At 37.1% G+C, this 491729-nt stretch overlaps 6 protein-coding genes and 1 long non-coding RNA gene across 31 annotated transcripts; 3 read left to right on the top strand and 4 right to left on the bottom strand.

The window, feature by feature from the left end:
- The first annotated feature begins 1965 nt into the window (after positions 1-1965).
- Positions 1966-4306, top strand: lim2.2 (lens intrinsic membrane protein 2.2). The gene is made up of 5 exons (XM_028028459.1): positions 1966-2048; positions 2840-3025; positions 3240-3380; positions 3623-3757; positions 4138-4306. Exons 2-5 carry the CDS (start codon positions 2848-2850, stop codon positions 4206-4208), a joined length of 525 nt encoding a protein of 174 aa, XP_027884260.1. The 5' UTR covers positions 1966-2048; positions 2840-2847; the 3' UTR covers positions 4209-4306.
- A 1548-nt stretch (positions 4307-5854) lies between these two features.
- Positions 5855-20713, bottom strand: LOC114151167 (GRAM domain-containing protein 2B). 6 transcript variants are annotated; one of them, XM_028028201.1, is made up of 13 exons: positions 20452-20713; positions 11783-11953; positions 10843-10906; positions 10678-10750; positions 10486-10589; positions 10298-10396; positions 10020-10091; positions 9591-9659; positions 9389-9476; positions 9115-9195; positions 8890-8989; positions 8461-8568; positions 5855-7974 (listed from the first exon to the last, which is right to left on the bottom strand). In XM_028028201.1, the coding sequence occupies exons 1-13, from the start codon at positions 20541-20543 to the stop codon at positions 7956-7958; spliced, it is 1140 nt and encodes a 379-aa protein (XP_027884002.1). In that variant the 5' UTR covers positions 20544-20713; the 3' UTR covers positions 5855-7955. The 6 variants fall into 6 exon arrangements, with proteins under 6 accessions (XP_027884002.1, XP_027884001.1, XP_027884000.1 ...); XM_028028200.1 differs by having other exon boundaries at positions 9115-9198; positions 11783-11950; positions 20452-20712; XM_028028199.1 differs by having other exon boundaries at positions 9115-9198; positions 20452-20710.
- A 3256-nt stretch (positions 20714-23969) lies between these two features.
- Positions 23970-38957, top strand: gipc3 (GIPC PDZ domain containing family, member 3). 2 transcript variants are annotated; one of them, XM_028028452.1, is made up of 7 exons: positions 23970-24123; positions 27591-27918; positions 31431-31616; positions 31827-32007; positions 36114-36223; positions 36851-36929; positions 38363-38957. In XM_028028452.1, the coding sequence occupies exons 2-7, from the start codon at positions 27631-27633 to the stop codon at positions 38512-38514; spliced, it is 996 nt and encodes a 331-aa protein (XP_027884253.1). In that variant the 5' UTR covers positions 23970-24123; positions 27591-27630; the 3' UTR covers positions 38515-38957. The 2 variants fall into 2 exon arrangements, with proteins under 2 accessions (XP_027884253.1, XP_027884252.1); XM_028028451.1 differs by having other exon boundaries at positions 23973-24123; positions 36848-36929.
- A 1935-nt stretch (positions 38958-40892) lies between these two features.
- Positions 40893-60272, bottom strand: tbxa2r (thromboxane A2 receptor). 4 transcript variants are annotated; one of them, XM_028028448.1, is made up of 4 exons: positions 60116-60272; positions 52183-52256; positions 44517-45375; positions 40893-42103 (listed from the first exon to the last, which is right to left on the bottom strand). In XM_028028448.1, exons 3-4 carry the CDS (start codon positions 45306-45308, stop codon positions 41762-41764), a joined length of 1134 nt encoding a protein of 377 aa, XP_027884249.1. In that variant the 5' UTR covers positions 45309-45375; positions 52183-52256; positions 60116-60272; the 3' UTR covers positions 40893-41761. The 4 variants fall into 4 exon arrangements, with proteins under 4 accessions (XP_027884249.1, XP_027884250.1, XP_027884248.1 ...); XM_028028449.1 differs by lacking the exon at positions 52183-52256; XM_028028447.1 differs by lacking the exon at positions 60116-60272 and having other exon boundaries at positions 52183-52700.
- Positions 60273-70069: 9797 nt separating this feature from the next.
- On the bottom strand, positions 70070-324814 carry ptprsa (protein tyrosine phosphatase receptor type Sa). 16 transcript variants are annotated; one of them, XM_028028092.1, is made up of 39 exons: positions 324485-324814; positions 275527-275608; positions 205506-205734; positions 188677-188822; positions 184855-184996; positions 169908-170096; positions 168087-168095; positions 162115-162132; positions 153210-153320; positions 150446-150457; positions 142881-143150; positions 142126-142707; positions 141816-141952; positions 141569-141713; positions 133072-133392; positions 131114-131307; positions 129723-129749; positions 128020-128137; positions 120923-121516; positions 119803-119897; positions 119337-119587; positions 119071-119158; positions 117650-117862; positions 117171-117334; positions 115643-115654; positions 115118-115233; positions 108377-108424; positions 103909-104006; positions 100727-100850; positions 97078-97253; positions 94963-95082; positions 91686-91840; positions 90612-90897; positions 86992-87170; positions 86782-86908; positions 86564-86689; positions 80348-80502; positions 74180-74315; positions 70070-74081 (listed from the first exon to the last, which is right to left on the bottom strand). In XM_028028092.1, the coding sequence occupies exons 3-39, from the start codon at positions 205600-205602 to the stop codon at positions 74013-74015; spliced, it is 5850 nt and encodes a 1949-aa protein (XP_027883893.1). In that variant the 5' UTR covers positions 205603-205734; positions 275527-275608; positions 324485-324814; the 3' UTR covers positions 70070-74012. The 16 variants fall into 16 exon arrangements, with proteins under 16 accessions (XP_027883893.1, XP_027883894.1, XP_027883892.1 ...); XM_028028093.1 differs by lacking the exons at positions 275527-275608; positions 324485-324814 and adding exons at positions 262775-263064; positions 263174-263406; XM_028028091.1 differs by lacking the exons at positions 275527-275608; positions 324485-324814 and adding an exon at positions 262775-263406.
- LOC114150998 (muscle M-line assembly protein unc-89-like) lies at positions 242107-253982 on the top strand. Its single transcript, XM_028027874.1, has 2 exons — positions 242107-243708; positions 253965-253982. The coding sequence occupies exons 1-2, from the start codon at positions 242110-242112 to the stop codon at positions 253980-253982; spliced, it is 1617 nt and encodes a 538-aa protein (XP_027883675.1). The 5' UTR covers positions 242107-242109.
- A 40355-nt stretch (positions 324815-365169) lies between the features above and the next one.
- LOC114151157 (uncharacterized) lies at positions 365170-365569 on the bottom strand. The gene is made up of 2 exons (XR_003596890.1): positions 365437-365569; positions 365170-365230 (listed from the first exon to the last, which is right to left on the bottom strand). It is a non-coding gene; the product is annotated as an uncharacterized LOC114151157 (long non-coding RNA).
- Positions 365570-491729: the final 126160 nt, after the last annotated feature.

Genomic DNA, 491729 nt, shown 5'->3' with positions numbered 1-491729 from the left:
TATTGAGAAATCTTGAGCATAACGTTACCTGTATAAATGAACTTTGTTTGGCATTGTTTCAGTTCCATACGTGGTGTATTTAGCTGAGGCCTAATGTTGACTGTATCAGGCTACCTAGACTCCTCTGTTCAAGGGGGGACGGAAGCCATAGCGATAGCAATTTAGACTCAATTTAACGAATATAGGAAAGGCATGCAAGTTCAAAACCATTAACATGTGCTACTCTTTAAAACTGGAACAATCTATTAGCAGGTTTAATTTTGCCTGCACTTGGTTGTTGTACATTATTTTAAGTGTATTTGACAAGTTTACCAAAATATAAAAAATGTCATTCAAACGGCATTTGCCTTGTTTTACTTTTTACTTGTACTTTTCATTACATTACTTGAGTACATCCATTTTTACAGTAATTTCCATACTTAAGTACAAGAAGTTTCAGATACTTTAAGACTTTAACTCAAGTAACATTTCAGTCAGTGACTTGGACTTTTACCAAAGTCATATTTTGGAGAGGTACCTATACTTTTACTTGACTCTGAGATTTCAGTACTTTATACAACACTGATTAGGACATGAAGACTGAAAATATGACTTATCCTGTTTTATTTCGGTTGTCAATAAAATGTAAAGTAAATGTGTTTCAGGCCAAATTTTTTCATTGAGACAGCAACATCACTGAACTATAGGCTTTTATTCATCCCACAGGGATTTTATAAGCTGATGCTGTAAGACTTGAAGATCATTTTTGAATACTGGTGATAAGAAAACTAACAGTGGGATGCAAAGAGAAAAAGCGCAACCCATGTACTGGAGTTCTGGCCTGATGACCCCCACTGCAGGTCTTTCCTCTCTCTCACAACCTGCTTTCCTGTCTGGCAACTGTTAAATAAAAACCACTAGACCAGTCAAACCTACGTAACAAAAAAAACCCAACTAACTTGCTTTCAACAACGAAGAAAAATATCACAACTGTTGGGGTTGTTTGTGACTTGGTCAACTTGTATTTTCTGTACACTGATCCAATAATGACTTAGGTCAAAATACTTCACCAGGGGCGTGCCGTGGTGGCGTAGGGGTTAGCGCGACCCATATTTGGAGGCCTTCAGTCCTCGACGCGGCCGTCGCGGGTTCGACTCCCCTACCTGACGACATTTGCTACATGTCTTCCCCCCTCTCCTTCCCTGTTTCCTGTCAGCCCACTGTCATATAAGGGACACTAGAGCCCACAAAAGACCCCCTGGAGGGGTAAAAAAACTTCACCAGTGTGTCAGAACTTCTAATCAAATGTTGCGTTGTTCATATTTTAATTTTTAAGAAGCAGTATTTATATCACCGCTGCACACATTTCAGAATAAAGTATAATGCAGCCAGAAAAGCAAACTGAAAACTTTGATTCATAAAGATAATTCACAACTTTAGGTCATTTTGCCAACATAAACATACGTGATTTTTGCAGCATGAAGTTCAGTACGACTAATATATAGCAAGTCAAGAACAGAAGCATCCCAGCAATGGGAAAATAAGCTTCATTGATGTGAATACTTTGTTTTGTTTTTTTTAGGTTGGGTATGCATTTTAATTGTGTTCATCCTCTAGTGACACAAGTAAAGGAACAACAAAAGTGAAATAAGATTAAATTGTCACTGTCTCACACATGTTGCATGTGGATAAATTAAAACTTCGGAAAAGAGTTGGGTGAACTAATCATATAAAAGCAGCATTTGTATTGTGTCTTTTCCTGTACCGTGTATGACACGTATTCATTTTCCAGTGCATCATTTTCTTCCCTTTTTTATTTAATTATTACAAAGTCAGTCCTGCAATAGAAGGATCAAGCATGGCACAGTATGGACAGTGGGCTGATGGAGTGATGAAGGTTAAAGGGTAGAGAGGAGGGCCAGAGAGGGATTTACTCTCACACACATGCTGCACTCGATGATTCACTCTTTTGTGAGATGGACAATGAGGGCCTGAGGTCCAGGGCTTAAAAAGGATAGGCACACCGTTTAACAGCCAGCGACTCAGGACACAGACTGGCCAAACTAAAGGTAAAACCTGGAATCATACATAATTATACACATTTATGATACAACCAGAAAGGATTAGAAACTTAAAGAGCAAAATCAGAGAAGCTGAGAACTACAAAGACACAGAGGAGATGGTGTTTGAAGAAGTTCATTTTCTATAATTGAAAAAAAAGTATCATTACAAACTTTACTGCATGTTTCAGTTTGCGTTAATATTAGGAACTTTGCACACATTTTTGAATTAGGTATGCTTGCCCGTTTTGGACATAATCAGAGCATTTTGGCCACTTTAAAAAGATGCATTAAGGGGGAGTGTATAAAAATAACTTGTTTTCAGGCTTTGTCGCAGTGCTGACAGTTCAGTTGCTGTGTACTAGAAAATTATTTTGTGGTGTGTGGAGGGGAATTAGAGAGGAACAATAGCTTGGAACTGCCTGATAGGCAAGCCTATTGTCTGACAGCCATTTGAGTCAAGTGCTTTTTCTGGCTCCAACCAATTTCACCACGCTCTGAAGGATCACTCTGATGTGTGTGTCATGTGGATTTGCTTTCTTTTTTTTTTTGGAAAGTCCTAAAATTTAACTCATAAAAATGCGTTCTTTCTAACATCACTGCAATGCATGTAAGTGTCTACATGCATGTAACAGAGTCCAAGAAAGCCTAACAGAGCAAGCGTAATCGATATAGATGACAGACTTGAAGAGATGCCCTTAATAAAAACATTTTTTTACTAGTAAAAAGCTAATAAAACTTCATAAATAATCTCCCATCTTCCCTCTCCTCTCCTCTCTGAACTACTGCTGGAAGTTTAGGCTTCACAATGCTGTACAGTTTAGCAGGAGGAGGCACCCTGTGCGGTGTAGCCGCCCTGGTGCTTCTCATTGTTTCTACAGCAACAGATTTCTGGATGCAGTACCGCTACTCGGGCAGCTCAGCAAATCAGGGGCTTTGGAGGTTCTGCATTAACCACAAATGCCACGCTCACACCATAACCGTAGGTATGTGCCTCAATAAATGTTTACAAATGAGCGAGCTTCCCAGAGGTTTCATTTACATAGTTTTCAGTTCAAGTTATATATATATATATATATATATTTTTTTTTTACAGAAGCTAAAATTAATGGAGATAACTTAGTTACTTGACTGAAAAAGTTTTATTTGCATTTTTGTGCCCTTTTTTTCAAAGACTGATTGTTGCCTTTGCTTTATCAGCCTTCTGGGACGCCACCCGGGCCTTCATGCTTCTGGCCGTGCTGAGCTGTTTTGCTGGTACTGTGCTCGGCCTTAGCGCCTTCACTAATGGCACCAAGAACAGGAGGGTCCGGACCGGAGGCATCGCTCTGGTCCTGTCAGGTACTATCAAGACTTTTACTGCTGGAAAATAATTAGCTGGAAAATAGGTTAGAACTAAACATCTTACCTAAACAGAGGACTTTGCTCTCTCAGCCAATCACAAAGTGAAAAGACAAATCTTTTTAAGAGGCTTGAAAGAGCCACTCTTCTAGCATCACTAATATTCAAAACAATGAAGCAACTCTAAAATTCCAACAAAGGCTATAGTCTACATTTTCTCTCTTTTTTCTTCTCTGTTGAAGGTTTTCTTGCTCTTCTGGCTTTAGCTGTTTACACAGGAGTGACCGTCACCTTCTTTGGCAAACGCTTCCTGGACTGGCGCTTTTCCTGGTCCTACATTATTGGCTGGGTGGCTGTGATTTTGGCTTTCGCAGCAGGTTTTCACTTCTTATAGTTTTTGACTCAAGAAGAATATATGTGTTCTCAAATGTCTATGTGTTTGCTAATTTCAAGTTTGAACTTCATAGTGCAGAGTTGCTTTACAGTATTTTTTGCATGAGAAACCAGTTTCCATTTGAATAAAACAAAAATGGCTCACCGTCTAGAAGGTTTTCTCGGAAATAAGATATGAATTTTAAAAGTAAAACCAACGAACATTATTTACATGACATGTTCACACATTAACAGTGACTAAACAAAATTCTTTGGAAACATTTCCTGTAATCCTAAAATATACAAAGTTGGATAGGACTTTTACATGCCAAACTTTAATGATATACTGTGATTATTAATAGATGGTGCCTCTCATTTGTTCTAGGTGTGTTTCAGCTCTGTGCATACCGCCAGACCTCTGAAGAGCCTGCTCCTTCCAATAACCCGGACAGCTGAACAGGATAAACGCACAAATGGTCCTTCAGACTGTTGGACTGAACATCATTGCGGAATTTGCTTCTGAAATATGAAATAAAATGAATACATCATAGAATAGTCCATTCTCTGCAGCTAGATGTAGTTGAGCCACAAACTGTTGACCAAACATGCCAGAAGTCAGACAGCTATAAATGCAGCATTAGTCTGACATTTTTCCTGTGTTCCATAAGAACGTGGTTTTGAAACTAAATTGTTCAAAATCAGATGCAACATTCAAGCCTTCTTACAAGTATAAATTAGGCTTTAACATTTTTTGGTTTCAGTAAATGCTAGAATTTACAATGCTCTGCAAACAATTTTCACATATCACTGTAAAAACCACACAGTTCATCGTATTTCATTAGGCTTTTACCTGACAGAAGATAGTTAATACCTAAAAACATATGTGAAAGGTTTGATGCAATTAATCCTTCTATTCCAATACTTTTCCAAAAGCCTTTGCTGGAAAAAATAATTGCTTAAGAAGCCCTCTAGTTTGACAGGACAAAATTGCTTAAGAAGCCCTGTAAAGTGGCAACATCATGCTGTGGAAATGCTTTTCTACATCAGGACAAGGAGTCTGGTCCATGTTGATGGATAGATTGATGAATTTAAATACAGAACAAAGCTGGGGAGAGGAGTGGGACAACGGTAAGAGGTTTTGAGAGACCTGAACCAGAAGTTGACCTTTAAGCAGGAGAGTTACAAGGGAGTGTGTTAGGTCAGGGGTGTCCAATGCATGGGAATTATTTTGTGTGTGCCCAAAATGGCACAACTTTGGTGCACTGCAGGTGCTATGGTGGCACAGGGGTCCCGGCCTGGTGACCTTTGTTGCATGTCTTCCCCTTCTTTCCTGTCAGTTCACTATAAGATGGAGGCCAATAAAACCTTTTTTTTTTTAAAAAAAAAACAAAAAAAACAACAACTTTTGAGCACTGCTATATGAAGTTTATGGAGATAAACTCGTTAAAAAGAAAAAAAAAAGGGTATTTCAGAAAACATGCTGGCAAACTAGAAGCTTCCTACAGTATAGTGGACAGTAAAATTTTTGTACAATTAGTAAGCTTGTTTTATGCCTTCACTTTATCATATAATTAAAAAGTACATTAATTTACCAAACAGCAGGTAAACTCCAAAAAATGAAAAAAGAAAAACTCATTTTGTGGCAGTGGCTTGACAGTTTTGGTTCTTGTGGCAAAAGGTTCAGCGACTCTGATGTATATATATATAAATCATGTTCAAATCTTCAACTGGCCCAGTTACCGTCTGTCCACACTAAAGTACCAATGAGAATCTGTGACGAGACTTAAAAAGAGTTCTGCTTAAAACACATAGAGATTATGCCATTTTGCAACATTTCCAGTCTCTCTACATGTTCAAAGCAGGTAAAAACAGCACAAAAGCCTTGCACCTGTATCTGTACCATGTTTTTTTGGGGGTTTTTTTAAAGTGTCTAATTGACAAAATGGTATAAAGTTGCAGTAATGAGTACCGTACATCTAAAATATCAAGTCCTAGGTTGAATGCGATGTTTACATTTCTTTTCACAAATTTACCCGTTTCCCCCAACATTGTTCAGGGACAATGTTCACACACTTTCAACATTAAAACACGTATACACCAAATTTTACTTCCAAATATTTATTTTTAACAGTACAAAGCAATCTCACAGAGACTACTTTAAATTACACATAATGCAAATAAATATATAGAGAGAGCCAAAGTAGAATTAAGGACATTAACATTTGGTACAAAATTATTTACAACACTCTGAATAGTGCAAAAATCACACAAAAACCACCCCAGAGTCTTGAAATGGATAATTTGAGGACAGTGGTTGTGCATACTGCCCCCTGGTGAGGGAATACAATAACTGACAGTAATGGATATGGCATGACAACAACAAAACAAGAACATCTGCTGAACATTTAGAGGACTCTCCATGAGGATGCAGCAAACGTTGAAGAGTTCACCGCTCCTACAAAGAAAGAGGCTCCAAAAGAATGGTGATGTTAAAATGTGGTACTGATAATGATTTAAGTAAAAAACAAGAAATTTGAGAAAGGAAAGACAAACATTATGAGTTGAACGCCAGATTTCTCAGTTAAAAATCAAGTGAGATCAATTTATTATTAAAGGGTTACTGAAGAGCTGAAGACGTGCAAACTGTGAAACCCATTATGAGCACTACATAATGAAATGTCGAGCTGTAGCGACTAAAACCACATGGCAGGAAGAGCCCCACCAACCCTGAGTGAAATCAATTTAAAATAATTCTTAGCACCATCAAACATCGCAGAACGCCAGCTTTGCCATTTCAGTCCAACCAAGGTGTCTGAGGGTTGCGACAGGCACAATGTATGTTTGTCGTTTTTAAAGTGCGCTTGCTTACTTATCCGCTCCTCTCACTTCTTACTTTTCCGTTATTGGACTGTTTTTTTCCCCCCCACAAACACAATTCTTCACTTAAAAACTTCACACAAACATAAGTTACATTTTTCCCATGCATATTAATTTGTTGAAATTTCCTTTCTGGACCACATTTCTTTTGCATTTGAAAACTCGGACCTTACAGTGTTATGTGGTTATTATGCGTCCCTCTGGTGACCAGAGGAAGAATGCAAATACAGTAATCAGTCAAGTGTCAATAACTGCAGACACATGCATTAGAAATACATTACTGGCTATTGGTCTTCAAGAAGCACGTCGCTTAGAACAAAAAGCTAGTTTTGCATGAAGAGGCTACAACAATTAAACGTCTGAACCAGAGATTTGAATCTGCTCTCCAAGACCAAAATCTACGCCTTTTGGACAACTTCTTCGTGTCCCCTTGTGCTGAGTATTTGTGCATTGAAGATGCATTCATCCAGTACTTATTTTACTGGAAGGAAAATAAGTTCTGAGCATTGATCATTAAACATATTTAAATCATGTCAAAAACGAAGAAAGTAAAACTGCAATCACGGCAGATTGAGAGAAAGGATAGGACCATCAGGAAATTATTATGCCTCTGTGGGCTGATCTGCGTTAAAGATTTTTCTAAAAGAAAAAAAAAAGAATCATCATTTCAACCCACAGCCAATGAGAAAGAACAATTTAAAGTACCCAAAAACTTGCTGAATGTAGAAACAAACAGGACTGAATTTACAGCTGATGAAAGAGATAGAAAAGTTTTCTCTGTGCACTCATGCAAAAGATGTGCATTTTGTGCATCTTTGGCTATGCATAGCACTACGTCTCCAGTGTTGAAGTGCAGCAAAAAGCACTACAGCAGGCTAATGCTGATCAGTATAGCCCTATTCAGATTGCATGCTCAGAGAGAACAGGGCAATGAGTGACAGATTCACACATGTTGAAAAGTTTCTGAAAGCAAAGTGCCATCTGACTTGGCTAGTGTGGCACTTTGCTGAGTTTGAGCCATTGTGGCTTTGGTTTTTAAACAACTGGAACACTGCAACCAGGCAGCGCGAGTATTTATTTGGCTTGGCTCTGTGAAATGAGGCTGCAACACGCCCGTTTATTTACTGCACTTGGAGGAAGAAGAGCTGTTCAAGTTAGCGACTCTGAAATTGCACGAGGTTGCTGCTCTTCCTATACGTAACAGCGCCGGCCATGTTGGGAGCAGAGTCTGAGTACGTTAAAGTTGGCCCTTCAGGTTCAGCTGCAGAGAGGCTGAAGTCATCTTCCAATCACAAGTCCGCCCGTCTCTCCTCCCGTCGCTGAGGATTATGTGTTTTTGTTATACCTGTCAAGACAAAAAGAGACAGTTAAAGACAGAAAACAAATGACAAACTTCTCAAAGAATCTGTTGAGTTATGAACTATTTATAGTAAACAGAATAAAAACTTTTACTATTGTTTTATGATGCATTTCCTACTTCCTTGTTTGTAGGGCGTGTTCATTTAGTTGTGAATTTGGCACTTAATCATGGATTTACGATATCTGAAAACTGATTATAAGACTTTGCATTGTTGAGACAATAGGGTAAAAACCACAAACTTGTGTAAAAGAAAAAAAAAAGAAACTAACAAAAACAGAAACTCCCCACTAGGTGGCAGTATTACATCTAATATAGAAATGTACCTAGAGGAATGTGATGACTTGAGAATTTTTGTTGTTGAGAATTTCGCTTTAGTATCCAAGTGTTTGTGTGGCATTATTGTTTAAACTGGATATCAGTTACTTGCTTCTCACACTGAAATAAAGACGGAGATGAAAAGAGACATCCTACCCGCTCTGTAAGGTGAACTCTGGCAGAGCACCGAGGGACGTAAGCTGTTCTTCTAGAGCCACGATACGGAGACCGATGTAACCCGAAGACAGCAGCAGCAGTACCACCCTGCAACACACACACACACACACACACACACAGATTTACACTAGTTCTTCAATGTTTAGACCCACTAACATCAATAAACAAGTAATGACCTAAGCTGTTTTAAAGACTACATAAACATTATTTCCATAAACGTCACAGGATGAGGCGACAGGTTTTTCTATTTAAATTATTTGAGATAATCAGGTTTATCAGCACGAGACAACGGATAGTCTCATGCTTTCCTTTGTGGAACACAACTTCAGCACCAGTAGATAAGAGATTAGCAAACAGGAAAATAGGACGGGGTGGGGAGACATTCTAAAGAAGAAAGGTGTCACTTACAAAATCAAGTAAATAAAGAGAAGCGTGTTGAGGGTGCTGAACTCTCTCTGAACCAGCAGAGACTTGGCTTTTTCAGTTACATTCCACATCCACGATCCACCTAAAAATACAAGTCAACAGCTTAAATATTACAGCTCACTTTAACTTTCTAATTCTGGTTTTTCCTATGCTCATTACTGAACTTGCTTTTTTTTTTGAATACTTGTGACACCTTGTGTCTATTACCTGACTCAGAGAGCTCCTCTGAGGATGAGCTGTCAGTCTGCTGACTGCTGAAACCTGAACCGTTTCCATGAGGCACTGCTTCTACTGGAAAGACAGATAAGAGATGGAATTGCTGTTAAAACTACTAGCAGACCTTGAACTTTGCACGTCTAGAACATGATAACTGTAGCACAGCAAGTTTTGTTTATAATGAACTCTAATTTAGGGAACAAAAGACTTGAACTACTTTAATAATACTTAATATAGTCATAATGTGTTAAGTCAAACATCCTACCTCGGTGAGCTCTCTGTAGAGGCTGGTTCTGTAAGGACTGAGTTTCAGAACCATCCAAGCTGTCATCCAAGCTGGACTGGCTGGAGTTCTGCACATAAAGAACCAGGACTTCAGAAACAAGTGGCATTGCACATTAAAGAGCACTTATTTTAAAGATTCTAGTGTCAGACTTAACAAACCAAACTGATTAGAGTTTTCTTACCACGTGTTTGATTTTATCAAAGCTGTTTTCGCCTGAGGAAAAGAGAGGGCTACTGTTGGTGCTGCCATCCTGTAAAGGAAGTTGCAGAGATGACTTGAAATGATTCCCAGAAACTATGAGCCTCCAACATTTTATGAAAAGTAAACAAAGACAGCTCAAACAGTAAAGCTGACACCTGCTTTAGTTTGTAACACTGTACTTTTATAAAACCCCTTTCCCGACATTTAGACTTTGTAACAAGAGAAAGTCCAATACATTGCCACACTTTCACCATAACAGTGAAGCACTTCAAAGTGTTTCTCAATAGCCTGACACAATTTGACTGTAATGCCATCAGTCTTTCTAGAGTGACCCTAACCGTGGTTCCACATTTCACTCCCTGCTGCTGCAATTCTGGGTTTCTTTTCTAGTTTGACCCGAGTCACTCACCTCTATCTGAGGGCAGACGGAGCGAAGTAGCTGGTAACACGATTCCCTGTTCCTCAGTGACACAAAGACGTACTAAACAATAAGAAAAACACAAAGGAGGGAGGATTATTAGCCGCTGGCTTGATGGTAAAAATCCAATAGTGAAACACACCCTGTTGACTTAACTTTTAAAGCAATATTAATGTTGCTAGACAACATCTCATTTCATTCCAAACATGATAAACTCCATTTGCATCATGAATGCTACAATTGCAGAGAGTTAAAGATGTTAGACGGACCTTCTCTCCTTCTGAGGTACGAAGAGACAAGGCGTTGGGTACCAGCAGAGCTGTTTTCTGTTTCTTCACCGTGTGGATGGAGGAAACCGGAATGACAACCTGCAAGAAAAACAATAAAACCCAAGACGTCAGTCAAGTCAAACATTGCTTTTAACAGAGCGACATGCCGGGCTGGCATAGAGGTCTACCTTAGTGTCCTTCAGCAGAACAGAGGAATAGAAACAGGCGTGGGTGTCTGTGATGTAGAGGCGACCATGATATGGCACTTCTCTCTGCAGAGCACAGATGTATGCTGGGAGGAAAAGTGGAGAACAGTTTTTCAGTTTTACACATTTATTTGTTTTCATTTGATGTTTTCTTATCATTTTCCCTGTACCTACCATGTATCAAGTCTTCTCCCTCAGGAATGTCTGGAAACAACTTGTGGAATGTTTTGTTGTGCTTTGTGAAACTCTGAAAATGAGAAAAGATTCGTCTTTGACATTTTAAGCATAGAATGCATTTTCTTTCCAACAGGAAGATGGAGTACATCAACATGGACTTACACTTTGCGTGCCGGTGCCTTCTGTTCTCTCGAAGCCTTTGTTGTCACCATCAAATGTCTCCGATCTGAAGAGAAGGGAGAAGAAAAAAAAATCTGTTTGAGAGATGATGTTAAGATAATAAATGCAAAACATAACTTTCATCCCAATGAACCAGGGATTAGTTGTTGCTGCACACTGCTGGTCAACTGTCTGAAGGAAAAGTTCCTATGCTTTCTCTTTGCATACAAGGCAAATTGAGCAGTTGAGAATGTTCTGGTTGCAAAAATAAATCAGTGTGTGGAAACTAAAGAAGTGGAGGATTAGTTATCAATCTAACCAAAGGTTAGGTCAACTCTCTAGCATGCCAGCTGCAGTCTTCTAACTAAAATAGGTACTTGGTGATACTTTAGCACAGATGAGAATCAAAGCAAAAAAAAAAAAAAAAAAACGATATAAAAAAAGTTACTCTGAAGTCTAGTGTGCAAAGATGTAAATAAGTGTTACAAATGGCATCATTTTTACTGCAATAATTATCTTAATTTTAAATAAAATTGTTTAGATCATATTTTACATTTTGTTTGTAAATATTGTATTTTTACTCAAGGTCAGTTTAATCCGGGCCGCGTCTGCTTGAGACGGCTGTGCAGTCACGCGTGTTGCACGACTGAACAGCAGCTGAGAGTCAGCTCATGTCTTGTGACGCATGGTATGAGTAGCGGAACAGCTCCTCTTATAATCAGGATGGAAAAGTTACTTATTGGTTGTCAAATTAAGAAGAATTTAACGGCTTTAAAATATTAAAATCAGATTTATGCCTCCAAGAATCAACTTAAAGCACTTTTATAAGTGAAATTAAGGTGATTTGTTCATATACAATAGCAGACACTTTCATAAAATAGTCATTAAAAATATATTTTTTAAGAGTTTCTATAAATGCAGTGGGTTTCTTGATCAATCCTACCTGACGGCGATGTGTCTGCTGAGGGTTTTGTGCTGCTGCTGGAGCTCGAGCTGAGCAGTTTCTAAACTCAAGGCTTTCTTCGCCTCAGTCTTCTTGATGGCGCCATTGCTCTGGCTGTTCCGGCTTTTCTTGGCTTTGGCTGGCAGCCCGCCACTCTCCACTGGATAGCTGCTGGATATGGGAAAAAGCACAGATCAGTATATACATGTATATACTGCACATATCTTCATAGAAATAAGAAGAGCACAGAAGTGTCTATGGGAGAGTTACTGTGAGGACAGGCATGCCACAGCATGATAACTTGCATGTTCACAACCCTGCGACGCACAAGTCGGAACACGGGTCTAATATCATTACGCCCTTTTGCAAAGAAGAAAATATTTTCTTTTTTATTATTATTTAAAATGAAAACCACCACCTAAAAATTTAAGCCACAAACACCAACATTTTTTTTCCCTTTTTCAACAACCACGTCAGTCTCATAACCAACTCTGGTCTGATTTTGCTTTACAGTCAACAAGCTTATTAAGCCCATCCACCTCACTCTCAACACAGGGGAGCCATAACTCCTGTTTGACAGATGACAGAATTATCTTTACGATGAGATGGAAATGGTCATCCTTTCTCTTAATGAAATATTTTATAGACACACATTGAGTCAGCGCTCAAACGGACCTACTGGCTGCTTTCCAAGCTGTAAAGTTGGAAAAACTTGAAGTGAAAAAAAAGTGCTATAAAAGCAAGGCTGCCGGATTTACAAAAGTCAATAAATTTTTTAAGGCCATGGCCTGTCCTTGACCAGGAACCCACAAAGTAGAAATACAGCACGACTATGTGGTCAGCTGACTGACAATGTATTGAATTTATAAAACTGCCTTTAAGCTACGATGAAAGTAAAACCATAACATTATCAAAATAAAAATATATAAAAGGAAGAATTTATGACAAAGATGGAAACAAGAGAAAATGTAAGTTCAATGCTACAAAATCCGACTTACCTGCTAACTTTCAATCGCTTTGATGAACGGAAACTCATATACCTACCAACAGTAGGCATTTCCTGTTCTTCCAGATGGTTAGAAAAGAAACCTCTCCTACCAACTGTTAACGCCAGCAAATGTAAGCTAAACTATAAGATGAAAAGACAGATTTTAAGCCCTTTGTGTAACAAAGTTACAAAACCAATTATCTCCTACGCCACGTCCTGCCAGAAACCCCTACAGCTGTGTTGTGCTAGTTCAAAGGCAGCCACTTTGTGTTGAGGGTGGTGTGACACTCCGTAGCTGGCCGACGTCAAACCCAGACACTCCCCCAAAGCTAAAGGAAGCGTGAAAAACACCAGCCAATAAACAGAACCCAAAGTGCCGTCTCCCCTCCCTTTCTTACACAAGGACATGCAATGAATGCAGAGAAGGCATTGACATATGAGAGGTTTAGAGAAACCCACCTACAGGCACATTTCCTACCTCAAGTAGTCTCTTGCTCTAAGCAGGATGAGAACTATCTCTGTAAACGAGCAAGTGAACTACTCAAAGACTTTAAAGACAAAAGAGATGAATTATCCTCATCTTATCAGTGAATCCAAATTCAAATATGTTCCTTCAACCGACTGTAGCTAAAATCTTGTTAAATAAGCCTGATCAACTACTAAAAGTTGCATTTATTTATTTTTAACATTAAAAATGTAACAGTAAAAACATTTTCCACCAGTTTCAATAGCCACAATCCTGCTTGACGACTCTTGTGCCTCTGTCACTTAAATAATAATAATCATTAAAAAAAAAACGGAAACAAATTCAGTGCTCAAAATATTGTAAGGCATTCAGTGAAACTTGTTTCACAGGTCTTAAATGGAAAATATGTCACAAAGCATGAGGAAGGAGGCTCATGTCACTTTTGCTAAAGCTCTATCCAGTAAACTAGTTGTGAGAAACAATCAAATGAGCTTTAAAGAATATTTCAGATGCTTCTGGCTACATCTCATTTCCAAACAGCCACTGTGAGCAATCCTCCCCTTTCCCCTTCAGTGTCAGTAAGCTACTGTCAGTCAAGTTCCAACAAAAACAACACACTAAATAATTAAGTAATCAGTGTTTAACTGTTAGCTAGTTGTATGAGATTGAATATTATCACCTGACCCATTTCTGTTAAACAGAGGAGCTTGAAGCACAGAAGCTCTTGGACTGTACTCCAATAAGCTGTGTAATAATTTTCTCTTTGTCATAACTAACATATGTTTCTTGATTCAAGTAAATAACGTGCCTTTTTCCAAGATGCTCTATAATTGTGGGTTAATGTGTCAAAGTCATGTGTTGGTGTTACAATTTCTAATGGCATTTTTCATCTCTAGAGTTCAATATTAAAACTCCTTGAATAAAAAACTAGTAAAAAACAATATAGTTAAGCTTGCTACATTATACACCGCATAATAATAATGAAACCACCTTCTTTGAGAGCGTATGGACAAATATTCAAGCAATCAAATTTTACATATTTAAAGATCGTTTCTGATTTCAGTTTTTCTTCAAGGGATTCTAATTTTGACACATTCACTTCCAACTAAAAAAAAAAGTACTTTAAGTTTATTCTGCTGGTTTATGAGGCCAAAGAGTGGAAATGAGGAGAGTTATTAATTTTTATACATTTAATAAAAAGGAAAAATAATAATAATGATTTCAAAATGTTTAACCTGTTGATCAGAGACGATCAAAGTGAAACGGATTCTAATTTCTTGCTGGTTGACTGGAGCGTCGCTAAATGTGTGTGTTTAACAACTGCATGAATGTGACTTTAATTCCAAACAGTAAGGAGCTGGTACACCAAACCATATATTTACGGCGAACGTTAAAATCTACAAACGCCGAGTAATTGATTTTGAAGCCAGATACTGCTAGCTGCTACAATGAGAATGTAAAAACCACATCCTGCAACATTCAGCTACTTCACAATGTGTTACATGATTTTGTGCTCTACATTTATAAATATAAAGTTTGATATAAAGATTATCAATCTATGACAACTAATGAGGTTTTAATAAATGCTGCTTCTGTCACTTTGATGAACTCAAAGAAATGTGGGGAAAGAATTAAAGTTACCCAATCAGAAAATGTTTGTACATTTTGTAACAAGGAAGAAGTTACAGAAGCTATTCATAACTTGGTTGTGTGTCAGCAATCAAAAAAAAACAACCCAAAAAAACACATATGTGGTAGTCAGAAGCATGAAACAACTCATGTTATCCATAAGGCTGGTGTCACTTAATTACCACTTTACATTTACAAAGCAGGAAGAGACCAGACCCATAGGGGGCGAGTCTGCTTCCTGCTGGGAAATTACCCTTTGACCTACTTCCCTAAAGTACTAATTCCGCTGCCTAATTTAAAAAAATACATTAACAATCCAGACTTGTTTTATTTCCACTTCAAAATAATAAAAAAGTACTGATAAAAAAAAGCTGAAAATTACAATTGAGATAGAACTGCATATATACAAAAAGTACAATTTATCTTGTGTTGAACACAAAATCCTGACATCATGTTGTGTTCTCAGATTATCACTAAAAGAACACATTAGTTGGGTTCATTTATCTGCATTTATTCTGGTAACATCTTAGGAAACAAAACAAGGCTACAACAGATAGTTAATATTATTATTCACCAGAGCTTATCTACAAAACAAGATTATTAAAGTAAAAACAAAAAAAGACAGAAAGAAAAGAAAAACAGTCTTCTGTTCCCTTCAATGTTCTCAGACATCAAAAAGCCCTCAAGACATGTCAGCTGTTCATTCTGATAGCTGCAAATGTTAGTCATAGACCAATAAGTATAAGGGTTTGACTTACCCACTTAAATCTCCAGGACAGTTAGAATCATCCAAAGTGCTTTGTTCACTTAGCAAATCTTTTCTTTTCTCCATACCTAAATTTCCACCTTTACTTCCACGATCGTAAAAGTCTGCTGCCTCGTTCGGCCTCAAGCAACTCAATGACAGTATCCCAGCACCTCTGTAGCTATATCCTCGATATCTATCTCAAAGGAGAGTAAAGGTCTGGTTTATTGCGACCTTTGAAAGGAAGTGGAAACTAAGCATGAAGATAAAGGAAAAGACGTCAGAACAACACCTTAATAAAAAGAGAATTATTCTGTTTCAAACCTCAAAAATACACTCTCAGCCACGGTCTTTGTCGAATTAAGCCATGTTGTCGTGGAAACGCTCAGTGTGAGAGAGTTGGTGGAAATGTGGGGGTTGAAAGCAACATTGCAGGGTTGTCTTCAGGTTGGAATACTAAACTACACGATTCAATACCCTTTGCTCATTAGCAACATGATGGGGGCCCAGCTGCGGCAAGGGCAATATGCACAACAATAGCTAACTTAGTCACAGTTCTATTAGTGAATAGGGCCATGGAGAACTATTAGAGGCCATAGAGCACAAGGGCCTTAAGTTTAACAAAAAAAGGAAAAACTCCAAAGAATAACACCCATGTCCAGGAAATGCAGTTAACTGCATCATCTCAATATATAAAAATTAGCTCCTCTTTTACGGCTTTTTTCCATGAATGTGACATAATCAAAAGTCTTAAGATAGTGTAACTGCACTCGTCACATCAGTCTACTTTAGTCATCATATATCAATTACTTCACTCATCCTGTCTCAACATTACGTGCCACATTTCTAGTGCAAACATGTGACAATCACCTACAGGATTAGCACCATCAAAGTCAGAAATAGATTTGAACACAATAAAAACATTGTCAGAAATGCTCCTGATCATATTCCTGAGGCCTTTCAAAGCATGCACCATCTGTTCAACATACAAAGATTGCAACACCAGTCTAGGGTTACATGCCATCTATTTAAACAAATGAAAAAAGGACAATGTTTTATCTTTTAATCATCCTATATAAAGGCCTCAATAGATGAAACATTATGCATTCGTGCAATCTGAAAGGCATTCAAAAGTAAACAAATGTTAAATGAGGGATCAGTTGTCCTGAGAGGGTAAATATGTGCGTCAATGTTGGACAAAGGGTCATGCTTAAATTTTCCTGAAGAGCCCAACAGTGGGCTATGACGACAGACTGCATCACTTCCTTCTCTTGGTAAATTAGACTGCATAGAACAGTGTATACCAATAAAACATGTTTGCAATGTGGGCTCGTACTGCTTATTCAAACACTTTTAAAGTATTTGCCAGTTATTAAAAGACAATCCAGCCCCTAAAGGTTTTTACAACATGATTAGAAATTCACATCTCTCACTAATTTATACAGCAGAGAAAATTCAAGTGATCAGGAGGAATCCCTGAGGTATGGAGATCTGTTGCTTTAATTCTCTGTCCCGAGTTGAGACAGATGATCCCAGATGCCCTCCCACAGACACCAGCCTCGTCAGCTGGTTTGCCACGCTAGCACCCTGAAGACATTTCCCCCCGCCTCCAAGTAGAGAGCTCTCCCATGACCAATACCGCTGCTGTAACAACACGGGTCTCAGGTTCACGTCTGAGCATAAATAGCAGACTTGACACCCATGAAATGTTTAAAAATAAACAGAAACCAAGTGTGACAGCACCATTTTGTGGGCAGCTGAGGACAATTCTTTTTAAAATGATTAATTTCCCTTCATGTAGCAAGAATCTGCTTAGTCACAGCATGCATATTATCATTCTGACCCAATTATAAGGCCTCTGTCGCTTTTTTTTTTTTTTTTGGAGGGGCGCAGGGGTTACAAAAACACAGAAATTTGTTTATTCCATAGACTCAACATTTGGCCAATTCCCTAAAAACTAAATACTTCAAAGCAAACAAAGAAATGTAACACAAACTAAAATATTTTTCTGGTTGTGACTAAGACAAGATATATATATATATATAATTAAATAAAAATAAGAGGTAATCAGGTAAAGTAAGCATGCATGAGCTCCAGCACAGTACTCATTAAGGGCAAGGAAAGGATCCAGTTTTCATTGCCACATTCAGCAGCAGCCTCCCAAGTGTAACAGGGATTGTTTATGTGTGTGTTGCTGAATAAGTGTAGCTGTGTGTTTTAGAGTTGGAAGTCACGTGGACTAGAGCCAGAAATGAGTCCCTGTACTTCCTCCATGAAAACTGGGTCCAGAAACAGAGAGTGTCTTTCTTTATGGTGACTGTACTGTCAGCCGTACGAACAGGGAAAATGCACAGTAACATAGTAAGAAGGGTTGGAAAAAACTCACAAGGCTATTGATTGTTTCTAATCTTTGAATGCAGAGGGTTTATTTTCAGTTTTGAAGTCAAAAATAAAAGCTTCAAAATGAGCCACCACTAAATTAAGTCAAATACTGATTAAAACACGCTAAATTCATTATACTGCCTGCTGAATGATAGCAAAATGATTCATCTGTAAATCCTAGAGGGCATACATAAAGCAGTAGCAATATCAGCTGAATGAGTATAACAGCTCCTTTCTGTTGATTAAATAACTTTACTTTTATGATATAATCATAACTTTTAAAAACTAAAAGCTATTAGACTCAGTTACTTCTGTTGGTGTAGAAAAAAATAGACATTGTTCTAATGGTTTTACTGGAAGAAAAGATGAATTACTCTCTGGCTCTTTGAAACATAACCACAACAATGAGATATGAGATATTTCAGGAAGTCTATGAGGATTAAAAAAAAAAAAAAACCTCAATTGAAACTGATGCCAAGGTATTGAAATGTTTTTCCAACGAAACACCCAAATCTCCTTCTTCAAATTTCACATACTTGACTTTATTCTGACACCCCTCTCCTTTTACCTTTGTCCCTCCCACTAAGAATGAGAGCAGAGGAGTTGAGCGTAGAGTAGGTAAACAAACTGACTTCCCTGCTTATTCTTAAGCTTGTGTCTACTAAATATAATTTGTAGCATTGTCTGACCACCTCCATATTGCGATACTATAGGATTTTGCATGTGTTTTAGTGACAGTGGATAAAATTCTCACGCAGGCTCAGAAGGTGAAGCAGCTAAGGAGAACATTGCCGGTTTCCTGGCTGTGCGACAAGAGCGTTGGAGCAGCCAGTCATTAACGGCAGTCAGAAAGGCTACCCAGAACTTCAACCGTGAACAGTTCGGTACTCTGCAACTGGTTATTAAGTGATAAACAGTTCTACAGTTGTGGTTTTCATTTTTGACATAGATTTACCCTCTCTGCCTGGCACATATATGATTAAGACCCACAGAGACTTTGCAGCCCACAGCTCCGCCGTGTGTCCTGGGAGCATCTTCCTGGAGCCTGCAAAGCTGCCACACCCAGTCTATTCCAGAATTCTGCAATTGCATGCATTGCAGCTGTGCCCGCTCCCTTTGCTATTACCAGGGCAATTCATAATTTTCTGACAGTGTGCTGTGCAGGTCTGCATACAAAGCATCTTAGAAAGAGCCAGCTAGCCAATGTGCACAATTAAAGCTTCCTTTGTATTCACTTCCATCAAGTACTGTGCATTTTACAAAACAACCCTGCTGTGTGTGTGCGTGCGTGTGTATATAAAGAAATAGATAGCATGGAATGTTTTATGGCATCCGTGTGCCATAAAAACCTTTTATAGCACAGGAATGCATGTTTTGTTCACACGGACTATCAACCACCATGCCACACTACACACGCAGCACATTACTGATAACTAGCAGGCCACTTCTGATTGGAAGGGGCTGTCAGACACCTCCAAATGGCTATCTATGGGGCAGAATGTCAGCGGAATAACTCATATGACATGGGGGGAGCATTTATATAACATAGTGTACCACCTGTGCTTTACTCATGTGGGCTAAAAATAGATTTTCTACGAAAATACAAACTGTCTCATTTGATATGCAACTGTTGATTGAGGGCAGGGAGAAGGCACACAATCCCCCTCCTATAGGGAGACTTTTAGAAGGAGGTTGTTTAGTAAATGTTAGGTTGTGTAAATCCACCTGTGCAGGGCTAGACACTTGTTAAGCCATAATCAGCAATGATGGGAAAACAAATGATGACGATAATCTGGCCCACACAGGCAGGCTTCTGATGTCATGGTTTCTGAGCAGCAGGTAAAGGCGAGATTAGTAACCTACCAAATCTGGACCAGCTTTTGTTTATGCACATTTTCCAACTGCAATGATGCTTATTTAAACTGACCAGATTACACAGGTACTCCTGTGGATAAAAATAACACAATAACAAAGCCAATCTGGGTCAGCCACTGTTGTGTTTGTGAACTATCGTGAAAAAGGGAAGTCGAATGGTGATCAACCATGACAGTTACTTCTAGAATATTATCGTGTATACTTTCAAATAAATATTAGATGGAGATAGGGAAATCTGACAACAGTAACCAAAACTTAAAAACTAATAAATAAAACCATCTTTTATTTGACTTTACCCGATAATGACGAGGCAGGTTATCTCAAGTTTATTTAAATACCACCACATCCTCAGCCAGGCGGATGGCTAGCATGCTAGCAGTTTGTGCCACTTAGTAAGGCGTCCGTTTCTGTCGTAAAATAGATTTAATGGGCCTCAATACAAGTGCACATTACATTGGACACCAGAGTCAAACTATTAATATTCACTATTGCCAGCAAATAACCGTTAAACAACGGCATCCAATAGCCAGGGTGATGCTCACCCGGCAGATAGCGGATCAGCTAGCAACATTCATTCCGCTTACCTCTCCTTCATGAAGTGCTTTAGTCTGACAATGGCCTTCTCGTCGATCTTCCTGAGGAAGGTTTTCAATCTATCTCTCTTGTTTTCAAGCATTCTTCCCTCAGCCAGTGGTGGTGGTCCGTCGGTTCGCGTAGAAACGACTCTCCACGCCAAACTCCACCGATCTTGTTTGGTTTCTGCTTTTTTTTTTCAACCCCCACCACCTCCTCACTTCATCCACGGCTGATTAGGATAATGACCTTAAATCGGACCAAGTCAGAAGACCAATCAGAAGCGGTGAAGCCAGAGGAAAAAAAGGTCATGTCAGACCAGTCATCCAATCAGAATGAAGAGGCTGGATTCTCACAGACCGCCCATTGCCTTATATGGTAATGCTGGGCTGTCCACGTCTAACTGTCTAGAGATGCAGAAAAAAAAAGAGCATCCGGACTTGATATTATTACAGGTGAGGTAGCTTCATTCAGTATATTTTAAGAAAAAAATAGACAACAAAGAGATTGTGTTAATCCTGTTTAAAATATCATATCATCACAATATACCCTGGCAAAGAACTGTAGTCTCGGGTGGGGCACTGCAATCTGGTACTTACTACTCATTACATCTACAGTATATCAATACTTGTTAAACTTTAATATAATTTTTCAAATTTCTTCTATGAATATAAATAATATAACAACTATTATTATTATTGTTATTATTATTAGTATTGTTATTATTATTATTATTAGTAGTAGTAGCAGTAGTAGTAGAAATAGTTGTAGTGGTAGTAGTAGTAGTATTGAATCCAACTTATTTTTCTATTTCTTTCATTATTATTATTTTATTTCATGTTTTTACTAGTCAGTTGATATTTGACATTTGGCTGTCAGTTGAATTAAACTGTAATCATAACGTGAGTGTTTGCTTGTCACGAGTGTTCACTGTTCAAATATTAAACTTTCCAGGTGCATTTTGTCAGCTGACTTTACACCTATATTGCAGTTGAAGCTTGCTCACAGTATCTAATAAAAGTAACCTTGATGGAGTTGTTGAAGAGTTTTCAGGAGTTGACCCTGAACCTTAACCTCTGCCTTGAAGGTGTGACAAGCGGTTCCAATAAAAGTAAAACTCACAGAATGTGAGGCTTGAAAATGTACCATAAAATAGTAACTTTCAAAAGCTATCACACTCTTTGAACTTTTTCACGACTTCTCAAACTTGAACAAAGAAATGATGTGCTTTGGTCAGATAATACCAATGTTGAACTTTTTTGGCTTACATGCAATATGCAATGTGTTGCAAAATTTGACAATCCACAATTCCGGTGAAGTTAGCGTTCACACAGTGAGTCATGGCTATGGTAGTATTATTTACTACAGGAGGAACAGGGAAGATAGTCACAGTTAATGTGAAGGTGTGAAACTGAATACAGGCAGTACCTGGAGACAACCGGTACTGATACTTTACAAGACCTGAGGCTGGGTAGCAGCATGAGTTGAATGATAACCCATACAAAACCAAAGGAACGATTTAGATCAAAGCATGTTCATGTAATAGAATGGCTACAATCAACACCTAACTCCAAATAAGAATCTTGAAAACTGATGTTTACCTATGCTTGCCATCCAACCTGGCTAATCTTAAATATTTTGTGAGGAGTGGGTAAAAAATTTCAGGAATCATTCTGAAGGACAGTCATTTGTAACTATTAATTTCATGGACCCAGTGGACAGAATAAATGTATTTATTTATTTAAATTTTTGTTCTCCTTCACAGTTATGCACTACATTTTGCTGGTCCATCACAATAAATCCATATACTGAAGTTAGGAATTATAACATGAGAAAATGTGAAAAATTTAATGTGATCACAATATAGCTTGGAAAATTATCTTTAAACATCTACTAAAATGTTTTATCATATCCCCATCTAATTTTAAAGTTCCAATGATGTTCTGAACTTTATGTTCATACTGATTAAAACACAACTTTGTTTAGTGTATTTCAGCACACTGGGACAAGACCTTGAACACATAAAAGATATTTATCAAATAGAGGTTCAACAAAAGTTGAGCTAATATTAGCAATGAAAGCTTCTTTTAGTTTCCTCTCAGACATCTCAGGCACTACCAGGAACAGAAGAGGCAGTGTCCAGCCTCATGACAAAGCAGACACACCACCCTCACACAATCTGGCTCACATAGGCAGATGACGGTTTTCCCTGCCGTCCCCACTGCCACGAGACAAGGCACATACAGAAAAGGAAATCACAGTTCTCGAGGAAGTGTGTAATAGGGTTGCGTGGATTCAGTGTAGGAGTCAGCAGGCTATTCTGTGCTAAATCATCAGTGTGATGGATAAATTATTAATTGGGCAAAACAGACAACCTCCCTTGGATCCATGACACAATATCCCACTTTCATATGTGTCAGTTGGTTTAATAGGATTTGATTATTCATAGTTTTGAAGATGAGCCTTACATCTTCTGTCAGTAATCAAGAGGGTGTGCTTTACAAAACATCAATGTATTCTTGAGAAAGATAATCTTTACCTAAATTTCCACAGAAGCTACCACCCTAATGATATCAATGTAGTTGAGATGGCACATTGATAACTAACTGGAAAAATCCAGGAAAGGTCCGACTGATAAGTTTTATTAGATAACTATTAGGTATGATGATTAAATTTAAAGGAAAGACCATATAGTTTTACTGTTTATTACTCAATGCATGCAACAGTTTCCTAACTGTTTCCCCTCAGCTTATCAGCTGAGAGGAAATGATTAGATGAGCTCATCAGGACAGCCAGCTCTTTGGTTGCACAGCTGTTTCCAGTGTAGGGGTAGGAGACAAAAGAACTCTGGCTAAAATAACATTACTGATGAACAATGTGGGGTGGGAGACATTGGGAAAGCCAACAGTGGTCTTCAATACAGGCACACCACGGGGCTGTGTGCTTAGTCTGGTTCTTTTTACTCTGCTCACCCATGACTGCATACCCATCTACTCATCTAAGAGTTCTAAAGTTTGATGTTACTACCGTAGTGGGTCTGATAACAAACAATGATGAGATCCTGTGCAGAGAAGAAAGCAGTACCTGACCAAGTGGTGTTGACTAAGCAACCTGGTTCTCAACACCAGCGAGACCAAGGAGGTCATAATGGACTACAGGAAGTACAGGAGGACAGTGCATACACCTATTACAATTTAAGGGGAGGTAGTGGAGCATGTGGACATCAGATTCCTGGGCATCCACATCACCTCGTGTAACATAGCTAATCGAGGTGTACTTGCATTACTTCCAAGTTTGGGTTCATGTGTAATGGGTGAAACAGCACCCCCTCCTGGTGGTTGGCAGTGTCAAATATACTGAACACAGACATCTCGTTGACAGTTCATGAGAGATGAGCGCGAGGTAGGTTCACTGAGTTCAATACTCTTGTTACAGGCCCAGCCTCTCCCTAGGGGGGCGGTAGAGAGCAATCAGTAGTAGCACGGAGAAGAAGAAGAAGAAGAGGAAGGGTGTTAGCTGTTAGAGGCTCGAGCGGTGGAGTGGTTGTAGTTGTCTCGTTTTTGCCAAGAAGAGAAAAAAGTTCGACAAGTTCTTCATCTGCCTCCTCCTTGTTTTGCCGCCAGCAGAGCTTGTTACCAGCAAACGAGCCGAAATAGACACCAGTCTGTTCTGGACTTACCAAGGTAACACTCTGGTAAAATGTTACGTTAGCTTGATGCTAACATGAAATGCTATTCCTCGTAAGGTGCTGTACCCGCTGTGATGAACCTGATTCCTGATCAGTCGTTATTCTGTTCCATACAGATAAAAATCATTTCATCTCATCCTGTCTCCTGGCCCTTATTCACACAACGCAGAATTGAGTTGAACTAAGCTAGAACCAGATCACGATTATCGAGGTTACACTCGGACCCCTGATCTGAAGGCCAAACAAAAGCTCTTCTTCCTCGGAAAAGTGAAAAGGGTTGGACTCTCTGCTCCATTGCTCAATAACTTCTAAACTCTAGAAGTTATTGAGAATCTAGAGCCATGATTGAGAGCATCCTCTCAGTATTACTGTGCATTATGGCAACTGCACAGTCCAGGACAAAAAGGACATGGCCAGAGTGGTGAAAACTGCCCTGTGGATGGTGATGAGTCACTTACTGAACCTGGACCTAATTTATACTGGCAGACTGCAAAGAAAGGTCAGTTGTATTGCCACTGACCCCACCTATTCAGGACACAAACTGTTTGCAATACTACTGTCTGGGAAATGGTACAGATACATAAAGAGCACAACCACGTGGCTTTTTCTCAAAAGCTGTGAAATCAATCTATCCACCTTAATCGTATATTATTCTTAATTTCTTAATTTATTTATTGCTTGTTTTTATTTATTTAATAATTTATTTATTTATTTTTTACCAAAGCTGCTGTTATACCAGAATTTCCCCACTGCAATACATAATTGTGAGACATTTCTATTCTGTTCTTCTACTCAACTTTCAGGAGGAATCTTATTTCAGCACATACTAATCTTAATCAGCTGTGATCTGGAAGTAAAGAATACTAATAATTTGCTAAACTAAATACCAGCAGTAAATTGTCAGACTTCAAAACAACTCCTGCTTTCTGCAGGACTTGCAAAGTCATCACAGTTATGTCCTGTAGGACTACACTTTTCACTAATATTTGCAGACTAAGTTGTTAGACCTGTCTTGTTAATATTTGCAAAAAGACTAAAACAAAACAAAGCAATCTGTCTAGAGCCAATGAGCAGACCGTTTAAAAAAGAGGAAATATTTAATGTGTACCTATTCAAACATGACATCCTTTTACTTTGTATATTGTATATATTGTCGATTCGTTTCTGTTTAAAACTGCAATGAACGGCTTTTGTTTACGTTTGCTGCTTACATTTTTAAAATGATAAAATATACTTCAAGTTTTTAATAAAATAAGATCTGTGGATATTTTTCACTGGCTATAAAAGAAAAGGAAACCCTTTGAAAACAGTGACACCTTGATGTGACTTACAGGTTTCAAGGTATACCTAAAAAGCTGTTTTAAAAACAACAAAATTGTCTGTCATATAATTTTTTGTCTTTAATAAGAGGCCACTGTAAGAGCCAGGGTAAATAAAGATGTATAAAGATGTGTTGACCCCCCACCTGTTGCTCTTGGGCTACTTGGGTTACTATACGTTTTTCATTACTTTAAAAACAGACAAATTCTGCAGTTTGAATATAAACAGGATAAACAAAAAAAAGATGGATAGTGTGGAAACTAAAGGAGCACCACCCACCACTTTTATTAAGGTAATGTGTTTTCTAAGTTTGCAAACTGCAAGAGGCAGGTCTGTTAAGCAGCTGACTATAGCCTATACCAGATCGATAATCTTACTTACTGACCAGCAAATACCAGCTTCTTATACCATCAGTGTTTCTGCACTCCAAAAGATTAAACTTTAAAAGTCTTAGAAAAAGCCACTAATTATTTGTATGCTTTGTAATAATAAAACTAAACTTCATAAGCATTATAGCAATGAGATCCTTACGGTACTTTAAATTTATGAACAGCTTTCTTATGTTTCCACTGGTATCTTGATGATGATGATTCTGTTTTGAAAAAGAATACACTTAAAATGTGTGTAAATACTATAAAAATGTATTTTTTTCTGAATATCATCAGACCTTTGGAATCTAATACCAGTCCTGAACGTCTCTAGTAATACTCAAACTAATCATCTGTTTTTGCATGTTCCATTAATGGTCATACATGAACATTGGGCAGAGAGCAGCTTATTTCAGTCTGATGTTCCATCTGATTACGACTCTAAGCAAATAAAATAAAAGCTGCTTTGCTACCAGCTTCTCATCTTACAAACAAACATCCTTTGATGACCTTTGTAATAGTTGTAAGGCCTTGGTGGATGGGCAACACCTTGGCCTGGAAAACCAAGGCTGTGACGCACCTCCAACTGCAGCTGTAGACTTTATATCACAGGTGCATCAACATGCTTATGGTGCAAGTTGGAAAGGAGAAAGTCAGTTTGTTTAGGGGTATATTTCTGCAATATCACTGTTGTTTCAGGTCAATACACAGACTAATTTCATGATATTGCATTTTATTCATTAATTTATAATGAATAAAATGAAATAATTTAACAAAAAACTACTAAACAACAAAGTACACAAGATATTATAACGTAGTAAATACACTTACTGTATTTACATACAGAAAATGTGTTATTTCGCTGTGTGTGTACACGAGGGGATCTGAGTTTGAAATAATGCAAATGACACATCCTCAGCTGACAAGAAAATCTGGAATTTTTGTGGAATTTCCAAATTCGAGGCAGAAAAATTGTTGTCCTCATAGGACAATCTCCCAATTCAAAGTGGTTCTGCATCACATGAGAGAGTAGAATATGACATTAAGGGCAGGAGGTCACCATGAAAGAGTGAAACAAGAAGCAAAACGTGACTGTTGTGACTTTTCATGACAAATTTAGATCAGTTGTTTTCCCACTGAAAATGGAAATTCCCTTGACAAGGGAATTTTAAACTATCAAACCCTGATAGCTTAAAATTGTAATAGATGAGAAACATTTGTCTTACTCACTCGTTTTGTTTCTGTGGGCTGGGTCATAAAGGTCAGCACATCACCAAGAATTTGCCCTGTCAACAACCTCTTTCATTCAGTTAGGCCAGTGGGCAGGAACACCTTACTGCCTATCCAGATATCATCTTACCAGGAACACTGGGGCATTGTCTTTGTTGGCCTGTGTGGGAGTCATTTTACTCATACCTAGACATTTTCATACTTCAGATCATATGTGAAGGGTCATGTCTGTGGCATGTTAGGCAGCTTTTAATAAATGGAGTGTCAAAGGTTATTCCTTGAAGAAGATTTTATTTGTTGTCTTTTATTGTTGTTTTGTGTGTGTGAGCTCAAATAGGTTCAAGTGTAACAGACAATCCTAAATTCAGAGGGTGTTGGGTTTCTCCCAGGCAGGGTCTGGCTGTCCTCTTTCATATAATGTTACCAGGTTACTCTCATCACTTATTTATCTGCTTTCCTCACCACCATTACCTTGGGTGGTTGGTTGATTGTGGTGTTTGGGCAACTAAGTGTAGGCAAGCACAGTTTTTCCTTTTTATCATAGCTGCTAACTAGCAGGGTGGATCAAACCCAAGCTGGGACCGATGCAGAACGGGGAGGTTATGAGCCCGCAGGACTCCAAGGCATTGGGGGATGAGGCCATGAAGGACCACAAGGCCCCTTGCCAGAATCAGGGATGCATGGAGCCCACAGCTCCTCCACTTCCTCCCCCATCACCGCCATCAGCAGGGCCACCAGAGTACCCGAGACCCAGACTTATCTTCCACACCCAGCTGGCTCATGGGAGCCCAACAGGGCGCATTCATGGATTCACCAATGTCAAGGAACTGTATGCCAAGATTGCAGAGGTGTTCAACATCTCTCCGTCAGAGGTAAAATGATTAACCTGGAAGAAATTTCATAAAGTTATCTGATTGCTGTCTTGCATTTCTCCTCTGTCTGGCCAGTTGTAAAAAGGTGTTAGGTTTCCATTCTAGGGCTTTTTTTCCATGATCTAGTTTTACTGATCATTTCCACTCTCCAATACCGGACTTTGTACTAATATGAGCTGCCAAAGTTCAATAGTGGAAACAAAGAACTAGATAAAGTGTATTTAATCAGTAAACACTCACTCAGACATTTATGTATGTCAAGAATTTACATGTCGGATTTCAAACTAAAACATAACCAGGTCATGATTCATATGTATTATACCATGGGAAATGATGTTAACTGTTTAAATACAGGTGAGGTGAAGACTCTAGCAAGACGTGTAATAAGAAACAACTTTATTTCCAGACCAACATGATTTAGCTTTTGGTCTTCATCTTAAGCTCAAACACATATCTCAATCTGCACAAAATACCTTCATTCTTTAAACTTTTTCATTATTTGCAATTTAACCTTAGCACAAATAAAACTTTTCTGTGGTGGCCTCAGATGCGGTTAATTCAATAATGATAATGAAGACCAAGGAACACACCAGCCAAAAGGCCTGGGGTAACTCTAAAGGAGCTACAGGGACCCCATATTTCAGGCATTGTCCACAAACCCTAAACTTTATGGAACAGTTGTAGCAGACATGTAAGAAAATACTGGCCTATGTGTGGCACAAAATCAACACTGCACAGTAGCTGTAGAAGATGTCCTAAACATTGACCTAAGCACATTGAATTTCTGAAAGAAAACCTGGTAGATAATGCAAACACACTTAAGACTGGGCCAGAGGTTCACCTTTCAGCAAGACAACAACCCTAAAGATACAATCAGAGATACAATTTAATAGTTTAGATAAATCATGGGTTGCAATAGTCCAGTGAAATTTCATAGTTAAATCGAACTGATAATTTGTAGTAAGGCTTCAATTACTGTTCTTGTTCCATACAATCTGATTAGCTTTACCCATTTTACAAAGGCAATGAAAGAACAAAGGTACATGTCCAAAGCTGGTCAAATACAATCAAAGACAATTGAAAAGTCATGTAACATTTTCCTACAAAAGTCCTCAATGTTATGTTATGTATCCCAATGATTTTCATTTAATTGTGTTATAGCATGACAACATGTGAAAAAGTTTATAGCAACAGATATATTTGCAAGCCACAGCATGTGTGATATCAGGTGATGAAAAACATCTACATGAATATAATAGCTTTTTATATACTGCAATAAAGTAGTAGCAATACAGCAGCAGGAACACCAAAGAATCAGTCTGGGACAATTTATAAGCAATGTTCTAAGTAATATTTAGGCCACTGAAAATGCTTTGCTAAAAAATAAACATGATAAGCAATGCAAGACAATATTGACTCTACATAAAACGAATAGTTAGCATTGTTTCTGAATTTGTGCACGTCACGTTCACACAGTCATAAAATCCTTTCTGAGCCAGACTGTCCTTATATAGAATACTTATCAGTTTTGAAGGCCATCATGAAGGCTTTGCTATCTTAATGTGTGTTGGGTATAAAAGATAACAGTTTTTCTTGTGAGGCAATCAACAACAGTCTCTGCTTCTACATTGGTTATATTTACCTTGCTTTACTGTGTAAAGTTCAACCAATACACAGCAAAATGGAAATGAAAGTAAAATAAAAATGTCAAACTTAGAAATTGTGTTGTTATATGAGACAAATTTGAGTAAATTCTTAAACCTAATAATTTGACATTACTTATCAGCCAATAATAACCCACAGTTATCATTTTGCTTGATTAATTTTTGAAACATGTATATTAACTTAATTTTGTTCTTATAGCAACAAGTTATTGTAATAGGGATGGTAACGAGCAATATTTCTGCAGAACCTATAGAACTACATGCGGACTTCTACATTCAAGATTCCACCATAGATTTATGGCAATCTACATTTGATTCTATAAAATGCATCAATTTCCCTGACCCGAATTACTGGAGAGTCTGATTGGACTGACAACCTTGAACTCCAACCCCACAGTCTTACATGCAGAGACAGATCTTTTGATCAGCAACTGCAAGATAACACTTTGTTCAATTATCTTGAATTTTCTTTATGGACTTTCGAACAAAACTTGACCTTGAAGTTGAAATCTGATGTAATTCTTGTTGTTTGTTTGTTCTAAAAACATGAAAATACGAGTAAGGGAACACACTTCTTTAAAAGAGCAAAAACCTGGTACGAGAGTACAACAAGTTATGAGATCAATTGTGCAAAGTTTACTGATTCAGATTCTCCTCACATCATTGCCAGATTTACACATAACTGAACAATAAATTACAATATAATCAAAAGTTTATTTAGGTAATTTGCTTCCAAAATCTAAAACTTTAATACTTTGAGAATGACAATGTGATTTATTTAAAATAGAATGTAAAATAAGACAAAATGTAATCAATTTTAATTTTAATATGCTTATTTAGATTTAGTCTTCACTACATTCCTATTTAATATTATAAAGCACTGTTATCAACTGTGATCTTTTTAATATGTTAAAAACAACCAAAGCAGATGCAGCTCTTTGGAAAAACTGACATTAGCAATAAAATAATTTTATGCTGGAAATGTGCAAATAATTCTTGATTTGAGGTTCCTTTTGCATGATTTGTTGGTTTTTTCCTTCCTTTTGATTTTTCATTAATTCAAATTCAACACTCTGTAAGCAGCCAACATATTAAATAACGACCATATAAGGCATGCCCTGAAGGTATCAGTGGCTGCTGGTCAACTATGTTGCAATCTGCCACATGACTGTTCATGTAGTGGAGGCAAAAACATACTATTTCTGAACTACCGTTTTATTTGAATGGGCTTATGGAATAATACGTTTTTTTCTGTGTAAGCAAATTTCGAGTTCTCATCAGATTAATTCTTGAAATAGAATAATAAATTCTATTTTATTATTCTATTAATAAATTAATAGAATTATATTCTATTTTATTTAATTCATATACACAGAATTAGCTAATGTGATTGTGCTTTGGTGAACATTAGGTGTAATTAAACCACTTCTTCATTTATTTATCATGTTTATAATTAATGATAAACGTGTTTTTATTTTCAGTGACATGTTTTATTTTTTGTACTAACCTTGTGATAGTAAAAATCCTTTTAGTTCAAATCATGACTCGCTGCTGCTCTCTGCTGTTTAAAATCTATACTACACTTCAAAAAATCCAAAGAGCTGCATCTGCTTTGGTTGTAAAATTGGAACACCGTCCAGTTTCATGCAAAGTAGATGCTATCAGAGATGAGCCCATCTGTGTTGATAAAGGTATTTTGTATTTTACAATATGAAAATAAACATGCTTGGTAATGCAAGTGCACTATGCAGTGATGTGCAATCTCTAAGAAAATATAGTTTTATGAAAGTTTATGCTGAATTCAGGGAACCTCCAAAAGCATTTGTTTTCTTCATATCCTGCCCTCAGATCCTTTTCTGTACCCTAAACTCTCATAAAGTGGACATGCAGAAACTTCTTGGAGGACAAATTGGACTGGAGGATTTCATCTTTGCTCATGTCAGAGGGGAAACAAAAGAAGTGGAGGTGACAAAGACCGAGGATGCATTAGGTCTCACTATCACAGACAATGGAGCTGGATATGCTTTTATCAAGGTGAATGAGAGGAAAAGTAAATAAAAAACCTGTGTTTCCTAATGGCTGTTTGCTAAAGTCATTAGGAAACACACTGTACTAAAAGGTTGTACTAAAAGTCAAATCTTTTGGTATAGTTAAAGTAATTACAAACAATTTCCCATGTTCTGGATCATGCATATGAAAACTTTCACTTGGAGCTACGAGCGTAACCATTTCTTTTCTCTCTAGAGAATAAAAGAGGGCAGCACCATTGACCGACTGAAGGCTGTTTGTGTCGGTGACCACATCGAAGCCATTAATGACCAGAGCATTGTAGGATGTCGACACTATGAGGTCGCCAAGATGCTAAAGGAGCAACCAAGAGGCCTCCCTTTCACTCTTCGCCTTGTGGAGCCCAAGAAAGCCTTTGGTGAGTAAAAAACACTAATTATTGAGACAAATATACCAGCCTAAAGTTATTCATAATTTTATATTAATTGACAGTGGTGTACTGTGTGCTCTTCTATAAAGCCCCATCAAACATCCCAAATGTTTGGATTACATAGACAATTTTTTCTGAGGTAAAACTTAGCTTGGACTGAATCAGGAAGTGAAAGCCAACATGGGTCTGGGTGCTGGGAACCTGAACATACTTCCTAATATTCATCAGCCAAGTAGGAAGAGAACCAGTTAAAAGTTTACTGGCAGTCTGCCAAATATTCATCTGTGAAACTCATTGCCATCAGTTACTATAAATTATCTGAAATTATGTTGGTTTTATTAAAAAAACAAACAAAAAAACAATGATACAATGAAACAATGATTAAATGATAATTAATTATGATTTAATGGAAGATTCTCACAACATAAAAGCTAAAACAGAAGACAATATTATTGTAGGTTTAAAGAGATTTTACTCAAACCTAATCTGAAATAAATGTGCAATTCTTGGAGTTACGTTAAGGCAAAATGATACAGATTTGGACTTAATTTTTGTAATAATGTCAGTGGAAACATAAACACTCTAAAAAGTAAATTCTGCTCTGTTAAATACTATTTATTTCTTGCAGATAGTCTCCAAAACAATGCGCATTGAAAGTCATAAGTAATGCAAAAAAAAAAACCAGAAACAAAAAAACACTTTGGACATGCACTACTGAACAATAAGAGTTGCATTAAGAATACTTAAGATATAGCAAGCAACTTATAGTGTTTGTTTTGCTGCTTTTTGTTACACTAAAATGACAAGATCCAAATTAAGGATACTGAGGGGTACTGGTGCTTCCAAACTTCTGTTGATGCTGTTAAAAAAATGATCAAATTTAATTTCAAACTAAACCTATAAGTTCTTTATTAGATATACTTGTAGTTTGCCCCCCAAACTACAAGTCTAAGCTAGATAGTTTAACTGGTACCATCATTAAATACAATTTCTTTTTGGACAAGAAGTCTTCCAATGTTTCTTTTTGCATCATGTCTTTCACTATTTAGATTAACAAATGGCCACTGAGACAAATACACATGGTGAAACAGAGAAATAGAATGCAAAGTACTTCATTTTTAGAACTTGTTTACTAAGTCAGCGTTCAGGAACCAATAAATATTTAATCCAAATCATGTTGCTTGCAGTGGAATACAGCTTGAAAGCATGTGTTATATTTTCAGCCTTTTTTTATACTAGTTTATGAAAGCATGAAAAACGTTCATAAACTGCTTGTATAAGGTGTGTACTAAACCACTCTATTAACGTTTTGATTCTAAAATTTAAAATAAGCAAATGTCAAAAAAAATATCCTAGAAAGAAAGCAACACTTCTTTTTACTGAATGGAAGAGCTGGTTTGAGACCAAGAAAACTGCAGAAATTTTCTAGCAATGTATGTTGAAAAAGATTTCAAATAAGTTATGGTAATTATATTTTTTGGTTTCCAAAAATATTGACATTTTAAAATGTTTATGTACATTTTAAAGTCCTCAAATTTAGAATGTTGTCATGTAGATGTTTCCATAAAATATTACAACCACTTTGATGTTTATGTGTAGCTTATCAGTCAGTCCATTGCGGTTTGTCTGTGCAGTCCCTTCTGCCACCACCCTTTGTTCACCACAAAAACACTAGCTCATTACCTGTCAGAAGATTAATAGATGCTTAATTTGTTTTGACATGTTCAAAACATTCAAAGCATTGAGAAGTTTCCTTTTCTCATTGAACCAGTTGCTTGTCAAACAGGAAAGTAAATCCATAGTGTATTGTCTGACTTCCTGAAACTGATTTGAATCTTTAGTCACCTCTTGCTTAAGTGAGACTCCAGTTGCAATCAAGTTCATTGTTCATGAAAGTATCTGTGGACAGTAAACAGGAATGACCGTGTCCCTGCTGAACAAAAACAAAAAAACAACCAACAGTAGCAGACTAAATGTCCAGGAGTCATAACTGAACATAATGTTCTCACCTTAGCAGAAAATAAAAACAAATAATTATATGACAAAAAAGAAAATTTAAGCAATTCACTGTCAGTTTTTTTTTTTCAGAATATATAGGTCTGGAGTTTACATTCTGTACAAATGGGACTAAGCTGGGATTTTTTAAAAACCTGATCTGTGGGAACTGATCCTGTTTAGTTGTCCAGGAATTCCAAGTACAGCAAATGACCACAAGTAACATGGAGATTAAGGATTGAATGACAGCTATGTACACAATTGTCTTATCCTCTCTTGTCCTTGCTTGTAGGCTAAAATACAGGTTTTAGTCTTTGGTCTTCTGTTAGTTTGTATGTGAGGTGTCACAAGGCATTGGTCACTTTACAACCGCCAGTAATTTCTGTTCTCCAAATAGCAACACAAAAAGCATATTAACACCTGTATGTTACATGAAGACTCTTCTTGGTATGATGCTTGAGTACGATTGTTTAGAGTTGTTTAGAGAAGAGGAAATTGCAACGATAGGAATGATAAATCTCTTGGGAGAACACTGAACGTGCAAAGCCTCCACTCCCCCACATACAGTTAAGCAAACAAACATTCCTGTTTTGAAACCCGTCATTTGTTTCTAGCCTCATTGATTAGTTAAACTCGGCTGGCCTAATGAGTTTATTTCTGTGTCACAGATATATTGTACAGATGAAGATACATTTTCTGACCTCAACAGAAAAAAATGTAAAGTCTGTAGATTAGAATAAGTGCTTCAATGAGACTGATCAGAAAAAAGTACATTTTGAAAATAATAATCTTTATGCTGATATTGAACGTACTTTTGATACCAAAAGTCTACATTTTGGTATGAAAAAAATCATTTTTTTTGGTCTAATGTAATACTCTCATCTTAAATGTACTCTCTTCTTAAGCTATAAGTGGAAAATTATAATTAGCAAAAAGAAAGCCTTGAACATATCAGTATGTGTGAAATTAAATCTATTTTAAAAGTTTCACTTATTGTGTAAAATGCTACATGGTTTTCAAACATTTTTAGGATAATTATTTGGACAAATGTAGCACACATGTGAATTTTATCCCCAGATTAATGGTCTACAACTACAACTGAAATTGTTTTGGGTATGTCTCAAACAATTTGCTCAACTGGTTTGCATAAACTGTTTTTTCATGTAAGTAAAAAATTCAATTTTAGAACAATGTGACTAAGGTACATGCTCTATTTTGAATTAACATAATTTTAAATGAATGCAACTCCCAACCCCCCAAAAAACAACAACAATAAAACAAGGTACCATTATTCAACATATCTGCTCTGCTAAGAAAAAGGGTATGAAATTTGCACATATTTAGCAATACCATTTGTTGCTATGTCATAATTAACAAATATATATATAAATATCTTAAGTCCATGCAAACATTTAACAATATAATCACAATTCAAGACAACACAGTACAAATTATATCCAGCACACTTTGGGTTTAACATATCAGTAGTGAAAAAGCTGTGCTTGTATTTGTTTAAAATTGAGATTAAACTTTTTTTGTTTCACATTTCAGCAACAAGACAATACAAAGTGTTGTTTTATATGATAAAACATGAAAGATTACATTGCAGTGACATAAGAAAAGAAAATGAAGCAATTCAGAATGTACAACACAAATAAATACAGGCATCATGTCATCTGAATGCTGCTCAAGCCTCCTTTGCATGGTTGTTCTTTTCCTGTGTCAAAACATTTTGATGTCTGCAAAATACTTCCTTACCGTTCCCAAGCGAAATGTCTCACCGCTTCTTGAAAACATCTCAAAAACTGTGGACATCCAAATATGGAAGTAGGTGTAATGATGTCCAGCTTTGCTCTCACAAGAATGTTTTCTTCATAAATTATGAGAACAGAACCCAAAGTAGACAGCAAAACAACCATTACACCAATTTTGTGGTAAAATAATAGCAATTTTTTTTTAATGATGTTTTTAGATAAAAGATGATGACTAAGTTAGAGAAGTTAGTGGATGATTGTGCAGAATTCTTTTTTTATTTGTAAACATAAACAGCAGAAATAATCAGATTGCATTGATGACAGTCTCTCTGTTTATGTGATTAGACATGATTGGAATGAGAACTAAAGCGCCAAAATCTAATGAGGGAAAGCTGGTGAACGGGAGAGAGACTCTTCGGCTTCGGTCTAAGGGGGCGGCTACAGTTCAGGAAGTGGTGAGTTTCACATGAACCGTCAGACAATGACTGCTGAGGCGTCCTGAAGTACAGTGAACCCTCTCTACAACGCGGTTCACCTTTCACGGCTTCGCCTATCACGGGTTCTTTTCGGAACGCAACCCCTGCGAAAAATGAGGGTTCGCTGTAGTCAGAAGGCACTAAATATATATCTATAAATAGACATATAAATTACAGACTTTACTTTTTCTGTCTTAATGTGCATGTTTATGCTGAAAATTAGAACAACAGTGCAATGATCTGAGGGAGCATAAACTGGAAACAATTTTTCATCACAGAAGTACAGAGGTTCAGCATAATCTAAAGCTGTTTTGTAGTCCAAATATATTATTGTTTTAATGAAGGTTGAAAAGCTTCATCAGTCTTTTTCAACAATGTGGATATTCAACTATTCGCTGTGCACTCTTAACACTGCCTCAGCATGTCTACACATATAGTGCAGTCCTCTACAAACATGGAAATATTTATATTACTTGAAGTCAAACATAACTGCAAAACCTTTCTGGGCCTCATCTGGTTTGGCAAGAGAATTTATAGCAGTTTCTAAAGACCTTTGCCACCATATTTCAGCAGATGCCTCTATTTTTCCATATATTTCCCTAGCAGAGTGAATTTGAAGAACAGGCCACAAGGAAAGTGGACGATCTCTTGGAGAGCTATATGGGGATCAGAGACCTGGAGCTGGGTAAGACTAAACAGATAAAACTGATGTCTCTTCGTGTAAACTTTATCCTCATGTTGACATTTAAATCCTTGGAAGGGGATGAGCTCAGAATAGATATTAAAACATAAACCAAGAAATCCTGGTTCGTATGGTTAATGTAATGTGCTTTGACAAGTTTTTAAGATGCTATTTAAAGAAGTAGAACCACACTTCGTATTTGTATGCAAGTGTGTCCACTGGGAGCAGTTAATTAATTAATTAATTTATTTTTTGCCAAAGTATGTTAGGACTTTCTTGTTCATTTACATTGCTTTCACATTTTTAACCTTGAATTTGACATATTGTGAAAGCTGTTCACACAATAAAAAGGACATGACATATTAGCATTGCATGTTGAAGTACAAACAGTAAAGCAGCTTCATATCAAGTTTGTGTTTAGTTTGGGTCATCAGTTAACAGTATCAAAGTGCACAAACAAGAATGTTATACAAGAAAAAAAAGACACATTACTTTTTTTCCTCACTGTCTGAAGTTAAATCAGACTGAACGTCTCTTGTTTGAAGTCAGTTAGAATTAGAAAAATTATTTACAATTGCTAAATATTGCAATCACACGAGAAAGAATATGTCAGAGATTTATTCATTAATGTCTTCAAAATCATTTTCTCTCTATGAGGTAGCATTGTATTTGCTACACGACTCTGGTCAAACATTTTCAGTTAGCTTCCACAAACTTCTCACAATAGTTTCCTGGAATTGTAGCAAATTGCTATTTTTTTTATTTAGAAAAAATCAAGATAAAATCAAAACATGTTTCTATGCACATAAACCTCTTTTGCAATAATACATACTTTATGTATACATAAAATACATCACAATGCACATTTGCAAATGAACTCTGTAATCAGAGTTCATTTGCAAATACATCAGAGTTCTGAAGTTCAAACTGAGTTCACTTTCACTGTGAGTCAGGTAATTTTTTAAGATGATGCAAGCAGAATATAGGGCAACCATTTTAAGGCTGGTGATTATCCATGAAAACCAATCAATCAATAGGACAACAAAAGTATTAACAACAGTTAAAGTTCTTAAGATGATCGTTGTCCCTGTTGCTGCTTGCATTCAAGTCCAATCCTGACTCAAACACATAAAGCTGAACCTCATGAAACTCAAATGAAAGTCAGATGCTTGGAAATCTATGTCGAAATCTGTCCTCATACTGTAGAAAACAATGCTGACTGACCTGTTTAATTCTTGTGTCTCTTGTGATGTCACTGATCCAAAGGGCACAAAGCAAAATTAGCTTCTTAAATACATTGCATTTTACAAAATCCTGCAGTGAAAATCCGTGGTTCATTACTCAGCTGCATGTTTTATTGTCAATGTGCATTTGTTGGTGAACCATATATACACCACTTGATGTTAGCTTTAACCTCTCACAACATTTCTCTGCAGCAACCACCATAGTGGAAGCAGGCAAGAACAAGAAGAACCCTGATGACTTTGCTGAGGCCCTGGATTCTGTTCTGGGAGATTTTGCTTTTCCTGATGTGTTTTTGTTTGATGTTTGGGGAGCCATTGGAGATGTTAAAAATGGCAGAATTTAGATATTAACACCATTGAGAGTATTATATCTGTTTATTGGTAAATCCGGTTGCACAAAAAAGAACATAGTTGTTTTAGTCCTTGGTTGATTTTTTTGTCACTTTCCAACATAATCACAAGGATCATCATAAATTCAACAATCTTCCTTTGGGCTTTTGAGTGTGCCCCCAGAGGATCATCACTGTAACACTATAACACAAAATAAATGCAACACAGAAAACTCAGAAGTACTTTGAAATTCCTTTCTACTTCATGTGCATTCACATTTTTATGTTTAAATCAAAACTTACAAAAGGTTTAGGCCCCTCCCTCTAACACTTATGGACCATCATAAAAACACTTAAAATTAGATAGTAGACATCTACAAACAATCTAGGAATCTAAGAAGTTAAAAAATACCAGTAAACTAAAATTTCCCAGTAGAAACCTGCAGGGCACAACAAAACACAAATGTTTTTGAGTAACTTCAAAGGTAGGCAGTGATGTGTTTAAGGACAATGAGGAAAGGTTACACATTTTCCGTTTCCCAAATTGTAACTAAACTATTCTGAGAGGAAAGAAAATGGGTAATGTGCTAGGTCTTTGGTTTCTTGTAGCATGGACTAGACAGCTGTATTGTTTTCAGCACATGTGTGCCATGTGCTTGGCAAAATAGAAAAAAAAGAGCTGAAGAAAAAAAGATTTATTTACAAATTATTTTCTTTCTACAAATGCTATACCTCTTTGGACGTATACCATTCCTGTAGCACGTGACTAAAAAGATCTTGAAAATAAAGTATCTGCTCAGACATTAATCCAATTTATGGGAAAAATATAATACCAGTGGGAATATTCCCAGCTAAATGACCCTGCTCTGTGAAACAGATTATCTGTCATGATCAACCAAACAGGAACTCAACCCTTACTTCCCTTGACAAAATGAGGAGATCAAAGGAGTTTGTGTATCCATTTGATCTTCTGCGCTTGTAAAAGATTTTGCACTGTTTGTATATGGACTGAAAAATGAGAACATTCATGTCTACTCCTATTAAAAGAACATGTATTAACATGGTCTCTTGAATTTGCCTATTTATGTACTTTTTATACACAGAATACAAATACACCACTATTGTTTGTTGCAGAGACTATATTATACTGTGTCATGGTTCACATCACTGGTCAGTTTTCACTGAGTAAATAGAACCATCAGAGCAAGTATTTGTAATCCAGGGAGAATAAAGCTCTATTTAACTAAAATGCCTTGATGACTCACAATCAGACATCTATTAACTTGATAAGTATCGGTGCAGTTTGTCAACTTTTAAATAATATTAAAAACAGCATCACAAACCTTGAAATGTTAAAGTCTAAAAGTTACCCTGAATTTAGTATTTTTATTTTTACAAAACAGATTTGTGCATATTGTAGATTTTGTTTTTATCTGACATAGCCTTGCACTCTTGAGGCAACCAAAAGAATTATTAAAGTCAAAAATGGGTGCAGAAGCATTTGATAAACAACAACAAAAAACCTAACATGCACAAACTAAATTGTAAATTCACAACAATAAACATTACATTTTGTTTCATTTATTTATTTAGCTTGACAACTGTGTAAGTGCTTTTCAAAGTTTAATTATGTGGCAAAACACTAAACATGACCAATCTTTCAGAGCCCCTGCTCTGTACTTTTGTGACATTTTAGGAATCTACAGTTTATGTAGGGGCTGTATTTGTTGATAAAAAATTGCTTATATTGGCCTTGAACTATGCAATGTTAAATATACATGTAATTTATTTTCCAGTAATAAAGGTTTACCTTTGGAGATTTCATTTGACAGTATCATTAATAAATAACTTAATATTTAAGATCTGAAAACTGAAAATTGGTGGCAGTTGTAAATGTTTTTTCCCTGTATCCAATCCTTGATTAAAAAAAAGAAAAAAGAAGAACTAAATCCCCCAACCTTTTTTTTTATCCAGTTTGTTCTATGAGTTTGTAAGTCTAATTACCATATTCTAAGCCACTATTTCAGCCTTGGCATTAAGCTGAATCAAATTTCTTTTACATACTTTTAATGAAACTGATAAATGAAAATTCCAATACGGTTATTGATTCAACAAGATCCAAATATTTTGCCAAAATCTAGAATTTGAGGCCTTTAGTCAAAGTCATTCAAAACTAAAAATTCGTGCAAATGTAATTATTTGTAAAAAGCTATTATTCATGTAGCAATGTAATTGTTAGCATAACAAATGTGTCCCTCATAGTATTTTTATCTGAAAGATACAATTCTTTATACTTTGATCAGAACTGCACACCAATACCGAGAAGTAGAAGTTAAGGCAAAAATAATGTATTTTTAAGGCAGAATGACAACATTGACGAACAAAAGACAAACCAAATTTTTAAAGATGTTTAATATTTCCTGCAATGAATAAAAAGCACATTACTATCACATTGTTAAATTACACATCACTGATGAAGACAAGAAATTGAAGTATTTCTTCTTTCACTTTCACTAAAAGCACAAAGCAGAAGGTAATACTGTCAATCATGTTGGCTCATTTTTATAAACATATTCAATGTATTGGTGGTCTCTGCTTTGTGTCCTATAATTGTTTTTTTTTTCATACTAAAATGTATGTACAGTACCTCACCTCTCGCCAAATGACAGCCCAACCATCATCATCCTCTCTATGACCCTGCAATCAGAGGATGTGGATGGATGGATGGATGGATGGATAGATAGATAAAAAACAGGAGAAAATATCAAGGAAGTTGATTTTGTTTATCTGTAAAGATCAGAAAAGCTTGCTTAATGACCACTCTCATGTTTTGATATTTAAACATGTAATTCTCAAACTGTATAAAATCCTTTTTATGCATAATATAAAAACTTATAATATAAAAAGCAATATGTTGCTTACTCTGTCATAATAACCAACATATTAGCTGTTTATAAAATATACCAAATCTACAAGGATAAACTGAAAAATGCCAGTTTACACATTTTATTCTTAGCTTTACATATGGTGCCAGTTGAAGTATATTTTTGAATATAGGTTATATCTCTGTACACAAGTCTTTGCATTAAGCTCATATAGTGAAAGAATAATGATATCAGACATCTTAAATACAAACAGAGCCATAAGGAGATAGTTTCATGTTTGTGCAACCATGCAAGTTAATTTCATCACATTCGTCATGAAAAACAACAGCAGAGCAGACCACATTTACAGGTACACTTATGTGACTTTACTGTAATTATCACTCAGATCCAATCAAACATGGAGAAGGTGAGGATGGTGTTATTGGAGAGGGGGGCATCACATTTGATTTTTCAGGATCCTCTGGGCCATCCGTGCGCAGGTTGCTTCCCAGTGAAGACCGCGCGAATCGATGGACATTGTCACGTATAGTTGAAGACGAAGAAATGATGGAGGTACGGGACCAGTCAGAACGAGGGTTCACTCTCCTCAAAACTGACCGGCGAAACAGGATGTATACCCATGGATCTAGGATTTGGTTCCAGGTTGCAAACCGTATACAGAGAAGCAGATATTTCACTTCAAAACCAGTTCTGGCAAAAGCTGTCTGGGCAATGAAGACCTAAAAGTTGTAGAATAGTTGGTTGGGTATAACATTGAAAAGAAAGGTCAACAGATGGATGAAGGAAAATAAGATTAATTAGAAGAGATTAAGACAAAAAATAAAGAATAAAAATTAAAAATGAGTAAGAGTTGGAAAAGTTGAAAAAAGGAAAAAAGATGGAATTGATTAATATTACAAATACACTCAAATCCTGAAAAATAATTATATGTGAGTTACATGCTAACTGTGTCATGTTCCCTGTGGGGTAGGAATAACAGGGAGAACATGCAAACTCCATGCAGAAAGACCCTGGGCTGGGAATTTAACCCAGGACCTTCTTGCTGCAAGGCAACAGTGCTGCCAACTGCACCACTGTGCAGCCCCCTGATGATGATGACCTAATAAAGCTAATTTAATTCATTAAAACTAAAAGCATGTTATGCAATCTATAAAACAGCATTTTGTGCCCAAAGCCAGAGAAGTTAAAAATGTTTTCAGATTGTTTATTTCATATTATATTGTCAGGACATAGTTTTAACAAATATGTGAAAACATTAATAAAAAAAACACGCTGTTTATAAAAGTTACATACTGCACCTTTATCTGAGTGGGACAGAATGGAGAGTCAACTGCAATAAAATTATGATGGGACATGAGATGATGAGACTATAACATGTTGTGAGTTACATGATAATGACATGGATGGTGGTTTGGGATTATTATCACAGCTGAGATGATGAGACTATAACATGTTGTGAGTTACATGATAATGACATGGATGGTGGTTTGGGATTATTATCACAGCTGAGATGATGAGACTATAACATGTTGTGAGTTACATGATAATGACATGGATGGTGGTTTGGGATTATTATCACAGCACTGTGCAAATGTACATCCATGGGTTTTAATTACAAATGGCACTGACATGCTGGTGTAACAGGCATGCTATAGCTCACAGTTAGGACATGAGGGGGTGAACAGTGACTGTTTAAGCTGTGCCATGACATTTTTGATAAATGCAATTTGTTACTCGCCTTAACTTGCACACTTTATCATGATGTAAATCCAGGGGTCAAGTATCTGATTCCATGTGGCAATTCGAATGAAGAACAAAAGCATGCCATCACTTGCAGGGAGAGTCAGTGAACGCATCAGAATATATATCTGTGTGGGATGTTACATAACTAAGGTTAGACATGACTGCCTAACAGTACATGCTCTATTAATTAATTACCCAACACACAAGGAATTTAAATAAAGGGAATTTGGACATTTTCACATAATGTCTTGGAAAATTACTAAAAGCCGATGAAATGAGTAACCTTTGCAAGCAGATTGACAAATAGTTTAAAAATATGTATATATTCATCCATTGTCTACACAGGACCCCAGTCCATCAGCAACCTATCCAGACCACCGCAGTATTGTATATGTTCATTATTAATATTCTCAATATGATCTAGACAATTAGTAGTGAGCTGATTTTGGTCAAAACGTGGTGCTGTTTCACAATGTGGTTGTTATTTTATAGTTTTAGTGACATTTTTGTCACAGTAGAGTCTAAAGGATTGTGAAGTGGGATGAGTTGCCCCACTGACCATACAGTATGCTGTAATGGTTCACATAGTGTGCATTTCCTTTAAAGGCTTGGTCTCGTTCCTTCTGAAAACCTGGAAAGTGCTAGTCAAATTAGGGATTAAAGGAACCTGTGATGCAAGATAAAACCAAATTGCTCTCAGATTCACTTGTCAAGGGGCTGCATTGTGACAAGCAAATGAAGCATAGAAAAGAATGCTAAGAAAAGAGTGTGGCTCTTTGTGAGGCCTTATTAGGGTTTAAACATCTGTAGTACTGAGTTGGAAAAAGAGGACTGAAGACTTAAAGTTTAAGTCAAATCCTCTTATTTGTTTGTAGAAGCAACCTTATACTAAAATAAATTTGCAGCCATTTTATTTTACGTTCAATACCTCATTATTAAGGAAGAAAAAGGAAAAGAGAAGCAAAAGAGATGGAAAATAGTCTTCTTATTAATGTTTGTTAATAAGAAGAACTGTTCAGATGTTTTCCATCTGAACAGTTTGATTCCTTCATACAACAGATGTATGTATACTTACATAATTGGACTCTATATATCAATGAGGGGACAGATAAGTTGGACTGGGCTTTATATAGGGATATCAGAGTGAAATGGGACTGAATACAAATGCCTGAATGGGGTTTGTACATTTTATATGTACAAAGTTTAAAAACCATGTTTTCTTTTCCTTCCAAGTTGTCAATAATACATAGAGAAAGGCCTCCATATTTGTTCAGGAAATAAAGAATTTGAAATTGAAATAAATTGAACCAGAATCTCTTATGCAAAGACTTTGTAAATATTGAATTAGGGTCATTCTAAAAGAAAGGAGGAAAAAAGAAAACATCTTACCAGCAAGGGGCACCAGCAAACCGTCGCAATAGTCATGATTAGTATAAGCTGCAGCATCATTTCTGCTTCATGGTCTCTGCTACGCTGTCTCCTCTCTGCTCCACAGTAAACCTTGAGCAGGGTCACCACACTCACAGTGTTCAGCAAAATTGACGTTGCAATGCTGATCAGTCCAACCAGGGAGAAAAGCAGAGCGAAACCCCAGTCACTTGTCTTGGGGGTCATGTTGAGGAAACACCAGGATCCAGGAGTCTGAATGTGGTAGCTACCAAAGCCTATTAGTGGCAGCAACGATATGCTTCCAGCGACAAACCACACCATGAGCATCATGGAAGTAGTCCTTCTCTTGGTCATTTTGGAGGAACTTGCAAATGGATGGTTGATGCCAATAAAGCGCTGGGTGGCCATGGTGGCACCAAGTAGCAGAGGGGACAATCCATAGAACACCATGGACATACCCATGAAGTTGCAAAAGTGGCAGGCAGGGTCCGACTTGCTCCAGTCAACACGTGTAACGTAAAATGAAATCACGAAGGAGCCAGTTACCAGCAGACCCATGAAGTCAGTGACTACAAGACCACCCAGGAAGATGAGGAAGAAAGAGCGCGAATGATTTTTTGTCTGCTTGAAGGATTTGATGAGGACAATAAAGGCAATTAGATTAGAGATGAGACCCAAAGTGCTGAAGGTAGCTGAGTAGTCAACTTTGTTAATGCCAGGAGAATAACTATATGGAGTGCTGGTGTTGGCGTAGCAGGATGCGGTGTGGTTTGAGTCAGTCATGATGCTCATCCGATGAAAATTCAGATCACTCAGAGATGTAGAGATGGTACAGGCTTGCAGGAATCACTTCATTCACCTAAACAAATGAAAATGAAAGTTTTAATTCAAGACTTTACTTAAATTTTGGTTGATAAATAATTAACACAAAAGTCACAACCACTCTACAAACAAACTTTTTGGTAGGATATTTGTTGCTCTTTTTGTACAAACAAACCCCTTGTTCTACCTTTGGCTCCATACAAAGAGTCTGGACTCTGTTGAAGTTTTACATTTTACCTAATCGCTAAGATTTTGGTGGGACATGTAATGTGCCATTTGATGACACTTACCCAGAATTGTATGTGCAGTAAACATCCCCATGGGGTGTAGGGCCATGACATGTCAGATTTTCGAATAATAAAATGCTTATACATTACTCTTGTTCTGATTTCAACTGCACAATATTTGGAAGGGTGTCCAACATGGATTGAATGATTTTTTTCATTTCCTTAGGTGCCGTTGCAAAACTACAACCCTATAGGCAGATTGCAATTCCAGAACAGTGCAGAAAAGAACAAATAATTATTAAAAAAATAATAGCAAAAAAAACATCCAAAGCAGCTGGTCCATTTGAAAAAGTCCTTAGTTACAACAATAGCCATCAAGAAAATAATTATTGGCAATGAGTCTTGATATGAAGGTGAAGTGTTTTTTTTCCACTCTTCTCTGCAGAATGCAGACGCGTTTGAGAGTTTCGGGGTGGTGTGCTTAATGCTGTGTCTCATCATGTCTTGAAAACTGGACTTAGACAAGGCCATTCCAAACCTGTGTTTTTATTTTTTGTGAAGGTGTTGTTCGCAATTGAACTTGCTGATGGTGCATGGTGAAGAGCTAGAGGAGGTGTGTCAAATATGGAGGCAATTAGTTTTCAATGCAGTCATCCAGGGTTTGATTCTCAACCTTGGAACTTTTGCTGCATGTCTTCTCCACTTCCCTCTCTGCCCATTTTCTGTCTGAAAGCTGCAAATAAAGGCCATCGGTGCCATAAAAGCTTTTAAAAAGATTCATTTGCCGGTGTGCTTCAGATCTTTCTCCTGCTAAATATGCCAAATTTACTTAGACATTAAGGCAGCAAACTAATGTCCAGACAATCTCTGTCCAGGATTTTCTGGTAGAGAACAGAATTCAACAACAAGTCGTACATTCATGATGTAAATCAATGTAACAAAAAGCATAGATTTACCAGCAACTTGTTTGAATGTTGGTCGTCAATGTGCTCTTGAAGTGACTACTTGACCAATCATTCCTGTGAAGGTTCACCACTGTTTCATGTTTTCTCTATTGGAAAATGTGGATAATGGCTCACTGTAGTTTTCTAGAGTATCAAAGCCTTAAAAATGACTTTGTAAAAATTTCTATGCTAATATTTTAGGCTATTTCATGCTGTCAGACATATTCTATTTAATTTATTTTGTGTTTACAAGCTTTGGTGTTGCTAATTAAAATTAGCCGTCCAAAATGTAATGTATTCCAGTTAATGAATGATTTAAGGAGGTGGATTGCATTTTCACACAGGGCCAGGTTGATTTGGACTGCTTTTCTCCCCACAATAAGTAAAATTTTCACTTGAAAGGTAGGGTAGCATTTTCTACTGACTCAGACAATGTTTTTCTAAAAATATTTGTTGGATTATCTGAAACATTCAAGTGTTGAGGAAACGCAAAAACAAAAACTGGAGTCTGTAGAATAGAATAGATTAGAATGGAATCAAATAGAAATATACTTTATTGTCCCATAATGGGAACATTTCTGTGCAACAGCAGCTAAATGACAGGCACTCACAGCAAACAGACTCACAAAAAGATAAAAACTAAAATAATGTACAGCAAAGGGAAAAAATTTGACATAAATACTGTGTAGTTATTAAAAAAAAACTCCACTCCAGAGGAATGTGCATCTGAGATGATTCACTAAGAACTGCACAAAATGTGCAGGTCTGAGCAATAGACAGACTATTTACAATTAGTGACAACAAATAAGTGTGCAACAGTAAAGTTGTACACTTATTGATTTGGGAGCAGTGATGGCTATAAAATCTAACAGGGGGAGGAAAGATTTGCAGTTTCGCTCCTTAATCCACGTTGATTGGTGCTGCTGCTGCTGCTTCAGCTTCTGTAACTTTTGCAAAGTTTCAAGAAAATGCAATAAATGAAGTTCAGCCAAATTGTTTACCTTTTTCAACCATCCATTTGGAAAATATGCTTAATTCACCTTTGTTTAAGTTTAGAGTGTGATCTATGTTAGTGTTTCCAAAAAATGATTTGAAAAGAATTGTCCATCACAGTTCATAAATTGTAAGGCTGCTCCCTGGTAAATAATTTATACATTTCCACATAAGGCTGATTCAGGGTAAATAATTTATGCACTTCCTCATCCCCCCCCCAAAACATCATCTATACATAACAGCTCTCTTGTATTGCAAAGATAAAATCGTCTGGTGCAGGAGGAAGGAATTAATCAGATGATGAAACAGGCTTTGAACTAGTTGACAGAATAGGCACACTAAACAAATTTATCTAAACAAATTTATCTGAAATGCAAATGTTGTAACAGTTGTAGCAGTGTTTCTTTTTATGTCAGACCTGGACCTGCAATCTGAAAACATGAATAACTATTTTTTTACTTAGAACTGGCATTGGGGTAAACATTGTTTCAGGAATTTTAGAGTTAGCAAACTGGGACAGCATCTTACACATAGCTTGTATAACATAGAACAGTAACATGTAACAGTAGCAGAAGGGGTCAGAAATGAGGAAGGTGACAGCTTAACTAAAATACAGTGGGAAAGATACCATATCCTGACGAGAAATATATTTCTGATGGTTGGGAAACAGAAAAACAGGAAATTTATACAGAGACACATAATTTGCCTAAAATGTTGTCCCAAGTGACCCGGCATGAGCTTTCTCATTGTGTCCTTCAAGAGACTGTCTTCAAGAAAATTTTAGCTTTAAGCAAATATTATTCTTCAGGGTAAATGCACATAAATAAAGAAGTAAGGTTATTTGCTCTGTCCAAAGTATTTGTTTTTCATGGATTTTGAGGACATTGATAACTAAAATAGAGAGGGAAAGATCCCACATCCTGAAAGGAAATACATCTCTGATGGTTGGGAGACAGAGACAGGAAATTTATACAGAGACACATAATTTGCCTAAAATGTTGTCCGAAGTGACCCGGCATGAACTTTCTCATTGTGTCCTTAAAGAGACTGTTTTCAAGAAAATTTTAGCTTTAAGCAAATATTATTCTTCAGGGTAAATGCACATAAATAAAGAAGTAAGGTTATTTGCTCTGTGCAAACTATTTCTTTTTCATGCATTTTGAGGATATTGATAACACAAAAATAAACATGAAAAGGAAATTTTTAAAATAAAAAAATCTCACTATTTAATAATAGCATTTAGCATTGCACCAACATAAAATGCAGTAGTACAATGAAGCTCGTCTAGTGACCGATGCAAGTGCCATAGAGAAAGAAGTGAATAAATGTCATAAATCAGAGAAAAATACAAATTGCAATTTATGTATCACTAAACATTACACGATTTAATGAAACTGAGACCTATTGCATTATTGTAAAAAAAAAAAAAAAAAAAAAAAAAAAAAACAGTCCCTGAGACTGATAGTGCATGACTTTAGTCCAGTGAGTCTGATCCAGGACGACAGCTCAAACACTCATTATCCCGGGTGTGTACAGTCTGTCAGAATGCTGAAAACCCACTATAAACACTTCGTCAGGTTACTAATGGCCAAACCAAAAGTGGACAGGTCCATCTATACGTGGGATTTCAAATTAGTCTTCAAACCTATTTTAGATACACATTTAAAGTAAATATATTATCATTATTTCTTTACACAATGCTTTTTAAAGCAAGATAAATTGTTAGAGGTCCAGGACCGTGCATCACTAAATGTGACACACACATGAAAAGGCAAAATGTGATAAAACCAAGAAAAAGGCTAATGCAACCAAGAGCAATGAATCTTGAACTGTGACGAATTAATGCATAACTATTGATGAAAATGTTTGACAATTATTTCTGTAAGTGTCCAGAAATTGTCCATGAAAATACTGCTCTAAAAACACAAAGACAAAAAACATTTACAAATGTATAGCTAAAATGGGTGCATAGGAGTAAGACAAACTTTTCCCAGGAGCTAAAAGACATTTTTTTTCAAAATTTGCAGCAATTATATGAACGTTTTTGTGAAAAGACTACCTTGCAAACAAATTCCTCTAACGCAACACTGTCTTAAACAGGAAGTCCCTTTAAGTGTCTAACAAATTACAAAGGCTGTGATCAATGAATGGTCAAATAATTTGAAAAACATCCTATTTATGAGAGTTTCTAATCACTGGAATGCATTTGTGTGATACCAAATTGTTTTTTTTTTGGTTTTTTGTGTTTGTTTTTTTCTTCCAAGTCTGTCAATTTTGTCTGTTAGTTTCCAAGAACATGCAGCAGAAACATTTGTCTTAACCTCATTTACTTTCCCGAAAGCTGTTGTTCAGCTTGCATACTTGAAAGTGGGACAAGTTCAACCACAGAGGAAACTCATCTTGTATTGTTGAGGGATAAACAAACACAAATCAGCACTTTTAGGGTCAGTTGTATCTTAATCAAGGAGGATGTAACTGTTATATGTAGAGAGTTTGATAGTATTAAATGTGTTGGTATGAATACTACTTGGGTTGCAGTGTTTTGCAGAAATATTCGCCCTGGCCACCATGAACGCAAACGTATTTTAAGTATTAATTTTGATTTTATGTGTCAGGCCAAATCAAATAAGTACATGTGAACTAGAGATCTGCATCATAGTCCACATATATGTAATTTGATCTTAGAATAAATACAGTTGTTCTATAAACACCTCAGAGGTTTGTAAAAGATCAGCCATAAACAAGCAGCATCATGAAAACCAAGGAACACAACAGACAGTTCAGGGACTTCTTTACTCCTAAAAACTTGAAAGATCCCAATGCTTACAAAGTTAAAATTCAATATTTTTTGTGATTTGTAAAATAACATCAAAACCACATAAACTATGATTCACATTTTCATCTTTGTATGTTCTATAGTATCAAGTATCAAACTACAGGGACTTAAAGTGTGCGTCTGACAAAAGGTTGCATACCAAACTGTTAGATAGCAAAATTCTGTTGGTTTCCAACAGTTTGACTTCAGTCATGAACAACATTCAAAGCATATGAAAGTAACAATATGGTTATTTGCATTGTATAAATGTTTAATCCATCTAGAAAAATTAAAACTCCTCAAGTTGAGCTTAGGATCTTTTCACAAAGTCAAGCTTTCCCTCGTAGAAGAAGAAGCGCATGGTGCATGCTGAGTTTTGTGTAAAGACCCCAAAATGGCTCCTATTAAGAGACACGCTTACGACGCAGAGTTTAAGTTCAAGGCGATCAGTCATGCAGTAGAACACGGGAATAGAGCAGCAGTGAGAGAATTTAACATGAACGAATCAATGGTTATAGCGGAAGTGGATATATATTGTGATTTGCACTAACGTTTGATTTACCGTAACAGTATCAGACTGTTTTTTATGTGTTTATTGAATCGAGGAAAAGTTCCCCCCACTATATGTTATACCTTGCTGTTGTTAAAAGATAAACTGTGTCACAAAAATACCACCTCACTTACTTTACCTTGGGGAAAATAATAAAACAGCTGTTTATTCATTTTGGGAATGAACTGAGTTTTCAGAACGCTGGTTTGTAATCTATTAATAAAGTTTGACTGACCTATCTGACTATTTTGTTGACATTCCCTTTAGCGCAGTTCCATCTAATGGATGCATAACGTAACCCCAGCCTCTACTGTAGTGTCTATTCTTTGTGCCTTATAATGCGGTGCGCCTTATATATGAAAAAAGTTTTAAAATGTGCCATTCATTGAAGGTGCGCCTTATAATCTGGAAAATACGGTAATCATCAAACATATTGTGTTTCAGGTCATACGAGAATCATGAATGGTTTCCAACCACAGACAATACATATTTTCTCACAATGTCTTTATTTATTTCATTAATTTTCCACACTTTGCAAAATAACAAAACATAACATAATATAGCAAATAACAAAACAAAACATAGTCAGTAAAATGAGAATAGGAATAAACAAATTCTCAAGACATCCTTTCTGCCCATTATGCATTAGTTCCTTACCCAAAAGGGACAAGGGTACAGGTGAACACTTAAATATCTTATCACTCTCCCTATAATATAATTTTTCATATTCACTCTATCAGACAAGGCTATAAACGGCAGTTTGACATTTTTTTGTTTGTTTTTTAAACTTCAGCGTGAAAATCTGTGTTTGTGTCTGCACAATTATTTGCTTTAAATTACAGGATTGATTTTCCATGGTAGCCTCTTTCACTTTGTGTTGTTAAGCATAATCAGTGATACATCAACAAAAGTCTACATGACTAACCCCTCAGAAGATTTCAGACATTTTCCTTGTGATGGCATGCATGAAATGTCTGAGAATGTACAGATTATGTTAGGCGGTGTTCTTGTTTGATCTGCTGCTTGCTTTAATACTAAAATATCATATGAATCTAACTAACAACAAACTATAGAAAGAGGAAGAGCACAGGTTTGTTATTCCGATATACAGTCAAATGTGTTCAGTGCTTTTTTCACATTTCCTCTACCCCTGGTTACCGACAACAACAAAACAAAAGTAAATGATAAAATATGACTGAACACACCTTGGTATAAGCATGCATACTCAAATGAAAATTCAAATAATTTAGGGTTCTATTCTGTTGAAGAGCACATAAACAAATATATTAAGTGCTAGAAAAAGAGAAAGACTTACCATAACAGAAGAGCTCTCCAGAATGTTCAGGGAAGTTTTTACTCCGCTACCCAAATCATTCCGCTCTTCTATGACTAGTTACAGAAATACAAACAGTGCACACAGAAAAGTGTCAAATGGTGTGTAAGCTTGTGAAAAGTCTCAGGTGATGGCTAATCTGAAAATGCAACAAAACTGCAGGGCATCAGCAGTTACTCAGAATCATCTTCACTTCCTTTTCCTGGATGTGTTCGCTCCTGAGGCAGCTCAGATACTCATCTGTCTCATTCTGGCCACATTTCCTTTAACTTGCATCACTCCTCCCCGGAAAACAAAGGGGAAGGGCTCTGGCATTATACACAGGAAAGTTCATGTAGGGGGGAAAACATTTATCACATGCCTTTGTTAAAATGCCTAGTTCTCTACATGTGCCAGTGTTTATAAAAGGGAACATTTTATTATCTCGGCAAAGAAAACCTACAGAATATTTAGCAGTGAATGAGAAATGGGAGGCAGTAACTGTCGAATGGGGTAAAAAAAAAAAAAAATTCCTTTCGTCTTTATTTGAAAAGCTAGTCAAGGAATGCCAAGAATCACAACAACAAAAAAAAAGTTAAGTCACCATTTCCTTCCCAACAATGCATAAAATGTACCTAAAAACAGAGGAGTGAAACCAGTTTGACTGGCATGACACCAAGTGTCTGCAGTCCTTCCTGATAAGGGCATAGAAATAATGCAGGCAGTGGAACAACACAGACCATAAAAAAGTCTAGTCTGGGTTTTACCTAGTGGAGTTAACATGTAAGGTTGGGAACAACAAAAGTGCAAACAAGACTTACTTTAACATTATTCCAGAACTCTTGTTAATAGTTCTTGCTTTGCTTTCTTGATATAGTCCAACAGAATAGGATAGTAGAGATGCAAATTGTGGTTATGATAACTATGTAAATTAGATCATGCTACACAGCACTTTTCAGTTTGTCCTCCAAATGTTGATGTGTTACAGCTCAACTCCAAACCTATCAAAGAATGACATCATACCAAAGTTAACACGCTAGGAGAAGAGAATTGATTGGAGAACTAGTCCAGTCTGAACTGGGAGGAAAAGCAGCAGGATCAAAGTCATTGTTGAATGAAGCAGTTTGCCTCTCGCCGTGTAGAGGACACTGCAACCTTGTGGAAGAGGGTGGTCTAGCCAGATCATGCAACAAAAAAAACAACCTTTTTCGCCTACATACAAAACGGTATGTCTGATGATAAAACTATCACTCAGTCTGGAGATGCTTTTCTTTGGTAGGGAATGCAAAAGGTGTTTTAGCATCACAGGAGCTTGGAGGGGTGACTACAAATCCAAGCCACACTTTCATCACAGGAAATTCTAATAAAATTCATTAAAGTCTGTAAATATTTTTTTTAATATCATTATTTTCTTTATTTCTCTTATCTATGTCTGTGCTTCTTCTATTATCATCAATAGCGATCTATTTATTTGCTTCATTCAAGAGAAAATGGGCAATAAAAAAAGTTAAGATCATGAACTCAGAAAAAAAAACTGCCCTCAAGCAGGTTTTTACTATCAGTATATGTAAATCAGAAAAACGTTCATAAGGACAAAGCGAAAGCAGGGTACAGATCTGTAAATACAGCATGGGAGTACAACAGTGGATGTATTAACTGTATTGAGCGACTTTAAGCCCTCGTCCCCTTTTCTCCTGCCTGAGTGACTGATAAAAGCTTGTTGGATGTTGAATGAAATGTGGGTGCCCAGATCGCTGCACTTTATCACACTTAAGTAAACCTTAAGACTTCATCCTCTTGGTATGTGATTAATGCTTTTTAGGGGGGAGGGAGAAAAAAACAGATGGCCTGCTGAGTGAAGCTTAGATTAAAAACAACATTTGAAGCATCTAGAAGGCCAGATACGAGTGGGTTTTCTGCTGCTGTCACATACCATGGTACAAATGGATATCATTATCAGCTTATAATGGTACTTAGAATGCATTTAGTTTCAACTGCAATCTTCAACTGAAATGTTGTACCTACTATGTGTTTTGACCTTCTTTCCATAGTGCCAACTATTAAGTATGCATTTTAAATTGTATAGTTTTGCTATAATTTGTGACCATTTTTATTTTCTAAATCCAGAGCACAATCAATTTAATACAATACAGCCTGATTTTTTAATTATCAAATACAGAGAATTTGAGAAAAATGTTGGTGAAATAACAGCCAAAATAAACAACAACAAAAACCTACAGATATTGTGACACACAGACGTGTTCCATGCTTGCTCAACATTTTAACACATGGACACATTTTATTTTGTATTTTGGTATCACGTTTCAACATTTTCATGAAATATTCTCACAAACAAAAATGGATGGCAGAGCTGGCACTATGCAAATAGAGAGCTGTTTTGTTATGTCTATGTTGTAAAAACGCATACATGAAACCTGAGAATGTTTTTCTGAACCTATGCAAATTGTGGTTATGATAACTATGTAAATTAAAATCATACAATCGCATGCCTATGTAGAGTTAGAATTCATCTCTGCAAAAGTCCCTCTTTGGTTTCCCCTATCAATTTATAAAGCAAGATGTTTTTAAAAAGCCACCCTTACAAGGTATTAAAGTGATGATTTGGATTTTTAAAGTGGGATTCTGTAAAGAGTCAGTATCAAGAGTCAACATATTATTTGCATAAGATAGATGTATGAAGGAATTCAATTTGGAGAAAAAGAAGAAACAGTAAGAAGAACCAAACCCACTGGATAATTAAAACAGGAGCAGTTCGAGGTAGTCTTAGTTTTAAAAATGAATAGTGCTATCGTTTACAATATATATCTTTACATTGATGTAAGTTTTTATATCTACAACAACATGTGGGTTTGTGGGTGAACAGTTGTAATTGTTGTGTAACCTTTGCTGCCTCTTGGTCAAGATGTCCTTAAAAATGTTTTTAATTTCAAAGGCACTTTTCTGGTTGAATAAGGGTAAAATAAAATAAAACAATTCAAATAGAAGTGTTGTCTTCTTTGCTGAAGACAACACAAAAATTACCTCTGAACTCGTGAACCTTTAGGATCATTGTTTTGTCCCAGTCTTTACACACAATTAATGTCAAACCTCCCTTCAGTATCTACTGCCTGGCTTTTGCTTTTGGCTTCTGACAAAGGTTTTTCACATACTTTTAGTAAACCTTTACTAGTTTTTATTTTTGCTTCATTGGTGCCAAGAAAAAAGATAATTGACTGAAACTTATGGAAGTTTTTCATGAGTAAAGTTATGCGCTCCATGGCCATTTTAGAACATTCAAGTTCCAGTTGTTAGTTTGAGGTGGGAATGTAATTGCAATAGTCTGATTTCTTTGATTTTAATGATAGAAGTTGACACATCTGGCCTTGGATCAAATTTCATAAGAACATCTTCTCATTGTTGTTTAGGTTTGTCTCATTACCAAGCTTTCTGATAAAAGTTCATTTACAGAGACAAAATGGTTATCAGCTGACATTAGTCAAAAATGCCCAGAACAATACCATTCTTGGCATGATGAGGTTCTGGATTTGAGTATTCTGGCTGACGTCCCACCATGTGCATGCCACTGTTTCTGTCTGAACATACTTTCTTCTGTGTGCTTATGATGATAATAAGGAAGATGTTTTGAAAATTCAAAGCATTAAGCTAAACTCACCAGAATACTGTGAATTAACCCGTCTTCTGCCATGTCACCCTGACTGTTATCTCATCAGCAAATTTCAATACTGTCCTTGTCATTGTTGAAAATTGTATCTATTGCTCAACCACAGACTAGTCTGAAACTTCTATTAACTTCACAGCAAAATTGCAAACATCAGTTTAAGTTCTTTTGTATAGTTTGGATATTAATTATGCAAACTATTTAATATGGACTCACTCCTGTGACCTCATGGTAATTCTAGAAGGTTAAATTATAGTATTAGTGAACTCAGACTAACCCTTTGAAAACATTTAGGGAGATTTTCTCAGCTTTTCTCATGTTCAGGTTTTAGTAATTGCAGGACTTTAAGGCTGGAATCATTTATCACATTTTACATTTTAAACTTACCTCTCTTCTTCATGCCTTAATAATTTATACACTTACTAGTAACTGTGAGTTGCTAATCTGGTTCGCATATAGGTATATCAATAATGATGATGATATTAATGCATTTCATTTGCTAGTGCCTCTTGAGACACCCAATAACATTTGGCAAGAAAAAAAACAACTAAACAAGAGTACACTAAAACACAGCAACATTTTAAATTGGATTCTGTACACATAGGCGTAAATCCCGGGGGGTCGGAGGGGTCCGGACCTCCCAATCTTGGAAAAGTCTAGAATTGTCCCTCCCAAGAAAAATCATTGAAGAAACATTTGAATTTATATAATATCAATAAGAAAAGGCAAAAGAAACAAAGAACGAAATAAATCTACCATTTATCTCAGAAAAAAATAAAAATACATTTTTAAATCCCCCCCTCCCATTGTTAGAACAATGGTTCAGTCTAAAGTGTAGGAGGAGCAACAGCAACACTGAACAGCACAGGCCTGCAGAGCCGCTGAAGGGAGGAGTTAGCTGTTAGCTGTGGCTCTGCAGCACAAACATAAAACCCCTCAGTAAGTAAATACTTAAAGCAAAAGACATGTAACACCTTTTATTTACTTTCACTGCTCAATAAGAAGAAACACATTAACAATAAAGATCAGACTGCAGTTTGTTATTTTCTTACTTTGGCTGAATCATGATGAGCTGAATCTTTAGCAAAACTGCTACACTGCTTTCATAGACTTAAGCTTTTTTTTGTTAAATGTAGCAAACATCTCATTCATATGTAACTCTTTAACTTTTAGTTAATTAGAAGGGTTTGAAACATTTTTGATCCTGCAGCTTGAATGCAGGATCATTCAAGCTGCAATGTGAAATGCAACCACATTTTACGTTGCATTTCACAGTAACTTTGCCAACCCCCCCCAAACTTGGTCTTAAGAAATTCTCCTGTTTATGATCCCCCCAATAATGAGATGGGATTTACGCCCTTGTCTGTATGTGACCAGAAGCCAGTGAAGTTGTTGTAGAACTGGGGTGATGTTTGAAAATAAGAGGATTTTAGTAATGCTATGGGCAGCTGAATTCTGGGCAATTTGAGGTTCTCGAAGGATTAGTGAGAGAGACCAAAGAGACTTACAATTAACAATTCAAGAAATTGCAAGACTGTGGACCAGGAAAGAGAAAATGGGGAAAGGGAACAATGTAGTTGGTTGATGTTACAATGAAAGAAGTATGCAGCTCTGATTATCATGATGACACCCACTCTTAACCTGAGGGCAGGGAGGAACCAATGAGCTGTCATTATACAAATTGAAATTGTTGACTTTGGATAGGGTGGATTTTGTGCCATATGCAGTGCCCTTATCACTGCTAAGGTTAAGTAAGTTTGATGCAAACCAGGGAAGAGTGGGGTCAGAAGGATTTCGGTTGGATGAACTGAGAATGGCCTGAAAGATATGATTGAAACCAGTCAAAGGGTGTGTGGTTAATGCCAATGGATAAAAGCCTATGAAAAAGAATACTGTGGGAGACAATGTAAAAATCTGCACTCAAATCAAGTAGAATGAGAAACCAGACCAGAATCTATGGCCATGGGAAGAACATTAGTAAATCTCAGGCGAGCAGATTCTATGCTATAAGCAGGGCAGAAACCAGAAAAGAATTGTTGTAGGAGACTCTTATCAGTTAAATGCAGAAAGAGTCGTGACGCAACGGTTTTTTTCAAGGATTTTGGAGACAAATGGAAGGTTGTAAATGGGACAGATAATTGAAATTGAATTATATCCATGTTTTTTTAATATTAGTGTTTTGAAAATAGCTTGAACAATTCCAGCTGAAAGAGAGAAATAATGACAGAAGTAACCAAAAGAAGAGCTAAAATGTAGTACTTTACAAGAGGTCTTGGAATATGATGTAATGAATATGTGGAGGGCTTGGATTGCTGGATGATGTTTTGTATTAATTTATCAAACAGCATTTATCCATAGCATTTATTATGAGCATACAACATGGACATCTTTTTATCACTGCAATGGAGTTTCATAAGAATGTATTTAAATATTTATACCTTTTCAGCTGCAATGTGACTCATAGTAAATCACTTTCTGGCAAAGCAACAGCCATATCAGCAAATCTCACAAATTCACTACTTTGTCAACACAGACACATGGTATTCACTGTGCTATTTCATTAATGTGGCCATGTTTGATACTTTCATGTTTAATGCAGTCAGCAAAATGAATGCAGAGTTTATATTGTCATGTGAATTTAAACCATAGGACAACAAAAAAAATTAATTGAACTGTAATGTAATTTTATTCCATTATATTCAATTCAAAGTTGCTGTAATTCATGCAATTTTATAAAATAAAAATTATTTTTTTGTGGAAAATCATTGTTAGTGCAAGTTCATGAAAAAAAAAAACATTTATCACTCCACAAGCTATTGTAGAGTCTTAAAGGTTTTTTGTTAGACCGTTGTTTTCTATACCTCTCCAGACATGCCTGACATGTTTCGATGGAATTCTACCGTCTTCATCACAGGAGTTACACTCCTTAAGCTGTTTCAGTGAGAAAGATACAGTCACTGACTCATTTAAGCAGGCAACACTGGATTTTTATGCAGAATAAAGCAGCACCACCTATAATTATGTGACTACCTCAAGTTTATGATCTGAACTCACAGAGCAAGTTTCGGTAAACATTCGCAGCACTTTTGAACCAGAAAAGCAGTGGTTATCTGTTGCAATTTGAGATAAAGCACTTAAACCTATCAAAAAAATAAAAATTGCACACCATTGCCTTCCTGCGCTAATCTGGGGCGTTGTTCCCTTCACTTGGATTCCCCCATAGATTTTCTACCAGCAAATCAGTGAACAGAAGAAGATGTGAACAATGACATCTATTTTGTGCGCTGTTTGAGAATTGTAGTCTGCTTGTAGTTTTAGCAATGGCAGTGGAGGAAGTGAACTAAGCCGTTCAGACTGTGTTGGTTAAATATTGAATTAATATTAACAGCCACCTAGTTCGGCTCAACCATCACAGTGCAGGATGGTTGTCCACAGCACAAGCAATTTTTGGTAAGCTTCATGTATGAATGATGCATTACATATGTCAAGGGCAAACATTAGCAATTGGATTAAATTTAAAACCTCAACACAGTTCAGGAAGCAATAGTTTCTCAACATCAGGCTACCAATCCTCTCAACTAGCCAAACAAACAAAGAAAAGGGAGCAACTCAATTTATTCAATAGCATAGCTTATGTTTCGATTCTACTTATTTATCTGGATGTTTCTGATAACATTCAACATGTATTCAGTTTTGCATTTGTAATTCTTAACTTCACATTAAAATGTTGTGTAATGTGACCACTTTAATTCAATCAGACCTGAGAAAATGAATCAAACTCTGATCTAATGCCATTTTTATTGTTTAATTTCTGCACTGTCATTCACCGTCAGACCGCATTATTTGACTCAGGAGTGTTGAAGAAGAGACACATCTAAAAGTTGCGGGACACCAGCTCTGGAGTGACGGATTTCAGGACTCCTGCCTTAGACCATCTCAAAAAATTTAAATTACTGGAATATATATTTATATAAAGACTCATATCAATATTGTTCAAGTTACAGGGTTCAGCTTCAAACAGATGTCGCATATAGAAAACAAATTTATTCTGGTGTATATCAACATATTATGTACAAAGTTAATGGGTATACTTTGCCCATTAAAAATGAGCAAAGTACACATAGAAACAAATGCACACAGTATAATGCCTTTTGACGACATGAACAGACCTGTCAAGTAACATGATCGGTATCTCTGCTGTTTTGTGCGTGTGCCGATGATTTGAGAAGGAAAGCTTGTGGTTGATATGAAACTTACCAAACTGCTGCGATTGAAAATATCTTCCTGGATGGAGAACTAAAAATTAGTCCGTTATACACAGATAAAAGATAAAAATATGATAGCACAAAAAACGACCAGAGGAGTTGCCACTGACTTCTTTTCCAGCACACCTAGAAACACAACTGAAAGAAAAAATGTGCTCCTACGTCATTCTCAAACATCTGTGAAGACATGCTGAAGCAGGAATTGTAAGTTACTTACATTTAGACAGGCAGCTTCTTCTGGTGTCTTCTCTCAGTGAGTCAGTAGACGTCACACACCAAGAGCAGCAAGTAATAGTAAAGCAGCAACTATTGATGAAGACTATGTATTTTAGATTTGTTTTTATTTGCTGTTTTAGTCAATAAACATGACATGTAAAATAAATGTGTCAGAATCAATTGGCACATGTATAATTGTTCCTGATGTCTCCAGGTTTTTTGACTGAAGAACGAGCAGAGTAATGTCCAATATATAAAGCTTTACCATTTCAAATATTATATTTATTTTTTACATAAATATGCTAAGTAGATAAGGTGAGTGAAAAAATGTACCTAAAACGTATGCAACCTGTTTTGAAAAAGTGTTTTCTTAAAGCCATAGTGTGTAACTTCTTTACAGAATGATTTCTACATATTTGTTCAAGCTGTCACCATCTCTGAAAATATCTCAGATGATCTCCTCCACCTCCTCCCCGAACAATTATTGCCTTTTGAAGAAATGCACCAATCAGTCAGAGCCAGGTGAAAGGTCTTAATGCCATTGCTCAATCTCATGTACTCGCTGCTAAATATGATAGTGGGGAGAAACAACTTACCATTACAGGAAAACTACTAATCTGCTGTCAACGGTTGTGTTAACAAGAGATGAACAAAGCCACAACAGATTGCGATTGACAGTGCTAAGACCCGCCTCCTTACTTTGATTGGTTGTTTCTAGTTTGCCCTGCAAGAAGGCAAAGGAGCTAGATTTTTTTCACAGATTATCTATTTCATACCATACTGTCATGACATAGTGACAGTTTCAACAAATGTGTAAACATTTTTTTTTTAGAAAAGTTACTTACTGCAGCTTTATTGCTACATCTTGAATAAAAAAACATTATGGAAAAAAATATATAGGTTCAGAGCATGTACTTTTAAATGACAACATTAAAAGTACATGACAGCTAAAAGGCTCAGATAACTAAAAGTAGCTGTCATTGTTATTTCAGTGGCACAGAGATAGCAATAAGTAATAGCACTGTCTCTCCTACAGTGCCTTTACTTTGCTATGTGATTATATAATTAAAGCATATCAACAAACATAAATAAGCAAACATAAACCAGACAGCTTAAAGTCTAATTCTCATTAATCTGAAACTGGATTCGGAGAGTCACAATTAAATGGACCCTCAGACCCTCAGTGACTGGTGGATGTCATCTATCCATCCACCAGTCACTGGTAGCCAATGACTGGTAGCGAGCCAGTGACTTGACACCAAATGATTTTAAATATTCACTATTTCCCCTCTTCTTATATGTGCTGGTGTTTTGAAAACATATTACTTATGGTTTAAAAGTGAAGAAGTAAAGGGGATTTTGTTCAACATCAAATCCTGTCATACTGTGGAGGTATGACAGGAAAGTTCATCAAGAAAAAAAGTCTTGATGAACTTTTTTTATTATGTTAGGATATGTTTTTAAAACTAAAAGGAAGCAAATAGTTTGTCGTTTTCAATGTGTCTTCTTTCTCAATATATTATTTACTGGGATTAGTGGTGTAAAATTCAGTGTTCTGCTTCATCGTGATTGGCTATGTTACTTTTTCATCCATCTTGTTAAATTGTGTTTTTCAAAATAAAGCATCAACTTACCATCAGATAATGAAATTTAAATGTTCTTTGAGCACTCCAACTTAGTTAGACAGTAAGTGACAATATCTGTTTCAATTTAATATCCCGGCACCTGCATTCATAAGTACCAAAGTATAAAATATAGTACAAGACATACTTGAAGTCCAAAAAAGGAGATTTCAAAGTGGATAGCTCACTGATTATGAAATAGAAACACTGTCTGAGGCATGACTAGACCCATTTTTTATGTCACTCTTATTTACATAACCTGGCTTCTCCTAACAAGGCTAGAAGACTTCTAAACATCTAGTCAGCTTTTTGATTAAGGCCAAAATATTTATGTTTGGCTGATGGGGACTTCTTAGCTTAGGACTCCTGAATTTTGTCCATAACAAAGACCACAAATTTTGTGGAGCTCTAATATAGACAAGAATAATGATACAACTTTTATGATGATCAAAAAAGTTGCATCATCAGCTTGTTTAATGTGCTTAGTTGTCGATAATAAAAGGTTGAGCACACAATGTTTTTCTTTTGACATTCCAAAAGTTATAAAACTAAGCTCTGTAGAATGGTACATTACTACACAATGTAATGTAGCATAAGTCAGTGTCTTCAGCAGAAGCATAAGAAGACTCCACTAAAGCTGTAATGACTGTCTGGGACGTGCAGACTGAAATCCCTAATTGGTGAATTTAAATTAATGCTGCTGGTCAGCTAAAACATCGGTTTTTTGGACCTCTTATTACCATATTGAGACAGAATGATGAGAAATTGTGTAATGTCCACATTTCAGAGTGTAAGTAATGCTGAATACATGCAGCTCCCTGTAGGGGGGCTGGCCTGAACTGGTTGAACTAGAATTATAACCCATTATCACCATTTTTCAGCCCAAACTCAATTTCTCAGCTTCTAACTCTGCTGGATGTGATATCATTGTGTTCAAATGTACAAGAGTACAAGAAGGCTTTAGTGGTTCCCATGCAGATGGTTTCATGTATCCTTAATTATTACTGTAAAATTCGCTTGAGAGCACAAAAAGAACAGATAGAATTGTGGGGGTTGATTCACTGCCATAATTCTCACATGTTTCCCATTACGGAAACATTATCTGGATACTACTGGGCATGTTACACTAATGAACACAGTGGTTCCACAGGATATCTGAGACCAAAGTCCGAATGAGCTTTCAGAGGCAGCTATAAAGTTGTTTTTCTCCTAACATGAAAAGCATTTTAAGACTTTTCTGTTGGACTTTCACGGTTGGAAAGCGAGAACCTTTTCTAATCAGAGCCAAGGCATTATATAACAGTCGTTTATACCAGTGACATTCCTTGTCCTTTTATGGGAATTGGTAGTGACAAAAACCTAGGATGAGATTTGTGCTTTCTTCACAGCCACTGTGTCAAACCTACTTTCATCTGTATACACATGCTGTGTTAGAGTAATCTGTGAGGGAACCTTGTGTGCTGCATTCCCATGTTATAATTCCCTAAATAATCTAGAAATCAAACTTCAAGGTTTTGATGGATGAACAGATACAAAATCTAAAACAAAAGAAAAAATTATTGTAACAGAACAAGGTGACGAAGTAATAAACTAAACCAACTAAACATGTTAAAGTACCTTGTAAAAGTATTCATCCCTCTTAAAGTTTTTCACATTTTTTCTCCCCACTACCTCAAATTTAAATGTATTGTAATGGTATATTATTTGAGGCTAACACAAAATAATGAATATTTGTGAGAGAAAAAGTAAAGTATGCAGGTTATTAATTTATTTTGGTGAGCATACTGTCTGTACTTACCCCCCTTTACCTTTACCTTGGTTCACCTAAATAAAATGTTGTGCTAGATTAACAGTGTTAGATTAATTTATCTCCTTGGGGCGTGCTGGGGTGGCGCAGGGGGTTAGCACGCCCCACATTTGGAGGCCTTAGACCCGCGGACGTCGCGGGTTCGACACCCGGTCCCGATGACCTTTGCCTTCAAAAATGGCGCTGGCTGCCTGCCTGTCGTGTGTGTGTTAATCTGTGTATAAAGAATTCTTGCTGTAACTGCGAAATAATTTCCCTGCTGAAGAATAAAGTAATTCTTCTTCTTTTTCTTCTAGTACAGTGGTGAGTATCCCCGCCTGTCACGCGGGAGACCAGGGTTCGATTCCCCGACGGGGAGTGAAGTTTGTTTCAGGTCCCGCTTGAAAATGAGATCTAGATCTCAACGGGGTTTACCTGATTAAATAAAGGAATATTATTATTATTATTATTATAACAGCTATTTGGCTCAACAATTGATTACACTAAATTACAAAATTACTAAATAGAGTCCAAAGATGAAATGAATCTCTGTATAAATACATCTGTTTGTGAAGGTCTTAGAGGTTTGGTAGAGAACATTAGTGGACAGACCATATCAATGAATACAATAAACACATCATAGATAAAGTTGTGGAGAAGTTTAAAATAAGGTAAATCAGAAACAAGATCCCAAGCTTTGAACATGTACCACTTAGGTAGGAGAATAAGTCAACAAGACAACTATTAACTGTGCACTCCACAAAACTGCCCCATAGTGGTATTTATGGGCTTATTGCACAACTATGTGCTTTGCAAAAAACTAACACTACACATCTCACCCTAAATATATAATTTCCACAGTAAACCACAGTAACCTTTAAAGTTATGCTAGCTTTAAAGGCTTGTGTTTATTCTGTGTTTTGCCTCGAAAAGAACAGCTGTGACTGCACACAGAGGCGGCAAAGCAGAAACAGAGAACATAAGACAGACAACAGGATGTAACAAACCACAAATGCTGAAACTACGTCTTATCAGTTTCCAGGTTCCCCCATGTACTGCTTCCATGTGACAGCAGGTAACTGGCTTCTCTTCAATCCTCATTAAGCTTTTGTAAAATTATATTTCCTTTATCATAGTCAAAATTACATTTATTTTTAGGACCTAGAATGCATACATTGGTACTGATGTAGCATATCACTATAGATTTTCTTGAAAAGGTATAATTAACATAGTGAACACAAAAGCCTCTGGAGAAGACAAAGCTTTTTAATAATTTCTATATTAATCTTCGAATTACTTGAATGCAAACAACTGCTTAGGCACAATGATGAAATGTGACACCTTTTCCTGCAGATGGCAGCAAAGTCCTTTGGCATTTTTGTTTTTGTTAAGAGCAAAAACAAAAATGCCAAATCTTTGTATTGCAATTTTACCAGCTGAGCTGTTGTATGTTTGAACAGTTTATAAACCATCCATCCTCCCTTCTTTGTCCATCAGAATGTCATCCTGGTTCTCGGTTATGAATAGTGGCATACAGTGACAGTGATTTGACGGATTAATGGAGCAGATCCATCGCTCATGCTTTGAACACAAGTACAAGAGACACAAGGAGTTAGAAGATCTTCTACTCTCTCTGCATTTTATTTATTGGAGCTCCATGGCTGCTCATGTACATCATCCATACTGAGCTGCGCTCTGCGCGGCAAATCAGTAAACATGTAGCACTGCGGCCCGCCTGACACGTTTATGATTCTGGCTGCAGTTCAAATGTCGGTAAATCTTCTCATATAAATGGCAGTCATAAACATCTAATGGGCTGCCATGAATATTTTAGAGCCCTGAATATCATACCGAAATGACCTCTGGATAGCTACACCCTTAACAAGACGCATTCCTCAGATGGACAACCTCCCCAGTCGGTGCAACACAAGGCGCCTTTTCTGGTTCTCTGGGTTTTTTTTTTTTCTTTCATAGCGTGATTGGATTGATTTGTCATTTGCAAAAGGAAAGAGCTTGGCCACGGGGCTGTGGATAATCCAATTTATCGCTTTGCCATTTATTACAAATTTCTGTGGCTTTTGGGTCCACTGTCACATCGATTCGTTGATTGCTTGCTTAGCTGGGTCCTAATGAGCTGCTGTCTGAATCACTGCATAATCGCTGCCCTAATTCACTTCCTCGCCTACCCTCATACTCGGTCTGTTGGCTTGCCACTGTTACAACAGAAAGGACTCGAATATCTCTCAGAACGGACAATTAGGAACATCTTTCTTGAAATAAGAGGTGCCATTGTGTGTATATTACCCTTTGAAAAATGACAACACTTTTCTACTTTGCCGAATGTTTTCACAGCTTGCAGTGAGAGTTTATAATCTGGGTTTAACATGTATATTTTCATCTAATCTATATGTAAGCAACAACAGAATGAATATTCATAAAATATCAATTTTGAGGATACACATTCAGTTAAGGTTATATAATTTAAACTGATTTTTTTGATGTACAGTTTCACATTTTGTCACTAGATGAAAGGATCGATGGCACAAGGGGATATAAAGTGGGTCACACATTTTGTCTCAGCAGAGACTTTGTTAAACATAGTCTATAAATATCTTTCTAATTTTATTTCTCAAGGTCAATATTTACTAACCTAAAAATGTCAAAAGGATTCAGTTTGCTCAAATTTATATATTTTAATGTACACTACAAAGAAGGTGAGAGAAGAATAAGCAATTTTAAGTTACTCCAGGATGACAGAATTACACCAGAGAGGCATTACTGTATGACCTAACAGGTGAGGTAATACTTTTCATCATTGCATCGACTATTAGTTGGGGCACATTTGGCAGAAAGTGAACATTTTGTCCCCTGAGTTGATGTGATAGTAGAAGAAAAAATGGGCAAAAATAAAGATATGAGTGAACTTGACAAGGGCCACACAGGTATGGCTGCACAACTGGGTCAGAGAATCTCTGATCTGCAAGGGTCACGGGTATTTATCAGTCATGGAAAGAAGGAACAGAGGGAAATCCACAATAGGGATATGAGACCAAGCTTCAAAGACAACCAATGTGGTCCAAGCAAAAAAGCAACAGAAGCTCTACTCTTAGAGTACCTTGTACATGTTTGTATGTAAGCTGTGGATAGCTTGTTGCCTTTGGTTTCCCATAACAACCTCCTCTGGTCTACCAACCAGGCAGGGACATGTCATTGAGATAATTCTACATTCTGAAAGTCTGCTGACCTGATGGCTCAACAATTTTTCAGGGACATATTTAAAAATGAAGAGGTAGTAGTTCTTATTCACAAAGGATACATATTTTTGTCATTACAATATATATATTTTAAAGGCACAATAACCACTTTAATTTTTAGTTTGAAGCATAATATATTATATTTGCCAATACTTTTGATTAGTGTCATAATAATAGATTAAGATATTTTCACTTTAAGATATTTTACCATTACAACCATTTTAATCTATATTTTTAAATTTACCATGATATTTTGCTTAATAATATTTGATACTTGGAGTCTTAAACTCCAGGCCAAACTTTTAATTTATTTTTCTGTGGTAGTTATAAAAAGTACTCCTTCCTTATATACAAATCACACGATATTAGAAATCTAGTAGTTTAGAACAATAGTGAAATGCAAAACTTTTGGTCTCAACTCAATCAAACCTAATATTTTTTACTTTAAGGTTAGCAGTTATTTGAAGACCTTCTCCTGAGACAGACGAGAGAGCAAATACCACTAGGTGAGGGGTTTACCTCTGCACCAATATCAGATTGGCTGGTTGGCATTTATCAAGCTTCAAGAGGGGCTTAAGGACACACCAGGATGTTTGTGAAGAGGCTGGTGGATAAATATAGGCGGGAGCTAATCAAGTCATCTATCAACAAAAGGATGCACCATCTGTTTGCTTCGTCACTTGTCCTGCGGCTCACATATTTATTTATTTTAGGATGCAGGTTCCAGTCTGCCGAGCTACAAAGCAAGTGTTGATGCAATTAGACTAGTATGGCTTAACAACAGTAATTTCTATATTAACAGATGGAAAAAGACAAAAAAATTAATGTAATTATATTTACTAATTCAGTAATTCTATTCAAATATTTATTTGAACATTTTTGAAAACATCTTGATTATGTTAATACATCTTTTAAAAATAATTCCTAATTCAGAAATTAAACACAGATAAAAATATTACTAGCAGGTTGCCACGCAGAATCCAAAGATTTGCGTGAGAATAAATATTGAGTTGCCAAGGCATCAGGCTGCATACTGTGATTGTTAGACATGAAAGCAAAGCTCAATAGAAGCTTCACACAGAGGTACTGACGTATTTTTCAAAACCAGAGATGAAAACAAAACAACTCTATTGGCACTAACAAAGTTATAGAGTACAAGTGAAATATGAAAATATAAGACAGCTGAAAGCTATTAATGTTCAAGCTAGAATTAGCCATTTAGCATATTGTAGGAAATTGAAAATTAGCAGATTAGAATTACCATTGGCTACTGTTTTAAAAGAAAAGTAATTGAAAATAAAGTCCTAATTGGTTCATGAATGACTATCAGTACAATCTTTGATAAGTGTACATATTGATCTTGCTGTATTATATTATTTTAACAATGTTGAATAACCATCACCGTGATGAAAGTTCCTTTGACTTTGAATGATATGTTGCAGGTTTTTGCGGGCTAGGTTATCAACTATATTGTTTAAGCCAGATCATCCTGCTTGAACATATTTTTCAGAAGACTTCTCAAACTTTTATCCCTTTCAGGCAGAAAAACTGCCATTGTTCGTGCTGGGTTGACTCAGCAGTAGTCCTTTAAAGACCACCCTTGTCTAGAGTGTGCTCCATGCCTTGCTCCATGGCACGTGAGGGACGATCCACAACCTGCGACTCCACACAGGATTGATTGGTGATAGAGGTGGGGGGGATGAGCTGACAATTTGATGCCAAAAACACAGTTTAAAGAAAATGGGTCAAGAAACAAGAGACTCAACAAGTCATGAAAACATGAGTGAAACATCCTGCTGAATGAGGAAACAATGAATATGTGACCCTATAACACGGCAGACTGTACTGTAAACCCCTCAAGACAGAAATTTACACGTACAATGACATAGCATGAGTGTATGAACAATATCAACATGTGTGCCAAGAGAGCAACTGTGACTGTAGCCTAATGGCAAATATCTTAAACGCTTTCATATGTTTTTACATGACACTTTAACTTGTTACTATTGAAATCAGATTTGTGAAGGCACTGTAAAAGAGACATTAACGCTTCTCTGTCTTGTACTGAATGAAAATACACATTTACTGTTATAGGTCAGTTTCCGTTAGGAAAATTACTTCTATTTGCTGAATACCAGAATAATAAGATTTTTACTTTTTTTGTGACACACCATGTCTTCTACATTTAGAGGGAAAATGGGGAAGCTCGACAGCAATAAAACACAACCCCAACAACATTATGGGTTAATATAAATTAATGTTGGCTAGCACAAAGTACTAATGCCAGTCCTGCAGAGTACTTTAGGTCATATTTAATTAGTTACACCACTTAGCAGGAATGAACTGAAACTCCAGCAAAGAGTGAGAGAAATGTCTGAAAAATCCCCCAAATTTCTGACTTAACTCATAAAAACATTAAAAGTTTTATCTAAAAGTATGTTTCACTATTCTGCCATCTAGCAAAAAAGAAATACGCAAGTTTGGTAATATAAACTGATATAAAGCACTACAAGGTTAGTCAGATGTAATGCAAGACAATGAGTAAAAAAATTATTTCTTTTACAACACTGTATGTACTGCGACAGACTGGCGACCTGTCCAGGGTGTACCCCGCCTCTCGCCCGGAACGTAGCTGGAGATGGGCACCAGCAACCCTCCCGACCCCATTAGGGACAAGGGTGACCAGAAAATGGATGGATGGATGGAACACTGTATGTAAATATTGGGTTTCAACTGTACTTATTGCCACTGTATAATGTTGCTGTTAAGCACACATTGCCCCACCCAATACATATATATTCACACCCTGCATGCCCAACCCTCATTCAAATACATTGCCCCATTCCACAGGACTTTAATTGCACAGACTTAACTACCTCCATGCTCATTTGGGCCTTGTTAATTTATAATTTATATTGCAGTTTCCTTTCATTTCCTTATTTTATCTTGTATTTATTTTTAAGAATACTCCATGTGCCTCCTTTTAACTGCTCCCCAGGGGATAAATAAAGTCTTTTGAATACAATATCAGGATAAATGTTTTGGAAGACAGAAAAAAAACATGTAAAACGGTTTTCAGACAACATTTCTTTAATACAAAGTCAACATATCTACATACACAGTGGCTTTTAACCAATTATTGTTTCAGTTAGAAGTAACAGTTTGAAAGTGGTAGCACTTGGCCCTCGTATAAAGGAAAAATGGTTTGCTGAGTTTCGGTTCTTTTGTCGATATGTACTATATAAGCTTAGTTCTTTTTAATGAGTTTTTTATGGTCACTGTTACTCCTTAACCTTTCCACAATATTTAGCAACATATTCCAGATAATTTTGTGGTTGTTTTCAAGAGTTAGCATCTTTACTTGAACTCTTTACTTGAAACCAAAAGAATAACACATTGCACAAGCTTTAAGACGCTTCCACCGCTTCAAATTTTGGCGTTGGCCCTTTAACCAGTCTCTATAAATTCTGACAGGTTAGAGTTCATCGTGAAACCTTACACGTGAATTTGCAGCATGTTTTTGGTAGTTTCAGTCCGTCCTTGGTTGCATCCCACTACTGTGTTTCATCTGAGTTCTGATTTCTTTCTGCATCCCATCATGAACAATGGTTAAACAAAAAACAACATGATTTTATACAAGGCAACAGGGAGAAAAATAATTTTAAATGTTGCAACTGAAGCGTGTATGACCTTTTTTTTTTTTTTCATTCTCGCTAATCATACATAATGGATTAACACCTTGTGATTGCAGGTAGTTAGACATTTGGCATTCCTGCAGAGATCTGTGAAATACCTCTGAGAAAAGTAGTACTTCCAGGAATCTATGCCCTTGTAGTTTTTTCTTATGAGGCTCCTTTAGTAAATGTTTTCTATGCTGAAAATGATTAATGATTCTTGTGGTTAGTTGGTAGAGTGAACCAACATATTGGTCTAATCCAACTCGCGGATCACCGATCCGCATTTATGTTCCCCTCATTCAGGCAATGGGTGTGGGAACATAGGCTGGCACGTTTCCCAGTTTGACTGCTAGCAGGGGAAATTAAAGGCAGAAAAGAGAGAGGTAATTAAAGACCAGGGAGCAGAGCTGGAGAAAGAAGGCTTGAGAAAACAGGTTTCACAAACACCAAGAAGCTGGAAATGAGCAGAACTTTGATCTGTGCATTAGTGTTCCCCGCTAAAAGTATGAGATCTTTAGGGTCAAATGATACATATATTCTATATATATTTGTTTATTTACACATATACTCTAGATCATAGTGGATGTCTAATAAAATCAATGGTAACATTATGTCTGAAAATATAAGTAAAAAAAAGAACTTTAAGAGGATTTTTCTTCAGATTGTGAGGGTTACGGTCTGTACAGAATCATACAAGGTACAGTACATCATTGGCCTGATATAGACATTAAAAATGCTGAGTGATGAAACCCCGACAGTTGTAGAACAGATTACAAGAATCAACCAAACATAACAGTTTAGTGATGATGAAGGACAATGTTTCAAAATAGTGCCCCTATGGGTACAAGTTAATTCCAATGGACAAAAGCAAAAAACAAGATCAGACACAAAGATGGCATCCCCTCAGGTTTCTTGAAGAGACATTCAGGGTCTCCAGAATTACACAATAATAATAATAATAATAACAATAATAATAAAAAAACAAACATATTTTTAAAGACTAAAGATAACAGGTATAAAACAAATTGAATGAAAAGAAAATGTTATTTCACACTAATTGTTTGGATATATCTTCTGATTCTGCATTTAAATATATATGCATGCGTAAGTAGGCATTTATCAATCTCTCTATATAGATATAGCTTTATATCTATATATAGAAATACATGTACCCCTACACTGTCATGTTATACTTAGGATTTCTACGGTGAAAAAATAGAATGTCTTTTAACACAATATGAACATATAAGCATTTCTCTTTTTTTCTGCTAATTAAAAAAAATGTGACAAACACATCTCTGTTAGAAAAAAAACTAAACCAGAAGCAGAAAATAAAAGCTAACTATGTCATGTAAAATAAGTCATCATAATACAACATTAATGTTTTCATAGTGTTACAATAACAATAAGGCTTTTTTGGAAATCAGAAAAGATCACACACAGTTCTGTCCATAGCTTTGTGGTATTTTTTGTGCACATCTGCCAGAAAGCCCTCACAGAATCCATTTGCTCATGTGTACCAAAGCGACGTCTTTGACATAAAAACTTGGTGATTTTAGTTTTTATTTTCTCTTTTTTTGCAGTTGAATTGGGGTGTTTGTTTCAAGCTTTTTCTCTGTTTTGCCCTGGGGATGTGCAAGTAACAAGAGAAATTTTGCATTGGGATCCGACGTGGCTACTTGCTCTGGCTGTGTCACCCACTGGGTCATCGTCTATAAAATAGAGGGGGAAAACATCAAAGCGTCTTGTTTTGTTTGTCGACCAGTTACCAACCACACATACAGTGAAACTCGGGGCCAATTCATCAACAACGTTAATGTACAACTTTGCAATTGCAGGCGGTCTTTGCCGCTCTTGAGTTTCTTGTACAATGATAGAGCTGAATATAGAGGAGGTTGGGGAAAAATGAAAACTGGATAAAAAAGCAGCGGTGGACAATGACGTTGTGTGGATGCGTTTCTGTCATGCCCACCTGGGCGCAAGGAGTTGGCAGAGCTGGCATTTTTTTTGTTCATCAGTTTTCTCTTTATCCAAAAAGTCACACGCTCAGCATACACAAGATAAGCAGCATGTTTGGTTTTTAACAGAAGAGAGAACTTAAAGAGAGAAAAGAAAAATAGATTTTTGTCCTCAAAAGACAAAAAAGTTCCAAACAATGATGATGACTGTTGGTCACTGTACACAAAGAAAGGCCCAAATTTGGCAGCGTTTCTTTGTTTGGTTGTTCCAAAGCTTTTTCTCCTCACTGGACTGAAGGTGGATGTTTTCTGCATCAGCCCCTTGGCGCCATGGTTCAAGAGAGAGACAAGATTGTTAAAAAACATGGGACAAGGTTACTGTTTGCATCATCCACATGAGAGGCAAAGTCAAAAATTCTTACAACTGACATGGTTTTCCCTTAATCTTTGCCATTTTTTCTGGAGGAAGTTTTTCCTGGAAATATCCTGGTGAGATTTTAACTCTACTAGGGTCACCTGGCTTAGGAAGCAGGCTTTACACATTAATACAATGGAACAAATTTACGATATGTGCTGCTGCTTTCTTTTTGACAACCACTGGGAGTGTGCTTTCTTAAAGCTCTTTGTGCTTACAGGCAGTTTGGTGACATTTTCTTAAATTGAAGAGGACGTTTTCTGCACAACTATTCATAATGTAATTGTATGTAGAATTGTGTAGAAACTCAAGGTTTCCTTTTAATGGCCGGTTTTCTTGTTCTGTTTCAGTTGATGACCAAATGACCAAAGTTTGGGAAACCTAGGAATCGCAGCGGTTTGGCCATTTCTCAGAATAAAACTCAAAAACAGTCAATAGAAACACTTAAACCCTTTTTTTTTTACATCCAAAACAGGCATATGTCCCAGTCTTGGCTACATCCACCTGCTTCTCTTTGATTTTCACTCCATTTTTCCTTCGATTGCGGTTGTTTGTTGCCGCTGCATCATAAAGATATTTTTTAGAAGAGAAATGTCCACGAATGTTTACAACTTCCTCCACTGAAACACTTGAGGTAAGGTAAGCAGTCCGACACTTTGATTGATACCCATCCCACAGCGTGAGCCACAGCCTCTGGTTGCTTGTTGCTGAAAATTGTCTGAGGTTGAAATCATGGGCAATTTTCCTCTCTGCCTTGAGTCTGAATTGGAATTTCTCTTTTTCTGGTCGTATCGGGTATTATTTTCTAAAAATTTACAGGATCCTGTTTGGTGTTTCTGAACAAGAAGTGGTAAAATGATCAACCGCTGTCATTTCAAATTTGAAACGTTTCTATGGCTCAGGAAACCGTTGAGTTGGGAGAGGAGGGGGCAACAGGATTCTGAGGGGAGGAGATGGCTTTTTACGTTGCATAGTGATCAAAGCTTCCTAAGTACTCCAGAGCTGCGTGATAGCAAAATTGGTATTCGTCCTGTAGAAAAAAAAAAAAAAAAAAGCATCAGTAACTGTTTTGCATTTACACCAACAAGAAAGTGTTCAACTTTTTGTCGGTCTTGGAAAATTTCTCACCTCAGTCTGGACCATAGCTGGCCTCTGCGTCCGGAGCATCTTCACTGTTTGGAAGATATCTACCACTCCCTCATAACGCATTCTCTCCAGGACGATGCTGAGGGTTATGAAGACTCCAGTTCTTCCCACTCCAGCACTAGATTTAAGAATCATGCAAGAGAAACAAAAAAGATGAAGAATTGTGCTCATTGCAGACACATACAAAAAAAAAAAACACCTGTCCTGGAACGAGTGTGGGTCCATATCAATAAATTATGAATGAAAAGTGACTTTATTTCAATCATTCTGTTTTTCAGAAAAGTCAAGACCTTTGAAAAAAGCATTGAAAATGATGCCCAGGCGCTATACAATATGTGCACTGAATACATGACTAATACTCCCTTTACATGCAAGAAGGCGATCAGCCAAAGCTGCTTTAACAATAACCTTGAGCACATGTACATTGCTGTCTGGTGTATCTCATCGTCTTCCACCAGATCATCTTTTGGTTTTAGGGCAGAGAAGTTTGCTGGTCAATTAAACAGTGATCCCATGGTCATTAAACCAAATATTAATACTTTAGGAAGTGTGGGTAGGTGTCAAGTTCTGTTGGAAAAATGAAATCAGCATCTCCATGAAGCTCTTCAGTAGAGGAAAGTGTGAAGTGCTATAAATCCTGCTGTTAGACGGCTGTCTGTGTTTTTAATACCAGACTCTGGGATCTTAATGTTCCAATTGAAATGGAAAATTTACTTTCTTCACTTTAATCCAAAAAGTGGATTTTGCACCAGTCAATAACCAGAGACATTGTGTCTGGTTCAGCAGTAGCTTAACTCAAGAAATGTAACACTTGTAACCCATGTCTTGAACGGGTGTGTGTGTGTGTCTGACGAGCTTTGATGTGCTCCAACCACAGTCTTCATACTACGGATCTCTTCCAAACACTTCAACATCTTTGTTTCACACATCTTTTAAGGCTGTGTCTATCACTGTTGTTTGTAAACCTTTTCTCAGCTGCGGTTTTTTTCTTCCACTTAGCTTTCCATTTATATCCTTGAGAATAGCAAGATATTTTAGCAATGACCCTCCTGAAACCCTTCTCAAAAGAGTTAATAACCTTTTGCGCAGCGGTCAACTCAGCATTCTTGCCCATACTGAACACTGAATTTCTGCTTTTCATGTAAATGTTTGCCTAAACTTTCTCCCTTTAAATACATATTTTTAAATTTATTTCTATGTACATTTTTGTTTAAATTTTATGAGGAACATAATTTTTGAGAATCATTATCCTTTAAGCCATTATCATGAAAACCTAAATGAAAAAAATATATATAATTTTGTGTTTAATAAATCTGTCAAATATCTGAATTTCACTTTTTGAATGAATTACTGAAGTGAATTAACTGTTTGATGATATTCTGCTTTATTTGGGTCAAGTTGGTCTATGTTTCCCTTGTGTCCTTATCATTCCTTCTGCATTCAAATTACACCTGAAAGGTAAGTTCAAATTTTATAAAATTCAAACTTTTCATAAAATACACCTCATGACAAACACAAACATTATCAAGGAACAGAAGGATATCAACATGCAGAGTTGTAAAAACTCTGCATGTTGATAGCTCTGACTTCCTAGAAAACAACAAAAATCCACAGCAAGTAATGATGCTCAAGGTAACAAGAACAATGGCAGCAAGGAGACAATTTGCATGCAAGAACCCTGCGAATCCACTTATACATGTGCCTCCATTCTTGTCCTCAAGGACACATGCACACATTGCAAATCACACACATACACACAAACAACATTTAGTCTCATTAAGCGCCTCTTTCCATGTGTTGGAAGGGAAAAAAAATCTAGCCTGCTGCTGGTTCCCAGAAATACAGCTCAAGTTTTAACTGAAATACTTGAGAGTTGGCCCTGTAAGCTGCTTTGCTGCGAAATGACTTCCACATCACCAATGGAACAATAATTGATATGACAACAGATTTATTTGAGCTTCTTGCCTTTGATGCCACTTTGTAGGATGAGGAGTGAAAATGATGGTTGCAGACACTGTAGCTGACAACTGGGTGTGTGTGTTGGTCGACAAATGCTGCTCATATTATTTCACCAAATCTAAACAATAGCAAACACAGCGCTCTAATCACGCAGTGCAATCGCCCCTCCATCAGGTGCAAAATCCTAGCTCACCCAAAGATGCTTCCTGGGACTTCTCCTTCAACCTCCTCCTTTCCAGATCCAAATCTTAAAGAGCGGTGAGCCACCGCAGACTGAGAGGATTTGGTGTCCCCCCATTCACAGGACGTATTCATGCAATTAATAACAAAAAGCATGTGGTGCTATTAGATAGAGGGAGCGTAAAGGAGGGGAAGAGGCAGAGCTAGAGGAAAAAGATCCAAGAGAATGGCTGGATGGGAAAGAAGAGCGAGCGAGAGGATTAAGGAATAGGCAGATGACAGACTGGGAAGTCTGGTGATGGAAAGCGCAAGAGTAAGAGAAAAGGGAGACATAAGCTCTTCTCGTGAAGATAAGAAAGCCCAGAAGAGGAGGGGAAAAGAAAAAAAGAGAAAGGTGGCTGCTATACTGCAAAATAAAAACAAAAATCCATTCCCCCCAAAAATATGTTTTCAAAATAAGAACTCTTCAACACAACAGCAGTCTGACAACCATATTATTTGACTGATTTTCTGGATTTTGTCTATTTACTATTATTTTAGTCTTCTCTATTCAAAAACTCTCATATGACAGATGTCCAGATTTTTCTTCCTAGACCTCAATATCCTAGATCCTGAATAACAAAATACATATGAATATCAGACATAAAAATATAAAAATAGCAACTAAACCTGTGCAATTACTTGGCTTTTGTATTCTGAGGTATTTAACACATAGTAGCTTGTGAAACTATTCATCCCTTTCACATTTTTCCATTGACTTGAAAGTGTTTGTGGACACACAAACACATCTTTATTTGGGGATTATCTACACAAAGATGTGGAGAAATAAGAGATGGATTTCAAAGCTTTCTGCAAATAAAAACCTACTTGCAAAAAGTCAAATGAAGGTCGGTCCTAAAAAATTTAATGCCTTAAATGTCAACTGCAAATCTACCAAGTAATTACCATGTATCCAAGCTGACAAACTGGGCAAGGAAAGGATTTTTCATATGGACAGAAAGCCCATTTTCAGTTTTCCAAAAGGCATAACACAGCCAAACTTGTATAAGATGAGACCTTAATGTAACTTTTTGGAAACTAGCAAAGTGCAAAAGTTACCACTGCACATCACCCTGAACAAACCATTTCCACTTTGAAGTATAGTGCTTGCAGCATCATGCTGTAGCGATTACTTTGCTTTTTTAAGATACTGAAAATGGTTAAAGTTGCAGGCGAGATTAAAGGCAGTAAACACATGGCAATTCAGAAAGTAAAGCTATTAGAGCAGCGTTTCCCAATTCCGGTCCTCAGGCCTCCCTGCTCTGCATGTTTTAGATGTGCCTCTATTCCAGAGCAGCTGATTCAAATGATTGCATGACCATCAAGTGCTGCAGAAACCTGTTGATCACCCATATATTCAATCCAGGTGTGTAGCAGAAGGGAAACACCTAAAACATGCAGGGCAGGGAGGCCTGAGGACCGGAATTGGGAAACGCCGTATTAGAGCATCTAAAAGACTTTAAACTGTAGCAAGTATTAACTTTCAGCAGGATAGGTCTCCTCAAACATGTCCACACTTACAAATGAATGGTTTTAGTCAAGAGATATATGTTAGATCTGGTCAAACTCCAGACCTAAATCCAACATAGAAATTGTGGCAAGACTTTGATGTTGACACTGCCCATCTAATCTGACAGTTGGCAAAAATGTGTGTCTCAACACATATAAAGCTTGGAAAGGCACATGACAAAACACTTTAGAGCTTTAATTACAGCGAAACCTGGCTTGACAACGTACTGAATCAGGGGGTGAACATTTGTATATGCTGCATTTTTCAGTTTTGCATTTGTAAAACATTTTCTAAACATATCCTTCTATTTCAGCTTTTCAATTATATGATTATTATGGGTTAGTCTATCACATAATATCCCTTTAAAACACATTCAAGGTAGAGGTTGAGTCATAACAACCTTAAAAAGGTTACCACTGCACAGAAATGGATTTGCAAAGCATCGTAATTTACATAAAGACATTGCTTATAGTTATTTTGTATATTGTGTGTTGGAGCATGCGTGTCAAACTCAAGGCACAGGGGTCAAATCTGGGCCATGGAAGCTTTTTATGTGGCCCTCCAGACTCGTTTTTCACAATTTTGCAATCGTGGAAATTCACACAAAATCAACAAGTCCTCAAACTTTTTCACGCTAATCCATAATTATAAAATTATTGAACATTTTCAACAAAAAATCTGAAAAACAATTGCAACACCATTTAGGGACTGATCAATGTGAAAAGGTGTTCAATATTGTTTAAATCTCAGAGTACTTATCGGATGCAGAGACAGCTGTTTATTAATATTCTTGAAGTTTGTTCATGGATTTTAGTAATAGATTCTGGCATAGCCAGCCCTTGAGAACATGCAAGATCTTGATTTGACGCAAAATTAAAATGACTTTGACACTTCTTGCTCAGAGTGCAGTAATGTTTGCAGTAAACTGACATTAGTTAATTCAAAAAACGTTTAGGATTTTTAATGTGATCATTAAAAGGAGCGGGTATGCGAATCTTGGATTTGATAGGCGGAGTGCCTTTTTTTTTACAGCCGTGCTGCAATACCTACACCAAACACAGTAAGAAATCCTTCCCCTTTTCAACAGTCTCACAGAAGGGTAAAATGTTTTGGAGCCTCCGTTACACATATTACAACCTCCAGAGGATCATTTTCAAGTGGGTGACATCATTTTTGATTTTAACACAAGGAAGCTGATGTCATGCTTCATGATGTAATGGTGCTTATGTGATAGTAATGTAAAGCAGAAATGACTACCTGGCTCAATAGTCAAATGTCTTTATGAAAAAAGAAATAATTCTGTCAACACACCATGCATTTATTTTTTAACCCCATTGGTACAACAAAAACATGTATCAAAGTTCACACTGCTTTTCTTTTTTCTAGCCTTGTAGCTCATGCTAAACCAGAGACGAACACAAAATTTATTGTAAATCAACAGGAAGTCAGAACCTTTGAGATGGGTCTTCTTCAAGGTCTAACAATGAATATACATAATCTGACTTTCTACCCTAATCCAGCTGGCCAAATTAATGATGTAAGTCTCCTTGGAAGCATAAGCATAAAAATAAGAAATGCAACATGAAATGGTCACAAAAACCACAAGAAGGGCTCTCATTTTATCATCTCCACTTTTTCAAATACTAAGCCTCGTCTGAGACTTTTCAATTATGTAGAAGAACCCGTTCAGGAGCAGAGGTTGCGTTCCACAGTGGCAAAAAGTTGAGGAGGAATCATGGAGTTAGAACTCCACTGCAAAAGGAGCAGTCCAAAGAAACAAAAATTATCTACAGGGGTTATCTGACCCTGATTATGTCTTTGGAGTTCAACTCAGGGTTAAAATGAAATGTTAACTAAACCACAATTTACTATTCACTTTTTAGTAATCTCTTTAAGGACTGATATTTTAAAGAAATGTAATGAAATGTTTTTGAAAAGGGTGTGGGAGGTAAAATATTTTAAGGCTTATGTTTTAGGAGAATCCATCTATGTATTAGGTGCCATAATGTAAGAATTTTAAGAAATATAAAAACAATATACAAATGAGGCTTATAAATACACGTTGCTACCAGGATGCCAACAATGAAAATATTGAATTTTATTACTGCCATATACCTCATAAAATGCTCACACTATAGAACTATTTGTGCACTGTACAGTGCTACGTAGACCAAAGCTTATCTTTTGTTAGAACAATTTTGTTCTCCGAGTCCATCAACATGAGCATTTGTTGAAATACAATACAGCAAAAACATGCTTAAAAATAAAAGTTGGTAAAGCGTAGTAATGTTTGGAGAAAACTGGCTGAAAAAACTAAAGATAAATAAAAATAACTGCATGTTAATTTTCTATTATGTTTCAACATATTTATTTGGGATACTTGCTTTAAAACTAGAAAATGGCTAATTACACAGTGACTTGTTTGCAACCCTTTGTGCATGAAATAACATATGACACATTACCTGCAATGTACAGAGATGGGTCCATCTTGTCCAAACTGCTCCTTGGTTTTATGAACCTGGCCAATAAAATCGATGAATCCCTCTCCGGATTTGGGTACACCTTGTTCTGGCCAATCAGTAAACTGGAACTGCCTTACTGTCCTGGACTGGCCATCCTGCAAAATAAAATGAAGATAAAGTGGACAATAAGAATAAGCTTTATTTGGCAAGTTTGTCCATGCAAACAAGGAATTTGACGACAGTTCCACTTTGCTCTCATTGAAGACATTTAAAATAGAAACACAGGGCGAACAAAAAGAAGTCACCATTTAAAGTAACTAAGAAAGTAGGTCAGATAATTATTGTATAATTATTGCATGAGTGATAAAATTTTACCAGCAAGCAATTTAACCCCCGCTGATGCAATGAATAGTTTCTCATTTCAAAAAGAACTAGGTCGAAAGACACAGCCACGGTTGTGGAAAAAGCGTTTAAGATCTGTTTAAGAAAGGACAAACCATTGGCAGGCATCAAGCAAAGAAAACATCTAAGCTTGCAGAAACTACTAAAACTGTTAAGAACAGTTCAACACATTATTAAAAAGAAAAAGAAAAAGTGGGAAACCATTGTAACCATTAGAGGAAGAAATCTGGTCGAAAAAAATCCAGAATAATCTTGATTGCCAATCACTTATGTGGTAGTTGAAAACAAATCGAAGAAAAACAACAGCAGAACTACAGGTTACGTTTATATGTAAGAACATTTCCACATGCACAATGCAAGGGGAACTTGTTTTCTTTTTTGAAGTGCCTAAAGATGCCACTTGTTGTGAATTGGTACTGTACAAATAAACTGAATTCAAGTTAACTCAAGGGATTGGGACTGAACATCTGCCTAGCCATAAGAAAACTACTTATCAGGAAAGCTAGCTGCTGAAAAAAGGCTTCAATTTACAAGGGAGAATAAAAATTGGACTCTGGAGAGATGGAAGAAGGTCGTGTCTCTCGATGACCCCAGATTTACCCTCTTCCAGAGAGATGGTTACATCAGAGTAAGAAGAGAGTAAGATGAAGTGATGCACCCATCTTGCCTAAAGTCTCCTGTTCAAGTCTATGGGGCCAGTGCTGTGTTCTGAAGTTGGTGCAGATGGTCAGGTTCAAATTTAGCCACATTGAGAAGTCATCTGACCACCTGAACATATTGAATGACTAAGTTATTCTATCAGTTGATTTTTTCTTCACTAATGTCACGAGCGTATTTAAAGATGACAGTGGCAGGATTCACTGGCTCAAATTGTAAATAAGTGGTTCAGGGAGCATGAGATACCATTTTACACACAGATTGGCCACCACAAAGTCCGGATCAAACCCTGTAGAGAATCTCTGGAATGTGCAGGACGAGACTTTGAACACTGGCCTGCCTCTCCCATCATCAATATCAGATATTGGTTAAAAAATAATGGAACCATGCATTGCAGGTAACCAGAAAAATATCTCATATTTACACACACACACACGCCCACGCCCGCACACACACATATATATATAAAACACAACTGTGGAAACTGTTTCCGGCTGCACAGTGGCGCAGTTGGTAGCACTGTTGCCTTGCAGCAAGAAGGTCCTGGGTTCGATTCTTTCTGCATGGAGTTTGCATGTTCTCCCTGTGCATGCGTGGGTTCTCTCCGGGTTCTCCGGCTTCCTCCCACAGTCCAAAAACATGACTGTCAGGTTAATTGGTCTCTCTAAATTCTCCCTAGGTGTGAGTGTGTGTGTGTGCATGGTTGTTTGTCCTGTATGTCTTTGTGTTGCCCTGTGACAGACTGGCAACCTGTCCAGGGTGTACCCCGCCTCTCGCCCGGAACGTAGCTGGAGATAGGCACCAGCAACCCTCCCGACCCCATTAGGGACACAGGGTGAACAGAAAAAGGATGGATGGATGCAAACTGTTCCCAAGTGGATTCAGTTAGTTTTTTCTCCATTTACCCCACACCAGATTGTTCCCACTTCCCCCATGTTTCACAATGTATCTGTGCGTGTCAAAAGTAGGCCCAGGTAAACGAATCAATATTGTATCTGCCATGACAAGCAACTTCTCAGAGACTTCAGTGTGTTGAATAGGATAATCCTGCGATGTGATCAATAAGGCAGCTTGATAGGTTTGCAGAAAGGAGGAGGTGAGAGGCAAGAACAACTCAGGAAGAAAACTTGGACAATAACAACAACAACAACAACAAAACTGAAAAAATAACATTTCTAACAGTTTTACAACAGGACACAGATGGAGCATTGTATGCAAACAAAAACATCTGAACACAATTTGAAATTGAGGCAGGATTGCATGAGGACATAGGGAGTGATCTAGGTTTTTTCGAGAGCTTATTATACAGTATGACAGAGCGCACAGTCAATACGTTTGTCCTTGTGAAGCAAAGTTCTTTTCAAGTTGTCAAAGATAGAACAAATTAGTCAAGAAAGTCAGCAGAGACTAGCAGTTTTATACAGACAGGCTCTCTGCTTGATGCCACCAGTAATTAAGACAACCAGGTGTTCATTTCTCTTGTAGTTTCTCACCTCTATGCACAACAGACTTCAAGGCAGACACGTTGTGCCATTGTTATACAGTCCCACTACATATATTTACACTGAGATGGCAAAGTCGGCAAAATTTCAAAATAGGATGTTCTTTTGTCTTTCAGATAACCTGCTTTTTTATGGAATAAGACTGTTATTAAATAAACGAATAAATCAAAACTTGGCACCATCTGCAAAATAAATTTGGTACCAAAACCATACCTACAGAAGAACATTCCTTAACCACTTTAACAAACCAGTTATAATTTTTCTTTCTATATCCCACTCATGGTCTACTGTAAGGAAATGTAGTTGTCTGCCTCCAAAAAGCTATCTACCCACAAGAGGGTACTCACGCTTGTCTTGATCTGACTTGCTCAAAATCTGTCATATTCTACCAGTCAAGTGGCCCGAATGGCAACATGAACCAAAAATAAACAAAAAAAAAAGTTTTATCAAAGACTCCGAAAAATGAACATACAAATTACACATACAATTTTCTAATTCAATTTATCAATACTGAAGAATATACTGATGCTGTGCTTAGGTATGAAAGATGATTATAGGTATGAAATGGAAGTGGGTGGGCTGATATGACAAGTTGTAGGTACAACGTGAGGGTACGATCTGAACACACTGAGCTTGATCCCATAAATGCTATACAGTTAAAAATTTGCTTCATTTTTACATCAGATGTTTGGAGGTGATTTAAACCCCTTTCACATTTTGTGCTTTGCAGTGTTGGTCTTTCTTCATATTTACATGTTTATAGGTAGTAAAAGAAGCTGGCTGCTGAAATGTGCTATACAAACAAACTTGATTGACTGATTGAAACAATTCAATTTAAATACATGAGAGAATTTAAATAATCTAAAGGCTAAGGATGAATTGATATGAAACCAAAGTATATTTAACCAGGGTAGACTTGGCAAAATCTGTTTTGCACTGTTGTGTTTCAACAGATCGCAGAAGTTGTTCAAAAGCATGCAGTCTTACCAATAAAAATGAAAACAATTTAGTAGTTCTCCAAACTGAAATCACTTGGACTACAATACACTTCAGGTACAATACTGGACATTCATTGTTACTACCTGAAAACCTACACAGTCAAGAAAAAGTTCCAAAAGACTATTGTGCCATGAAGGGGAAAAGCCAGGATTGTTGAAAGAAGAAAACAAGTATTTGGTTTACTTTTTCCATAAGCCATTGATTCCTGTGTATTACAGATGGCGATGGTACGTGCGAAGCTACTGTATGTCAAAGGATATGCATAATTGCTGTCTTGAATCTGACTTCTTGTACTGTTTACTTCTGCACCGCTGCCACCAAGATGCGCTCTCCTACCTTACCGCACTTGACAAACACGGTGATCATAATGAGTTAAGCTCCGTGTTCAGACTCTCTTTGTTTATCGTCTTGTGTTTCGTTGCATGTTTTATGACCCATCACATGTGTTTTTTTTCTTTCGGTGCCTTTGTTTTTCCCCTTAAAACATTTTGTCTCAGCAAAAGGATTAACAATGAAAGGGGGGCAAAGACAATTACACAATAATCCGAGCATGCTGGAGAAAATACAGAAGCAGAAAAAACTAAAAAAGGACAAAAATTTAACACACAACCTGAGGGCCCACATGGCGTGTCAAATTGTGTGATTAAATACGTGACTACCTCTCTAGATGCAAGTGTTGAGGCGTAGAGTCTATGCCATTACAGCATGAAGTCTATGCTCTTGCTGAACAGAGGCATGTGGCAACACATACAGGCATACTTGCGAGCCCAAAAACAAGCAAACCTCTGGTACGGTATGTGCGATTAAATGCAACCTAAAAAACACCTTCACATGTGCATGCATGCATAGTAAAATGGGGCTATCTTCACAAACATACCCACATACACACACAGCTTGGTTCATGCTACTATCATCTTCATCTCTCTGCTTTGTTTCCATAACAGTGATAAGCTCAGACTGTCTCTTGGCTACAGTTGAGCAGTGTGATAATTCCGCCTGCCGCAAGAAACCTCTGAAATGGAAACAGAGGCCAGTCCTTAAGACAATTTGTTTATAAATTATGCTAAAGCAACTGCACGCATGTGAAATGTGTTTGGTTTATAACACGTAAGATGGTGCAGGTATGAATTTATGGTGGAAACACCAAATTGCACTTGGATAGGTATCTGATGAGAAGGTCAGTCCTGTTAGGTGTTATACAAATAGCAGTGCATGATTTTGTAAATGTGTGAGTGCACATCTTGCTGTGTATGTTAAAACAGAGACTAAGCGTAATTTTCTCACATAAGATTTTTCTCTCAATGCGCAAAATGCATGTGATTAGATGTATGACTCATTATCAATGTAAAGACTACTTCTGCAACTACCTACCACATTACCTGCAAAGTCACTGGATAAGTCACCGTGTTTTTGAAGAAAAATATTCCTTGCAACTTTTCTGCTGTCTGATCTAACTGGTACAAAAATCAGAAGGTAGAATTTAAGTGGTGTACAACAGGTTTAAACGTGTCAAAATGAATGACTGTAAGTTGGATCCAGATCTCTTATTATTTTCATAGACGATGTGACATCTTGTTATTTCAGGAAAATCTGACATCAAGTTTTTTTTGTAATATTCCTTTTACAATGTCCTATGAAAAAATTTTATTGAAAATTAATTTTATATGAGAAAGAAAGTATAACTGATTAAAAACAAGGAGACAGACATTGAGATTTTTGCAGCACAATATATTTGTCCTAAAACTGCTTGTAGTGCAGCCAGGTTTTACTGTCTCTATGTTGCACCAACCATTAAACAACATGAAGGTGAAGTTGTTGCTTGATGTGGAAGTGTGATTGACTTTTTTTTGCATTTTGACAAATTCAGTTGTTCAAAAAGGACTGAACTATTCTATGCTAAATACAGCTTATATAAAACAAACACTACTAATTTTTTTTTACCATTACATAACTGAATTGAAGGCATCAAAATTTAGTGCCAATGATCACAGGTCCTATACAAAGTCAGAATTTCAAGTTATATCATGTCCACAAAAGTTGTGACAAAAGATGTTCTTTTTTTTTGTGGAAAAGATCAAATAAATAAAAAAGAAAATAAACTAATTGATAAAAAATTACATTTTTGTTCTTTAGAAAAGAAAATAAGGTATAAAGTCTCTAAATTCAATTATTTTTCAATAGAGTTTTCTTTTTTTGCCAAACTCTTTCAAACTTTTGAAGACTTAATAGCAAAACTGCCAATTCAAAAGTAGTCTTTTCTTGCACCTACAAAACAGTTCAAAGTAAAATAATAATAATAATAAAAAACTTCATAGCTTTGTTTTATTCATGAATATTCACTTAAGTTCAATAGCACTCAACAGTGTTTTTGTTGACCAAACAGCCTCTTTTCAACAACTTTGATTCAACTCAACTTGGAGACAGACATTTGGCTTTGTACAGGGCTGCAATTACAATCATTTGAAAAGGATAGGTATAAGGGATTTTTTCCCACAAACTAATGGTATTAATATAATGACTAACTTTATTATCGTCTTTTCAGCAATGTGAAATATCAGAAGTCTATAAGAAGAAAAAAAGCAATATTTTCTTGAGCCTTCATATACTGTGACCAATAAATCCCATTAAATACATCCTTAAGCAGTGTATTTCTCACCCTGGCATCTGTGACCTTGAACTCCCGAAGGATGTACTGAGGCATGTTGTACTCAGCCATGGGATCTACCACAAAGTACTGATACCTGGCAGAGCGCTCTGCCGGCCAGTATTGGTGACACTTTTCCTGTAGGAACAAATGTGTTTGTCATCAATTGAGTTAAATTTTTTTTACCAAGTTGTTGCTTTATTTTAATTGCAAAATAATATAATGCTTACCCGCCCCATCTCTCTAAGTTTGGTCAACATGACTACTATAGTGGAGTTGTTCTCCCAGAGCATTCTCCAGAAGTCTTCTGTAGTCTCTGCTAGAGGGCCCTGCGTGGCGATGTATGCCCTCTGTTGCCTGTTTATGATAAATCTATGATGAAACCATTTACATTTGTCTTGTCGTGATCTTATCTCATCTGTTTGTTCCAGCTCTCTCACCTGTATCCATCAATGAAGCTAGCGTTGATATAGTCAGACCCTTCCAGGCCTCTGATTGGCTGCAGACAGACACGGGTGGTCTCATAGGGCATGATGTTGACCAGCCGGTTCTTGAACTTGTTGCAGGGAAGGTTGGCACTGATGAACCGTGATGTATGGGCCTTGGAGTTGGCCAAACGCTGGAGGAGGAAGTTGTGGGGACAGTTTAATATGGTAAGGTAAAAATATCTTGCAGAGTGGTTAAAAACAACACACTCAAAAATTAATTTCTGACAGAATAAAAAAATGGGTTGGAAAGAAAACGAGAAAATGAAAGAAGGAAGAGGCCGTAGCCATGCTAGTTAGAAATAAAGGTAAAAAAAATGATACTAAGAGAGAGAAAAGAGGAGGATTGGGAAAAGATTAAATGTAAATAAAAGGAGAGAAAAACAGGTGCCAGGCAGATAAAGAGCCTAAAATATCAAAGAAAGAAGGTAATAAAGCAGAGCCAATCTTAATCGAGTCTTTCACCCATGCTTTAGCGACAATGGCCCAACTTCAAAGGGATATTATTTATTTATAAAACTGAAAGAAATTCAAAAACTTTGTCCCTATTTGCAACTTATAAGGTCCCTCTGGGTCAGATGCAAAGTGAAAATACGCCGCGCATCCTGACTAACAAGCCTCCGCATCAAGTGTGTATGAAACAGAAAACTCCTCTAAAAGTGGGTCACTAGTGCCTTTGATAACACCAGCCTAGTATGTGTGCATAAAAGATGGGGATGTTCAGTAAAGAAACACAAACACACACACATACACACACACACATCACAAAGTGATCAAAACAAAAAGTGGTGCTGCTGCATCAACAGAAGAACCCCAGAGGGACTTTGGGGGTCAGCAATTTCCTATAATCGCCCCCCGCCCCCGATGCGCTTCGATATCTCAACAAAGAGCATTTGTGTCATGCCTGCTTGCTTGTTAGCCAGCAAACCGCATACAGCAATGTCAGTCAGCATAGAGATAGCTTTTAACAAAGAAAAGTATAGCATCGAAGATACAAGCAGTTCAAGGAGAACAAATAAAACAGAACAGGCATGTTGCCCGTACATGTAGACTGAAGCATTTGAACTACAGTGGGTGCTGGTACTTTAAAGCAAACTGACAGGAAGTGGTCAAAGGGGTGGGGGGAAGGCAAAGGTCCCACGTTCGGGGACCCAGGACGGCTTCACCATGGACCGTAGCCTCTATCTGCTCTACTACTGCACTACACAACACCCCACAAATAAGGATTTCAAATATAATTTATTATAGTTCTTAAAAACAAGCCAAAATATGTAAAAAACTGAATTGGCAAATAACTATCCAGAAATGAGGGGTATGTTTCATATTTTTATTTGTGAGCATTGCACTGGCTTTCTGTTCATTTGCTTCTTTAGACTTTCTTTTGTCTTATAGCTTGAACTTTGTCCTGGATTTTTATTACTCCCCTTTCTTGCCTCCACCTCTTTTTACATTTTTTATGAAATGTGTTTTTTACATAACCACCTAAAGGGACTGAAACTATATAGAGTTAGACCCATAAAAATACCAGACCATGCACAGCAATATGACCCAGACCTAGAAGCCAGTAAACCAGAAACATACCTTCTAGTCATGGTTGCCAGCTCTTTTTTTCTATAAAGTTGGCCAGATAAGCTGAATTTGTTCTGCATGCATTAGGGATGTTAAGGCATTTGTCTCAATATTTATTTACTCTTTCAGCAGTTTGAGTGAGTTGTTGGATTACCAATAAGCTGATTTGCTGCCTTCTATGCAACAGCCATGTAGATTCAACCTCTCCACAAAAAGTAAAGCACAATCAAAAAGTTTAAATGGTTTGAGAAATGTAAGGACTGTCATTTTTTTAATCCAGCCCCAAAACCTGACTCCTAAAACCATGCTCCAGCAATCAGCAGCTCAATTAAAAAACAGCCAAAGCAAAATTATAGCAATCGATGCACATGAATCCCATACCACTTTGAAAGTGAACAAACATTTTTAACAGTTCATTTGCTGAGCTTGAAATGTAATTTTAAAAAATGTGCATTCACTTGCATCGTGGAGGTCAAGAAGGGGTCTGCCTGACTTGAAAAACTTTCCAAGAGAAAACTAGTCATACTGCCAGAAAGGGAAATTAAAGCTCTGGCTGACAGCAAAAGACGTTCCGAAAGATTTAACAGACTCTGAAGTGCTGGAGGTGTGCAAAGAACAGTGTGCAGACGGCTGCATGAAAATAACCATCATGAGCACAAAACCAAATTGCAACCTTCAGAATCTCTTTCAAAAACATCTAAAAAGCCAGACAAATTTATTAGAAATAAGTCCTTATTCTAACTATGGAAATGCACAATCCTGGAAAAAATATACTTGTCTTAACTGTAAGAAGCAGAATCTGAATAAAACAGACGTTTTTAGCAATGAGAACATGGAAAAATGTCATAATATAATAAATATTTTAATTATGAGTTTATAATCATACAGAATTCATTAATTATTTCCCACTTCATTGTGGGCTGCTTTTTGTTTTTTGAGTTTTTCATGTAAATTCACTACAAAATTACCAACATCATCACTGATGAAAATAAAAGAGAACCTTTGTCTTCATGTTTGCATCCTGGTTCCAATTAAAACTCAGCTGTTGTATTGAAAAGAATCTTTTCTGTTTAATTAGAGTGAATCTCAATAGCCTATTAGCTCTTTTTCTGTATGTTTTGAAACTTCTGTACTGAATTTTGCTGAATACTTTCAGCAAGCAGATTATGTGCACAGAAAGCTTCATGCTCAGACTTATTAGTTATGCACTTACACCATACAGCAAAGTGATTGCCTGACAGCTCTTCCACCAAAAAATGACTTCTTTCAGAATTATTCTCTTTGCTCAACTTCTGTGAAGTCCTCCAGACTTAGCTTTACTCACAACCAAACTGCATCTAGTGTGAGAGCTAACATGACTTTTTACAAATCCCTATAATGCACCAGGATTTGTAAGCTAAGACCAACTTGAAAAATAAAAGTTTTTCTAAAAATTCCCTGTAGTCCACCTCAATTACTTCAGGCTTTTATCATTTTTTATAACTATCAAATTCTTGTTTTACCAGCGGTAATGTACATGTCATTAAATATCTTAAACCTGTTTTGTTTCATTCAGTAACTGACAGCTGCATATTCTGGCTCGAAGGTTTGGCTCCAGCCACTAGAGTCATTGTCCATTAATGTGAAAGTATTATGTATTTTACAGGCATATAGTGTCATTTTATAGCACAATCAAAGTAATTATGTTACATTCAGTCATTAAGGAAATACTGGCTATATAAAAAGCATCCTAAAAGAAATGCTATGGATCATAGCCGTGATGCCTTGAAATTGGCCTCTGTTTCTTTAAGAACCTCCTTCCATTTCTGTCACTCCCCCTTCAGCACGTCGTCACAACAATGCATCTCCATGCAGTCTATTGATGCAGTTCATAATCTGGATTAGGGTCAGCTGTTTTGGACAGCTGAATTAAAAATAGAGAAACTGCCCACATCTCTTTTACACCAAATGTAAGAGATGTCGTGTTGAAAGCAGGTTAATTAGATGATCATTAAACCATTTAGTACCTTAAATTCCAGCTCCATGCCGGTGACGTGCTCACCGCTTTCCACCTGGGCCAGCTTCTGGATGTAGGAGTACAGGCTGCGAGCAGCCACCTCCGTGTTTCCACAGGCCACCGCCTCCAGCAGCGCGTCGTGGATGAAGCTGTACTGGTCCTCTGTCTGCACCATGTAGTTGCGCTGCGAACGCATCAGCGTCACATGACCATAGATGTCGACCGTCTTCTCATGCTTGATACGCTCGAGCATTGCGTCGATTACTATAAAGCAGCCCGTCCTGCCGACGCCGGCACTAAAGTGGAAGGAAGAATATAAAGACAGATTAATATATTTTGAATCCATGATTTAATACTCTTGTTGAATTGTGGTGTTAAACATAATTCCAATACAGAGAGCTGTTGTAGTTAAAATAATCAAATTAGAGTAAGAAAAAAATTCACTTTTATGATGAAATTTTGTATTCACAAAAGGATAAAAAAAACTAAATATAATACAACATGAGGAAAGTGATGGAGACTCAGCATGGCAAGCTGTCACATTTCAGATTTATTGTGCAGTGCTTTGGACTCACTGAAGGCTTCTTATCTTGACTAAAAGGAAGGTTTCAATTTGAATAAGCCATTAGAGAAATATTGCTGATATAAGGAGGAAGAGCTAAGGAGTGAAAACGGAGAAGTAGAAAAGGCAGGGAAGGATTTCCGTGACACATTTGACAGAAAGAGGAAAAATAAAAACAGGGAAAATAAGAGCATATAAAATGATGCAGTAGAGAAAAATGATGAAACAAATATCAGGAGAGTATAAAAAACAGAGTGTGAGCTTGGATGAAGTCTGTTATGTAATGTATTATAAAATATGTATAGTATGGAGCTCTGCCAATCTGTTTGATGGGTGTATATGAAAGACATAAAAATTAATTAAATGAAAAAGAAAAGGTAGAAGAGAGGCGCATTATTCAGCAAGCGCAAAGGCTACTTTACATTTCTCTTAAATTCCAACCATCTCATTTTGGGATTCCTGTGCAAATTAAAATAATTTGCATTGCAGATCATATTCTAATACTAGAAAATGATTAATGACCTGCAGTGAGCAATGATGGGTCCAGCATCAGGTGGGTTGCACGTCTTCACCCTACGGAGAAAGGCTAGGAAGGGGGTTGGATACTCCGGCACGCCGTGGTCAGGCCACGCTGTAAACTGGAACTGACGAACTTCCCGTTTCTCACTCGAACCATTCTACAAGCAAAAAAAACAAGCAACAGAGGTTAATATTCTTAATACTCTTGTTAATATTTTCTTACTGTGTAAAATAAGAAAATATTTTGTGCTTTTTGTCCTCTTCAATGAGATCTAGATCACTTCTAATGTGACATCCTACTTTAATGATCACTTTCGACTACAGTGATCATAAAATATGGAGGAAAAATTAAAGAGGATTCAGTCCTGATGCAGGACAACACAGAGTTTTACAACCTTCATCCTAATACACACACACTGTACAAAACCAGAATACACAATAGGAGACACGTAATTTTTCAAAAACTTGACTAACTTATTTTTCACAAAATGTGCTTAATTTTTTCCTGCTAACATAAATTAAAGGTGACAGTTTAAATATGCCAAATCATCACACAGTAAGAAACTGTGACGCTAATAAAAAAGAAATGTCCCGACTTGCACTGCTAAATGTTATTCTGACTTATTTAACATAAATAAGCTTCCAATCTAGTGATTTCCTTTGCTGATTTTCGGAAACTTTATTAATCCTCAGGTATTAGTTTGTAGAAATCTCGCCAGACTACAAGTGAACATGCAGCCCACATTTGTTTTATATTTTCTATTTTTACTCACTTATCTGTCAGCTTGCTTCCTAAAATCAACTCTTAAAACAAACACTCAAATTGCTAGACAGGACCTGGAGAAAGGGTATTTTTTTGCTATGAGACTGACAAAAAGAATGAAAAATTAAATATGCTTTAGATTTCCTCTCTCTTTACTCACATAAGATCCTCTAATAGAGGGACTGTTTGCTTTTCACTGCAGCGCTTCTGGTTTTCCTGACAGAGGAAAATTTTACTTGCTGAATAAATGAATAAATGAGTGTGGTAATTAAAAGCAAACTGACCCAGTTCCTTTTACCCCTTATTTTTTTTTTATATTTCCTGATGCATTGCAGTTGAGGTCGGCAACACGAACGTGACCCGTTTCTGGTTTCCTACCTTTTCTTTAAAATTACATTTCTTTTCCAAAGGATTTGTCAGCAGACACAATTCTGTGTCACTGTAGGACACATTTAGACAGATATCCAATAGCTGGCTGTGTGTGTGCACATGGTTGCCTGCCTCTGCTACCTTATATATTATAAAAAAATCCACCAAAGTGGGAACTGCTGAGTGAGATATCACAGCGACGGCTCAATATTGCAGGAAAGGAGAGGACAGATAGGAAAAGGAGTGTACCGGTGAGTTAGATAGCAGCTCAGAGAGGCAGAATTTAAATGGATTTAAAGCTGGCTGCTTGAACTCTAAGGCTACTGATGTTTTGCTCTCTGTGGAGTCCCCTGTCATTCATTGTTCCCCTTGCGATAAGGCCTAAAAGGTCAGTTTGATGCCATGTGGTAAGAGAAAAATTCAGAAATGTTCTAATCTGTCTGCAACAATCTTGGCCTTTCCAGTTTCACTTTAAGCCACCTTGTAATAATAAGTCTTTTTAATGGTTATTTCCTCTCTATTTTTTGTGTGTTAAAGTGGATGTTGTTGTGTGAGTGCCTATGTCTGTGTAAGGGATCAAATTTCAGCTGTGTACAAGTGTGTGCTAGTGTGTGAGGGACATCATGCACGTTTGAGCATGTGTGCGAGTGTAAGAGAGGGTCTTTGTGCACACACAGAGAAGCATGAGAGCTGTCTGCCAATTATGTATATTGAGTTTCTCTCCTGCTCACTTTACCTAAGTGCTCCAATTTGGCAGATGCACATAAACAGATGATCTATTGAGGAGAGACGGAGCTAAACAAGGTAAAAGGGGTGGATTGGGAAGACAGCGTAGACAAAGGGGGGTTTTCTAAAAGAATATTGGCACTGAACAGAAAACAGCCCAGGGTTTATAGGCCTTATTGAGGTTCTCTGTATAAATTTTGTATCTTTGTTTTTATTCATGCTGTGCAGAGAGACCTGTATTCAATATTCAGACTTTGAATTTCATGGATTTCATTCACTTCATTCTGTGTGACAGGGTATATAAGTTTGTTTTTTTTTCATCATCAATGCAGAATATAATGTACTTCATATATTTAGGTTTTTTTTTTGTTTTTTTTAAAAACTTTTTTCAGCAAAAACACATGAAGTAGCAACCCCAATGGCTATTTGTATATTGCTAAATACAAATCTGCAGCTATGTCAATGAAATGTTACTGAATTTATAAATTTTTTAAATTTCAAATCAAAAATGGAAAATTCTATGTTCATCACACTCAAACATTTAGTTTTGTTAATTTTGTGACTTACTGCTATTATTTATGATCAACAATAACATTTTTTACATAAATGTAAAAAAAGCATGAGGTAGACTGATAACTTTAACAGTTGTCATTGATGCACTCCAGTAAGCCACAAATGGTTGTTGTCTAAAGAAGGTCGCTTTTCACATACTGCTGCATCAGATGGAAAGTTAAGTGGAACGAAAAAAGCCTGGTGGAAAAGGGTGCCAAATAGGGTTAACCTTTGAGAGGTTTGTGAAACTTATTCAAGACATTGGAGGAGATTCATAAGGTATGAACTACGACTGAGTCAGTGTTTCTATTGCCTACACACTCCAGTTGAATCTCTTGCATGAAGCCACTAACAAACCACAGGCAACAGAAAAGGTATCGGGATGTTGCTGAATGGCCAAAGTCCTTTATTAGGATGAGAGTTTTGGAAATTAAGTCTGATGAAAGAAGCACAGAATGCATGACATCCACTGTGAAAAGATGGTTAAGAGAGCCGTTTGATCTATCGTTGGTTCAGTGTTTTTTTTTTTTTTATTAAGTCCAAAATAAGCTTCTCTTTTTAAATTGAATGATTGAAATAAATGAACTCATCAGTGATGCTGCAATGTACTGGAAGAAGGAAGTGGGGTCTCTAGGTAGGTACTATATCGATGCTTTAGGGAAAACGCCCCAGAAAAATCCACAATACCTAAAGCACCTAAAGCTGTTAATAAAACTAAAAATAAAAGGGGCAATTGTCACTACAAAAACTAGCGCTGCTAGTTAATATCAATATGACAGACAGAAATAGCTGTCAAAACTAGGATATGTGCAAAGTTGCATCCGCTTAGGCTCCTGCACAGTATCTGTTTGAAAAGAGATATCCTCTTACCTTGTGGAGGGAGAACGTGCGGACACAGAAAGTAGCCAGCTCTATTGTATCCAACAAGGTTACTTGGGTCATGCCATAGGTTTCCGTGCCACGACTTGGCCAGTACTGGTCACACTTAATCTGAGAGAAAGAAAAATGAGGAAAAAACAAAGGTTGATGGACAGATGGAGGTGTCTGCAGCAGTATGTCCAATTCTGTATATATAAAAGTTCATCTTGGGTTGACATCATAGACAAAAATGAGGCAGTGGGAGAGAAAATATAAATTCACTCAAATATAATATGCTAGTGCAGCACTCACAAAGCAAGGCCTCCTGTGGATCAAAAACACCAGGGGGCAGTGACAAACACCAGGGAAACCATCTAATGCACTTCTGAGAAAAAGCGCTAATGTACATGGAAATGACTATGACAATCACAACAGCTCATCTATTCCCAAATCCAAAAAGCATTTAAAATACTAGAGTCTCACCTAAAGCTTAGTAAGCGTGAGGTCTGTTGGAATAGATCCTACTCAGATTTCTTATTATGACGGAAAGCATTAGCTGTATTTTCTTGCCCAGTGGGAGTATCATATATCTGAAACCACTACTGTAGATCCCCACCGACCATCAAGCCACCTAATAAAGATTCATCCAGTTAAGGGGCGCGATGCGTCTGCAAACGTCTGATGAAATGTGACAGCTAGTGAAGGAGATGTGCTGCTCTCCAGCTTTCCCTCCCATTTCCTGCTGGAGCTGACACTCAAGTTCCACTGCCCGCTAATCCTGATCACGTTTGACAGGAGAGGAATGCGCATGTCGGGACGGCGGCTAGGTAAACAACTGAAAAGGGGATGGAGGGAAAGGAGAATGAGCGGAGACACCTGGGTGAGTGAGTTTGATGTTGACACAGGTTTGAGTTGACAGGATGAAACATTGCAGTTGGCTTTTTGACATTTAGCCCAAACCTTCATAGAGTAGGATATTATCACTGTCGATTCAGTAGCAGAACAAGTATTCAAGCCTCTTTTTTTTGAGGGAAAAGTAACAATCCAATGTGGGGAAAATACTTCATTACACAGAGAAGTCTTGCATTGAAAATCATGAGTGAAAGGACAGAGGGGTCAGTAGCAAAATGTACTCATTAAAATGTACTTGTCAGGGAACTGGAAGATATGACATTATTATGCATTACATTAGAGGAACATTATTGCTTATGTCTGGATTTGTTGGCAGAAATTCTATATTAAAGCTTGGTTTTGTGTTCCAAAGCTGAATAAGTGTGTGTACATGTTTGCTATTTTAATGCATGATTATAGACCTACATTTTTTTCATCTTTTAAGTAATGAGAAACCTGTTACATAACTGCTCTGGGCCAAACAAAAATGATAAAAAAAACCTTACTATGATGCATCTAATACATGCCAAGTATCTCTCTATGGTAACTTTTCCTCCAACTTCCACCATTAACAGATGGTGGTGGGAGGTTCCGGTCCTACATTCTGCAAAAGACAGTGGAACACTCTGTTACTTAAAATGAAATTATAACTTCCTGCACTACTCGGTAAGAGTGCAACTACTTGCTAACATTAACCAATGTGCAGTATCGGCTACAAATAAAATTAATCTTTGAGTAGTTTCCTAACATGACTTGGGATTTTCCTCATTTTTGTCCTTGTCAACTAAATTAACTTAGACTAAAATGTGAAGTTCATTGTCATTTAGCCAGATAATGCTAAAAGAAACAAATGTCTTCCATAGCAGAATGGCAGATTCTACTGTCTTCTAAATGTCTTTTCCATTTAAAAGACTGGCTAAGAGAAATTTGGCTTTGTCACGCCATATTTAAACACAGGAATCAGAACTTCATGAATGAAATTCAAAGTCTAAACAGCTCAGAAATGTGGACTGTTAAAAAGTTACACTTATTTTACAGAAATTATTATCTGCGCTGTAGTCATTTCCTAGTGTTTTACACTGAACATGAAAAAAAGTTTAAGCCTTCACCTTGTTCATGGTTGTGGAGGCTGCTGGGTAATAATAACCATGTTCTTTTTAAACCCATTCTCTTGAGACTTTGGCCTGACCAGAAGATGACAGAGCAGCAGGTAAAAACTAAGCTGAACTGATTTACCCGTGACTTCTCTTCCAGCCGAGTCATCATCACAACAGTTGCTGTTCTCTGTTCCCACACCATCCTCCAGAAGTCCCCGAATGTTTCTGGTAACGGACCCTGGGTGGCGATGTAAGCATTCTGCTTCCTGTAGCCATCAATGTAGTTGGCATTGATGTAGTCGCTACCCGTTATGCCTAGATGGAAAAAGAGAAGGCAGAGAGAGATCAAAAAACAGAAAGTGATGCCTAATTTCCAAGCTCAATTTATCAGCCTTGCTTTGCTCCTTATTAGCATCGCTTGTTTTGTGTCATCTGCCACAACAACTCCCAGTTTTCACATTCAGTGACAGCTAGCAAGCCAATTAAACCACATGTGTGAAAGTAAGAAATAACAGACTTGAAGAAGGCAAAACAAACAAAATAGGTTTTTAAAAAAATGCATATAGTAAAATATGTAGAGCCTGTTTCACAACCTCTCGAACCTGAAGATGTGCAAAAAAACCCAAAACAAAACAAAACAAAAAAACTGTTTTTTCATTTTAGCAACCAAAAACAATCAAACAATTATTAACAGATACATGTTTATAATTCCTTTTTCATTTATTTTTTTATGACTGCAGCACTTGTGGATTTAATTAGAAACCTCAGATTTGATCCTCAAGAATAAGACATGATCTGAGCCATAACATCTGGTCTCTAATCAGTGTAGACATAAGAAAACCCCTTCTGCAGAAGATGAGTAATGTTTTAGTAAGTATGACAGTCTGCACATGGTCCTGTCATGTTTAGTAAAAATCCTGTATATAAAGATTGCGTGTCACTAAGCTGAAGGTGTTACCCCAAGCCTTTTTGAGGGATCACAAAAGAATTGTTTATTTAACTTGTAAAATGTTTGAAGCAAGACAAAATAATGTGGTGCAAGTTAGTCTAACTGTGACAATGATAAGACCTAACAACATCAATATTTATTCAGCTAACTTCCACATCGCTTTGCTATGAAACTCTGGCGAGACGGCATCTGTGTCAGAGAGACGCGTCTCTCTGGCTGACGTCTTTGCTCTCAAGCAGCAAACAATAAAACACTCGACTGGGCTAATATAAGAGATGAGACGTGCTGAGGACAAGAACCAGAGGGAGAATGAGTAGAATCCCAAAATAAAAAAGAAAAAATGGATAAAAGTCAACGAGATGAAGGAGGAGGAGAATGTTAGGAAGGCAAAAAAGAAAGAAAGAAAGAGAAATGCAATTAAAAAGGGTACCACGTTGTAAAATTTGACTGTGCAGCCTTGGCTTTAGTCATAGCTAAGCGAACAGAGAATGGTGGCTTGCATGGATTGTTCTGCTGCGACTAATAGCAAAATCACTGCAGTGTAAAATAGAAATTTCAGACTTGATTAATTTATGTATTTATGGATGAGGCATTCTTCTTCTCTCGGTTAATTTTGCTATTCATGCTGTTGCACTGTCAAATTGGCCTGACTACTCCATGATATTGAAATCAAGTCCAAGCAGCTAGCTCAGATGAAAGGAAAAAAAAAAGGACTCCGGAGTTTGGCTTTACTGTGAACATTTCAGCGGTCCCCTAGTGATGCAGAGCCAGAACAACGTCAGCAGTGAAGGGTTAGTACCTCTGACAATGTCCCTTAAGATTTAGGAGTCAGAGGGAAAGATTCTCTGGCTCTCAGATTGGAAGAACTCAATGTCTATGACCAGTTAGAGGGAAGCCATGAGCAGTGGGTTGATCTGATGAGACAAATGGGATGTTGCAAACACTGGTTTAAGTCCGGGATCCCTTTGAGAGTGAGAAGTGAGGGCAGGCCGAAGGGATGAGCTGAAACAAGTCTCTATAATTTGCTTACATAAACTGCTTAGCTGCAACAAAGCAAGTCGAACTAAACCAAATCCTCAGTTTACAGTGTGGTTCCAACAGGGCCCTTAATAATTCAACGCAATACTTGTAAAATAAATCTTATTTTTGTTGTCCTTACGCAGGGTAAATACTTGATATGTTTTACTTTTTTATTAGACAGAGAAAGTCATCTTTGTCTCATCTAGTTTTATACACACAAAACTGAATCTGCCTCTACAGTGCCCTGCTACACTATTCAAACCCTCTTTTCAAATTACAGTCACAAACTTCAAAGGATTTTATTCTGAGTTTATGTAATGGAATGACATAAAATAGCGCATAAATTTTGAAAAGCTCTAGCAGATTTATAAAATGAAAAAAAATGACATTTTGCCTGTTTTTCTTTGAAATATAGCTTAAGCTCAGTCAGACAGATGGAGAATATATGAACATAAATTTTCTCAATTGGGTATAAGCCTGGGCTATAACTGAGCCGTTTTAACACAAACACAGCTTTTAATCTGAGCCATGTGAGTAAAGCTCTGGCTGTATGTACATCTGTTGTCCTGCTGGAAGGTGGTCCTCCACACCATTAAAGTCTTTAACAGAGTTTAAGAGGTTTGCTTCCAGGACTGGTATGCTTTCTAGTCCCATTTATCCTCCATTAACTCTGACACGTTTCCCTGTCCATGCTGAAGGAAAGGATCACCACAGCATAATACTGCCATCACCATATGCCACCAGTGTTTACGTTTTGCTCCTCCATAGCTACCATAACCTATCGCTGCCTCTCTGGTTCATGTTGTCCTTGCCTGATTTGTCTGTTTAAGGGGATAGCTGTGCTTTGGTAGGTTCTTTCCATTTTAGGATGCTGCTTCATAAAATCATTCCACTGAATTTTGTTTAAGGGGATATAAATGCCATATAAATATCATCTAATTTTAGACCCAGGTTTAATTTTTTTTCCAGTTTACAACTATATAGCAATGTGTGTGTCTGTGGTAGTGAAATAAAACAAAACCTGTGATATGACAAAATGTGAAAAAGGTAAAGCTACAATGCCTTGTACCGAAGTACATTGAGCTGACACAACTCAGTATGCAACACTCTCATAGAATTAAGGAATAACAGATTTGATTATCCATTCAGCTTCATTATTGTGGTTTTGTGTGGATACATTTTTAATATTTCTCTATTTCAGTGGTTCCCAAAGTGTGGGGCACAATGCCATTGCAGGGGGGGAGGGCGACGAATGGTGAAAAAAAAAAAACTCTCAGGGAACTGTTCATGTTTTAACCTCATTTTGCACAGAGGCTTTTTTTTAAAAAATGTATTGATGATAGCAAAGTTGAATATTGTTACAAATAAAAAAAAGAAATATGTTTGAAACAACATAGCAACTTTTTTTTATCCTACAGTATAGAATAAAAAAAAAGTTACACAAAAGTGTTTCACTGTAAAGATGGTTTGTAGTTTGTTTCGTTGCAACCTGAAGTGTGAAATAAACTTCAGTGGAGACTGAAAACAAAATATGTGTATAGGTTTATGTCTGGTTGAATGATGTGTGTGCCCAGTTGATTTTCTTTTTCTTTTGTTTGGGGGTTAGGGGAGTGGTATTTTATTGTAATCCATAGGGAGGCAGAGAAGAAAATCTTTGAGAACCACTGGGGGGGCCCAGAAGAAAATCTTTGGGAACCACTGCTCTATTCAATACAGCTGTAGGTCTTCGTGTCATCTAATTTTAGACCCAAAACTTAATCTGCCTGTAGATGTGCTCCTCTCAAAAATGGTGAGTGCAGGGAGTGCTGCCGAGTCTTACCTTCGATGGGAGCCAAGATGACTCGGGAGTGGTCGTAGGCGATGACGTTGGCGTAACGATTTTTAGGCTTGTTCACCTCCAGGTTGGAGTGCTCCCAGGTGAACTGCTGGCCTGGATCAATAGACTGATAGGAGGCAGAGATAGCAGAAACATGCACAAATAAAGAAGTAATCACAGGAGCCGTGAGAGGAGCTGAGCTACAACAATACAGCTTCGGTGATGCAAAGACGAAAGAGACACTGAGGAGGTGATTTCACTTAAAGAAAAACATCCTGCTATGTTGAACATCTGCTTTCTGACTGCTTGAAATACAGCAGCTGCTAAAGTACCAGGTGCACAGTGACAAATAACTGTATTGATCAAGGTAGCATCTCTTCTGCTATGATGAAGGGAACAACGCTGGACCGGATGCCTCTTTGAAATACAAGAATTCGCAATAAATCTTTCTGTGGCTTTTCAGAAAAATTAAGCATCTCGTTACATCTAGTTTGTATGGCATCAAATAAACGTTTGGTGTAGAGATTGAGGGTTAAATTATAATTTCAACAGGGACTGGAAGGATAGAATGAGGCCAAACTGCATATAATTATCATAGTGACAAGATTCTACTGTGTTTGAGTCACAGCTTGTATTTATGCCTGGTTTCTGACCCATATATTCTCTCCACACAGCTTCCTTATCCTAACCTCCTAATTAGGGGTGTAGCAATGTAACAATGTTTCTAGGCAAAATGAAGTATGTCTGAGTCCTGTTGCTGCCAGCATGTGATTTTGTCTGGCAAATATTGCGGCTGTGCTTTAGAGTCTTATTTTATAATAAGAAAGGTGGTACTTATTGAGATGTGTACCACATTGTGGGCACTTGGTAGAAGAAAGAAACAGTGACAGATAAGATTCAACTATTAGCCACTAATGACACTGAAGCTGGCATCTGATTTGTAGCGTCCTTTCGGCACTGTAATAGGCTTCAATAATGATTGAAGCCTATGATCAGTTACAATACTGATTGTACTGGTCATCACATTGGCATAATTTTCAGGAGGCTGACATGTCCGTATTAAAAGTCAGTTTTTTAATGGGTCTTCTGTAACGTCCAAATTGTCTAACAACCTGAAATTTTGGGTTGTCATTAGCTAACAACAACAACCCAATGGCCATTATATTTATAATAATAGGCCATTATTATAAAATTAAAATTAAAATTAACACAAAATTATAACGACTAATATATACGAGTGGTATATATCTTTCTGTGTGAAATAAATCTATAACTTTGTATACTGCTGAAAAAAATCAACTTTTTATGACATTCTAATTTCTTGAGATCAACTTATAATCTACATTACATTAATCTATACTTATAACAAGTTCTTAAAAATAACATTTTGTGAGGCTTTTACTTTACTCAAAACAGATTTTTAGATTTCCAAATAATGTGGCTGAAAATTTTGCCAGGTTTCATTCTAAGGAATGAAATATTGCATGTTATCTTATTATAAGATCTGAATTATAAACTATCTTTACCAAGGTAGTGCATTTTATAAGACTCTTTACGACTTTCATTTTTCTCTTCATGCTCTCCCAGAAATGCAGATATCTCTTCTGTTAAAGCTATTGCTTTACTATTTACTTTTATTTCTGCAATATGTCTATCCTTTGTAAAATATTTTCCGATTACACACAATTTGCCTGAAAACTGTGAGCATATCTATGCTTTATGTGTTTCTATTAAAGAGTCACATAAAGGAAACAAATAGCGTAAATGTTCAAAAACGGTAGGAAATAAAATCCAGTTTGCCCAGTAAAACTATAATTTCCCTGTCTTCTTCCTAATCTGTGATATAGTGCCTATCAGTGGACGGCAGCCCCTGCCGAGAAGAGAAGCCTTGCATTGCATAGCGTAGCTCCTGAGAGTATCCTCAGGATCTGCAGGTGAAAGCGTTGTTGTCTTTTCATCGCTGCTCCTGCATCCGATTATCTCCTCCTTATCTCCATTCCCCTGCTGTGATGCCTTGCTCTGCCTCCGCTCGGTGAATCTTCATCATTAACCAAACCTCTCCACCTCATCTCTCCCTCTCTCTCTCTCTTTTTGCGCTCCAGTTTCCCCCTCTTCTTCTCCCTCCTCTCTTACATACAGCCTGGCTAAAACCCAATCAGTCAAAGCCCCTGCAGAGCTGCGCTTGGCAAGCCAGGGCGCAGGAAAGAACGGTCATTCATCAAGAAAATAACGAAATTAAAATTACACTTCTCTATTTAATTTGGCCATTTATTTTTTCTGGGGGGGCAGTTGTTTGAGGATGGGCGGGCGGACAGTGAGAGAGGGGAAAAAGGACAGAGATGAGCCGCTGTCTGGAGGCTCTTTCTCAAAACAGAGTAATTAGAACTTGTAGCCCTGGCACTATTTCTCTCGTTTTCTACCCCCTCCCCAGCGGAAGGCACAAACTCATCCCATTTGGTATACAGTACAAATGCCGGGCTCTTGAATAATAGATACCCAAGAAATGCTGGACTGCTATGAGAAGTCATTATCCACCAACATCCACCAGCAGGCATGATGACGACAATCTATGCCTCTGTACCGGCTTTTTACTTTAAGCTGGCGGGCAATGAGGCGTCAGGCTCTGTGATTTAGGAATGGTGAGTAGAGAATATTGCTTGTATGCAAACGAGAGCTGATTCAGCGCTCCTGATTTCTAATCAACTCTGGTGTCATTTATAACCGCAGCCGACTCACAGCTCAGACAGCTCAGTTATACACCCTGCACACACTTTACACACAGACACAGGCTCTTAAACACACACCAAGCCTGGCTGTCTTTGCAGAGCTCTGGGTAGGAAAATAGACTATATCTCTATTGTAGAGGAAAGAAAATCTTTAGTCTAAGTTCATTGGCGTGTGTAAATAATGTCAATATTTCTTTTGTGCATGAAGAAATATCTATTTTCCCATTTCCGTAATGTATTGCAGTAGAGATAATGATTCTATTCAGCAAAGAATTTGAAGAAATTGGGTTTGGCAGTTCAGGAACTACAACAACAAACTAAAGCAAATTTTACGTGATTGATCTTGATAATTATCCTGCTTTACTACGTAACAGAAGTGAGTCTTTTGTCCTGTTCCAGTGAAAACACAATAAGGCAGACATCAATACTCTAGGACCTTTAAACCCTGGGCCCGCTCACCTCGTATTCCTGGGAGAGTTTGAGGTTGTCATTAGCTTTGAGAAGTTCGGTGTGCTCAGCCAGCTCCGAGATAGGGATCGGAGGATGATTCATCATACCTGTTCGCCAAGGAAATTGACAGGAATTCCATGTGGGAGAGGAAAAGGAAAAAGGTTCATTAGTATAGCAAAGGGGCCAAAGGTTCAAAAGCTAGAAATTACATGTTTTAACAGGTGAGGATTTATTGGTTGTGCAACAATGAGGGCTAGGTTTTAGTGATGGGGAAGCTTGAGACGAATACACAGTGAACAAACTAATAAACAAACAAAAAAAAAAATAGTGATTTAAGAGTTACCAGGCCAGAGCTCAAAGTTAGAGGTTTTTTAATCTGGGTTGAACCTTTTTATTTTTGATTGAAAGGATCTAGCAACACTAACCTGCACAGCAAATGTAATTTTTTTCCCCACTATTCAAAATGCTGCTGAAAAAACGAGCACAATGGCCTCAACAATCAAAGGCATTGTCAATTTATATTGACTTCAATCCCACAAGAATAAAAGTGCAACATATTTTTGGAAAAATCAAAATCAAAAGACATCTTAAATAATTTTTTATTCTCTCAATAAATGTTAAGAAATCATTTGTACTGCAAAGTAAAGATAAAAAAAGAACAAATTTCATTATAGCTGCTTCAAACAAGAAAACTGCATAATTTAAACAATAAAACCACTCAGGAAAGACTAACGATGTTTTTTTTTCTTCAGAATCCACCAAAAATATTTGGAGTAAGATAAAAAAACTACAATAATGGTGCCTTTTGTGCACTTCCCTCTATCTCTGCACTCTATCTCTACACTGTCACATCTTTCAGAAGCTTACTAGTGGTCTTTATTCTAAGTATTGTTATTATATATGGCTATATAACAAGTTAAAAGTTGATTTAGATAAATCAACCTTTATGTGGAAGATGTTTAAATGAATAGAGCAAAAGATTTTTAAAATCAAAATAAACTTGCTCTGCATTTATTTCCAGATCATAAATCTTGCCAATCTCACTGTCGTGTCTTTGTGCAATGAGAATAAAATAAGTCCAAATCTAAATTTAGTTTACTGAAGGCATTCAAAAAATTCAATGCGGTTTTATAGATTTATTTTTGGGTGTGTCATGCTTAAAAATTTGTCTTCAATTAGGCATAAACTTTTGGACGTATCTAAAGTAAACTGGGGAAAAAATCCATCAAAGTAAAATCTGAAATAAATTTGGACTATTTCGATTACTTTTTTGAAAAACCCACTACCTATCTTTTCCCCTCAACTTCTGTATTTGGTTCGTTGTTTTGTATATTTGAAAAAGAAGTTGTACAAAAGTAAATAAAAACAATTTTCCTGTGTTTTGTCCTATTATCTGGTTTCTGATAGCAAACAAAAATTTCACAAATGTAAAATCTAAAATCTCAATTCCTTACATCTAAAAATGTTCTAATAAATCTAATAAAATTAAAATCTGATTTTATCTAACATACCCTCTGTTATTAATTCAAAATGCCACTGACTTGCTTTGTGGTTAGTCGTATCTTTTAAATGCTTACTTCATCACCGTCTGAATGGAAAACTACAAAAATTGAACTCAAGCCCTGACCTGGGAGTTTGGGGGGTTATGGTGGAGGAGGTGAACGGGGGATCAGGGAGTTTATGAGTGTGAGTGAACCTGAGTGACACAGTGAGCTGCTCTATTGTAGTCTGCAGCAGAATTAGAAAAAAAAAGAAAAGAAAAAGTGTCTTCGTTCATCTGCTAGTTCTCTCAAACCAATGAGTTCAAGATAGATATCCTGACCTTTAAGTAGAACATTCTAAGTTACATTTTCCATCTGCACTTTCTATAAATCCTAACATACACTCTAATGGGTACAACCCTTTCACTTACATAAAGAAATTCTGATTTTTGTTATTTTACAATTTTTTTTTTTAATATTGCTCAGCAATGCTCAGCAAAAGTCAGGCAATGAAACACTGAACTACCATAGATTGTAACAGTGTCGTTGTATGTGGCCTGGCAAGATTTACGTTAGTTAGCACTTTTGTATTTCTAATAAGAGGCCTCTTAGTCTGCTGAGCATTGAGGTCAAAAGCCAACATCATCTTGAAATCTTCATTCAGAAAAGTTAGTCAGGGTTAATTGGGCATGTAAATTGGAATAATCACATTAAGTACCCTTAATTTTCCCTTTCAAACAGTCCCCCAATGTCACAAGGGTCGCTCATGTTTTGGTTGCTTTTGTTGTACTTAAGCGGGGGCTCGACGCTCTTCGCTGACAGTTTTCATTAGTAACGGTACTTTCATTTACATTGAGAGAACAATGAGGCACTAAATTACATGAGGATTACTACGCATATGCAAGACAAATGGAGATGACACTCAAATGAATGTAGTCGCATCCTACAAAAATTAATAGTATACTACAAAAGAACCAGAACACACACACCGAGACGATCAGCTAAGTGAGTAACTCTTTGTATTGAATATTTCTGTGACTCATTGGGAATTTCTGTTTCATTGCAATATTCTGATCACAAAAAAGGTGGGACAAGGAAACATAAAAACTTTTCAAAGTTTTACTCAATTTTCTTGACACAAGCAAATTATACTGGTGAAGGGCTGAGAATGCATTTTATGCCCAAGCAAACTGAAATATGCATCAGGAATATGTGCAAAAAACTGCTAATTAAATTTCCTGCATTTTAGTTAGCTTCAAATTTAGTGACAGAAGGTAAACTACAAGAGAAATAAGTAAATGTAAATGCAAATGAGGAATCCCTACTTCTCCATGAGAAGAGAGATCAAAGAGTGTTGGTGTTGAAGCTGTGCATGTGTGGTTGTGTTTACAGAAGTTCCAGATATAATTAAAATTCAGTTTTTCTCTGTTTATTGCTCAAATTAAAGTCTGCAGATAAGTTACTCCAATGCTTAGAGACACTACACACGGTTTACTACACACTGTTCTTGGGTTTTGTCTTGTTCTTGAGAAAAATGGTTTTAGCCTTTCTACACACACTGTAGAACAGCTGAACTAAGCTTTTCTTCTAAATATCAAATGAGATGCACATCAAAAAACAGCCAGGGGTCAGAATCATACAACAATATTCTTTTGATCAGCTCTGATTATTGATTGACAGGTCAAATCTTTGTCGTTCTTTCATAGTCATTAAGTGTATCAAAACCCACTATTTTCTCTAAACACACCTACTAACATGATTTGATGTTTTAATACTCTGTTGTGAGTTCAGAAGAAATCTGAGAAGGGTTGGAAACATGAATAAAGAGGGTTACTCTTTTAACCCTTTATCTTAATTTTCTCTGTCAAAGAGCCTGCAGCACATTTTTCTTTTTTGTGTTATAATCCTTAAGAACAAAGAAAAGCTAGAATCTGGATTATCAAAAAAAAAAGAATGAAAGAAAAGAAATCAGCATTGGCTAGAAAAATGCTTATTAATCTTCCATTTTCCTAGGTAAATTGTTATTATAGCACGTACCCAAAGATAAGTGACCAAAAGTCACCGTACTCATTTAATTCAAACTTGATTGTACAAAGTATTATAGTAGACAAACTCGACAATGACAAAAATATTATTTTCCCACCCTAGATGTTAAGCTCATATCCCTCACTCAAACAAACAATGACAAACTTGTCTATCCTTGCCCAGAGTAGTTCATTTCATTTTCACTGCAATGTAAATGTGATCAGTGAACACAGAAAGAAAACAAACCAGGTCCCAATTACACATTTCCAATATACAGATTTGCAGCTGATGTGCCAGAGAAATGAAATGATTCCTTAAGATAAGCCGAGCCAAAAACCTATTTATGATGTTGCATATTTCCATATAAAAAGGAAAGAAGTCTGCGGGTAAGCAACTAAAATAAAAAAAGGGAGAAAGTGAGAGGAAACTCTTTCCCTCGGATGATTCTTTTTCAGCAAGAGGGGGGTGATCAAATGTCGAGCCATTGTTTTGCACTGCTTTAATTAATTCTGCTCGTTATCTCATAGTGCAGAAAATACCCCGTTTTGGTGGGGAATGGAAATGGAGCAGTGCTGGTGAAGGAGGAGGAGGCAGAACAACAAGGAGTTGTGAAAGACAAAGAGGAATTACACAGATTGTGCTCCCATTACAAAAACATTTTTAAAGCATCTATACATAAGCAGAAGTGACTGCACAGGTTATTTATGCAAGGTGGATTAATGCACAGCCAACAGCCCTTCAGGGTGACATGATGGGCATCCAATTAAAATAAAAATTGTAATTAAAAGCTCAGTATACTAATAGAAAGCAACATAATAATTGACTCAAATTTGGTGAATTGTGGGAAGAAAATGTGATTTGAAAATTTGTAAACTGAGACAAGCAAAGCTAGAAAACAACACATAAAAAAAGATAAAAAATAAATATTTAAAATAATCTGGTAAAGATATTCTAAAATCATGAAGACTAACTTTCATAGTCAAAATCTGCTTCACTCTGAGGACTGCTTAGACCAGAATCTGTAAAGAACAATAAAAATAGGAGACAGTGGGTTCAACGACCTGCATTGCAACATTAAAGGCAAAATAAACAGGTAAAGTGATAAAATGCCATGAAGGAAAGCACAAAGGCGATATAGCAGGTTTTGTTATTAGAACCATCAGTTTATACTTGAAGAACAGACATTTAACCAGATATAAAAAATAAGGTCAAACTTTGTAGAGCTGACCAGGCTTTTACTATCACCAGCAAACACAGTGCCCTAATAAAAGTATTGGCAAAACCTATCCATCCACATGCTGCAATGTATTTAGTGGACGTACAGGTCAACCCTTCTCACTGTCTAAGCATCTATTCCTGAGAAAGTACAATATCCCATCTTCCTCTACTGTCGAAACCAACTTCAGAATGTCAGGGCTAACTCGGAACTGACATCCGGTCAGTTTATATAAACATATAAACAGTTTATATAAACATATAAACAGTTTATATCCAGTCAGTATATTTATATACTTATATATGTTTATATATTTATAACACAGTAGTGTTTATATCCTCTGTTATTTAATGAAAACCTGGGAAGCACTCTGGGCATTGGTACTTGAGATCATTATAAATACCCAGAACTGTTTAAATGTGTCAAGGGAGAATAAGTGGCATGTAAAGGGGGCTGAAAACTTATGCACACTGCACCGTTCAGATTTTCACCTGTAAAACAATTTAAAAACCATGTGTTGGTCTATCATATAAAATCTCAATAAGACACATTGCAATTTGTGGGTTTCAATTGACAACATTAGAAAATTAAGGGGTATGAATACTTTTGCAAAGTATTGTGGTACTATACCAGTACCACGGCTCTCTTCAATAGAGAGACTATTTTTTTTCACAAGTGTCAGCCTCTGCAACTAAAAGGGAGAGACTCCACATTAACAGTTAAAGATTAACTAAAGAAAGTTGATCTGCAACCGCAAAGCTTTCAGATTTATCATTTGAGAAAACAGAGGACATGACATGAAAGTTGGGGGAACAAGCCCATGTTTTATGGTAAAAACTAACTTTGAATGGTTTCTTTGTCTGTAGCTTCTCACTGAGACCCTGGAAGTAAAAGGTGTGGAAAAAGATCTGCATTCCTGGTTGACAGCTTTGGAGCAACAGATGATGGAAGTCAGAGCTCTTAGGGAATCTTATCTCCTGTAAAAGCAAGGTTCTCTGAGGTCAAGTCAGACCAAGGCTATACTAGGGCTGAATAATATCTATCCAAATAGTCAGAGAAAATTACTATTTTAACCTAAACATACAATTAAAAAAATGTAATTTAGTGGGATGTGTCAAATTTGCCTGTGACTAAATTTAAGTGCTGGCAGACAAGTTCTGGCTACCATAAAATTGACTTGTTCTGTATGATTCGGCACAACAAAGCTTTTTGCTCGTCACACATTGATATAAACTGGCATAACAGCAACAGTGCCAAGCTTTAGGTGAGTTTACCTTGTTTAGACATCTTAGTGCAAAGACATCACACTAGCAGCGTCAAGCGACAGCAAAGGGCTGAAGACACTGAACATCCCTCTCTTCCTAATTGATTTGTGACAATGACTAATTAAGCCTTACGGGTGGTACTCTGATCCCCTGTCTCTGAACGTCATTCATCACAGCAGGGAGGAGGTGCAGGCATGTCTGATTCTGTTTATGTGCGAGTGTGTGCCGTGTCTGTGATTTGACAGCGCTGTGAGGAGGAGGGCACGCTTGTTAAAGTCACTACCGTAATCGGGAGAAACATGTAGGTTGGTGATACCTACAAGTGTACTGGCTGGTGCTGGTGTGATTTTCAATGTATGCAATGACTTTTTCTGCAAGGAAATATTTGATTTGTATGTGCCGATATAATAAAGTGTTTTTTTTTTTTTTCTTCCAGCCAGAATCATGGGGGTGTCAAGTGTTGCACAAGATGCTGAAGTGGTGGGTAAAGTTGAAGAAAAGCAGATATGGAGGCAAAATAAAGAAAGAAAATAACAGAGGTGACAAAAGGTAAATTCAGTTGAGCTGTTCTGTAAAGGGATTTTTATTTATAAAGGGGAAGATATTTCATAAAGATATACAGTACAGACCAAAAGTTTGGACTCACCTTTTAATTCAATGAGTTTCCTTTATTTTCATGACTATTGACATTGTAGATTCACACTGAAGGCATCAAAACTATGAATAACACATGTGGAAATATGCACTAAACAAAAAAGTGTACAACTACTGAAAATACCCCTTATATTCTAGTTTCTTCAAAGTAGTAACCTCTTGCTATGATTACTGCTTTGCACACACTCTGCATTTTCTTGATGAGCTTCAAGAGGTCGTCACCTGAAATGGTTTTCACTTCATAGGTGCCCTGTCAGGTTAATAAGTGGGATTTCTTGCCTTATAAATAGTCATGAAAATAAAGAAAACCCATTGAATTAGAATGTGTGTCCAAACTTTTGGTCTGTACTATATATGAAATAGGTTCGCATATTTGAATATTGGTGTTTAATAATGCTGTTGATTAAATTATAATTTTTTAATCAGTTAAAAAAAAAAAATTTACTGACAGTAGACAAATGAAGAAAAACATTTTTAATTTTTCTGTAGTACCTTTCTGATCCAGAACCTGCACAATATGTATTTTAATTAGTCAAAGTTAAATATGTATTTGCCTGCAAGAGTCAGCTCATTCAGACGAGCCCCAGAGCCAAAAGGTTATGAAAATGCTCTGGCAGCTCCTGGAGGCTGGCGCTAAAACAAAATGAGTGTTTTTAAAAGTTACTGCAAAGCAGAAGCTGAGTGTCAACTAACAGAAGGCAGCTGCAGCCACAAGCAGCAGGGCAGTATTTTTGTGCTTTTAAAAAAAATTAATAAACATACACAACAAAGTGTATCAAAGATTTTCTACTGTAAGCAAATTCTAGCTTCTCTCCACTCATTTAGTTGGATGTAAAAACTTCAGGGGACACTAAATCTAGATGCCATTTTTCACTACACAATCTAGTGCAAAATCTTCTTACAATTCAGCTCTATACAGAAACAATCCTTAGGTAGTCCTAAAATCAAAAAAGGTCTGTTTTGCCAAATGTATCCAATAATACAACAGCCTTAAGCTTATATTAATCTTTTTTTGCTTACCTTTGTGTGTTTGGGATGTTATTTGTTTGCACCTTTTCAGGGTGGACAAGTATAATTCTTTATTTATCTTATTTCCAAACCACACTGTTGTGTAACAAGAGTCAGTCAGTCTCTTATCCCTGTGGTTATGCGGCATTACTTGGCAGATTAAAATATATGGGTTAGCACTTTGGGGAAAAGAAATCCAATCAAATCTCAGTGTTTAATTTTCTAAGAAGCAGCTTATGCATAAAACAAAACAACAAAAAAATAGTTTTTTATTGAGAGAGTGTGTTCTTCTCTTCAACTTTATGTACTTTCACAGCTTTGTTTGGAAATATAAATTGAATTATTGAATTAGTATTATTGCCATTATTGAGTGAACTCTATGAACCATGGATTGGAATACTTTGAACGGTGGAACAAATCCAAAAGACTTTGCTACATTAGTAATAAGCCACTTTCAAAAGACTTTTTAAAAGCTCGGCCTCTGACACCTTCAGGCATTTTTGTCATGATTTATGTAATGTGTGAGGAGGCACAGAGGTTGAGGTTAAATGTTGCACCTTTTAGTGGGAAAGGGAAGTAGTTGCAAAACTTAGTGGGGAAGTAGCTGTGAAGTAGGGAAAGGTAGGACTCCACTTATTGATTCTGAGATCCATGTTTTGTTTCTGTAAGGTCTATGTGCAGTAAAAGTCAAAGTGGCCTGAATAAGACAAGGCTACACTACTGTGGAAATAAGTTTAGTAATATGAACTGGTTGTGCCATCATTTATCAGTTATTAATTTTTTTTTCATATAATACGATGAGAAATTAAATGATGTTTCAAGATATTTACTGTAGACAAGTGCAGAATATTTTATCTCATTTTGTACTTTGGTTTTTATTGGGATATATGTTGCATGTATATCTATTTATTGCATGATAACCAAATGTGATGTTTGCTTTTTATGTCTTTGAAATCAGAAAGGTTACCAATTTCAACAATTTATTTAACCGTTTATGGTTTCAGGGCAACATTTTTTTATTTGAGAGCTACTTCAATTTAAATCATGACTAGTTTTTCTAGCTTTTGACAGTATTATTCACCTAACATCCTTTTTATTTTTGAAGAAAGAAAAGGGAAGACATAGAAAAAAGTGAGAAAATGGCAGAGTATGGTCAGAGATAGACAGCAGATATCAACTTAGTTGTGCTGCTTTAGGCTTTTGGCCATATTTGCTAATTAAATCCCAGGCACAAAGAACAATTGTGACAAAACTAGACATTTTCTGCCCAAAGGAGTTGGAGGATTTCTTTGTGAGGCTGACACATTACCTACAGGCTTCAGAGCACACACACAACCACACACAGTGAACACACTCTTGAATAAGACTTTGCAGATTGGAAACATAATCAAAAACATATTTTATGTTCCTCAGCACTAGAGGTCACTGAGCTCACACAGCCAATGTGGCATATGCTCTGTTGCATTTGAGAGGCCTTGGATAACTGCACTGGGACTATGCCAATTGAACAATGGATGCTATTAGCTGATGGGAATGTTCACAAATGCTCACCGGCCCTCTTAATTGGGCAAAAATGTCCACTCAAATTAAATTTCCTGGGTGTTGAGATAAAGAGAGCAGCCAAGTCTGTGGAACAATTTAAGGGTTGCTAAATGAGAACACTTGCTTTATATAAAGTCTCTGCATATACCAGTACTAGTAAATGTTATGGGAAAATGGAGCATTAGATTGTAACATAAGTTTTTAATCCATCATGAAAAAGAGCTGGAAAATGGAGCAGCAGATGGCAAGCAGTCAAGCAAAGTTTTACAGCGAGGGTGGTCATTGGAAATTGAAATAACCACAAAGAACGTTTCAGAAAAAAATAAACATGGCAAACAGGATGATCCAATGAACTTGACCATTTCTTTGGCTAAGTGGGAATGTGCACCTCCTTTCAATCACACTTTTCTAAAATCTGACACGAAGAAGTGTGTTTAGCCCAAAGAAACAAACTCCAGGCAGCATGTCTGAACTCCCAAAGTAGCTGAAGAGGGATGCTCTATTTTGAAATCTGAGCCTTTTGATGGTGTAGAGGCTGGCCACTGCTGACAGACGGATGACTGAAAGACATCTGGGCTCAGAGACAGAGGCATAAAAGAAAGAAATAAAAAACAACTGAAAAGAAAACAGGCTGCATCAGTTTTTACCCCCAACTCCAAAATATTTCCTCTTTTTTGGTTGTTTACAGAAACAGGTAAGGAAAACCCAATGAGGAATATTTTTTTTTCTAAAAGGTTCCATGTCAAAATAAATATTAAGCAGAAGTCTACATTAAAAACACAGGGCTTCATGTAAAAACTAAATTGTTGTTTTTTGGTGGATTCAGCGCTAACACACCAACATCTGCAATTAGTGTAAAGAAATCACAGTGCATTTTAAAAGTATTCATACCCCTTGAACACTTTTTTCAATTCTAACCAAGAATCTGTGACAATGCATAACATGTAAATAAAGCTCAATGCATTATATATATATGTACATTTTTTTACTTCTCTTAAATTGCCAAGGAAACCAAACCAGCACATTTTACATATTTCCTGAAGGATGTTTAAAATATGTTTAGGAAATTATTTTGCAAGCATGTACTTGAAATGCCAATGTTGTTAGTATAATGCCGATGCTCTACCAGAACACAACTTAAAGCTTATTACTGAGCAGCTGAAGCTAAACAATCCTGATTCACTTATGTCTCAAACAAACAAAACAAACTGTATATTCAACTTTAACCAAATCATGAGAACCACAACTGGAGCAAAACAAGAAATTCCAAAACCACAATAAAAAAAAGGTCTTATGGGAAATGAAGGAAAACATGTCAAATGAACTGTAGAAGCCAAATAGAATGTGTGAAGAATGTAATTTGCTCAGTTACAAACATCAGAGCTTTTAGCTTGGACGAACATCAGAAGAAAAGAAAGACAAAAGTGGAACCATGTAAAACCCCAAAGGACAAAACAGGATTTGTATCCAGTTTAACAATCATAATTTCTTGCAATTTGTTAATCATTATTGGCTAATTGGTACATGGGGATATGGGAAATGTAGAAATATGGCATGTAGTCAGTTAGAGAGGCAAAATAATGAACACAAAAAGGTAGAACATAAGTAAAACTATGTCGGATTTTATGCACAATTTGTCAGTGAACAGTTGGATTTTTTGTTCTGTAAAAGTGAATTAACTGTGCTATCTTTTTAGTCTAAAATAATAGAATGCAAAAAGTAAAAACCTGTAATTTACTGTAACATTCGGCAGTAAATCCCTTTGAAAAATCAATAAATCTGAAGAATCCCTACAATTATTCTATATGGAGGTTGAACAGTGTTTTAGTTCTACGTTAAAGTCATTAAAACACTAACCCTCATTACCCTACCCCTACAACTGGTTCATGCCTCCTATTGGTTTATGCCACTTCATAAAAAAAGACCACAACTCTGCCATAGTTGTAATAAAACATGTAGCACAAATATTCTTATGCAAATAGAGTTTTACAGAGAATAATATCAATAATGTGAATGTGCCTCCCTACCTGGAGTTTGGAAGTTGATGCGTCTCATTTCCACAGGGTCTGTGGGATGGTGGGGTGTAATATCTGCATTGTTAAGCAGACATTTTGTGCGTGGCTCAGACTCTTTTCTTTTCCGACTATGGAGAAAAAAAGAGCAGAGAAGCATAACGATGACAAACCATTGACAAGGGAGGAACATGAAGTCAAAGTGTTGTCCAAAAGAAAATTTTATTGTCAACACCTTTTCCCCCATTTTTTGATGAAAGCCACCACTCAAACCCAGAATGTTAGTTGTCAACAGAAGTATAGTTAAATGCATAATAATTAGCCTTGTTTCTAAATGTATTACCTATTTAGTCAAGAACATTAAACTTTTTAAGGCTTTGACTTTAAGACAAAGCACCTTTTGGAAAAACAAAAACAAAAAAAACGTGCACCTCTGTACAGCAAGAGCTCAAGATCCACTAGTGTTCTTCATATTCTATGAAGGCAGGTTACTCCCTTCTTTTGTAAAATGCACTGAATCTAAGTAAGACTACACCTTACCTGTCTGGTTTGCTGTTTCCAGAGAATGCAACAGGAGCCAAATAAATATATAAAGATGGTAAAAACACAACACACAAGGAGAAAGGGAGAGGGGGAGGCAAGAAGAGATATAAATCAATAGAGAGCAGTTTAAAATTCACAGGGGTCACTGCAGGGGTCGCAAAAAAGCGAGATGAAGTTCATCAGCATCTGAAGGGATGAGTGTGTGTAAACGTGTCTGCAGATGTGTCACAGGGTGAAAATACGTCAGTGCTTTATGGAATGTAGCTAAGCGCATGCATTTGTGAACATACGAGTGTTTTGTGTGGGCGTGTGTTGGCGTGTGTGTGAGGGCACAGATACAGCGAGGAGAGGGGAATGTCAGGGCCAAGGGCAGACCCGGGAAACACTATTCACAAGGGAGAGAAGGGGGAAGCAGGGCGGGAGTAGTGGTGTAAGCATAAGATGAAGAGAAAGAGAATGGAGAAAAAAGAAAGAGATCCAAGGAGAGATGTTACTCTCCCTAACCACCAAGACTGAGGTAAGGCAAGGTCAGACAGCGGGGGGATCATCTGACAGTAGAAGGCTACACTTGTATTGCTCACCCCAGCCCTGGTACCCCTTTCGATAATTCAGGAATCTCCTCATGTGTATAGAAACTAGCTCTCACACTTGAGTTCTAACTTCTAGGATGTGAAGATAAAGGAAACAGATAGCTGTGAAACAAGGGCAGCCTATTGACCTGATCCGTCGCTTTTTGCAGCTCTTTTATCGAGCTTGGATAGAGCAGCTGATAATTACTGCAAGCGTATCACTGAAAGCAATGAAAACCTAACTTAAACTAAACTGAAATTAATCAATTTGGAAGCATTTGTTTTTTTAAATAACCAGAAATAATTTAAATAAATATCTCAGAACATAAAACTGATTCTTCTGAGTTGAGATTTTTGATCTTCTTAAAGAATCTCATCATCTCTTATTTCTCCAATCAGCTCACTTCTCACAGTCATCTTTTATCAAAGCAAAGCTTCTTTCACATTTGCATGCAACAATGTTATTGGGTCTTTGGACATCATGCTGCAATGAATACAAAACACGACCCCGCTTCAGCATGCTTCCTGACATGCAATTATTTCCCAATAACCCAATTCCTCACATAAACTATCAATAACCAGTTCAACATCAAATAATGAGAACACATTGTGATATTGCTAGACATGTGGAAAATTGAATTTTTATAGCACATTTAGTCCAAATAACAAAACATGGCATGGAGTTTGAGATTTAATGAGCATATGCCTGGAGCAGGGACTAAAACTGCAAAGCCTTGTTTCAGCTCAAAATGGCAAGTTTAGAGTAATAATAGTGAGATGATATAATCTTTAACATCCGACAAAAAGCTCATTTAGTGGCAAAATATGGGCAAAGTAAAACTACCTGAAGCCAATCGGCAATTTCCCATTATTTAACGTTGAACAATTTTATTTTTAGAGTGCTGTCTAAATTATATTACGAGATGATTATTCCAATTATTCCAAATCGAACTCACTTTTTCAAAAGGAGAATGGAGATGACAATGCCAATGATGAAGACCACAGCCAAGACGGGGCCGACCACCCATATGAGTCCATCACCAGTCTCTACTGGCAAAGGATCCACCACCAACTCTGGAGTCATCACTGTGTCAGTAAACTGGCTGGTTGCAAACATTTTCTGATAGAGAAAAAAACAAAAACAGAATATAAAATGAGTAACATAGTGACAATTAAAATATATGAGTAAAATTGTCAGCAGGCCAGGTTAGAGTTGCACTGATCAGAGATTTTGTGGTCAGCTTCTAATATTAATTATGACAAGCTTAATACAAACAAAATGTAAATAAAACGAAAGGGGACACTTATAATTGTTATAATATCTCTATCTGCACGCCTGAGGCAAAAGTGAACACCTAAATGAGTTTCTGAAAAGCTAAATTGGCTAAAACAAAGCAACTTAAATGTACTGAACTGAAATGAACCTGAAACTCACCCCCACAGTGGAGTTGAGTTCAGCCAGCAGGAAGAAGACATATTCCTGACCAGGTTCGAGGGGCTTATTCTCGCAGCTGCTCAGGGGGTGGTCATATCCCACTGTGAAGGTGGAGGGCAGCTTCTTGAAGCAGGCTGCGATGTAGGCACTCCGCTGGTCCAGTTGAGCCAGCTGACGCCGCGAACGGCGCTTTGAGATCACATCCCTCAGTAGCTGTTCAAAGTTAAGATGGTATTAGTTCATCTCATTCACATTTTTCTTTCCATATTGCAAATCCTACATATGTCTCAAATTATTTGGATTTATTAAGGGTGTGTTTTCATTCTGGCTTAAAATCTTTCTGAAATTATATATATATATATACAGTATATATATATTTCATGAACCACATACATTTTGAAAATCAAAATGCTAGGCATTACTCATAAGACAATAGGGCCATTTAAAATAAGAACTAAATAAATTTCAATTTAGCTTTTTCTAATTTTATTTTATTTTAAACAATAGTAATTGCATATACCCTTCCAAATAACCAGTGGGAACATCTGTTTTGGTACTGCAACATTCAATTACTGACCGGTTTTTTTGTTTCTTCTGGTATCTTGATGATTTAACATCTGTACTGAGTTGCACATGTTTGAGGTTGTAATGCTTCCTTTCCATTTGCCTAATCTTTGAATCTCTCCACTGATTTAAGTCAGAACTGTGGCAAAGTCACACCAAAATACTGATAATGCTTTCAGTCAGAAGAAACATGTTAGTAAAATTAAAATATAACTTTAAAACTAAATTTTCCAGCGGTATGAATAACCTTAGGCTTAACTGTACATGATATTGTCAGTTAAAGAATGATAAAAAATAAATAATTTTGTAAGATTAATTTTGTTATTCTTCAACAAATTACTTGAGTGTCTTCAGTAGATGAAACTGCTTGTGAATAAAATAAAATGCAATGCCAACTAAAGCTACATGGCATTCGGAAGAAAAGAAAGAAACATTCAACCTTCTGCATTCTTTTTAGACTGCGGGCACAAACCATGGGGAATGTGTGTAATCCCAATTCCAAAAGGAATGGTTGTCGTTGATTTAGCACCAAAGGTGACCCCCAGCTATGGGAAGAATTGGAGAAGACTGCATAATTCTGTCTTCTGCCTGCTATGGGGGATAAATTTGCATTGCTGAGATGTTCTAATGCCTATGCCCACTCTGGTAAATGGTGTTTACAACACTGCTCGCATTTACAACCATTGATTCGACAAACACAGAATCTCTAAGAGAAAACACAAAATTCCTCTGTGGAGAAGAGTTTCTTCCTACCCGGCATACATATCATGTGATTTCTCCAGTGCAACCCTGTGTCCTTCTCTACTGTGGAGGATTTACTACATTTTAAGAAACCTAATATCTTTAAGAGATCTTACCTCTTCTATGTCCATCTCATCAGGATTCTTCAAGTTTTTAACTGTTCCTGATGTTCTTTTAAGAGGCACCACAACCACATAGAAGTTCCTGCAAATGTACCAGGAAAGCAAACATCTGAAGGTGTAAAGTTTTTTCTTTATTACTTAGTTCTAACTAACTGCAAGACTTAAGAATTTTTTACTAATATGTGCACTATCCATAAGAAGGCTGTGATGTAGTGCCTACTGGTATAGTAGGCAATACCAACATATTGTTCTATACTCACTTGACATCCCCACTGTTGAATGATGGAAAAGACATAGTGAGCTTGTTCTCAGCCTCAGCGTAGATATCCAGTTTGGGTTTCTTGATCAGAATGAAGGGTGCCGTACTGGCTGTCACACGATGCCTGGGTTCACCCTCCAGGCCTTCTTGGCATTTCACCCCAAATTTATAGGTAACGCTGTGTCTGAGCCCAGTGATGTATGCCTTCAACTTCCTAGCATCCACGTCCATCTTTTGCCCGTTATACTCAATCTAGATTTCAACATATTAAAATTTTAACTTTTAGAACATAGCCGTATAAACTGGTAAATAAATAGGTAACAGAGAAACTAAGAATTGTGTTCTTAAAATTAGTTGTTTTTTTTTTCAAAATATGAATGACAGTCAAACAATCATATAAAAACATTGTACAGGTTCAAATTTAGTTTATTCCAAGGACTCTACTTGGCATATCTTTTTAAGCTCACCATGCATTTGTATGGTGATCCTCTATCTGAAAACTTCCACCCAAGGACTATTGTTGTCTTGGTGGCCCACTTAACAGTAAAATTCTTTGGGACATCTGTTGACAAGACAAATGTGAGAAAAGAAAAAAACAGATCGAACAATAAATCAAACAAATAGAGACAAAAAGAGGAATAAATGAATAAGTTCGGCTCTAAAACAAAAGCTGCTCCTCCCCTGCAATGTTCCTCTGGGTTAAAGAGTGAATGCAACGGTGATCTGTGATTGGCTGGGAGAAGGGGAATGCCACTGGTTAACACACATAGCACGTAAGACTCATTGACAGCAAATGGAGCACAAGTGTACGCCCTTTGGCTAGCCATCATTGGGAGTGCCAAACCATCTCACCACTGACTTTGAACCATGACCACTTGATTAACAATTGACCCTTGTAAAACACCCAATGCCAACTATCCCTACAATGTTGCAGAGTTTGAGTTGGCACTGCCAATGTGCTGCCACACAGACACTGAGACAGACCCAATACACTGCATGCCAACAGTCCTGAGCAGTGCATCTGTGAGATGCCATGCCACAAGCTATCCTGTTAAGGGACAAAGGAAAGGGAAAAGAGGAAGGGAGCTTTGGGAGAAGAAGGATGTTAAGAAAGAAAAAAAAGTATCTAACCCAAAATTAAAATAAAGTCAAGTTATAGTCATAGTTGTGTAGTCCTGAACACCCCAAACACGCAGTTGCTGTGACTGGATTTGACTGAAGTCCTACCTTTTTTGAAAACTGGGAAGTGAGATGGCATAAGTGGCGTGAATGTGCTCAACAAAAGGCTGCAAGGACCGACAGGAGTGTCTGACCAGTAACACTTACCTTAAAAATTCTAGGCTGCTCTCCACTTTCTCAATATGACTGACTGTAACTTACTGACTTTCATTTTTACCTGGTTTGGGTTAGTGATGTAAGTAATCCAGGGAAAGCTAATTAAATACCAATCATTTTTGGAAGAGCGGTCAAGTTGGTTGAAGAAGTTGGTTGGATATTTTATTTTTTATTTTGGTAAACGTGAACCATATTTTGAGTCAATTTCCAACCCCCTGCATCAGGGTTTGAAAAGAAACAGGCAAGCCCTACCTGTTATATCAATGGCCATGGTCCGATACTGGATGGGTGGGCTGTAGGGCCCTGGACCTATACTGGTGTGGGCACGTATTTTCACATCATATGCGGAGTTCGGTTTGAGACTGTTGAGCTCAAAGCTAGACTGGTGGGGAGGTAAACGGAGTTCTTGTGGCGCTTCTCTTGTTCCGGCTTCTTTATAAGCCAGAGTGTACTCTGTGATGACCCCATTCCTCTCTGCCAGCACTGGTGGAGACCAGGACAGCTGCACTGAGCAACATGTTACCATTGAGCCCTCGTTAATTTGAGGGTATCCCCCAGGGGTATTTTCAGGAACAGCGAGTTCTGCCACAGCCTCTTCCCCAAAGCCCCCTCTGCTTTTGGCGGAGATCTTAAAGAGATAAGTGGCACCCCGGTGAATGTTGCCCACAAAATACTGCCTTTCATGGGGAGCAAACTCCAGTGTGGCCAGAGGGGAGACATCTTTCCGGCCAAACTGAAGACGGTATCCCTGCAGGTCCATTCCATTTATCAGGTCTGGAGGATCCCAGTGAACAACAGCTGAAGTCTTTGAATCTTGAGCTACTGACAGATACGGCGGACCAGGCACTGTGCAAAAAAAGTAATGGAGAAAAATCTTACTCTTCCATTTATACAAGGTTTAATACCATTTGTAGAGATGTTACTAAATTAACTCAACAGACAAAACTTCAAGCGTAATGATTACTAAATAGTTGATATTTTTCATCAATAGGTTTTAAGTCATAGACCAACACAAAACAGAATACTGCGGTAATCAGCTGTCATTAATACACTAACATTTTCAAATGGCATATTTATGCTTTTTGTTTTTAATGCTGCAAAGCAAAGCTAAACTGCATATTTTGCATGATTCATCAAGCATGTTTGTATTATGTTTTCTGCATATGTGATTATAGGAAACACAAGTTCAAACATTCTCAATTATTAATGTTAAAAGATCACAGAGACTAAAGCTACACTCACAGTTATAATTCAAAGTATTTATCAGTTAACACAACTGAGTAAGCTTGTCTAGTATGGTGATGTGGAAGATCCTCAGCAGTGACAAATTTCAAGAGTGATCGCTGTTCCCATTATCATTTAATGTTACATAGATGCTTTAGCTACCAGAATCTCAGAACTACAAACATCACTAAAGATTTAAACAAAGAACAGTTCCTTTTTTAACTGTTGTCATCTTTTTACTTGTAAAATGTCTGCTCTACTCAGGGGCCCAAACTCCATTGCTCAGGGCAGCCCAGTTTTGCTGCTCTTAAGGATGACAACTCATCCAAATCCTGTTTTTAAAGGCCCAATCACTCAGACAGAGGTAGCAGGATTTAAAAGAAGCCTGCAAGTGCTCACCAGCTGTAAAAGTTTTAGGAGAGACAAGTGTGGCTGATTTGTTCTAAAGCCACATCTCAGCGTAAATAGGGGCTACCTTGAATCTATTTTCAATAACTTGCCATTTCTCTGTGTCTTTGAACAGACAGAAGGTAGTGCCAAAACAAGTCATATTAACATTTCGGACACATATGTTTTGCTCTCAGACCTCAGGAATCTTTCCAGACTATTTTGAAAAGGATTTAGGAAAGTGGCAATTGTTGTAGAAGTGAATATTATTATACTTTCTTCCTCTTCTACCACAGAACTGGCCCTCAAACTCCCTGAGGGAAACTGGAGGATAATTATGTGATGGCTGATTCAGAGGACTAAGGCGTAGTATGAATTATAGAAAGCATACAGACAACATTGTAATGCACCATTAAAAAAACCTTGAGAACAGAAAAAATATGTTCTTCTGCATTTTGTACTTTTGGAGATTGCTGTTTTTCTAATGGATACTAAATAAAGTAAGAAGAATTACATGAAAGATGCAGCTATGAAATGGAGATACAAATTGGTTAATGGCTGAATTAAGCAGAAACTGGTGCATTTAAGGAGCTATTGCAAAAGTTTACTTTATCCAATCACGGAAAAGTGAAAAACAGACGAATAATCATCCACAATGAAAGAATTGCAATTATCATTAACCTACAAAACACCAAAAAGTTGTTTTGCTACATTCCCGTCTGCAGCATGAAAGCAGACTGCATTTAAAGACATGCAGTACTTCACAAAGCCAACCCCTAGAGCTGCTGAGTGATTGAGTAACACAGAATAGGCAATAGTTTATTTACTTTATGAAATTTAATTTGATTTGGTGAAGTGATGGCATATTTATTATTCACAAAGCTTGCCAAAAGAATTGATAAAGTAGGTTTGCAGCAATTGTATGAGGTCTTCGTGAATTTATCAAGCTGAATAAGCTAAATAGAACACTAATTTTGATTTAACTACAGTGAAATATTCTCTGCATAGAAAATATTTCATTAGCAGTTTTAGGAGCCCCACCGATGGATGTGACCGTTTTGTTCTCCACTTTACATTGAAGGTAAGTGACATATATAGACTTTTCTCTTTGCATCTTACATGAAATGCATTTGCTGTAATAGTGTATGAACGCTCACATTTTCTGTTTATGTTTTTCCAAGTTGCCACTACCCATTTTTCTGCATCTATGCACGTACAAACACACACACCACATTCTGCTTTTTACAATCCACTTTCTCTTGCCTTATTAGTCGTTTGTGTTTGATAATTGGAGCCTTTCTATAGACGGTTGCTAGAAGGAAATGGGAGTGGGTGGTTAGATGGTGGATTGTCAGCAGAGCTTTTGCCCATAAGGGAAAGGCACGGGTGTTGCATATCGGGTGAAACGAATCCTACTAATACTTCTTGGCTACATGCTACAGATCAGCTTAGTGTCATTTAAAAGCCCACTCTGCCTTCATGCTTGCAGTTAATCAAGAAAATAGAATCAGAGATAATGATCCTGGGATGATATCATGGGTGCATTTTCCATTTTCCTTTTTTTTTGTTGCTTCTCTTTGAAAATCAACAGGCTGTTGTGTGTATCCTTTGGAGCCTTTGTAACCCCAGCGACAGTTTTATTATTTGTACATTCAAAACTGTGGCCTAATGCATTGTAGGGGAGAGGGATCAGGGGCACTGAGCCAGCAGATTGGTGTCGGGAGGGGAGGTGGAAGCCAGGGATTGTTCAAGCTGTGTGTATGTGTGTGGTGCCACAGGGTGATGATAAGAGAGCAAGGGCATGGAGAGGAGAAGAAAAATGAGTGAATGAGGGATGATGAAGGTGACTAGGGACAGGGAGCAATCAGCTGCAAAGAGGACCCACAGGGATATGAGGAGCTTGATATGTTTGTGTGTGAGGGTGAAGGTACATGAGTGATTCTAGGATTTCTGGACACCTTGATTGTCCTTTTCTTCTTTACCCTTTTCTTGCTGCATTTCATCACTTCTTCCCCTAAGCTACCCTTCACCACATTCTTTTATATCCAAACCTCCTGCCCATCTCTCTGTCTTTGTCCATTTCATAACACACCCTGGTTCAATCCCTCCATGTGGAACTCCTGGCACGTTTCTCATCAAACTGCAGAATTAACAGCTTTCTGTTGACGCTCACTAACTGACTGAGAAAGGGGCAACGATGTTTTCTTCTCATCACCTCCTCTCTTATGTCTACCATTCATGCACTTGACAGACAGACAGGCTCTTCCAAGTAACTCAACTGAGTTGTAGCAGCATTTTATGGATTCCGAAAAGCACTACCTTTCAACCAGTATTTTATAGGCCTTTGCTAAGTCAACAGCCTGCAAGCATGTTGCAACCTGAATCCAGTAGCATAAGCACGCATTTCTCAGAAGTAGATATGAGTCAGATTCTTATATCTTCCCTTTAGAATAGAAGAACATGCCAGAATAGAGTCTGATGTCTGGCCAAAACGTGTTAAGCTTTTAACCTAGGTATCCAGATTACCCAATTTGTGCCATAGAGAATAAAAGAGCCTGCATAAAGGCAGTTGAAGGTGATGGTAAAGAATCCAGTACTTGTGGATGTAACTCTTTCAAAACCTAGTGTGGCCCTAGGCAAAAATGTAGAAGTTCTTAAAACTTGCAACAGTAACTGACATTTAATTGTGAAAAAATACTTTAATTTCTAATTAAATCTAGGACACCTGGGATAATATCTGAAAATATACCAATTACCCTTGAATTCACTGTGCCGTCACACTTGCTGTTCCTACACAGCTTAAACTATCAGATGTCTTCTACATCACTAACATTTGCTAAGCTGAAATAAAAGCGAAAAGGTTGAGAGACTGCAGTACATTCAGAGCTCTTTATGATCCAGATGAGACTCCTGCTTTCTGAAAACATAACACTTCTATAATCATTTACTGGCTTCCTGGTAGGGCTAGACTATACGATATCGCTTCACACTCACAAGTGTCTGTATCTTAAATAACTTCTCTCCCCACAAACATAAACTAATTTCTTCACTCAACACAATCCAAACTCCTCCTTCCCCGCATGACAATGCTGTGGCCAGTGGGCAAACAAGTGTTTTGTACTTGTGCACGTAACTTTTTAAACATAGCAAAGCCTATGGCATAGTTGTAGGCTGATTACTGGTTTTAAGATACGCCAAGGTTAGCAACAGTTAAATTTTCAGAACTGCTAAAAGGTTCTATGAGTAGAACACAGAGAAAAACACCAACAGTCATGGTGTTGAAACCAGATAGGTGTCACCCATTGACCTTAAAGCAATGGTGATAGCTGGGAACAACATACAGCAGAATGAAGGCTGGTTATCAAAACAGATAATCTAATTAATTAACCAGCACTGTTCATGTGCAGTTTAATGATAAACATTGTCTTTGGCAGCAACAGAGACCTTTCTCCCATTGGCCCTGGTCAGGTTGACTTTTCAAACAGAACTTAGACTTCATATGCCAGTTCTGGAGGATGAAAAGACATGGCCACTGATGTGAATCAACTTTTTAGCAACACAAAAACCTGCTCTCTTTTTCATGATGTTCCATCTTGATGTAGCCTTTCAGGCCTTTATGTATCCAAAAGAAAGGAAATGGCTTTGACATCATCACTCCTAGAGGCATTTGTGTTCTACAAATGCATGGGTTTATGGGATTTTTTTTAGAAAAAAGAAAAAACTGAACAGGTATTTCTTAACTTGTACAGACGCTTGTGTGATTCAAAATTACACAGCTGTACAATAGGTCATAAACTACCTCATACATTTACATCACATATTAAAGAACTGACTCTTTATGACAGTGAAGAGACGTGTTTGGACGTGTTATTTAAAATTCCTTTTTCTGGTTAAAATTTTACAGCTAGGAATTTAATTCCCAGAGGTTAATTTTAACTACATAATTGTCTCATCCACTGATCAAGCCCAAAGTTATAACAGGTGAAGGGAATAAAACTGATTATCTCTTCAACATGGCACCTGTTGGTGGGTGGAATGTATTAGGCACCAAGTGAACATTTTGTTCTCAAAGTTGAGGTGGGTAAAAAGCAGGAATTATTTGAGGGTGCTTGGCAAGTGCCAAAACTGCTTTTTTGTTGTGCCTGCAGTGGTCGGCTTCTATTCAAAAGGGATCCAAAGAAGAAACAGTTCTGAACAGGTGACAGGGCTATGGGCAAGGAAAGCAAAGTCTGGCCTGTGTAGTCTGATTGAACAGATGAGCTACTGTAGTGAAATGGCTAAGAACACTAAGTCTGATTATTATAGTAAGGTGTCAGACTACACAGTTCATCACAGTTTATTTCATATTGGAGTGCACAGACACAGATCAGTCATAATGTAAAAATGATGACCACTTCCTGCCAATAAAAGCACCATCAACGGACCTATGAGCATCAGAACCGGACCATGAAGCACATCCCCCAAGTTGGACTGAGATCTGGCAAATTCTTATGCTACGTCTAATCAGTATATTTCTTGATATTGTTAAATTTTATCTTGGTACAGCACTAAAATCCCTATAAGTGTGAATAAATTTAGGTTCGTTATTGCTTGAAAAAGGAAAAATATTCAAAATAATTTCTGTAATTATTTTACAATGTTCTCATGAGGGACCACTAATATTTACTAGGTAAGATCTCTTAAAACATGATAAGCCAAAACCAGTTTTTTTTTTCCAAAAAGAAAAAAAAAATCTCTCTGTTCCTCACATTCCCTATTTCTTCACCTTTATCTTTTCTTATAACAAAAAATAATTTCCTTAAACATCAATAATAATTATGAAAAAAGAGTAAAATTGTTCTCAGAAAAAGGACCAGACAACCATGGAAAAAGTAGGATTGAGCATCCTCAAACAAGATCCTTTTCCAGCTTTTAGGAGAGGGATCTACGTATTGAGTGGTCCAATGTCTTACTAAGAAATAGGCCTGGATGAGGTCCGTGTGCTTATGTTGTTTGTACATCTATATGCCTACATGTGTAGCATGTACTAAGTTGCACCAATATAAGGTTGCATCTTCTGCAACCTCAGTCTTAAACCAGATTAAAATACAGCTTCACAATTTAGATTACGTTTATGCTAGCTGAATGAACACATGTGGTTTATACAAACTGTGCACACCAGTGGTTACAAGGGGACAAATTAAGAATACAAGGTTTTGTAGCGCTAATAGATTTGCCTTGCATGTTTTATTCATACGGCAGAAACCAAAGACCCAAGTGGGGTTTTCATGCTGTCATAATCTGTCTGAAGAAATCTCAAAGTATCTTAAACGATGCCCTTGATCTCCTAAAAATTTGCCGACAGTCTTCTGAGCTTGACTGAAATTATAAAAGAAATACTAATACAAGTCAGCGTCTGATGAAACACAGCCATTGAAAGGACTATTGACTCAGACACATGTATGTATTTCTAAAGCTTGAGCTTTAGAAATTTAAAGCTAAAGCTCATAAAATGACGTATCCTTCATAAAGACACATAATCAAGTCCCTCAAATGTCACAATGTGTCTGTTTTTTCCCAGTGCTCCAAATAGTTAAAAAATGTGTCTGATTTTGGCTCTAAATCTGAATTTTTTATGAGCTTAGATAAAGAAAACAAAAACAACTAAATTAAGAGGTAGCTTAAATTGATCAAAAATCTGTTTCTGACAACAGCCTTTAGTCACAGGCTGAATTTATGAATTTTATTTCCGTACTGACCTGCCCCTTTGGTCACCACCACTTTGGGTTTACTCCGTGCTCCATCCCCCTTGGTGGTGTATGCTGCTACCGTGACGGAGTAAGTGGTGTCTGGCTTGAGTCCTCCGATGACCATTTCCTAAGGGGAACACGGGATAGACAGGGAAAAGGAAAATGTCAAAACCTCTTCTGAATTTTTCATGATCTGACCCCACTTTGTAGAGCTCAAAGCACCTTGTGCTGAATGTTAATCCAAGCATCTCCTGGTTCTCTTTATTAATTTTCACGAGGATGCATGCATTATACGCAACGATTCGCTCTGTGTAATGGGAAACCATTACGCAAACCCTCAGAGCCATGGAGGTGGAGAAGAGACATTATGTATGTAAATGCAAAGTAGTTCTCTCTTCTATTCCTTCAGCAATTTTCCGATCAACAACTTAACTTTGATAAATGCCCACTGAATACATCCTGGCCTTTCACTGGCAGTTTTTACCTATGCCATTACGGTTCCTTGAGTCTTCTTCAAAGAGAAGCTTCCGATCAATTCTAATGAATCTTTCAAGGGAGAAGGTTTTTAACGAATGCAGAATGAGGTTTTTAACAGGCTGGTTGGCAGGGAGGATGGGATAAGTCAATAATGGTAAATAAGCTATAAGAACGTTTTATACGTTATAGTATTTTTCTGTACTGCAGCTACTTTTTGTTTAATTAGGGTGAAATTTATCGAATGTGGCAATCCATCTGTAGTAGGTCTACAGCGTTTTCCAAAAGTAATTTTCCACATTTTGTTATGTTTCTGTTTAATTTACTGAGATTTTAAAGTGCAAATCAAAGTTCTCTTCACCTATTTTCAAATTAACTATAACCAGCTTTCCTGAAGAAAGGCAATAACCCACAGCATAATGCTTCCCACTACCATGTTTCTAAGTGTAGATGCAAAACATTTAGCTTGTCTTAGTGAAAAAAAAAAAAAAATCTGCTTACATGTTTCCATTTAATCCTCATGCTTATGTAAGAATGACTTTCTTTTTACTAGTCTTTCTTTAGGACCAGATGTGTTAAATGTACCACTAATATTGTCTTGTTGACAAAGTGTCTCACCTGAGCTGTGTTTCCCCATAGGTCCTCTACAGATATAATGGGCCTCTAGGCTGCTTGTATTTGTAATGTGACAAATATGTAAGGGTTCAAGGAATAACAACTCTTTAATACACCGCATGATAAGAATTTGCAGTAGGAACCAAGAACAGGCATTTAGGAGACTGATCACCATTTTATGAATCTTAAAGTGACACAATAATACAAAGCAACACAAAGTCACCACATCACAAACTACAAATTCTAACAAATTTAATACACACACGCATGAAAAAAAAAGAAAGAAAAGAAAAAATCAAAAGAAACAACTGTTTCTGCACACAGCAAGATACAAGCAGCATTAGCATTCTGAGGAGATTTTCTAGTGGATATTGCATCAGCCAGCGTATAGTGACGGTTAACTCTTAATGGAAGTTTGTCTGTTTTTTGTAAGAGACATATAAGGATAATGTGGAAGAGGTCTGATTGGGCAGCTGATGTGAAACTTGTAAGCCTCTCATTGTTTCCAGTTAGCAAAATAACATAAGAGGGTTGGGCTTGTGCATATTGTGGACCTCACCATGGTTGATGCAATAGCCACTGTTTCATGAACACAAAGCACTTAGGCAAAACTTTGTACTCACATATTCAGCCGTATCGTCCGTTTCCCACTAACCCCCCCCCCGCCAAAGTGAAGAGTGTGCAGGAGAGAGAGAAAAAGAGCATTTTTTTTTTTTAAGGAAAGACGAAAACTAAAGTGGGGGTTTAGGATGGGCAGGCAGCAGAAATAGGTCACTAGTTTTGGGAGGTCAGAAGAAAGAAGCACTCCTTGAAGCTCAAAGGAGACAACCGAAACAAGCCAAGTGGTACAGGTCTGAGAGTATGTTACAGTTAACTGAATTAAATAGAAACATAAGAATGGTTTTTGTATTCCATAGACAGAAATCCCCTCATTTCTGATTTAGCATATGCATAGTTGAAGACCATGTAATTTAGGTTACCAGAGCTCAAGAAATCAACAATTTAATGTGATGCTAGTGTTATTTGGATTGAGCTGCCCATTCTTTTTTTTTATAAAGTGTGATCAATAGTTTCAATTGAATCTGTTTCTAAGTGGAGCTGCATACAATATTTTCCCATCATTATGTCATGACTTTCAGGATGCAGTGTCCACAGTATCTAGATGATTACAACTGGGCATAGGAGACACGATTTACCAGGATTCCTCTACAACCGTGTCAAAGGATTTGCAAAAGGAATAAATGTTTATTGATTCAATTTTTTAAAAACAAAATCAAAATTTTCTTTGGTTTCTTGAAGCAAGTACATGCAATTTTTTTATTTCCACTATTGCTGCAGAGCATTTATTCCTAATAGAAATAGTATTTATTCCCTGCAGAATAGAAAAAGTAGGAAAAGATAAGGGAAGATTTGATTACTGCTCTTGTTGTGGGTTGAGGCGAAAAATAATATATTACAGCAGCATGAAATGTAATCCAAGAGGTAAACATCCCCAATATCGCTCCACACACTCCAGTGACATTTATAAAGCCAAAACTGTTTATAAGAATAGATGTACTGATCAAAGTCTGTTGGGTGATTTCTAATTTCTGCATAGATTTTTATCAGGTATTTTGTCCAATTCTGATTTCTTTCACAACATTTAATTTAAAAATGTCTTTCTAGCCTACCTTCTTATGGTTATAATTAATCACTTAAAAGTCAGAGGAAAGAATCTAATGCCAGGTGTGTGTGTGACAATTCCTTGTAAAACAATATGGTACCAATATCAAATAAATGTAAAACAAATGACAATGTAGTACTGGGTGTTCACATTTTGGTGTGGTAAATATGCATTAGTAAATATACAATGCATATTAATAAATTAATCGTAAATAGTAGTTATTTACAATATATCCATTCAGGTAATATTTGGCCAGTTTCTCTCAGCTGATTTCCAATTTTATCTCTAATTGTACATATACTTTGAGGGAATTTACATTTTAAAGAGAAAACAATGTATTATTGGTTATACCTGGGCATCAGCAAGCATGACATCCTTGATGAGGGGCAGGCCCCGTGACTCGCCATTTTCAACACGTACATAGTGAACTTGGTAGCCACGAATTTGACCATTTTGCTTTCCAGGTGTCACAGAACGCCACATCACTTTCAGAGCTGTGGAGTTGAGAACCTCCACCTCAACCCTCCTTGGTGCAGCTCCAGGAACTAGAAATAAGAAGCAGTTTAAACACAAAAATCAGAATATAAACATGCAATATTTTCTTTGACAAATGTTTTGCACCACTATAAAACAAACAAAAAATAAATCCAAAATACTAATATTACAGACACATTTCAAAACAATATAGATCCAACAAATGACACTGAAAATACAGCCCATATCCCAAATATACCTTCACGACTTACTCCTGTCACCTCCACCCTTTCAATATGTCTCTTTGTGGCGGAAAGCCTTGCCACTTATTCATAATGACCGACCTTTTTGGCAGGCCTTGAATCCAGGCCACTTCAGGTGGCAGGGAATATCATTTTCTGAGATGAATGTGCCATGCATAAAACCCCTCCTCTTAAACTGCTTCCACTTGCTTCTTCACAAACGCTTTTGCACTTCTTCATTCTCTAAATCACAACCCAACTCCATCCTCTATTTTGGTTCCTTCATAACCAGAGTTCTCATTTCTTTAACTGACACTTGTTAAATGTCATTATTAAAGCAGCACCAAAAATAGTTTTGATTTGCCTTTTAATAACTGCCAGAATAATAGTGGTATTTAAAAACACGTATGTCAGACAAACACAGAAAATATCAACATGACAGATATAAAATGGTTTACATAGAGTAGAAGCTAATTCAGGTGAATCTATGTCACAGGTGCTGTGGTAAGATCAATGGATCAACAAAATCCTACCATGTTTTTCTTCTTTCGTCAGATTAACTTATTTTTAGCTTCTTTAAATGCTTGTTTCCATTCCATGTAACCACATTGTGGTGTCAAATTGCGAAAGGCAGGTCTTCAGGGAGCAGGGAAATAATAAAAGTGTATCAAATGATAGGAAGTGAACAGAATCAAAAATCAATTCAGGTGCACAGTAGCTGCCCTTTCTTTCCGGAGACAGTGAAGCGGGTATGTTTTTCCAGTTAAACGGATGGATTAACACACCAAAAACAGTTTGTTTCAGCAGCCTGAGTGGCATATTCAAGATCGTTGCTGGTGTACTTACTAAACATTGTTTATAATTTTCCAGTCCCAAGGTTTTTATGCTATGTTTATGCTTTTTTAACCACCAACCTATAATCTGCCATGGCCATAAACATATAATCTTGCATCATAGATTGCTAAATTTTACAGTATCACAACATAAATACTTAAGTTTGTTAGCTTAATAATATAATACCAATAACATTGTCACCTAACCTACATACAGGTTAGGCAGACTTGTAGAAGAAATAATCAGGCTGGGTTTTTCCATGTCTGGGAGGTGGACATTAGGTAGATGTGTCTGTGTATAACAGTAGCTATTTATAAATTATTGTCAAAAGAAGGTCTAGGAGTATGCTAAATGAAGAACATTTGGAGTTGCAAAGACGCAGCATATTCATTCAACTTTTACTGTTTTTATTTTATTTTTTAATTTTTCTACACAACACTCAAACTGGATTTTGAGGTTTAGGTTGGTGAGGAACCACTCTTCTATGTGCAAACCAATTTTAATTTAAAAATTCTTAAAGTAAAAAATTTTAAGCTTTACTTTAAGACTTAAAGCACTCAACAACCCCTGAACGTCCCAGTTCATTTCCCTGATTTGAAAATTCAGATTCTTGAGTACAAATGGAACATAGTAGTGTATTTAACCCCTACTCTTGTGACTTCAAGTTAGAGGCCAAAGCAGTTTAACCTTATTTTAAGCTAACAGAGAAAGGTTCTGTCTCTTGGTAAGGCCAAGTCTCCACATAAGAGACTCACGTACCATCTTCATCTGTCCGACAGATTAGGGGCTCACTCTCAGGGCCAGGCCCAATCTCAGTTGAGGCGGACACTGTGATTTGGTATTGGGTCCACTTCTCCAGTCTCTGCAGCAACACCCGCTCTTCGGTTGGAGGCACTGGCAGCTCCTCCATGGGGTCTGTGTCGTCGCTGGCCCCTTCTGAAGGGCCCACCGCTTGGTAGCGCACCCTATACCCCGTCAGATCACCATTCTGACTCTTCAAAGGTGGGGGGCGCCAACTTACCAAAAGGCTGGTGGAGCTGGTAGTGCTGCACTTAATTTCTTGAGGGGGAGCTGAGGGTTCTGGTGAGGTGGAAAGGACAGGAAGGAAGGGAGGTACGGGGCGGTAGAGGACGAGGAGGATGGGGAAGGCAGAAGGGTGAAAAACGAAAAAATAAAAAGATGGTAGAGATAAAGAAAATGAAAAAAGGAAAATTTTAAACTCAAATTAAAAACAACAGGAATAATTAAAATGAAACTGATCAACACAAAACACAAATATATGAAAATAAAAACAGGTACCAAGGAGATGCCAAATTAAAAGGTAAAAATGCATACCACCATATGGAAACATAATAATGAATCAAGACAGCTATGCTTACTGGTTTTGGTGAAGATATATGTTAACAGATATATGATATTTTATGAAATATAGGTCAATTGTTTGGTACTTTTTCAAATCTAAAAAGTCTACCAGCTAAAAAGTCATGACAGATTTAATGATTTAGAGTCTTTAGGATGACTAGCACTATTTTAAACAAGAACTCAGAAGTTCACTTTATTTTTGTGATTGTTAGACAAAAATATAAGTAGTTTAAAATGAAAGTTTGAATCATTCCAATTGATCACACATAATTTCATGGTAAACCTTTGTGTCTGAAGTGCTTTTGGAGAACATGTTAAATAAAAAAATGCCCTCTTTTAAAATTCTTAACATTTTTGTTTTTCCTGACCAAATAATATTTATTTTACCCCTTGTATCTTATTCTTTGTGCAATTCTTTCCACCTTGATGTAGCAAATCTAGTTCATTATTACATTTTCTGACAGCAAAGCAATAAAAGCTAAATTAAATATGATTAGAGACAAGGACATACCACACAAAAGTTTAAATAAAAAAAGTAAATGAGGAAATAAATATGTTTTCATCCAAAAATAAAGGACAATAAAGAAATAAGTTATAAAATCAAGGAGTTTAACGTGAAATTAGTTTGAACCAAAGTGACTCAAAAGATTCACAACAAATACTTTCTAAAAATACAAGGTGTGAGTAAACATCAACAAAGGAAAATAAAACCAGATGCGCATAAGAACAAAAAAAACAGTATACCATGGACAGACAAACAAAAGTAAATCGCAAGCATTGTCTGCATCATACGTACCTGACTCCCAAAATAAAATAAAAAAAACTTTCAAGACTTTCTTACCAATAGCACCTGACTCCAGAGTGTGCTTACTCTAGAGTCAGGGAGAAGCAACCCTTTCCCATCCTGAGAATGTTATCAATTTTATGATCAAGTCTTGTTACAGTTACAGTAAACAGCTATTTGTATCCACTGATAGTTGATTTGGACCCGCTTTGGGGAGAGCAAGAGGGAGAGAGTTGGCTCTCTGCTGTAGCCAGTGCTGTTTAATACTGCATTGTTGGGCCAGAGGGTCCACAACACTGAGAGAAGGGAAAGCCAGTGGGGAAAACTCATTATCAAGATTTTCTACGCTTGTGAACTTGGCCAAGCACAGAAACATCCTTCCTTGTTGGCAATTTCCTCAAATAAATCCCATTTCATAGCCCTATGTCTAAGTGTCTCTGAGAAGCCTGCAGCCATTTTGACAGTGCCAAGACACAAGACAATGTCATCAACAACATAAAAAGCTCATATAATGGAATTTATAAAACTTTAATAAAATGTTGTGAGCATAATGTCACTTTAGAAGAAACAGATTTAAAATTGAAAACAAAAAACTAAGAGTTTTATAAAAGAAAAAAAAAACAAATAGAAAAACATTTTCCTTGGTAAGAAAGACACTGTTCCAGTACACAAAAATAAAACAGGGCCACAGCCTTAGTTTTCAAACCTTTTTCTGTGTCCAATGGGCTTATTTACTTAAGGTCTTACTGGATTTTGAGCCATTCAGCTTCTTTCCTTTGCCCGTATTGTATTTGCAAACTCTCCCCCGTCAAGAATGATTGCTCCGTTCTCATTCTTTGTGGCAAAGAAAAGGTTTATAATTCTGACAGGGTGGAGGTTATCACAGTGCACAGGCATCTTTATGCTTGATAACAATTTAAGACTGGATTGGGCACATCCTTAATATTCCACGGAGGCCAGTGGCAGGATTAAAGATACTAGAAGTATGCAACCACAAAATAAGTATTTTGGATAACGCTTCACTTGAAGTGCTTCAAAACTTTCATTTGAAGTTATCAAGACAAGACAAACTGGTCTTGTCTGCAATTACTTCCTCCACTTCAACTTTCAAATATGATGTGGGAGGTTTTTTCACTACAACTTTCAAATTCAAAGTGAAAGAAATTTAGAAGATATTGAATATTCTTAACAAAAAACTACAATGGTTATAACTCAATATTAATGTGAAGTATTAACACAAATTGCAAATGCTATTTCTATCACAGTCTAAGTACCATCTTTGTACTGTATATGGACTCTGTCAGAAACCTCAAATGACATAATGTTCGTTCTTGTAGATCATTACGGAATTAATCCCAGAGATGCCAAATGGCCATGGTGTGGCTCACACAGATATTCCAATACATCTAAAAACCTTCTGCAATTACAGTAAGTGGGGGGAATAAACTGCTTGTTTGGTAAAATACAGAGGATTTAGAATCTGCCACTTTAATTTTAGAGAAGGCTTTTGACTGGCTACTGGCAGGGTCTAGGTATAATCTAAATGTGTAACAAAGCCTGACAATCCAAGGCCTTGGCTCAGAGCTCATCGCAGAGCATGAAATTAATTCTGACTCTATGAAATGGGATTCTTATCTGCCATTCGGGAGCCCTGCAGCCCCTCAACAACCACTCCAGGGTCTATCTCAAGTCTTCTCAGCATGTTTTAAAACTGGCAACAGCTGGAAAAATTACCCTCCAAGGTTTCTGGTTGTGGACCCTCTTTTTACCATGTCTGAACTGTCTCATAAACTGGTTTCAACCTGGTCTGGCAATGGTAGCATACCAAGTGAGGTCTTGCTTCTGAATGGGAGCCATTGTAAGAGAGAACGTCTTGCATATATTAAAACCTGCTGCAATTTTGAAAAGTGAAAATTATTTGGTATCAGCCACATTGAAGTAGTTAAGAGTGCAGACAAATTCCAGAATTATTATGAATCTTTTGCTCGTCAAAGCTCCCATTACAAGCCTCAGGTAATGCTATTTGGACTGAGCATAACCTTCAATGTTTTATAAACAGTTTCTGCATAGAAAATAGAAGAAATACATCTGAAATGTCATATTGTCTGACTGTCTTTCAACTTTGTAGGATAGTGATTCAGTGTGCCAGATGTTGGAGGTCTGAAAGTGGAACTTATACAACATGTTTGGGAAGGAATAACTACTTTACGTGTAAATCTTAAATAGTTTTTGTGTTCTTGAGAAGTTTTTAGTTCTCAGGGATTTATTCCAGCAATCACTCCTTAGATGTCATTAAGTTTCATAACCAACTATTATTATTATTTCAATCAAGCAACATAGTTATTAAAAGGTAGAACTTGATAAGTTTCAGTGCTACTTTCGTGTGTATGTGAAGGATGGCTTTTGGCGAAAAATCTTATTTTCAAATGTTTGTGAGTGTGAAACTACCAAATGACAAAACAAAGGTTTCTTGAACTGTGGCACAAGTACCATTGATTGTACTCAGTAGGTATCAATATTTTCAGGGTAAATGTAAGCAAATTAACTGCCATCTAGAGTTCCTGAGCACCAACAATGAAGAACTAACTTGTTCAAATTGTTCAATAACAGTAATCTTTTATTCTCTCTAAAAGGAGGTGTATTTGAGACATTTTGAGAACTGTTAATATGAACTGAAAAATACAGCTGTAGAGAATGAAAAAGCTCTGGTCATAAGTTAGTTCTGTTCTATTTTATATCTTGGATCTGGGAAAAACATCAACCCCATCTTAGCTGGCTACACACGGCACACTGAATCTCTAAACCACACAATGACTTACCTTTGAGCGTCCAAAAGAAAGTAATTTTTAACAATAAACATTGCATTTGCCCAACTTTGTTTTTGAATATTCTGACTTGGTGCTGAACAACCAATGGGTGTAAGTGACTGCAGCAACTTTACAATGAATCTTCAATGTACAGAAAAATGGCATAAAACATGTAATTAAACATCTCTGAGGCCCAGGATAAAATGATGTCAATAGAATGGATAAAAAAAAAAAAATCATGGCTGCTTGTTTTAGTGTTATGACCAAACTATAGAAAATAGAGGTAAGATCATGTATCTGCATTTTCTATTGTTTCTGTGGACGAACTGGGCCACCACTGTTCAGGGAGACCAAAGAGTGCAGGACAATAAAGAGAACAAAAATGAAGAGTCCTATATTTTAAAAAGTTGGACTTATCTTCCATCATGTTTGCTCAAAATCCCATCCCAAAAGTAAGTATGCATTAGCTTTTGTTGCAGTTATTCAAACCTGTAGTGGACTTGTGTTCATACAAGAAAATGCAACTAGAAGATACATAGAGATACAGCAAATAAATAGTATTTCAAAATTAAGACCCAAGTGAATAGATAATTAAATAAATGGATATAACTCTGTTTACCAATAAATAAATAGATAAATAAATAATCAAACCAAAAAGGAAGAGGGATTTAAGTGAACAAAATGATGTCAAGGCATTCCAAGAACAGTTTTAGTTATAATCCACAAGTTAACATGTGACAAAGAGAAGGACTAGACTGGAAGAGGGTGACGAAGGAAGAGGAAAAGGAGGAGGGGTGTATTCAATACTGCTTGCAGTTTGCAAATGCAAAAACAGGCAAGAATATCACAAACACGCACTATGACAGATGGGGGTACGCACACTGTACTCAAGAAATGCCAAGACAGAAATGGGGATGGAGATATGTGGCTTTTCATGCAGAGGAGTCAAAGTTCATCAGTTCAGAAACAGCTGCTCAACAGCACCCCGAGTGGGCAGTAGTGAGTGTCACATGCAAGTGGAGCTCTTGGCAGTAACACTGCACTTTCTGTGCAGGAACAAAAATAACTGTGAAGTGGTTGTTCCAAAGCCCCCACGCTCACATGTCGAGGCACAGCCAACAAGTTGCACTGGTAGAAACAGAAAATGTGTTATAGGAAGTCTGCTCCCACCACCAATGCTCTCCTATGTCACTGCTGAAGGTACTCTGATTTAACTCTCCCAAAATACACCAAAAATACTGTCAGTATAGTTAAACAAGGCCACCATTCATACACAATACATATTTTCCGGTATACGTTTGATTAAACTACAATTTGTCTTGAATATAGAAATAATATTAGCAATAAGGCATTTCATGTTCATTGCCATATGTGAATAAACAAAAATAGTGTGCCGAACGTACTGTTTAAACCTCAGCGGAGTTAATTAAATACCTTATTACTTCAACAGCATTTATTAAGATTTATTACTGTACTATTGTTTATTAAATTAAATTAAACTGTTCTCATTCAAGTGTTCATAGTGTGTCGATGATTCATTGGTTAGAGCATGGGTATTAAATTCATTTTCATTTTGGGTCACATCAAGTTTATTAATATTCTTAAAGGGCTGGTTGTGCCAGAATGTATTGGTAAAAACTATTAACATGTTAAAATATTAATGAATAGCTGTGTCTGCATTCAATAAGGTACTTCTTAAAATTAAATAATATTGAACATCTTTTCACACTGACCAGCTGCTCCAGGATTTTCTGAATGTTTTTGTAATTTTTTGCAATTGAAATCAATAATTTTGAGGAGCTAATTTAGAAATATTTGAAAGACATTTTTGCAACATTTGCACTAGATGATAAATCCGACTTTTTGGTACTTGCTGTATCAATGATAAACTATCATTTGACATCAATTAAAGGTGGGCCAGAAGTGTAGTAGATGTAAAACACACAGCCCTCTGAAGGTGTGAGGTAGCATCACTTTAATATTTTTTTAAGTGTGCAATAAACTCACGATTATGCATTAGCGCAAAAACGTGTAAGGGTCTGCTGATTTAGCGTGAATTTGCCATTGCAAAAAAACTCAAGGGACTGATGTAATTTGATTGCATAAAAATAAATGCTGCTTTACTTTGATTGATAAAATAATATTTAAGCAAACAATTGCTCTATTTATGTGTCCCAATGGAGTCTAGAGGGCCACATAAGAAGCTCTGATGGGCCAGATTAGTCTCCGTGCCTCGAGTTTGACACATGTAGGTCAAAGGAATCTTCCATCAACTTTCCAAGTTAACGTTGTCTAAATTTGTATCCTCATTTTGCATCCATAATTTAAAATGCTGTCTTTTGTCTTTTCTGCTACTTTATTTGACTATAAGTAGCTATTCTCCAATTCTTTTTATTTTGATGGAAGCACCTGCCACTCAAAATATAATTAAAGATCTATGACTATGATACGCAGAAGACACACTTGTCTTTTTAAATGTCATTACATTCATCATTACTCCATTGTCACATCACTTGTCTCAACTCGAAATTGCTAGAATAAATAATGCTCTATTTTTTTCCCCAACAAGATTTAAGTCTCAAATATGTGTACAGTTCAAACGAGAGCCTTGGTGGTTTTTCAGGAGAACTAGCATTTTTTGTGTCATGTGGGATGTGCACTTGCTGTCTACAAAGGAAAGAAAAACATCAAAAAAAGTTACTACATTTAAAAAAAAACTACTGAAATTATCCATCCACAACAACTTGTGTTTTTCATGGCTGAGTACACATACATTTACGTCTTCCTAAGCACAGAAGTGAGAAAAAAAAGGCAAATAAAGTAAGGATGTGAACTAGAGAGGCATTTTGAGGAACCAAGTTTTTAAATTTTATTTTTCCAATGAGATAGAGGATTATTGCAACCTGGAACTTTAGAATTTTTGAAGAGCCCTATGAAAAGACGAAGATCAGACGAATTAAATGCACTGAAGTGTAAAAAAATCACTAACATGGAGTTTCAGGGTGGAAGAATTGGTTGAAGTACCATAAAAAAGAAAGGAGGGAAGTACTGCATGGAATGTTAATCATACTTGAACGAAACATTTTCCCTTTTCCCATTCTGAATGGATTACAGGGTGACAACAGCAGCAAAAAAAAAAAAAAAAAACAACCTTAATGCTTTATTTGATTTTATTATAAAGGGCTGTTGAATAGAGAAGTGTGTCATCAGTGCCATTTTCATTAACAGAGGGCTATAGACAGGTATTATATATTTCCAGGCACAAAGTGCCAATTTATAGCACAATGAAGTAATTTTTAACTTTGGCTGTTCTACCAATTCTATATATAACAAACATAATTTAAAAGAAATTTGACTTTGCAATTTAATGCTTTAAAATTGGCCTCTGTCTCTTTAAGAAGCTCCTAATCCCTGACACTTCCCCTTCAGCATCTCAAACTGAGTGGGGAGTTTCTGCTCTGTGAAGCAGAAACTTGGCTGGAGACTCCACTCAGACTTCAAGGCGGAGCTTTGGGTAAATAGGCAGCGCACTGTATGAGCAAGCGTTGAAGCCAACCTGAATGGCTGCCATGGTAGAGTCAAGGATTTCTCAACCATGCATAAAAGAATCCAAGCAACACTCAAGGTGATGAGATAATATAACATAATATGTACTTCAAAAAACACAACACATCCCCTCTAATGTTTTATTTAACATTTGTAAACAATTATTTTGGAGTTTGCTAAAACCACCACACCATATATATGTGTGTGGGTGGGGGGATGTGTGGGTGTAGCTGTAGGTTAAAGTTAACCAATATCTTGTTTGAGCGTTTGAAATTAAAGTGTTGAGAAAAAGTCTGTCTAAAAAGTCCCTTGTTTCTGAGTAAAATTCCTGTGGACAAAATGCTATTTAAAATTTCCCCTTAGTCTCTTCAACTGCAGTAGTCCATAAAGTAAACATTCATTAGAATAATACAAGCCTAACAGAGTTTTAAAAAATGTCAAATTACATTTCATACATCTGTAAAATGTATGAAAATATACATATGTTCCCAGCAGACATTTTAAACCACAAATAAGTAGCCTCAGTAAGTTTGAAGTTAAACACATACTGTAACTCAGAGGCTAGAAGGCCATTGACGTTAGAGAAAAACTAGCAAGCTTCAGTCAAAAGAGCAGGAAAAAGAACTAACAAATGAAAATTCTTTTTGTTATGATCCATAAAGAAAACAAGATCATAGTTTAGTTTTGTAAGAGGAGTTTCTTTTGTTAGCAAACCTGAAACAAAAACAGGAGAGAATATCAATAAAAGACTACATACTGGCTTGCAAGGTCCTCTCAGAAATTTCATTTGTGAACGCCCCAATGCCTTTGTTAGAGATGGCCGCCAGAGAGAAGCGGTACTTTGTATTGGGACGGAGACTTTCCACAACATATGATTTTGTGGGTCCAAATGTTTTCGTCATCTGTCAATCAAAATATAAGAATTTAAAATGGTGAACTAAAAAAAACAATTGTTGAAATAAACTTTTAGAGCTTTTGTAGTGACAGAAAATCAGAACACTTACCTGGGTGTCTGAATCGCCTTCCTTATAGCGAAGTTCATAATTTATAATTCCTTCTTTCTCATACGCAGGTTCCCAGGTCAGCTCAATGCTGGTGTCAGACACAGCACCGACTTGGAATTTGGATGGTTGACCTGGAACTAGACACAACAGCAGAGGATATTACAACAATTCAGAGTCAAGACAATAAAAATTTGCAAGGATAAAATCATGATGACCAGTAGGTTGGCTTCTAAACCATTTTATTAAGAGAATCTAGTCCCAACAGCTCCAACAGCACTACTACATTCTTAGTAATTATTCATATACTTACCACCCTGTAATACTTTGACCTGAATTGGGGCTGAAAAAGGTCCATCACCAACAGATGTGAATGCAAGGACTTTGATTGTGTATGTTCCTTGAGGAACTAGGCTCTGAATGGTGGTGATGAGACTGTCCTGGACATTATGGATCTGCCAGAGGCTCATGGGCTGCGAATCGTCCATAGTGTAGTAAACTCGGTATCCCTTGATCTGCCCATTAGGCTCCTCGGGTTCCTCCCACTGCACCATCATGGTATTTTGAGGAAGGATTTGGGCCTTAATGTTTCTTGGTGGACTGGCGGGAGCTTGCTCACCAGTCCGAGTTTCGACTGGCTCACTGGGTGGACCTTGTCCAATTGAATTCACCGCTGAGACACGTATTTCATACTCTGTGTTTGGGTAGAGGCCACCAATGCTGTAACGTGTAGTGGTGATGCTATCCACCGTTTCATACTTGCTGTCTGGGGACCTGGCTCTATACTGTATGATGTAGTATGTCACTGGATCTGGGTTTCCTGAGTCCCACGTAATGGTCACACTAGTGGCTGTGGTTTCGGTAACCACAGGGGTACCTGGAGGCTTGGGGAGAGCTGTTGTAGCAACACAGAAGAAAAGAGAGAAGATATTAATTTGTGATTGCTTAAGAAGTCTGAACAAAAAAACAAAGATCTAGATAGTTTTTTTTAGTAACCTAACAACACAAGAGATTTTAAGCGAAATGTTAGATGAATGCCATAGAACTTCACAAATAGTAATCTCTTACATTTTACGGTGATTTGTGCAACGGCTTCAATGATGCCAAGGCTGCTCATGGCCACGCAGGTATAGTTGGCTGACTCACGGACACTGCTCAGTTCAAGAACATTTCTGCCAACTGGCATCTCGTCGTCTGGTGTCAAGTCCTCAGCATTCAGCATCCACTTGACATAAGGCATGGGCGACCCCACTGCCACGCAAGTTATGTTCACACTGCCACCTGGCATTATTTCTTTACTTTCTGGAAGAATGGAGAAGCGAGGAGGTACCCGCCGGACTGCGAGAAGGCATGAGGAAGGAGAAAGGATGACAAAAGAGGACAAGGAGTCAAAAAGAAAGGTAACAAGAGAGGCAGATGAAAATGGATCCTTCTCAGGTTTTCATGAAACACAAAAGGTTCAACAGGGTAAATGTGAACTCAAACAAAAAATAAAATAAAACTAGACATTTGAAAACATAAAAAAATAACAAATAATGGGAAAGAACTAAACTAATAGAAATGCTTCAACAACAATATAGATTAACAGTTAAGCAACGATTCATAGCAACAAGGTTCCAATGACCAATATTTGACCCATCACAGCACAATTAAAGACACAAAAATCTATTACGAGTTTCTCATCTTTGGGGGCTGAGCTACTGACACGTGGACAACTGAAGCACTACCTGATCGCAAAGTAGAAGAGTAATATAATAGTAAAGGCCATGTGATAATTCTATCACATAAGCCCGACCGGGCAACCTGGAACTTCCTGTCCTCTCAGACACACATGCCAAACAGGAAGTAGGCCATTGCAGGCTTCTCCCACAGCACAGGAAGTGTAGGGTTACTGAACTATTGACCATCTCTGTAAGGTCTAACCAAATTCTAGCACACATTTGCACTTAACACCTTGCTCTACTTTCAGATCATCTTAAAGATGAGAAACTTTAATCAGATTTTTGTGGTTTAGGGTAGATCCACTGGACAAAGCCTTATTAAGATCTGACACGGTTCCATTGATAGATGCAGCTATCAGTTTCACAGACAGCATGCATAAATAGATCGAGGTAAATCAAGGAGTAAATGATAACAAAAGTAGATATAAAACTTGAGATAAAATGCATTGAGGAATATAACTGAAGGGTCGCTAGCATGCCCAGACAAAAGACGATTGGAGAGTAAAGATAGCACAAGATAGAAGAAATAACTTTTGAGGAAAGAGTAGGAGAGAGAACAGTGCAGTAAGGAGTGACAGAGAAAGAAATAGAGGAGGGAGGGGTGGAGGAAGGGTAAAGGGGGGACAGGGAGTAACCTGTTTTACTGCTGTGTAAACTTTGCTTTTCTTCAGCTAATGTGACAAAATGTGATGATGGCACATTGTCACATCGCAGTCCCGGTAACACAAAATAAGTATCAAGGAACAAGGTGTGTGCCTAGGAGTACACAGAAAAAAGAGCTGTAGCCATTGTAGGTAGGAAGCTAACTACTACACAGTGTAGGAGTAAAGAAACAGAACTGGATCAACAGTGAGTAGAAGTTCAGAGAATAGGAAGGAGAGATGGAGGGAAAGAGAAATGAATACCAGCAACGAGAGGAAGACAGGTAGAACCTCTAAAGTTATGGAAAGGGACTGGATTGAAGAGTGAGGATAATAAACCTAAGATTCGGACGAAAGATGTGACAGGTATAGTGTAGTGTGTGTGTGTATCTGTAGGTCTATAGATGCATATACTTTTTGCATTGGCATAGGCATGGATGTGCGTGTGTACAGTATGCAAGAGCTATAGAGTGAAAGAGCATGATTCTGCAAAAAAGAAACTGAGAGAGGCATCCCAGCAAGCATTTGACATTAGGTGACATGGAGGAGTTTGCAGTTACCCTAATGTTTTCTTCAACCATTTTACATATTTGTGTACAATTTCGTAGGAAAGTCAAGATTTTACAAATACACAGCAGACTAAAACAAAGAAAATATTTAGAGTCAATGTCAAAATGTTTGTTGGGATGCAAAGGTCAAAAGAGAGAAGGAAAGTAGTGAAGACACAGAATACAACATGATGAAACATATGTGAAAGATGACTTTAGAGACGCGGAAAACAAAGGAAGAGAGACAAGACGCAAGGCAGAAATAAAAAAAAAACAGACTCAAGCAGCAAAACAACGAACAAGACAAAGGGAAATGGATTGACACGCGGACATACTGTACAATACGCAACAAGGGAAAGGAAGGGATCGGGTTATCAGAAAAGGGGGGGAGAAGGAGAAGGAGGATATAAGTGGGGGATAGAATAAGTAACTGATTGTAAATAAAAAGAACAAGAAAAGATCATGGCTCAAAGTTGGTTTGGAGATCTCACACACTGGGGCTTAAAATCAAGAATCAGGTACATGTTCCTTCATCACCACCTTAAACATTGCTTTTGTGTGCAAGTGGAAGTTAAATGTTTAGGACAGGTGGGCATAAGGAAGGACAAAACAGGGCAATGGGAGTGATTGCGGGAAAAACTGAAAGGGGTCCTTAAAGTAAAATTAGATTTAAAAACAAACCGTGTCGATCCAAATGGGATTCATATGATCGTTGCATGGGAAAAGCTAATTTATCCAGCTAATTTATCCACAAAAAACTAAGGCAGAATTATTATATAAACAAACTCGGAGGGATTTTCTTTTAGCTGAATTGTACATGTAAAATCAGTATAAAACACTGATGGATACTTTCAGTTACAGAGCGAGGGACACTCAAATGGGGAACATGGCTGGTGTTGGGGTTTTGATATGTCTCTAATCTACTCTGTATGCATTCTCTGTTCTATCCACTGCTAATGTCAATTACTTTGTTACTCTGGGCGTAACATGACCTGACCTTGAGGGCAAAAAGTTCATAGCTGGCCTTTGAAAAAGGCTGGTTTGTGCTATGAAAAATTACATGCAGTAAAAATGTACCAAGAAAAATGGACACTTGCAAATCCCCAAAAATATTGTTTTCCAAAAAAAAAAGGTGCTATCAAAACTATGTATTTGGTTGAGATATTTCTTTTTTCATTATTTCTGTCAAAAAAGGCAGAAAATCAACCCCTTAAGGGTGGAGAAAAATAATTCTCTGCATTATAATTTGATAAAGCATACCTAACTAACCAACAAAGGTGATAGGGCAGCCCATTCCTCACACAGACATGCATGGGTGTGGCTATGGCATGAGTGACGTAGAACGGTGCACCCTCATACACTTGGGCAAACACCAGAGAACCAAAACAATCCAAAAAATTGTCACTCAAGCCCATCCAAGCATGCCATTTATGACCGATTATAGCATTGCTCGAGACACACAGACTCACAAAATAAAATCAAATGAAAGGAAACAAACAAAATTGAACAAATCCACAAATAGAACTACATTCGAATAGCATAGGCAGTACCAGAGTGCAGCTGTGTTCACAGAGAGGTTTGCATCAATACTATTAGATGTTTTTAAGATTCTATTTGTCTCAGGAATTTATCTTCCAATTCAAAATGTCTGTGGTAACTAAACATGACAAACATGGGTGTTTTGGGGAAACATTAAATCAGAGTTTATCTCAGGGTGATCTTCTCTCCCTGGGGCTCAGATCAGCCAATGGACCGGGAGCTGAAATGGTTAAGTGAATGAGGTTTCCCCACAGGAAGATATTTCTAGTCCCCTTTAAGAAACTATAATGTCAAGAACCATGTGGAAACTCATCCTAAATCAGCTAATAACTTTAGCAATTAAAGAATCTGACAAGGAAGTTAAAATTTTAAACCGGTTTAAGATTTTTATTTATTTATTATTTTACTTAAGGACAATCTGGTACAAAGAAACAAAAAAAAAAGAGTCATATGCAATTTTTAAACCCAACACGAGGACAAATGGAACTAGAAAGAGTCTACTTGTATAGTAATGTAAAACAATGCATTTACTAGAATACTAAGGTGTCGTATAAATGAGAATGGTGTGAAAACCGCTATTATATAAGTAAGTCATTTTAATATTTTGGCCTTTAGAACAAATAAAAAAAGGCATTTTAGGAATCACAAAGCTATATTGTTTGTTAAAAGTGAAGAAAAAAACCAACAACACAAATATCTAAGTGTCTTTTTGATAAGCAAAAAGAATATAATTTTTCTTTCAAAACAATGTAATCCAACCTCTAACCTCAACCATATAAGTTTATCTGTTTTTGATGTATTTTCTTGGGCCCATTACAGTGCCACGTACAGGGCTGTCATTGTTAGAATATTTTGGGTTTCATTTGGTGTGTTTGTGTGAAAAAAACACATTTCTTGAAGCAACAGTGTTCATAAGGATGTTTTTTAGAAGCTATAGACAAAACAATCATCTTGGAAAACCTTTTGTTGTGTTTTGATAAAGCCCCTGATTAAGAGCACACTATATTTTGCACATCATTATCCGTCATTAGATTTTAAATGAAAATTTACTTTTAAATGTAACGTTTCCTCAATGGCTCATGATAATGAGTCACCATACTTTAAAAGTTCTGAAAGTTATGGGTACATGCTCAGCTGAACTTTACGTCAATATACAGTCTGTTATTTATGTGCAAATGAAACCCTCACCTTTAATACCATTAAAATGCACCGCCATTCCAACAAAAAATAATAACGAAAGAATCCCAATTGCATGGACACGCTCCTCATTCACAGAGACCAGGAGCCCAGCCGGCCCATTTGGAATTGAGAAAAAAGAAAACAAACATCCACGTTTCATGTGGTCTGATAACAATATGTAGTCTTATTTCAAGCCCCAATGTGGAGAGAAAGACAGAAAGCCATACACTGGACGAGGTGAGAAGCAGTCGAGAGAGAATGCCAGAGTATTGCACTAACTAAGTGGGAGGTGTTGTGGAGGGATTTGTGTTGAAAAACAGAGGTCAGAAGGTGGACATTATTGGCTATTTCTGTGAGGCAGATTTTGTTGCCCCAAAATGAAGGGGGAAGCCAAAATAATGTGCAGCCTTTAGTGTCACCTTGAAGCTGAGATTACACCCTCTTACTGCCTGAGGACACAGGCACAGTATGAAGATCCTTTAGTCACACTTGCAGGGTGAGTCCTACAGCATTTACATTTAAGCTGCAGGGGTTGGCCTGTATTAACATACCTTTGCTGCACCACTGCTAAACTCTCCCTATGGGTGGCTCATCAAAATGGAAATGATTACTTAAAGGAAACTAACAAGAATCATGGCATGGGTATCTAATAATAAAAAGGGATTTCAGAGTGTTAACTACTGCTGTTGTCTTACAGGTACATGACAAGCAGCCAAACTATACTGCAAGAACATTCCCCCACGTGTATAATTCCAGTGCATGCCAAGCTAGTTAGTAAGTGAATTAGTGAGTTTATTAGTGAAGAAGGTAATGGGCCATATGTTTTGTGTGGTGAATACAGGCACTTCTATGGCAAATGAGAATTTTTTTGGGCTATGTAAGGCAAACATCTAATAGAGATGGCTAGAATTTGCTTTGGCCAGTGAGAACATAAGGTGTAATCTAGCTTTCTTTCCCAACATTACATACGAATGCAGAGCAGGACATGCAAGCACATTCACAAACAGGCAAATATCATAGTAGAAGGGAAAGCATGCACATGCATAACAGCACAGTCTTTCTGCATCAGTGTTTCTTTGTTGTACTGGGTTTAGAATTCTATAATTAGATTGAGTTAAAAAATATATTGTACTGTTGGCTTCTTTAAAAAGTGACAGGTGTTGATACTAAAGGTACGGAAGTAATGTAAAAGTAAGTGAGAAGTCATAAAAGAAAAGCCAGCTGCTCCAACAGCAAACTAAATGAGAAATCCTGTTTGCTTCCATTTATTCAACCATATGGGAACATAAGACGTCTATAAGCGAAGACAATTCAAGATGGAATTACATTTAGAGAACGTCAGCTACACGTTTTATCTGTGTTTTGGATATTAGGCATGTTTAAATTGTTAAAAGGTACAAAAATGACAGCAAGTTATTTGAAAATATTGTTTTCGAAGTTAGTGCAAAGCCTTTTTGTTTGTCATTGTTTATTATTAGCAACTTTGTCACTCAAAATATCCCATATGAAAATATTCAATATAAGCATACCTTTGAAGTCCAGTCTAGCATATCTTACATAATTTATTTGGGTATCCTCAGTCAAATTTATGGAAAGTAAGCCTTCATGCAGCAGCTGCCTTGTGTTAATGAGGGCTGATTTACCCTGATTCATCAACTGGTTTTCAAAGAAAAGTAAAAAAAAAAAAAAAAGACAAAGTATCAATAGCTAAAACTCTCCTTTCCTTTCCAAAAATGGTATATTATATACTCAGACAAGTTGAGTTGAAAATGTAATAGGTTAACTCGCTACAGCAGGTGATGGGTGGTTCAGTAAAAATCTGATTACATTGTAAAAAGAGGCTGAAGTACACAGTGTTAAACTGTGGGTTTCACTGTGGGCTCACTAATCAATTTACAACAGTGTGCACGTTAAAAATACTGTTTACTTATATGAACTTTAAAAAAATCCTACAAATGACAATATAACTGATTAAAGTGTAATTGTTTGTCCTAACTATGAGAAAGACAGCTGCCAATCAATCAACAGAAACGAATCACATCAACTAAAAAATATAAATACGTACATATGCATCTTTACTCGCTTGTTTGGCAGCACTAAATGCAATGCTGAGGTCATTGTATTGTTATTGATTTGCACAATATTGCAAATGGCATCTTTTAATGGCTCCCTAAAATCAACATGGAACCCAATCAGGCCCAATCAGGTCTAATCTTTTTGGTAATGGATCACTCCAAAGCAGATGACAGGAACACTGGCTGTATACACATTTATAATTTCATTCGGCATTTGCAGTTGCACTCCGAGTATCAAGAAGCCGAGCAATATCAGGTTGGAAAAGGAACAACATTTTTTACAAACTAATGAACCACAAAAAATGACATAGTAAACAAAAAAAACAAAAACAAAACAGAAACAAAACAGAAAACACACACACAACATTGTCATCACAACTCAAAAATTAACAAAAACAAAAGCTAAAAATAGGGTTGTCAGGAACAAAAATTATTTGTAGAAAACCCAAGAAAGACAGGAAAAAACAAAACAAAACAAAGATAATGCAAAAAGAAGAAGAAGAAAAAAAACATTGGGGCCAAAGGGGTTTTTGCACAGGCATGCAAGCGCAGTTACATTCTCCCATCATGCAACAGGTGCTGCTATTTTCATGTGCTGGGTTTCCATAACAACACATGCAAGTAAAGCTTTTAGGTGCAGAAGCAATACCAAAGGATGCAAAACGTGAAAAGGCCCCACAATGCAAACATAAAATTAAATAAACAAGACCCGAGCTAATCGGGGTTTGATTTCATCTTTTATTTGGAAATAAAAAAAATATGGTCTTTTAAAATTATTTAGCAGTTTGGATTAACTGTATGTTGTTGTTTTTTTTTCAGATTAGTATATAATCGAGATCTGCAAAAGGTAAACAGCTAAAATTTGTCAAACATGTTGATTTTTCTTTTCAAATGTGGGTTAAAAAAGTAAAAAAGAAAAAACACACCAACCTTCTCGAAGCTCTGAGGGATGTAAAGGGGTTGATGCAGAACACAATGACATGAGGAGAAGAGAAAAATAGGGGAAACACAGAGAGAGTAAAAAAAGCCACCTCAAGGTGTTTAGCTGCAGCTACATGTCCCTTTCCTTCTTTTATTCCCCTTAACACTGTCCCTGTCATCAGTGACACCCGTCTTCAAAGTACACTTGCCTGCCCTCCCCTTTAAATAAACTTTGAACCAAAACAAACAGATTCACCCCAGTGGTCGCTCTGCTGCCTGCTAAGGAAAAAGGATTGGGGCGCCACTGGAGTCAATTCAAGCGTACCATACTCATAATTCAAAATTTCACAAGCTTCTTATGGCCACAATGAGAGGCTCATGGGGGTGGCCACATTTTATTTAGTAAGAGAAGGAAATGAAATAAAGAGAAAATAAAGAAAACAAAAACAAATGAGAGATTGAAAAGAACAAATAAATTTAAAAAAAGACAATTCGGGGGGAAATTAGCAGCTGCAGTTCAAGGCTGGTAAGAAAAATATTATTCTAAGAAGCCAATCAGCAAACACTGTCATTATGGTTGATGTTTGGGAAGGAGTCCCATTTGCTTTAGTACCCACATGCCTCATTTTCAGGGTTTCTCTCTCGTCCTTACAATTATCCTTCCACACAGCTGCTAATCTCAAGTGCATTTTGCTTCGTGAACAAAACATAGTCAACATCAAGTATCAGAATTGATCGACAAAAGTTAACTGAAAACAAACAAAGGCTGACACCATCACAGCATAACAGGTGTGTTACATAGTGTGAATGCACTGGAGTAATTATGAATCTGAAGTACTTTTGTAAAAGCATGCTCATGGAGAAAGTGTTTGTGATAATATTGGATGTGTTTTTGGAAGTTATTTCGAGGAATGCATGTATGATTTAATGTAAAATAGTTGCAAAATGTTGAAAATCATTCTTTACATAGATATTAATGATTTCTGTTGAGAGCATTTGGGTAAAAAATAAGACGACTAGCTAGTGGGCGGGAATGGCTTTGACATGGGGTTTACCACCAGGGCACTATACGGTCAATGGGGGGCCTGAACTGGTTTTCTGTTGCTTATTATGGTGGCCAATCAAGGAAGATGTAGAAAATATCTCAACAGAAAGAGGCTCACAAATGATGATTTGTTGGAACTCTATTTGAGATTTTTATTTGTTGTTTAATTTAAGGGCTGCTTTACTAATGTTTATTTTAAGGAAATCTAATGACAGATGCTTTACAATAATTTAAATTTTATGACAACAAAAAGAGAGAAGGGGAGTGTCTTTTGTGTTCTCAAAAAGATAGCATAATTCTCTTTGCTCACCTAAAATAATATGTTGCGGGAGGGGCTCGCCCAGAGCGATGATCATGCAAGGACCACCACTGCAGATAGCTAATTGACATTGCTTGCTGAATCACATTTGTACCAGCTCGTGCCTCGGCTAGATGAATGCTGACAGTTTGGAACAACCATTTTCTTTTTACCTTCAGCGCCCTGTAGTAGAATTTCTCCTCTCCACGCTTCTATTTCACTGAGTCTGATGATAGCAATAATAATGAAAAAGCAGCTCCCCGACCCATTTTATAATGTTGGAGTAGTGAATTATTTATTGGGAACAAAGTTATTTGGTACACAGCAGAGGGAACAAACTGAGTAGATACCGGGGCATCTTTATTTAATATGCGCAATATAAATAATACATGCCGAAAATGCATCTGCTTCAATTTATTAAAGCTCCCTCAACAGGGATTCATTGTCATTTAGCATTAGTGGTTGAGGATAGGCTTTTGTCTTTATAGTCTGTTTCCTATGAAACTGTTCCCTCTGAATTATTGTTTTTTTTTTATGTATTTATATCTTCATTTTGCAGGAACATCCCAATCAAAATAAGTACAGACTGTAAAGGCCTTTAAAGATAGTACACAAAAGTAAAAACTGGGAAACCCTATAAGTTTATGCTCCAGTGTAGCATGAGGAAAAAATACAGGAAGTGTAAAATTTATGGTCAGTCTGTCAAATGAACTGTGTGTAAAATACAGTGCTTTTTCACTTTGTTATAACACAAATACTTTTGTTTTCCTCCCCCAAAACTGGAAAAGGCAAGAAGGGGTGAATGATTTTGATTGGTGGGCAACATTACCTAGCCAATCAATCAAAATCAGCACTTACCGTTGTGCTCCAATACCTGTAAAACACTCATCAAATAACAAAAACAAAACAAACAAAACCAAAAAAATATATATATATTTTCAGTATGTTTTAAGGCTTCAACTTGAGACGTAGTGGGGAAACATTTGATTGGGCACACAGTTAACAGGTCAAAGGTCTTTGGCAACTGATAATGTGAAGACATACGGCTTGTTGGGCTATACATTTCCTTCCGAGTGAGTATTGGAGGGCATTGAAAGACAAAATGGAGCATCATAACAGAGAAGAACATTAGTTGGTCAATTATAGATTTACATTCGGAAGTTTCAGTGCATTAAAACAATTATGGGAAGGCATTGATATAAATGGTAGAAGATTTAAATTCCTTTGATATTAATTTTGCAAAACATCTTGTGCATACACTTCTAGATTAAAACGGAGTTTAATGGAAGCAATTATAGTATTTTACGCTCAAGAATACCAATTAAAGATGAGCTGTACTGTGAAGACATTTTATTTAGACAAAGTAGATTTTATTTATTTATTTTTTGTTACGTTTTTTTGCCTGGCTCAGCAGTCTGATTGCTCCCTACCTCGCACATAAAGATTAGCGGGGGACGAGTAGCGTACGCCTTCCTCATTAGACGCCACGCACTCGTACTTCCCCTGGTCCAACTCCTCACTGTTCTCGATCTGCAGGGCACCTGGGGACAGACAACATTCGACAAAGAAAAGATGGGAAGGGGAGAAACATGGAGAAAAGAGAGAAAGAAAGCAGAAAATATTTGATTAGTCTATCTGACAAACAAATCAAACCTCTGGGAATCACTCAAATTTCACATGGACATTTCAAATACAGTCTCTCTGCAGCAACGCTGACACAGGCTAGCATGACTAACTCGACTGCATTCCAGCCTCAGTCACTTGTCGACAAAAAGCTAAATAAATCAAAACGTGAACTGAATCAGTCAGCAATGCAGCAATGTTTAAATCTTTCGTAAAAAGGAGCTACAAAGTAAAAAAAAAAGTGATGAAATGTAAAGAAGACAAGTGTGAAGGTTACCTTGTAAGCTAAGTAATTAAACTGCAGAAGAAATTACTTTATCTTAAATTATAATTTTAAGTAATGACCCAAGGGGGCTTAATACAGATCTATGCCACACTTTGCCAGTTTTTTTTTTTTTTGCTAAAAGTTTTTCAGGTTATGTCTCGTTCCTCTTTGCAAATTTAATGAGTCAAATGTTTTCCCACTTTCCCTCTCTTTTGAAAATAAGTTCAGTTCAAATGAATAAATAGCTTTTTGTTGTTTTTGGATTTCACATTTTGCTACACATATTGAGTTGAATTTAGGTCCAGACTTTCACTGAGTTATTCTAAAACTACATTTGATCATCATTTGATCCAATTATTCTGTTGTGACTCTGGCTTTAGGTTTAGGCTCGTCTTGCAGGAACATGACCTTCAGTCCTAGTCTCTAATCTTTTGCAGTCCTTAACATTTCTTCTAGGATTAGCCAAATTTTAGCTCCATCCATCATACAAACAACTCTGACTAACTTACCAACTCAAAACGCCTCCGAGGAGACTTGTTCCTAGTTTTGTCATGGCCAGTCACATATGGCAAAATTTTGAAAAGCTCAAGGAGTACGAGTGCATTTGAGAGGCAGACTACTACTCAGTTTACTCTTTACTCATTTGGTCATTGTTTATGTTTTATCTCAAAAGATATGAATTATTCTTTAATACAATTAAATTTTTTATGTTTTGGTTGGAGTTAGCTGCATGTGTGCAAGGCAAGACAACCTCAGCACTCGGCTGCAACATGGGGAAAAGGTAGCAGGGAACAAAAGAGGGAGGTACAACACCAGGATCCGTCCTCTGTAGAGTGTTGTTGACGGCACTTCCTGATGATATCATTAGGGCCTCTGGCTGGCTCAGCAGACAGATTGTAGTCTGGGACTCTCTGACAAACACAACACCACCATCGCTCGTTAACGTTTAGCCAAGAAGCATCAATATGCCAGCAGCTGCCCCGAAAGCTTTATAATATACTATAATGCTCTCCATCACATCTGCAAGTAAACACAATGTTGTACAAGGCCACCACTCTGAAACAGTGTTCAAATAACACGTTTCACCTCATCCACAAATTAGACAATCGATCCTGGTTAATTATAAAGATTAGTCACGCTTTCAGTCCGTTCGCCGGCTAATAGAGAAAAGAGTATTTTAGACCTTAAGGCATGAGCAAATATATTTACCAATTTATACAGAGAACAGACCTGAAGGTACAGCAATCGATAGCGTTTCATTTTTAGGTTTTCTTTTACTTTCTCTTCATTTTGCTTTACTGCTCAGATCACCTCATCACTCAGAGGCCTCTGTTCCTGGCATGTACCTCAAGAACCAAATGAAAAAAGAAATCTGCCTGCAGAGTGCAGGTGGTACAGTTTTTTTTTTTTTTTTGCTCTGGCTTTATATGAGCATCTGATTTTGATCTGTTTGATGTGCACTTGGAACAGCAAATGCCAGTGTGGTGGCAGGTGGATTGGAATGTGCTCAGGAGCTGAGACAACAAAGTAAGAAATGTATGAAGTTCAACTCCAGGTGGACAGATCCAGAAACCTCTGCCAGCGGCTTGTCAGACAGGCTTCCTTCAGCTGAATTCTAAATATTTTGTCTGAACTCACCTTTGTTAAATCAAAAAGCACAGCTCTATGTATACCATTTTTGTTAAACTTCAGCTGGCTGATAATGATGTGGCTGCTTAAAAGAAAAATGCAAATAAAAGTGACATATAACGGTAAAAAATAAAAAATCACAAAACAACCTAGTAAAATACAACAGCCAACAGCTAATAAGTAAATTAGCCGCAAAAAAGAGAAAGAACTATGTCTTTGAGAATACCTTGGCAGTTTTATTTGCACTCAGACTTCTGTGAAAGGAGGATTTCACAGCAGGTGGTACAATCTGTGCTTCCAAGTTCTTACTGGGTTTTGTACCGATTTTAGGTGATATTTCAAAATATGGATTTGAAGAACGCATGAAGATTCTCTTTATATATATATATATATATATATATATATATATATATATATGTATATATATATATATATATATGAGTGTGTGTGTGTGTGTTCTTAGTAGTGAATGCCCGTTAGTTTTTTATGCTATACACAACACACTTGCCTCTTGCTTGGATTTCTCAGATATTAGGCCAATTTTGACTTGATCATAAAGGTGGAAAGCAGTTAGTAACAATACTTTGGTAGACAGCAGCCTTTCAGTGATATTCAGGTGGGAACTAATGGTTCAAACAGCCAGGTTTCACGTAAACATGTCTGCCCATTCTCATCTGACATCGGTTGCACTTTTGGTCAACCAGTTGATAAGGTTACAGAATTTTGCCTCTTTTATGGACCATTCTCTATAAACCTGAAAACTAGCTGTGAAAAAAATTCTCAATGTGGTGTAGATGATGGCACATCTAGATATCTAATTGCACTGAGTCACTGCCATTTGCTATGACAGTGACTCACTGCAGTCTATCACAATTTGTGTCCATAACCAATTGCAAACATGTAAAAGTGACTGGTGAGTCTACATTTCTGCCACATTAACACGTTGTCTGATATTGTTCTGTACTCCAAAAGTAACATTGACTAATTTTGATCACTCAAATGCAAATATTACATTTTGCAATTAAACCAAAATACCAAGTTAAACTGTATTCAATACCTACTGACTTCTAAGAAGCAGAATGAAACCTCCCTTCATATTCTGAAGCTCCAGGAACACCAGGGTTTGTTTTTTTTTACTATCATTTCCTTTTGTCTGTCTCTCTTTAAGTGACTGCACTCTGTGTGTTTTGCATAATTGCACTCTGCATCCTCTGCCAGCCCGTGGCTAACCAGAGCGCATGTGGCCAGGGGCATTTTTCTTCTTTTCTTCTTTTATCAAGAAAAGATGGAAGCATAAGGAATGAAGTAAATAGCAAAAATTATCTTCTATGAATGCAATAAATAAAGCCACGCACTGAATCTGCTCGCACCATGAGGGTTTACAGATAAAGACATGCTTGGTGGCAAACGTCCCCCCCCCCCCATAAAATGGCTGTTACTGTGCTTATTAAGCGAGTCCACCAAGAAGCTTGATAAGATGCTGGCCCCTTTTTTCCCTACTGCTTTTAAGTCTTATCATAAACATCAATGGTCGTAACTGCTGCAAACAATTTGGGCTTGCTTCATTTTAGGAGCAATTACAAAAACAGCTGGTATAGATAGTTTGCTTGGAAAAAACATGTTTTGAATAACAATTCTAGTTGTTGTATGACATCATTCGATTCTGACTTCAACTGTAGAGAAAGAAAGAAAAAACTCAGAATATGAATAAAATTCCAGGAGAAAATGTAAATACATAGTTCGATAACTTTGATTTACTTCGATAATTAAAATTTCAATTATAGATCTCTATTTATAAATACAAATATTTTTGCATTTTAAGCAAAAAAAGTATACACCTTGAGTTTTTGACATGAAACAACAAAACCTTTTGCAGATTACAAATAATAATTCAACACAAGTAGTGTAGACTTGTAAAATGGAAGGACATGGTTTTCAATATTTTAAAAAATACAAATATGAAATTTATGGCGAGCATTTATGATATTTCACAGTCCACACTCCCTCTCAGATTAAATTCCTTATTTTTTGCGATCAACTTGGAGGGGTTGACATTGACAGCAATATTATGTCTCTGAGCCACTTTAGAAGTTTGTATCAAACCCTGTAACCACAGTAAAATATATAGGGTGATATGTTAGGGCTGCACTTTTGCCTGGGTTCAAGTCCCGGCCTGGGTTCTTTCTGCATGGAGTTGAAGTTGTAACATCAAAAGATGGAAAACTTCAAGGCGTGTGAATACTTTTGAAAGGAACTTTATAATTAAATTTAACAAATATCGTGTGAGGCATTTTGTCTGCAATGATACTCAAAGCTAAAATAAAATAGACATGACTGCTGATGGAAAGTAATAGTGGGAATTGATGTGATAATGTCCATTTACTCCCTGCACTGATGAAAAGGAAAAAAAAACAGCCGAGTTATATTCAAGGTCAGACTAGAAAACGCTGAAACTTATTTTTTTCATTTACTAATGTACTGTAATTTAAAAAAATATCCAAAATAAACAGGCTACAAGTCATACAAATACTTCCTGAAAATGATAACCTCATCTTCCATCTGGACAAGTTCCTCTTCAATTCAGTCAGAATAATCACCAAACACTTACATCTTTCATCCTCCACTGCTACCCACTCATGGCTGTCTCGCAGCATGTTCACTGTCTTCATCCATTCAATGAAAAAGGCTGTAATAGGCACAGAGTCTATAACAGTTGTCCCAGCCATGGCAGCTGCCCTATTTAACAACACTGCGCAGCTTGATCTGATGAGCAGTGAGGTGCCAAGGGAACTGTCTAGACACGGCCCAACATTTATTTAGAAAATTATTTTCAGACTTATTTTATTTAAAATGTTGGCCAGGGGTCAGCATGGATGACTTTGTCCTTAGGGAATGTTTTCTTGCTTTTAAACATTCTGGCAGGAAGACCCTGTTTTAACATGTTTCTAAAGGTTTATATCTCTTTTGTAAAAAATAAAATAAAATAACCTGCTTGACAACAAAAAAATGACAAGAGAGAAACAGAAAGAGAATAACAGTGAAAGGTGATGGAGGGAAGAGTTGAAATGACAGAAAAGCACATAAACACAGAATGACACAAATGAGAGTAAAAGAAAAGTGAGGAGGGGTCAACATGGATGATTAATTTCCAAAAGTGCCTGAAGCTGTGAACTGCCCACCCCACATGTGTGCATCCCTCTCAACTCCTAGTCCCCTGCCCTCAGTCCCATTTGTGTAATTCAATTAGTGTGCTCCAGCGGACCTTGATTGATTTGTTTAGGCGATCTACAAAATGGCTGGCCAACCCTTAGTCTTTCTTTCCCTCCCTCTTGCTCCTTCTGCATCCCGCTCAGACCTGCTGGTGGCACACTGCTCTCTTCATAATTTTACTTTGCTTTTGCAGTTTCGCAGCTCCCATTAGTCCCTCATTTCTCCTCATCCAAACACTGCTCACTAATACTCTACTATAGTCCAATTAGAGCTCCAAATTAGCAGCTTACTGAATCGGTGGACACATAAAGATAATAACCTTTGCAGTACATGAATTATACCCACTTAAGTGCAGAGACAACTGTGGCATACTTAAAAAATATATTGAAAGCTTTAGTTTTCTGATATGAAGAGGGGGAAAACATTTAAAAAGATACATACGCTTTATGTTTAATAATTGCAGCTTGGCTACACAAATGTTACCTAGGTGGTAGACTTCACATTTTGTAAGAAAGCTACTTCAAATAAAATTCATACAAAGTAACAGTGCTGCACATGAGTCAAACAAATTTGGCTACTATGAATGACAACATCTCAGAAGCAGCAAAATTCAGCTGCATATTCTTGGTTTTAATAGCTGCATGACTGAAGACAGCCAGTGTCACTACATGGCAGCCGCGTCTGAACTTGCTATACTCCCTCTGTCTCGTTCCTACGTCCGCGCCCTCGCTGTCACTCCGGCAATGGTCTGTCACCACCACAAGGTCACTACGCTGCGACCGCGGCAGCATGGGGCTCCACGTGTGATGCCATTGTTGTCAGAGCCCATCTGTTGGTTTTTAATGCTTCTATGGAATCAGTAATGACGCAGGTAGGAAGTTAAGCTGCCTTTTACACCTGTCTCCCACTTCAAGGCCAGCACCTGCATGGTTCCACATCAAAGTGAAATAAATTCTACTTTTGAAATCCAAATTATTTTTTATATGAAAGTGATATGAAAGAGACTTGGTAATGGGGCTGGATTTTACCTCCCTCTAAACACATGATAATCAGGAATAACATGCTATTAGAATAGGCTGGCATGATCACCAAAGTACTTACACAATTATTTTGAATAAAGAAGCATAGCATGATTTAAAAGAGGGATATTATGTATTTTCCAGGCAAAATATACCGTTTTATAGCACAATCTTGCAACCGTTACCTTCAATTGTCAATTCGACGCAAACATCAAGAGATGCCTTCAAGTTTGCCTCTCTGTAATTAGCTATTATTCTTTCTGACACTCCACCTTCAGCACGTCATGACAACTCTCCTATATTAGGCCGTTTACAACTGATCTTAGAAAAGCTGGACTGAGAATTAGTTTGTATAATAAGCTCAGCAGACATACAGTTTCACCAGGTGTTTGATAATTGCTGCTGACCGTAGTCTGGAGGAGCTGAGTGGAGGAGGTGCAAAGGAAGAAGTGATCTGTGAGACGGAAGCTCAGCTGGAGACTAAAAAGCACCAAGAAGGAGCTTTTTGGTTAAGTAGGCGTTTGGTAAGAGCTAGAGCACCCCTGAATGGCTGATATTGGAGATCTGAGGATTTCTCAAACATGCATGAAAGAATCAAGGGAACATTCCAGGTATGTTTTTGATGAGGGAATAAAATTATGATTTAAAGCTCAAAAAAGCTGATTTTATACAAGCTTTCTTTAAAAAAGTAAAATAAAAGTCCAATTTGGCTTTCTTGCGAGCAATGTAATGTGTAGAAGCCTTCTTTCAGCTACCTGGCTATGGGTGAGAATAAAATTGCCTCACTATGATAGAAACAAAGTAACTGATTAAGAAAGTTTGGGTTATTTTCTATAACTTTGTAATTGTGACTCAATTAAATGTAGTGTGCTAACTGTACAATGGCAATGGGTTGGGTTTTCTTGGTTACCAAAAAATTATCATATTTTTTTAGAGTCTAGTTTTTTATAAGCAACCAACTTTGCCTTTGTTGTTGCCTTGGAGATGTAATAGATGAGCAGAGTTACTCTGTGCAACACACTGCTCGAGAAAACCCTGGTTATATCAGCACTTTCTCTTTTTCTTTATTAAACATGGGTTAAAACATGCCACAAACGAGCAAAACACTGGTGATGTTTGAAACCAAGCCTTTTCAAATTACAGTGTAACTTTGTTATCACAAAATAGTCTGTGCTTGCATGTGATATGTAGTCTTGTCTATTTTGATATAGGCCACACATTCCTAAAGGCAAGTCAGCATAGGCAAAGAGTAATGCAGTGGGGGAAAAAAGCCCTAGGCTGCTTATCTAATTATGCAAATACAAAGTTCATAATGTTAGCTTTTGTTCACTGCAATATGATTTATGAGCCTTTCTTAATCAAACAAAGAGATGAAGAGGGAGTTTGGTTATATCTTTAATGAGTGAAGGCTTTAAAAGGTGGCTAAAATCTCATGATGTTAATGTGTGATTAGAAATGCATGACTTTAACCTCAAAGAGAGCTGCATTGAAAAAAATATAAATAATTTCTTTGGCTGTAGCAAAACTGTAAACCAAAAACAATTATTCCATCCTTTCAAATACATGGCCAATCCTGTCAAACTGAGAAATTCACTTACCTGTTCAGGCTGTGGAACAAAGGCATTTTTCAACAAACACACTGAAATCACATTGAGTCACCAGGGAAGAATATGTTTGAGCAATAACACCGGATGGATAATTACAAGTGAAAGTTAAATTGTCGGGGGAAATGAAAAGATAATGAGGGGAGATGAGGAATTTATTGTGCAGTGATTTTGTGTAATTCACAGGAGTTGAGCGTCTTTACATCTATGTCACTGTGGTCTTTCCTTCAAATCCTTCCGTTCATCCTCCGCCTTTATCAAAGCTGCTTTTTGAATGGTGAGAAAACTATGGATGTTGTCAATTCTCAGAAGGCAGCCAGTGCACCCAGAAACACCCCTCTTTAGGTTTGTAGGTACAAGCTGCTGTAGAGCAGAGTGGAGGGAATTAAATCAAAAGTAATTTATGCCAGTTTTTTCCCCTGACATATCTCAAAGTATGAGGGAGGTGCATTTACATACGTGACGTGGCGGTGAACGGAAAGATCAAAGCAGACAAGGAGAGGGAAGAAATGAGGTTACTGAAGTCTTAAACAGTTTCCAGCAGAACATAGTCTGGTCTTATCAACATCCAGGGCCACTGACTCCAAGCTTTTAATTTCCGCTCATTTACAGTTATGTCTTTGATCAAAATGTTTAACTGTTGAGGTACAAAACTACTATTTTCTAATGTCACATTGCTCAGTAGGTTCATGTTAGTGAAGAAAAGAAGAGAAAGGGAAAACACAGAACACACATGTAAGACTAATACATAAACAATGAGATGAGACATGGGACTGAAACACACTGGTCTGAGCGCACAGAAAACATGGTAGACAAACACGAATGGCATAATAATGTTAGTACAATAGAAATTTGATTTTCTTTTTTGTCTCTCACATTTAGTAACTTTGGTTGGATTAGAGGTGGTTATGTTTGTTTATGATTCAGTTAAAATATGTTTATTCTGTTCTTTTATTTGTTTTTTTTTTTACTCTAAACATCTTACCTCGAATCGGGGTACCCTCTGGAGGAGACACAAAAGTGAAGACATAACATCAGTTCAGCTGGGTTAATGTTAGTATAAGTTAGAAAGAATTTGGGATGAAAAGGTCACTGAACTAAGTTATAATATCATTAGAAATTATTTATCAGACGATAAATAAATAAAATGTATTTCTCTGCTGGTATCACAAAAGAAAAAACATGCTTTTATGATTGAGACTTTCTTTAAAATGATTGCCCTAAATATTCTTTGATGAGAAGTGCAATAATTTGATAGAATTAATACCCTGAAGGGTCAGTATTTTATCATACTTGAAAATCATGCATGAAACTGAGCAGAACATGAGAAATTTGATTTGCTAATTTAGTACCAATAAGTATATATTTTTTCCCCAACCATAAGACGTGTGGATATAACAGCAAGAGTATTTGGTACTGGAAACAGAGATTTGCTAGAATTTTATACTATACCTTAAGCCTTAAGGTAACACTTCACCTTTTAAATACAAGTTATTCTTTCTTGTGCAAGACATAAACCTTCTTAACTGTGACAAGGACTCTACCTCCAGGTTCATCATGTCTCTGCAGTCATTCGATCCCCTGGCTGCTTCCATTTTTCTTTTCACTAAGAGCATTGTTTTTTATTTATTGTTTACTTTGAGAAGGCATATTGTTACATACTTGACTGCAAGCCAAGTGCTTCATTAAGGACAATAAAATATTTAGGTTTTTTTTCCAATTCTTGGGTGGTGGGTTTTTAAGATGTCTGTGCTGCAGAGCTTAAATCTGTTTGCACAAAGAAAACAGTTTCAAAATAACTTTTCCATTCATATTATTGCTTTTTTTTCCTGTTTTCTTTTTACTCCCCTTTTGCTTATTTCTATTTTTTGTCTTTCACTCTCTTTATATATGGAGTGTCTTAGTACTTCCCTGCAAATCTATTTTTTCAGAAAACCTGTGCCCTTCCTCATGTTTTGAGAAAGCTAGCAGGGCAAATCAATCCCAGAGAGGAGCCCTATTTCACATTTCCGGCCTGCTGGCCCAATGCTAAGCATCAAAGCTATGTACTGTTCATCAAGTTTATCCATGAAGATCTCAGCCTTCTCATACATTCAAGCTATTTTCAACTGAGTATCAATGTCCAACAATTGCTTGCTTGTAAGTAAGCTATAGTTTTCGTCGTTCACAAATGAAAAGTCCATATTACAATATCTGATCTTACCAAAGATGAGTGACATTATGCTTAGTATTATACACATAACAATTAACCTTTGTCTCCTCTTGGGTTGCCCTTTCAGGAGTTCCCACACCAAATCATCTCTCTGATTGTTATTTGTTGTTATTGTATTTATGCATAAATGATCTTCTTTTGTGATACCAAAAATTAGTACTCATTGAGTTTAAAGTTCTGTCTGGTTTGCAATGAACCTTCATCATTATCTTTTTTAACAATGTGTCCCAGCTGTGCTTGGAAGTTTTACTAAAACTGCATAAAAATGTCAGACCCTAAATACATTTTAAAGCATGTATATAAGGATGCCAATAATATTGTGTAATATTATTGTATAATAATACTTTATTATTATACAACAGTAATAATAATAATAAATATAATGAAGATAATAATAACAGTATATTAACTGATGAGTATATAATGAGTTTCACAGTGCTCTATAAACCAGTACTAAAATAATTGCTGTGTACACACCACAAAATTTATATATGGTCATTAATGAAAACAGAGAGTCATTGAAAAACCAGACAAAACTAAAATGGCATTTTAATATATTTTTTTAAATGATACATATTGTTAGGTAAGTCACAAGGCAAAGGACACGGGACACTGGGAATGTTATGTTGTTAAAGAGTTAGAATTGATTAGAGGCTGCAGGAAGCTGGTTTATTTAGCTTTAGCTGAGATGAATTTTAGTTAGGAGTTAAGAGGTTAGAGGTCAAGTTAGGTTAAGGTTAGAGCAAGGTTAGGGTTAATAGAGCTGATAGGATAGAGCAGGTTTCTACAAGGGAGTTCAATTTACATCAATCACAAAAAGGAAAAGAGTGACAAAAAGGTAAAATAAGGTGAAATAAAATTAGTGAGGTGGGTGAGGGGCTAGTATTTGTAGAATATTTTAATTTTCAAAACTGAAACGCCATAAGCAGACCAGATTAAACTAGGTAAAAAAAAAAAAAACACACACCAAGTTAGTCTGTTAGGCATATCTGGTTTTCAATTACAATACCAAATCCACTGGTATGACACAAAACATTTTGGCCATAAGCTTTCCTTCTAAGCTTCGGTCAACCTGGTATTGAACAGATTAGCGGAACAATGACCTAAATACATCTCCACATCTTCCTCAAACTATCAAATGTAGTATTATTTTATTTCTATAGATCATCCATCTGGTTTGTTCAACAACCCTCTGAATGTGTTAAGAAAGTACCACTAAAGGCTATCCAAAGGCAGTCTGGCCCGAGATGTTGCACATCTGCATGTAAGGCAAACGAAGTTGCGTGATTGGCTGAGTGTCAAAGTCTGACCTCCCTCCAGAGGGCATCTGGCTGACCTTCACTTTGCTCCAAGCCCCCTCCCTCATGAGTCTGGTTGTGTGGTAGCAGCCCAGAAAAAAAGCTCTATTGTTACTACAACTGCAGAGGTCCCAGCCTCTCTTCTCCAGAGAGCCTGTGATGCCAACATGTGTGGCACACAAATTTAAAATTTGAGAGTGAGGATCCATGCAACATAAGGTTAAAGTTTAAGCATTTTTTTTAAAATAAAGGAACCGATAATCTTTATGAATACTCATCCTCTCACTGTCATTGTGGCCCGTAGTGAATCATTCTAGTTGACAAGGCCAGTGAAGGCCTGGGGTCTGCAGCCATGGGAACTGGGGAGAAATGTCAGGCTCCCAACACACCTCTAAAGAAACTCCTTAGGGGACCCTGATGCAAATATCACTGCCCCACCAGCACAGCATGGTTTGGAACATAAGGAACCAGTCTGCCAGCTATTCTACCAGCTAGAGAGCTATCTTGCAAATACCCTTTTCTCCTTTTACAATGGCATTATTATTATTTTTCTGTTTTAAGAGGATTCACAGTAGAACCACATTTTTCTAATAGCCTAAAAAAAATTAAATCTATCTGTCTGTAACTTTGTAGGATTTATTGGAACAAACAATAGATTCTGAAGGTTAAAGTATAACCTTCAGAATCTTTGTATCATCCAAAGTCAACCGTCAGATTTAAGTCCTCTTTGTTTTTAATCATCATGATAATTCTTAAAATTATTCCTAGTTACTAAGTACCAGAGCATGACTTTAGATTTAATTTATCTTAATTCAATCTGAGGTTTGCATGCACTGAGATTAATAAATCTTTAAACAATTTGGGAAAGCCTAGATGATGATGCCATGGCACTAAAACACTCTGAGGAGCCAATGTATAACATTTAAGTTAAATAGAGGCATAACAGGTAAAGAAACTAGGAAAATAAATTTTGGACCTGGCTGATGGCCCCACCTTTTATTGAAACAGTTATGCTCATGTATGAACAAGATACATCTGTCCATCCATCACACAGTTCAGGGAGAGACAAATTATGTGTAAAACATGATCAGCCCCAGACAGAAAGCAAAAGGTTTTGTGAACATGCTGACTGAAGCAGGTAGGAATGTGTTTTTCCTACAGAGAAACAAAACCTGAACTGATACGGTATAAAAAGCCACTCCGTGAGGAGCCATTATTACTCCAAATGCAACATGATGGATTAATAGATAGAGCAATGAATGGATGGATAGATGGATATTCTCTCACTCAATATTCTGATAATATATCAAATCTAAATAATTTTGGCAATCCTAAGTAAAAGATGTGAAGGATTTTCTCCACAAGGAATCCCCACTTCAAACTGTGCTAATGAAGGCAGACCACTCTGCCTTCGCTATCAGTATAACACTTCTTTTCAGTTTCAGTGGGGTCTTTTGCACCAAACTGTTTCCAGTACTTAAGTGAAGGTACTGCTTCCGTTGCATCAGGTCTTTGTGTTTGACAGAACTTTTGTCAGGAAGATAAAGGCAGGTTTATGGGGAAATGAGCTAATCAAATTGTTTTGAACGGTGTTTTGTGGGGGTAGGGATGATCCCTGCGAAAACGCCGTAATTAAACAATAATAACATTTTAAATTGCCATCCACATAGTGACATGTTTTTTAATCTAACCCCAGTAATTTCAAATTTCCCATCACTGAATTTAAGTAGGTCACTGTACTGTTACAGCTTCAGTAGCAGGTGATGATTTTTTTCCTGAGTCAGTTCTTTAACACTGCCTGTCTCACAACATCTTCTAGTGGTGCTAATAAATGTTGTTCTAAAAAGTTATGTTTAACTCCTGACTTCCTTCCACTGGTACACATACATCATTAATAAGCTGCTTGTTGTTTAAAACAGCTTTATGATTCTAAGGTGGTGATATTGGGTACTCTCAAAAGTGTTCAAAATACACTTTTGAAAGTGCACTCAAAGTGTACTTTAGAAGACACTCTAAAAAGTGTATGAAACAATTAAGTTCAATGCTGTGTCTGTATCTTAAGTCTGATGTCATGACACAGGGACAGATTCTGTATCAACCAGGGTGCTGTGCTGGCGCTAGGGTAAAGCACAACTCGCATAAGGAGACCTTAGTCCTTGATGCGGCCGTCGCAGGTTCGATTCCGGCCAGATGACTGTTGCTGCATGTCTTCCCCCTCTGTCATTACTCACGTTCCTGTATAACTACTTTCAAATAAAGGCAGCCTGATTAAAAAAAAAACCCTTTTAAAATAGAGATCTCTTATTAGTTTACTTCTTTATTTGAAGTAAACTAAATTATTTGAGTAAGACTGACTTAAATTCCAACATAATAAATTACATTGGATCTACTTGTTACCAATTGAGGCAATTTAATTGAGGTTGTCGTGAAAAAAAAAAAACTATTTCCAAGCACTGTTCAGGTGAAATCACTCAATCAGGTTTATTCATATATTGTGCACAATGCAGAGAGCTTGTAGGACAATCAGTAATGAAGCAGGTCTGAACGGAAACAACTTAATTGAATTACATGTTACCAATTGAAGCAAATCAATTAAGTTGGTTCTACTACAAGCATTTTTCAGTGTTCAGGGTCTTTGAAAAACTAAAACAACATGTTAAAACATATTTTAAAATAATTTAAATTCTAGCTGTATTTTAAGCACAGTGTGAGTGATAATGTAATTTTGGATATTTTGTTTTTTAGTTTGGAACTAAAGTTAAAAGTTGTTCCAACTTAAATGTTTGAGTTGACTTTCTGTAGAATTAAGTCAGAGATGTGCATTATTTATTAGAAATAAACAAATGATTTGAGTAAGAATCACTTAAATTTGTCATGTTAAACACAATGAATTAATGAATTAAGTTGTAAAAACTTAGTAAATTGAGATGGATAAACTTAATGAATTGAGTTGGATGATCATAGAATATTGAGTTGGATGAACTTAATGAATTGAGTTGGATGATTGTAATATATTGAGTTGTAAAACTTAGTAAACTGAGTTGGTCAGACAAAGGTCACCAAACTGGCATTGAACTCAACTGTTTCAAGTAAAGTCAAAGTAAAAAGATCTTTTAAGTTAATTAACAAAATTTAAGTTAGCTATATTTCTAAATTGAGTTCATTGAACACAAAAAGCAAGTTGTCATCAATAAACCAAATGAATTATGTAAAAAAGTCTTTTAAATGAACTATAGCCAAAAACACTTTTTAGAGTGTAGCAAAAGTTGGGGGGAACCAAAAGAAAATGCTAAGAATGAACAGAGGAAGACCATGGGGAACACATTAAAGAAAGGGAGAAGGTAAGAGTTGGGGAGCGAGAGATGCATGCATTTTGGGAAGTGGTTTAAGTATGCCGTCTGCTTCAAGGAGAGTGAGTTGGTTTTATAGGCTTTGCAAGTCACTTACCAAATCTTTCTGAAAATGACAAAGCAAGAAAAGGTAATTAGAAAGAAAAAATAACAACATAGCATTTTTTATGGATAAAGTTAGGTTAAGATTGCCAAATATCCAAATTAGTTAAAATCTAGTTATTTGTTGCGCTTTTCTAACAATTGTATATTTTAAGTATCAACTTAATTAATAATAATGATTATTATTATTTTCAATGTTTACTTACTTTGTAATAATAATGTTAATACCCGTAGTTTACTCATTAGATTTGTTTCTTATTTGATCATGTTAATGTTGATGTTAAATTGTGCTATGAATCAAAAACAAATACAAGGTGTTTGAAGGCCTTGTGATGTGCTACGACGCACATCTCGGTTTCAGACACCAACAAAGACAAACATTTTAACAGAGAGACAGCAGAACAACTGTTAAACAGCAAACACAAAGAAAGTTCAAGGCATCATGAGACAGACAGACAGATGATACAGAGGTTAGACAACACTGGAAGCTGGATCTCTTTTATCCATAGCAGCTTAAAACTAACAAAGGGACATGGGACAGGTTAAAGATTTTTACAGTTTGACAGGTTAGACAGTTTTTCAGAAGCTGGAGCTCGCCATTTAAATGATCAAAGAACAGGATAGTAAATTGCTGATGGGGAAAACAAATGTAACTGAAAAACAAACATTACAGTCTATAAAATATTGATCTCATTAGGATTAAATTGTATGGCATTCTAGGACACATTCCAACTGTGTACATCAAGGTACACTACATATAATACGCTACAAATGTGAAGGGTTGTAGTTCATCAATACAATTTTGGGAACTATTTTGTTTTTTCTGAAAAGGTGTTATGTCCTGATTGTAATTATTCTCAAGAACATAATGACTGTTTTCTTTCACGTAACAAAGAACCATTTTTACCTATGATAATCAGGTCAGTATCCTGCTTACGCTGTGTTTTTTAGATGTAAAATAGGCCAAACGTTTGTGTAAAAAAATATATTTCACATTGCTGATTATTTTCTGTTGTGCCATCACATATACTTCCAATTAAATCTAATTACGTTTGTGCTTGCTATGTGGTAAAATATTAAAGTTTAACAGGTATAAATACTTTTACACAGTACTGTATTTTTTACAATGGACTCCAGAAATCTGTAACATCACAGGCAATATATGAATCAGACCTTTATTCAAAGATATACCTGTATATTTAACAACTTTTCTCTAGAGGAAAAGTAGAGAAACTACTTTTGTTACAAAAGCATACAAAAATGTACATGTATATTAGTAATTCTGACTGTACAGCCTTCTAGGGGCCTCAATTAGGGCAGAAACTCAATGGTGACAGAATCTTTATTTAGAAGCCTCGTTCCTGATTTACAATTGCAGCAACAAATCAAATGAGAGTCATTGGATTTTTCAAATGGTGACAAATCATCGACCTAAAATATCTACCCCTGTTGCCCAAAGCCACTGCAGGGCCTGCTCTTAATTAGCAATATAATTAGACATTGCGTTACTGGGGCAATCTGTGGGCTTTAATCAATCTGAACAAAAATACATTTCCACATCAGATTTCACTGTGCAGATTGTGGACAATGTTGTCACTGTCCAATGAGACCCTAACCCTATGTTGAAATGTTGAAATGTAATTTACCTTTATTCTAACTGAATTTATTAGGAGTCAATTTGAAAAATCAAATCAAGGAATTCCTGCACATGATTTGTAAAAACAAAATCTTATTGTATCTACTGATATTGGAAGTGCCAGAATCTCCTGCAAAAGAAAGAACACAACAAAAAAATCATAACATAAGCTTTCCTTACCAGAGCGCAGTTGCTTGATCCGTCCATCACTTGTATTTGGATCTATGGGCAGGAAGTCTTTGTACCAGGTGATTTCTGGGTCAGGTTTGCCACTGGCAGAACAAAGCATGGTAGCCGTTCGAGTTCTCTCCACCACTTTAAGCTGAGGACCCATGTCAATGTTAGGGAAGCCTGGTGGCAGAAGGTCCTCTGTGGGGGAAACAGGAAAAGAGGCTAAGTACTGGCTTAGGAAGTCAAAACTTCTCCTAAAAATGGATTTATGAGGAAAATCTCACTCAAACTTGTTTTCTTTTATCTTATGAGTTATTGTCATTTTTTTCACAGCTCCAGCTTAATTTAACCTATCACCAATTCATATCTACAATGTTGTATCAATAGATTATTGCATTCTTACCCGTTTCCACTTTGTACCCCAAACCAACTTATGTTTCTATCCTAGTTGGGATGCAAAAACTTAACCACTGCATCGCAGGTTATTTATATGTAGTAAATAATTTTGATAAATTATGGAGACAAATAACCATAAGTATGTTCAGATCTTAGTTAATATTTTAAATATATAGTGTCTGTTGAAGATTTCACCATATGTATCTGAATGCTGCCCCTAACCCTATCCTAACAACAACTGATTTAACAAAACGTAAATATGAACAATAACTTAATGTACTCACTATAATGTACTCCATCGTTTTTTTTTCTTTTGAGACATGTGATTGGTTAAGACATGTTTTGTTTAATAAATAATGCACACGAGGTACTTCGTTAGACATACAGTATATTCCATTATCATTACTCTTAAACCACTTCAGAAACCACCACACCAGTTGGCCCTTGTTCAAATAGAAACAAAAACCAAGCAATTTTCCTAAAGCTAATAATCATGCATGATTGAACCATCACTTCAGCTTAAGAGATGACAGCTTAGTGCACTCTGTGGTCATTGTTCTCCTCCCTACTGTCTTTGGGCAATTAGTCCCATGGGTCAAATTGCCTGACCTTTTCTTTGGCTGGAGCCAGAAAAGTGATTCATTCTCAGATGACAAGGGAAGTACCCAGAGCTGTAATATGCATCTGAAGCTCAAGGCCACATCCCAAATGGGAGAGATGACCGACTGAGATACTGGCCAGTGGCACAGCAGAGTAGCATTTGGCAAGCCAATGACCTCATGTCCACATTACAGCCATCACAGCGGCCTCTTTGCAACATGATAAGAACTAAATTAAGGAAAATTAGGACAGAAACTTGAATCACAGTTTTAGTTGGAGACCCCTAAATCAGGACATCTGGTGTTCATCAAGGGAAAGGCAGTTCTGGGAATGGAATACAAAAAGACAACTTCCAAATGTGAGGGGAAAAAAACCCCTCCTTGTCTCAAAACTAAATTGAGGCAGGTAGTCTCTGAGGCTGATATGAGACCACAATTAATATTTCAGCGATAGGTTCAAACACTACAGGCATTTTCACTGTTATGTTTCGAGCTGTTTCCTCTTCATCACTTATTTATAGCCATCCCTGTATTAATCCTTTATACCAGTTTATCTGAAGCCCAGAAAAGCTTTAGCCGGCATTTTGCTTTACAAAGTTATACAGCTGGTTCTTACAAACTCCCTTCTTTGAGTGTCATCAATGATCTATGTATAAGATACAATCAAAGGTGCTGCACTTATGTACGCCTCTTGCTAGTCCCATCTGCTAGAAAAGCATATCTACACAGGGAAGCTCTGCCTCACACCACGAGAGTTGCATCTGATGCATTTGATACCACTGGCCCTATCTGCACAACAAATCACTCTAAATTCATGGTAGGAAAACATTAAACCAAGGCCAGTACAGGCCACATTACGGAAGTGTGAGAATACACACCCACTAAGTGGATTTGAAACTAATTTGATTAGGCAGGAGACAGAGGGAATGTGCGCAAAGGAGCAAAATAGGGCAGAAAGGTGGGTGAACAAGCAAACAAGAATGCTTGGATTATGGATTCAGGGATAGATTATACCACCATTACAGCTGCTCTGACCTGATACAGCACCAGCAGCTTTCCTGAACAAATGGCATGTATGTTGTTTGCTCCCTTTCCTGGAAATAGAGTCTGATACAATCTTTCGCCCTGAAGCTTACAGGCTGTGTCGATAAAGGCGGTCATGCAAAAATAAATAGATCGCTCATCGAGGGAGTGGAACTTTAGGGTTAGCCAGCCTGGATATGAAGGCAACTGATATGGACAGAATCGTATCCTAGTGTTCTCAGAGGGCCAGTTCCCATCACAAAAGAGCAAGTGCTTTTCTTTCTGGACTTTGTGATAATGGATCAACTCATGCAAACTATTGATCAATGGCAAAGTTGTGCACAGATTTACTGAGAGTGGATCTCTACAATCAACTGACCAGTGCCAAGCCTTTGATAATGTTGTGGTTAGAAATATCTTGACCAAGTTAAAAAGGTTGGTCCTCCTAACTCTTCTCCTGGCTAATCTCATGTCTCTTAACATATTGTTGACAAACCCATCTCTTGAAGAATTCAGTTGTGTGACATCTGTTTTGCTCCCACCTGCAAATCCATGTATCTATTATATTCAGCCTCTCCAAGGTCAGATTAAAAGGTCCACGAGGGAAACACAAACATGCCTTTTCCAGTAAAACTCACCTGATCATTCAGGGAGATCTTATCCAACAACAACAACAGTTCCAACAACAAATTCTGGGTCTGCCTCCTGGTCTCTTCTGAGTAAGACATATCCAGAAACCTTCCGAATTGAGGCACCCAGTAAGCTCGCTTAATTAGATGCCCAACCCACCTTAGCTGAGACCTTTCAATGCACAGGAGCAGTGGCTGATGGAGCTCCTCAACTCTTCTTTAACTTTACAGAAAAGGCTCATTTTTGCCAGCTACACCCAGGATCTGATCTATATTCTATGACCATGTTATTAAATCATAGACAGACGGGTGAATCGCAAGCTGCACTTTTTGCCTCAGCTTTTTCTTCACCACAACAGATGAGGGCAGTTCCTTCATTAATGCAGAAGAGGATGCCATCTGTCTATCCATCTCATGCTCCATCCTACCATCTCTCATGAACAAGACACAGACCTGGAAGAACCAGCCATCTTTATTCTGTTCACTGTATAATTGCAAAGATTTATTTATTATTATCATGGAAAAAATGCACACGTGGTTATCTTATATAATACTATTTCACATCGCATTAAGAGACTGGAAAAATAAAGGGTCTTGTTTTTTGCTTGTTACATCATACCAAACTCCTAATTATAACTGGTGTTGCATGATGCACTGAGTGACAGAAGTGTCTCTGATTAAAGAAGTCCATTTTGTAATACAGGCACAGGTTCAGCTCTGTGACTACATCCATTGCAAGCTCAGATGTGGAATGAAGGCGTCTCAGTCATGCCTTGAAGGGAACTAATTAAAACAGCTTTAATTAGCACTTTACTCTGGCACATGCATTTCTAGGGCCTTTCTCCACTGACTGACCTGCACAAATCCTGCAAATCTCAAAGTTGCTTAGACCAATTTGTTACAGTATCACACATGACACTTAATCCCTTAGGTGTTAGTGCTCTACCCTATAGCTACCCAAACAAATTAATCCCTAATACCAGAAGGTTCTTGCCGTGCATTGGTCAGGATTTTATGCTGCATATGGGATGTTGACATTACCATACTGCACATCTCATTAATTTTTAAGTGAAGCCAACATCAGTGGCTTTAGAATTACAGGGTTCCGAGCCATCACTGATCTCCCAGAGTGGAGAGAGTCATAACTAATGATGAAGAGGGAGAGGTGAATCCCAGCAGACTGGGACTGCAGCAAAGTGCTATGATGTGCTCCACCGTACCCCGCACCTATTACTCATATTATTATTTTCACTTACAGCAATGATTTAATTTCATCAGCAGCCTAATCAGGTTAACTGATTACCCAGTGCTCCAGCATACAGACACAGGCTTTAAGCAGGTCTGTGCACTAATGCCACAGAGGGACTATAGGGACACAGGCAGAGTGAGAGCACGGGAAGGACATGGAGGTTGACAAACCTAATTTATGGTATACATTACAAAGAAAGGATTTGATAAACATTATGGAAGTAGATGAATAAAACAATGGAAAAATTTATGTTACACACAAAGGGGTACATTGTAGAGATAAAAGTTTGAAGAAAAAAAAACTATTTACTACAACATTTTTCTGTAAGAAAAACTAATATATCAGGAGGTTTATACAAGAAAGTAGGCATAATCCACCACATTGACTCTTATTGTTTGATAATAGTTCAGGTTGTTGACATAAAGTAAAAATAGTTTGTCTTTAATACATTGTAGGCAGCATTTGATGTGATTATCTATGTTTGTTGGTTTCTGTTTTGCATACCATTGTGCCTTGGAGTAAAGCTTTTAAGAACTAATAGTTTTTAAGCATAAAATGTGAAAGCTAATTTGTAATAACAATACTAAAATACATCTATTTTCTCTCCCATTCTCTCTCCTGTTTTGTCAAGTTCCTTGAATAATATTACCAGTAAGAAACCTGTTAAAATGCTTAAGGAAACATGGTGGAGACTGTGGCAAAGAAAAACCCAGGGACAGAGAAGAATAGCAACACAGGAGAAATCTAATCACAGTGTCTCTGGCCCCGGCACCGATAGCCCTCTCCAAGATAGCCATCTCAGCTGAATACGGGTTATTATACAACCAGCACTCAACCTCTACCCTCTACTCCATTCCCAGAAAGACATCTGATGTCCTATTAGTATTCTCAGCACCAAGCACATCTAGCTACCAAGGGCAACATTTACATCAAAATCTTCCAAAAATACAAGCCAGAAAAACGCATTGAATGACCAAATGAGGGAAATTAAGAGGGTCATCATTTTGGATATTGATAGACGGTCCTGTGAACATATAATAAAATGGTATGTGGCTTAATAGGTAATGAATAAAACATCCATTATCTGAGCCTGAAATGTTGTCAGACTAATGTGACCAAAAGCCTATGAGGGACGTCTATATTTTAGTTTTAGATAATGGCAGAGTAAAAAACTTATAAATTCACTTTCCCAAATACAAATGGAGTGTATGAGCACCAGCATCCCTTATGACCCTGCAAGGATAACTGTGTAAGATAATGGATGAATTGATTTGACAACAGTTGACTTAAAAATGTGAAGCAGTGACAGAAAATGATGGTAAATACAACAGGCAAAATTATAAAATAGGAAGCTAAGCTAATTATTGATGAAATGGTGTTACATTTTGTTGGAATTGCTTCAAAACGTCTTTGTGTGAAAAGAAGTTGCATCTTGAACCTCAAACTCTGCAAATCCAGCAACCTTTAAATGCAACTTTAATGTTTTCATTATACCTTTAATTCTAAATGACACAAAATGAGGTCAGGTTCTTGTGAAGAATAATAATAAAAATACATAACCCAAACAATTTTCCTTTTGCAGGGAGGCTGAATGACCGACACATCATAGAAATGAGAATAGATTAAAGTTTAACAATTAAGAAATTAAGAAATATCAATTTAACTCAGAAAGAGGTGTTTTTTGTACACAGATTCTAACCCTTCAGACACAACTAAAAACTAAGGAGTTTGGGGTAAGGTCTACAAACCCCTAGGGACAGAAGGGAAAAAATGGATGTCAATAAGGGAAATGCCTCCCCGTACAGAGATGTCAGCCAGTCACGTCTAGTTTAAAAGGTGGGTGGCTCTGAATGTGCTTTTCTAATGGAGGGGGAGGGTGTGTGTGTGTGTGCGCGTGTGGGTGTGTGTATGCAGGGGTGGGATTGTGTAATGAGGATTAGTGGGCACCTTGAAACTTGACACCAGTTTATGACATAATGTGGAAGGCAGTGCAGCTGCAAAAAAATATTTTTTAAACTTCAAATTTTCACTTAACTGTTACTACAGTTTAGACTTACACAGAATATAAATTTATATGTGCATCATTATTCAAAAAAGATTCTTAAGGCATTTGCTCTAACAACGTAACAAAAATATTTCAATTGATGCATTTTTCAGTACATGTATCACTAACTGTGCACATTTCAATTAAAAATGTGTGCAATATTCTGCTATTGTTGCAAAAATACACACAATTTTACAATTGCAGAGTTTCTGCTAAATAACAAATGCAATGACAAATCACATGTGTTAAATCATTAAAAAAACATGGCAGGATCTTATGAAGGCATTAGAGCAACAAGCGCTTTACTCATATTTTGGAGCTGCTATTTATGTGCTGTTTTTGTAAAATTGTATTGAGTAATTTTACAAAAGAGCTATGGATTAACCACTCTCAAATGACAAACTTAACTTTTAATGTAGTGTGCAATGCCATGGAGCATAAATTAAGTTTAGGCACAGTCTAATTCACAGGTTTAGAAGTGCCTGTTCTGTGATGATACCATTACAGTCAAATACTTGTAGAAAAAAAGAAGGAAAGCAGCCAGAATGGGGGGTAGTAGGGTTTACAATTTGGTCACCTTTTGAGTTTTCACATTTGTGTATTTCAGTTGATGCAGTGTTGATGGCATACTCAAACCAAAAACCTTCAGCAGGGAGTTTAATAATTATGTTTAAATAATATTTATCCATTTCAAAATAACACCTTTTGTCTTGGTGGTAAACTTCAATGGAATATAGGTTGAAAATGAGTTACAAATTTATCATATTCTGTTTTTATGTATGATTTATGTAATGTTCCAACTTAATTGAAATCGGGGTTGTATTAACACATGTATGTGAAATAGCTCTTCGGTTTAAATTTTATGTTTCTTAGATTCCTTTATACATTTTATATGTTTATTGGCTTGCTATGTTTTTTTCTTGAACCACTTTCTCTTAACTGAGGTGTAGTTTACTATTATTCTTTCCTATTAAAGAGGAAAGAATAATATTCTTGTTACTTTGGTCTTCGTTCCAACTTTACCACAATAAGTGTGCACACAGCAGTTCTAAGGCACCTAGGATTTTTAAGTCTATTAAGTGTCAGCCCGGAGGTGCTCACAGCATGACCCCCATGTTGTATAAATTCAGTCACCTGGGTTGTTGGGTGATGTATATGCATGAGGCTAGCAGTTCAGGCCACTTCCCCTCGCTGTTCTTTATGCATGAGCTGGGCCACTCCTTCAGTTTCAACAGGATCTTCCTCCTAATTCTCCTTTGATGTGGTCCAAAGAGTAATTCTCCATTTTAGTCTTTTTTTTCCCAAAAATAAATATGTACAGTTACAAGTGATTAAATCAGTGTTTTGTTTTCAACATTTTTCAGCAACTGCCCCTGTGCAGCTGCATGTATCATGTAACTGGGTAAGTATGATTTTGTTTTTTTTATATGTACACTTTTCACCGCAGTGATTACATAATTGTAGCAAACTCTTTAACATATTCAGTAAGGCAACAATAATTTATTTCTATCCAACTTACAAGCTGAATTTTAATTAAGTAAAAATGAAGAGAGGAGTTCAATCCATATACCTGGTTCTTTCTGTTGAATTCCTTTCTATTGTGACATAGTAACTGGTAATACTGACATGTGATTTTAAAGGATATTTCTCTCATATTCCCTTGAAATGCTGGGAAGTTTCACTGATGCTGTGTTGATAAAATGTGAAATAAGGAAAGTGTTTAATTTGAAGCTGTGGGAAAGTTTACTTGTTCTCGACACTGTCTGTCCAGATTGATTGGATAACTCTGGTTTCCTCATCTAGAAAAAAAAAAAATCTAACTTGTTCAGGCACTTGAGTTTGTGTTTAGATGACTGCTTGTTTTGGAAAACAGCTGAGACAGACTGTGAGTGCATATCTAGGATAAACATAGCTGCTCTGTTTATGCAGGAATCATATAAAACCACATTAAGATACCAAAAGATCAGGAGAGAGCCTTCCCTTTTAAAGACCTCAGGGTAACTTCCTCTACTTCCAACTCAATCACCATCACCCTAATTCTTTCCATATTTTCCTCCCTTATCTTTCATGCAACCACTTAGCTTATGTCTCAGTTCTTCAACCTCCGACCACACCTGATTACAGCACGATAAATTCAGAGGATCAAAGGTTTCAATGGCTATAAACTCTCATCCTAGTGAATTTCTTCAAGATTGAACTTTATTTTAATATAAGAAAGGTAAAGGGCCGACTGCATTCAATCAGGAACTGAAAAATACAGCTATAGAAGTAAAAGTGATGCATGAGAAGGAAAAGGTTAAAGGTAAGTGGTACAGATGGCTTCCGAGAGAGAAAAAAAAAAGAAAGGCAAAGTCACTCAAGGACAGCAAAGGAGACATCTCTGAGAAAACAACACAAAACTTTTTAAGCTTCCAATAAGAGATCAGGGGTATGGGAGCCATTCATGTGGTCAACATCCACCTATTGATTTGCCGTTCGTGCCTCACCTGCCCTTCTCTGCTCACCAATAACAGCACTGGAGTTCCTGCTCAGCAGTGAGTAGCACCTTATAAGCAGCTTAAAAACAGAATTACAGGAGGACCAATAATCAAAACTAGCTAACTCCTTAATACAGTTTGCCAAACAAAGGAAACAAAGTAAATTAAAATGTTCCTGTTAAAAGCACATATGTGTGTGAGCACTTAACCCTTTGCCAACTGGTATTGAACTAAACAGCACTACATTGATTTATAATTTACAGTTGGTGACAACAAGATTTGTTTAAGAACATGAATGGATTTGTTGCCAGGGACAAGTTGGAGATGATGCAAGCGGCAAACAAAGCAAGTGTAGGTCCTTTTGGAGGAACATCAGTGCCAAAGCTATTACATTTCCTACTCAATCAACATCAAGCATCCATGGACAAGTGCTTTTGTGACCAGTCTGATTAATGTCTTTGTTGGTAGTTTAAGACCTATTCAGACATGCAAATCAATGTAGAAACTTACATCTGCATCATGGCCAACAAATTCACTCAATCACTTGAACTTATAAGCACGACTACTGTAGGGTGAGCTGTACATATGCTACTATTTTATTTATTCTTTCTTCAGTCATATTACTCTTGTAACCTTTTAACTTTTCTTATTACTGTTTAGATTTTTTACAACCTTTAGCAGTATGTCATTTTTGCTCTTTCTGGAGCTGTTGGAGACAAGTGGAAGAGGGCAAAGGCCATCTCAAATGCAGGCAGACAGGAAGAGAAGACAGATATGTTGCTGATACTGCCAAGCTTATTCTTCACTGTCTCATTACCGGATGGCCAATGCCTGTCTGCTGGCCCACTCTCTCACTTTTTTTCCCCCCTTGTCTCTATCTCTTAGCTGAACACACATAGACATCAGGCACAAACACCACATAAACCAAACAGTCTGATATTTGGTCTACCTCTGCACACATGTCAGGACAAAAAACTACTTTCTCTCTCACACATGCACACACACACCTGCTCTTGTTTCCTTTTGCTTTTAATTTTTTTTATTTAGTCAGAGCCCTCGACAAAAGTGCCTCTTCAGAGCAAACACAAGGATTTGTATGCAACCTCATTCAACATCAAGGCAGCATGAATTAGTTAAGCAAAGACATAAAGAGAGGACAAAAACCAATACAAAAATAAATCGATACAAAAAAGGCAAAACAAAATAATCTTCAAAAATAATAGAAATAGTTCATGAGTCTTAATGCATCTCTACCATCATATACTTGTGGATCAATGTAAGCAGAACATTACTAGTTAAAATACCACCAAGGGGTTACAAACTAGGAAGTAGAATACTACTTAATTATATGTAAATTTATACTAACTGCATATCTAGATATATATACAGTTGGCATATAACTACTAAAAATCTATATAGTTAGTAAGTTTACATATAATTATAATACACGTGACTGTCACTTTGGATACAAAAGTTGGAATTTACTGTGGATTTTCTCTAATCCACACAAGGTGAAACTCATACAAACACTATTTGTACACACAAACAGTGATTAGGATTTGTTGTCTGTCTCTTAAGTTCCAAAGAGACCACACACTGCTCACCCTCTTTTTGTCATCAATATGATTCCAGCATAATTTTGGATGGACCTAACTCTTAAACATAATCAATAGATTTTTTGATGGGCGTTAAGTGTCCAGGGTATTCTGGAAGGACAATATTGGTCCATTTCATCAATTTTAAACACGTTTTTACGTGTGACTGTTGGAATTGTTTCAATCTTCTGTCCCAAGACGCACACTTAGTTTAAAAACAAAGTGGGTAGGAACTTTTAGAAAAAGATAGGAAACGGCAAGTACCAAGACTGTAATAAACTGGAAGTTGGTCATACTACAGTGTCACTGTTCACTGAGAGGCGAATATAACATAGAATAGAATAAGAGGGTACAGTCAAGACATATCTGACTGCTCCAAAATCAGAGTTATTTATTAGTTATGGCATCATTCATTGAGTTTCTCTGAAAAAGAATCTAATTAAAAATTCACAATAACCCATGTTGTCCTCTCTTGAAAGGGGCCAATGCCTGATCAAACAGTAGGCCTTCATGCCTTACTTATCTCTAGGCAATGATTGGTAGCATAAGCCTGAATGACTTAGTGCTGGATTGTGTGACATGATTTTCTGTTATTATTCAATCAACCAATAAAAGCTATTTTTTATTTTAACATAGTGATTGCATCATAGTTAACCATTTTTTATATTTCAGGTAAAAATAAACTTAAAAAGTGAACAAAAATGAGCAAAACAAATCTAAGGTTATAAAGATCAGTTCAGGGGACTTTTAAAGCTAAGCCTAAAGAAAAAACTGTACAAAATAAGCTTGAACAAAATTAGGGCATTAAGGCATTGAATGTTCAGTTGTATAAAAACAAAACATTCAATGTGATTAAGTATATAAAGTGAGGAAGCTAATTAATAGGAAAGTATTGAAAGATGGGTGTAGAAGCTTCAAAGGTATCAACAAAATGCTTTAACTTTTACAGCATCAATAACTTCCGCAGTAAGAGCTGCTTTGCCAGACGGGGATCTGTTTCAGGGTCATGCAAACACTAGGGAAAATTTTTAAAAAACATTTAAAGACAAACATTTTTCAAGATTTGATCAAGTGTAATAAATCCCAAAGATTTGCCAGGAAGAATCTAATGTCAGCTCCAACAACTTAGCAAAACTCCATCTGAGTAAATGGGTAAATCTTTAAAAAAAAAGATTACTCTCTGTGATCTCACAACATAGGGAGCTGGAAAAAAAAAACATGACAACAAAAACCAACAGCAAGTCATGTCATCTCCTGAGTGCACTTCATTTGGCTGTTGGTCCTCCTCCAAGGACTCCCAGAGGACTCTGTGAACGTCTTAGTGGAGCCAGATGGCCCCCATCTTAGGTATTCAGCTGTGGCAGTGAAGTAACAGCCAAGGAGGTGTCACAGTCAAAGCTAAATGCAACCGCCATTGCCATCAACATATGCGCACACACGCACATACAGAACTGAACAACATAATACAAAGTGAGACTTTGTTATTGTCAGTGCAAAGTAAAAAAAGGTAAGAGAGAAGTTCTGTTTAAAGTTTTAGTGAGTCTGTGTCATGGTATGTTTATTGTCTAAGTACTATGTTTGCGCAAGTACATACTTGGAATGCATTTTTGTATCTCTGTTTGTGTGCATGTCCTTAAAAGTGCTGATGAATGTGTGGGGAGAACAGTGAGCTGTTATTCATTGTATTTAAAACTAAAAAGATATTTTATTTAGTCATAGCAAATCAGTTCTTTCTAGGAATGAGAATGTTAGGAAAGTTCTGTTCTACGCTTGGTCGTAAGGTAAGACAAACACCCACTTCTTTATCCAGAAGAAATGCATGCAATTCCTACTTGTTGGAATATTTATCTCATCAGCTGTTTAAGTATGGATTTCTTTAACTACTACCCCAATAGTTGATCAAAATGTTTCCATGCATTTGCATTTGATAAAAAATCAATGTATGTTTCAATGTGCATGCAGCTGAAAATTCCAATATATGTGCACCGCACATTTCCGACCAAGCCAGCCATCATAGCGACCCATTTTCTGCCTCTCTAAATCCCAGACCACATCCCCTCTGTTTACTGGAAATGCTTCCCTTGTGCCTTGTCCCATATCCTGTAATCCTTTGCCATGTTCCAAGAACCCATGGTCAGCTATTGTCCTCCTCACCTGTTCTACACTGCCAATCATCCACATCACCTTCTGTTGTCTCCCTTCATCTATTGCCAACTTTTCTTGAATTTTAAATCCTTGTATTTTCTGCTGTTCTTCTTCCTCAACTCTAATTGCCTTTCACTCATAATGTTCAGTCTTCTTTACTTTCACCCTTCAAAATCTTCATTTTCCTATTTTTGTATTCTCTTGACAGATATTACATATCGCTAATGTTCTTAGAGTTTTCTTTTCTAGGTTCTATTCTGATCTTGATGGGTTAATTCAGGGAGCCTGAGCACAGTTAAGGCTGGAAAACGGGACATTTCTACTATCCTCCGCAGACATCTGTCAAATTCTCCTCCATCAACACATTTACATGCATATTTCAATGCTTTGTCTTGCCTGCACAGGAGATCTGCCTTCTTCCTCTTGGCCCTGGAGTGGATCTTGATAACTTCACATTTGTTATCTTGTTGTGTGGACTGCTCAGGATTTGTTCTGTGCTCCAACCGAGGGCCCTTGTGTGCATGTTCCCGAGAATTCAGTTTGCATGTTTGTTGTTGTTCAGTTTTTATGCTTGCCCAGGCTTATTTTGCCCAGGACTTTTGAGATTGGAATGCTAAAATCCTCCATAAACAAAATAAGCTTTGAATATGTTGTGCAGAGAAAAAACCTTTTTTTTTTTTTTTTTTTAGATGAAATCAGCTAGTGATTATCTATTCATCCATCCTTACTCTTTTTCATGGTCATGGGGAGCCAGCGGTCATCAGGCGAGATGCAGGATAAAACCTGGATAAATCACCACTCCATCACAGGACAACACAGTGACACAACGGAGATACACACCTGGATGCTAATACCTATAATTAATTTAGCATATTAAATCAACTTAACAGTTATGTTCTTGGACTATGGGAAGAAGCTGGCGTACCCAGATACAACCCATCCATGCATCTGAAGAACATGCAGACTCCATGCAAAGATCTTAGGTTGGGTCTTTCTGGGATTTTAACCCAAGATGTTGTTCTGACTGGTGACTAAAATTTGAGAATTCCAAGACTTATCTGCTCTGATCACCAGGAAATTCAAAAATTACATCTTTTTACCATTTGGCATGTCATTAAGGGGTCCTCTAAGCCTCTTCAAAAATCATATAATTAAAACGCATGTACACATACAAACTGAGACTGGCATTGGCAGATTAAACAGCTATAAAAATCAGACATAAGAGATCAATTACAAAATCATTATCGTTGCATTTCAAACTTCTTGCTGTTGATTTTCTATGCTTCATCATTTGCCAGTCTCAGATTAATTAAAAGGCTGCCCTAACAGTCAAATATCTTAAATGTACTTGGTCAAGAAAAATAAAAAGTGTGGGTAAAGCAATTTAAAGGCAAACATAGCACAGGTAATTTACAAAATGGACAGACAGCAGTCAAATAGCTTACTCCAGGTTAAGTTATTCGTATTTCTACACTAGAGGAACTCGCACCTTTGTCAAAGCATTGCAGATCTGTGTCTAACAATGACTAAGCTATGTTGGGCAAGGTTTGCTATCTCTGGCACAACGTTCCCACCAGACAAATGCTGCCGACACCAGTGCTGGTGTATCTGACGGCCAGAAAGGCCTGGTATTTGTGCTGCCAGCCCGGCAGCATTAGCTCAGCTTCATCCAGGCCTGGAATCAAGGCAGATGGCAGTGGAAGAGAAAAGAAGAAAAATACACTGTGCTGTGTGAGTCTATATATTTGAAGCCATCAGCAAAAGGTGGAATGAAAAAGACAAAATCAGGTAGGTAGCAACATGTTTGTTCACCATAACAACATCATCATGACCTTAAATGTTATTTTGTCAACACTTTATCTAAAATTGCTTTTTATCACGAACTACTGTGTACTATATAGTTATTTTAGTCCTGCTGTATCTGTGGGCACTCTTGTATGGGATGTCCAAGCACATCTGTCAGCTGCTGTGTCCTCTCTGTAGATGCACAATCAATCCAATTCATCGAGGGACTTTAAGGGCTGCCAATGACAGCTATTACTATTACTTGAATAACAGCTGATTAGTCTCATCAAAAAAATATGTGATTAACAACCCTCAACATTTTCAACTGCAAAAGAGTTGGTGGTTGCCATATTTCCTTTTGTTTTAGATACATTAACATGGTTTTGGTACATTAAAAAATGTAACCACAGATTTAACATTTCTTGAACTTGGCAAGTAAAACCTATGCATATGAAGTCTCAGCCTTTAAAATATAATACTGTATGTTTCTACACATAGACAACATTGGATTTAGCAAAAGATTTGTTTTAAATTTGGGCTTATTATTATTATTATTATTTTTTTAGATAAAACGGAGTATAATAATTTCAGGTTCACAAAGAATGATGTGTGCAAAATAAAACTGTTCCTAATAAACTGTCCCAAAGTTGAGCTCAGGACCCCACTGGGAAATCAATAAATTTTGGGTGTTGATGTCCTGTGCAAAAAAACAAAATTCTAACCAACTAGTTTTAATTTGCTATAAATCCTTCAGAAATATTAAATAAAAAACATTAAATAAAAAAATGTAAAAAAAAAATTGTTAATCAATCCTGCTTGTGGTTTAATTTTTTTGCCTGACTATTTGACTTGCTACCTGAAAAGTACTGAAACTGAAAAGTTTCAGTACTTTTTGAGCAGAAAGTCACAGATTGAAATTTCAGACACAAAAAATGCTGCTCTAGTAAATGTACTGCATAAATCCATGATGTTCTAAAGGGGGAAGGGGGGATATTAAAAAGTAGGAGGTTTTACCTCTGATGATGGTGAGCTTGGCGCTGACAGAATTCTCGCCTGCGCTGTTCTCTGCTAGACATTCGTAGATATTCTCATCACGTGGTGCTCGGAGAGGTTGGATTCTGAGGACAGCGCCAGCACCCTCGTCAAACTCAATGGTCTGTGAAATGAAGCATAAGGGGCAAAGTTTGGTAACCTTTATTTGGGATTTCAATTTAAATACCACAACTTTTTAAATTGGCAGCAAAGTGTAAGTAAAGAGTAGATCACCAGAGAAAGCAACTAGCAATGGACAATATGGAGCTGAAATTTATCACAACCTTTTTTGCAATTTTCTTTCAAGTGATTATAAACAATATTACAATTCAATGCAGTCTTCTGGGAAATAATCATTGTTTTACTTTGCTGACTTCTACAGAAAATTTGCTACTTTAATCAACCAATTACATTAGTGTAAGAAGCTAAAGACACACAATGATGAAGAACCATATATCAAGGAATTTATTTATGCTTTATGAAAACTCAATATGAAAAAAAAAACAGTTTGGGCTTCAAAGGTTACAGTCATACTATCAGATTTTATGTTTGTCATTGACTATGTTTATTTATATTGTCAGATGGACATAAGTATGAATATGGTCCCACTGTGATCAGTTAACATGTAGACAAGTGCACCACAAATGTGGTTTATTCTATTCTTCTGAAACCAAACAATACTAAAAAAAAATCCATTAAAGACAGAGTTTCCCTCAACACAGTTTGTGTTTTCATCTTGTTTTACAACTGCAATTATGCCTCTTTCTGCTTTGTTCTTGTGTTTCTTAGGTTTGTTGAAAGTCCTTGGAACAACAAAGATGGATAACATTGTGTTAGGATTGTGGCTGCTAAAACAGTTTAATAGGAATTACATAAATAGTAAGTGTTCAGTTATGTTCTGTTTATATGAAGTTGTAATGTTTGTGAAGGACTCTATTAACATTGCAGACAGATTCTGGCCACCGGGTTGGTATTTGGATAACCTAATCTGATCCGACTGAAAATCAACAGATCAATAGGTAAAAAACTATAATTTTTATGGTGGCAGTTGTGAAATAATCGGCTTGAGCTTTTTGCACAAACCGTTGTCCTCTGACATCTTTTCTTTGGTCTAATTTTGGATAAACCAATCAAAGAAGATGATTAGATTCCAAGCCTGACAGCATAAACTACAGTTCTAGTGTCTACCCCTCTTAAATGGAAGCTTATACCATTTCAAGCTTAAGCAATAAGGTCTTGTTGCTCCAACCATCTGAGCAATGTGTGACTTTGAACCACAAACAGGAGCCTTCAGCAGCTCTGCAGTTTGTGTGACGCACATCCCAGTCTGAGCAGCTAATTAAGCTAAAAACACTGCAGAGCATGCCATTGTGATCAATATCAAAGCAGCTGTCTAGAGGGTAGAGAAGATAAGAACAAAAATAAAACTACAACTTCAAAACACACTTTACCAATTTTTATGCCCAGCTAAATGGGAACCGTCCATTCGGTTGGGCTCCTTCGTGCCCTTGGCTTTGTTTTTCACTTAGCATGCAGAGGAGGAGCAAGCACAAACAGAACTTGTCTTTTTATTTTATCCTCAGTTGGGATTCTGGTCTTCCTGTTGATGCTTCTGTCATTTTTTTTTCTTTTGCTTTTCAGCGCCTTCCCCCACGGTTTCCCTCACGCCGCTACGCATGAATGTGCGGGTTCGGGTGTGTGCATAGATCTGAGTGCTGTCACTGTTGTCACTGTTAAATAAAGCAACTTTTTAATTAAGAGACATTGAGCATCAGTCAAGACTTTTAGAGATGCCATCTGGGATGCCTGCCGAGAAGTGAATAACAAACATCATGAATAACGCACAGGCATAATCATGCAGTCAGGGCTGCTTCAAGAAAAAAAGAAAACAGCTCTGGAAAATGTGACAATAACAGAGTCAGTCAAGTGCAAAAAGGACATAGTTTGTGGAATGTAAGGGATCAGCATTTCAATGCTGGGCAGCTGTAGCTAATGATCAACATGTAAATGTTCAAAGGTTAAAATAAGTAAATCCATGAAAGGTGGGATGTGTTTTCTACACCAATTTATAAAAATGAAGGGAAATATTAAATAATGAGCCTTTTCAAAATTGTTATGATAAACTCTAGCTGAAAACTGCTCGCAAGATGGTTAAACAGAGTAACGACAACTGAAAGTCAAAACAGTTGTCACTGTACAGTGTTTTGCAAAGGTATTCATATGCCTGGACCTTTTCCACATTATGTTATGGTACAGTCACAAACTTGAATGTATTTTTCTCAAAGTTTCATGTTGTAGAGCAATACAAAGAAGCACATAAGTAAGACATTAAGGAAAATGGTACGTGGTATATAGAAGGGATTTGTAAATACAAAAAAATCCTTCCTCCCCCAAGAGATGATTTGGGTAGAGTCATTTTTCACTGCAGTTGCATCTGCAAGTGTTGTTTTTGGGTATGTCTCTACTAGCTTTGCTCATGTACATTTGCAAATGTATCTTTTTGCTCATTCTTCTTTGCTAAATAGCTACAAACTCAGTGTGTTTGGACAGTCCTTTTCAAGATTTTGAGATGAATTAGGACCAAACATCCAAACACACAAGTATGCTTCACTGGAAGTCGAATCTTCATCCCAGTCTCAAGTATTTTCAGCCTTTTACAGTTTTCTTCCAGGATTTCCCTGTAATTACCACTACCCATCCTTCCAATAATTCTGTCCAGCTTCCCTGTCTCTGCTGAAGAAAAGCATAATTGCTACCACCATCATGTGTTCATTCAAGGTCATATGCAGATGTACAGAAACACGCTGTAATTTGCCTGTTGACAAATTTGGTCTTATTTATATTTATTTATTTATGACCATAGAAGTTTAATTTACATGCTAACTATGTTGCTTACATGGCTTGAGGCTAACTGAATCACACAACTTTACAGGTTTCTTTCCACACTGACTTTCATCTCGTCATTCATGAGTCAGATTTGTGCAGTGCCAAACTAACAGTTGTTCTATGAAGAGACTTCAACCTGAGCAGTTGGAATGTGTAGTTTCTGCAGATATAATAGTTGTCTCAGGTTCCCCTGTTAATGCTCTCTTCGCCCAGCTGGTCAACTTAGGCAGATGGCTATGATTTTGTAGGTTTGCAGTTGTGCTATACTTTTTCTGGTTTCTGTTAATGAACTCACCGGTGCACAGTGAGATGTACAAAACTTGGGATCTTGTTTTATAAGCTAACCCTACCAATAACTTCTCCATATTTTTAATTGTTGCTCTGTGCTCCTTGGTTTTCATGTTGCTTTTTAGTTTATCTATTATTGATCTTCATCAAAGCCCTCACATAATGATTACATTTATAGTAACAGTACATTACACTAGCTCCACTTAATAACTGTGCATTATTTAGTGTTGATCTATCACATAAAGTTGTAAAACAGTAAACTGAAGCTTGTGATTGTAACAAGACAAATGTGTGAAAAGTTCAACGTTTGTGACTACTACATGTAGGAATAATGAGGGTAATTAAGAGCCCACTCTTTGCAATCAGAATCAATAGCAGAAAACAAGATGTCCTCCATTTTCACACAGCACCAAAACCTTTTAATGTGATAATTATTAATAATTCTATTACATGTATTCAGGCTACATTTAATAATTCACTTTAACAGACCTGCATGCGATCATTTAGAGTTGTAATTTTTTGGCCTAGTGTTGTATGACATGACAGTAACATAAACACTCTGTCTCTCCACATTAAGTCAGCCCAGCACACCTACAGATAGCTAAGCCACAGCATAATTCACAAACTTACCTCTATGCGCTGAGAGTTCACCTTCTTTCCTTTCTTGTTCCAACTAACTTTTGGCTTGGGGTCGCCTGTTGCCTGGCAGACAAAGGAGACCACTCCCCCCGAGACACCAATCTGGTCAACAGGAACTTTAGTGAACTCTGGCTTTGCTGGAGAGCAAAGAAAAACATACATTACCACAGGCTATAAGATAAATGCTGCAGCACTGGTGCTAACTCAGTTCCTTTAATTACATTTCACAAAGAACTCACTTCCAAATGTCAACTGAGTGCGTGTGCAAGCATCCACACATACTTGATCTTGTTGTGTATCTAATTTTCATTTTGCACATCTCCTTGTATCCACTCTTCAAACTGTAGTGCTCTACAACTTCCAAATTTATATGGTAATGCCCAGGTTTTGATGATTACAAGCTTAAACATGCATCATTCCACAAAAAAATAAAAATAAAAATCAACAAAGAACAAGGTCCAGTGAAGAACCAAATTCTTCGGAAAAGGTCATTAACCCTCCTGTGGTCTTAGCACGACACTCAGGAGGAGCTTGGCAGATGTCATGGTTGAACAGCAGGGAAGCAGTGGTGGTGTCCCGTCAGACCGTCAGTTCCAGAAACCTCCCACAGGCTCCAAAAAAAAAACCTTGTAAAAGCACACGTGGGATCTGCGCACAGGGTGAAAAGTTTGCGGTGTCCAATCTACCCTATCTCTTACGACCAGGGGAGAGTTAAAGCTATGACCTGATATAAGAGAGTTTTCCTCTTTATGGTAATAGCTAACTTATTTCTACCACAGAACACTGAAAAACTATCATTAGTTGAACTGTTCAAATAGAAAATGCCTCAATTGTTTTAACTGAAAACCAACAGTTAAAACAGCCATCGCAGTCCATCAAAAGTTTAACACACGTTTGGGTTAAAGTAGGTTTAAGAGAACAAACTGGATAGAAAAAGAGAGAAAAAAACCTACAGCCTCCTGGGGAACTTGTTAAATCTGAATCACACAGATATACGGCAATGATCAAACGGCCAAGCGCACAACATCAAATTAATAATTGAGGGACCACGGGCCGACACAGGTCTCCAAGCACTGCTAAACACATATGAGGGAGAATTCCTGCATTCATTATCAGGCAAAGAGAGGTGGAAGAAGGAGAATGAACCAAAAAGAAATGGCATGAGACATGGCAGAGGAAAAGAAGAAGCATGAGTGCTGTGCCTCAGGAAAATAGGGCAAGTACACTCAAAGTTCAACTCTCTGGCTCCAAATATTAAGCCAAATATTTCACAATACTGTGAAAGGATAAAACCAACCACTACACAGCTCTTCCAACCAAGTAAGTGTTTAATTCATAATACGATTATTAGGGACTATAAAGGTTAAACAACATATTTTTTGTTTTTCACTCTTAAAGCTGCATCCTTGCATCGTTATGCTGTTTGTGCTGGAAAACTTCAACACCAATAATACTATTTAAAAACAAAAGGAAGAAAGAAAATCTAGCAAAATGCACTTAGAACAAAAGTTAAAAAATTTTCTCACTGTATATTACACAGATATGCATTTAAGAATACTATAAAGGTTGCGGTGTAGATTGAGCACCTTAGCCTTCTCATCATCTTAAGGAAGTGGCTTACATCATCTTTCTGCTGCATAAAATGATCCCTTCTGGCATTTTACACTTTCAATTTCCATCCTAAACATCTCTGTGCAGCTTTAAACAACACAGCTTCTCCAGATTTGACCTTCCTTTACAATGTGCCCTCTGTTGAGACAGAAGAGGGGCTTTACACACAGCAAGCCCATGGCAGTGGTTCTTACTGAAGGCCGGCATTCTTTGATTAGTTTTCCCGTGGACCGTTTGACATTTCCACCCAGTCGCATTCTCTCCCTCTCTCCGGCCTCGCAAGTTGAGAGAGATGTAAAATAAATGTGAATGCCTGGATGTCTGGCTGAATTTACCTCCTGACAGATTTTGGATTTTTTATTTTTTTGCTATACAATGTACTGTATATAGTTTTGAGTATTACTTGAGGTAGGGTTTAAATAAAATAGGCAGCCAGCCAAAAACAGAGCTGTGAAGAAGAAAAAAACCCCAGATGGGATAGAAATAAAAATGGAAAATGACACAGTCATGAATGACAGGACGAGTGAAGGAGCAGGTGGAAAGGTCAGTGGTGGAAGGAATGCTAGAAGAGTAGAGAAAGAAGGTGACAGGAGGTCTAGAAGCCCCGAAATTGGTAAGAATGAGTGTGGTATAAAAAGTGCTGGACAACTCATCAAAAAGTTTTCCTAACTAACAAATTCTAGCTTTTACTATCTGTAACTCACAATTGTCAAGCTGCCCTTCGCAGGGATCTACTTCTTGAGGGTCTATTTATCGCCTAAAGAAGAAATGTGTATATGATGAGAACACACCAAGCATTTTTCTAATATCATCTTTGACCCATCAGAATACATTCTGTCATATGTTAATTTCAGTCGCACTTTTAAAATTATCACATCTAACCCTCATGCTCCATAGTGCATCTCACAATTAGAAGATGTGAATGTATAAGAAGGCCATGATTTTTTAAAACTATTCAAGAGAAGTAAGGCATATGTACACAGTGTCTTCTGTATGTGGAAAGAAAAGTTCCTTTACAATAAATACAGCTTTAACGAACATATAATAAAACCTTTACACAAAGCACTAAAAGCCAATGATAACACTTTCAAATGTGTTCTAAAAGTAACTGTAACAAGCAAAAAGGCATTAATACAGGAGTCATTTGAGTCAAAGAAGTCTGATCAAGAGCCTAGAAGCAGACCTCTGCACAATCAAGAGATGAAGACTTTTCAAATAATCTAAATGAGCAACAAAATAAGTCGACCACCAGCCTCACGTTTATGTTTTGAAGATAACAATTTTATTTTTGAAATATTTTTCAATTGAAATAAATTTCAGACCAGATTTTAGGAGTGACTGGTTCTAGAAATGGATTGACAAACACATCCATTCTTCAGATTTGACAACAGAAGTGGATATACAGTGAATGACCATTTTGTTGCCTAATTTATGAAATGATGCTTCAGAGTCCTTATTGTAAAAGCACAACTCAATGTACTGTGCTAAATGTACAGAGCTAAATGTCAGCTTGTAGATTTTAACATAGAATATTTTACCTTTTATTAAATTCTGTGTAAATGACTTGGTAGAAAAAATATTGGTACTAAAACATAATAGCATTGAACTGCACAAAAAAAGGCTGGTTGAATCTAAACCTAAATTTTCTTAATAAGAACCAGAAATCCCCACCATGTCATGTATTTATTAAGGTGCTGTAGTGCACAGTGTCAAACACAGCTGTAAGATCGACCAAAACCTAAGTATTGTCTAAGTACACTTCCTCAAGCAGCACAATGCTCTCTTTTGTTGGATTTTTTTTTTTTAGTATTTAGTGTGTTTATGTGATACATACGCCATATTTCATTCCTTTGATGGATTACATATCTACATTTCTTTGTTCATTCGGCAGAAGTACAGAAAAAATGAAAAGGAGAAAAGATTGGAATACATTGAAAATATTTGTCTTCCATGTCTTCTTTAATCATGATTTTCTTTATTTGTATTGTTTGTGTAGGGATGGTTAATTTTAACCGTTTTAATGCACAAACCATCAAGAACCCCTTCAGCTGGCTGTGGGCTTGTGAATTAAAATTACACTGCAATTACTACAGGGGGTATGAAGTTTATGATTGTGTGAACTCTGATGAGCATAATTAACCTTTTTTCCTGTTCTCTTTTGCTATGTGCCTCTGGGCCTCATCTGCCAGTTAGTGCTGACTTTAAGCCCATGCTCTTTTTTTCCTGAAATTTTAACCTCACCACCGCACCAGTAATTGCAGGGTGGAAAAGGTTGAACAGTGTCTGGATTTTAAGTGCTTAAAATGTTTTGTGGTCATGAGTGATGGCACAGACCAGCCCAAAATATCAACAGGTACTTTCACAATGTTTCCTGTAATAAATCGGGCTCGACCTCTAGATAGGTTGTGACATCAGGATCAAATAAAATGCACTGCTAAACTGAGTAGAAGCTTTCAGGCTTTTTGTCCACTTACTATAGTGTCAGGTAATGTTGACAGCTGAGCAAATTGAGTAGGTAAAGTCGCTAAGGTGTTAAATTGCAAGGCTACACCTCTGACACTTTGGTTATTTCAATTCTATTTCAAACCTTCCCCCCCCCCCAACTCTCAAGAAGTGAAATCCTTGCAGAGTGGTAAGTACATAAACAAAAAATTTACATTAGGAAAAGAATTATTGTACAAACTGTAATTTTGAATTTGTATTTGAAACATTGCTTCTATTTATAATGCTATAACCTCTCATTAAACTGGTGTTGTGGCAGCTCAGAAAGCAAAACTGCAAAGTAAATGCATAGCATATGCATTTATTACCTAAAAGCATATTTTTCATTAATACTCCAATATACATTAGAATTTGCATACATTATTTTAAGATTTAGCAAAAACCACCAGTAGCATTTCAGTTAAGTGAAAATTTGCAAAGGTTCAATATTTTGACCACATAATTATAATGTGGCTGGAAAGAGGTTGCAACATAAAACAGACTCATGGATTGATATGAAAGAAACATGTCATGTCTTGCAATAGTAAGGCATGTAAAGAAACCTTTTACTCAAAAAGGATAACACATTTGCATTTGGATTAAAACAGAACCTTCAAGGGATTGCCTTCCTGACATATTTGCTTAAACCCTGTTGCTCCATTCTCTGACGAGAACTACGGGGAACTTGTAGTTTTTACACCTGAAGTGGCAAAATGTGAAAGCGATAAGGCATTGCATTCTGTGTAGCATCTTTTAGTGTGACGGTGAGCTAGAGTATTCAAGCTAAAAATTTTTTTAAAAAAACATAGTAAGAAATTTTAGGGTTCTTTATCTATCTATGCCATTTCTTAAATGTGTCTTTCCATTTATTGCAACATGTGTAATAAGTCCATCAACAAAAATACAAGTAAGCATGCATTATCTTCACATATATGACGTTGAAAGGACATTCCTCCTGCAGTGGACATTTGTCCCTTTCAATGTCTCCCCTCTATTCTCTAAGCTTTTCTCAAACAGGCTGAGGTACGGCAGAGCCCAGATAAGCACACCGAGTCCAGTCTTTATCAGGCTGGCAGTGGGACATGGCCTCAGCTAAAATAACCAGCAATGGGGGCACTGCTATCTTCACACCTCCCCAAGAATAGAACTGATCAACGCATGCGGGGCTGCTCAGAAAAAGGGGGAGGGAGAACACTCACACTGTGCACACAGACTCATGTTTAGCTAATACAGCTACCACCTGCTACTGGCCGCTACCTCTGCTGGACCCGATAACACAGAACACAGGCACTGCGATTTTAATGTGGTGGAGAGTGGGAGGTGGGAATGTGAATATGAGATGGCTCCATTTACAGTACTTTACTGTTGTTGTTTGATGGGGAGGGGGGGGGGGGGGGGGGAGGGGTGTAAAAAGAGGTGGGGACTGGCTTTATGACTAATACCGTAATTGGCAGAAAAAGGTTCTCTACTCATAAATAGGAGCCATTATCCACTGAATTAGCAAAGTGGGAGACAAAATGATGCAGAGCCATTCAGTGATTTGCCGAGAAAGAAAGAGAACTGGTAAAGAGCACTTGTTATCTATCTTGCTACAAATAGGTAGCTCACAGCACATTTACCAGCAGCATCTGAAAAGAACACCTGGCAACTGTGTCAACTCCCCCAAAAAATAAAATGGAATAAGCTAGCTACATCTTCTTTTGTAAATTGGAAACCCCTAAAATTTATTATTTGCTGAAGATGTATATTCAAATATTTTCAAAGCTTTATTTTTCATTATTTGATTATTTAGTTTTTCCCTCTTAAAATAGTAACATAAAAATACATACTTTCTTTCACATATTTCAATAATAATCACTACAAAGGGCATCGTTTATCTCAAATTTTAGAATATTCATATTCTTGTTTAGCATATTTATATTGATGTCAAAACAATAAAGCTACTTTAACTAACATTGACCTTAACATACATTCTATCCCTTCTACAGATCTGTATGGAATATTTTTGAAGGTTTATTTGATTGGAAATCAGGCTTGCCTATTATTTTGCATTGGTATATTTAGGCAATGTTATGCACTTGAAGGCCATTTAATTTAGATTAAATTTAATGATTGTCTTCCAATCTAAAGACCTCATAGTGGCATAAAAGATATAACAGGAAGATATATATAAAAATATCATATTTAAAGTATATAAAAAGTACTATGACAAAAAACACATTATGAGGAAAAAAACACAAAGACATAGTAGCAAATTTAAAAGCTATTCACTGTTAAATAAAGTTTTTAAAAAAAGAATATTGGTAAAATACTAGAATAGAGATCGTCTCCAAATCACCAGCATGAGTCTATAGGGAAAAAAATGTAGTTTCAATTCCTATTTAAAACTTAATTAAAACTATTTTTAGCTATATTTTTGACAGAAATACCAGAAAATATTACATGTGAATTATTTTTCCCAATTTATTAATTTGGTGTCAGTTACCAATATTTAGAGGTTTTTTTTCATTGACTATCATATAAAAAATAGGTAAATAAACAGCATGTTTGGGTTGTATATTTATTTCAGAACTGCTATATCGTTCTCTTTTTTCAGTTTGCGTGCACACTTTAGAGGTTTACGTCAAGAGGAATACAAAAAAGACAGAAGAGCAGAAGGACAGACAGATTGATCAAGCCAAATGTGCATTCAAGTGAATGCATAATTAGACTTACACACACATGCGCATGCACACCCCTGCACGCCCGCACACACACACCCCTGCACGCACACGCACACCCTCTGGGCCTAAACAACCAAGCTCCATCAATCAGGACCAATTCTCACAGGCTGCCTGGACAAGTGCCATCACTATGGAAACCAAGCTTCAACACTAAACCAGTCTTGCTTTGTCTTGTTTGGAGGTTTTCACTGAGTCACTTCCAACAAAGACCAAATAAGCAGGGCAAAACTTGGCAAAAAAAAAGTCGGCTCAGTCTATTTTCAAATTCTGGTGAGAAAATACAAACTAAAATGAAATACACCTTCAGAGAACCATGTAAATAGATTTCAAAAGAAGGAAAACTAGCTTACCTTCTTCAGTTTGAGTAAATAAGTCAAATTTTGACAAAATAACTCACTGAATGCTCACACAAACTCTGTTGATTTAAATAAAAACAATATAGAAGATAGTCTACAAGAAAAAGATTTATTTCTGTGCAATTTGCAAATTTAAGACTTAACTGAATAGTTTATTTTCTAATCACAATATTTTAAAGAAGAATCAATTGGAATTTTCACTTTGGATAGCTGTGATTTGAATTATACTACCTAGACTGTGGAGCCTGATCCTTGACTTTCAACTGTTTTTTCCCTTCAATAGAATATTATTATGATGCTGAGATAAAGTGCAAATGTAACTTTAAGTTTATATTTCTTTTTCCTGTTGTTTCACATGGTATTATCATGGTGGAAGACCTACTTTAAAGTATACAGTGAACCCTTGCTAGATCGCAGTTCACCTTTCACGGTCTCGCTGCTTCACGGATTTGCATCGTGCATTGTGTTCTGCATTCTGATTGGCTAAACAGTCTCTCCGCTTCTCCTCTACTTGTGTGTCAATAACGTTGCGGATTAATATGTACACGTACTGTACGTAAAACAGCTTGCCAATTTCAAGAATCTTTTTGCCGGAAGAAAAAGGAGCGACAACAACTACCAATAACTACGTTCTCTCAAAAAAACACACCTGAACCGCGGGCTTTAGAAGAAAAAAACGCTACAGAGCGGAGTCAGGATGCAGCGGCTCAGTCAGAAGAGCAGTGAAATACACGTGAGTCACTATTTGTCCTACTGTACTTTGTATTTTATTTTCATAATCATTTTCTCCCGTTCTAATCCAATGACTCGGGTCGCGGTAGGGTGGTGCTGAACTCCGCAATTTAAAGCCTTCAGTTCGTAATGATGATTAAAATTATTATTTTACAGTACAGTAGTTATTTGTAAAAAAAAAAATGTTTATACAGTACTTTTATTTGTTAAACAAATGCTGGGGCCTGTAAAAAGGTTTTGTTCTTTGGTTTCAATGTATTATGGAGTATTTCATTGTATAATAATTGTAAAAAAAAAAAATAAAGGTTAGTACTTCATTTCGCCTATCACGGGTTCTTTTGGGAACGCAAACCCCGCGAAAAATGAGGGTTCACTGTATTAACACTTTCCAAAAATATTCTACAGGCAGGAATTGATATTTTATCAATTTTGGATTTTTCAAGGTTGGATTTTTAATTAGATGGTATAATATGTGAAGTTTACAAGAAAGCAAAGACAGTAAGCTTAGAAATATAGTGCTTTCTACAGGTAAGAATCAAATATTTAAGCATTTACACAACCTCTGGTTTAGAAGTTTGAAAGAAAAACATCAGAAGAAAGAGGGAAAAATATACAGTATGCCATAAATGTTGGCTGCACCAAAACAAGAAGATTAAACTTAGCGGGCCTGAAAAGGATTTGCAAAAAGGGAGGGGAAAGTCTGCAAAAACATCTTATGTGATGGTACACAGAGGTGAAAAATTTTGTCCAGTCGCATTACTGTCACATTGATGCTGCCTTTCTATAAAGAGTGACGCGCTTGTAATAGGCACAAATTGGTCCCACAGAAACCGCTGTTCAACACTTAAAAAACAAACAAAAAAAACTGCATAGGACATTAAGTATCCTCCAACCCACCGGAAATAAATACACTCAATTCCTGACAGAGAAGATGGAAATTAAACTTAAGAGTGTCTATCTGATATCAATAAGGACACAGAGCTTGTGGAGAGGTGAAACGGGAACAATTTTGTTACATTTAAAAGACTCACTTGAGGCAATTGACACTTGTTGGCTCATTAAATGAAGAGGGTGCCTCAAACTGCCAAAGGTGTTGTGGCCGAGATTAAAACAAATGACAAGGGGGAGAAAATGGAGAGCAAACAAACCTCTATGAAGCCACTAAGAGAACACACAAGATGAAACAGTGCATCAATTTTTATGCCTTTACATCCACCTGAACAGAAACTTTCTCCTTATGACCCTGGGAGAAATATTCATTTAAAATGCATCAACTGCCTATGTGATGTGTCGAACTGCTTTCAACAAGCAGATGAAGGAACACACAGCCTTCACACACTTCAATCACTTATTCAAACTGCCTGCAAACCACATAGACTGCTGGTATCTCTCCTCTTTTCTTAGCCTCTTTTTATTGACAGTAATTTTATGAATTATGCTGATAAATAGTTAAAGATGCAATCAAACTACAGACATAGATTATTGCATATACTGTATGTGTATATATATATATATATATATATATATATATATATATATATATATATATATATATATATATATATATATAAAAAATCTAACGCACCAAAAAAAAGAAACCATTTCAATTGTTACTGCTCTGATCTCAGTTGCCGGCCAGAAGTCTCTCACACAACACAACAGATTCTGACTCATGAGCCATCCAAAACAACGAAGTGACCTTCTGCTGGTAAAACTAGGAACAGAAAATAGAAAATGAATATAAATCTTCAGTTGTCAAAGCAACTAAGAAATGTCTTCCTTGTGGGTAGTTACTGATACTTTGTTGATACAAAAAAGTTCATTAGCAATGACTACTATTAAAACCTTGATTACAAAAAAACTAAACAAAAAAAACAGTAGGGTATGCAATTCTAATCAGATTATTTGACTGGCACCTATGTAGTCATTTTATAATAAGTCCAGAGGCACAATAAGGCAGCATCATTGTCATGCAAACCTGTATGATGATTTTATTGCAGATATTGTATGACTGAGAGAAAGATAATGCATCGGCTTATTTGCAAGTCAGAGAAAGTCAACAATATCGAACGAGTATCTGATGATTTAAAAAGATTTTTTGCACAGTTGAAAATCAAACTATTTCTATGGTCCAGAACTGAAAATACTAATGAATACAAGTCCAAACAGGCTATGTGAGTAAGAAATCCCTATGTGTCCCTTAATTAAAAATGTACCTGTTTTCTTCTCATTTTGAAAGAGTAACATAAAGCCCAGAACAAGAAAAACGAGCCCCACATGAGTCCGCAGGGTGCATATGAAATTGAAATTGACAGAATTTACTTGCCAGTGTTGGCTCAAACATAATTTGACTCAAAAAGATAAGAAGTGAGCCAAGCACAAAGAAGCAAAAAGAGAAACAAGGAGCTGAGCTATAAGAGTAAGAAACAGCTCCACTATGGGGTCTTCTTTTTTTATTCCAACTAGCAGATTCAAAGGAATATAAATAATTGAACACTTTCACCCCATCACTGTGAGTTCTGGCCAATTATTATTTCAAGTTATTTGCCAAGAATGCCACTGTGGAGAACTCCAAAAGGCTAAAAAAAAAAGAAAAAAAGAGAAAAGGGGGAAAAGGAGGATGAAATGCCACCACATAAATGGATAAATAAGGGATCCTATGTACAAAACCTCAAAAAAGACATTTATTCTGCAAAAGTAATCTCAAAATAGACAGACAGATACCATTAAGTGAACAATCCAGTGTTCACACAAGCCCTATCATGAATTATCTTCAATCACGTATTAAAGTCATCTATTATCATAGATATATGTGGGCTGCACAGTGGCGCAGTTGGTAGCACTGTTGCCTTGCAGCAAGAAGGTCCTGGGTTCGATTCCCGGCCGGGGTCTTTCTGCATGGAGTTTGCATGTTCTCCCTGTGCATGCGTGGGTTCTCTCCAGGTACTCTGGCTTCCTCCCATAGTCCAAAAACATGACTGTCAGGTCAATTGGTTTCTCTAAATTCTCCCTGGGTGTGAGTGTGTGAATGGTTGTTTGTCCTGTATGTCTCTGTGTTGCCCTGCGACAGACTGGCGACCTGTCCGGGGTGTACCCCGCCTCTCGCCCGGAACGTAGCTGGAGATAGACACCAGCAACCCTCCCGACCCCATTAGGGACAAGGGTGAACAGAAAATGGATGGATGGATGGATATTATCATTATATCTAAATCTTGGATTCTTGATACTAAAAAAGCATTTGAGCTTAAAAAAAAAAATCACAAACACTCAGCAGCAGCTTTATCAAGCATACCCATACATATGATTCCCAAACTCCCAAATAGGCCATATACACTGCAGCAACATTACATTTAGATGTAAGTGGTATGAAGAAAATAAATTTAGGTGCCTTTAAATGTGGCAAGATGCTCAGATTTACAGATAATCAGTGGCAGGTGTGCGCACAAAAATGTAATGTGGAAATCCCAGGTTAGAAGAAAATAAGCAAAAGACCACACACTGTGCCACTCTGGTCAGCTAAGAACAGAAAACTCAGACTAAGCAAAAAATTTAAATTTTAAAGTTGGAAAAACATTGCATGGTTCGATCAATCATATCAGCTGTGATACTCAGATGTTGGGGTCAGAAATTGGTGCACACACAATGAAAGCATCTCCCAACCTGCCTTATATTAGAGGCTCAGACTGGTTTAATGGTTTGAGACATATTTTCTTGGCACCCTTTGGGTTTATTGCAATCAAATGAGGCACTGTTTAAATGCTGCAGCCTACATGAGTTTTGTTGCTGTATAGCGACAGTGCCCCATCTTCTCAATGCTGTGCCAAAAGGAAAATGCACCATGTCACAATGCTCAGATAATTTCAACCTAGTTTCTTAAAATTGGATTTCAGACCATTAGAGTAGCATTAGAATGTCCAGAAGACTGATCTGCAAACATTGTGGGAAGCTGTCATTTTAATATGGATAAAAATCTCACAGATATGTTTCTGACCTCTTGCTAAAACTATGTCATGAAAAATTAAGGAAATTCTGAAGGCAACAGGAGGCCCAACCAAGAACTACCTGAAAACGTGGCCAAAAGTGTGTGTGTGCATTGATCAAATTACTACAATTTAAGCAGAGATTTTACTTGCAACAAGAATACATCAGATTGTGCCTCAGCCAACGCTGAAGGTTTATACCTTGATCAATATGTTGCAGTGAACCCTTGACAAAGCTGAGGTGACAGTTCACATAAGTATCTTTCAGAATTTGCACACACATGCATAAGCAGCCAAACACACGTGGTCCTGAATACAGATGTATGCAAACATGCAGATAAATATAGACTTGAACACAAGCTAGGCATTAATATACGGTAGTTGGAGACGCAGGATTTATTGAGCCATATTTCTTTCTCTTTTGATTAAAAAGTGTCTTCTTCTCACTATGATTTATGAGCGTAAATAAAAAGGATTGGAGGGCAGAGAGAGTCAGAGAGAGAAAGTGGAAGGGAGGGACGTGAGGGGAAGGAATGACATCATGTTTTCAGACGGGCTTTTCTGCAAAACGGTGGCATCCTTTCACTCCACCGAGTGGGAGTGAACACAATTGGACAAGTGCTCTACTGTGTGTGTGGGGGTGGCGTGGGGTGGAGTGTGCTTGTGTGTGTGTGGAGTGAATCCAAGCAAGATAAAGACAGGACCTATGTTAGTGTGTAGTGCCTGAAAGAGAGTGAAAAACAAACAAACAAAAATATATATATGTATATGCAAATATCATACAGAATGAGCAGGAGATTTAACAACAGCTGGAGCATGAAAAGATTGAGGAATAGTAAAAGAATAGTAAAAAATAAAAAAATAGGTTTTTACAGTTCTGACAAACATAAATGGGAGTTTGAATGGTAAGAGTAGGCCAAAAACTTTGTTACTGCATGGAAATTACATGAAAATGTGCTCAGTGGCCTCCATTACATCAAAAACCTTTGACATCTGCTCTTCTGTAATTTGAGATTTTCTTGAGCCACATAACCAAAACAAAGGTTTCAATTATACTACCAGACACTCAAACCACTAGGCAATCAAAGGCAGACATCTCTGTCAGAACATGATGACAAAAAATAAATAAATCAGGTGGTGTTCAAGTTATCATAAACCCTTGAGAAAAAACTGAATGCCAAAACTGAGATGAAGAAAAATACAGCCGAAGCATAAAAGGTTAAAAAAGCAATTTATGTCCCAAATTACATCCACAGACATAAATTACATCTAGTGACAAACACACACATTCTGATACCTATTATATATAAAAACATATATATACAGTATATTTATATACACACATATATATACCCATGAAGTCATGTGGGATGTACAAACAATGAAACCCAAGAAGAACCTCCCCACCTTTTTCCATTTCTTAGCAGAGCCTCATCTCTGTTTTGTCTCTTTAATGCTGCTCTAAGCCCATTTTAACAGGGAAATGGTGCAGAACAAATCCCAAGCAGGAGTTGACAAGATGGGATAAGAAACTACTGATGCACCCTTGTTACGAACATGAGAAGTTAGGGAGGTTAAATCAGTGAACAGTGAGAGATGCACAATGAATGAATGAGACAACTTTTGTACAGGGATTTTCTAATCAAGATTTTTTTGTCCCAATTGGGCAATTAAGATTAGATATTCACCAATGCCTATATAATACAACAGTCTCTTAGTAATTTTTCTCAATGGAAAATGACATTTCGTGCCAGTCTGAGCTAATGGAAATAAAAATGTATATCTTGTTCCAAGGCTGACCAGTACTGACACTGTCTTCAACAAATTCATATCTCATTCCTGTTAAAGATAACTTTATTTTTTGCAGATCATGAAGTGCTTGATTAGCAACTGTAACAGTGGACGAAAATCTGAATTTGTTAGGTTTTTATTATTTTTACATTAAGAAAAATTAACAAAAATGTAGAGTTTTTTGTTGTTGTTGTTTTACTTTGGTTATCAGTGAATTAATTAATCTTTTCAATTTCTGAAATTTCTACATTTTCCAATGAATAAAGTAGCACAGCCAGGCACACCAAGTACTTTAATAGATGGATAGATTATACAAGATAGCGCTTGAAAATGGTCAGTGTTGATGTTTTAAACATTTTGAATAAACTTGTATAAATTGTGTACTTAGTTACTTTCTTAGATTTGCACATAAACACTCTATATACATGTTTAAAGCAAAGCTGCATTTGTTTGGTATGCATGCATAATGAACAAAAAGGGCTGTAACAAAGATTTTTGGTATGAATTTGTGCATAGTTACACCACTAAGTGTTTACTCTCAATTTTATATGACTTATTGATAAGCCGGCTCATAACATAACTGCTTACAGATTAGTCAGGGACTCTACTTGGATCATTTATAAAAACATCTTCATTAGAACATTCCTACTTTCCAGTACATTAATGCTTTAGAATTGTCAGTATTAATAATATGTCCTCAAAGTAGTCCAAGAAACAATTTAATGTCCTTTCCACATAAAATGTTACTAAGGAAATTCAGTGTGCCTATTAACAATGTGAACTACTTGCCCCAAGTTTTATTTTAATGGAAGTTTGCAGCTAATATTAGAGGTTCTGTAGCCAATGAATCCATTAACATAAATAACTATAAACTGGTTTCAAAATGTGCTTAAAATACAACAAAAATATCCTCAGTCATCCTCTACTGTGTAGATATACAGGTTCATCACTGTAAACATACTAATGAGTTGGTCATACAAGCCACTTTTTAAAGCTTTACATGTGGTGTGGTTCCTTTCATTTTCCGATTCAAAACACTGACAAAGTCCTTGAACTGCTGCCCTTAACTGACGTCCCAATAACGGCTAAAAGGAGGATGACTAAAACCTATAGAGATTCTAAAGAAATTACAATTTTAAATGATTGACAAAACTAAAGTATCTTAGTCAGAGGCTATATCCATTATGAACCGGATCCATAAATGATAAAAATGGGAGTTTGGATGGTATCCAAATCTTGCTCAGCCTTATCCTTTGTGGAAAAAGGAACTACGAAACCAGGAAGTCATCCCCTTCACATAATAGCATATGCATTTTTGGAACTGATTCAATTCAAGCTTTAAGCTGTGAACTAGAAATGAGGCAAAAGGGCAACAACATTAAATAGTAAATGAAATAGACAATATTATTTTAGCATTCTGCAGACATTTAAATTGCATAATTTTATGTGTTTTTATTTGCATTTAAAAAGTATTTTGTAATTTATGTATGACACAAGTCTGGGTATTAATGGTGCAACTATGGCTGCTCACACAGTGCTAAAACACTTTGTGACAACTAAAACAACAACTGGGTGGAGACAGCTTTGACTTTCTCACACAGGTTAATAGCTGGTTGATGCAACACTTAATGTTCTTGAATAACTTCGAAGAAACCTCTGTACTATTAAAATCTACTTAACTGCATCTTGGAATTTAGCCTTTGTCGTTTATTAACCTCTGCAGAATTCTTTGCACTACACTTGAAGTTTGACAGCTCCCGCTACTTTTCCCCTCCGATGCAGCAGCTTTCTCTTTCCGATTTGAATTTTTTTACTTCAGAGTTGGGACTAAGAAATAAAACTGCATGCATTTCCCTGCTTTGTCCATACTTTTTCAAGTTACATTATCACAAAAAACTGAACCTCTCACCATATACAGAAAAAAATTATACAGTAAGTGCACTGAAGGTATACAGCACTTTTCTAGTCATACCAATCACTCAAAACACTTTGTCCTACAGCCACATTTACACTATCACACTCACAAACGTGCACATATTTATGCACCAATAAACAGATTTGAAGGCAACTTAGGGTTAAGTGACATTGACATGTGGTGGGAGGAAGCTGGAATCAAGCCCTCAACGTTTGGATTACAAGATGAATAGAATAGAATTACTTTATTCATCCCAACAGGGAAATTATTATTTTACTCTTTGTGTTGAGCCACAGCCACCCCCATATCCATGCACAGGTGAATTTGGAACTGAAAGTGGGACTCTTGCACCATATAAATCTAAATAGAAAAAGTTCACTATTCTTACCTTATGCATACACACAAGGTAGCTTTACTTAGAAAAACAAAAAGACCAGTGGTAGGACTCACTGAAAATTTTTAATCAAATTAATTGCAATTAATCACGTTGTAATTGAAAATCATATATTGTCAAAAAAGCAACATTTTCAATTCATAAACCATTTTTACTGCTAAATTATTTGATGAATAGACATATGAGCTCAGCAAAACATATATTTAATATTTTTAATCTGTTTTTGAGGTTATTCAACAATCAGATTAGGGTCAAGGGCTATTAGCCCTAATCAATGTTAAAGTGTTTCAGGACCCCCTGATCATTATGCTTCTTTATAAATGGACACTGACATTAGCATTGGGGACATTTGTGCTTGCTGTCTTGAACTGAGATGGTATTTTAGGCTTAAATAGCTTTGGTGATAGACCAACTTCTTTCTGCACAACTTGCACAAAACAAGTCTTTTCCAGTGTCCCATCAGATAATTTTTTTGAAGCAAAAATGAATCCCCAGTGGGCCATAAAAATTGACTTTGTCACCCACCACTGTTGCTTGCAGATCCAGCTTGTGCATCAGATTTATGTGCACACTAGAAACACAATACTTGGGAGCATTGTATAGAAAGAAGAAAAAGGCTATTAAATGCACAACAATTTGTAACGTGTCAAAATATATGTTATTAAGGTGTTAAAGTGCCAGCCGTAAAAAAGACCTTTAATTATTGTTCATCACAGCTGATCTTACAAGTTAATCTTACAACCCAAATAGTATTTACTTCAGTCTCAATGTTTTATGTCTTAGGTATTAAAAAGGTATTGCATGCAAAACAATAACATAGCTGAGTCTGATACTTACATGAGGCTTGAGAGCAGGTGAGCAGCAGTGATAGCAGCAGAGTGGTCACATGAAGCAACAGTGGCAAGGAGAGACGAGGAGCACCACTAGTGGCCATCTTGGCAGTGACTACAGTAGGGAAGAGGGGGCTGGAAGGGGCAGGATGGGACGAATCGATGACCTGGCCAGGGAGGCGAGGCCCCGACCGAGCAGGGATGGTCGGGGTCTTCACGCAAAACTGCTTGGCACTCTAGAAAGGGAGAGAAACATTTCTTTCAAAACCAAATGTACATGCATTGCCAACAACCTTAAAGGGAATATTTCATGAGAATAAACTGTTTTTAGTAGTCACTGTTATTAGAAATTCTCCAGAAACAAATTGCTGCACTTTGTTTTATGGTCTCATTTTTGAAAGGATCCTAGTAAATTCTAACTTAAGGCCATGACAAAATTAGTCAAACATACACTACTATTAAGTTCAGTAAATAATTCAGGACCTAGTAATTATAGGTGCTTGAATTTACTTTTTTATCCTCAATGACTCTTTGATTATGGTTTTATCACTTCACTGTATTTGTTTTAAAACATGTCAGGACCATTTTATTGTACCTCTAAAAATCAAGCACACTTCCACCAAATGGTTAAAGCTGTTTACTGTACAATATGCATCATTCTGGAACATCTGAAGACTATTAGCTTGAGGAATTTAGAGTTAAAAATACCATCTACGTCTTTGCCAAAAATGGCCTGTGACTCTGATAAACACACAGAACATAATATGCAACACTGTTCACAACCCTTCAATGCTGCTGACAGATAATTGGTAGTTAGGTCAAAAGAGGTCAGTGACACAACCACAAGCAAAAGTGTCACATCGCACAAACCTCTAACCTTTGCATTTTCCAACAAGCAGCTCCTCGTATCTCTTTATCAGCAGGGCAATCACTGTCCTGTCTTTTTTCACCACTTTAATCACCTGATCCTGTCAGTCTGTGCTTATCCAATTACACAAGCATCTGATGATATTCCAAGCAAGGTCTTTCCGCTTTGGTCAAAATGCAGTAAATCCCTCAATACAAATGAGAATTGGGGTCAAAACCCAACACAGTCGAGTTCTCTCATTGGTATGGCTGACAAAGCACAGAGCCTCCGATCGGTTATACAAACCCTTTAATTATAAATGAATACATTGAGTTCGGGGACATATCTGTTATAAGCTACAGATACTGTCAAATGTGCTGTATGGGGAAAACAAAAAGGCAAAAAATGTTACTGAACAGTTCATTTATCCCGATACCTCAATTCACTAAGTGAAACAAATTATTTAGATGAACTACACACAGCATATTTACACATTTAAAATGGCACATTTAAAATAAGAATATTATATTAGACAAACAAAAAATGCTTAAATGTGGAGTTATTGAAAAGGATGTTTAGGTTGTTTTTTTTTGGGGGGGGGGTTTCAAAAAGAAGTTTTTTTTTAAAAAATCTGAAAAAATAAAAAAGTCTCATGGGAATGCATATTCTAATTTACTGAATATGACAGTACAGCATCAGATTTTACATTGTAGAACAATGTAGCCTAACCTCTGATTATTTCTCAGAGGTGTCAAGTTTCTAACAAAACAACATATTTAGATTATTGCAGCTTTGTTTTTGATTGTGTTCTTCAAAGTGGCAGAAAACCACACCCAATTACAGTGCAACCAAACACCCTCGGAAGCAAGCATAAAAGTGTCCTATCCTCCTTCAAAAATTCTTATCCACTCTGTCTTTACATGGCACAAAAACACAGCAGACACATGCAGCTACAGGCACATGCAACCCACCAACACATACTGCGAAATCAATCCAAGGCAAAAACTCTATTCACCTTTGAGCACCCTCTTTTCACATATGCAATTTAAACGGAGCAATTTGAGAACACGTGACATGGGTACACTTACAAAACCACAAATCCGGGAAAAAGAGAAAAACAACAATAGATCTTTTAAGGCAAAATCATGACAACAAGGAGTGGGTGTTATTCAGAAGCTCTGCTCATCTTTCAATACAATACTACACACATGACCAACATGTGTGGGCTCTTTTGTGTGTGTTGCTTTTCTTTTTCTTGGCCTGGGGAGCAGGTGATGTCATTGGAGGAGAACACTGAAACTTTCATAAAGAGAATACAGGAGTATCAAATTGTCTAAGGGTCTTACGAATGATGCCCCTATTGTTCTGCCTGTAAACACTGCTGTAGGTAGAGGGAATTGTGCATGCCTGTAGGGAATTACTACATCTTTGCTCACAAGATGCCAAGGTTATGATTTATAGCTTCCCCCTCAGGGCATGGCCATCCTCACCTGTGGTTGCTATATAAACTGTGCAACACAATTATAAGAACTATTGTTGTTTAGCAGCCTCCTCACCGTACGTAACCTAAAGCCATGTGTGAGCTGCAGTTTATTGAAAAGGATGTTTAGGTTGTTTTTTTTTTTGGGCTTTCCTGGCGCATTGTATGCGCCAAGAAGAATTGCCAAGAAGGCAATTTTTGGCAAAGACCAGAACTGAAACCCACAATGTAACAATGAGTCCTGAAAGCACTTTAAAAATCTCCAAGCTATGAGCAGATATTATATAAGAAGGATAGACGCTTCCACTAATACCAGTGTGATCACCTCTACTTTTTTGTTTTGATCTTGGAACATCTAAAAGCTTCTTCTTGTCTGAATTTTATGCTCTATAGCTGAGCGTTCATGGCATAAAGACCAGCTAAGACAGGGTTAGACCATTAAGAACCTTAAAACCCAAAAGTAAAATCTTAAATATCAATGCTGTACTGACAGGAAACTAGTAGAGTTATGGAAGCTTAGTTTCCTAGTTTCTATTGAAAGTTGTAGTGCACTGTGAGTGATTAGCATTCTGTCAATGAAAGCCAAGAGCCTGGTCGATTGATGAACCCTAAGCTGCTTCCGCATTCATCTCAACAAAACAGCTAATGATCAACTTCTACTGATTTTAACACCACTTAGATGACAACTTGAACGACGACAACAGCAATAGGTTGCTTTGTTGTGGCAGAAAACAATTAATGTTTCACATGCAATCTCGGTGAAACTTGAAAATGGATAATGTCGCAATACACAATAAGAGGAAACCACTAAATGAATAAACTAGTGGTAACTGTAATATAACTTTCAGTCTTTGTCATGAAAGAAACTGAAGGCTAGATGGAGTTTTAAGAAATATATACCATTTTCTATGCAGTACCGTAATCCATCAAAGTACAGCTACAGAGGCTGATCACTGAGACGCATGTAGGTCGGAAACATTCCTCAGCCTAAAATATTAAAATGCTAAATTTGTTTTACCACATTCAACATACAAAATGAGTTAAACAAATGGAGATTAATCAAGTATGAAATGAATAAGGAGAAAGCACTCTTCAGCTGTAGATTAATGTGACCAAATGCATTTTTAAAGTTTAGATTGATTGCCCATGAATATATTTCACATATCAAGCTTTTAGTCCCTGTGAAAAATGTCTTCCACTCTAGATATTAACCCCATGCTTCAGTAATTACCGCCACAATTTTCAGTGATGGTGATGGCAGTCACCGGCTATCAGGGACTCTCACTTTGACATGGTCAATCTTTAAATTCAACTCCTTTCCTCATGTAATATTGATACTAATGCACTTGATTACAGAGAATGAGAAAGACGAAAGAGGAAAGTGGGGATGGGGAATTTGGACTATAAGCATGAAATGAGTGCAGAAGCAGTAGATATAATACTCATCCACATGCACATCACTATACGAGTTCAGTACATTTAACACACACGTGACAGGAAAAAGAAATGTAACCAGAAATAATCCGATTTTTCCATCCACCCAGGCACACCTTACTGTGCAAAAATTTGATTATTAAAAATGCACACAAAAAAAAATGTGAAGGCATTTATACTAAAGAAATCTTATTCACCAGAGGAGCTGCATTAAAAATTCCTTTTATGAGATGAGAAGTTTCACTTCTCATACAAGGTCAACAAGAGCACAGTTCTACTTAGTGTGATGATTAAATCTAATTATGTGATGTCTGCACTTAAAAAAATTATATTTAAAAATGTTCAACTAGTGCAAAACTGTTTAGACTTTGTAATAAATGTGTACATTTTTCAGAAATGTATAGATTTTAGGATATAACAGCCAAACTACTGAAATTAGGTTCCAGGAAGTTTGCAATGATCTATAGTCGGACATTCGTTCCACATAATGAGAAAATTTGAGTAAGAAGGGTCAACATATCGCACAATACTTAACTCTTCGTAAGTCATACCTTTTGTTAATTTTGTTTATTTCAATAAATTAGCCAAAATAGACACTACAAAGTTTTCCTCCAAAGTTTTAAGAGAAGAATAAAAAAAACAACAGCCTTCCTTAGACAGCATATATAGGTACATCAAATATTTTGAAGTTACAGATTTAGATCCTGCAACATTTTTCAGTATTTCTGTTGCTATTGCTTAAAGTCCTTTTAATTACATGACAGAGACTGTGCCAAGGTTTGATTCAGCTGATTGAACTCCATAGTAATGCAGCTTTGTCCCTCACATTATCAAACAATACCTTGGTCTAATTGAGATATTTCATAAAAAGACTAATATTTTCTCCCTGTAATTTTTAGGTGCTGGAACTGCTGTTTGTTTCTAGATTTAAAAAAAGGTCTAATTTTCAAGCAAATGCTACATTTTATATTGCCAACTCTAAAACTCCATCTGCTATTTATGCTTAGCCTTTAGCTACTTTCTCCGACTCTGCAGTCTTTCACATTAGATGATGTTTTTTTATGCGTCAGCCCCGAGTCATAGAGCTTTTACCACAACTAGTTTACAGCCTTTCATCAACTTCCCCCTCCCTTCCACAGAATGTGCAACGGGAAAATGTAAAAAGGATGTGTGCTGAGGTATACGTTTAGTGCAAGCTATGTTGTTTTGTGTATTTGTTTGGGCATCTCTGTCAAAGTCAAAGAAGAACAACAGCATAAGCACACATAGGTATGTCATCTATGACAACTATTTGATTTTCACTATGCTAAATTATTAATAATTCTGATTCTAAGAGTTAATAAGAAATTAAACCAACCACACATTTTCACCTTCAACACCTTCCTGAGACTTACAACTGCATTAGATTGTTACTCATTTACAGAAAACTGTAGTGACGTTTGTCTCTATGCTTTGCCTTGATCAGTCTTTCCATTCTCTTGTTCTTCCCTCTTCTCTCTCACGCTCATTCATACTAATATACTTGCATTGTAGATGTTTGGTGGGAAATCCCATGAATTTGCATGGAACTGCAAAACTATTATGCAAATAATCTAATGTATTTTCTCTGTCCCAGCTACACTGTTCTGCAATCCCTTTTGTAATATGATGCAGATGTCATTAACAGCCTCTTTGGGAAGGTTCACTGGAAGAAGAAACCTTCATTATAGGAAAATATATGACACATTATGTTTTCTGTACTTTCAACATTTTATGCAACAGGTCTTTGTCTGACACAACCTAGAGCAAGAGCATAACATCAACTTAAATAACATATTAACTTATTTGGTTACAGTCAGATTTTAAAACACAGAAAATCCTATTTTTTCCAGTCTGTTAGCATACCATGGGTAAGTTCTGTCAGGTCTGGCTAACAACATTCTTGTGGGTGGACGTTATTACTGCAGGAAAAAAAATTAAATGTTCGCTATTTTCAGTGTTAATGAAATCAGAGGAAGCACAAATGTAACAAGTAGAACAGTGTGTTTTCAACATGTTCAAACTGCAAAAGAGCAAGACATCTATCAAGTAACAAGTAAAGTAAGCATCAAGTAAAGTTGCTCTGTTTATTCGTCTGATCATTTAAAATATGCTTCTTGTAGATGGTGCTGGATTTGGAAATTTGTATTTGTATAATCTCAGGGTCATGTCTTCTTATGTCTACTTAAAAATTATTCAGACCTGTGGAATATTGATATATGGAAATGTCCATAAACAGTAGATATGTTTACTGTGAAAATGTTTTGTTTTTTTCAAAAACAGACGGCTGTTTGCATTGGATGGGCGTACATCACTGCTTTGGCCTCATTAAGAGATTGCAGATTGCCCTGCCCTGGCAACCCTTCCTTGGTGTTCTTTCCCAGGGGCTTTTGCCCTCAACTGTTCAATTTTCCCAAACCAACAAATAACGCCCAACACATCCAATACATCTTGTATCTGCCATCTGCTGTCCCTCTGGGACAACCGTAACCTTTTTCATTGATCTAAAGAACATTTTGTTCTTTGTCAAGAAAACCTGAGCTCATCCCACTTCCCCATGCTGGAGATTTAAGTTTAACAGTAATAATAAATAAAGTTATCTTTAAAATGAATCACTCAAGTGACATCTAGGCCCAACAGTAGACTTGAATGTCAATAAAATAAATCTGGTTGTGTGTGTGTTGTTTTTGTCTCCTGCAAACTTTGCTTTTATTCTATGTCTTTTTTCTATCTAATCATAAGAAATCATACTCAGACATGAAGAGCAGATAAATGAGACAGGAAGAGCAGATTTCCTGGAAAAAGAGGAAGTAAGTTTCCAGCCTGCAGATTTATAAAAATAGTTGAGACTATTCCTTATTTTAAAGCATGAAAGTTTTAAAGAATGGCAATGGACATAGGAGGTTGAGCAACCCTGAGACATTAGCACAGACATCAGGACATAATGTCTCTTAAGACAGTGATGGGTATGAGACCATCTGTCCAAGCAGTCAGCCAATTAAACAAACACAGCATCGGTACTAGCCGATGCAAACACACCAAAAAGGTGGATAAACCCTATAAAAGGTGGGTGCAAAAGAGGAATCTTTGGTTGGATCCTCCAGGCCGCTTTGAGCCAAGATTGAGATGGACAAAGAACTCTGCAGCTGAAGAAGAGCTGAGGCCACAGAGCCGAAGACTGTCCTGCGCATGGGGACCAACCCGTCAGGCCCGCAACATGTGGCATCAAATCACACTTCTCTCATTAGCTGGGTTCAGACCACAAAGACAAAGATGAAGATAAAGGCAACGTCCATGCCTCCTATGTCCATGACCTGCACAAAATTTTCTTTGAAACGTTTACGTTGTTCAACAACCTGTTTCCAAATAAGGCGCTGATCTCCGCTCTCCTGTTAGTTCCCCTTTTCCCTTAACCTTTCACCTACCATCTACCTCCAACATATCGGTGATGTTTAATTGCAGTTACACCTTTTTACACCATTTCAAGTTCAATGTCAAAATCACATTTATAACTTCTTTAGCTTCTCTGATTTAGCATTCATTTATAATTTTATAACCATAACTTATTAATTACTCTTATTATAATCTTAATGTGAGTTATTACAGATGTTTTCTGAAAAGAAACCAAGAATAATCCATGATTCTAATTATTTGATACCAAAGTTACGGTTACTTATTTTTCTTGTAAGTGTTCCCACAAATGTATGTCTATTATTACACGTAAACCAAAATTAATATAAGTATTTTACTTTGAATCTTATCAAATTACTCAAAATGTTTGGATTTCATTCTTTAAAACTTTCATGCTTTAAAATAAGGAATAGTCTCAATTATTTTTATAAATCTGCAGGCTGGAAACTTACTTTCTCTTTTTCCAGGAAACCTGCTCTTCCTTTCTCATTATTCTCTCTGTCTGAGTATGATTTCTTATGATTAGATAGAAAAAAGACATAGAATAAAAGCAAAGTTTGCAGGAGACAAAAACAACACACACACAACCAGATTTATTTTATTGACATTCAAGTCTACTGTTGGGCCTAGATGTCACTTGAGTGATTCATTTTAAAGATAACTTTATTTATTATTACTGTTAAACTTAAATCTCCAGCATGGGGAAAGTGGGATGAGCTCAGGTTTTCTTGACACCCCCTCCACGAGGTTAGACCTTTCACATGCTGGGAGTCCATCACCCTCCTGCAGTTCGCCGTCCTCATCCCCTGGAAAGAGAAGATGTTCATCTGGGATGTGAAGATGCAGATTCTTCATCCTCAGTTGTCACAAAGGGCTCAATATAGTCATCAAAACTCCACTTCTCTTGACATCTTTTTATAGCCTAAAATCATTAGCTTTTTTCCACTACTAAATGTTTCGATAATCTTCATAGCAATTTGCGAACTAAGAAGCAAATGAACAAACAAGGAAAACATTGTGTTTCACCACTTCCAAACGGATTTGGAGGTTTAAAAAATGTTTAGAGGGCATTTTACCACAAGCCTGGTGAATCTTTGCCCTTCTTGTTTTCTCTCTCAGGTGTTACTTTGAGTTCGATCGGCAGGAAATGGGTTTACTCTGAACATTATGAGGCAGCACTGTCATTCCAATAAACACAAAAGACTGAGGCTTTTAGCTGAAATCCACCTCTGTTGAGGTTGAGTGCACAGCAGCAAGAGTTGGGGCAGTGCAGCAGAGATGAACGGATTGGCAGGTGGGAGGACTGTTGGGGGTCAGGCTGACCACCAACATGTGGACTTTATTGCACAGCCATTTTATTTGCTACTGCGGGGTGAAATGCTATCTGGCGCCTGTGTAACCATGCTGTACAGTGACAAAAAAATTGTCATACTTGCACACATTAAATTATTGTTTTTGCTTTTGGTGCAGTGTCGTTGTGACCACCAGCAGTGATAAAGGGTGAAATGGTCTATGACAGCTATTAAGAAAATTAAGGAAGGAGGTGTATTTAGAAGACCTCAAAATATATTTAGACCACTAAAGAATTTTTTTAACACATTGCTGCATTTATTTTTAGGACAAAGAACAGGTCACAGTTGGGAGCTGGAGAAGGAGGTGATGTGAGGGGTGTGGGACAGAGCTGGGTATAAAGGGGCAGCTGCTTAAGAAAGACTATGGTGTGTTTAAAACCTAGATGAGGGAGAGGCTGAAGAGGTGACATCAGTTTTTGGCTGGATGCCGACAGAGTCAGACAAGCATTGCACCGTCTGGCCAGCAGCTTGAATGCCCTTTAAATTGTACCACAGGAGGGGGAGAAAAGTTTTTGAAGGGCGATCGGGGCAGATGGGGAAGCACGCTTCCTCGTCATTCTGAAAATGTGATGGGGATGGGAACAGGAGTGTTGGGATGAAATTATTCTAAGTGATCAAGTAGGAGGCAGCGGAGGGAGAGCCTGGCAGGGCTGGGTATTCAGAACTGCATTTGGCGGGCCAAGCTGTAACATTTGCAGTGGGGTTTGAAAAGTTTCATTTCTAAAATGAGATATGTACACTATTTAGAAGCTGACACCTACACAGAATGACTGCTTGCTTTTTATCAAAATTCACACCTAAGAAGAAATGTGTATAATTAAAGCATCTTAAGTTGCTTTAATAATACACATTTCTCTTTGCATTCAGAATGACACCTAAACGCCTGTGAGTTAAGTTTAGTATTCATTACAGAATGACCACAGATTTGAAACAGAAAAGTGACTTATTTCTTTGTACATAAATGTAGAATATCCTTCACCCGCCATTATATCTTTACTGGAAATTACTCACTCCACCCAAAAAAAATCTATAAAAATAATTTTTTGGAACACTTTCCTAATAAGCAACTAACACACATATTTAAGAAACAAAAAAAAACATTACAGTTTTGGATGCTTAGGTTCTGGCAATACTAGGATGTGATAACTTTTGTCTCTATTGAATCTGTACAATGAAACCGCCACTTCTTCTAAATTGTTGGTGTGTCTGTATTAAGAATTCTTAGTAAAAAATTAACAGTAACACGACAGACAAGAAATGCACAGTATCATTTGTAAACACAGAGAATAAATATTCAGCAACTCGCATTATAGGCTGCATTATACGGAAGTTATCATCTAATGCATAATTTAACAGTGCAAAAAAAAGTTAGGTTATCATATTAAAGGATTATTTACTGAATCCGATCATTTAAAACCTAAACTCTCCTGTCTTACAATAAATAGAGCTTCAAACACATTTGAGATGCATGACTTTCCTTCTTTTTCTGAAGCACACACAACAAATAAACATAGTCTAAACAAACCTGGATTAAGTTAATTTACAGTGACAAATAGAAGTGAGAAAGGTGACAAAAAATTTACTTGCTAAATTTCTTGTTAGTGTCTCTCAAAGATACTTGTTAATGTTTCAGGAGCAACAAAAAAAAACTCACACCTTCTTATGCAAAGACATGGTAAAACCGACACATAGCACACACACATGTAGAAGATTCTTTCTGGCTCAGTTGATTAAAAAAGACCACACTCTTCATTAAATGTGGTGATCTCTTTCAGGATCCCTTATTAAAAGAATAAATTGAAAATGAAGTTAATCCTAGTAATTTGCTTATAAAACTGGGCCAAATCCTATCAACAGGCTAAATAGCAGTAACCTGAATTCAACAGGCTGACTTAAGAAAAATCTTTATACATATGATTAGACAAAGTCAATTTCCAGCAGCACTACCCAGTGCGCCACTACTCATGAAAAAATTAGATTCATAAAAATGAAAACTTGGAATTATTTCAATTGATTTTTATATTTAGCACCAGGCTAGCAAAGTCTACATCGTGTAGAAGGAAAGAAAAACAGGAGATTAAACACTAGGTAAAATATGCAAAAGGACCCTTTCAAAAATGTTAAGATTTTGTGGAAATCTGACTGCAGTTAATTATATGGTTGCCTTTCCAAGATAGAAGATAAACATGCAACCACAAGCAGTGAGGGTAATACAACACAAATTTAGATAGCTGTTTGAGACTGGAGGTTTGGGGTGTGTCAATACCTCAATCAGTCAGTCAGTCAGTCAGTCAGACTGCACCAGAGACAAATGGATGGTCTAAAGCACAGTCTATCTTTCAACCCTGTCAGCAAGTACATTGCTGTCCCACCACCAACATCACCATTACAGACTGTGGAAAACCACTGCTTTTTACAACCATTTTATAAAAGATTAAGAAACATGTAGCACAGAAAGTGACACTTTTACAGACGTGTAAAAAAATACTTATGTGCTGGAATTCAGTTCACAGCAGACAACCTAAGAGCCAAAAAAATCTATAAACAGAGCAGCATACTTAACCTAAAGCAAGCAAAGAAGCAAAAATAGATCAGCAAGTTACCATGTACAGTGACCTCATATTTACGGTGGAGATTATAAAAACAAAATGAACCATGAACTGAAATATACCACAAAAGAAACACCCACAGGCAGTTTCAGTTACAGTATTTTTGGAGACCAGAGAATAAACAATTTTCAGCTAAAAATTATCAGATTTTTTTAGATGGGTATCTGACAGCCCAGTGTTAAAAATGTCCCGCTTTCATTGCATGGACACACTGAGCCCAGGCCACCTTATGTGACCTGGGTTTTGGTTACTGGCTGGTAGAAGATGGGTGAGTGGAGGGAGAAATTCAATTTGAAGATTAAAATGTTGCAAGATCCATATTAATGTGTCCCTCTACAGCTGGTTTTTGAAACACTGTGGCCTTGTCATAAATTTCCCCTTGATGGCCAGAGAAAGAGCTTGTTTGTTTGCAACAGACAAAGGGTTATTGTTGGAGACTGGCATGCATGTGGGCAAAACCCAGAAGACGAGGGCCAGTGATAATGGAACTAGGTTCCAAGAAATTCGTTCTCACAAGGGTTGCATACAGTGACCACATGCTGCTTAGAAACAAGAAACTACACCTCCTTTGAAAATTCACACAGCCTGTGTAGTATGTTTACAAAGTCAGCTGTCACTCCTTCCATACCCTCCACCCTTTGACCCTTTTACTCCCACAAATGACCTCCCCACCATGATCAACCTTTCCAACACCCACTGCATCCCCGTCCTTGTGTGCTGTTGACTTGAGAATGAATTTCACACTAGCTCAGAGTGAAATGGGTGTTCGGGGGGAGGGGGTAGCAGTGTGTTCAGGTCAAAGGTGAGGGGTCAGGCAGATGGTAAACCTCTTTAGAATCTTTTTTTTATTTTTACTCTTAACATTCCTTCACAGCGGGGCATCTTTAGCTGGCCATCAATCTCTGCCCGATTTAACTAGGGTGCATTCAAGTTATTTTTTGTAGGTTTATCATATGTAGGTTTGCTTCCGAGTTACACTTATGCTATTGCATGCATATAAAGTAGTTTTGCAGGACTGCAAAGCACAAAGGTAAATTTATTCTTCAGAATTCAGAAAAGATGAAAACGGCTCCCTGTCGTTAAGCAGTGGATGGTGGTTGCTGGGTTTGTTTGTTTCCCTGCCTGCAGTGCCCACACTCAATTTAACTAGTGGTAGACTGAGTGGGGAGCTTTTCAGTTCTGCAACTAATGCATAAAAAACCCTTTTCTGTCCTGCTGTTTTTTTTATTTTCTCTCTGTGTTTGTCATTTTACCACTGTGCAGTCCTATGCAGTGTATTGGCCTGTTGAGTGCTATCCTGAGAGAGGTGGGGAAAGACAGCAATAACATCTGGCTTTACTTTAAAAAAAAAAAAATGTTATACTTAGCGAAGCATACATGCATTTCTGATGAGACCAATTTTAATATCACACAAAGATAGCAAATCCAAAAGCAGTTTTCAAGTAATGATTTAATTTAACAAACAAAATAAAAGAATCACCAATAAGCTCCACTAACTGGAAATATTCTGTTGCTGTGGAAGCTATAGAACTGTTTTAATACATTGCGGAATTTTCTAGCATAATCTCCTTGTTTACAGTCAAACAACAGCATCTTAAAAGGATTAAAGTCAGAACTTTAACTTGGTCTTTTCAAAATATTATTTTTGTCATTTTAAACGAGCTGCACAGTGGCGCAGTTGGTAGAGCTGTTGCGTTCAATTCCCGGCCCAGGGTCTTTCTGCATGTTCTCCCTGTGCATGTGTGGGTTCTGCCTTTGCCTTTAGAGGTCTCTCTAAAATTCTCCCTAGGTGTGAGTGTGTGTGTGCATGGTTGTTTGTCCTGTCTGTTTCTGTGTTGCCCTGCGACAGACTGGTGACCTGTCCAGGCCAGGGTGTACCCCGCCTCTCACCCGGAACGTTACCTGGAGATAGGCTCTAAGGAACAAGGGTGTACGGGACTGTTTTGTCATTAATTGTGGCCAGGTCTGAATTATCCAGGTCCAGATCATAGCCCCAGATCATAACACTACCACCTCCTTGTTGGACAGTTAGTGTGATTTTCTTTCCTTGGAATGCTGTGTAAGTTTTACATACACTAATGGGATGCCTTCAAAATTGTTTTACTTTAGTCTCACCAGTGATTGTGATGATTAGGATCATCACAATGTTTTAGCAAATGTGAAATAGGTGTTTGTGTTCTTTTGGCCAGTAGAGTTTTCAATCTTGCAATACTGTTGCAAGTTTTGCTTAGTCTCTTTAGTTTTGGTGAACCATAAAACCTGAGCTCAACTATAGGTAAGTGATGTCTGCATTGCCTTGGTGCTGTTCTGGGATTTTTTATGACTACTTAGATGAGTTGCCAATACACTCATGGGAAGTTTTAACACTTAAAACTTAGACAGATCTGTGCTCTATTAAAAATAAACAACACTTAGCAGAAACTCCAAAGGAACACACAACCTTGTTACATGTGTCCAGGTCAGTGTTTCCCAACCCTGGTCCCAAAGGCTCACTGCACCGCAAGATTTATACGTTTCCCTGCTTTAACATGCACGATTCAAATGATTGCAGTTCAACAAACACCTGTTTATCAGCCATCAATTTAAATCAGCTGGGCTGAAGCAAGGAAACTCCTAAAGCATGCAGGACAGTGTGCCTTCAGGACCAGGTTTGGAGAAACACTGGTCTGGGTGACGGATAATAAAGCTAGGTGATGGATGTGAGTGGTAGTGCCGTCAGAGACAGGAGGTTGCAGAAACAAATGGATCTATTGTACAGAGCAAAGACAAAACTGTGGATCCAGTGCCGGTGACCTGCAGAACAATTAACAATTTTTAGAGAAAGACTGCGTGTGAGAGAGATTGACACGGGATGGTCTTGGGTAAGCTTGGACGACAGAGACTGCATTGTGCCTATGTGTTGGCACTGAACATAGTGCTCAGGAGAACTTTGGCAGCAATGTTTGGGCAGTGTAACTTCTGTTGTCCTTAAATCTCACAGCTTAAAACAGAATCCTCTCATTTTCAGTGAGTTGAACTACACAGGCAACAAACAGAATCTTCTTCAAATCTCTGAATGAGAGATTTAAAGGCCCTGTACTACAGGGTCTCAAGACATATCAAAATTTTTTTGAGGTTCTCATCTAGTTGCCTTGAATTTAAATTCACTTCTGATTTTAAGATTAGACACAAGTTCACACATATGGTTTGTTCACAATTTATAATTTTACTTATTTTAAGCTTGCAATCTTTGCTTTAAAAAATGTAAACACATAAAGGCATTATTGAATTACAAAGTCTTCTTAGACTTAAGTATGAAGTTTGGAGAGCATGCATTTGCATTAAGTTTCCACAATATACCCCAAATATTGCAAATAATTAATGTGCTGGTTTTAAAGAGTTGTTCTGAATACTAATTTTGTTGGCTGCTACATTTCAGGTGTCAGAACTTGATGGCTTAGATTCCAGTGATACATCTGGCCTGTTGGATAGAGCTCAGTGCATTAAGGGTGCACACTTGACAGATGCTAAAGGTCAAGATATCAAAAGGTCAAGCAGAGGGTTGGAAGCATTGTGACTGAGTGAGGTATATATATATATATATATATATATATGCCATACCATATTTATTTATATATTTATTGCCACTGATATATTTAGAAATAATTACATGACTTCCTAAGGCTGTGCAGTTCTAATTGGTTTTTGAGTTACATCCAGAAATTGTAATTTTACAAGTGTTCAGTGCCTTAAACAATAACTAAAAAGTCTTGGAATACATATTTTAGTCTTTAGGATGAAAATGATCCAGCTAAAAAGCTAAAGAAAAACAATGGTGTTTAGGGTATTCATTTATACTTAAAATATAAGTAGACTATATTTTAAAAAGCTTTGGTTTTAAACAGCAAACATCTACCCTTTCTACAGATAAAAGCATGCCAAATGAGACCAGGGAATGTGCCAGAGTGACCTAACTTTTCTCTGAACGTATTGAGCCTACAAAACTGCCCCATTCTCCATCTGTTTCTGTTCACTAGTGGTCGGCTGGCTGAAGGAAAGGCTACTTATTTCTCTTGCTTACAGGAAAGACCAGCTGTCTGGAAACATTTTTATTTGAATAAACAGGGACAGTCATGGTGTGGAAACTAAAGTAGCTCCACCCATCACTCCTAAAGTCACACTGTTTTGATTCTGTAGACATTATGTATATATTGGATGAGTTAAAGAGGGATGGAATTTAACGCATCGCTTTTTTCTACCCTTTTCTCAAACTAAGATTGATGGTTTTAATTTTTCCGATACTTACTTTTTCTTCAGGTAACATTTATTTTTTTCCATCTTCAAAATACAGATTTCTTTCATTCACTCATTCAAACTACAGTTGGCAAGCTAAAGGGCTCTGCTTGTATGAGCCAAACTACAGAAACCAGTTCTTATTGTCGCAGTTACTTGACGATTGTTCTTGGAGTCATGTCATCCACCCCTTTTGAAACATCCCCCCTGCCAACCTTATCACCCCCCTCTCCATGTGAAACTATTGTGCGATTGGTCTGAATTTGTGGGCGCGTTTACTTATGCAGGATACCACCCCAAGCTACTCAACTTCCACGAGCTGGTCAAAGACAGGAATATATAGATTTGAAAAGCAATTGTCCAGGGCTTTGAGTAAATAGATACTGAAACATTAAACTCTCACAGCTCGGTTCTGGTCTGATGCAGGGAGAAATGTCTCACTGACGCCTTCTGGCATGTATGTTAAGCACCTGACTGTAGGCTGGCTGATGGAGAAGGTAGCTCTGTTAATCAACAAGATCATCAGATATCTCTTATGTCTATGTAACAAATGAAAATCACATTGATTTAGCTGTAAAAATGCATAGCTTATATTATTTTTCCAGTAAAATAAATGATTGTTGTTATTATTATCTTTGCTGTCAATGCCACAAAATATTCACACTGACAGACTGACATACCAAATCACTCCTAATTAATCCTTGTACCTGTAAGACATATCCTTCTGTTTGGCCACAGTGAGTGTTTGACATTGTAACCAATAAGGTATATTTGACTATTTTTTTCATGGTGGTTTCAGTTTATCAAAAATAATTTTGTGACTAAACGATTTGCTCATAAACACTTAAAAATTGTTTAACACATATCTGCGCCTTCGGTCGGGGTCAGAAGCACCATGTTGAGTTGGAGGGCCGTTTGAAAGGTGGAATGAAAACACGCTCCCTCTCAGACTTGTGCAGTAAAAGATGGAAGCTTCACACCATAGCTACAGAGTGCCTTTAAGGGTTTATCAGCCGAACAAAATCAAAACATCAGGGGGCAGAAGTAGAACTGTAATGAGGAGATATCAAGGAGCAACAAACAAATAATCAAAGGGGAGGATGGGGATAAAAAGAAAAGGAAAAAGAAAAAAAAAATCAAGCCAGGCTGCCATACCACCAAGCTGCTCATCTTCTTGGCGTCTGACAGAGCACTGGCTTTCATTCAAATGGAAGCCCATTTATTTATTTATTTATTTTTCCATAGCTTTTTTATTTTTCTAGTTACTCACCATGAGCGTGACGCACAACACTTTCACTTGCCATTATTTTACATTTTGGATCACTATCATTTTGATTTTATTTTACATATATAAATGTATGCATTGTATATTTCCTGGATTGAAACAGATGACTGTATTTGGGCGAAGCCTGTCGTTTTTTTAAATGCATGCAGGCTGGAATCCAAAGCTCATAATCACAGTTGAGGGAATAGACAGAGTTGAGAGTCACGATTCAAAGCAAGAAAAGAACAGAGGAGGAGAAAAAGCGAGGCAGAGGGAAGGAATGGTAGATGATGACAGCATTGCAGAGAGGAGGGAATTGGTATTGATATCTTTTTAAACACAGGCTTAAACAAAGTAAGCTAATAAGCAATTACTGCAATTGATAGAGCGTTTTCAGATTCTACTAAAATACAGCTGGATTGAATGTCTTTTGAAATAAAGGAAAATGTGTTCGCATTACAAACACATGAACAAGAGTAATTTTGTTTCACTGTATTTGTGTAAAGTATGTGTCTGTTTGTGGTCAGTCACTTCGGTGCACCTCAAGCTATTCAGCTGTCGTCAAGCTCACTCAGCAAGAAGCGGGCTGCTCCATCTGGTCAAACGTCCCCTCTTCAGTCTTTTTCTAAGACTCCACATTTATGAATGCATGTTGTCTGGAGGTGTTTGACTACATGTGTGTGAGGCTGAGCTTCAGTATATATTACTTTGGCTTTTGCTATCACATGCTCCAAGGCAAATTCAAGAAAATGCACAAATGAGAATATATCTTTTCTGCAGACACACACACACACACACACACACACACACACACACTCGTGCGCAAATCAGCTTAGCAGCCACTATAAAGTTAATCAGTATTCTATTCCCATTTCATCCCTTATTTCAGGCTTGTGTTTCTTGTCATGATAGCAGAAAAGCCTCTGAGGTAATTTGAAGACAATGACAAAAAATAAGAGGATGGGGAGTCAAGTAGACAAACCCATCAGGCCCCACAGTAAGCTTGCATACTGTCGGCTTAAGACTGCAGTGTGTGCTCAGCTCTGTAAAACATATTTTGTATCAGACTAAATTAGTCGCCAGCAATAAAAATGTCTCAATGTCCTAAAAGAAAAGATTTCATAAAAGAAGTGGATTGTCTTCTTCTCAATCATTATATTACATTTTAATGCACTGCATAGTTATTACATTTCCTGCATGACCATTCTTTCTTTCCGAGGAAATTTCAAAAAGACTTTCAAAAGGCCAAAGTTGAAGGAACACTGAAGAGGTCTCAATTGTTTTAGAGATCTCACAAAAAAAATTGGAATTAAATGTAATGAGTGGAAGTACTTTCTGTGCTCCAGATATTAAGTGTATGTTTGAAATAAGAGCATAGCAAGCGTGTCACTAACAAGGTCCCCGCAGGCCGCCACAGCCACCTGGGCATTGCAGCGAAAGCTCGTTGTCAGGTTAAACTGGTGAGATCCAGAGCAACGACAGCGACATGCAGCATTTTCCATCAGAGTGACAGAATGTGTGAGCACAGTTGTGTGCATTTGTGGGGAGCAGGCAACATCAGAGTGCAGCTGGCTGCCATTTCCCTGCACCATGGAAATGTGAACCAGCTTCCCCTTCTTTACTCATTATCTGCAGCAGATAACACAGAAGGCTTTGTGCCTCCCAATACACACAAGCTACAATTTGCCCTCTGTTTCTCATTATTTCATTATCATTCCTGTCTCGCTGTCTGCATTATCTCGTTATTAATGCTTGACATATATTTCCTCTCACATCAGTGGAATTAACCTGTAATGTTTTGACTGTAAGGTGGAATGCTTTTGTTTGAACGTGTGTTGTCGTTTGTGCACAATACGTGCACTTGAGGGATGAGATTCACATTCCAACCACGGGTATTATTTCACTGACATACAGACAGTGACAACCTCCCAACAAAAGTACAGAACAGCTTAAAATTACCGATCATGCAGACAAGTGGGAAAAGTTCCTAGGAGCAAATGAGAGAACATCAACAGGAAGAGAAAGAAATTAATTGAATCCTCTTTTTAATAATAAAACGCAAGGAAAATGTGTTTGGTAACTAAAAATGTTGTTTGCTTTTTTCTGGTTGAGACTTATTTACTTTAAAACTATTTACATCTGAATAGCAAGGACCCCTGTGCTGCAACGCAACCAGCAAATCAACACATCCTTTGGTATTTTACATGAATTATTCCTCATTCATACTTTAATCAGGCACTGGTGGAACTTGATTTTTCTTCCACACAAACTTAATTCATAATTTAGTAATGGAAGCAAGGGTGAAAGAGCTTTTCCATTCATGTTTACAGAGTTGTTTTTGAATATTTTCTATAAATGTGCCATTCATACCCTTTCTTATTCTGCTTGCCCTGCTCAAATTCCTTTGGTCATCAGTTGTTTTCTTATAGTTCTTCCAACAATCCCCACTGGACTGCAACATCATCCTTTTCTCCTCTGCCTCTCATGTCAAGCATCTCTCATATGCATGCCGTTTTCCTTGTTTTGTTTTAACATCTCTCTTTCAGTCTGCCTCTGTCTGGTTGGCTTTCACTCCTCTCTGAGAAGAGGAAGGGGAAGAAACAACAACTGGGTGATTTAGTCTTCACAAAGAAACGTTAAACAGTCAGGGTCAGAGCAACCAGACCACACACAGCAGCATGATTTGGGTTTGATAAAATCAATTAAGATACAAAAAAATCTTAATTAAAAAGGTAATTTGATAAGAGATGTTTATGATCTCAACTAAATCAGCTCTACAATTAGTCTTCTAATTAGCCTAACAAAGCACACTGAATAAACCTGAAAGGTTAATAAATAAGAAAAATTAAGGTCAAAAATGTTTAGTGGTCCACGGTGAGTCGATTTTTCATTTGAGATTATTAATATTTTTCTCATGTTTTTCACTGAAGATTTTAAATGTAAAATACTGACATAAATGCAATAGAAATGAAGAATGGTGGAAAATCACCTAGGAAAAATACTTTCTACAGCCAAAATGTACAAAATGTACTCTCTCGTGGAGTTCCAGGAACAAAGACACCCGTGCACTGTCATCAAGCCTCTATGAAACAAACAGAACTGTTCTCAGACCAAACAGTGAATCCTTCAATAAACAGTCACCGAGATGCATCCTGCTCCTCATTAAAAACAGAGGAAAGCCTGTCGCTTGGCCCTGTGGAGTAATGAGGAAAGGGGAAGGTATGTAAGGTAGGGGGTGAAGGCAAGGGGAGTCCTCAAATGACATCCTGACATTTGAGCCCGAAACAAATGGATCAATCATGATTTAATTATTCATTTAACTGTTAAGTGTGGAAATTAAGGTGTTTGGGATAAAGAAGGACAAGAAAAGCAAAAAGAAGAGAAAATAAGAAACAACCAACAGCATGGATGCTAATTTCTCATACTGATTATATAAAACTTATGCACTGCTGTAAATACAGTTTGTTGTAGTGATGTCTACTGAATGGCATTTCTGATTTATTATGGTTTTGTAACAGTAAACATATAATATTCCTATGAGAGTATTTTGGTGGTATTCAATAATGAATCTGTAATAGACTTTTTCTTCGCTGCACTTCTCATCCCTTAGGCTATGCTCAAGGGTGTTTTAATCTTGAAGTCTTGAAGTAAAAGTTTTTAATGCCAAATTTCTATTTATAGAAAAGTCCCAATCCACTGAATGGAATTCATAAGCTATGGGACAAAATCCAGTCTACTGATGCCAAATGGTAGAAATGTACCAAAACTACAACATCATATTTAATTGCAGCCTATGCACTTCTTCTAATTGTATTCAATAGAACCATGTTTGTTCTGTGGCATTCTCTTACAAATAAAGTTGGAATCTAAGCTCTGCCATCATTCTTCATACAATTTAGGGCTCGACTTTAGCAGGATCTTTCCTACAGACATTGAAAAGGATTGATTTTTCCCCTTTTATTTAGCCAAACAAAACTTTCAGTCAGCTAGTGATATTAATTATTAAACAAAGTTTACACTATTCTTCCCACACAAGCACTACCATACTAAGAAAATTGTATTGCAAGTTACCAGCGAATGTCAATACAAACAGATGGTAAAATTGAGCTCCATAGTTCACTTTGAGCAATTGTTATTGTGCAGCAATTATGAACAAGTAGGACATAATGGTCAAGACAGTCTATATGTGAATGTAACTCCCAAGAAGAAAACATGTTTTCTAGAAATTGATTGTTCTGTCGCTACTTGATTTCCCTTCATTTATTTTTAATATACAGCAACATTTACAATAACTGTGCTTTCATAAAGTGTGATTGAGAGTGGAAATTGGCCTGAGCAGATGGTTTGGAGTAGAAATTACTTTTGAAACTTTGGGCAGCATTTTTCAACTCACCATTCTCTGTCAAGTTACTCTTATGAGAAATTTAAAGAGCAGAATTAGCAAAATCTTAAGATGCAAAGGAAATCAAGAAACAGAATATGGATAAACAACAGAAATACCAGAGCTACCCAAGTAGCACAAAAAACTCCAACATAAACAGTATTTTTCAGTTAATCTTAGCAACTATTTTGTGTCTGAGGTCAATTTTATTTCTATTTTTCCAAATAATATTAATATTGTTTTAAACCAGTTTGAGCACAGTCCACACTTCAATCCTAGGAACTAGTCACAGATTAGGGTGACGTACATTACAGAAAAAAAGTAATGAATTGTGACAAATTTTTGCTTTGAATTTTGGTGTAAATACTGGTTGTGTTTTTACTAAAGCGTGTCTCATGAGACTTTTGCCTGGCCATGACGCCCAATGCCTATTTGGAGACATTCTTTTCAACATGCAGTCAGAAAGCATATTATGCCTTGTGTCGCAACAGCTCCTCTGTTTTCAAGAAACTCAATATGCCTGTTCACGAACTCCCTCCCAACCCCTTGCATTCCACAGATAGAATGGATGGCCCTGCTCTGGTTGACATTTTAATGAGTGTGTGTGGGAGAGTGGGTCCAAGAGGGTGGCGATGGAAGGGCACACACAAGCCCAGCCCCTATACGCAGACATAGAGCCCCGCTGAACCCCACTGACTGCAAAGGAAACCTCCATGCAAGCATGAGCACACACACAGACAAATATACCAGTCATATTTAACACACACATGTGAGATCTGGTACGCATGCAAAGTCATCAACAAACCACCCCCATCTATTACATAAACTGTCTCCTCAACCTTTAGTAAAATACTTTATCCTAAATGCCAAGGTCATGCACTAATTTCCACTTTATAACCCCTGTAAATGATTGCCCAACAGCTAAACTTGAAATAAGCCAGTGAGAAAAAAAAAGCCAGGTTTTGATGCTTATAATTAGAACATGATTTCAATGCGGTGCAGACCATAAAAGCCTTAAAAATGTGAAAAATATTATCCACTTAAAACTCACACAGAATCATCATGGTGCTTAGATAACCCAGAGGCTAGGTTAAGGGTAGATTTCTTCATGGATTGAAGGTTGAACAATGCTGGCTCTGGCCACAAATACGCGAATACACATATGAGAGCATACATTTGAGAGTATACAGTGTATTTCACTTTGAGTTCATTCACACAGACTACATGTACATTCTTAATTCCGTCTAGATAACAATAGGTTAAAAAAACATCCACTTTTTTTTTTTTACTTATAAAGATTTGAAATGCAGAACTGATTTAAAATTAAGATACAAAGCATAGATTTTATCAATCTTCTTTATGTCACTTTCACATCTCTTTACAAAGTTTCTCATTTTAATCTCAATCACTATCTACATTTGAGAAAACACAAATTATGGAAACATCAAGTAAGACGATAATGTTGAGTAATATACATATGTGATAAGATCCAGATAAGGATCTTATAACTTATAACTTAGGGGGCACCCATGGATCGTTAATCTAAGCAGTGGCAGATTATATTAACCTTTTATAAGAAGTGTTTGCATATGGAAAGAGAAGTAGAAGATGGGGTTTGGAGAGCGAGAACTGCAGTACAGCTGATGGGTTGAATTAATGAGATTGTAGGTATCTGCATGGCTGCACATTTTGACTAGGCTCTGGATGAAGACAGAGTAAGAGAGAGAGAAAAGAAGAAATAAACATAAAAAGAGAGAGAGAAGGGAAAAAAGAGAGAGAGAGGGAGAAAGGAAGAGAAAGCAAAAAAAGAGAAGAAGTGAGTAGTGAGGAGGTCAGGGCAAGCAAAGAAGGTGAATAACGGACACAAGCACATGTTCCCGTTGAAAGCCTCTCATCTCCAGCTCCCCAGTTATAACCTTCAATTAACCTTCCTCCTGAATACAAGAGTGTATGAGTAGTCTGGGTAGGTGTGAGTGTCTGTGATTGTGATGTGCTGGCATATTCTCCTGTGCATGTATGTATGTGTGCGTGAGAGAGAGAGAGAGAGAGAGAGAGAGAGAGAGAGAGAACACAGTCTCACTGACTCCCATGCATCTGTTTTTGCTCAGCTGAAAATCGATTTTACCTACCCCCACTTTTCTGCACGCATCTGAGCCTCATTGAAATTCAAAACACTCAAAACACACAAATCTTTATTAGTTTAGTGTTGCTGAGCTCTGGATACCCAGTAAAAAAAAAGAAGAAAAAAAACAGACTGGGCACACATGGAGACATTAAAACACCAGCAACATGTCAATTCAAAGGCAGCTGGATGAGTTCCAAACCGTAATCACTGTTTGGAGTAAGATTTTTACAAAGGTCGAGGCTAGACTACATGTTTGTATCAGTTTTGCTGGTTGTCCCCCTCAAAGGGACTGCATGTTAAAGCCAAACCATACAACTTGGAGGCTTTGGCTACAAATTTGAATGTTGTCCTCACCAACCTCAAAGCAATGAGTGATTCGTTAAAAAGTCTCTTGAATAAAAATAGACCACAACTAAGATAGTAAAGAATGGACGCGAATAAGTCTATTAAGACATGGTTGAGTGAGTTTGGTGTCTGACTTGTGCAGAGTCCTAACCTCAACCCAAACAAGGCTGCAAGCCAGGACTTTTCATTCATCACTGTCCTTGTAACTTGTCCTTTATAGAGTAATGAATGATATTGAAATGATGCAAAAAAAACAATGCTACAATGTTGTTCATCAATGTGACTTTAATTGTTGAAGCAGAGATAAGCTTTCATCATTTGCCCTAACATGAAGGTAAATGCTTTAAGCTTCCTACATCTAGGTTTGAGGCTATTATTTTCAAGAAAGGAAATAGTGCTTCAATTAAGGGTTGCACTGACTTGACGTCTTGTCGACCAATAATAATCTGCCTTGTTAGATTTAAGACCTTCCCTTCACTTTCAAATTGTTTATGTGGCAGAAATTTGGGTACTTGGTGTAAAAAGGAAACAGAGACAAGGGCGAAAAAGAAATGATTACTAAGCACAGTGAGAACACAACTGGATAAATAGTGACAAATTAAAGTTAGCTCCGCATCAACATTTGCGTATCAGCAGTGAAATTAAAGTGCTGTTTCCCATTTTCTTTAATGACTGGAATTAATGTAATTATTTTTAGTACAACCTTTAAAATGTTGAACTGGATCCACCATGAACAGATATTTTAAACTTTTATTTATTCTTTGTGTGTTTTTCAGTGTTTTGTCTTGCATCAAGGCCACCCTAGAATTAGAGAAGCGTAAAACCTGAAAAATGTGACTGGACAAGTCACATTGGAGTAGAAACAAACTGTTCTACTCCAATTCATCACCTAAAGGAGTAAAAGTACCTTTTCCACAGGTTGGAACAATCCACTCTTTTCACATTAGAGAATATATTTCATACTGGGTGAGGAATAATTAAGGAACAAGGGAGAAGGTGGAAAATGCTCAAATGAGACAACAGGTTGGTCTTTTTTTTAAGACAATATTTAGCCTGTTGCTACACTCTGCTTACTCAATACTAAAAATAGCAAGTTCTAGCCTGTAGGTGTATGTGTCTGTGAGTGCACACTCAATATAGCAGCACACAAGGAAGGTTGAATAGAAGCTAATGAAGGCCGTATAAACAGTGAACATCTGTGCAAGCCTATTCAAACTACGAAAACATAGTAGGCTGCAGAGGGTGCATGTGTGTGTCCATAAATTTTGAAAACCACACCCAGCTGAGTTTCACTCCCTTCTCTATCCAATAACCAACTGAGTTTGCCCTTCCCCCTTGTTCTGCATTCCACCAGACTTGAGGGGCCCTCAATAGCTTCCTGACTGCTACTTTATGCCGTTCATACACCCACCACTTGAAGCACACATGCTTGGTTTATGTTGGTAAAAAGGGATTTAATAGAGAGGCCCACAAGACACTTAAGTACAGTAGTAGTGCTTACAAGCACATGTATGTACATTGTGTATGTATGTGTTTGCACAAATCTACAGCACCAAAAAAAAAGGTGCTGCCTATTGACGGGGACCAGATGCATAGACGTGCATGTCAACATTCAGATTTGTTTGTTGCTGTGCACAAACATTTTTCAGCCATATTTCAGTCTTGACTGATCTGCTATTGCAAGTATCTTGGCTCAAATGAACACAGGGCATGATTTGTTTGTCTGACTTTGTGAGAAACTCTGTGGCTGCCTTTGGATTTCAGCAGCATGCTGACATGTTTGCAGTTTGCTCATACATAAAGGATTTTGGTCCAAATCGATGGTAAAGAATAATGTCCAGAGATTCACTTTGTAAAATGGAGAATCCTAACAGTTGCAGATCAAAATCTGTGACTGAAGAATGAAAGAAAAGAGCAAATGTAGGCTGAACATATATACTGTATGTTCACCAGACCTGGACCATGAATAAAGGGGGCATTATATGCAGACAGGAGGGACATAATTTGCTGTAATAGACTGAAGATAATTGGCCATGTGCATGTGAAAGGGTGGGTATGTCTGTGTGCGATTGTATGTGTGCATGTGTTTGTGTGGTAACTTCTGGGCTCTGCATTACAGTGTTTGGAGGTTTATCCAGACAGGAGATTTGGAATCTGCCAGGCTACAAGTAAAGAAAAAAATACAGGTAAATAATACTACTAATAATAAAAACAGTACTGATACAATAAGAATATAAGTATTTGTCCCAAAAGAGCATATTTGCCGACCCTGCTCTGGATCTGGAAATGTTTGGAGCCATTTCAAATCTGAGCTACAGTGGACTCCTGTCTATTTGCAGCTCAATAACCACAGATTCACCGATTTGCAGATTTTTTTCCAATTTGCAAATAATCAGAATTTTTAATAAATGTTCTTAGAGGTGGTCTTAAGTGTTCTCGGATTTTTCAGCTATTTAAGGGCAGTTGTGGTCCCTAATCTCTGTAAAAACCGTGGGTCCACTGCATGTCTACATTAATTACAGATTCTGATGTTTACACTTCGTAATAACACTAATCACCACTTATAAAAAATAAACTTTTACAGCAGAGCTCAAAACTCATCTGAACTGTAGTCAAACTGAAATCATTGTAAGCCAATTGAACATTTAATATTCAAAGACCAACATAAACAAGTATCCATATATAATTTTTGTACGTGCAATATTTAGTCTGTCTTTGTTTTAAGAAGGTAAACTTTATTTTACAGCAACTGCCCATTCTCTTTCACAAACACAGTGGAATAGTGCATGTACTCCTTTATGCAAGGGAGAAACACTAGAAAAACATTTGAATGTTGGTTAGAATATTTCTACTGGAACTGGCTGATATGTCAATGCTTTACAAAATCAGTAATCAGACATTGGCCACATATCTTTGATCTGAAGGAATGTAGTTAAAATCCTAATTACATTTGTAAAACAACAATGTAACAACAAAATTAGAGTGCAAAGTAAACAAAAATAGCAAAAAAAGAAAAGAAAACTTAATGAAGAGAGTAGAAGCAGCTATGACATCCATATTTCTCTAAATCTAATTCTGTGTGAATAAAACAACATTTTCTTTTGACTGTGCTACCACCAAGCCTCCACTTTAAATCTCAGAAAGGTAGCTGAATGAAGTGCACTATTAGGATCAGTAAGAGGGACTACAGTACAGGTAAGCTTTGCCTGCAGCCCTAAAAACTGGATTGGATTAATTCTTTTGAAATACTGAAAATCAACACTTCAGCCAAGGCCAGTTTCATAGAGACCTAAAGTTACACAAAGCACATATTTAAGAGCGGAGATATATGGATCAAGCGTAATTTCATAAAACATTCAATTGAACAACATATATGGAATATTTATTGTGCTTTTCTCAATTAGTGATTCTGTGGCGTAAGGAATACATGTGGAAAAGGAAGTTTGTTTTCCAGAACTTGAACACAAAGTGTGCAGGGTCTGTCTTATATTTCTGTTGATTAGAAATACATTAAATGCACAATGTCTTTAAACAGATATTCCTTTATTTTTAATTAATTCATTCACACAATGGTGGTGCGGAGCTGTCCACTGACCACTACCTGGTGGTGAGTTGGCTCCGGTGGCGGGGGCGAAAGCCGGTCAGACCTGGCAGGCCCAAACGTGTTGTGAGGGTCTGCTGGGAACGTCTGGCGGAATCCCCTGTGAGACGGAGCTTTAACTCCCATCTCCGGCAAAACTTTGAACACTTCCCGGGGGAGGTGGGGGACATGGAGTCTGAGTGGACCGTGTTCCGTGCCTCCATTGTCGAGGCGGCCGATCGGAGCTGTGGCCGCAAGGTTGTCGGTGCCTGTCGCGGCGGCAACCCTCGAACCCGTTGGTGGACACCTTCGGTGAGGGATGCCGTCAGGCTGAAGAAGGAGTCCTATCGGGCCTTTTTGGCCTGTGGGACTCCGGAAGCAGCTGATGGGTACCGGCGGGCGAAGCGGCATGCGGCTCGGGTGGTTGCTGAGGCAAAAACTCGGGCGTGGGAGGAGTTTGGAGAGGCCATGGAGAAAGACTTCCGCACGGCTTCGAGGCGATTCTGGTCCACCATCCGGCGTCTCAGGGGGGGGAAGCGGTGCAGCACAAACACTGTTTATAGTGGGGATGGTGTGCTGTTGACCTCTACTCGGGACGTTGTGGGTCGGTGGGCAGAGTACTTCGAAGACCTCCTCAATCCCACCAACATGCCTTCCACTGAGGAAGCGGAGCCTGGGGACTGTGGGTTGGGCTCTCCAATCTCTGGGGGCGAGGTTGCCGAGGTGGTTAAAAAGCTCCTCGGTGGCAAGGCCCCGGGGGTGGATGAGATCCGCCCGGAGTTCCTTAAGGCTCTGGATGTTGTAGGGTTGTGTTGGTTGACGCGACTCTGCAATATCGCATGGACATCGGGGGCAGTTCCCCTGGATTGGCAGACTGGGGTGGTGGTCCCCCTGTTCAAAAAGGGGGACCGGAGGGTGTGCTCCAATTATAGAGGGGTCACACTCTTAAGCCTCCCTGGCAAGGTCTATTCAGGGGTCCCGGAGAGGAGGGTCCGTCGGATAGTCGAACCTCGGATTCAGGAAGAGCAGTGTGCTTTTCGTCCTGGTCGTGGAACACTGGACCAGCTCTACACCCTCGGCAGGGTCCTGGAGGGTGCATGGGAGTTCGCCCAACCAGTCTACATGTGTTTTGTGGACTTGGAGAAGGCGTTCGACCGTGTCCCTCGGGGAGCCCTGTGGGGGGTTCTCCGGGAGTATGGGGTACCGGGCCCTTTGATACGGGCTGTCAGGTCCCTGTATGACCGGTGTCAGAGTCTGGTCCGCATTGCCGGCAGTAAGTCGGGCTCGTTTCCGGTGAGAGTTGGACTCCGCCAGGGCTGCCCTTTGTCACCGATTCTGTTCATCACTTTTATGGACAGAATTTCTAGGCGCAGCCAAGGTGTTGAGGGGATCCGATTTGGTGGCCTTAGGATCTCATCTCTGCTTTTCGCAGACGATGTGGTCCTTTTGGCTTCATCAGATCGTGATCTGCAGCTCTCGCTGGAGCGGTTCGCAGCCGAGTGTGAAGCGGCCGGGATGGGGATCAGTGCCTCCAAATCCGAGGCCATGGTCTTGAGCCGGAAAAGGGTAGAGTGCCTTCTCCGGGTCAGGGGGGGTGTCCTGCCCCAAGTGGAGGAGTTTAAGTATCTCGGGATCTTGTTCACAAATGGGGGAAGAAGGGAGCGGGAGATCGACAGGCGGATTGGCGCAGCGTCTGCTGTCAAGCGGGCGCTGTACCGGTCCGTCGTGGTGAAGAGAGAGCTGAGCCAAAAAACAAAGCTCTCGATTTACCGGTCGATCTACGTTCCCACCCTCATCTTTGGTCATGAGCTTTGGGTCATGACCGAAAGAACGAGATCGCGGATACAAGCGGCCGAAATGGGTTTTCTCCGTAGGGTGGCTGGGCTCTCCCTTAGACATAGGGTGAGAAGCTCAGTCATCCGGGAGGGACTCAGAGTAGAGCCGCTGCTCCTTCACATCGAGAGGAGCCAGTTGAGGTGGCTTGGGCATCTGGTCAGGATGCCTCCTGGACGCCTCCCTGGTGAGGTGTTCCGGGCACGTCCCACCGGGAGGAGGCCCCGGGGAAGACCCAGGACACGCTGGAGAGACTATGTCTCTCGGCTGGCCTGGGAACGCCTCGGGACTCCCCCGGAAGAGCTGGAAGAAGTGGCCGGGGAGAGGGAAGTCTGGGCCTCCCTTCTGAAGCTGCTACCCCCGCGACCCGACCTCGGATAAGCGGAGGAAGATGGATGGATGGATGGATGGACAATGGTGGTGTAAGCCACATCAGTGGTCCCCAACCACCGGGCCGCGGACCGCAATTGGTACCGGGCCATGCAAGAAATAATGAACTACTTCCGGATGTTTTATTTTGAAAATCCTAAACCGGATTTTACCGGTTATGTCTTGCGCGTCAAAATTGAGCCAACTTGCAGCAGAATGAGTAACGAAACAACATCGGAAACAACAACGTCTTCTGTTAGTTCCTCCTTTTTCCCCTAACCTTTTGCCTACCATCTACCTCCAACACATAAGTGATCTTTAATTGCAGTTACACGTTTTACACCATTTCAAGTTCAATGTCAAAATCACATTTGTAACTTCTTTAGCTTCTCTGATTCAAACAATTTTGTTCCCACTGTGATCTGACTTTTGTCAGCCCATGTCCTGCACTAAGCACTTTATAATTAACTTGCTTGGGACCTCTAACCAGCCCCAGCTTGGGGTGGGTGAACTGAAGGGTGTGGGTTCATTAATTATGGAACTGTGGGATTGATTGATTCATTTTGTTCTATTTTTTGTTTATTGTTTTGTTTTTCTCTTTTGCACATTTTATATGGCCATTTGGATGTTTTCACTAATGTTGTAAATATGTATATAATTTTCTTCATTCACTCGCAACTGCAAACTTCTAGTCTCTGTCTGCTCTTTCATGAGTTGTATCTATCTGCTCAGAAAACTAACCCATTGACCTTATTGGTCACAATCCATTTACATTGATTGAAAATATAGTATACTGTATAACTTTACAGATATGCTACATACAGAGCTATTATTGTGCCATTCAACAAATCAGAGTACTATTACAGCAACAAGCGTATATTTTTTAGCACAGACATGGTTTCCCTCTTAATCTGAAAAGACAACCTCAGCAAATGCTACTTTTGCATTTGTCTATTAGGAGATCATTTGGTTGCCAACTGGGATTCCTACATTTGTAAGGTGGGGCAGCACTTGTTTCTGTAATCAAATTGCATCCTTTAGCTACTTTACTGCTTGAGCACCATCCAGGGTATGGAGCATAGAGAGAAAAAGGAGTGGGACAGAGATCAGATCAAGTGCTTCAGCTGAGGAATTCAAGAGGGAAAATAAAGCTGAAGTGAAGAAAAACAAAGGGCAGCACAGGAAAGAGACAGAGCGGGAGAGAAAATCAATAGCTTGCCTTGAAAAGAGGCCTACACCAAAGGTGCAATTATGCTAAAAGTGCTTTGCTTATGTGGCAGCAGTCTACAGAAATTTCAGAACTGGGTGTTGGAGCTAAACTAAAACATTATGATCCTGGAGAGTAACAACTTTAAACTCATTTATCCAGAATATGCTATCCCACCTCATATTTTTGGTGTTTTTACAGAAATGCAGCCTGACATTATGGCCAACAATAGACCTTTGTATATGTGCTTTTTGCTGACCCTTTATGCCATTACTGGCCCCAAAAGATTTCTTTGCCGCAGTGCTTGGTTGGATTCAAATGGTCTATTTTCAATTCCGTCTAAAGCAACATGTTAGTAATATAGTGGTGCTGGAGCGCCTCTACCCCATTTCTCAGAAACAACATTGAAGTCCTTCAGGACAAGTCTTCTGAAATACTGTACATTCATGCTGTTATTTAGGTGCAACAATATGAGGTTTTTGATTATCATAAACAATAGAATCAGAGCAACAATTTAAGACATGTCCTTTAACACTAGAATGGCTGGGTTTCAAAAACCCAGCCATTCTAGTGTTAAACACTAATCCAAGACTATATTAAAAAGTGTCTGTGCTTTAAGACATGCGTCTGGGAACCACGTGAAAACAGAGGGTGATTCACCACAACTACTGGAGTACAAAGCCAAATAATACCACCACATGAAGGGATCTAGTGGAAAATCACACAATTTCTTACCCTCCTACAGCACTGTGGAGCACCGCAGGGCTTTTGAAATATTATGAGCCTAAAGAAATAGTGGTGTGAATTCAGCAAGGCCGCCATACTCTCTTGCTACACGCAAATCTAAAATTGTAAGCAGCTGTTCCATTTTCTTTAAAGAATCCCACCTACTTACTAGAAACAGCCCAGCTATATTCTTACACTAATCCAATCAGCGGTCTTCTATGAAAGACCAACTTGTTCAACACTGTAAAGTTGCCATTTGCCAAAGCTGCAGCCTGGTGTGAAATTTGTGCTTATGCATCAAGGACAAGTTGACACTCACTGCCAGTACAGACATCAGTGAGAGTTTTCAAACTACATTGCATTGTGTTTCATTTGCTAATAAACCACAGTCTGATTTGAGACAGGACAGAGACACTGAGAGGGAGCTTGAAAGCAGCAAATCATGTTGATTGAAAGCCCGGCTGATATTTACTCAAAGGAAGACAGAAACTTGACATCAAGAGGTGTTGTCTGATTTCTTAAGAAGCATAAGGTGATGAGTCGGTCGTTGCTAAAAGATGAAAAGCATACAGAAGCATAATTCACCTTGTGTTAACAACACTGCAAACCAGCATGACATCCCAGGGAGTGCAAAAAAAACACAAAACATTCTGACAAGATGATGTACAAGGTATCATATTGCCATGTTTGCTTGCAAGAAGGGTTCAAACGGAATTAAACAGGCTTGGTACAGATGCGGCTATTAAGAGATAGAAACCTGCCAGAACTGCTTGTGACCCGTTAGCTCATACTATGTCCCTTTATGGCCTTTAGTCTATTCTCACTCACACGGAGGCCATCCAAAGCAAGTCAAATTGACATAGACCTGGAAAACACCAAGCGGTGGAGGCAGTGTTAAGAGTACAAAATTGAAGGCTAGACAAATATGATTTCTTAAAAAAAGAGTTGGGTTCTTATTAAGATTGAAACACTTGCAATTATAAATAGCTGACCAAAGCTGTGTCACTAGCATTTGGTTTTATCAGACATGAAGTCACTGTGAGTTACACGGTGAGTTAGCAGATTGTAAGTTCTATCAGGCATCAGAGAAGAAAATATTATCTTTATCTGAATGCAGAAGATGGTGGAGCTTTTGATTCTGCAAGGCATGCAAGGGCAACATTTGCACATTTATTGATAACCATATATGTTAGAGCTGATTAAAATCGGTGATGTTCTTGCATAGTATTGAGATGATGAGTTGCTAATAAATTGATTTGTTGCTCTATTGCTTTCCCCACTGTTGGGGACTGTCATCTGCGTCAGGCATGCGCCTCTACTGCAAAGGGACTTTGTCCAATAAGCTGTTTTGGCTCAAAAGTGTAAATCTCTAACATTGGGAACGATACCAAAAATATTGTGTTTTAAACGGTCTTTTGTGATATTACTATTTCACAGATTATTGGAATGAACATATATTTGCCATCAAATATATGTTCAGCTCCCACATTACATTGTGCCTAAATTTGTATAATGCTGCTTTTCAGGAGTGGTAAATACGTTTTGCAAGCATGTTGTGTTGTATACACCCTGTGCATGCAAAATGACAATAAAGTCAGTCTAAGTCTAAGTCTAAATGCAGCTGCTGTCTTTTGTGGATTATTTCTCTATAACTCACATTATCACATGTCAAACACACATTTATTTGATAATGTTCTTTTTGTGAGCTTACAATTGAATTAAGCAGTGAAAAGCTAACTTAAGATTGGTGCAATTTCCAAATGACCACAACAAAATGTGGTTTGTCACAGCAGTAGTACCAAAATATTGCTTTCCTTTCATTTTCAGGTCTTTTCTTTCCATCATAGTTCAATTTATTGTTTTTTCCTTCTCATACACACACACACCTCCTTCTCCCATGTTTTGATATTCTCTCTTTCAACCTCAGTCTTCTCCTTTTCAGAGTAGGCAGCCTTGGTCTCAAAGGATCCCTTCTATCTACCCCTCCTCCTCCACATCGCTCTCTTACTCCCTCTCTACATATTTCTCTCTACTGCCCTCCTTCCAGGATAAAAAAATAAAACCATTCATAAAGCACACACACACAGAATTGTCAGCATTCTTTCTCTCTCCTTTTATGTCTCCCTTTTGTCTCAGCTCCGAGTGTTACATGCCCACACCGCCTGAACTAAGTGGTCAAGTGCATGAAATCTCTTCGGCTAACAACTTGCACCGACTCATGGAGGTTGAGTAAAAATATCTTGAACACTTGGCAGCTATTCAAAGCTAAGGAGAGGAGGGGGTACTTTGGAACACTTTGGTTGCTAGTGGGCAAAGCTTTAAACTCTTGAAAACATTTTAAGCACATATGCAGAGTAAAAATTTAACAAAAGTGGATTTAAAATTGAATTGTGGCTTGCGTGGTCAACAAAGATCTAGAGTACACTCACATTTATTTGCAACATCAGTGGCTGACTGTCGCAGGAAAAATTAAAGTCAAGAGGACGAAAGTTTCCGACATAATGACAATTGAAGATGTGGGGGTGGGCAGGTGGTAAAAATAAAAGCCACAGGTTGCAGGGGAATCACAAGACAAATCGTCCAGGAAGCTAACACATCACTTATACTAAACTGGTTCTCTTTATGACAGAGATGAATCACCTATTGTTCACCCCTCATGTTTGCCAAAAACAGCCCCCTATCCCCTCACACAAATCAACACACACATAGCATTGCAGCTGAAAGTTTTCCACACAACTTCTCATGCACAAATAGCTGCCAGTGGAAATTCTGTAGTTATCACAAACTAATGGAGACATTTGAGATAGCAAGAATCAGCTATAGTGTGGAAAGCATCAACTAGATATTTCAATTACAATGATTGTAGAAAAAATGAAAGGTGGCTAAATGGGCTTAATGCCACTAAGGCATCTCTGTTAAAACATTATTTCACTTGGCGTAAACAACCAAAACTTTATTTTCCCTGCGATGCAAGCCATTTCATTTGATGTATGCTTATTGTCTTACTGACATCAAATTTATTGGCTACAATATAATAAATCAGAGATTTCGCAGATGTTGAGTGTGATATTATGCATCACATTAAGCAGGGTTTTCAAGATCACATTGTAAAGAGCCTTACTCACCAATCACAATAAAAGTTCTCTAACAATGAACCACTGGAGTCAAAACTATGCAACCATAACTCCACATGTAGATTTTGGTCTCTGGGTTCCATCTTGTTGACAAAAGTAATGCTTTAGACCACCACTGAGCATCTGCAGACCTCCTTGGATATGCACAAGATCACACATGAAACTATGTAGGCCCCACAAGCTGTCAAAGGCACCAAAAAAAATACACACAGATGGAGACATCTTAGGTTACGAATATATCTTCACAGTCTCCTAAACTGATTCTTTGTGCTGTAAAGTCCACATAAAAGGGAGAAGGAGGCAATAAGGTGGTCAGAGTATTTTTTGTGGAGGAAAAAAAAAATACCACTTTGAAGTGAGCGACAGCACTTGAGCTGAAGGAAAGAAGTCAACTTCAAATACTAGACCAAGTTCCTCAAGGTTTCTTTAGGCTTCTTTTTAAGAAATGCACTATATTCAACTCTTCTCTGCTGGAAAGGTGTATATTTTATTAGAAGTCAATAATAAAAACAAAAAAATAAAGTTTCTTCCTTTCCTCTTACAGAACACTTATGTTACATATTTATTCTAGTGCTAAACAAATATTGTGACCTTACCAAAATTATCAAATTAAACAAGCAAGATATAAGTAATGAGAATATAAAACTGTTACAACCAATGCATGTTGCAGATACAAACATTTTAATAGTTAAAATGTTCCTAAAAATGTATTCTTTTGAAGTGTGGTATAACAAACAAGCTACCTAATGTAACCAGAAAATGGGGCACAGGATGTTATGTAAGGCTAATAAATGGAGTGGACATGTACCTCAAAAAAGAATGAAAAAAAATAAAGGCAATGATGCACCAAGATGTTGGCTGTCATTAGCTCTGTTGATTCTGAGTGGTGATCAGCAAATTGGAAATTCAAAAATCAAGTACTTTCCTAAACGCTACTAAGTCATGGTGACATAAATCTTCCATGTGAAAGTTGTTACTGTGGGAAGAAAACCAAAATTTGCTTTTTTTAGTATCTCTGAGGTGTTTAAGAATAAAGCCAAAGGAGACACAAGACCTGTAGGAAGCTAATAAAAGTAAACTATATTTTCTACTGTAGAATTTAGGCAGTTGAGCTTGATTTTGGTGGAAGCCTGTCATTTCAGTCTTTCACCATGTCATACTTTTGCAGTTATTGCCATTTCACATACACACATCAACTATCTAACTTGGGGACGTTTAATCATCTAAAGAAGAAAACTTGTCTTAAGTTAACTTCAGGACATATCAAGAAAACCTCAAAATATTTCAACAACATTGACCTGCTTCATACTTTAGAGATTCAAATCTCTGTAATAGAATAAGCTAGACTTGAAAATGGTTGCAGCTTTTTGGAAATGACAGGGTTAATATAGGGATTTACGTTCTTTAAGTAATGCACACAGATTGATGTTTTCGGCTAGTAATGCTAGCTGTGATCATTTGTAAATATAACATGCAAAAGGGCTTAATACACTGCCTGGCCAAAAAAAAAGTCGCCACCTGGATTTAACTAAGCAAATAGGTACAAGCCTCCAAGTTCTTCAAAATAAAACAACAGTTTCTCTCAGAAAAAAAACCCAGCTAGACCCAAACAGGAAGTGCAGCATGTCACAAAACACACGAATAAGAAATACGCCGTTTTTCAAAATAAAAGCATACATTGACTACCAAGTGTCACTATTGGACCAAGGAAAAAGCAGTAAAATACAGTATCCCGTTTCCTAATGTCAATTTGGTAGCATAACTTATTTTATCACTCAATTTTAAACAGTTGTAGTAGCCTAGGCTAGCTACGCTGACAACATGCTAACCAAAGTCAAAACAACAAGTTCATGGGGGGTAACTATGGCAACCAGTGACAGTTTAAAAGCCCTCTGACTCTTTCTGCAGTCACGTTGTGAGCGCATCCGCCGTGTTAATAAAAAATCCATCAGACAAGCCCATTCTGAAAATCGAAGGAAACTGTGACATCACAATGTGACATCACAATATAACTCTCGTCACATCGACCTACTTTCATCACAGCCGTTTAGCAGCCGTTGTTGATACATTTCTCTTGAGAATTTATTTAGCAGTTCGCAGTAAGATTTTCAGCTTTGTTTGGTGCACATTTCTTTGGAGATTAACATCAAGTTTAACGCAAAATCTTTACTGAGTTCATAGAGAAGTGATTTTAGCTTAGTACCTGAAAGAAGCAAAGGTTATAATGGAGTCCAACCAAACTAGAGTTGAAGAGGTTGCATCCAACAACATTGTCGAAAGGGAATTACAGCCACCCAAGCCACCCAAGCGTAAGAAGAAGAAGGTGTCATTTGCAGTCTGGTTGGAGCAGTACGCACCTGAGGAGCTAAAGACTTCTGCTGAAAATATCAAACAGCAGGACGCTTCAGTGGTGATCGAAAATGAATCCATCGCCAAAGCACAGGAGACAGTAGATCAAAAAGGGGACAGACCGACACCAGAGAGTGAGTCTAATGAGAAGAACCAGGTACCATTTAAAACCTGGTCGGAGGAACACGTCCCCGTTGACCAGGCGATTTCTGCAGGAAATATTGAAAAGCAGAACAATTCACTGGTCAGTGAAGAAGAGTCCACCGCTGGAGTGCAGGAGACAATAGATATAGCAGAGAAGGAACAGCCCTCTAAGTCTAAGGAACAGCCATCAAGGACAAGGCGCAACAGGAAGAAAATGATACCATTTCATATCTGGTTGGAGAAACATGCCCCTGCTGATCTAAAGATTTCAGCTGAAAGTACTGGAATGGAAGACGTTTCACTGGATACCAAACAGGAATCGATCCCCGTACTGCAGGAGATTCCAGAGAAGGAACAGCCCTCTAAGTCTGGTGCTGAAAATGTTATAAAGCAGGACATTTCTCTGCCTAAAGAAGAAGGTGATCAGGAAGATTCCTTAAAGAAGGAGATTTGCGAAGAGGAACCTGTGATTTCCACAACACAGCTTGTCGGCGAAAAGAAATCCATCTCCAAATCACATGAGACAGTGGATCAAAAAGGGGACAGACCGACACCAGAGAGTGAGTCCAATGAGAAGAACCAGGTACCATTTAAAACCTGGTCGGAGGAACACGTCCCCGTTGACCAGGCGATTTCTGCAGGAAATATTGAAAAGCAGAACAATTCACTGGTCAGTGAAGAAGAGTCCACCGCTGGAGTGCAGGAGACAATAGATATAGCAGAGAAGGAACAGCCCTCTAAGTCTAAGGAACAGCCATCAAGGACAAGGCGCAACAGGAAGAAAATGATACCATTTCATATCTGGTTGGAGAAACATGCCCCTGCTGATCTAAAGATGTCAGCTGAAAGTACTGGAATGGAAGACGTTTCACTGGATACCAAACAGGAATCGATCCCCGTACTGCAGGAGATTTCAGAGAAGGAACAGCCCTCTAAGTCTGGTGCTGAAAATGTTATAAAGCAGGACATATCTCTGCCTAAAGAAGAAGGTGATCAGGAAGATTCCTTAAAGAAGGAGATTTGCGAAGAGGAACCTGTGATTTCCACAACACAGCTTGTCGGCGAAAAGAAATCCATCTCCAAATGCCAGAAGGAAGTGGATCAAAAAGAGGAGAAACAAACATCGAAGACGAAGCGCATCAAGAAGACACCACTGTTATGGAAATCTTTCCCAGAGTCAGATGCTTGCATAGACCTTGCATTTTTTACTGAAAACAATGACATCAATAATGGTCCTCTGCCGGAAAAAGAAAATGATCAGGCAGCTTTGCCCAGCACCGGAAATAAGACATTTTGGAAGATGCTCCCCAAGTCAGAACCTCGCATAGATGTAAGTTTTTTTGTTGAGAATATTGAAAAACAAAATGTTTCAATACCAGCACCGGAGCATGATGAAGCAGCTTCCTTGACAAAGGAAAGTTATTCCAAGAAGACAGTGATTTCTACAACACAGATAGCCACCAAAAAGGAATCCATCTTCAAACCGCAGGAGACGCTCGATCAAAAAGGGGAGAAATATCCATCTACGGTTAAGCCCAAGGACAACATCCAAACGGAGAATTTGACTGAGGTTCTTGATAATCTAACAGCAGAAAATGTTCAACTAGAGTGTTTACCTGAAATTCAGAATTTGCCCCACTCTTCTGAAAACACAAGTCAGGCAAAGTGTACGTGTCTTTTCAAATCTAAGGAGTCTGAATTGGAATATATCGAAGTACAGAAATTCTTAATGAAACAGCTTGAGGAGATGTTCGATATAAATCAGAAACTAAATGCTAAACTTAAGCAGCAGAAAGATCTGATGAGGAAAAGACTCTCAGAAAGAAAACAAAGCAACAATTCAATGGTTTCTGTTCAAACTCAGACAGATTACCAAGACAGCCCAAAGCAGAAAACAGTCAGTTATCAATCTGCTTCAATACAAACGGAGATGGATGTACAAGAAAACAGCTATCAATTAAAACCAGTCCGTCACACGATTTCAACGCAAACTGAGATGGATGTGTTGGAAACCAGATGTCAATTCAAACCAGATTATCAAACAATTTCAACACAAACTGAGCTCTTTTTATTGCTAAGAAAACAGCCCTCTGAATCACAACTGAATGGGAATCAGGATCGGCAGACCAAGCTATTCAAGAGATCTACAGGTAAGAACAGGAGAGAGTCACCAATGAAAGCTGCCTCTGAACAGGAGGCCCTCGGTAATGAAAAGATTTCTGGAGAAAACAGTGAAAAACAAGACATTTCAGTACCAGAAGTAATTGGGGATCAGACAGCTACCAGCAAAAATTATATTCACGCAAATGAAATTGGGAAACCACAGGAGGCGATCAAAGAAGAGACGGTCTCTAAAATGCAACAAAATGGGGACCATCAAGATAAGAAAAAGCCATCAAAGAAATCTAACCGTAAGAACAAGAGAAAGTCAACAATGAGAGCAGCCTCTGAGCTGGAGACCCTCAATAATGATAAAGTATCTGGAGAAAACAATGAACAACTAGAAGTTTCTATACCAGAAACAGTTGAGGATCAGACAGGCACCATTAAAAACGAGATTCATACAAAAGAAACAGTGATCTCTAAAGTACAGCAGATCACTGAAAAAGAAATGGTCTCTGAGACCCAACAAAATGGGAACCAGCAAGATGAGAAAAAGCCAAAGAAATCTAACCATACGAACAAGAGAAAGGCAGCAATAAAAGCAGCCTCTGAGCCGGAGACCCTCAACACTGATAAAGTATCTGGAGAAAACATTGAACAACTAGAAGTTTCTATACCAGGTACGGTTGGGGATCGGAAAGCTATAATCAAAAATGAGATTCATATGATTGAAACAGTCATTGGTAAACTTGAGCAGGCGATCGAAGAAGCAACGGTCTCTGAGACCCAACAAAATGGGGACCATCATGATGAGAAAAAGCCAATAAAGAAATCTAAACGTAAGAACAAGAGAAAGGCTGCACTGAGAACTGCCTCTGAGCTGGAGACCCTCAATAAAGAAAACATTTCTGGAAAAAACATTGAACAAGAAGAAGTTTCTATAGCAGAAACTGTTGGGGATCAGACAGTTACCATCATAAATGACATTGATATGATTGAAACAGTTATCCCTAGCCCCCAGCAAATCTCAGCAGAGCTAATCATCTCCGAAACACAACAAAATGGGGATAATAAAGTGAAGAAAAGGTCATCAAAGAAATCAAAACGTAAGAACAAGAGAAAATTAGCAATGAAAGCTGATTCTGAATTGAAAGCTGTCAGTAATGAAAACATTTCTGGAGAAAACACAGAACAAGTTTCAATACAGGAAATAGTTGGGGATCAGAAAGCTACCATCATAACTGAGATTCATAGGAATGAAACTGTGATTGGTAAACTGCAGCAGGCGACTGAAGACGAAACGATCCCTGAAACACAACAAATTTTGGATCAGCCAGATAAGAAAAGGCCATTGACTAAACCTAAATGTAAGAAAAAGAGAAAGATGGCAATGAAAGCTGAACTGGAAACCATTATAAACCCAACAGAGACAGTCCAAAACATTAAGACACCAAAAATTGATTTTGAAATAATACCAGAGATCCCCCAGACGGCTTTTAAGCAAATACAGACAAAGCCTTGCAAAGTTTCAGAAGATGTAACAGGTAAGGTTCCCATAGTTTCCACAGAAGGGGAGAGTGGTCTAATGGAAAAACAGAGAACATCCAATCCACAGATAAAGGTTACAGTAAAAGAAGATGTAATCCAAACAACATCTCAGGAATTAGACACTCGAGGAGCAGAAGAGTCAGCTGAGCAGAACGATATTGCTGAACAAGAGAGCCCCATGAAAAAGATTTCACTGTGGAAGCGTCTCAAAAAGGCTTTATCTCCAACATCTCTGCGCAAGTTCAAAGACAGATGTAAAGTCCATCCAGCGTAGACATCACTTTACGTCTCTAGTATATTAGATTTAAAAGGGAGGTGGGGCAACGTGTGGGTTGGGAGATTGGCGGTAATTGGAAAAAGAGCTACTGTTGTTGTTAATTGGACATTTTAATATTAAAAAGCCAGGACTACACGGTGGGAAATGTCTCCCCGTGTAGGTGTGGGTTCACTCCGGGTGCTCCGGCTTCCCCCACGTTCAACAACATCAGTACTCATGTTCATCCAGTGTAAGAATTTTATTTCTAATTCTAAACAGAAAATAAGACAACCACATTTATTAATTAAAGGGAGATTTGGAAAAAAAAATGTAAACAATGTCCAACAGAAAGAGCCTATTAGAGATCTAAACCTATACAAATTGGGAAAAACTATTTATCTTTCTGGGCAAGATATAAATATCTAAATCTAAATTTCTCTCTCTCTCTCTATATATATATATATATATATATATATATATATCTGTCTCTCTGTCTATAAATATATATAAATCTATATATATCTACATATGATATCAATATAAATATCTATACATCGACCCCTCTCTATATATAGAGAGAGATGTAGATATATAGATGTAGATATGTAGACATGTATATGGATATCTATATCTATCAATAGATAGATATGTAGATATATGTATATTATATATATATAGATATATAGATAAATATATGTCTATGTATAGAGAGTAGAGAGATATGTCTCTCTATACATACAGTACAGACCAAAAGTTTGGACACACCTGTGTGTCCAAACCTTTGGTCTGAAACATTTCTGGAGAAAACACAGGTTTGGACACACCTGTGTGTCCAAACTTTTGGTCTGTACTCAGTTCAGACCAAAAGTTTGGACACACCTTCTCATTGAATTCAATGAGAAAGTGTGTCCAAACTTTTGGTCTGTACTGTATATAAATCTCTAATATATTTATACATATATGGTATATATATATGGCGATTCTGGTCCACCATCCGGCGTCTCAGGGGGGGGAAGCGGTGCAGCACCAACACTGTTTATAGTGGGGATGGTGTGCTGCTGACCTCTACTCGGGACGTTGTGGGCCGGTGGGCAGAGTACTTCGAAGACCTCCTCAATCCCACCAACATGCCTTCCACTGAGGAAGCGGAGCCTGGGGACTCTGGGTTGGGCTCTCCAATCTCTGGGGGCGAGGTCGCCGAGGTGGTTAAAAAGCTCCTCGGTGGCAGGGCCCCGGGGGTGGATGAGATCCGCCCGGAGTTCCTTAAGGCTCTGGATGTTGTAGGGTTGTGTTGGTTGACGCGACTCTGCAATATCGCATGGACATCGGGGGCAGTTCCCCTGGATTGGCAGACTGGGGTGGTGGTCCCCCTGTTCAAAAAGGGGGACCGGAGGGTGTGCTCCAATTATAGAGGGGTCACACTCTTAAGCCTCCCTGGCAAGGTCTATTCAGGGGTCCTGGAGAGGAGGGTCCGTCGGATAGTCGAACCTCGGATTCAGGAAGAGCAGTGTGGTTTTCGTCCTGGTCGTGGAACACTGGACCAGCTCTACACCCTCAGCAGGGTCCTGGAGGGTGCATGGGAGTTCGCCCAACCAGTCTACATGTGTTTTGTGGACTTGGAGAAGGCGTTCGACTGTGTCCCTCGGGGAGCCCTGTGGGGGGTTCTTCGGGAGTATGGGGTACCGGGCCCTTTGATACGGGCTGTCAGGTCCCTGTATGACCGGTGTCAGAGTCTGGTCCGCATTGCCGGCAGTAAGTCGGGCTCGTTTCCGGTGAGAGTTGGACTCCGCCAGGGCTGCCCTTTGTCACCGATTCTGTTCATCACTTTCATGGACAGAATTTCTAGGCGCAGCCAAGGTGTTGAGGGGATCCGATTTGGTGGCCTTAGGATCTCATCTCTGCTTTTCGCAGACGATGTGGTCCTTTTGGCTTCATCGGATCGTGATCTGCAGCTCTCGCTGGATCGGTTCGCAGCCGAGTGTGAAGCGGCCGGGATGGGGATCAGTGCCTCCAAATCCGAGGCCATGGTCTTGAGCCGGAAAAGGGTAGAGTGCCTTCTCCGGGTCAGGGGGGGTGTCCTGCCCCAAGTGGAGGAGTTTAAGTATCTCGGGATCTTGTTCACGAATGGGGGAAGAAGGGAGCGGGAGATCGACAGGCGGATTGGCGCAGCGTCTGCTGTCAAGCGGGTGCTGTACCGGTCCGTCGTGGTGAAGAGAGAGCTGAGCCAAAAAGCGAAGCTCTCGATTTACCGGTCGATCTACGTTCCCACCCTCATCTATGGTCATGAGCTTTGGGTCATGACCGAAAGAACGAGATCGCGGATACAAGCGGCCGAAATGGGTTTTCTCCGTAGGGTGGCTGGGCTCTCCCTTAGAGATAGGGTGAGAAGCTCAGTCATCCGGGAGGGACTCAGAGTAGAGCCGCTGCTCCTTCACATCGAGAGGAGCCAGTTGAGGTGGCTTGGGCATCTGGTCAGGATGCCTCCTGGACGCCTCCCTGGTGAGGTGTTCCGGGCACGTCCCACCGGGAGGAGGCCCCGGGGAAGACCCAGGACACGCTGGAGGGACTATGTCTCTCGGCTGGCCTGGGAACGCCTCGGGATTCCCCCGGAGGAGCTGGAAGAAGTGGCTGGGGAGAGGGAAGTCTGGGCCTCCCTTCTGAAGCTGCTACCCCCGCGACCCGACCTCGGATAAGCGGAAGAAGATGGATGGATGGATGGATGGATATATGGTATAGATATATATCTATATAGATATATAGATCTCTCTATATATATAAATAGATATAGATATCTATGTTCCTTTCTACATATCTACATCTATATACACTGCCTGGCCAAAAAAAATTTTGCCACCTGGATTTAACTAAGCAAATAGGTACAGGCCTCCTATTGGATAAGTACTGCATAGGCGATTATCTTTCAGCTGGCAACAAGTTATTTAACCCCAGCTGATGCAATGAGTAACTCCTCATTTCTTAAACAACCATGGCAAAAGACACATCCTGTGGTCGTGGAAAAGACGTTAGTCTGTTTAAGAAGGGTCAAATCATTGGCATACATCAAGCAGAGAAAACATCTAAGGAGATTGCAGAAACTACTAGAATTGGGTTAAGAACTGTCCAATGCATCATTAAAAACTGGAAGGATGGAGAGGAACCATCGTCTTCCAGGAAGAAATGTGGTCGGAAAAAAATCCTGAATGATCGTGATCGGCGATTACTTAAACGTTTGGTCAAATCAAATTGAAGAAAAACAACAGCAGAACTCAGGAGTATGTTTAATTGTCAACGCAAAAGCATTTCCACACGCACAATGCGAAGGGAACTCAAGGGGTTGGGATTGAACAGCTGTGTAGCCGTAAGAAAACCTCTAATCAGTAAGGCTAACCAGAAAAAAAGGCTTCAGTTTGCTAGGGAGCATAAAGATTGGACTCTGGAGGAATGGAAGAGGGTCATGTAGTCTGATGAGTCCAGATTCACCCTATTCCAGAGTGATGGGCGCATCAGGGTAAGAAGAGAGGCAGGTGAAGTGATGCACCCATCATGCCTAGTGCCTACTGTACAAGTCTGTGGGGGCAGTGCTATGATCTGGGGTTGCTGCAGTTGGTCAGGTCTAGGTTCAGCAACATTGTGTGCCCAAAGAATGAGGTCAGCTGACTACCTGAATATACTGAATGACCAGGTTATTCCATCAATGGATTTTGTCTTCCCAAATGGAACGGGCATATTCCAAGATGACAATGCCAGGATTCATTGGGCTCACATTGTGAAAGAGTGGTTCAGGGAGCATGAGACATCTTTTTCACACATGGATTGGCCACCACAGAGTCCAGACCTTAACCCCATTGAGAATCTTTGGGATGTGCTGGAGAAGGCTTTGCGCAGTGGTCAGACTCTCCCATCATCAATACAAGATCTTGGTGAAAGATTAATGCAACACTGGATGGAAATAAATCTTGTGACACTGCAGAAGCTTATTGAAACAATGCCACAGCGAATGCGGGCTGTAATCAAAGCTAAAGGCGGTCCAACAAAATATTAGAGAGTGTGAACATTTTTTGGTGGCGACTTTTTTTTTGGCCAGGCAGTGTATGTCAGCTCTAAAAAAATCCATGTTTTACATGTTAATTTTCTCAGAGTGCTTACAATTATTTTGTATTTTCCCATCTTAACTGTCACAAATTTTGTTTTCTACATTGTTCACAAAATGCTACCAAGGAAAAAAGTAAAAAAGCTTCTCCAATATTAAGGTAACTGAATTATCCAGCTAGATTTTATCAAAACATGAAACTCTAAAACTACTTATTTTCTTCCTTAAAAACAACAAACTCAAACTCCTTATTTGACTCCTATGTGTTTGACTCTATAAACATTATTCTTCGTTTTAAATGTATTTCTGTTTATTGCAGGTCAGATTTTCTTAATAAGCAATAGAATCAGTGGACAAGAAATTTTTAGAAATTTCTTCAAAAACAGGTTGTTGTTTCATGGAGGTAAATAATCAGGTTTAATCAGTTGCATAGAACTTTGGTTTGTCTTGTCACACTGAATAAAACCACACTACATCAAACTACTAGCCTGGTAAAATCCAGCTCCCTATTCTATGTTTTGCTTCATACAAAGGATCTGGATCCTCAGCTATTGTTAAGGCAGAATAATCCTAATGCAACTGCAAGGCCCAGACGCCTCTAGAGGGGTATGAATACTTATCTAAGTGCCAGTTTACCAGAACAGGAATACATGAAGAATCAGCTGTGACTTAGTGCTTAGATAGATGCAGCCAGCTGGGACAGACTGAACAGGACTACAGCAGATAACTGGCCGACTTATCAGTCTCTGCCCCACGCCCCCACACACTCGAGCAGACAAAAGATGACTCCCCAACTGACTACTGTTCAGAACAGTGCTCACACAGTGTATATTGATAATAAGGTGTATCAATGGAATATCTACTTACGACACCCACCACCTTGGTAATACAAAGGATCATGCTATGTATCAGTGATAGAGCAGGAAATAACTATGGAACTAAAGAACAATCTTTATCTTGATAACATTCAAGGTATATAACTAAGATCTGGATGTTAGAATATAAGATATAATCCAAGTATAAAGGTAAATTGCATGATGTTGCAAAAGTCTGATCTTGTGCATGCGACTTGTCATTTCCATCAAACTTTTGGCATCTTCCATATAAACAAAGTTAGAAAACTTTGTTTGATGTCCAGCAGTTTCCCAGGTGTGTACCGTGCCTAGAATCTCAACTGTGAGGAAGAAGGGTTAAAGTTGTCATGCGGGTTCAATGCAAATTACACATATCTGCATCAGACAAGTACTGCCAAAACCCCACTTTGGATGAAAATGTCAATGTCACAGAAGGATGGAAAATAACAAACAGCCTTTGACTGAACATAAACATGATACACCGGCTCATGCCTTATCATCTCCATTCCACTTTAATATTCATCAGGCACATGACAAAAACAGAATAGACCCCCCCCCCAATTCAAGCGTTATGTTCAGTGCCGCCTGCTCAGTTACACTAAACTTACTTTCCAATTCTTTGTAACATGCACTACTTTCAAGCAACACTCCCAAAAGGCATCAGCTAAACAAGATCCTTCTGTGATTTACAATAGAGGGGACTGCTTCATTATTTATTGCCCAGCCTCACAGCCTAGGGGGCAGACCATTACCTTCACATGCCAACAGCAGGCCAGACCATGGCCTGCTGTTGGATTCTCTGTGTAGTCAAACAATATGGTGTAAAAACCTGGACAGATAAGGTAGGTAGGGCAGACTCCAGGTAAATTCACTGCTATGACTGCTATTGTATAATAAAAGTCTTACTAAAAATTGTATGCCTGACAATATTAAAGGGGTGGACTACACAATTTCTGGGCACATTGTTCTATAAAATGGCACCATCATGTAACTATGTTATCTTCAGTTGTTATAAAATCAAACATAACACGACCTAAAAGAAATTTCACTTAGTAATTTGATCGCTTTAATTCTGCCTCTGTTCCTTTAAGAAGCACATACTCTTTCCGACACTACGGCTTCAATATGTCATCACAACATTTCTTCTCATTATGCCAAACGTTCTAATGAAAGTTGGACTGAGAAGTAGTTCATTTGATAAGCTCAGCAAACGTTCAGCTCCACCAAGTGTTTGCTTATTCCTGCTGCTGCTAGTCTAGAGGAACTGTGTGAGGCAGGTACAGAAGAGGGTACTCTGTGAGGGGGAAGCTCAGCTGGAAACTAAGGAGGAGCTTTGTGGAAATAGACAGCGCTTTATAAGAGCAAATATACAAGTAACCCCAAATGGCTACCACAGGAGCAATATTCCCATGAAAACATTCCATGAAAGAATCACCTCCCTTTAAATAGTATAAACTCTATAATTTAGATATTTTACGTTTTAGGAACTAAACAGATATTGTAAAGTATTAGTTACTTCAAAGCTGTTCTCTCCATTTTTCCATTTAACTCACTATATAAAACAGAGAATACTCTCATAATACAATTGAATTTATGCAAGTCTTTAATTCTTCTATTACACTTTATCAAATAAAATAAAATAAAATCTGAGTGCTGTGAAAAATTAGGTAAAGTGATACGAGATAAATTATCTTGTTGGCAAACAGACTGATTATGACTTGGCCAGTTAGGCGCATCTTCTCTGGCACTAATTCCTCTCTGAGCACTGGCACAGGCCTCCGTTGCAGCAGTTGGCAAACATGGCAACGGCCATCTTAGTGTTCACAAAATCGTGAACACCCTTCTGAGCTAGGAAGACAGTTTGGCTGTTGTTTTAAAAAAAAAAATCAACTGCAATCTGCTCCTTCCTATTTCTGCCCTTATGGCATATCCCTGAAGGGCATTGGTTCAAATTCATTAGTGCTCTTTTATCTCCATAAAAATGAGGTACCCTCTGCTCCCCATCTACCTGCTGTTCCTAAGCCATCGTCTTCGTTTCCCTTCTGTCTGTAATTCTCCCCACCCCACCTCTCCGCAGAAACAGAGTCCGGCTCTGTTATTTCTGCTTTAATTGTGTCTGCCTCTCCCTAATTTTCCACTACACTAACCCTAGGGCAAATACAGTAGGGGATGTGAACAGAAACCCAGATTTCTATGCCAAACCTGCTTTTGTCCTCCCTTTTAAGTCTTTAGCCCTGCCTCCACCCTATTGGGATTACAGATTGGGGTATAATGACAAATGTCATAGGGGCTGCCTTGAGGGTAGAGGACTTGGGTGAGATTTATCTCAGAGTACATCCCAATCAGCCCTCTGGCAAGCAGACTTAATCAAAGCTGCTGTTGTGGAGTACCAGGTTTTCAATCATCAACCTCATGTTCATATTAAAGCTCTATGCTCATCACCAAGATCTAAATAAATTAAGAGTTTGTAGATGGCACATGTGACTCAAAGAAAGTTGCAAAATAAAACATTCACATGTACTGTAACTTTTAAACCAGTTTGCTAGCCTATAACAACTTATTTTTGTTTTGGTTGCTTGTTTTTTCATCTATATTCAGCTTTATTACTCTCTTCCTGACTGCATCTATCTTATGCATGAGGTTTCAGTCTCTGAAGTGTTTTTCTCTATTGCTCACTGAGCAGAATCATCCTAAAAGCTTGCAACAGGGCTGACTCCCTGTTCATCTGTTTTTAGACCTTCAAACCGTACTGACAGAAAACAGATTCTGATAACAACCGTACTTATCTCTCTTTAGAATACCATTTACTTTTTTCCAACTCTTTCCCCAATCCCTATTTTAACTAAATTGCTGTTTGCTTAGATTTTAACCCTAATATTACTCTGTGAGGACCATTCACTGGTTGTTGTACAGATTCAATTGCTTCTAAAACGATGCTAAAAATGAAATTAACTCTCAAATTGCTCTTCAATGTTTAATGTTTTCAAAAGCTTTGGTCTGACTAGTTAATCAGGTTGTTTCATTAATGACAATTGATGTCCTGATGTGATTTATACAAGCAGAGCAGTGCCACATGATTTTGGGGAAGACGGATAGCCAACCCTCTCTCAGCAGGTGGTTGATTAGTCTACACAATGGTTTTGTTTTAATCCCTGTCCTTGAGCAATGGTGATAGATATTACTTGTCCCATCACTTAATAACCAGAAAAGCTACAATGTTAAAATATTTAAACTGTTATTAATGAAAAATAATGAAGTTTTAATCACTACATTTAAAGCACTGATTCTTCCTATTTTGTTTGCAAACAGCAAAACTATCTTTTTTTACCTGGAACAACTAAAAACCACAAATCACGCAAAAAAAAAAATACAACTGAGTATCAAATCTGAAACAGTCTTCTTGTGATGTAAACAACATTTTAAAAAAATAAATAAAATATAGAAAAGAACAACTCACAATAGTTTGATCCATTGGCAAGTCACAGCAGAAAGGGGTCCCCCACAAAGAAAATCTCTATGACTTTAATCTCCCAAACCATGATTGCCATGATATCATTCTTACTCCATCCTCAATCACTTTGTAATCAGGATTATCTTTCAACACTGAGATTTGGAGTACATAAGGGGTGCAGGAACTACAGGAGCCTGAGCCACATTAGAACAGTTTGAATTTTATTTCGTTCCCTCTTATTTCAGCCTGTCTTTGTTTCAGAGTCTATAAACTGTAAAGCAAAGACTAACTACTGCAAATTCTCATAATCTGCACTATAAAAATGAATTTGGTATATTATTGTTAACTTAGTTTATGTTGGATGAAATTGATTTATTTGTGCATGTCTGTGTCTGTTCTTAAATATGAATAATTTGTGCTCACAAATGCTGAATATAATGTATCCAAATAAAATGCACACAATTTTTTTACGTCTTTTTTGGTTAAACTCATGTTAAACATTTGTTTAATCAGTCAATAATCACTAAAACACTGGCATGTTGGATTAGTACATCATCCTGTTATCAAAGACATACTTTTTGTAACATAGTTGAGTGTACAGGCATCATAAAAGGTTTTCACATATTCCAAAGCTGTGCCCTTCCATTCATCTTTTAGCACAAAACGTCAGAAAACAGTTAAGTCAACAACTTCTCAAAACAGAAGAAGAATTTTCTAGGCTGCCCACTCTCATTTCCTTTCAGCTGGTGTGAAGAGCGTCTGTCTCCATTTACATACAAATGTCACCTTCCATCTTCCCAGGGGCTGAGGAGGTTTTACTCTCTTCACCGCGATGCGCTTGACAAACCTTTGTTCCCCTTCTGGGAGGCAAGCTTGTGTTGCACAGCGAGAAAGTGAGAGGAAACTCAATGCATTTTGCCTCTGGTGCCTTCTCTGTGTCTTTGCTCTCTTTTACGCACCACTGGTATGCTGTAATTTGTGTATCCATACTTGGAGTGCATGGGCTTTGTTTTCATTTAAGTGAAAGATGAGTAAGTGTGCCGTCTGAAAAGGCACCCAAGCTACTGAGGTTGTAATTACTGAGGAAGCCTTATTATTAAGCTCTTTGATGGAGGGTTTTTGTTGTGGTATGGGAATCATTAATACAAAATAAACTATTTGAACGAGCAAGGCTGCTAACGGAGTGGGTAAAATGAGAACCTGTACTGTAATAAAAACCGACTTGCATTAATGGAGGTGATAGCATCATGTGCATAAAGAAATCACCAGCTCACAAAGCCCAACCTGGGAGTAGTATTTGTATTCCCAGATATGCACAGGCAGCCATTTTCTGTGGTTAAGTGGCCCACATAGTGTTTCTGTGCCATTTCTCATAAACCAGGACGTGTATCCCTTGATGCATAGGGATGAACAATCAGCCTGACAGGCAGGTAGTTACTCCTCTTTAACCCCAGCAAGCGTTGAGTGATGCAACACAACAGCAGGCCCCCTCCCTTTTCTCCTCCTCCTCTTGCTGTTTGCCTTTCTCACCCTTTCCTCACACTCTCCAAATCTTCTTCCTCCTTTCAATCCCTCCCCAGACTATTTGGTGCACTACTTTCTTTCATTATTCTGATTCTTTCCTTTATCTTCCTTCTTTTACTAGTACTTTTCACTAGTTCTCCCTCTCAATTTCCCTTTCCCAGAAGCCCATGTTTCGGCACTTGCATTACACACAATTACTTCCATCCATCAATTATCTGCCTACTTCTCTCTAGCTACCCGACTTCTCTCTCACAACTCAGTGACAATAACCCCCACTCTCTTGATTACACATGTTTCTCTATGACCCCCATCTAACACACCCCTCGTCCTTCGTATCCCCGGGGCAGCTGAGCGGGCCTCCACCCACCCTACTTTTCAGGCCACCCTCACACCAGATGTCCCTACAGTTTGGGTGATCGTGTGCATGTGTGGAGAGAGCAGGAACAAAAGGAATCGGGTAAGAAGGAGGGTGGGAAGGGGGACACAGATGGGTGTTGGAGGCCGTGTGTGGTTGCTGTGATGGCAGGGGGTCAGCTGAATGGTGCCCAGCCATCTTGCCCAGGGCTTTCGCTGGCTAGACAATAAACAGTGGCGGATTACCAGCGTTTAGCACACATGCACATGTTAACCCAATCACCTTTAAAACAGCTTCACACTGTAGCAACAAAGAACACATTTTCATTGCAAAATTCTAAGAGTTGCGATAATCTTCATTGGGATTTTAGGGAACAAAGTCAATAATTAGCTTTGTATGGCCTGTTACTTTGAAAAAGCTGGCATTATAGTTAATAGTTGCTACAACTACAACAAATAAAATTAAAAAGTCAATCTGAAACAGAAATTTTACCTTACTATTGCACTGAGGTCACACATAGTGTGTGATTACAAAAATAATAATAATAAATTAAGAAGATTTGGGCATGTACCAAAGAGTTGCCACAATGTTCTTGGACACAATATTTAGAGAACAAAAAGCCGCTGCTGTCAAAGGCAGCTTTTTCATACAGCAGATGTTGGCTCAACAACAACCTCTGTAGCTCAGGTCTTTAGACACAACATTTCTTTAAGCTAATTGAAAAGTATTACACTCATGAATGTTCTACAAAAAACATTCCTGCTGCCAACAGGACCGATGATTGTTTGCTTGTTTGATGAGAAGTTGCACCAGCACTCAAAATTTTGCAAGCTCTCCTATGATTATAGTTTGCAGATTTACTAAAGATGCTTAACACATTTACTATTAATTAGAAATACATATGCATAGCTGGATACAAAAAGTTTATCATTTAACAAAGCAATCTGTTAGATTGTGACTACATCTAAGCTGTCCAAATTATGCACATATTAGTCGGACTATGACTCAAACGAGTTTAGTTCACAGCATATTATAAAAGTATGTAAGTATAAAGTGCACAGAACAGCAGCCAGTAGGAATTTTGGGGGGAAATATTATATTTTCTTTAATCTTAAGACATCTAGCAGCTTTCCTGACTGGGTTTAACAAACTGTGCTCCATGTTTGTTCAAGTGTGTTACACCTTAAGAGGGATACTGAGATGAATGAACAAGGTCTTCCCCCCGTGCATCTGCAAAGGAAGATTACTGTCACTTCATCAGAAGGAGCTGAAGCATATCCTTTTTCTAAAATGTGGAGGTACCAAGGGAGTCAGGCAGGAGGAGGTGGAGATTGCAGAGGGTGACAGTGTGTGAATGCATTCCCAAAAGATTTACCGCACTATCTGGTAGGGATTAGTGTATTTTGTAAATGTGGAAGCCACCTTTACCTCCATACACAATATGCGAATGCATGTTCTCTGATCAATAATCCCTTTTCATTTGGTTTATCAAGGCTTGCACAAGTGCAAGTGTAATACTGAAGTCTAAATGGATGAAGGATGCAACAGATCACAATGTACAAAAATAAAAAATCAAGTAACTGTTTCTCTTAATTAAGCTCAATATATGTCTTATGTGTCTTGAGGTTTTGTAAACTGATTAATAACTGAAGGAATATACACATTTTAGTGATCATGATGAAAAGAGAAAAGAGGAGCCTATGAGAAGGCACTATAAGGTCCAGTCTAGTTATTTCAACTGCAATCACAACATTCTGAGCTATGCTTCAAAGCTTGTGTCATCCTTGTTCAAAAGACACTTAGCTTCTACTTAGAATTGCTAACTTCTAACTCCGATGGGCTCGATACACAGGGATGGACAAATGACAGTGACAGGCAAAAGTTTTAACCACTCAGATTGCAACCCAACAGCCAGGATGCCATAGCGATGGCAGCAACAGGTACAAAAGCGGAACATTTTCCAACTTTCTTTGGTTGCGTTGCAAGTCTGCATGTGCATGTCTGTCCGTACAAGCTCAAAATTTCACATCCATGAATTTCCCCAATCACTTGGCTGGAGGAGCAAGTGATTGTGTCCTCATTGTTCAAGCCCTTAGCTGTTCTTCCCCGTTTTTCATAACCACTTCAGGGGTGGTATAAGGCAGGCTTAGCTGTGTATTGTGTGCAAGAAATTTGATTGACAGGCGACTGCATTCATTGATTGGGTTAGGCTTTAATCTTAACTATGTGACATTTTGGCTGTTTAAATATCTGGGCTTATGTGAATCAAGCATAACATCCAGATAGAGAATGAAACTTAACATAAAATTAAGTTTTAATCTGAACTAATAATAATTATCAAAAGGATAAAAAGAAATGTTCCAGGGGTTTCGGAGTTTTATAAACTTTAGGTAGTACTGGTAATGCACCTGCAGATACCTTCCCCTTGGTTTGTTCATGTAGACTAAAAAGCACTGCATGGTCTCATGCAAGACACTGTAGCCCTAAGTGTCACTACAAACGACACTGAAGCGTTGACCACAGCTCTCGAGGGCTCATGGTCAATATTTACACCCACAATAGAGAGGAACACAATGCTATGGAGACACATCCAACTCAGCCTCTCTCCTCCCCAAAGAGCTGCTCCTGTACGGTTTAAACTCTGCTAACATGGCAAGTACAGCCAGAAAAATAAAAAACATACGTGACCCTCTTCAGTCAACAAAGTAAGCCCAAAAGCGCTGTTCAAAAGTACTTTCCTTTTGAGGTAACTGGAGAGGAAAAAGAATTCTGTAAGATGCCAGAGCTACCAGTATGACACTGCCATACTGAAAATGGTATTGAGTATTGAGTATTTTTGCTAGTATCAGAATCAAATTAGAAATTTTAGTGTTATGACAGCATTAATAGAGGAAAATCTAAATGTTATTCTATGAGCACCTAAATATAGTATTGGGTGTAGACAATCTGACAGTTTTATCAAAAATGTCAGAAAGTGCCTATAGAATGGGCTACTTCATACAATTTTAAGCATTTTCAGTAAATATTAAAGTACCTCATCTCTGTGCAAGAATGGGTCGAGTTACATTAGGAGTTTGGAGAGGGAGTAAAGTACCAAATATTAAGTAATAGCCAGTAATTTGCCAAAGCATGTCTAATAGGCTTAAGCGGAAAGCTTTTTATTTTTGCTGCTGTTTTTGAAGTGTGATTTGAAAAGTACTTATGAGATGACAGCTGTCAGCAGACCATCAAATAGAGGAAATGCATGGAGGATTTCTGACACATCAAATCAGAGACCACAGGCAAACCAAATTTTCCACTGTTTCTAGCAATTCAAGTTTTTATAGCGGACTTAGTAAACCCTACACCCTTGCTGCCTATTGTCATTTTTACAATAGGCAGCAAAGACTAGGTCGATTTTTTTATTATTATTCTATTCCAAAAAAAAAAAAAAAGCAAAACACAGACACAAAAGTCCACTACGAATTGCTCGAAGGAAGGAAGGATAGAAGGATGGATATATAGATGGATGGATGAAACTTTTAGAGAGCAGGAATAAAGTCTATGACTTTTATTTTAATATAACTTCATACTCGTCCTGGAAAACAAGTACACCAAATTTCATACTTTTTCAGACTGCATAGCAACCCTGTAATCTGGCGCATTTCACAACAATGCATTCCTCAAAGGATGTCTTAGACCTGCTGCAGGCAATGCTCCGATATATTTATTATATTTGCAGAATGCTGAAATTAACATAATCTTTCCATTGTGTACTCCCCAACTCACTTGCTCTACAACGGTGGAGCTCTGCTCCCATTCAGTGTTTTCCCACTCTTGTTATGTGGCAGTGAAAGAAATGTGAATGTCAAGGAACAGCTAATCCGCAAGTCAAAGAGGAGAGGAGTGAACTCTTTACTAGTCAGACACGCCGCCCTGTGTTTTCACAGCCCAAACTAATTGCACCCCATTTCGCCAGAAGAGCACTGATTTAGCACTTGGAGCAAACTAAAATGAATAAACACAATTAGCAGTGAGTGCAAAAGCACCTTTTCATGGTGCACATTTCTCTCTTTCCCTTTGCTATGACAGTCACTTCAGAATGGCTATTATTAACTCTGCTGTTGTGTCAAGTACAATGTGACTAATTGCAAGGCACTTGATGCCACCAAAATGCTGTTAATTTGCCAGACAGTAAAACAAACAAAACACAAGGTTGTAAAATCAATCACAAAAAGCCATAATGAAAAATTATATTAATAATTTGATACCGTCAAGTCTTTAATCTACAAATTAAAATACAGGATTAGAGAATTTATGAATGAAGTAAGCATATAAATTATGTCCTTTTTTTTAGGAGAATTTATTGTTACTGCGTTGTAAAATCAAACACTTAATTCAAGGATATCATCAAGTAAGAAAAAAAAATGAGCAGAGAATTTAAAAATGGAAATAGAAATCTCACCTAGGTTTCTACTTAAGTGCAATGAAAAAAATTAAATGGAAAACAGTCCAACTTTTAGTCTAATGAACTCAGTTTTAAAAATTGTAAACTGATCCACTCTCCCGTTCTCTTTCACCATTCATTACCACTCAGATATACTTCAATTAGTGATTTCTGCAAACAAAATAAACACACCATTAGCTAAACAAACATACACCCTCCGTGACAGTGCTGCAACAGACATGTTGGTCATGCATGACTGAAGCCTATCCATGGCATTCCCAATGCCTTATGTCCATCTTTCCAGGTTATTTGACAGTGATCAGGGGTGATAAATTGTTCAATTAAAGCCACATTAAGAGTCCAGAGCATATTTGACATGCAGCCTCTCGGTTTAGGTCCAATTACTTTGAAGGACAAGACTCCTCTCCACTGCTAACAATCAACATATGACTTGCATCACAAGACAAATGGGTTTATTTATGTACGGTAGCAGGACTGATTGTATTCCCCAATGTAAGACGGATGAGTGGGAGTTAGAAAAATAAGAGACAAACCTGAACTGGCATAAGAACAGGAAATGCACCAAATGTGTCAGAGAATATGTTGTTTACAAAAGAAGAGCAAAACTGTTTATAGTGAGCGCTGCACAGAAGGTTTTCAAAGGGGTTGCATACCAAACCCTTTTCTGTTGCCATGTTAGCGGTGTAGGAGAGTTGACACCAGAAATAAGTGATGGACATTCAAAAGTATCATTAGCATGTACATAAATATATATGATGTAGCTTAAAGTGTGTTCTGTCCTTTCCTTAAGTGATATTCATAAAAATATAATTAACACAAGGCTATCTGGCCATGGAAGACAGGGGTGGCCAATTGCCCAACCTTTACCCCCCTTACTGGTGCCACTGCTCTCAGTGTTAGTACCTGCATATTTACCCTCAGGAAGTGGTATTGCTAATGGTTCTACTAAAAAAAGATTACTGCAATTTGCTTAGGTTACTACCATAAAAATGAAGAAGAAAAGAAGCAGAATTAAATCGCCTAGAGCAACATTTAAACTCCCATAAACAACCACGGAAGAGTCACACCTCAGGGCAGAGGATAAAGTAAACATAAGTGTTTAAAAAATAAAGATACAAAAATTACATTAAGGAGCATAGTTGCACAAGGACAAAAACAACTGACGTTGTAAACACATCAAAATTCGGTTAGCTTACGTGTAGTAAACATGCTGCAAATAAATCCATAACATCCTTTCCAGTTAACAGATAAAATCACCCAAGGATCCTTTTCCAGATCTCAGAGTAAAAGTCATTTCTTCGAGATTTACTTCAGTATTACGTTTTAGTCTTTCTCAGTAACTTTAATCGTGTGAATCTCCAACTTTAAGTGAAATAAATGCATGTTCACGTTGCTTTTTAATGCAAAACAGTGTCAGATGCTCGTTTTGCAAGGAGTTGGCAGGGTTCGATATTTTTAAGTGTCTGGACCCTTAGTAATATTTTATCTATAAAGGCAAAGACACGATGCGGTATAAATCAGACCATTGTGAAATGAAAAGGTTTTCTACAAATTTTCACATGGGAGAAAAGAAAAAAAAAACAGTCCTTTGTTGGTTTCCCCGGAGACTACTGTGGCGAACAAGTTTTCTCTTTTTCAATTACAGTTTAAAAATATTCCAAACAAACTCTGTGCTTTTTCTGTATTTTCTGTAATTCTTTTCCTATCTTTTAAATAGGTCCCCAAAACTAAGAACAATAAAAAAAGAAGAAAAGTTTCAATCACTTACTCAGTCTCAGCGTGAGAGGGGGGAAAAGTTTGGGGGTTTTTTTATCTACCCCCTCGCTGGGTTAGGGGAGACAGTTTTCAAATTCATTTTCTGTGCAGCTGAATCCTCCTACAAGAACAGTTACGTTGCATCCCCCGATTGCAGAAAAACGCTATATTCCACTCTCTCCAACGTCAGCGAGTCACTTGTTAACGGAGAGCGCAGGTTCAAAATACTCCGCTATTATCCTCCGTGCGCTTTTTGTTGTATCCCTTTCACGGAGATCAGACACTCCAAAGCAGAACCTTCCTCTGGTAAAGTGAAAAATAAAATAAATATATATAACAAACTATAATAATCCGTGCGCGACTCTACCGCGCATGGGTCTCCAAATGTGGATCTCTTTTATTGGAGTCTCACGTTATCTCTGCGACACAGGTTTGGATTCCCTTTCTTCCCAAATCCAACTCATACGAGCTGGGGGTGGGGAGACAGGAGTTAACTACCCCCTCTCTCGTCTCTCCCCCACTTTGAGTCAAAGGGGAGAAGAAAAAAAGCCCAGAACCCTTGTGTTGCGTTCACTGTCGCCTCATAAACTTCGCCTCTTGATTTCCTTTCCTAGATCGTAGGTTGTGTATGATCACTCGGTCCGTTCAAAAGCACGTTAATCGAGTCGGACGCCTAAACACAAAAATGTTCGCATGGAAATGGGTGTATGAGGTTTTTCATTGTATTATCTCTGTAAATCTGAGCTCAACTGATTGTGCAAACAGAAGACCAAGTACAGAGAAACGATGCCACGACGCGCGAAGCTTATAGCTCCAGGCTGTGTGTGAATGTGTCAGGATCTTGGGTTGTTTTAGGGTTTTCTGGTTTTGTAGTAGATTTTTATTAGTTCTTTAAGCCTTTGTTTTCATATTTTGATTTAATCAGCCGTGTTTTGTTTTACTTAGTTCGGTCTGCTCTTATTTTATTTATATATATGTTTATGATTTATTCCTTGTGTTGTAGTATTTTTTTGTTACAGTTAAATTCGTTTTTCTACTTCCCACATTTGTTTACGCTCCCTTACCGTTCTCTCTCTCTTCTCAGTGTGCCACGTGCTCTCTCCCCTCACACCTGCAACCTGTTAGCCAATCAGCTCCAGTGTATTGTTCTAACATTCGCTCTCAGTATTTAACCTCCTCTCTTTCACTCACTACTTGTTGGTTACTCCCGTTGTTATCTGTTACCTGGTCCCAGTTTGTTGCTGCTTGTTAGGTTGTCCTTGTTGTGTAAGTTCTGGTTTTATTAGAACTTGCACAACTTTATTTACCACCATATACTCATGGCTTCAATCAACTTGTCTACATTTGGGTCTACTCATCACCAAACAGCACCATGACAAGATGTAGTGCAAAGTTAAGAACAGAAATGTCTAAACAATAAAATTAATCTAAATTCCAGAAAAGTCAGTTATGCAATACATTTATTTTTTTGTTGTTGTTGAAATATTCATTCATGACTCTTGTTGAAAGTCATGAATGAATTTATTACTCTTTAATTTTCAGGATTATGGTATAATTTGATCTAAAAAAAAAAAAAAAAGACCCCTGCAGAAATTGCTCCCCATAATGTTTGTTTAATGTGAGGACTGAATATTTAAAAAAATATTTTTCAAATATTTAAATATATTCCAGTTGACACTGTTGGCGATCATCTGAGAAATCCCTGCATCCTATGCAGCTGATCCAGCACCAGAGAAGGTACCATCAAACACAGACCCAAAAACAAAAGGAATACCACTGTCTGGAGCCAGAGACTCCATCTTGCTGGAGAAGGTCTGGTGCGGGTTTAAGGTTTAACTTTAGCTAGGATTTAGTAATACATAATGTTTTTTAATCTTAGCAAATTTTTAGACAAGAGTAAGCATATCAAACATACAGCTCAGTATTCAAACGAACACTTTTTTTCTACTTGCTTTGTTTAAATAGTCTTTGCAGCAATTTTTTGCAAATATAAGCTGGAACAGTGAAAAAAGAGATTAGACATTTAGCATTCAATTTATCTCATTAGCTTTAGCGTTAAAATATTTGTTTTTCTTCACATTAAAAGTTCACAACTAATTTAAGTGGAATAACTGTAGAACAAACTGTGATTAAATAGCTCTTTCAAGGAAAATTAGAAAAGTATTCCTTTATTTGAACATTGAAAGCACCATTTATTAAATTTTCTTTGTTAGTCTTGTTCACCATTTTTTCTTTATTGGTGGCTGTAGTTGGTGATTTAAATGTAGCTCCACCCAGTTACATTGACTCTGGAGGCGTTGGGGGTGGATTTCTATAATTGGGCAAGATTTCAATGGGACAGCTGGTGTCCACAAAGTTAAGGTGGCTAGATACCCACCAGACACATCAATCAGCTGACCTGCAGTCACTTACTTGCAGTGAGCTTGTAGCAAAATGTCACTGTCTGCAGGTGACCGTGGTCAGTTCATACATTAAATAAAAATAGAAGTCATTCCTGGTCAGAAGGTTATAAAAATGACTGACTTTTTCACTTTTTTTTTTAATCTGTGGCCTAATAGGGGAAAAATAACTTGTCCCCTTTGCCTAGTTACAAGCATTCAACTGAAAATTGCTGGCAGCTACCTGAGTCAAAGCACCTTTTCAAAGCATTAAGAAAGGTGTATGGAGGAAACCTCAGAGGAAATGAGATGGAATTAGGCAATCTGTAGAGGGTGCTAGACTTTTTGAATCACAGTGCATCAAATAAAAGGCTTGTTCTGTCCAAAAGGAGGGAAAACTGCAATATTTTTTGTGTGAACTTTTCAAGTTCTGCAGGCATTAATGGATGTGAGCCCTTTTAAAAAGATACGTCTTGCTGAGTTTGGCAGAACCATTATAGAGTTACAAGTGAGCCTCCACTGCCCCCTTTCTGCTCTTTGATTAAAATCCAGTGTGACATGTAGGACACCATGTAAACTGCTTGTGTGTGTAAATGTGTTTCAGTGCTTGTATTTAGGCAAAGTTGGGTGGGCGGTAGGTGGGGTTCTGCAGGACTATCATGTGCAAAAAGCACATGTTTATGTTGCATGGATTTCTCCCATGGCCTCTTATTCACACTTACAGTCCCTTATTTAATCAAGGCAGCAAATCTTAGAAGCAGCCCAGTGCTCTCACCACTGTTCCCCTGGTGGCACGAGCCTTAACATGCTAAATTTCACTTGGGTAGGGAAATGTGCTCGGTGGCTGTGGCTGGTGCTTTAGAGGGATAAAAAGAGCACTTACTCGCTGACATGTGCAATCCATAACGGAATAATGAGACTCCTCCATTGGCGAGCTCCCTTCCCCTGCTCTCTCCTTGTCCACTTTTTGTTTTCCTTGTGAGTGTTCATAAATGCCATGTAAATTCAGCAAGCGGAAGATGTGACGAGCGCTCTGGGAGGAGCATTTAATCGTTTGTGTCTTGTTACTGGATATCGTAACAGCACAAGGAAAGGGAAGACCCTGCAAACAACTTGTGAAATTTGTTAAGTAACTGTCTTATTTTACTCAGTTGTGAAATGACAATGATCCTCATCACATCTGTTAATTTCCTTTGTGAAGAAATGACATGGAGTTAAAAAAGCCATTCAAGGAGATGAAAGCAAAAAAGCTGTGTGAAGTCAAAATGAATATATATATATATATAAGTGCATCTATCATGTTACAGCCACAACCTGTAATGCATATTATTAGGATTTTAAGTCATAGACCGGTAGTACTTGTTAAAGACAAAGTGTTTCTAATTTTTATTTTTCTTTGCTCAATAAAAATCTGAATGTGTCCTGCATATGGATCAGATCTGTTGCGTTAATACTTTGGGGAACTAACCTTTGCTGCCAGTATTTCAGGATATGGCTCTACCAGCTTTGTGCATCTAAACTATTATTGTTGACCTTTATCTTTGCAAATTAGCTCAATATCTGTCAGGTTGGATGGCGAGTATATATGAGCATCAATTTTAAAAATTTGCCACACATTCTCCTTTAGACTTAGACCTAAACTTTGACTGAGCTATTCTTTGATCTAAACCAGCTCTGGCTGCATGTTCAGGGTTATGGACCTGCTGTAGGTTCAACTTCTGCCACAGTCTCACAGTCTTTTGCTGCTTCTGACAGTTTTTCCCCCAGGATTACCCTGATTTTATTTCCATCTATCTTTCCATCAAATCTCAGCATGAGCTAGACTCTAGCATGTAGCTGACTTCTTAAGGCAGTTGGCTGCTATGGATTGTTTTTAGAGGTATTAGAGCAGTAGGGGGTGAATACAAATGTGCAAAAGACTTTTTATATTTTTAATAGCAAAAATATATATATAAGTATTGTATTGGTATATAAGACACCAATACACTTTGTGTATTGGCTGTGATTGTTAGAAAACAATACATGCGGAAGTATGTTTGTGGAGTATAACTTCCTTAAAAAATATTTTTTCATTGATACCATTTATATACAGTAGAGAGAGTTTTTTTAAAAAACATTTGGAAATTGATTTACGCCTCACTATGCCTTTTAATATAAAATGCATCCTATTACAGAGCTTGGATGGAGAGCTTGTAAATACACTTTGCCTCCGCAGATTCATGTACTTACTTGCCACTTTTCTTTGCCCTGATATCCATTTTTGAAACCATGTGAGACTAAAATAAAAAGGGCTGCTTCTGTCTGCATTGTCTTCCCGACTCCTTCGTTCATCTCTGTCACCCTTAGGGGGCTTTTGCACAATCACCTACGATAGCAGCGGGCCATTGCTCACCCTGTCCCTGGAGGCGACAACCCACTTACTGCCAGCTTGTGCTCAAATGGAGGACATTTCATCACCCCACTGAAAACACAATTAAAACCACGTGCATGAGCCAGCCGCACTCCCCCCCAAAGAGCCACCCCGTGCCACAATTTTAGTGCCTGTGAGACAGCTTGACCCTCTCAGATATTTACCTTCACAACGACTGAGTATTTGTCAGCTGGAGTCACAAGATGTTAAGTGTTGTGAGTGTACGACCCAGGTAGAAAGAGATGAAGTGGGGCGCTGCTTAATGCTCCTCACTCCAGGAGACATCCTGCCTTGTAGCTTCGACAGTTTACTGATAAGTGACAGTCGTCCAGGCCAGGATATTTTTCTGTCTGCCCTGGGAAGCCAAAACGAAGAGCAGTTCAATGAGGCTTCTGGCAGCGGGTGCTTTTTTTTCCTTCCCAGGCACACACATACTGTAAACGCACTCACAGCATGCAGGAAGCGAGGAAGACTGACGGCTATTAGAGTGCAACGACGCTTACCCTTATCTTGCACCACGATAGAGATCTACAAAGAGCCTGGGAGAGATTATGAATTCATTACCTTGATACACAAGTGAGCACTACAACAGACAGGAGTTTGAGAATGGAGATAGGAGCTTGTTGGGTGCAGGAGGAGGATTGGGTATGAGAATGTGGTGAATACAACCTGCTGATAGGGGATGAATCTGTCTGCTCTCTCTGCTTTCTTTTTTTTTTAGCAATGTAGAAGGACAAAAAAAAACTTATTTCATGTGGTTGCACTTACAAACTTTCTAATAAAAACCTATCTCATAAAATTTAATCATTCTGTTTTCAGTAGTAAAGATTAGTATGATGACAAGGAGAGTGTCCAACCTGAATGACTCAGACTTCTATACCAAAATTACATTTTGGGCAGGTATTTTGGTAACACCTTTGCAATTGTTTTACGTTTTGAAATTCAACTACAGGAAGAAGTTCATCCACTCAACAAAGCAAGCAGTGAAGGTAAAGCTCAGTCATCCAATCTATTATTCATCACATATTGGTGTGGAAGTGTGTTAAGAGATTCATGTTCTTCAAATTTTTGAAGAAACAAAGATACCTTAGATATAGGTTTAAATCACAGTTATCAATAACAATATACTTAAGATCTATCCAGCATACTGTTTTTGTTGCAAACCCAAAGTATTTTCAGTCTTCTTTTTCAACCTAAATATGTGCGTGCGTGTGTGTTTTTAACCTGCTCACCCTCAGTATGAGGGAGTGATTTTCCCTCCAGCTTCACTGAACTCAGCTGACATTTGCAGGAGGAGAAAACACTAAAGTTAAATAAACCAATAGGATTTGGAGCGACAAAGATACAAACTGAGATGCTGGCACACGGAAGATTGAGTGTTTTTGCAATACTATGTCTTAGCTTGTGTCGCGTCTATCCTGTGGACTACTGTTTATAGATTTTGAATGGATTTTTCTAACATATGGAACATCCATTAAGCATGTCAGCGGTCAGTGTGGACTTTGTTGCATGAGTAAATGCTCCTTGTGGAGCAATAGGAATTATAGGGATTTAATATTCTTCACATTTTGTCACGTTATTACTTTGGGGTATTTTATCAATTTTATTTTATTTTATAGACAAACACAAAAGTAGTTGTGAATAAAATGGTGCATTGTTTTCACATTATTTAGCAAATAAAAATCTAAATAGAGTTGAGTGTTTTATCCCAACTTTATTCTGATATCACTTGCTAGAAGAGTGCCAAAAGGAAAAGCTACAAAAAGCCCCTTTGCAGTTTGCCACAAATCATGTAGGGGGAATGTGTTATCTGTTTAGATGAGACCAAAACAGAACGTTCTGGCCTACATGCAGAGCACAGTGTGGTGCTCTGCACCAACAAACACTCGTTAACATCCTGCAAAAGCAGTCAAAATACAGACCTAAACCTAGTTGAGAATCTGTGGCGAGAGTTGAAAATTGATGTTCTTTGACACTTTCCATCCAAGACGAGTGAGTTTAAGCAGTTTTGCAAAGAAGAATTAACAAAAAGAGAAAAAAAATCACTACCTAAGCCTGTCACAAACGTACTCAAAGAAACTGGTCCAGGGTTCTACAAAGAATTGACTCATAGAGACCTGAATACAAATTCATCTTGGTTAGTTATTCATCTGTTCTTCTCTCTTCATGTCTCACAATTAGGCGAAGATTTTTTTCAAAAATCTTTTTTTATGTTCCTGAATTTTCCTCCGTAAGTAAAATACCTTGTGTGATTTAACCAAGTCTGAAGTCTGAAATCAACAAAAAAGCAAAAAGCGAAAACCAACAACTCTGGTATTAACTATTAATAAAAAAAGTTTTGCTCTCTTAAAAAACATTTTTTCTGTCTGAAAAGTGACAGTGTGGCTCATACAAGTCTTTCCTGTACAGTGACCTTAAAAGAACTACGGTATGTAGTGTTTAACTTTTATGATGTGACTGTTCTCAATTTTTATCTTGCAATACCTCTTTACGTCATCCTTTTGAGAAGTTGTTCCATGCATATTCTTCTGTATCTGTGCAGAGTGATTTATTTCAGAGCGCATTTCGGAGTGCTTCTAAAATTGTGTGTCCAAACTATATTCAGTGCATGTCATTGTACTCCGTATGCTCTAAGTGAATAACGTTAATCTAGGTTAGCGCTGTATGCATGTGCATCTTTAAGCAAGCATGCGTATCTCAGTGTTGCAAAGAAAATGCATAAAAACCTGAAGAGGCATGGAGTGATGAGTGATGCCAGAGGTGGTTTTCTACCAACCTCTTCACTGGCTTGCTAGCTCCCTAATGGCCTCTTCAGTGGGCTGGCTGACCGACTTGCTGGCTCTCACTGGCTCAATCTTCCTTATTTGGTTGTGAAAGCAGGGGGATGATGGTGAGAAGGCAAAAGGGCTGAGGAAGCGGTGGTACTGTGTTTGCACGCAGGGTCAGGAGTTAGAGCACCCCTGTGCCATGGAGAAAAGACAGATTACTTAAAGACAGTTGTGGCGTAAGCGAGTTGTTGCTCCACAGCTGTCATCTGGATTAATCATGGCAGATTTCCCTCAGTCCGAGTAAGTGTGAGGAAGAGGAAGGACACCAGTAAATACTTGATGAACCCATTAAAAAAAAGAGAGAGAGAGAAAATACAGGTACTTCTTAAACACCAGCACACTATGTTCTCTGCTTCCTCTCTGGCCCACTCTGAAGCCCCCATGAACGAGTGCTACAGAAAGGCATCAGAAAGGAAATTAAAAGCAACCATCCTTATAGCTTTGCTCTTGTCCACTTGAGTGCCTGCATGACTGCCTGTGTTTTCTGGGCAATGTTTATGCTGTGCCCTACCCAGGACAGAATAGATTCGCCCACACAGCATTGTGCTCTCAACCAGAACCTAAGTAACTCTGGCAAGCCTGAGCCACAGTACCATTCAATCCATCTCCTCTGGATTAGGCCCCATGGCCTGCGGGTAACACAGCAGTGACTGCATTAATAGATATAAGATAGCATCACTCTAACCCTCTTCAAAAATATCTAATCTCAAGTTTTTTCAGCAAAAGGCTACATCAGCAGGTTGTTTAATTTCATCCATCAACTTTCTTGAAATATAATGTGAAAGTTTGACAAATCGTTGGAAAAACTTCACTGCTGAAATTTTGAATGTCTGAAATATAAATTCTTGTTTTGAAACTGCAACAAAATTCAGCTTGGATCTCTTCCGAATTACGGAGAGAAAAACATAAATCCTTGTGAACAACTCTTTAAACAAAGAAGCACATTTAGGATGCATCATGCTGCATGACTTTACAGCATCTCACACAGGAAAGTATATTAGCTAAAACATCTCATGTCCCAAATACCATGAAATTATATGCACTGGCATAATCAAATTCATTACCAGAAAATCGGGGGTCACTTTACATTTTTTTAAATGCTGCTACAAATAAATGGAGCGTGTATAATTGAATAATGCTAATTAATTCCCATTTTTCCTCCTCTCTTTTTAGGATGTATAGTAGGATTGCTTTTTTGTTCTCTAAGTAGTACAGGCATCACTATGGCTGCTCATCAGGCATATTACCTCCTCTCTCAGACCCCCAACGCCATGTTACGTAGAACACTGCTCTGAGAGAACACGCTGCCTCTTGATGCCAGCTATAAAGATTAGCAGAGCTTTGTTTAATTGTGCTGTTAACATCTTGGGAGCTACTTAAGAGCCGCTGCTATTTTTTCCCACAGAAACTGTCTTTAAAACTCAGTCAGCAGAGCAAAGGCCTTAAGGATTTGTTCAAGTGAGGGTACACCAAGAAAAGCTTGTCTTACCTCTGTCTCTCTAATTCTGAAGTGTTACATCAACAGACAGGCACCAAAGTGAAAGATATGTTAAATGTTATGCATGACGTGTAAAATAAAATATAAAAAGTGCTCCTCCAAATATTGAGCATGAAATGGAAAAAAAAAAAGCTTAATTTTGACCGAGCTAAGAAAGCAGCCACGGGCTTCGTTAGCTCCATGATTCCACTCTAACCCAATCAGACTGCAGTGTTTTGTAACTGTCAAACAAATGCTAATTACATTTTGCCCAATTCAAGGCTTATTTCCTCTTGAGATGGATGTCTCATTTTAAGGCACAATAAAAGCTGCAAATTACACCTGCTGGCAGTCTAACACGGGTGACCTTTTATCAGCACACCACCAAAGGGCTTTTAATGGCAGGTTTGTTTGCTAAAGACAGAAAGCAGCTCAACAAAGGTGAGGTCAAGCCTCTAGAACAGCAATAATCAACCTTTCACATTTTTGAGAGAAATTGTGAAATATATTATAACCGATAACAGACCCTGGCAACTTGAAATGTAGTAAGTGGCATTTAGGTCGCTATTATATAATTTTTTAATATTTCATCAAAAGTGGCAGTCTAGTTGACACATTTTTACATTAAATGTGCTTTATGTTTAGTCCACTTTAAATCACTATAGGGTTGTTACCGTTAATATATGTGTGCAGAAAACAGTTGTTTAAATAACTGATTGCTGCACAACTTTCATTAGACAGTTCAAACATTTTAAACTAATTATTATACTATCACAGCTTTGACATTGTTACATCTATACATAGCATTTTCCAAATATGTATTGATTAAGACCAATTAAACAACTACAGAAGGTAAAGTCTACATGCAAGAAGAATGCAAAATACTTTTAGTGACAATATGTACTGTCTGAATGTTTATTTGACCTTTAAAAATCACAACATACCAACCAAACAGAAATAACATTCAAACAATAAACCTGTTTACAATCTATTGGTCATTCTATGAAACAACTCGAGGTGGGTAGGTTTGCCGGAAAATGTACTGTAGTAAGAAGGGTGTTAATGAAGTAATACTCAAGAAGACTTCAAAAATTTATTTCCAAAAGGTTAGTCAAGTAGATATAACTAGTTACCACCCATCTCTGATGGCAGAACATTTGGATAAATTGTTCTGCCAGTTATTTTTAATATTATCAAAAATATTTTTCATCAGCAATTAAATGTAAGAAATGAATACCACCATGGTATTCATTTCATAGCAATGCCATAAGACTTTGAGAGAAATGGCTATATAATCTGTGCCTACTGTAAATTTTTCAAGAAATACCTATGGATAGATTGAAACATTACGTCATTTAATACTTTATTGCTGTGCATTTATCTTTTTTGCTATGCGTTACAAAAAGTGTGTTACTTAAACTATGAATAGAAATATTGAGTACAGGTTGTAAAATTAACATTTTACAATGTTCCATGAAACAAACGTGACTTTTCCTTTATCTCTACAGTTAAAAAGGCAACTCGCTGACATCTTTCTATGACTGTGGCTCAGTTTACCAAAAGCAGCTGTTAACCTAAGGCTTTAGGCCTCCAAAGATATGAAGCTTGGCACTGTGTGTGGATGAGACACAGAGGCGATGCCTGGACTTGTATCTGCTCTGACACTCATTTGCTCACATTCATTCGCAGTTTCTGCATGTCTGCTGCGACACCACTGGTGGCAATAATCAAGCGATGATATGGAAATGAGGACATGGCATGCGTGATGGCAGTGGTGTCAACTATAGCAAATGTTTCAGCTTGGAATAAAACCATCCACCGGGCTAGAGCTGTGGAGATGAAAATGTTTCACAACACTGTGGAGGTATTGCATATTGACATAGTGCTGTAATATCTGGATGAGGTTGAACCTACGCAGAGATGAGTGGAGAAGCATCGTTGAGTAATGAAAAGTTTATGCCAGAATATGCAGTAAGTATTTACCAACAGAAATTGTTCAGGTTTAATTTCTGTTGCCTTTTTGACTCTTCTTTCACAGCTGAATGTGCTGTATCAATATCCAAGGACATCCCTGAAAGAGGGATTGTGAGTAAAAATAACAGATAGAGTTAAAGAAATAAGTACATAAACTACACACTTACCATTTAAAGCAGGAGTCAGTTTTATTTAAGGGACACTAGCTGGTTTCCAATCTCAAGAGGATTCGAAGTTTTGTATTTTATAGAAAAAATAATAAATCATTGTCAAGTAGAACCTTTCCAAAATAATTTAATAGTGCTGTGCACCAGCGTGGAGAAAATAAGAGAGAAATTGGGTGAGAGAGGCAAAAGCTCAGGGATCTGTATACATTATATGTCTAAACTGATGCATGATGGCTTCCTGATCAAAATATCGCCAATGCTGTTTGTGAAATTTGGAATTGCAGGAGGAGCTCATCAGTGCCAGCTTGCTGTGACAGGTAGATGATGGCCCTCTCTCAGTCTGAGCTCAGCTGTCAATTTCAATGGATGGGCTTTGTGGAGAGATGTGTGAAGGGATGTGTGAAAGAAGATGACAGTTCAGTGTGTGTCGTGTTGCGATCATCATTAGGAAGCAGAACACACACACAAAAAAAAAGGTGGGCATGAAGGTAAATTTGAATCAAACTTCTAACGATGATATCCTTTTGAAGCCATCTTTTTCTAAAGATGTTGGTGAGGAAGTTTGTTTAAGTATCTTTCAGATAAATGTGGTATTGTATTCTGTACTCTTTGATAAACAGAAGAGAATGTAACCTTAACAAAATGTGAAATGTCTCACATTGTTGCTCTTTTAAACCTGTTGCATGCAATGACCAAACCAAAGCTAAAATGACCAAGCTCAGGTCCATCTCAGTCAGACCTTCATGCCTTACTCACTAAGATTTTTGGAAAAAGGTAGTGATAGGGAAACAAATTTCTTTTCTGGAACAATTTATTATCATTTAATTTTGATGCTGGATTTTGAAAATAAATATGTGTCCCACTGAAACTGCTCAGTTTGGTTGACTTTACAGATTATGTTTCAGGACCATTCCTCTTCTTGCTACATACTTTAGTCAGATTATGAGTAAATGTAGAAACATCTTTTGTCACCTTTATGCAAATGCAATCCATCTGTACTGTTAGATTAAGAACTAATTACATTAATTAGCAAACATATACAGGATTGATATAAAGATATTAAGAAATGTTTAACAGATAATTAAAACCTGCTGGGGTCGCACCTTTGAAGCTGTAGCACCTGACTGTGAGACACATTTTCCTCATCTTTATGCATTGATAATATGAATTCCTTTACAAAGCAGCTAATTACATTTTTCTTCAGAAAAGCTCTGGGTTATTTAATATTATATTATGCATATTTGACATAATGTAATATGCCACTGACAGACACTTAAAATAATTTTTCAATCATTATTTCTAATTCATATTTGCAATGCAAACTCAGAAAGTTGTGACAGAGAAGGAAAAAAAATGAAGGAAAAAACAAAGCAACAAAGCACAAAATTCACAGAGTTCTGTTCTCTAAAAAATAAGAGACACGACTCCGTGTCCACTGATGTGAAAATTGGTTGTTATGTAGAGTTCTACCAGAGAACAAAATAACAGCAAAATGGAAGGCGCTGTGAAATTTTTTTGTTGGCCCACTTACCACGGAGTTGTTTTCAAAATCTCTTTAGCCTCATATCTTCAGCTGCTTCAGTTGCTTCTTGTTTCTACTTTCTGGCTTGCACCTTTAAAGTGGACAAAGACATGGCAGACAGAGGGGGGAAAAGAGAAATGAAAGAGAAACATTAATGAAAGAGATTACCAAATGAACTGCCTCCTCAAGTGCTAGGTGGGGGAATTCAACAAATGCAGAGATGATTTTCTCTCTCTCTCCCCATCCCCTGCCCTTTTTGACCAGAGGACCACAGTTCCCGGCTGAGGAGGCTTGCTGCTGATTGCCTGAGAGCTGTGGAGAGCAAATCTGCATGAAATCCCTCCTGGCCTCCATTCTTTCGTCTTTTTTTTCTCCTTTTAGATCATTTTCTCTTTCACATCTTTAATGAGCCTGGCCAGAATCTGTGTGTGGAAGCATGTAGGGGTGTGGGTGTGCGTATGGCTGAGTGCAAGTCGATACATGTTTTGATAATCACCCACCCGCTGTACTTGTAGACCAATAATGTAAAGACTGGGTTCATAGTGTTTGCCCTGTACTTCTGTAAGTTACTACACATCTGGAAGTTGAATGCTCAGTAAGGTCAGCATTCTCTTTCTCTTTTTTGAGTCTGTAGCTGTCCACTGGAGCACATCTGAAGGCAAAGGTTAGCTCAGCTTGTCTTTTCCTTGTGAAAAGTGTTTTTCAAAATAAAAATATGATTTTGTTTGACAGAGTGTACACTAAAAAATATCAATTTAAAATGAATGCTTTCTGTTTTAGCTTATGCTTTCAAAAATAGTTAAATGTTTTTGAAATATTTACCATGTTTCCCAACTGATAGCTGACAAATCTGTCAGACGGTTCAGACAGACAAGCTAAAATAGCTTTTATATTGATATTTGAATCTCCATGTGAAAAAAATTACAATGATGAAGAATTAAATTTTTTTAGTTTCCCTTTGGGATTAATAGAGTATTTTTTGGATTTGATTTTGACCCAAGGAGATAAAGGACTCAAAGATTCAAACTCCTCTTTTCAAGTGAAACTGAAGTTTGCATTTTAAAATTTAGTATCACAGGTAACAAAGTTAATGTAACTTAAAATCCATGGTGAGGTTTGCACAGTCAGTGATTATTTACTGTAGGGTGCCATCTACAATGTTGGTGTTTTCCCACTATGTTTTCTGAAGTCCACAGCTGACACATCCATCTATAAGGACATTTAAGAGCATCATGCTTCCTTTTTCTGAAAAGGGTTATGAAAATATGAAAAATTTCCAGCAGGACTTGACTCCTGTCCATACTGTTAAAGGTATCAAAAGCCGATTCAATGACCATGGGGTTACCAAGCTTTATTGGCCAACAAACAGGCCTGATGTAACCCCATAGAGAAACTATAGGTTATTGTCAAGAGAAAGGTGAGACACCTGATCCAACAATGCCGATAACACAAAGGCTACCATCAAAGCAATCTGTGTTTCCATTACACTATAGCAGTGCCACAGGCTCACATCCATGTCACACAGCACTGATGCAGTAGTTTAATCAAAAGGAGACCCACTAAATTTGCAGGCTCCTGAACTTTCTGTTAAGAAAATGTTTATCAATCTGATATAATACTCAAATTTTCTGGGAGGCTTAATTTTCATTATTTGTAAATCATAATTATCAAAATGACAAGAAAATTCTTGAAATATTTGTAAAATATTTAAAAATATGAGCTTAATTTTCTGAAATAAGTGCCAAAAATGTACAATTTTGTCACCGTATTCTGTTTGTGTTAAACACAGAAAGAAAAAAAATCTGCAAAAAGTCATATGTAACCAAGAAACTGTTTACTATTTACAAAGCAATTCTACTCCCTCACAGTGAAAGTTATTAGCAGGTTTAGGTCTCACTGATGGCCTATTAAAAGGTTTATTGTCACCAAGGTACAGCACAACTAGCATCAATCTAAAAGCATTGCTTAGACAATTGCTACCTTATTAGTAATAGAATAGATATTTCCTTTAGTGTTCTGTGGATAAAACTTGTGATCCACCCTCAGATCATGTGCTTAGCGTGAAGCCACTCAGTCAATGAAGTGAGTTAAGCTTCCAACTTATTTTTGAAAGACACACTGATGGCAGTGGCTACTGATTTACAGTATTTCTCAATTTCCAAATGTCCTGGAAAACTCTAAGTAGAAAGAAGCACATATGTCAAAAATAAATAAATTAAATTAATAAAATGAAAATAAGGCCAGATACTCCTCATAAAATTTCTGACAGAGGTTTCAAAAGAAAATCAAAAGAGTTGCCCAAGAGCTCATGAGCACTCACAGAGAGCTTCAGAAAAAACATGAAAGGTAATAAGTAGAGCTTTTCCCGTGTAAATAATAAATAATCTACTCAACTACAATGCAAACTCATCCCAAAACTCATCACAAAAGACTCCACTCCTGAAGAAACTGCATGTTAAATCATTTTCAAAATGATTTAATATACATAGAAGAAAATACTGTAGGATAAAATATCCTGTCAAATCTTGCAATAAATGCATCATTTTGATGTCATGTTTAACAGTTCAGAGATAACAGCTTCCATTCACTCCTCTATGTCTGTGGCTGATGTTATTGACTTCTTTCCTTCCCACCTGCTGTCTGCTGAACTGGGCACTGCCTGAAGATAACCCCCCTAAACTAGACTCTGTGGACATTATTACCTCAATGTCTGACCATGAACATGATCTTTTATTCTAACGGTCCACTGGGATCAAGCTGCTTCTTCCTGCAAAAGGTGTCACCAAACTAGCTGGCTGCTGTACAGTTCCCAGGTATACTGATCGCAGTAATAGGTGAAAAAAGATTACACGTTAAAGCCTGTATGGAAGCAAATGTGTAAGAACTTCATAAATATAAAGCTTCCATTTGTTTTATTTGGAGGAGAAGAAAAAGACAAAACACCCAGCCAATGTCTGCAATACTCCCACATGCCTGCTGCCAAGACGAGCGTGGAGAATTTGTTTAATGTACAGCATTTATTCACTGCACACACGCTGTTGCACTACCGCTTCCTCGATCACAGAAGACACTCCCTCTGCTGGGCAAGACGCCATTAATCAGTCGGAATGAAGGGTTAGCCAAATACCATGGAAGATAAACCATATTCTGTGTCAACATCTAAGAAGGTAGAAATCTTTTCTGGAGGCTTCCCAATAGCAGGTGTAAAGCACAGTGACCACGCTGAGTTGCCTTTTCTCCCCATACCAAAACAATGGTTAAGTTATTCTTTTTCCTCTCATGTGGAAAGCAGTTCTGGTTTGTTTTCTCATGACCCTGCAACACACTGGCATTGAATTTAGTCACCGTGTTGAGACAGATGGCCGAGCATCATGGTGCATGGCAAATTGGGAAATGAAAACATGCGTGCTCGGAAATCGGCGCATGTAGTTTCTCTCCAGCAATGTGATCACACAAGGTACATTCAGATAAGAGTGACCACGAGGCTCTGAACAAACATTGTACAACAAAACTGACAGCATACAAAGCAAGGAAAACACAGAACTGACCTTTTCTGTCTAACACTCAAAAGGTCTGCAGCATAAAAGTCTAAAACTGACCATTTCAAACAGATGATGAAAATGTCAACACAGTTACTTCTTCATGTACAAAAAGTAGAGATTTTTTTCTTTTATAATGAAAAAAGAATAATGTTGCCATGGTAGCACCTGATGTCTCCTTGTCCTCACTTTACTGTCACCCACCCACTACCTCGCTCTGCATTGTTCTGAAAGTAGAAAATAGATCTTCGTCGCAGTGTAAGGAGAACAGAATGGGTGCGAGTTGTCTATGGAGGAGGTGTGAATGGAAGGGAGCAGAGAAATGTTAAGCTGTGGTAATCAATAGGGTGCGATATGTCAGGTGAGAAAAAGGATAAGAGAAACGGAAAGGAGGTGGAGGACTAGCTTAGCGTTAAGAGAGAAGACTGTGATGGACAAGATAAGGTTCACCAAGGGGTGGCCGACAAAAGCAGACGTCAAGAAAACTGAGTAAAGCAAAGCAGAAGAGCAGTGAGAAAATGATGAGTGAACATGGGGGGAGGAGACGTTAGAAGGCTGGAAGTTAAATTAAAGATCCATGGAAGACGCTATGGGTGGTTAGAAAGAACTAAAGAAAGAAGGAAAGAGAGAATACGAATCAATGGAGTAAAGAAGAAATGACAAGCAGAGACATAAGCTTGAGAAAGACGAGGGAAATCAATGGGGAATAAACACAGCTAGAGTCAGGAAGGTTATTTTAATGTATTATATTATTCTAGTTTTAATTTAATGATAATTTGTTTCTCTGTGAGGTTTGTTATCAGATTTATTAAACATTGATCATGGATTGCATTTAAATATTGATAGCCACAATTATTTTTTTCTGACATTAAAACAAATTAATGTTTTATCAAGCTTATTTAGGATTACAAACATAATTTATATTTTCTGAATGCTAGAGTAAGGAGTGAGAAATTCATCAGAGACATATTCATTTTCTGTCAGAATTAGACACATATTTTCTTAGTATTTGGTAAAAGGGTCCTTTAAACTGTATAACTAGTTCATATGTTGTGGAATTCCTTCTACAAGCTTCTCATGATAGTGTACAGGGATAATGGCCTGTTCCTCCTGACAGGTGTCAAATTTGTAGGCTGTCTTGCTTTTCAGTTTTTCCCACAAGTTTTCTGTGGGACTGAGATCTTCCTGATGGTCAACTCAAAACTTTAACACTGTTTTTTTTTTTTATCCACTTTGTGGCTAACTTCATGGTATGCTTTAGGTCACTGGCCATTTAGAAGCTACATTAATTCCAAAACTCTGACTTACTAGCTGATGTCTTAAGATGGTGATTCAACATTTTCACACAATTTTTTTTCTCATTTGTAAAGAACATCAGTACCTCTGGGAAAACAGTCATGAGGAATGATGCTCCTATCCCTATACTTTAAAGTTGACATGGTCCTCTTACAAAGTCATGCTATCATACTTGGGGCTTTTTAAAAATATTTAAAAGGATTGCAATTGAAACATATGTAATGTTCTGCTTTGGATGAAAGTGGGGAGAAAAAAAAAGCCATTTCATGATTCTGGTATGAGGCAAACAGAAATAATCATAACCTACCTAAAACAGGAAGATGTTATACAGTATATTTTAATGTACAGTATATTCCATTAGACTATACTATAATGACATCTATTATGTCATTTCTACACATGATTTTAGATTTATATATATATTCACCTCTACAGCAAAAAGCGTATTGTTCCTTTGTTTCAACAACTTTTTTTACTATCAGCTTCCAAGCAAAAGTCTGCTTTGTAGCACTAAATGTCCACATAAAATAAAATGTAGTACATATGGCAAGGGAGTGAATCCTATTGTAGATACAGTAAGTAGCTGTCAACATTACAGCAATCTGAACTTCACAAATGTATTCGGCCTGAGGAAGTCTACTTGACCAGAAGCACTGGCTAAATGACAGAAACAGAAAATCTGACCCTTGTGAAAATTACTATGTTACGACTGAAAGCTATTTGGTGAAAGTGCAGGCAGCAGTCAGGTCTTTTTTTAAAGCTCTGTAAAAGTAGCACTTTATTAAATAATAACATAATTGCTGAAATTTCGTTCACACTACTCTGACATCATGCTGATACACACTCTACTAAAATTTACCAATCTATCATTTGATGTTTTTTTTCATTGTGTATGTAAACAACACAAATAGTTGAATAAGCTACTTCACTACAAATGTTCAGAAAATTAGCTATATATCAGCAACACAAAGGCAATTTATAAATTTCCAATATTAAAAGCAAAGTTAAGCTGGTTGTAACAGTCATCTCTGTAATTCTTGAAATTACAAATAGTTGCACACAAAGTCCTTTCCACTTCTCTAAGAATAACTTAGTTTGAGTTTTTGTTGGGGGCGGAGAGTGTAGATACTCTCCTCTTTGCAGGGTTAAGTTCTCTTTTTTTTACATGAATAAAAGCACTTCAAGTTTTAAACCGAAAGTTCAACAAAATTTTAATGTTGTATGTATGGCACAATATATATGACTCTTTTAATGGACTTTTAATGCATAAGTAGTGCAAATAGAACGTTGCACTAAAAGGGCCATTGACCAAATAGTACAAAGTTTACACTTTTAATGGACTTTTAGTGCAACTTTGCATTAAAAGTGTCATTATTTACCAAATGACACTTTATGACAACAGTTGCAAACATTCATAAAGACTCCTTCATGTTCATGACCATTGTTATGTCATGTCTATTACAGTGCCAAGTCAGTCTTATGCACACCTCTTCAAATGAAGTATTACCCATATGAGATTGAGACTGGACTTCATAGAATGGTAAATATTAATATAAGTTGTTAAAAATGTCTCATAAACACATAAAATCAATTAACTGTCTAATGTTTGAAAGCTACCAGACTACTACACCAAAGACACTTTAACTCAAAACAGAAATCATACAAACATGATTCAAAATTTCAAATGACCAAAAAACAAAATATAACGGCTCATGAAAGCAATGGCTTTCTTCTAGCTGCCATGTAAGCTAAAATTGTGGAGCTCATAACTAATAGTTGTATTGTCGACCAATTCATCAAGGTAAGCTCTGTGTCTTGTATTTCCTTTAGTTACCATGAGTCTCTGGCTTATTTTCTGAGTAATGACCTCCGTAAATGGAAACATCTTGATAGGCTTAAATTTGTGCAACTCTATGTCTATTTCTGCATGAACTAAGCAGTCCTAAGTGACAAGTTCAACCTTTTTGTATTTGTAAAATATGTTAAAAACACATTTGATCCGATATTTACTTCACAATTATGCACTCGTTTATGCTGTTCTATCACATATGACCAAAACAAAATACAATAAAGTTTATTACAAAATGTCAAGAAGAGGTTAGAATACATTTGCAAGGCACTTTTATTGAGCATGGAGCCTCTCTAAATGAAGCTTCATTAGCAGAGCCTGTTTTGAGCAGATAAGTATAACAGAGTCAATTATATTTACATGCTGACACAAAATCCTCTGTCATAATTACCACCATGCAAGGCTGCCTGAAAGAATCTATGATGCAGACTTCCATAGGGGCAGTAGCTCTTAGTTATTACTTGCAATGGGAGTGAGTCCAGGCGTGTAAGTCTTTTTGTCCCTTTTATGTGCTGATCTGTGTGTGCTTGGTCAGTGGCAAGAGTGTGTCTATTGGCATCCAGTGACTGATATTCAATTAGTACACCTGCCACCTCAACATGGCCCTGCATTCCCAAGCTCAGTAAATCAGCTTGCCTGACAGCACACAGGTCGATATTAATATTAACGTCTCCATAAATAATGTTATTGTAGGCCTGCATGTTAATGGTTTCTGAAATGATGAGCATGATAAAGCAGGGTGTGTATTCTATTGTGGAGTTGCAAGGGTGTAACAGGGATGGAAAGAGAGGCAGAGACAGACTAAATCCCTTACAATGTCCTTCAATCCGAACGTTGGTGACATTGGATTGGAAAGGCGCCGAGGTGGTCACAGCTGTGTTCCCAAGCCTGAATGGTTAGAGACAGTTGGGAGTGTGTTTTCCCTGTGCACTGAACTGACAGGGGGTGGGAGGGAGACCTGGACGCAGTGGATTAATTATTATAAATCATCTCTGAGGACTCATGCTTATCCCTGCTGCTTAAATTAGTCTCTGACTGTTCTGTCACAACTGTAGTGCGTCTGTTGTGCGGTCAGAATTGTACAAAAATGTATTTGGTATGTTTAAAAATTAACAATGCTTCATACTGACGCTAAGCAAGTGTTTGCTAGGTCTCCTGATATTGTAACAAATCATGATCAGCCTACACTTACAGAAGCAAAAACTTCAGTGCCAAAACAACAGTGCACAAAGTGACGTGAGCCCAGCTTTTCATCTCAGTAAAGTGTAAAATATACACTCACTGGGCCCTTTATTAGGCACACCTTGCTAGTAACAAGTTTGACCCCCTTTGCTTTCAGAATTGCCGTGACTCATAGGTGTAACAGCATCTCTGACCAATTTTGGTTCATACTGACATGGAGTTACTGCAGATTTATCAGAGGATGGGTACACTGTGGTCATATGGGGATGGACACGATTAGCAACAATAATCAGGTAGGCTATGGCATTTAAACAATGCTCAACTGGCACTAAGCTGCCCAAAGCAAGCTAAGAAAATATCCTCCATACTATTATACAGGCACCAATAAGCTAAACAAAAAATACAAAGCAGGATGGATTCATGCTTTAATGTTGTTTGCACCAAAATATGATGCTACCACATCTGAATATTGCAGCTGAAATTGAGACTAATTAGACCAGACAACCAATTTAGGTGAGCCTTAGCAAATTGTTACCTCAGTTTCCTGTTCTTAGCTGATGGGGTAGCAGCTGTCGCACATCTGTTTGTGCAGTCAGAGCTTATACTCACACTATAACACATGGCAGCTTCTGTTACCTTTTTTCACCTTGAACTAGTCTACCCATTCTCTTTAGACACCATCAAGGATTTTCCTTTCTGGATATTTTCTCTATTGTGGGCCTGGTGACTTCTCAATATTTGTAGTCTTTTACCTGCTGGCCTTTGATTGGCTTCACCAGTTTAATTCCAAAGTTCAAAAAGCTTCTCACTAGCTGCAACTGGAGCGAGGAGATTTAGCCATTCATATCCCCCCCTCACGCAGACGTGACTGAAACATCCAGAATACAAATTAAAACTGGTCACAAGCTTCCCTGAATCTCTCTCTCTCAGCTGTGCGCTGACCAGACATTTCCTGTGGAATGTTTATTGTTCTCTCAACATTGAGAATTTTTGTGGAAAGAGTTCAGCAAACATCACCCTGTTTCATATCTTGCAAATAATTACATGAACAATTAAATTACTGCTGAGGAATATTAATCAGCTTTTAATGCTCATCTGGGAGGGGGAGTGGTTAGATCACTTTGTGATGTTTACATACATATGTGTACACACGAAAGCCCTGCATCTTCACAGCTATGAACTACATATGAAAATTCTGGAACAAGATTTTCAGAGTGTCTGAATTGTGGTATGATGTCACCTCCAATCAGTTCATACACATATATATGCATGAACAAAAACACACCCACACACAACACTCACCAACAGTGGACCAGGGGTTTTGCAAAGCCTGGATCATCCCTGCTAATCCATACTCATTAAGGATGAACTTCATGATAGCGTGCCACCACCAGCTTTCATTGCCCCCACCCTCTTTTACCCCACTTTCACATGCGCACACTCTACCGCGGATAAGTAGCAGATTTGATAGTAATTTTAATAAATTACTGCAGATTGTTGCATGTATGTGTGTTACTGCTGCCAAAGTAAAGAACTGTGGCTACACGTGCTACTGCAAATCAGGCCCACTTGAACTAGGAATGACACAGCTTTGATGTCATGCCTGCAAAAGCGAGAAATTTGTTCTTTTAAAACAAATCTTCAGTCAAATTAAATATGCTGACACAGCTGAAGAACCCTTCACTTGGGCAAAATGTAACAATATATCAGGAAAATGTAAGTTTTCTTGTTCCTAGAGATGAAGAACAAGTAGTTTCTAAACAAGACAGAAAGGTCTTTTAATTCCTTTTTACTTGGGGACTGTAAAATAAATAAACTAACAATCATTTCCAATGCCCCTCAACATCCAAGAGTAGGTCACTTCAGATTGAAGTCTACCTACCAGCCCCCTGAGCAAAGAGAGAGAGAGCGAGCAAGAGAAAGATAAAACAAAATGAAAGCCACCCGGATGCTTGGGTCCTAGCTTTCTGTCTCCAAAATAACTTGTCCTCTGTGGGACTGTTAAATAAATTACAGATATGCTATACTCCCTAGATGTGATCTCTGTTCTCCAGCACAAATTAAAAATTTAAGCCCTTTTAGGTTGGTGCCCGGTGTAACTTGAAGCGGAGTGGTTACAAGTGCCGATATCTAACCACAGTTGTGTCACACTACCACTTAGAAGTGATGCTTGTTGCCGTGGGCAGTGCATTCAACGAGGAGAAGGCAGAGTGACCGGAGGTTGGAGAGAATATGCCACAACTGTGAAGTTACCAACTGGGCAAGGCTGTTGTTCTACCTTCCACCTAAATGTTGTGACAAAGTGTCCAGATACCAAGGTTTACCCTGCTAAAACTGTGAAAAGGTCAAATAAAATTGTGTATTTCAATAAAATTTCAAGTTATTTTTCTGAATGCAGGATCATGGTATAATGACTTCTGAATTGATGTAGATATTTTCTTGTGTGATTGTTGTTTTTGTTTTTCTCATTTAGATGGTTAATTCCAATATGTGTTTTTGTTTCCAGTGGTGTCTGTCCTTAATGTTCATTTTCAAATATAATATACACAAGTCCAAAATCAATTCATGGCAGATATTTATAAAGTATGTATAATTTAACATAATTTTTTAAATTTAAGTTTAACTAAACAAATTCTGCTGTTTGTGTTCCTGTCCTCTACCTTTAAGTCTGCATTTGTGTTCAGATTTTGCACATTTTATCTTAAGTTTAGGCAAGTGTTCCACCGTGAAATAACACAAAAAGTCCAAATAATCATCATTATTTAAATTACCCTCAAATCAATTATCAAACTAAACAATTCTACTTTCCTCATGAAAACAAAGGCAGCGTGCCAAAGGAAGCAGGATTACCAGCAATCTCTAATGCTTGATTAGTAGAAATAAATGGGCTATTGAATACACCAGAGGATTGCATATGTGCTCAGCACATTTTATTTATTGTGTGTTTTAGGAAAGGGTAGAGAGCAAAAAGGCTAATTAAGCAGAAACTCAACAAAAACATTATCCAATAGAACAGGAGACAATGTGGAGTAAATTTCCTCTAATCATTAAGCAGCAAAGGGCTATGTAAATGGGTTTGTGTTTGTGAATGTGTATATGTGTGCGTCAGAAAGAGATTATATGTGTTGGTGGGGGGTATTTAATAGACTCAACCTCACTATGAACTCAGAGAAAGCATTTTGTCGCTTGACCTTCATTAACATCTTCTATTCATTGTCTGACTCTGGTGATAAATCAGGAAAAGGGTCCTATTGTATCTTCCTATGGCATGTAGTAAAGCATTCTCATCAAACTGACTTTCATTAACTTTTGTCTCCTTGCACAATAACCAAAGCCCTGAATCGAACCCAGGTTTTACAAACTGTTTGTCTCACAGAAACTTAACTAGTTGAAAATTAACTGAAATCAAAGCCAGACATAATTCAATAAAGACCAAAACAGGATGTGATGTCCACTTTATGTAACTTTTAGCATGAGGTGAGGCATGTGATGAAGATCAACACCTTTAGCCTCCGTCAAAAGATTACAAGAGAAAAACTCAATGAGAACCTCAAAGAGAATAAAAGTACTTTTGGAATAGGAGACTTTCCGGAGGGGGATGGCTTTCTTCCATGAAGCATTGCTGGATTAACCTAATCAGAAGATTAATCAGACTTGAAACACTGGAGGCTGTGCCGGTGGCCTCTTTATCCGACTGAGCCGGGCAGCAGAATTAGGATTGAGACCAGAGAGACCGCGTTCCCACAACCCCTGTGTCTACTGTGGAGCTCTCCGTTTGCCAAAAGATCTCAGAGGCCAAAGGAGAATTAGAAGATCTTACTTTGCTCAGAACTTGCCTTTTGGACTCATTGAGCTCTACTGGATACGTTTTACTACCAATCACTCACAAACAAATTGACTTAATTCCATTAAGTCCATTAATATTACTTCAGGGAATAAATAATGCTTTGACTGAATAATTTAGTTCATGCTGAAATTTTGAAAAGAAAATCAACAAAAACACTTTGTAGTGTGGTGTTCTAATAGGCAGAGCTGACGATGCACATTTTGTTCAATGCCTCATAATTCACTATGAGCCAATAAAACTATTTATGTTTTGGGGACCACATATATCTAAATGATGAATCCAATCCAATTTTTCTGTTTTCAAATTGCAGATTGAACAGTGCTCTGTGAGATGCTCAAAGTTTGGAATATCGCTTTGTGATCTAACCCTGCTTAGAAAGTTCTCCACAACTTTAAAACGACCTTTCTAGTGTGATCTTTGGCATCATGCTCTTTGTTCACTAATTTGTTCTTTGTTCTCCAACAAACTTCTGAGGCCTTCAAAGAACAGCCGTATTTCTACTGATAGTCAATTACACACACTAGGATACTATTTAGAAATTAACCATCACCATTCAGAATGAAGAGGGCTGAATAACAAAGCATGCAGCACTTATTATATTTTTATATGCAAATTCTTTTAAAAAACAGTGTGCCTTTTTTCTTCCACTTCAAATCTCTGGTCGTAACTTGACAAAATGTGAAAAAGATCAAAGGGCCTGAATACTTTTCCAAGGTGCTGTATGAATATGAATAAAACCTTGAGGCCTGTCATTAACCGTACAGATTTTAGCTAGCTTTTGAAAGGAAGCACGCTGCTGTGATCAAACAATAATTTAATAAATTTACATGCAATGTGTTTTTCTTGCAGGGATTTAAAGACGCCATGAGCCTGACTGCCTTTAAAACTCATGGAAATTAGCTCTCGCTGTACCATGTCTGACTCGGTAATAAGGTATCAAATCCGACAGATCAGGTGCTTCCAGTTTTTAAGCCTGTGACCACATGGTTAAGCCCTGAAAAATATATATTCCAAAAAAAATTTTAAATAGGGTGGTGGTCAGGCTTCATCAAATAAACACATTCAGTGTACTTATCTGTCTCCATCTGTCCTTTAAAATTAGGTTGCAACTAATCTCACCACCTAAGCAGTGCAAAGAAAAAAAGGACTGTAGCACATGTCCATGAGAAAAACAAGAGAGGCCTGCAGTGTGAACAGGGAGGGCAGCATTGATCCCAGCTTTCTGGTAGCCAGGTCATCGATTGAAGCATACAGCTGTGATACTTGGCACACCTTGCTGACTTCAACTAGAAGCTTGAATCTCCAGCCAAGAGCAAGCCCATCCCCCCAACCATCCCATGCTGTCAGCTGACCTACACATACAGAAGTATGTGAGTAACCAAAGCTTTGCTTTTCTGTCCCAAGAGGCATTTTCTCTTGCAACAGGCATCATTATATCATAGTCAGGTGCTGCAAGGTTCACAACTTAGTTGAAGGTAGAAAGCAAGGGATCTGCACAAACTGAGAAGTTATAGGAAGGTATGGGAGAGAAATTGAGAAGTAAACAGAGAACCCAATTTTGATTTTTTCCCTACTCCCTTGAGATGTATTGATCCCAAAATCTCATCAAGCCTTCTTTTAGATGGTTAAGTAAAACACAAACATCCTTGTGTGGCTTGTTTTTTTTTTTTTTTGCACCCCTCCTCCACACATGTTTGTTCTACACACAGTGTTCTATTTAGAGATGTAGATCTCCCAATGTTCACTATGAGTAGACTTAACACAAAATTATGTGGTGGCAAAGGTGGCACAACAATTTATTATGTTTAGGGGCTAATTGCTTTTTCACACAGGGAAAAATTGGTTAAATGCAATTTTTCTCCAAACATATGGAATATTCCTAAGTTACCTTTTTGTAATAAGTTTTATTTGGAACCTGTAAATGCTAAAGAAAACAAATAGAGAAGCAACCTGTATGGGGTTAAACAAATTTCCTATACAAGTGTATCTATTTATTTGTCTCTATATGTATGAAGTGATTCGTTGGTATGAATGCCTTATGTTAGAGGCTCGTCCATCAATTCACAGCAATTCTTGTTATTGACTCTGACAAATTCCGGGATACAACTGATAAAGTCTTGACAAATGGGCTCCGCTCTCCACCGTCTAACAACCAATATATCTCCCTATGTCCTCCTGTTGCCCACCTCTATCAGATTCTATTATGTGATATGATATCGAACCCTGGATGAGCACAAACAGGACGTGCTTGCGAGAAAAGCATAGCATTTTAGAATAAGATATGAAAATGTGTTCTTACATACAATAAATAGACATCAAAACTCTCCAAGTCACATCTAGAGACAATTTATTTCCTTATCCAATAGTGGCATCAATAACCATTTGTTCATTTGAAATTTGCTTTTTTCTATCAAATCCTGGACCCACAAAAGAGAACACCAAAAAAAAAAAAGAAAGAACAACAATTGTGGATAATAGTATAAACAAAAAGAAGATAAGTGTGGAGGTTTTACCACCCATTTGAAAGCTATGTAGCTATGTAGTCACACTTTGTAGTTTTCTTTACAGCCCATCATCACAGTGGGGCAATATAAACATATGTTTGCATAGTGATAAAATAAGTGCATGTCAAATGTGCCTTTTTGCTCAGTGAGAGCACAAAAGCTCTCACTGAGTTTTTTTGACGTCCTCAGTGAGAGCTTTTTTGCTCTCAAGATTGTACGTCTTGCCTTCAGCAAGACGTACAATTAACAATAAATGCAATTAACAATAAATCTAAACCACAATCTTCACACTCTGTTCTGGACCACGTAGCAGTGTGAAGCTCAAACATTCACATGAAAAAACATCAAGCCACTTTAGCCATTACCTGGTTTCTCAAGGTTCCTCAAGCATCAAACCAAAACTAAATTCAGAAATCAATGACCTGTGGCATAAAATACAGGATGAAACAGCTACTGTCTAGACAGCAGTATTCTCCCAGTCTAGAAAATTAGATTGGTCAGTTACTTGTATGCAGCAGAGTGAAGAATATAAAATATACCTTAATCTTTAACTTACTGTGGTTCTGTTGTGTTGAACTGATGATGTATTTAATAGAATAATACACAATCCTTAAAAGAATACGTCACATTATCTACAGCTAAGTACTTTTGAAAACTGACTGATAAAACCATGTTTGCTTGTTTAATGCATGTAACTCTAACTACTCTTCTTACATTGAAATTCAAAATTTATGACTTCTTTCTAAACTTCTTCTTTAAACCAAACTCTTCATTTCAACAGCCTGAATGGGTCACATTTCATCTGAAATTCTCATCAATCATGCAAAAGAAAACTCCAAAAACATTGTTTAAAGGGATACCCAATAGTTGTCCATGCCAACATGAAAGGACCACAAGACTTAATTTTCCCATCAGTGTGTTCTTACTTGTCATATGACATTTCAACGGCTGCATACTGGTGGCTCCAAGGCATGACAGCTTCAGAAGGCAGCATGGTAATGTTAGGTGTGGTTGGTGCCCTTTGGTGCTTTTTAACACAGTGTGATTAGAGTTCATCTCTGCATATCCTGCTTGTCTTTCTGTCTCAGAGCTAGTACAAAAATAGTAATTGTCACCAGCCTCGCAGCAGGGCACCTTTTCCTCACCATGTCCAACTCACTTGGACGGAGTCACCACTTTCTGTATCAGTTTGTGCATGCTTACAGTGTGTTGTGCTGTAATGTGTTCTAATTTGTTTATTGTGTATTACATAATACATTGTAACAGGTTTAATGGCTAAAATATATATTTTTATGTAGTTAACAACATATGGTCATTTCCCCTAGGAAATGATGCAAAACCTAACATATTTTGTTTAGTTTGTATTAGCAATAATTGATAAAATAGTGTTCATTGTATATAATTCAGTAAGTTAATAATGATTTAAACCTTGATTCATTTTATAAGTGAGGTTTAGCTGACAAAGTGCAGGACTACGTTAACTTTAGATTTAGTTGTAATGCTTTTTTATCGTAGAATTCCACCCTTGTAATCTTAAATGAGTCACCTAGCACCCCAAAGTCATATGGGGGAAAAAATCAGCACTGCAGCTTAGTATGGAATGATACACTAGTGTAGAAGAAAAATGATCTGTGTGGGTAAGGGAAGCAGCAACAGATAAGAGGATTACTCCATTACTATCAACCCCAGGGGCTGATACCCTGGAGCAGAGAAACAAGTTTAAAAAGGGTAAGACCTTGATTTTTCCCCTCTTGATATGTTCATATTGTATGAAAAGAGCAAAGTCACTACATGACATACTATCCTGTTTTAAACAGGGCAATAGAGTGTTTTTTAGCCCAACCACATATGCAGCATCCTGAGGTGTGACCTTTCTCTCCTTCATAACTTCCTCAGGAAGAGTAGGACAGATCATTTGATCCTCGGCTTGGAATCTGAGCCCTAAACTAGATTGAGATTTTTGAAAATCTTAGCTGACCTCTAGAGCAATAAGGGAAAAATGCATAACTGATTTGATTGCAAAAGATACCTCAGAAAATATGATTTAAAGAAAAAAAAAAGGGTGTGAATGCTATTCTTGTCTCAAAACAGAATGATAAATTCCACTCTCTAAATTTTTGGATAGCTTCTATGTTTTCAAGCTGTGAGTGGTGTCTCCCAGGGAGCATGAAAGGAGACGCTGCAAGCAGAGGCTCTGCATGAGATAAAAAGCAGTTAAAGGGATGGTTTGAATTTTTTTCAAAAGGGTTTTGTGAAATTTTCATATACAGTTAGTATCCTATTTGTATCCTATCAGCAGGGTTAGGATTAGCACAGCCACAACAAACACTAGTTAGAGGAGGAGGAGCTGTTTCAAAATGGCAAAAATACTTTTAATAACTCTTCAGTCTGTTCCAAACTTCTGTGTTTTACTCCAAAACTAAACATCATAGCATGTTTGCATTCATTCTATGATATATTGATGCAATAATCCATGCAAAAGGAGATCCAAACAAGTACTGAGTGCATAAATTATGCAGTATATGGACATCATACTTTGTGACTTATTTTTGTATAAATTTTTTATTGCTAAAATTTTCTAAGAAAGTTATTTTTTAGGTTTCCGCAGCTGTTTGCCATAATCAACAAAACTGAATGAAGCAATGTAATGTGAGTCACTTTTGAATTGAGTTAATGGAATAAATAAACTCCTCAATGATATTCCAATTTTTTTAAATGAACTTTTAAGTGTATTTACAAGGCCAACAGAAACAAATGACTACCGTGCATCTCTGTTGTGTGTGTTGTTAATTTTGAAATAAATGCTTAGCCAACATAGACCTTAAGAGACAAGTAAACTCATCACCATAAATTTCTCAAATCTATGACTCCATGAAAATTTTATTTTACAAAAATCTACAGTGTATGCAAACTGTAATTTATTCACACATTCTTTCTCATTAATGTCAAAGTCTGCGCACGAAAACAGGCAAAAAATGCAAATCTAACTCGACAGTGCATTTTGTGCTGCAGCTTGAGTTATGATTGTGTGGGTGACTGGGGCAGGGCTCTCATTTTGATTTAAACAAAGACATCAAAAGCGTTGGTGTCTCCACGTCAGGACTGAAACGATAATTACTGTCACTCAAGCAGAAAGCTCATAGCACAGGCGGGAATTAATGCATGTTAGCTTGTGACTGTCGTTCTGAGTGAAACTTATACCAGCTGTCAGAGGCTTTATTCCAAAAGCTGCAACGGTTTCCACAATCATATTTGTCCCCTTTGAATAATGCAAAACATGTCCTTAATGTAGTAAAAAAAAATACTTTTAACATAGGGATATTACATTAAAATTAGTTAGGTTATAGACCTGCATTTGGAGTGTGTTTGAAGTGTTTCATCTTTAAATTGATCACTTTTCAATCTAGGATTTTATTTTTCACCTCCATAATATTGAAAAAATTAGAGATGTCCTTGAGTGGCAATAAAAAACTAGTTCATGCATTTGTTACTTCAAGGCTGGACTACTATAGCTCTTTACTACCAGGAACACTTAAGATGCAGTTAAAAGTTTTTAGCTTAAATGCAGAAAGAGCTGGAATGAAAATTTAAGAAGATAGGCCATATTTCTCCAATTTCAACTCCAATTTCTGTACGTGACATAAGATAATTTAAAGTTATTCTACTAAAATATAAAGTTGCTCTGCATTTAAGAGAGATCTGATTGTTTCATATTTTCCTAACAGGGCACTATGTTCTCAGACGGAAGGCTTACTGCTGGTTCAAAAAGTAGAATGGAAGACAGATCCTTCAGTCACCAGGATCCTCTCCTGTGGAACCAGCTCCCAGTTTTCGTTCATGAAGAAGGCACTGTGTTTACTTTTAAGAGTAGGCTTACAGCTTTTCTTTTTGATAAAGTCTATAGCTGGAGCAGTTTTCTGAGCTGTCTCTGTAGTGTTGCTGGTTTAGGCTGGAAAGCAGGTAATTTTTACTCACTTTCCAATATTCTCTTACTACTCTCCAATTTTGAAGAGACCATAAAGTTATTTCTGCATTTAACTTGATGCTTTGTTGCTGCTCCTTTTTGTAGAAGATAAATCTTCCTGACGTTTCTGTTTAGGTGAAACAACTTCTGGGAGAGGTGCATCGGCTGAGGTACTGCTGCTAAAAACTTCATGTTCAACTTCTATAGATAATGCTGTGTCTTTTAGTGTTTAACTCTCTCTCTCCTGGACACAGCCATTAGCTGAGCTTTTGTTGTGACTAAGTGCATGGGCTCTCTTTCTTCCTGTAGACTTGAAAATTGACTCTGAGCTTTATCTGTCTAGCTGTGTTTCTCTCTTAAAAGAAACCACTAAAAGAGCTTCTACTCCAATTAACTCTTTACTTTTTCTTTAACATAAAAAGTAATCCTGGGTCAGTGATTGTGTGTTTATCTGTTCTATCTTCTCTAACCCCCGGTCAGTTGTGGCAAATGGCCATTCACACAGAGGCAAGTTCTTCTTGAAGTTTCTTCCTGTTAAATGGGAGTTTTCCTTTCTGCGGTCGCCACATGCATGCTCAGTATGAAGTCATTGAAATGATCAACGCGAGCGTTCCCTGTCACAACATGATCGTCCAAGAGGAACAAATGCTGCAAGATAGTAACTCAATGCAATTGGGTGGGTTTCCCTTAAACTTTTTTCTTTTTACCAAATTGAATAACAAACTGAGCTTGACTATGTTGCTTGATAACTAGGATCAAATTGGAATGTAAGTAACTGATTTAAAATCTGTCTGTATAACAGGATTGAAATAGATTTTCATTTTTATAAAGTCTCTTCAGAACACGTGTTGTGAGTTGCTGCGGTGTAAATAAATTGGATTAAATTCGATCTACATTACGGACTGATTTTGAAATATAATTTCTAATGTAATTTCTCCTTGATTCAATCAGATATTATTCTTACAGTTTTGTGAAGTCATTTGACAAGACTGCTGCTTTTGTGAGAAGACATTTTCCTCCTCTTTGATCACCTCTGCGGTCATTGCGATTGTAGTAAAAGTGAGGAAAATTGACAGTGCGGCGCAAAAGTAGATGGAAATTGCTCCTTTTGTTGGACCTGCTGAGTGTGTCTATAGTTCAAGCAACAGGCTTTGCTATTTTTTCTCAAAGATAAAGTAGATAGTGTGCACAAAATATGGTTAGGAAGTGTGTCACTGAATCTTATGTGACAAAGTGAAAGAATGTGAGATTAAAATGCTCAAAAATTCATAATTTTAACAAAGGGCAGCTCACATTAGAGCTGGAATGCAACCCACAACATTCCAATTGCAAGACGACTAGTCTTCCATCCACCTGTTAGTTAATTATTACTTAGTTGCAAGTTTGATATTTCGCCATGTTTTTATATCAGACAAACAGCAAGCAGTTGTCTGTAAAAGTTTCAAATGTCAGTATTGACATTGTATCAGTATCAGTCCCCATTTTCCAATGTTCCCCCCCTCAATTCAAATGCTTCCGATGCCTCCGGTCTCTGCTCCAACACCTGAATCAAGTGGCTGAATTACCGCCTCAATATGCAGTCAAGTTCTTCAGAGTTCTACCTGATTATTTGACGCGTGTTTTGAAGCAACATCTAAGAGTTTCAGATTTTTTAAAATAAAATATCCCACAAACTGCAATTAACATGAAAACCTTGACCGAGTCACATGGTCAAAGTGACCACCCTGAACCGTATATCAGTCCCTGAGGACTGGACTTTAAGACCCCCGTTGTAGATTATAGTAGCATGTCTAAAGAAAAGGTTATGGTCCTTACTGAGGAGAGACTATTTTCTGAAATATGTGCATCTAGTAGGTAAGCTGTAACTCTGCAGCTGTGCTCCCCTATCTCTGAGAGCAGACTATGAACAGAAAGTGAGAACACAGATGGTAGAGTGGTTGCATTTGGTAAAAATTTAGTGTGGAAAATAGAATTTCTGTTATCCCTTTTACAAGACGGGTGACCCTTGTGCCCCTGGTTGGCTCTCTTCTCCTTTTCCCATTAGCTTAGAGAACACACAGACACGACACTCAGGCACATACATAGGGGTTTTAAATTTCTCTGTAAAGCAGCCTTCCTCATGCACACACGGACACTGTGTTATTGTCAAACAGTCAATATTTTCTGAAGGATGGCCCCTTACGGGAGTCAGCAGATGTTCGAAAGCCCTCCCCCTGTTGGCATGAGAGGGTTTGTGATTGCATTCGACCACAGCCCTTTACAAAGATGTTGTACATCAAATGCCAACAGATAAAAAGCAATCTACAAAGAGTTAATCAGAAGAGGAGCTTTCACCGCAGCCTAGTGATTTGTCTCAATCATACTGAGAATAGATGGGTTATCATAAAAAATGGCCCGATATAAATAAATAGATAACCTAAATACCACACTGTCATTGTGTTTCATGTAATACTGGATATGATGTTGTCCCAGACTACTCTGCAGCCTTAAGTGATGCTCTGCTTTTATCTTGCCATTTGACAATATTGCTTGACCTTGACTCTGAACAAGCCAGCTGTGTGTACATCTGCCTTTGTACTTTCTTTACATACACACACTCAGTGTGTGTGAGGGTACTCTGATGTCCCCGCTACCCCCTCATTTAGCTGATTCGGATTGGGTATGAGAGCCTGACCAATTTGCATTCTGATATCACTCTGGAAATGCTTGTGCAAGAGGCTATTAAGCATTTTGCATTCTTACCACCTTATACCTGATAGAATACTCTGCTGTGACTCTCACAGAGTGGCATGCTGTGAAAGAATGAAGTTAAATCGCAAAAGCCGTTAACACCTATTTCTCACATCCTTGTAATAAACAACACACATCAACCAAGCTGACCTGGGTGTGCCGTGGTGGTGTAGGGAATAACGCGACCCATGTTTGGAGGCCTTGAGTCCTCGACGCGGCTGTCGCGGGTTTGACTCCTGGACCCGACGACATTTGCCACATGTCTTCCCCCCCTCCCATTCCCCCATTCCTGTCAGTCTACTTTCATATAAGGGACACTAGAGCCCACAAAAAAACCCCTTGAGGGGTAAAAAAAAACCAAGCTGACCTGTCTTGACCACTGCAAGTAAAGCAAAAGAAAAGAAACAGGCAAGAATATATCAAGGAATTTAATAATCAAGATTTTTATGCCATTGATACAAACTCAGGTTATTCTAAATATGTTTGCTTAGTCCTAGTATAATAGATAAGATATATATGTACATACATGTAGTAAAGTAACACACCATTTCCGAGAGGCGGGTATTGAGTAGATAAATAATTAAAATGTCATCCACTGTATAAGACCAGATATTGCGAAATTGACTGAATTTGGTTTTATGTCTACAGTCTTTTTCTGTTTTTGGCCTTTGAACTTAAATTTACAGTCAACATCAGACCATATTGGCCACTGCTGCTCCCTGTGTGTCTGGTTGATGTGACACACTTAGTCAAGGCTCATTTGTGCTTCAGACCAGCAGCTGTGTGGTAGAGATCTGAGTGCCAGGCCATGTTGAATACTGCTGCTATAACATTTCACAGTTTAAAGAAAAGTATTTGGTTTATGAAGCAGGAGAACAACAGTTTATCTTAGTTTTGTTCACACAGGAGTAACTGGAACCAGAGAAATAAGAAAAGGCAAACTATCAGTAAGTAATCTCTTTATAATGACAAGTGTTTCAGCTTCACTCTTTCCATTATTAGTTAGCTTCAATTAGGGACATGCCTAATTGAAACTGTTAGATTCTGAAAAAAACCCACTATTCACAAACTTGTAGTGTAAAGATTCAGTATAAAAGTAAGTGCAAATACAACTTTCATAAAAAGGGAGCACCTATTACTCAGGTAAATTGATCCTTGTTCAAATGATTGAAAGCAAGCCCCAGGATATCTTTGCGCCTAAAGCTATGTAGTTAGGGTTATGTTAGGCAACAGGCACACTGCATATCTTTTGAACATACATGAGCTTTTTTACTTGGTGCAGAATGATCAGCAAGTATAGAAAACCAGGGAGCTAGAGAAAGTGCTTAATTGAATTAATTAAAAATGGAATATCCAATTTAAAGGCTGTATGGATGATTACATTCATAATATAATGAAACAAAATTCACTTATAAGGTGCCACAACAAAAAAGCAAAACATTTTTTCATAAACCACAATAATCCATCACAGTGTGACAACCAGTCTGAGTTACTAGCTTCCCATTTTCTAACAATTCAAGTTAATTGGGATTTTTGTAAGTAACCCACAAAAAGTAGGACACATTTATAACCAAATAAGGCATGTCAACTGCTGCAATTAGAAATCACCTCATTAGGAAATAGAGCCCTCCTATGCATGTTTTAACATCAGTATAAATGATACTATAAAGGACATTTGTGAGGTAGTTTAAAGTAGGTTCAGGTTCTAAAATAATGCAACAATTTCGACATATCAAAAACCACTGTTTAATTAATTTACCAAAAAAAACGGGAGAGAAAGGCACGATAACATACCTAACAGAACATGCTTGTCAGCCTAAAATGACAGGTAGAGCGATGAAAACATTAATCATGAAAACAGGCCAGAGGTCAGTTGTAACCCTATAGAAACTACAAAGACCTACAGCTCAGGAGCTATCTGTCACCAGGACAACTATTTGTCAGTTTTACAGAAGAGCCCATTATTAACAGAAATTCTTAAGATGTCTGGAGTAAAGTTTGCAACAAAACCATGTGTTAGACACAGGAAACACATGGAAGGAGATGCTCTGGACAAATAAACACTTTGGTCCATATGCAAAACAATATCTGTAGGAGAAACAAACACTCCATCCCTCTGAACACAGCAACCCTGCTATGAAAAGTTACAATCTGGGAATGCTTTTCTTCAGCAGGGGTTTGAAGTCTGGTCAGAGTCGATTGAAGATGGATGCCAGTAAATAAAGGTCATTTATTACTTTGCCTTTGTCTGTCATACACAATTGAAACAAAAATTTCCATGTTTGTTGTGACAATATGATACAATCTGAAAATGTTTAAGAGGTAGGAAGGCTTTCGAATAACACATATACCAAGCCATCACCAACAATCAAACAACACAACCCTGAACCCCAAATACTTTTTTCAGACCCACTGTTTAAAAAAGCAAAGTACCGCGGCTGAGCTTAAGGAATCATCAATTTCAAAACTGAACAATCAAATAAAAGGGTTGTGTGGTAAACCAAGACTGGAAAAATCTAATTAAGGCAGATCTTAAGATGTGAAATTTGGTTAGACCGACTGAAATGAAGAAGATTAATTTCATAATTCAACATGTCACCATTCAGTTTCAAAGTTCTGCTAACATGATGTAAATCAGACAGCAAACACCACCTTTTTGTTGTTGGTGTACTCTTTTCTGCTTTGGAAATTTGGATTCTGTCTGATTAGAGCAATGATAAATTACCAAAGGGATAAAATTCTTCACCTTTACCTGAAAAGAGGAAAGGACACTCTTACAACACAAAGACTCAGTCTGTATTCACAGACAAAACCACATCACTACCTATTAACCCACATAATAAAGACGGGGGACAATTTTTAAGTATTAGGCTTATCTACGTACAGAGGCGACCCTGGCTTTCTTGAAGGGCCCAACCAGAATAAAGTATTAGCATGCTCATCAGACTGCAGTGTGTCAGAGGTTACTGTCAGAGATACTATTTCTGTCTGAATTCCACCCACTAAGCTAAATACTTGTATAGCCTGTGTTTAAAGTCCTATTTTTGCACTTGCTGATAAACATGCACATCTTGTCTCAGATCTGGTACTGAGGGGAATACTTGTCCTTGGGAGATTGAAGTTTTGTCAAGCTGTACATCAGACATCTGCTAAGCACCTCATCATGAAAGGGCTGAGGTTTATTCCCCTGCATTGCTTTGCCAAGAACAACTTACAGGCGCCAAGAAACCTTCCACTCTGCTAGCAAGGTTAGGTGAATGACAATGCTGAGTTACACAGACTCAAGATGAGGAAAGAGTAGGACCAGGAGGGAGAGAAATTCAACGGAGGTTAGAGTCAAGGAAGCAAGAGCCACTCACTATATGTATTGTCATCTTACCATTCCTAAGATGACTGCTACTGCTTTTTCTGCTTGATGATCCATCGGAGGACAAGAAGTAACAGATGCTTTAACCAATCCAATAGGTCAGGGAATGAACCCAAATAGGCTGCATTCATTTTTTTTCTGTAATTCTCTTCCAACTGCATTGCTAATCAAAAAAAGAAGGCATTGAGGAATCTAGACCTGAGGTGTTAAACATTTCATTAGGCACATATCTGACACACACTTATCAGAAAATATGTTTGACTTCTGTAACACCCAGCCTCAATATTGTTTTCTGCTCTATAAAAATAGGATAGGAAGTGTGCGCACAGGAGGAAAAACTGAATATAAGCATTAAACGTGGGTCATCGCAATGTTGCAGTAAAAGTAATGAATTCAGTTTTATCCTCACTTAGTTAAACAACCAGTAGACAAATCTAGAGTCAATAGTTTACCCAAGAAAATCATAAAGCACCAGCTGATCTACCCATGTGTTAAAGCAGCTTTTATTACACCTATCATATTGCAAAAGAAAAGTAGGGGTGCAGAGTTACTGTTAGGATTTTTTATCATTTTCCACATAGCTGTTAAGTCTTATTTTGTGATCTGTTTAACATATTCACTTATAAATCCCCATCTGTGCTTTCATTTTACTCATTTGCAATTACAAATATAACAAAATCCCATATGTGAGGATGGAAAGACAAACAGCTTTCTTTGTTTTTAACCAGTCAGCATTTGTTGAACCATAATTAAGCTTTTTATTCCAGATTTTCTAAAACAGTAGCTCCCAAAATGGAACTCTAATTAAACTAAGCTGATATAATTGATATATAAACAATCAATTTAAAATATAAACTAATATATTTTCTAATTACAGAAGCCCGTAATAACAAAAAAATGCCTATTCATCAACTGCTATTAATAAGTTTCATGATTTAGGGTGGACTATAACTCTACACTTTAGAAACTATTGTGTTAAAATATTGAATTTTGACCCTGCACACAATATAAATACAGCCAGGAAAATGGTTTCATGTAATTACTAAAAGGTCACCCATACATCCATCTGTCTATCTATCCGTTGTTTTAAACTTTTGTAATATTGATTTGACTGTAGATACGGGCAACTAGGTGAGAAGGTAACTATGATTTAAAAATTCCAAAACATTATTATTCCTGGCAGATTTAGATTTAATGCAAAAGTGTTGTCTTCAAATTGCTCTTAAGGTACAGGTGAGTGCTTGGTTGTTTCTCTGGGTTACCAATGATAGACTGGTAACGTGTTCAGAGTGTACTCCACTTCCTCCACCCTACAACAATACCTGGGTATGGAAAATTGATGGATAGAAAATGTAATTTAAAGAATAACTTTACTTTTACTTTGATTTATTATCTTATCAGAATTGGCCCTCTCATTTTCAATTTGACACAAACGTCTTGGTTGACTTACAATAATTTAACATTTATATCTCTCCACCCATTTCCTGTCTAGGGACTGTCAACTATGAGTAGTTTCTAACTGAATTGCACATCTTGCTTATTTTATTGTTGTGTTCTCTTGTCTTACTTATTTTTAAGACTGACTAAGATGGCCCTGTGTTTCATGTAAAATGTATACCCCAGGGGAAATACAGAGGGGTACAAGGTGCTCTATACAACCGTGTAGCTCTACTACTCCTTGCAACTGTCAAGCTTCTCAGCACAGTTTTAGGACAGGTACAGCACATTCACCATCTGTGAAATACATAAATACATGAGGAGCCTCACTGAGTATCTTCAAATCTATGGGCTGTAGGGTAAAGCTAGTATTCCCCAAAGAGGCTCTGGCTTGTCAATAGGCTAAAGTATTTCCCCTAGAATCCAGGGTAAGCAACCATTCATCTATCAGACCTCAACTTATAATGCATAAGGTGAAGAAGAGGGGAAAAAAGGAAAAGAAAGAAAAAAATCAGGATGATTAATGTGCCTTCTGTGTGGTCAGTCTTTTTCCTTAGCTGACACAGCAGAAACCTAGTTGTGAATGTATTTTTGCACAAAAGAAATGCATAGACATTTTGCAAGCTTACCTTCATACACGAGTGGCTGCACAAAGCAGAAAGTGCACACAGAAACACATCACCAGAGGGCTGTATTCCAGAGGATAGCAGATGAAAAATGTCTTTGCTCAACTCTGCTGCTGGCTAACCTCCATGCTGAATGGAGGGGTATTGACTAAAGAGCGAAACAGTGGACCTTTATTTATAAATGCTTCTGCTGAGCTAACAGCAAGCATCACAGCACACTGAGTAAGAATTCAGAAAACCACCAGACTCACCTTACTGCTGTATTCATTGCCATGACAAACCAAAACTTAGCAGCACATTACGAGTTGTTTCACTGTTAATTAGCTCACAGGAAAAAAAAAAAAATAATTAAGAACTTAATATAAAAAAAATCATATCAGAGAAACAGTAATTACCTATAATTCCAGAATTCATGTTGAGATGTTGAGTCATGGTAATCATGTCTTCTCGTAACAGAAACACCACACCTTGGAATAATAAATTGTAAAGCAAAACATACTGAATAAAATGAAAAGGTCAGGCCCTGTGTGGTGCAGGGGTAGAGCGAGTGCCCCACACAAAGAGTTCTCATCGTTCTGGGTTCAATTCCCTGTGACGTTTGCTGCATGTCTCCTCCTCCTCTCTCTCCACCCATTTCCTGTCTAGGGACTGTCAACAAAGGCCTCCAATGCCCAATAAAAATCTTTTTTTAAAAATGAAAAGGCTGCAAATAATCAATCTTATGACTGGATATGGGTTTCTACATGTTCTGGGAAGGGGGTAGCTATTCTCACACAAAAATAATCCATTCCTTCAATACTCTAATTTGGTATTTGACAGGCACCCAGTTGGCTGTAAAACAAAGATTTTGTCCAATATTGTTCTCTTGCTAGCTTTCTACTCCGTACAACTGAGTGAACACAATTGGGATCTTTTCCATTGTGAGGCAACAGGATAAATTAGCCATTAAAAGCAGCCACACTCAAAGTGGATTCAGTTTTGTCTGGCTACAAAGGATGCCAGAGAGCTTATAAGCCGCACATTAATATGACCACAGATCAATAGGGCTGTGAGCGGTGAGGTATTGTTGATGTATTGACTGGATTTATGAGGGAACAGAGATGGATATGTATGGAGTTTGCTGGTGTTGAACGCTGCCCATCCGCTGGCAATGCCTGTACTATTACAACTCTTGCTAGGAACTGATAGAATGGAAAAATATAGTTAGAAACTAATTTGAACTTTATGCTTTGGAGTAAAACAAAATTCTTACAGGTGTCCATTGTTTTTATATATACTGTGTATATATATATATATATATATATATATATATATATATATATATACGTAAATCACAAGTCACTGGTCCTTTTAACAGCATCCAATAAATATTTTCTTAAGAAAAACCAGTATTTAATTTGCAATAATTCGAACTTTACTAAAATAAGGGAATTAATACATTTTGAATTCAATTGAGCCTGGTGTAAAACTAAAACAAACTGTTACATATTTAATCATAGGGATGAAAAATCCCTTTATTTATTCTGGAAATTGCTGAAACAATCTATATGCTGAATCAAAAACTATACAAAACAATAAAATTACTCTTTATGGCTCATTGCATAATTAAAGTACTATGTTTAAAAAGTGATTAGAAAACAGGTTGTTTTTGAATAATTAAAAGAAAATAAGTTAATTATCATCCCATGTACACCTTCTGTTAGAAACAATGTTTGTCATATTCAGCCATGTCCTTTATGTATTTTATCCTTACTACATTTTTGTCTTTGCAGTACTCGCCACATGCACTTCAAATAATTTAGGTGACTTTGATTTTTTTATTTAGTCAACATTAGTAATTATTTTTACACCTGATAAAACCCCAAAGTACAGATTCTTATGAATAGTAGAATATTATATGAGATGTCAAAAATGCCTTCTTCGACTGAATCATTATGTCCAATACCTTTCATCTTCCATTTGATAATACCTCATGGATTTTCTATCAGGTTTAGGTCAGGTGAGTTGGCTGACCAGAGATACCATAACTGTTAAACATTTCCTCCCTAAAATTCTTTTAAAGGCTTTGCTTCACACTCTCCTCAGGCTGTCACTATCCTTATTGCCTGTGCACCTTTTCTACCAAGCTTATTCCTTTCCTGAAGCTTTTTCACCAATATGCTTCAACATATACATGCGGCACTATGTAAACACTATGTAAATGACTTCTTTTCAATAGCCTTTTGAGGCTCCTCTGCCTTCTTTTTTTACTGCTCAGTTACTCAATGAGGATGTCATTTAAAGTCTGTTGAACAGCTGTCAAGTCAGCAACCTTCCCCATCATTTCCTGGGCCATAAAATAATGTTTGTGCATTAAAGTATCATGTTTTCATTGGTGTTATGAAAGTTTCCAACTTTCTGAGAAACAAGATGAACAGAGATAAACACAAAATATATTACCCTATGTGTAATGCATGTATATAATACACAGAACGTCTAGTACTTTTCTGCAGTTTCACAGTGACGCAATCTTTCAATCGGGTTGATGTGGTGGGTTTTGACCCAGTTTGATATTTTGAAAAGATTAATGGAAAAAGATCCAGTAGTACCTAGGCTGGAGTGATTTTTAGGACCATTCTGTCTGTTACCTTGTCCCAGTCTGGGCGGGGCACCATTGGCCCCGGGCCCTGGACTATCAGTCAGACTGATGTATAGGTCCACAGGGTACAAATGAAACCTGTCACAACAAGGGTAATGATGTCAGAGTCACTACAGCTCACTGTTAGAGCAGGTCGGAAGAAGAAGAGGGGATATGAAAGGATGTGTGAAAGTGAAGAGGGTTAAGAGGAGAGAACTGAAAAGATGGAGAGAAAAATGACAAGTCAGAAACAGGAGAGGCAGAAAAACAAGAACCTTTGATTGGGGAGAAAAGAAACAAAAGTGGAAAGGTACAAAAATCAGAAAGGAGGAGTGGTAAGAAAAGCACAAGATAAATCTAAGCAGAAGAGAACAAAGAAAAAAAAAACAAAGTCTGATTTGACAAAGGAAGAATAAACTAATCCAAAGTGGAAAAAAGAAATGTTAATACATGCACAGTAGTGATAGATCATTGTATGAATACAGTGCCTATAATTTTGGACAAAAAAAGTACAAAAAACCCTTTAATTTCAAAAATGATTTTGCAGAAACAAATTTCTACAAGATGATTAATAGAAAAAATATGCAACATAAAAAGTGATTGCATAAATAGTCATACCCTTTAAGTTAGTATTTAGTAGATGTATCTTTGTCTGAAATCACAGAATGGAGTCTGTGATGCAGGTTAATTCTGAGTCCACACACAGTACCTGTTGCAGACTCAATCTAAAGCCACAACTGAGTTCTGGACAAACACTTAATTAATACCAAGTTGACTATATAGATTAATTGAAAAGACAACGTCCTGGATAGAAATAATAAACGATTGAATTTCTTGTAGATGGCAGGTTAGGACATTTGCATGCATGTGAACCTGCACAGATATGGTTAGGGAAAAGGAAAGTCAAAACTCTTCAACTACAGTTGATCTAATGGGGAGAAGAGCTAACAAAAGGTTCAGAAAGCTGATTATATGCGTAGCACGTGCACAGCCAATTTCTTAAATAAACTAGAGACGATTAGATGGAAAACTTGATTACTAAGATATTTGATATCTGCAAACCCTAACTGCTCTTCCAGCATAATTTTAAATTTAGACTTAAGTCAGTGCTTTGCACTTTACACATCCTGCATACTCCCTTGGAAGCAGAGGGAGGACAACAAGGTGTGTAAGCTGAACTAAGCCAGTCGTTGACATGGAGAGGAGTTTAAAGAGACGTGTGTTCTCTTTGTATCGCCGTTTCCCAATCGCAACGCCTTGCCATCACTTTCCCTGTCTGATACCTTTGTGTTGCCACAGCCATCCTCTGCTTATCCTTCACTGCTACCCTCATCTCTTATTATCATTGACATCATCCTTTCCATTGCCCTCTCTCCACTGTCCCCACCTCGACTGCAACATGTACACACACATACACGCATGTCCACACAACTGCCTGCATCCTCGTTGCCTTTGCCTCTCTAGAAATCTCTCCACATCTCAAGACGTGGCCACTAATGGATTGAAAGTCTTGGGGAAGAGGCAACAGTCATTTAAAGATTAATGTCAGCCTTAGTATTCTGAAGGGCAGTCAGCCAAACCTCAGTGTGTGTGTATGTGTGTGTGTGTCCGGGAGAGGACATGCGCATGTCATCTCTGCAAAGATGCCCTCTTCATTAACAGCCATTAGGCAGAGGCCCAGAGAAGGAGGAAATAAAAAAAGAATAAGCTGGCTGACACATTTTTTCAAACTCTTATTTTAATGAAGGAAAGCAAGGAGTTTTATACTTATCCTTCTGCATTTACAGAGTTGACTTCCAGTAATAAAAACCTCTTATTGTCTTGGTTGAGATAAACGGGGCTATGTATTTGTTGAGAAAGCCTAAGCCACTTTTAAATTGTGTATGATAACATTCAGGGTATAAGTGAGAAAAACAAATGGTTACAGAGTGACAGGCAAGATACAAATGATTCAGCAATGTGGGAAGACCACTGGTTAATTGCCTGTTAACAACAATAAAGTTAGTATATGTTAGGTGTTTTTATTATATTGTAAGTGGCATTTTAAATAGATTTTTTTGTGGTTTTCACCAAGTCAGGACAATGATCTAAACCATGTTTTTTCAAAAAACTCAAGCGGTGATCGGATTTTCTTTAGTGGTGCACATAAAACTGCCCTACTACTGGCATGGTAAATATATAGAAATTAAATGGGATTTGCTAATTCAAGTATTCTGTCACCAGACTAACGAGGTAGGTCTCAAATGTTATATACCAATGTGAGTATAGCGACTTCATTATATTTTTGCTTTTTGAAAAAAGCAAAAGTAACCATTCAAGAAATTACTCAAGTATGAGTAAAAGAAAAATTAGGAGACTACATGATCAAAACATAAATCACTCAATATTTAAAATAATGTCATCAGATAACCAAAATATAAATGAATGTTTGAATTTTTTTTAAAGACGAGAATGTAAAGAAATAATTTTAAAATCTGAATTGATAAGAAACTTCTGATTTTGTGTTTGTTCATTTTCCCAACTCAAAACTTGAAAATTTACTTTTTTGTGGAAAAACATGTTTAAATTAATTCCTCTAAATATTCATACATTTATTCGTTTATGATAATTTGCTTTGTGACACATCCAAACCAAAGCGAGTAAGTACAAAATTACTTGTTATACTTTATATTTATTGCATTGTAACTTGTTTGAGAACGAATGTTTTAGGCTGAAACCAGCAGCATATAATTACACACCAAACAGGAATAATTTAATATCAGTTTGAGTTTAATGAAACCTTCATTTACAGTATTTTTTGGACTATAAGCCCCTACTTTTTTCCCACGCTTTGAACCATGCGGCCTGTGCGGCTTTTCTGTGGATTTTCTTCAACCGCCAGGGGGCTCTTTAGCAGGAAGTGAATTGTTGGAAGTCAAAATTGGAAATCAAAGAAGAAAGTGCTCATTTTCATTTAGACCAAGCCCATACTAGCCTCAGGTACAATGGAGAAATTTCTTCAAACTCATACCCCCTCATCCTGGAAACAACACAAAGAAAAAGATGCCGCTTTTAAGTTGAGGAGTATCGATCAGGCAGTACAGGAGGGAAATAGAGCTGCTGCACGTAAGCTCGGCTTGGACAAATCCATGGTTCGGCGTTGGAGATGCAGGGCTGAGGCCTTAATATCAGATTTATTAAGGACGCAGCCCTCTGCTCTGCTGTGTCCTTGTGGAAAACCAAGAGGGGCGGAGATACCAGCGGCTTATAGCCCGGTGTGGCTTACATATGTACGTTTCCAGTTTTTAAAAAAAAAACTTTGTAGATGAGGCTTATAGTGAGGTGCGCTCTATAGTCCAGAAAATACGGTAGTTGTGAAAACATAGTGCAATGTTTAAATTAAACAGCAACAAAAGAACAATTCAAGGCTCCTCTTGAATATTTTACCCTGATTACAGATTCTTATAAACACTGTTCGACGTTTGTGAACCCATTAATCTATTTCCAAAATCAAAAACTGAGCACTCTTTGTTTTTCACAAAATGTTAATTAGATACTGTGTTGTTGTCATGATTATAATATACTACCACACTACATTGCAATATGCCTATATCAGATTATATCTTATTACACCATATCATATTGTGACCTGGATGTAACTCAGATGAGTGAAAAATACAAAAAAAAAGTCCTTCTAAAATATATATTTAGTTTATACTGTGTGTATCATATAAATTAAGTGGTGTTATTGCTAAAGTCTTAAATATTGCAATCAAATGAGTTGTAAAGTGCAATGTTAATGTTCCTCTGTGTGTTTTAAACAAATCAACCACAGAGGAGCTTATTTATTGTTCTCTCAAGCAACTGATCATTCCAATTCCTCCCGCGGTGGAAATGGAGGGTGGACTCGCATCTAAATTTTCTAATATTGAACAGCAAAGTAATCTGAGGGGCAGCCACTGGAAAAAACACACACACAGCAAGCAAAGAAATGATTATAGCAGTAAATACAGCTCAGGGACTGCAAGCAGAAATACAATATTGTGCACTCACATGCACACAGAAGTAAGAACACCACTATCTAACAGATAAAGAAATGGTGTCTCTGTTACATACATAAAAACATTATCTGTCTCCTGCTTAGGTATATCTGTGCTCAGCCATGCTGCAGAGGAGCAGGCACGTTGGATGTCTGCGGTGTGTGTCCCATGAGAGCAAAGTGAGAGCACCGGTCCAAACTCCCCTAAATATTTAATGTGCTTGTCTGATGGTCATAATCGCTGTAAGAACAATAAATGAAAGCAAAGGGTGCCAGCCCAGTAAAAACCTGCAGCATAGGCTGAAGCCGCGTCAGGACAGTGTGGTTGGTGGAGAGAGGAGAGGAGGGGAGTTGGAGCGGGAGAAGGGAGACACAGGATGAAAACAGACAGAGGCACTCAGAGCCATGAAAAATACATGACAGGTGACTATCACGGTTAAGCAGGATTGGCATTTGACCTGTGAGCAGGTATAGAGTCCCATGACAGCATGCAGACTGAAAGTATATTTTTAAGGGACTAGCGGCAGCAGCAAGATAATCAAAAAGTGAATATTTTATTAAAATATTTTACATATAAAATAGAGCAGTGATTTTTTTTTACAGTCCTGAATGTAAACATGTTGCATAGATCCACAACAACATAACTGGGCACATAAAGAAAGGTGTCGGTGCAAAACCAAACACACACCGACATGTTGCTACTATCCTAGAATCTCAATGTGGAGATGACAGATAAAGTGAGGGCAATCATATTCGAAAAGCCAAATAAGTGCCAAACACGTGGTCACAGCAATCTAAAATCAATTTGATTGACACATATTTTTCTTGAAGGAGCATTTTCAATCTGTCTACCTCTTATAACCGCCGGTAAAAATTGGATTCACCTTCTTCTTACGACACTGAAATGAATGAAAACACATAGGATTGAGGAGTAGTGGTGGCATGTCTCAGGTGGCTATCTTAACAGATCTATAAAGAAATGTATTACTTCCATTCTCTGAGCCGAAGTGTCGCACCAGAGGACACAGAGAAACATCAGTCAAGCATAGAGAATACACAATATAAGAAAAGGCCTCTGTTGTTTTTTTTTTTCTGTTGTATATTTGGTATTGAAGTGTATAACTAAATTAGTAAATTCTTATAAGTTATTAACAAGTTACTTATAAGTTTGAAAATTATTGTATGGATTATTTTTGTTGAACTTTTGGTTAAAAAAACTTTTTATAATCCTTTTTTGGACATGTATTAATTCATCCTGATCATTAAGTCAATGTATTTTATTTGGAGATTTGATCAATCAAAAACAGTGCAAAATTTTGAAGTGAAAGACAATACAGTCAAGATATTCTATGTGCTTTTAGAAATAAAAATCTAAAATATATGGTATGCAGGCGTCTTTGACCTTGTCCTTACCAGTTTTGAACATACTGACTTTCAGGTTACATATAAGAAAAGCAGAGAGGGGGACAAGCCATAGAAAGATGTAAATCACAAAATAAGGGGGAAAAGGAAGCAAGAAAAACCAGACCATCGGAGGGGAATTGGAAGATATTAATGTTGGAAAGAGAGGCTGAGTAAAAAAAGAAACGGAAAAACAGGAAAGCTTTGGGGACAAAGACAGAGAGAAGGAATGATGGACAGGGACCAGCTGAAAAAAAAAACAAACCCATGACATGCAACAAGGGCAGGCAGCCAAATAACTAGATGTTTTTTTTTTCTTCTTGTCAATTAAAACAGAACCCTTTCAAAGGTATACAAGAAGGAAAGAAGAAACTATACCATGAAGGTGAGCTGAGGTGACAAAGAGGTCAACATTTTAGCTCACCTTGTCACTCTCCTGTCTCTCTAATGCTTCAGAGTCCACTGCTGTTGCACTCTGCTGCTTGCTTTTCCTGAAGACTGAATGTGACCTATTCTTACCTGCTAACTTACTGACCGTAAAGGGGTGTGCGGCAGGAGGGTGGAGATAAACAGAGGAAGAAAACACACCTCCCATCTCCAGGAAGATAAATCAAAGTGATGAACAGGACAGTTTTGTAAAATCGGCAGTCCTATTTGGGGTTTGTCAAAGGTCTGACTGATTTATTTGGCAGGAGGAGGAAGGTGCTCTATTTCCTGGTTGCAATTCAAGATAAGAAGGACAGGCAAAGGGCAATTTCAAATAGATTTTGGGTGAATTTCTTGCTCTTTTGAATCCAGAACTGAGAGAATTTAAAAAAAAACAAAGCAGGTGGGCAAAAAGAAGTTGCTGCTAGGGACTAAAAGAGGTCGAAAAAGAGACTGAAGACAGAAAAGTGAGAAGGATAGGTAGAAGATGTAGGAGAAAACAGGCAGAAAGTGCAAATGAGGCAGATGGAGAATAAGAAGCGGATAGGTTCACCTCTCATTAGCTCGCCTGCCACACACTATGCCACAAAGCAATGTGGCTCCCAAGGACATGAATTAAACAGAGAGCCAACTACCTCAGAGAAAAGCAGCCCTGCCAGCACTTAGCCAGCCTCATAAACAACCAGCTTGCATTTGTCACTTTCTCTTCACCCAACAAAGCGACATGAGACATAAATTACTCTTAAGTAGACCTCGTTCTTGCTCTACCTCAGCATCCTTCTCTTGCCTTGGCTGATGCTTTTAGCAAACTGTTGGACAGCAAGAAGCCAAAGGTCAACAAATATCTAAGGAACAGATTGACAGTTTTGTCAATGCAACAGCATGGCTTAGTTTTGAGATTCAAAGTTTGAACATCTAAAAATGTATAAAAGTCAATCCACACATCGGCAGAAAGATATGTGGCAGTAAAGTATATTTTATAGAAGAGGTAGAAACGTCAGCAAATTTGTAAAAGGTTTTTTTGCTCTCGAAAAAGAGAGTAACATCTGAATTCTTGTCAAAAGTCACTCACCGAGAAACTAGGAAGCAGTAAATATTGTCAGTTGATAACAGCAACATGAAAGCTCTAAGCAAACAAGAACAAAAAACATTTAGGCCACAAAGGACAGTCGTTTTCCTGCTCAGAGTGGAGAAAACACATATTTAAACAATAACGTGAAGTACCATTAATCATTTTGTTGTAGTTTCCACTCATAGAGTAATCAGTGATGTTGAATTTCTGATGATGATTTTGAACTTAATAACATTCTTGTAGGAATAACACAATCATACCTTACTGATTAAACCTTGCAGGTTCTTTGTTCCTGTAGCTCTTTCTCTAAGGGCAAGAGTCAGAGTTCAGTCAGGGGGCTGTGAGAGTGCTAAGTGGTTTGTTCCCTGTTCAATAACAGTGAATGATAATAAATGAAACATAACTGCTTGGACTTTTATGTAGGCCTATGCTAATTGACCTGAGAAGGATCTGAGTAATGCAGCAATTTCTTTGTCTACTGAAGAAAACTAATCTTTGTCCATTTTCAACTTAAGTCTAAACCAGAAAATGTAATAGAAGTTGCTCCGCAGCAAAAATGTTGCTGTTTTACAATAATTGCATGGAAAAATACATTATGTTTTGTTTTTTATGTTTCACTAAATAAGAAGGTGACTGAGAAGCAACTAAGATTCTAATCCTTAACATTTTATGATTAATTTATTATGCTAATGTTTAATGTCTCACAAGAGGTCCGTGAACTGCATTCAGTTCTGTGCTTGGACTAATATGCAAGCAATACCACTATTGAAACTTTCTCTAGAAAAATAATTTGACTGTTATTTGTAGTTTGCTAAAACTCTAAGTTGCCCTCAATACAAATTACAAGTAATTTTTTAAAGATGTTTAAAAGCTAAAAATACACAGTTGTGTGACAGTAGGTGATTTTTCACTCCCTTTTCTGTCATTGTTGCTGACACAAAGCAACAATCTAGAAATATATAGTTCCACAATTTTTAGCTCTAGTTACATGATCAGTACAAATTACAAATAATTTTTGATTTGTCCTATGCAATAATAAAGCACCAGAATGGTATCAACAAGTGGAAAATAGCAAACATTTTGGATGATCTCAGGCCTGCCTTTCCCATAATAGAGATACTTTTCTTATCATATTCCCCAATCTTCTTGCAAAAATGACTGAAAAAAAAAATCAAGAGAAGGGGAGATTTCTAACTTTATAGTGAGCCTATGGCTTGCACGTTCAAATAAGCATGTTTGATCCTATGATCCTAGAAATAATAAAGCACTAGATCCTAGAAATAATAAAGCACCAGAATGGCATCAACAGGTGGAATTATCTTTATTTCTAGATTTACATATTGAACAACTTCGAAAACGACCCTCATGTGGACTAAAATGTTAAGAGGTGTTTCAAGTGAACAAAATGATTCCCATAGGTACCAATACAGGAAATTAAATAGTGTTCTCCTATCTTCCTTTATTTTCCACGGTATTAATGATACATAAATTGTAGTACTGAAAGTTTGGCTGTGATCCTGCCATTAAAGGTTGTTAGTGAGCAAGCCCGTGGAGAAAACATGGCTTTGTTAATCAAGCGAATGCACAACAATTACTAGAATCCCATAATCAATGTCTGTGGACAAACAATAAATCCTCGCAGGCAGCTCGGGGGAGCGACAAGAGGTGGGAAATGGGAACCTACTAATTGAGAACAAATGTGTTGCTGTGCTATCACTAAGTAATACCTTTCTGTTACAATGTTTAGCTCACTTGATTAAGCTTACTCCCAAGATCTCAGTTCCAGCGTCTTCTGTGTTTACCACAGCAGATCTCTGAGGCTGTTCCACTAAGCTTCCACTGACTTGCACTTCAACAGGTCAGAGCCATTTTAGAAGCGTTTAGTGCAATTACTCAATTTTAGTCAAACCATTTTAAGGTTTAAGGTTGTGGCTGAATGTTGCACGGTTGGGGGTTTATACCCCAATCACCAGGAAAATGTGCTGGCATCTTAAGTTTCTGGAAGCCAACAATGCCAAATAACTACAAGGTTTAAGAGACCTGTGGCAGATGTTTCTTACCAGCAAACAATCTCTGGTGAATGTGTGTAACTGAAGACACCTCTAGCAAAATGCCAGCAAAAAGAAATATCACTGAGACAGGAATTTCCAAGGTAAAACAAAAAAAGACAGGTTTCCTGAAGGATTCCTGTTTAATACAATTAACAAATGATGTGCTGAAGCAATCTTACAAAACACTCACTTGTATATAGCTGAACAAAAATGGTGGGTGTGTATCAATAAAAAAATAAAAACAATCTGTGATTAAAAAAAATGGATTAAGCCCAAAATGATCCATACCTCTGGCAAATTCAGGTTTAACATAATCTTTTAATCTGTCTGAGAGTAATGTTAACATTTTGAAATGGCCAAACCAGAGTCCTGATATATTTTCAATATGCAATTTTTGAGATACATGTCTCATTTTATATCAAAAATAAACTTTCACAGTGAGCTAAATTATTTCAAATTTACCAGGGGTATGAATAATTTTGTACACAGCAACAATTTCATTCAGATGCCACTTTCATTTTTTTGATTATTAGATAACTTACGAAATAATCTCCCAGCTTTACTGGTGCAAATTTGAATTTTAGTTGTGTTCTGCGGGATCAGATCTCTAGATTCAGAAAGCGAGCAGATGGAAACATTACAGGATGCTGGGAAACACATCAAGGGTATCAGGTAAGACTAATGTATCTGGATTTATGAGAGCAGTATGACGTTGTAATTGCAGGATATAGCCTAGGCAAAAAGAAATTAGTTCAGCCATGTGCTGTTCTGGTGTGCTGCACAGAATACCCAAACATTAAGCCTTTAAACTACAAAAGAAATCTGTAGACAAGAAAGGAAAAAATTTGTATGCTTTACAGTCTGTTTTCTTATGGTATCTATAAACAGACAAAATTACCATGATCAGGATAAAATTAAATCTTTATGCTAGATTTTCTTTTTCATTTATCTTATAAAACATGAGCACTGCTGCAGATTATTTCTGAGCGGCATACAAAAGATGAGTGCAGCAGAATTAATGGTCGCGTGAAGGCTACAGGCAGTCATGCTGGCATGTCTCCACTTTGTACAATGGCAACCATAACTCTGCCATGATCAATAGATGCTCATGACTTGCTTTTAAAAAGGTCCCATCTGCCATCATATCCCTATCCATCTATTCCTGATTAATTTTAGTCAGCTCTTCCTTCCTGTGTTCCTCACAATTAAACATTTAATAGTTTCTTACCCCATGCAGCCTACCTTTTCCTTTTCTTCTTCTCTTCCTACTCCCAAGGAGTGTTTTTCCCCCCAGCTGCCTTCCCCCTTTTCTACTAATGTTTTCTGCCACTCTTTCATCTCCTTCCCTTCTTTCCATTACCCATACAGTCTTTCTTCATGTCAGTTATCCTCTTTTCCTCTCCTTCCTTTTCTTTACTACTTTACCATTTCTTCGCTGAGTTACATCTTACTTCCTCTTTCAAGGTTCTTCTTGAGAAGCTATCGCCATTCTTATGTCTTTTTCCATCTTTGTTCTCACCTCAGTGCCTCATAATTTCTCCTTCTCTGTTCTTTTGCCACTATTCCCTTCGTTTTACCTCACAGATTTTTGGATCCATCAGATTTTTCCTATTTTAAAACCTGTCCCCCCCACCCGGCCCTCCCTTAAATTTCTTTCCAGCTAAAGTCCTCTGCTTCCCATATGCCATATGCCCTTCCGCCTTTCTTCAAATGTAGTGTCTCCCCTGCTCTCTTGCAATCTGCAGTTCACAGGTTTCACAGGGCACATTGTTGCATCCCAGCGGAAGCCTGAGCAGAATTCTTCCATAAATAATTAAAGAGGCCCCACATGGCCAGGCACTCTCAGTCTAAATGGATTATTCTGAGAGAGATCAATGCTGGCCTGTGAGGGTTTTATTAGGACCTGCAGATGAAATGTACAAGGCCACTGCCGAGGCATCCCTCACTGTGTCTTAATTCCACTATTTTGAGACATTTTCTCCATCTTCCCTCCTACCCTTAACCACCCACTTTCACCCAATGACAACCCAAACATATCTTCCAAGAGCTAACATTGGCAGTGCATCTATGCATCTATGAATACAGCTACCGACAATGGGAGACAGAATGGCTCATTCATGTTTTATTATACCTGTACCTATGATGTACTAAATAGGTGAGACATTGGTTTGTTAATCTTGCTTTTGTCAAGACTCATCAGCTTCACTGATAGCTGCTTTTGTCATCAGCTAAGGACCAACTTTGTGGGGAACATCCGGCATTATCCACAGGACTTGTCAGTGCTAAGACAAGAGTAGCAATAAAAGGCTACCATGACCTTCAAAAGTTACAGCCCTTGGGAGAGAATTGTGACTGCAATGTCCAATAATCGACTAGCAAAATTGCCTCCCTAAGGAAATTTACATCGGTCTCATCCTGTGAGAGCTTTCCTAATTGTCTCCTTTCCGGAAAACATCTCTGCAAACTGGCAGCCGAGGACAGCTCAACTGCACTTCAGAGCTGTTGAGTTCTAATGATAAATAGAGGATGCAGTATAAAATAATTCCTTCTCTTAAAACTCCTGGGAAATCAAATGTATGCATTACCTCTGGACCTAATATTTATTCCATCTGCAGCCTGTAGATTTTGCAACAAAAGAACATAGGCCTTAAGTGCTTTTGTCATATTCAGAAAAAAACAATTAGAGGGCTGGTTTCAAGTGTAAGAGTGAAAGGGCATGAAGCATGACTTAAAAAGAGTGATTATTACTCTTAATACCTGTAACAGACGGTCAAACTGCCACAAAAGTGAAAACAATGATTTGTTGACATTTTCTGCCCTCAAGGGCTTAAGTTGAGACCCCTGGCTTAAAGACTACACACAGAAATATTCAGTCTTCTACATGTTTAAAGTTTGGTCATTGCAAACACGATGATTGCATATAAAAAACAGTTTGATTCTGTTATCCACTATGGTACTTTATTGGAATTGCAGTGTCTGTAGTTGTGCAGAAGAAAATCTGACATGACCAGCTCTTACTTTTCCTGGCAAAATTTCTAATTATTTTTTTATTAGAAAATAACATTTAGAAGAAATTCAAAATGAGCCAACCACACAGCAATTAGCAGAGAGTTTTCTCACAAAAACAGCAAGTAATAGACTGCAATGGCCTCCATGCCCAGTTCCCACACACCGCTTAAAAAATGCATGTCAAAGTGTGTTCGAAGTTTGCAGCAGAACTGCAAACTGAATAAAATCTGGTCAGACGAGACCAACATTAAACCATGTTTTACTAGAGGGAGCGCTTTGCTTATAGTAACCACATATAGTATAGAGTATAGTAAACTTTTCCATAATGGTAAACACAAATGTCACATCTATAATAATGTCATCTGTGTAAATATGCATGAAAACAATGATAAACAAAACAAAAACTCCTTGACTTATGAAACACAAACCCAACTTCATAATTGAAGCCACAAATTAGTGCCTCTAAAATTACAAGATAAAGCCAGTTTCAAAATTGCCTTGTGTTACATGAATTATACAGCTCCAGTTTGTTCCCATCTCACTGCTCCTGATGTTCAAAGGATAGATCTGGTCAGAAGGTGTCAGCTGAATGATATTGTTCAAACCACATTATTGGTTTGAGTGTGATCACTTACAGATCCATTCTTAAACCTTCCAAACGTTGGCATAGTGCAAAAGGCTTTAGCCAGTAAGGAAGCATGAACATTGGGTATTAACTCGTTGCTATGCAACACCCCTTTGCACATAGTCTTCTCTAATTGGGAGAGAACACCTGCAAGCTTAATTGAGAGTTCACGAAAAGTTCAGTTTTTTTTAAACAGTCAAGTCTACCATGCTCAGTTTATGTGCTTCCAATACTGCAAGTAAGTGTAAACTGTTTAACTTGAACTTGCAAAACTTCTATTGCCAGTTAATAGTCTCTGTTGTACAAGCCAGTAAAGTTGTGAACTACACATGAAAACACTAAATAGTCACATAAACAGATAATACTTGTTCACCAGCTAACACCACAGTTTATAAGAGTTTTTAATACATGAATAATATAAATGAATAATGTTTTTTTTTTTGCACTTTTAAGGAAGATGTTGTATTGACATCTGCGCTTATTTTAAAAATATACATCATGCCCATGAATTTTATAGCATTATATTACCATTGAGGCTAATTATTTTAAAATGGTTTGTTCTCAAGTAAAGAATTTTCTTACAAAAACTAAGGCCTTACCAAGGCTAAGGCCTGTCATGATCTAGAAACTGTTCTGACACCAGCATCGCAAGTTAACATCTTCAGGGTATGCTGAAATTTGCAGTAGGCAGGCACATGGAATACTAAAATGGGAGACCTACCTTCATATTTTTAAACTTCTCCTTAAACAAAGAGATATCTGCCTGGTCCAGTAAGACAATTATCACAAACACAGATCAAATTGCTTTTGGAGGAAGAATCTAAAAATATTTGGCTTTTAGAATAGTCTTTAAAAGTCTTGACATTAAGGCCAGAAAAATTCTGGACTATTCTTAATGTCTGGGTTAATGCCAGAAAAAAAAATAATTCAAAGAACTCTACTAATTGTGCCCTTTAGTTGGCCATACTTTTTGCCAGATGTTTTACATTGTAAAATCTGAGAAAATCCACCATAAATTCAAAATTATGGACCTACTTCTTTTAGAAAAAAACAAACAAAAAAAAAAACATTAAAGTTGCTTAATTATCGGTCTGTATCAGAAAATTAACAAATACCGAATTGTAGAAATTAAAGGTGATATTAAGGTGCATCATGAAGGTACACATTTCTCACAGTAACCACAACAGCTCACTGATGCTGGTTCTTGTTTCCTCTTATTCAAAACTACAATTTCATTAAAAGTGTGAGGATCTATGCAGATATAAGACACACAATCCTTGAAAAAAATCCTAAAAACCATACTGCTGTGTCCAAGCTAAACAACTAATACAAGCGACAGCATTTAAAAGTTAGCAAGACCTTCAGAACAAAAGTATAACATAATTTATTAACAATATTAACTATCCAAGAGATAAAATTGAACAATTAAGAGTAAATATCATGTCTGGAATTTAAAGGAGCATAGATTAAATAATTTTGTTGCTTCATAATTCCGGACAATTGAAGAGTAGTAATGTATTTCAGCAGTGCAAACTATATAATGTATTACAGCAAAATGCATTATGTCTTACATATAACAGGGCCCTAATACCTTATATTTCCCCTAGATTATAATTTTAGCCACATTTGTTGTGGGATTCAGTCAGACTGGATACATAAGATTTAACTAAATTACACTCATCCTAAAAATAAAGCTGTCTACATCTGTACTAATACTAGATCTACAACACTATAGTTTTTACCTGGTTTCCTTCCCATTATGTATGCTTTATCACAACTTTGCTAAAGCATATTGTTGGCATGGTCTCGGGCTGTCTGGATATACACATTAGCACTGCAATTTTCCTTGAGTAAAGAGGCATTGAATCCTTAACATGCCACTTTAACCTGAACAAGGACTCCCAGTGATTATGTTGTGCTCTTCTAACCAGAAAAATTGATCCATGACATTGCTGCATTTTTCCTAGCATTTGCTGTTATTTTGAAAACAACATAATCACACCCTCAAAGCAGAAAATAAAGAGCAACGGGTTATTTTTACCTGCCTTTTTGACCCTAAGTCACTCTCTTGAGAAAAACTGTAACTTGAACAAACATTATGTTATAGAAAAATGTTATGAAATAATGTTTAACACACTGAACGGATACTAGATGGTTCTTTGTAAACAATTCTTTTCTTTCTTGGGAACTTGGGGAAAAAGTTGCATTATTTCACAATAACCTAGCTTCTTTCCTCCCGTCATGTACCCAGAAAATGTCTACATATCAAAGCCATGAAAGTGTCAACCTTCAGAGTGATTTCCAACCAAGAAAGAATTCATCAGACATGAGAATAACTTGTGAATAGAGCCCCTTTCCCCCATATGGACAGTGAAAGCTTTAAAAAAAAAAAAATATATATATATATATATATATATATATATATATATATATATATATATATTTTAAAGCTTTGATATGACAACTATTGCCTAAATGGTGCATTCTGCCTTATCTGCTAGAATATTTAAAATGTCAAGATGCTTCATGATAAGATTTACATTACAGAGATACAGTATGGCCTAATGTGAAGTACAAAAATATCAAATTATGCAGTCAGTCTAGAAACATTTCTAACAATTAACTCAGCATGCATTTCATCAGTTGGAGCTTCTGCACGTGTATTTATATGCTGCAGTAGATGAGAAATTCTATAACTGTTTGACCTTCCACATGAGAACATCCATTATTTTGGTGGGTCTAAACATGGGCTGTAGGAAAGACTGGTACTGGAGAGATAGGATTCTATGAAAAACACATTTTGCTACTTGGAATTTCAAATTCAGTCACTGACTAAGGTTGAAAAGATGACAGACAAAAAAAAGAAAAAGAAAATAAAAAAACCCCAACAAAAAACAGCTCAATGTTTATTTGGAGGCGACAACTAACAAGAACTCTTCTAGTAATTGGGCTGTTGCAATGCACACTGGCAAAACTCTCCATAAAGTGTGCTTATGATTAAATCTTTTCCTCTCCCGCTATCTCATTTCTGTGTTGGGTTCCCCAAACAGCTTTGCCAGTCATTCGCATCCATTTCCATTTTGACTGCATTAATGACATGGCCCAAACGCTTAGGCTCGGTGGCCGGTAATGAGACTGCAAAATGTGACTTATGGCTCATCCTGTAAATGCGATACAAATGTATTCATGTGTGTGTGTGTGTGTGCGCATGAGCAGGGACACATCCTTCACCATTTATGTCAGTTGGCGGCTTCTCTCTCCTGCCCGAAACTGTTGACAGGTAAGACGTGATTGAAGTATGTTTATACAGAGGTAAACAAGGGGATGCTTAAACACACCATCAAATCAACCATCTTATACATTCAGAAAACGGCGATTGATTGATGTCTGCCTATACTTTATGCAGAGATGTTTTAACTCTTACAATTCAAGCTGAAAAAACTGCCTAGTGAAAAGGTGACCTGTACTCTAAAAATATTAAAAAGCTTCGGATATCTTAATATTTTGATGTTCTGTTTGTATCACCTTGCCAGTGAGTTTCCTGGGCTATCAATTGTGAAGTAATTGATGTTTTTAATATGGGCAGTTGCCCAGGACAAGATCACAAGAGGGAAGTAACAAGAGTCTTTTTACCCTGTTTGGAACTTGTATTGCATTATTTGCATGTGCAGTCGGTGAGGATTTTACATCCCCCTGTAATGAGGAAGTGCATCTTCTCTGGTGCAAATATTAGAGGAAGATGGTGATCTGACTAAGCTTCACCAACATTTTCCCTTATCCCGAATCTGAGAGGATTTTCTAGATTTTGATTGGTTTACAGGAGGCATAGCCTGGCCATTGTCTTCCTGTGCAACTCAAAAAAAATTATTGCCTACAGTATCGTCTAGGTTTTCTCTGCTTGACTCCGATTGTTTCCGGTAGATTTTCTAGAGGGCCAATAAGTGAACGGAAGAAGTTGTGAATGATGACGCTGATTTTCGGTGCTGTTTTCAGAATTGTAGTCTGCTTTTACTTTTAGCAATGGCTAAAAGGAAGTGAACGAAGCCATTGAGTCCATATTGGCCACGCTTCTACATATTTAATTAACATTAACACCAGCCTCATGTGGATCAGCACTTCTCTCTTTGCAGTGGAGGATGGTTGTTTACAGAGCAGGCAATTTCCGGTAAGCTTCCTAGCATCGAACTGGGCCATTACAAACATCACATGCAAACATTAGTAAATGGGCAAAATTTAAAACTTCAACACAGTCCACGCCTCAAGGAAGCAATCACTTCCCAATACCCATGAGCTCAGACCCTCTGTACAAAGCAAATAGTGTAGGACCAGGTCCTGGTTTTTACCAGGCTACAGGAGGCATGATGGTTTGGTAGTGAGTCCACCTAAGCCTGTATGGGATGGAGTGCAAGTGAACCTGTGACCTACTCTCTGCCTTTAGCAAAAGGACCTCAGAAGAACTTTCAGAAGAATTTCAGAAGAAATTGCAGTTTCACAAATGACTAATTTCTGTGAATGTCTGTATCATGGAAACAGCCTTGGAGAGAAGAAAATGTAGAGCTAACATAGAAACAAAATAACCCGGCTAACTGACCTGGGTTGGGTGCAGCTGGTTGTTTAATAAAATCTAGGATACAACTTCAGTTAATTTGAAATCAGAGAAACCTCTGAGGAAGGCAATATAGTCCATACAAAAATCAACATTTTTTTTTAACAAGGTTGACATTTTTTGTCATCTATTTTTTTCAATGGATGTTTTGGTCAATTTTGTGAGGGAAAAAAACCTAGTTCTTATGATAAAAAGTGATGACTGGATTCAAAATTTTGTGATGCAAGTCAAAGCTGTTATTTAGTTCTATGTGCTGCTTTCTGATTGACTGGAATTTCCTTAATTTTTGATGGGGGCACTAAAGGAGATTTTTGTCTATGCAAGAACTGACAATGTGTAAGGGTATATTTAATTTTTATACAACCATTACAGTACACTAAATTTTAAAGTCTGTGATTTATCTGCTTGCCAGGTATGGAGATTTGATTGCTCTTTGAAGAAAACGCCCCCTGCAGAGATGCTTCATAAAATCATGTACAGCCCAGGAAATATAAAGAAAGCTCTCCAGTAATGGCTGTACGTCGTGAGCTTGTTTGTTCAGACAGCAGACAGTGCCGTCATTGGGTGGCACCACATTTCAACAGAAGATGTCTAAAACACGTCAAAATCATCATGATCAATTATCGGTGATTGATGCTAGAAAGATAGAACTTTACAGCTTTGAATCCTACGACCGATTTCAACTTCTATTTTAGCAAAGACAAGCCACAGCAGAATGTGGATCCATTTTACTCTTTGTGTGGAAGTGAATGTGAGCATTACATCACTTGTCTCATCACTGTGTGCGGCTCGACTTGTTTTAATGTGTTTCTCTAAGGCCGAACTTTCCTTTGGTATTGAAAAAGAGGAGCATGAAATATGAAAAAAGGCCAAACTCGGGGAGCATATGATTGGCTGCCAGAGTAAATCTGTGGTGGCATAAGTCAGAATATAATTTGAGAAGGACTGTAGGGCTATTTTCTGAGAGATTGGGTGCAGACGATGGGAGTGTTCTTCCTCCTCATTCAAAACCATAGGTCAACGTCTTTTCTGTGATGTTCCTGGAAAATTCTGTTCTGGGATTGTGAACAGCAATTGTGTGCTTGTGTGCGTGAATGAGTGTTTAAGAGATTGTGTACTGGGGTGAGGTGAAGTCACTCCAAATGTCTCATGTGACAGAGCATAACAGGGAATTGTAATACACAGCAACATCGTAAATTTGATTACATTACATAGAAAGTGCAAGCCTGTAAGCCATTTCCAAGCACCATAAAAGAGCCATAACTAAGTTAGCACGGGTACAGAGAAAAATGAATAAAGCCATTTTCTTTTTAACAACCCGGGCACGGGCGTGATATTGTTCTCTCCTCCAGCTTTATGAGCTTTGCAGACCCGCGATGCGCTCATTGCGACTGAGGCAGCAGACAGGGAAGCATAACTTTGGACTGATATTAGATTTTGTTGGGTTATTTTTTTTTTCTTGCAAAACTGTCAATACAAAAAGCAAAACATGTCTTTTCATTAATGTAGTTATGTAAAATGCACACATTTTACACACACAGTGTGCAAAGTGTTTTGTAATAGTTCGTGGACATAAATAGCACACAGGGGCACACAATAAATTAAAAAGTGCTGATTGATTGGAAGGAGTGAGGAATGACATCATGTAAAGAATAGGTAATAAAAAAACAATGAATACATTTTTTTTTAAATTTGGATTTTTTTTATTACTTTTTAAAATTAAATAAATACAAATTGAATCCTGATTCACTTTGCATGCGATATCAAATGCACCGGAGCAGATGTCATTCCTGTCGGACTTTCCAGCATTCAACAAGGGCATAAAACATGACTTCAAAAAGTCGGTGTCACTGTCGTGCGGGCTCCACCTTACAGGGTTTGTTGAAACGTTCACGGCTTTATCTCCACAGTTTGCTCGCACGCCGCGATGTTAACGTGATGCACAATTAGGAGCTGTAGTTTGAAAGCACTCCCAAAAGTCTGAGACGTAACGACCTCTTTGCAACTATCGACTTTGACATCCCATCAAAGAACCGATCGGAACTCGTGCAATCAAACTGAAGGAGCGAGAGAGGAAAACACCACAAGAATGACATTTACGATCATATCCGAAGGAAACACTGAGTGCCTCTTGATCTGCGGGTAGCCTGTGTAAAGGATTCCAGTGTAAACCGCCTAACGATCGACTTAGTCAATAAGGCATCATTTAAGATGCACTTGCTAGATGGAGAGCATGCTCACCCACATATAAGCACACGTTCAACACCCGCCCGAGAAAGATAACTCAGAGATGTGCGTTATGTCCCCACACAATGGATTTAGAACAATCACACCAGTAAAAATAATTTAGACATAAAAATACATAAATATAAGTCTACATAAACATATCGGCTTTCTTTGATGTGGGAGAATCTTTTTTCTACTCTCTGTGAAATAAAAAACGGAATCCATACGATCCTTCAGATTTTTTTGTCTTCATTTTTAAGCAGCAGCCGTGCTCCACCAGCGCCAAAAGAAGCAGCTTAGCGCTTTGCGGTGGCAGAGTGGATCTCCCACTGACTCCGAGCATCTCGCTCCTTTTGCCAAGCTCCACGCGAGCCGGACCGAGCTTCGTTGCAGCATTCTGAACTGGTGCTCGTGTGTTTGCACCAGTCTTCGCATATAGCCTGTACTTTTCTGGTTCAGGTGGCAAGATGGCACAATAACGACTCAAGTTCTTCGTAAAGGAAAAGATAAAAATATTTTTTTTTCTTTCCCTTATACATAAGTAGCGGTATGAAATCACAAGAGAGTGAGCCTACCTCTCTTTGGCAGCTTTGAAGTTCCTGCTTCTGTCTTCTCAGCTTTTATACCCTCACATCTTCATCTTTTAAACAAGCAATAATCCCCGGGTTTTGCGTTAAACGTGTGCGTCCCTGCAGCAGGTCCAGTGATGAGTGGTACGCGGGTTCCTCTGCGGGGTCTTAGACAGTGTGCGTTTTGTCTTTTTGTTGTTGTTGTTGTTTTTTGCGGGGTTTTAAAGAAAATCCACCACAAGAGCGCAGGTTGGTCAGGACGCGCTTGGGTACGGTACCAGGACTCGCTCCCTCAGCGGCAGCCGCCGTGCGCACTTGGAGAAACCAACGCTGTGTCCGTACAGAGAAGCTCGGGGAATGATGTCATGCGTCCGGCCCTCCCTCTCCAGCCACCCCTCAACTCTGGGATCTTTACATCCTTTTTTTGTTATCTTCGTATTGCCTCCACTTTTATTTGGGGAAATGTGTTTTATTAATCTTGTGGCGTTTTATTTAATTTTCATATTTTATTTGCGTACTGTAAAAAAATACAACACTCCTAAATGTTGAAAAAAAAAATGTAAATGAGCTAAAATGCATCATATTATTTCACCAGCTATTAATGTGTTTAGTGAAACAGTTGATTAAACCAATGTTATAAAACGAAGCGCGGGTTATTTTGACTTATTTATTTATATTTCTTTGCAGTGCTCAACTTGACATGATGAAGTCATTCAGTTATCTCCCGCCTCACTGAAGGTATCGCCCAGTAGAATCGTCTGGCTGCATTTACCCGGGATGAGAGGGAAGGTAAGGAAACATGAAATAGACCAATGCACGCAGCGCTTTGTGTCGAGACTGCCTGCCCCTCCCTTGTGCAGCAGTTGCATCTTAAAGATAAAGCAGCGTCATATCCATGTCAAATTAAAAGGTCTGCACATGTTGCAGTGCAAATAATTTCTTTAAATTTATAACAATTCACTTACAGCAGACAAAGATGGCACGAATGATTTAGGATGTGTGGTGTGAAACAACCGAATAGATTATTAATAGAACATATTTGTGTCCACTCCTTTAGAGCAGATAAGCAAATATTGAATAGTTTTTGCACTTTGTGGTTCTCGTTTATTTATTTTTTTGCCTGCTGCTTAGCGGAAGAAGAAAAAAAATGTGAGAAAAAGACTGCAAGAGCATTTAATCAATCAGCTTCAACATCAGGTTTTACTTAATCAAATCTTTAAAGTGGCAGGGCTGCTTTCCTCAGCTGTATGTCGCAGGGCTCAAATAATAACTCAGGAAAAAACTGAAATGTATAGCTTTATGAAGTGAGGTCATTCATGCTTCCAGTAAAGCACTAAGCTGTTTCTTAAGGGAGACAGTCACACTCAAAGTGTGGCATGTGACTAAACATCTGCCAACTGCAACCATTTTTTAAATTCAGTTGAGCTGTTGCACCACACTGTTCATGTGTTTTTCTGTCCAAAGAAAGTCTGTTTTTTCTGTCTGCGAAATCATGCAGAAAGGAATAATTGTATTTGATGTATGTTCTGAGCCTCCACCTGTCACCTTCACCAGCTCTGCCTGCAGCCAAGGCAGTTGCTTTATCTAAATTTTCAGAATGATCTGGAATATGTGTTTAATTCATAAACAGCTTGTTAAATCTACAAAATGTGCAGCATTGTAACTGAGGGCCTGCTTTTTATTCACAAAACTGTCAAAAATATTTGCACTGAATCTTTTTCCAAGTAGCAGCCAGACAAGCATTAGTCCTTTGTCAAATATGTCTTCTTTAAGACCTTCACAAGGATATTTTGGAGATTTAGGTAGAAACTACTTCAGAACTAATATTGATATTATGGATAGTTGTATTTTATCGATCGTAGATAAAAACTCTGTTTAAATTGTCCTACTATACAATACTGATTCAATATGCAAACATTTATTTTATGCAGTCTATGGCCCAACCATCACAGTAAAATAGCAAACAATGCATTCAAGTTGGTATGTCAAAGATGGTGTTCTATATAAGTTCAGTCCATTTACCATTTACCATTTGTTTAGGAGTATCTTCCTGGGGAAAGACAATTTGCGATCTTTTACCCTCATTAAAAAAACGAAATGACCACTATGTGTGCACGCATCAAGCACTGCACAACTTTCCCCTTCTTCTTTACTTTTGTGTTGTTAGTTGGACACTTTTATCACTTATTCCGTAATTACTTTGTACAGCTTTGCTTCACACGTATGCTGTGTTATGTTTGTGATGGTTTGCACCGCTGCCAATATGATGGGATGTTGTGAGCTTCAGTCTGGGTTAGAAACTATGTCAGTGTATTTTGATATCTTAAAATAGCAGAAGAGATTATCTTGGTTGTGAAAGGTCCAATAATGCTAACTGGACTGTGTTTGCCCAGTTGACTAAATAACTTATCACATATTAGTTCTGTTAAGACATGGAAGTTGTGAAAATGGCTTACTTTATTAGCTGCTGATAAGAAAGCCATATGCTGCATGCATTATGATGCAGTGTAGACAAAAACCAAACAGTTATGTTTGTTTCTTTAAAATAGCAAAAGAAAAGAAATGTTGTCTTTTGCTCAGATGATGGATCTCTTTAGATGGTGGACAATGGCAGTATTTTGTGCTGTTATGCCAAAAGTGACACTTAGAGAGAGATATGTGATAGGGGATAAAGTGATGAACTTAGTATAATAATAATAATAATAATCCATCCATCCATCCATTTTCTGTTCACCCTCGTCCCCAATGGGGTCGGGAGGGTTGCTGGTGCCCATCTCCAGCTACGTTCCGGGCGAGAGGCGGGGTACACCCTGGACAGGTCGCCAGTCTGTCGCAGGGCAACACAGAGACATACAGGACAAACAACCATGCACACACACACTCACACCTAGGGAGAATTTAGAGAAACCAATTGACCTGACAGTCATGTTTTTGGACTATGGGAGGAAGCCGGAGTACCCGGAGAGAACCCACGCATGCACAGGGAGAACATGCAAACTCCATGCAGAAAGACCCCGGCCGGGAATCGAACCCAGGACCTTCTTGCTGCAAGGCAACAGTGCTACCAACTGCGCCACTGTGCAGCCCTTAATAATAATAATAATAATAATAATAATAATAATAATAAATTATCATCGGTACGTAATAGTAGATTTTAAACCACGTCAACATAATTGTATAACATTGTCAAACAGTTACCTCTTCATATGACATTCTTATTTATATCGCTTGTCAATCTGGATGGTAGATGACAAGTGTGTGACTTTAATAAAAAAAAATAATAATAATAATAATAATCCAAAGCAACAGAAGTAACAGAAATCCTACTGCACACTTTAAAATGTAAGTAATTCACTGATAAGGATATTTGTTGTGTTTTTATAGGTTTGCCAATTGTAGACAGGTTGAAGAGATTTTGAACTACAGTTTAGCCAGCCTGAACAAGTTAGTCCACACCAACCAAACAAGTAAAACTGGTGATATAGTGAACAGGACTGAGATTGCTTATATTACTTAATAGTGGGTAGTTATTTAATACCATTAGCTGATGTTGGCTTGCTTATGAATTAACTGCTGTCTAGATCTAACAAATATGACCCGTTTTCATCATCTAGCACTTTTCTCCATCCATTTTCTTTTGTCATATTAATGCAAAAAAGAACTTTAGTCAAGAAAGTCTTTGATTTGTCTCATAAAATTTTTCTGCTTCTCTTGTTTCAAAACCTATTCTATTCATCTCCCACCCCTTTCTCTTTCTTCTCCACACATTGTCCTCCAGTGTTGACCTCTCCTCTCTCTTCCTCCTTTTTTCCTCCCTTTACACGTCTGCCTTCGTGTGGGAAATAGACGCCAATCAGAAAGACAGGATGAGTGGTTTAATTAAAGGAGAAGTAGTGTTCTGTCACCTTGCACTGAGCACCGGCAATCAAGAGACACTGACTGGAGGAAAAGTCAGACAAGGCCATTCATTGATTGGCGATTTCAGGAGAGGGACTTAGTCTACATGATACGCTGAAAGAGCTTTGACTCAGATTAGGGATAAAGACAATTCACCACAGACAAATTTACTCTGTGAATGGAAAGACAGTTTACTATTCCAGCCCACTTTTTAAAACCAGCTATATCAATATGACAACCTGGCCTGGTTTTAAATTGAGATATTAATAAATAATGCATCAGTAGACATTTTAAAATGCCTTGTACAATAATTCAGACCCCCTTGAACCTTTATACTTTTTTGTCACATTATAGCCTGTAATTCTTTGTGTGTATGTTTGGGATTGGGTGGTTATGTGGTGGAAGGGCACAAAAATGTCTCCGATATATAGTTTGAATAAATGGAAGTTAAGTCAAGTTTATTTGTATTGCACCACACAACCAAGGATGACACTGATGCTTTTCCCCAGGTCTATCTGACATTACTACAGAATAATCACTAGCTAAAGAACTATAGTTGATGTAATGAAACTGGGCACATTGTTAATACACTTTTCAAAAGAAATCCTTCATCACTGTCCCATTGATTTGCATTATTTTTAATGTTTCTAATGTAATAAGGGAGAAATAAAAAAACAACCAAATGCATCATTAGCCAATGTGAAACATAGAAGGATCATCTTATTTTCTGATCTGCTGACATCAAAAACTGATTCCTAATTTGATATTTTAGGTTTTTTAAGGAAAATCGTGAAATGCGTTTGCAACTCAGCCTCCTTAAAACAAAAAGCTAACTAAAAGTTACTGTATAAGCGTATGTGTTCAAGGAAGATATGTTTCAACTGGATAGCTCATATTCTACTGAAAGCTTAAGTCCTTTATATTTATAATCATTTTTGTAAATATTTGTAAAAAAAAAAAGAAAAAAAAGAGTGCCCAGCAAAGAAGCATACAATGACTAATTAAAATTCTAACTTACCACCAAAATTATAGTATTCCTATGAAATACTGTTCAATTTGACTATTTGGGTAAAATTATTTGTTCTTTCAAGACCTATGATGTGAACACAACATACCATCAATGCCACTGCAGTTAGAAAGTTTTGATGCTGTGACGTTTAGTAGGAAAAGGATAGCTGGAACTCTCAATTCACACCAGAAGCAACACCTCAGCAGAACGTGGGCGTTGCACAAGCAGCCATTCCTTCTTTTACAACTCAATTTTCCACTGTTGTTCTAATCACAAATAGAAGCTGATAAATGACAGAAATAAAAATATAAAGATTTTTTTTCCAATAATACGACATTAAAACAAATGCTTGTGCATCATTTTAATAAATCATTAAATCATGTCCCATTACTATAAATTAAAACACTGAATAAAATGTTTAGTTAGGCAATATGTGGTTGTATGACTGGGTATTCACCACTTATGGTACATCGTAACTTTAAGACTAATTGTAAGTTTTTTTCTTTTCTTTCATTTTATCTATCAGTGCTAGTTTGTTTGATTTCAGGTTTCCTTTTCTCAAGAGTGGCACACTAATTTAAAACATACCCTGATGTTGACATTCACTATAGTAATACAATTTTCATTAAACATACATAAATAGTGTTACCTTAATGTATTTAATGTCTCAATAACTATCTTCAGGGGTTTCTGTTAGTGGACGGATGGCATGGACAACCCTGTATAGGTCAGGAGTCAATCACAGGGAATCACCAGTCATGCACATTCTACCTATGGGTATTTGACCAAGGGTGACTAATAAGCCCAGTGAAGGTGCATATTTTCAGATGATGGGAGGAATGCATAGCACCTGGAGAGAATACATTGATAGAGAGCATGCAAACTCCACACAGAAAGGCTCTGCTGGGATTCAACCCAGAGGTTTCTTTTTTTTTTGCAAGATAACAGTGCTGACACTGGGCAGCCGAATAAATTAATAAATACAAGATATGTATTTGTAGATGCATGACATTGTGAAAATTACAAAATAGGGTCAATAAATGTTCAATTTAAAAATGTATGAGGGTTTGCAACAAAGAGCAAATATGTAACAGGCAGAAATGACCAAGACATCAGTAAGCACAGGTCTTCAATCTGTGTGTCTATCTGGCACTACAGTTTGGCTCACAGATGTCAACAAACCCAGGGAGACAAGACAAGGTGGTGATACTTTAAGAAAATGTAGTTAAGTAAACCCAAAAAGTGAATGTTTAATGTTTGTAAAATTTTAAATGTTTAATCAGTTTTCGGTGATGTGTGAGAAAATATATATGATACAAAACCAAAAATTACTATTCATGCAATAATTATTATATTTTGACGCTTAAAAATTACAGCACAATATAAATTACTACAGGAAACTGACGTTTAAAGGACCCTAACTTTTGTGTTTATGCTCCATGTCAAAATCTAAAACTTGGTGCCAAAATCCTACAGACTATTCTGTGTAAACCTGTGTGATTACTGTAGAAAGAAATTATACAGAAAGCACATAAATCTTAATTCCCTGTGCATATTAGAATTAACTAAAATTACACTCACACCAACAGGAATTTGCTGTGGGATTAGATAAGATTTTGCATTTGGCTAAGAAGAAATGAGCAGAAACATGACAAGTTGGAGGATTTGGGGTTGTGATACCAAGGAATGGAAATAGAAACACTGTTCAGGGCGATAAATTGTCGCCCCGTACAGCAAACCTATAATGGTTGTGTGATGATGCTGGTGTGTTGCTGAAGCTACCGAGAGACACTTGGCTCATTAGTTTGAGGCATTGAGAGGATGAGTGTGTGGGAGCTTGTATATGACACGACAAGGCTTTGATGCGCTGACAGGTAGAGAGCTCATTCTCCTGCTCTTCCCTTGTCATTGCGCTCTCTTCTCACTTCACGCACTTTCCTCTATTCTTGATAAATTCGCTACCTGGTGGTTATTGTTTCCTTTCCTGGTTTCTTCACAGTTAAGCTCTCTGCCGGTTCAGACTTGGTCCCTATTCTGATCTATACTCTCCTCATTTTCTTCACCTTACTTTTTGTCACTTGTCACCTTCTTCCCCCATACTGTTGTCAAGGTGGATATCTATAGCAGATGTCTGACAGGACATTCAGACAGGGAAAGATGTGAATATACCTTAAGTACAACAGCAACAGAAGAAGCCTGCAGAAAATATATTAATCTGTTTGCCGGATTAATTAGTCACCATATCTACCCAGAGTATATTTTGGTAAAAAAAAAAAAAGGTGACATTTATTTTGGACATTCACATATTTACAAGTGGAAAAAGTGTGAACAAGTATCTGTGATAACTGTTGTCTGAGGTGACGTTTTTAATACAATTAGAAAATATTTTTTTATTAGTTAGCTTGGGTCTACAGTGCATCTGTCTGCTCTGTAGTTTGGAGGTCTAGGTTTAGCTGGTTCTTGTACAATAAACATTTCTACATTTTGTAAACTAATTGCTTCTTTGAACGGCTCAGATGAACAAAGATATTGTGATTTATGGTTACAATTTATCATATTAAATCACCACTGAAAATAAAGCAACAAAACATAAAAAGACTTACTTTGACATATTTTTAGGGAGGGTGGATCTATAAATATCATGAGTTTGGTTTAATTTAGGTCAAGGTCTGGTCATTAAATTTAAGGCTGCAGTGACACTATCAAAACATTCAGACACAATTTTTGAGGCCTCAAATTTCTGCCATTGATACTACATGAGGTCAACTAGAGAAACAAACACTGTAGCAATTATTGTAGTTGTTTCACAACACGGTTAATGACCAGTCATTTTCACAGCTAACTCCTTCAATAACCAACTTGCCTATTATTTATGCATCGAGTTTTGTGAAAAGGTTTATACACAGATTCAATATTTTTAGGAACTGTTGAGTCCTGGGTAGAAGGAAAACAAAATTTAACCCATAAATATATACTTAAGTTCATCAACATACACTAACAATACAGTATTTGTACTTACATATACATGATAGTCAAACATGATAGATGCTCGTTAAAAATATTTCATAAAGCATGAAGCGGGATTTTTGCCACAGGTGCTGCTCTTTGGTGCAGCATTAATATGAACATTTTAAAAGGAAATCACACTCACAACATGAACTACCTTAAATTCATTCGTCATATTTTTGAGAAAATACACTGCAAAAATACCAAAACTTATCAAGTACTGTTGATCTAATTCCTAGTGCAAATATTTTAGTGCACTTGGAATAAGACAAAATGAACTTACAAGCAACTTTTCAGCAAGACATAGGTGCTTGTCTTAAGTCAATAAAATTTTAATATAGATTATAAAGTATTAGTTTCACTGGCAGGTATTTTCACTCATAACAAGGGAAAATGTCTTGTTATAAAAGAAAAAAACATGACAGTGGAACTAATACTTTTTTGCAGTATTTTTAAAGTGTGTGTAACATGGCATTATGTGCAAGTTATTGTGTTGATAGTGTTTTCACACATCATTCAACATAATTATGGTATTATCCATCTTATTTAGATATGTTCAATTTACTCTTGTTCTCTTTGCTCACTATTCGTTATTCTAGTTTAGTGAAACTAGATCTCATTCACATAATTTCTCACCTAACATAACAGAAAGTAATAGAAGTCCAGCATTCCATTTAAATATAAAAAAAAGACATAAAAGGCATGTTTGTAAAAGTGTCCACTTGCCAGACACTACAAAGCTGGTATTCTTCTTTAAATAACTCTAGAAAAAACACATCAGCTGACAAAATAGTCAAATAAATGAAAGACATTTTCTGTTATTTCAGGAGTAACTCACCTTACCTGAGTTACGGCTGCAGTGGGTCTCTTTTTTTCTTGCAGGGTTCTGGCGACAGACCTTCTGCAGGTGTTATGTTTTGCCTTGATTGCTGCTCTGCTGCTTTAAAGCTGCTATGCATGCAGCACAGGAGTAGGCTTTCCCCTCTCCCCCCTCAGAACCCCATTTGGTTTGGTTTGTGTCTTATGGTTGGTTTTTGTTAGGCTTGTTTAGGCTTTTGCTTATTTTGGTTATTTATGGGTTTTTTGCATTAATCTATTTTGGTTTCTAATTTCAGGTATTCCTTTTTTCAGGTTTTATTTCTTTAGTATAATTTAATAATTTCGTTCTCTTGAAGTCAGAAAATCCTCGTGTGGTCTCTTTTAATGTTGCCCTACTAAACGATGGACGTAACACCAGTATAATGGCTAGAGCGAAAAGATGGAGGGGACAAAACCAATTGTTCATTGACTAGTTTCAGTTGCATGCTTTGCCACAAACACACAGCTGGTCCCATGCCCTGCCTGCTCAGCTCTAGTTTGTCACCTAAAAACAGTATGGCTAATCTAAAAAGTTTTAACCAAAAAGTTAACACTACTTATGAGGATGCTCATTTGCACGGTGGAACAGTTATATCTGTAAAATGTGTCTTAAGACAAGTTACTGACAGCTGATGCCACAAGATTGCTCCTCTAATAGCATCATAGTTTAGGAGAAAAATGTACTTATTGATGGCATCTTAGCTTTAGTGAGATGAACTTTATATTTTAATTTATAGTTTCATTAGCTCCTAGACTCAGAGCTAACACTCCCATATTTCATCTATGATAAAGCATCAGTCTGGTATTTTTAAAGTTGATTTAAAGTATATTAAATAAAATGACAAACATTGTGAAATTACCAATGTGGCTGTGAGTTTGTGGCTGCCCTACTGGTGCTAATGTCACCTATTTTCTAAATAAAATCACAATCATTGCAAGGTACATGCACAACACTGGCATCAGATAATACGTATATTTTTCTGTCTTGTTTGTTTTGTTCTCTTTCTCAGTTATGTATAGACAAAAGAATAAGCACATTTTGTGATTTCACATAATCAGAACTCTCTGCCATCTCCATCTTCTAGTTTCGTTCACAAAGAAAAAAAAAGTTTTTTGGGGATGTAAGTCTGTTAAAGTAGTCAAGTCGAGTTTCCTCCTTCTCCCAAACTGCTCCCCTATCTAAAATGTCTATTTTTGCCGCTTTTTTCAACTAATCTTTGATTTTTTTCCCAGCTTAAGGCAAAATCCATAAAGGTGACATGGTTTCCATTTCCCTGCAGGATGGAGCAGAAATATTTCTTTCTTTTTTGGGGCTTTTTCTGTCAGAAAACAGTGAAGAAGCAGATAGAAAATACAGTTTGGAGGAAGGAGAAAGGCACAGAGATCCCTAACTGGAATCAACCTGGGTATATAGTAAGATTTGTGGAAGCCATTGTGCTACAATGATGCTTCGATCTCTTATTTTATGAAACTCTCACCATGCCACTTCTGTTCATCTGCATTTGGGTCCAATCAACACACAAACATAATGACAGTTATACACTGGTGGTTTGATAGGATGTGACTTAACCTTTGTCAAGAAAATCCGAGCTCATCCCACTTCCCCATGCTGGAGATTTTAGTTTAACAGTAATAATAAATAAAGTTATCTTTAAAATGAATCACTCAAGTGACATCAAGGCCCAGCAGTAGACTTAAGTGTCAATAAAGTTAGTTTAACAGTAATAATAAATAAAGTTATCTTTAAAATGAATCACTCAAGTGATATCAAGGCCCAACAGTAGACTTAAGTGTCAATAAAATAAATCTAGTTGTGTGTGTTTTTGTCTCATGCAAACTTTGCTTTAATTCTACTTTTTTCTATCTAATCATAAGAAATCATAGTCAGTCAGAGAGATTCATGAAACAGGAAAAGCAGGTTTCCTGGAAAAAGAGGAAGTATGTTTCCAGCCTGCAGATTTATAAAAATAGCTGAGACTATTTTAAAGCATGAAAGTTTAAAAAAATTAAATCTAAACATTTTGAGTAATTTGATAAGATTCAAAGTAAAATACTTATATTAATATTGATTTACTTGTAATAATACTTACACTTATATTTGTGAGAACACTTATAAGAAAAACAAGCAAATGTAACTTTGGTATCAAATAATTAGAATAATAGATTATTCTTGGTTTCTTTTCAGAAAACATCTGTAATAACTCACATTAAGATCATAATAAGAGTAACTAATAAGTTATGGTTATAAAATCATAAATGAATGATAAATCAGAGAAACTGAAGAAAATAAATGTGATATAAATGTGATTTTGACATTGAACTTGAAATGGTGTAAAAGGTTATGTAACTGCAATTAAACATCACTGATATGTTGGAGGTAGAGAGTAGGTGAAAGGTTGTGCAGGCAAGGGACACAGGAGGTTGAGCAACCCTGAGACATTGGCACAGACATCATGACATGATGTCTCTTAAGACAGTGACGGATATGAGATCATCTGTCTAAGCAGACAGATAAACCCTATATAAGGTGGGTGCAAAAGAGGAACCTTTCGTTGGATCCTCCGGGCAGCTTCGAGCCAAGATCGAGATGGACAAAGAACTCTGCAGCTGAAGAAGAGCCGGGGCCACAGAGCCGGAGACTGTCCTGCACATGGAGACCAACCCGTCTGGCCCACAATCTGTGGCTTCGAATCGCACTTCTCTCATCGGCTGGGTTCAGACCCCAAAGACAAAGATGAAGACAAAGACAAGGAAGAAGAACTGGTGCCTTTTTTCCTGCCAGCACCAAGTCCTGTGTGACCTCACCATCCATGCGGAGAAGAAGTTCATCGGACCTACAGAGATCCCTGCCTTCGTCGATCAACTTCCTCCTCCTGCTGCCACACCTTCTTCGTCGTCGTGCCAGGTCTGGGGTTCGAGGCGCCAAACTCCGTCCGTCTCGCTCTAAGGTTCCTTTTTTAGTTCTCAGTGTCAGCAGTAGGGAAAGATAGACTAGATGATTGATTTTACTTATTTGATTATTTCTGCTACTGAATTAAGCTGTACTGACCCTTGCAAAAATGCCTTACTAATAAAATATTTAGCATAAAGAAAATCTAAAGATGTTGTGGACATTCAGTTAATGAGTCACCTTAAAGTTCTTTGATGGTTGTAAAATAGCTGTGATGTTTGATTCTGGAGAGGAAAAAGTGGAAAATGTTTATAGGTTGCTGGTAGCCCATATTTAAAACATCATCCTTGGGACTCGACCGAGTCACTAAAACCTACCTGGTTCAATAACAAATGCAAGTTGCAAAATAGAGAACGAGCGACCGTTAACAGGTGTGCTCTGTGAAACTAGTTGGCTGTAGGCTGCTCAGTCTGGCTAATTCACAGGGGGAAGAAGGGTGGGACACCTGGATGTAGGCCGTCAGATAACCAGGCGAATCGTTTCTCGAAACCAGCTTAAACAGAGTTTACTTCAGTTCTGGACAGGATAAATCCCAGCAGATTTAGGAAACTCAACGTACCCGTTAGACGGAGAGCTGGTAGCACATCTCCCCTCTCAGAAGAGGAAGTACGAGAGTGAGAGAGTAGAGACAGAAAGGAGGGGGGGGGTGTTGCGCAACAACACCTTGGTGAGGTGCTTCACCTCCTACAGTAACAGTGCCATGTCACTGCTAGAGATCATCCCCTTAAGGGTATTAGGTTACTGTTTGAAGAGGAAAATATGCACCAGATAAAGCCTGATATGAATTCTGAGCTTGCATGTAGTTTGCATCAAACCCAGTTCACACCTGAGTCAAGATGAATTGACTCAGGTGTGAATAAATGTAGCTAGAAGTCATTGCCATTTTTAACATAACTTTGTAAAACACTACTGTAATTAAGCAGCTGAAAACCATTTTTCTCACTAACACAATGGAAACCTCACATATCAGACCAGAACCATTTTTAATGACCTGGTGCAGTTTAAAGGTTACATTGTCTGCAATAGCTGTAATATTACAACAGCTAGAAATTAAATTCAACATTAATCAACTAAGTTTTTGATCCTCGAACTTCCATGAAATACTATCACCAGGCAAAATTTTTAATATATGCAGTCCTTTGGTTCTACTAATGTAGAATTATCCTTATCTATCCTAATTTCACTGTTCATATTATTACAAGAATATCACATAAAAAAAATTAAAAAAATTAGCAACTGCTTTTATCATTCAGTATTTATTTCAAAAATTACTCAAAGTCTTGTTTGGAATAACGCCCATATCTCCATTTCCCACTGACAGTTCCCAGCACATACTGTGTGTCTATGGGTGGCGAGTAATAATGAAAGGGGATGGGCTATTATTCAAGGTTTTCATAACTGATGAAATCCTGCATAATTGAAAATTAAAAGGATCCCCTTTAGCGGGTACAGTAATTAAAAGTTAATGAAAAAATTGTGAGCACACAGATACAGGAGCAGTTGTCAGTTGAAATACATTAAGGGTAATAATTCACCACGGGATCTTAGAGGTCACAGAATTACCTTCTGGACGTGTCAGGGAACAGAATCAGAAACAACATCTCTGGAAGGCTCCCATTTGATAACATGGTAATAGGTGCACCGAGTGCCCTTCTGGTTTAATCAATCTTTATTGTACAATTATTCAGGAAACAATTCTGCCAACTCTACATTTGATATGACTGTTGAAGCTAACATCTATACATACAACAGTAGCAAAGTAACAGGACAGCTATATCAGCGTAGTGTGGAGATTTCTGATTAGTGCCAAATTGTATGGCCTAATTCCTTGTGGTCTCAAAGTCTGTCTCCACAGCTAAAACATTTAAAACTACATATGCATTACGGATAATTTAAACTTTTACAGCATTAATGAAAAACATCAATTTTAAATTGAAATAGGTATTAGTATGATGTGACATTGAAGTTGTTGTTTGTTTTAAAGGGTGAGACTGCGCAACTGGTGCTGTTTACACAAAGACTAAGGAAGATGATGAGTAGATTAGGGAACAAATGAATAGAGACAGACAAACTATTTTTTAAAATTGTATGACTCAGCATGAACTTGATGAGAGTTTCTTCACTGCATATTTGCATAGCTGAAGTACATGTTCTCTTTTCAACATATTTTATTCTTACTTCAAACAGGTCTGCAGCATTATGTAAACAAACTGATCTGTTGCATCTTCCAGCTTTAAAAGACATAAATACTTCTTTGAGGTTTTCCTGCATGCTTCTTCAACTTTGTGACTTGTGTAGATAAAGTGACCTTTCAGGGTGGAAAAGTGTATTTTGACATTCAATACATAAGAAAACTTTTTAAGGTAAGAATTTAGGATGTTTTTATGCCAAAGTACAATGTTTAAATACCTAAAGTTACATTATGTGTTTGTTAATACCTAAATAAGAATGAAATTTAAGCTAAAAAGGATATTAGCCTGAAAGAGTGCTTGGTTGGTGAGAAGGCAACATTTTGTGTTTTGACATCACTTGTGATTTTGTCCAGCAAGTGACTGTCTTTTCTTTTTTAAAGCGAAGCATGACAGCTTGTTTGAATGAGTGAAATGTTTATTTTTCTCAAGTATAATATAAAAATCTATTTAAAACAGATTTTACACTGTTATCAGGTATAATATGTCTCATATTCAAGTGTGGAATAACTTGTTTTATTACTTTGACAAATTTAGGTCTTTTTTTCCTGAATATGAAGAAATGGGAAAAAGAGAAAGAAACAAAACTGTAACATAAACAAAAGATGGACCAAAGTTCCGTTTTTATTCTTGCCCTCTTGCTTCAAAATATTGTAGGCCTGCTACCTGTTAGACAATAGTTTGTAGTAAGAAAGAACTGCTTTTAGAGGCCTGTTATTCACAGTGTCTGCAATGTTGATATGGAGCTTTTAAACTGGTGCTTCTCTCTCTCTCTGCTTCTATCTGTCTCATCTGTCTTACTCTGTCTGCTTCCCAGTGTTTGGGTTTCTGTCAACAACCATTAATCATCTCTACACACAACAACAAATGGTCTGGGACACTTTCGGTTAAGTACAGCTTTGATAAGTACGTAAGAGTTTACAGTTTACATTGTACATCATCCCTACCTGTCCTTCTGCACGTGTCGACAGATATAAAACCATCTTTAAAATCTTCATAATCACATCTTCGCCTAAGATGTACGTATATATATAGATTTATATATCAGTCTTGTTGTGTGTGCTGACTCCCATTTGCCAATTATCCATCAGTTCATCTTCCCTCTCCATGCATAGATTCATAGATGCATTCATTTTCTAATACATCTTTTGCAACTGAGTAAAAATTGCCCTACTCTTCCAGAGCAGGTTTGTATAATGGCATATAATGTATGTCTTGACTTACATAGGTCAAGACATCTTGACTTATGTAAATTAAGTCAAGATGTCTAAATCCATACATTATACCATACTAGTGTATGGTATAATGTATTTAGTAGCTCTTAGATTTTCACAAATATGCCCTGGTAGGATCTCTTGATACTCATTCACACATGCAGACTACTTTTGTCTGTTGAAAATAGCAGTCTAATTTCTTTCAGTCACACATCTGTTTCGTAAAGTGAACCAAGACGACATTTGTTGGCTATAGGTGCTATATAAATAAATTGTACTGTTCAATTCAGTCCATCTGTCTGATCAACATAGCATTGTGGGGTTTGAACAGTTGTAGGCCCTTTTCCACTTAAAAATCTTATATTTGATTCTACAAAATTTGAAAAAAAAGTCACACTATTCTCTGTCACAGTGCTCTTAAACTCAAGTCCTCAAGAGTCAGAGTTATTCAACCTTTAGATGTGTCCCTTGTCCTACACATCCCTTGTCCTAAACATTTGAATTAAATGGTGAAACTGCCTCACTGTCATACAGACAGGCTCTAAAGAGCTCTGCTAATGAGTGAATAATGGACCCTGGTGAAATTAAGCAGAGACATTTAAAAGTAGCAGGACACCTGCCTTGGAGGACTGGGGTTTGAGACCACTGCTCTACTCAGTATGCAGTTCTTGCTTTTCCAATGGAAAACTGCTTGCCCTTACGATTGATGTCTGAAGTTTTGCTCTTGCTGTTTTACAGTTGGCTGTGTTTTAGATATGTAGCCAAGGTATCTATCTTGGGTAGCTGTGTTGCTGAATCACCGTCATTCCACTTCAAAACTTAACACACATGCTCCTGGCAATGCTTGTGAATGTAAGCAGAGTCGCGCCGGATTTGCTAATGAGAAATGAATCTGGCAGGGGTGGACTGGGACTCGTGTCACACTTTGGACAAGTTAAATAAGGGGTTACTTTGAACTGCCAAATGGCTGAAAACAAAACCAATAACAACAACAGCAATTGGTTTTGTATTACTGACCTAAGAAAATCACAGTCTTGCCCATGGCAACAAAAAAAGTCTACTTCTCAGGCACTAAAATGGAGAACTCTGCATAAATCTTTCCCAATCAGTCTTTGCACATTCAGACTTTGGAAGCACAAAGCCAGGCTCAAACTGGCTCAAACCATAATTTTCTCTTATGGTATAGTGAGAATAGTGTGACTTTTTTTTCTCTTCTCTCTTCCTTAGTTTGCACAAGCAACTAAACACCTTGCTGGATTCATCATAAGAGTTGTTTCAGCTTTGAGAAACCTTACCAACAACACAGCTCTTTGGATCATTTGAACATGCAAACACATTTGCCAGAATACGATGCCCTTTCACAAGAAAGTTAGACTTTCCTGACTGATGCACACATAATATTTATGTAAATTAAGTCAGGATGTCTAAATAAATATGCATAAATGACATTAAGATGCTATAACAACAAATGTTTTTGTTGCTAGGTAACAGTGGTTAAAGCAACTATATCTTTCACACTTACATATTTAGGAACATTTCCTGGTTATTACTCTCAAATAGTATATTTCATATTGTTGGACTTTTGTAAGTGCTCTTCCAAGGTTAAGTAAAAAAAAATCATACACCAAAAAGAAAAATCAAAACAAAGATAATGCTGAGAGAAAAGAATAAAGAGGGAGCGTATTAGAAAAACAATAGCCAATTGTTGGGAAAAGTGTAATATTGGTTGATTGCAAGAAATTTTTTTTTTTTGATAAAATTGATGCACACTTGTGAAAACAACAAATTCTGCTTTTAGTCCTAAGAGAAAAAGTGCTTATCGGTACAGATCTGGGTCTCAAATTCTGTGAATAAAAAAAATATATTTTGAGAGTACGGTACATAAGCGGAAAGTCCTAGAATATGAACAATTTGAATCTTTTCCTGGAAAAGATTTGAAACATATCTGACACGTTTGTGGATTTACTCTGGCTCTCCCTCAGATACTGAATACCTGCAATGACTCCTTTCATCCTAAGCTCCAAGTTAAGCAGCATTTGCATGGCATTGTATTCCAGCACAGTGATTCAGAGCAGAGAGGCCAAAGTACATGTAACTTTCCAACTGGTGAACTTGTATCAGTGGTCAGGAGAGTTAATCCATTTCAGACATGTCAGGTCAAGATTTTGCTATGCCAGCTCAGTGAGTGGCAAAATTCTTTGGCACAACTTTGGCATCACTGCTATAACCAGTGATAAAAAGTAAATGGGAGAATTAGATTAATAATGTTTGTTTCTGTGAATCCTCATGCTATAATTTTGGTGTCTTTGGCTATCTGCTGTTTTTAGATTTTTCCATTTTATAAGCTTGTGTTTTTTCAGAGCATATTGTTTCTTTTTTTGTTTGTTTCCCTTTTTCTATCAAGTGCTTTATTCTTTTTTCATTGATCAGCTAGTTTTGCTTTCCAATTGTCAATGCATAATTTTTGGAGTCTGACTCACCTGAGTTCTCATTCAGAACCTTTTTTTGACATGGTCATTATTTATTTATTTAGGCTTTGTTGCACTTGGATCTGTCAGTTTTAACATCTTGTTTTTCATCTTCCTGTTATTGGAGCTTCTTTTACTTTGTCTAAAAATAGCATTGTATTTATTTACATGTGTTTCCTGCCACTGGTCTATCTGCTCTTCTGGGATCTTGCTCTATGCAACTGTATGACTTCATGTATTTTTATCAAGAATGCATGGTTTCATTTTATCTTTCTTTCATTGTAAATTGCTTGACATTAATCGCTGATAAACTAAGCCAATGTCAATCCCCCTGTTATACCACCGATTTGGTTTCATGCTTAACTGTATTTTAAAAAGATAAAAGACTTTAGCAACACTTCAATTTTGTGTATTATAATTCAGGCACTTTACAAAAAAGTCATATTAATTCAATCATACATACATTCCAATTGAGCTTAGTTATCAAACACCACAATAAGCTCAGTTTCTTGTGCAAATTAGTTTAAAAAGTTTCCATCTATGGCAGATTGCATCGAGTCATTGACTTGCACTGTTCACTCCTCCTGGACGAGCACACAGCAACAGCTGAAAATCGCCTGCGTTGTGTCATTGACTTTACAGCAATCCTTTATACAGATCAAAAATGTAACGGAAGTGGAGAGAAAACACTCCCAGCAATCTCCAACAACCTCCAGCAGATCCTGTGTCAGTTCAAGACAGGCTCTGCCTTGAACTGATCACATCTGCCATGACCAACTGTGGGTTTGAGGAGACAGAGCAGTATGCACAAAAAGAAACTGATGAAAACTAATAAGTTAAGACCACAAGAGGGACATCATTTAATCATTGGCGGGTCGTGCATTTGGTGCCTGGGCGTTCAGAGGGACTTTGCAGATTTTTCCACCACTATGACATTACAATTATACAAGCCACAAAAACTATATAAGAACCGCAATATAACTAGGCCTGGAATTAACAATGTTCGGCCCTGGCATCAACATCAGTATTGATTGATCGGATTTTAAGCATCCTGCTCTGAATGCCTCATCCAGATCTGGTAATTAAAGCGTCCTGAGAGGTCACATGGATATGGGTTCCACTGACTGTGATGTATTCAAATAAACACAGAGAGAAGACTGCTAGAATACTTTCTTATGGAGATTTCCTTCTGATATTATTTTCTATCTATATAAAATAGTCAATGTACAGCAGCAGGATATTTGGGAGATATGCTGAGAGACAGAGGTGAGGTTGGGAGCGAATGAGAGGGAAGGGGTGGGCATATGTTGCATTGTCTATAATTTATAGTGAAAAATTGTCTTATCACGTTAACAATTTTGATTATTCGATGTCTTGATTAACTCCAGTTAAGAGAATTGACAGTATTAAATGTTATCTTTACTATTTTCACCACTGTTTCATGAGAGCATCAATAAATATATGAAAACAAATAAAAGAATATGATTACATACAGTTATTGTGCACAACTATGTAATGCAAGCCACACTTCTTTCAGTAACTGGAATCCTGAAGAAGCCTATTTCAAATTAAACTGTTTTTCAAGAGCAGTGTTTGTGTTTGTGGATTCTGTACCATGCAGTTACAGCCATGCAGAGGGAGCCATTGAAGGTAAAATAGTTTGTAAATGGTCTTGGTTTGAAATAACTTATGTGTCTTTATGTTAGGCAAAATTTAATGCAAAGCAGAATCTTTTGTCTCAAGTTGGTATGACATTTTGACATCCTGTACAAGTGACTGTTAGATCTGAATATGATTTTAAAAAGTTGTGGACAAAATGTGCAATAAGTATTTCTGGTCAATAGCCAAATTGGGAAAGTGTTTCACCCCTCACTAGTTTTGGATAAATGTATGAAACTGTTTGTAGAGGCAATCCCAGTTCGTTAACCCACAAACCGTAGTGCTCTCATTCACATTACTGTTGAAGCTGAAATAATTTCATGACATCTTTTCTTCCACATGAACCGTGAAAAAAAATGGAATCTCTCTGTTGCCTTATCAACCAGAGGGCCAATACTGAGTTTGGCAATAACAAATTAGAGCTATAAATATGAAATACCTGGTTCAACAGATGGGTTATCAAACCAATAGTGGTGGCAAGAGTTTATAGGAAATGTATAAAATCAATGTAAAGAGGTTTTGCTAATGCTGTTGTTAATTTAATGGATATACACAGACATTTGAAAGGGTGAATTGCAAGGGAGGGATAGTTTGCAACATCACAAATAGTTGATTTATGAATGTAATGGTACAGTAATTAGTGGTTCTATTTTCTCTCATTTATTGGCCACCTGAGATGTTGTTTTAGGGATCATAATAATAACAAACATGCTCCCAGCTACCCACCATATTTCAAATGAGCTTTACGATACTATAGAAATTACATTTAGGCTTGTCATTAACACATGATATTCAATTGGAGGTATATTTTTACCTGAACTTACTTTGTGTGCAAATAATATTTTTACTCCACCTTGTATATGAGGTGGAGCAGTGTTAGCAGTGTGTTGGCAAAGCAGCATCACTAAATGGGTTTTTAAAACAGCATCCATCTATTAAAATCTGATCTTTAACAACTTAAAAATTAAATAAACAGATACAATTTTCCCACTTCAAACAGTGGTAAACAGCAAATCTACCCACAGCATTTCAGAGACTTTTTTATTTTGGCATAAATGGGTCAGAACACATGATTTTATTTTTTTAGCTGTATAAAAGTAACAAGTAGTCAAGGAATCTCAGCATCTGCTCTTGTGATAAATCTGAAAGTACAGTAGATCATGGAGCAAGAAGACAATACTGAAAACATGTCAGTCTGAGTGGGCTGCAGCTGATCCAGAATGCTGCTGCTCGCGTTCTCACTAAAACCAGGAAGATAGAGCACATAACACCAGTTTTAAAGTCCCTCCACTGGCTCCCTGTAGCTCAAAGAATAGACTTTAAAATACTGTTGTTAGTTTATAAATCACTGAACGGCTCAGCACCACAATACATTAAAGATCTGCTGTTGTTGTATCAACCTTCCAGACCTCTCAGGTCTTCCGGTTCTGGCCTGCTCTGCATCCCCAGAACCAGAACCAAACGAGGAGAAGCAGCTTTCAGCATCTATGCACCAAAAATTTGGAACAAACTTCCAGAAAACTGTAAAACAGCTGAAACACTGACTTCTTTTAAATCTCAACTAAAAACCCACCTGTTTAGAATTGTATTTGAAATGTAATCAATTACAAATTTATGGCTGGAACTTGACTTAATGCTTTGTTTTGATTATTGATTCTATATTGCATTGTGTTTGTAATGATGTAAAGCACTTTGAAATGTCTTGCTGCTGAAATGTGCTATACAAATAAAATTTGATTGATTGATTAATTGATTGATAAAGGAAAAGGACAGGCAACGTTTTAGAAAATCCAATGCAACTGATCTCAGTCTGAAAATAAATGTTGCTGATCCATTACCAGAAACACAATGCTAAGGTATTTCATAGCAGGTCATTATTCTCAAAAAATGCATTTCTAATTATATCGAGTTAATGGTTTGATTGAATTGGGTTCGCCTTGTTGACTCAGGGAAAAAAATGGTCTCAGACTGTTTTGGCACACAAAGTAATAAAAGCATTTATATCTGCAAATTTTTATTAGTATGTCTTTTGACTTTGTTTTTTATTCTTTAGAAAACTAAACAAATTGTACATGACAGACAGAAACAAACTGGTACCTAATTATGATTGGGATGTACACAGGGAGAACTAGAATTCTTGCATATTTGGTTTACTCAAGCAATTGGACTGCAGATGTATATAAAAGAAAATTTTCTTGTCTTGTGACAAATTTTAAATTTAATTTAGGTCTGAACTTTGACTAGGCCATGCTAACACGAGTTGATTGAAGATACTTTATTGTAGGTACTGTACATTTTATTTTATATAAGTGTCATTCTTATGCACAATGTTGAACCTCTGCCCAGTCTCTATGATCTGATGACTTGAACAGACTTTATTCAAAGATTACCCTACATTTAGCTCCATTCACCAACCTTGACAAGGCCTTTACAGGGCAGCTGTATTTATATTGAGTTTACATTTAACTGAGTCTATTTGCTAATTAAATAACTTCAAAAGACAAGCGGTTGCACTGGATTTTATCCAGGTGTGTCAGAGAAAAGGCACTAGATTTTTGCCTGTGAAATATTTTAAAAACCATGTATCATTTTCTTTCACTTCACAATTCTGTAATAGGCTTTTTTGGTCCATTCCATTAAAATACAAAAGCAGTATAATCTCAAGTTTCTGTTTCTTTTTTTTTTTTTGCTGTATCTTAAATAATGATGAAAGAAACCAGAGCAAAAAAATAGATTATCAACTAAAACATACCACCATTTTACAGAGGAAAGCAAAGGTGAGAAATAACTATTTTTCACCAGATAAAAGTGAATTACCATACAATTACAATGTTTAGTTGGAGAGATATGCTGTAATCATCCATCAAATTGCAGTATTAGCAGAGACGTGGAAGTGCACACAAAAGAAAGTGCATTAAGACTGTTGTTGCTTCATCATGTGTAAATTGGCATCAAATGCCTCTCCACTATACTTAGTCATCCTCAGTCAAGTTTGCCAAGAGGCATCTTTGAATTTGATCTTTGAAATTGCAGAATAATTGGTAGAAAGTGACAGAAATCAGCAAATAATACACTATTATGCAAAATAAAAATATTTCCTGGTCTTCTAATCTCCGTCATGTTCATAGTTGAATGTGAGTGAGTTATCTTCTTGAAACCCCTTGAAGCATTGCTTTAAACATCAATTTACAGTTTATTATTGCTTTGAAAAACATTTAAGGATTAAATGAGAACATTCTTCTTCAAAATCTGTTCGAAGTGATCAAACTTTGGTTTGAAGTTAAATTTTGTTCCTCTCACAACACATTATGCTGCTTTGGAATTCATTCTCATAAATGCTAACACAAGCTTTATTCAAATGTCAAACACGAAAAGAAATGACAACACTTTTTAGTTCATGTGCAATATGAGTCTGACAGAAGAATTGTGTGCTGTCCTCGCCCTGAGATTTCGAGTTTTCAGCAGCTAGACAGCCAGACAAAGACGCTCCAATAACCAAACTTGTTTATTTTCTACTTGTTTATTGAAGAGTGGCCTCTGACCACTACCATCACTTTGGCCATCGTAAACTGAAACATACAAGACTGAGTATTAGCCAACGAAATGTGCAAATTAGCCATTCTTGCTGCTAGCTAAAAATAAAAATAAAACCTTTTTCCTAAATGACTCCAGCGTACAATTATTTACACCAGTCACATAAAACAAAGAGACAATTATTGCTTTCACAATTAACCAACACTTACGAACAAATCCTGTCTGAAACACGACATATAACTTAATAATCAGCTTAATCCATGAACCGTTCGGTGTTGCGTTCCACCATCTTGGATCTATATTCTTTTTTAGCGTCACCAAAACATAACAGGATATCCACCAGGGGGCGTTCTAGTGCGGTTTTCAACCTTGCTGGTCCAGCTTAACTTACAAAAGGCAGCACACATTGTATTGACCACAGAGAAAACTGTTTTGACAGAAAAAAACTGCAATGTTATATGGACGGTGGAAGTTCAATTATAAATGATATACGGTCAAAATAGCCCAAAATAAAAAGAACAAAAGGTGTAAACAGAGAATGGGGGCAAAGGATATTTTGTGAATTTATAAAAATCAAACAAGCTTGAATAGTCTTGGTATTTCAGGAGGAAATTGAGGGATTTAGAAACATCTTTCAACATCTTCACCTTCAATAGAGTAATTTATATGCTTGCCTTTCTAATGGTCAAATCAGAGTTTAATGGACTATCCCAACACCCAGACAAACATTTTGAAACAGAGGTACTACAGGTTTTGGACTTTTATTTATGTTTTATTAAGTCAAAAATGTTAAGTTAGGAGTTACAAAAATTAACAGAAAGAACTGTTGGAGTTAGCAGAGAAATAACATTTTCATAACCACAGTGGAAAAACTGTCATCTTTTAGTATATTTCAGATTTCATTCATTTTCTTTAAATTTCTTTTTTTGCTAACATCCACTTCAGTTCTCTTTTGAGAAGATTCACGATTAAACAAAAATCAAGGTGCTTTAACCATGTTTTGGCTGTTTATACTCTACATCTAAATAATTTGATCATATTCAAGATACAATCAATTTGTTTTGAAAATGTATTCCATGTACTTTTGAAGGGATCCTAAGTACTACGTGTGGTAATTAGAGCATACGACCTTGAGAACCATGAACCTGTTATCAACTCTTAAAAAAAGGAATCAGAATGAACAACCTTTACCAAATCCATTCACTTTGCTTAAAGGTAGATTCAACGTGAGCACATTTTTGTTCGCATTCAAAAGAAATATGTCAGACAGACACATAACAGATAGACAACCTCTTTCCTGTTTAGCACTTCATGAGTGGGGGTTAAAGAATTGTGTCAGCATGAAGGGCTTGTAATTACAGCGCCCTTACTTTACTGCAGCCATCCTGACAGCCTTCAAATGGATTTTGCTCTGGTGCTCCAGCAAACACCTGTCGGCCCCCGGATAGAGAGAGCATGGCCTGCCTCGTCCTTTTATATTTCAGTCATTATTTCATTACTCATGCTGTGCTTACATTTTGTCTCGCCTCAGGCATCCCTTAAGCACCCCACTACCACCACCCACACATAAGAGGCACAGGCACACGCGCATGCACTCTCCGTCTCCTTCATTTTTTTTTTGTAAATGAAGAACAAGTATGATGTGGAAAATGAATGAAGGTGCAATTGTTTGTGTGGAAACCTGGTGCTGTACACCATGAACAGAGAAGCCTCGACAAATAAATATTTATGGAAGGTTTTAGAGAATGGATTAAAATTAGACAAAAGAGGAAATTTAAGGTATATTTTGTAATCTTAAGTGAAGTAGAAGGCCATCATCTAGCACCCACAAGAAAAAACATTCATCGTATTGATATATGCCGATGCTGTGTATCGAGTTTTTAATACAGAAAACACGAAGAATGGTTTCTATAAAATATATTTAAACTTAAATAAGTAGTTAATGGGGCCAAAATGATTAAAATCTTTCTGTCCTAGTGTTATTTAAGGTTAAATCCAATTCCACCTCTTCAACATCGTTCTGTAGCTCTACCTCTATGTTCTTCATGTTCTTAATGTTACAAAACAAATTTTTGATTAAAATATGAAAAGTCTTCTTCTTGTTATGAGTTCATAATAATAATAATTATCCTTTGTGTTAAATATTAATGTGGCTGAAATTGTACTGTTAAATTGAGGGACAATGAATTACAAGAAATGTTTTTCTTCTGTTTGGAGATTGGATTGACATTTTTGAAAACTGACTTGAGATTATTTTTACTGTAAAATGGTTGTGAAGACACTGATTTACAGTATTACACTAAGAGATGATGAGTCATTTGATAAATAATCAGTGACGTGCGGTGAGGTTCATAGCTGGTGAGGCACTGACGTCATCAGAATCAGATTTGCAAATAGATGCATAGATTGACAGCAGTTTACAGGTTATGTTTCACTTCTGCATCCTTACACATACAAACTGTAGCTCACAAAACACACATTTCCTTAAAAAACAAAACAAAATAAATGTTATTACTGTCTTACCTGCTTCGATTGAAAGTCCACTTGAGAAAACTTTTTTAGTGTTGTAATGTAGTCATTCATGTCGAAAGTCGGGATGAGCGAGAGGAAAAAAATCACTATCTCTATTATAATCTATCGCTGCACTTGACTTGCTTCCCGAATCGTTTAGCCTAGCTCGCTGTCACTTACTCGGCAGTTGAGGAGTGAACAAGACGAACGTCTGGGATCTTGAGCGCCCCCTGCCATGAGGCAAGAGAACTGCCTGCCTCACCTCGAACCTGTTCTCTGCCGTTTATAATCGCTCATTACACGAAACACGTTACACAAACACAGTTGGTGACAAAAAGCACTGTACATTATATACATAAGCTAAACTATTGGAAATAAGTTCACATATTAAATTTGTTTAAACCATTTTATTGACGCCGTACAGCAACATGCTCTCTCCGCTTAGCAGCCAGCGCAGAGCCAGGGGTTGCGCAATCCAAGGTGAGGCAGAGCTCGCTGCTGCCTCACCGGCATCGCTTCCAAGCATTTGAATGGGAAAATAAGAAAATTCAGCGATTTTGAACAAATAAAAATCGAAATTGGTGAAGCTACATGAAAAATAAATATTTTTTAGTGCAAACCACCGGATGAATATAACAATTTAAATTACTTTATGATTATATATTTTCTTTCTTTCCATGATGGCAGGTGAGGCAGTGCCTCACCTGCCTCCCCTGACCGCACGTCACTGTAAATAATATATCATAAGGTAAGTGGAAATCTAGGTAACTACCAATTCACTTATCACTTCCCTTTCCGTGATTTAAAATCATTACTGTCTAAATTGGCATTAGCTGTGGAATATCCTGGCTACTAATCTTTCCTAGGATCACCCACTATTCAGCTCTCAGTACCTGCATTTCACTCCTTTCACCCAATAACTTGGTGATAGACATCAGTGCCCCCTTGTAACTAGTGGATTGATAGATGGTCCTGAGATGGACTTGAATCCAGAGTATATCCCTGCTAATGGTGAATGGGTTAGCACTGGAAGTACCAGAGAAAGGTCATTTAACATTTCTACCTTTGGAGCCCAGAGATGGGTCGACTGACCTGAAGGATTTTAGCTAGCAGGCGCTTTTGTTCTGTAAATAAGGCCATTACCTTATAATTACCCTGGTAATGGCCTCAACGCATCTCACAGTTGCACAATTGTTCCTTAGACTTAGACTTAGACTGACTTTATTGTCATTTTGCATGCACAGGGTGTATACAGAACGAAATTTCGTTGCATACGGCTCAGGACAATGTTTGAGGTTCCAATGTTGTGAGGTTACTCCAGAGTAAAATAAAATACAGTATAAAATATGAATATAAATCTAAATATAAAATATAAAGTGCAGGACTGACAGTAAAATAGAAGTTATTTAGCTCTGTACATGTGCAAGGTATAAAGTGGAGACCAGTTTTTGAGTGCAGTCCACTTAAGAGTTCAGCAGTCTGATGGCAAGTGGGAAAAAGCTGTTTCGGAACCTGGTGGACCTGCACTGGATGCTGCGGAACCTCTTTCCAGAGGGCAGCAGGGAGAACAGTCCATGGTGGGGGTGTGAGGGGTCACTGATGATGTTTCGGCCTCGGGACACGCATCCTGCATCGATGGTTGACCTGACACTTCGCCCTTTTGCCTGAGCTGGGTGTGGAAGGTTGTTGCCGAAGCAGTTTCTCCTTGTGTGCCTTCTTCTCACTCACATGAGAGTTACCGAACTCTTTTGCAAGCTCAACCAGGAAGTCCACCCGTCTCTCCTGCACCCCAATGCATGCCTGATAAAGCACATGTGCATTCAGTGCTGCCATGTCAATCATGTTTGCCAGGTTTGCTGACCAGCTGTCACATAGTGATGGAACCTTGGTCACCCCCCGCAAGATAATGACTGAAATAAATGCCATTAGTTCTTGTGAACTAAATAGGTGAAGCAGTCACCTATTTATCCTCCACAGCACAAAAGGCTGCATGCAAATTTGCATGTGCAAAGTCTCCCAGATCTCGTTTGCTTACACTTTTTGCATGATTTTTTTGAGGTGGATCAACACAATTAATTTGGTTAGTTTATTTCTAAACTGTCATTTTAAACCCACTTAGCTTTATTTAAAAGAAAAACATTACTAATTTCTTTTAGAAAAACCTTTGCATATTTCTTGAAACAGATTGTATGTTTTGCAAACTCTATGTACATTTGGCAAAATGACCTGGATAATGCAGCACAACATCATGGATCAGCTGCAAAAGGTCACATCTCTCCAAAAACACTTCATGTATGCTTCAAAACTAAACTGAAGAGCATTACCTACAGGAGAGTCTACTGTAGAGCTGCCTCCATCATAGATCGCACCCACCCCCAACATGGACTATTCACACTCCTACCTTCTGGCCTAACGATCAATGGCCACATTTACAATTGAAGAAGGGATGCTAATTTGAGCCATCAGAGTCGTCAGTTTGGACTCAGGGTCTTTTGACCCTGTTTCGGGACGTCAGGGGAGAGGTCGAAAGCCCTGGTACTCCCAGGCTCCAGGTACAATCGATTCACCCACAGGATCCTGAACAGGATTAAATATATACTGACATTTGATGGTGGGATGGTTATGACAAATGTTTTGATGAGAAAAGACAGTCCCAATGCATTTGTTCAAACAGGCAAGATTACCATGTCTGATAATCTCCACCAACATAGTATGACTAGACTAGACATACTGAACACTTAAAAATACACACAAACAAAGCCGCAAGAACTGAATGCATTCTCACATTCAAAGAAATTGTCTCTTGTTCAAGACATTTTCTTTCTCTTTTTAACTTTGTTCTGCACTCACCTCTGAGGCATAATCAGCCTCTCTAATCCATTCCCTTACGTTAAGTGCTGCTTCCTACTCCATCTGGCCCGCAGCACCCACTGCACTAGCTGTTGTTTTCCTCGGAAAACCTCCTCCTAGTCATGGTAGGAAGATGGAAGGGAAGAGAGATCCCTAGAGCATGTCTTGGTTGATATTCACATATTATGTTTCCAGCCCTAAAGAAAGTTGGATTATTTCTCAGCTTTTGTTTGGCAAATGTCATTGAATAAAACAAGTAAAGTCTGCAAGCTTTCTCTGCCTTTGGAGCAGACATACTTTAAGCAATGAATCAGATCAAGAATAGTTTTGGGGTGGTTCTTGTAAATTTTGTTAAGATTTTTGTAAACATTGCAAAGAACAATGCCAACATAGAACTACAGTTCTGTCTATGTAATAAAGACACACCTTATATACACACTATTTACAAGTAAGCTATTTCAACAGCGGAAAACATGAATGCAAGGGACTGTATATATATTAGGGCTGTCAATGTTAACTCATAAACACATGCGATTAAACTAAAAGTTTTAATGCGTCAATGTTATATAACGCAGATTAATCAAACTACTACTACAAACTACTTTATATATACTCTAGTATATATATATATATATAATAAAAATCCATAAAATCAATGTGTTATGAGTATATGCAGGCTCAACCAAAATCGCCCAAGCCAAGATTTAAATCCACAGTCTTTACATTTTTATACCCACCAGGTATTGAAAAGTGAAATGTGGTCTCAGGTGTTTATCTGGCAGGATGATGAGGGTTCAACCGTTTAAAACAATTTGGGTGGACAGGTTTTCACAACAGCCTGAGCAATAAAACTGTAATATTTCAGGAACCACATTAAACCAATTTTTGTGTCTTCCTGCATGTCCCCTGTGATCCTAATAAATAATCCATTAGTGTTATTATGCTGTTGAACGTTCTTATCAAAAAGGCCTTAGGGACCATAATGTGCTTTGAACAGGATTGCTTTAAGCGCTCATGATATTTAATAAAACAGGAGATGTAATACTCTTCCATAGATATAAGGCGATTTATTTTGACTTTTGAAATGTCTTGGATTTCCTTTTTCTGTTTACATTGTTACTGTTATATATTTATGCAGTCAGCCATCAATGAATGCACCAAAGGTAGTTAGCTATAATGTCTTCATAGCATTGTAATGTAATTATTTGGCTTCTGTGTTCAGGTACACGATTTCCCAAACAGACAGATGTTTGAGATTTTGTCAAGAGTTTGGCATAAATACAAAATGTATTTGTTTCCAGACAGAAACAGAGCCAAACTGAACCTTTGTATGTGGATAAGAAAGGTGCCTTCAGAACAATGCATGCCAAACTGATGAATCATGCCTTGTTGGACCACACGAACAGCAGAGATGTTCCCAGAAGATCAGATATATCAGCTACATAAGAATGTAACAAAACATAAAGTTATTTTGAAAAATAGTGGTCAAACATTTAGGTAAGATAAACAGCATTCTATTTTAGTAAAAGAACAATTTTACAAAGGACATGCAAGGAGGTATTTGAACCACCTTTTTCAATGTTTCAGTTTTTCAACTGAAACGCTTATTTTTAAGCACTGAAAAAAATAAATAAAATAAAATTATATTCTTTGAAAAATAACCAAGAAGAACTTCCCAGACATGCTTTTGTGTTCACTAGCTGGCCCAGAGATTTTCAAATACTTTCTGAGATTTTTAAAACATTTTTGCCTTATTGTAACATTATAAAGTAATATTTGGCCATCTATAGTGAAATAATGAAAAAAAGAATCTTTTGTCCATAAGTTTGGAATACGACTTCTAGTCTTCAACCTATTTCCTCACATCTTTATCGTTGCTTATATAATAAGCTACAAGTCAACCAAAATGTTCTCCACAGTCTAGAGCCAGGTCTGCTTTTCTCTTTGTATTGGCTTAAAAGATCACGGACTGAGCAAAACTGCTTGAAAAACAGATTTCAAGAAAAGTATTCACAGTCCATGATTCTTAAAGCCAATATGTACTTTATGTGCCTCTTTTGTTAATTCCTCCAACTACAATGCTTACTAGGCATTTAATATTCTGTAGTGGCATTGACAGCTCAGTCACTGTTTTCCTGCTGTAAAAGGTCATAAAGTTGTTTTTTTGCGTGGAGTTCTTGCATAACACCCTGAGGTAATCAAGATACAAATAATAACACTCAAGTCTTAGATGTGTACTTTTTGAAATTCTGGTTTATTAATAAATTAATCTACTATATAAAATAAATCTACTCAATTAAAAAATGTGCTTACACCCAATGTTTGAGTTGTTTGAGTTCATTTTGGGTTTTGTTATTTGTGTTCCTGCTTGTAAGTTTTGTTCATCATTTTTATATTAAACATTCATCATTAACTCTCTGTTTTTGCCGCTCCTTAATTTGGGTTGTACTCTAAAACCATTCCTTATGATATTATCCACTACAAGCTCGTTTGCTCTTGCTGATCTTGTTCCTTTATTGTTTTTATTTGGCGCTTCATTACAGTCTATATGTGAGGAAAAAAATAACTTTTTAGATTCAGAAGGAAAATCTGAAAATTAAAAAGAACCATTTTCCTTTTTTGACTTGGCTTGAGGAGTTTCTCTGTAATTCACCACTGTGTTCTTTCCAGTGTAACCCTCCGGGGAAGGAAAGAGTTGTCAGATACCATTAGGAGAGGTGGTAAGTCTTTGTTACTCTTACTAATTTCATCTGCAATCCAACTGCTCTCCCTGCTATGCTAAAAGAAAACATTTAGGGTGAGCTATGAACAGAAGTAGTCCTTTGGCTCGAAAGATCTTAGAACCCACAGACAGCTGTCCAGCAATTAATTAGCAATGCAAAAAGTATTTACTATGAGTCAGGGAGGTTTAAGAATTGTAATGCAACCACCAAATATCTGAAATCCTATTTTTTTAATCCATCCATCTACATTCTGTTTTAACCTAGAAGTTAGTTTGTGAATTTATTTAGTGTAGGATCTTGATATGTCAAGCAGCACATGCCATTTCCAGAATCAAGGGGGCTTCCAGTGGGTTTGGAAAACAAACAGGCTCACAGTATCACAAATCCTGGATGCAGTATCATTTAGCAATTTATTTACTTTTAACACATTTATACTTATGGTAGGACAGAAAACAATGCATTCTGTAGCACACCCTACAAGCAACTGGTGGATATGTCAATAGCATCTTATGGTTAAGGTGACCTCAAGCACACAGGTGTGATTGACAGAAGACCTTTCTCCTGGCTCTGATTGGTTGTTTCTGACCAAGCGGTGTATTTGTGCAGATGACAGTAGGACTTCAGGAATGAGCCAGAGGACAGAGTGACAGCTTTAAAGAACATAAATGAAAATCACCATTGTAAAAAAGTGACCTGCAGTTTTAACATGTTATCAGCCTGAGTATTGCTCAAATAATTTGTAGGAAACTTTTAAGATAGAAGCATGTCCATCTTCAGGCTAAATATGTTTGAATATTGGGATATTGTAGTAACTGTTATCCAAATATGAAAAGGAAAAGTGTTACTCTATCAATAAGAATGGACTTATAATTGATTTTTTCCCCCTCTATCATCATTCACAGCTAACTTTTCCACATAAAACTGCATATTGCATCCCATCCTCATCCCACCTTCTCTAAAAGTCTATTCTTAGTAGCCTTAGTTGCTGAAATCACAGAATGTTTTTGGCAAGCTAGTATTGGATTTTTAAAGCTCAGATAACAACAAAATATAAATCACAGTCTACCTTAAAACAGGGTTTTAAAAGGGCCAGCATGCTCAGTATGGTTCTGTATGATAACATATCTAAAATGGTACACAGTTGATTACAATGCAATGTGAAGGTATTCTGACCAAAGCTTTTGGTATCAGAACAGAATAAAACTAATTCAAGTTGACTGCAGAAGAGGATTCATCTGTCATCTTTCAACTCATTTAAACTGTTCTAAAATATCACTGCTATCCCTGACGAGCTTTGGTCACGTATCTTAATATGGGTACATAAGTCTTCTATATGTGCTAGGCACTGTCTTATTCAATGCAAGCTTGTGCACCGCGTTTACTTTACCAGGGCTCGTCTGTCTAAATTTTATAGCACGGTTTCCCCAGTTTGTGATAGGTGCCAACAGTCTCCTGCAAACCTTATACACATGTTTTGGTTGTGCCCCCAGCTGAAGAGTTTTTGGACAGAGATATTTGTTGTTATATCAAACGTGGTTGGCAGAAAAATTGATCCGAACCCCCTGAGTGTTTTGTTTGGGGTGTTTTCGGGACCATCTCCTTTGTCCTCTTCCCAAGAAAATTCTTTATCCTTTATGACCATTATTGCAAGGAGGATAATTCTTCTCAAATGGAAATAACCACAACCTCCTTCTTTCATACTCTGGTTGAGGGATATTGTTTATTTTCTTAAACTTGAAAAAATTAGGATGTCACTACGGGGTTCTTCTGACAAATTTGCAGAAATCTGGCAGCCATTGCTACGATTGGTTGGTCAAGTTAATTTCCATTCTGTCCCAGTCTAGTCCTTCGTGTATGTATTTGTCGGCTCATCCTGTGTCCTTTATCTCGGATTTTCCTTTTCTTATGGTTCCATATTTACTTTCCTGGTCACAAACTGTACTTTCTTTAGGTGTGGCAGAATGCATCTTAATTTTTATTTATCTCAAAACATTTTTTTTTTTTTTTTTTCTTGTGTGTGTCCTTGTTCTTATGACTTTTTCTTATTGCCTGGGAGTGATTGGAGGTCGTTTTGTTGTGTTTTTTTTGTTTTGTTTTTTATAACTTAAGGGAATTGTATGATTTGTTTTATATGTATCACATTGTAAATGTATGGCTATGCAATTCCTGTTAAAAACCAAATAAACAAAGTTTGAAAAAAATATATAAAATATCACTGCTAGACTCCAGCAGTAATATTTTAGAGCATATTTTCTTAAGAGAATGGGGAATGATGGATTGTCATTATTTATATACCGTAAATAAAACCTTAAATGTATTCAGTGTGCAACCATGTTTTCATTTTGAAGTTCTGAGAGTCAAAGAAAGGCTTTTGCACTACCTAAAACTGCACAGAGATAAACTGAAAATAATAATAAAAAATTGATTTGTGGCCTGCTTCATGTTTCTTGCAATATTACTGGTTTGTTGCTCCAATCCCTGTGGGGAGTTCTTTGAACTTTTTTCCCCCCCTCTTTCAAACAGGACAGTTTTACACACACTTAAAAGAGATAAGAAAAAACACAGGGAAGAGCAATGATGTAACAAAAACTCCCATGTGGCTTTGTGTTCTTTAAGATAAAAAATATGCAAATATGCTTACACAGGGTTGCAGAAAACCATGAAAGGTTGTGATATACTCAGATTTTTGGATAACTTATACACAGTCCAGCTTCAAAGCTCTAATGTTAAGAAGAGTGGCCTGATTTTAGGTTGATATAATCATCCTGGAACGAAGTTCAAATGTTCCGGGATGTTGCAACATTAATGACTGGCTTTCACTTAAATCAAAATTTATTTCATTTGGCAACTGTTGGGATTTTAAACCATCAACAAAAGAAAATTGCAGCCTGGAGAGTTAAACAAAAGGGTGGGAAGACTCTTAAACCAGCTGAGAATAAAAAGGTCTGTAAACTGTGTGCTAGATCATGGTAGAGTAGTACAGTGTAGATGTGCAGCTAATGGCAAAATGGGCTGCAAACACATAAATGATGCAAACTCTGAAACATACAAACAAAAAAATAAAACAGTGTCTGGTCCCATTTGATTTAGTGGTTGACTCCACCTAGTGGTCTGGAGCACTTCAGGTTTGTGAAGCATAAGTTTTTTCCTTTTATTTTTCCAGTATACATCATTTAAACATGTTTTCTTTGTTATTCAATTATTTTGTCACAGACTTTGATAGATCATACTTGGGTTTTAGATTGGATTGGCTAGCATCAAATTGATATTATTGGGTTTCCGATGGAAAATAAGCACTGCTTTATTTAAGATTACCAGGTGTTCAACTAAATCCAGACATTTCTTATAGAAATTCATTGCTGATCCTAATATATTAATGAAAAAAAAGTTTAGATAATGTTGTGTTAAGGAAAAATGATCATTTTTAGTGCTTAATACAGTTAATCTTACAACATGTGTTAAAGGTATATTCAGCACTCTTATTTGGAACAGTTTTCTGTTGAGCAGATGAGCAGGCATTCAGACAAACAGGGGCCAAAATGCAGATCACTCAATGGAGTCTCCCTGCTGTGAGGCGAAGCCATAAAATTAGCATTTTCCTTGGGAGACAGAGACTTTAGATTTCACAGGTATCTGTGAGGTCTTATCTCAGGATCGTTCTGTACTCAGAATGACCGTGGGAGCCACGGGGGAGTTAGAGCGCAGCGGTTTGCTCGAAGACAGATGACCTTTTGATCTTTGCCGTAAATTAAGGGGAGTTCCAAGTTTCTCTGAGTGCTTAAGGGAGTTTCCAGTTGGTCAACAAGAGGAACGCCTTGAGTGCATAAATTAAATAGAGAAACACCTCTTTAGTATAAGATTACGCGTCAGGAGAAAAAATACAGAGAGCGGCCACTATTTTTTGCCTTTTTGTTTGTCTTTGTTTTGTGTTTGTCTGTCTTCCCCTTGTCTGTCTTTATTTTTATGAGAAAAATGCATATCTCTGTACCTCTGCAGCTTTGTTAATTGATACATGCGTTGCTTTGTATGGGATTAAACTCTGTGATCTGTGACGTCAACACGCTTTGTTGTTGTTTTCACTTTAGCACGACGCCGCCACTCGCTGAGGATCCCGGAAAAATTAAAGAGGAAAGAGCCAAACGTTTTGTCCAAAGTTAACATTAAATTATCCTCTTTTTTTACAGTTGGTATACTTATAAATACATTCATATTGTGGCATTTTTTTAACCATGTGCAACCTTTTGGATTTAGGACCTAGTACAACTGGTCAAAACCGCACTAGCATCCAGCATCTTAACTGGATGAACGGAAGGATCACTTTAATTTAATGAAGATCATTCACTTTTGTTGCTGTTGTAAAATGTGTCAGTATGAAAAGATATAAAAAATTATTACAAATGTAGGGTTTGGAAGGTCCTGAACCACCATTTTCGAAGCCACAAAAAACAGGTAGAACACAAAAAACTTGGACATCAGAATGTCGGCTTTTTAAAAATAATCTATCTATATTTTCTATGTTCACCCTTACATGTCCACGGGTTAGTGCCTATGTCCAGAAGTAAAAAAGCATGTGCAAGTGACGCTGTACAACTTTTTACAAGGCTCCACACCGAACAATGGCTTCACCTTTGTGCCAATATTGCCAAATAGAAAAGCAACTAGTAGCCACCAGCAGCTCTTTCTGAGCTTTATATATTTGATTCTCAGTGTAGATCCAAACAGTTTAAAAGCTCAGGCTACCCAGAAAAATAGACCCTGTTCTTCATGGGTAAGCTGTCACAATAAATAATGCTCTCTTTGACATTTCCTTTTATATTTCCTTTTGGATCCAATTCTATATCAAATATTTAAGCCATTCATAGTGTTAGATTTTCCTGAAACAAATTTAATTCTGATTTATTTGTCAGTTTTCAGTCCTATGTTGTTCTGGGTTTTTGCCATCTCCCAACAAAAGCAAATGTAAAAGAGTTTCTGATATTTGTAGTTGTGTCCTTTTGGTAAAATACTCCTCATTGGAACACAGATAGTTGAAGTTCCTGAGGCTTGACATTTACTGCTTGGCTGCCATGAATTATATGAACATGCTGTGAATACCCATTGTGTCATTTCTTTTAGATGAAGGCAACGTGTGACTGAAAAACAGATGAAAGGATGGTTAATGGAAATATGACAGGGAAGGATTGAGACATAAAAGAAATGTAGATGAAAAGAGTTGGGTAAATAGGGGCAGGATACATGGTATATGAAACATGGAGATATCTGGATGAAATCTTAAGTTAAAAAAAGACAGTGATACTAGCCTTTGTCATACATTTAAAACCGGAATATATTGAGATGAATGCCGTTCTTCATCTTGAACAGAATAGACCTTAAAGCAGTACTGAACATGTTCACTACTGGTGTTTAACATTTGCAGTCAATTTTTACCTCCTGTTCCACTAACGTTAGAGCAACTGCTTTCTGGTTTGATATGGTGGAATCAGTGCCATAACAGACTGTTGTGCTCCCACTGGTGGCTAATTCCTTTTTGTAAGAAGCTATATATAAACATGGTCATGTTCAGTACGTTTTTTTTTTTTTTTTTTTACCAACACTATATAGTTTAAGCTTTATTTCAGACAACATATAATCGGAGAACATGAGCTATTTTGTGTAAATGCTGTGAATTCACTTAAGAATAATTAGGTGGTCAACTATGTAAAAATCAAAATCAAATTGAATCTACATGCTTTGAATGCCTGTCTCCTTAATGCTGTAGATTTTGTATCTATGTGAAAGATAGTGGATGTATGGATGTGTACATCCTTTTGATTTTTTTTTTCAATATATAGAATATTCAACAAATCAATCCAGAACCACATAGCAGATATAGCAGAGGAAAGGCCTTAGCCATTCAACCTCTCACGGTGAGCTAAACAAAGTAGGTGGCAACAGCTAACTCACTATTTGGTTACCTAGCAACAACTTGTTGAGTAACTTGCGCTGCAGCAGTTTCAGGTTTCGCTAATGTGCCTCATAAGTGCTTAAAAATAAACAGCATGGAGTGAAAACTGTGGATTAAACAGAAAAGGTCATGCCACCAATTTGGCAGTATTTGAGATATTTATAAACAAAAACTAGTCAATAAATATCAATATTAACAATTCCTAATAAGGACATGAAGCCCTTATTTTGTGAGTTTTTCAGCCATATCAGCCAGCTGTACTATCTCTAAACATCACATCAAATAATGGCACCCAGATGGGACCATTAAGGAGTAAAAAACACCAAATAGATGAACCCATTAATTAATAAAACATTTTTACTTTATTGAAGAAAAATAGAGAGACAAAATTGCTGTCTGGGTCACTCTTGAAAGTGGAAGTAATATCAGCAAATCAAACTCTCCTGCCAGAATTTCCTCCATATCCACTGTTGGATATGGAGCTTATTAAACTGCCACAGCTTGTTGCCACTTTAAGCACTTGCATTCCTGCCCCTGGAAACCGGAAAAATGGATGGAAGAACACAGGCAGGGAATCCCTCCAGCTCACCAAATATTAATGATCAGAATATTCAGGAACAGTTTTAATGATGGAGGACCAACACCATTACCAAGAGGAGCTAAAAGCAAGCATTGAGCAGTTATAAAAAAAAAACAATCTCAAGTGGATCAAATGAACTGACAAATTCATTTCTGGGGCAGCAAAAATATGGATACAAGTGGAGTACTCAAGACACAGTTTGATGTTTAAAGGCTCAGAAAGCCAAAATCACCACAAACTCACACTTGATGTCATTTAACCAGTGAAAGATTATCTCTCCCTCTATATTAACACTTTAAACTCCATGGACAAAAAAACTGCAACAATTAGACCGACCACTAAGACTGGACAAGTAGGTGTACAAATTTATCCAGACAACTTATTTGGAGTGAAATATTTAAGATCCATTGTCAGAAAATTGGGGTGTTGTGACAAGGAACCGAATATGGCAGGCTATATTCATTGGACACAGTTAGTGATTGACATGCTACTGAAGATTTATACTTGATTAATGCAGACTTTAACTTCAATGAAATTGCATTCATGAAATTGTTAACTGCAATGACTTATTTACAGCATCACTTCATTCCTGAGCTTTGCCAAACTTCATTTCAAAATTCAAGAAGCTTCCTGGATTTCTAATCATTTTTGATCTTCACTGAAGTAAATTTAAAAATAAAGGAGGTCTTAGATAATTTTCATTATGTGTAAATCAAAATGACACAAAATAAAGGCTGGAAATACAGTATTTCACTGTGTAATGAATCTATATATTGAGTGTTTCACCTTCTAAATTGAGTGACAAAATTTTTGCTTTTTCTTCATCTGTATATACGTAAGTAACACATGATTTGTCGAAGCATCAAGCTATTTAAGAGTATGTCTTGACCAATCAAAGGCCATATGCAGTTTAAGAAATGCATAACACAATAAGAAAGGGCCCCCATAAAGAAACTGATTACTTTATGGATTTGCTATGCAGCTGGCAGCTGCTTCCTGACAAAATGATGATGAAAAACTCTTTGCGCTCCACTTCAAAAGAATCAATTAACAAAAGTGAAATTTTGTGATGTGTATTGCAACACAAATGCTGAAGAGAGAAAAATATCAAACTTAGATTACAAAGGCAAAGGTAGTAGTCTTGCTTCTCCATTGTCAAGTCTCAACTGGCTAATGTCTGTTTTGCTGTGTCCCCATTACGATCTGTTCCTCACTGTGAATATTAGGGCACTGCATGGCCAAGCCAAACTCTTGAAATATAACTTCTTACTTACTTTATTTGAAGTGCATTTTTAACGATAACCAGTGATGAGACTTATGGCTCTTTGAGTGAAGTTCAAAAAAAGTAGTAATGGTTGTTTTAAATAAAATATATACCAATATTTATTCCAAAAGTGCAAAATAGAAGCATGGTATTTTCTTGAAGAAAAAAAGGGGTTCTAATGGAGTTAATGGGAGGATATGTAATTAACTCTATTTCAGTCAAAAACCATGTTGACAGAATAAGCAACATTTTCAATTAAAAAACGCTTCTTGCTGCTAAATTATTGTATAGATACACGTGTTCAACTAGAAAGATATCTATTGTTTTTAATCTGTTATTTAGGTTATTCAACCATCAAATTGGTACAAAATGCAATTATACCAATTTAGCTTTCAAGTGTTTCAGCAATCAACGTCTTTAAAAATATGGACTGAATACAGGTATATGGGTGTAATTGACAGCGCTAAGACCTTCCTCCTGGCTCTGATTGGGCAGTGCATTTATGTAGATGGCTGTAGAACCACAGGGAAGAGGCAGAGGAGCTTGATTTTTTTTTCCATAGATTATCTGTTTCATGTAATACTGTCAGTTATTCTGACAGTACAACAAATATGTAAAAACATTGTGTTTAGAAAAGTTACACACTGCACCTTCAGAATAGCAAATAATTGTTTTTATTTAAAGAAAAAACATTGGTTTTGTACCTAAATCCAGCTTTTGCTTTGTTGATGTGGAACCACTTGCAGCTATTCTGTTCGCTACCTGGTGGAACTTTTTCTGTCAGTTCATGTTGTGACTGAGTATGAGTCTTTAAATGTGACGTAGTGTTTTTGAAGGTAGGTACAACTTTGTCACCAGCACAGTGTATAGCAAACCTTAATATTGTCCTCTTTAGGTGACACAAACTTGAAATAGTGATGGTATTTCCAGCTAGAAAAGCACCTTTGTTCACCTTTATGTTATTGGCTGCTTCATATGTATTCCACATGAATGAACCTCACCAGAGGGGCCGCTTTTCATTGGCTGATGCCCATTCTACGTGGTCACGTGCCTGGCCGTCTCACAAACACACTTAGCTTCCCGTTAGCTAAGTACAGCATAATGGCAGAACTGATACAACTTCTACACCTTGAAGCCTGTCTGCTACACAGTCTTACGTTAGCTAAACAGATCAATATGCAATGTGTCTGTATCTGACATATGTGGCCATTTGTGACAGCTTCCCCAGTCACAAATGAGTCATCTTCAGTATTTACATCAAGTAATGCCCCACCCAACACTTTGTCACCCATTGAAAATGGAACAGGGGTGTTAAAGAACCCTCTACCTCTACCCCTACAGAGTGGAGTCATGTTTGATTGTCCAAAATTACTGAAACTCATTTTGACAAAAGTCCAAAAGCATTCAAAAGAAAATATCCTTTCCCAAGGATTTATAAACACTCAGATGTGCTACTTAGACTATTGTTGAAAACCCAGATGGTACAGTGGAGTTCCAGCAACGTGAAGATCAGAAGTCACCAGCCCGGTCCGATGTAGTTCTGGACGAGTCACGGCACCAATGTGGCCTACGTGTATCTGGTGGCTTCTTGGTGCAGAAATGAACGACTAGGAGCTCAATCTGGCATCAGTTGTTTTCCTTTTTTCTCCACCTGCATTTCACACATGGGCACCGAGGTAAAGTCAGTCTCTGGCATGAAAGAAACTCCTCGACAGTGATCCTCATGGCTCTGAGGATTACCCATAATACAGTAACCAAAATAAAATAATTGAAAATTACAGTGATCGTATAGTGGATTTGGTTTACATCAACAGAACAACCAGTGAGTGTCCTTTTTAAAGAAAGTAACACAATTAATTAAAATGCTCTGAAAATAAAATAAAATGCGTACATTTAATTTACTAGATGCATTTTTATATTTTAGCTTATACAAACTTGCATCTTGGAACAATGCAAAAACATTAACCATATCTATATAAAACTATTAATATAAAACTGCCTTATATTAGCCATCTGCTACAGAGATTTAGTAAAACATACCTGCATTTCACACATGGGCACCGAGGTAAAGTCAGTCTCTGGCATGAAAGAAACTCCTGCAAGGAGGAGCCATAATGTTAACGTGTGGGAAATTCCCGCCACACTTTCTTACGAACTAAACATTTCTATAACGCAACAAAAACAATATAATAGCAAAGCTAACATAACATAGATTAAACATATTTCAATAATATGCAAAAACGAAAACCATAAACATATTTTATAAATAATATTTCTTTATCACATCGCAGAGACACGTTACCTCGACAGTGATCCTCATGGCTCTGAGGATTACCCATAATACCCCGCTCTTTCTAGGGTGAATGCAATACCCCGTTTTACCAGCAGATGGTGCATTTTAGCAGGATTTAACCTGAACCATTTTAACTATGTTACACATACACTAAAGATTTTATTTTAGCAGAAAAGGCTTCGGACTAAACTGTTACTCGTGTTAGCCACGTTAGCACCAAGTACAGCTAGTCAATAAACCATCGCTGTGTTCAGGGAATCGCTGATTAATAATCGAGAAATAAATATCAAGCCTGGAAACTTGATATCGTAACGGACTGAATGTTATGTTTTTAACGTAATCTTTGGTCTTCTTGCGGGGAGCAGGCGGTTGCCACGGTAACAGGTGTGCTTAAACTACAAAGAGAGAGAGTAAAAAGGTAGGAGTGGTTTTGAGTTGATCACCTGTTCGGGTTATTTTACCTTTGTTTACCTTTGCTGTGGCGCATTACAGCCGCTGTAGTTTCTAAACGTTGAACTAATTACCTCGCTCCTTTGTGAGTTTACGTCATTCACAACAAACATCAAATAGAACAAATATATTTCATAAAACTTTAACAAACAAATGACTTCTACCGTGGTAATTATGTGAAATTAAATTAATTATATTCCAACTTCAGAAGATTTGCCTTTACCTTTACAGAGCTCTTTGGTTCCTCCCATCAGTCTGTAGTTTCTCATATTGAGGTCATCAAACCAAATGTCAGATCTACCATAACTGACTGACACCTGCTGGCCTCAGGTTTGCAACCAGCTTGTGACTGAGAAACCAGTAACCTCCTCCCAGATTATGGCATGAACTTGTTAGTTCCTCTGTCCATTTAGTAGCTGATATATTGTGAAAATCCGGTAGAAATGATGCACTAATCGAGTCATGTTTACATAGGAACAACGCGATGCAAGGCTTTGCTTGTGAGACTTGCGGTCACGTGGGTCGGTTGTGGGCGGGGCTTGGTAATGTCCATTGTCCTCATGCTGAAAATGTGACTTATTGCATATGTAACACTGTGACCTTAGAAGGAAACAATTTTTTATACATTTTCTTTTACAAAGGAAAATGACAAAAATAGTAGCACACAGTGATTTAAATAAATAACTTTAATCTGATTACTAGTTTGGAAACAGTAACCAGATTACTTGCTACTTAAAAAAGTGGTCATATTCTAGTAACATATTACCATTATCACTGGATATTAGAATGCAAGATGATTAGCAATAGTGCATACTGGTAAACACAAGGCATTTTCTCATAATATGTACCTGCCACATTCTAAATGTGTGTGCATAAAATCTCCTCAATAGGTTCTTTAGAATTTCAATCTTTTTGTGTTTATGTAAACAGCCTAACCTGTTTCAGAGCGAGACTGAAGGAAAGAACAGAAGCCTCTTTCCCTGCCGTCTCATAGCTGTGTTAGTTTGAAGTAATTTAGATTTTGCTCCATTAAACTAATTGCAGTCTAAATTAGAGGATGCTTGTGTCTGCCAAAGGCCTCGGTGATCCCAAAGGGCTCTCTGGAGCTGTGCAGCTGACATTGCGTGCTGCTTAGTGAGTCTGGGGCTCCATCTGTGCCAGCCTCTCCCACTGGGTGCCCTGTACCTAACCAATCCCCCACAACCCCCTGATGCCAATTTCATACATCTGCTCCCCCTACATGATGCTGTGCTTAGAAATACCAACACAGATGCAACATGCAACATGTGCTCTTTATAATTAGTCAGACTATTTTGATGTTGTCTTTTTCTTCACTTTGAATTTGTTGCATGTAGAGCCATCAAAGGGAATGCATTGTGCTGACGGTGAAAATTTAAATCTATTAGTTTTCATGCTACTAGGACTTTCTTGGTTATCTATTTATTTACAAACATATTTAAAGCATTTTTATGGTTTTAAGAGTACAACAAATATTTTTCTCATATTTTGATTAGATGTTAAAGATTTAACTTCAAGTTACATTTTTAAGAAAGCTTCTTGCACACAAAACGTTTTATTGGTTATAATAACAGTGACTCCTTGGTGTCTTCGTGCAGGTTTATCTTGTAAAGAAAATTTGTAGAACATTTTCATAACGGACAACTTATGTGCACATTGACTGAACTGACTGACCGAACTGTTATATTGAAGGACTAACTGGAATATGTAATTTCTTTTGTTGAAATAAGCTTTAAAGCTACTGTTTAAAAAAAACTACCCTCAATTTTCTATATATTAATTTTATATTTTTATATAAGGGTGGACAATTTAAGTTTTATACCTTAATTTTATTAAGGTAATTAGTGTTACCTGGATTATTATTTTGTTTGTGGGAAAAGAAAAATAAACTTGAGTTGTTAAAACTTGTATGCTTATCATCCTCCTGTGTGACCCTAGAACAAAAGTAACTTTCCTACTGAATTTATTGCTAATTAAATTAAGTAGTGGTTACAAATGGTTAAAGAGTGACCCCCCAAAAATGAAAACATCACCCTTATTTCATGCTTTATCCTACTACTGGTTCAAATCTAGATTTATCATAACTTGCTTTGTGACCTTGTCTAAATCACTAAAGGGTATCTGACTTTACACTTTTATGTAACAAATGCATGAGTATGAGGATTTCACATAAAGATAAAATGGCTTATTTACTAATATTCTGCCTACAAGGATTGTAATGCCACTAGAGAGTATTAAGGAAGAATTTATTAAAACTTTGAACAAAACGTTTGGCTCGTCTCTTCCTTAACACAGCCGGGTTCTTCTCGGCGAGCAGCGGCCAGCTGTAAAACGAAACTAAACAAAGCGTGTTCACGTCACAGATCACAGAGTTTAATTCATACAAAACCACACATGAATCAGTTAACAACGCCGCAGAGGTACAGAGATATGCATTTTCTCATAAAAATAAAATAAAACACACAAGGACAAACACGAAACACACAGACAGACAAAGGCGCCCACGTGGAGAAAAAGATGGAAAAACTCTCTTTCTTTCTCTTTACACTTCATCTTATACAAAGGGGTGTTTCCGTATTTTAATTTATGCAACGAAGGCGTTCCGTAGTTCAACCAATCAGAGACCTGTTTCGGCCCCCCAGAGAAACTTGGAAACTCCCCTCATTGCAGCTCAGATGTCTGGTTTTTATCTCAGTAAGAGGGCGGACCACTTCGTGCTCATCTCTGTCTGGCACGGGCGATCTCGGGCGGAAGAGTCCCTGTTTTGAGATTTCCCAGATAACTCTAACGTCTATCCCCCACATTCCAGCGCCGTTTCCATGGAAATGCTAATTTTATGGCCCTTGTATAGGCGCCTGCTTGTCTCGATCGGGCCATCTCAAAGGGTCACACAAAGCCTGTTTTTCAAATAAGAGTGCTTAATATACCTTTACACATGTTGTAAGATTAAGTGTATTTTTAGCACTAAAATAATCATTTTCCTTAACAAGAGTCTCTGATTTAGCATATTTTAGATAATTTCTCATAATTTTCTTTGTCCCAAGCTGGTTATGACTGGCTGCAATCTGTTTCTTATACTTTGTAATAGTTATGGGACATTTTTAATACTTTGTAAATCCGGATGATCTATTTGCAGCTTTATGACAATATTGCACACTTTCTTCTTTTGATGTTATTCTTTTCATCTTCTTTCAAAATGACATTAGGTGGTTTGCTAATTGAGCCAGGTCCTGTCGCAAAGTTTTGTCTGTCTTAATGAGAACTCAATAGCAACAGAAGATAAATAATATTTTAGAGGCAAAGTGACAATAAATGTTTTATATTCTTTGCCCCCTGTTCATTTTCTCTGCTTTTGTTCATTGTGCTGATTTAAATCTCTGTTTAAATCCTCCTTAAAAATTTTGAACTAATGCCTTTCTTTACCAAATATCCGCAGCTGATCTCCACTCTACTCATCAAAATTTATATATTCACCATTTTGTCATTTTAAAATTTTCTTTTGTTTATTTGCCAATGTTTGTGAAGGTCTGTTTTTGTTGTCCCCATTGCAAAAAAAAATTGACAGCTTTGCTACTTCCTATTTCAATTGCCGCCATTTTCTTAGTTTCGTTATACCAGGGGTCAGCAACCCAAAATGTTGAAAAAAAACGAGAAACAAATCTGTCTGGAGCCGCAAAAACATTTAGCCTTATACGGCTTAAAATGAAGGCAACACAGGCTTTAAGTGTCTTTGTTAGCTACATTAGCCTACTATCAAAATGACTAAGTTTATACATAATGATGCATAAACTTAGCATGGGTGGGCATTGGGGGGCACAGCATCAGCCGTGCCCTGCCTGGACTTTAAAGCTGTTTGTTGTTTTTACCTTTGAGTGGCCAACTCTCTGTTATTCCTATATTGATTTGAGACAATAGGGTCTTCTGCACTTTCCATATCTGTGTCTTCTGTCTCTTTTATCAGCAGTTAAAACTGGTTAACCTGTTGTTAACACGTTGTAACCTGTTTTTCCGAGCCACCTTTAAACGCGACATGAGCGCTAAGACGCTCGAGCTGGTTTTGCTGTGCAGAGCTGCACAGATTTGTGTTAGAATTATGGCAGCAAACTAGCAAAAGGCAAAGAACTTTGCACAGTTTTTCCCCCCAAACCTACTGACTGAGTTCAGTAATGCTGCTGGATGCAGGTAATGTTAGCTAAATGATGTATAGCTAATACTCATGCAGCTCATTAACCTTGTTAACAGACTAGTATATACTGCTGATATTGTTGTCTATGTTCAAAAGCCAGTGCCCCTCCTGTTAAACTCATCTGGAGCCGGGGCAGCGGCTCTTGAGCCGCGTGTTTCCGACCCCCGCGTTATAAAAACCTGAAACCTCCATGGTTGAAACCTGCTGAACTCCCTATTTAGCTTTACTTGATCTGCTTTCACTGTATGTTATTGAGAAATGTTTGTGAATCCAAAGCTGCATTAACTAACATCCATCCATTCATTATCTTACTCCTATTGGGGTTGTGAAGGGTACTGCTGCCTCTCTCTAGCAGTCAACGGGCAATAGGGGTACACCCTGGACAGGTCGCCAGTCCATCACAGTTAACTCACAGTCCAAAAATCATGCAAACTCCTTGCAGAAAGACCCTGGGCTGGGACTCGAGCCTTGGACTTTCTTGCTGCAAGGAAACAATGCTACCAACTGTGCCACTGTGCAGCCCACATTAAGTAATATTAATTCAGGAAATTGTTACAGTGTTTCAAAAATAGAAACATTTTGGTAAACCTTTTTATATTTCACAGATGCTCTGAGCTATGACAACAGATGGATATTTTTTTTAAATTTCACAAAACATCATATCAATCCCCTAAAACGTAAGCATTATATCAAAAGTGCTATCACGAGCAATTACAAAAACTGAATCCAGACTTTCTTCCACCTGACAGGCCTGCACACATTCAGACACTGTCCTCTTTCCAAACTGTGAGATATTAGTGCAGTATGGAACAAACAATTGTTATAAGACATATTGATCTAGTTGCAGACCTGAGGAGCAGTACAATCATTCCCATGGCTCTCTTTTTGGCACTGTAAAAGATTGAGTAACAGCTGGGAAGCTCTGACAGCTGGGAACCTTCTCCATTTCCAGTAGACTCCAGATGTCCCCTCCCAAAACCTCTTCATCGCTTTCTGTCTGTTTTCTTGTTTGTTGTCTCTATTCTCATGTGTGGGCAAAAAACTGGCGAAGCTGACTTCCAGTTGTGAATTTGTTGTTTTGCCAATTACTCTTCTATCCCAGATGTAGCCAACCTCGTGTAAAGTAATGATGTAATACATTTTCACCACTCATTCATCTCTAAATGCTACACACTGTCTGGATCTGGCTGTCTCAATATAAATAGATTAATTCTCCTATTTAATACCTGTCATCTGGTGTTATTTTAGTTGCTATTAAGCTATTTGTCTTTTTGAATAAAGGTTGTCCCTCACATTTAGGTATTGGTGGATAGATTAAAAAAAAACCCAAAAAACTATAATTTACAAAATGTGCTTGGGGAATATGAAAATACATACATACATTAGAAGACACTAATTTTTACCCTAAAGTGATTATAAAGAACACTCAATTCTTTTAGTTTTGATGGTTTATTTTACTTGTTGCTACAAATTAAATTTCATAGCATAGAAACCACCTTACTGTTCCCCATATTTACCAGTCTAATCATGGTAATTTAAAATGCTTTAAATGTTCAAGGGGTAAAGGTTTAACTATTCTAGAAACCTCTGATGCGTGTGTAATAGCCCAAGGGAAGAAGAGTATTTCTATGCAGTCAATATGTAGTGATATCAAGACCTAAGACACCATAGTCAACACTAATGCATTTTTATTAATAACAGTCTGTTAGACCACATAATTGATCAAAAAAAAAATTGTCAGTTGCAAAAATTAAGCACAGATGAATTAATCAGTTGCTAAAAGAAGATTAGCATGGGTATTGTCAAATTTAAAATAATGGTACTTTTATCAGCAAAATAATATTACTGTGAGGTTAGAGCTAAAAAACACCAAATACAAAGACATTAGTGACACTTAAAATAGCTTTATTTCAGCTTTGGGAGTTCTGTTTTAAATCTTGACTTTCAAGTGGCATTTAAATTTGCAAGTTTCATTGATCTGACCTTGACAGTTTGGCAGTAAGCACCTTCCTGGGACTTGATACACACTAAAGATAATTAATTCACATAGCCCATGGCTATGACTCTTTGATGAGTAACATTCAGGCTTTTATGCCACCTGAGCAGGTAATTATCTTTGTCTGAAACTGACCAACCAATTTTATTTTTGAACTCAGTGAATCACCAGTAAGGACACAGGTGTTTGAAATATGAAGTGTGTTCTTCTAGGGGGACTTTTTATGATCAACATAATGTGTAAAGGAAATTTCATTTCTAAACATACTATGCCGAATGTTGCTTAACACTCAAAAGTTATATGATTACCAAATATTGAAACTGAAAACAAATAGCCAAAGTTAGTTTTTTTTCTTTCAAATCATTCAAGCATGAAAGAGTACTCCAGTCTAGGAATGATTCAGTGTTTCTGCAGATAACAGGAAATCAAATATAGAACCAGTCTTTATATTTAAAGTGTAACAGAATTATAAGTGTTGCTATTTCTGTATAATTATACAATCAAAGCAATATTAACTGCATTAACATTTGATATATAATAGTTGTAATAGAAATAAAGCATAGACCTACTGTATGTAGCATGGATAAGTCCTTTATTGCTCCAGTTGCCTTTCGATGCCTTGTCCAGGATTCTTAAATCTCTCAAGATTGAACCAGTTTGTTCTTCTGGTGACTCCTTCTGCAAGATCCTCTAATAAAACTCTAAATATCTTCTAGCTGTTATGCTCTTGATCACTTACCACAACTACCCTCTTCTGGCAGCTCCTTCTCCTGCCTAACCTCTAGCTCTTACCAGTTAACCCTCAATGGAGTCTGGAAATCTCTCTCAGATATCTAACTTTACTGGATTCAGTCTTTCCGTATAGATCAATGATTCCTGGACCCTGCTTGCTCCCCTCTGGGCCAGATCTACACCAAAACCACAGTAAGGCTCATCAAGTGTCATCTTACCTCTATTCTTATGCAACACGTTTTACCCATTGTTAAATTAACATATTCCAAACAGATCTCATACTAGTTTCTTGTTTAAATTAAACCTTTTGAATGTTATCTGCTTTCTCAGAGTTCTCTGCATATGTGTCAGGTATTTTCCAAAAACCATGACACATCTACAAAAATGGATGTTTAAGGAGAGCAAGGTAAGAATAGATCTTAAGAGAAAAGAAGATAGAAAGCTGGGATTTGTAAGGCTTTTAATCATGCGGAAGTGAAACACTTCCCCAATCTGTCATTCCATCTGCCTTCCTTGTGTGCTTCATCCCACCCCTTTCTCTGTCTGTCTCCTAACTGTCCATTTCACTCTTCTCGGCTCATTTCTTATTCTAGCAGAACATTTTTCTCTTTTTAACACACTTCGTAGATCAATCATCTCTAACTTGGTTTAGGAAGATATTCATTTATGCACCTTTTCAGTCTACCCCATACTGTCAACTAACACAAGTAACAGTTCTAACTTAATTTTATTTACTGAGGCAACACTCAAAACACAGTTAACCCAACCAAAATAATACATCTCTAAGTTGCCTACATTAACCTTTAATCCCTGGCCGTCCATTTATTCAACAAACCTTGATGACTGTTTTTTTTAATCTTTCTTCCTATGATAGATGTCTGCCGTGGGAGATTGTTCAGACGAGCCAACTCTCAGTGTCTGGTGGTAGGGCAAGAGGCGGTTAATGGAGACTGAAAAGCCTGCAGGTCCAGGATCAACAGGCCTCGTTTCAATATGATAAGGTAATTGTTGTGCATACTAATGGAACGTTGGTGGACTCACTGATCAAAAGATTGGTTGAGGAAGAAAAGTATATATTTTCAAGTGGCTTAAGATTTTATATGTTGCTTCATGTTAATTTCTAAATCACTAAAGAAACATGTAGTATACAGAAATGAAATTTGTCATTAATAATTCACAATTCAGACATAATAAGAAAGGCATACAGTGAGGAATTTAGTCCTAAGAAACAACTTTATCAAAGATGTAATGACCAGAAACGCAGTCTGTATTTAAAGGTATGACTAATTTATGCATACATGTGTGGACATATATAGTGCATATACTGACTATTTATATCAGCCTGTCAGGCATTAACAATGACTGCAGCTACTCCCTCGCAAGACAGTTTCCAATAGCAACCGAAAGTACTCACTTCACACTCACGGAGGGTTTTATATTGATCTTAAATTATATCACTGTACTTTTACAAGACCCACTGGGGCATTTATGTAGATCTCTATTTGTTCAATCTTTATGTTTCCAGTGAATATATTCAGTTCTATTATTTAATTAATTAAACCAAGCTTCTTTACAAGGTGAAAATTTACAAACTAAATTTTGGCTGTGATAAAACAATATACTGTGCATGGGACTCTTGGAAAATCAGTTTTAGGTCTTCTATATTATTATAATGCTGTTTAATAAATGCAAAACTGGATGGTGTACACCACTGCTCATATCTGTTCACCAATTATCAGTTCATGTTGATTAATAAATTTTTAAACACACTGAACTTTTACATGAATAATAGAACATCAATATTTGCCAGATGCAATGTTTTTACATTATTAAACTAAAGCTACTCCTTGGCTCATCTGTTTATTAAACTACTATAAGATGTAGATTTTTTAGAGAGCTGGTCCTTCACTCCCTTGGCCATTTTTACTTTTGCACTGACTTCTCTGTGTGTAAAAATGTCTCATCTGCTACATGATATTCCATAAAAACCATGAATAATTTTGTACCTACTTTAGGAATGTGTGGTAGCTTCAACAACAGGCTATTAAAAGTAAATGTATTTTATATACTGAAAGGCTACATTGAGAGAAAATGGTTTTGTGACTGCAATATTTAATACAAAAGTAATGTCCTCTGATGCGCATGCACAGTTACATCTGGATTTAATTTGCACATGACCAGTTTTCTGAAGTTAAGAGTCTTAGTAGCAAATACATGTCCTTATAGGTATGAGAACTTTACCTGATAAAGTCTATGGGGTCATCTGAAGTGAGGGCTATAGACAAGAGAAATTGAATCTGATTCTCTAAATGCTTGCATGGTAGAGTGGACAAATATTACCAAGTCAAAATGTTGAGTGCTGATAGACTCCTTTTAAATAAGTCTAAATGCTAATATTGAATCAAAGGGTTCTTCAGTCAAATTTTATTTTAAGGGAGCACGCATACAATCATGTTATTCACATTTTACTTTCTCTTATAACTGATTAGTTGTTAGAATTAATGACATGCTACTCAATGACGATACTGGCTCAAACGCATGATCTACGGACAAAGAAATATATAAAATATTTGTATCTTAGGCTTAATATAGTGAGAACTAATAACTATGTACATTATTCTCAAACACAGGGAGTTGGTAATACTGCAGCAAACACTGAAAAGAAAATTAAGAAATCCTGTAGTCACAGCTGTAACACAAATATTTGATACCACCCACAGTGTAGGAAAATAATATAGGTGATGTGCCAGGAAAAGGTTGGAGGAAAGTGTCAAGAAAAGAGAGTGACATGTGTGAGAGTGCATGCAATGACCAGATGTAAACTGGGAGACATGAAATGGATTTGTGGTGAGCTGGGGTTGGGAGAGAGCAACACATGGACAAACTTCAAGTTTGTGAGGAATATGTGGGTTGTCACAGATGGATGACTGAAAGGAGGGAGCAGAAAAAGGTGCATAGGAGGCAGGTGAGAAGTAAAATGAAAGAACAGGCATGAATGAATGGCTGGATAGAGTAGGGATAAAGGACTGCAAAAAAAAGCAGACAGAAATAATTTCTAATTTGCAAATATATTATATATTCCTTTATTTAACCAGGTAAACCCCTTTGAGATCTAGATCTCACTTTCAAGAGGGACCTGGGCAAAAAATGTGCAATACATAGCAACCTGGTTACAAGATAAAAACAATTAATACATATGCACAAGTATAAAACAATTATTAATTAGATGTAAACAGCTACATATTGACATAACAGTTTTAAGCCGTGCTAATCATGGTAAAAAATACTCTTGAAGTATAAATCAAAATTAAGCTAATTGAGAAAATTGCGATGAATGATGTCACATTGCATTTATCATGGAACTAAATTTCAGGTGTGTCTGTATAAAAAAGATATTGAACATACATTTTGATTTCTTTTGATACAGATATAGCAAACAGAATATTAGTAAGTGATTTATTACAGTCAGCTTGATCAAAAAAAAAATCCATCTTTACTCCTAGTGCATATGGTCTGTACAGATGTGGCCAACATAAAATATCTGGCATGTAAATATTTTGAGTTTGGAAATGTAAAAGATCATTTTTAAACTGCATGTTTGAACTTAAAATAAAATTCAAAGAAGTATTTAAAAATCTGGCAAATTTAATTTTAGCAGTATGGTAGAAAAAGACAAAAGTAACAAATACATTTCCAATAGTGCAACATCACACACCACACTGTGTAAGTTAGAATGCACGACTAGATCAAAGGTGGCATCTGTGAATCTCCATGGCATTTACAAATAGGCTGTGCATAACCATGTTGATGCTTATTGTATTCAGGTGTAAAACTATTATTTCTTTGCATGTTGTCTTTGGTGCCTTCCACCTTTCTTATCAGACAAGTCTGAATGAACAAGGTGTTCAGTTTAGCTAGCTGGAGGAAATAAATGCTTTTAATGGGGAAGAGCAGTTTGTTTTTCTTCCCCAGTCTTATGAAATCCTTTTTCCTGCCACCCAGATATCATTCACACACACCTGGTTAACATGTTACAATTAGATTTTTGTGTCACAAGGAAACTTCACTCATTCTTCAAGGTGATATTGGAAATTAAGAGAATGCATAAACTTTCAATGATACTGACAGTTATTGCAGAAAGTGAAACAAATTCATGAGGTAAAAAGCTGAGCCATTATAGTTTTTATATTGCACAAGTGAACTGTTTACTCATCAAGTGACTTCTGAAGGCAATCCATTATTTTAATTTGTGAAAGCCTGAGACATTTAACATTCTAAGTGTATGCAAATACATTTAGAATGTCAAATGTATTTGCATACAGTTCTATATGTATGCAAATAGATTTAGAATTTAGATATTACAGGTAAAGAACATATAACTTAAAAATTCTAGAAAGGGCTGATCAGTTTTAAGCTTTTATTTTGCCAACTTCATCTGGACTAACATTTGACTCAAACTGATGCTTCAGTCAAAAGTGGAAACGGTAGCAAAGCTAATATTTATAGACATACTGAAACAGGTGTACAGAAATCATTGGAAATGCCAAAGTCATGATACAGCCCTTATTTGTAAAATAAGACTGAGACTCACCAAAATCATAACCCTTACAAGATCTAGTGGAGCCTTTCTTCATGACCAAGTTGTCTTTTTAATCCAAAATTGTGAACACTGTCCCTTTCACCTGTTAAAACACAAGTGAAGATTCTGAGTGAGTTATTTGTTTGGGATCAAAAAAGAGACATGGCTCTTAGCAAATAAGATGTAGATGGGTAAAACCGGAATAGATTCTCAATAACAAATTCTTTACATCACCCACCTCCACCCTATCCTTGTAAAAGACATTTCCACATGTTTAAAGTGGTTATTTTTTTTTTAAAAAAATCAGTAGTTAGAACAGCTTGTTGAGAAATGATCTTACATAGTCTACATTATGTAAATTAATTATCGTTAGCTGTTTGTCACTAAAATCTTTGAGAAAAACTTGCACTAATATTGTGCGGCTAGTGCTTAAACACGAGCAAATATGACTTATTAGAAGGTAAAAAGAGTCCAGCCGTGGCCTTCCTCTGAGGCCTTTGTAGCTTAACAAGTATTATTTTATGACAAAGAGATGATAAGAGTGAGATTTAATGAGGAAAAAACAGAGCATTTGTGTTGCATAAAATGAGAAGCTTTCTGTGGATGCCTTGTCTGCTGTGATTTCTGTCAGCATGCTAAAAGGCTGCTATGAGGCATCCTCTGGGATCCCTCAGGTGGATAATGCCAAATTCTACTTGTCGTACCAGTAGAAATATTTCCTTTTTGTTTAGTGTCCATTATGTAACAGCTATAAAAAGTTTTGAATATGTGCTAATTTTAGTTTTGCTGTTTCACTCCATTTGCAAAGGGCAGTTAATTAAGGTGTGCATTTAAGCTTCTCTGCTCTGAAAGATGAAAAGCATGCAGCCCAGTTCCTCTTGTCCTCCTTTTTTGCTGGTGGCTGTGGGTTGAGCGTTGAGGGGTATAGAGTTTAATCATGTAGCTGAAACACTGAGTTCCTTTGAATCAAGGCTTAAACCCCATCTTTTTAGAGTGGCATTTGATTAACAATAACTGGAACATGGATCAATATGTATAGTGACTGCTGATGATTTTGAAGATTATGTTTATCGCTTATTTCATAATTAGTTACTGTATTATGTTTTCATTGTGTACAGCCTTCTGAACTGTCCTGTTGCTAAAATATACTATAAAAATAAATTTGAGTTGGTAGGTATACAAAATGGGAAAAAATAAAATAAAATTTTATTTGTCTTGTTATTTCTGATTGCTTAGTAGATCATTACATTTGATTGGTTATACAGTAACTACATAACTACTGTGGGAGGAAGACCATTGTGTAAAAATGCAAATGTCAACTGTGGCTCTGTAATGCACCTACTGATTTTTATTGTGAACATAATGCCAGTAAGAAGTATTTTGTGTCACCTTAAGGTCAATTTAAAGTCATGTTAATACATCATTCAGTACATTGGGAGGATTATAAGGTTCAGTAATTATGATGGAAAACACTTTGATTTTTGAACGGTCAATTATGGTTCAGTCATCTATCATCCACATGCCAAATGACCACTTCTTTTGAATCTTAGCATCTTATCTTAATAGTTTATGTCAACTGAAAGGGGAAGTGTTGAGTTTGCTTCCCACAAACTCAACACGGGAAAGAACATGTGAATTTTAGTTTTCACATGTCAAAACTAAAATTCCCTGCTGATATATGTCAATATACAGATGTGTTTGCTTGTTTGTGTAAAGGGATTTATGTGACTCTTTGTGTTAAAGGGTTTAGATGCAGATAAGACAATAAATATACATATGTCAGATTAATATATTGTCTTGAAAAGAAGGAAGTATCAGCACTTGACTGATTTTTTTTTAAATGGAGAAAAAAACAACAGTGCAACGACTTCACCAGCAATCTATCAAAGTAATATTGTCACTTTTGAAATTACAAAAAACAATCCACTAAGGTCATTAATTCGGTCATAAAAAATGCCTGTTTAAGCAACAGCTAAAAGCCAAACCAACGTTGGTGTAGGTAATGGTATTACATCCACAAATCCAGAGGTATGTGGTGAGGAGGAAGATGTGTTTTATTTATAGAGCTGACAAGCTGATGGATGAACTTGAAGGAACCAACTTGCCTCATGTAATTTTTGCTGTCTATTTTTACACTCTTGACACCACTAAAACTGCAATGAAAAAATGCTGAATCACATCACAGTGAATAGTGCGACCTTCCTGACAACTTTGGTTGAACTAATAACCACAGAGGAAATGTCTTGACATGGACGCTAACCCAAACAGGAAGTCTTTTTTTAGCATGTAGTGGACACTTTCAAATATTGACAGAAGAGGTTGGCTCCAGGTGAGCTGAGGAATTGTGTGGGGAATTGGTAGCTTTAGCTGACATTACAGTCCATCCAGTTGGCAGAGCCATTCAAGCTCGCACTGTTAAATATAGTATACAATGATTTATGCCCCAAACCTTTGTGGCTGACAGTTTGTCAAATGGATAGAACGTTTTATTTGCAATGTCTCAGCATTCACATTGAGCAATCCCTATAGAGCGTCATGTATGCAATGTCACGTTGTGTTTTTGCTTTTCTTCTTGTCTATGCAAGAAACAAAACTGGTGCAAGATCTTGGCTGAATGTAACAAAAATGTAACTTTGTTGCTTGTTCCTTAATCCAAAAATATTTAGACTTCTAATTACCGGCCAAATTTACAAAACTTTAGGAACACACACACACACACGCACGCACACACACACACACACACACACACACACACACACACACACACACACATATATATATATATATATATATATGGAAAATTTTGACCTTAGTGATACAGAACATTTATATTTACTTTTTATTATTTATGATAAATATATTACCGTAAACAATATGGTAGTATTATTTACCGTATTATTCTCTGCAACAAAAACTTGCTGCAGAGTTTTTGTTACACTACAACAGAAACCTAATAAGCTTAGGTTGCTTAGAAGTAATCATAATCATCTCTTATAATACCTAAATTTAACTCCTACAGCCATCTTCTTATAACTACCGGTAACTAAACACTGTAAAACATTATCCTCCCACTCTATCTCACCGTACATCACGGTGCTAATTGATTAAGATGCCAACAAACTTAATAGAAAAGAAGAGAGGAATGACCACCATATGTTTGTTATTATTGAATGAATACACAGTAGCGCCTCATTAAACACAAACCCAAGTCTTTTGTCACTGGACCTAACAGGAGCTGCCTTTCTGCATTATGAATCAAAATTGGGAGGTGGAGGAGGTAGCTCTACACTACCTCTGCTTACAGGAGTTCAGGAAGACAGAAAAAAACAGTAAAGGTTATACGGTACAATTTAGGAACACAGAGTAGCATGAACAATTGGAAATGTGGTGACATGAAAATATTCTCAACTGGGAAGCTTATCATAACACTAACAATTTAATATTGAGGGGAGTATTATTCATTATTATTTATTTTACATAAAGTGCTTTCAGGGATTCACTGTTTTGCTTTTATGTAAAGCCCTTACTGCATAACTGCTTCAGAAAAAAGACATGCACTTAGAGCATTCAGGGAATAACGTAGTAGTTTTGCATTTATTTTATTTTTCTTGTTATGAACCAGCAGAATTGTGGATATTGCCACAATATCAATAAAGTTCTAAACATTTTTCACAATATTCATTCTTCTTATGCTGAATACTTTTTCTCCAATCTCTTTTGTTCCACAGTTTAGAACAAGATGTATTTCAGACAAAATTATAGTTTTGTCTTTATTCCCACAACAAAGATAGCGTAAAACAACACATTCACAAACAACTTCAAAGATGTGTCACTCAGCAAACTGTCTGTATAAGATATTAGTGACTAAGGTTGCACAACTAAAACAATAGAACTAATTATTTGTTAATTTACTTAGGTTTTTCATTTTATACAGAGACACAAATAACTCTGTATTGTTTTTTTGTTTAAAATCTTGCTTGCATGCAGAGAAAAATAACCAGTGCAGTACATGTTTTTTGGAATCAATCTTGAGAAAGCTCCTAGCAGGAAAGGTAAAAAATATATTTGTGTGAAATTTATTATCAGTTCAAAAGGTTTTTAAAAATAAATGTTCTTAGTATCAACATATTTAAAAATGCATGTACCGTATTTTCCGCACTATAAGGCGCACCTAAAAATCTTCAATTTTCTCAAAAGCCGAGAGTGCGCCTTATAATCCGGCGCGCCTTATATATGGACCAATATTGAGCCACAACAGGTCTCGCAACTACAGTAAGCAGCCGCCGACTTTATTTTCCCTCGTAGAAGAAGAAGCGCATGGTGCACGCTGAGTTTTGTGTAAAGACCCCAAAATGGCTCCTATTAAGAGACACACTTACGACGCAGAGTTTAAGTTCAAGGCGATCAGTCACGCAGTAGAACACGGGAATAGAGCAGCAGTGAGAGAATTTAACATGAACAAATCAATGGTTATAGCGGAAGTGGATATATATTGTGATTTGCACTAACGTTTGATTTACCGTAACAGTATCAGACTGTTTTTTATGTGTTTATTGAATCGAGGAAAAGTTCCCCCCACTATATGTTATACCTTGCTGTTGTTAAAAGATAAACTGTGTCACGAAAATACCACGTCACTTACTTTACCTCGGGGAAAATAATAAAACAGCTGTTTATTCATTTTGGGAATAAACGGAGTTTTCAGAACGCTGGTTTGTAATCTATTAATAAAGTTTGACTGACCTATCTTGACTATTTTGTTGACATTCCCTTTAGCGCAGTTCCATCTAATGGATGCATAACGTAACCCCAGCCTCTACTGTAGTGTCTACTCTATGCGCCTTATAATGTGGTGCGCCTTATATATGAAAAAAGTTTTAAAATAGGCAATTCATTGAAGGTGCGCCTTATAATGTGGTGCGCTTTATATTGCGGAAAATACGGTATGTCTAAATTTAGACTATTTCTAAGAGCAGTCTCAGTGTATCTGGGCTCTGTGAGTGTTAATTTCATAGGGATGTAATAATTAATGTTCTGGCTGTACTTGTATTTTTCCTGGTATGAAATGTCTAAATGAATGGAAAAGGTTTATAGAGTCAAGGTCAGAATATGATGATCTCTTGTACTCTTTTAAAGAGAAATTATTTTGTTCAGTGTAATTTGGGGAACAACTTTTGTAATAGTCTTCCTATTGAAACATCCACTCTATTCAGAGATCTACCAATTGTACAAAGATGCAGATTCAGCAATCTCTATCCACAATTTTTTAAGAAATAGAAAGAAAGCACAAACTTTTGATCTCAGTTGTGAAGCTTATATGTTGAAGTTTGAAGTTAGTGTGATAGATACTGTGTTAAAATGGTGATTTATAAGTATGACAACATGAGTTGCTTTTCCTCTGGAGTCCAAACATTTTCCAATGGGGGCTAAAACTGTCAAGTAAAGGTAAAGAGACAGAATAATTATGAACTATAAACTGCTGTAATAAAAAAAATGCTACATGCTTAACACAGTATGGGTATGATTGGCTATGAGTCTCATACACGTACAGTTTGGGTTTGACTCAAACTACATGTTATTTGTTTCATCAAGTAAATGAATAAAGTTCAGGTTACTAAGAATAAAGTTCAGGTAACTAAGAAAACAGGCTAAAACTTACATCTAGTACATTGCAGGTCAAGTAATCACTCTAGCCACCCTCTTCTGCATTTATTTGCACATATCCTGGTAGCCTTAAAATATACTAAAGCAAGACAAACACCTCAGTATAATACTTCACAGCAACTCAGCATAGTTTGTGTATTCCAAAGTGCACCTGAGATATTGAAAGTATAACATCTCAGCAGGGGTGCTAATGTTTAATATTAGGAAAGTGTTTAGGTTAAATTAGCAAGAGCTAGAGCTCTGTAATGAAATCCCCCTCTTCCCATAATTTTGTGCTGAGTTTTAGGTGATGAATCGTTTCTTGTTTTTTCTACATAAGGCTTTCTTATGATCCAGCTTCAAAATGCCTAAAGTCTGTGTCCTGTACAGTTGTTCCCACAGTTATCATAGAGAGAAAGATAAACATTATTTTCATTTTCCGACGGTAGTTGGTCACAAGGGAGCTAATTTTAAAAAAAACTTACCGAAAAAGGACAAGAAAAGTGGATCAACAATCTATGGCTCAAAACAGGAGGTGTGGAAACACAGTTCAATGCCAGAGTGGGCAGCAACCTCTTTCTAACAAGTAAGGATCGCCTCGTTTAAATTGTATTTTCAGATATTGTATTGGACAGTTACTTAGAAAAACAAGCATTCATATGCAAGGTAAGATGACATATATATAAGATACCATGTTTTTAATGGGGTTTCTGTAGATCACTGCAAATGGTTGACCTCTATTGTAGAAATGTAGTATGACTAAACATCAACATACAACTCCAGCAAAAATTTGGGTTTACAGAAGCTAAATAAATTATTTACAACTAGATCCAAGCACATAGAAATAACTTGGGTTAGCTTGTTGTTTGCGTTAGCAATAGCATTGTTATCGGACTAATTACTTTAAGTAGCACAACTCACTATTCACCCAGGCAGAAACAAGAGAACAGCCATTTAATGCTTCTTTTGATCCTAATTGGTTGCCCCAACCTGAATCATAACAACTGTACGCCAGGGTTTTGACAGCTTTCATCTGGCTTGCCGTATGTCTGCAGCACCAGATAGCTAGTAATGTCGATCGTCTCGATGCTGGGTAATTCTTCAAGATTATACGAAAAGTTTTTTTACTGAGTATTTGTCTAATTTTTTTCTGAGACAAATACTGTATATTTGGGATATGGATCATATGCTAAATATGCACATATATTTTTCAAGATACTTTGTCTGTGCCAGCCCACTTACAGCACTAGCATGCTCACTGTAATCCATTTTGCTCTGCTTTGAACTGGAGAAATTCTCTTCCTGAAGTCGCGCATCATCTGGGTCACGTGTCTGCAACCCAGCGATACACGACAAAATGGTTTCAAACAGATGTATAATTTTCCAACCACACATCTTTGACCCTGAGTCAAACCCAGAAGGAATCTTGGGTCATATATAAAGTGGGATTACATAAGATCCTGACCCCACACTGATTTTTAGACTCTGGTCAAAAGCATTATTTGTTACTAGAAACCATAAAATTAAAAGGTTTCTACTAATTTTGTGTTTGGAAGTGAACTGATATCAGAATTATGCCAGGATATTGTTAATACCTTCAAAAATGTGGGGCTTCTCTTTGACTTCCTGTGGGACATATAAAATAATATCAATGTGTTGTGTATATATTCAACCTGCGTTTTGAACGTGTTAGTGTTGAAGAAAATACAAAATACATTGTTTTTAAAAATCACTACATTTTCAAGAAATGTGATGAAATTATTCAGATGCATCAATGAAAGCTCAAAATGTATGACATTAATACAAGTAATATATTAGTTGTAAATAGTTGTAAACTTCTGGAAAAAAAAACATATTCATTGTCTTTCTGTCTTTGCAGTGGCTTTCGTTTTGTTTGAAATATTTGTCCCGTTTTACTGCAGATACATACAAGCTTCTGTATGTCAGCTGTTTATATGTGCCCTTCATGCTATGTGATAGAGTGTAGGTGGATTGTGTGCAGGTGGTGATTGATTGATTCATGTTTTTCATCAAAGCTTACCAAAGCTGCAATAGCTCACTGCTGAAATTGTTTAGTACAAACCTGTATGAGTCAGCTAATGCTGATACAGCTTTCGGGCTAGTGCCTTTGACATTTTCCTTACATCTCAAACATTAGGTGTTACAATAAAGTGGTCTCTGAAGCAGTAGGACTGACCATCTTTGTATGAGGCACAGTCAAATACTGTAGCCATGTTGTTTTAATGTATAACACTTTCTGATTTTTTTATTACATTACAGAATACTACATATACATCCGACTTATTGTATTTGTACATTGTGCTAGTTTTCTACACACAACACAAAGACTTGAAAATATATTAAAAAGACAAAATCAAAAATAGAAGCAATACAAATTCTGTAAAAGGTATGACAGAGACGTGTTTAGCATTTGTATCATCTCAAAAATAAAACACAATATGAAGTAAATTAAGAAGAAAAACATAATCTAAATATGCATGGCTCGATCGGTGCAGCCCTTTAATTTTGGGTGATTGTCCGATACATGTGAAACTGATTTTACACACCGATCTTATTTACATTTAAATATGCTACAAAACTTCAGCATTTGAGCATTTTTTGCACTAAATGGAAATCTAAAATTATTGATGGCTTATATTTAGCTTATATATTCCTAGTTTTTCCTCAAATGACCTCAAAACCTTACAATTTTATAAAAGCGAAATTCTGCTGGGCTCTTTATTTTTGGTAAAAGGCTCAAAACATGTCTATATACTCTATTATTATGCAGGTTTTGTTTGTTTTAACAATATGATGAAATGAAAGACTAAAAGAAATGATTTGTTTGGTTTAGTTAACAAAGTAGTTTGGATAGCAAAACTCTTAAAATTTTCATGTATGTTTAGAGAGCACTACCTCGTGCAACTAAAACAAGTTTGTATTGTTTCACAGGCATTGTTCAGTGTTTTTCAATAAAATAAGATTGGAACATTGAAGATGTTGTGACCTAATAACACCTGACAGTGTCAGATATAAAAAAAACATAAACAACTAACGATATTGACCAAAATTGTTATGGGCAAGTCATGCTTTTTGAAGATTGATGATGACCCAGAAAACAAAATCAGTGAACCCCTAGCTAATTATCCTTCAGCAGACTCTTCTGTTTTGTTGGCGCACAAAAAGAAAAAGCCTGTTCACAGTGAACCTTCAGTGTAATCAACCAATATCTACCAAGGGAAAGTAGAATGAGTGAAGGTGTACAGGAATGCTAGATCTGTCAAACACTGCAGTGCAAGGCCATCTACTTTTTGTGTATTAATTGAAAAACCTTAAAATTTAATCTCACCTCTACTTGAGGTCGATGTAGTGAAGCCAATATTTAGAAATCTGATCTATCACTGACATATGCACATTTCACCATCTGTTTCCTTTGAGAATATCTTTTAATTCATATTGGAAATAAAGGATAAACATGTGTCCATAACATGCTCAAACTGTTACCTCTGAATTTTTTCACCATTATTTCATTGTATGCTCTCTGACAGAAGCATTTTACCTTTTCTCATTTTTTTATTTTTAACCTATAATGCAAAACATAAAACAAAGCAAATCAACATGAGCCCTTTTAAACAAATATTAATTTTAATTATTGTTTTTAAGTTTAGGATTACACGGTGCTGTGTGGGAATTTGAGTGTGTATCTTATGTTTACCTGATCTGCTGCTGGCATTAGCATCTCTGCAGGAAAGGAAGCCAGCAGAGCAATATAAAAACAGTCAACTACCTTCACATTCCGGCTGCATAATTTGCATCTGCATTTGCATTTTTTTTTTCATATGCTAACTTAAAATGTGAATCATCTGGTGGTCTGCCAATTTAAAGTAGATGGATTTTTCTCTAATTTGAATAAAATAGTACTTTACCTATTGTCACTAATTTCAGTTTCATTTCTTGCTGAAACTGTTTTTCCTTTTAGTCCCTTTAAAGCTATTACTTTAATTTTATTTTCACATTCTAGAGCAAACAAGTAAAACAACAGTTTTTCATTTGGATCTCACATAAGCTTTTTTATTTTACTATGATTGCAATGGAATACTACGTAGTAATTTGTTTGCGAAAATAGAGCTTATCTTCTGCCAGATGATACCTTTTTTTTTTTACCAGAAAGAGAAAATTATTCTCCCAGCAGCACTGCCACTGTGCATACCTTTGTTAAATTTACAATTACCAACATAGAAATGTGTTTGCAGATTGCAAAAATAGAAATAAATTGAAAAAAAAAACTTTTAAACCAAAGAATTGAAAAAATACATGTGTTCTCTAGGATGCTTTATTACTTAGATTTTATGCAATCATCAAGAGGCAAACATATTGGTTGTTCCACTTGTGTCTTTGCTTTGATAAGTGAAAGGGTGGTGCGACTCTAACATGACTATTATTAGAACGCTATAGCGTCCACACTGTATCAATTTGCTGTCTACTCCAAACAGTGAGATTGCCCTGATAAACATAAACAGCTAACATCATTCATCAAGTATAATTTCTTTTATTTTCTTAGTGAAAAGGAAAGAAATTATGCATTTCCAGTCATTGCTCTCTGACCTGTAAAGAAGAATGCGGTCATACAAACAGGCTCTCTTTGGACTGTAATTTGCAAAAAAAATCTTTCACTTGAAATACTATGTGAAATATGTGTAGTACGTACAGAAACGTGACATAACTTCCATTGCCTAATTTAAATCTGCCGGTTTAACTTGTTTTTGTCCACTCTGTTCTCTATTTTTCACTTTACTGCAGCAGAAACAAACTTTTTGAGTCATTTATTGTAACATGATGGAGATGTATCATATATGTTCAGAGGACACTCTGCAGAGAGTCTGCACGAATACAAATTACTTCATACATCTGCACATACAAATGTGCTTTACAGATGGATGCTTGAGATATGCGAAAAGAGGCAATCAACTGGCAAAGCAAACATAGATGGTTTCCCTATGAGGCTATGCAACCAATTATATGATAGTTTAGTCTAACCCTGGATAAATGTGCACTGGCATCTGAGACATGCTTGTCAAGGCCTGAATAAGCCAGTGTGCTGACAACTACAGCTAAGACTCTTCTTGTGCATATGTACTGCAAACAGATTCATATTCCTCCAGATTCTGCAGATACTGTATGGTTCAGAACAAATTTGAGTGAAAGTCATGTTTCTGCTAACATAGGAGGCTATTGTGTTTTAACTAACAACCTTTGTTTTCATATACTTTAATAATGCGAATAATATTTTTTTTTATTGATCATTGAGAATATTATATGATAATGTATACTCCTCTCAAGAGATTTCAAATCAAACCAGTTCGGCTGCCTGTCACTACCCACCAGTATATATTGCATTTGCGGTGTCAGCTCCATAAATTTCAACCCAACCCAATACATTTTCATCAGTTGACATTTATAGTTTTTCTTTATCAGCATTCTTTATTTTTCTACTTTAATAAATATTAGCCCACATACAAAAACAAACCAGTTTAATGACATGTCTGCCATTAAAATCTGAAATATAAGAAAATATTCACAGTGAAGTGTATCTAGAGGAACCTTGAAGATTAAGTTGAAAACCTTATGTATGAAAAATGTATATGGACTTTCTACAAGCGTTAAAATTAGGCAGATAAGGTAGAATTTGTTAACAACAAAATTTTCTTCATGTTTTTTTAGCATAAACAGGCAGCAGGAGAAAAAGTAATTATTGAAGTATTTGATCCATATTGCACATGTGACTGTGAATTTGTTTGGACAACAAAATGGTGCAGCTTTACATGTCAGTTGAAATTGACAGAGTTTTAGCAGAGAACATGATTTTAAGAAATAGTGTAATAGACTGAGAAAAAGCAAGTAGGAAGTCAAACAGATTGTAAAATTGGGTAGAAAAAATAAGACATATTGAGCTCATACATTGGTGAGAGTACTCTCTTTTCTGCATGCAAAGTGAGGTAGTACGCTTGTTCGGTTCAAACTTCCCAGCACAAAACCCCTCTGGATAGCCTAATGATCTAGCTAATCAGGTTAGGAAATGTGTTTAAATAAGCCCTTTGATTTATTCAAATATTCATTGCACATTCCTTACTTCAGTTGAAATAATGAGAGACAAGGAGAGAGGGGCAGAGACAGGGAGGGAAGGCTCAGAATGGTGAGAGAAAACAGATTGAGGAAAAAAGGGGAAAATGAATCAAGAGACGACAAAATGTAATTTGTCATCCCATTCAAACAACCAGTGCCTGAAACGAGAATTACCGGAGAATGTAGAGAGTGCTCTTTAATTGGACAAGACCACTCTTGACATTTTTCAAGCCAAACTTCAGTGACAATGATGGGGAGAATGTGTCAGAACTACAAATGATTCTCTCTGCCATTGCTGCTGATCATACGAAGACTTCTATAGTTCACCATATCTAAAGGGTCCGATATCTTAACTGGCCATGTCTTGTAAAATGTTTTTAACAAGATTCCTTAGCTGTTGTCACACTGGTTCATGTCTTGCTGTGGATGAAAGTGTCTAAAAGAACGTTTTACCAAACATATTTAGTCTGTGTGTTGCTTTTGATGCACCCGCCGTTTTCGCTTACACGTTTATTGGGATAAAGGGTGTGAAATGTACAGTCTGCTACCGCATGAGGTCACCATCTTGTTATCAACAGACTTGTGGAGTTTTCACACCATAGTTGTTTAGTGTGTCTTAAACAAACTAAAGACTGTTTCCTTATCTAGCCTGCTTTGTATCACAGCTCCCTCACACTTGAGGAAGACTAAACAAGAATATTGGGTCTCAGTTCATTTGCAAGTGACCTGACTTATTTAAACTGGGAAAGCGACCAGGCTACACCACAAGCCAAAGAAGGGAAATCCATCCATCCATCCATTTTCTGTTCACCCTTGTCCCTAATGGGGTCGGGAGGGTTGCTGGTGCCCATCTCCAGCTACGTTCCGGGCGAGAGGCGGGGTACACCCTGGACAGGTCGCCAGTCTGTCGCAGGGCAACACAGAGACATACAGGACAAACAACCATTCACACACACACTCACACCTAGGGAGAATTTAGAGAAACCAATTGACCTGACAGTCACGTTTTTGGACCGTGGGAGGAAGCCGGAGTACCCGGAGAGAACCCACGCATGCACAGGGAGAACATGCAAACTCCATGCAGAAAGACCCCGGCCGGGAATCGAACCCAGGACCTTCTTGCTGCAAGGCAACAGTGCTACCAAGAAGGGAAATGAAATCTTATATTTTTGTTTTATGGATAGATGTGTAGTCTGAGTCTTCTGTATCCCTTCATCGGTGTTCAACTCTATTGGTTATCATTCAAATCGTTGAGTGATTTCAGTGATAAAAATCCAGTGAATATGATTGTGTATTTGCATTAAAAACCAAGACCTTCATAAAGTTACAGTTTTTGAAATATAAATGGGGATTTATGCTCTAAAATTATTTATACAAATTAAAACCTATTAATGTTAAATTTCAAAATAAATCAAACAGTGTGTTTTAGTATTTCACAATCTTCATTTTGTCCTTCACTATTTTTCTTTTAGTAGGGTTTGAGCTGGAGAATTTCTAATGTTTTAACACAATTTTTTGAATCCACATTTAAAACCTTAATTCACTATTCTAACTAGTTACTGTATATAGTTCAAATTGAGGTCAATTTGAGAGACAAAATGTAAGTTTGAGAGAGATGCATGTGGTCAATATTGTGACGGTACAGCTAACATGAACTGGTTGTTATGAGCCATTACCTTTGTATTTCTAATAAGCTAAATATTACATTTGATTGTTTTTTCTAAAGAATATAAAGCAAGCTCTAGCAATGAATTAAATGTTAAAACAAAGACAATTATTAAATCTTTATGTGGTAATATAGGTCTAAGAAAAAACCGTACAGTTTTGGAATTGTAACCTACAGCAATGCAGGGTTGAAAGTTTTTTTAAATTAACCCTTTAATTAATCTAGTGAATTATTAAAAACACATTTTTATTTACAAAAACAACATGGCAAGGAGGGAAGTAGTGACTTAGATATTAAACAGAATCCACAGAGTCACAATATCTGATATAAAATGAAAAAGTTAAATTATTTTCTAAATATCTATTTTTCTTTTATCAACCAAAGAACTGAACCATCTTGCTCGGTTAAGCCGAGCAAGATGCTGAGGAGTGACTAAGCAGATGACACTTGCCAGGCTAAAATTGTAAAAAACAATCAGAAACAAATAAAAACAATCCTCAGGGGAGAGACACACACAAAAATAAAATAAAAAATACAGGTCATCTTTTTTCCTGTCAAAATAGAGGCAAGGACTGGATTTGGACATTTTTGACACTGACATATTTTGACAGTGACATAATTTGACAACTGTACAAAGACAGTCACAAAGGCTTGATGTGCAGTAAGTCTGCATTGCTCAAGGTGTTACTTGTCCACCATCCTCACTAAAAGTTGTAGCTATGGAGAAAAAAACAGATTGACAATTTCTGGGTGAATCAGTACCATCAATGACATGAAATAAGCTAAAAAAGGCTTTGTCTTTGTTTAATGCTTCACTGATTCTGGAAAACTATTGCAAGACCCAGATTGATACTATGTTGACAAGAAACCAATCCAGAAGACAAAATGTAAAATGTGAATTATAATGCAATGCCACTCTCACTTTTGAAAAAAAATAATGGGAACCAGGAAGATCATGGACTATTGAAATAGGTACAGTTTTAACTAGAATTTCCTAATTAGTTCTTAGTTCTTCCCAAAGTGTTTTGAGACTTTGGGAAGAGGCCAGAATAAAAAAGAAAACCACTGTATGCCACATAAACAAGGAGGACCATACAGACTTTGAATAGAATGCATTACACAGTTACAGTTCAAACCAGAGAGCATCTTAATTGTGAGGTAACATTGCTGACCAACATACCATCATGCTTTACCGTTGTCTTGTTCTTAAAGAATTCTGCATACAGACTCAATATTTAATAAGCCATGTTACGTGTGGGATTGGTCAGCTTTGTACCCAATGTGTGCAGGTTTTTACTACAGCTGAATTATTGGGCAAACCCTTGTACCAAAAGCAAATTTCTGTCAGAGGATCTGAGTAGTTTTTGCAATTGCTTTTTATGATAGTAGAGTCTAATAATTAATTATGTTTGGTCAGAAAGCAGAGCTGAGCATAACTCACCTCAAAATGTTTGTTTTTTTTTGTGCATATTTGTCATTGTGTCATGACAGCATAGTATGAGACAAATAATTTGTGAAAAACTGGAGCTCCTCTGCCTTACAATTCACCGCTCAGTCACAAACAACCACTTTTATTTGGTGGTGTATTCACACACTTATCTGTGTTATTGTCAGACAGGAAATGGCAACTTTTAGATGAAAAGTCATGTTAAGATAACTTTTAATTTATAGATAATTCATCTGTTTCATTCAGTTCTTTTTGTCTTCTTTCTAATTTGAACATACCTCAGGCTACTTTGTATTTGTTGTAGTGTGTTTATACTTTCTGCATACTTCCCCCTATTGTTTAGTATAGTCTACATGATGCAGAAACTTATGATCATACATATTCATGTCTGCACATTGCCTTTTTTTAGAAAGGCATCTTAACAAGCAGTTAACACTGAACCAGCTGGGATTTCTCTCCTACGACTTATGCAGCATAATAAATTTTGCATCTGTAGAGAATCAGAGATGTCACCTCCACAATGTCATTTCTTACAATACATTACATTTTTGCAACATAGTTTACCCAAGATTTCCAGAGGAAGCCTTTCATTATTCAGAAGCAACCAGGTACTGCAGCCTTTATATTAAGAAAAAAAGTAGCTGTCAAGCAAGACATATGCTTTTTTGGAGGTTAAAGCAATTTCTTGTAGTCATATTGCCTAAGTGAGTGAGATGACTGCAGTAAGGTCAGATCATACACAGTAGCTTCTATGCTTTGCATCCAACAACAGGAACTTATCTTTGTTCACAGAAAAAACTGTCAACCAGATGAGAGCTTTTTTCTCACACTTTGACATGTCATGTCTTTATTTAGGGTTCTTAGATCAGTTAATCTTCATAGCTGTCACAACCTTATGAGGCTGAATTATGTAAAGACAAAATTGCATAGATTTAAAATTGTTTTGTAAATAGATTGATAAATAAAAATAGAAATGTGTACATCTATAATATAAGTGTTTTTTTCTAGTATAGGTTTTGAAGATGTAGTGATGCAGTTTCCTGTCTTGACATGTACTCAATTATTTTGAAAGAGGACAAATATGTGGGTATAAATGTGAGGAAACTAGCCATGTTGTCATATAGTGTTACTCCTGATGTGCTCCTATTCTGACTTTCATGAAGTGAAATTTTAATACTCTTTGTTTTCTGCCAGTTAATTATTTGCTGATCAGAAACTTCTTTTTTTTTTTTTTTTTACCAGAAACAATGACAAACCTTCAGTTTCATGTTCAGTTTTAGGCTACTTTATTGGTCCAGACAGCATAATAAAGTGTGAGATTAAGTTATATTTGGTCATTGCTGCAATGTTTGAGTCACAGGTGCATTAGATCTGTAGCAGTGGTGCCTGTATGTGGCGCCCCCTTGCTCATGTGGCGTCTGTAAATCATACCGTCATAAGTAGCTATTTTCTGTTCACCATTTTGACATTACCATTTTATAGTTTGTTAAACTAACAGAGGCTCTTTCTGAAGATCAGAGGTGAGCACTATGTGGAATTTGTTTTGTCTTTTTAGTATCTCCATATGTTGCCAGAAGTGAGGTTCTATGTCAAACACAATACCAACTTAAGTTTATGTATTCTACATATGTATGTTTATATCAACATTTGAGTCATTACTGTGACCACAATGAAGTCTACAATTCTAATTTGTTACATTTTTGTATTGATATAAGTCTAGCTTTTACTTCTATTTTATAGTCACAGGACATGAATACAGCAGATAAACCTTTGGGATTTGGTGAAAATTATAATCCATGGAAATTGTGATGCAATTATTACAAAAATAAAGAAATACTTGAGACTTGAGGCATGAACTACACAGCATCTGTCTATTAGAAAAAGTAATTGATGGACTCTTCAAAAGACCATGGCCTATATTCATTAAATGTTTGCAAGATATGATATAAAATATTTTACTAATTCAACACCCTGGTGTGGAGCGTGTAGCCTCTCAGTACAACTTCTTGGAAAAATAAAAGTAATTGAACAGAAAAGAGTCTCATTACTGATATTCATAAAATCTCTGATTTGATTGTATGAGATAGTTAAAAGATTCATTGTAAGCAGCAGGCCTCAAAGAGAAGTTAGTCACTTTGTTAATACTAAGCATATGCCATACCTGCAGCATCTTTGTGAAAGAATGCTGGGATATATTGCCCCTCGTGATTGGTTTAATAACATTAGGCATATATCTTCTTTGTCTATTTTTACTCATTAATTTGCTAGGTGAGCTGTTCAGTATGTTGTAATGTAATCTGCACTGTATTGTTGTTAAAATCTCGTAACAATAAATGTGAAGGGTGTCAGCACATAATTATATAGAACTATAAAGGGTTTTGAATGTAAATTGGTATTTACTGAAATCATTTTTAGAGACTGAAAAGAATCAAATAAAATATCTTCAGTGATGTGATGCTGGAGGTATAGGAAAAACCATTCAATTTTATTTGCTGTTTTGATTATACATTATGCTGCTGTTCTGTGGTGCTGTTGTCTTGCTTTTAAGTGTAAAGATCCAGGGTTCAGCATTGATAATGGGCTTTTCTGCATTGAGTTTGTGCATGTGTTTGTTCTCTTTGGGTACTGACGTCCTCCCACAGTTCAAAAACATATTTGTTGGGTTAACTGCCCATCCATAATTGCTCTTCAAAGTGAGTGTGCATATTTCTTTGGCATGTTCATTTCTGTGTTGTTGCCCTGTGATAGATTGGTGTGGTGTCCACAGTGTATTCTACCTCTCATCAAGTGACAACCTGGAATCAGCATCAGCGACCCCATGACACTACACTGTAACCCTGATTAAAATTACAGCATTTAAAAGCACAGAATCCTTTGACTGTATTGGTAGGGATAGACAAGACAGATGTTATGTGAATGTACCGCCTGTAGCACTGATGTGTGTGAGCAGTGAGGCAAAGAAGAGAAAGGAAAAAGAAACTCCATGTTGAAATGACGTACAGTACAGACCAAAAGTTTGGACACACTTTCTCATTGAATTCAATGAGAAGGTGTGTCCAAACTTTTGGGTATATTTCTCATTGAATTCAATGAGAAGGTGTGTCCAAACTTTTGGTCTGTACTGTACATTGCTCTCCGTGGTAGCAGATGATTAGAGAGTGTCATGAACACTGTCATATAGACAGTAAGTCATAAAAAGGATCGTGGTTAAATCAAATTTGTCAATGTATTGAATTTATTAATGAGCAGTTGCTGTATTTGTTCAGTGGTGGACCCAATTGGAGGTGGGGAGTCCTAAGATTGTGCCTTGCAGGCCAGGAAGACCAGCCTTGTGGGTGCTTTGGGGAAAACAAAGGGTTAGTCACTATCCTTGACAGGAAGAATTGTTATAAACCATTGTGATGAAATGCAATGTTAATCATTCATCAAGGAAAGCCCCACAAGAATGTTTGCATTCTTAGCAATGTGGACACAGGTTTTTGAATTGTTGACAGACTGAAGGCAAAGCTGCAGTCTGTGCAGTTTTACAACAAAATGAAATATGGTGTGGACATTCTTGACCAGAGTGGACATATTCATTGAAGGGTGGTATCTACATAGTGTGGTTTGCAGATAGCCTGTCCATTGCCTTCATATGCAATTCTGCTCAATTCTGGTCTTGCTTCACAGCTCAGCCTGAGCTTTCTCCCACTAACTTGGATTCCTCTGGTAGAATTTTAACTGTGCCAATCAACACACAGAAGAAGAAGTAGTGAATGAAAACATTGATTTTCTGCACTGTCTTGGAATTATAGTTTCTGTAGTTTTAGCAGTGGCAATGGAGGAAGTGAACAAAGCCATTCAGTTCAGAAGAAGCACTTTTTTGTGAATGAAGAAACGCAGGAAGACTTCTATGGGAGTAAATGACATACAAACATACCATGAACCTGAACCAACTTAAAGTCCAAAGTCAAGTGAAAAGTCGTCAGATTTATATTGTGATTATCAGGACTTTGGTGGTTGACAAGATGTAGAGATGACTGAGTTGGGAACGTGGAATGGTGAAAACCAATTACCATTTGAAGTGTACAATTTGTGGGCTAAATGCATTACTACAATTATATTCTGGTATTTATGTTCAGGACATGCCAAAATGCATTCTTGCTTGAGCTAAGTTTCTTGTTCTTTTCACTCTTGAAATGATCAATGACCAGTCACAAATCTGGGATGGTCACAGAAATTGCCAATAAAAGAAACACCAAAGTATTTAATTTTCTCGATATTTAGTTTTAAACAAGTTTTACAACAAGCCTATTTTATTATTTTCTTTCACCTAATGTTAACTTACAAACATGTTTCGGTTCTCCTTTAACAAAACTAAGCTTGTAGGTCTAATTAAGCAATTGTACAGTACAAAGTAATGTTGTAGCATTATTTGACCATCGTAAACTGTAAATCCCTGTTGCCCATGAGTTTCACCCAATGTTTTATGTGAGCATCCAGAATCATTTTGGGCTGCTCTGATCGTCTGTGGTTGCCGTCTACTCTAACCAAAGACAGCTCCGACTCTAACGAAGGGTGACCTAATATATTCATTCTCATTAAACCATCAGCTGCACTTACAGCTGGAACATGAAGCCTGTGTCTTTCAGTGTTCATCCATCTAACTCTTGGTTCTTTTTAGCGGAAATATCAAAATTGTCTGCTGCTAGTAATGAGGTGATGAAGAACAAGGCTTTTGTGAGATATAATGAGGAAATGATTCCAACAATAGGTTGGAACCTATACATCACTTTGGGAGCACAAATTTCTCTTCTAGCTTGACAAATAGCATTCTCTCAGAGAATAATGGGTTCATTGTATACACTTTCACTTTGTATTGCTTCTTTGTTTCAGTCAACATAGAAGCTACTGCATGAATGTTGCTGTGAAGTATCCAATTATATGAGGCTAATGTTAGCTGCATAAAATAATGAACTGCTCGTAAGACCCTAGTAAACACAGAGTTCACCACGAATTAATGAGTTCACAACGATTTAATGAACAGTTGATCATCTGTCATATCATAGTGCATCTGTTATGTTTATCTTAATAGATCAGAAGCTCATTAGCAGTGCTCAACAGGTTCACCTGATGTATATTTCATAAGAAATAAAACAACAGATGTCTGAAGGAGACAGTGTTCAATTTTGTGCAGTTTAAAAACTAACCTTGATAAAGCACAACATCTTTATTAGGGTTAAAGAAATATTTGTGAAATGAGGAAAAGATACATTGTTTTACTTGCAAGTGAAGTCAAGTTTTTTTTTTTTTATCTCAAGAAATTACTCCTGGACGGAAAGTTGGGCCAGCATAATGCAAGACTTACTAAATGTTATGCTAAATTATGATCTAAAATCTTTTGGCATCTTTGTGACTCCAAAAATAAGACAAATATGAAATAATTTGTCTTGAGAAAAATGTGGCATTAATATACTTCCTTCACCAAACTACTTCAACTTGTTGTCTTAATCAATCCCATTAATGGATATTTGATGTTCACTGTGCATGACTTTTTAAGTCTCATGACAGCTCATGCCCAAAAGAGCATTGTTAACAATGATTACATTGTTTTGTGCCTACATCGTAGATATTATTGCTAAATGCTAATGTTTCGTTCATGTGGGTTTAAATCAGTCTGGACATTAGAGAAATGCTTAACAAAAAAGTTAACTAACTGTAAAGATAAAGTCAGAGAATTTATCTTTACAGTATAAAGGCTAATATTGGGGATGGCAGTGAAAAAGAGACAAGTTTAAAGATTTAAACATCATATGAAAGAATTTAACAAACGTAAGTGCTAAATCCTTCTGGTCTGCTCATTTATCAGTCATTTGAAATGACAGAACAAATAGCAGCAACAAACGTTATCCTTATTCTTTCTGTGTATATGTTTCAACTAAAGCTGATGTGGTGCCAAAGAGAAAATAGTCCAACAAACATGTTTCCTTTTGGTTTGGCTGAAATTTAAATTAATTAATTTTGGGGCTGGGGGAGCAATAGTAAATAGACAGGCTATAAGCACTTCAAAGCTGTGTATGACTTTCTCAGCTCTAGCACAGTCTTTGAAAATCTTGTAAAAATATCACATTAGACAAATAACTTCAGCATATCTATCTTGCAAAGACTGATGTTTGAAGTAGACATTAGCTTTTGATGTCTCTTAGTTTCTTTCTTTTTGCTTTACACATATCTTTGCATTCTAAACTTAAAACACTAAAAGAGAAATAAATCTATGAAACAAATATTATGCAAAACTGAAACTTATAACATTTAAATTAGTTTTTCTTACTGAAAAGGTAAAGCATTGGAAAAAAGACAAGGAAATAACAATAAAAAGACATACTGTCAACTATACAACTTTACTATATAGAAATAGGTGTAATGAGCATAATCCGTATGGCACTAATTAAATTTTCAAATATATGATGAAACTGACAGTATTCTATCAATGTGCAAAGACTGGATTTTTTTAAATCTAAAAAAAAAAAAAACAACACATCCTTAGATGAAGAGCAGCAGATATTACAGTTATAAATATTATTTTCAGTATGGAAAATCTAAAGATGCTGGAAGATGGTCTAGTTAGTACAGTCAGATTTAGCAACTTAATTATTGTGCATGTGTGTTTTCCTGTTTGACGTTTTTTTTTTTACCCCTCCAGGGGGTCTTTTTTTGTGGGCTCTAGTGTCCCTTACGTGATAGTAGGCTGACAGGAAAGGAGAGGGGGGAAGACATGCGGCAAATGTCGTCGGGTCCGGGAGTCGAACCCGCGACGGCCGCGTCGAGGACTCAAGGCCTCCAAATACGGGTCGCGCTAACCCCTACGCCACCACGGCACGCCCCCTGTTTGACTTTTAATCAAGCCTTGTTTTATCCATTATTTTAGGTATACCTTGTTTTCCCTAAAACGTTTACACTTCACAATATCTTCTAGGTGAAGGCACCTTTTTTTTTTTTTTACAGATTTGGCTATGCTATTAAGAAAAAAAAATGCTTCAGCTCAGTTTTTTCTTTTTTTTTTTATCACTCCTGTCTAAGACATAACACTTTTGATTCAACCTTTAAAATACAGATTTTTGGAAATGTTGTCTTTTGTGTAATATTACTGTTTGTTGAATTATTTTGGCCTGCTCCTTCTGCAGGGCCACAGAGCCTGCATTGTGGGCAGAACAATGTGATGACAGGGCTGTCCTTTGGGAACATCTAATTAGTTCCACTAGGGGAGCAAAGCAGCACCACAACATGCCCTGATATTTGGCTTGTGCACTCAGCGGAAAGGTAGCCGGAGGGCTCACTTTAATTGCAAAAATGCCACCAGAATATGAGTATGCAACTTCACCTGCCCCTGATCATGAAACCACAAGGGAGTGCTCATTTCTGCATGTGTATCCACACACACGTAGTGTCGGCGAACATTCATCTGTGCAACTGTGTGAACTGCGGACTACACAGTATTAACTCATACCTGAGCATGTGGATACGTCAGTCTCTGTCTCATTAATTCATGCAAATCAGGTATTTAGCTATTCCCTAAATGGACCTGAATACAACCAGGGCTTCATTCTCGTTAAACTTATTCAGCCTTTTTGAGGGACATTTGTATTATTCCTTTCTTCGCTAATTCATCAGGGCAAACAAAAAAAAGAAAAGCTGATTCAGATGTACAGAAGAAATGTTCTAAAATGAATTGAAAATTGAAATGTCTTAGTTAATAAATAAACCATTTTCTTTTAAAACTATGGTTTTAAGAGTAAGTAGTACATCACATTTGAAGATTGTGTATTTGCTCAGAAGAAAATAGAACCAGCTATCAAAAAATATGGTATCCCTTTGATATGTGTTTTTCTTCTTGCTTGTTTCCCACAGCTGCCAGTTTCGATTCTGCTTAACTGCACTTTGTTAGGGTATAATAGTAGCATGCCACTCTGGCACTGAAACACAATTTGGTACTGATTCATTTTTAGAACATCTTGGCGGGTTGCATGCTGCTCTCTGCATGGTGTTCACCTACACAAACATACCTAGTTTGTTTCACAGTAAAATGAAAAACTAAAGGGGACTGCTGCTGGACCACAGTCAATATAGACTGTGCAGGTGCCACAATAAACCCATAAAATAATCCCACCACAGTAGAAAGAATTGATTTAATAGGGAGAAAAGGGGCTACTTACTGTTTGACTCACATTGTCTGGTACCTCCGTGGGCTGTTTCGGTTAAGTAAAAGCCCAGAGTCAGCAGGAAGAAAGGTTGCATTACCACCAGGCAACATGAAACGGCTCAGAATATTTATTGGGGCCCACAGGGGAAAAATCTCACAAAGTCAAACAGCTCACCTGAAGGAGGCAGGTCAGAGGGAGTTCAGCTCTTCTGACATACCTTGTTTCTCCTCAAGGGACGGATTAGCTCTTATACAGGGATAACTTTGAACTTGTCTATTGGTTGTTGTTTGGGAAGAATGTACTTTTTACATGTTTTTTAGGCCTCATAAGTTTTAGTTGGTCTAAGTTATACACAAACAGAAATGTGTAAATAAAGAAGGAGAGCTTCTCCTCTGGATTTGCTTTCAAGTCAAACTTTGATAGAGGTGGTTTCCCTGGCACTCCTTCTCAGACATTTGTATCTCAGCAAACCTGTATCCTTCCCGAATACACAGCAAAAGAACAGAGATTGTTTACCAAGGCAAAAGTGTAGAGAGGATCTGTTTTGGTGATCTTACTTGTGACTGCTTTTTGCAGATGATGTGGTCGTACGGGCTTTGTCAAATCACAATCGTCTCTGGATTGGGGAGTAGGTCCTGCCCCAAGTGGAGGGGTTTAAGTATCTCTGAGTCTTGTTCATGAATGAGGGAAGAGTGAGCTGAGTCAAAAGGCGATTCTCACAATTTACCAGTTGATCTACTTTCCTACCTTTATCTATGGTCACAAGCTTTAGGTTGTGACCGAAAGAACAAAATTGCAGATATAAGCAGTCAAAATTAATTTCCTCTGCCGGATGTCTGAGCTCTCCTTTAGAGCGAACGTATGAAGCTCTGTCATCTGGGAGGGATACGGAGCAGAGCCGCTGCTTTTCCACATCCAGTAGCTTCATAGGGGAACCCTTTGAAGCTACTGGAGCCCTTCCATAGAAGCATCAGGATGTGAAAGAATAAAATAATAATAAAATAATACCTTCTAATTTTGTAGAATGTGGAAACTGTTCACTGAAGTATTTCTGTTCCATTTTAGCTATAGAAAACGTTATTCTGGACTTACGGGACATTTTGAACTATTACACCACTTTTTTGTGAGCAAAGCAGTAAGTGAGGAAAATGGACTTTTTTTGCTTACCTGTAATTTTTAAAAGTAATCTTGGTTTATTTCTCCAAACCACAGATGTGCCCCCTACTTCTTATGTATTTTTTCAAAATGTTGCATATTTGACTTAAAGTGTTAAGACGTTCAAGAGCCGTTTCTTGGTTCTATTAATGTAGCTATAAACAAATTAAATAAAAATGTACAGGTTTGATGCAGAAATTGAATTGTATATTATAAAATGTCCAGGATCTGGTATTATACAAATTAAGACAAAATGTCAGTTAATACATAAAGTTCAACATGCTGATGGCATATTGTTGAAAATGTTCTACATGGTACTTTTTTGAGTTAGATGTAATCTTGCTTGTGTGGTAGTTCAAACGCCTCTTGATTCCAGCATGCAACTTCAACCACACAGTGCATCGGCCCCTCTCTGATGAACAGTTGAGAATGTAAAGTCAGAAATCTGAGGCGTGGGGCAGCCTGCCAAGGCCAAGAATATTAAAAGAGTCAAAGTTTGATGTGTTAATGTGTTCAGCCAGCAACATCAAGAGAACTGCAAAGCAAGATCAGAGAATGACAGACATCAAGAGAAACACACAGGAAGGGATTGGCTGTGTTTGACAAAATCAGGGAGCCACTGGCAAGGATGCAGCTCTGAAGAATCTGGCGAAACATGGTCTCATGGTGGAAAAAAATATTTTAAGTAAAAAGTTAACATTACATTGACATATATGAAGGATTTCTCCCAACAACACTTGCAATATGTTTAACACTACTCTTCTCCAAGCACCTCATGTTGCAAGTCAAGATGTAGAAATCAGGGCAAGTGGGGGTTTTTTCTTTTTTTTTCAATCATGACTTTCTTTAATAATGAGTAGAAAATCAGATTTTGAGTGTTGGGTGAATTAATTAGAAAATGTAGGTTACTGTATAAAATGTAATACTAATCAAACAATTTCTTTCACATTTTCAAAAACAATGTAACTACATACAGTTACGTTTTCATTAATTTTCTCAAATTTGACTCATTACTAAACTCTGTGACTGCAAACAAATATTAAATGTTTATATATGTGAGTGACTTGCTCCTTGACTTCCAACAAACTCTCTTTTAAATCAGTTCAGAATGTTTAATAGCGTTGTTGTAATTTATCCATGTAATAACGACAACATACTAACAGCTGGCAGAGGTAAAATTTCAGCATCTCTTAATCACCTGGTAATTCTAAGTTCACATTTCAATGAAAACTTTGGGAGTTAACATCCCAAAGCAATTTGTAAATGAAAGCATAAACACTGTAGCTTGGTTTCAAATGAAAGAAAAGAAAAAATCTGGAATACATTTGGATCTATTACAACAGTTGCATTTTGAAAGGTTTGTAGAAGAAAAAGCAAAGGAGGTAACAGACATATAGGTGTCGCTGTAAATTCAAGTCACAGCCTACAGGCTACATGACAAGCATGTCGCTTTACCAAAGCATAGCATGCAGTTTAATAGGTAGGATTGCAAGAGTCGTGTGTGTACACCACTGTGCTTGCATGTCTGTTATTATTTAATGCAGTTTGAATTAAAATGCAGGCAAGGCACAAATGCCCAGAAGAGAGACATACAACGGAAAATAAAATGCACGGTAATGAACATAGACGTAGCACAACTGCAATGATCAATATTTTAATAAGTTACCGATTTAGTTACATGTTCTACCTGGTAACTGCAACAAATTTGTTAATTTTATATCATCACTTAGTATTTCTCAATTCTGTAGATTTCCAAAATACATTAAGTCAAATGGTTTAGCATTTTCTGTTAGTTTATTGTAAACATCTGGGTTAAAAGAAAATTTGTAAGACAATGCACATTCAATGGCAAACAAGACATAGAGTATATACATATTTTATCATCATCACCTCAAGACCTAAACTTTGTGTGCTGTGATTTAAATTACTCATAATTAGTTCCTTACTCTACTCTTACACATGTTTGGAAGAACTGCCTAACCCTCATGATTCCACTCATTTTATCCATTTTTGATATTGAGTGCAAATCCCAAGCAGCCACTGGGTGAGGTACACCCTTAACAGGCAACATGGAGACACAAGACAGAAAACCATGCATGCTCACTCTCACACTAAGGGGTACTTAGAGCAGCTAATTAACCTAACAGGAAGGTTTTTGAACTGTGGTAGGTGGGGCGGAGTACCCATGTAGAGCCCATACATGCTCACACAGAGCAGGTACTCAGAAAAGCCCCAGCCCAGATATGGACCGAGGACCATCTTGCTTCAAAGCAGTAGTCCTACCAACTGCTTCACAAAGAAGACTCCACCATAAATAATATTAACTTACTGATTTCTTAATAATACCCAAAAGGTACATCACTTCTCAAGAGTCTTGCTTTACTGTTTATTTATTCTCATGGCTATGCAATTAAGATTTGCTGTAATTCTAGCTGCAGGCTGACAGAAGGTATAAACTTAAACCGGATTTCTGCAGTAAATGCAGTTCTCATTAAAACAATTTAGATAACTATTTTTTTTTCTTAGGTTTCTTAACAGGAAGTAGGTTTCTTATATTGTCAAATTATCTTCAAGCATATGCAATGAAATATTAGAAAATAACTATATTAATATTTTAAAGAATGTTGACAACTTATTAACTAAAACAGGTTCAATAAAAAAAGAAAAGTCAGTGAGTAAAATTAGATACATAAAACAATGAAGCAGTGGAAGTTATTTAGGAGAAGCACAAAGGAGACATTTTAGATGGAAAATCTAAAATGCAGGGATAAAAAAAAAATCTAAACAAGATAAGAGAAGAAAGTCATAAGTCCTGCTGTAGTGTGATCCAGATGTCTCTTGAAGCAATGGAACATGAGGAAAGTGATTAGGAAAACACTAATGTATTTGAACAGCTTTATTGTTCTGATACTGAAACCTCACTTTACAAGTCTGCAGGTACTTACAGTTCTAAAGTATTTCTAATCAACATATGTACAGACACACCCACATACATATTCACACAAGTATTTGTATTTATACTGCACTTATTTATAATTTGTAGTGAAATACATTAGCACTTAATTAATGCTAGAGCACAATAGAGAGATTTCTTTTGGGTCTAATATTCAGTTGATACAGAAGAAAAGAAATAGCGAGACTAACCCATCAGCAGCTCACATCTGGTTCCCTAGCCATGGCACGTCTGTGGCACAACTATCAACTGGATGTTGCCGTGTTGATTAATTTTAATTTTAAGACAATGATACGCATGCCACCAAATCAATGTGTCATTGTTAATTGGACTTTCTTGGCTTTTGTGTTCATTTGCCCCCTTAGGCTCTAATTGGGTGCTGACAGTCATTGTGCTTGTGTAGCCCAATACACAGGCTGCTTAGCTTGTTCTTGTGTGGATGCATTTAATTGAAGAAAAGGATGCCATGTTTAAATGTGTAACGTTCATCTTCTGTGGTTGTGGTGTAATTAACTGCAAGACAGAGCTGCCAATAGTAAGACACAGAGTATATGTTAAAAATTATGTACTTTCAGCCTATTATATGCAGGTTCTTGGTCAACAGCTTTTTGTTTTAGTCCTTAATGCATGACAATGTTCATCAGTTTAAAAGATTAAAGAAGTGCTTTAAAGAAAGAAGAAAGCAATATAATATGTACATTATTAGAAAAATTACAGTGTTTATAAGATTTAGTTTCTCATGTTGCTTTTAATTTTTTAACACTTTTATTATTTCTTGTTTTTATCTCAGTGCAATAAAACATGTATTAAATCCAGACATTAGCTGTGTTCACATTCACTAAATAGCTTGATTGGATTGAAATGTATTCATAGGTACATACAAACAACAAAGCAGGCAGCACAGCCATTGTCAACAGAAAACAATATGGTAGCGGTATCACTAAGAAAAGCATGTAAAGAATCTAATTTCTTCTTGGTGAAGCTAATTTCTTTAGCTTCACCATACACAATATTGCTTATCAATACGTCTTTAAATTGAAATTCACCCCCTAACCAATTTTCTGATTACTTACCATCCAAGTAGGTCATTTAGGGTTCTGCTTTTATGTTTCTGTGTGAATTTTTCAAAATGTTTTGCAATTCTTTTGCATCATTTTGTCTGAAACCATCTCACTCCTGGCCTCTCTGGTCGAACAGTTCTTAGGCAGCGGTTGCAGCCGTACGGCTTGGTACAACTTTGTCACATCACTCCTCACCTCTCTTTTTGTGTGTGTGAAAAGTCACCAATGAACATGATCCATAATGTTTCACCTAGTTAAGGAACTACTGTATGTTACAGTAGTACTTGTTTCAGAAAACTTGCATATTGTGGGCTTCACTGCCTTAATTTGATGTCTTCTGTCAGTTTTAGCTAAATATACTGCATGTAGTTATTTCTCCAAGGACACACAAGCAGATATACAAAAACAACAGTAATTTTCCCAGTTAGGTTTGGTTGTCCTGCAATGGTGTGGTAAAAATTTATTATCAGGAGGCTGGGTTAAAGACAAATAACTGTTTTAGTAAATCAGTTTTAACCACACTTTCTATTCTCTTATTGGTTTCTTCTGGATGCAAAAAGGAAAAAAATACAAATGTATTCAAAATTTATGATGTAATATTATTAATGGACAACAAGGTTGTTGCCTTGCAGTACGAAGGTTTTAGGTTCAAGTCTCAGCCTACGTTCCTTCTACATGGAGCTTGCATGTAGAGCTTGCATGTAGAGCTTGGATCTTCTAGTTATTGTTGTGAAAGTGATATTATTGTCTAAATATGATCACTTCAAGCTAAAAAAAATGCCATCAAGTGACTGGCTCAATGCAGGACTGCTAGCATGTGTCAATGTGTTTGATTTGATGATTGTTTGAGGCGCAAGCAAATGCAGACACACCACTGAGTCAGTAGTTTGGACATAATATAAATTAAAGAAGCACCTAAAGAAAGCCCTCTAATAACATAAACATCAGATCTTAGATTAATTTGAGACATACCAAGCACACTCATGGTGTACAGCAAGCTTTGAGAGCACACAAAAAATAAAAATACCATGCATGACAAAAATACACCCACAAGTACAACAATGTAATTATGAGATGGTAATGTGGGCTTTATGTAACTTAAGTCTGGAGCATAAAAAATAGAAGGTTAATGAGTGTTTTTAGATCTCGTGTCTGATTCTAGTGACCGACCTGGGCATAAAATGAGCTGGCAACCACAAAGCAATCAAGAGAATGCTTAGCTGTAATCACTGTTGGCTCATGCATTATGATGTAATTATCTTGACAAGCAACATACAATTTCCACCTCCACATGAAAAATTACTGTTTCGCTCGATCCTTCATTTAGACTTGTATAGAACCTCTGTAAACGGCAACGTGGTTTAAGATGTTGTCTCGGCAAAAAGATGAGTACATTACCAACCGTTTCATTTGTTGATAAGGACTGAAAGAGACCAAGCCATTTTTTAAGTATTGTGTCTTAACCTATGTTCAATTTTCTCGGTTTAAACACAATAGGACAATGGGCACACTGTAAGATGTAGCAAAGAAAAGTAACATTGCTTTTTGGAAACATTTATGTTTGGTCATTCTCCATCTGTTTTAGCAGATTGAATTAATTTGTGCTAACTTTAAATTAGGCTGGGTAGAATGTTAATTTTCAGCCTGGAATTGACTGGTTACTTGTATTATTTTAAACAGAGTAATAAGATTTTATTTTAGTCTACAAAATTATATTTATATGAGAAACTACAGTATGTTTCTCAGGTTTAAAACATTGCTTCTTCCATATAGAGATGGGAAAAGTAACTAAACAACTATATATTTTTACTGTAATAAAAATACAATGATAATATTGTAAAAATACTCCTAAATGTGTTTTTTCCCATAAAGTTACTTTAATAAATTTAACCTATTCACATGTGATGGAATGAGCAGTAAAAAGACAGTCAGACACAAGTTTAAGTTCAAAAAAGTTGTTTTTTATGTAACCCAAATAAATAACTTTATTCAACTAAGTTATTTACACAAACTTGGGTAAATAACTTGGGTTAGGACAATATTGGGTCCATAAAAGAGGTCGAAGTAACTGAACTAGACTCAAACTGACAAGAAGATTACTAACTCAAACAAACAGACCTACCTAAATGAGACTAAGGGGAAACTTAAATACTGGCAGATCAGCCCTCAAAAAACACAAAAAAGGAAGAACACATAAAAACTTCACTAAAACATACATAAGAAAATCCCATTTCCCCTTCAACCTCCCATGATCCTATGTTGTGATATGAACCAATCTGCAGGTCTTTATATGCCTGCTGCACCCCTTTTCCACCTCTTAATTCCCTCTGAAGGACTGGAGCAGCTGGTACTGAGAAAAACAGATTAAATCAAGTAATACACAGCAGCGTAAACTAAAATGTGCACCATTTATTTAGAATACAGTGTTATATAATTGTGTAAAATTCTAAACAAATAGCAATTGTTACTCTGTAAACTAAATCCTATATTTCAAGAAACAAAAAAATATAAGTGCGTCGAGATTCACTATGATCTATTGTAGCAGTGTGATGATTAAACATTATCACATACAGTATGTGTGACTGTATCTGCAGTCGTCACACCACTGTTGCATCTGTGATCTTTAACTTGTTAATTACCACACATTTAGCAGTACGCATTAGATTTTATACTAAAGCATTGAGTGTTGTGTTTATTTGTTAACAAACAAGAAAGTTAACTATTTTGTGAAGTTTTGCAGAAGACAAAAGGAGACACAGATAGAAAACTGCTAAAAGCAGTATCCATACAGAGGACTTTTAACCAATCCAGAAGCACTGATCATTTTAGTGCAGGAGCAGGCCATGAGGACCAGAGGAACAAAAGTTCAGATCTACCATAATAGGAAAGGTCTCGGTTGAAAGCTGTTCTAAAACGCCCCAGGAGAGTGTGGAGAATCATCTGTGTAAATTGGTGACTCTTAGTTCAAAGATAGTGGAAAATAACCATGTATAACTGTGGTGCTTCCAGATACAATACCGAAAAAAAGGGTAATGGATAACCATCTAGACAATGTGATCATTGGTAGACACTGCAAATAACTATCAAGCTCCTTGACTTCTGGTAGAAGACCTGAGCTTGATCAGTTCATTGATGCAATGCATAATCTTTAATTTCAGCTGATTTCATATACAATATGTACATGTAAAAAAGTTACACATGTCAGAAACTTTTGGAAAAGCGTTGAACTTCAGTGCCTGTTTGAAGACAGGCTGCAGCTTACGGACAAACAGCATCTATAAACTGCTTTTCTACCTTACCTAATGCAGAGCATCAATTCTTCCAGTACAGCTTGGAAAGCTTAAAAGAATGTCCGCAGTCTGATATAAGCTTAGAGTCGGCCTCTACGTATGTGTTCAGTAGATATACACACACCGTTGGGTTGGGTGTCTGTATGTTGTTATGAAATGCAGTGGAGCAAAGAACACTTATCTAGCTCTGAAGTGTGAGTTAAGTCCAGGCAGCTGCAGAGGGGGAAATGACTTGAAGTACCTGGACACAAAGTCAATACTGGCAAAAGGAAACAAGGTACAAAAGTAATATACTTTTAACTATGGGAAGTTTTAAAATGGCTGAAATAGTTTCTGCAGAAACATTATTGGTGTCATTCTTACTACCCTTAATGGATTCTATCTCAATTTTTAAGTTAATACTCAATCATGGAACTAAACATGTGGGCTTTTAAAAAAAATGTCTGATATAAATCTATATTTAATGAGTTTCTCAGAGTATACTCATTTGTCAAACAATGTAATAAAAATAAATGTTAGATAACAATCTGAAGTTCATGGCTGGCAGTGTAAAGTCACGGCTGTAATTAAAACTGAAGGTTGTGTGAAGATTTAAAGACAAATGGAAGCCACATAATTTTATTAGGATAGCTGACTTTTTTGTATTTTGTTTTGTAGACACTACTTCTTAACAACTATGGCAAATCAGGAGTATGATGATGATTTTTTAATATAATGTCATTTAGAAAAAGGTGGCACAATGGAGAAAGAGAGTGCAATTGTACCAGAGCATGACAAGCACTAATGTGAAGGAGATAAAGTAAAAAAAGAAGGGTTAGGAGGCTTAATTTCCAGTCAAACATGTCCTCAAATAGCTTTATGCTCAAGAACAAATCAATACACACATATGTAAAGCTGTGTTTTCATATAGTTAGAGTTAGTACCAAAGCAAGAAAATTTAGGAGCCTAAAATAGCATAAAAGATATAAAAGTACCACACACTAGATTCAACGAGACAGTAACTGGTAAAATATTTAAATGTTTCAGGTTGATGAAATCTTGCATCCCATACAGCATCACTTAGAATTAGGTGAGTGAAAGTTCTGAAGTTCTTTTGGACTTTACATACCTTTTCCTCAATGCCTTTTTTATTCCTGGAATTTTTGCTACTTGGAGCTTGAATAAATCTAGCTCCTTCCTGAAACCTCACAAAGGCTCATGGACACACAGACTGTACACGCATGCAACAAAATAATACATTAGAGCGTTCTTTGCAGGGTTAACGGTTCCTAGTTAGTGGCTCATGGATCTTAAGAATGTGTGTGGCTGATTGTGGGATTTGACCTGGGTTCTAGTGGGGGTTTCTTTCTCCTGGACTCCCCCTGTGTCCCTTTGGCCTGAGAATTCCTGCTGGAGTGCATTGCTGTTTATGTACCTCTGTAGCTTGAATATATGTGTTCTGCAGGTCACTGGAGGCTGTCTGCATGTGGCCACAGTGACTACCAGCTCATTTTCTACATATGGTATGCCTGATATGTCAAGATAGGAAACATAAAACCCAAATAATGAATTTATTCACTTTCTGAGTTGTGCCATGTTATGTTTTCAGTCTAATGGTATGGATTGATCATCTAAATTCAGCTGTTTTCCAAATCAAATACTTTTTTGATTTGATTTATTTCTTGTTTATTCATGGCTGATTTTTTTTAGTTTTAGTTTTTTGTGTTGTTGTTTAGATTTCATTCTCTTTTATGATTAGGCTTACTTTGAACTGAGACATTTCGAAATTATCTGTTATTTTATGCACACATTAAATGCTTGCCTTTGAAATAATCCTAGCAATTATCAAAGTATCAATAAATAAAATTCATTAGGCAACTGAATTACTTTTCCCTCCCATCTTTATTGTCAACGGAGCAATAAATTGAAGGAAGACACTCAATGTGATATTAGTAAAATTAGATATTTTCTATTTGTATTCTCCGTTCTTCCACAGAGCCACTTTACTGAACAGCCATTTGCTTTGGTTCCCTAACCATCAATGGGGCACTCAATGACTTCCAATGCTCTTGGTATAGCTCTCTACTCGTGTTCGCTCTTTACCACGAGCAAAACTGTAAAGCAAACACATAAATGAGGTATTTGTCTGCAGCCCCTCCTGGATTGTGTGACAGGCAGCAGAGTTGGGGTGATTCCATCAATTTGACAAACTGCTTCTTGCAGGAGAAGAGTTAATTGCTGTGGGACCAAAGCAGCCTTCAGCATCCATCAACAAACCTCCTCTTTGCTCCATGGGGTTGGAGGTTGGGTGAAGCATTGAGAAAGGGAAATAAGGAGGAATGGAGTGGGCAGGGAGATGTGAGAAACATCTGACTTTATTTGGCATTTTGGACAAACCTTCAAAATAAAACAATGCTGCCGTCCACTGCAGTGTGAGTTCATATATATTTATATATATATATATATATATATATGTGTGTGTGTGTGTATAAAAGTCATTTGGTCCAGTAGCTTAATGGCTTGTGTGAAGATTATTATATTTAGTAATTGGGCCTATTTGAAAGCACAGAAGGTGGTAATGTGGTAAAATCCTTGGAGATAATAGATCTGTGTGTAAAAGTCCTAATTGTCAAATTTTTGTTTGACAATGTAATTTAGGCCCATGTTCCTAAATTAAATAATAGAATTGTTATATTATAAAAAAGCTTTACTGAAAATAAAATGACAAATATTTATGACTTTAAGCCCATCAGATCACACATTTCCCACTTTGATGTCTCAAACTAATTGGCTGGAAAGTTACAGTTTAGGAATAACGCAGATGGAAGTGGACAGTTCTGCAGGCTAGTTATTAACATTATGCTGATCTCTGAAAATAGAGGCCACTGCCTCCTTTCAACAATCAAAGCACTCCATCAAAACCTCTAAAATTTAGCATGTGGTCACTTGCTAGCAGACCTGCTCCCTGGGTGCAGATATCACCAACAACACGAGGATGTTGTCTGCAACTTACTCATAAAATGGATTAAGAAAAACTGTTTTTCAAACCACAATATTACTATTGTATTTAATCTGATACAGGCTGGTAAAATAACAGAAGGATCTGACAAAGAGCTGTTTGACCCTGGAACTGAGGTAATGGGAGAAATTACTCTGTGTAGAATGCACAGAGATCATGGGATACAAGGGCTGATGTCAGTAGATTTGGCAAATGTATAACCCTCAACAATCTTAGCCCTAGTTTCATATAGCAGGTCTGCTGTCAGGAATCTGGCCATTGTTCTTGATAATGGTTTTAAATTAAACAAGTAGATAAATGCTATTGTGTTGTCTGTTATTACCACTTGCCTGTATTGTTATGCCTTGTTTGTTGGAATATATAAACCATCCCCTCATCGCCTACAGACCATCCAAATTGTAGCAACTCATCTTTTATCAGGTAGAAAACACGAACCCATATCTCTGGCTTCTGTCCATTGCCTTTCTGTTTGCATTAAGATTGATTTCAGGAGTTTATTCATTGCTTTTAAAGTTTTAAAAGGCTTAGCCCCATCATATCTATGTGACCTTCTTTACATCCACACTCCAATAAGAGCACTTTGATCATCCAACCGGTTTCTCTAAGATGTTCCTAGATCCAAGCTCAAATTCAGAGGTGCACAGGCTTTTGCTATTTGTACTCCTGCACTTTGGCATAGTTTAAAATTCAGAACACAGACTGTTGAAACTTTTAAATATTTGCTGAAGACGATCTTTATTCTTTGGGATTTGATATCAGAATTTGAAATTCTATTATGGTAGAAATTCTATTATGGTAGAAATTCTATTATGGTAGTCTATATGGTAGTCATAAAATACAAACATGGCATATGTTTGTATTTTGTTGGAACCTTACTTTTTAAATATATACATATTTCTCTTGTTCTTATTGAATTGTAAAGCCCTTTGGTCAATGTATGTTATTTCCATGTACGATACTCATAAATTGACAATGACAAGGAAACAGAGCTGTAAATAACAGGATATGACCCATCAAGAGAAATGACCAAGATTTAATCCAAAGGATTTGAAGAGAACACAGAAGCAACAAGGATGCAAGTAAATAGAAAAGACAAGTCTTCAAAACAGATGAGAACTAAGATTTACAAAGAGACTGTCACTAAGAGTCAAATATACTGTAAATACATCTCAAGGAATGAACATAGAAAAAAACCAAAATCCAAATATCCCAGAATCATGACATTTCTTTAAAGATTTTTGCATAGCATGGTAAACAGTAAATATTCATTATAATTCATATATTCATATATTTTTGAAAGAGATAAAAACGTATTAGGTCATCTTTGAACATATTGTTTATAGGTTGCCTTGATACAGGCATCTGAGATGATCTTTATCTGTAGAATGGATAGACTCAATCTTAGAGCTAGAATAAGGAGTACAAATAGAGCCTTTGTTCATCAGCACCAAAAGGAATCAGTTGCAGTGGTCAGGGAATCGTTTCAGGATAACTCTTGGGAAAACCCTAGGATGGGAACACCTTCCCACTCCCCTGAATGAGGTGGTCAGTGTTTATGGTAGAGGGAGGTCTAGACTTCCCTCCTGAATCCGTTGCCCCTAGATGATCTCCGTCATTTGTCATTGGTTGGTTTTAGAGTTTTTCCATTCAGTCAAACATTTTTACTTGAAAACTGATTAGTAAATTCCAAAGTCAGTTAGGAACTTTTTTTTTTCAGATTTTTCTATGTCTTTATTTAAGGACTTCTCATTTTTGTTTTGATATGCTTCTTTAGTTTTTGGCCATTGGATTCTGACAGCCCTGCAAAAGATGCCAACCAGGTGCACATTTTTGGACTTTGCTGAGAAAACATTTCGTCAATATATTTTCCTCTGTTTTTTTTATCCTAGTTCAGGGGTGTCAAACTCAATTTCACCAAGGGCCACTTCAGAATATTGGCCACCCTCAACGGGCCACATTGACCGTATAAATCAGGAATGCCCAAGTGCAGTCTTTCAGACTGCAACTTTTAGATGTGTTCCTGCTAAAACATACCCCAGACAAAAAGTTGACTTCCCTCATTAGCAGCAACTCAGTTCTGTAGAGGCCTATGAATGAGTCAATGATCCAGGTGTGTTAGAGAAAGAACGCATCTAAAGTTGCAGAGTGGCAGGTCTGGAAAACTAGACTTGGGCAACCCTAGCATAAATGTATGAAAATACAATGTTAAAAATAAATTAAACAACACCTTATATTGTTAAATAACTGATTTTATGTATTCAAGTTTTAAATATTACATTTGAGTTTACATGGATGTAAAATTACTGCTCAGTTTAAAAATTACAATATTTTTAAACTGCTCAGCTAAACTTCGCTCTTTAGCTTGTTAGCTTGTCGATGTTTCAGTTTTATTCGCTGGGAAAATTATTCTTTGTCTGCTTTAAAGATAAGCAGACAAAGAATAAAAACAAGTTTTGATATTAACTCTCAACTTCATTCACAAAACTTTTTCGTTATTTATTACACAACGAACATGTACCAAACAATTAGGTGACGTTGCCTGTCCTTGAACACAAAGCTGATCCTCTTCACCCGGTCACCAACTCACACACATCCTCATTGTGTTGTGTTGTGTAAATAAACAAAACACAAGCGAAATCAATAAACTATATGCATATTCCAGTATACTGAGTTTTGGTTTTACATTCATTCTATTTAAATTTAGTTTGTTCGTGCTTACTAATGTTTTCTGGCCGGATGTCTGGCACCGTTTTCCCCTGGTCAGTTCGTCCATGTCTTGTTTTAGTTCTATTCTGTGGCAATCCGCAAAACGGCGTGTAGGTTTTCGTCAGTAATGCGCGATCTGTGCTTGGTCTTGTTTAAATTCATTATTGAAAACACAGATAGATGCTTCCAAACATGGACAAAACACGAGCTGCATGGAGTCGAAGCTGTGGCATCAAATCAGAGGGCAGTAGACGGTAAAAATCCTCGATTGAAGCATCACGGGACTTTGCTCTTTAGCTTGTTAGCTTGTCGATGTTTCAGTTTTATTCGCTGGGAAAATTAATAATCAGCTTGAGGTGACTCTGCTGCACTCTAGTGGCGAGAAGCCGTAATGTTGGCTGGTAAGAATCGGACGGCATTATGGGAGATGTAGTTTGTAGTCAATTCGTGCTCAAAACCTATTTTAAGTCAATCAATGGGGCTGTAAAACGGTGGTGGGGGGAGAGGGCCACATAAAATGACGTAGCGGGCCACCTTGAGTTTGACACATGTGTCCTAGTTATTTTTATGATCAAATATGCTGCCATAGTCAAATATGGCAGCATATTTTACTATGCTGTCACTAAAGTCAAATAAAACACCCTGTTACCATATTAAGTCGAGTAAGAACATTGCACTGGACATGTTGTTGATTTAGTTGCAGTTACGACCGACCTCAGACTGGTTTTCTAAAAATACAAGTTAATCTTGTTAATCACTTTTTGTTATATTGTGATGGATTAATTGAGGCCTTCTGGTTATAAATTTATTAGAAATCTATTTAGGTGGTGGATGAGAAAGAGCTGGTGGGCAAATTTAAGTGTCATATATTTTTCGAATAAGTGAAAGCATGGCAGTGTAACTTCATCTAATTGAGATTTGGCAGATTTATTGTTTTTTCTTTGATTATCTTCATAATGAAGCAGTTTTTTTTACACTTATTGTGAGCTCTGGTCGCAGTCTACATGCTAAATGTTCATTTTATAGACTGAATGTACCTCGGTATCCTCAATTTAACCCCGCTGCTTGTCCCTTCTTCCATTTTCCTGCAGAGGAACCAAGATAAGCGTTAAGGCATCAGTATCTTGGGCCATCGCTGCTTTGCTGATGTCAACACTAAACAAACTGGTAGCTTTTAGCAGATGTAATCAGGATGATGTAGCTGACCTGATGCAGCAAGATAGCCAAAGGCTACTATGGGGGGTGAACCGAACCACACCACAGGCTTGCTCTGACTTGAATGAGGGATAAAATGATCATAGCTCGGCAACTCTTGCATGTCTGTTGTCACTTTGGGTCACACTTTTTCCTGGAGCTTTTATAAAACAGGATGTTTTGCATTATTTTGCTGCCAGCCAACTTTTCAACATAAAAAGATCCACAATGTGTTTTAGACTTGTTTGTTTTCATTGATTTATGAAAATGTAATTCATCTAGAAAGAAAGTGATGTTAAGTGGTCAGTATGTAGAAGATTAGCCCACGTAATTATCCACTTTAAAAATATTGCCTTTAATTTTTAATAATGTCACTGCACTTTTGCTACACTGTATCCAAATAATGTTTTTATGAATTCATAAACCTTTACTGACAACCAAAATGTTAATTAAAATTTTACTTTTAAAAAATATTTAATTACTTGTTTTTTTAATAGCCCAACACAGCAGGAAAAGATAATTCTGCAATTTTTAAAGCTTATATAGCAATTTATCACATAACAGCTGAAAAGATAATGCTCAATCACTTCTCACTCCATTATAAGCCACTTAATATTCAATGCAAACCTGGCATTTGGCATGATTGAGAGGCTGTCCACCGGCGCTAATTGGTGTGTAAACATTTGAGCAGACGCTCGGAGTGTGTTAGTGAACGTTAAAGCTAGCTGTTTTATACAAAAGGGCCCCCCCTCTGCCCACTGTCCCTCTTTCCACAAGCCTGGCTCTTTAATGTATTTAATTGTCAGAGTAAAAATGTTAATTGCATTTCATTATATATAATTTATGTAGTTTCAGCTGAGGGATTCTTTAATACCCATCTAATTTCAATGGCATCACCGGGAAGCGGCTGGTGATTGTGTGGGTGCACTCATAGTTGATCTGTCAATTAAAGTAGAGGCATGATAGGCAGGTAGTTTTTTTCACACATCTATCCATTTTTACACCTCACTCAGAGTGTTAATACACAATAATGGCTTGAGAAAACTCAATGTGGCTTAGTAATGCTGCAACTGTAAGCTGCATAAATCTATTGTATTAAGTGTCTATGGCTTAAATAAAAAACAATTATGAAACTACTGAATTTGAGGATTAATATCATTATGTTCATCGCAAGTAAGTGTGTTCTGAACACGACATAGCTGATATATATGTTTTTCTGCATACCAAGGGCTTTTCTCTACTGACCTATAATGCTGTTATTAACACTCCAATCAACTTGACTAGAAGCAACAACCATGCTACATTCAGTCTCTTAAAGGGGGAGTATTATGTATATTTGAGGTTTTTTTTTTAGATTTATCTCATGTTTAATCATCCAAAAAAATACATGAAGAGTTGACTTGATTCTTTCATGCATGTTCAAGAATCCTTGAATCTCCTGTGGGAACCATTCGGTGGTGCCTTAATTGGTAACATTCTATTACCAATTAGCCAGCATTGGTTTTAACATTGGTTAAATTATGTTCACCATCATCATTTAAGGCTAAACCAGTCTTGCTTAAACCAGGATGCCTTTGGGGTCAAAACCTGTACAGTTGTTTATACTTTTATGGATGTGGATGTATAACATCCACATAATGATGTATAACATCAGCTGAAGGATCACCTGTGTCACTTTTAGTGAAATTTATAGGAAAAACACTGCATCCAGAATAAGCTGAAGACTCAAAAATAACACTTTGTCAGTACCTAATTTGCATACGTTGAGTGCACAGTGCAGAAGTCAAACAGCGCAAAATAGTTATGTGAAGAAAATAGAGTTCCATTGCTCTGTCCATAGCCAGCTAAACAGCTTTGAAGATATTGTAGGTTTTCTTATTTAGTATTTATTCAGAAAAACAAAAAACTTGCTCTGAAACTATAAACACCAGCATTAATAGATTCTATATGTAATGATATTTCAAATCAGTTTTAATCCTTACATTTTCATGCTACTTTATTTTATCTTGTCTGTCACACTCTTGGACCATTACTTGTGTTATATGTTATATTTCTGGTTAAAGCAGTGTACTGATTCATGTGTTAAATTAGGACATGGTTTATCTTAACAAATACACAATGACTGCATGAATTGATGTGAAATCAGTGTTTGGGAAGTCTTTTGAGAGAATGTATTCAATATTTAATGGATGATATTCACCCTGGAAAATTATGAATGCCTCTTTAAGCGTCAATCAGCTGAGAAATGGGAATTTAATCATAAGTCGCAGTTATTAAAATGATTAGAACCTGCAGTATGTTTCAGCTTTATTGATTATTGAAAATATGCGATTACTCAATCATGTTCACCACTTCAGTTCAGATGGGTAATTTAGATGTAAGCCTTTTCTATTATTTGTATTGGATAAATGTTTGCTCTGTAATAAAACACAAATCAGTGAATCAGTGAATAATAAAACTAATAAGTGAAAATAAGTGAAACAAGTCAAAAGTCACAAGTCAGCTTTTTCTGATGGTACGGTCACAAGAAGAAAAAAAATGAACATGTGAATTGTAAGTATAGAAAGAGGTTGTAAGGAGTGCTAGATGAGGGCGATGGGGAGAGCTTTGGCCCTCTTCCTCTTCAAAGAGCCTTGGATACTCTAAAAATATCTCCCCAGCAGCTAATCACAGACAGACAGGCAGTAGCAGCAGAGATGTTTGTTGTTAGACTCCTTTGGCTCCAACATGATGATGCACTGGGGTAGAGGGCCTGGACATATCTAAATGCTTTGATCAGTATGGCTGCAGTCCCTCTGAAATGCAGTTTGGTTTGAGCACCAAAAAGGTTTTTATGTCCCCTGATCTGATTGTGCTAAGGCAATCGGACATGAAGTATTGGTATGCAGCACAATAACAAGATCTACAAAAAAAAATGTAGCGGGAAATGAAAGTGGCATTAATTGGTTGAGGAGAATGAAAGACTATGACGTGATGTTTAAGCATCTATCAGCATGGTGACCTTGGTGAGCTGCTGAAGGGTCAAATACTCTGAGACGACTATAAGAATTCTCTTTTTTGCAGCATGCTCTTCTACTGCATTTATTTGCAGATTCAGAAAAAATATATGTATTTCTTTAGTATTTTAAGTCCATATTTTAGGCTTGCAAACAGACCTATCTAGTTTCTAACAACTTAACTAACACATCTGATAATCACTGAAACTTTCCTTTCAGTTTTGCTTGTCTATTTTTACAAAATGGTTTTATTTAGCAAATCTTTTGTCAATATTGGCAGGTCATTTTGAAACGCATACATTTTTCTTTATATAAAAAAAATAAAACAAATTCAGTAAATCTGCTTGACCTGTGATAGATAACAGGTGTTGAGTTAACTTACATTATTCTTGATATATCATGCATATAGTGGCAGTTGCAGGGTTTTATTGATGCCTGTTTTTTTTTTTGTTTTTTTTACATAGTCAGATAGTGTTATACCAACAAAAATGGCAGTTGTTCTTCAGAGCAAGAACAACACATCGTCAATATGATACACAGACTCAAATATACATTTATTAAATGTTAGAATAAATAGCTAGATAGACATAGAGAGGTAAAAGAAATATCTCTCTTTATCTATCTATAGTTCTCCTTATGATGAAAAATGGCACTGTTTTCTTTTTACTTTATCAATCATTAAGGGCCTGGTAATATTGTGACATTCACGTAGATGTGGACTGCATGTTAACATCTGATCAGAACTGTCATGACACACACCACCAAAAGAAAAGGTACAGATGTTTTTTGTCCTTAATGTTAAAGCTGATATATTTTCATCATATTTTGAACATAACTAGTATATTTACAGAAATAAAATGTGGATGGCAGCTGTGTATATTGTTGTGCAGCTTTCAGCTCAATGTATTATTGTATTGTATGAGCTTCGAAAGGAATAAAAGTTTCAAAAATAATGTGAAATATTACATTTTCCAAACAGGCCTGCATGCAATAGTATTCCTGCAGAGACAACTATAATTTCCCTTCTCATGACCCTCATTGTCTTCTCTTTCAGGTTGAATGGCACTTTTACATTGACCCACTGTAAGAGCATCCTTGGGCCAAGTACAAAGGTGAGGTTGTGTTTGTAAAGACAGAGAGAGAGTTCTTAATACTCAGCATCCTGGACCAGACATATCCTGAATCCTGGACCAGACATATCCTGAATCCATTAGGGCATGTGGTCTCTTGGAAGAGAACTAAATGTAGTACCCACTAACACTTATGCTTTCAGCCTGCTTGGCCTTGGGCAGATTGCAAATTCCAACTGGATCAAAACACTCTGGAGTAGCATCAGATTTTGGCTTGAAAACGCTGCCATGTAAAGAAATATACACACAATTTTAAATTTTCTGGTCTTATTAGGTTCAAATATGACACAAACTTTGCTGTTTTAAGGAAGACATTTGTCATGAGCATTTTGTTTTGTCTTAAGCAAAGTTGTCAAGATGCTGAAAGACACCAACCTTGATGGGGAGCTTCTTTGGTTAAATACTTATACATGTCCCAATTTGTTATTTGGAATATGTACTGATCCTGACTTAGCAAGAAGACTAGATGACTACTGATGTACATCAATTTCAATTTTAGATAAAATCTAGAAAATTTCGGAAGAAATTCAAACGGGGCCTGCCAAGCGTTCTGATGCTAAAAATTAGCATCAATGCTAAGGTAAGCTACAGTGTACTCAATAGCATGTGGAGAGTCACAAGCATGATGAGTAACATGGACTTACTATATTCAGTATGTTAAAATTAGTGAATAAGCTAAAATTAGCCGCAATGCTAATGTTAGCCTAAATACTGCCAGTGGCATGTGGGGTCATGGGAAAAACGAAAATTTAGCAATTTTGAAGAAAAAATAATTAAAATTGGTTAATCTAAATAAAAATAAATACTTTATCATACAAAACACAGGGTGAAAATAGCTATATAAATTATCTTATCATTATATACTAGTTTTCCATGATGACAGGTGATCTGCCTCATCTGCCTCCCCTGACCGCACGTCACTGAGTGATATATGGATCAGGCCTGATTTTCAATGATTCAGCAAAAAGATAGCAGTGGCTGAAATTTGCATCCATCATAGGGTGGCCAGTCACAGTTTTCAGGAAACCCAATTTGGTTTTAATATTTTATTGCTTGGGTCTACGTGATAGTTCTGAATGCAAGAATGGCAGTGTTGGACACATACACAAATTTGATTTAGGACTTTATCAACACAAGGATAACATGCAGAAATTTCCTGTGCACTGCAGGAGATGCACATCCTTTGATGCTGGGAAATTAGCATCAGACGATTCTCTGCTTGCGGCATGGTCTGAAGAGTAAAAGACATTTGTCAGACACTGCAAAAGAGAGTTTGTGTGAAAAATTAAGCTTATATGCAGATTTAAACAGTTTGTTCTGTGAATGTATAACTCCATGACCGACAAGGCTATCAAATGGCCAGAAGTACATGACTGAAAATCTGTCTTCAGTGAGGTTTGCATAGAGAAGAAGGTAGGTTTGGAAGAATCCTAAGGGAGCAGATGAGACTGAGGTCAAAACACAAAGACTCATTGGATTATCTGAAGCACAGACTGGACTAAGAAACATAATGTAGCATTAATATTGCTTAGGATACTATCTTAAAAAGGATAACTTTAGAGGCTCTTTTTTACATTCATTCACCTGAGTGATGATTGAAGTTGTACATTCAGAGTACTTATGATATTAAATATTTTTGTGAAGGATATGGTAGGGTACTTTATTTTTTAACTTGTGTTTCAATGCTGTAAAAGCCAAAGTATCTCATGTTTGCTGTCACAGTCCAGTGACCTGTTTTTTTTTTTATTTCATATTATGTGAGACTGACACAGACTTTTTAAATCTGGGAAAATGAAAATGGAAACCACAAATGATACATGGATTAGCATGGTTTAGACGTCTAATCTGAATGCCTCCACTTAGAAGTTTTCGGTCCAACAATTAAAACGATGTTTGTTGAAGGTTCTAAGTACAATGATTTTAGATGTCAGGTAAAGGACAATAAGGAAAGGATAGTTAGAAAATCAAACAATTTTGTCTATATCTATCATATCTCTTGGTTGATAAATTTTGCAGCTGCTTTGTAGAAAGTAAATTTTGAATTGGAGTTTTGACGACATTCAGAATAAACTTTTTATTCAAGTTTTTCCTGACTCACAAGCCAAGGCTCTAGTCTAGTTTCTAAGTTCTCTGAGGTCTAAAAATAAAAGGGTGGGCTCTCTAATAAGACTGATTAAGAGCCAATCCTCTCCACCAGAAGCAAATTACACTCTAGGTTTTGGTCAGAACAGACACAGGCAAACACTCAGTTTTGGCTAATTGTAATTATCTCAGTTTATGGCCAGCACACTCATCCCTCCTCATCGGTGGGATGAGTGATTATGTCGTAAGTGGGTCTGCCCCATGGTGCACAAAACATCCAATCTCTGTCTATCTAATTATATGGGGACTTATCGTGTCCCTAATGACTTTTGTGTTGCCTATTCCTTAAAAAGCTCAAGATAAAGGCGAGGACAAAATGATGCAAAGCACATTATCATTCAATGGAGTCCTTTCGGCATTACTTTAAATAGAGCTTGATTCGCTTTTTGTAGCTGGGCTATGAGATATCAGAATAGGCACTCATGCGCTTATATTCTTCATTTGGAATAGGCCTAGACAAAATTCAACACAAAAGAAAAAATTAATGCTGAAAAACTAAGGTTAAACTCTGCAGTCTTTTGTGGAAGTTTGTGCAACAACAGAAAATCGTGGCTTGTAATTAACATACAGTAGATGCTGTCAACGAAATGAATGTGTCTATTGTAAGTTTGTCCAAATTCCTCCATCAACATTGAATATATGCCCAACACAAAAGAAAAAATGAATGCTGAGAGGAGAAACTATAGTTTTATTTTTAAACAGCATAGAATTGTTTAGAGTGAAAACTTATACTGTTCATTATCAAATTAAATACCGTTAGGGTGTGTGGGGAGTTAAAAAATCAACTCGACTGGAGAAGAGGAAATTTGTGGAAATAGGCGGTGCTTTGTGAGAGCAAACGCTTGGGCACCTGCGAAGGATTCAAGGGTTCCTAATTAATGTGACAAACTAATGTTAAGGCATGTTAGGTTATTAAAATATGACAGCCTAACCTCTGTTTAATCTATATTGAAAATCTAAACAGTGTGAAAAGTAACTACTGCCAATTGAAAAACAAGTATTAATAGCTGCAATACTAAATGCAGCTATTAATCTTAAAACTTAGCAACACACTGTAGTTAAACCCTGCCAACAAACACAAACAACTAACCTGAATGGAAAACACTGCCAAGGTACCAGTCCAATCAGCCATACTGATTGGCAAGATGAAGGAGAGAAGAAGGAGAACGGCACCATGAAGAAGAAGTGCAACTTAGAAATACTTTTACTGTACAAAAAAACAAAAATGAAGATAAAGAAAAGGGAAAATCTGTAAGGCAAATTACAGAGCTACAATTTTCTTGATTTAATTTCAAGCAGACAGAGCTCAAGAAAAGTTACAGTAAATTTAATACATTTTAACCTGTGGTGCCTTACATGAAGGCTTTATGGGTGTCTTGTTATAATTTAAATCCACTCTGCAGCAAAGACAATCTTCTTGCACTCCCAGTTGTCTATGATGCTAAATTAAAATAATCAAAAACAAAACTTACAATTAAACTAAGGGTAGATTTTTTCACCAAGGTGATACTAAATATAGATACCAATTACATGAGGACACAATAAAATGTAACTGTATTTATAAGATTATTCAAAGAAAACAGAAAAGCCCATTCAAAGCAATTTTAGCACTTTTAACCTGGTGTTCAGTGTGTTCATAGTGTGTATGAGCACACTATGATGGTTTTCATACACATGTTCATGTGTATGTGTCTCTACATAATTTCTTCAAGGAACATTTCCCTTCTTTAGCTATTCAGAAATCTATCACGGAAGCTACAAAGTAAAGAAAAGATTACAAAGATTTAATTTTGTTTTGTAGCCATTGAAAGGTGGCTACACATGTTTGACTTATTGTGTAACATATTTAGTTGGATATTGAGACTAAATCTGTGTTTTCCTTCTGTCTCTGTTAGCTAGTTGCTAAGCTATAGCTAAAAGAAATGACATGTTAGGAAATGCCCTCAACGCCGTCTTCAGGGTGTAACTTAGGTAGAGGCAAACAAAGGAGATCACAACCTCTTCTGGGGGGCCATTTTGACTCGCTACCTCTAAAAGGTGGCATGTGAAATGGACCAGCTGTATTTTTATTAATAAATGGAATTCATGAATTCAAATCACTGACTCTTCTGTAACCTCATAAATCAAGAACTCAGAATGGAGAACGGATAATTCTCTACAATATATTGAATTGTGTACCCAGTAGTTACAGAGTTGTAATGAAAAGTTTACAACTTGATCTAAAGACTCAGTGTAAGTTATGAATCTAAAAAAACAAATATTACATCCTCCATCTTGTCAAAATAAATTTACATCTAATCATATTTGAGAATGCAATCCATTTTTTAAACATTTGATAGAATTATAACAAGGTAACAAAGACAGACAGAATTCTTTAAAAGATACCGTTCTCACATATACAGACTGGGTAAATATAGACTTCACTCAATCATAACATCCACCTACTTAAAAGACAGGTTGATTATCTACAGGACACCTAAAAATGAGGTACAGACAGGCTAAAGTGTCAATATGTGACATTGTGGGCTGCTTGCAAAATTCTTAACATCTAAACCTCTGCTCAGCTGAAGAAAATGGATGCTGATTCTGCTTAACCTGTGCACAAAATAAAACTTTCTCGAGAACAATTAGACCCCTTTCAAAAAGTCAAAGGTTTTATTTCGTGCAAGATGCCTATGGACAATAAAATCTCGCAATCAGCGTTCTAAAGAAACAACGAAGCTTCAAGATTAAAGAGAAAGTTGCGTCTCACCTTGTTAAGCAACTAGAAAAGACAAACAGTAAAGATAAAAGCCACACCTTGGCAGGAGCAGATGAAACATTGATCTAAAATGTTTTGATATTAAAGTATTCTTGTGGGGTTTTTCCCTTCAGGTAAGACAGACAGTTTTGTGAACTTTTTTCTGTGACCACATATCAAGTGTTGCGATTTAAATTGCTCCTAAAAACCTGCCAGCATGTAAGCATGACAAAAATAGATGTAAAGACACAATAAAAGAGATTCCCTCTGATATAACTTGCTTTTTATGACTACCTGCAATGGCATTTAAAACAGTTCTACACTGCTGCCCTTGCAATACACACACACACACACAACCACGCACAAGCAGTTTATCTTGAAAGGATTCATTTGAAGCGGCAAAGTGATCAGTTTAGCATCCCTATCTGCAGCATCTGTCACTTGGCAATAAAACTTTTACTAATGATATTTCAGCTCAGACAAACTGGTTTCATTACAGTTATAGAAATACCAGAATTGGGTGTCTGTTGACTCCAAGACTGAACTAATTTATATGTCTGAAATACTTTACAGTTTCTTGCTTCAAGCAACACAGTATTTTGGTGATCAGCACTATCTCAAAATCTGTCTGTGTAAATCTTGAAAGGTTTTCCTAGTACTCTGATTTCTTTTCTTTTTGTCTAAGACGATGCAATATGTGTTGGCTTAACTAATGCTTTAAATTGGTTCTAGGGTGAGTAAGTGAATCCATTATACAACATTTTCACTGAATAAAAACCTGCTGTGCCTCATCAGTCTGCTCACTATGGGTGATGGGTGAGCAAATATGAAGCATTGTCCAGTCACATTATAAGAAATCTTAAGCCTTTCTGCACATCTTTGTATGTAAATTTCTCTGTCTACAAATCTGTCATCTTTAAATAAATTTTGGATAGACTTTTACTCAGTGAGAAGGTTGCATCATGCATGCACTTACTCGCCCTGGACTGAATTTCAAATCATCAATCAATTATCATCATAAACATAGTGTTTTTATGAAAATGTATATTCGATTTGCTTTTGTGCTCTGCACATACTTGAATGTTCTTTATCTAGTTTGATGCATTTTGAATTTTTAATCATAAAGTTGTGCATTAAGAACTGCCATTCTGGTTTTCCTCTATGTGCAAATAAAGAAAAATTAAAAAAAAGTACTCCTAAGCTTTAGAATAATTTTCACTGGCCAACCTCTTTCATTTTATTTATCTATCATTAGAATGTACACCAAAATTTGCATTAATGTGTATGTTAATACACTAGATGTGTATTAATATACCCTCACATATGCAAAATACTGTATGTTGTCGACCATCCTGTTTTGGCACATGCCTGTGAGTTTGTTCAGATAGAGCTGTTCTCTGTTGTTTTTTTACAATTCTTGCATTCCTTTCCTCCCTTACAGCTGTTTCCCTCACATCACACAGAAAAGTGAATAGTGAATACAGTTGGTATATCTTGCAGAATAAAGTTGCCCCCAGCTAAAAAACATTGGTAAATAAATAATATATATTCATTGTGCAGCGAAGATGAAACATGAAAGGTAAACAAATCTCCTTTTTTTTGTTTCTGGATGAGTGGGGGTAAATCAATGTGATGTGTGATGGGATCCTGATTCAAACAACCAGCCGCAAAATGCATAAACCAAAGAGCTAAATAAATCCCCAAAACATAGCAGGGAAATTGTAGACTTTTCATATTTCCCAGGATCCTAGGGACATGTTGTACCATTTCAAGTTTTCTATTCAAAGCTGTTTTAGCTCTGTTAATTTAGCTCGAATCTGATACAAAATGTTTTAGATTTGTATTAATTATCTAATTGCATTTCAATAAAATGCCCAAGGTACAAAAATGTACACTGCTCAAAAAAATAAAGGGAACACTTAAACAGGTGTTTAACACTTACAGTGTTCCCTTTATTTTTTTGAGCAGTATATTTTACTGCAGCATAATGACAAAAAACCCCTGCAATACAAAATATTGCTAGTTTATTTTGGAAAGCCAATATTTTTGTCAAAAGTACTTGTTTTTAAGCAGGTAAATACATAAGTAAATGAGAAAAATACTCATTTTTACTGAAAAAAAATAAACCTAAAAGTTTTGTTGTGAAGCGATGTGCAGCAGGAGAAAACTTTTTAGGGAACACAGTGTGAGCAAAATGAATAAATGCATCAACGATAAATAAAATATACGTTGCTCATGTAAGAGGAATGTATTATTTTAGCTATGCATTATCTATCCATTCATCACTCCATTATCTTCTTCTTATGGGGGTCATGTTGCAAGAGCAGCAGCCCATGCAGTGAAGCCCAGACTTTTCTCCCCCCAGTTATTTGAGCTCCTCATGGAGGAATTCCAAGCCGCCCCAAATTAACTGAGAAACATAGTTCCTCCAATCTGTTCTGGGTCGTCCTCTGGGTCTCCTTAGTGAGGAGGTGAACACCTCACCAGGAACACCTCACCAGGGAGGTGTCCACGAGAAATCCTAACTAAATGTCTGAGCCACCTCAACTTGCCCCTCTTGATGTGAAGAAGCAGAGCCTCTACTTTGAGTCTTCCACTTGAAGCAGGATCTCTGTCCTGACCCAGAGAAGGCCCTTTTCCTGCTTCAAGACCATGGTTTCAAATTAGGAGGCACCGATCCTCATCCCTGCCAGGGATGTCAGCTGAAGATTACGATCTGATGAAGGCAGCAGGAACGCATTCATCTGCAAAAAGAGACGAGATCCTAAGACCACTGTCAAGAAAACTGGTATGGGGTTTGAGATCTTTCCAGGTACACGCAGAAAAAGGTGCATGAAGGCCTGAAAGAAATAAAGCAATCTTGTGTTTTGATTTATAATGATTAAGTTGAACATGTATGAGTACAATTGGTAATATGTGTATGTGTATAAGTAATCACTGAATGATTCTGAAATGTATGAATAATGATCTGTAATGATAACAACAAATAATTATGGTTGATGAGTTATAATCTGAAAGAGATGTAAGTTTTAATGAATATTAGAGCTGAGATGATTTAAATGATTTCAATACTAAGTTGAATATGGTTGATAATGTTAACAAGACAAAGAGGGCAGTTATAGAAAAGAAGGAAGTTGGAACAATACAGTCAGCAGGATGGGTGAGGCCCGGCTGACAGGAAATGTCGCAAGTAGGCAGAAGGAGGAACTTTTTGCTGGACTCAGTAAACAGGATGGGGGCTGGTACTTTCCACCGGAGAAGCAGCAGATGTTCAGGAAGTCATGCAGACCAAGCTGTACACACACACACACAGAGGAGAACAATATAAAAGGAGGCTGAAATGAGAAAGCAAGGGTTCTTTGTCCTCGGCGCTGGAAAGAAGTCGATACGGAGAAGCAGATTGAGGAGACAGCAACGGACCGCACCCTGGAACCACGGGAGACTTGAGACTCCGCGCCGCCAAGAAGGGACAAGTACCGGACGACCAAGCCCTGGTTTCTGATTCGACCGTCGGTCTTGCCTCAACCCAAATACATTGCAACAGACTTGGAGAAAAGACAAAGTTCCCGGAGGGATAAAGAGCTGGGTTTTTAAAGGATTTAAACCCGTTCCACTTTGCTACTATTCTAAGGAGGATTTTTCCACATAAGGACAAAGATTCTGACCAAGGCTTCTGGATGTTCCTGTTGCTAAAGATCCATCAGCAACTGGGTGTGAGTTGAATTTGCCCCCAAAAATCTATCTCAGAACTTGCGACATAAGTTAGGGAAAGGAGACAGCATGGTATGGTTATACATGTGGATCTTATTGTACTGTTCTCGAATTTATATACAATTGATTATTGATTTGTATGTCACATATCCCTGCTTAAGCTTGCTTAATAAATTCATACTCTAAAATTCTAATGAGGTTGGTGGACATTGGAATTAATCGAGTCGTTTAATCATTTTTCAGTTCTTTTAATAAAGGTAAAACTAATGTACATGGTTCTAGTAAAGAGGAGGCTTCATAATTTCCTTTGGTGAGAGTAAAATAATGACCCAGGGACTTACATCCAAGTCACTAAATTTAGTCTAGCCGGTTCCAAGAGCGAGTTATATTTTAGAAAGCGAGCTACCGTTAACAGAAGTGGTTATTGGAATTATGCAGCTGCGAGGGCTACTCAGCTGATTGTTTCTTAACTGAAAAGGGTCGTAACTTCTGGATTGGAGGTAGTTAGAGCTAGACGAATTGCTTTCGACACCAGTTTGAATAGATCATCTCTTATAGATCTCGTTTAGGGTAATACCCAGGTCTTAGAGATTTTCCGGACCTGTTAGACAGAGAACTGGTCAGTAGTCAGCCCCGGAGGGTTGTGATGAAGTGGGCGGGGCTAGCTATTGTAGGATAACGGACACCACCAAAACAAATCCCATCAATACTTTCCTCCGCTGCACATTTACATTATATTACATTCAAAATATGATGAGTATTTTACATATAAAGTGATGGTAGTTTGCAAGTAGAAGTAGTAGTAGTTTAGCAGTAGTTTGCACACATTTTCAGAAGCTATCCCTATGACTAAAGTATGAAGTTGTCTTTTTTCTAAACTGCTTGTTGCTCTACACAGTAACATTATTCTTCATCTATTGCAGCAATAAGCCTTTTTTTAAAAAAAAAAGTGTTACGTATTAAGATCAACCCACACAAAAAAGACGTAGTTGAACCACAATTGCATTAAGATACAGTGGATTTACGATAACACCCAAAGTGTTACTTTTTTGCACTTTAAGATTATAAGTGATTAACTAATATACCTTAAAAATTGAGCAGAAAATCTTACAACTTCATTGTCATGTCCTCAGACAAACTCATTCAACTACACGAAGCCCATTTGCTTCACCAAAAAAAATGAACAAAATTAAACATGGCAACTTTAGTGTAGACATTGACCCTGCAAGGGCATCAGACTAAAAGGAGAGCCTATGAAACAGCAGTCAGTCTGTCACAGTTCAGGCACACATTATACATGCCATAAGGGCTAAATTAGGCTCATGTGCAACAGGTCAGGTGGAGCACTGTGCACTGGCAGATACCTTATCTCAGCCTGTCAGCGAGTCTCCACTGTCCCTGGGATTAATTGTGTTGGTCCACTTGGGACAAGGATGTCACACTGGCATGGGCAGAACAGCCTCCATAGCTCCTCTCTTTCTCATCAAACTGATGTCATCAACTACAAGACCGTAAAAAGGACTTTTATTTTCTTGAGGTGAATAATTGTAGAATTCTAAATGCATGCTTGCCATGGTATTTCTTTTTATTTGTTGATGAACATGTTTCATTGTTCCAGATCTTTTTTTTTTTTCCTTTCTTGAACTTGAGGTCCACATGCCCAATGCAATCATAAAGGCATAAGATTTTATTGTAACAAGTTATGGAAGAATTTTGACCGTTATAAAAGTTTGTTCTGTGAAGGTTTTTACTTGTTTTCAATCATAATTTTGCTGTCCTCCTTTGTTTGTTGGTGTCATAATAATTTTATTAAAGGGTTACAATAATATCAAGGGGGTTGCATTAATTTTGGACATAAAATAGCTGGACTCAGTCATAGAGAAAGTGAGGAGTTCCATCTTCTGATAAGGAGCTTGAAATAAAATCATTGCTTCTCCACATCAAAAGGAGTCAGTTGAGGTGGTAATTGCATTTGATCATGATGTGCCTTAGCTGGGAAGACTTTGCAATAGAATCAGCTGCATAATGTCAACCTTTCTGAACATGTATGTATTTATAAATGTATGGATGTGTGAATGTATGGATGGTTCTCGATTTTCAAAATAGTTGACCGGAGGCTGTTTTTCAATTATTGAAGCATCGTACTTGTTGGCCTCCTTGGTAAAGCTTATTCTAGAATAAATGTGGGGTCCACATTTAGTGAACAGGCATTGTCTTTAGCAATGGCCTTTTATGGCTTAATTAGTTTACTGAAATTTTATATGGCTGTTGAATGTTTGAATTCGTTGTTGGATGTGACTAAGTGGGAAGGGTAGTTATCTTACAATTGAAATATTGTGGGTTTGATTAAAGGTTTGATCTCCCACATGTCTTTGTGCCTCTGGACACTTGACCCTAAGTTACACAGTTATTTGGTTTCTGTGACTTTAATATAAAGCATTGTAACAAGTGGACGGCATGACAATAATGACTCCTGTACAGGCCTGTTGCTTAACTAGTTGAGGAAATACCAACTGATTATAGTGTTCATGGGGACAAATTACTCTTTAGAAAAGAATATAAATAAATTGGCACTACCTTCATTTCTAATGATAGTCTTTGACCTTGACATCCACATTTAGCATCCATCATAGCCAATAGTTCATCTAAGTCATCTTCTGCCTTAAACATCTAAGCATGAAAAGGATGAACCCCTTGCAACTGAAATGTTGTCTCTGTTTCAGATGTATTTCTCTAGGAAAAAGTCACTTAGGTTTAATTAAAAGGTTTCATAATCTACATCAAAATCTTTCAGAGGCTGTGGCTCATTTAAGTCATTCTTTATGTTTCACTAAAACATTACTTTTTTGAGCTCAAACTATAAAACATCATAGCTCAAGTTATATTTAATATGCTGTTGTTCACTCACTAATATAATATATAATAACATCCATTTTAGAAGAAGTAGCTATTTTAACTGCCTTGTATTGTTTACCACTTTAATAGGCAAGATCGTACTCAAACTCGTGACCCCATAAACCACTTTCCTGCTACTGATGACTTAACCATAAAATATTGAAGAGCTCTTCTTGCTTGACTGCTTTTGCAGCATGCCACAAAAGAAAAAAAAGAACATTTTAAAAATCAAACAAATGCTTCTCTTTTCTCTCAGGAATTTAAAAATGTATCTATGTTTAATATAAAGAGTACTTATCTAAAATGAAATGTTTGTCACTTTTTGATATTAAAACTAGGGTATTTGCTAATATTGCATAGATCAACATTTGTAGCAGAACAACTTAAGAAGAGCAGAAAAACAAAGAAATTTTGCAATTTTTTTTTTTTTTTTTACAAGAAGGTCCTCTAAGGTTTAAATGATAATTTCAGAAAAATAACATCTGGATATTTTCCTCGCTACCTATGTAACCTTAAAACTGTGACACTTGGCTCATCCTTTTTTGTTGACATCTTTCTGTTGGGTGATCAGTAACCAGCAGTCCTATTTTAGTGTTGTTTAAATTGTAGATTCTGGGTCATTTCAATATGTTTTGAGTAATTTGAGTATTGATTCAGGCTCATCTGGTACTTCTTTTTATATCTCTGAAGGATGTCTACATATTGTGTCCTTCGGCAGGCCTTATATGTTGTTGAAAGGAACAACCAATAAAATTCTTTTTAAAATACAATTAAACCAAGGCTATTTGAAACTTTTTAAGAGCTAGTTTTTTATCTGTAAATTGTTCATAATTAGTAATAATTGTTTGTGATTGTTTTGGGGGGAGAATATTTTCCTCTTCAGATCCTCGTTTGCCCTCACTTTCATACTTAAAGTGAGTTTTTAGTGAGGTTTTCTATTTAATTTGTGTCACCACAATAAGTATTTTTAATAAGTAAGGGTTTAAATGAGTACATTACAGTGAACTCATCTCCTGAATCTTTTGTGCAAATCTAAAAACGTCCATAAAAATATAAATATACAGCTAAAAATCTACATTGTGTGGTAAATTTAATAAGTTACACCTGAATTATATAATGGACTGTGTTTGACAACCTCTGCCTTTGAGCAAGTGTTTTAACATATGAGGTTTAGATGCAATGTCAGGCCAATTTCACTGCAGCCTTCCAAAGAAAACAATAATGGTTGAGCTAGCCATTGCCAACACTGCAAGGCTGTTGTATTTAGCATTTCATAGGCCTCGATGACAAGGTTAAACATTCCCTCCTAGCATACCTTTTCAACAAAATGAGAGTTGACTGGCCTGTCCATGCCACTGAGGAATTAATGCAGAGGCTGAGTAACAAAAGGGCCATCTAAAATTCATAACTTGTATAAGCGCACGCATACTTGCACACATTTTTGGAAATCCCTCTGTGTCATGAGTAAAATACAATGAATGGAACACATTTGACTATTTGGACAAATTAATTAATCCTGACAGCTAGCAAACGCAGATTTTGGAATATTTCAGATGACTGAACAGAATTTTGATAATACCTGAAAAGTTGTTGCACAAACTAGCTCAACTCTTATAGACCAACAACATGGCAGGCATGGAAAAAACTACAAGGAATTATATAATAACTTCACCATCTGCACTGTTCTCATAATTGTGATTCAACAATTCTACTCATGGTAACAATACTTGCTGCTATGGAAACCAGGCTAAGAGCTATGGAATCCACTTGCACAACCTTGTTTATAGTAGTTCCTCATTACATGGGGGTGGGTCAAGGGAAAATATCACCAACTTTTCTCCTAGCTTTTTCTGGTTATTGCCTACCAGAAAAATCAACTGGTTTTCAGAGACAATCCTCTAAGGAAGACAATCCTCTAAGGAAGCCTTTGGTCCAGACGTTTTCCAGACTCTATGTGTTGGAGTACCTCAAACCCAGGACTTTCTTGCTGCAAGGCAACAGTGTTACCAACTGCACAACGTAAATATTTCATTTCAGATTAAAATTTAAATATGAGTCTGTATTTCGGGTTTTATATATATGCACATCCCATTCCAGACTGCCACAGTAGTCATGAACCTCACTGCAAATCACTGAATAATTAATAAACAAGTACTATCATGTGTTATTTCGTAAAATATCTAAATTTGACTGTGCAAGTTCCTGTTTCTGATTGGTGGAGGCGGAAGACAGGCCGATGCTGATCATCGTTGCTGCTGACCACCCTTTATTCATCCTCTGCTGATCCTAATCAGCCACACCTTAATTTTAGAGAGCCTTTGTGAACATCTTTAGTGTTGTGAATGATTTTAAGGTGTTTGTAGGGATTGACCACTGTTTAGTTTGACCCGAGTTTTGTCCTGTTCAACTTTGTTAGGAAGGTTTTTTGATAATATTTCAGATAGTATCTTTCTATTGTTGTTTTGGTATTACGTCTTCCTAAAGTTACAGTCACCACCTTCTAAGTCTTAACATCTGAAAGATAAATGACATATTTTAAATGGGTCACTATAAAAATGGTACAACTTAAAGATTAATGGAGATGGGTCATCATCATGATCTGACCTGGCCATCCCTGGACACACCATGAGATAAATTTGGGACTATGCATTCAAATGCACTTAAATACCAAGTTTAGGAAATAGAGGAACCAATGTTCCTCTATGTTATGTGCTTACTTCTATTGAAACTGGCAGTAAGAGATACATCTGTTCTTGTTGCTGCATGATTATGCAATGCACAGCAAAGTTTAAAATATTCATAATGGTCTTCTGCTCAATGTCCTTCATTTATTTTAATTTTTCTTTTATCTCAAACACCTTCAGAGATTGATATACTACACACTGCAGTATTTTCTACAATTTCTGTATAATTTATTTGCTGTTACTACTTTGTCCTATCCTTCTCCTAGTATTGTTACTACCACTTAAATAAGTCAAAGCCATCAATAATGGTTAAACTACATCACCTTTTTGAAACTTTTAAGCAATTTATTGTTTGAGTGAAAAGCATAGTTATGCTCTGAATTGTCACTTACTAAAGTCAGATTCTTTCATATTGAAAAAGTAACAGTTCTCAAATTTGAGATTAAAATCTGCCAAATCTTTAATGTTAACCTTTTATAAATTAGAACTGAAAAAAAGAATAGTTTAATTCTGTAGAATAATTAGATGCGTTGTGCATTAGTAAGAGGAACACATAATAGTTATACAAAACTATTCAATACAAAATTGCATAGTTCTCGCTTTAAGATCATTAATATCCGCAGTTCCTTGGCATGTAAATTTAAGAAGGTGAAAGCTAACGAACACAGCTTAAAATAAAAACAGGAATTGTGCATACAATATCCATAAATAAACATAAGCTGACAACAACATATCACATACACACACATCTACTCATGGCTATGGAGATATCCTCATCAGCAAATGCAACAGCGAGTACTCTTTTGCATGGTATCTCTGTATTTTTAGTTACAGTAAGATTTTGGTAGTATTAAAAATGTTATGACCAGACTCCATTCTGCAAAAAACACTGTATTAAACCATTTAACAGTTTTGTCACGGGTCATGATATGGTTTGGACAAGATTAGACAAAGCCTAAAGCTTGGGTCCCACAACAAAAGGAGGAGTTGGCAGTGTGGCCAATAAACAAAAAAAGCATGGGCTATTTTTGGGACCAACCTCAAATGAACTCCACTGAAGAGAAGCCTTGGAAAACACAGCAAAAGCCTGTCATAAGAACATTGAAACAATACCTAAGTACGCCTGAACAACTTACAAAGACATGGCAGAATGCCCAACGCTAGATGTTTTACATTGATTTGAAAAAATCTAATCTTTCAAAGTCAGTACATAGAAATTGAGCATAGTAGTGCAGTTGATGTGATTGGCCAGCAGTAGACACTCCTGAAAGTGTCCTCTAAGTGATCTGGAATAACTGGCACTGGCACTCCATTTAAGATCTTTGATTAGGAGGGGCTTGAGATAAATGGTGTTTCTACAGACTAAAATTCAAGCAAACTGTTAATTAAAGAAATATAGACGGGATGAATAGTGTAGCAGTCGGAAACACCTTCTAAATGTCTTCAATTCAGCAATAATTGTTGAAAAATTGAAATAAATACTAACTCAATTAAAAACCGCTGAGTTGACAAGGTTAAAAAAAAAAAAAACAGGGTTAGAAAAGCAGTTTATGCAGCCAGCTGATCTCCTAGTATAATTTAGCACATTTGCCTAAAAAATTAGTCATTGTCATTATGACTAGTTTAAATAATTTCCAAGGTGGTATTATCAAGCAAAAGTCTCCATAGCTTAGGGTAACCAGGTTATGAATATTTACATTAAATGAGGAACTGAGTACGTGTGTTTTTACAGAATGTATAGGGAAAATTTGCCGGTCCAATTCAGTATAAATTATGCCTACTGCAATCAAACTGTGTTGATCATTTAGTGCCAGTTGTTAAACGTGGCAAGGAAGCGAAACTTGTTGCATTGAGTAGTTCACTTTGCAGTAATCAGTAAACCTTAGCAAGCATGTGGTGACAGAGAAAACACAACATCACTGGTTCCAATAAATCAGTCAATGGTCTCATCTAGGAAAAACACATTCAACACAGTTAAAACCTAAGAAACACAATAAAAGCCTCTGTGTTTTTATGAATGATTTTAACAATAATTAAACATTTAAATAATATTACCAAACCAATACAACTGAAGAAAATACCTTTGAAAACTTCTTATTGTAAAATCCTTTTTCTGGTCAGGAATATTTAGCACATCCCACATTTATTTCAGCTTAAAATGTCCAAAAATACCTAGGAGAATATCAGAACAGCCATATTAAAACATAATTACTCAGCATGTTTTAGGAGGTTAGCTAGCCCTGTTAAAAAAAAGAAGCAGACATTTATTTTTTGTGCATTCCTTAGTATTAAAGTGAGAGTGAACATCAGTGTGAGATCAAAAGAGCTTTCTGACCCTCAAAAAGAGGGTTGATGCTGCTTTAGATTCTGGTGAGAGGTTTAAATAGGTCTACAATAATTTGAAATCAGCCACTCCTAGTGTACATGTGAAAGACTTTCACAACAACTGCCAACATGCACAGATCTGGTATTCCAGGCATGTTCACTCATAAAGCAGACCACAAGATGCTGATAGTCTGAGATAACTGTGAAATATAATCACAGGATCAACAGGCTTTTGCTAGATATGGCACACAGCACACAGAGCCTGCATCTTGATGTTGATCAGTAATGGATCATAGAGAATCTATACATCTGCACTGACTTAACCTGACTATTGCTTTCCTATGCAACTCAAAAAACAATTCTTGCTTTCAGCACATTCTGACCTTTCTCCCTTTGACTTGGATTGTCTCCAGTTTGATAAATGAACAGGAGGAGTAGTAAATAATGACACAGTTTTTAAGTGCTTTTTAGGATAGTAGTCTGTCAGTAGTTTTAGCAATGGTAGGGGAGGATGTGAACGAAGCGGTTGACTTTTGTTGGCCACCATTCCAAATATTGAATTAACATTTATAGCTGCCTCGTTTGTCTCGGATCTTCTCTCAGTACAGTGAAGGATGGCTGTTTACAGTGGAGGCAACTTCCAGTAAGTTTTTTCACATTGAACTGGTGCATTATGTCACAGACGAACGTTAGCAGTTGGTCAAAATTGAAAACTTCAACACAGTCTATGTGTCCAGGAAGCATCGTTTTCTCAACAGCCAAGAGCCCAGACTCTCTGTACAAAGCAAATAGTATAGAACAAGGCGCTGGTTTTTACCAAGCTAAGAAATACTAGTATTTAGAAAAACTGTGGGTTGCTCTACCTGCTTTACCTGTATCAGTTGAGCTTTCACGTGGTGTGAGAACATTCAAAAGTGCTGTTAAACAGCATGGCATATCATTTGTCACAGCAGCATCAGTCAGATTCTGTTTCTGTTGGCACCTCTGGCCACAGTAGAGCACTTTGTGTGAAACATGTTCCACTCTGTGATGCAAATACAACTGACTTGATTTGTCCTCGGTCAACATAGCTTGTATTCTCAAGCTAAGGTCTCAGAGGTGTCAGCGTGTATTACACAAACACCACTTTCCACCTGACCTCCAATAAGAACATTCAGTCTCAGTTTTTTGTGAAGCACATCACCACACTCAAAACAACAACAGTTCCCTAAACCCATATGTAAAAATAACTCAAAATACACTAATCTCAGTCTATCTGACTGTTTTCTCGCATGTACCAACTCGTGCACTTTCCTGTGCTGTCACAATAATTATGACACTTTTCAAACGTTACGGAGACAGGCTCTGACAAACTGTGGAGGCCAGTGGGGCAAATTGGCCCACAGCCATCACGGCCCTGTCTTAAATCATAACAGCAACAGAAAGGTGGGAGCCCTGGGGTAAGCAATGAACTAGGACAGCACTGAATAGTTGAGTAGGAAGTCATTCTATAGAAGAATAGATGACCTTCCCATAGACTTAGACACCACTGAGACCATGGGGTTAGAAAGAAGATGAGTAACATAATCAATACACAATGTTCTTCATATAGACGGGACACAAATAACACACTCAACTTGGTAAGCTATTTATTATGCTGCCACAATCTGTAAATACAGGTAAAAGAGGACTTGTGCAACTTATGAGTGAAATCTGCATATAAGTAAATCAGACAGTTGTCTTGATACATTTCATAATTTTAGTCTATGACTTCTATAAACTAATTTTGTTCAATCAGTAATTCCTGTTTGCTGTTACTGTCCAAGTGAAAGAATCAACTCATCATTCCATTGATTATGTTGTATTGAAGATTCTTTATCTGATTGAAAAAGAGAACAGAAATGTTTACAGAATGATACAACATTTTTTTGCAATACAGGTACTGAATTCTTATTGATTAAAACAGAAAAAATACCATGAAGCAAATTAACATCTACTTTTAGACACACTGCTAATAAAGTGCTGAGAACTTAACACAGAAAAAAAAAAATGGTTTAAAAGTTGAACAGTTAGTAAGTTAGCCCATTTTTGTGTTTAGTCTTTATGAATGTTGATATGGTCACAGTGTACAAATGCCTTGATATTTCTACAAAGCAAAACTAATTTTATATTATTTGTATTTTCTTAGAATCCTGTATATTTTCAGAATAGAATATGTGTATATACTGTATATAGACTTTGCATCAGTAATAATTGTTGTTCCAATATCCCACAAAAATGTTGTGTTACTGCAAATTAATGCCAAATCCCCTGCTTTTGTCATGAGTGCTGTCAAACCTTACCACGTATATTATTTTCAGCTAACAATATGGGCTATAAATATAATTGGTAGATGTTTTGGGAAAAAGTGTCATCTCATTCTTTTACTCCAACAAACCACTTGAGACAAATGGCTGTCCTTCCTGTTTCTTATTCTACAAGGAATGTAGATTTTTTTATTTATTTAATTGGACTAAGCTTGGCTGTATTAAACCATATTTCAGTTTATATCAAACTCAGTTGATGTGATTTTTTTATACTTGCACCAAATTCAAATTAAGCATTTTTGTTGTTGCTACCTGATTGACAAGATGTGACTGAATTTTAATTGGATCAAAAGATTATGTTTTTGTGGTAAATTGGCATTGTAAAATCACAATTATTTGAATTATACTGAACTACAAAAGAAGACAGAACATCTAAACAACATATTTTTCTCAGAATTATTATACTGCCTTCCAAAAAATTGCTTGCTGGATAACTTTATCTTGCTACAAGAATTTGAATAGATTTGGTTATATTTTACTGTATCGTATGTTTGGACACTAAATGCTGAGACAGCAGTTGCTATACCTGATAAATTCATGAACATGGAAGTTTGTTTCAAATAATTTTTCAATCAACCATTTCTGAGCAGTGACCTTAATCATGCTATATTACCAAAGTACACCTTGAACTGCACTTCGACCAAAGGCCTAATAACTAGTGATATTTAGTTCGTATTAGAAAATCTATTTTGTGCAAGATTATGTGCTTTTTTCTCTGTCTGAGAAGTGAGTTTTTACAGGTGTTAGTGAAACCTCTCTGCCATTTTTGTGTTAAATAGATATGGTAAAAGAAATAAAATGGACACAGAATTGCTCAGGAGTCATGTGATGGGATGAATGCACACAACAGTGTTTATACTGTATATGTATGCATGTTGGAGTGGTAGTGTTTTGTGGGTAGGCGGCACATTCATTTAACAAAATGAATAGCTCTTGGACTAAATTAAATTTCAGCTGGAATTAAATGATTGGAAGTAGTCTCTGTGTGTTCTACCAAGCGCTGTGGGAGGGCAATATTGCTAAAAGGTTTTTAGAGGATTAATTTAATGTTTTTTTTCTACTTCTTCCATCTCTCCCAGCCCCTTTTTATTTCTTTGTTCGCCATCCAGGTGGTCATAAACCACTGCATTCCCTTTTGCACTGACATTTAGTAGCTAAAAAATGGCTCAGAGCCAGCCAACAGGGTGCTGCATACATGAAGGCAGACTAGGTGTTGGGGCCATGTTGTCTATCTGGGGGAGGCATTATGGGAGAAAGAAATACACATGCTGTTGTTTTGTTTTGGGAGGACTGAATAATCAGTGACATGCTGTGGATGTGGAAGCTGTCAGAATAAAACCAGTCTCCAGCAGATATACTGTATATATATATATATATATATATATATATAAACTTCTTTAAAATTCCCTTCTCACCCACCGCAGGTGGTTCTTATCCTCTGAGCTCGGGTCCTCTACCAGAGGCCTGGGGTCTTCACCTTCCAGGCCCTCTCCAGTTCCTCCCTGAGGCCCTGGTATTTCTCTAGTTTCTCGTGCTCCTTTTTCCTGATGTTGCAGTCTTGCTACATCTACCACAACGGCTTTCCAATTCTCAATGAGGCTTTCTGATGGTACTTCACTCAGCCGTTGTAATTGGCGCCGAGGAGGTCTGGTTGTCATTCAGTGTAATTTTGCAATTCTGTTTGTTTTCTCCTTCCCGTCCATTGCCCTCTGCTTATTTGAGATCCAGATCCAGAAGGGGAATCCAGATATTGCTCATTGACACTCTCCCAAGGACTTCCCAGGCATTCCCAAGCCAGAAGCAAAATATTGTCCATGCCCAGAAAACCTTCAGAAGGGAATTACCCAGGAGGCCTCCTGATCAAATTCAAAAACCGTCTCAAGATAGATGTTGAGTCTTGCATAGAATAAATGTAATCCCTTGATAGAGGGAACACACTGTTTGATCCCTCTTTCTGTAAAATTCAGACCTCCATCCCTGTTTGTCATTCTATAGGTAGTGTATTACTCTTTCATGCTTCATTGAAGATCGCTATCAACCAAAATAGTCTCCCGATAGACAGACCTTTCAACATCTCAAAACGAATCTCATAGGTCTGTTTTTCAACAACCCAAAAATTCAACTGAACCTATTTTTAATTACTGATGTATTGTGCATTTATGCATTCAAATATATAAACTCATTACATTTCATTCAGGATTCCTTTTACATGCTTTTTATCAGTTGCCACAACTCATAACTCTGAACAAGAGGATCCTACCTTTGACCCATCAGTCAATCAATCCAGCAAACAATCCAGTCTCTCAGCACACTAATTAATTAGTCAAGCATCCAATCACAAATAGTTATGCAAAGGCTGATGATGCTCACAAATAAACATCCTCTCACTTTAAATTAACAGCTGAGAGACTGACAGAGAAAAGATGAATGATTTCTAGTTAGCAAGGGCTTGTTTTGATGACCCATGTTCAGTTAAATTATTGCAATAATGATGCCATGACAGTGATGAATCACTTCTGTTACAATTTCATTAGCTGTGTTGATACTTACCAATTCAAAATGGGCTCACGCTGATTATACCGACCTTTGACAAGATTTACAATTGCAAAACTGAGGTTATTTTTGCTGTTTAAATAAAATGTGGCAGTTAAAGTTGGTAGAATAGGAGATAAAAACCTAGATGACTGTAAATTTGAATGGTGCAAGAGGGAAAAAAATAGGTTAATTGCAAGTGATTTCTCTTTGTACTATTTTTGATCCTGGAGTAAGTGATTAAATTAATTCAGGTAAGTAAGAATGAGTTGGCATATTTTCAAAGTAAAAATTGTAAAGAGGTTCTTGGGATATTTCCAAATGAAAGCACTGCAGTCATGAAATACTGGCGTTTCATAGAAGAATTATGGTAGAAATTTGAATTAATCAATAATCAAGTAGCAAAAATCATTACTGGCATTTAAATTGTCTGCACAAGACCCGTTAGACTTACTTGATATCTTGTGTTTTGTTTTTCATGGAAAATGTAGGAAATGAAGTAGCTGGAGGCTGGCAGGTAACTATGATCAATTTGATGTAGAACGCCAGAAAAAGAAATTATTTGCCAGCTGAAGAAGGAAAAGATAAGGTAAGGATAATAAAAATAAAATAGAGATCACAAATGTCCATGATGCTTAACAGAAATGATAAACTTTTCCATAGAAACCTGTAGCATAGTTGTAGCAGTAACAAACTATATGGTCCTGATAAATACTCACCGTTTACCTCTGTATTCAATCCTGAATATTTTTCTGGCCTGATTTGCTATGTCATGTTCTGTCAGACTTTAAGTTTACTTTATTAATTTTGATCTATTTGTAGTTTCTTTCTTTGTGATTTCCAAGTGTCTGAATTTTTGTTACTTTAGAGTTATGTGCTGTCTGTTTTCAGTTTCCCTTAATTTACTCTGTACTTCGTCTCTTCTTTTATACTCTCCCACAGCTGTTTCTAATTTTAAGGAGAGTAATTTTTGCCTGCGTAGCACATCAGTAATCAAACAACAAATATGTATGTATGTATGTATGTAGGGGTGTGTGTGTGGGGGGTGGTGGAGGGCGTGTGGGCGTGCACATGTGTGTGTATGCATTAGTCAAAAAGAAGTCCTTCATCTTTAAGAGTGGCACTTTGGAAAGTTTGTATTTCATGATTACTTCATCAGTTGGGGAGGGGGTAATTAAAGATAATTGCAGCAAATCATTGTGATGCTTTAATTGTGCACCTGCATTTGTTAGTTAGAAGCTTCAGACATTTTCAAAATGATTTCTGAATACTAAATTTAGATGAATTTTCTATTTCAGTTTTTTTTGCTGCTGTTTGTTTACCCTCTCACTCTCAGACAACTTCCCCCACCCATACTTTTTTTTTGCTTATTAAAAAACTGAAAGGGAGAAACACAATTATTGGGGCTATAAAACTGACTTGTAACTTACTTGTCAATTAAAGAAGTCTAGCATCTTTTTTTGTTTGTTTTGTGCTCCTCCAATGAAGCAATTTGCAGCTTCTTCATTAAACTGTGAAACTTAAAGAGTGGCTAGCTGGTAGTGTGTGCAAGCTACCATCATATGGCAAAGGGCTTAACAACAATTCAAGGACTATATATATATACATATATATATATGTGTGCATGTGGCTTTTGTTCATCTGTTTTTGTGGCCAGAAATATGCTGACATGAATAATATTCTCACTGTAGAGTGAACATAGTCACTTACAATCAGTGATATGGTAAAGAAGATTCTTGGACTGTGATTCCTAATTCTCTACACAGTGCAGCTCCTTGTGAAGTTTTATGAAAATTGGAGTCCCACAGAGTTTTAATTTGCATTTCTAATTGCAGGTCCTCCAGTGTAATTCAATGAAGTTGCCGTTTTGAAGGCATATATTGCATCAACAGATTAAAAGCTTTTCATTCAATGCTTGATGACTTCAGCTCTCTAAGGCAGCTCTCAGTGTAAACCAATAGCAATCACAATGAAATCATTTTTTATTTATTTACTTTTTATGGGCAGCCACACAACCATTTTAAACAGTTATTAAAAAAAGAAAATAAAATTCTCTAACTTTTAGAATAAATATTAAATCATCTGAATAAACAGTTAAGCTGTTGGTCATTTTGCCATCAGCAAAGCACTTTGCATTGTAATTTTGGTGTTCCAGACAAACAATCATAAAGACGGCTGTTTAAATCAAACACTTCAGCTTTTTTCAAACAGTATTAAAAATTCAGAGGGAAACTTAATATGTCACTAAGCAAATTCTGTGGCTCTTACTATTAAGAGTTGCCACTTTATGAGAGGTTTATCAGCAAACCTGGTACTGATGTGTAAAGAGTGTTAAACTAAACTAAACTTATATTTTACTGCAGTAATAGAATCCCACAGTAAAAAAAAAAACAAACTGAAAAACTGTCTTTAGCTCAAGTAAATGAGCTTACTGCTAAAAACACACCACACTGACAAATACTGATTTTAAAGAAAATCTTTGTGTGGAAACTATAACATTTACCACTTTGATAATCATTGAATAAATATCCAATATCAAAGTACTTTCAGTTATTATCATAGCTGCCGGTGCGCCTAGATCATTAAAACATTAAAAAATAAGAATTTTTAAATGAACTCAAATATTTGTTAGAGCCCAATATAGTTCTGTTTGAATTGTCCTGGTATTTCATGAGAGAGGATGCACTTTAAAAAGGTTTCCAGGGAGGCTTTGGAAGACACATAGGTAAACAAATTAGAGGTTACCTAATTTGTAGATGTCTTTCCCTTTCCTTCTCATTTTGTGATTTTACCTGGGGGTCAATGGACTCTTTGCATGTACGGCGCTGACGTCACATCCGCATGAGTGAAATGTGGCTTTCTTGTTTCCGCTTTGAGTTACCGTGACAGCTAGAAAAGACAGTCATATTTAAGATGCAAATAAAGCAACACTGTGAAAATTGTTGTCTCCCAAATATAATGCGCTTTTAAGTTTTCATGGATTTCCAAGCGGCCCTGAATTAGGAAGACGGTGGCTTGTAAATATTCGTCGCTACCAGTTAAAGCTAAAGCCGCACAGCAAAGTTTGCAGCCTTCACTTCACTCTGGATCAGCTTCTTCAGCCTAAAACTACCGGGAGGAGACAGATGATGAATAAAGGAGCCATCCCTACTTTATTTCCATGGAATCACTTCTGTATTCAGACAGAAAGAGCGAGTGTATGGGAACGAGTGAGCAGACCAGAGGCAGACAGCCGAGCAACTGATCGGCCAGCACATACTGCTGTAAACACTATCCTATTTGAGCTCTTCACAAGACACATGCAAAAGTAATGAAACAAAATAACACGGAGACCTTAAAGAACATGGACATTTTTTTCTAAAAGTAACAACTTTGTAGCTGAACAGTCAGCCGATCTCGAACTCTGACGCCAGTGCTGCCCTACTGTTAAGATATGGGGCTTGTTGTGTTTCCTCATGCTTCGGAAGCAAAAAGCCTGAACCATAATCTCTCCTGTTACTTGGTCTCTGTTTGACAATAACACATATAATATATACTTGAAAATAAGTACAAAATAAGGTAAAAACATTGTCCGTTAGAATGGATTAAAATGTTTCGATACTTAAATAGCACATTTTTACAAGAAAAATGTCCGAAAATATTGCCTACAAACATAAGCCAAAGTTAATGTTAATCACAAAGTTTAAAGAAAGTAAACTTCGTATCTGTGAATGTATAAAGAGGCGTACATCTTAAAACCTTTCTCCAGCTTACTTGTTGGGGCTTCGGATCGATGTACATCATTAATTGTTAACTTGGGCAAATTCTGCAAGCACCGAGTGTAAAATGCCATTTTCAATAAACCAGAAACGACCGAGCTGCTTATCCACAAACCCGGAAGCTGACGTGCAAAGAGCCCATTAGTGGTAAGGTATGTACCAACTGACATTCTTAAAGAATATGTTATGATCCATTCTATGTATATTATATTATAGAATTTAAAAGGCAATTGGTATAAGAATTTTCTTGTGTTGGTTTTCATCCAACACAAGAATGTTGGATGTGTGATGATCAAACACTTACCAAAGCTGACATTTTAAAAATACAATTCTTCCAGCATCACAAAGAAAGGTCTTTGAAGTTGGAGAATTGTCACTAAATATCTGATAAATAGCAAAAAAATGTATTGAGAAGAGAAACCTGAAAGGGAAAGTAGGGTTTGAGTCAGTTATCTTTAGTGGCGAGAGACAGGTTTTCATAACCTGACCTTTAAATTTTATTCTACCAATTTCTGTGTTCTGTTAAGAAAGCGAGGATCTAATTTGAACCTGGGAGCTTGGCAGTTTCTTTCTTTAATCTTCAACAGTTGATGAATTCAAAGGAAAAGGCTATGAAAGAAGTATGAAGGAACAGAAACATTTAGTGAATGAAAGAGAAGAAGACCAAAAAACAAAGGAGAGTGTGGAATGCCTGAAATTATTGTTTTCAGACTGCTTTTAATTGCAGTGCAGACAAATTATAGACAGCAGGCCGACATCATGTAGGTTTTCTTTCTAAGCCAAAATATGTGCAATGGCTTAAATAGCCATTTTAGAGTAAATAGCTCTAAAAAGCTATTATTGCTCACAATAAAGTTTGTTGAATTCTTTTCACAGCACTTCCCCACAAAATCTAAAATCATATGTTAAGAGAACCATGACAGGCATTGAAAGGGAGCAGCACCCTCTCGATTTTATCGGTATGATACCCAATGTCAAAAGTATTTAAGTGTAATAGTGAGAGTGGAAGCAATGGTGGGAGATGAGAGGGAGAAGCATAGGGTGCAAAGCATACAAAATGCCTTTGTTGCAGAGTGTAATGCACCGCAGACAAATAGTGCTGTTTTATCGCCCGGAGGACTAGAAGTAGCTTTTAAATTCATGCTCACTCTCCAGGAGGCAGCAGTGGTAACAGCCAGTGACTGATGTGCCATAGAGACACAGACGACTGCTGCACTGCAAAGTATATGTACTTTAAATGTAATATGCAGTTATTTCTAGTTTTTTAATTTTTCAAATTAAAAAATAATAATACTTGAATGGGAGTTTATTGGCTTACTCCTGCTTTTTACTTGGTGAAACTACACATACAAAACAAGTAGTTTTACTAGTATGAAACTACAAAGACTGGAGCAGTTATAAAGTACACAGTTTACATTTTAGATAAAAATGTAACTGAAGTTTGTCGCTCAGGCTCTGATCCCATCACTCCCTTTGAACAGGTGTTCTCGACATGATATTGAATTGATGAGTGAATTTCTTCCCCAGAGTCAACAGGTGGAGGCTGGGATGGAGGAGAGGGATGAAAAAGGCAGACAGCATGCAGTGCAGAGTGGGCAGCACCAGCAGTGGTGACACAGATATGACAGAAGGAGAAATAGGAATCCTGCAGATTAAATAAACCGCCCTGATGGAAAGTGCTCCTTTGATATATAGCATGTTGAGAGTAAGGCAGATTGCATGTGCAGCTTGAGTTTACTGCTTGAACCATCTCAGAGGTGTCACTCAGTTTGATGAAGGCTTGTACCCAAATCTGTGCACTTGCAAATAATGTATTATGAACATGTGGTGTTCAGAATTCCTTCTCAAGGACTTTCCACATGTTATCTTGAGAGGCCAAGTTTCAATCATCAAACCTGTCACCTAACCAAACCTGAAACAGCCCTCAGTGTGAATCACCTTCCAACATGAAACTCATTTTGTGCTAATATGAACTTGTAATTTGTACATGTATGCTGATGAAGACAGGTTATAGAACAGCAAATGAGTTTGGTTTTTAAGGAGACAAAATATCAACTCTATGAACATGAACATGCAAAGTAAAGCTAATACAAATATGTAATCCAACTCAAAACAACACTGAGAATATCACTTCACCCTTATCATTGTCACAGTGTGAAAGAACCCCTTGTGACCAATCCACAAAGACTGGTGTCAACTTAAATATGTATGTCTTAATCCTGAAATTATGTGTGAATTATATCTATCTTTGTATTATCCAAGACCAGAGCTGTTTATTCCACACAGCTTTTTACGCCTGAATTAAACGGATGCATCATTCCAATATCCTTAACATCTGTAAGATAATTTACTGAAACTCCATTCCCACATGATTCGTCCAGGCAGACCCTCTCCCTGCATCATGATGAATGCTAGAACCTAAATGTTTCTCATATTTAGAATATCAAAGAAAAAATGACTCATGTTTTATTGAGTTTATATAAGCTGTGTTGGTGGCAAAGAAGAGCAAAACTGAGACCTGATGCATCAACAGGTGCAAACTACCCAAATTCTTTTGGCACAATGAATTCTTCAGAATAGAGAAGATTGCACATTTTTTTTAAATAACACTCAAACATGCCACTAGAGATCATTAAAGTGATTATGAAGTTTACTTTATTGCAATTGCTGTTCAGCTAATTCAAATTTATAGAAAGATTAGTAAATGTATAATAAATATCCAAAATAAACTGCTTAACTAAACAGTTTTTATCAGTTTTAAAGGTGTATTCATGAAGCATCGATAAAAAGTTTCCCACTTTAGGGATGGTCACTTGGTAGAGTGTAAACATGTGTGGGATGTAGTGGTTATTCAAGGTTCAATTCCAGATCTTGGGCCATTTGCTGCATGTCTTCCCCTTCTGTCTCCTCCTCATTTCCTGTTTATGTACTACTCAATAAAGGCTGCTAGAACTTAAAAAAGGCTTTACATTTCAGTAGATTGACTTTTGAATCTACTTTGGAATCTTTCAGGCATTTATATACTTCTGTTTAGAATATTTTTGGATCAACTGGACCACGACAATTTCATTCACTCCGTATGTCATTTTAGAGAAGCAATTTTGTTTATTTCGTTTGGTTTTAGGCTGATGTGAGGTCTTATGTTAAGACCAGACACTCTTCTGGAAATGGTAAAATTTCCACAAGCATTCTATTCAAGTGGATGTTAGAGTGCTTGTGAATAATGAATCAGGTCAAAATCTATAGCAATAAACATATTTAAATGGCATTGATAACAGCAAGTTGTGGAGAAAATTGTTTAGCTTTTTTTTTATTTTATGTACAATCAGTTTTCGTGTCGGCAAAACAATTTCAGCTCCAACACAGAATTTAATCCATGCAGCTCTGATTTATAATACAAGACAAAAAAACATGTTAGACATCTGCCCTTTCCTCATTTTCGTTTTGCTTCACATCAGTTTTCTCATCTTTGATGTTCTCCTCCCTCTCTTGCTCAATACCTCCCACTCAGTCACAATTGACAAGTCTATCAACATGGCAAGGCTGTGACAGACAGTTCCCTAAGGTGCACCCCACCATTCTCCTTTTACACACACACACTCGCACACACACCCCTCTGCACATCCCTATCCAATTTCTCCCTCTCTTCATCTCTTTTCCTCTTCTATTGATGTCTGATTCTGAGACACAGACCAATATGATGGGCAGTGAGAGGTCAGGCAGGGGAAGAAGTAGGCTAATACATTTACAATGTTGAAATTGTCTTCTACTTAGCTCCTAGCTCCAAGACATATTCAAAGAATATGTGTAAAATGGTGAAGTTAAAGAACATTAAACCTTTTCCACAAAATATGTCAAAGGAGGTTTCCCATAAAGGACATTTTCAAGAAAGGTATGTCTTTTTAATCTATCATAGAATTCAGTAATCTGAACGTCTGTAGATGAACAAAGGCTATCCTAAAAAAACGAGACAATCTCTCAACAAAGATAAAAAAAATTCAGTCTGGAAAACATATTCATTACTTTTCATTATGACTGTGTCTATAAAAAGTATTTAGCTTCTTAAATGTATCCTATTTGTGACTTTTACAGATCAATCATGGTCAACATAATTCAGCTTTTTTGAAAACAAAAAATTAAAAATGTAAGAAACCCTTCAACATCAAAGTGAAATCTTTGATAAATGAATAATTTACCTCATTTATCAATGTTTCTGTAGATGTTGGTGCTCCTTGACTCCTTGAATAGTTTTTGTCTGTGACCGATACATCATTTTATTTTGACAATAAGGATGTTACTTGAGAATAGCTTTATGCATGTTTGTTGGGTTCCATAATATTAGAAAAGAAGTGTACGTTTGGTCTGATGCATGTTGTTGTTTTTCTTTTTTTTGTGTGTCTAAAAGTTTCATTAGGGTACAAGGAAGATTACAGAAGCATAGGATTGTCTTTGATTGTTGTAAGGCAGAAAATCATTAAGTATCCCACGTAGGTGCAATGAAAAACAGTCAGACAACAGCGATAAAGACACAGATCCCCTGAGGGTGGGTCAAGTTAAAACGCTAAAGAAGGACAGAGAGCCTGGACTGAAACCACATCTGAAGTCTCTAACCTCTCTTCATGCCTTTTTGTTTTGCTTGCAAACACTGCTGACCTTACAACACTCAGTGGACATCTACTTTGCCACTGGGCCCTCTCCAGACATGTTTTGACTGCCCCCGTCACAAAAGACATGCTGTCAAATAGGAGGATTAAAGTGCAAAGGATATTCTTGGAAGAAGTGTTAAAGCTCAGCGAGTTAAGCATGCTGATGACACTGCCAGGGTTAGAAGTTCACTTCCCTCTTGAGATATCTTTGCTGAAAACAGATACATTCAAGTGCTTTACTTTATTTTTTAAAATGTTTTTTAGGATGTGTGGAAAAGTCATCCTTGAAATAAAGGACCTCTTTAGATGAGAGAAACTACTCATGTTTAGATATTTATTTGAATGTTTCTTCATAGTCTGATAATGCTAAGTGTTTGGTGTACTTCCATTACATAAAATACATCACAGAAAAGTTATCTTTCTTTTACACCGATCTTGTTAAATCTCAGTCAAATCTGCTCATGTCTTTGAAAGCAGTCAGCCTGCAGTGGCATCTTAAACTACTCATACAGAAGCTATTCATATTCTAGTATTAACTCCATGCAGGCATATTGACAGACCAGGATAGCTTGAGGCACCAACAGCGGAAGATTAGCTCTTTGCTTCGACAGTTTCCTCAGTGCAGTTGCCAAAATGATTACTGTTAGACAGAAAAAAATGCTGATTTTAAGTACCTTCTTCTGAGAGCCTTTTCACCATGTAAAGCAAACATGACTTCACTGGCTTCTGCTTTGTTAAATGTTAGTAAGAAATCTGGTGAGAATTAATAGGAGGCAATAGACTTGTTACTTAGGTTTGTGGTTTGGAAACCAGCTCTATAAAACAATGCATTTACACCCTTCAAATTCACATCTATTGTCCTTTCTTGAGCACAAAACAGAGTTTACATGCATCATTTTAACATTTCATTTTGTGTGGGCCAGGATACAGATCTTTAAAGAATAATTAACAACATTTACAGATATATATATATGTTTTTAAATTCACATGATGTTTTGTTCTATTTTTCATAACATCTTTCTTTGTTATTGTTTTTGGACAGTCTCTGTGTTCTTCTCATTCAAAATGTCTTTCCATCTGGTCCTTTGTCTTCCCTCATCTCACTAAACAAGCAACAGATCTTTAAAATAATATGGGAGCTGTAATCAAAGCCTGAGGTTGGCCTCACTTACACATGATTAATTAATTAAACAAGCATGCCAGATGTGATTAGGTCAACTGTGACTGCTGGGTAACATGTAAATGAGTCTCTGGATTGGCCAAACACCTCACCTGTCTCATTGGCAGGTGTTAGAGAACTTTGGAGGGGCACTTGTTCATAGTAAACATTGACATCACATCACTGCCACAGTCCCCTTATAAATATTACATGGTCCATAACTGGACATCTGATATTTGTAAGATATATTGTCCCTCATTGCTGAGGGGCATTTTCCAGATGCCAAGTATATTTCATTTGAACAGATGGAAATTGCAAAAGAGACAGAGCCTGTGAAGGACGGGGAATAGAGGGAAAGAGGCAGGAAGAGAGAAAATGAAGGAAGGAGGTGGATTTGAATTTGCATTTGTTTGTTTTTATCTGTGCAGAGACAGATCAGAATTTTTTAAAACCCCAATGAGTGGTGGTAAACCCAGAGGCCTAATCTGGTTTACTAATAGCAGCAGAACATTTGTCGTCTTGCTTGCTTGTGGGTGTAAATCTGAAGAGAAATATGCAAGATCTTCAAGTTTGAAGTTTTGCAAAAATAGAAGTTTAAAAACCTAACCTCTTCTTTTTCTGTCTGTTTATTGCTCTGTTGATACCAGCGTTAGCTAAAAATCCCCTTCACATTTTTCACTGAAAACCATTAAAATCTCTTGTGATTATCATTTATATGAGCATATTTACTGGAAATAAAAACTCGACACACAATTCTCTTTACCTTTAGCGTTATGAGACTGACAGACCAAAAACTGACCCTTATTTGTAGCTCTTCATAATTTTCCCTTGAATTGACCCATTTCCAACTACAAAAAAAGAAACAGTCTCAAAGAAAGTTACTTCCACCACAATGCTTCATCCTTAATACAATTATTTGAGTGATGTCCAATGTTGTTTTTGCACTAAATATACATTTTTGAACAAACGGTCAAAAAGTCCTACTTTTTTTCATCAGGACATACCATATTTGTTGTCTTTTCTCAAAACTGTTTTTGCATATTTAACCCAGGGTTAACAACATTTGTTTTACTTTTTAGATTTTTATTTTAAATGATTTATTTTGCTCTATTTATTTTACATTACAGAGATGCTATCAATTTAACACAGGGGAGCAGACATTTATATGCATGTTTTAGGGAAAAGTGTAGCCTGGAGTCTTCTTTAATTATCAGTTGCTGCTAATTACCCAGTGCCTTAATTCCTCAAAAAAAATGGTTAAAAGGTCTAACTGATTTTGAAAAATCTTTTGTATTTGTAGTGTTTACTTAACCTGTGAAAAATTGATTTAAAAAATATAATTTAAGAAAACCTATTTCTTATGAATACTGAATTATAGCTCCACTCAATAGTAGGCTAAAATGGTAACAGAAATGTGGGTAACACTTTATTTGACGGGTTGCGGCAGTCTTATTCACAACCCGTCAAATAAAGTGTTACCAAAATGTGAAATACTGTCTTATTAAATCTTTGCAAAACATTGAAAATGTCTCTTAAATTACCACAGGTTTTCTACAAGTGAAATGCAAACAAGATGTTATTTCACCAGCAAATCTTAAAATCACGATGAAGATCTAAATAGCACTTTGAAACTAGTAAACTGAAACATGAAGGGCAAATACCAGAACAATGAGCTGAAGCAGTGCTGATATGAGCTTTAAAGCTGCAATTTGTTTTCTCTATCTGAAGTAATGTTCTTCTAACATTCTTCAAGGATAGTAAAATATTGATCATAAAAGAGGCTGATCCTGCAGAAGGGTAGAATGGAGTTAAGTAGCTCACTACATGCCAAATATTTGCCTCATTGAAGAGTTTATGCTTAGAAAAAAAGAACTCTCTGTTCTGTTGTGTTGCAAATAAGCAGGTTTCCTTTTACACTTAAATATTGCTTTTGTGGCTGAACATAATTAACCATTCCAACAGTTTCAATTAACTGAATTGTGCAGGTAAGACTGATTGGAAGACAGACAGAGCTTTTGGCTTCTTTCTTTTTTTTGACATCCTTGAATATTACAGTTCTCAGAACTGGAGAAATCTAAGAGGAAGTGCTCAAAAGACAAGAAGAGGATTTTTAGAAATAAATACAATTTCCTTAGCCTTAAATTCTTAAGATGGTGCTCAAGACTGAAAGCAAGCAATTCATCTAAACTCCTTCAAAGGGTGGATGGATCTCAGAAAAAGCAAGCAAAATTTACACTGTCTGACCATCAGTTTGCAAGAAGTAAAATATTTCTGCATCCTCATTCAAAAATACACAGATCAGATGTGCCCTTATGTTTGCTGACTTCCTTTTTTTCTCATGACTGCTATTGCCTCATATCAAATAAAAATAAAAACATGGGAAGCTTCAGAAGGTTTTAGAACACAAGGCAGGGCCGATGACAAAGTTATATTGACAAACCTACAGATTAAGTGACTCAAGCCAATATCCTGAAGCTTATAATCAGTTTTCATTAGAAGCCATATGGCTATTCAGCACAACCAGTAGAGCTACAGTCTAACATGGGATGATATTAGTAAGAACATGAATCTCAGAGGACCCAATTTAAACTACATGCAGGTAGTTTAAATTGGACAAAATTGTTTAAATATGCAAATTGTTTAAATTGTTCTCATAGCTAATTTAGCTTACCTAAAAGCTAAATTAGGTGAGGTATAGATGACAGACTATAGATATCTGTCTTCTATAGTGATAATGTTGATGGTACAACAAACACAAACAGGTTGTAAGAAACCAATATACATAAAGAAAAAATAATAGTATGCATTTTCATCAAGAAAAAATGTGCTTGTGTCAGAACTGCTATTCTTTAGTCTATTTTTACCTGATGTTACTTCACCTACAGAAACAGACTATCTTTAAAGCTGCCTTTAACTCCTTTTACTGTGACGTGTTGAGAAATATTACAAAGAATCAATACATAGGGTGTCTAGCATTTCTATGACAACCAGTCAATAACCCAGTAACATTACTAGGTTATTGGATTATTTGAGTTTGCAAATGATCTACCCTTATCGGCATATCTTAACTCTGATTGCATGAGACAAAGATTTTCATCAGACTTGAAGTTTGAACTTGTGACTCTGAGTTGAGTCTTTCAGGGATGAGTCTGAAAGTCTTTCTTTTTGCAATGTACAGAACATAAACAGTGTACCTGGAAAACACAGGCTATCCACTGTGCACAGTATACTTCTGCAGAACTGTTACTGTTACCCATGTTTTCTTTGAAGAGTAAGGTATCAACCATAACTCTTCTTATCCCATACCATCAGCGATTTCATCTACATGATGAAATCACTGGATTTTTCCAAAACCTCAAGTCTAAATCGATTAATTGTTTTTCCCTTATACATCAAAATGGTTTGTCTTTATTTAGCTTATGCGGAATGTTGTTTTTAGAGGATGCTGTAAGCCCTGACAGTGACAGCACTGGCAGTTGAGATGGGAGTGCTGTAGAACAGCTTCACGGGCTTGTGAATCCTGAACAGGCTTATTGTCACTGTTGTTGCACCTTTTACTGAAGCCGAAAAACCAGTCATGCTTGTGGGCAAAAATCTTTTTCTAAAGGGCATATAAACAACAGAGCAGGCAGTAAATAGTATTGTTTAAAAAAACAAAGCAGTAGTAGGAATATAAAATACAACAGACTGCAGTGCAGATCTTGTTAGCAGAATCAGAAATCCTCATCAGAATTGTGTCAGTAAATTATCTTCAGTAGGGAAATAATCAACAGTTGTAAAGCTTTGAACTGAAGATTTCTCAGACTAAATAGTTGGTTTAGGTATGAACTTTTACTGAAACTATTTCATATATTCAATGAAAGCCGATTAACAAGCTAAAGAGCAAACTTAAGGAATGTGAGAAAGAGTGTGTCAAAACTTGACTAATTTCATATGTCACAACCAGTAGCGGCTGGTGCTAAAAAAACTGAGGGGGGCGCACACAAACAAACAAATGAAAAACAAACAAAACAAATCTTAAAAAATAGCACTATTTGAACATGAATTTTGCCCTCCTTTCCTTCTGCCCTGCAAATTTCTCAATTACATTCTTGTTAAAGTCAGTCATCTCTGTGACTAGTCTTTTCTCCATTGACAACATGGCCAATGCATTCAGCCTGTCCTGAGTCATTGAGTTTCTCAGAAAAGTCTTGATTCTTTTCAGAGTTGAAAAGCACCTTTCAGCTATGCTAAGTTTCCCCCAAAAACTTAGCTTCATTGCATTGTCTAGGTGGCTGCGGCTGTTTTCGTGCCGTTTGCATTTTTCTGAAAGATGTTTTAAGTCTCTTACCCCAGTTGTTGTCCACATTGCCTCCGTGCCAGAACTTTGAAATAGCAAACACGGAAAGCAGTAAAATGCATTGCTTAATGCAAACGTAAACGTGAATCGACCTAACGAACTGCAGCTGCGCTAATGAGTCGAATCGGGGATTGTCCAGTCACACAATGTTTTAAAAAAAATTAGCCAGTACTGACGCTCTACCAGTAATGACACAACAGAATGGGTGTGTCCGGGACGCAGAGCGCTGCGCCCTGTGGAAAACCTTAAACAACCAATTAAAAGTCAGCCTCAGATCACCTGCTTGCCAAAAGTTGATGCGCCTACATACACACTCATTAGGACGGCGCCCCGCACATAGGAAGTGTGCACAATGTGAGCAATTAGAATTATGTATTTACTATTTTAATAAATTCTAACATGTCTATTGGACACACAGTATGAATAAATACATTTCTAAGTATTTTGCAGTTCAGAATAGAAATCATTTATTATCTAAACAATTTAAAGGGGGCGGCGCCCAAGCGCCCCCTACTGGCCAGCCGCCACTGGTCACAACACATCACTGTACATTATTGTTTTTGGAAGACTGTAGGCAAAATGTAGTGGCAAATGCACACACACACACACCCACGTGCACCCCCTCCCCCCACACACCTCTACACATACACACACACACACACACACACACATATATATATATATATATATTTCTTTTTGTAATGTGATATTTACGTATTATATGGAATATGTAAATGAGCTTTGCCCAATTGGGTAAAGCTCATCTACCCATGTACTTTATTGTTTTATTGTAAAAATTATTTCTTCTTGAAATTACATCAACAAGTCCTAGAACAAACTCTGTCCTCTTCTGTCATGCAAAGAAGCCTTTCTGTTGCTTGATAAACACACATTAAGTGGGAGATATTCATTGCATCCAGGGAGCTGCCAGCAGTCGGGTGCGCCAAGGCGATAAGCCCTGAACTGTCTGTGGTTCCTTACTCTACACCTCGTTTTTTCTCTTCTCAGGGGTGCTGTCTGGAGGCAGGCCACAGCTACGAGGCCCAATGGAGACATGAATAAGTGCAATGAATACCAAAATATCTAGAGAGTACAGCCTGACAAAAGCCATCATAGTCAGTCCTGGATTGCCAGCAGAGGAGAGGAAGGGGTTTGGGGAGATCCCTATCAATGTACCACATGTAGAAAGATAGAGTGGGAGGAGATATGTAACTGTTTACAGGCCACAGTGGATGCTTAGGTTGAAGAATAACCTGTTGCATAGAAACCAGAGAAAAAATTCATTACTTGCTGCTTAGTCATGCTGTATTAGTTTCATGTAACCACTGATCCAGAGAAAAAAAAAAGAAAAAAAAACATGCCAAAAAGGCAACATGGCAGACATTAGTATTGCAGCCACCATGACTTCCATCTCATTTCTCTGGGTCTAAGCATGTTGCTTTGAGATCCGACAGTGCTGGTGCCTAACATTCAAAAACAGCTCTGTGAAAAGTCTAAGTAAATACGCTCAAGGCTGTGATGCAAAGCCAGTTTATCTCCTGCAAAACAACTCCTAGAGCTCATCTGATGATGCTGAATGAACATGAAGAGTCAAACTGGTTTGCAGAAACTGAAAATATTTTCCAACTTTATCTAAGTCTAAAACATATTTTCTTGTATTTGTTCCTGTACTTGTATTTATTCATTTGAAGAAGGTTTGTTTAGTGTTTCTTTTTGTTGCTAATGAATTACTGCTAATTGGGGATAGAAATACAAATGCAGAATAAAATTAAGAAAATATTATGCTCAAATTGACAAATTTATTCTTTTGTATTATTTTTGAAAATCGGATATTAACATTATTTATAGAAAGATACAGAAAATTGTGTATTTCTCATTTTCACAATTTTGAGTTTGCAATTAACCAAACATGCGTGTGTTTGTACTGTGAAATTTCTTTCACAGTCCAAACACACGCATGTTTGCAGCCAACAAATGCATGAGGAGAACATGTCAAGCAAAAAGCCCCAGCTGAAAGATGAACGTTGGGTCTCTATTGGGAACTCAAACTGGTTTGGGGCCCAGTTCCATTTCTTGAATGCTTTTCCCATCCATCCATCCATTTTCTAACACCCTTGTCCCTAGTGGGGTTGGGAGGGGTGTTGGTGCCCATCTCCAGCTAACGTTCAGGGCGAGAGGCGGGGTACACCCTGGACAGGTCTCCAGTCTGTCACAGGGCAACACGGAGACGGATAGGACAAACAACCATGCACACATACACTCACATCTGGGGAGAATTTAGAGAGACCAATTAACCTGGCAGTCATGTTTTTGGACTGTGGGAGGAAGCCGGTGTACCTGGAGAGAACCCACTCATGCACAGGGAGAACATGCAAACTCCATGCAGAAAGACCCCGGGCAGGGAATCAAACCCAGAACCTTCTTGCTGCAAGGCAGAATGTTTTTTCCACTTCAGTAAACAAACCGTACTTGTCATCTTCTGAGGTACCGACGTCTACAGTATGCATGTCTGTGCAAAGTGGCATACCAGTCAGTGTTGCCTAGCAACAATAACTGGCCGATTGATTGATTATATATTTTTTTTCTTAGGATGTGCTGTGGTTGTTTGCTTCATTGACATGTTTTGTAGATTTGTTTACATGACTGAGGGTACACATGTTTGAAACAGCCTCAGCCAGGCTTAAGTAACATAAATCCACCCTGGACATACCTTTGCCTGTAGATGACCATATATGTTAGTATGTGAAAGATTTTTAGATACCTGAAGGAAAAATGGGTTCATTTAAAAAACACAATGTCCTAGCCAGCTTTTACTGCTTTACGGCTATAAATGAAAGATTTATAATGATCATAATATCACTTCTGTACCTCAGGGTCTGAAATAGGTTGGCATTTAAATTGGGGATGAGCAGTGCACACTGCTCTTACTGACTCTGCCCCCCCCTCAAGCTCATATACATCCATCTGTCAAAGCAAAGCAACAGCAACTATCAACTCCTCCCCCCACCATGATTAACGCACTTTCATTTCAAAGGCTACCCAATAAATGAGATTAAAATATTTCCTGAAAGCATGTAGTCATGCAGTTGTAAGTGAGAGTTATTTTTACAGACAAGAGGAAGGTGAGAGGAGGTGTATGACAACCATGGCTTGAGGTACCAAGTGCTTCTCCTAATTAATGTCAACTTGACAAAACCACACACACTGCGCTGGTGAAGAGGGCCGCTGTTTGGACCATATGTCTGTTTCTCCACAGTCTACAGTGCTGTGCTTGTTAAATTTGTTTGTTTTGTCTCTTTCAGAAGCTAGTAAACCTACAGTATATTTTCTTCTTGATTAGAATGTTATGATATTTGAAAACAAAAAAGACTGCATTCTGGAATGAAAGAGTCAGGTGTCAAGAAAAAAAATGGGATGAACATTGAATTAACACATGGGCTTCAGGTTTATCTTTATAGTTTTTAATTGGTTTGACCTCTCATTTTTTATTTTATTTTATTTTTTTGTGTACCTCCAAACTATTTCTGCCTGATGGTTTGAATACCAGTCAAATGGTTCACAACAAATTTGCAACGGTTCTAATTTTTGAATTAATTGACCTTTTGCTTCTGTTTTGACTTTTATTTTTGGAATTGGATATACAAGGACAAAATAACATGTTTTGATCACTAAGCTACAGTTTTCTGTTGGAATGGATTAATGCACAAGAAACGTATGTATGCCTAAAGTGAACCTATGCTCTTTACCTCACCCTATTTACGGCAAGGATGTATGATTTAAATCTTCAACAGTAATTGTTAATAAACTTATCCAAATTAAAATATATATTAATTCAGCATGAGTTTATTGGTTACCTTTCCATGTGTGGTTCCTTTGGTGGAATTTAACCAGGAATCTTTAGTCAAAGTGGCATTGCGCCACATTGCACCTTGCTAAAGATTCAACCCTTTATGATCACTGCTTGTGATGTATTGGCTAAACAAAGTAGAGTTTTTGCACTCTGCTTTTTGGGAGGAAACAAATAAATGAACAAAAACACAGACACTGGTGTTATGATTCTGTTGGTTGCTGAAGTGAGACATCTTGGAATTAATGTTTAGTTTTTTGCATGCTGAAATAGCTGACAAAGAGTTAACTATCGAAAAGTAGGCATTCGGTGTTTGGCTGGTAGATACTAATAGACCCAGTTTTTGGAGCTTCATTAACTTTTTATGAGAATCATACATCGTGAAGAAAACCCATATGATGAAAATATTTATTTACTTATCGATATTTATGCATTTATTAAATTTTTATGAGATGTGGATGATGTGTTACCTGTCTTCAGAACTATTCGTCAGAATATCCAGGTCACCCCACTCCAGTGAGTATTTGATGAACTCTTTTAAATATATTCTTCTCAGGTGAGACATAACCACAAGCTAGATTTTCAGCCCTGTGCCAAATCTGGCGTGTTAATGTAGTTCATCACTATTCCATGGCAGTATGTATTTTTATCATTCGAGATATACAGTTAATTTGAGGTACGCTCTCTTACCCATAAAATATGCATTATATTCTATAACCCTATTTTGAAGAAATAGTCGAGAAATAAGTTGTAAAACTCAAAGCAGAAAAAAATTAACTGGAAACTGTGATACAACATTTGTCTCACTATAATGCCCTCAAGAGGCTGATTTGATTTAGACCAAAATCCTGTAGACATACCTCTCTAAAGACAGTACCTAAGCAATAAAGTAATAGATCTAGATTTTATGTCACTTATTTGAAATGACATCATAGCATGATTACCTTCAAAACTAAGTAGAAAAATCACCATCACAAACATGGACTAACATTTAAACATTTCATCGTGAATAAGACATCTTCTATTGTCCTTTATTTAAATGCACTGTTTTTGTTTTGGATAATGTACTAAAATGTCTCCAAACCAGGTTCGTATTGAGTTACAAATGCCAGATTATGGATTTTTATAGAGGCTATACTGTTGTGGAGGAAGGAGCAAATCCCCTGTTCCCGCTTTTGATAGACTGACATTAGAGAATATTACATGGTGCTAAGCTGTGCATATACCCCTGTGCAGACATAAAAAATCTAGGAACTTGTCCAATATTTCAGCCAGCAAGCCTAAGGCACAACCTGGCTACAGAACGTACCTGGGGTGCAACCACAACCCACAATCCGCACAGCTCGTACAAAAGCTTCTGCATCACATGTTTCCAAAACAATGTAGGTTTTTTGTTACTGTCAACTGCTGGGATTTGCCTTCTGATTCTGGTTCAACTGGCAGTGCACATAATGGAGAGGAAACATACAGACAAGCCCAAAGAATTGCTGACAGCCTCTTGGACCTGAAATAAACTGCTTTGTCCCCTTGAATTTATGCTCACCGGCAGTGACTAGGGTATCAGTCCAGCTCGTGTTTTTTTTTTTTTGTAACAGTTTTCCATCATTTGCAATGAGGAAGACACAACAGAGAGTTTAGCAGCTGAACTGAAAAAAAAAAATAATGAAGCTGCTCCAAGAATAGTGGTGACCATATCTTTAATAATGCATCATAGATGTTTGACTGCATGGAAAAATGCATGCAGATGTGTGCATTATGTGAATGACTGAGTGCAAAACATCATTTAAAATGTTGCTTTGAGTCTAGACGGATCCTCAGTGGTGAGTTAAATTGTATGGAAAATATTGATGAGGTTTGCCCAGAGGAACAGTAGTCGTGTCATGTTGCAATCAATAATTTAAGCATTCTTTATTATTTTGTTTTATTCCTCTCTAACTCTGTATGTTAGTCTGGCCATTGCCTTCTTGTGCAGTCCTGCTCAAAAAACGTTTTTGCTTCCAGCACAGTCTCTCTCCCCTTAACTTGAATTCTCTCTGCTCAACCTTTGACTGGGCCAATCAGCGAGCAGAAGGAGAAGTTGTGAAGGATGACGTTGATCTTCTGCTGTTTTAGAATTGTAGTCAGCTTGAAGTTTTAGCAATGACAACGGAGGAAGTGAAGGAAGCCATTTGGTTGGTGTTGGCCACGCTTGAATTAACAGCAACAGCCGCCTCATTCGGCTCTATACTTCTCTCTTCGCAGTTGAGGATGGTTGTTTACAGCGCTGGCATCACAGACAACGTCAGTGATTGGGTAAAAATAAAACCTCAACATAGTCCACGCCTCCAGGAAGCAATTGTTTCTCGACAACCAAGAGCCCAGACCCTTTGTACAAAGCAAAGTGTAGTACTAGGGGCCAGTTTTTACCAGGCTACTCTATGTAGAACTGTAGACTCTTTCAGACATTTAATCCTTTCACTAAAAAAACTCAATAAATGAAAGAGTCATTCAAACATAATTTTGAGGAAGGTTTCAATTCCAAGTCAATAGATACAATATCATCTTTAAAAAAATAAATACAAAAGTGAATAACATAAACAAATGAGCATAAGTGTGTTTTTACCCTTTAGATTTCTAGATACTTCCCTGTGGATGGTTAAATGCTTATGATTTTTTGTTGTCTGATATGTAAAAGGAGTGGTAAATAAAATGTCCATTAGAGTGGACACAAGAGGCCAAAAACTGTGGTTAAAGAAGGAGCAGAAGTACATCTTAGATATTTGAAAAACATCTGCAAAGGTTTAACCCGTGAACAAGAGCAAATTCCCTCCTGCTTTATCCTTACAGCTGGCATTAACGGCTAATTGCAAGTTGATCCTACAGTTCCTTGATAATGGAGGCAAATTAGCCCCTACTAACTAATCAAACATGAAGTCCTTACAGGCCATTAGTGTGAATTCCACCAAATAAATAAATAAAACAACCTTTGGGATTTGTATCTTTCAATATCTTTCTCAACTGTATATGTGTTATTTGCTGCTTGTTGTTCTGTGCAGGATGTTCTATTTTCAGAATGTGAAAATAGACCTAAATAATAAAAGATGTTCTCTTCAGGATGTCTGGGTTTTACAATGGGAATTAGCTGCACTAACAGACAACAAAATGGTAATGATCTATTTTGTTGATTAGCTCATTTAAATGTTTAGATGTATTTAGATGTTTCTAAAAAAATACACATTTTAAGAAACATTAACCTTTTTTCAAGTAATCAATCAATCAGATTTATTTGTATAGCACATTTCAGCAGGAAGGCATTTCAAAGTGCTTTACATCATAACAAACACAAAACCACAAAGTCATGCAACATAGAATCAACAATCAAAACATTACATTAAATAAAGTGCCATCATTAAATTCTTAATTGAATAAGTTTCAAATACAACTCTAAACAGGTGAGTTTTTAGTCGAGATTTGAAGGCACTCAGTGTTTTACAGTTTTCTGGGAGTTTGTTCCAGATTTGTGGTGCATAGAAGCTGAATGCGGCTTCTTCTCATTTGGTTCTGGTTCTGGGGATGCAAAACAGACCAGAACCAGAAAACCTGAGGGGTTTAGAAGGTTGGTACAACAACAGCAGATCTTTAATGTATTGTGGTGCTAAGCCCTCTAGTGATTTATAAACTAACAACAGTATTTTAAAGTCTATTCTTTGAGCTACAGGGAGCCAGTGTAGGGACTTTAAAACTGGTGTTATGTGCTCCATCTTTCTGGTTTTAGTGAGAATGCTAGCAGCAGAGTTCTGGATCAGCTGCAGCTGTAGGATTGATTTGTTGGACAGACCTGTGAAGGTTGACAGTAATCAATGCGACTAAAGATAAACACATGGATGAGTTCCTCTCTTGCTAACATTAGACATTAGCGAGAGACTAATGTCTCAGCAAGAGACATTAGTCCTCTAATCCTGGAGATGTTCTTCAGGTGATAGAAGGCCGACTTTGTAACTGTCTTAATGTGGCTCTGAAGGTTCAGGTCAGAGTCCATCACTAATCTCAGGTTTCAGGTCTGATCTCTAGGTTTTAGTTGTAATAACTGAAGCTGTGCATTGACTCTAGATTGTTTTCCCAGAACTCTGTTTTGGTGCATCACATAAAAACCCAGTGAGATATATTAAAATTTGTCATGTAAGATTATAAACAATGGAAAAACTATAAGGAGCGTATGTATTTTGTAATACTATATTAATATTATTGCTAATTTTTATGTTTAATAAACAAAACATACTTTGGGAAATAAAAATGTATTGGAATGAAATGATATTGCTGTTTCAAATCTTCAAGTACTGATGATCAGAGGATTATCATGTAGCATGTCATTATTATTATTCTGCCTTTTGTACAGTCTGCTGTTTGTCTAGCAGACAGCAACAGCACATCACAACATCCTGTCAGTGAGCCGAGATTTCAAAGAACTCTTAATGATCTACATAATACAAGACCGCAGTTATGAATGACATCTAGTCTCTTATCACCTCAGATACACACAGGCAGAAGCATATCAAAAAATCCCTTCTATAAGCTCTCTAAAATCCTTTAGTTCATAAATAAAAAATATATAATATAGGAAAGAAACTTAGCATAGACATAGAGATGACGATAAAACATGAGACACACAGTTGGGATTAGGTGACTGGTCAGGATTGGTGAGGGCTAGAGTTAGTTCTTCCATTAGACTCATTATTTCATAAGAATTTTGTTGGTGATACATATCACATCATAATCAGGTATAAGATCAGGCTGTTGATCTCCCTTTCTAAGCTTGCCCATAAGCCCATTATTGAACAATATATAGTGCCTGACCAAAGCAGAAATGTAAAAAAAGTTGGTTTTTAATATGCCTGTTTTTCTCAACAGCAGAAAGGTTTGTATTGTCAGCCATTTCAAGGAAGATGTTAATTTTTCTACCAGATGAGATTAAAACCTGCTGCCAGCAAAAAGAAGGTCTGTCGTCTGCTACTCTATGGCGGACCATCCCAACTGTTCAGGGATGCATCTCACACAATCCCTTCCAGCTTTCGATACGACATGCCAAGCTTGATGACCTTGAGGTCGACAAGGGACTTGAGGTACCAGGTGACAAACTGGTTTGCCAGATTTTAAACATGCCCCCATCAAAGCTGTGCCTTGCAGACAAAGAGCAGTGATAAGCCCACACCATCAGCAGAGTGAATCACATGAACATTCACCTGAAATTAAACTTAACTACAAGCTATACAGCAGGCTCTTCCCCTCTACACAAGACATCTAATTAGTCCCTTAACAAATTCTGAGCATGTATGCCAGAATATTATGGTATAACTAATAAATGGAAAGATTAACAGCTTAAGTGGTAACAACACTGCACTGACAAGATTTTTTTCATTGTGACTAACATGATAACAGTGTAGGATTATCCAAATGTCCAATGACGTGGTCGCTGTTTTGCAAAAATGTCTTTTACAGGAATTGATTTCATTTTGTCTTTCCAATAGAGCAAGCTGCAAACTGAATGGCTGAATAACAAAATCCTTCTTGCTTAGTTTCTAGTATTTCATCAAATTAAGTTCAACTGTGCTCATTTATATAACACCAATTCACAACAAATGTTGTCTCGACGCATTTTACAAACAAGTAATTTCAATTCAAGCACACATATATTCCAGTATAGTTGTCAGAGTGTTACCAATCTTATACAGCAGGGGCTACAGCGGGAATTATAAGGACCGACAATATCAAGTTACACAAAACTGTCACAACTGCAAATAAAATCCAGAACCATTTAATTCAACAAAGAAGAATAAAGCAACAAAGGTTTGACTAACTGTTGACAAGTGTAAAGTTCAAATCAGTAGTAAAACAGAATGTTAATTTTCCTGATGTCTGTTTTAAAATGACTGGTAACTTTATCAACGCCAGTCGGTGCACCAGAAATCACTATTTGCAATTCCTTTTTAAGACTTTGCTCTGTGTTTTACTTTTTCAAAGTGGCATTTAACAATCCTGCTCATTGAAGCCTTTTATTAAAAAATTGTTCTCTAAGACTAATTTAAATAAGTGGCTCTGAGAAGCAACGTTTCTTTTTGAAAAAGAAACCCTCATCTTCACTGGCAATATGATACTTCCTACGTGGAAATAGTGGCTATTGTTATGTGACATTTATTCTAGCTGAAGCAGTGGGTGATGACCTAAGCTTGAGGCAAGAGTGTTCAGTGGCTTTCTCCTCTGACTAGGTGAGCTGTGGCAGGTTAGAGAGGCACTGAGAGTAAACAGGCCATGGCACCAAGACACTGATCTGGACTGAAACAGTGAGTGGAGACAATGAGAATGCACATGGCCCATTTGTAAAGAAAGACCAAAGGGCTTGTAACATAGAGGAGTAAGCCTAGGAATGGCAAACAAAGAAAAAAGAACAACGCCGACACGTAAAGTTATTGTAGTGTGGAATGACAATGGAAGAGAGGTTTTTCGTGTGTTTTGTGGACATAAGAGTTCTCTCTGATGTATTTTAATCTTTGTATTTCATATGTTTTCACTAAAATAATTTGTCACCAAGCTGCTTTATTGAGGCAATACTATGATTTATTCTACGGTGAATTATCTATGTTTTATTTAAAATACATTAGTTACTTAGATCACCTTTCATAAAAAGTGATCTGAAGAAGAAAAAATTATCAATTCGAGAAGAAATCCTTTTTTAACATTTTTCTTTAGTTGGGAAAGTTTTAATTGTGGCCTATGGTGTGACTCTTGACTGAGATTAGGCTGATAGTAAGTTACAGGAATTAGTGGCAGGTCCCTTCAAATCGAGACACTTCTACTTCCCTTAGCTGTCCACAGTTATAGGACACTCAGCAAGACACATATAGCAGCTTTCAGTCATACAGGAAACTTTCTTGTTCTTGTTGACCATTATTTGGAGGCTGAAGAAATAAATATTTATTTGTGATTTTTTTTCTAGTAATTTCAGTCTACAATTTTGTTCAATGTTTAATTGATTTAAACATCTTTAACAAAGGTGTCAATAATTGTGGAAGGTACTGTTGAGTTGAAGTGTAGTTTTATATTTGCACTGTAGTAGTTGCTCTTTTTTTTAAAACAGCTGATGCACAGTATTAATCCTAGATGTGTTAAAAGAAGGTCGTACCAGATATACTGATTTGTCTTCAGCAATAGGCTAAAAAGTTTGCTGCTACTGCAGGAATCAGGTCATAAAGGCCTGATTCCGTGGAAATTGTCCCAACCTTTTTATTATTCAAAACACCCAAATCCGGCTGTATTGGTTAATGTGCTTGTTTGTGTCCTTGCTTGAGGTCCACATTACTTGACTCTGCCTCAATCTGTATTAAGTTTTTGCTTATTAGACTAAACAGAAAGTAATTATTTTCAGTGATTCCATTCGCCTGGCAGCGGAAGGCAAAGCATGACGGCAGAGTAATCAGTCAACCGCAGAGGTGGCGCCAGCTACAAACCAGAGCTTGTTCCTGTCTTTGAATATAATGCACATCTCATGTGATCATTTTAAAACCATATTTAAGATATGATTCAATTTTAACAAAACCATTCTTTTGCTTTATGTACCCTCACACTGTTTGTTCAGATCTAATTTTGCTTCTAGATTCAATAACTTTTGTCCTAATCTTTCTTTCTCTTCATCAGTTGTGGCCATTATCTTCTCTCCTCTCATTCTTTTTCCTCATACCCCCTTGCTAATTTTAATTCCCCTATTCTCCCAAGTTCTTCCCCTCCCTGTTTCTTCTAATAGGCTAACATCTCCTCTGGCTCCATCTGCCATCAGCATGAAGGGCACAATGCCCGCTGCCCAGCCCAAACTGCAGAGCTGATACTTTGGCCACTGGACTGAACACACTGGCATATGTAGGAGAACAGCATCAGCTGTAACATGCACAATTTGCCAAGTGGTTATGTATTTCCTATGCATTTACACTAATGCATACCATAAGGTGTAAAATTGGAAATACTTAGAATTTTTCTGATAACCCCTAAATTAAATTTCTGTTAGTCCTGGTTGTCTTCTACATGTTACATTGTTCTGTATTTTTCCTTTATCCAATCTTTGACATCGAGGGCAAACTCAGCTATGGTTTCTGAAATAAAAACATTATCTGGCTAAGTTTCCTAAAATCTTTTGCAATTCTCTGTTGAATCCAAACTTGAACTTTTATAGCACAACTTCAAAAACTAGGTCTGGCACACAGAAAAGCATTGAACATTGCCAAAAGAACTTTATACCCACTGTAAAATGTGATGGTGGCAGAGGCATCATGATCTTCTCCTAAGATGGAGTAGACTTTTAGTGGATGAAAGGTGGATGAAATCATGAACAGATTTAAATAGTGGTCTGTTTCAATCCCAAACACTTCAGATGTCTTTTGGAAAGCTCAAGATAAAAACGGGATTTTAACAGTGAGTGCCAGCACACATCAGAATCAACAAGAGAATATCTTCACCACAAGAAAAATAACATTTTGGATTGGCCTGAACTGCGTTTGGAACCAAATCTGACTAAATAAGAAAAAAAATATCTTTGTGGTCACCCGAAGAAGGCTGTGCGCAACATCTTCACAATCTCATAGATTTGGAGTGCAGTTCAGTAGGCAAATGTTGACTAGTTCTGATCTGGGATGCTGGCGGACTCCAACACAAAGAAGATGAAATGCAGAAATTGAGTCAAAATGTGCAATTGCTATTTTAAGGTTTGCAGAGGTTTTTACCACACCAAAGGTGGAAAATATTTAGCAATGACTTATCATTGCTGTGTCATGTACATCATAATAATCTGACAGTTTAACAGAGGTGTGTAGACATTTTATTTCCACTGAATACCTGACAGAATCAATTGGGAAGTAATTTCATTTGAGTAATCTGCTTCTCATATTTAAGAGATGAGACTGCTTTTCTCCAAAAATAATACCAGCTACACCCATTGGACACTTACTGTATTTAATTTTCATGCTATGATTTTACACTTGTAAGAATATATGTTTTTGAACAGCATTTATTAGTGTAATAGGTTGATTGTTGGCATAGGCTCACTAGTGAAACAATCATAGCTACAATTAAAGCATCCCTTCATTACAACTCTTCAACATGTTGACATGGAGGCCTTTTGTAACTTTTGCTTTAAAAACCCAATTTGTCATAAGTCAGAATACAGAAAATGAATTAGCTTTTTGTATTTTACCCCAAATTTATTGGTACATATTAACCCTCTGATGCATGACATATTGACTATACAGTCTTCCATGAGTGGGTCTTTTTGGACTCGTGTTTAAATCAATGTGTTTTTATGGTACTTTTGTCATTTTGATTCAAAATAATGTTTAGTATGATACTTTCTGCTGTGTTTGAATTCACAAAATAATTATTTCATGTTTGAAATATTTTAATTTTTCCCTCTTTTAAGCATTTTTAGAAGAAATTATAGAACATTTGTGATGATTTGTAGAAAATTTTTAAAACGAAATGACAACAATAGTAATTTCACAACAGCAATATTGGAACAATGTCAGCATCTATTATGTGTGTGGGTGTGTGTGTCGGCAGGGAGAGGGGGGGATAGAAAGACCACGTTTCTTGAAACTAGCTAGCTAGCTAAGCTAGCTAACATTACTGCCTGTATTCTATTGTGCTGTGTGTATCATGCATGTGGGGGTGTGTAGGTATGTCCATCCATCCATCCATCCATCCATCCATCCATCCATCCATCCATCCATCCATCCATCCATCCATTCATCCATCCATTCATTCATTCATTCATTCATCCATCTTCCGTTTATCCGGGGTCAGGTTGCAGCGTAGCAGCCTAAGAAAGAAGGCCCACAGTTTGCTCTCCCCAGCCACTTGTTCCAGCTCCTCCAGGGGAACCCCAAGGCGTTCCCAGGCCAGCTGAGAAACACAGTCCCTCCAGCGTGTCCTGGGTCTTCCCCGAGGTCTCCTCCTGGTGGGACGTGCCTGGAACACCTCACCACGGAGGCATCCAGGAGGCATCCTAACCAGATGCCCAAACCACCTCAACTGGCTTCTCTCAACATGAAAGAGCAGTGACTCTCCAGTTTAACCCTAACCCTCAACCTATCTCTAAGGGAGAGCGCAGACACCCTAAAAAGCTCAAACTAATTTCGGCTGCTTGTATCCGTAATCTCGTTCTTTCAGACATGACCCAAAGCTCATGATCATAGATGAAAGTAGGATCTTAGACTGGTAAATCAAGAGCTTCACTTTTTGACTCGGCTCTCTCTTCACCTCGACAGACCAGTACAGCCCGCTTCAATGCAGACGCTGCGCCAGTCCGCCTGTCGATCTCCCGCTCCACCTAGGGCAGGACATCCTCCCCGACACGGATGAGGCACTCTATTCTTTTTCAGCTCATTTATTTATGCATTTATTTATATAGCTATGAATTTTTATTTTATTTATTGAGATAATAAAAGAAAGAACCTTGTACACATTGATCAACAAGTTTTGCATGTCATTCAAGACACACTCTTTCTTTTGGTTTTCTCATCCAAGGTGTCAGACACACACAGACACACACACACAAATAATACATATGCACAATAAAGTGTAGGCAGTAATGTTAGCTAGCTTGGTTAGATATCTAGTATTAGTTAACTTCAAAGAAGGCTAACATGTTGATTTGTGACAATAACACTGTCACAGCACTGATAATCGACACACGCACCCATAAATCTGTGAGGTAAAAATAAAGATAATAATTATATGTAAAAGTTCTTGCTTTGTACAAAATTATTATTAAGGGGTGAGACTTAGGACTCAGTGTGTATGGTTCACAAAAAATTGTTTTCCTGACAGTCACAGTTGGTAAGAAACAAAGATTCCCATTAAATTCCACAGGAAATGAATGCAGGTCATTTTTGACCCACTTATGGAAGAATGGGGTAGTAATGTAAAACATGCTATTTCTTAAAATGTGAAAAAGGTAAATTAAAAATTTTAGTTGCATATCAGTAACATGTTTGTTGAGGAATACCTGGAATATGAAGTGATGAAAACTTTTCATTACAAAGATATTGCAAAAAGATGACCTCACCGGGTCCAAAAGACCTGGTGAGGTTTAAAGTAACAGTGCAACACCTACCATATTTCAAGTGATTTGCGAGAAACTACACACCTGGCATTTGTTTACAACCAAGCCCCTGGAGCGATGTGTATCTTTTAGAACCTGTGATGGAGCCACAGCTGCTATTTCTTCTTAAGGTTGACAGTTATTTGATGATGACAGGCACGCAGATTCAACATGATGTTGTAAAATAGAAAAGATGCAATACCTCAATAAAACATGTAGTTACAGTGCAGTGGTTGTGTATAAAAAACATGACCAATATTCTCAAAATGTCCCTATTTTTTTAGCATACATGAGGCAGAAGGAGTGAAGCAAATCTTTGACTTACCATTTCTTAACAATAGACTCATTCAATATATTAGAATATTGTTAAGCAGGTCAATCATGAGATTCCGGAAGATGGCGGCGTAGGAAGTGGTTGACTTTGTTGAACGGCGCACCATATATTCTATATTTGAGCAGAATACCACCCTCTTACTACAACTTTCCAACTAAATGTGGTAATACAACGCTGATAAACGCTCTTCCGACTTACTCCAGTACAATGCCGCCCAAAATCCTAAAGAAAACCAACAAGACCTGCGACATAGAGTCTCAACTGGCTAGCACAGGTAACATGGCTAACACGGAGCTAGCTGCTAAGCTGCCAGCGGCTGGTGGGACCACCACACTCGATCCTGCTCTTCGCCAAGTTATTGAGGAAATCACTGGGAACATTTCATCAGTTATCTCCCAGAAAGTAGACATCCTGGCTGAAATGCTTAAGAGCCAGGCCACGGAGATAAAGGAGCTGGTCCGACGCACTACAGATGCGGAGGACAGGATTGCAGCTCAGGAGGACGGCCTGGACCAGGCTACGGCCCGCATAAAAAAGTTGGATAAGGAGGTCCTCACGATGGCACAACGAATCGATGATATTGAAAACAGAGGCAGGAGAAAGAACATCCGGGTGCTCGGCTTAAAAGAGGGCATAGAGGCTGGCCTTGGAGCCCTAAAGTTCTTTGAAAAATGGCTGCCCGAATTTCTACAAGTCGAGACCAAGAGCGGCCGGATCAAGCTCGAGAGGGCTCACGGCACACTGGCTCCACAGCCCGGGCCTTCACAGAGACCAAGACCGGTGCTGATCAGATTTCATAACTACCGAGATCAACAGCAGGTTCTTGAAGCTGCGCGGCGTGCGGGGAGCGGAGACCAGCCCCTGATGTATCAGAACTCTAAGATCATGTTCTTCCAGGATTTCTCGGCAGACACCATGCGCAGGCGGAAAGGATTCGATGCGGTAAAGCGACGGCTGCGGGAGGCAGGCATCCAGTACTCCCTTCTTTACCCGGCCAGGTTGAGGATTGTACGCGATGGGGAAACAAAGATTTTTGCTTCGCCGGATAGGGCAGTGGAGTTCATGGACAGTTTAGGCTGAAACAACGCCAGCGGAGGATCATGGAGGTAGAGGCTCTGGACCGGACGGTGTCAGGGATTTGATCTCTAAGCATGTTCTGATTTTTTTTGTTCCCCTCTTCTCGCATAAGGATAAGGGATGTGAGTAATTGTGATTATGACTCGTTTCAATTTGATCTGCTCAGCTGTACTTTCTGCTGATATTTAGTGGTGCGCGGCAACGATGGATATGTGATGGACTTTTTCCTTTGGGTTTGTTTACCTGCGTGTGTTTTCATCAGGGAGATGAAACACACGCGCTTGGTTAAGGAAGGGATGGCCCCCTGTAGGTTTAGGGGGGAAGCGCGCCCGGAATGCGCATTTTTTTGTTTTATTTTGGTTTTAATCTGTTGGTTTTGTTTGGTTCCTGTTCAGCTCAGCACATTGCAGTCCTTGTATGTAGTCATTATCTGGGTGGCATCGCATTATGACACTGGATTATAAATGCTAAGAATATGTACATGGAACATTAAGGGAAGTCATTCACCAATTAAAAGAAAAAAGGTCCTTTTAGCCCTCAAGAAGGAAGGCGTAGATATAGCGCTGCTGCAGGAGACACATTTAAACGACTCCGAACATTTAAAATTACAACAATGCGGTTTTGAACATGTTTTTTTCTCCTCTTTTACTAACAAAAGTAGAGGAGTTGCAATTCTTATTAAAAAATCTGTGCCCTTTAAAGTCATAGAATGTATTAAAGACGCAAATGGTAGGTACGTACTTGTTAGAGCAATGATAAACGGGGAAGAATTTGCCATTTTGAATGTTTATTTTCCACCGGGTCACCCTATTAACTTCTTAACGGAAATAATGACAAAACTTGCAGGTCTCTCTCTTGAAAATGTTATTGTAGGAGGTGATTTTAATTGTCTTAAGAATCCACTGATTGATAGGATCCCCATTAGCCCCCTTCCCATCTCAGGGAAATCAAAACAGATTTTTGATCTTTTTGAGGAGGCGGGGTTTGTTGATGCATGGAGGATACTCCATCCTGCTGGAAAGGAATACACTTTCTACTCCAACCCCCACAAATGCCACACACGTATTGACTATTTTTTTCTCCCTAAAACTATTTTAAGACAAGTTGCTTCGTGCAAAATAGGACACATTGTTATATCTGACCATGCTGCAGTGTATCTAAATTATACCTTTAAAAATGCTAGGGTTCAATCAAATCACTGGAGGATAAATCCTTTAATTTTAAAGGATGAAAAATTTGTGGAGTATTTTAGAACAGAATTCAAACAATTCCTCGCTATCAATGTTCCCTCTGCTAGCAGCCCCTCCTTGCTCTGGGACACAGCTAAGGCATTTAGTAGAGGACTAATAATATCATATACGCGCAGCAAAAAACGAAGAATTGCAGAACAACAAAACATATTAGAAAGAAAGCTCAGACTCGCGGAAAAAGAATACATAAAAAACCTTCGCGGTCTAAGTTGGGGGAGCTCAGTGCCATCCGATGCTCGCTGAACACATTACTGACACAGAACGCTACAGACAAAGTTAAATTTGCTAAACAAAGACTGTTTGAATATGGGGATAAACCAGGTAGATACCTCTCCTATCTTACAAAAATACGGAAGACCTCCCAAACAATTGCTTCAATTTCTGATCGGAGGGGTATATGCTCTACAGACCCAGAGAAAATAAATGCAGCTTTCTTTGAATTTTACAAAGATTTGTACCAATCTGAGCAATGCGACAACTCTCAAACTTTAATGGAAACATTTTTCTCAAAAATTAAACTGCCCAATTTGCCAGAGGGCAAAAAGAAAGCTCTAAATGCAGAAATATCGGAGGCAGAGGTGGAAAGAGCCATCAGATCCCTGCAGGGAGGGAAAGCACCTGGCCCGGATGGGCTCACTTCGGAATTCTATAAAACATTTATGGATCTGTTGTCAAAGCCCTATATATCCATGCTGAATAACTCATTTGGTACCGGTGTCCTCCCCCCTTCCCTCCGGGAAGCAAATATATCTTTAATTCTTAAGAAATCAAAACCCCCAGAAAATTGTGGCTCCTATAGACCCATCTCATTACTTAATGTAGATTTAAAAATACTGTCCAAAATTCTAGCAACACGCTTGGAAAACATTCTACCCCTTCTGATAGGGATAGACCAAACGGGTTTTATCAAGGGTCGTAATTCCTGCAATAACCTCAGACGTCTTTTGAATGTGATTCAGCTGTGTCAACAGCGGGCAATGGATGGTCTCGTAGTCTCCTTAGATGCAGAGAAGGCATTCGACCATGTGGAATGGTCATATCTATTTCATACCTTGCATCAATTTGGACTGGGCCCCAACTTTATCAGCTGGATTAAAGTCCTCTACAGTTGTCCTTTAGCTTCAGTTATTACAAATGGGCTTAGGTCTAGAAACTTCGAGGTGGGAAGGGGAAACAGGCAGGGCTGCCCCCTTTCGCCTCTTCTATTCACTCTTGCAATTGAACCGATGGCCGAAGCAATTCGTAGTGACCCCACTGTATTCGGTGTCCACACTGATCGGGGGACCCATAAAATTTCTTTATATGCCGACGATGTTCTGTTGTTCCTCTCCAGGCCTACCACTTCAGTCGACAGAGTCATTGCAATTATTAACCACTACGGCTCATTCTCGGGATACAAAATAAACTTCTCCAAATCCGAGGCCATGCCCTTGGGTAGACAACTTTATATCCCTAGTTCCCCTTTTAAGTGGTCCCCTGCAGGATTTAAATATCTTGGCATATTTGTCACACCTGTCTTCGATCAGATGTTCAAAACAAACTTTGTCCCATTATTTGAAAAAATTAAGCTAGACCTTGAATGCTGGAATTGTCTTCCCATATCTTGGCTGGGCAGAATTTCGCTTCTCAAGATGAACATTCTCCCTCGTTTGTTGTACCCAATTAGGATGGTTCCTATTTTGTTTACTCAGAGGTGGATCCAAAAATTAAAGAGTTGGTTTGGTTCCTTTATCTGGGCCAAAAGAAGGGCATTCATAAAAATGTCAACACTACAGCTGCCAAGAAACATGGGAGGCTTGGACCTTCCAGATCTAAAAAAATATCAATTGAGTTCTCTGATATTATATGCCCGAGAGTGGATATCTGGAAACTCATCCACAGTGTGGCTGGATATAGAAGCCTCGTTATGTGATTGCCCTCTTAAAAGCCTGCTTTTTCTTAAAAATATGAAAACAATAAAGAAATGCTGTAACAATCCAATCACTGTGAATACAGTCAAGGCCTGGAGGGCGGTTCAACATATCGAGGGAAGGACTGGGAAAACATCCCCATTTACACCCTTTGTCCAGAACCCTGACTTTCTTCCGGGTGTGTTAGATGCAGGTTTTGGGGAATGGGTGGCTAAGGGTGTTTCCTCTTTGGGCTGTCTTTTTAAGGAAGGGATCCTAATGTCTTTTAATGAAGTTATGGAAGCCTTTGGAGTAGGGAAAAATAACCTCTTCCGTTTCGTCCAGCTAAGAGACTTTATTAAAAAAGAAACAACTCTACTCAGGGACACGGATGTTTCGGGCACTGAAAAACTGTTTTTCGGAACTCGTGAAGTGTCACTCAGTATGTGCTACAAAATATTAAAATGTCATAAGTGTCACTTATCAACTCTGGCCCAGGCCTGGGGAGGAGAGCTGAACATCGAGATTACTGATGAAATGTGGAGCAGTATCTGGAACTCTGCCAGAAAAATCACTATTTGCAATCGCTCCTGGGCGTTGCAACTTAAATTACTACATAGAGCTCACTTGGCCCCAAACCGGATGTCTAAGTTTAAACCGGGGTCCTCTTCACTGTGCCCTAAATGCAAAATACATGAAGGCAGCCTCACACACTGTCTTTGGTCATGCCCCAAGATCCAGATGTACTGGGAATCTATTCTGGTTGAGACTAGGAAAATTATCAAAACTAATATTGATCTCGATCCAGTGTCTCTCCTCCTTGGTTTACCAAATAAACATATTAAAAATCAAAACAAGAGTAAGTTATATAATGTCCTAATTTTCTGTGCTCGAAAGAATATTTTGTTACAATGGATCTCTAATAAATCTCCTACTATTAATGGATGGAAGAGGCTTATTTTGGAATATATCCCTCTCGACTTTCTAACATGCCTCGTCCACTCTAAGACTGACATTTTTGGATGCATTTGGAAGCCCTTCTTGGACTATGCTGAAGGACACTTGTCTACCATCCTGTCTCGAGCATTTATAAATGCTTAGATGTGAATGATGATGGAAGTATGTATGCCCCCTATCTTATCCTTCCTTTTGTCTCTGGACTGTACTGCTGAGCTTTTGTTCTGTGTTGTGTTGTTGTTGTTATTAAACAAAAAAATTAATAAACATATCTACAAAAAAAAAAAAAAAAGCAGGTCAATCATTTCATAGCTCTCATCACTGAGTAGTAAGTCAGTAAAACACTTTATGTAAATTAAATACACACAAACCCTACTTTATCTAGCATTACTGTTTATAACAATACATTGTTTTTATCATGTTGGCTCTAATTTAATGAACACGACTTTTTATAAAATAAATAGTTTTTTTTTATGATCAAGTAGCTCCTAATTTATCAAACATGACATTTAGAACAATAAATTGTTTTCATTATTATGTTGATGTCAATGAAGTTGTGAGAGAGGAGGATCATGTGTCTCATACAGTATATTTAACTAGTAATAGCAGCGGGACCTGCCAAGAAAAATGGTGGGACCCCTTGGTCAGCAATTTCTGTCTGCCAGCCTGTGTTTAAGATTATGATAACCAATGGACTGGCCGATGGGTGGATGCAGTTTACTATATACCTTCATCATAGTGTTTTAGATTATCACTCAGTCATTCAGTGCAGCATCAGAATGTAGGATTTTGCAGCAAGCATGTCTTTGTAGACTGGATAAAACCCCTCCAGCTCATCCAGTATGATTCAGAGACAGTGTTATTGAGTCAGTAAAAAAAACAATACTTTATACTGTAGATTCAGCTGTTGATAATACACAATGTGATCAAAAAGACAAATATCAGGAAAAAGCAATGCAAAGCTGTTTCCTTAAAATACTGAACTTAAGGGACTTAATGTGACGTGCATGATGATTCTTCACATCCTCACTCTATCATCTTAGTCATCTGACCCCTTCCATGTTAGGTATGTAGCTTCCCTTTCATCAAAGCTGTCAATACACATCACCAATCTCAATCAAAAGCAGTGCTTAAATAAACTGGAACAAGAGTGGAAACTTTGCAGTTAAGTACCGTCTTCTCAGACATATTAATTTTATAAAACTTCAGTACAATTAACTTGAATACAAAATACAACACTAAGAAGACAACTTTCTTAAATAAAAAAGCAAAGCAAACCAGTTGAGTTTAACTCAAAGAAATAATCTAACTCCATAACAAATATTCTAAGTAGATAATATATATGCATCACTATGAAGGTTCTGAACTGAACAGGTTAGTAATGCTCAGGACTCATTTTTAAGAGTTTACTTGTCAAACATAGAGGTACAGTGAGTAAAACAAGCCTGAGCAGCAGGGCTATAAACATAAACAAACACAGTAATGCTCCTTATGATGCATGCATATTTTATCTTACCACCAAAAGCTCTGTCTCTACTTCTAAAACATAGTCTGTAAAACCAGGGTAAATATTTATAATATCGCAAATTAAAAAATCAGAATAAATTTACTGCTTATTAGAAATGTCTTTTTTTCCTGCAGAGCAGAGCTTTGATGTCCATACACCACATCTACAAAGACTCCATTCTTTAGCTTTCTTAAGCACAATTGTGGAATTCCTACTTGACGTTATAACTGAAAAGGCTTTAATGGTAGAAATATGAGCTCAGCTATTCTGTTTTACAAGATGTGTTCTGGCTGGGAATGAGAGGACAGATGTCAGACCACTCTTGTCTGACTGCAAAAATGGTAGCCTAGTGCGGATTTTGAACCAGGTAAAATTTTAAAATTCAAGAATGTACTTTTTGTGGAGAGAGAAAATGCGTCTGTCTGTCTGTGTGTGTGTGTGTGTGTGTGTGTGTGTACCATAACACAGTTTTTCTTTGATGCCACTTTTTTTTAATCTCCATCCATCACCTACTTCAAAGCAGAGTGCTCTCTACTGTGGTTGTTGCCAATGGAAACCCTGACACATAACATTATACTGTCATTGACAATGAATCATTTAATAAGTTTTGTTTTAACTCCATTCAGTTTAACAATCACATAACAAGGAATATTCACTTAATTAATTTGCAATGATTACATGTTATTCTAATGCTGTCAGATTAAGAACAGAAATTGATTGTACTTCTGAGTAATAAACTGAAACCGTATTAAAGGATTTTGTTGTCTTGTAGCAATCCTTAAAAGGCCAGAAAATACCAGAAAGAATCAGAGCACAATAACCAGCTCTATTTTGCATACACCAGAGTAAGCATCATACAAAACGGTGTTGCTTTTTTATTTTTCAGGCATACTCAAGTGGGTCTGTTGGAATTCCATGAAGATTAATCTGGCCCAAAGGGAGAGTTAGAATAAACACTTGGGTTTTATAACTACTTTATAAAAAGAAACACAGTAGCAGCCAGAGGTAAATCAGATTATTAGGATCACTATGCAAATGTGTTCTTAAGCATGCCATTGATATCCTTTCCATCTTTTAGCAGAAGCTTGAAGAGTGAGAAGAACATTTCCTTTAGGGCAGCTGTGTTTACAACCATGCCAATATTAGTGCCAGTGGAATAAGCATCCCCAATTTTTCTTATATATTGAGGACAATATTTAAAGAATGATTGCAAAAATGTTGTTAAACTACACCAACAAACTGTCACTTTGCGCGGCATGACTACTGTAAAACATAGTGGGATGTACAACCGCAGGACTTTCAATAACAACAAATTGCTGCAAAATTACTGTGAACAAAACCACTGATTTTAGCACGACTGTTCCACAGTTATGTTAAATTAATAAAATCATCATAGAACTGCATGCTTCAGTTGGGACTAAAGATGGTTGTAGCTCTAACCTTGCATTTCTTGGGCCAAACACACAGATCACATTGTCAACTTATGTATAGAATAGTATTTTGCAGCATACGCTAATTTATTACACAAGTAATGAATGAAATACAGAGATCTTATGATCCCTACATGTGACCTTTGTTTGGACAGATTTATAAATGCAAAATGGCAAACTGTAGTCCAACGCAACAAAGTTATATTTGAATAAATTTAGCTTATAATGACTAAATATGTTGCACATTCTATTTAATATAATGAGAGCAGAATCTTCTACAAGTAGAAGAGTAGTTCATCTTGGAATATTTTGCAGGACTGGACCATACAAATCTAACTTAATATTTAATAAAAGTAATCTGGATATACATAGGAAACATTTTGGCTTCAACTGCACACAGCAAAATGATTTTTCTTCAAAGGGACAAGTTCAGTGACCGCAGACTTTTCTGGTTAAATCTTGAAAGGTATAGGTCTTTGGTGTTTAAAACCTGTTGGGATTTGAGTTCAGGACTGTAGCAGAACCTTTTTTGTTATATAGTATTGAAAATGTCTGCCTTTAGCATACTATGGAACATAAAAACACACCACCAAAAAATGTATGTATGTTCTGCCACATAAAAGAATAGTAGAGATACAGTATATACCACATACATTTCATTGTTTGTTCTTGTGTCTCATGTTTAATAATAATGAAAAATATAGATGGAAAAAAATATATCTATAAAAAGACTTCAGAAGCCAACAATGGCTAAACAAAAGGTTTTCAATAACTTGCTAAATCAGCTGAGGGGAATAATATTCAATTGAATCTATAACACTATGTAGTCTACATTTGTATAATTCTGTTAAGCTGGATAGTGTATGCAGGAGAAACTGTTGTAGTTTACAACAGCAGTTGACAGGGTTCTTAAGTAAAGGACACAGCTCTAATATTGCAAAGATTCAAAGTTTGAATTTGAGTTGATTAGTAATGGAGGGAATGTATATTTAACTGAGAGGGTTATCCCCCTAAAATAACAAAATCTCTGAGTGCAGTGTAAAGCTGTTACAAAGGAGAAGAGAACCAAATAAAGGTTGCCGCCAAGATCTCTTTAATATACCTCTCCATGGCTCCTGTTACAGGTTTGGAGGAATTTTAGAGCTGACTGTGAGGTAAGGGTGCCCCAGGCGGAAGATTGATGGCACAATCATATGGCCTGTGTGGAGCCAAAAGACAATACACAATGTTTAGAAATTACAAGAGCAAGGTCATGATACACACTAGGAACAAGGAAAAGATCAATAGATTCTGTTTTGGAATTGGCTGTAGGGACAGCAGAGGCAGGTGCAGAACATAATCATAGTAAATGGCAGTCAACACTCTAGGCAAAGTTAGCACCTTATCAGGTGCCATGTTTTCAGTGCTAATCTGTAAGTAACATAAAGATTTATGGTTGCTTCAAACTTGGAGATCAAGTTTAACTTCCATATCCTGTCAGGTCCACAGTTGCAATAGACTCTCAGGTTTATTTCTTATGCATGGAAATATTTCACAATATATATTTTGTAATATATTCTAGTCTGAGAAATGCCCAAAACCAAGGGTGCCGACAGGACGTTTTCAGTGGGGTGATGGGGGAAGGAAGGTACTTATAATTATTAGACTGCCTGTCCTGGAGGAGTCAGTGGAAATTTACATTGGTAGCTGTTGACACCCCCATGCACCACTTACTATAGTGGGATCACTCATCAGCTTCAGAGTGAGCAACTTTACCTGTACAGAAGGTAAAATCAAATGGCATCCTCCAAGTTTTGCCTTTTAAAAAATTTTCTTCTTCCCAGATGTGATGGAGATATTTCAAGATAACGCCAGGATTCATTTGACTCAAACTGTAAGAGACTTTTTGAGGAAGCACAAAGCCCTTCGTGTTACAATTAATGCCACCAGAGAATATAGACTTCAACCTTGTTAAGAATGTTTTGCATGTGCTGAGGAAAACTTTTCTCAGTGCTCCCACTTCTGTGATGGAATTGAAGTAAAAACATATAGCAGCAGTCCTTAGAAATAAATCGTGTCATATTCCATTGGGTTTCTGATGATATGCCGCCACAGACAATGCATGACTTACAACTCTAGGTTTTGTCCAAAACAGCACTTATTTTTTTTTCTTTTAAACTTGGCTGTGCTGTAGAACATTTTGAAATGGTAAGTACAAAAGAAAGAGAGAATAGGGAGGCCATAGAGAGCAGCTGCTGGATGATAAATGTTGGAAGAACATGTAGATGGTGGAAAGGGCAAAGGAGGATATTGATACTCTGGACGATGTTTTCACCTGCCCCCTGCCTATGCTGGTCATTTGAAGCCATACGCTTGACATGACATTGACAAGTAGATGAAGACATCATATTGGCATCCTGCCTGTAACAGTTCTACCTCCTGTCTGTCTCCATCAATGTCTCATTTCCTCTTTCGTTCTTCAAATGCAGTTTTTTCACTGCTCACCTTTGTCTCCACAGTATTTCTCACTGCTTAGCAGCTTAAAACTGGCATTTGTGTCTTTTTTTTAGATCGATCACTCTATTTCTGTATCCATCTCACTCCCTGTCTTCCATTTATTTTCCCTTTCCTTTTCTAAAATAACTTTTTAGCATTTCTGCCATTTGCCATTTCAAAAGTTATTACATAACATGTTTGCTTTTCACTTCATTAAAGTTAGAATTGTGAAAACTAGTAAATAAATAATATAACTGTTATTCTTCATGGGTCGGCTGAATAAATGGCTTACTACGTCATCTTGTGCTCTAATTCTGTTAGCTTAATTAGTCTTAATTAACTTCAAAATGACATTTGAACGGATGCAGAACTTTTACTGATAAATGTCAGTTGTCCAAGTCCTAAATGAGTTTTGTAGTTGTGTATAAAAACACAACATAAATTGCTATATCTTAAAGTCAGATCTGTTTACCTTTGGGCAGTTTGTCACAAGTATTAGGTTATTAATCTTAGCCCTGGGGCACAAATTGAAAGAAAATATAAAACATGTTTAGCTATTGTTTGTCAATAGCTAAACATTAAGTATTTACATTCTTTGTTTGTTTTTGTTAATAAACTCTTATATATTAAACAGAGGTTTCTGTATTTATTGCATACACTTGTGTAATCTTACTCTTCACCTAAGCCCTTGAACTCAGGCCCTTTCCCTACAAGACAACTGTGCCACCATGCATTTTTCTTCTGACTTGAAATATACAGTATATATTTCTTTTGTTTGTTTTTTCTCCCCTCCAGGGGATCTTTTGTGGGCTCTAATGTCCCTTGTATGAAAGTAGGCTGACAGGAAAGGGGGATGAAAAGGGGGGAAGACATGCAGCAAATATCGCCGGGTCCGGGAATCGAACCCGCAACGGCGACATCGAGGACTCAAGGCCTCCAAACGTGGGTCGCGCTATCCCCTACACCACCACGCCCGACTTGAAATATTTTTAACTGAAGTGGCCCGGCCAGATTTCTAACATAAAGATAGAGAATCTGTGGAGAGAGCAAAGGGTTACAAACACCTGGGAATGACACGAGAAGAATCATCAAAACAAGGAAACAAGCAAAATGCTGCTCAGCAATAATAAGAAGGGTTTGATTGTTGTAATGCCAATAAGGATTTTTTGATATGCCATTTTCTTGTAATATGTAGACATAGAAATAGAACATTTTTTATAAAATTGAAAATTGGCTTTTTCTGTTTTAAGACATGCAATTTTAAGAAATCTCATTTCTATTCTAAAAAAAAAAACTTCTTGATTAAATGAAAACAATTTAAAACAAAAATTTGCAAGGCTATGAATATTTTGGAAAAATTGTACATGTACCGTATGTATTATTTGGTAAACAATATTAAGTTGATTAAAAATATCAGCCATTTCGCATGTTTTACAAAAACTTTTTAATCTCTAAGTTTGGGCTTTTTCTTTTTCTCTTCTTCTTCATCTTCCCATCCTTTCACTCTTGCATAGCTTTCAAAGAGGTCTAGTGGGAGACCGAAGTGCTCTTTGGTGGGGCCTCATTTCCATTTTGATTTCTCTTTGCCTTTGTAGTGGTTCATCATCTCCAGTCTTGGGGCCTCACCACTCTTCGACCCCTCTCTCTTGACTCCCTCTAGCTTTCATCTTTGTCCTCCTTCATCCTGTCCTCATGGCGTATTTATCTATTGGCTTGTTTGCACAGACGACCACCGACCCATTAACCACACCAAGCCACGTCTTGTCTCGCCTGTGTCAAGATTACAGAACATGGCTCAGATGTCCATGAAGACTGATACATATTCGCTTTTCTGCCAAGCTCTATCTTATTTACAATTTGATGCTCTGTACAGTGACGTCCTCTTCTGGGATTTTGGTGTGATACGAATATTGATTTAGGTACTTGCTTCCCATAGTGTATCTTTCAATATATGAGATGATAAGAGTGACTGATGGAAGAGAGGAATCCAGGTGACAGAGCAGAAAACCCAGGTGTAAATACCACATTTGATCTGTTTACCATCAGGAGATCACGAGTCATGCATTTTTAAAATTTGTCTAAACACTCCAGGTCTGTCAGACATGTAAGACGAAGAGCTGAAATTGATATTCAGAGGAAAAATGCTTTTTTAAGACTGACTTCTGACAGCAAAGGAGGAAAAGGGTAGGGTAGCAACAAAATGGCAGAGAAGATGGTGAAAAATGAAAGTAGTAGCATATACTTAAGGGAATGATGGTATCAAATAGATGGGGCTGAATAGACGTGACATGAAGCAAAGCATCCTGAGAGACCTTAGCTGCTACTCCTTGTGAAAACTACACTTCTCTCAGTGGACGTGTAGAGTTATCACACTTCAGATATCACACAAGGTGGCCGGATTGGGGTGTTGATTGGACTAGATCTCTGGATCTTGTCAGCACGCTGTTCACCAACCATTTGTAATTTAGTTCAGATGGGCTGGAAAATAAAATCATCACAGTGCGTTTAAGTTGTTTAAGGGATATTTTTAAGTAAATTGTAATAATGTAAGTAAAAACACCTTCCCTTTCTTATAATGGAACATAAGAAGTGATACAGACTTATCACCAAGCATCAGTTGTTTGTTCTTTGTCTTAATATCACTTTTGTTTTGATTTAAACTTCTTTTCAGCTACACTGGTTTATCCGTGAGTTTAGTTGTACTGGATAAATATTTAAAACCATCTCAACATAAAACCAATTTAAAATACTTTACTAAAGAAAAAAAAAGACAATTTTAAGATTATTTTTGTTGCAGTCATGTTTTTACTGCCATCTACAGTATGACGAACTCCAACAGATTGTTTGGCTCCCAACACATAAATTAGTTCCAAGGACAAGAAAAAATTACTGCACCCTCCAAGGAGTAACATAAATAGGATTCAGAACACAACATGTACCATAAATGAATTAATAAGTGATCTTTTCACCGTCTCTTGTGCTGTTTTTAACAATAAAAAAAAAAAAAAACACATCATAAACAATTTATTGTGAATTTCATATAAAAAACGGATAAAGTATATCTTCAGGGATGAATACGGTATTACAGTGCAGCTGTCACTGAAAAGTTCTGATTAGTCATCCAAATCTTCACTATTTTTGAATTCTTTCAGCCACTTATAACATGACTCTGCAGCTGTACTCATTAAAGATTTTTTAAAGTTTTGAATATTCTTGTTAATTGAATATTTAATGATTAATGGCCTAAATTGGTAAGCATCAATTTGTTTATTTGTGGATGCCAGGGAGGCATCCATACAACAAACACTGAGATATAAACCTTTACCTGGGAGACACCAGATTACTTTCTTTTTCAACTGGATTCAATTTTTAATGGGTAAATTGACGTGATATTCATATTCCACCAGAATATCCTCTACCAATTGACTTATATGTAATAAGCCTCATCTTAGCTTTCTATTTTGTTTTGTTCTGTCATCCTCCATGTGACCACAAATCAATCTCAGGCAAGACAATGGAAGAATATCTCAATTCCCAAATGCAACCTGAGGAGAGAAAGAGGAGAAAGGAGCTGTCTCCTGGGAGCAGCAATAAATATAAATGGACAGATTCTCTCTAATGCTTTGAGCATTTTTTACATTTACATGAAGCATCACACACATGTTTTTCCCCTAGATTACTATATGTTAAAAATAAATACACAAAATGACCTTAAGATTAAACCTGGGCAGCAGCAGGAATTGGCAGACTCTTCAGGATAGAGGGAAAGAATAGTGCAGCAAAGTCCTGAGACATCCTGGATGCTCTTGATCTCAGAAAGGGGCAAAGGTTCATTTGCAGACAGACAACAACCCAAAGCACATGACCAAAATCTCAATGGCTTCAGAACCACTCTATAAATGTCCTAAATGGGAAAGCCAGAGTCCAGACCTGAATCACATTGAAAATGGCTTACAGACAGTTGCCATCCAACTTGATAAAGAACTGCAAAGAATCTGCAAAATTTCCCAAAGATTGGTGATCTAAGTTTGAGGCATCATATTCAAAAAGACTTGAAGCTGTAATTGCTGCAAAAAATGTATGCAAAGGGTGTATAAATGTGATTTATTGATTTTAATAAATTTGCAAAACACAGAAAAAAAATTTCCACATTGTCATAATGGATTACATGTGTGGAAAATGTTGAGGAAAGAGACTGATGTATAACATAAAGTATGGAAAATATGAAGCTCTGTGTATACTTCCTGGATACCCTTAACATGTATGCCATTGCTAATTCCTGTTTTCTTCTTTTTATTGTAATAGACTGTAGAGTTTAAGAATGTGTTTTGACAAGAAATATATATTTTAACTTTTAATTGTTGTAGCCCAACTTTACAGCTAAGTGGTGGAGAATACTATTGCAACAATATACTAGTCAGATTTGTACACAAATTTTTGTTCAAATGTTCTAAAATATATGTCCATGTATGAAGCTATGAGATAAATAAAAACAAAAAAAGCACCAGGTTTGAGCAGATGTAAGGAAAAATGATATGGTTTATTTATTGGCTACTTGCAGCAGTTGGTATGTGTTTGAAGTAGGAATGCTTCCTCAGTACATCTTTCTCCAGAAGAAGGCCAAGGGGTCAATGAATCAATGCCATTGAATGGACCTGAAGCATTAGAGGAAAGAAGAGGTGAAATGGAAAGATACAGAAAGAGTAGAGGTTGGTGATATGACGTTGACTAGAAGAAAAGGGCAGGGGGGTCACTATTAACCAACAGGACAAGAAGGAAACTGAGGCATTCGATTAGCCCTAGCAGTCAATAGAAGTTTGATTGAGCGCTCTGAGGGAGTGACAGTGAGCCTTGTTTGTGGCCCTATTGTTAGAGATGTTGGGAATTGTGTGCATGTGTGCATTTTGGATGAAGCTGATAAAAGGCAAAGATATGGAAAGCCCACTGTATGGTTGTTGTTTATTATATTATAAAAAATAGAATGGTTTTCCATTGTTTTTTTATTTTTTTATTTTCAATGTGTGGTTTTTATTTTATGTAAAAGAAAAATAAAATACAGACTGATGTATAACATAAAGTATGGAAAATATGAATTGGTAAACTCCAATTGGTAAAGATGCGTTAAAGGCCCTATGTTAAATCCATCCTCATGTTAGCAACGTCACACTGATAACTTGCTTTCTAAAATGCACTGTTGGTTCTTTTGTTTTCTATCCTTTATCATCTCTATAATATGCCTGATAGCAAGATAATATTGGGACTAATTCTGTTTGTCAAAATCCAAGTCCTTTAAAATGTTTTCATTATTTGTCAGTCTTGAGTCAAGCTTAGACTGGCTTCTTTTTCCCATCTTATGAAGATTAACACATATGTTTCTTACATAAATAGCAAACAAGATATTGTACATTACTAATAAGTACAGTTAATAGGTATTGGTTACCTTTGTTTGTTATATACAACTAACAACTGAAGGTATAAATTGTGTATATCTAACGAGACTTAAACAAAATTTGACTTTGCAATTTGGTGCCTTGAAATTGGGCATCTGTCTCTTTAAGAAGCTCCTGCTATTTCCAAACATGCCATCTCCAGCACATTATCACCACAATACTCCTCCATTATGCCTTTAACGACATTTTTAGGAGCACTATGCTGAGAAGTAGTTCTTATGATAATCTCAGCCTTCTGGTCAATTCTGAAAGGTGTTTGCTAATTGTTGCTGCCACTAGTCTGGTGGAGCTGAGTGGAGAGTTGGGTAACATTATAGCATGTTGTAAAGCCTAAAAAAGTATATTTTACATATTACCACTCGTTTAAAAGCGGTATAGTTATATTTCTTTAACAACAACTGTTGATTATTATTGATAATCGTAGAACCCCATATTTTTTGCAGCATATTTTATTCCCCCATGCATTCATGGAGACTAATCAAAGGCTTTAAATGATAAGTCTCTTTTTTCTAGTGAGCAATTATAATTGTATAGCAGCAAGTCATTTATTTATTTGGGCTTTTCTGGCATTTCTACAAGGGGTGCCAATAGATGTGGAGAAGGGTACAAACTTTTATATTTCAACAGCCAATGTAAATATATAGTAAGATTAAAGGTTAAACACAACTGCACACACAGTTGAACTTTTGTAATTCTGTTCCTGTTAAACTCACTTTTTATTGCGTTGCATTTTTTTTTTAGAATGTCTTTCTGCTTCCCAGGATCTTCTGAAACACTTCTCTGGCCAACAAAAGTGCCTGAAGCTCATTCAGCCACTGAGAATAAAGTGAATCCGAGACCTCGGAGTAACAGACAGAGCTGAACAAATTGAACTTTGCCCCATTCCACTGTAAAATGGCTGGCTGAAGTCTTTATCCCACTGATAGTGTCAAACATGAGTATGGAGTGGAAAAGGTGACTTTAAAAAAGAAAGAGAAATTGGAGCTGCTGACCAAGACAGTGGAGTCATTTGCCTCTCACCACTGAGTCAGAAACCTGAAATACAGAGTCAAATTGAATATCCTTAAGGACTTATAGTTCCTGAACCTGTTATTGTTCTGAAATAAGTCAAAGAGAGAACAGTGTAAAGTGTAATCCTTAAGTGAATGAATGAATTGTGTCTAGTAGAAATTTTGTTTCAAGTTAAATATAAGGGTCCATAAGTCTTAATGAAACAAATTGTTGGGATCTCACGAGTCTAAGTCATTAGACTACAGCCATTCATGATTACTCACCCAACAAAATAACAAAACAGAAGAAAAGACTCAAATAGAACCATAAAACCTGTGCACTTTGGCAAGCTCTCCTGTAGATACCATTCCTGCTGACTTTACTAAATGACTTAATTAATGTTGAGGTAAAAGCTCCTATATGAAACTTCAGAATACACATTCACTCCTTCCTTCCAACTCCAAATCTTGCATTACTGGTGTTAGTGGAGCACTGCAAGCTTTATATCATCTTGACATTAAGCAATATGCTGAGGTACTGGTATTTACAGGCAGAATTACTCCCAGGTCAACTATATTGGTCAGCACTGTCCTTCATTTTTGTCCTGTTTGCTTTGCCTCTTCACACACAGGCTGGGCTTCTGTCCTCACATGTCACTGAACAGTTGGCGTGTGGGTGTGTGTGTGTGTGCGTGTGTGTGTGTGTGTGTGTGTGTGTGTGTGTGTTTGTGTGTGTGTGTGTGTGTGTGTGTGTTTGTGTGTGTGTGTGTGTAGGTTTGTGGTCACACAAACTTTTACCTGTGTTTTTACAGGAGGTGTTCTATAATTTGATGTGATCTTTCCAGTGCTGTGACACAATGTGATATCTGCAGTGACCCAAAAATGGGCTCTGGTGCAAACAGCAGGAGAGGGTGAAAACTGTGGCAATTGACAAAAGACAGAATCAAGTGGAGATGTGGGACACTGGAGAAGACAGGGGTTGATGTTGTGGATACACTATATGTTTACCTGCCAGCAGGAGGACTGTGGCTCAATCTTCTCTCTCCCTGCCATTCAGCTCTGTTTTTACCTCCTCTGTTCTCTCCATGCTCCCTAAAGTCATAATCTCACCCTGTACTGCTGGGTCTCAACAGAGCAAAGTTTTGAAGACAGAGAGAAGTTAAGCTACACATGGGAGAAAAAGTTACACTACCATCAAACGTAATCCAGAAAATTTTGAAGCCAAGTTATCCTCCAAGTTCTATTTCTAATTGAATTGTTCAGCACCATAAGATTAGGTTTGTTGAGGTTTCAGTGGTTCACTCCAAATATACTCTTAGATCAGTGTTTCTCAATTACAGTCTTCAGGGACCACTGCCTTGCATGTTTTAGGTCTTTCCCTTCTGCCACACACCTGACTCGAATAAGAGGGTGATAAGAGCATTGAGGGCATACCGAGGAGGTCATGCAATCATTTGAATCAGGTGTTCTGAAACAGAAATGAATCTGAAATATGCAGGGCAGAGGTCCTTAAGATCAAATGTAAGAAATGACGCTCTATTGCTAGACCAAACCCCATCAATCACGTACTCAAGACGTACCTATATAAATGTCTCTCCCTTTTTTGTTTTAACAAATGAAGGTTTCTGGAATTACAAACTATGCTACAATTAGTATGACGCATTGGCCAGACTCACTGAGAAAAGGTATTTTGTGCCAAATGAGAGGAACCAAATCACACAAATCTCATTATAATGAGCAGTGCACAGCGAAATGTACCTAAACTGTCTTGCTGGACTTGCAAATCTGCGTTGTTACACGACGGACAGATAACTTTCTTTTTTGTCAGAAGGTAATGCCATGTCATTTGAGAGACCATCTGGTGAAACACATCAGACAGGTTATTACTCACAGACTAATGTTTTCAAGCTCATCTTAAATTACAGTTAATTGTAGAATATTCCATAAGACCAATCATAGAAACCATTGTCAATACATAATTGTGTGTTAAATCAAAAATACACTTACTGTTTGCTTAAAGTTTATTTTAAAAGGGTTCTTTTAAAATAAATAAACCAAGCTCATATGATAAAGATGCACTGAGGTGCTTATTCTAACCAATACATTAATGTACAAAGTATTAGCATGCCCTTCTCCTAATCTTCTCTGTAATACTACTGTGAGATTAGTTTGAAGCTCCTTATGCAAAGAAAAAAATGTCTGTCGTAAACATAAAATTAAACTGGTGTGATTATGCACATATTCAAACACATACACTTTCAACTTCCAACAAGTACATTAAAACACATGCAAAGGGTCATCACAGTCTCTTTGGACTAACAAGGAAACAATCTCTTTGTATGGGCAGATGTAATTTCCTTTCCCATTTCCTCTGCACTGACAGCAATTACTGATCCTCAACCCAGCAGAGAAAGAAGCTAATATTGTTCCGATATGATAATCAGTGGCTTATTGGGCGGCACATTAGAGCAGTGTTTGGATGTCAAGGCAAAAGGACAGATGGGAAAAGAAGAAACTGGACAAATTCAGAACTGCACACAGATGGATGCACACATGAATACACATGCATGAATACAGACCACTGACATGTACACCCATCTATTGTAGAATGTCCCATTTGGGTCTGTCTTTGTTTGGCACTGGAGCAACAAATGGTGCAGCTAATCAGCATTAATTAAAGCTTGTTTATCTTAAATGATTCTGTTAACCATAAAATAGTTTATCCTTATTTTGTGTATCTATTGCTAAAAGAGTGGTTTAGCCATAGGAAATCTGCAATTGTTGAAAAGACAGTAGTTAAACTGGAAGGTGTTACTGTGAGGAAAATCAGCCAGACAGCTGATAAGGTTGATAACTGAGCTCAGTGTTCCTCTTTATGAAGGGTTCAGAGCTTTTTTGTAGTTGTTTCAGTACAAGTACAGCACAGATATGCAGTGTGAGCAACTTTAAAGTGTTTGCAGATCTTTACAAATGAATACCTGCACATACAAACAATTGTTTGTGAGTCTCCACTGTACCCCAACAGGTGTATGTATTCTATACAAATGAAAGAGCAAAATAAGGCTTGGCAGTTCTATAAAGAGCAGTGTGATAACATTCACACTTACGAAAACCTAAATGGGGAGCACTTAAAAGCTGCCGTAAGTAACTATTTCCTAATATAGAGCACAGAAATAAAATGCTGGAGACAGTTTAGTAGCACTAACATTAGCTTACAAGTGTTGCCTTGGCAACAACTCTGTCATCCCTGTGAAACTAAATTACATATTGGCAATATCAGCATATACATGTATGTAATCAAGAATCCATTCGAATAGCAGATGCAGAAACAATAACCTGTGTATCAGTTATAATTGTAATTGTATTTGATTGTCAAAATAATGTACAGAACAGTAAGGAGGAGTTGTTCCAATGTGATAAGGCACCTTAAAAGGGTTGGCAAAAGTATCAAACATCTAGCTGCAATCTTTCCCCTGTGTACTTTAATTATGCATTTATATCCAAAACTGAAACGTGATCACACTCACTACCAAATACTGGGAGTAGTTCAGTTCCACCCTAATAAATTTGATGACTGATCTAAGCAACATTAAGGCTTGCTGACCTTGAAGTTCTGATAGCAGGCGTTATATTTACTGGGGTTTGTTGATACAATTCCAGACTGAAAAACCTCAAGTGAATTTTTAATGGAACTGTGGGAAGCAAAGACTGGAGCTCAGTCTTTCGAGCCTCACTCTGTGTTCTGCCAGCACGAGCACATTTTCCTGGTGCGGTTTCACGTTCACTGAGACTGCTTCACTGAATAAAGATTTAATTGAGAACTCTTGAAGTATTTGCACTGCAACTGTCAACTATTACCCTCAGTAATTAGAGTTTATGATGATAATTTTCTCTTACTGCTTTGCAAGCACAGTGCCGACCAAGCTGCTGAGTGACACTTGAGGGGGCAGGAGTGAGTGACAGCAGAGAGGAGGAACAGTCAGGCTGACCAGATGGCTGGAACTGTAGTGCATGCAGAGCTGTGGCTTATTACCGAGGCAGAATGTTTAAGGGAAAAGTGATGATGATGATGATGATGATGACAAGAAAGATTCGTAAAAGATAATGCAAAAGATTATTTCAGCTAAACTTTTAGTTGAGCACACAAGTTAAAATCCAGAGGAAGATTGACATCTACTTTAGTTTTAGAAAATGTGTAC

The sequence above is a fragment of the Xiphophorus couchianus genome, chromosome 9 (assembly GCF_001444195.1).
Source record: "Xiphophorus couchianus chromosome 9, X_couchianus-1.0, whole genome shotgun sequence".
Classification (NCBI taxonomy): Eukaryota; Metazoa; Chordata; class Actinopteri; order Cyprinodontiformes; family Poeciliidae; genus Xiphophorus; species Xiphophorus couchianus.
The sequence above is the reverse complement of the archived record's forward strand: the minus strand, read 5'-3'. Positions and strand labels throughout refer to the sequence as shown.

What these genes read in the sequence shown, in the direction of transcription:
- gipc3 (XM_028028451.1), top strand. Translation starts at nt 27,631, where the DNA reads ATGCAGAACGGGGAGGTTATGAGCCCGCAGGACTCCAAGGCATTGGGG. An exon ending in GGAGCCCAAGAAAGCCTTTG is followed by an intron (nt 32,008 to 36,113) that starts GTGAGTAAAAAA and finishes TTATGTGATTAG; the next exon opens with ACATGATTGGAATGAGAACT. An exon ending in GATCAGAGACCTGGAGCTGG is followed by an intron (nt 36,930 to 38,362) that starts GTAAGACTAAAC and finishes ATTTCTCTGCAG; the next exon opens with CAACCACCATAGTGGAAGCA.
- tbxa2r (XM_028028448.1), bottom strand. Translation starts at nt 45,308, where the DNA reads ATGAGCATCATGACTGACTCAAACCACACCGCATCCTGCTACGCCAAC. An exon ending in TTTGCTGGTGCCCCTTGCTG is followed by an intron (nt 42,104 to 44,516) that starts GTAAGATGTTTT and finishes TACAACTTTTAG; the next exon opens with GTCTTCATTGCCCAGACAGC.
- LOC114151167 (XM_028028199.1), bottom strand. Translation starts at nt 20,543, where the DNA reads ATGCTTGAAAACAAGAGAGATAGATTGAAAACCTTCCTCAGGAAGATC. An exon ending in AAGCACTTCATGAAGGAGAG is followed by an intron (nt 11,954 to 20,451) that starts GTAAGCGGAATG and finishes TCCCATATCCAG; the next exon opens with CAGCTATCCAGTGGAGAGTG. An exon ending in GTACCTCAGAAGGAGAGAAG is followed by an intron (nt 10,092 to 10,297) that starts GTCCGTCTAACA and finishes CTTATTGTTTAG; the next exon opens with TACGTCTTTGTGTCACTGAG.
- lim2.2 (XM_028028459.1), top strand. Translation starts at nt 2,848, where the DNA reads ATGCTGTACAGTTTAGCAGGAGGAGGCACCCTGTGCGGTGTAGCCGCC. An exon ending in CGCTCACACCATAACCGTAG is followed by an intron (nt 3,026 to 3,239) that starts GTATGTGCCTCA and finishes TTGCTTTATCAG; the next exon opens with CCTTCTGGGACGCCACCCGG. An exon ending in GATTTTGGCTTTCGCAGCAG is followed by an intron (nt 3,758 to 4,137) that starts GTTTTCACTTCT and finishes CATTTGTTCTAG; the next exon opens with GTGTGTTTCAGCTCTGTGCA.
- LOC114150998 (XM_028027874.1), top strand. Translation starts at nt 242,110, where the DNA reads ATGGAGTCCAACCAAACTAGAGTTGAAGAGGTTGCATCCAACAACATT.
- ptprsa (XM_028028092.1), bottom strand. Translation starts at nt 205,602, where the DNA reads ATGGCCACTAGTGGTGCTCCTCGTCTCTCCTTGCCACTGTTGCTTCAT. An exon ending in AAGGCGATTCAGACACCCAG is followed by an intron (nt 141,714 to 141,815) that starts GTAAGTGTTCTG and finishes TTTGATTGACAG; the next exon opens with ATGACGAAAACATTTGGACC. An exon ending in CCCATCTCTGTACATTGCAG is followed by an intron (nt 74,316 to 80,347) that starts GTAATGTGTCAT and finishes TCTTAAATCTAG; the next exon opens with TGCTGGAGTGGGAAGAACTG.